Source organism: Lonchura striata, chromosome 7, assembly GCF_050655825.1.
Source record: "Lonchura striata isolate lonStrDom1 chromosome 7, ASM5065582v1, whole genome shotgun sequence".
Classification (NCBI taxonomy): Eukaryota; Metazoa; Chordata; class Aves; order Passeriformes; family Estrildidae; genus Lonchura; species Lonchura striata.
In genome coordinates, this window is record NC_140709.1 from 21330001 (window position 1) to 21852500 (window position 522500).

At 39.5% G+C, this 522500-nt stretch overlaps 10 protein-coding genes and 3 long non-coding RNA genes across 57 annotated transcripts in view; 4 read left to right on the forward strand and 9 right to left on the reverse strand.

Annotated features, from left to right (window-relative positions):
* Nucleotides 1-122254, reverse strand: part of OLA1 (Obg like ATPase 1) — a 128290-nt gene extending 6036 nt beyond the window's left edge. The window contains exons 1-11 of one of the 5 annotated variants that reach the window (XM_085585077.1): nt 87496-87554; nt 87206-87306; nt 87007-87055; nt 86100-86151; nt 85408-85551; nt 76785-76912; nt 44376-44551; nt 32263-32343; nt 31889-31986; nt 1339-1479; nt 551-647 (exon numbers count right to left, since the gene is read on the reverse strand). In XM_085585077.1, coding sequence (XP_085441203.1) covers nt 551-647; nt 1339-1479; nt 31889-31986; nt 32263-32343; nt 44376-44551; nt 76785-76912; nt 85408-85551; nt 86100-86113 — 879 coding nt within the window. In that variant the 5' untranslated portion in view covers nt 86114-86151; nt 87007-87055; nt 87206-87306; nt 87496-87554. Of the gene's footprint in view, nt 1-550; nt 648-1338; nt 1480-31888; nt 31987-32262; nt 32344-44375; nt 44552-76784; nt 76913-85407; nt 85552-86099; nt 86155-87006; nt 87056-87205; nt 87307-87495; nt 87555-122151 lie in introns of those variants that run through there. The other 4 variants (XM_085585076.1, XM_085585075.1, XM_021552476.3 and 1 more) reach the window with 4 other exon arrangements.
* On the forward strand, nt 115012-117875 carry SP9 (Sp9 transcription factor). The gene is made up of 2 exons (XM_021552474.3): nt 115012-115153; nt 115875-117875. Exons 1-2 carry the CDS (start codon nt 115133-115135, stop codon nt 117228-117230), a joined length of 1377 nt encoding a protein of 458 aa, XP_021408149.1. The 5' UTR covers nt 115012-115132; the 3' UTR covers nt 117231-117875.
* Nucleotides 122255-123409: 1155 nt separating the features above from the next.
* Nucleotides 123410-144905, reverse strand: CIRSR (corepressor of RBPJ and splicing regulator). 2 transcript variants are annotated; one of them, XM_077785056.2, is made up of 10 exons: nt 144734-144905; nt 143971-144065; nt 143366-143439; nt 142149-142162; nt 142000-142055; nt 141628-141676; nt 141304-141421; nt 128098-128204; nt 126592-126677; nt 123410-124949 (listed from the first exon to the last, which is right to left on the reverse strand). In XM_077785056.2, the coding sequence occupies exons 1-10, from the start codon at nt 144803-144805 to the stop codon at nt 124226-124228; spliced, it is 1395 nt and encodes a 464-aa protein (XP_077641182.1). In that variant the 5' UTR covers nt 144806-144905; the 3' UTR covers nt 123410-124225. The 2 variants fall into 2 exon arrangements, with proteins under 2 accessions (XP_077641182.1, XP_085441236.1); XM_085585110.1 differs by lacking the exon at nt 142149-142162.
* A 15-nt stretch (nt 144906-144920) lies between these two features.
* SCRN3 (secernin 3) lies at nt 144921-152188 on the forward strand. The gene is made up of 7 exons (XM_021552439.3): nt 144921-145183; nt 145314-145495; nt 146247-146446; nt 147138-147350; nt 149861-150023; nt 150379-150559; nt 151285-152188. Exons 1-7 carry the CDS (start codon nt 145016-145018, stop codon nt 151438-151440), a joined length of 1263 nt encoding a protein of 420 aa, XP_021408114.2. The 5' UTR covers nt 144921-145015; the 3' UTR covers nt 151441-152188.
* Nucleotides 152189-154898: 2710 nt separating this feature from the next.
* GPR155 (G protein-coupled receptor 155) lies at nt 154899-196637 on the reverse strand. Of its 4 annotated transcripts, none has more exons than XM_085585084.1 (17): nt 192249-196637; nt 189469-189610; nt 176871-177376; nt 173055-173454; nt 171579-171744; nt 170212-170367; nt 169092-169175; nt 167663-167783; nt 166308-166392; nt 166136-166226; nt 164869-165166; nt 164076-164177; nt 162354-162487; nt 160751-160846; nt 159819-159883; nt 158977-159114; nt 154899-156899 (listed from the first exon to the last, which is right to left on the reverse strand). In XM_085585084.1, the coding sequence occupies exons 3-17, from the start codon at nt 177328-177330 to the stop codon at nt 156695-156697; spliced, it is 2601 nt and encodes an 866-aa protein (XP_085441210.1). In that variant the 5' UTR covers nt 177331-177376; nt 189469-189610; nt 192249-196637; the 3' UTR covers nt 154899-156694. The 4 variants fall into 4 exon arrangements, with proteins under 4 accessions (XP_085441210.1, XP_085441209.1, XP_077641183.2 ...); XM_085585083.1 differs by having other exon boundaries at nt 189469-189613; XM_077785057.2 differs by lacking the exons at nt 189469-189610; nt 192249-196637 and adding an exon at nt 181528-181685.
* Nucleotides 195773-247903, reverse strand: WIPF1 (WAS/WASL interacting protein family member 1). 7 transcript variants are annotated; one of them, XM_085585095.1, is made up of 9 exons: nt 247781-247903; nt 226774-226885; nt 208564-208652; nt 206992-207121; nt 204567-204743; nt 202611-203366; nt 199715-199927; nt 198006-198119; nt 195773-196729 (listed from the first exon to the last, which is right to left on the reverse strand). In XM_085585095.1, exons 3-9 carry the CDS (start codon nt 208612-208614, stop codon nt 196674-196676), a joined length of 1497 nt encoding a protein of 498 aa, XP_085441221.1. In that variant the 5' UTR covers nt 208615-208652; nt 226774-226885; nt 247781-247903; the 3' UTR covers nt 195773-196673. The 7 variants fall into 7 exon arrangements, with proteins under 7 accessions (XP_085441221.1, XP_085441218.1, XP_085441220.1 ...); XM_085585092.1 differs by lacking the exon at nt 247781-247903 and adding an exon at nt 247494-247627; XM_085585094.1 differs by lacking the exon at nt 247781-247903 and adding an exon at nt 237982-238119.
* LOC146766906 (uncharacterized) lies at nt 222030-242541 on the forward strand. Its single transcript, XR_014956723.1, has 3 exons — nt 222030-223069; nt 227724-227823; nt 231480-242541. It is a non-coding gene; the product is annotated as an uncharacterized LOC146766906 (long non-coding RNA).
* A 4110-nt stretch (nt 247904-252013) lies between the features above and the next one.
* On the reverse strand, nt 252014-262689 carry CHRNA1 (cholinergic receptor nicotinic alpha 1 subunit). Its single transcript, XM_021552375.4, has 9 exons — nt 262532-262689; nt 260619-260764; nt 260424-260468; nt 259887-259996; nt 259447-259642; nt 258599-258836; nt 257299-257522; nt 255686-255925; nt 252014-253788 (listed from the first exon to the last, which is right to left on the reverse strand). Exons 1-9 carry the CDS (start codon nt 262572-262574, stop codon nt 253657-253659), a joined length of 1374 nt encoding a protein of 457 aa, XP_021408050.2. The 5' UTR covers nt 262575-262689; the 3' UTR covers nt 252014-253656.
* A 3738-nt stretch (nt 262690-266427) lies between these two features.
* Nucleotides 266428-287500, forward strand: LOC146766907 (uncharacterized). Its single transcript, XR_014956724.1, has 2 exons — nt 266428-273347; nt 283294-287500. It is a non-coding gene; the product is annotated as an uncharacterized LOC146766907 (long non-coding RNA).
* On the reverse strand, nt 274866-364070 carry CHN1 (chimerin 1). Of its 6 annotated transcripts, none has more exons than XM_077785063.2 (14): nt 363408-363445; nt 363109-363230; nt 342307-342345; nt 341629-341688; nt 335983-336010; nt 334997-335110; nt 321259-321547; nt 303308-303385; nt 290493-290577; nt 280005-280178; nt 279216-279293; nt 277934-278071; nt 276886-276991; nt 274866-275794 (listed from the first exon to the last, which is right to left on the reverse strand). In XM_077785063.2, exons 2-14 carry the CDS (start codon nt 363212-363214, stop codon nt 275623-275625), a joined length of 1467 nt encoding a protein of 488 aa, XP_077641189.2. In that variant the 5' UTR covers nt 363215-363230; nt 363408-363445; the 3' UTR covers nt 274866-275622. The 6 variants fall into 6 exon arrangements, with proteins under 6 accessions (XP_077641189.2, XP_085441211.1, XP_085441215.1 ...); XM_085585085.1 differs by lacking the exon at nt 321259-321547 and adding an exon at nt 332187-332367; XM_085585089.1 differs by having other exon boundaries at nt 341629-341712.
* A 13694-nt stretch (nt 364071-377764) lies between these two features.
* Nucleotides 377765-426061, reverse strand: ATF2 (activating transcription factor 2). 25 transcript variants are annotated; one of them, XM_085585097.1, is made up of 17 exons: nt 425994-426061; nt 424776-424822; nt 422284-422314; nt 421893-422003; nt 418515-418624; nt 416819-416893; nt 416126-416195; nt 414542-414638; nt 412779-412897; nt 410597-410725; nt 406478-406656; nt 406047-406161; nt 405783-405869; nt 394320-394469; nt 392293-392499; nt 386922-387027; nt 377765-380423 (listed from the first exon to the last, which is right to left on the reverse strand). In XM_085585097.1, exons 7-17 carry the CDS (start codon nt 416171-416173, stop codon nt 380197-380199), a joined length of 1464 nt encoding a protein of 487 aa, XP_085441223.1. In that variant the 5' UTR covers nt 416174-416195; nt 416819-416893; nt 418515-418624; nt 421893-422003; nt 422284-422314; nt 424776-424822; nt 425994-426061; the 3' UTR covers nt 377765-380196. The 25 variants fall into 25 exon arrangements, with proteins under 25 accessions (XP_085441223.1, XP_085441224.1, XP_085441226.1 ...); XM_085585098.1 differs by having other exon boundaries at nt 425725-426061; XM_085585100.1 differs by lacking the exon at nt 424776-424822.
* Nucleotides 426062-429910: 3849 nt separating this feature from the next.
* On the reverse strand, nt 429911-433108 carry ATP5MC3 (ATP synthase membrane subunit c locus 3). 2 transcript variants are annotated; one of them, XM_021552403.4, is made up of 5 exons: nt 433055-433108; nt 432896-432973; nt 431864-431941; nt 431320-431513; nt 429911-430154 (listed from the first exon to the last, which is right to left on the reverse strand). In XM_021552403.4, exons 2-5 carry the CDS (start codon nt 432932-432934, stop codon nt 430040-430042), a joined length of 426 nt encoding a protein of 141 aa, XP_021408078.1. In that variant the 5' UTR covers nt 432935-432973; nt 433055-433108; the 3' UTR covers nt 429911-430039. The 2 variants fall into 2 exon arrangements, with proteins under 2 accessions (XP_021408078.1, XP_021408080.1); XM_021552405.4 differs by having other exon boundaries at nt 432896-433108.
* A 14225-nt stretch (nt 433109-447333) lies between these two features.
* Nucleotides 447334-502831, reverse strand: LOC146766908 (uncharacterized). Its single transcript, XR_014956725.1, has 10 exons — nt 501519-502831; nt 497481-499954; nt 493489-493604; nt 476268-489853; nt 475486-475572; nt 461458-461542; nt 457830-460880; nt 455207-456630; nt 452963-453018; nt 447334-451866 (listed from the first exon to the last, which is right to left on the reverse strand). It is a non-coding gene; the product is annotated as an uncharacterized LOC146766908 (long non-coding RNA).
* Nucleotides 502832-522500: the final 19669 nt, after the last annotated feature.

The following is a 522500-nucleotide window of genomic DNA, read 5'->3' on the forward strand; positions in this document are numbered from 1 at the left end:
ATAAAACTACCAAATAAACTAGGTCTAAATACTAAAGTCAGTAAGAGACCTGAATTACTGCACACTGATTTTAGGATTTGGAGCCCAACTGTGTATGCACGAGGAATATAATGACGTTATATTGCTTTTATTGCTAAAATGTAATCCCAGCAAAGCACAGGAGGAATGAACCATCCGCAACCCAAACAAACTTAGTGAATACAAAATGAAAAGCAACATCAATTTCACTGCAGACAAACCCAGTCACACAGATTAAGCAAGCACAATACTGGTACGTCTTATCTCTGACCACAGGAGGAGGGTAGACAGATTCTACAGGATGAAGAAATTCAGACTATGTAATAGGCAGAATCAATTGTTACCTGCCTCAATCAATGCAGCTCCACTTTCACTGTTCAGCAGCTCACAAATAATTAAAGTTATCCTGGACAAAAACCTCATCTGTAATGACTAGCTAACCGCCACCATGACAAACTTCAAAGTCAGTGATATCAATCTGAATTCAATAGTGTGGAACTGGATATAGCTGATGAATAAGTATGAATCTTACCCTGATGGTCCATGCACGCACTTCATCTGGGCCTGCAGTGAAAAAGTATTCTAGTTGGAGTGCTGCATATCCAGCCTTAATGATCTTTGCTAAAGCACTGAAAAAAAAAAAAAGGAGGAAGGAATCCAATTCATTCAGTATATACACATAAAACAGCTAAATGTGCCAAGTAATCAATTTATGTGCAAAGACATCACACATTTTCAAGATACCAGGTCTACTTTTGAACATGGCAATAATTGCAGTAGCCTTTTACTTTGAACTCTCTTCAGAAGAACTACTTTTTTACTGCAAAAATCATAAAGATAGTATTTTGATTTGTTTATTTGGCAATCTACAGAAACATGGGATAAATATAAATCAGCCTATCAGGCAGCACTCTTGTCTCATGCAATTTTCAGGACTCCAGGTCATGAAAGCATATCTGTTTGACTGAAATTCAATACTGAAACAATTTATTAGAGTTCCTCAGAAAATTGTGGCAAAATTTTCTCCACTGTCCTTATTCCCCATAGATGACGAAACAGTTTTGGTGATCATTCCTTCTCAAAAATATACATAACTAATACCTATGTTATAATTAAAACACTGTACAGAGATGACAGATGACAGTTAAAAACTTAATTTAAAATAAATCTTTTCACTCTGTCTCATGGTAAAGAAAGGAGAAGATTCTCTCTTTATAATGGTAATTACTCTGTCATTTATTATTCTATCAGCGCAAGCAATTAAATTACTGCAAGGAAATAGTTGATAATAAAGTGTAGGGAAAATGAATGCTAATTAACCTTTGTGTCATGTTCTCTTCCAGATACTTCTGTTTCTCCTCAGCACTCATATCTTGCAACTTGAGTTCCAAGGCCCCACTAAAAGGAATGACCAAAGCACCCGGGTCGTGCTTGTCCACCCACTCTTTAATTTTTATCAACCTGTAGACAACAAAGGGCACAACATTATCTTGTAGTGCATGCATGGCTGTACCACATTCATTATTATCAAGTAGCACATACATATTCATAAGAATTGCACGGATTTATGATGCCATCTTTTTGTGTATTGCTTTCCAAGGTCAAGGCATTAACAGGCAGCAATTGCTTCAGGTGTACTCCATTAACATTTCACTGTTTCTTGGTTTCTGTTTGGCATTTAATCTACAGAAATAGGCATAATTTGGGACAAACTAGATGTTTGGTAGAGGTTAAACAGTTGCAATCTAAAAAGTGGATAAAACTTTCAGAGAGAAAAACTGTACTTCCAAGAATTATGTTTATCAAATGTGGTAAAACTGAGAGCCTTCAGTTTTTTCTGACTTTTTTAATTAAAAAAAAAAAGCATCTCAGTAGCTAATATTGCTGGTATTACCAGATAGGAAAGAACACTACACTCCTATATAGCAAACTGCACCTGCTTTTTCTGCATATTGATGTTGGAGTATGCCATGGCTGATCAACACAGTTCCATGTTTCTACTGGTTTTTCCCACCTTTCTGCTGTTGTCCCAGGACAAAGCTTCTGGCTATTATACTATCATTATTTTTAAATACAGAAAAAAATTTCCTATTCATCTTCAGTAACTGGTGGCATTTGCAATAGTTTGCTGTGTATCATTTTTTAGTTGAACGAAACAATAAATTTAGAGCTAAAAACTTAGGGTGTTAGTTTTTGAATGTTAATTACCCCACTAAAGTGAACAAAAGTGGCAGCCTCCTGGCAGCCAGGAGGGCCAACCCTGTCCTGGGGTACATCACCAGCCAGGCAAGGGATGTGATTGTTCCGCTCTGCTCTGGAGCAGCCTCACCTCCAGTTCAAGGGGCAGTTTTGGGTGCCACAATATAAGGTTATAAAGCTCTTAGAGAGTGTCCAAAGGAGGACAACAAAGATGGTGAAGGGCCTTGAGGAGGAGCTGTGTGAGGAGCAGCTGAGGTGGCTTGGTCTGCTCAGCCTGGAGGAGACTGAGGGGAGACCTCGCTGCAGTTACAGCTTCCTGTGAGGGGAAGAGCAGGGGCAGCACTGATCTCTTCTTCTTTTGGTGACAGTGACAGGACCTCAGCGAATGGCCTGACGTGGTGTCAGGGGAGGTTTAGGTTGGGTGTTCGAAAACGTTTCTTCACCCAGATGGACAATATTCTCAGGCACATGGTGTGACTCTTGGGGATGTTTTGTACAGGGTCAGGAGCTGGACTCAATGATCCCTGTAGGTCCCTTCTAATTCAGAATATTCTGTGATTCTGTGAAAATTTTAGAGCAGTAGATGGTGTTTTAAAAAATCGCTAAACAAAAGCATCATATTCATGACCGCAAGTATTTATTGTAAGTTTAAGGGAGACCTTTATAAATTACCTGGGAGGAGTTCACTACTGTTAATAGGACACTATTTCTAAACACGTATGAATGGTAAGAATGACAGCTCTCTGCTCAGCAAGCAAACACAGGAGCCATGGGAATACTTCCTGTACATGAATAATCAAATCATAAAACACAGCACTTCGGGTGCCAGTGATGTTTCAGACTTGAAGCACCCACCATACAGCACAGGGCTTTATGCTTGCTGAGTTCTTTTTCTTAGTCTTGCTAATCTGCACGATTTAGACTAAGGTTTTAGCTGCTATTATACTAAAGTGCTTTGAAACTGTGGCCTGCAAACCTTTAAATAATCAATGCAAATGTCACTTCAGAAAAAAATGAACTCAACCACAAGTTCATCAACACACATTTGTCAGAGAAAATAGCAGGGGATCAGAGCTATTATGAGATTAAGTACATGGCCGACTGAGTAGGGTTTTAGATGGTACAAAGAATATAGAAGTTCACTCAACAGTTTTCACACATTTGTTATATAAGGCTGGTCTTCTATCACTTACTTATGTAAATACTCCATCAATGTTTCTCAATCCTCATTATACTAATCTTTTCTTGCCTCCAGTTACCCAGTGAAAACATAGTTTGGTATCTAGGACTGATACTGAAACACTATTGCCTTCAGAAACATCTGAACTGAAAATCAGAATTAAGGTGTGTTTCTCAATGGGACATCTGACAATTAACAGCATTTCTAAAACTAACATTTGCAGTTAACTTATTTATTTTGGCTAACAAATTGGATATCGAAGTTCAGAGCTTATATATGCCAACATTTTACAGAAAATATATCTCAAAATGAATCTACAATTCATAAGTGTACTTCCAACACATGTGTGTACATCCTTTATAGATGTTTTTTTTAAGGAATTATCCAACACTGGTCTCCAGACTAATTAAATAATGTGCCAAGTGAAGAAAGATGGAATGAAATGTGTAAACCTGAAAAAGTGAAATGAGCGTGAAAGTAATGTCAAAAATTTGATTCAAATTTTGTTTGGTAAATATGGTCATCATAACTAATAAACTAAGAACTATTGTGGAACAACAAGATAAGAAATAATTACTTTGGCTAAAACACCAATTCAGAATAATAATAGTCTTAGACTGTCATTTTAACAGCTTTTCTATTGAGTCCTTAGAGGGATTATTTGCATTCCTCAGGTATTCTATTGTACAATTCAGATGAATAAAGACTTACAAATCATTCCTCTACCGCCAGTGTGAGACTTTGATCCAGTGAATACACCATTGTACCTTAACTATAATTGGCAAAAAACCTGACAGTGTAGAGCATCACAAGCTTAATAACAAAGGAGAATATCTCAAAGTGTTGACAGACAATCTTCATAATGCAGGAGCAAAGCTGGTACATTTTACCAATAAATGAGCACTGAGGTCTAAAGGTCTCTGAAGTGACTGACATCAGACCTGCTACAGCCTCACTGAAAGAATAAGGTAGTGCATCCCACTCTGTACAGTCAGGTTCTCTGCCCGAGTCTTTTACTTTTGTCACTTTCAGTGTCATAGGAATTACTAAAAAGTACCAAGGAATTCCCCTAAATGTAATCAAAATAAATAAAATACACAAAACGTAAATATTCAAATATAAATATTGATGTATTTCTAATTTATGTTTTCCCAAAGTAGAATGCTTAACTAATAATCAGTAAAATAATAGTGCATGCTTGCCTTCCTGTTAGTGATACCCAAGTACGCCAAACAGAACAAAATGGTCTTAACAAATGGTAACAATCAATGTCAAAGTCTGTTTTATTTGAGCACATAATTTTTTCCAAAGAAAATTATGTATGTCTGTAAAAGGACAGCAATAGTACACTCATTTTGGGCCTTTCTTAAGATAAGCAAACCCCAGAGTATCTCTCCATTATTTCATGCTATACTTGAAAATGAAAAATGAAAAGTATTGGATTTTATGCTTAAAGACTTTTGATACTTAAAAACCCTCACTGCACACTAAAATGTAACAAAATTAAAAGTAAAAAACCAAAAAGTAGAACTGACAGCACCTATGACCTTGATTAACAGCTGAAACTACTTTAAGAAACAAGGAACCACTTGAGATGAAAATCCTTCTTAACCAAGCAAACCAAAAACTAAGTGAAAACAGTGTAACAGAGCAGGATTTCTGCTACATCCAACACACTTTCTGGACTAGGGTAGCTTGGTTCCTTGCTTCCCTGTGGAGAGGAGTATGCCAACAGCAGCTACAGAGGGTTCCTCAATTGAAGTCTGATTGATGCCAGAAAACAGACAAAATATATTTTCTGAAAAAAAAAAAATACATTCTCAAGAGAGAGCAAGATATCCATTCATTCTGCAATGGAAAGCAGAAAAGCATATTATGACTGTGTAAAAGCCTGACAGAAGAACAAAACCAAGGCAAGTGCAAAAACTAGACCTCATCAACTTGCTAGTGAAGGCAGCACTCAAATTTCTGATCAGGGGAAACACTAAAAGGAATTCAGATGCTCATTTCCACCTAACACTGTGGAAAATGTTTGATAAGGACATAAAGAATATCAGCAGCATTATCAGAGTATCTAGTAAACTACAGGGGCCAGCGACTTCAAGTGCAGATGGATCAGGGCAACTACCCGAGTTAACTCCTGATATCAAATTAGGACGCAAAAGACCTTAGAGAAAGGTTTAAAAATGAGGGCACTCACTGAGAAGGCCAATAAGCAAAGAGCACCAGAAACAGGAGTTGTAAGAGGGTGCCTTCACTTTAAAATGGTGATGCTTACTGAGGCACAAAAAAACCAAAACCTGCAGCCAACCAAAATAAAAAGGTATAAAAGTTGCAGAACGTACATTACCTACAAATCAATATTTGAGAGAGTTTCACATGAGAGATCCAGCTGGGAACAGAGACAGAGTTCAGATGGAAATCTGAAGTAGTGATAGAAGAGAGAAGCTGCAGAGAAAGCTTAAGCTTAGTGGACACCTGCAAGACAAGATGATCTGAAAAACTGACCCCTAAGAAGAAAGGTGATTTTTGAAAGTATGCTTTTGTACAAGCAAGACCAAAAAAACCATCTGATAATGGAAGAGAAACAATTGTTTTTCTTTTCTACACCTGAACTATGGGTAGAAAATGGCAGAAACAAAAGAGAATATCTGGGAAAAAGAAAATATCAGGCAGCACAAGAAGGAAAGAAACTCATGTAGGTAAGATCAAACTGAAGGATCAAAATTTACAAAAGACTGAAAAAAGATCCACACATAGGAATGAAAATAAGAGGACTTAAAAATTTCAACAGGGTCTTCCTGTTGGCAGTTCTGCACAAAAGTGATTTTTAAAGGCTTCTATACTCAATCTGTTTAGTGCTTGCTCCCTTTTGTTGAAGTTTTCCATAGGGGGAGCCTAAGCTACCTTTATTTTGGTTAAACTAAGTCTATAGGCTGTGTACTGAGAATATATACTCCCTATTTATATCTTTAAAATTTTGGTAATTTTTGTTTTAAGCTTTCCTTGTAAGCCACATATTACTTCTAACTTTGAACCTTTTTGTTTGGACTCTCTTCAATAGGCCGAGAAGTTTCTAATAGCACATTGTACTCAATGCACTGCTCAGAGCTTTCAATAATAATATCTTATAAAAATTAAAAATAGCTAAAGGACTAACTCATTTTTCAGGTGATTTTCCTGTTTATTAAACCCAGTCTAGCATTTGTCTAGCATTTGTTTTTCTGACAGCACTGCAACATTATCTCATGCTCAGGTTATAACTTCTTGAGTGACCCCATTTGACTAGCAATTCTTAATACTATGTTTGCATAGTTAATTATTCCTGTATAAAATGCTTCTCAGGAGTTGCACCGTGGCTATTTTTTCCTAATGATTTCTTCTCTTTCTTGAGATGCTCCTAAGTTCTAATTTTGTTCTACACATATGTAGACATCTCCTAGACTGGGGGGGAGTCATCCAGAGATTTAACAAGAGTGCTCATCATCCAGTTCATTAATGGAAATACATAACAGTATTCAACTAGTAGCTACTTCTGCAGATCTCATAATGCAATATTCTTTCTTGGGAGAGTGTACCACTGATAACAATGCTCTGTGTATTATCTTCCAACCAGTCTTGCACATTCAACTTCCAGCAGTTTCCATCTAGCCAGTATTTCCGATCTTGTTTATGAGAATGTTGTGAGGCACTGAAACCTTTCAAAGTTTAATAAAAACCCAAATATGCAGTATTGTATACAGTGATTCTGTATCACAGCAATGGTCTGTGGCAGAAGTGAAAAAGAGGAAGAGGAAAGCACAGGTGGTTGTCACTGTCATTTGGAGCACCGTGCTCTGCCTTTCTCTGAGTACCCCTTTCTTCTTGCATTACATAAGGAAAACAGGAAAACACTGAGTAAAAAGGTACCTTCTTCCCCACCGTGGTAAGTTTTTTATGAAGATGACAAATCTACAGAAGGTTTGGGAGTACCTGTTACAGACCTCTGCAACCATGTCTTAAATCATCAGTGATGCTTATATGTTTATGTTTTTATTCCCTGTTCCCAGCTGGCCAGATGAAACACAGCAATCCTTCAATTTCAAAAAGTTCTTTTTCCCGCCCTCACCTGCAAATGCTTTGCAGTAACAGCTCAGAACAAAAGCCTCCCTGCACTGGGCTTCTCTCCAGCCAAGTGCCTCCTCTCAGCCCCTCAGGACAAGAGCTTGAGGAACTCAGCACTGCATTTATCCTGCATATCCTGAATGCATTCAGCTCCTCAGTACCTTCCCATAGCCCAATGTCCATACCACTGCATCCACCTTACAAGAGGCCAGCGTGGAGAACCCATCTCACATGTTAGATCTCACTCCCACCTCCTAACACAGATTGATCTGAGCCTTGAAACAAGAAATGGAACAGCTCTTAAAATTATTTACCTTTTAGGGACTCCTACACATCCTGTGATTACAGGAATTTTATGACAGAATGAGTACATAAAGTATCTCATTCTACCAGATGCAGACTCCACATTTTTAAACTTCATTGTAATTTCAACTTACACTGTATCAAAAAAAGAATCAGAGGTTCCTGACCAACAATGTCATTTGACATTTATTATAGATGGGTTTATAACTTCTTAATGTTCTCCTTTGAAATGTAAGTAATCCCAGGTTCTCTGCCTTGTGTGTCAAATCAAGTTCTTCTAAAGCCTTGATCTCTATCATGGCCATTATCTTACATCCCCAGTAATTCTGCAAAATCATTTATTAGATGGGGTGACTAGTATTGCACCTACTATTTTATTCAAGTAGCATCCCAGATTTTAAAGGAACATTTTTAGAACCTGGACATGAGCTTCTCATCTCATTCTTTACCCGTCCAGATGTTACACTTGCTTTTCTGCTACCAGCTGCAGCACATGGAGCATGGCCCCCTACTCCCTGTAGGCATACTCAAGCTGTTAACCAACAAAAATAATCCAGTAAAAAAGCAGCTTTAGGAGGGATAATTTAGTTGTTTCAGAGACCCCCTTTCCAGCTGCTGCCTTTTAAGATGGACCAGTTCACTTTCCCACATATCCTTAGGACTGGATGTGCCAATATAACTGAAGGCTGCTGCAAGAACAGCTGAAGACTACTAAAGACAACATATCTTAAGCTAGCCTACCACCCAAAAAAACCACCAATGCCATGGAGCCAGGTTCAATCAGGAAATTTGGTATTTATTATTCAAGAATGCTTATAAATGGCAGGACTCCTGAGTAAAAATTATCCAATATGAGATCACTCAGAAATGGATTCTTCCAGGCAGAAAACACTGGTTGACAAGATAATTTTAAAAATAAGAGCAATAATCTAAAAATCCCTATCAAATCTCTTCATGCTCTTAAGATAAAGCTCTGTTAACAAACTAACATAATATGGTAGTAGCACAGGGTTCTCAGCTCACCTGGTCTAGAGAGCTACCCAGAGACATTGGCTCTTTAATGATATGCTAAAAACACATAAGGACACAACTCTTCACTTAAAAATTGGTTTGTACGATCAACCACTTTTTGAATGTATTACATATAAAGATTTGTCTTAACAGACATGAAACATTTTTTGCTTGAAAGATATGGGAGCTGTGAAAGAAATAATACCAGAGAACATGAACCTGTAAATCAAGAAGAGACAGTAGTTAATGGACATGCTATTTCTGTATCTAGGAGAAATAAAGCATGCATAACAGAAAAATAAAGTTCATGGACTACAACCACTCTGAATTAAAATACATCAAGATGGTAGTAAGACAAAGAAGTAAGATAATCCAGGATGATTTTTTCTGCATATATATATATATGTAGAGCTCCCAGTACAAAAAGATTTTTCAGTACATTATACAGCTTATATAATATAACAACAGCTCAGTCAAGGTAACCATACTTCAAACATTTTTAAGAAGCATAATTCATGAAGAATAAAGCTCTTAAAATCCATTTTTAAAACATTCATTTCTGATCTAATTTTCAAGACTGTAGTAATATCTCTATCCAAATAATGGTCCCTACTAAGGCAATTGAAACCAATTATAAATTGATATCATAAACAATTAAAATCAAATTATGATTTAAACAGTAAGTGGTACCACACTGCCCCTGTAGCAACTGCTGGCACACAAAAGGCTTACAGTCTCTACTTCTCCTTGGTCTGCCAATTGTGAACACTAATTCTGTCTTAACTAAAAAAAAAAAAAAAAAAAAAAAAAAAAAAAAAAAAAAAAGGAAAAAAAAAAAGAAAAAAAAAGAAAAAAAAAAGAAAAGAAAAAAAAAAAGGCTGTCACAAGCATCAAGAACAGTCAAGACTGAAATACGGATGAACCCACATAATAACACAGACTGCAACAAACTGTGCATATTACATTTCCTACTTATGGGCACATCAAGCCCTACTTATGCACATATACTTTGGACCAGAAAGATGCTTTTGAAGTCCCATTTTTTTATTCTTTCCGCTATAATTTATAAAATGCACAGTTTAGAATGGTTATCTTGAAAACTATAACAAAATAATTTAACAATTATTCATAAATTATCAGAAGGAGCAAATCTCAGTCTCAAGACTATGCAAATTGATGATAACTGAGATACTATTACAGATTAGTAGACAGAGTTCCTATTCCATAGTCAGGCTTATGCTATGGTATGATAATTTTAAATTCTGAAAAGTTACGAGCCATTCATAAATAAGAGTATTGACAAGAAAAACCCCAAAGATGCGATGCCTTAACAAGAGAAAGTTTACATTAAATACACAATGGACAACATAATTTTAAATGTATTCATTATTTTATTATTAATTGTTTCAAAATTTATTTTATTATTTATTATTTTATATACTATGTGCATACAAGCAAATACCAAGCCATACTCCCAGAAAAAAATTAAGATCTATATAAAAATCCCATGTAAGGAAATAAATATATACTAATGATACTTGAAATAAGACATTATAAGGACTAATTGGTATTTCTCTATTGTTAATTTAAAATTTTGCAGTGGGTAACACAAATGCAGACTATGATATTGTTAGTTTTGGCTTTCACTGAAGTCACACAACAATTTAATGAAACCTAAATATACTGGGTTAGCATATTCCTCCCTAGTTCTCTTACTGAAATATCCTCTCCTCACAAGTAGTAGAGGGAAATGCCTTCCTCACTTCTCCAGAATTAGCCTGTGTGATCTTTATTGCAGAGCCTCTCCAGACCAAAGAATTCACATGAATGTTCTCTTCCTCTATCCAGTTGCTAAAAATTACCATAAGTATTAAAATAATGAGAGCCAAATATTACTACAGTAAGAATATTTTATTTCAAATAATAAACCCTGCTTATTCCCCCTGCATCCTTGGGCTATTAACAAATACTTACATTTTGTGATCACACAATACAACAATTCTGTTTCAAGAAACAGTTTTAATGAGATGAGTAAAAAATATCACAGAAGCTGGTGACACTGGGCTAAATTGCAGGTTTTTTGATGAAAAAAAGATCAAATTTACTATTAGGCTGGAATATGCTACTCAATAAAAGAGAAATTAACTTTGGCATTTATCCAGAGAAAGAACATCCCTTAAACTCTCAGTATAACAGAAGTGTTTAGTTGAACGGTTAATACTCAATCTACAGCAACTCAAAGAATACAAGGGTTTATTTCAGACCCCTCATTTAGATACCTAATCTAGCTCTGCTCCCTATATAGTTAATGAAGTAGGAGGCTCTTCTGAGGGCAATTCAGAGTACTTAAATTATGGCTCCCTTTCTCAATTCCTTCTTAAAGCATCTCCCCTCTCTTTTCATAGGCTGCTTTAGAAAATAGCCCTCACCTTATATGCCTAAGACACTCATATAAAATTATGTGATGGGCCTTGGTCTTGCCTCCTGCTGAAAAATTTCCCCAAAACAATGTCTAGTAAGTCCATCAGCATACACTGTACTGTCATATGAACATGTCCATGTCCGAGTAAAACACTGAGTTCAAGATTTTTACAGCATGCAGAGATGCCTTGTATGAAATGTACTTCACTAATTTGAAAAGCTGTCACAGAAATGTTCAATTCCACAGACACAGTCTGTTTACCTGTCTAAACTATGGTGAAATGAAAAAAAAATTAACCATGTCTGAATCATCTACTATAACATACTTGTCCTAGGGGAGCAGTAACTTTGATTTTTTTCAGAAGCCAGAACAAGTATCTGGATCAGTGTTATGCTTCATTTATCTGACAGACTAAAGGATCTCTTAGACACAGAGATTTTTAAGGCTGAAAATGAATGACAAAGTATATTTCTGTCAGAAGGAAGTAATCTTATTCTGTGGGTGGGTATGCACAAAACATTTTTATGTGCAAGTACAAAATTAAAATTTGATTTATTAAAAAACTGTTATGTCTACCTATCTTAATTTTTGTATCAGTTAAGGATTAGGAAGCACTCAACACTCTCAGCAATTTCAACAATAAAAAACCAATTTGACTGAAAAGAACTAGACCTTGAAGTTACAGTGGTCTGTGTTATGAGCAAACACTACAAACCCTTACAAACACTAGCACTAGCAATAGGATCAAAAAGCCAAACTTAAAAAGCAAGCTACTTTTATTTTTGTGACTTGGCCCAGAACCATTTTTCAATAAAGTCAGAACATAAGCCCAAAAACATACTAATCTATGTTCAGTCTCTCCTGAGTAAAGAAAAGGCTCCATATGTGGTGGCAAACATGAGAGTTGTCAACATAAATGAAAATGTTCATGAATAAAAAACAGGCTGTTATAAAGAGCTAATTATAATATTACTATCAATTGCTAGCTTGCACTTGCAAATCTTTCATATCATATAAATGCATTGTTTTTGACGTTTCTCTGTAGCTAAACATCACATCATTTCACTTTTTTAAAGTAGTTCAAACATGCATAGGATATAGCATAAGGAATGTGATCTGATCTACAGTTACACTGAAAAGAAAAACTATGACAATAAATGTGCAGTCATTATAAAAACATTAATCATCTCCCAAGTAAAAAAAAAAATCCAGATTTCTAACAGCCTCTATAAAATTATTTCTACTTCCCATATATTCATTCTTGCTATCCAAAACAGCAGTTGAAAGCCCTTTATCCAATTATACACACACCCTAAGCACTACTGACACTGAATTATTCAACTTCTGTCCAGATGCTTTCTTACCATTAGAAATGCTGTTTACTTGCTTCAAGCAATCACCTACACTCTTCTAGCACATACAGGTTGAGAAACGTTTCAGTAACAATGAACATTTCAATGATGTTTTCAATTAAAAGCACTGCTCCTGTTGCAATGCTCACATGTTTTCTTTTGTTTTAGAAGCAGCATAGAATTTAAGTTTGGAAAAACAAGGAAGAGCCCCAGTAACAGATGGTTAAAAGTAGACCTAGTCAAAGGAAAAATACTAAAAAATCATATTTGGCAGTTATTCTGGGACATGATAAGTCTATGCATTTCTCCACCAAAGAGTCACTTAATCAACATACACAATGCAATTTTAGTCTTAGTTTGGTTGAGTAATGGCACCATCAAAGAAGAAATGATGACAGAAAATAACCTTGGGTAAACACAAGTAATTTGGTTTAAAGGAAAAATACATCTATAAAGTATTTGATAGTGTGCTGTGTGTGAAACTACTCATTCAACTGGAGAAGAAGGGAAACTGGATTTGTAGAGACTGAGGACTGAACAATGCCCTGGATATAACAGGGGAACAAATTAATCTTTTAGGGTACTAAATCAAAATTCACCAGGAGCAAACTTAGGACTGATCATGTTAAATACATTAATGACCTTGACATAAACATTAGTTGCATGCAAATTTTATGTTCAATACAGGAGCAGGAGACGTTTTCCTCAAGGAAAGTCATCATCATCGTCAACTGAAAGTGACATAGAAGGGAGATCACATTAGGTTACTGTTCTTCAAAGCAAATCTAAGCCACCAGGACAACACAACAGGGAAAAGGCAAATATCACCTACAGATCCTACTGGAAACACTTCCCTTTGCTTAAGAGGATGCCTTATATCTGCATTCAAGGTGTTCCTGAAAGCATATGGAGCACTAGGTGCAGCTGTGATCAGCTAAATTCAGAACAGGTCTAAGATTATCAGAGACATGGGAACCCCATGTAAATGACAGAGAGAGAGAGAAAATTGATAATGCCTGCTTTAAATAAGGAGATAAACACCAATTAGATAAGATACTATTTAGTTTACAGGACAAAGCTGCCTGAACCACCAATGAAATAAGCCAGCCATGGAAAAGTATAGTCTGGAAATTAGCAGAACATTTTCAACTCAAGGCAGCAGCAAACTTCTGTGAACTGCCTCTCAATACTAAGCACAGAACAATCAGCTACTGCTAGGAAAAAAAAAAATCCACAACAAATCACCACCTTAATTAATTTATGGAAGTCATTATACTGTGTAGCTACCAACAATAACTGGTTCTGTACTGAATGCAGAGGAGGGATTACAGTAATTTAGGGATTACCATATAGTTACAAGGAAGCACTACACTTTGTGAATTCAGAAGTACTTAAATGCTATGCAGAAATGCACAGGAGGACAAAGAGGTCTCAATTTCATACAAATCAAGTTCCTACACCTTTTGTAAGAACCAATGCCTTCACTGGGAAGAAGGCAGAAACTCAACACCCACATACTTGGCTAGTGCTGGCCAGCTGACCAGCAGCAGTAGGACTTTCAGACTGATGCTACCTGTGTTCAGTGCCTGATGTCACTGCTTTTTAAAGGAGGAGCATAAATTTGGGATCACGGTCATAAGGAAACAAGACTCAAAACTCCTGGACAACCAGACTTCATGAGTTCTACTCTTCCAAAATAAAATGTACATAAAGTCAGAAGTAGCCCATTATACCATACTTAGTTACCAGTACCACTCACAAGGACAGCACAGGTAAAGCAGAAGAGGTGGCTGAAGCATAGCTTGGCAGTAAGTCATCTCAAAATGTGGACAAGGTACAATTTTTTAAATAGCACTAATAATAGCACTGGACTTCATCATACTAACTGGTGAAATGAAGAAAATTAACAGTGTTTTAATTTTAAAGTGTATGAAAATTTTAAATTAAATTTTCCTACATGGTATCACAAAGAGAGATTTAAAAAGGACAAAAGTAAAATCCAGTCCCTCATCACCGAATCTCCAGGCATGTGCCTTTAACATAAGGCTTTCCTTCTACAGTCCCATGTTAGTACTGAGTTTTGCTCCAGAAAAGGGGAATCCCATCATCAGGAGTCTCCTACCAACTCAACCCTACTGCATGCTCAAGAGCAAGCTTGTCCTTTTCATGGAGTAAGGTTGGCCATAAAGGAAAGGTACACTCCTAAGCAGCACTAACAACCTTCATTGTGACATTTTCTGACTTCGAAATGTGTCCCATTACAGCATTAAGACACTTAATATAGCAGCACATAATTTCCAATTAATAAAAAAGCCACTGATAAACATGCTGAATTCTAAACCGAATGTACTCATTAAATATCCCTTACACAAACCTATCTTTGAGCTAATGGAAATACAGTGAGCATTTGCCCCTCAGTAGACTAGAAGCTGTGCTGCTGGAAGGTGTCACAGGTACTTGCTAAGAGCACAGAAACAAAAAGAAGTACTACCTCTGAATTTCATGCTATGCATTCCAAGGAGGAAAAAAACTAGTGAGTACAGTCTCTTCTGATTGTTTTCCCTCAAATATAGCCACTTTCCCATCCAACAGTTGTTCACATTCTGTTGCTCACCCTTTCTTCTCCCAGTGTTATTCCCCAGTATTCAAAGCCTTCCATCCTGGTCCAAGAGCTCTTTAGCAAGATGCTTCCAAATGCAATCCACAGAACTGACACTGAATTCACGCCTCCCTCCTACCCTTGCTTTGGTCACTCCCACACTCCTACTTCCTTTTATCTCATTTGCAGATTTACCAGTTCGGCTCTTGCTTGCAGACCTGCTTCCCGCTCAGCTTCATTCATGCTTCAACATACAGAGATACATCTGAGACACTTCCAAATTCCTTAGGTCTGCTCAATTCTTAAATTTAGCAATAGCTATTTCAAAGAAAAAGTCCTTAACCACTGTGTATCTCACAGGATTTAGTATTATATCAATCACCTACCACTGTACTTTCTTGTAATTTTGTTTAAAAATAAATTTCACAAATACTGATATTTTGAAATTAGTTCTGCACAAATCCAATGCATATTGATGATTTTTCACACTAAAAAGTGGACAAAGTAGTTATGTATAGGCTGAAATAAACAAGGCTCAGGTATAAAGTACCAGTTTAATAAAGAAAAATAAACAAACAATCCACTGCACAGTTTAACTACCAGAGACAAAAAACATATATACCAGATATATACAGTAATATCTATTATAAAGAAATATTAGATACAAGTCCTTCAGTAAAGTCTAGAAAAGCACAGAGCATATAGTTGTATTGTTAGTGCTTCCACTTATCAGATGAAATCTTGTCTTTAGACAGAAAAAGGACAAAAAAAGGGGATATAAATATAGCAATCTGAAACATGGTAACACTAACCAATACTGTATCTTTCCTTGAAACAAAAATTTCTCTCAGAAAAGATGCAGTTGATAGTTTCTCTAGCACATTCATCATTATTGTACATGCTCTTCTGCTACAAACCTGTGGAGCCTGCAGTAAGAAATGGAAAGAGTGCAAAAGCCTTCACATGACAATATTCTAGTCAAAGCTGTGCATGTCCTCAGTTTTGCTTTTCACCACAAAGCAAACCCAACTGTGCATTATGAATCAATCAGAAAGAGGACATATTTTATGTTTCAATAAAAATAACACCAAGTATGGAACTTCAGTGATGAGATGTCTAAACCAGAAGCATCTCCCCAACTCTACAGCAGTTAAAATAGATTACATAATAATCCATTACAGAGAAAGCTCCTACTGAATTTGAAAAAACACTTACAATGTTGCGATTTTTAAAAAAGCACCATGCTAAAAATGCACTCCACTCATTCAGAAGCAACCCAGATTCAGTACTATAGAAGCTAAAGGTACTGCTCAATGCAATGATTCATAGTTTCTCTAATAGGAAGATTCAGCAGTTTTCAGACAAGACCTTTATTCCCTCTCTGAATAAATGATGCCTGAAATTTTTATTCTTGTTCTAATGGAATTTCAATGGCCTTCACTGCAAATCTACTGGAAATTTTCGCATATTAAGTGGAAAAAATTAAATGATGTTAACCACATTTTAATGTGATTAAGGCTGACAGGGTCATTATTTCTGCTAATCACTCAGTTTAAAAAGCTCAAACAAAACTTTGTAACAGCCAACGTTTTTTCTGGTTTTCTGTATGTCTGCTGTAGTTGAGAATTAAAGCCACTACTGAATATGAAACACAGCATATCGCATAAAAACATGTTTGCTGCAATTTGTACATGGATTTCATAATAATTAATTTAAAACTTTAAAAAGGGGGGGAATCACTCTTTCAAATGTATAGCCCTTTACTTCTTTTGTCTTCCTCAATCGAAAGACAAAATAGAACAAGGGAATATGTATTTCTTTTCCCATATGTTGTATTTGCTAGTGAACAAGAGAAAACATCTTTACTGTGAACTAAAATATATGTGTAATCACAAAAAATAATTTCTTAGAGTATGTCTGTTAGGCTCTGCAATAAGGAGTTCTGCTTATCACCATTTAGGTTGGCATAAGCTGGAAAATGGGCATAAAGAAGTCAGAATAAGGAGCAAAGATTATATGGTTTTCAGAGCATCTTGTACTTCACTCGCATGGAGGATCAAACAACAGGACAGAAAATGAAGGAGATTGCTGTTCTGGCCACGGGCTCAGCTCGAGAGGCACAGCCCTACAGCCAGACCTCTTGCTCAAAGGTTTGGCACCAACAGCAGCTGCTGCCAACAGAGCAGCTCCCTAAGCCCACAGAAGCTTTGAGGATGATTGAACAGGCCAGAAGGACTTCACTTAAAAAAACAGACATAAATTTGTCCTGTTCATACTACCAGAGGAAAGGATATGGTGTTTGTGGGATTTACCTTTTGTTTCTTTCTGGGTGGGAGGAGGCTGATCACAGGTTTTGTTAGGCTTGTATTTTAGGCTGAGGGATTACCATTCTCTGCAAAGATGACCACTGTAATGCTTACTGCCTGCTTAATAATTAATACCACCCTCTGTGAATCATCATTTCTGGATGACCTGCACCTCTCATGCCATGTTATCTCTTTCCTCTAAAGTTGCAGATAATTAAAAAAGAGGGGGGAAAATGCATTTCAGCATTCATATTTATTTTTTTCTACATAAGTAACTTATTCATACTTAAGTTACTTAAGAAGAGAAAGAAAGTGCGGACAGACTGATTCACATGATCATTCCCATATGGTTCAATAGATGCATTTCAACCTTACTGAATCATTAAAAACTGCTTCTTGAATTACAAAAAAAAAAAAAAAAAAAAAAAAAGAGTAAACAAGATCATTACCTTATTAACCTTAGGGTATGTGAACTTTATCTGAAGAATATTTTCTTTCCTTCCCATTCCTTGGCAAAATATCTGACCATGGAGATTCTTAGATCTACTTTATGATTACAACAAAAAAATGCTGAGTAAAAAAGATGGTAATTATACACAAGTCTTTTCCTATAAGACCTTACTTCTACTTTATTTCTTTATATCTCTCACTACCACTAACTGTATTTCAACAATTTTTTTCCAGCAGCTTTTTTTGCTAACAAAACATTTGTTTCACACCTGAATACTATCCATAACAAGACAAAAAGTCCAATGACTTACTACAAGGAACAAACTATGTTAACATCAATACATTACAGCTGTAGTTTGTGGTGTTCTCAAAAAGAAACGTTACTGGCATTGTTGCACTTTCTAGTTTTAGTGTGAAGCCATACACATCAACTAACAACCCTACTGAATTCTTGTGCTTATCTAAGAAGGGACCCTGCTGAATGTCCTAATGCATCTTATTGTGAATCTTCAGCAAATAAAACTTCATGTATGAGCTCATGATGTGCTTTGCTGCTGGAAAGTCACAGGCTCTGTGGGAAGCTTTTTATCTTCCCAGCAGTCAGTTCTCTGAGAACATCAGTGCAGCTACTGTAGTTACCTGTAGATTACTTGTATTTTCTCACATCTGTGTCCAGCAATCTAAACCATGATGATAAAGGGTCATTAGGTTTTGAGTGAGGAAGGGGATGGACTAGACAATTTGCTCTGATAAGCTCCTTGTCGCGAGTGCCGGTTTAGAATGTGAAATGCGGGGTTATGCACATTCTCAACTCAAACGCCCGTGCTGTCAGAGCACCAATTAAAAATCATACTCAGCCCGTCTCAAACTACATGAACACATCTTACCTGAAATTTTTACAATTAAAATATTGCAATAAACTAATTCTGTCATGGTAAGAAGGACATCAACTGTCTATTAGCCACAAAAGAATTCAGGTACAATTACTAAGATAACTGCTGTTTGGAGCACAGCAAAGCAATTTCCCACAGTGGGGCTTACAGTTCAATTTACCAGTTGGGCAAATATTTTGTGCTCTGTAGTGGTCCACAGAGTTAACAGTTACCTGTAACATTTGAGTAGTGTTATACTTGGAGAAAACTTTTTTCAACCTAAACAGGTGTTTCAGCTTTAGCCCTTCACATGAATACAGATCTTTTTTTCCAACCCTTTCCTAAGAACTCTTTTAAGACTTTCATTTAACATTAAATGCAAATTTTATTAAAGCACCAACGGGTCTATTTTCCCATTCCAAGCTACTCACAATGAGATCTTGTAAGTTATAGGCTGCTTGGAAGAGGAATGAGAATAAGCACAATGTCACCTATAAAATTATGTTAATCCTCAAGTAACTTGATGAGGTGGTAACAGGTTTTTTTCCCTTCTTCCTTATGGGATATGCTTAACTCAGTTAAAAAATAGTAATAATAAAAAAAAAACCCCTATTCACATGAACTAAACAATAATAAAGAAGGCTGCATTTTCATATGAAGCAAAACCAGGTTATACCATGAGTACAGTGTACAGTTCCAACAATATGGTCAGTGACACAACTGTGAGAAGCCTTTAAAATATTTATCACTAATTTCTGTGTCAAACTGCAGCAAGTATTGTGTTAGGCAACAGATAAACACATGGAAGCACAAACAAACCATTCAATATTTCTTGGTCAATGTACAAGCCATCACAAGGAATTCAGGGGTTTAAGAGTTCAAAGAATGTAATTCCTATACTTCCCTCTTCTTTAAATTAAAGAGTAAAATAATTACCATTCAAACACTAACTCATCAGCTTAGATAGTTCAAAAGGGGTTTTCTTCATTGCCCTTGCAGAGATGATGATATCCTGCTATGTTGCTTTTGAGTCTTAATTTCAAGTCAGTGAAGAAAAACAGAAGGTTGGTATTTTACATAAAAAAGGTCCATTTCCTAATTACAATAATTGTAACAATACATGAGCTCATAATGAATTTTCTACCAAGATTCAAAGGCAGCAGTTGAAAACAAGCTCCTTAATTTTATCACTTAGTTTTATTTTATACAAATACATCTTTTAGTTCTGACTGCTGCAAGAGAACTAGCTATACACAACACTGGTTTGGGGGTTTTTTTAATCACTCCATGGTCTTCAATGAAAATGCATCATTTGGAGAACATTAACAGTCTGCATTATCAGAAAAAATGAATCCTTAATAATTATTCATACACCAAGTAGCTGTAAACCCAAATCATTTCAGAAGACCTGAATGTGTCAAGAACTTTGACAATTATGACTGGAGCCAGGAAACTGTAGCACTGCAGAATTTCTTATGAATTTTTCTAGTTACTTTTTATAAATGCTGTCCTAGATGACAGCTTAATGTGTACCACATGCAATATTTATTCTTCTTCAGTGTCAGACTGTCTAGCCATCCAAGGGAATACAAAGAATGTCACTTATTAGGATAAAAGCACAAGGAAGGTAATCAAGGACATATGTAACATCAGCCAATCATGCCCTATTTCAACATCCTATTCCATTCATAACAGTTCAACAATTATTTGCTTACTGATAACTTGCTTTCAGGCTGTTTGTGTTCCCCATAATGGTGGTTTGCATTTATTTTGCTCTTTAGAATTGGACACTTGCTGTGCCATGCATGTTTGTCAAAACTTTCTATCTTCTGTCAGAAAGAGCTTTAGCATATCAAACAATTTCTGTTTGTCAGAAATCAGTAATAGAACAATCCAGTTACCTTCTATGTCAGTAGGGTACTAGAATAACTAGAGACCAGAAACAAAAGGCTATCAGACACTACACACTACTGCAAGACAGGCAGCTAAACCCATGTTTCTATTTACTGCACTTTGATCATATAGCTGTGTCTTTATGAAAAGCCTAGTACAAAAATTAGACTCTGAATGGAAATGTACTTCAACAAGATACTGTCAGAGCACAAAGACATTAAGCTTGCTTTTAAGCTTGAAACCTGAATTTCTTACTAGTCCTCCATGTCTCTTTACCATACTTCTATTTATTTATTTATTTAACCAAATGCCTATATGAAATGCTTGTAGACATCTTATCTGCTGATTTTAATCTATATGATGCATCAAGTTATGAAAATATGTTAGTTAACAAAGACAAGTAGACACAGGCAGATAGAGGGAGCCAAAGACAAACATTTACCCTCCATAAAGTTATTTTTAAATAATACTACTAGGAATATTTTTTGAAAATCCTATGGGAAACTGAACACACATGCACATGCACGCACACTTCATTATTCTGAATATCCTGGGACATTAAGATTTTATTAAATAAAAAACAGGTATGCATTTAATGAGCCTCTGAAATAAAACATGAGCTGGAAGTACCATCACATGTTTTAGATCGGCAACATTGTGCAGGTTTTCAATGTATTAGGTGTAAGATTTTATTTTCTTTTTTTTCTTTAATAAAAGCCATTTGGATTTAAATACATTTTTGCTTCAGGAATGTACTACTGTGCCAATGCATGAGAACAAGAGGAAGACTCAATATACAATGAATCTGATTAAACCCAATGTAGTACAATACCAGCACACACTTAGGTCGCTTTCAAATATTTATCTTTCCAACATTTCTTCAGGCTTTAGAAATTAATACCAGAGCACAGTAAGTCCCAAACATTATTTAAATTTATATTCTAATCAACTTCTCTTAAAATTAACAATAATTAAACTCAAGCATTGGCTATAAAGGATAATAAGATACTCATACTCAGATACTCATCTGACAGTTCGTTCGTCAATTAAACATATATAATGTGCAAACTTTCCTCTCCAATTTAAAGATGAACACACATCTACTCCTCGTTTCCAGACAAGGATACATAGTTCCATCCACTGTAAGACTAGTGACTACCAACATCTGAACATCAGTCATCCATATTAGTGATTAGAAGAAACTCTAGCTGTGAAAATAAAATACTGTGCCAAAACTTTAGAAGGTAAGATATGTTTCTTGGGAAAAACAAGCAGTTAAATGAAAACATATTTCCATATACTTAAGACAAAAGAATGAGCCGTAAATAACCATAAAATTAAAAAGAAAACTATTTTTTTTAAAATGCACACGATTTTCAAAATAATCATCAATGAAAAATGTGTCTGTCAATTGTGAAACAAACAAGTCACTTAGAAAAAGAAAACTTAAAAAAAGGGTGCCAAAGCCAAAGAACCTACATTTACAATTATATAAAAGAATCATCCTCCTCAAATATTTTTCCATTTATGATAAATGCTTGACTGCCTGATGTTTCCATGTAGTCGCTATTTATAGAAAACAGAACAATGTTACAGAACATTTTCCTCCAGAGAAGGGCATATTGCAGACCATTCACAAAGAACAATTTCAAGATGAGTATTTTTCCCAGACCTTCCAGGTATCTCAAACGCCATGCATAAGAGAGATAGTGGTAGGTGAAATAAAATTAACTTCAACTATGAGAACTTAAAGACATTAACACAGTCCTGTAAGAAGTGATAGCATGAAACGATTCAAGAAATGAATTAAGTAGGCAGGATTTTAGATGGATGTACAGGTACTTGTCTGCAAATCAAACACTGCAATACTGAGTAACATATCATGAAAAGAAAGATACTTATCAACGGGGACATTGTTCAAGAGCAACACTGATTGCAGTTCCTAATCCAAAATACCAAAGCAATATGAGTGTATTGTCCTTCTGCTTCTTAACAAAAGACAATATTATCAAAGCACTTTTCACTTTAAAACATTTCTAAAATCAAAGCTCATCTGCCAGTACCTACAACTGTTGATGTGCCTAAGAGTTTTCCTCTCAAAAGCCCACCAGTTACAGGTAAGGAGGTATCAGGTCCTCACACAGAGGAGGAGCTACTCCCATTACACCAGGTGAAACCACAGCCACCCACCTCCAAAGTAACTCAACAGCTTGTTCTCCATCTTCTGACTCCCAAGAGACTCTCACAAAAACAACTGCTAGTTCTTAAATGCCATGTCAGATACAGGAACCGTGACCCAACAGATTGAGACACAACCTCACAGTATCTGTTTTCCCCTTGATTTGAAAGAGAAATTTATTTGCTTTGAGGGCTATGCACAACTTCTATGCTGACTAGTTGACAAAGACAGGCTAACAGTTAGTTCATTCTGAAAGGCACAGGGCTTAATAAATTAATATGAAAAAGAAATGAGTAACTTAATATTCAGTAACTTAAGGATAAACGACTGTTAACAAGAATAACAATCTCTTGCAAAAATCTCTATTAGTTTATTTGTAAAGCAAAACAGGACAAAACCTCCCTCTATTAAAAAACCCCAAATCCTAATTTCTTAGGTAAGATCTGTGCACAGTGCAGTGAAGGTGACTGTGCTTCTAACACTCAGCAAACAACCCAAAAGAAACAAAGCTGTTCTACTTTTCCATTACTAATGATGTTTCTCATCAAGATCTTCAAATGTGAAAGAGATTTTGACATGAGTATCTACGGGCTTACATGCACAAACTGCTTTATTTTAATGTAAGTAAGAGTGAAATTCACTACTATCACTAAAAGTAGGATTTGAAATCTGCATCTGAGATGATACAATAGTGAGATGACAGCACTGACATTGTGGTTAGTACCCTATTCTCCTCCAAATGCTTCCAAGGTGATGTGGTTGTGTTGATGATGCTCACAACTAACAACCCTGGACTGAAACATACTGTAAATTACAGAAACTCGTCCTCAGTATGAAAGCTGGTTTCTTAAGCTGCTTTCATTCCTGCTTTCTTCCATTCTGTAACAAAGACAAGTGAGTAAAGCAGTTTCTCACTCACTTTTTCCATTTCAGTGTTTAGGACATCATGGTCTCAGAGTATTATCAAAGAGAAAGGTCTATTCTCCTAAATATAAGCTAGTCTGAATCTAAAAACTTAGGACATCAAAAGCAACCTGAGAGACTCTGAAGCTAAAAATCTCACTTAAAGAGTATCAAAAATGGTATCAAGCTACTGAAAATCCCCAAACTCCTTAAGTTGTTAGTAAAACTAATATAGTATGCCTATATTAAAATATACATTGTTAAAACAATGCTTTAACCTATGACAGTGACAGCATTGCTCAGTGAGGGACCACAGCTACATACAACAAACACTTAAATGACTGAGGACATTTGGATGGCCTTTGAAAAAGAGGACTGACAGACCACAGTGTCTTTGCAGACATCATTCAGGAGATAAATCACTGATAAGATTACAGAAAAAAAAATGCAATTATTAGAGAATATTGACATTTTCAATGGGTAACTTGATTTTAGACCACATTTCCCAGAAAATTGTGTCTATTATTTCACCAGCACCAAGACTTTTAGGGAAATAGTGAAGAAAACTAAGTTTGAAACCTAAAGCACAAGTTTCTCTACAGTGGAAAGTAAGCAGCAGAAAACGGAAGCTTTTTATGCAGCATACTGGGAAGAAGGAAGAACAGTTATTCACTACACAGTAACAAAATTTATACTCAAAAGACATCTCTGCATCTCAGGTTTGCATCTGAGCAGTTTAAACTTTCTCTGGGTTTAAACAAGACTTACGTTCAATAAAAAAGCATTTTCTACCTCATTATGCGTCCAGAGTCAGAAACATTGCATTGCATTAAACAACAAAATTTACATCCCCGACTTTGAGAATGTCACCTCATAACATTTTTTTGCAGCGATCCCTATCTCTGCTGCTCATGTTATCTATAAACTGAATTAATCCAAGTTGTGTAATCATTTGATTTGCAATCTAGTGCAACATTGTTCTCTCCCTTAGTGTTTTTTGTCTTAAGCAGTGTGTATTTATTAAAGAGACAAAAATTCCAATAAAGACCAGGGAGAAACAAAGCTTCTAAAACGTTTATACAGTATATACTAATAAAGAAGCCCTTTCTTACCCTGCAAAGGTTTGGAAACTTTTCCAGCAGTTAAGTTTAAGTTTTTGCTTGTTGCAAGTTAGATTTTGCCTATGGAAGTCCAAGAGTTTAAATAAAATATCATACAAAGTACTTGATGCCTCAACTGCCATGGCAGATTAGAAGAAGCATTGTTAGCAAATACCAATTCATAAGACTACACAAGCCAACTATAAAACTGGTAGGGCATTCAAACACCCATAGCTGTAGTCATTCAATATTACAACTAAACACACAGAACTGGATATAAACAGATCAGAAACTACAGTGATGACGGCCAAACCAAATAATTAAAAACATTGAGAAGAGCATCTGCATAGGGAAGAAGAAAAGGAAGAGAAGATGCGAAGCAATGCCGAACTGTTCAAAGGGAGGTTTGGAGGACACATAGCTGACAGAACAGGGATCATACACACAGCAATGAAGTTGAAAAGCTGCTTGTAGATGACACCAATGCTCTCTGAGTACGAAAAGTCTGGTGGGTCATTGTCACAGCATAAGCTGCAGCTGAGATGGCCATGAGGTATCACCACACAATTTTAGGAGGCTTTAAGCATTTGCCCACACAGAGTAACACCATACCACATCAGAACACTTCAAGCATCTGCCCTTCTTGTTCTTTAGCCCAACCTTTTACACCCCTTATGTTCATGCATTGCACCTGTGTGCCCCTTTGGTGGTTGCTCAGTGCACCTGGGCACTCCATGGCTCACTGCTGTCAGTGCTGCTCACCTGCTTTTCAGAGCTGTACCCACTGGGGATGAGGCTCAGCTGCAGCCCCACTCCCAATCACCACAAACTGGGTGCCTACAGGTCATGGCTGCTGTGCTGGGCTGGTTTTGGTGCTCTGAGATGCTGGGCTATCACGTGTCACTCAGAACATTGGAGAGACAGTCCTTCATTTCCGTGCTTTCTACAGTCTGTAGCCTTGATGAGTTCTAAATATAGTGTGATGGTATCTTTATCTGCCCAGCACAGGCCTTCCCAAAACCCAGAAGGTTTCCCTCTACTATGACCACTCCTTTCTTTACTAGTTCAAGAGTCAACATATTCTAAGTAAACTACTGAGGTTTTATTTCCTGACTTTGCAACCTACATTTTAGCCATTTAGTAGTGTAATTTTGTAATCAGGTGGACCAGAATTTTTGAAAAAAGCATCACCATAAAACATTGCCCATTTTTAAAACATACAGAAACAACTTAATTGAAAAATTTTACTGCCCTAATTCATAGGAACCCAGACATGTGGCACAGAGCAAACTTGCTGTCAGAGATAAACCTTCACATCTGGGTGGAGGTGAACACTGGAGTGAAGGTAGACTCCAGGAAGGTGCTTTTGTGTCTGGAGCAAGGTTACACACTGAAACTGAGAATGGGACCCATCTTTCCATACTTAGAGACGTGTCCCCAACACCTGCTATTACCCAAACAATATGCATTCACGTTCAGACAGGGGACTCCAGAGGGGCAGGCAAAAGAAAGTGAATCAAAGCAAGAGTCTGGTGAAAGAAATCATCCAGGGCAAAGGACTGGAACTAAGCCAGCAAGAATGGGATGAAATCAAAGCAGAGAATCTGGCAAAGACCATGGAGAACACATCAGCTAGAAAAATGGTGGGGCAAAAAGTATGGGATAAACAGAACAACTAAATGAAGTCACTGGAATTGGTAAAACAGAAGACTACAAGAAGTCAATTGGCAATGTCAAGACATGGTGCTGGAAAGAAAACATACTGCCATTTGGTTGATGGATGACTAATTAATTTGTATTCATTAATTCCTCTGTGTAAGAAACAATAAAGAGTAACTGTTTATTAAGCAAATACCATGCACTATCCCCTACTACACTAGGTACGTGCTCTATGAAAAACAAACACAATTCTCTAGTTTGGACAGCCTGAGCTGTAAGATACTCTCAGTCAGGCAGTAAAGATGTAGCAGCGGATGCCTAACTTCTGGATCGTTAGCTTTGAATATCTGACTTCTCAACTTGTGTGTTATACATACAACATAAATCATCTCCTAATATTCCTTTAAAGCATTTCAGTTGTAAGGCAGGAACAAGAACTGTAATATATTTAAAAAAAATATTATTTTCCAAATTTGTCAGCATAGAAGACAACCTTAAAATCATTAAGCAGCTATGTCAACAAAACATCTCAATACCAACTTGTTGCTGTCGAGGCAGAAGGGGAATAAAGAGACTGACTAGAAGGCTGCATGAGAGTGAAACTGATTTATTTAAAATGCACTGCTCTTTTATACAGAGTTTCATAAGGACCAAATTTATAGGTTCTGATGTGAAAATAACCCACAGCATTGGTGCAAAGTGCTTGATGCACAGTGATAGAACTTAACTATAAACAATGTGAAAAACAAGAGATATAAAGAATTATTTACATTCTCTCCAGCTTTTTCCCAGGCGTCTGCCTGGCTAGAAACTCTCACTTACTTTCTTTGGATCTGAGTCCCACACCACCTCAGCATTACAATTTATGATTTTTAAATTCCTTCAAATAATTTCTCAAATACATTTATTGGAATAAAATGTAACTGCCTAAACATCTATATCTGCAGAAATACAACCAAGGACTCGGAGTCTCCATTTATAAGTGGTAGTAAATAATTCCATTTATAACTTTGTTTCCTAACTAGTTTAAAAGTGAAAGACCAAGCAAAACAGATTAATTCATACTCAAACCTATGCAGTGTTCCTTTTATTTGACCTTCAATATTTCTTTCTTTATGTCAGATTTCCCTACCTCCTCCATTTTTAAAAAAATATTTGGAACATCTGAAGCAATATGAAAAAGATGAATAGAAAAGGATTATTCACTCTCACAATACAAGATCTAAGGAGCATCAAATGAAATTATGATGTGGCAGATCCAAAACAAGCATAAGGAAGTACTTCTACATATAGCACATAGTTAAGCTGTAGAAGTCCCTGCTCCAGGATATTGGGATACCAAAAAGTATACTTGAGTTCAAAAGGTGAATGGGTAAATTTATAGAATAAATATCAGTCAAAAAGTATTAGCCACAAGTATATCATATCTGGCTTAGTCAGCTCTACAATAACAGATTGCAAGAAGCTGGATGCATATACTCTGTTTGCTTAATCTGTTCCAATAATCTTCCCTGGACATCTGTTAGTGGCCTGTCAGAAATTTGATACCAGAAAAGATGGACCTTCCATCTGACCTAATTATACCTCTTCTAGCGTAAGAACACTAAAAATGCTATGAAAATGAATGGGCAAAATTTTATTTATTATGACATGTATGTCACTTTTCTAAATACACAGGAGCAAAATAGTAAGTCCCCTATCTTATCAACACTGAGCAACATTTTTGACAGAATGCCTACCATAACATTTTGAAAAACAACCCCTTAAAATAATGCTAATGTACATTTGGATATTCAACAAGTCTGAATTATATTAGAGAAAACAATGTTCAGAAATCCTAATTAAGTCTCAGACAATCTAGTTACAATGCTAGAGATACTGGAGAATCTTTAGCAGCATAAGTGGCTTTTTGAATTACAGTCTAGGCATAGGATGAAATTCACTTTATTGGACCAGAGAAGCTGAGTTAGATCAGAACTGAACAGCTCAGTTATGTGGCTTTAACATATCCAGTATTTCTGGTGTTTGCTGCAAGTAAGTCCAAAATACCAAACCAAACATGATGCTAAGCATGGTCCACTACATTCACTCACTAATTAGCTCAATATATTTCATAATTGGAATCCATTCTGTGAGCCACTACATACATGCTCCTTAGCAAGACTAAAATGTAAAGCTTAAATTAGATGAAGGGCTGATAAATCTGATATCCTGGATTTATGTGACATCCAGGGACTCAGAATGCAGTTTTAACTGATAATTATTATTATTATTACTGTTTTGAATATTTTCATGGTTAAATCTGAATACAGTATACCATGGTTAAGGTACTAGACCCAGATTTTTAAAAAACCAGGACTTATTAAAAGAAGAGTTTAAATATTCATTTAGAGCACAGCAGTACGTATTAAGAATGGTTTCAGTGGATTCCCCCATAAACATCAAGATTACTGTCATCTGATCATAACACAAGTGCGACTAACACAGCTGCCATGTCAGCTTCTCTTCAGGGGCTAGGTCTTAATCATAAATCAACTGAATGACTAATTCAACATTGTTAAAACCAGCAAGTAGCTGCTTGGAGCCATTCCAGTTTTTACATCTTTCAAAAGGTCAATACACCTACTCAAACACACAATAGTCCTATCTTTCACAGTGTTTTATTCTTTCCTTGAATTGAAAAATGACACATTGGCACCTAAATATAAGTGTGTTTTAACTAACAATTAAAATGTTCATTAATTCTCAAAGAGTGACCGAGTAAAACAAAGACAATTTCAGTTTTCCTCTCCACACAAAATTAAAAAGCCTCTCCTTCACTGTTTTAAACACTTCTATAGTCGCAAAAGTCTGATGAACACATTTTATGGCTGAGCATTTCCTGCATTAACCTTACCTTTGTTGTAATATTATGAATTAAGCTCAGAAATAAACTTTTTTGAGAAGAATGACTACAACTAAATGTGTCTTGTATTTCAAATATGAATACCTACCCGTCAAAATAATAATGAAAATCACAAAGTGGCATCTAACAGTAAAATATATTCTAATCATTTACATCTGCTTGCACCACATAAATGACAGAAGCCTACCGTTAGCATCCTTCATAGAAAACATTTATTCTGCTCTTAAATATAAAAGCTATGTTGCATAAACAGAGGATTTAAAGCTGTGGCAGAGTAGCTGAAGGAAAGGAAATGGCAATCTTTCTGGTTCTAGTAGATGCCTTTCCTATCACACAATGTTTCCCACTCATAAATACATGACAAATACTTCCTCAATCATTTTTTACGAGCAGGGATGCACAGGGGGTAGTCAATGGCTAGCTTGAGGGAAAATAGGAACAGCAGGAGGCAGAAACTGTACTGAAAATGGCTATGTGGTAAATTCTCTTCTGGAACATCACTCAGATACCCAGGCTTTGATCTTTCAGCTACAATTACTCTCACATTCTTGAGATCCGGGTATACTTTTTAAAAACTAAATCATTAATTGTGATATAAACAGTTAAAATGTTTCATTATACGACTCCTCAACTCAAACATCTGATTTTTTACAAATTAAAAATTGCAATTTATCCAAAGATTTGGTTTAACTATGTCATCATCACAACTAGTCTCACAAAAAACATGGGGTGACTGGCGACAACTAAATCACAGACTGGCGTCACCTAAGTAGCCTGGCTACCATTAGGGTCTGGGAAATGGTATTTACTGTACAATTAGAGCCACTGAGCTCTACCTGTAATCATCCAAATACAGGTGTGAGGATCCTTTTTGGGACACGGAAACCGACTCATCCATTTTCACATAAGTTTCCATGTCTGTACTGTTGCAGCAAGCCTTAAGAAACCACAGCATTTTTACTTTGAAAAAAGTATCACCTTACATACAACTAACCTGATCTTAAAAACTACCTTGGGTAGAACCACTTCCTATATTTAAATTGTCATACCCAAAAAAGATTTAGAGGAAAAAAATAATTTAAAATTATAAAATTTGACCAAATATGAAGAGCTTACATTATTATATTGCTTGTGAAGTCTATTCTGAAGTCTGTGTTTGGGACTGAGAGGGTTTGCTACTAAAATACGTTAAATTTTGTTCTTTATTACCAATAAAAAATGTCTTGGAGTATCAAAAGGACAGTTTTAGTTGCAGTAATTTCACAGAATTTATTCTAATGATTTATTGGAGTTAACCATCTGACATTAATTATTGTTTTGGCTTCCAGTCTATGAATGTTTATTTTTCAGTTTAAAGCCTTCTCACTCTTTGATATCATATGGAAATGAGAATTTTTAATGGAAAATTGAAACCATGTGCATCTAAGTACTTAATGAAGTACAGGGAGAAACAGAGGGTGTACTTTAGGAGAATTCAGATATTCCGCTTTAGATACTTTTGATTTGTTTGGATGAGTTACATGTATATATCTGTTCACAAACATACATTTATACATCTTCAAAGTACCTCACAAGTACAGTGTTAAAATTCTGAATTGTAAGAAAATATTTGCTGTTTGGTTGGGTTTTTTTAAACTAAACACAGTTATAGATTTTTCCATCATCATATGCTAACTACCCAATCTGTTCCCTCTTCCACAGTGCAATATTTATGCCATCTAGAGCTTCCAATGACATGCTAAAATGCTGTACTTCTCAACAGTGGATTCCCACTAGTTGTCTACCATGTTAGGACTGGATCTTCATCCAGTTCACTGAACGTCTGATAAACTGATTTTGTAAACATTATGTACCTGAGTCACAATATTGATGCCAGAAATACCTGCCTAAAACCTGAGCCATTCATGGCATTAAAGCCATGAATGTTTAAAGAGGCCTGCAAACCACAAGCAAGGCACAAGAAGTGGCAAGAAACCAGGCACCCAACTGCAAAGAAGAGCAATGTTAAAATGTGCAATTTTGTTTGAAAGACTTCTGTGCAACTTGTCTTCTGGCATTTAATTAATTCCTTGGAATGAAAAATATGCTGTTCAGACAACCAGCATTATAGAACATGATAAAACCATATCCTTATTTTAATAAGTACTTCTAAATCAAATCTATTTTCTTCAAATCTATTTTCTTCAAAGTTAATGGATCAATGTCAAATCATAAGGATGGAAAGCATATTCTCTTCTGCAGTTTCAGTCAAGGTTTCACCATATGCATTGTACTCAAGCAGCATGTCAGTGGGAGCATAACAAGTAACAGAAGTGCAAGGTAAGTTCATATAGCTATTTTTACTAATATCCTTGGTGATCTAAATGTGCAAGAAATTACTGAACATTGACAAATGTGAAAAGAAATATAGACATTTAACCTGTACACACTCACCACTTGTTTTTCTTTCTAATGTAGTCTTTTTCAGACAGATTAACCAAGTAGATCATCGGTTTTGAAGTAAAAAACAAATGTTTGTTCAAAACATCAATCTGGAAGTGAGAACAAAGGGGGAGAATTTTAAAAACAATTTATATCAACTTGAATTAATTTTATGATCATTTTGCTCATGGCATATCTGAGAAGGCTACAGAATTCAAGTGTAATACATAAATCACAGGTAAGTATTGATTCAGCAAATAAATTCAACATTCAATATATTATGAATATAAAATTCAAAAAACCCCAAAAACCCAACAACTTTAAAAAGAACCAGTAACAGGTAGCAAAATTAGAAGTCAATTCATGGAGTAATATTTATAGCCTACCTCTTTGTCATTCCAATCATGATAGAAGCGGACAGCTTTCTTTTCATCTATTACCCATGTCTTGATTTTGCACATTACGTCCTACGCAAGATCAAAAAAAAACCCAAAGTCAAAAACTCAGCTGGATATCAAGACTATTCTCTTCCATAAACAAGGCATGTATCCATTAAGATTCAAAACAACACACAAACGAAAAATTAGGTAATACCTTTTATAAAAATTTTTTTTCTCTCCCAGCAAAACAGAAATTGCTGCTTTAAAAGTTGCTAAAGAGCAATATGGATTATTAGAGTCATCCAAGTCCCACAATTAGAAATTTAAATACACAAGACACAAGTATCATCTCTTGTCACCGAGAACATCAGCAGAGCTCATAAAATATATGTAAAAACAGTACATTTTAGATTGCTTTTCAAACTCAGTAAGACGCAACATTTCAGCATCCAGCGGGAGAGACCACGTACAATATAAACATGCCATTAAGAAAAGGGAATGGGTGGGACAAAACACAGCAAAATTTTTTTTTTTTAATTGTGAGCAAAAGAAATGGAGCCTATTATTGATGATCCACCCTCAAGAAATTAATTCAAACGGCCAAAGCCCTTTTTATTCCGCATTAATTTTTCGCCAACACCTTCTCCCTCCCCCCCCAAAATGAAACCTGCCAAAGCCTCCATTACACAATGGCAAGAGCCTTGCACTGGTGACCTCCAACCAGCTGCATTCACTTTCAGAACATCTCTCTCGGCAGGAAATCTAAAGGCCTTTTAGTTAGCAAGCTAGTGTGCATTCAGAAGGAGTAACTGCAGGAAGAGCCCAATGTGCTTTGTTTCTCTGGCCTTTCTTCACAGAAAGATTAATCATCTGTGAAATGGAAACGGCAAACAGCAAGTGACACAAACTGAACCCTTCAAGCCTTTCCTCATCAGTTTTGTGGTCGTGAATCCAAAAGCTGCGTGTGGCACGGTTTTCCTTACAGGCAGGTGTTAATAAAAGGCTCTTGGGTCTGAAAGGTCAAACTCTGCTCTTCTAGGAGTAGTACATTTTAGAGTCGCCTATTTTTTGTTGTAGATAATTTATGATCATGCTTTAAATAATGCATTTTTTAAAGTTGAAATTGATGCAACTGAGCATTAAGATCTTTAAAACACAAGGAAACATTCCCTGAACTGTTGAGCGCACAACATTTTTTGCACTTAATGCTATGCAGTTGAAGTACATTTATAAACAACCACAAATAACATCAGTATTTACTACCGTCTTTTCTAGTCTTGCAGTAGCTTTAGTGGAGGGGGAAAAAAAAAAAAAACGCTCTTCTAAATCTTCAGATCCTGATTTGAAACCCTCCAGGAACAGGACTCCCCACAGATTTTAACAAGGAAGGGGCAAGCTAAAACTTTTAATGAAATCTAACATGTTCTGCCTAAGAATAATCACTTTTACTCTCCTATAACTGAATTTCACTCATAAATGTTTAAAAGTGGCTAATATAACACCATTTCCTACAAGGAGAAGATCAAAGTGCTATATTACAAATGCATTATGATTAAAAAAGCACTGTGCAGCTTTGCTATTAACTGTTCTTTAAACCCTAAAAGGCTTCCCATAGATCTCACTTGGCACTGCATATACAACCTTTGACAAGTAATGTAGACCATTTTTATTCATTGCCTAAAATTGTAGGCAATTATGTGCGTCACACTGGCCACCTGCAAATTCTGAATGCCTGCTCCAGTTGTCAGAGCAAAAAACTAATGTCGGAGGGGATTAATCTAGGGGGAGAGAGTCCTCTTTAATGGCTCCAGCAGGTGAAATGGCCCAGCTGGTTACTATGATGAGTGGCCAGAACAGCTTATGTAGAGACATGCAACAAGATTACACATAAAGAAGAAAACACTGGTACCATCTTATCTTTAACCCTATGTGCTTTTTATTTTTTAATTAAATCTGTATAAACAAGATAAGGGAAGCAATTCTACCAGTAAGTACTTTTCACTTAAGATATTTATCCTCAGTTTCTCTTTAAATAGATATATATAAAAATCAACACAATCACCAAGATTCCTGTTCAGCAGTGAAGGAATTCTGCTCACACCCTATTTTGGGTTTTGAACTAGTTCTGTAGGCACTTACGACACGACTTTCAGCATTAGTTTCTCCCACAACAGTATGGCATTGCTACATATAAATTTGAGTCAATAAAAAACTGACAGGGGAAAGAAAAAAAAAAAAAACCTCTAGCAGAAGTCACCAGAGCCAGACTTTTAAGTTTCTGCTTAACAGAAATGAAATGTTTTGTAATCACACACTGTAAGGGGAGCTACGTAACACAGGACCTCCAGAAAATTTCAAGCACCAACATAGTAAATAAAGTTTGGCCTTTCTAAAGCCTGTCTAAGCACAGAGCTGCCAATCAAAACATCTCTTCCACATTCATTTGCTACTTACAGTGACACACAGTCTAAGTCCATTTTGGCACTGACCTAATTTTATTAAGCTCCCATTTACACACCTGACTTAAAGCTGTTTGCAGCTGTTGTTCTACAGGAGTGATTGATTACATGGACAATTTCTACAGGTAAGGCAGATCTACAGCTGAGTAGGATGGGGACAACTAACAATCATGTACTTGGTTTTATTTTGGTTTTATAGGGAAGTTGGCAAAGTATTGGAAAACTTTCTGTAGGTAAAAGGATGGAAACTTGTCAGCAAATGCAACGTTTTTTATGAAGCTAATGAGGCAGTGAGACACAAAGAATTTCTCTGATGCACTATATGGGCAGCACTTACACCAGAATGTCAGGCAGACAGTCCAGAAACTTAAAAATGGGTCAACTGAACTTAAGATTCCCCTGCCTCAGTGGTGGTGTTCCACTGAAATGGGACTTAACTCCTTAACAAGAAATTGTTGAAAATAAATGACAATATAAAGAAAGGCACATCTTTCCACATATTTCTTTTTAACTCAGCTGCCACAATACTCTAAACAAACATACAAATAGCATATTTTTTGTTATTTCTCATGCAGCACCATTTTTAATTCTTTGCTTCTATTTAGGACTGTTAAAAGAGTACAACCCCATCTTTTTATCTTCTCTATCACTGTACTAGTCATTTACACACATTTAATGACTACTCAAGTTAACTTTGAGATGCTTAATAGCAAAATACAGAACAATGATCTGCTTTGTTTTATTAGATCTGACTTCTACAATTGTACACTTTGAGGTCAATCTGTCACCAGCAGAATGATCCACTTTGCCTTCTTTGATGAGAGGGGTACTCTTTTCCAGCTAGCAACATTAAAACACGAGCCATTCAGAAAGCCACAAAAAATCCATCCAAATTCCAATTTCCTTACAGTTGTCAAGGCATATGAAATACAGCAAACTTAATGAATATCAAATATCACTGTTTTTAAAATCAGTTAATTTCTGACTACATGCATGGCAATGTATTTAGCACATATGAATACTCAGTATATTTAGCCATGTGAAATACAGTGATTTTGATTATGTCCAGCACTCATTTTTCGAAGACCACAAGTACTCAACCCACAAATGCAGGACATTAATAGTAAGTCCAGCAGTATAAAATAATGCAATACATGTATATTGCATATAGCAGATTTACCAAGACCTACTCATGAACACTACTGTGCAGAAAAATGTGCATACATTAACAGACTTTCTGGATGAATGATAGTAATACTGTGTGCCAATGCCAAATTCTTCTTACAGCATGATGGACTAAACTGAAGCTTGGAAAACTCACTTGCCTACTTGGCATTAGAAAATTGTGATTTTTTTGTTGTAAATTACCAGGGCATGTAATTAACTTCCGCAAATTTAATAAAGAAATAAGCAGTTGTGAGGATTATCATTTCACACTTCAAAGTGCAAGTGAATTCCCTGTGATCCTGCAGGCACTGCAAAAGTCTCCACTACTATAGAGTAACTGAGTACAGTAAGGTTTTTCCCCTCACCAAGGAAAGTATGGAGTGTTTTTCAGCACCTTACTCATTCCCTTCAAAACTTCTAAGATGTAAAAATTTACCATCTCCCTGTAAAAGCTTCAAAAGCACTTAAATAATTTTTATTAAAAGGTCTAAAATTCTATCATATCTCATATCTATATCTCAGCTGCTTGGAAAAACTACAAGGAGTAGTGAAAACATTATCTGTAAACATTATCTGTAGTTCTTAGTTAGCTCCTCTCACTTCATTTCAAAGTCCAACACCATTGCATATCAGTAATGAAGGTGGTAGTGTATAAATAAACATATTCTGACTTCCCTAAAGAATCTGGTTCAGTGGCAGAAGGTGTTTCTTTAATAAATCACTGCATATACTAAATGGAGTCAACACCGCCTACCCAGTAGGCCTCAGAATACAACTGTAAACAAAAATGTGTGTGTTTCTGATGGCACTCCAAACAAACTCTTTGCTTTTCACTGGTTACCATCTCTCAACAACCAAAAAAAAAAGGCCATGTTAATGGCACACACATTCTGAGAAGAGTAACCTACAAACAATGGGAACCTATGTAGGGACCAGAACTGCCCCACGGCTCTAGTGAAAGCAAACCATGCTCTTGAATACGAAACCCTGAAGTTCATCCACTGCTGGGCAGGGCCAAAGGGAGGGTGGATACAGTATTTACCAACACAGCACTTCCCTCTTGCCAGAACAACTGAGAAGCCTGAAGGGTCACAAGCAAATGAAGTGTACTGTAACTAGAAGACTAATGTAATCCTGGAGTATATAAATAGCCTAGTGTCCAATGGGAATAATTTTACACTTATCTCTGCTGAAAAAATGAAAAACTGGAGAAAAAACAGAGGTTTTGAGAAAGTGCTTATACATGAAGATTTGGTGTTCTTAAATTCTATGCTTTTATTCTTATTGCATTATATATACATATAACACAAATCTCACATATACTGAGTTTTTCACTAGCATAGAGAAATCAAATGACTGCTAAAGCTTTACAAATACAGATTAAAACTGTGCCTTACTTCTGAACAGTAATTAATTACTGGCATAGCTAATACAAGTTAAAGTAATTTAACTCTAGCTGGAAAATATTTCAATAAAGGTTAATTTTTCCTGTAAGAGATACATTCCATTTTAACCACACTTGTAAGAATTAAGTTGGGGTATGCGAGAGATCAAACCAGATAATTATTATTCCATCTAGCCTTCAAAATTTTAAAATGGTTTTTCAGATACAGATAGAGAACAATGCTATTTGAGGTACTCATAGCTAGTTTAACAGTGCTGCACCAAGAGCAATTTACTGAGTACACACGAGGTGGATGGAGTGCACTGAGCCCACAGTCCTTCTATTCACAGCTTTCCTTGGAAATCCTTTCACTTCTTTGAGCATAGCCTCACCTGTCTGCTCTTCCTGGAGGTTTTGTGGCAATTCAGAAGATTGAGGATGAAGTGACATGGTAAGAATTTATTCTAAAAACACTGTTTAAAAACAATGGTATTTTAAAGGACAATTAAGACAAATTTTGCAGTTTAAAGCAAAGGCTAGATCATGATGCTTTTTCATTGTGGTAAGTGTTTAAATACGCTGTAGCAGCTGGGTGCAGGAAAGAGAACAAGCCAGGTACTGCACCAACTGGAGTGACAATGAGCTCCTCTGTGGTACAAAACAATGTCTAATCTCTTACAATTCCCTTGCTCACTGATGTTAATAAAAATACAATGGGACAAGTAATGGATTTAGGACAAGTGTATAGTCCTTCCTTCTATTAAATACCTTCACACAGAGCCAGTACAAGCTGTACATGATACAAGATTTACTTAGAACTAGATGCCAATAACGTTTATGAACCACAACAAGCACTTTCACCCAAAACATCCTACAGGCATTCCAAGCAATGTAATTCATGTTAATAATCACCAAATTCTCCTGTATGGGTCATCCTTGTGGGCTCTACAACATTATACATGAAACATTATACATGAAACATTATACATGAAATATTATACATGAAACATTATACATGAAACAACTCAGTCGCTTCTCAAAGAAAAAAGCAAGCAAGAATAAAGAGAAAGCAGTCTATCTACAAGAGATTATTTCCAGCAGTTCAGAAATTCAGAACAGGGAAATTGCACTGAAAACTAAAATGAAGTATCTTTCACAGATTTTCACTAAACTTTTCTTATTGCATTAGCCAATCCACAAAAATTTCCAAATAAATCCATGTGTGAATGCATTTGTTGTAGTTTTGTGTGAATTAAGCCAAATGAAAAAGGTGTCTTTTCCAGAATACAGCTAATTTATATAGTGTTATTTTGGCATATGCACATACAGTTTAAAATGGCTTGGATCTAGACATACCAAGAGAGGCATGATTTACAAAATTAATTACTTTAAGCTACTTGTCAAATCTACACAGGAAAGACCAGCCTTGACAGAAAGTACTTAACCACTGACTTCTCTTTGTCTACTGATAATACAAAAAAAATCTAAACGTGTGTTTACACTTTATGTATTTTTAAGTCAGGCTTTACTACCAATCAATTCACAAACATCTGCCATGCTACATTCAAAATGTTCTCCAGAATGAACTTTAATTTCCTCTAAATACCACATTAAGCACAGTAAATGGTCCACTCAAGATTTTAGGCATAATTATATGCATTAAGAATATAAATATTTTCTCGATTCCCTATGATTTAAGTTAGCAATTGTAAAAGCCATCAGCAGAGAGTATGTCAACACTGTATGTGTACACTGCTCCTTTCTTTCCCTCTCCTGTGGGAACAAACTGGCCTCTCAAACTCTCCTCACACAAGAAGACCAAAGAAACTGGCAAAAAAATTTATACAATTCATCACTGTATTTATTTTCAACTTGAAATGAAAGAAAGGTGAACATTCCCAACTGACATCATCAGTTAGAGGAAATAAGAGTTCATCCATCCGTGAGAACTCTGGCAAGTGCTTGCAGCAAGAGGTCAGCAAATTCTGCCTGGCACATCCCATTCATCAGAATATTGCAGGAAGGAAAGCTTTTCATCCAGTCTATATTGGTAATAAGAACAAACTGAATCCACCAGCTCTTTGCTGCATGTGAAGTATCTCCCATATCATACTGGTGATTTTAACAACAAAACAAAACAAAAGAACATCTTTCAAACAGTTACTATATTTTTAGGACAGGACCAGGACATTCAGTGTAAGGGAGAAGAATGGAAGGGATTAAAGCTGCTTAAACCACCACTTAATAGTACATATATGCTGACAAATACAATGACCTAGGCAGAGAGTAAGTATTCATTATTAGGTCATTGCCCATCACAGTAACAAAACAAAGCTTGATGCCTTTAAATTAAATATGTACTAGATGGTTCTGGTACCATTACACTAAAAAGGAGTCTCTAACTGCTCTTTTCAAAACTGCAATTGCTTTTCCTGTTAACAAATGTGCTTGATTTGATTAACTTTTATTTTTAAAATGACAGACTTTGTAATGGAGACTTGTGAAAGCATCCCATTCAACCAAACACTGGAAATTCAAATTCAGTGAATGCTGATCCTCACCTACTTTAGAAGCCACCTTTCGAAAGCAAATTGGAAGTTCAAATGCTGCACATTGATTCTGACCTAATGATTGTGTCTTCGTATCACATATTCATCAATAATCTGCATCAACTCAATTATAGACAATACTCTTGTAGTCAGATATGTAGATCTTAATACTGTTAATATAAGAATTCTTGTGAGCTGGAATTCAAGATTTTGGGCACCAACAAAGGGCTCAAGGAATAGAGAGAATCCTGAAATAATCTTCACTTCACTGTATTAGATGGTATTAACTTAACAGACTTGTCTCCCAGGCTGAAAAATCCCACCAATTAAAAAATATTTTTTTAAAATTAATTGTATCATTTGTACATTCCGATTTATAAAGTCATACATATTTTAATTTTATCTTGAAATCCCCAGCTATCCAAAATGACAGATCAATAATAACCTAATAATAAAGTTTAACTCAATACCTATCTCATGTCTTTGCATATACCAGCACCAGATAGATTTAAAATATAAAATCAAAAGTACTCTGACTGCTTTATGAAATTATATTTGCACTGTTTTAATACATGCAAATAACAGGAGTATTTTTATTTTATAATATGTCTTTAGAAGGTTATAGCCAAAATAATATTTAAAGGTATATCAAATCTGAAAGACTAGTACCCTTAGTAATAGCAGACAGTCACTTCTGAGAAGCCAGTGGGAACACTTGCAAAACAGACAATACCTGTGTAAAGGAAGCTATTCCAAGCTTATGTCAACATTACATGTTGGTGATCTTGGACCATATTGTGCCACTGATTTTTAAGTAGAACTTGAAAATTATTTCATTGATAGCTCTTTAACAACAGCTAGCTATTTTATTTTTGCTGACAGGGGATTGAGAAATCAATTCCCTGAGAGATAGGACAAACAGTTAACACTACTCAACTGCCAAGCCAGGTCACTGCACCAAGGTGAATTTACCGCCTGTAGGCAATGTGGGCTTAGAGGAAAAATTATAATTAACAAGCTATAACACCATGCAAAAGGCAGGTAATCAAGTACAAATCTCAGATTTAAGTACTGTTGACTGATATACACTGGCAATTTTTAATTTTTCTCCTCCTAAACCTTTTGGAGATTTCAGACTTCCAAATTACAATCGTGGTGGCTTATTGATAAAGCAAATCATCTAAAGCAGACAATTCATATTTATAAAATGATACTAATTACTTCTATAGTTCTCAACCAGTTGAACTTCTTGAGACATTCTCAAACATATTCACCTTGAATTGTTCCAAAAGGAAAGGGGGAAAGAAAACAATAAAAAAAGAGACTAAAATTTTAACACTGTGCTTAAAAACAAAACCAAAACAATCTATAAATATCAAGTTTTTCCTCCTGGTTTTCCTGAAAGGAAAAATTACTGGGAACACTCGGTGCACAGACAAGAGCTGCTTGTTCCACATCTCTGCTACAGAAGAAGAATAGTGCTAAGAACAGAATATTAGCAATGGCTGTGTATTATACTGCCAAATAATTTAAAAAGGCTAATCCTGAGCAGTTCTCTCTCAGTCCTGTTCCATCCTCTATTTTTTTGAAGATACTCTGTTTGGAAAAAAAGTATGAGTTTCAGGCTATACTGTCTCTCTTTTTTTTTTTTTTTTTTTTTGTCCCTGGGAAAAGCAAGCCTTGACCAGTACCTGCAAGCTGCATGGAAACATTCCTAATTGTGCTGGACAGGGAACCCTCTCTGTGACAGACAAGCTAAATGCAGAATGCAATGGATTGGGGAAGTGGTGCAGATTGATCAAATAGCCAAAATATACTACTAACATTTGGCTACCACTTTAGGAAGGAGGAAAAATCTTTAACTGCCTTTTTCACTAATCCCACATGGTTTCCCTCCTAGACCTGTAAATCATTTACTGCATAGTCAATCCTGCTATATTGTACTATAGTATATTATATAGAATGCAACCACAGGCCTTCTGTGCAACACAAAACATGAAAGGAAAAGAGGCAAGGCAAACTTGGAGTGCCTCACAACCAGTGGATGAACATCTAAAGCCCAGTAGTGGCTGGAAATGCCCAAGAGTTGCTGTTACAGTCTTAAAGCTACACAAACCTGTTTCTAGAAGCTCCATAACTGGACCTAAGGATTGATATACCAGGACAAGAAAGGAGCTTTCACAGGTCTTCACCATTAAAAAAGTCCATTTTATGAAGTCTAGTGTATATACATTACAATTCAAGCATACAAGACACAGGGAAGAGAGGCAAGAAGGTCCAAGATAAGCAAGATTCACAGGCATTATGCCCCACAACAGTTGCTTGAAGAGATTCCCTAGTGACTATAGTTCCTATGTGCAGCCTTTGTCTCAAGGGAAGCATTAATTTGTGCCTCCCCACTCTGTTCAGCCACCCCTTCCCAGGAAACAAAGGAATTTCATGCCTTTGAGACCTCTATTGTTGTTGACAAACTCAGCTGAGACTGGTCATGTGTAACAGCTATTATTGGGAACAGAACTGGCAGAGCAACATGACGTCAAGAACCTAATCTTTTCTGTGCATGTTAGTAAAAACAGGATTAAGAAAACACAACAAATGACAGGAAGTGTATGTTACAAGGTGACAAAGTCATTTTGACAGGTGAACTACAGATGAAGTAACAGTAAGGACATTGAAGGAAGAGGCAAAGAAATGGATGAGAAACTGAAGCTGGGTAAAGAATAAATAATAATAAAGATTTAAAATTTTTCTCCAATTAACTAAAATTGCATTTCTAGATTTGAGGTTTTTATTTAGTGTCTCCCTTTAATTAATCTGATAGTTCATTTTCACAGACATACCAACTTCCTGTGGTTAAAAAATGACTAAGAGAAACTCTTGTCATACAATTAGAACTGTTACCTACCAACCATTCATTTACACGATCACTATTACAAATTCTATTTGAAACACACTTCAGTTGTGATTCTTTGTAATCACAAAAGTCCCAACTTCTTCCTTCGCATGTGAAGAACATACATTGTGATATAAAATCCTCAAAGCATCCACAGAGGTACACACAGAGGTACACTCAAAAACTAGATAGGAATGTTCCATCACAAGGAGCAGAGCAAAGCTGTTTCCAAAGACAGCCACACAACAAAGTGAGTGAGAAGAGCTCGAGGCTGGGCAGAACAGCATCACAGCACTCCTCATTTTCATCTTGTCATACCAACGTGAAATTTAGCTTTAGGATGAACTTTGAATTCACTATGGACAGGATTTTTGCTTGCCCCTTTCTTTAATATGGATTAAAAGGCGAAATACTGTGTGGATGCTATTTGAAACTGTAGGCATAAACTTCACTGTTCGCCTAAGCACATGAAACCTTTTGTAAAAGATAAAAATCACTGCCCACAAGTACCCAGGGCTGGGTTCACATGACAGATAAGACCTGAAACGAAGGTTCTTAAATGAAGGTTCTCTCTCTCTGGGCTTACATAAAGCCTTTAAATCTACGGACAATAGCTATTTTTTCTGGCCTAGATGAATCAAGAAATAAAACATTTTTCATGCCAGATGAAGACTAGTTCTTCACCAACAGAAGCTACCACGGAAGTGCTTTTTAACACTGCAACATGGAGCTGAGTATCTTGGAGAGGGATGTTCACTTTCAGCTCCTATCTGTTTGCAGACACTAGGCAGAGTCAACAAATTTCACTGCACTTCAATATTGGTAAATTAACCTGGCAGCACCAATATAACAATGTTTTTCTTTCTACTTGCTATCAAAAAACCCTTCTGAGAAAACAGTATTTTTTAAAATACTTGCTAGACATAAATAATCTATTTCCACACTGATAAACTGCTGTAATAATTAGAGAATGCATTTTATATACCCCCTAAAATATTTATAGAATATTAATGACAAAGAAAAATGAATGACTACTGGGAAAGTGTAGGAGACTCAAAAGACAAGTGGCAGTAAAACAACAATTTGCAAAAAATATACTTTGAAGTTGATAATTATTATACATTAATAATTTACAAAGAAACACCACTATTATCCTGTGATAACTGAGCTCATTTAAGCAGCCTTCCACAACAACATTCTAAAATTAATTTCAGCTAGCAGTCTTCATTTAATATGCACTAAAAGACACAAAGCACAATCACAAAAAAAATACATTCACTTGCTGGCTACAGGAATACTAATATCAACATCATAGTAGAACTTAACAGTAGAAATAAGTCAGAAGTAACTCTGAATTACAACTTAAACATTGATGTAAGTTAGACAAAGGACTGACAAGTCTCATACAAAGCTGAGTCAGCAAGAAAATAACAGCAAAATTTCAAAAGTTACAATTAGGTACATCTATGAAATCTTACACTGACAGCACAGCCAGTCATTCTAGTATTTTTTTCAACTCATAATAATAATTACTTTAAAATACATATATAAATAGTAGTAGTGTTTTGTATTACACATGTGGGATCAATAAGAAAACCCAACAATACAAATATTTCAGTTCAATGCTGAGAGGACTTAATGATTTACTTTAAATGTCATATACTTACATATTCAGGTTTTAATTTCTTGTCTCCTCCTCTTACAGCTACTTTTTCAAGCTTATCTATGCTCTGCATGATCAGCTCCTCATCCTTAAGTCTAAGTTCTTCATGTATAATTTCGATGTCACGAACAGGATCTACACTTCCTTCAACATGAGTGATATCATCATCTTCAAATGCTCCTAAAACAAAAAAAAACTTAAATTACCTATTAAGCTAAAAAGACAAGAAATATATATTTAGAACATACTATAATGAGTCAAAAATGTTTGAAATTGAAAAGCCACATGATTGTCCTGTCCACGTACAAATGTCCTGTGCAATGTTTTATATCAAACTGGTTTAGTATGTTAATTTACATATCAACTACAGGATCCAAAGCTCCCTCTCTGTATATACAAAGCACTTTGCCATTTCAGGACAGGACTTCAAGAATTTAAGAGTTTCTCCTACAAAGGAATAGGCTGGAGCAGTTTCCTGAAAATAGCTGGTGTGTTTAGCAATGTCTAACCTAGAAGTAGCAAACAGGGTAGCTAAAATGAACATTGTGGAACATTTTAATACACACAATAATGATTACAACAATCATGGAGAGAAAACCTTTCAAATCCCCTTGGCAGACCTCACTGGCTGCTCAATTTTACACATTAAGAAATGAAGAAGTTCTAGACAAAGAATTCTGAAGTTCTGAATGACTCTTAATGTTTCCAAGGGAAACAGGGCTTAGAAAAAAAGGCCTGAAATCATCTGGCAGACCTCGTCCCTGTTTCAATCTACTTTATCACTGTGGTTCTGACGGTGATTAGATAATGAACCACTCAGACACACAATTTACACAGCAGCTAATTTCATCGGCCTGATTTGAGGGTATGGTTTTTAGGGGGCCATCAAAGAAGCAGATGAAGGTGCATTTGTCATATATGAGTGACAACCATTCACAGGATCTGAACAAAATGGTGCTGGCCCTTATTAGAAACACATGCTATTATCACATATTTAAAGTGCAGTTGAAGCCATAATTTCAAATTGCCAACTGGAAACATAAGGTTAAAACAACCAGATATTACTGACGCATGTGTGCTGACTTCATGCCCTTCTGATGACAATCTGGCAACATAATTCAACTAGGATTGAAATTATCAAATAAGTAGCATCACTTAAAAAAAAATCCTGCCCCCCCCCAAAAAAAAAAATCAATACATGTTTTAAAAATAAAAATATTAACAGCTAAAAAGAGTTTATTACTTCTTCCTGGATCAATTTTCAGAGTATTTGCATGCCTAACCTGTAACATTAATGATATGTATGAGAAATCAACCATGAAAAGAATGTTACTTGAACATTACCAAAATTAAAATCAACTGATTTTTTACACAGGAAAAAACCTAAGACATTTCTTGTACTGAAAAATATGGGAAACGGAGTACACAACAAACAATTCCTTAACTGATGATACAAAGTTGTGGGGATTCTTTGTCATCATGAACATCTTAAACTTCATGTTTTGTTTTAACTTACTGAAAACCAAGATTTTAGCAACAAAGCTCTTACATCAATTCACACGGAACACATGTTTAAAAGGTTGTTCATAGTCAAATATCAAAATAATTTTTATATAAACTTATGAAGAGTCTTTAAAATAGTGATTACCAGAAGTTCCCTCCTCTCTCATTAACTGTTTCTCTCCAAAGCTGATCAGTGAACTCCCTGGGTACAAGCAGAATTACCTCAGTGACAGATCCTGATGCTGGCTATGATGGGAGAACAGGTTGCTCTGTTAAATGGGAACACTCCACACTAATCTACACCAGTGCTAGGCAATCAAGGAAGAGATACCATAGCCCTTGTCTTCCATAAATCCTTACTTGCACACCTGACCAAATGAGATATCAGCTGTTCAGATGAGCAAATACTAGAGAACAGATTAACTTGTTCTAAATTACAAGGAAAATATTGAATAAAAAGGGTAGAAGTAGGAAGATGTCACTGCAGAGACCAACAAAAAGTCTACTTGCCTCAGCCTTCTCAACAGGTACATAGCATTCACTCAGCTAAATGTTTAACTTTCTTTCTTGCATCAAGAAAAAAAGCCTCCATTACCATGTAAATAATACATTCTCACATCCTTCTGCATCTGGAGTCCATAGGTTTAAAAAGCAACAAAAATCCCCAGACTGTTAAGTCAGGGGAAGAGCTGCATGACCATGAAGATCTTGCATTTAGAACACAAAAATAAAAAGTAAAGTAAACAGCTTGTTTTGGTCTTAAGGAAGAATGAAGCTTTTCTAAAAAAGCATGCGTACAGTGAATTAGCAACAACAAAAAACAGTTTATATATTAGTTATATTTTTCTGTTTTCTTCAACAACAGCTTCTTCACATCTTCTCATTGCTTTTCCCCCCAAAAAAATTATTTATTCATCTAAACCAAATTAATTCAGTGTATTTCCATGCCTATAAAATTGACTCTAACTTCACCTTTATTCTGTTCTCAGCTCACTAAAGCCTTTAACCCATGGACTGTTCAGTGTTCTGCCAGAGTTTCCTTCAAGTCTCCTCCTTCCATCACGCCTGTGTCAGCAGCCATCCTGCAGCTCATTCAGGCAACATGATGACGAGATCTGTCTCTGGCACAGGCAGATGCTTGCTTGGGTAAAAAGCCCCTCTTACTGAGCTGATGATTTCCCACTAAAGGCAACAATTTAGACTTCTTTCCTCCTCACTGGATTGCTTGACTCTTCTCATGGAATGAATGAACAAGAGTTGTATATTCCATTAAAGGAACGAATTTAAATTTCAATTTCCAATTCTACATTTAGAGGAATTCCTGTTTAGATAGACACAGTCCATAAGAGTAGTAGCTTTATGATTTTTTTTTATACATAAAAGACCAAACTGGCAGTAATGTCCACATCTTGGTACAAAATGAGAGATTCTTCAAGGCAACAGGCATTGAGCTTTTTTGGTAAATCTCTTGATCAAAGTTTCTCAGTGTCAACTTCAGTCATCAGCCTAAACCAGATCACACTCTAACCAACAGCCTAGCGAGAGACACAACAGGGACACTACCCCAGGGATGAGGGAGAGCCAAGAAGAAGGGAAGGAAAAGGCTGAGTGACACCACTATGATGGAAGAGCCTGAATTTTTAACTTTGTCTCAAAATCCATGTGGGATGTAACTTGAGCAATCTATTATGCCAACCTCCAGCCTACTCTGTAGTGATGGTCTGGTACAGATCACACTGAGCACTGTAGGGAATTCACTTCCAGTCTGCAGAGCTGCATGCAGACACAGCAAGCCAGAACTGGTGGTAACCTTAGGAATTAGGCTTCAGGGAAGAGATGAGGGCCCTTGGCAAAAGTACAGCTGTGAGAAAATGGAGTCGTAAAACTGAGTTAATAAATAACACATACAAGAAAATGTGCATATTTACAACTTTCAATGATGAAAATAAGAACTATAATCTCAATCTACAAATCCCACCTGAAATAGATTATTAACAGCATATTGCTATTTACTACTTTGTCTTTCTGCCTTTGTGTAAAATTCCTCTGCCAAGCAAGACCTTTACTTCTCTTTTGTTAAGGAAGATGATATAATAGCCCCACCTTCCCTGCAGCACACACAGCAGCAAAACAGAAAACCCAAAGGCTTTATTTTAAAGTACAACAAATGGGGTACTAAGAACCCATCACTGTCCAATTAAAGGTAAAGATAACACAACAGCTGTACAAGGAATATGATGCACAAGGTGGACACAGGCTATGAACACTGAGCAGCACCAGACTCGTAGCTGATATGGTGCACTATGTAGAAAATTATCCTAATGAAACTAAAAACTGCTGAATTTGAAGAAGCAGGGGAAAATGGGAGGTGGGTCTTGAAATACAAGATGACAGCAAACAAATGAGAATTTAGTTTTTCTGAAGGAATGGGTAAGACTGTCTTGGTTATCAGGCAAAAAAACCCAAAATCAGTTAGTTTATGGACACTGAGAAAGAAAAATTAAAAACATTGACAAAGAAATCCTCAGATTGGCTTGTCTGATACTGCTCCCTCATCACAACAGAATCTATGATAAAAATAATGGGGGAAAGGAAAAACAGACATTTGGTAGTCTTATTTTGATCTCGAGCTGAATATATATTGAGAGAGTGTGGTAAAAAACTGAGGGAGCAAAAGTTCCCCAAAATTATACTAACAGGGCATCTGGGTGAGGAAGCAAAGGACTAGAATGGGATAGCTGTAAAACAGCAGAGACTGCAAACATGGCCACATGTCAGAGGTAAAGCCCATACTGATGATGATATGTGTTTAAATTTGGTGAACCTCAAACAAACCACTTCTCTTCTCTTCCTGACATAATGAGGCCTCAATTTCTGTAAACAGGAGAGAGGTTTACAAGGTTAGCAACTTGTTCACATAATATCCTCTGCAGTACATGCACATCTGCAGGACAGTGGCAGCTGAGCTCTCTGGTCTAGCATTCAAAGTTTTCATTAAGAAATCAATTTTTTTCCAAGTTGTGCTAAAAAATTCATCTGTAAAAAAAGCTGTTGTGATATTCTGGAATTTGAACAAACAACAGATTGATCTATTTCTATTAAAATAATACTAATTTAAAAGTATATTTACAATTAACATCTCCAAAACTAGTCACACCACTGTGTTCTCAAGGCACTATGACCTATGGACAATTACCTTCTCCAATAAATGTAATGAAAACCCATTGTACTTCCCATGTCTTCACCAATGCATAAGGAGCCTCGGCATTCCTCAAACATTACCCCAAACCACACCACCTTCCTTTTGACTGCTTCCTTGAGTTATACTGCCTGTGCTCCAAAACTGCCCTCCTTCTACTGCAGGAAACTATGGCATGCTACTGTAAGATGAAAAATGAAACAATCTGTCACGTGCACAAAAAAATACAGACGTAAAATAGACTTACTCAAGAATCTCCCCAAGGAAGCATGTGTTTGTCAACAGCTAAGCTAATCACACAGCAGTAACAGGTAGGCCAGCTGGGAACCTCTAATTAGTAATTTCATTATTTTAAAAAATCATTGTAACTTCTCTGGCATCTCTCCCATATCCTAGCAGAGGTAAACTATAATTTTATCAGAAGTTTGTCAAAAAGAAATTTAACAGAAACCATGTTTTTTATTTTCATTATCCTATATATATCTAAGCCTTTTCTCAAATAATCTCCCATTAACATCCTGATGGATTTGCACTCTACCCTTAAAAAACCCTGTCACTTCCTTTAGTGTACAACAACAAAGATTACAGAGCTAAAAACATCAAGCTTACTGCAAGTAAACACTGCTGTGGTGAATTCCATTAAGGTCTTAGCAGCATCCAGATACTGCTATTAAAACAAGACAAATATTTAGACAGGAAAAGGGTGAAGCATAATACTGAAGCAGGATTCATTTTTTGCCAGATAACAGCCCCAAAATAATGATGTAAACTGAAATTACTAGAAGGAGGCTGGAAATTATCACTGCCACACCCAGCTCCCTCTTCTGTCACCCTTAGGTTCTAACTTGAAATATTCCTCAGTTCTGGGGGAGGGTTTATCTTTAGCTGAGCATCTGGGTTGTTTGGATCCAAGTGTGGTGGGCCAAAAAGAATTTTTAAAGTGGCATTGAAGATATAATGCAGCCATAGCTAGTTCTGCACATTTCTTTCGAATTACTGACTTTAAAAAATGCAGAAAACAAAACAAATGAACGGAGAAGATGTGCGACTTGACTCTGTTTTTTTTCCCGTGGAAGTGCAGGAACTGTCAATTTTTAAGGTCTTGATGGCAACCAGGACACACAATCTAGATTTATTCTTGACAAGCAAAAATAAGAGCACATAAATATGTATACAGGACAGCCATAACGAATGGTAACATCTAATGGCATGCACATTTCTTCCCATTTCTTTCAAAAATCAATTTCAAAATCCCTTTGACAAAATTTACCTCTCAGCCTCCAGAAATTTTTGCATTGCTTATGTTATACCTGTCAAGATCTGATGACTGTATGTTATGTATTCATCTGAACAGAACCACTACACTTAGTTACAGGCTATCATCAACCAATTCATTCTCTTGCTAAAATCAAGTCATCCAATTACTCCTTGACTAATCAAGGCTGTTTTGGCTTTTTCTTTTTTCAAAAGGTACTCAACAGCATAAACAGTTCACTTACAAGAAATGGAAAGGGGCTAATCAGCAGAATTATTGTTTTGCTGCCACAATTTGCAGTATTTAAATGTAGTTGCTGATTGGACTGAAAGTTTTATGATATAGCATATAAAACTAGTTCGACATAAAAACGAAGAAGCTGCCTATAGCCTAAACCTTATTGTTTCTAGCTGCTCCAAGCTGCCACTGAGATGCTAAAATCCAAATCAAAATACTACTCCTAAACTTACCTTATTCTGCTCCTAATTGCAATTATGGAAATTAATTATTATCTTCAAGATTAATTTCTCTTTTATATACCAGTCATTTCATTTCTCTAATTATCCTTACCCTTAAAGTAAAATGTAACCAAACATTTGGCTAACACTAAGCCTCACATAATGGCATTATGGCATCTTGCATTCATTTACTAAAGGTAAGCAGTGTATTGGTACACGTTATGCTGCAATTAAGAGGGATATTTACTACTTGATCAGAATCTGAACTGCATCACAAGCTGAAACTCCTGTTGGTATTTAGGGTAATGACCAGCATTTTTTGTCAATAAACTATAAGGGAATGTTTAATAACACCACCACAAACCAGACCTAGAGAATAATTGGTACTTGCACTTCCTCTCCCACATATGTTCAATGACTGCCATCAAAAAGAGCTGCTCGGCACAGACGGGCACGTCACATCACGATACACACACACACCCTGTTATAAGCCCTGACATAAATGAGAGCAATAATATCTATCTGGCCACTTACTGGTGGGAATGGGGGGACAACAAAACAAACTAAAATACAGTAACTTGAGTGGGGAGCTAAAGTAGGGTATTTCTTTGAGCTACAAAAAAACAAGACTAGAAGTGTAAAAAAAAATTATGAATAATATCTATACTTAGACTGGCTTGACATGCTATCATCAGTGTTCCAAAGATTTAAACAGTAAAAGATACTGCTATTTCTGACTGAGGTACAGGTATATTTAACATTACCGAATGTACTAAACTTTGATGAAAGTACATTTACTATCCATATTTATTATTATTAGAAGAAAATAATACCACCAGAATCAACATTTTACAAATAAACGTTTTATAAACAAAGCAAATGTTAACAAAGGACCAAAAATAAAGTAGGTTTAGCATGTTTTCTCTTACAAGCTGATTTCAAGTGAAATTAATCACCTGTAACATAAACCTAATATTCTTTAAGCAGAGTAATTTTCAGTTGAAGAAGATGCACCTGCCTACATCTTCAACATCAGCAAAATCAAGTACAAAAAACATTAAATAAAACGCTGTAGTAAACCTTGACTTCTGAAGAAATAATTTTTTAGACATCTTTTGTGGCTTTGTTTTGTGCTACAGCCCCTTAAGTTTTGTCTTCATAAAGCCCTAACTAGTTGTAATCACTTGCAGTCTAATTGTGGACATTTATCTGCTTTTCTTATGCACAGAACATAGCTATTAAAGCTGAATGGTGATGGTGTGAAGTATAGGTTAAATTGGGTGAAATTAAAGCAAATTACTCTGGGATGTGGAACTCTGAAAATAGAAACCGCCAATGATTTGCAACCCTCTTGATGATCAGCTTCACAGAACCCTAAATGACAAGAAAACTTACATATTTTAAAGTTAACTAGATTTTTTTAAAAATAATATGTATAAATTTATTTTAAATGCAAACAGTCACTCTGGCAATAATTATTTTGTCTTACCTGCATCGTAAAAATATAAGAAAAGCTTTTCATTTCCATTTAAAACACTTGTTTTCATTGTCAAGTTTAACTGATTTTTAGCAACAAAAACCAGTTCAGAATATTAGGTGCAGCATTAATGACTTTGAACACAACACTGCAGTTTATTTGTACCATATGGCTATACAGACACAGGATGGTAAAAGCAGCTGTTTTGGGATTTCTTGACTGGTGCAGTACTAAGACTTAATTCACTACCTATATAAAAGACAAGCAGCTACATTCACCCTGCTGAGCCCTAACACCACAGCAGTCAGGAGAGAGCAAACTGCTCCCCAAAAGTCTGAAATGGTGGCAAAAGGCAGCCCTTTCAGTATCAAATCTACTGGGAACATTTGACAAAAAAGGGCACGCACGTCTGTTTCTGCACTAGCAGACACACAATGAGAGCGTGGAGAAGCAATACAGGATTCTAAATGACTGTAGTATCAACTTCTTAAGCATACAAAGAATTTACATTTGCATAAAAGTACTCATAAAGCAAGTACTGCACAAGGTCAGAGATAAAAATTATCATCTGCCCAGGAAACACTGAGGCAAAGAAATTCACTTCAGGACATGAGAGTTGGCAGAAGAAACTACAATCCAGTTCCTGATGGAGGCAGATTTATCAGAGAAAAGTTGTTACCAACACAGTCACTCCAATGGGTTTCTCTGTAAAATTCTGATCCAGAGCTCCTACTCTTGAGTGTGTCTGACAAATATTAGTTATTTTTTTTGGATGTAAAATGTGTTTACTTGCCACTGCTCTTTCATCCTGGTACCACTGGGCTGTAGTCATCACTCCACAGGCAAAACCTTCTACCTGCTGAGATTTGCTATCAAGCTGGTCATACTGAGTAAAGGACATTATTTGACAGCTGAAGTAATAAATCTTTGAGCCCTTTGTCCCTGTTTGCCAAGGGTTTGCTCTGACTGCCCTTGATTATGTATTTTAAATACTATCACTGCACTTCCCACCAAATAGTTGCGACACAATTGGGACATAGTCCTTAATTTCCTTTCTTGCAATGTGTTACCTGGGTAATTCAGAGATTCACTATCAGAAGACATCCTGGAAGCGCAGCACTTGCTAAAACTTTTTGAGATGGCTAACATGTCACATAAATTGTTTAAAATTGCCTAGAAAAACTAGTATATTTGTTCAGATTTTTACAAGCCACAACTGTGTTAAGTGGAAGAAGGGGGAAATGAGGAACCAAGCCTGGTCAAAAGCCAAAATACCTGAAGAATGCATATGCTTGCTTCAGAGACAAGCACTCGTCACTCTGAGCTCAGTCCCGTTCTATTTCAGGTTTCTTTCTATTCTAATGACCAAAAATCTTCATTTGCGAGTTTAAGTTATGAAAAGAGAAGCGAACAGGAACAAGGGGGATTCTCCACAGAACTCCCCTCACTGGTGAGTGTTCTGCAGCAGCACTGCCTGCACAAAGCAAACAGCAGTGGCTAACTTCTAATATATCTCTGTGTACCATACATCTTGATTCTCCTACTTAAGAGTAGACTGAAATTCATATATTGGCAATCTGATGGAATCTACACTGTACAAAAACATGGTTCCTAAGCAGAAACCATTTGGAAAGTAGAAATATGCCCATATGCATTCATACTGCTTCCAGAAACTCCCAATCACTGTGCTGCATTTTACCCCTCTTTTCTGAAGGTCAGTCATCCTGGTCTTCTCTTTAGGAACATTCAGTGTCAAGCTCTATGGTGCCAGTCATATCTGGAATCTCTGAGGGTCGATATAACAAAATACAACTGCTAGCAGTAACTGTGTTTTTAAGAGAATATATCTACAGAGATCATGAATAGCAAGTAGCAGCCATTAGCAGAAACCCACAGGGCAGTTCTACCTGGCCTTGAATGACCAGATACATAGGAAACAATTATTCAAGGACTATTTATCTGAGATTGATTATATCAAAGGTGCAGTAATATAAAAAGCGCATTTGAGCTCTGAAGTTTTTATCGGGTCTGGAACAGCACTACTTGGAGGTTTCCATGACTGTACTCCTACTGAAACACTCTGAATTCCTAATGCTACAACAAAGTCCAAGCCACTAAACTCTGCTGGGCTCACTCGGACTCCTGTACAGAGATAGTTCAGCTCCCTGTTCCACATTCTTCACAACCAGGAAGGTTATCAGTCTTTGCAAAATAATGAACAGAGAACAAGCAGTTCAGTTCAGCACAGAATGCAAGACTAAACCCTCCTGAAACCCACAACAAAGAATATAAAATTGTTTCAGTACAGCAACTTCTCTTCAAAGCATTGAAAGCAATAACTAAGGTGTACAAATACCATGGGGGGGGAAAAAAAAACTCAGAAGTTTCGTGCTACAAGAAATTAGTTATCCAAGAAGATAACTAATTCCAAATATTCCAAAAGTTAAAATTACATTTTTGCTATAATAAAACAACAGCCCTACAAAACTGTCAAAACTCCTTGCAGTGCCTTACAAAAATGTTATAAAAATGGATTATAGAATTTGACTGGTGAGGGAAAAGAAAGCTATGTTTACAGAGCTGTCATTGTTTACCAGAACAAGACAGTATTTGGAAGAAGAATACTTACAAGGAGTTGTAAACTCAATCCATCACATGTTAACAAAGAACCTTATTCTCCATTATCTCAATGTTTCTCCTTTGAGGATCTATTTTGTTGCACAAGGGAGGTGTGGAGAGGTAAACATACTTAAGGGAAGACCAGCTGATGTATAACAAAAACGAGAGTTGAAAAAGATTTCGATCAGCAAATATTGTTTAATCAGTGCCATTAGGTATGCATATGCCCTATATAAATTATAGGGCATATGTGCCCTATAACTTAGGGCAGTGCTGCTAAGTGAATAAAATAGCTTTATGAAGTGCACTGTTGCTAAGTGAATAAAATAGCTTTAAAAACAAAAGCAAAATACCTCTCAGTAAATTTACCTTACAAAATCTTCCCTCTGGACATTCTGACCCACATTCATAGCGTAAAACAAATTTAATGCAAAAGAAGCAATACTATTAATCCAGTTTTATCCTTTGCAAATAAATTCCAATTTTAGAAGAGTGCTGCCTATGGGCTTCTAGTAATAAAAATTAATAACAATCATTTTTATATATATCATTAGTTTAGCTGCATCATTAGGTTAAGAGCTTATTTTTCCACACACTATTTTTCACATGTTTACTTCTCTACAAATTAAGAGATGTCACAGTTCTTAGGACCTCGCATAACAGTACAGGCTTGCAATTATGAGAAATAAAAAATTATCTTTTTAGAACAGAATCTGAAATACTAAAAACACATGGTAATATATAATTTGCATCTTATCTGAGATGCTAAACTTAATAAAGAGGGTTTTCAATATTTCCTGTTCAATGTTCAAATCTTCATGTAACAGCTGACCACATAAAACTTGATACTAATATTTTATTTTGGATGTTAAGTCTCTTCCTTTACAATTATCAAAAAAACATCCCATCAAAAAATTATTAAATTGCTTGCTATAGATTGGCTGGCCCATTATGTGGAAAGTAATGAACTCATTTTGTACATTACTTCAGTAAAGAAGTCCCTAGCCCTCAGACATTCACTTTTTTTCCTAGCAGCGTTTTATTAAATGGCAACTATATTGTGGAACACACCAATTGTGTTCTGTAACTATCTGGCACCACCTAGTAGCCACTGGCATCTTCTTCACTAGAAACCATTAAGAGATTGTGTTAAGAAATTGTGAAATGGTGACACTGAGTATGCAAGGAATAGTAACTCAGACTTCTAGAACATCACATGGTTAAGAAAATATTTTATGGTGAATTAGGTAGGCAGGTATAGTCACTAACTACTTGTGTACTGTGCAAATGACTTCTGGCTTCCTTGAAAAAGTACATTAAATACTTCTGTGTATGTTGGAATTTTCAAGCAATCTAAGAATCTGCTGGCAAATTTTAGCAGCAGTTGACAAAATGCATTGTTTTATACATGCATGCAAAAAACTGGCTTGTTATTCCCTTTTCCTAGCCTCAAACACACAAATAAATTAGAAACTAAGAAAGAAAACGTCAGCTTTGATTAACCTGATGTTTACCCTGGTGTTTTTTCCATGACTGCCGGAGCAGAGTGCCTTGTAGACCCTAATACTGGGGAGGGGGGATGGAAGAGGAAAAATATCAATATATCAAGACTACTTCATTATGTTCTCGAGGTGTGACTGGGTAGAAATCTTTATTTCCAAAGGTATTACTCCTTAAGCCTTCAAGCAAATACAAATATGCAGCCCCGCTGTTCTGCTCCTTGCAAAATAAATATATGATATTTTTGCAACATCTAACCACAGCTTTTTAAGCGGAAACAGTTGTTCTTCTTTTACTTTAGATGTCAAATCCATCACAGAAAAGAATTTTGTTTTTAAAAGACCTCCTCAATGAAGCAGTTTGTCTCCCTGCCATTTAGCTCACTATATTTTTACAAGCACCAGGCTGAGCAAACTATGATTGAGAGAAGCCATCTTATGCACATTGCTGTTGTCCCACATCATTCAGAACAAACCTTTTTAGATCGTTAACTACCACAGGAGTGCTGATTACACAGGCACCAGCAATTTCCTAACCAATGACCACCTGAACAATGATGTGTTCAGCTTCTCAGACCCTGAAGCCTTTCAGAGGTGAATCATTTCACAGTTTGGAACTAGATCTCCATAGCAACTTCCCTTTGAGGGTTTTAGAATCACCATCCCGTAATTCTATGATCATCAAGCTCAACCATTCCCAATGGTTCTTTTCACAGCAGATGGAAAAGGAAGCCTTGAAATTTTACAGTCTATTTCAAGCAATTCATCTGGCAGCCTATTAGAATTCAAAATATTTCGACCTTCAATCACAAAGCATGTTATCTGAAGCTGTGGTGATCTCAAGTCAAGACAAGCAGACGTTTTAGTCTAATCATCCATGATGAGAAGAGACTGACAAAAACTCTTAATTCAACCACCATCAAAATGCTTATTTTAACTGCATGAAAGTCTTTCAACAGGCAATGAAAACACACCATGTACCATTTTATCACAACCTTCCATTCAAGGGAAATACGAATTCTGAATATTGGCATGGATCTTTGCACTCGCTGACTGCTTTTGAACAAATATCTCCTCCTTGGAAGTCAGTTTAAATCCAAATCTACCACTTTTTTTTTTTTTTTCACCAGCTGTCAAGGAAAATGATAGAAGCAAACTGCAATTAAACTTCTCATGATTTGAGTACAATAATGCTGCAAATGAGTTACTTATTGATAGATCCATTTTGTTATAGGCATCTTCTAAGGAAGACAAATCACTTACTACTCAGAAAATAAATAACATTTAAATTATGAAAACACAGCATTGGCTAAAATCTTGAAGCAAAGCTCAGTTTCATGATAATCATAATCAGAGGGATGTTTAAGGTTGAGGATTTTTTCCTTTTTCAGTTCCCAATTTCTAGCTCAATTCCCTCTGGCATTAAAGAAACATTTCCCTTCTCCTGAATGTTTCAGTCAACCACTGAAATAATCCCATTGGGGCACAATAGCTTTAAATTTGAAAATATTTTCACCTAAAACACCAGGCTGATTAATTTATATTCATCAACCTTAGACACAAGCTAAATTCAAATGTTTTAAAAATCTCACCTATGCACTACTATGTTGTTAATGTTGTTATCTGGTGACTAAAGAATGCAGAAAGCATCAAACTTTTCATGTGTCAAAATGCCACTAATGGATTTTTAAAGAATGAGCAGTAAGTTTACTTTTTTTAAAAACTCAAAGAATCCCCTTTTAGTGACTTGGCAGTGAGATGCTGACATTTAACAAGTGCAGTAAAATGCATGAAACTTAAAAGGAACAAGAGAAGGCCCCCACCTGCACCCAGGCCCCAATACCAGGAAGAATAGTGAAATAAGGAAAATTAACATATATATTTTGTAACATTCATAGAGGAAGGAACACTTAATTGTTTTACTTTCTTTAAATGAAAAAAATGCATATTCAGAGTCCCTAAGCAGTTACTTAACTGAGAGAGTGGCCACAATTGAGACCCTCTCCACAGCACTTAAAATGCCACATTTTATTACCTACAGAGAAAGGAACAACCCCCTCCCCCTTCACTGACCTTATTCTCCTAGGTATCAGCACTGCTGAGCCATACTCTTACACTACTTCAAAAAAACTCTTTAAAAATTAGAAACTTACTAAAATAACACATAAAACTAAAAGATCTTGAATATATGATTTATTGAGTAGTAGCTTAAACTGAGAGTTAAAATACTGATGAAATAATTTTGAAAAATTACTGTAAAAGAAATGATGAAAATCCTTGGGGGAATAAATTGGCACAATAGAGGATTTATCTTCATATATTTTTCACTGTTTGCAAAGTAGCCCGAGAGCAGAGCTACACAGCTGCTTACACTGTACTACTTGAAGATCTGATGGGAAGTATCTGAACATAACCACAAAATTTAACTAAGGATGAAGCTAGATTTAAGACAGAATAAAGCAAATAAAAATGTTATGCATCAACTAAAAATGTAAACTGTTTATTTCTATGTACAATCAACTGAAATAAACACAGACTTTATTCTAGCAATCTGAGAAAGAAACACCATGGGAAAAAACCTTGAGTATGTTAAGTACCGTCTCCTGCAAAGACCAGAGATTACAGCAATTACATATGAACAATATTAAAATTCTTAGTGGTTTTCAATGCTAGATCGGTTACTACTGCAAATATCTTTTTAAAGAGACAGAGCAGTTACAGGACATATTTTACAATACTCGTAATTTTTTGTTCAATAACATTTTCAACTTTTTTTATTTCAATATGAAAGGCAATCAAATATCTTTGTTATCAGATGTTTTAAATCCTCTATAATGCTTAGCTTACTTCTTTTCAGCTGTTTACCAAACATAACGAGCATGTACAACCCTTCATTCAGCATTGGTCCAGCAGAAATTGAAAATAAAACTGCCCATGAGCACCAAGTTAAATAAAAAACTTGCTAATTAAAAAGTACAACTGTCACTGCAACAAAACCTACATGTGTACACAGATGTAATTTTGCAGTGCAGCTATTGGTAAACATAATTTGAACAGGAGCATTTTAAAAAAATTCTTTAGTAATAGTAAATTAGAAGTCTCTTGCATTGTACAATTAGACTGGCAGCAAAGGATACCTATTAATAACACATATGAAAATTATCCTAGAGTTACATCTTTATAATCTTTTCTATTATTATGTGCACGTTTTAAAGTACTTTCAGGGTATTTTACCAGATATTTCTCATAAATATTAATTTCAAAATCTAGGAGGCAATTCTTAAAGTTGTTTTCATATGTCTCTAAGAATAAGAACTACACTTCCAGCAGTTCTCATTCTCATTTTCCTCTTCCCAATATTCCACCACCGTATCTGGAAAACCTCATCTTAAGCACAGTAGTTATATATTAGCTCACTGTTTAACAATCTAGAATAACCTTAAGTTTATTTCATAACATATAATCAAGCAACATACAGTAATTAAAGCACACTGAAAACAGCAGTTACTAGCTAATTAACATTACAGAAACACTTTTCTGAATGCTAGAAAAAGACAAAGATTATATAAAATACTGTAGAATGAGGAAGCAAAGTTTGTTATGAACCTTTTTGTTTAAAACACTGAAAACTTCAACTTGAGAATATGAAGTTAAACTACTTTTAATTAATGAATTAAAAACATGAATGCAGGTTCTACATGATCAGGTAAGCCATTTAGGGACTACCCTTGCACCACATTGTTCACGAAGGGCAAGGACCACTCACATAAACCATTGTGTCCCTCAGGACAGCTCACCCTCCATAAACATGCCCAACCTCCACATTATCTTCATTCATGCAGAGTTAAAGAAATAATACAGTCTGACTATGTTCATGGCCACAGGATTCTGGCATCACCACAGCACCTGAACTGCACCTAGGGACAAGCAGCAAAGGCTGTCTCAGGCTGTGACAGTGACAAGCCCTGGGCTGGAGTTTGGGGATGGCTGCCAGACAGCCTCGGTGCTCTTCTGAACACACTGGTTTGCAATGCCAGTATAGCAGCAGACTTTGTTAGATAGTTATTTTCTGCTTTGCTATTAAATTATCACTTTAGAACAGTGACAGTATTTTACCTCTACATGCTATTTTTAAACCCACCTTCTACTTCTTACATCATATTTTATATCTGTCTGTATTGAAAGTAATACCTAGAAAGGCTTATGAGGTAAAACTGAGTGCACAATCAGCTCTAGCAAGCAATCTCTGTGGAGACCAACACCTTGATAGGAAAATATACTCTGATATTTTTTCCTCGTTATTTGTATCACACCATTATTTACCAGTGTCCATATATTCTTCTCTGTTCTGATACATTTTTATCACTTAACAGAATTTTTCAATGTCAGGAATTATTTTGTCACTTGCCATATTTTCTAAGCTTTACAAACACAGTGCATATGCAGGTGTATTGCTTTTCTGCACAATTTCATGATGCCTAGATGGGCAAACACAAGGATCACAGCTACACAGCAGTAGCTGGTCAGTAGTAAACGACATCAGGCCTTCCATAAAGTCTGGCACACAACCACAGCTACTTTTGTTCTCACATCCAGGCACAGGGCAGTGCACAGGCAAAAACATGGCCAACACCAAACACAGGGCAGACTGCCTTTCTCAGTAGTATTGCCTTCATTTCCTAGGCACTATAAGCTGGCAATTCTTATCCTTGTGGGGTTTCTTTAAATTTTGAAATCCAACAGATGTGCTTACACAAAGGTACACTCAAATTCTCTACACATGAATGTCAGTATGAACATTTGTATCACACAGTAAAGAAAGCCTGTATCAAGCAGGCCACCTCAAATTGCCTTTTAGCACAAAGAAACATGTATCTTAAAACATTTCCTCTCTGATAAAAAAAAGTAGTTTAAATTCAAACATTCCAGAAAGAAAAATAAGCAGTAATGTTATTATCCTTCACTTGACCCATGCCTTTTAAACATCACTGCTACCACAACTTCTTCAATAGGCTGTGATACAAACTGTCAAACTCATGGGCAGTGAGACAGTTTCGGAAAACACTGAAACAGACAATGCTGACTGCTAATTCCAGAACAAAACATCATTTGTTCAAGGTTTGGTTTGACCCTAGTCTTATTCTCCTCATAAAATAAACCTAAAAATCATTCTTAGACAGAATGAAGACTCTCTCCATCTAAAAACACTCAAAGAAACTCTTCAAAAGAAAACTATCATACTGGCCATCATGCTTCTGGCAATTTTTGAAGTCTCTGAAGCAAGTCGTTGTCCATCAGACACCCTTAAATCTATAAAGAAAACTTTCATCCAATTATTGTAGGAAGGTTCCTTGCAATTTTTCCCCAAAAGCTATCATGTAGCATTTGTCTTAGATCACATCTATCCTGAAGAGGTTATCATTATTATGAAAAAAAGACAATTATTTTAGGGCTCCTAAAGCTAGTATACTCTCAGAAGATGCGGAGTCACAAACTTCTTCACAATACATGGAAGATGACAAAGCTCCCCAGATTTCAAAGGATTTGTAAAAGGCACATGCAATATTCAAACATTTGCATCGATGCCTCTAACACTACTACTACAGATGCCCCCCAGACCAGCAAGTCAAGCACCAGCATCCCTTCATGCAGTTTCACTCCACTTACAGCCTGCTCACCCTTTGCCCACAGCACAGAGCTGACAGGAGCAAGCCAGAGGCCACAACTGTTCCAGCAGATCTCATGCCCCTCCTAGTTTACTGACAGAAAAGACTCCCTAAGATTTACAACCTCTTTTAAAGTAACTCTATGATTCCAAATGAGTTTATTATAAAAAGACACTTCACAGTTTAATTTTTCTTTTTCTGTAACAACATTGATGCAGAATACTGTATGCACTTTTTACATAATCTATGTTCAAACCTAAATTAGATCAGGGATTAAAAATAAAAACTCAACTATATCACATAACACATAGCATGAAAGTGTTACTATTTCCTTTTGATATAGCAGGAAAACCTTATTTCAGATCTTTTGAAAATATGCTTAAACTTCAAAAAGTTTAGAAGACACGCACAACAAATCAACAAGAGACTTTTCTTTAAAAAAAAAGGTTCAAAGAAAGCAGAGCTGTTGCAATGCTATGAAAACAGGATGTATTTTGTTTTTCAGTTAGCCAGTGTTAACTGAAGGCTTATTTTTCAAACAATTTGTGTCTATAAAAATTTTCTCAATTTTATTATATGTTTCTGCAGAAGAAGGAAACTTCCAAAAAGCTATAAAGCCATTAAATTTCCATTCTGACATTCATTTACTATTACATACGCATACAAAATCTTTTTCTTTAAATAAATTGGTACGCAGTATAGCTAAGAAAAAACATGCTAAGTGAACAAAAGATGGATTACTTTTGACTAGACTTTCCATTTTGGTGAAAAATCAGAACTCTGATCACAAGCAAATTTTTCTGTGGTTTGCTGATTAGTAACATTAGAAATGTTCTCCGAATCATTTAAATCATCTGTTCCTTTACAATGTGCTTTCAGTTACTTGTTTTCAATCTTCAATACAACATTGCTGATAATATTACAATATCCCTTCCTCCTAAGAGAAGCAGTTAGACCCTGTCTGCATTCCACAGGAACATAGCCTTGCTCTTGGATGCAGCTCCATCTGCTCTTCTCCCCGAAGCACAGCTCACCCATCTACTCACTCCATCAAGACACAAACTGGGGGCATATGATACTGATTTATGAATTCAAACTGCATCAAAAATTCAAACTGCATTTAAATACAAGTAGTATTTTCTTTTACCAAAGATTTCCAAAAGGTTCTTTCTTCTCAAAAATGCTGAATATTTCAGCTTAGTTTTGTGAAAGTATTTCTATGCAGTGCTTGTATAATACAGAATTCATGGACTTCTGTGTAATTACAGATGATCTGAAACAAAGAACGTTATTTGTTCTCCAAGGCAAATTTTAAAACAGGAAAAAAAAGTAACTTCACATTGATTTTATGGCTGAGATTTGAAATTGCTTTGTACTAACTTATCAAATTTCAGCAAATTTAAGGTTTCAACTTAGAACAATTTTCCTATAGCTGCAGTGAGATATTTTTTCAGTCAAAAAGCTTTCAGTTCTGAGACTGTAAACAAATTATTGTTTCTCATATTTTCACTGCTCTAATACAATAAATTAACAACACCAGTGGTGTACAAAATCCTGTTAACCAATATTACCCTGCTGTTACACAACAAGAAAACAAAAGCAGGAAGGGGGAAAAAAACCCTCAAATCAGCAAACGTGCAAAGGCATTCTGGGAAAAAAAAAATCCATAAACAGAAAGAGATGAGAGAAAAAAATAACTTGATTTTTTTTAGCTGACAAAAGCAGCATTTCTCTCCAGCAAGGAGGGAATTTGGATATTGCTTATGGGAACCAGATGAAGGGACTCCTCCTATGACTGCAGCACACAAGCTAGAAATGCTGGTGTTCTGCACCAAGCTGTCCATAGAGTGGCAGCTGAGGGCACCTTGCAGGCAGGCAGCCCTGAGGCTTCCCAGCATCACTTCTGAGAATCCCACATCCCCTCTCCCAATCCCATGTGTTCCCAACTCGAGGACAGCCATCACAAGGAAGTTGCCCAGCCTGCACACAGGAAGAACAGCCTGTAGCCATCAGCTCATCCCCCTGTGCAGGGAACCAGACACATCCACCGGGCACCAGTGTGGGAAGCACACAGGACACATCCACACACCACTCTCCTGCACTCCACTGCTTCCCTTAATTCACTGACCAGCAAGCTGCACCTTTCCACCTACAGCAAGACTAGGAAAAGCTGCCAAATTCTTGTCCAAAATGGTGGCTGGTTAGGAGAATCAGGATTATGATGTAAATTACCTTTAGAAGTGTCTAGTCCATCACATTATTCAACAGCCATGTTCAAATGAGGTAGTCAAAATACCTTAGCATGGCAACATTACACTAACCATATAGGAGGAAAATGAAAATTTAGTAACACCTAACACTTTTTTTAAAATAGGGGGCTTCATTAAAAGCAAATTATTAAATAATTCATAATGGTTTTATCTTCTCTTAGTAACTGAAACCCTGCTGAGGTTAAGTGAACAAGACAACTGAAAAACTAAGTAGCCAATTGAGCTGGCAGTACCTTTGCTCTGCTAGGCCTATTCACACTGCACTTTCCAGCTCCAACAATAGCTAAAGCAAGTCAACAATGAGACTGCAATATTTCTCCATAAGGAAGAAATATATATGCAATGACACAAACTCCGATTATTTACTTAAGAATGCAACTGCATCCACTAATACTCAAAATCACTCACAGTGAATCCATACAGAGAGGGGGAAAATTAAATTTAAAAAAGCATATGAGTGTTGTTATTTTATTTCAGTGTGGGACAAATCAACTAGAAGGAAACCATCTATAGCCTCACAAGAAGAATATGAATAATCAATTAACTCGTATGCTATATTATTCACTCTAAATGGTACAGTCACCATAACGTGAGTTAGCAAAAGTAATCAATACAGAAGAGAGGAAGAATTTTATTTTTGTTTTCTATAAATATATATTGATTAGTTAAGGTTCAGACCAAGCCATCTTTATTCACACTGAACAGAACTTGACTGCAATTCATGCAACTTGAATCACACAGTATGACTAAATAGAAGAACTGCACTCCAGGAAAAAATACAGAAGCACTTTAAAAGGTCACTTTTGTACTCTCTCCCTACTTGCTTACATACATGTTCTAGGAAAAATGACAACAGGAAAACATGAAAGGATGAGAGCATGAGTTAATAATTAGTTATAAAATAATGCCAGTTAGCAGCCTGGAATTATGCTGGAATAATAAAATGGAAGTATTTTAATAAAGTGAATGTTGTTAATGGCTTATCGGTTAAAAAATAATAATATTCTTATCAAAGCCACTGTATGGAAAGAGACTAAATGAGAGCTGTATTTTTGAATACTGTTTTGCATGGTCTTTAGCTTGCATTTATGTTCTTTTCATATCCCATTCCCACAGGATTATTGTTTGAACACTGCTGTAATCATTATCTGAGTGTAAGCTACTTCTAAATCTCTAACTTGCATCATTCCTCAGAAGGGCAAGTTACTAGACCAGTGTGCAAGAATAGGAAAGTTGAATTTATATGCTCCTGTCTCAGGGCTTCAGGCCCAGGGAGGAGGGGTGACTGCTGAAGGGAGCCTTCAATGCTCCAGGACTAGTATGCAGAAGTACACAGAGATTTTATCACAGATTCGGTAGACCTAGTAAGTCCTGCACACAAATATGGAATTACACAGTAGTCATATTCCTTCCAAGAACAGAGCAATTGAATACAAAAATCAGCAATAAAGTAGCTTAGTTAGAGCCTCATTTCTCCAAATGGGAACTATGCCTCACCTGACTTCAAGTACAGAAATTTTGAAGAGATGTTGTGCCTTTCCTAAGGTCACAGGGAGCAAGACAGGCCTACTGTGCACTCAGCCAACATACAAAAAACTACTAATTTCACCTACTTGGTTGAATTTTCCACAAAAGCACATTCAATACAATGTAACTTGACAAGGGGACAGCAGATTGTCTACAAATTTATATAGCACTGGGTATCTGTCTTAATACAAGGAGAACAACTTTAAGAAACTGTGGCCAAATCACATGCAAATTTTTCTCATCCACTGTGAAATGGGAAAATAAATAAATAAAAAATACATCAAAAACAGAGGAACAGAACATCACAGATTAGGTACTTCCAACAGAGAAAGCCATTCAGTGGATATCTGTAGAGTCATTAGTGCAGTAGGGTCAGAGTCAGAAAAATATGGTTTGCTTGTGCGTTTTATTTTAAACTGTGCAAACAAAAACTTTTCTGTTCACAACAAAACATGTTAATATGGAACAAAACATCTCCTGGAGTCCAGATCACTTCACTGCAACGCTTTTTTCTCTGCTCCAATATCATCATGTGCCATTAATTTGCTAGCTGGAAAAAAAAAAAAAACCTGAAGCCTAACATGTATTTTTGTTAACTCGGTAAAAAAAGTACAAGAAAAGCTCTCCATAATGGTGATGGGAGGAGCAATGGAGGGGGTGGGAGACAAGAACAGGACACAAAAAACCACCTTTTCCAAAGATTGTTCTAAGCAAAAGGGACATGTCATGTTAAACAGTAGTCAATAGCTGCATACAACCAGTAAACAAATTCAACTCTATGAAAAAAGAACTACATCACCATTTAGTGGTTGCAATTTAGATTATTCTAGCGTGTAATACTTTAATTGTATAAAACAAAGCTGATGTCACAAACACAAAGAACTTCTTGCAAAGCAAGCACCACAAGTAATTTTTATGCTGCCACTGATGGCTGACAAGTGATGAGCACTTTGTTCGAATTCATATACTTATGCATCTAAGGCAACAGGTGGCTTATAAAAAGAAAACACTAAGAGCTTTTTAACTCTTCATTACCAAATTTTTATAATAAGTTTTGTCATAATGACTAAACAATCTCTACAAATAAAAGCTCAACACACTAACTACAAAGATGAACCATGGCTCAGAGAAAATGATCTATTATTTTACTAAAAGCAGAAACTGAGGTAAGGTTCTGGAACCCACTTACTTGAGCTCTGACTACACTCACAACATTTTGTAATTGGAAATTGTAAATTTCTAAATTGTAATTACACAAAGCACTCAATATTTAAACAGTAGCTTGTGATATATAAATTAAAATCAATTTAAGACAAAACAATTCATATTTTCTTGCTGTCTTTTCTATATCCATCTCAAATAATAGCTGAGTGTTGTGGTACCCTTGGAAGGAAATTTCTGGAAGTGTATTTTCAAGTCTTAAAACCAGCTGAAAGTGATGCATTTCAGTTGTTGCTTAATGTAGTTTTGAGCCAAGAGTGGCATTACAGAAACAACGTTTTTTTTTCTAAATACTGCACAGTCCAATAAACAGTTTTGTTTTCTTTACGCACACAGAGTTATTAAAAAAATAATTAAAGCAGCTATGCTGCACAGAATGAAGGAACATACTTCATTTAAATTTGCATTTAAGTGCAAAGAACTTCAAAGAAAAATAAAATACACCATAAATACAGAGATAATTCACATTAAAATAACAGAGCTAAAATAAAATAACCTAAAGCAGTATTCACTGATTTTGTTACATGTTTTAAAAACTGGAAGGTAAGTTGAGAAGACAAAAATGCAGTAAGAATACCAAAACAATCTTTATATTCTGCCTTGTAATTAAGCTATGAAATAATCATCTGCTAATGATTAAAACATTTTAGTGTTTGCTGGTTTGGATAGATTCAACTCACATACAACATATTAGACTTTTTCCTCTGCATGGCAGTTTCATCATGCCACCCCTAACAATTTAAAACTATGATATCAATATTTCTTATCTTGTACCCTACACACACAATTTCTATGGTGATGTTCATTGGATTAATTTTTATGCTTTTTGACACTTCAGAGAACCCAACCCAAGAGTCTTAAACAGTCTAACTTTTGGATTCCCTCTGCTTTACATATTTTGTCTGAAAGCAAAATATGCTCCCTCTCATGTAGCATAAATTCCTGTACTTCTACATTTCCCCCCGTCTGCAACTCTTTCACACACTTGACTTCCCATTCCTACTGCTATTTAGCTTTGAGATAATAATTTTCACATCAAATTACCAAAGCTGGGTGCATAAAAATATGCAGTGTCAAGGAACTGTTACCTCTGTAACATCTATCTAGGCTAGTACTGAAATGCAAACCTATGCTCAAACACATTTTAAAAGTTTAACTAGTAACACAAGTTTGAGGTACAGAAGCTTCTGCCATCCTCCATATAAGGAGAAAACCCTACAGGATGGAGGGGGGAATGAAGAAGTTAGAGACAAGGAAGAAGGGATGTTGTTTGATTTTGTAAAGAAAGTACTTTAAACTAACTTTAAAGAAAACAAATTAATCATTAATTACTTGAATATGCAGAAATTTAACTACATACCTAATGAGAAACACTGAGGTTCTAAAGAATCTTCTTCCTATTTTATCAACAACAGATGAAGCTTCACTTCAACTGTAAAACCTAAATAAGTACCACAAGTAGCATTTCTGAGGTATTTCACAAAAATGAATAAATGTTTGGCTTGATATTTTGTTAATTGTCTCCAGGCACAGAGGCTCCAGGGTGTTGTTTGAGGCTAGAGATCCCCTGGCATCACAACTAAAGCAATAGTTTTCAAAGCAGCTCTTGCAACTACTGCTGATAAACATCCAGCATTTAAATCCAGCCCATTGCTAATTTTGTTTTCCGCAGAAGATACCAGGATAAAAAGTCATCTTGAAATACACCAAAAAATAGCTGGGAGAAATTGTGTGAAGCAAAGACAAGAGTGACAAGTTCCAAACAGAGAAAAAAAACAGGCCAGAAGAATTTCTGCTGAGATGCCATTGATAACTGACTAATACATAACCCATTGTAAAGCCAAGTAGAAAAGAAAAACTTCATCTTCACCCAAAGTGAAGCTGGACTTCATCAGGACAGAAGAGAAAGTCTGGAAAGCATATTGAAAACATACCAACTATCTTTGTTGAAGGCTCACCAAAAGAAGTCAGCAGATTTCCACATCAATACTTCAGCATTACAACAGCACAAAGGCACATCTGCAACCAAACCCTGCATCTCAATAACATCTCAGCATAAATAATAGTCATAAGAAAGTCAGATTTCTTCAGACTCCAGTGGACAACATGCAAGGTTTGAAAAAAAACATCCCTAAGTCTTGCAAGCTTAGAAGAAAACAGGAAAAAAGAAAAAAAAAAAAGGAAAAAAGGATGCAACTGGCATATTTCCTATGGCTGCCTTTTTACAAACATTTTTCATTTTACCGATCTCAGCTTAATGCTCCCTCAGCTAGAACAGCATGACTGTTTGCTCTATTACATATTAAATCCAATTAGAGATATTACCTATTTTTAAAATAACCCAGCAAGAAGAATATGGTTATTTTCAAGACCCAAACCCCCTTTTACTACATGGTTTCACAATCAGTTGCAACAGCACAGAAGGAAGTGGCAGCATATCCATGAGAAAAGCTGTCAGAGTATGGAGCCACTTCAGCTCGCAGAGGAACATCCTATCCAGTGTACAAGTCTGGCACAACATATGACTTGGAAAGGGACAAGCACCTATTTTTCTAAAAGTGGCATTATGGCTGATGTAGAAACCAGGCAGCTCCCATAAACAGCAATTCTGAAAGGAAACTGAACCAGCTTTTTCTGTCAGTTTACTAAACAGTCTCATAAACTCTCATAGGCAAAGACAAAGGAACTCTAAACTGACAACCCAAGGATCTCAGAAAAATTTGCTTGACACAGAACAAAAAAGAGATATATATTAATTCAACCTTACACTAGCATATCTTAACTTACCCAGAATCTTTGTTTATTTTGGCTAGGATAAGTAATTTACAGCCAGAATAAGAAACCCAAAGCCAGGTTCCTCCTGGTCTTTTTTTTTTTTAATTTGCAGTAGTTAGTCCACTGTTCAGTACACAGCAATCAAATACTTAAACTTCTCCTTGTCCATTTTAATACTGAAGTCACATAAGCCTCGGAAATTATCACCTCAGTTAATTTGGCATTGACTCACTTGCATATTCAACACCAAAGCAAGGAGGGACAGTGATAAAGAGCCCTGGGCAAACTCCTACTGCCGTTCACAGCAACCCATGCCCTCAGCCCTGCCAGGAAGCACAGCCATCTACAATTCAATTGAGAAACAAAAGTGCTTTAAGGAACCTCTCTAATTTAAAGTTTTCCTTAAAACTCTGCATTAAAAAACAACAACAACGCTTTCTCAAAAACATTAAAAAAAACCCCAGCACTTTCTCAAAAGCAACTTTCTGAAAGGGATGCTGCAATAGTCTCAGTTTACAGACTACTCACCTTTCTGATACAATCATGCAGCTAATTAAAGTAAAAACACTCAGCCACTTATCTTTCCGAAAAGAACTGTTACTTTACCTTTTCTGAGGTAGCCTTTCTCTGACCAAAGGAAAACAGGCAAACATTTCATATTAGAAACAAAAACATTAGAAACAATAGAAAAAAAACCCAAATCCATCTGCAGTACTTTTCTCTTCAAGCTTTCAAGAAAGTCCATGAAACAGCAAAAAAAAAAAAAAAAAAAAAAAAATTAAACTATCACTGTTTTTAAGAAGTCAGGATACTCTACCCCATCAGCAAAGACACCAACTCAAACAAATAAACATGTGTTTCACAGTCACCTGAACACCCTAACTCTATCACACACTGATGATTTCTTTGAAGTATTACAGAGGAAAAACTCATCAGCATTGCCTAAATAGCAATTACACACTGCCAAATCACACACACAATACTGCAATAAAAGTAGTCGTAGGTCAAATAATAGCAATGACTCAGTAAAGTCTTTATTCTCAGGGGAGGGAGGGTTTACTGGTCAAGTACTTTATGACTCACAGTACAGTATATTAGAAATTTTCTATGTATTCTTTAGAATTGAGAGATTGCCCTTGTAGCTCAGTAGGTAGCTCTCCTGTTTCTGGCCTGCGAGGTCATAGCTTTAAGTCCCTGCTGAGGAAACTTAACAAGTACCATCTATAAATAGAATGGCATTAGATGCTGCTACTCTAGCAAGGGTGGTGGCCTTTAGACAGGAAATTTTATGTTTTCGTCTGTTCTGATACAAAAAAGAAACTGGACATAAAGAGGCATAGGATATTATGCTAAAGATGAATGACAAAGTGGGTTCCAAAATCCACTGTCACTTCAATCAGTGTGATACTAACAAATCTAGCATTATCAAGCTATGATAAAGGCTAGGCAAGAACACAAGAACAGTAATTTTCCTTCTCAATGAGAATAAGTAATTAAATAAAATTACAGACTTTACAATATTTGAGACTGAAACCTCATAGGAACAATACAATCAAAATTCAATTTGTGACATCAAGAAGCAACCTCAACATAAAACAAATTTTGGACTGTTTGATTACTAACATAATGTTCAAACATTCATACCTCTATTTGAAGAAGTAAAGTATATCCTTGAGAGACATTTATTTAATTACCATGGATTAATATGATACAAATAAATTTTTACTCCTAATATCCATATATTTGGGAAGGCTTATTGAGTTCTCAGAACAACTACTTGTGAGGAATTTTTTAATGGAACCTATTTTAACACTTACCTGAGTTTATTTGTGCTTTAAAGTGTAACCACCTGGCCTTAGAGGAATTAAAGCTCAGGTATCAGTTTCATTTAGTCTGGCAATGTAATTTACTGTTCAGTAAAGACAAAGGCTAACTCACTAGTGATGACAATTTTCCAGCACCTGTTCCACAATCTGCACCCACATGCCCATGAAAACAAATTCATTCCTCTGCTGGAATCATAGCTGCAAACAGAATACTGTGAACAGCTCTGAGGTACAAACCCACCAATTTTGTTCATGTACACACACCAGCAATGTAACAGGAGATTAGGGTGATTTTATAATGCGATTTCCTACATCTCAAACACAGTAACATTATGTTCAAGGATGATGATAGATCTTGCAATGTTCTCCTGCTATTTTTCAGCATAAGAGGTTATTCCCTTCCTGTAATTATCTTCTTTCCTAAGTAAAAAATCTGATTAGTTCAAAGTTTTCCACAGCCAGCCAAATTAAGCTAGTTGATCCCGCACTGGCCCTGATCTATCAAACAGGATGCTGGTGTACCAAATGTCTCCCTCTCTCTTGCAGGTGTAGGTTTCAATGTAGTAGTAATTAAAACTGCATGAGAGAAGATTGACAAGAATCCCATCCTGGTCCTTTAATTCCACTATCAACATTTTGGACAATAATGTACTAGTATCCAAAGCACACACAAGGTCTTTTCTGCTCTTCAGACCCTTCTACAAAAAACCACTTTTAAGCATCAGCCTTCATCCTAAGTCTCTTTTCACATTCTTGTATTGAAACTTTGAAATTGTAACACACAGTGCAAAACTAGTCTTGCAAATATAAATTATTTCCCTTTTAGGGTTGCTAAAAGGAATAGAAAAATACCACTTTCATAACTCTATGATTAGAAAAATCTCCTATGCTAAGTCTTTTCTCAAAATCGAAACACTATACAAAATTTAACCAAAAAATCCCAAACAAAAAATCTCCAAAGAAAAAACCCACAAGCACTAGATTAATACATAGACACAAATGCTAGTTTAATTTGAAAGCTTTCACAATTTCTGGATTTAATATGGAGACGTTACTGAAAGCCAACTGTAAGTTTAGCTGAGCTATGAGCCATTGCAAATATTTTAGTATACTTTAATTCAGTTGCTCTAAAAATAAAAAAGAGAAAATTTCAATAGGAACTATCATCTGCTCAATAGCATACATCAATACATCTTGATTGTGTAACACTAACAAGTTTGATATGTGCAGACTATTTTTAAACTTTGGTAGTTTAGCAGTGAAAGATTTGTAAACAGACAACACTTTTTAAACACCTGTCAATTGCACTCAGCAATATAAAACAAAAACAAAGCATCTTCAAAAAATTGAACCAAAATATGCCAAGGACAATACAATTTTCTTAAGACAGGTATCTTAACATTATTTCAAGGTGAATTTTTGACACATTATAAAGAAGAAAAAACAGCTTCAGATAATAGAAGTGACAGAGCCAAGCTACAGCTGCATAAACTGAGCCACTGTGATTCCCAAAGCACAGAACACACATGCTGAAAGGATGAGATGTAAGTTATACTTTGTCCACTGAAATGTTAGTGCAGTGGAGTGTGGCCAAGTGATATCCACACATGCCTCCTCTCAGCAGCAGTTGGATTCCAGGAGCAGCAACCAGCAGGCAGGGTTTCTTGTTAGAGAACATGGGAGGAAAATGCATCATGCCTCAAGTATATAAAAGCTACAGATTATTAGCATCTTTATATAGAAAATACATACATTTTTATAGGAAGTCCAAAAAATCAGTGAAAAAAGAGGATGTATATCAGGATGTTTATCATCACTTTGATCTTTATGGGCAAATCAAAGCACTGGCAGTATTACTAAAATCTACCATTAACCTTCATGATGGTAAAAAAATTAAGTCAACTTGATTTTAAATGCTGAGCAAAAATCAGCAAAAATATTGTCAAACTCTGTTTTGATTAGTGGTTTTTTCAAGTAAGAATAAACTACACTCAGCTGACATGATTCATAGCTATCAAAGCTTTAAGTAATGACAAATAGCTTTAGAAGTTACCTAAAACCCGAAGGAGGCAGAACCAGGGGGCGGACTAAACATTTCCAGTTTTAACAAACACAAAACTGGAGTAAAAGCAATTAAAACTTTCTAGGAACCCACTCGCATTGGTCACACCAGTCACTTCCGTAAGACCGTGGGGGATGTTTACCTAGCTTCACAGCTCTTTCACTCCTACCACAAAGGACAAGATTTCACGGGTTATCAGTTAGCAAACTCCCCATCCTGCTGCTAAAAGGCAGCTGGAGCTCATCTGCTGTGAAGTCAGAGCACTTCCAGAGGAGCAAAGCGGGAGCTTGGCAGCCCTGCCTGCCTGCACTCCCCCAGCCCCAGCAGCTCACAGGATCTCTGCAGCACTGGCACACTAGGGGATAGCACAGCTGAGCCCTCAGGTTCTTCCACAAAACCCAGTGCTGCCTGCCCTACTTGAAACATTAGGCATCCAACTCTAATGGTTTCTCATTAATTGGAAAGAAGCATTTGGTAGCAAAGTACTTTTACAGACAAGCTTCCTCTCAATTTCTGTACCTTTGAAGAGAAAGACTGGATTTCATTAAAGAAACTAAAAATAAGAAAAAAATGTGGAGCATATTTTCTAGAAAACTAGGACTGCAGAATATCAGTAGGAAGAAAAATTCAAAAACATGAAGAGCTCTGGCTATTTAACACCCAGTACATTCAAAAGCTTGACAGAGATATAGCAGTAACTAAATACTGATATCCACCATTTTCCTCACTGAAGCATTGTTTAAGTGTAATTTGTAAATTTACACTCGTAACAAAATTGCCATTTATAGTTCACCATACAAAGAAAGTAATTTTCTACAAGTACTTGTGACCGATCTGCCATAAAAGTTGAAAGGTGGTTAAAGCCATTAAACTGGGGAAGAAACACTATGTTAACCTTCAAACAGCCTGCCTTCTGTCATCACAAAAAACACTGCTGCTTCAGTCAAAACTGCAGTACACCTGAAACATGGAGAACAGAACTGTCAGAAATGTTCCAAATTAAACCGTGAAACTTGGAAGATGAACAAAGCTGTACCTTAAAGCACGTGTCAGGTTACTGTGGGACTGCAAACACCACTATCCAGGAGAGAAAACCATTTCAAAATGAAATCCCCCATTCACTCAGCCAGTAAGTAAGCAAGTATATCTGTCTGAGGTTTTCATAACTAGGTGTGACCAAAAGTAAATTATACCCCTACCCCTAAGAAACTGGGATAACATCTGAAATTTTTAAGTGTATGGAGACCAACTGGTTTAGTATAAGTATCAGTAAAGAATTTTCAGTTTGTGCACTTTTACAGAAAAAAAAAAATCTACAGAAAGTATCAAAACCCAAGAATGGATTGCTCTATTTTGCAGGGGAAAACTTAATTCCCTTGTTTGCTAAGAGAATCTACTTTGTACTGTCACTTTTAATCATGTATTAAAAAAAACAGTGGTGCTCAACACAAACTTATCTCTCCTTTTACTTGTCCTGTTACTCTACTATGTGTGGTTGCCTTGTGTTGCCTGTTTCTTTGCAAGTATTAAATACACCTTAGACACATAAACAATATTTTTATTGATTACATAAAAAACATATATCTCTGGAAAAGTAACAGTCCAACAAGGATATGAAAATTTGAAAGCTGAAAATTCACAGCCATTTCAAGATGGGGGTATTGTCTCTTTTTAAATTAAGTAAAGAAAGTAGAGAATTAGCCAGGTGAAAACAGAATTTCTCCTCAGCTTTATGCCATGTAAGAGCTCACCTGTGTACCTTGTGGTGGATCAACTGACAAGCAACAGCCTTCTCTAAAAAACATCTCAGAACACAAAGAGGTGACAACACTGTATTCTGTTATGGCAGCTAAATTAAATGACAAATATACCTTCTGTCCTAAAGAAAACACAGTTTAACACATCCTCAATAAATAAAGAAAACAGGATCAGCCTAGAACTATAAAATAACTTTGCTGAGATATCCAAAGTTTGTGTCACCTTACTCAACTCCATTCCTATCAAGCTACTTTCTTTCTTATTGTTACCTTAATTAATACAACTTGGTTAATTCTCAAATGGCTTTCTGCAAAATTACCAACTGAACAAAGCTAAGTCAAAGCCTAACATGCCTTTATTCAATACACTCAGGTATGCAAAGCTCGAAGTCTACAGCACAAATCCACCATGACCTGCTGTTGACTTCTTGCCTGGCAGCCATAAAAAAGAAAAAGACTAATTCTCTGAAGGACTCTGCTCCCCATGCTGGCCGTTACCACAGGCAGTAGTAGTGCCAATCACAACAGCACAAAGACAGGGAGAAACACTTTCAGTGCTCAAAAGGTAAAAATGTGTTCCAGAGCAAATCAAAATTAAAACAAACACTAACTTTTTTGTGCTTTGAAAACACACAATCCCCAGATCACTTCATGTTACAGCTATTCTTAACAACATTTTATCATTCTTATCTTCTCTTCACCTTCAACAATACCTTCTTTCCAGCTTGCTGGCATACAAGTCTCACCCTCCAGTCCCCTGCCTATTACCCTTGAACAGGAGCAATCTGCCTGGGTTCTTTTTAAGTCACTTTCTACTGTGACTGCAGAGATTCAGTGTTCAGGCTGAAAACTGACAGTTGGTTTCAGGGCTCTGGCTCCCAAAGATACACAGTTCATCAGGAACTTGGATCAACCCCTGGTAAAAGGCAACAAAGAAACTTCATCCTCTCAGGATCTGCAAAGTTTAAGGATCTACAAAAGCAGCAGATTTCTACTTCCATTTCTGTCTTTTATTAACACATTCCATTTTTCCTTCATGAAATCAGACAAACTGCCATGCACTACCAGCAAAAGAAAATGACACATCATTACTGCAGACTTCCAAAAACCCAGTTTCTTTTTAAGTCTTCAGTACAAGGCTGATGAAGAAAGTGTACCTGTTACATAGCAGAGGACGAGGATTGTCTTGGCTGGAACAGTAGAATTTGAATTGTAATGCATATTTGCTCCAAAGTTATTAATTACAGTACAACAATGCTGTCCTTAAGCTAGAGAAAACAGGTAAGTAAGTTTACATACGCATCAGATGAAAGATCCCATCACAGGCATTAATGTGAGACAAGAAGGAATTTCCTAAGCCTTGTCCAGTGTGGGCTCCTTTCACAAGGCCAGCAATATCCACCACATTCAGAAATGCTGGAATTTTGCTGAAATATAAAAGTTAGAAGTTTCATTACCAAAGCATATTAGCCAAAATTTTTGGCAGAGAAAAAAATCCAGAACATGAAAATTCAACACTTCTTTTCTGGAACAAGTTAAACATCACAGTAAGGAATGTGTAAGACAAAATCCCCCCCATCCCATGTAAAACATCCATTCTCTAAATTCTCTGTAAATATTCATGTAAAATTAAATAAACTAGTTTTGAAGTGTGGAATCATACAGACAGCTACACAATGATCAAGCAGGCCTGGAAGGTTGAAGCATAAATACGTCATGTGTAGTGCACAGTTTTCACAGGACCAAAGGGATATGACACAAAAGGCCATTGCACTCTACAGTTAAACAACTCCAAGGCTACCATTTGGCTCAGTAGGTTATGCAGCTTTCTCAGAAGACTCATTTTTTTTTAATACAGTGATGATTAAAATTAGCAGTGACCAAGGTTATGCAAACAACTTGGAAAAAAAGCAGATAAATTAAGATGGTATAATATAAACAGCTGTGATGTGTTCCACCACAGTGATCAGCAAAGGGTTAAGCAGATATGTTTACATGACTTTTTATACAGCAACAACAGATTAGCTGACAAAAAACAGTTAAAAATGCTTTTAAAGGTATGGGAAATTTATAAATTGCAAGCCTTCTATCCTCCACAAATTCTCAACTGGTTAAAAAAAGAACAAATAACTTAATGGGCATTAAACTTTTCATATACATTCTAAACCAAATTACTTCCCAAAATCCAGCTGAACCAGGAAAAAAACCCCAAGAAAATCACTAAAACTTCATAAGGTATTGACTAAAAGCACTTTCATATGCTCTATGCAACTAACACCATCATCATGACCAGTGGCAGAGACAGAACCACACTGAAATGCTGCAAATCCCCCATTTGCAGAAGACCAGAAACTGCACACCACAGTCTCAAGATCTCCAGCTTGATGGCTCCCATCAAACACTTAATCACCATCACATTTCATTAGCACTATGCTAGGACTAATAGAGCAGCTCACTATTTTACTGGCAGTAAGCACAGCAGCAAACACCCAAACCCACAGGCCCAAGGACTGGGTGTGACTGCCTCGAAGGGAGCATGAGCAAAAAGTGCTTATCTGGAAAGCAGAGGGTGCCCTGTTCTATGGTGAGTGTTCTTCATCATGAGATTCAAATCTAAAGAAATAAATTCTCTGGTCTACCTAAAGATACCTTTTACAAAAACCTACTTTCGCAGTGCTGCCCGCAGACAGAAACCACAAAGGTGGGAATGAGGACTGAGGATAACCTAGCCAGTAATCTTCTAAGCAGTATTACACTTCTGAAATCTTTACTGTCCACAGCCCAAACTGAATTTTATTTTTGTTAGTGTGACAACTTGCTGATAAACACGTGTTTTCAAATACTGAATTTTTGACAACATGACTGTAACAGCAGGAAACTCCACCAGCAGGAAAACAACCCGTCTCATCACAGTGCCTGGTATGGCAGCTATAGCCCAGACAGAAAAAAATGTAGTTACAGAAATCTATGGATCATTGTCTCTGCTCTGAGCAACCGACTTAGGTAGAACAAAACACAATTCCTACTTTTTTTCCTTTGGTGTTATCCCACTTTCATTTGACTGCAAATAAATCAGCAGATGTTCTTTCTCACTTCAAATTAACACTCGAATTTGGGGAGAGACGATTCACTAGAATCTGAGTATGGAACATCAATTATTTCTGGAAGAGTGGTGACCACTCTGGTGGTTTTGTTTTCAATCTTGCCCTAACACTTCCAAAGGAAAATTATTTCTTTCAAGTAAAATAATTTCACAATACAAGATCTGGACAAAATCTTTTTGTTTACCAAGGTGAAGTTCAAAGTGTCACTAAACCTCTCAGGTATAATACATTAGGAACTTAGTGACATGTTCCATGTAATTAATATCTTTGTGATGTACTTAGAAGTAGTTAAGTAACACAATATAGTATGTTACTTGAATTCTGGTAACATAACAGTGACTTTAAACTTCACTAGGCCCATGAAAAGAAGGGCCCATCCTTGGGAAGACAGATATTGTGTGCTACAAGTTAATGCTGTGGAATGCAGTCAAAAGTACTTGAATGTAAGTTTGCTAAGAAGTAAACCAATTTTGAAAATTTCACGGCTTTGTCCCACTATATTTTTTTAACTACCAGTACACAACAGAACAAATCCTTAAAGAGTAACTCACATTCTGAAGAAAGAAGCCAGTAAATATTTAATGCATTAACCCAGTAATTCCTTTTGCCTGATATGAACAGAACTAACATACTTCAGAAGAAACTGCAGGCAACTTCCCAGTCCTTGCTTTTTGACAAGTAACTATTTCCTCAGCAGCAAGACAGAAAAACACCACTCTTTAAAGCACTTCTCCATTGTCATTTTAAACAGTGTTTTAAGGAAAACAAAGGTGGTGTAAGAAATGTTCTATGCTCCTCTCTCACCTTTCTGGTAGGATTAACCTCCTAGCCAGCCATCAGAACAATTCACACTTTCACTACAAAGATGCCACATTAGAACAAGACTGACACCTTCATATGCAGATGGCTGCTCTATCACCAGAATCAACCTCATTTGCCACACAATGGAAAGAAAACCGTGAAAAATGTGCTGGGGTTAAGTAACACAAGCAAGAGACCTTTGAAGTGTGTGGGTTTCCAGGGCGCTTTCTCACCTTCACTTCGGGTACCACAAAGCTCATATTCCAAGCAAATTAAAACTACTCCCACTGGCAGACACCTTGCCGGGTCTACATCTCTGTTTCATCATAGAAAAATTAATACACAGAAAAGTAAACAAAGGCACAAGCTAACCACACTTGCCTGTACGCTGAAGGACAAGGAGTCAACATTATGAAACTAAATAAACAGAGAACACTGCACACAATGACGGGAATGCACCATACATCTAGAATACGGTTTATTGAAGACTTAACTGCATTTTGCTTTTTTTTTCCCTCCTCCTCTAAACAAATTAATTTCCATTTCTTAAGATTCGTTAGTCAGCATTAGCATAATGTCACTGAGCCTCAAATGATCATCAGGAACAGGTGGCATCAACTGATCATTTGTACAAATCAGTGCTACACCAATCTACCATAAAGCATGTCACAAGGATTTATAATATGAAACAGAACACCAAATCCAGAAGTATCTCTATATTTTAACCACAGGTTTAATCCTTGAGCAGAGATTTTTTTACCTCACTTTGAAAAACATTAGCATTGATTTTGCGTTAGCGTACCACCTTCACTGTATGAGCAACCATGCAGTAAAGAGCACAAGATTCACTGGGCCAGATAAAGTACAGTTTTGCAGTCTGGTGGTTAGAGCATTTTCAGGAATAAAAGGCTTATGCATCCATAGGGCGACATATTTTGCAGAAAAGAGAAATTCTTCTTCCTTCCTGAAAATTCATACAACTTAAGTGAGAGCCATCTGTTACCATTCACAAATGACCTGAAGTAAAAGCAGCAACACAGAAAGAGAACATGTATATTGTAACAATGTCTTTGAGATCCCTTCAACTGTCTGTCCTCACTTCTATTTTTGGCTAAGTTCCAAACAGAGCAGTTTGGAACTCCCTCTTCCAAGAGACTGCTACAGCTCCCCCAATCAATCTTGCAAGCAGTTTTGACCAATGTAAGCAAAACCCCTCACTGGGTAGTTAAAAGAATCTGCTTCCAAAGAACTTGGTACTGCAGATGAACCCTGGTCATTTCTATGCAAGAATTATTTCATTAATAGCATTTTATCCATGTTACTGACAAACAAAGACTTGAACCTAATGGCACATGAACCAGAAGTGAAAAATCTGCTAATTAAATTGTGCTTATATGAATTATAACAAGGTAAGAGACTCAATGTGGATTACAACACACAGTCCATGTCCTGCACATACCAAACACCTGCATTCTCAAACTATTCACTAAGTTATTACACCAACAAAATACAACTAATTACATTTTGCCTTCTCTCATCAGGCAGAAAAGATGGCTCAAGTCACCATTAATTAATATTTTTCATTCACTGCTGACAAACAAGCAATGCTAGAACACGCATCACAGCCCAGCTGATTAACACAGGCTCAGAACAAACTGAAGAGCAGGCAAACTCTGTAACACCTGTGGAAAAAGAACATTAACAATAGGCTATAGTTACCAATTTCCAGCAATTTTCTGTAAAAAAATGGGGTTCTTTTATAGATGCTGATATGTTAAGAGTTCCAGTCTGCTACGTTATTGATCTGTCACTTTGAAAGTACAGGTGGTTTCCATTTACATAAATGCTCTTCTTAAACATAGCCTAAGTCCCACACAATGTCCCTCAGAACGTCCCACTGATGATCTGGTCTCTACAAAATGCTTTCCAGCAACTGATTACATAATTTTGACCTTAAAACTTTATCATGTGTCTGAGTATGCTATCCTACAATGAGCTCAAGGGAACTTTCATTTAATATTGCAGAAGACTTTCATGATCTACAGAGCAATGGGATTTACTCAGATTTAGCTCAGTAACCATCATTTGAGCACTAAAGATCTAAATGAATGAATTTTGTCCATCTGCAACGCAACAAAACAAAGCAATCTCCTGACAAAAATGACAGAGATCTTGAATTATAATGGATCGTTCTGGAGTTGAAGAGGGGTAGTTGCAATTTAGATATTATCTTCCTTTGAGATAACCAAAATTGCTTTAAAATTTAAGTTTAAAAAGGACATCCAGGACATCAAAATCACCTTTTTATTAAGATTTTTCAGACAGGCTGATTCCTATCCATTGGGTGTAATTACTTACAGTTAGGCTGTAGGTTAATTGCCTGAGGCTTACAGTGCTTCTTCCTGAGTACTGCTTTTAGTTAGCCATGTAACTTAAAGTGGAAAAAATGCAAATAATCAGTGAGTAGATTATTGGGGCACAAAATAAATGAAATAAAGAGGAAATTGCAGTTTCCTCCACAACCTCAGTGAAAATCATTTTGAGGCTGGACTCCAGTGTGACTTGAGGCACATCTGGTCAGGCACAGCACACTACAAAGTGTAGAAACAGGCTGGGGGACTTATGGCCTAAGACTGGGGGGTACATAAACCCAGAGGCTTTCAAGTTACTTGTGAGTTAGGACACAAATCACTGCTCAAATCACAAAAGTTTGATATACTTACACTAAAAAAAAGTAGTTCTAAGTTTAAGGTGATTATGCAGCACTTTAAATTCAGAACAAAAAAATACACAAGAAAATAGCTTCATTAAAGCATTTATTAAGTCACTAAAATTTCTTCAGATGCACTATACACATAGTTCTTTTTTTGTGTGAGACACCCATCACTCCTAAACACACAATGTCCCATAAAATATTAATTGCTGTTAACAGAGCAACTCTTTATGGCTTCCATTACATAATTTTTATGTCAGGAGCGACTTGTTGAGATGAAAAACATCTCTTTTCCATTACAGAATTAACAGACCTCATCCTCTGCTTCCTACTTAGTATTCATAGATAGGTGGGGGGGAAATACACCTTTCTGCTTTAGTTCCTGCTGAAGTGAATCGGTCTACAGAAAATACTCTTTCCAGTTACTAAACTGGAACTAATCATTAGTCTGTAAAACCTTGCTTGAAAGTATCTGTACTGCAGTAACAGGGGTAGGAGAACAACAAAATTAAAAATCAGCCATCTCCTTTCTGAGAAAGCTACACATGGGCACAATGTAACAAATGAGTTTTCACTGAATAATGTATGAAATTTATAACAAACAAAAAAGTAGTTTGAATACATACATTAAGTTAGTAACATAATATAAACAAATACCTTAAAATCACAGGCATTCAGAATTGTGTTTAATATATTAAGGTATCTTTCTTTTTTAGTATCCACAGTTTCATTCACATCAAAAAGCACACAGTAGTAACACTAAAGCTCAAAGAAATCATCTATATCATTTAGCAACAGCATAGCAGCATTTACTGTAAATTCTTAGAGCCCACCTTCTGTGTACAGTCTATATCATTCAACTTATTTACTGTCAACAGTCACATACATCCCACTGCTGCAGAAAGAAAAAAAGCACAGGTTACACATTCTGCCAGTGTACCTTAATCCATTAAGTACAGATTTACCTGTAGATAATTGGCTCTAAATTTTTGTCTATGTGATTTCATTTACAAACATTTACATTTCCAATTAATACCAGTCAGCCTTCAGCGTGGGCTAACAAGGAACAGCACAGCAGTCCCAACCAAGCTGAGGCACTCCTCTTTTGGAGAGAGGAATGGATTTTCAAGCAAAAGCAGTACCTGAAGATGCCAGCTCTTCCTCCAATGGCAGGACAGCAGAACTCACAGCAGCAGCAGTGCCCCAGCAGTAGGGCCAGTCTCGCTGCAGCAGAGCAGGCCCAGCTCAGCAGCACCAACAGCAGCTGCCAGCCCAGCCCTGCCCCTCTCCCCCCTCCTGGCTCCCAGCACACACCCAGGCAAGACCACTTGGTCCTGTCACACACTGCAGTTAAGACAGTCACTCCTTTTTTCTTTTCCCCATCTCCCAACAATGACTGCAGTTCTGTGAAGACTAAGTGTAACATATGGGAAATAAAAACCCAAATGCTTTAGATTTTGAAAGACAAAATCTTGAGGCTAGACAAGAGTCCAATTTAAAGAGAATTTACTGTTTATAAACATTCTGTGTGCACAGATGGATTACATCTACTAATCCAAACAAGTAGAAAATTACCACAGAACATATTACATAAAGATGAAGAACAAAATCAAGACTATACAGAGAAATTAAGACATTTAAATTAGAATTCAGTAGCCTATCTTTGTGACTACAGCCTTCTTTTCCTGAGTTAGTCTGAGGCAGACAAGCACAAACAGCCCAGTTAAGTTACCTCAGTCTAGTGTCCTTCTGGACTATCCCTAATTATCTCTGCTTTATTACTCTTACAGTGAAACACAAGAATCTTATAAGCAGCATAAATTAACTCAGGAGCTATAACTATGCCCACATCCATTAAATTTAAGTAAATAAATGTCTGAAGAAAGTCAAAAGACCATTCAAATAAAAGCTGATTATCCAGCTTGTTATCAAAGTCAGTACTATTTACTGAATAAAGATTCAGAAAATATACTATTTTCATTAATATTTTAAAGCAATGAGTTAGGAGGGAGGGAAGGAGAATTTGCTAGTGAGAGAACACACATACAAGTATTTGCAATCTTAGCACTCCCTGTAAATATAGATGGCCAAAGGCAGGGTGAGGGAAGAGGTAATAATCTATTTGCCACTTCAACTATTAATACGGAAGTAGCCATTCATAGATAAGTGAGAATAAAAAGGAATTACTGACATGGCCAAAGCAGCACTAATAGTACAAGTTAGAAGAAAACTATCAACAAAACTTAAAAGCTATGCCATTATCTCTGCACAGTCAACAGCCTGAAAGCTCTGTCTCTAATTCAGCAGTTTTGTTTTTAAGATCCATGCAGTAACCATCATGCTTAACACTGACTTGAGCAGGAAAAACAAGATAACATGTTATAACAACCCACATAAACAGCTTCATATTAATGCAGTATTTAAAAACTGCACAATAGCTACAGACAGAAACAGCTTGCTTAGACCTGAAAATTAAGTCAGAAAATTGAATTTTGATTAGCAACTAATCAATCTTTTTTAACTGTGGGTGAGATCTGCCTCTAAAACTGAAGCCCAAGAGTTGGAAAAAAGCATACGTGTGCACGCTAGTTTGCCCTATGATTTATGTACACTCACTTGATTCAAGGTACCTCTGCAAGTAACTGCAAACTAAAATTAATGAGTCACAAGTCCCTATTTAAGTTTCTGTATTCTGAAAACACCTTACATTTTGCTGTTCAAGTAAAAAAAAGTTCCCACATCGGACATACACAGCAGATTATAATCAATAGCAAAAAAAACGATGTGACAAAATTAACACACTCCTAGAATAATGAAAGAATTGAGAGAGATGAACAAGTAGCAGAGCCCACAAAACTTACTGCCAAATAACTGAAGATGCAGGGATAACAACAGATATTTGTCTAGCTTCATATAGCACAGACAATATTCTGAGTATAGGGTTGAAAGCTTCCAAATGAGCAACCTTATGACAAGTTAGGTATGTCCACTACTGTTTATTTTCCAAATCTCTTCAGAAGATCTTCCACGACACCTGGGAGCAACCGCTTTCAAAGACAGGAACATCTAGCACTAAATGGTGCTGAGCAATGACTGAGACCTCCTACATTTATCATTCTTATAAAATAAAGCTCATATCAGGGGCATGGGAAAGGTATAATCCAGGCAAACATTTAATTTCACATTCTAAAACAATGTCAGTAACAAACTTCTAGACATTACAGCTGCATTAAACTTTTATGAAAAGTTTTGATTTAGTAATACTATTTCAGCTGCCTAACTGCAGAAAAATATTAAGAATTACCTTGGAGGTTTGTGATACTGGCAGAGGAAGTCAAATCTGTCATCTGGCACAGGTACTCGACTCTCATTTGGATCAATAGTACAGAAAGGAAAATTTTCAGCTGCTGCTTGACTCTTTGTTAACACATTGAAAAACGTTGATTTCCTATAAATGACATACAAATATTCTTAATATAGTTCAATTTAGAAGCATTTAAAAGTACTGGATTAAACCACATCTTATTTTAACCCAAAGCTGATAATGAGTTTTCTATTTACTCCAACAGCAGCAACCATTCCCCACATTCTAGTGGAAGCCATGCATCTGGAATGTCCCACTGATGTTTACCTCTCTTCCCTACCCTTTAAAATTCCCCTAAGTACGTATATCATCCACATATGTTAGCAAAAAAAAAAAAAAAAAATCAGTCAAAAGCAATGCACAGCCCTACTGGCTATTTCTCATTTTATTCAAGCACAGTGAGACACCAGTAAGGATGCTTGAAACTTTTTTATTAACTAGTTTTGCCATGACTCACCCTTTCCACATCTATCTTGTTCCTTAAGATTTATTTACATTGTAACATAATTTCAGTATCTAAGCAATAGAAGTCAACAATGAAAAGAGAAAAAAAGCGACAGGAAAAGCAAACCACAATAGTTAATCAGTTACCAATAATCTTTTGTGCATGTAAAGACACAATTATACCTTACCAAACTATTTTCATCTTTGTTAAGTATCAGTGGAAAGAAGCCTACAAGTACTCTACTGGGGGAAAAAAGAGAACATTTTCCCTTAAACCAAGTAACAAATCACTTTGTTAGCTAGCATTTATTAAGCCAAAAGAGCAATTCTTGATTTATTAACTCCCAAATTTTCTACAATAAACATTCAGGTTGTTGTGTTTTTCAGAGCTGCTCTACATACAGCCAACATGTTCAAAAGTCACTAACAATTTTCTTTTAAAGTTATGTCATAACATAACTGAAAATGCTATTTATCCCCACTGACATGCAGTACAATGCTACTAAAGCTAATTACTTCCTTTATGGTGTACATCTTAGCTACACCCTGAAAAAAATAATAAAAACATAGGAAAGCAGTGCTTTCAGCTTTAAGGCATATACACAAGTTTAACCTCTAAGTGTTAAAGAGGACAAGAAATTAACACAAAAAAGTTTCACATGTATATATCCTCCAGGCAATCAATTCATCCTCCTTTTCAGGTACAGCTCCTGTGAGGAGCCATAACAACTACAGAGAAGAAGCATGACAGAAATCAATTACTAACATTGCATCATCTCTTCCAAACTGTCACTTAAGCTTGTCTCACTTAGAAGATTTCTTATCTGAAGAAGTTTCAAGAAAGAAAGTCCTCTTCACTGCTAATGACATGGAACAATTAACCCCCACCTGTGCATATCACCCCAAAATATAAAAATAATTTGTTACGCACGTTTGCCTAAGTATTTGCACGAAAACATGCATTACACATACACAACAGTGGAAGTAAGAAAATAGGCTAGACAAAGGACATAGGGGTTTATGAAACTCAGCAATTACTAAGACTTTTCCTTTCTTTGAACCCTTCCCTATTATCTTGTCCAGACTCGTACACACCTGCCTATCGCTGCCAGTTCCGCGTCGCTCCACCTGCAAGCACCTCCAGCTACAGATGGGAGCGCATCGCTGAGCCGTCAGCCGCGTGTCCCCCAGCTCCCGTCCGCATCCGCCTGCCCCGCGCAGCGCCTCAGGCCAGCCCGGCGCGGGGGCACGGGCGGGCAGAGCGGGCAGCCCCCCGCCCGTCCCGCACACCTACCCCACGTTCGGCAGCCCGACGATCCCGATCTTCAGGGACGTCCCGAACCTTCCGATGATCGGGTGCGACTTAACCCCGTCGCTTCCCTTTTTCGGGGGCATCTGCAAGCACAGAGGAGGCACACTGAGCTCCCCGCGACACCGCCGCGCACCCTCACGCCCGTCCCCTCCCGGCACGGCCCAGCCGGGGCCTCCGCCTCCCGGCACCGAGGAGAGACGCCCGCGCGGCGGCGGCGGCGGGGGCCGCGCGGGGCTCCGGGCGGGCGGGCGGGCGGCCGAGCTCCGGCTCACCTCGGCGCGGAGCCGCCCCGGAGCAGCAGCGCCAGCGGCCCCTCGCACGCGGACGCGCCGGCGGAAGGGGCGGCGCAGCCGCGGGGGAAAGGTCGCGCCGGGCGGGAGGGGCGAACCCCGGCCCCGCCCCGCCTGCGACGGCGCGGCCAGAGCCAGGGACGGCACGGCTACAGTCCGGGACGGCCCGAGTCCGGCACGGCCCGGCGGTGACAGCGCCGCCCCAGCCCGGCACGGCCCCGCCGGGCCGCAGCTAACAGCAGCGGCTGCCGCCCGCAATAACGCTGCTCGCAAGCGCGCGCAAATCACAGAACCCATGAGGTTGGAAAAGACCTCTGAGATCATGGTGTCCGACCTGTACGCAAACATCATCTTGTCAACTAGACCATGGCACCGAGCGCCACATTCAGGCTTTCCTTAAACACCTCCAGGAACAGTGACTCCACCACCTCCCTGAGCAGCCCATTCCAGTATCTAATCACCCTTTCAGGAAGAAATTCCTCCCAATGTCCAGCCTAAACCTTCCCTGGAACAGCTGAAGAAGACCATGTCCTGTAATCCTGTCACGGGGTGCCTGGGAGAAAAGGCTGACCCCCACCTGGCTACAACCTCCTTCCAGGAAGCTGTAGAGAGCGATAGGTCACCCGAGTCTCCTCCAGGCTAAGGTCCTGTCTTCTGTTTGCCACCCCATCCATCCTGGTCTTCTGTTTGCCACCCCATCCATCCTGCACCAGAGCAGGAACTACTGGAAAGGTCAAATACCCCATGCCCATCTAGATAAAAAGGCATATGGTCAGGAGGAGACTGTTGTAAATACATTGTGAGTGATTTATAACAATTTACACATGGCGAATTAATAAAATAATCTAGGAATAAAGTAGAGAGGTTATGAAGAACAGATGAAACATTTAGAATCCATGAAAAATTAATTGGAGAAAATGTTACAGAAGTCAGATCAGGACTCTTCAAAAAAATTAGATATTTTCTTTAACTCAGGCTCTGCTTCTCTGAACCATTAAAGACAGGCACCATCAAGTGTTGCCTGCTAAGAAAATTGAAGGAGAGAAGACAGTAAAAACTATTCTTATAGTATGCCCTATTTTAAGTCCATAAGACAGAATTCTCAAAACTTTAAAAAGAGTGAAGGAGTCAAGGTTAGAGTATCATCAGATATATATAATCTCAGTCACAGTAAAAGGAATATAATATTGAACATTATTTTTGAATTTTTTAGAAGAAAGGACACTTTTACTAAGCCTAATCTGAAATTATACATTAAAAATGTCTGTTACAACTTTTGTATTTCAGTGACATGAGATTTTTGCAACAATATTGAGAAAAAGAATGCTGTATCTGTTCAGAGTTTTTCTATTAGTATAGTGATAATAACAGTTCTTGCTAGTAATACATTTATGTGGTTTTTCTACTGTCTTAAAATCTATCACTATATATGTAAGAGGGGAAAAAAGTATATCTAGTTCAGATTCAGATACAGTTACTTAGTTGTTGAATAAAGCTAATGTATTACTACACCATACATTCAGTAAAATAAAAATTAATAGAAATTATTATAAATTCAGCACAGCCCCAGCACCATAAATTACAATCTTCAGTAACCAAATTTAGTTTCCTTTTCAGGAACAAAATAAAAACATCATAATTTTCCACCCTTCTAAAGTTTAAGACACTTCACTTGTCCTGAAAGCAGCATTTTGCAAGACTATTTCACAGCAACAGTACAGGATGGATTTGCCTAGCTCATTAGTAATAAGGCCATAAACTTTCTTTCTGAAAGACTACTTTTGGAGAGCTTTTCTGCTTATTAAATCTTCCCACAATCCAAATATCTTGTCAGACAATCTAAGTACAATAGCTCTCAGTAGATGAATGACTAGTCTTCTTAAAATAAAAATATTTAACTTATCAGTTTGTAAGCACAATAGAGGTGCAAGGCATAAGCAGTCTGATACATGAAGTAAAGAAGTGTATGTGTGTGTGTTTGTGTATACATAAAAAGAAAGCCTACTACAGGTATAATTTTGATTTTAGCTGTTGGGCAAAACAGCTGAACTAGAAGAGAAAAAGAAATTAAAATCCTACCTACTTTTGTTGCTGTACTTCAATGAAACTACATATGGTACCAAAGTCAGCAATGTGTGTGCCAAAATGTGCAAGTTTGAATATAAGTTTTTAATTTATGCTCTTCATTTAATGTACTGTAAAAATGGCCTGCTTCCCCCCACCCTCTCCCCCTCCATAGTTCCTATATCTTACTGTTAGCACAGCCACTTCACTAAATGCAGATACAGGACTTCAAAGCATATGATTCTTTCAACTAGAAATTGACTCATGACCATGTAACACTTCATCTTACATGCTTTTGATTTCAAGTTGCTTTTAAAATTAAGGTTTGCCTTATTTGGCTGAATTTTCTATCCAAATCTGTCATAATGCTGAAAGCGTCATTTTAAACTGGCATACGTAGTTTAAACCATAACAATCTTGACCATATTACATACAAAATGCGTTTTATAAGTTTAATGGAAAAAACCACTAACATCTAGAAAGCAATCATCTCAATGTCAACTCTCCAACACTGAAGTACTGCACGAATACAGCTTATTGTACAGCTGGATCATGTGCAGAAGCCAAACAGCCCTGGAGCAACTCTACCTGATTAAAAGCAATGTTTAAGAGACAGTAATAAAACAAACAGTTTATTGTTTCTGCCACCAACAGTCTTTGCTTTCTGCTGCCCAGAACATATATTTACAGCAAAGTCACCGTTAACTGCAAAAATAAGCGGTTTTGTAGAACTGAAAGAATAAAGACAGAGCCCCTGATCCTTGCTGTGACCAGGTAATATTCAGTGCAGCCCAGGGGGTGAGAAGAACACAGCTGCTTTTGTACACCCCAGCTTGGAATTATCCAGGTCCCTGCCACTTGAAGGGAGCCAGATGACTCCCAGTAATAAATACACTCGGTACTAAAAAGAAACACTACTCAAGGGCATGGTCTAAACTAAATGGTGTTCATTGAGTTCTGTGAAGTTTAAAGGTAGTAAACACACAGCTGAACTGTTCTTGAATACAGTATTTTTAAACATTACATTTGGTAGGGCTCAATAGTGTTTGTTCTTCTAGCTGTGGATTCAACTGATTGCATAGAGAGTCTAAACTTGCTCCATTCTTTATACACTTATATTCATACTACCCTTTGCATTTTATATTTACACATTTTTATTCTTCTGCATTGTAATAACTGTCCTTGTTTTAATGGTAACAGATTGTTAATGGTGTTAGTGCAGCTCCAAGGACTGCTGTGGCAGCACAAAACATATCTCTCACCCCTTTCTGTGGCATCCCAGACTTTCTCATTCTAGAAGCATCTAGTGCTAGTGCAGAACAGTCTGATCTGCCACATATTATTCCTATTTCTAGATAATAATTCTGGAAATATCAGCTGAATTTCATAACTTTAACATGGACAATGTTACTAACAGGCATAATGCATATTGAGATGTTCATAGTGAGAATAGTGAAAGAAATTTGCTCACAAGAAAGTCAAGAAGAGAGGTTCCATAGTAGGACAAATTACTGGTAAATTAATAAAATTTCAGTTCAAAAATTACTACTTTAAATAAAATTTCAGTTCAAGAATGGCCTACTTTAAATATTTCAGTACCTTAGCAAAATGAAAGTACTAATACAAAATAAAAATATGTTTATGATTAATACTAATAAAAACAGAGAAAAAAATTAAATTGGGACTAACCATGAGGTGAGCAATAACTAGGGTTTTTCTAGGCCTCCAAGATGCTAAGACCATTCTAGCATGACCTTTTTTTTCAACAAATAAACCATATGACATGAAAGAACTGCTAAAATGCTAAAAAATGAATGGTAGTGCTCTAATAAAAAGATGTAGATTTCACTTCATTTAGTGTTGTAGATGGTAGCACTGAATTGTGTATTAATCAAGTTGCTTGACAGTTGAACAACAAACTATAGTATTAAACACTTCTCATGCCTTGAAGGGTACTCTTGAACATGAACAAAGATCCTCTAATTTATAAGTAGGGAGACTTCTGTCTCTGAATTTGGACTATACCTGTGTACTTCAAAAAAAAAAATGTAAACAAAAATTCAAAACCAACCTGCCCTGCAAGAATGCTGACTAGGAATAAACCCACTAAAGGACTTATTCTTGAATCTTTTTTTTGCAATGGTTTTTTTGGGGTTTTTTTTGGGGGGGTTTTTTTGTTGGTTTCTTTTTTGCAACAATTTTTTTGAGCAATGTTCAGTAGCCTGAGGGAGGCTGCTGAACATTGGGAGACACTGGCAAGAAAGAAACCTTAAGGAAAATAAAATTACTTTTCTATAAATGCCTCTACGATTTGTGTGGGGTACAAGTTTGAAGTTACATCAAAAGCTAAAATAAGTTTTGTCATTTAATGTAGATTTTTAACTGTGTGCAATTAAATGTCTATGCAAGAATAGAAGACTCTTGTTAGCTTTCCAAGACATTTCATTTTTCTCTTTTAGGGCACAAAAATATTTGTGATGTAACTCAGGATAGATAGAATGACTTCATTTATTGAACACAGCAGAAAATGTATAGAGAGATCTGGATAGCTGAACTTCAAAACATGATCTCAGGAAAAAAGCCACAAACCTCATTCTGGATCTAATGCAGATTGAGCAGTTATATTCTAGCCTCATAAGACACATTCTATTTTGATGGAAGAACAAAATGAGATACCTAATAAAGAATGTTAGTTAGGTGATAATGATACATTTTATACACTACATATTTGCAAAATGATTGTAAAATGAAAACCAAACAAAATATTGAAGGACATCATGCAGCAATTCTGGAAACCTTTTTAATTTTTTCCATATTATATTTATTCTACCTCTTAACTTCAGATTGTAAAGTATTTTATAACCTGCAAAGTTCAGATAAAAGGAATTAATCATAATCATCTACATTTCTAGAGGCCTAGAAAAATAGTTACTTGTGGGAAATAGGACAGTATTTGCAAAATAGAAAAGAATTCCTTATACTCTGTAAAATCTGCAACCTTTACCAGGTCATCCAGAGTGCTCACAAAAACTGCATGTATAGCTGGATGTGGAGCCTGGTACACAAAAAGGGGTGGGACATTTTCCTCTGGGCTCATTCATTACAGCCCCAAAGCACATGAGCCCTAGAGAGATGGCAACAGGGATACAGACTACACCTTCAAGATGGGATTGCAGAGGAAAATTTCAGGAATTTACAACTGCAGTCAGCAAGTTTTGCCTCATGAAGCTATATTGTTTAGCATGAACAGATGAGTGTATACACCAGTCCAATTCAGAAACACTGTCATAGGTAGCACTGCACCTGTAAAGAAGAAGAGGGTGACAGTTTCTGCTCTGCATTAGTATCACAGTGACCCCTGTAAATACAATGGAGATTTATTCTATATAATACTTCTGTTTACATGTTTACTAATAGCATTTACATGTACATACTAATAGTGCTGATACTGCATTCTTATGGTTATGTTAATAATCCAATCATTTCTTCCTCATAACTCAGCTACTATATTACAAAAATCCAATAAAAATTAATTTAAAACTCAGATCACATATATATAATTTTCTTTCATTTCATGGTAGTGTTCTTATTTATAAGAAAAAGTCACAATGCAACTATGCCTCACTTGTGCGCTCAGGAGAAGACCTCTTAGCTACTTTGTAATTTCATAATTCTCTATTTGGAAAAGCTTAGAAGCTCAGCAAAGCTTCACTCAACACCAGTGTTTTCCTCATAATTTACTTACAAAGTTGTTCTTAACTTTCTATTCTCAACTGTGCAGTACTCTCATCTCAGTATACGTGGGATTTGCCATATTTTAACTGAGAAAACAACCTTTATATGCACACTATTGGTGGTGCCAGCATAAAGCAAGAGATCATAGCAACTTCAGAGACCCTGGCAGTCCTCATTTCTAAAGGTGCCTTGTCACAGTCACCTTGCACCCGCCATCATCTGGCAGCAAGTGCTCAGGTGCCAGTGCACCTGATACAAACCTGTTCAGCAGTCATCTTCCCAGTGTATCCCATGCCTTGTTGTCCTAAAGGAGAGTTATTCATGTCCATATCAGGAACAGATCACTGGCCTGCCCTGCTCCTTGCTGCTCTGGAGGATGCACACAGCAGGTCAGGACTGAGCATGCCTGAAGTGTTTGCCGAGCAGTCAAAGCTCAAGAACACCTCTGCAGAGGAGTTCTGAAAAGACAATGAAACTCTACTACCAAACACTAAGAAATTACTTATCAAGTGGTAAAGATTACTATCAGCATATTAAGAACACATGATCATAGAAATTCCATTGCCTCACGATTGTAGTATTTCTGTGGGTGCAGCCAAAGTTTGACTCAACAACATGACTGCTCGGACACAGATTTCACTAAGGATTTCAGAACCCACATAAATTCTGGAAAGGGATTTTCAGCCACAGTTTAACTACTACTGGGGGCCACTATGCAATTTTCTGCCCCAATGAAGAAACACAGGAGTTTGGCCTACCACAAATAACTGTTTTTCTGCAAAACCTAATCTACAACATTTTTACACTTATTCCAGTATTTTTTGTACTGGAGTTATGTACTTTGTAAGGTAAAGTACAATACTTTGTAAGGCATATATATGTGCATATTTATATCCCAGTCCCTTTTAAACCAAAACTTTGCCTTACAAAGTATTTTTATTCCTCTCAATAGCTTTATTTAGATCATCACATCTTTACTACAATGTAAAAGAAAGGTTTGTGCATTGGCAGCAAGTGCATTGAGAACCCTAAAGTAGAGAACTACTGCTGATCAGCTGTGGGAAAGCACTGAAATAACATCAGTGACCTGCAATGAGAACAAAGATGTGGCCACTCGTGACAGATGAAAAAACCTTTAATAGTTTAAATTTTTACGTAAGTGGAACAGATTGATATCATCTCTCCTTATGACACTGAAATTTGGCTGTCACAATGAACATTCATAGGGAAGAGCAATCTTTATCAGAAAGGTACTCCCTTGCTCTGCTCTTGTGCTAAGGATTCTGCATATTCTACAATATGCCAGTCACAATTTACAGGGCTCCTAACAACATCATCCAAGAAACTACACATTTGTGTTGGTCTTGATTAAAAATCAGGTTTTTAAAGTGTACCCCTTTGTTTCTAACCATAGGCTATCTGATGAGAAGTGAATACAGTTGTCAGCTAGTGGGGCAAAACTTTTTAGTGTCAAGAATATGAGAATCTCTGAAAGATCCATGGCCTGTACTCATGGCTGTCTAATACGAGTAGACAGTTTAAGTAACTTAGGAAGGAAAGTTTATTTCCTGACTGCATAGAGCTTTTACTGTCAAGTTACTTATAACAGTTATTCTTTTTTCACTTCAAGATGGACAATAATACTTTCTTGCACATTACATAAACCCAAAGTGGAACATATTATTAAGGATTTGAGGTATCTAGCTCTTTCAGACTGCTTTAAAAAGGAGTCAAAGACTGCTACTTGAAGTTATACAAGATCCCTTTAAGGTATTTGTAGAACATTGGACAAGCAAAAATACTCTTCTCTGCTTATTTTCCTAAATATCCCTTCTATGAACCATCCTTTTATAATAAATGCGTGCATGGATAAATCTTAAAAAAGAACTATAGAAATATTAATTATGTTGTGATTGTTTATCGTTTTTCCCATAATAACATCTTTTGTATATTCTGTTCATTTTTGGGAAGGTCTTATGATCTAATCTCCAACCTATTTAAAAGAAAATGCTTTGTGTGCCATTTTGTACTCATGGTCATTTGGAGTTCTATTTCAGTTTCATTAATATTGATGGAACTTGTCTCTGCACTCATTCTCAGCAGATTCTTTGGAATTAATCTTCAGCATTTACTGTGATTTGTTTCTGTTTTCTGCTTCATCCCTGAATCCAGCTCTTCTCTAGTTAATTTTGTTTTCTTTATTTTTATCCACTTGCTATGACGGTTCTACTACTTGTGCCACTGTGGTGTGTCAGTCCTTTATGGGATCCCTGTTTCGTCTCTGCCTTTCACTGTGATTTTCCATCATTATGGGCCTCTTGAATAAAAATGTAGCCCTTGTTTCTGACAAAGTCCATGTTCCTTTTCTTTCTGTGTGATTTTCCATCATTATGGTTCTTAAATTTCTTGAATAATGATATATACTATGAACAAATGCATGAAGCAGTAATGGCTTCATCAGTGTTTTCTAAAATATATCTGCAGCTTTTAGAGCATACAGTGCAACAGCAGAGTCTGTCATGTTTGTAAAAGCATGATGTTTAAAGTGTATTTTGTAGACTATTGATGACTATGCTGCTCTGCATTAAAAATTTGCCTTCTTTCAAATATTATTTACTTCTCAGGATAACAGTTTCAAAAACATAGTTAAGGAATAAGTATTAGCACTGAACATCTTTGTTTAAAATGGTAAAATATAAACCCTTTGTAACATTTATGGCAATACCACTATGTTATGGGACTAACAGAATTCTTGCTAGGTGTTTTACATGAAGAATGTATGAACAGATGTCAGAGTTTTTATTGAAACAAGTCAACATTTTAATTTGAATCAGCATATCATAATAAACCATCAGAATAAATTCTTTAAAAATATATCTGCAAAAATGTGATAAAAATTGTATTTCTGTACTAATTAGTTACATTGGCATTATGTAAACCAAAACTATGAAAACCAAAAGTGTAAAGACATTTAAACACCAGTTCACCAATTTGAACAATGGAAATCTTTAATATGCCATAATATAAATTGTAGTAAAAATAGGAATCAAAATATTATAAAATATTTCCTACCTTATTTTATAGTAGTGGCACAGTAATTTAGTCCACAAAGTGCTTCAGTGGTTTAAAAGGGGGGAAAAATGTTACTTACAAAACACTAACCAAGTATGTCAGTGATTTCAGCATTACTTTTTTTTTAGCATAATCTGTAAAACTATATCCATTAGTATTTCATTCTGGATAACAGATGGAAAGCTTGAAGGAAAGGTCTTAAAGATGTGGAGAGGCTTGCCAAAGTAGACCATCATTTCCAAAAACATTTATAATGGTATTTACAATTGGCTACAGTCTCTTAACACCAAAATAAATGGGTCTTGTGGTATTAATTAGAGAAAACCTGGTTCCTATGTGTCCTGTTTCCTTCCATTTTAAATATAAGTATCAACATTTCTTAAAGTTCTCTAAGGAAGCAAAGTGTGAAATGGCCTGTCATGGCCCCAGCTAACTAGCATGGGGCTGGAAACACTGTCCCCTTCTCAACAGGGCAGGTGGGTGGCCTGGAGCAGCTGAGCCACCCACAGAACTCCAACTAGGCATGAAGAATGACAGCAAGACCAGTGGGAACAGCTTCCCCATAATACCCAAGCAAAAAGAGCAAAGCAGGTTTGCCAATGGCAACCTAGAGGAGCCAAAAATTATTCACTGCCAGAAAAATCAGTAGTGACAAAAGAGGTGTGTGGTCAAGCTAGGTAGCCAAGTGACAACAGACTGGAGATTAGATCATGTGATCTTCACAGAACTAGGAGCTGGCACACTTACAACCTCACACCTGAATGTAAACATATCTCTCAACAGACAAAAAGTCCCCAGTGAGGCCCTCTCCCACAGGTCTATTCCCAGCACCTGATCCCAAGTGACAGTCCTGCCCCAACACAGGCAGCCAAGCTCCTCAACAGGTGGAAAAAGGTTGTCATGACGGAAGTGACCCCTTATGCTTCACTGGGGGTCCTGACTCAAGCAGCTTTCAATAACTGACACTCCTTACCTTTGTGCATTGATATAGCTGAGAATGCTTTTATGTCCCTCTCATTTCTCTTCCAAAGAATCAATGACTGTTTCACAATGTTTGTATTAATGATTTCTTCTTACTCCATTCCCTTACAATGTGAGCATAGTGCCTCAGTGACAGCTATTTAGCTGCACTGCTGGTTCAGTGAAAAGCCTTGGGAAGATCACTAATTTATGATATGTATCTGCCAAATGATGATCCCACTTCAATTTTCTTCCCTCACAGTGTTTTGTAGATTGGAATGCGTAGGTAGGTGGCCAAGTTTGAATAGCTGTGTTATGTTAGTTCAGTAACAATGTAGTGTCATTATTTTTGGAGAATGTTAGTAACTAGTGTATGGCCTGACAGATGCATCTGAAACATTTACAGACTCTGAGAAAGGAATCTACAGTCACTCACAGAGCTGTCTCCAGCCATTCTAATGAGAAGATGAGATTGGTTTGCTGCACAAAATGGGAGAAGACTTAATAGAATCAGTCACAGTTTTAGTGCTACCTCTGCTCCAATAACCAATTCATAACCTATTTTCTTAAGTAGATGGTTGAGAAAAATATTACTATTTTTTTATCATCCATGTAAAAGGTACTTCCCTTTTCATTTTATCTGGGATAAGTTTTGAAGTAATTTCTCAAATGCAAGTTTCAGTCCATCATTAAATAATAACTTGAATGATTGCTTCTCTTTTCTTAACTCTTTCACTGGAAACATACTTGCCCTTTCTGAATCTGCAAGTTCCAGTCCTTATCAGTCTTTGTTTCAGAGTACTAATAGCACAAATAGTATGTATAGACTACTGTCCCAATCAGCCTTAACTTCTATTACAGAAAACAAAAGTTACAAAATGTTTCAATGTATTCAAGTTGTTTTCCCTTATTCAGCAGACTCAAGATGTCATTCTTAATTTTACTATGCAAAGAGACAAATTATGTATTGTATTCAAAGCAAAAGAATAATTAAAATACACAGAAAATAGAAAGATTCACACTGTAAAACATAGGCTAAAAATGAAGAAAATATACTTCAGAACAAAAATAGGGGCTCACACATTCATTGCATGTTTCACTAAATAAAACTCCAGATGATTTCACAGATGAATCTGACATAAAGTTAACCACTTTCACTGCAGTTATCTTTGATACTTCTCACATTGGCTAATGTTTTCTGCATGATTCCAGCAAAAACATGGGCTACTTTTAAAGACATTCAACAATCAAGGAAGACTCTGAGTGACTGAAAGTGCATCCAACGCAAACCTCAATACACTTACCAACTCAGATTTCCTCATAGGAAAATAGTAATCATACTTTGCCTATATCTTCTGCATATTTTTGAATCATTCATGTGTGGCAACACAGGAAACATCCTATCAGTTCACTTGCAGTCTCATGGGTCAGGTATTCAAGGGAATTAGCAATAGTAGCAGCAACAATTGAGAACTCACCTATCTGCAGAGCAGGGTAAGAACTCCTATTGATTCAGGTGATTTCAACTCTCTTCTGTAATTTCTGTGGGGTTTTTGTTCAGTGCTTGGTGCCTCACTGGATTTCAATGAGACTGAAATAGCATTTGCCTCAGGAGTCTTTCAAGCTTAAGATTCCCACTTCTCTGGAGAGGTGTGTTGTGAAGCACAAAATGTCTAAGAACAGCATTCAGTCTAGAAAGAGATGATGGTCACCAGTGCAAGTACTCACCTCACTGCTGTGATAACACAGGTAAATGATGTCCACAGAACTGAAGCTATGTCTGCTATCAGACTGAAAGGTGTACTAGCCACAAAACTACGTTTAATAACCAGATTTATTAAAAAGAACATGCTGTTTGTAACATACACAACTCCCAAGCACCTCCCCAGTCTGTACCCAAAAGTATGAACAACAGAGTAATCATGATACACAATCCACTTCCCAAAGTTAGGAGAGGAGTAAGGCAATTTAAAACATGACTGGTCTCTTATCTAGCCTTATTACACTTAGCACCTGCTTGAATGCCTTCTGCCCACCTGAGGAACATCAAGCTGTCTTAGAAACACCCAAGCAAAGGCCTTTAGGAAACAGACAAAGCTCAGGAGATCCTTGGCCTAGAAAAGAAAATCTAGGAAGCTTCTCCAGTGTTTCAGGAAACTACAAAATTAGTGAAAACCATTAATTGCACAAGTGATGTTCCATAGATGAACCTAGTTTTTCAGAAAATTTCCAGAGATTCTTTTAGAAATAATCAGCAGTCTGTGAATCACAAACAGTGCCTGGGAGATGCTATGTCCAAGAGTATAACATGCAATCATTATATTTACCAAATAAATATTTTCTAGTTGGACTTTTTTATTACTTCAGAGGTCAGTTTAAAATCAATACTATCTAATACACAACACAGCATTATATGCAATACACGCAGTTTATAAATTAATTTCAAAAGTAGTTTTACTTATTTTACTTTCTCTACTTAAAATAGAATAAATATATATGCAGCCCATATTCAACTATCACAGAACTCAAAAATCCCCCAGAGTTGTGACTTCAATTTGAAAATAATAAGCACAGGTTGTATTTTGAAAGAAGGAAGAAAGGTAAACCAATTACTTAATTTTTGATTTTTTATATCTCTAAGGAGAGCTGATAACTCCTTTTTAAAAATTTCTTCCTTCAATGAATTTGTAAATATGCCTGGCTGCAGCTACAAGTGGGATGTAGAAGCTGCAGGATAGTGAAACCACTCCTATAACATTTAAGAGAGGGTGTACATCAAACCAGGAGATTTATAGTAATCCCCTGCTATTAGACACACTTTTCTTGAAAGTGTGAGTTCCCCTATTAGCTACTCAGCAGGGGACTCCATTTACCCTGCAAGTGGTCTGAGGCATGCAAAATGTTTAAATTTTAAGAGAATCACAAACAGCAATATCTCCGGAGTACAACATATGACCTATTTTTTTTAATTGCTCACAAAACAAGACACGTCCAAAGTGACATTGATACAAATGGCTTAACTTGAACTTGCCCGGAGCCAGCTCTGTAACTCACACACCGTGAGGATTTGGTTGTGAAGCCCATCAACAATCCATCAGGTGACAAACTGATGCCTCAGTATCTCAGAGACCAGTCTTTCTGGAAAGATGAAATTGGAACAGCAAGCTGCCTCAGACTTTGATTAGCCTTCCCATCCATGACAAAGAGCTCACTACTACAAAGCATGTTGTCAGCAACTTCAGTAGGGCAGTTTTAAATTTCTGTAATTCCTGAAGACTGCACGAGTTAAGCACTTTGAAAATACTTGATATTTTAATGTTTTTAGGGTTTTCCTCCTTTTTCAGCATGTACCTTTCAGCATTATTGGCTGCAGAAATATCAGCCTACTTAGTTTTGAAATATGAAATTGCAATAGGCTGTGACCTGTGGTAGGTATGTGCGTCAACAGGTTGGAAATTCACCCACAAAAACTTTTTAGGGGAAAAAAAAAAACCTAACTAAAATGTATTTGTGCTTAAGAATTTCAAGAGACTATCTTCTGTTTAGCTGAGATTAGAGATGGTAATATACAGTCTCAAAATCCTAGATCACAAAGATTTGTCATATTCCTGCATATTAGAATGTTCTTTAAAAAATTTATGAAATTATATCTATGGTGGGCTGAATGAACACTAAAAAAGAAGTTCTGTAATCATTCTGAAGTTGGATTTCAGTCATTAGATAATAATTTGGCTATAAGACTCTTATTCATTATTTACATTTTCATCTTGTAACATTTAGCTTCAACTCTTCTGAAAGAGATTAAATAGAGACTATTTTTAATGTTGATTCCAAAAATTGCAAAATAATCCTTGAGATTCAGTAATACCAATCCACAATTAAAATATTTGCAAATGTGGGCTAGACGTAATTAGTAGGGCTTGCTGAATGAGCTCTTTTATTCACATTTTTAAGATTCATGCCTACATTGATCTGAAGACAGAATAACTTTAGTTGTATTGTCCATTTTACATAGTATACTGCTGAAAGCATATTCATATTGCAACCACTTTCCATTACTAACAGAGAACTGCATTTGGAAGTATTTTCCTCAAACTGATAGATCAAATGCAAAACTGCTCAGAAATATAGGTTATTAATCTTGTCCACTGTACATCTATATGGCTACCCATTACTTCCAACCATTAAAAACAACAACAAAATGTTGGCATTGTTAAGAATTACCCATACATTTCATCTTCCAACAGTGCTAGGTCTGGGCAGTTGCAGCATTGCCATGGCATGGTAAATGGCAATTGCATATTCTAATGTTTATGCATACACATCAAATAGTTAACTACTTTGCATTTTTCTCCTGTAATTTTTCTTTTAACTGACACTTTTTGGTTTTTTTTTAAATCCCGTTTGGCTTACCCCAAAACAGAAATTAAAGTTACATATTTTTTCTCGCTTAGAAATTAAAAGGTATATATGCAAATGGAGTATAGATGTATGATCCAGAATTGGGTAGGTCTTTTCTCCTTTTCTTTTACTTAGGAAAATAAATACTTTTATGCAAACTAGAGCTAATATATACAACTAATATGTAATTAGGATGGAATTTGATGCAATCCTAATCTAGTGGTAATGAGGGTATAAATGAGGTGGGATTTTTAAATGAACCCCTGTAGGCCACTACAGCATCTCTTAACATTAGTTCAAGTCCTGTCATTGGAAAGACTCCAAACACAGTAGTATTTTGCTTCCTTAGAGTAAAACTTCTTTTGGCAGAGTACTCTTCTGTAAGAAAAGTTTCAACATTGAAAAGAGTATGAAGCTCTACAGGAATTAAACGATGAAAGGCTCCAAGGACCTAAAACTGATTTCAGTGTGAACATTGCTCTTCAAGACTGTTATACTCAACTAGATTTTCTGACTTATATTATTCACATATTACTATATTAAGAAATCAGGCTAATATTCCCAAACTGTTATCTGCTGAGAACAATGCTAATATTCCCAAACTTCTCTGCTGAGAAGTCAATGTTAACCAAATCCAGGACTCGGCATTTAAAAAAAAAGCAACAGTAACCCAAACTCCCTATTCTGCTGAAGGATCATCCTCTTCAAACATGAATTTAGAGGAATAGTTCTGGCACAAGTAGAGACAGCAGTATAATATATTCCTAAACAACAGTTTAATTGGCTTTATACAACTATTTTCCTCCTGCTCACATATTGGTATGCACCCATTCCCATTCTCCTAACCATGTGGAACACATACTCTTCTGCCACATGTTAGATTTCAAACTTTATATTATTTAAATACCATGATACTGTATGTTATTAATCAAAATCTCAGTATTTTGGAGCTGTTTGTTAAACAATTTTCTAGCATCAAAACCTTACAAAATCACAATCTGAAGCACTCAGTTGCCTTGAAGATCTCTTCAGAGAACACTTCAAAGAGGAAGTTTTTGAAGAGGTCACTTAACTATATTCAACTCTATAAATATAAAGATTTTTTGTTTTAAAAATTGGAGGAAAAAATGTTATGTAATTGTTTTAAATGGCTGGACTATTTAAAAAGTCATGTTAAAATAGTTACGTTCCATGATGAGACTTGTCTTACAACTTTTGGCATGCATAAGCTATAAAGCATGCCTATTATTAATTTCAGGAATAGTTTTAGGTACCTACACTGAATTAAACTGTCACAGTTGATGTAATTATTAAGCAAGATTATAGACCATGCTCAGAAGTTGAAACAGTGCCCATTTCAAAAGTCCGCTCAGTAGTTATGAGCCAAGAGAAACCTACCATGGCTGGTCACACTCCTGGAGGGAGTGTGCTCTTTCTGTTTAAAGCTTGTCTTCTCAATCCTAGTTACAGCAGAGTGGTGTGAATGCACGAGATTTTTGCTGTTAATAAATTTACTGCATCTCATTAATACTTGTTACATGCACTTACAACCAATATGGAGCATAAAAGAGGAGCATGAAGTACTTTTGATTTCAAAACTTCCAATTTGTTGCCTGTATAAAATGTCGTCACGTTGAGTAACCTCACTTCAGCAAAGCAAATCTAATGGACAGTGTGTGGGTGAACATTCTTAACATTATCAGTCAAACTGCAGGCATCTGTAGTACCACTTTCACCTTTTCATGTCAAAGCATGTGTGATCAAAATGTGTTAGTTAAACCTGACACAGCCATGTTGCTAAACCAGAAACTCCAGCAGACAGATTAATAATGGACTTGTTGCATTCTTAAAGCTGGAAATTCTTAAAAGTGGAAATACATCCAAGTGTGTGTATTTTTAAATTCACTGAACTATGGGGGGAAATAATTTACTTACAGAAATATTTTCAGCTACATACTGGAAAAAAACGTATCTGAACTTCACCCTATCTTTTCAGAATTTTAAACAGAGCAACAGGATTTGTGATACTTTTTTCAACACTGCTTTAGGTTCATCCAAATGTTTTATACCTTCACAAATAAACAGAAGATTTGATGTTGTGGCAATAGTCTCATTGAAGCCTTATGACCAGATAACCACTTTGTTTTGCAGTGTCATTTACACTTGTACAAATGTGGAATGTCCTCTCTGGAATTAATTTAAACTACTCTTGTGAATGTAAATTTACATAAAAGAGTATGGAAATTAAAGCACACTGTTTAGCAACACTGCTTTAAGATTTTTCAGTATGATTTTTAGCTAGTACAAAGACAATATGGGCACAAACATATATGCACATCTGGATGTACAGTTACACACCTTCTCTAGAAAAGTAGCATGCCCTATGGGCTGGCTAGCTGCTACTCATTCTGATCCAGGTAATTAACACACAAATAACAAATAGCAGTATTTTCTTCTCCTCTGAGAAATTTTATATAACATTCAAATATTTCATGGAACCTTCTCTAATTCTGCTGTAAATGCTTAAAAAATTCAAACAACTAAAATATGGTCCTAGGTGATTATAAAATGAAACACCTGATTATAAAATAAACTTTGCAAAAATAAATAGTTGTGTCTCTGTTTCCAGAAACAAGATGGTATTAGCAGACAAATTATTAAATATAATAATCTGGACATGTTTGCCACATTCAAGTGTGTGGAGGGGCTGGAAAAGCAATTATTTCTTAGTCATGCAAATTCATTGAATCCAAAATAAAATTGCCAGTGTTGCTGGGGCAGCATCAATGTTTAAAAGATTCCTTTTCTTTCACTTTTTCCAATTCTGATTGAAATAAATTGTTTGATAGAGATAAATCACTTTCACCTACAGTATCTACATTAAGAATTTAGTAAAATCTGTGCTACAGAATTGGAGAGAAATACTGGCCTCCTAAAGGATTTTTACCTCCTTCCTCCCTCCTTTCCCTTCTCATGTTTTTTGTTTTTGTTACAAGTATGTCTTGTGGTGCTTGGTACACTATGGCTGCATTAAAGGAGAATCTTTACAATTCTCTCTGAGATAGCTTCTCAGGGGTGGGTCACATTCTGCTGACAGGTATCATGTGCCTTTCTCCTAGCAAATGATCAGTTTGGAATCTCATCTTAACTGATATTTGCTCTTTGGGGATGGATGAAAAACCACGATGTGTTCCATAAAGCTTAAATTTGCCTTATCAAACAAAACATCTGCTAGTTGTGTGAGTGACTTGTGACAGCAGGAGACATCAGCACTGGCCTCCCCAACAGAAGACAGTGCTATTAATGGAAGCTATTATGGAAGAATTCTGGCAAGAATTTTTTTTTTTCTAAACAGCTAAAAAAATTTAAAGAAAAAAACATGTTGTTATGGTAACAGCTATTTGAAAAATATTGTAACAATAGGCAATTTAATATCAAACTACCAAGCTGTTAGTTTGACTATCTGGTTTTATTTTTAAGCAATTTGTTTACAGAGATCCCCTCCCTCTCCATTATGCAGTAGCAAGTGTGAGTGTGCAGAAAGTCACACTTGCAAGGAAAGGTACCATGTGCAAATAATTAGCATTTGTAAATTTTCAGTCTTGGAGCTACAAAATTCCAGATATATGGCCTCAATCCGTCCCTCACATGGCAATAAACCACATTTTGTAGCATCTCCAATACGTACTTTGGCAAAAAGAGTGGTTCTTGTGCTCCTGTTGCTTCATGGAATGTGGCTAGTCAATCTGTGGGTACCACAGCTACTCCCTGGAAAAACGCAGTGCTGCATCTCTGTGTTCTAGAAATCAGCATTCCCCCACTACTGGGAAAAGAGGGCTTCAAAACAGTCTGTGGAGTTAAAGCATTACACAACCTACCTTTCCAAAGCCTGCAATTGTATTTTACACTTCACACCTTTTTAGAAAATCTCCTCTGAACAAGCACAACTTTCTATGTGCACTAACTTCAACATCTGACTTTAAATAGGAGTGTGTAATTCTCACTCAGATAAAGTCTCTTTTGAAGTTAGTGCACAACAGTTTGGGTACTGGCTGAAAGGTCTGGCTACTTGATTTCACATCCTAATGTATGTACAGTGATAACAGAAAAGAGCTGGAGGACACTGCCTGGTCTTCCTCCTAGAGCTGTGCTTTCAGCCAGAATGTTTGCCAAAAAACAGACAAACAGGACACCTTGACACACTTTTCTACATGTCTCAGGTGAACAAACCTTGAAGCTTTGCTAAATTTCCTCCAAAATACATAATGAAGGATCAAGTTACAATGTGTTAAGTATTGCATGAGAATTGTGACCATCCTATTTCTTAATTATGGAGATGAGATTTTAGACATGTGAAACTTGCATTTTGTTTCCCTGCTTTCAATCTCCCTGAGGTGTATAATGGTCTGTCCCTACAGAGAATCACATTTCAATTAGAGTAACTAGCATGTTTTAGATAAAAAAATTACAATTAGAGGGGTGTGATGATAGAGATTTTGGCTTCTGTTTGTTTTGGTTTAACCAGGAATTTTGGAGTCATGTTGTTGTCTAAATAGACAACTATTTTTATTGTCAATATAAACATTTAGTTATGTTCATGTGCAATGAAAACCATGAGAAATATTAGATAACAAAAATTCACTACAGCTTCATTTGCATCACTTTGCAAAAGAGAAAGTGAGTTATTTGTTCTCAGTGACAATCCAAATTCACAAACAATGTGCTCTACAGGTCCAATTGACACTCATCTGCATGTATGGGAATGCATTTGGAAACTGAGTGCAAGTGGTGCTATTTTCTAACCTCCCCCTCAAAATCCCCTGAGCATTTCAGACATTCCACTCAGAATGATTTTTTAATGTGGGACCTACTTACCACATTTGTTTTACATTACAAAATGCTGTATAGGTTGTTTACATATGGAAAAGTCAGTGGGGAGAAATTTCTGTAACTGTTCAGAAAGAAAGATTGCAACGTTATTGTAACAAGGACAATTATGGACAGACACAGGTAATAGCTGTTTAGAAAATGTTAGGAGCGTTATGGTGGATAATAGACACTCTTTTCTTAGCATTGCCTTTGCCCAATTTCAATTTTCCATTGGTAGTGTCCATTTAGATTGCTCAAGATAGCTGTAGTCTTCTCATTCACATTAAGGCAACAAAAAGTTGACTGCTGAGTTGTCCCAGGTGGAATTCATCTGTACAAAGGGAGGGAATGAGGGAATACCTAAAATGTCAGATATGTCCAGCATCCAGTGCTGCAGCAAATTATCACCTCTACTAGGTCACAAAGGTCAAAATAATTTCCAGCTCTATTTTCAAAAGCCATTTTCATTTACTCTGTCCTTTACAAATGGTAAATTTAATGAGAACTTCAGGAATAATTCAAACTAAAATTAAGAAAAAATACCTTGATATATACATGTTCAATTCAAATATATTTTAGTAAGCAACAACGTGGCCACTATTAAACTAGTTCTCAAATACTATTGAAATAATAAGTATGCTCGCAAAGGAAACCTGCTTTCTTTTAAAGTGACTGCATGCATTATTCCAGCTTCTTCTGATAATAGCACATTTAATACTGAGGCTAAGATGCAATCAATCTTTTTTGTTGGAAGAAGGTGTTATATTGTACCCGTATGCTTACACTCACCTAGGAGTTCCAATCCACTAAATTAATCCAGCCTGAAGTTCAGGAGGGTTGCTGCTGGCTTGGCCTCCACTGTGTTCTTCTTGCTGGCTTTGCAGAGCAGTGGGGAGCAAATCAGGTGAGAGGGAGCAGGGGAAAGGAAGAGCTCTGTCTCTAAACAGACACTGAATTAGACTGGAGTGAATAGCTGACGTCCTTTGTAATTATACACACATTGAACCCTTTATAGTTGACTTAAGTTACTTCAAACTGCATTGGTCTGGCCTTCCATACTGATTAAAAGCAGCATCTATTTACCTTAACAATAAATGTGGAGATTAGTAAAAATTCACTTGATCACAATAAGAAGACAGATAATTAAAGGGCAATGCAAGCCAGATTGGAATGTAAGGGCCTGAAACAGCATATTAGGAAGCATAGGCTGCTTTTGCATATGTGTAGTTAAGGATTGCAGAAATCCCTTCTAGTAGATTGCTTTTGTGGCAAAACTTAAAGTAGAGGAAGGCCGGAACATGTCCTGAGGAGATTGGCCCAGCAACTCTCCTGGGCAAAGTGACAAATACAAAGATTTGGAAAAGGAAAAATACTTTAAAGCACAATGTGAGTGAATGGACAATCTTTACAAAATCTTTGAAAGAGGCCTCCAGATCTTTTAGTCTTCTTTGATGTCTCCTCCATGATAAGGAGAAAGCCTAATGTAAGCAGGACACACTGCTGATTCTATGGGTAAAGCTGTGGATAGTGTAAGGTCTACAAGAAAGGGAAGAAGTGGGTTTAGTTCATGACACACTCAACAGAAATGCTCTTCTCACAACATAAATGCTCTTCTCGATGTGGGATCTCCTCTGGGGAAGGGGCAGGACTGCTCTTATTCCTATTGCAAATCTCATTTGCTTTTACAAGGCAGACATTGTGTTTCACTAATCCCTTGCTAGCAAGAAAGAAAGAAGCTGATAACTAAATAAATGAGTAGTGTCAATCCCATATGGACAGCTTGGAAAATCAGGAATGGCTGTATCCATGTTTTGTAGCAAAAGGGTGGTATCTCTTGATAGAACTTGACACTCATTCCTTGTCTCTTTTCTTTGTAGCAATACTGAGGAGCTCTGTGCTTAACTCCTTGCAGAAAATTATGGGATAAAACAGTGACTTTTGACAAGCATTGCAGCAATTTCCAGAGAGCAGATTGTTGCTGAAACACAAATAATAACTGGAACCTTAATAACATTCTCTCTCGTATGATATTCCAAAATAAATTTCCAGCTGAATCAAGACTTACAGATGTTCTGGCATTTTTTTTTCTAACAAACATTGTCACCAGTTACACCGGTCCCATTAAAGTCACATTTTAAATAATGGCTTAGTTAGTTCACATGTTCACATGTGTGGGGTTTTGTTTCTCAGCAGTTTTAATCTGAGGCATATCAGAACCGTTTAACACCAAGCCAAAGATTCATTTCATCACTTGGTATGTACAGAGAGAAGACTAATTTTGGAGTGCTAAGTATCAAGGTAAATAAGGTTAGCAAAAAGGTAAGAAAAATGCAAGAAACAGAGGGCATCACTTCAATGAATGGTAAATCATGGTCCTGTTCCTTCTGAACTTAATCTCTGTCTACCTAATAAATAGGTAGCAAGTGCAAAGTCACCAGTCTCTCCCAACCCTTCACTTTGGGGTTGGCAGGAGCTAGGAGGAATTTTCCAGGTGTGAGAGGTTCCCTGGGTCTTGTGAAAGGAAGCAAATAAAGACAGACCCAAGGCCTACAGGATAGAAGCTCTGGCTTTAATAGCAGCTGATATTTTGTAGTTTCTTAGCTGTAGAATGGCTAGAATAATCACCCATGGTGGCAAAGTCTGCACCTACTCCTGTCCCTCCATCAGCTGGCACATCCCAGCCTGCTTTCCACTCCTTAGCTGTCTTGGAGCTTCCAGGAATCGTGGTTGTGCGTCCAGAGTGTCATTAAAAGGCTACAATAATCTAACCAAACACTTCGCTGAACACATGTGTAAGCCACTGCTTTCCTCCTTGTGTTGCATCTGCACAGCAGATTAGTGTCCTCTTTAGGAAGCAGTCAGGGATCTCTTTGTTTCCTTCTTTCAGGTACAAGGTGAATTAATCCATTTGGAAACCAGCAAATCCACCCCTCCCTTTCCCCTCAACAAACTCGAATTCTTCCAGTCTACATCTCTTGACAATAAAGAGACAAAGCTCGAATGCCCTACATGACGGAAGAACTGAGTCTGTTTCTTTGCATTTAAGTTTTACTAAATAAATTGCTTTTGTTGTTTAAAGCTGTGATGAATGGAGACAGAGGGCCAGGTTGGTCGCTGGAACAGTACAATGGATGTAAGAAGGTTTTTTTTTCTTTGCCATATAAATCATTCACATTGTTTAAGGTACATTGATCAATCTAATGGCTTGTAATAGGCTCCTAATTGCCACTAGGAAAGTATTGCAAGCTTGCATCTGAACGTGAAATGGTTCATGATCTGAGCTGAAATTCACCTTAAGCCTGAGTTCCAGTAATTACAGAACACAGAAAGAGCATAATGAATGGCTCCCCTTCTTTTCTTGCCCTAATCCCAGGACAGGGTGAGGGGGAAGAAGAGAACATAGGAATGGGGGTCTGGCATATTTTCCTCTACCAAAATAGCAATTCATTAAATGGCAAAAGCTGCAGGAGGATTTATTGGTCATTGTGGACCGAAGAGAACTTTGTAATGTCAATCATCCTGCCAATTACGCTGCCACATATCTCTATCTCTAGATAGACAGCTTGCTTAATCACAGTCAACATTCTGAGTCACGCCTGGCTAAAAACGTGGTATAAAAAGCTAGGAGGGCAGGGAAGCGGGATGCCAGGAGCAATGTGGGGACAGGACTCCTCCGTGGCGATGCTGCTCCGGTTCTGCCGCTTCCCGTGGCCGAGCGGCGCCGGCGGGGGAGCCGCGGGGCGGAGGAGCCGGGCGGGCCGGGGCGGGCCGGGCGCTGCCCGGGACCGCCGAGCTCGCCGTCCCGGCCGCCGCTGCCCGGCTCACCGCGCACCTCATCACCGAGTCAGCAGAGCTGCTTTCATGCACTTGTGCGGAAAGGCGGTTTTACGCTCTATAAACGTTGGGTCCAAGCGTTTACTAATTAAAGTTTTCCTATTTAGAAACACCTGCGTTTTAAGAAAGCTTTCTGGACGCCAGCACTGGCTGAATTTCCAACCTGCTGCAGTCTGAGCTTGTCATGCCTAACCCATACACCGTAACAGCACAGGAAAGCGTGTGAACCAAGAGGTAAAATCCTCGTACAACGCTTCTCGCACAGTGTTCCTCAGACTTTCATACCAAGGCAGAAAACAAATCTATGATGCTGTTGAATAATCTCCCAATAATTGTAGTAATTAAAATCATCATCCAGTCTGCAGTCACCTTCCTTCCTTTGACACTAGTCTTCCCTTGAATTGTTAACGTGTCTCCGGCTGAGATAAACAGAACAAGGGAGCTTTAAAATTCACAGTCCAAATAAATTTAGCGGAAGATAATTAATTCCAAAGACACGCTTTTGACTGCGTTCAGTAAACGACAGGATTTCTGAAACTATTGTGCAGATTTTTAAACACGGGGTAATATGGGTCTCCCTGCTACTCCTAAACAGCGTCACCTTAAAGATCGAGAAAATATGAAAGCCCAGCCTGATGCTCCACCTCGGGGCTCAGTGTGCTGGGGGCAGGAGGAGAGGGGAGTGCACCATGTAACAAACATCATATGAAAGATCAAGCAGAAATTGTGGGAGAGCACCATAATTTTCATTTAATTTCCATTATCTATTTGATCCCAGTGCTCATTCCTTTTTTATTAACTATAAAAGATTTCCTTCTAATCAAAAGCTGCACTTCATCTTTACCTACAAATGAAAAACTTTAAGGTGGAAAGATTTCAGGGGACTCAACAGGCACCGAGGTCTGTATTTTAACACTATCTCTATATATACTTCCCCCTTGTAGTATCCAGTCTTGGGCAGAATAGCAGGGAAGCCTTTTCCTAACTGAAGTTATTAATTTATCACTAGGTACCCCTCTGAGCTGCTCTGATAATGCTGGCTTCTAGATCACGTAAATGAAGAGTGTAATTGAGGGGGGAGGGGGTTTCACAGGGAAGAACTGTTGCTAAAAAAAAAAAAAAATAACTGGCAGGACGCAATTATTTATCTCGGCAATGAACAGTTTGCCTGTTTCGTGCCCATGTCCCTTCTGTTTGGCAGAAAATTAGGCTGCTTCTCTTAAACTTGGAAGGGTTTGCCCCCTTCCTATCCGTAACTACCATGGGTAAGACTCCGTGCCCCTCTTAGAATGCAGGGGAAATTTTACAGCAACCTTGCATTTAACTGCTGCTAAATCGATTTATTTGGAAAATATTTGGCAGGTCTTTCCTAGAGCTCTTTTTGAACAGATGAGCCATTTCATCTGATGCTCTTGAATATAAACCCAGGAGCTTCCCAACCATCTGTAATGAAAGAATTGTTTCCCAGCTCTACCTCCTAAAGACAGCAACTTTAGTAGTTGCAAAGATCAAAAGACACTCCTAGAGAGAAGATGGGAAACAATATTGTTCAAAGAAAGTGAACTGTTGCATTTAATTAGGCTATTCTTTATTAGCATTCATATTGAGATTTTTTTTTTTTTAGATTTACGTTGATTTAACTGTAATGTATTTATGATGTAAATATATTCTGAGATGAAAACGTCACGGATCAATTGTAAAGGACCCGGATACATAATTTTTAAAAATCAGTTTCAGTTTATATGAGGTTCTCACCCCACTTTCGCTTCTTAGTCAGATTTGTTTATGCAGAATCGACATTTAATAGTGCTAATTGCACTCCAGTTAAATTGCCCTGATTGCAGAAAGGGAAGCAATTTTCGTGCTCTCTGTCTGGGTTTGGAAGAAATTGTTTTATATTCACCTCTTTATAAAGAAGTGGAGATAAGGCACCGAGCCTTTGCACAAATTGCACTTATGGGCTGACTGGCAGCATTCAGGCTCTATAATAGAGCATTATTTGGCCGTTTTGAATAATGTAAAGCATTTGCTGAAAGCTATTCTCCTGAAAATTGCTTTAACTTTTAAAAGGGTGATGATTCACTCCAAACCAGGCCTTTGTTACATTGTCATTATCCCCCCAAATGTTTTAACAGTCAGCTCAACACTTTAGCATAACACATTGATCTTTGTTTAAAAACTCGATTTTTGGAGTATGAAAAAAATCTGTCAGAAAATACTTGACCCCCTAAAGATTTTTGCAGCGTTCCCCCTTCCGCCGCCGTTCGCTCAGCCTTTCTACCGCCTGCCTCGTTCCTGCGGGTTTTAGTTACTTTTCCGACTACAAAGGGGCGAGGAGATGGATGTGCGGCAGGCAGAGCCGCCCGCCAGTCTTCAGGCACAGCAGAATCCCTACTTTGCTGTGGGAGCGCAAGCGGGCAGCGGATGCCTTTACTCGCTGATGTAGAGGCAACATTTTTAAACGTCACGCTCTCGATCTGCCTTCCAGTCGTATTTTATTGATGACTTTCCCCAGGATGAGAGGAGAGACCCTCTCCCCCCGCCGCCCCGGGGTTGGCCAGAAGCGCCGCGCTGCCACTTGACGACCACCATGGCAGGCTCCTGGGAAGGGAAGGAGCGGGTTTCCCCGGAGGAAAGGAAGGGGGAAAGAAGGAAGGAGGGAAGGAAGGAGTCACCTGTTGGGCGATGGCTCCCGGGTGCCCCTGTCGGACTCCTCGCCTCACCCGTGAGGGTTATGTCGCTCCCCCCGCCACCGCCTTTCTGCCGCCTCCACCCGCCGAGCGCTACAGCCCCCCTGGGTACAGCCGCCGCTCAGGATCTGCTCCGGGCAGACCTTTCGAGGGAAGGGTTTGCCACGCACTACCCGGACCCCTGCGCCGGCTGCGAGTCAATGTGGAAAGAATTAAGCGCAAAACAGTATTTTTTTCACCTACTGCCCCGGCTCTGTTTAATACCCGGCGACATAAAGGCGAGCGCCCATTGAAAATAGCCTTAGACGTTTAAATGAAAGGTAATCTCCAGGGACATTCATGGCAGTCGTCCTATAGATAGCATAACACAATGTAGAAAAACCACAATGCCCACCTTATTTAAGCACACGCACAGCATATATATATATATATATATATGTATGTATGTATGTGTGCGTGTGTGTGTGAAGAAAAGCGAAATCATAATCTCAAATTCCCGGTTTCTCCATTTTGCTCCTAAGCGATGCCTATTTTGCATCTGCTAGAAGGTTTTACACTGGATGGCTGAGGCGGCACCGAGAAGGAAATACTGACTGAAAAGCAGAGCAAGGGCCCGGCATTGCTGAATGCACTCATCATATTTCTGGTTCAGAATTGTACTCAGCTGCACTGGGAACAGCAAAAAAGGAAGGGGAAAAGCTCCTATTCCCATTCTCACAGAGCCGACCGCGATGATGAAAAGTTGCACGGCTATTGATCCGCGGGCAGAGTACGGGCAAGTTCTAACCAATTACTTAAGAAGCCTCCGATAATTACAAATCAAAGGGAGCAGCTTGCAAGACATTGAGGAGCCGAGGTTTGGACTTACATTTTGCACATGCAGAGAGCAGGTATAGTCTCTGGCGCTCACTGGGGTGCGTGGAGCGTGCACAGTGCAGAGGCCACAGGCAAGAGCTAGGGCAGCTTATTCCAGCAGCGCCCTAGCACTGCTAGGAGGGAGCAAGCTTTCTGCCATTACCAGAACTGCTTCCACGGGAGTATATGAGGCTTGAAAAACGTGCTGCAGGCTGCGACTTTGACTTTCAAAGTGTTTTGCTGGCGATTACTCTGTAAAATAATATCCTCTATCTTAAGCGACAGGATGTCAAATGCTCCTCGTCGCCTCTCCCACCCTGGTGCAAGAGCAAAGGGATGCCTAGCGGCTCCCTGCCTTTGGAATCTTTTGGCACTTTATATAACCACAAAGCCTCCTCAATTCCTTTTGCAACAAAAGTAAGAAATACGTTGTGTACGAAATCACTTCTGGCATTTAGTAAAGAAAACAAAACAAAAAATTAACGTGTTTTCACAGAATGTCATTAGGCGCTGTTAGGTTATTTGTATCCAACACGGACGGCTCCCAAATGGCTTGAAAAGGAGGCAAAGGGCCTGTTGAATAAAAGCGACGCAGGTATGGTTTACGGGCCGCGAGGATCGCAGGTGACTACACCAGCAGCAGCGCATCGGACACCTCCTGCACAGTTTACAGGAGACGGCGGAGCGGCGTCAGGCGTGACACCAGCCCTCCGCCGGCGCTGACCTCGCTCTCGACTCCTGGCCTCTGCGGCTCAGCCCGCTCCCGCGGCGGGCAGGCGGCCGGGGGCGGCGGGAGTCGCGGCCCGGCGGGAGGCGCGGCCGGGGCCGGCGGTAATTGCGGCGCGGCCGCCGCGGGCCGGAGCGGGGAGTTTTCTCCCCGCGCGCTGACTGGCACGCGCCCCGCGCCCCGGCGCCGGCACCTCCGCGCAGCCTGATTGGCTGCCGGGCCGCTCCGGGCCGCTCCGCCCGCGCCCTCATTGGGCGAGCGCCGCCGCCAGCGGTACTTCAAAGCGGGCGCTGCCCGCACTTAGGCAGAGTTTGGCCCCGCCGCGCCGGAGTGTCCTTAGTGCCGCCGGGCAGCGCGGGGCGCTCACCGAGCGCCGTCCCCTCCGCCCCACCGCCCAGCCCACGGACGTGCTATGGCTACGTCTATCCTCGGGGTAAGTCGCACCGCGCGCTTCCTCGCGGCTTCCCCCTGGAAAAACTGTCGCTGCCGCCGCGTTGTGGCTGCCCCTTGCCGAAATCGCGTGGACCCGCGGATGGGAGGTGATCCCGGCCCGCCTCGGGGGATTTCATTGCGGGCTGCCCATTCGGTCGTTCCCAGAGAGTTTAGCCTGAAAACTCGCTGGGCCGGAGCGAAGCTCTGCTGCTTCTGCTTTCTTTTGTCTAGTTCTTGATTTGGTTTGGGATTTTTTTGTTTATTTTTTTAACTCGAACTACGCTCGATTTCCAACGATTTCAGCCGGCCCGGCGTTGCACGAGGCGACAGTTGGAAGGCTCCGAACACTGCTCGCCTTGCTGCCATCTCTTTTTTTTTTCCGTCGCTCCTGTACGGTTGCTCGAGGAGACGCCGCATTTTGTTCCCACGGGATTTTTGGTTTAACGGCGGTACGCTCGAGCAGCCCTCTCGGAACACGCGTGTCGCTTGTCCCCGTCGGGACCCGCTTGCGATGTAAATCTCTCGGGCGACGAGATCGGTCCGCGGCGGAAAACGAGTTGTGCCGAGCGTGGCAGGGCTGGAGCCTTTCTCTAAAATAAGAGAAAACTTTTCCCCGGTACCGCTCGTTGCACCGCGGTTCTACCCCCGCTGCCGTGTCCCCGCGGGAGCCTGGCGAGGTGGCAAGGGTTAGGCTGACGGGCCGGCTTTGTCTCTTCCCGCAGGAAGAGCCGAGATTTGGAACGACTCCCCTGGCCATGCTGGCCGCCACCTGCAACAAAATCGGCAACACTAGTCCCCTGACCACCCTGCCCGAGTCTAGCGCCTTCGCCAAAGGGGGCTTCCACCCCTGGAAACGTTCCACCTCCAGCTGCAACCTGGGCTCCAGCCTCTCGGGCTTCACGGTGGCCACGAGTAGGGGTTCCAACGGACTGGCCAGTGGCACGGGCACCGCCAACAGCGCCTTCTGCCTGGCTTCCACCTCGCCCACTTCCTCGGCCTTCAGCAGCGACTACGGCGGCCTCTTCTCCAACTCGGCTGCGGCGGCGGGCGTGTCCCCGCAGGAGCCCGGCGGGCAGTCGGCCTTCATCTCCAAAGTGCACAGCTCGGCGGCCGAGAGCCTCTACCCGCGGGTGGGCATGGCGCACCCCTACGAGTCCTGGTACAAGTCGGGCTTCCACTCCACACTCTCGGCGGGCGAGGTGGCCAACGGAGCGGCCTCCTCCTGGTGGGATGTGCACACCAACCCGGGCTCCTGGCTTGAGGTGCAGAACCCGGCGGGGGGGCTGCAGAGCTCGCTGCACTCGGGCGCCCCCCAGGCCTCGTTGCACTCCCAACTGGGCACCTACAACCCCGACTTCAGCTCCCTCACCCACTCCGCCTTCAGCTCCACCGGCCTGGGCTCCACGGCCGCCTCGCACCTGCTCTCCACCAGCCAGCACCTGCTCACTCAGGAGGGCTTCAAGCCCGTGCTGCCCTCCTACACGGACTCTAGCGCGGCGGTGGCGGCGGCCAGCGCCATGATCTCGGGCGCCGCCGCCGCGGCCGCCGGGGGCGGCTCGGCCCGCTCCGCCCGCCGCTACTCGGGGCGCGCCACCTGCGACTGCCCCAACTGCCAGGAGGCCGAGCGGCTGGGGCCGGCGGGGGCCAGCCTGCGCCGCAAGGGGCTGCACAGCTGCCACATCCCCGGCTGCGGCAAGGTGTACGGCAAGACCTCGCACCTGAAGGCGCACCTGCGCTGGCACACGGGCGAGCGGCCCTTCGTCTGCAACTGGCTCTTCTGCGGGAAGCGCTTCACCCGCTCCGACGAGCTGCAGCGGCACCTGCGGACTCACACGGGCGAGAAGCGCTTCGCCTGTCCCGTCTGCAACAAGCGCTTCATGCGCAGCGACCACCTGAGCAAACACATCAAAACGCACAACGGGGGCGGCGGGGGCAAAAAGGGCAGCGATAGCGACACGGACGCCAGCAACCTGGAAACGCCGCGCTCCGAGTCCCCCGACCTCATCCTGCACGAGGGGGTGGGCGCCGCCACCCGCGGACCGGGCAAGGAACCTACCGCGGGGCCCGGCGACTCCTAGGGGCAGCGCCGCCGGAGCCGCTCGGACTGTGCCCCGCGCCGGCCGGAGGGACGCGAGCCGCCCCGCCGCCGACGGCGCCCGGGCCGCAGCGGGGGCGGGCCGGTGCACGGCGGGCCCGGAGAGGCGCGGCCCCCGTCCCGCCCGGCCAGTAGGTACCGAGTGACACTTTCTTCCGTTTCCCTTTTCTCTTTCTCTTGGAAGGCAAGCATCCTAAGAGAGGCTTAAGGTGAGAAATGCAGCTGCAACTCTGAGACGGTCCCTCTGTATCTCATAAACATCTGTATAAATAGGGTTCAAAAAAGAAGAAAAACAGGAAAAAAAAAAAAAAAGAAAACCAGATCGTGTTCCCTTATTTTTCTTGTAAATGTTGATCTGATAGGGGGGTTGGGGATTTTTTTTTTTTAATTGGTGAATTCCTGAAATTCAGGGAGGTTTTGGGGTTTTGATTTTTTTTTTTAATTATAAATTTCTGATGCACTTTGTGGAAGTCAGTATATATGTAAAAGATATTTAAAATGTTGAGTTAACACATCACTCAAATACACGTAAGTTAAGGTCTCTTAAAGAAATTAAATGCGTTTATCTGTATGGAAAAAAATCTTGACATATTTTCATTTTGGTATTATTAAAGGACTCTGAACAATATACTCACGGGTTTGTTCTTCTTCGTGTCCCCTCCTTCCCCCCACCCAGTCCTCGCAGGGGTCACTTTTTGAGTAGGAGCCCTCGCACCCCTTTCCATCGTCTTTACAGTCACTGTGATTAAAAATGCAGTCAGCAATGATATAGCTGGGAGGGGATGGGACTGGCCCTTGAGCCTGGCACACTGAACCACTCTGCTCGCTCTTTTCAAACCGCCTTTACTTTGATTTACTTAAAAAAACCAAAACCAAAAAAACCAACAAATTTTAACCGAGTCTGAGTCCTGCTACAGCCAGACACCATGCTGAGACCTAAGTGGCTTTGGTGAAACCGTCCCCAAAATCGAGTGAAGGCAAACTGCGCTGAGGAACTATTTATTTAATTTTAAAAGCCTTCAGCGCCACAAGGCTGCCTAGGCTGGGAGGTGATCTCGGGGGAATAAATCGCTAGAGTCAATACTCCGGAAAAGACATTTCATGCCTAAATGAAAATCTTGTTAAATGTTATTAATTTTGACTTAGAGCACACAGCAGCCCCCTGTGCCTTGTATTCCCTTATTAGGGATTCATGTCTTATCAAATATCTAATTAATCTCCTAGACATCATTTGTTCTGGCCAACTTTATCTCAGCTGGTCCACGGGGAAAACTCCGAATATTCTCGGTGACAAAGCTCCCTTGAAGATCCTTTTAATTGTCCAAATTAACTGCACCAAATTTGCATGTCAAACGGTAAAGGGCAACCTAAGATAAAATGTAAACGTTTTAAAAGCCCCAAACTAAGCACTTGATTTGATAACTAGGCTTTTTAATGTTATGGAAGACAACTGCTCCTTTCCTTTTCAAAGACAGTTGATCTATGCAAATAGTGAATTGGAAATGCTTATGTCCCCATGCAGTCAAATGGTCCTTGCATGTTATTTGAATATCAGTGGCTTTGCTATTGAAAAGGTTCAAGGATGCTCTCTGACTTCTTTGTGATTACTCAGTGCAGCGTCTTATTCTGAAGAAAAAAAACTCAGGAATAATTAAAGGCTGGGCTAAGGCCTGGGAACACATTTGGGACAGGAATCTCATTTAGACAGGCTCTTTCAAAATAAGGCACAGTTAAATTGACCAGAAGGCAATTATTGAAATGAAAATTATTTTCACTCCCTTTGTCTCCTGACCACCAACCTAACAGCCACAGTATTTTTTTTAAAGGCAAATTGTTAAATGAGATAATTGTGTTATTAAAAAAAAAAAAAAAAAAAAAAGAGGGTGAGGAAAAAAAGTTAATTTACTCTGGCCGGTACAGATTGGATGAATACAAATATTTTAATCCTCCATAAAACAGGGAATGCAAATAGCATCGGGAAACGGATTCTGCTGTCGGCCACCAACTGGAATAAAGACGTTGCGTTAAAGAAAATACATCTGCCGTGAATACTAATAACCGCGTCCCACCTCCTCCGCGCCACTGTTGCACAAAAGCGGCCGGGCAGCGCCGACACCGCCTGTGCCCTGGGGCGGCGGCGGGAGCCCGGCGGGCCGTTCCGCGGGCCGGGGGAAGAGAGCCTCCCGGGAGAGGCACCTCGCATCACAGCTGCCCACAGCACCTTCCCCGAGAAGCGCTCCGGAATTTTCCTGGCCAAAAGCAGCCCGGCAAGTGTCCTTCCTCCCGCCCCCAGCGGATGCCGGCAGGTTTCCCGGCGGGCAGGGGAGGGGAGCGGGGGACGCGCTCGGGCGGCGGTAACACGCAGAGCGGGCCGGGCGGCGGGACCGGCTCTCCTCCCTGCCGGGCGGCCCGGGGGCTGCGCAGGAATGCACCCGCGCGGGGTGCTGGGCAGAAGTCAGCTTTGTTTTCGATTTATAATAAAACACATCAAAGGACACCATGCAGGTCCAGTTTCTGCCAGGCCGGGGTTACAATTCTCAGCTCAGTGATCAAGGACCTTTTTGCATTGCCTTTGCCCCTTCGGGTCAGAAAACGTCCATCACTTACAGACTCCCCAGAATCGACGAAGGGAGCAGCTCTGGGCCGCAGAGCCGGTTCGTTTAACCAAGAAAATAGAAAGCGTGTCACCTTTTAAAAAAATAAATGACACCATTCTTTCGTAAATGTTGGAGATAATTATATGGTCTAGGGAACTTCTACACACACACAGAAAAACCCAAAAAAACAAACCCACAAAAAAAAAAACTAAAAAACAAAAACAAAAAAAAAACCCCAAACCACAAAAAAAAAAAAAAAAAAAAAAAACAAAAAAAAAACACCAAAAAAACACCTGAAGAACAAACGGTGTGAGAACCGAAAAATAAATCTGATTTCGGTCTTTGAATCCGTAGTTCTTCAGTAAGAGGACGCCAACCCGAGAGCGGGAGAGCACCGGGAATAAGAAGGATGCCCTCTGGGGCGCCGGCAGAAAGGCAAGAACAGGGGAAGCAGGGCTCCCTGCCGCCTTGGCCCCGCTCGCCCCGGGCTCACCCGTGAGCTCAGCCTAGCTCCCATTTACAATCCTGGCCAAGATATTGCTGCCCATTTCCACACCTTGCGGACAGCAACTTCAACCCTGCTCCGAGAGCCCGTTAAAACACGGCAAACAACCAGCCAACGACGGCAACCACCACAGACGGGAGAAGGTAAAATGTCAGGAAAAATTATCTACTAAATGACATTCGATCGCTAGGTCCCCCGTTCGCAGGAAACGTCTCCCTTGCCCCCCGCGGCGAGTTACAGACCCAACGGCTCGTTTTACACTTAAAAGGTAACATTAATGTTTTTGTTCTAATGAGATTATATATAAACACCCGATCTCGTGCCTGGACAGCCTCTTAATTGCGTCTTTTAATTCAAATGGAAACTTTATCTGCGGGAGCTGTAATTTATTTGCAACCATTATCTGTTCGCCAGGATCCTCTGCCACCCTTCCAAAACGCAGATGAAGGGAAGCTAACAGACAGCCCGCCCCTTTGAGTAATTGCTGCGCTAAGTGTTTATTTTAAGTGAGAATAATTTAGCTACAAATTTCCTCAAGGAATAACACCCTCCGCACACGACAAAAAGCAGAGCACAACAAGCCCGGGCGCGCACCCCGGGACGCTCGCGGCGCTGCCCCGGGCGGGCTGCAGGGCGGCTGCCGGGCGCCACCTAGCGGCGCCGCCGCGGGCCGGGGGCGCGGCCGGGGCGGCCGCGGGGCCGGCGGCGGGAGCGGGGCGGGCAGCGGCGAGGGGCCGGCGGCGGGAGCGGGGCGGGCAGCGGCGAGGGGCCGGCAGCGGGAGCGGGGCCCGCGGCGGCTGGGGCGGGAGCGGGCGGGCTAGCCTGAACTTCTATGGGAGACGGCGGGGCGGGACCGGCCCGCCGCGACCGCGCGTACACCCGGCCCGGGGCAGCCGGCCCGGCCTCGCCGCTCCTCGGGCCGCCAACCGGAGGGGAGGCCGGGCCCTGGGCGGTGACCGCTCCGCAATCTCCGCGCGGCCCCGCCGCTGCGGCCAGGCGCGGCCCCCGCCGGCCGGCCCCGGGCGCGGCGCTGCCGCCGCCGCCGCCTCGGCGCCGCTGTTGTTCCACAAACGAGCGGCAGCGCTGCTCCCGAGATGGGCTAATTGGTACCTGGCTGGCAGGGCGCGGGGTCCCTGTCCGCTCCCCGGCACAAAGTAGGCTGCTAGAAAATTTGAAATTGCCTTTCAGCCTAAAGCTGCCTCACCTGAATGTCATAATTACAGTAATTATGTACATCCAAATTACATGCTAATTAAATTAGAATCAAATCGTTCTAAATCGAAATCAAATGAGGTAGCGAGAATTAATCAATGACAACATAAATAGAGAGCTTCCTTCAGGGATATTTATTGTACCGATCCGAGCAGGAGCCCCATCTGGGAGTAACCCGTCTATTTACTTTCGGAATAGCAATAACTTATTGCTCGGCGTTAGTTCTAAGCCATGGGTTCGGTGGGGTGGCACAGCCGAAAAGCAGCCGAAGACCCCTCGCCCGAAGGTCCCCGCCGCCAGCCCCGGCGGGGCCGGGACCCGGCTCGCCCCGTCCCGACGCAGCCCCGGGCCGCCGGGCCAAGCAGCAGCCGAGCGCCCGGCAGAGCCGCCCGCCCGCCCCAGGAGCGCCGCCGGGCCCCGCTCCCCGCCGGGGAGTCCCTGCCACTGTCCTGCCCTCCGCGCCGGCTGAGGGAACCACCTCCCGGCCGCGGCCCCCGCCGCCCAGCCCCGCACAAGGCTAACCCCATTCCGCGGCGTTTACGAAAATAAATAAATAAAGCGAATAGCGATACCGCTAGAGCCGCTCTTACCTCCGTCCGCGGAGCGACAGCACCTCCTGCCGGGCCCCGCCGGCTCTGCCGAGCGCCGCGCTCGGCCCGGGGCGGTGGCGCCCCGCGGCCCCGCGGGCCGGGGCGGGGCCGGGCGCGCGCAGCCGCCTCACGCCGCGGGCGGTGCCGGCGGGGCCCGTGAGGGCCGCGGGCGATCCCCGCCCGGCCCCGGCTGCCCGGAGCGCCTCGGCCCGCCCTGTGCCTGCCCGGCCCCGCCCGGCCCCGGCTGCCCGGAGCGCCTCGGCCCGCCCTGTGCCAGCCCGGCCCCACCCTCCCGCAGCCGCCCTCTGGGCCCCCGAAAGTCGCTCCGTACCGGCGAAGGGACTGGCCTAGGGAGGGTACCGGGAGTGAGACACTGCCTGCACAGCCACACCAGCCCTCCCCTGGTAGTTGAAGACAGATAATCCAAAATATCATGACTTTTCTGCCAGGCTCTTCCTATGTGAAAAGGCAGGAAACACTGTTTAACTACATGGGAGACTAAAGTGCAGAGCCCACAAAAGAGCACACAGCTGTGGATGTCCACTGTTCTTCAGGTGTGAGTCAATTGCACTGTAGTTGGCAGGATTCCTGAGCTAAACACAAAACAACTGGAGAGACCCTTATTTGAAACAAGAGACACCTTGCAGTTACTCCTATCTTTCCTGCTGCACTTAACACAAAATTGTTCTACCAGAATATGCCTTTTCCCCTATCACATTACTCTGTCCTCTCTTACACAGAGATTTTGTTTAGATTGCTAAAACAGGCATTTTTGCAGTCTCCTCCTGTTCTTTCTAAATCAGAGCTTCCACACATCAATATAGGGGGGCTGACTCTACTGCAGGGGCTCTTTAACTCCCAGCTACTTCAGCAAGAATACCCAGAGTAACCTAATGCAGACACATTGAAAAGGTGACATCTCTTAATGGTTCACCCTTTCAAACTCTTCACATGCACTTAAACGATAAGCCAGGTCACTTTCACCATGTATTATTATACTCTGTGCAGTGCTGAAAATCTTCTGAGTGAAGTGGAAGTGGACTGGTAATAAAAGATAGTCCCATTTGTCCTGTGAGTGAGGAGGGTAAGAAAGTTGCTGGAATACTGAGCATAGTGACTGCTTCACGTGTCCACTAATGAATGTGCTTCCATCTGCCATCCTGAAAGAGCAGAGAGACCTTTCCTTTGCAATAAAAAAACCTTGTGAAGTGTTGCCTTGTGCATTTGTACTGACTCAGAACTCTGAAGAAGATGGCAATTATTACTGGTTTTAAAGAATAAGGTATTTTATTATGGAAGGTCAACTTCATAATGTATGCAGAAAATGACTGACAATCACTAAAACCACAAAAAGGTTCATGAAAACAAAAGGATGACTATTTACACTAACTTACGACCACAGACAAAGAAATACCTGAAACAGTTGAGGCAGTAAATATTCCTTCCATGTCTTGAGAGATTATTGAACAATAACTTGACATTGTACTGACACATACCAACAGGGGTTCAAGATGTTTAGATAGCCCTGACCAAGCTGTACACTGCAGGAGGCCAGAAAATGTTGGCTATACACTTATGTGAACTATGTCTCTCTGTTGTTTTAACTCATGAAATTGATCTCTTACAGGGAACTTTAGGAAAAATGTCTCAGTATGAAAAAAACCAAAACCCTCTACAAGACAATGCTTTGATATCTAAAGCAGTGATCTTATCCAAAACTATCTCAAACGCTTTCTCTGCTCCACCTCACAATTGCATCTAAACAGAAATCATGGATGAAACCAAGAGTATCACATACTGCTTTTAAATACTTTAAAATCCTAAAATCAGGTTGGTGAATTACTGCATGTATACAAGAGGTATTTGCCAATAAGCATATTTAGACAGTAAAAAATACCTTAACATTTATACCTAATTTACAAATATTCCAACGCAATAGAATTGAAGCTGTTGGCTTTATATAGGAAATGCTAGTTACAGAGGTTGGAAAATGAACAGCAGTATGTAATAAGCCCTTGTTTAAAGGTATTAAATCAAAACCCAGAAAAATTCTTGTTTACATCTGTCCCCTATACTATCTATTTTTTTTCCTCTCTCTGCTTCTGCTTCTACTGTGTCTGCTCCTTTCTCTGTGTTCCACTTTACTGCACTTGTCCCTATAGCCTTCTCTACATTTTCCCCTCTCTCTGCGTGTATCTGTGCTGGGGCTTCTGGTTTCCTTTTTCCTGTGCCGCTCTTCACCAGGGCTTTGACTTGGACTTCTTCTTATGTGCCTTTGCCTGGAACTGCTGTGATTTGAGCATGGGCTTCTCCTGCTCCCTTCATTCATGTTTTGGCTTCTACTATCCTCCTTTCTTTCAGTGTCTCTCGTGCTTGTGCTATGGTATCTGCTTGTGGACTTTCTTTCCCCCTCACAGGAGTTCCATTTGTTGTTCTCTGCAGAACTATCTCGCTTTAACAGCTTGTACTTCTCCCTGTCTTTGTCCTTGTTACCGTGACTACTGGAGAGATCTTCATAAAGTTTTTCCTTCCTCGTTTTTGCCTTTCCTTCTGAATCGCTGCTGCTGCTAGCCTCTGAAAACTTGTCTTTTTTTCTTTTCTTAGAATCCATCTTCTTTTGTGCTGCTTTATCTCTGCTGTCAGTCTCGCTGTCACTGCTGCTTACTGAAGTCTCACTGGAGGATGAGGAAGAAGATCTCATCTTATGTTTCTTGTGTTTACTTTTGCTTTTTTTCTTTTGCTGCTTTTTTTTCTTTCTATCTTTCTTTTTCTTTTTCTTCTCTAGACGATCCAACTTCCTTTGTTTTCAAAATAAAAGAGTGGCACACTCAGACATGTTACTATATACTAGATTACAAAGTAATTGTCTTTCAAAGTTCACTACTTCTGATGACCTACACAGTAAATACATTAATTTTCATAAAAACACATTGAATTATTTTCCTTTTTCAGCAAAGTTTCATTTTAAAACTTCTAACCTGAAATACCCATAGTATGTAATCTACAGCTGCTCCCTCAAAACTGGAATATGATTTTTTAATTCTTTAATTTTCAAAAAGATAAGTAAGAGATGTCATTTTGGGCCTTGTAACTAGGAATAAATACATTCAGTAGTACCTTTTTCCCCCTTGCCAGACTGCTCTGGAGACTTTAGAAAATCATTGCTGCTTCTTTTTGTGCATTTTAAAAAGGTATTTTGAAAATGAAAAAAAATGCAATTAGTATTCACTTTCTATTAATGATGAAAACTGAGACTAAAACATAAGTCTTTGAGTTCTTCAGACAAATAATACAGATATTTCCAGTAACCTCTTTTTTCACAAATAGAAACTTATTTTTTCTATCTGTAAATATACAATATTCCATCATTCAGTACTATTCAACTACTTTAATGTAGTTTTATATTTTGCTTTCTGTACTTATGCTCAGAAAATCAGTGAGTGAATAGTGAAACTGCTTCCAGTGTATTAAAAAAAATCCCTTCAGACTAATAAACCCTAAAGAACTCAAATATTTACTAAACTTCAACTTCTAAAATATAAAGGATTATAAAAATTTCAATGTGTTGGGCCAGCAGAAGTTCAAACAAAAATAAGATTTTGTATTACTCTAACTACATACATATTCCTTATTTAAAAAGAATATAAAGCATGTCAACTATTTTTAGATAATTATTACAAATATGAATACCATAAGTACCTATTCACTACCTGCTTAGCTATTCACCTTTTCCCCCTTCCCGTTCCACTCCCCACACATGTGACATCTTTTATCCTAAAAGCTTATTTTATCTGCGTGCCTCTATGGGATCTACCTTCCAGCAGTTAGTATTTTCAATTTTAAACATTTTGAGATTATTTCAGGATCACGTTGCAAATTAAGAGACAAAAAACCCTAAGTCAGCTGGCACACAACATCAGTTGGATAAAAGCAAAGCACAGGAACATCATTAACTCAGACCCACAGGGAGCAGTAAGCTGCAAGCCCTGACACAAGCACAGGGAGCAGCTGGGCCAACCTTGGCCTTGGGGTACAGGGTCAGGCCTAGTTCAGCCACAAGGAGAAGATAAACTTTGTCAAGTTGTAAACCAGTGAACAAAAGTGTAGGATTTATTATCACAAAAGAAGATACTGTAAACAACAGCATGCTGAATAGTATTTTAAAATAGCAGCACAGCATCTCTAGTGAACCAATTAGTATTTCAGTATCCCAGTTTAAATGGAAATAAGCCCCAGTCAAAGGCATCAAAATTAGATTAAAATGAAACAAGTAGATTAAAAATCATGCGACATAATGCCAATTATGGTCAAGTGTATGTTAAAACTAAGCTGATTTTCTTCCATACTGATGGTGCTAAATGGCACCAGTTACAGTGGCAAACATGGATGTAGTCAGAACTACTGGTGATACATATCCCCTCCACTAGGTACCAGACCTACCTTAGAAGTTTCTGTTTTTGTTTGGTTGATAGTGACTTTAAAAATTCAACTTCCGGATCATCATCTCCTTCACTTGTAACAAACTCCTAGAAAAATGCAGTAAGACATTAGGTTTTTACAGATAAAAATAATATATTCCTTCAGGTTTCTGTTTTAGAAGTGCCTCTATATACCTTATTTTTGGACAGACACAAATATATTTGTATTACTAAGTCAGCCTAAGACACTGGTTAGAACAGAATACCCACTACCAAGTGAAAAACCCTGACATTCTCTCTCAGGGCTGAGTAGGTGTTATAATGTGGGGGCTATACAACAGGAGTTATTACTAACATATAAAAAATCACTGCTAAGGAAAGAAACATTTCTCAAATAGTTAATAAAAACGAGCTGATTTTGAAGCCCACGATTCCCCAGGATAAGTCACTCCATTGTTATCACCCTTGGATGAATAGGTAAGACGCTAGTCCTGCTCAAACTCACAGTAATTTAAGCAAATTACTTTTCTGTCTCGGTTTAGTCATTAGGAAAATGGGTAACACATCTACTTCACTGTTGTGTTATTAGTCTTTAAATGTGCAAAGTCTTCCAGCATTGCAAAATACTGTAATCATATAATCTACATACAGTAACACAATCAGCAAAGCAAAACTACTTTGAAGACCCTGAATTCCTCAAATTATGTCCATCTGGTACACCACAGTTCTCCACAGTGATGTTTTTAGTTTTAGCCATACTCAGAAGACAAAAGAAGAAATAAAGATTAAAAAGCTCTTACAAAGGCACGCCTAACATAAAGCAAACATACTGATATCAATATGATTCATTTAACAGTGCCCATATGCTACATTTTTGGGGCTACATAGCTTTTGCAAAGGTTCATCTATCTGTGGAGACACAATGAACTACTGATTTACTGAAGATTTCAAAATCAGCTTGTAGTCATCCCCTCTTTACTACTGGTTTGACCATCCTGCCATATGAACAAAGGTTACTTCAAGGACTGTGTATTAATCTTTCATTTACACTTTTATTTAAGCACTTCAATTAGCAATACACTTTGAGCAGTCTAAGTAAAGGCAATTGAACCATTTTCACTCCCAGAAAAAAATAACTGGAAAAATAGTGAATCAAGTAAAAAAACCCTTCAGATATAGCATTCCTGGCAGTAATTATTTGTGCATACTGCCTCAAACTTCATCCAAAGGGCAGCACTGTATTACAAGTATGCAGCAGAAGCCCTAACCACCCCTTTATGAAAAATTCAATTTCTAGTCATCCAGAAGAGGGATTTAATTTATTATATGTGGTTTTAAAAGAAGTAATTTATGATTCACCATTCTGTATGAAACAAAGCTGGAAAACTAAGTTTTTTGACATTTTTCTACTAGTATAGCTATTCAGCTTTCCTATGGATATGCATATTTGAAAACATTAAGTAACAATTCACAAGCAATCACATTTAGATTTACAGACATTTTCAGCTTACTGGTAAAAAGGTATTACCTGTGATGGATCATTTGCGGTCAAGTTTCTCCCCAGTACATTTTGTTTCAGTGCAAACCCACTGTTTCTCATCTCCGCTATTAGCTCCGAGGGGTGCATTGATGGCCCTGTTCACAAAAATCACAGTTTGAATGTATCATTTATATCTCTCTACCTTTTTTTGGACTCCACAGTAGGAATTCAGTTGAAGCTTTGTTAAGTAAAATCACAGCTAAATCAACTCAATAATCTTCTGCTGAGCAAATAATCAGATATGATTTTCTAAAACAGCAGTCTGAAGATTCAGAATGGAAAATAATTGCATTTTTCTTTAAGTACAAGGGGATTCTCTTATGTAACTTTGTCATGTCGAAAACAATATATTAGATAAGTCTAGTAATATATTTTTATTATAGTAAAAAAGCACAGGAGATCTAAATAAAGCATATTAAATAAGACTCAGGTACCTCCTCTCCTTTAAAACAATGAGAAAATGTGCTTCTAACATGTCACTAATAACTCATTTTTCATAATTACACAAATTTTTGAACTTCAATGTAAAAATCAACATTAGAAGAATACACATGGAATACAAAAACACATGAAAAAAATCTATGTCCTTACTTATTCTAGGGATTGCCAAATATATATAGCCTCTAGACTGTTATCTCCTCAGAGATTTCTGGGTTTATTAGCTTAAAAACTATGCTATATTTTTCATTAGAGTAGGTGTTGGCACTGGGCACATGATTTGTTTCTTTCCAAAAATCTAACAAGGAGTAAAATATAGGATGTATTATGTATCACTCAGACTTGACTGCATAATTTACAAACCTTGTAACTCACTCTTATGCTTTAATTTAATCCCTGTGATCATCAAAATGTCATGTACTTGTCTGATTAGGTGCTTTTTCTTCACCCTAAATATTCACTCTTTTGTGAGGTCACTTTCAGTAAATTTCTTTCCCAGTTCCTTCACTAACCTTACTGTCAATGAACTGTGTAAGGTGAATCTAAATTAAAAGGAATGTAAATCAAGGCATGGAGCACACATTCACTATTACTTCAGTAAACTACTGTAAATGGTAACATTAATTAGCCTTATTAAATGTACTGATCCTGCTCTGTGGCTTAAGACTTAGTTGTGAAGAGTGACAAAACTCATAGATTTTAAACAAAGACATGTATGGAAAAATAAAGTGAGATTTTTGCTATAGAAAATATATGAAAAGTAATATAACACTTTCTCAAAAGAAGTAAACTTTTTCTTAATTTTCCTGTATAATATATTGCATTGCAGAAATAAACAGGTCTACATGTAAAGCAGGAAGAAATAAAACAAAACTTTGGAAATGGTTTAAGGAACCCCTGCATTAATGACTTCCTTTTCACAAGTTCCTTATTTTTCCAAGCAAAAGAATTTTCAAATGAGATACCTTTTCTTAAGTAGGGGGTTATTTACCATTCCCCCTGTACTCTACCAGAAGTGGTTTTCCTTTTTATGTGTTATAGTGTAATTGTGAACTCACAATTAATGAATGTGTATAGGCCCTAGTGTCGACATTTTGGCATATCTCAAATTCCACACCTTGGTGTGCTTGCTGAAGTCTGCTCTGGCTGGAACAGAAACTAACATTAGACAGACACCTACTGACAGAATTTGGTACCAGAACAGGCCTTGATTTGAAAAGTCCGTATAAAACAGCCATACAATTCTGTCAAAAACCCTGTATAAGGAAGCCAAATGAAAACAAAGCATTGAGTCATGAAATATTTCTCCACACGAAAAAAATCAAAATGCTTGACCAATTCAAACCTAGAATACTTCTATTATTCAAAGGCAGTTCCTCCCTATTATTCGAAGAGCCACTGCAGAAGTAACTTAACTTCTTAGGTATTCCTCTTCAGTGTTTCAGCACTGTACACATTTTGGTGTACATTGAATATTTTGGTGTGTATCCAATACCTAATTGTTCTCATTAGTGTGTTTAAATGCAACTTGTCCAAATCTACACAGCAGACTTGCTAAAGAAACAAGACAGACGCCGTAACTTTGTGGGTGCCTATGAGGACTATGGTCAGAATTGAGACCAAAGAAACATGAAGGCACACTGGCCTTCAAAAGTGCAATTCAAAATTATTTTCCAGAAACAAACCATTTTGGTACTTTTTGTGCATAACACTGGCAAGAGGCAAGCAAAATAATTTATTCTTTTTTAAGAGAAAGCTTGTAATGAATGCCCAACACTACTGATTTTTGTGCATCTGTTTCCTCGTATATTAATGATGTCAATGAGAAATTCATTGCTCCACCTACAGTATTTTAGTTGCAACACAGTATTACCATGAGAAGGACAGTTACCAAACTGCTGTTATTCCTATTTTGTGGATGTATACAAGCTGCATCAAATGCACCCACAGAAACTTGAGACAAAAGCTGTTTATGAAATAAATTATTCCTGTTTTGGTCCCCCTACAATTGTGAGTGAAACAGTAATTTAGGGGTTCAGCCTAGGTTGTGAGGAGATGCAAGAATCTCCAAGAAGCTTTATTAAGTATGCTATTTTTACTATAATTAAAGATTTTAGTATACACTAGGAAATGAGATTCAGAAAATAAACCAACCCCATAACCAGAAGTAGAGTCAAAACACAATCCTATTTGACAACTCTTGTGTATGGAGACCCCAGCCAGACCCCATGACATGGGCAGTTGTCCAGAGTAGTTGATTATGGAAAACGCTTCCTTGCAGTATGGCATCTTTGCGGTTTAGAAAACATTAACATTTTTGAGAGGATGAAACAGATGAAGCTGCTCACACTTTTTTTTTGAATAATGATGCCACTGAGCTTCTCAGAAGATCTGCTGCCCAATGACAGCAAGACATCTGTAGAGACACAGTAGGGAGAAAACAATCCTGATATGGGAAGTCTAACGAGACTGTTTTCTACCTGGTTACAAGTCCAGGCTGGTAAGTTCAATTAAGTCATCATATTTGACAATAGCTGCACAGCTTATCTGCAAACCTTTATTACTACCCACTTTCTGCAACAGAACAAGAATCAAGAAAATGTTTATTCTGATAATTAAATTCCTTTGCTTGGAATCAAAGGAATCAAATGCTTGGTGACTTTATTCTTCCATCCATACCCCAACAGACTGCTTTTGATTTATATTAAAATGATGTTGATAAGTATATCTGATTTTCTTTGAAATACCAGTGATAGGTTGAGGTCTCTCAGGATTCCAGGGCGCAGCTATTTTATGTGATAGCATTGAGGTGTGTAGCATGCTTCCTTTTGAGATGCTTTTTCACAGAATTCTAAAAGATGCCTATATCAGTGAGTAAACGATCACATTCTCATTTCCACATTATAAAATGTAATAGGAGATTCCTCCTGGCTAATGTAAATGGAAGAGACAAAGCCTGTAAGAGAAACCCTAAAAACTGAACCTCACTTAACAAAGATTTGAAAAATGCAACTTTTCAGAAGTGTCCTTGGCTTCCCTATTAAATAGTTAAAGCTTAAACCTTGATACCAGCAGGTTGCCTAGTAACCCAAAGTGGTAAATCTTTTCAGCCTACCTTTGGCTTATGACCACAGTTGTGTCTTCACCCTCCAAGACTGTCAGAGAAAGCAGTACTTGGTATACCTGGCAGCCCTATGCTCCAGCTGAGTCATTAACAGTAAAACAGATGGTAAGACTGAGCTGAGAGGCTCTCAGGTGGCTAAAATCTTTGGCTATGATGATAGCTTATTATTCTTGAACAGCACCCATCAGCTTGCAAAGACTCATTCCTATATCAGGCACAAAAATCTTTTATGTGCTATGAAAATCAAACTCCTCACACAGGCTCATAGATTCCTTACAGACTTGTAAGACAGCCTGTGAAGAAGCTACCTCTTCACAGGTGAAAACATCTAGATATACTATGAGCTGACAGAACTTTAGATACAGGAATCCTATAAAAATAGCTGACTGCTAAACTTCTGACAACTTAGTCTCTCACCATTCTTTCATCAGCAAACTAAAAATAAGTTCAAAGTTAAAATGTTTGATAATCTGTTTCTTATACTTCCTGAAGTAAGTCAAATACAGTACCTTGCTATTTTTGAATATGACTGTTAAGGTTATTTTCTGAAATTTGCATTTTGACAGGAAAAAAAAAAAAAAAGAAAATACAAAAAAAGATCTTTAAAACTTTCCCAGACGCCACTTGGCTAAAACTAAACCATTTATCTGCTTTAGAACTAATTCATAGTCTTGGAAAAACTTTTTGTCACATAGTGTAATTAACTGCTTGTGAATATGACATTTATTTTTATGCATTAAGACAACTGACAACTTGTATTTTCTGTAGTTACAGGTACTTAACATTATACTAAGGGCTTGCACAAAAACATCTCCATCCTTAAATAGTTAGTTTTTAAAGGAGTTTTTTGGCTATAGTAATTTTCAAGAAACTGTGTTGTTATGCAAAAAGGTTACAGTTTCTTCCTGCTTCTTACTTTCCACAGAAATTTTTGCTGCACTAATTCTCTCTGTTATCTTCTGTTCAAGATTCTATTTAAGGATACAATTCAGCTAGCTCACTTGACTCAAAATCTGGGGTACCAATCTAGAAACTCAAAACATGCAATGAAGTGTGAAAATTTGAGTCTTCATAAAGCACTACCCAAGTACAACCATAGTTTGACAGATTTTGGTGCATCTTTATAATACTTGTAAAATTAAATAAACAGAAGAGATATATTTTTTTTTCTCAGGCATATATGAGCATCAATTACACCGGATTGCAGAAGAATATCATATTAGGATTTCTATAACATATTGTAAATTTGTTTTTTTAGAACAAGGAGCACTCCAATTTCTCATCACACGACTGACATGAATTAAAATAATCAGTTCTGCTTCTATTAAGCCGTCAGGAGGGGAATATAATTCTGGATTTCAATTACTTAAGTGCCTGCCTTACAGCAAGCTCTCCCACCCTGCATTACTGCCCCACACCTGTCCCAGAAACCAGAGAAACCTATAGCTGCAATAAATGTTCTGTTCTGTCTGTACTTCTCTTGATGCTACAAATGCAGAGTACATGTAACATTCTTGTTTTCAGAATGTTTCCTCTAGGAGGCATAGGCACCTTTAGGAGAGTAATGCCAGCTGTAAAATACCATCTAGCAGGCCTCCATTACAACCTCTAAAGCACATTTTTCTAATTATTCAATATGAGGGAACAGTATGCTAAGATACTTTGCCTCAACAACCGTGATTAAATACCACTTTTTCTGCAATAGCTTCAGTGGCAGTGGGGACAGACCATCAAGTTATGTTTGCCAGTATCACCAAAAATAGCATCTTTACTTCCACCTAACCATGTTGTTGCACAGTCTTGACAGTATTTGCCTAATTTACTGATAAAATACTGTCACCAGTGCAGAAAAGCAAACTGAATTATTCTTTACAATCAATCAAGTTTAAAATGGATCTTTATTGTGGAATATAAATGGAAAGTAAAGACATAAGAAACAATAATACTGTAAACATTACTGCCATCTTTGGCAGGGGAAATGACAGCAAGCAGTTGTACTTACATTGTGGCTGCAGTTACAGAACTATATGATATTTAAGGTTGTATGTATGTTTTGGTTTTTATTCTATGCATTGTTAGACAATTAAATAGAGTACATTATTAAATAGAGTACACTATATAAAACTTACTGGAAAATTTTCCAGTAGAAAATACTGGAAAAAATAGATACTTCATGGTGTCATTTTAATTGCAACTATTTACCTTTATTTCAACTACTGCTCATTTTGCATATCATCAAAACAGAGTATTTTGAATATGGCTTTTAGAACAGGCTTTTCTCTCTTTCTGAAAATGTGTTCTGGCATGGGATATCTTTTAGTTTACAAATGTGATAATTTTAATCTAAAAACATCACCATCATCACACCATCACACTTCTCCTGACTTGGTAAGAGAGGTAATTTACATGAAAATGTAAACATAGCAAACTTTTGTATCTGCTATCAATTTGCCAGATATGTCACAGTCAGTAAACTCCATGCTACTATGCTTAAAACTTAATTTATGAATCAAGGATAAGATACTCTCAAGGTTTCTCTTTTATTGCTATGCATTTTTTGATAGCAAAGTAGGCCTAAAGCATGTTGTCACCATCCTTTCTCATAGGCAGCTTGGACCATGTGAGGCCATAACTCCTCCAAACTGAAATTTATTTGGTTTTCTACACAACAGTGGTACTAAAGCCATGCTTTGCTGTGGAAAAGTAGATAAATAAATACCTGCAGAGTACAAAAACACCTGTTTTGAATTAACTAGGCTTCAGAAAACATTCTGATGGTAGGTTTCAGTCTAGCACACAACCATATCAATATACTCTGAATGCAGAATGTTACCTTTTTTTGGGTGGTAATAAAGATGTATGATCCAATGCTTTTTAGGTTTTGCTTTAAAAGAGAAAGTACCTCTAAAATTAGAATAGACAGTTGTGTCAATACATCCATATACTTTCTTGTTCTGTCCACCAGGTTTTCTGTGGCTTTTGTTAATATGGAAATTGAGCAAAAATAGAAAAAAAATCACAGACCAAGCTTAATCACACTCCATAGTCTGTGAACTTTTACTGGGGTTGTGATAGAGATGAGAGTAGGCACTTATTTTATCTACAGGACAAAGAACTATTATTAAAATTATGTGATCATGACACACAGTAAATTCATGCTGCCTCCACTAATTCAGAATCAATCATCTTTTACTGGTAATTTTTTCATCTATTTCAGAGATGAGTGCATTCAGACCATATTTACACTTAAAAGCAACTGCTGCAGTTAGCATTGAGAGAAATCAATGACTAAAACCTCTGGCTTTTAATTAGCTCTCCTTCAGTGGTCCTACAGTTTAACTGTATTTAACACTTTAGCACAGAATTTCGGTGTCATTTGCCATGCTTTTGTGATATGGTAGTTCAGAGAAACCCGAGTTTCCTTTTTACTTTTTTGGAGTACTAAAAACTATTTAACATCATCAAACTGCTATTGGAATCTATATTTATCACTTAAATGCTAAGCACAAGATTTCTAATAGAATCTGTATTTTATGCATTCAGAACAAATACCAAGGATTCTGAAACATAAATGGAGGATTATTCTAAAATGTGACAGTTCTTAAACTATGTGAAGATTTAGTTAAGGTTCCTACTGTTTACAATCAAAGGTCTCAGCTGCAGACCATAAAGGAAGGTTTCACACACTGTATGTTTCTACAGATGACCATTTATACAAATATTCACAGTTAACATATTCAAATACCTTTTCTTGGTTATTACAAATTCAAAAGAATATTTAAAAAAAATCCTGCATTCCTAATACAATGCAGACTTTTCTCTGCTGGGAAAAAAGGTGCTGTAATTGTCACTGGGAAACTGCAGTGAGATGCAGACATAATGTAACATAAACATAGATTTCATTTTTTGCTGTCTCCATGTGACTGGTAATTTCAATGATTACTCTGGAAATGTATTTCACCTAAAAGCTTAATATCAGTGGAACACACTAAGTCTTAGGTAGATGGAAACAAGACCCACAGTTAGCTTAGGGGCACTCAGGAGATGAAAAGAGAGGGTGCAAACCCCAGAACTGGGTAATGAGCCTTTAGAAGGCTGCACCTGCACAGCTATACCTAGAGTGGCTTTATCTTGTTAGACCATAAGGCATTAGATACACAGACACATTGCTCCATTAGACTTTCACCTTTATTTGCCTGAATTTTCCACAACATGCTAAGCACTTTACAGTACTTTTTCCTTAGTAATTTCAAGGCATAGATCTTATATAGAGCCAGTAAGAAATGCAAAGTAGTCCACAGCAGAGGAGGATGCCCAGCACTCTCCAGGTTTAGCTTTCATAGGCCAAGAGTGCAAGAACACCTTTTAACTTTACCATCCCACTTCTAATTATGCTGTTCATACAATTTGAGACACTAGCCTCACTTCCTAAGATAGTATACCTTTCTTCATAAGAAGGAACATATCCATAGTGGGTTCTTTGTTCTAAAAACCATATAATAAAAGTTGTAAGCATTCAAACTTTCATAGCTTTTTAGTAATCCCTCCCCCCATCTGCTCAAACCATCATTGAACAGGATAGGTTGCAGGAAAGAAGGGAAAGGAAAAAAAATATTCAGTTTGTCCTAACTTCACCTGACTAAGAAAGACACAGGCAATTCTGAAGTGAAATAACAGTATGATTTCAAAACACTTTGTACAGGACACCTAATGATCTCTGTTCCAATCAAGTTAATGACTTTTCAGGAGTCACAAAAAAACCTCACAAACCCCAACATATGCTCCTGGTTAATGATAAGAAAGGATTGTAAAAACAGGCAAACTTTGAGATGCCAGTGAGCTGGTTTTTTTTGCTGGTATGCATACCATATTTTCTACATGCATATATACACAGTGGCACGTAAAGTCAGAAGCATAACCGATACTTTCATCTTGTGTGAACTTTGAAAGTTAGGATTTTATCAGTAAAACACTCTGTAAATCAGTTTAGTCCAAAGAAGCATTTTGATTGCCTAATTTACCTTTGTAAAGGAGAAGCAAATCTTCTAAGTTGGTCTCTGTAAGCCTCACAGCTGGAACATTCTAACACTACTTTTCAGTTTTCAGTGATCAAAGTAAGTTACTTTATATCTAAAACTAAGAATTTCATAATAGAAATAATGCAACACCAGGGGGTGCAGTTATCATGCAATAATTACACTCCTGGGAGATTACAGACAAGGCTGTACCCCAGGGGTGTGATTATCCCATGATAACCACATCCACTGAAATTGCCTTATTGAAAAAATAATCTCTAGTCACTGGTGAGATATTATTCAATAGGTGCTTTTTAATGGTAAGATTATTATTTTTTCATATGAATTACCAGCTAGATTAGTAAAATAGCCCCAGAAGGAAAAATAACCAATGCCCAAGTTAAGGTACTGATTGTAACTATTTTTGTTTGCTGAAGCACTGCAATGGATGTCAGATCTTGAAAGACAGCAGAACACAGTTCTGTGCCACAGACATCCTCTGCCCTGAAGCAGTTTCACTGGAGGAAACTGAAGGCTGTGACTGGTCCTTCACACGAAATATTCAACACTAAATCTGACACAGCAATTGCCAACCAGTTTTATGTGTCAAGAGGAACATTACAATGTAGTCTTCACATCAGATTAAAAGACAGCTATTCTTCTGCTGAAATGACAGAATCACAGCTTATAAGATTCATGGGAAAGAAAAAGCCTATATTGGACAAGATGTGACAAGGAAAAAAAATCTGTTAATAATTCTTCTTTTTCCTTATGAAGAAACAGAGCAGGGACTTTAGATAAGTCAACTAAATCAGACATGAGTTTAACTTTAATTTATTTGCAGTCAAACATTTCCTCTGACGCTGAAAAAAAGAATGACTCCAAACAAGACATTTTGTTTCACTCTTTCTGAAGCAGGAATAAATTAGAACAAAACAAAAACTGAACTTGTATCAAAGCCTGCTACAAATCTTTGACAGAGAAGCCAGACCATTTTTTAAAACCTATTTCTGCAGAAATTAGTGGTGCCAGTGTGCTTAGCACACCAGATTCAGAACCATGAAGCCAAATGTTCCTATGCCCTGACTGGGCAGAGATTCATCACCAGCCAGGATGCTCAGCAGCCATGGACCAGAGCCTTCCAGCACTGTGCTGATGCATGGTGTGCTCCAGCAAGGGAGAGTATTTGCAAAGTTTGAAGAATTCTAACCTAAATTTAGCTAGGCTAACTACCACGCACTGCCAAAAAAACATTATTCTGTTTCAATTTGCATGAAAAGGATGTAAGACTGACTTCTATTAGGATGAAAAGATTATAAATCAGAAGAAATAAAGCACTACCAAGTAAGTAACTTCAAAGTAATAGAACTCTTTTCAAAGAATATTTTAAAAAATCAAAATATTTGCTCTTAAAAAAAAAAAAACTTTTAGTTATTTGGAACTTAAATTTGGTCCTTCTAATACAATTCATTTCATAAACTAACTGGAATTGTTGTACATTGACTACTGTACTAAAATTTTACTCTGGTTTCACCTTTCTTCCTCATTATCTGTATTTGTTATCTGTACCCTTTCATTTATGATACAATATTTATATTTCAATTTCCTGAAACACCAGCTAGAAAGAAGTTTTCGACTGCTTTCTAAATATGGTAATACTTCCTAAGCTTTGAAAGTACTATATGCTCTAATAATTTAGCCAAACATTTTCAACTTTCTGAGAGCTCACTGCAAATGTTTTTACACACTCATTTACTAAAAAGCCCAGACAAATAAATTCAGTATATATTCCAGACCTGCTGCATACTACCAGTAAGCACTGCCTATCCTTGAAATACCTATTCACTGCTCTGTTCAGAGACGTGTTTTAACCTGTACGTTTTAGAAATGGACAAAATGCTTCAGAAATATTGAACAAACTCTACCAGACCTTAGAAGCCAAATAGTTTTGTACCATTTTTTTCCTGTTGCTAACAGCCACAGTAAACAAATACTGTGGACTATTTCCATGTTTTTTACCAGCTTTCTAAGCATGAGGAGACACTTGTGACACGTAGAGGAGGGGGTGCTTGTGAAGCAATTCATGTGCAATTCAACTTGTTTCAAGTGCAAGGGATTTTTTTAAATCATCATCTAATCATCAGTTCACAAAACAGAATGGTTTCATAAAAGGATAATCTCATAAAAAGTCTCTGTCCCTTCCAAAGTAGTATTTTCTGGAGTTATAGCCAGTCTAAAGAACAGTGTGGCAACAGACATTTTCGCAGTACTACAAAGCAATGAAAAATATCAGGAATTTAGTCTAAAAAGCAGCTGAGGAGTGTATGCAATTACTGATAAAGAGAAGCAGGAAGAAACAGAGCTTGGGGAAGTGTACAGCACAGAGCAACAGAAGAAAGTTCTTGGGAGTTGGAAACAGATGCAGCAGAGCTAACTGTGGATCTGCAGCACTGTACCAACTGGGCTGAACTCTCAGCAATGCAAAGTAATTGCTCCCATCTCAGCCAACACAGGACTGCTGTCAGGGTTTCAACAACAACAAAACCCCGCATATACTTTATTTTTAAAATACGTGGCATACCCTTTAACATACCATGTGGATGAATTATGAGTCTTAAGTGAAGCAGTGAATTCAAGAATTTGTGTTGTCACTTAACTGTACTGCTTCATTTACACACATTTCCAGAAGTCATCAAAGGAATGTAACTTGTTATTAAATCAGATGAAGTTATAGAAAAGTTGATGAAAGGTTTGTATTCCTGAGGCTAGAAAAAGCAGACAACCTTTTATTTGATGTTGTAATTAATATTACCACTTTCTCTAACCTTGTATTTGCTATTAATCAAGAACTTTAAGCTTTACCTACAGTGTTCTTACATAGTTTCCCTGCAAGAAAGAGAAAGCAGCAGTATCATTACAGCTGACTATTCAAATTCAAGAACAGCGTCTTACAAATTATATATACAAATCCTGATCAGTCGCCCACCCCTACTCCCTGAAAATCCTTCCTCAGCCTACAAGAGTCTAAGCTCAGCATAGCACACTGTCTTCTAAGTTCCAGAGCTGAAAATGAGAGAGCACTGGCACAGTCTGAGAACATCTAAGTACTTCTACACCATTTTCCTTCATGTAAAATTCATCATATATGCTAAATGCTCTCTTTATGCTTAGAAAGACAGTTTGAAAAGCCATCTGGGGGACATCTCTTCAAGTGGGAAACACCCACAGCAGTCAAACGTTGCCCACACCGATATAGAGAGTTCAGTAAGGTTTGAAACAAGCAGTTATTCTTCTACTGACACTGCAGAGTGTCTGTATTACACTGTAACAAATAATAAGGAATGCACATTCAGGTTTGTGCAAGCACATAAAAATACTCTGCTCTCTCAACTAAACACCCCTAAAATTGACCCACATCATTTGAACTGAGGTGTGGACAGTGAGTTCTGTAGCATAAAAGCATCTCTGACCTGCAAGAGCTGCACCATATTCTAAGCACAATTTTTTTCTACTGTAAGACTCATGCAAGAAAGTGATTTAACCTTATAACCAACTGGACAGAAAGGCTGAGCAAGTCAACTACAGGATGAGTAATACAATGGCATAATCATCAGACAATGCCTAAAAAGACAGGAGAGTAAGGAGGCACCACTTCCTTCAACTCAAATCTTCCAGGCCTAATTCCAAAGAAACTAAGTATCTTTGTGACCTAAATCTGAAAAACAAGCTTATTAGTAGCCTATATATGTAACAAAACTAGGAGCTGCTACATAAAATTGATAATCTGGAATGAAGACAGAAGAAAAGCAGAAACCACGGAGTGTGTGCAACTCGATGTAATGATATCCCTGCAAAACCCAAGACACAACACGTGACTTTAAAGCACAGTACAGCAAGGCTGAAGACTCATCCACACTACCTGATGTTTCTTTAACATGCCCCAATTTTAAGAAACTTAAAAGCAACTTGGGTAAACTTGCAGAAAAAAAAGTACTGTAGACAAAAATTTATTCAATTTGAATGTTCATATCTACTTCTTCAAACATAATCTAGCACTAACTGTGCTGTGTAACAGGAGAGTTAATAGAAGAAAAAAAAATTGTAGCTCGAGAAGCCAAAAGAAGTCAAATGAAGGGAAACCAGAAATTTGGAAACCTAGGTTTCAATTGCTTGTCCAGTTACATAAATACATATTTTAAAAAAGTCCACAAACCTCTCCTTTTTACCAAGTGCTTAACAAAGATACAATGATATATTCCATCTTAGCCAAGCAGTTTGCTTAAATCTGAACTGTGACAGTCTTTGACAATCCATTCATTTTTTTGGTGACACAAATTTTGTCATTCTGATCTAAAGTCTCATTGCAGCTTCTCAGTTTTAGGTACAGATAGGATCAAAGCAATACAGACTCTTTTTAAAATGAGTTAATAATTAGAAAATTAGGTCCCTGCAATATGAAATAATTAATTAAAACTTGTGGATCCTACATTTGGAATTCACTGTTTTCCAGATTTCATCAACTCTCTGAAATATGATAAACTTAAACCTTCTAAAATGAAACATGATAAGCTCCCCCGACATGTCTAACCAGAACTTTAAAAACCATTCACTGCCTACCTGAACCATCACTGGAGACTGAACTTGCATTGATTCCAGAAAGACCAAATAAGGGGCACTCTCGATCAGTGTTTATGTGACCCCACTTGTGGCATTTAATGCATCTCACGTTGCGCACCTAAAGGCAACAAAGCCAATTGATACAATTTAGTCACAAATACAGCTGAGTGTTTACAGGAATGTCTGTGTTATTAGGCATAAGAGAAGCCTTTAAACCCACTGAAAAAGAGATGATAAAATTCAGAGAGTCCATGTGAAAGTTCTGCAGTCAGACAACATTTGAAATGCACCCCAGACATCACAGAGTGAAATTCAGTAACTTGCCTGGATACCAAAGGGCTGATCTCTGATATTCATATCATCCTTAGCATATCTGTACACAAACACAAGAGAAAACAAATCCTCCATTCACTACTATTTTCTAAAAGACATCATATACAAAACCTTTTACATATACAAAACTTTTACCCATTTCAGAGGTATAATTTCTGTAAGTGTTGTTTTACTGCATTTTCAAATATGGATGCAAAAATCAAATGAAAATAAAGCTGAGCAAGGAAATAGTTTCAGGTTAACAAGGTTTGCTAATTAAGTGTCAGGACGTGATAAGATCACACAAGTGACCTGCTCAAAAATAAAACAGGGGAAAAAAGGGACAAAAAGAGAAGTATAAGAAAAAAAATCCAGATATCTTACTTTTCTCGAGGAGCAACTTTTTGCCATTCAAATTTGTATTCAGTCTCTCCTTCTTGCTATAAAACAGAAAACATGGTAAGTTTGAAGTTTTTCAGAATACATTTTAAGCAAGCAAGAAGAAAACATAAAGAAATAATGGAATTAAATACCTCTTTTGTTTCCTCTTTGAATTTTCAGAAAGCATGCAAAGAAAACAAATTATGCATTAATTATATATGTAAAATCCAGATGGTGTTCCCCCCCTAAGCTAAAGAAAAAACATTTTATGGTTTATACTAATCAATAGTGCAAATACTCAGGAGTAGCTTTATATAAATAGAGTGCACTTACAAATAACCAGCTTCTAGTATATAGCTTTAAATCCTGTAAATCCAGAATCACCTTCTAAAACTATGCTGATTTGTTATACAAATAAAAACTTCACTTTTTGCAAAAGTAGCAACAATACTTACTTTAAAGATACTTTTTAAAACGTTTAGCAATAATTTCTACTTTGAAATTGCATTTCCTCTAAGCTTAAGAGATTACTATTGGAGTTTCTAAAATTAAGTAATTACAAAACTTGGTATACAAGAATGAGTCCATCCAAGCATTTCCAAGTGATTTCATGCAAATGAGAAAGAGGCATTTTAAAGGGAACACATTTTCTCTCAGAGGAACTGTATTTTCTCAGTTCTTTATTTACGTTCAGATCTTGCTAAAATTAAATTATTGATATGAGTGTCCACCAGGCATTTAGAAACTTCCATTTATGACACTACTAGACAGTTATAGACTCACAGATCAGGCAGCACTTTTGGCTACTAAATTTCAGCATTTATTATTTTTATAACTTCTGATAATTAATTTCTTGCTCTGGTATTTATTATGTTTGACAAGCATCAAGCTGAATTACAGGGGTAACTTCAAAACAAAAGCAACCTGCTAGTTTTGAAAAGGAGAGTCAGCCAAAATACAGGTTTGTGTTGTCTGAGTTGTTGCCTTGGTAAGGTCTAGTCCTCCTCATCCAATGGCTTTATAATTGGCTAAAGGAGCGTTCTTGGTCAAGGACAGAATATATGCCATTTCCTGGAAAGATATTTATCTGGTCTTCACATTGAACTGTGGTTTAAAAAAACCCCAACCATTCTTTTTGAAAGAAATTAAAGCTTTGTGAGACCAAAATTATTACATACTACATATATATATATATATATATATATATATATATGCATGCATATTCTCACAGAAATAATTCAAAAATGACACCTCCTATCATTATCTCACCATGAATGTGTTATTTTAAAATAAAATACATTGTGCTTATTTCTTCAGAAGGTTTTTAGCTTTGCAGTACTATCTGCCCACAATCAGGATATTGCAATACCTTTCTTTGCTCCAGGTGGGGCCTCATACATGAAATTAAGACCATTCTTCACACGCTCATCACCCATAAGCAACCTAAATAAAAAGAGCAGTTTGGGGTGTTACACACAAAACAGTCACACTGGTAACACTCACCAAAAAAAAAAAAAACCACACCAAAACACTCAGTATGAAACTTTGGTGAAAACTAGCATTTTTTCATTTGTTAATGTGAGTAACAAAATCAGAGTATCAAAAACCCTGAGATACCAGTCAATGCTTTTGCATGATCCACAGTGCACAAAAATCACACATTTTAAGCCTCAGCTGAAGAGTAGTATGTCCAGAGTTATGAAAATCAGATTTTGTGTGTTAGAAATGTATTATTATACAAGGTTACTGACCGTTCTGTGAAACAGCATATTTTGAAATTAATCAGAAGACAGGCACAAACCACTAAAGAAATTCTTACGACTTCTGCTTAATCAGACATCACTTAATGAATCACTGCCCCTTCCCACTACTACAGTCAATGGAGACAGTATTTCAAATTGCTCACAGCAATATGACCTTCACTACCATGAAAACAAGACAGGAGGAAGTGAGCAATCTTAAGCCAATTCTCACCTATTATCATAGGATTCCTGTTCTTTCAGATACTGTTGCATTAATTCTTCTTGTTTCTTCTTATCGTATGAGATTTTCTGTTCTGCCATCCATACCTGGTTAAAATAATTAAGCTTCTACTTAAATACAAAAACTATTACAAAATATATTAGTGTATAAATAACTAGTTTGCTCAATTGAAAATGCTTAATGAGGGATGATCACCATTCTAATTGTATAAAAGACATTATTTTCATTCAGTAGTTTAACACATGAACTTCCCACAGCAGTAATTTTGAGTGCTGAAAAGACAGGAGAAAATTTGGTAGCTCAAAAAGAAAACCAGGCTCAGAAAATACCCTGTGGGTGCCACTGTCTTCCCTGCAGAGAGCCTTGCTCGGAGCAGTCTGGACAGACGGCAAGCCCCAGGTCCCCTGGGGGGTTCCTGGCACGGGGCACAGTTCTGGAGAGGGCACTTGCAAGCAGCTCGAGGCGGGAATGAAACACCGGGAAAGCAAAGGCACATCGTGACAGGTGGGGTTTTCCCGGACGGGGTACAGCGCCTATTTGTTCTGGGAATCAGGTGTTGAAAAGCCTGAGCCAAGAAAACGTGATACTCATATACCCCTGGGGACAAGAAAACCCGAAGCTCCAAGTATTTCTTAACTGTTTCCCGGCCCCTCGTTCCTCTTTGCCCAGCCCAGTGCCCCCATGCCGGTGAGGAGCGCTGCTCGGGCCGACGCGGTACCGGGGCCCGCCCGCGGGCCAGCCGGGCCGCCCTCACCTTTTTGATGTTGGACTTGGAGGCGGGGTGGAAATCCTTCTTGCACATGAAGTTGGCGAATGACTTGCCCATGGCGGCGGCGGAGCGGGAGCCGCCGGCCCCGCACGGACAGGGACCGGCACAGGGACCGGCACAGGCTCAGCGGCGCTCCGGGCCGGCCCCGGCCGGGCCTTCCGGGTCGGCGGGCGGGCCTTCCGCGGGCGCCGCCCCGCGCCGGAGCCGCCGCCGCCCGCGCCGGAGCCGCCGCTGTCCGCGCAGCGCAGGCGGCCCGCGGCCCGCAGCATGTTCCCCCGGCCGCCTCCCCTCTCCTGCGACACCTTCGTGGCGCTGCCGCCCGCCGCGCCCGGGGGCCGCGTGGTGTTCGGGAAGAACTCGGACCGGCCTGCGGACGAGGTGCAGGAGGTCGTGCACTTCCCGGCCGCCGCGCACCCGCCCGGCGCCGCGCTGCAGGTGAGGCGCGGGGCGGGAGCGCTGCTGCGGGACCGGCGAACTCCGCTCTCAGCCCTCAGGCCGTGCTTGGCCCGCGCTCCGGCCGGCGGAGCGGGGACGGTGACTCCGCGTGTGCTCTGACCTCTTGCAGTGCACCTACATCAGCGTCGAGCAGGTGGAGAGGACCCACGCCGTGGTGCTGAGCCGCCCCTCCTGGCTCTGGGGCGCCGAGATGGGCGCCAACGAGCACGGCGTGTGCATCGGCAACGAGGCGGTCTGGGGCAAGGAAGAGGTCTGCGATGGGGAAGCTCTCCTCGGCATGGACCTCGTAAGGTGTGCACAAGCTTTTTTTTTTTTTTCCTTTTTGGTAAATGGTACCGTATTCGGAATTTACATGGAAACATGTCGTTTGAGTTATACGGGGAAACAGTACTTTCACTTTCATAAGACATCCCACGGCTAAAAGTAAGTATTTCTTGCCACAAGCACTAGATTTCTGCCAGGAGCCCATGAGAAGTATCAGGCACTAGACCAGAATTTGTCAAAGAACTTAGTAAACGTTTTTCTTTCTATAAAATTTATACTAAACTGAAACAAGACTTTTTCAAGAGCACAGAGAGACTTCAAGCACTATTGTCTGGGCCTTTTCCTAGAGTCTGTACTCCTTCCTATTCCCCCATCTTTCACAAATATTAAATTTTGGTCTCAGCTGCCTATTTCCATGTAAATAACAAGTTCATGTTCCCACACTACTGGTGCCAGCATAACTTCCATTAACCTACAGCAGTCAGGCAATTCTTTTAGTAGTTTCCCCCCAGTCCAGTACCTACAGAGGACTTGTAAGCATTTTGTAGGATCTCTCTCCCTGCTTTTCTGCATTTCCACTTGGTGTTTTTCCCCATGTCAGGTTCATAGAGGATCCACTTCAAAGAACCCCTTTACCTGGTTTGTGTTTTTCCCTTACCAGATTATACAACTGGCAGCTGCATATAGAAATATAATTCCAGGTCGATTAGAATACTCAGGTTGAATAGTTCTATGTGGAGTTCATAGTTCCAAAAATAACATTTTCCTTTTGTTTTAGGCTTGGACTTGAGAGAGCAGACACAGCTGAAAAGGCTCTTAGTGTCATAGTTGATTTACTGGAAAAATATGGACAGGGAGGAAACTGTATGGAGAGCACCATGGTATTTACATACCACAACAGTTTTCTGATAGCTGACAGAAAGGAAGCATGGGTGCTGGAGACATCAGGAAAATACTGGGCAGCAGAAAAAGTAGAAGGTATGGATGATGTTCTTTGTTCTAAACATTTCAAGTGCAATGACAACTTGGGAGTTCTCCAGTTTTCATTCACCATTTCATTAGGGCATCAAACTAACCTTGAGCTGCATACATGTGCCTGTAAACAACAGGCATTGCTTCCTGAGGCATGAGTGTGGAGTAGCTGGCAGTTTGTCAGAGGAGCTGAGTGACAGGGGCCTTTTCAGAGCCAGAGACAGTGCCACTCCTGCACTTGGGAAACAGGACACCAAGAAAGTCAGCATGAGAATGACAGCAGTATGTGTGGTCATAAGGATGGTAGCAATCTATGACAATTTCATTTGGGGACAGGATTGATGTACTGGGCCCTGAAGTGGCTGATTCTTCCAGTGGAATTAGGAGGACAAGCTTGATCTTTGGATGTCTCATAAGAAGAATGTAAAGGTGGGAATCATCAAGACAAAACCTGAAATACAATGTTGGCAATAAAAGCAAATGAGTCAGTAATGAGTGGCAGTGAAAATTCAATCAGAAAAATACATGTAGCTGGGGAGAGAGGGCCAGAAATAAACACCAGACTCACTGATTTTGTACTAAGATCTTGTAGGAAACTCTTCAGGGCTAATTTGCTTTACTAAGCAAATACCAAGACAAAATACCAAGACAAATCATTCAATGTATTAAAACAATTATTTCTGTTTCTTATGAACAGGAGGTGTACGGAATATTTCTAATCAGCTCTCTATCACAACCAAGATTGACAGAGAACACCCAGAATTGAAGGAATATGCCAAAAGCAATGGCTGGTGGGATGGGGAAAAGGAATTTGATTTTGCTGCCACATATTCTTATGTCAATACTGCCAGAATGACCACATCTGGAGGCCGATATTGTGAAGGCTATAAACTTCTAAACAAACACAAAGGTATCCTTTTGGTTTTCTTTTCAAGAGATGCAAAATATTTAGTGAGCTACATTAATTCAAATCATAAATTATTATACATCTGATGGAGGCAATTATTCATATGACTTGGTGACCCACAGCTTACTAGAACAATTTTTTGCCTTAAAGAGAAGCTCTTAACTTGGAAGTTTCTATCCATTTTTTGCTAATTTATTGAGAAGGAAAAATTAAAACAAGGATCAAATATCAAACATACAGAACTACAGTAACAACCCTAAGAGGTCACAATATGACCATATCACTAAATGCCCTCTAAGACCTGTTCTGAAACATTTTGATAGGCTACATATTATTACTGTACTGCTAAGGAGAAAAAATAGAGGCTAAAACAGATTCCCAGCAGTTTGCAGCCACAAAGAACCTTATAAACAGCTTCAGTTAGGTACCATTTATGTAAGGCAACAGCACAGCATTCAGATACATATCTTGCATTCATTTTTTGACATTAATTTTAAAATCTTTGTAGCTTCACTGAAATAGCTACTCTAAACTTGTGTAGTCTACTAAAACATACCAAGAGCAGAACAAAAAAATTTTCTGTACTCTAAGCAGTCATTAATTCAAACACTTACTTTACAGACTCCTAATGAATGAACCTATTACTTCACTTCTAACTGCATCCATCTAGCAGGTTTTTGCTGTAGCTGTATTCACATGCTCATTTGAAGTAATTAATCTGAATCAAGATTACATTGCACCCCTTTGTTTCTTATATTTATTTGGCTGAACTCTGCCAGACCAGGTTTAGCATTTAGTTAGTGCATTAGAGTGAATTACCATTGCTGTCTTGCTCTAGTGATCATGTAAATTCTGCATTCATTTTGGGAATTGCAGGTTCTGAATACTGAAAGCATTTTCATAATACCTGTATTTACTTGTATTATAACAATGCTGAGACTGTATCTGTGTTTTCATTCTAAATCCCCATTTTCAGGCATTTACCTGAGCATTTTAAATTCCCACTAGGTGTTCAGGTTATCAGGCTCATATGGTTCACTTTGCTTAGATTTATTTTAAATAGGCGCCTTAACTAAAAGCTATTTGGTTTTCAGCATCAGTAAAATCACTGGTTTCTTCATCTACCCTTCCTTACTTTTTCAGTCAGTGGTATTACAGTTATGGGATTTTTCCAGGCTGTCTACTATGTGAGGGCCATTTTTTAGAGAAATAGTATTCATATTTCAAAAAATAGGGAATGTATTCCAGGCATACAAAATAACAGAGTCTAGTGTAAAACATGCAGTACCTTTTCCCTGCTGGACAGGTTACCAAAGCTGTAGCTGACAAAATGACCATTGCTTCTTTTAATTTTTTTGATTCATCTAGCTTGCTGATTTCTTTAATTCACTGACCTTCCCAGGCAACTGTAGGAATACTTAAGTGTGTCTTCTTGCTGAAATGTAGTGCTGCATGCCTGTCTACAGGCAACCTGGGTCATGTATGAAAAAATAATATTGGAGACATGTAACTTAGCAGCAGAGTAACTATTTTAAGAGGTAACAGCAAGGTAGTTAAAAAAATTTTTGCCCAGTTATAACTCAGTAAGGGAAACACTAAAACATTAAAGTGGTAGACAATACCTTCCAATAAAAAATAAAGAGTGAATGAACTAATGGTTTTCTGCCATAAGCATACCCTCTACTGGTACACCAAATATGAAAACTATCCTGCAAGAGCTGCCTGTTAGGATATTGGATGGATTGGTGATACCATGCCAGTATCTGAGCTTCAGCATACACGATACAGCAACAGTGATATCACTGAACAGGCAGAGGTGGAAAGGGTTCTGTTCCTCCTGAGCAGGAGTTATTTTCAAAGATACTTGGCAATAAACCTCACACAGCTTGCTGATAAAGACTTTTCTACAAATAGATACACTACTGTGACTTCTGAGCATAGCATGTAATGCCACTCCAGTGCCTCCTTGAAAAGGATGAAAATAAAAAAAAAACACACACCACAAAAACCCCCCCAAAACAAGTGAGTCTCAGTGTTTAATTTTCAAAGTTTCACACAAAATCCATGCATGACTGTTATTATTTTTGTAACTTCAAAGCAACATAGTGGTATTATTAACACTATTTAAATACCAACAAGTATTATAATGATTTATCTTACTTCCACAGAGTGATCAAAGTTCAGCATTTAATCCAAGCTGCTAATTTTCATCTGAAAAGTTACTTTGTGAATGACCATTTGCTCGCCCTGTGAAATTTACCTTTCTGGGAAATACCATTTGTATTTTTTAAGGCATGTTCTTATCACATCTCTTCGAAATAAATACTTTGGAGAAAGCAATACAAGTGTGTCCCATATTAAAGTTTGCTATTAGGGTGATTTTTTTGCCCTGCTAACACAGACAAACTAAAGCTGGCATTGCTTATTAAAAGAGAAAGCAGTCAGTTGTAGGGAACATGTCATTCAGTTGGTATTCTATTAGCTCTGTGGCTAAATAATTGTATCTTGAACAGGATCTATCACTTCTGAAATAATGATGGAAATTCTTCGTGACAAAGAGAGTGGCATTAACATGGAGGGTGGATTTATGACAACTGGCAGCATGGTGTCTGTGCTGCCTCAGCAGCCTAATCTACCCTGTATTCACTTCTTTACTGGAACTCCAGATCCTGCCAGGTGATGTAACAGCAAGTAAACTGGATAAAAAATTGTAAATATCTAAATGAAAGACCATTGCAGTTTGCCCAGTTATATTTATTTTTGCTTTGGGTTGGTTTCTTTTTTCCTCCTGAAAAAGCACAATCAGAATGTAAGAGGAACATAAAACATTACGGATATTAATGGTATCTACCAACCTACTTAATGGAACACTGCTGTGACAATGACTTCAACACCATTAGATGGTTTTTTTAATACTTTCTTCTTAAAAGAAGCAACTAGAAGAATGGGAAAAAATACAGCAATTTACTGATTCAACAATTTAAAAAAAACAGTGTCAGTAAAGGATCTCTATTCTATTTTTTCTTTCTAGATCTGTATTCAAGCCTTTCATTTTTGTGCCCGGTGTTACTCAGTTATTAAAAACTACATCCCCTACATTTGGTCATGATGATCCAGTTAAGAAGCAACCACGTTTTCAGAGTAAGCCAGATCGAAGACATGAGCTCTATAAAAAACATGAAAGTGCTGCTGTAGTTATGGAAACTAACAAGGTATGTTGATTAAATTAGATTTCAATGCAAGCAGGTGCTTTATATAAGGTCCTTGCTCACATTTTGTTAATGTGATACCAGTTAATGCCCCTTGATGGATTGCAAAGAACAATGCAGTGCCCCAGAATTGTAACCAGCACTGTGCTGCGCTGGCAGGCTGAGCCCTGGGCGAGGATCTGTGCTGCTCCTTTGCAGAGCAGCCCCCCACAGACTCCCACACCTGTCAGATAATGGGAAATGCTCGAGCAGCCCCAGGCAAATACACAGCTCCTGCCTCGAGTTCTTACAGCTGTTCAGGCCCCTGGTCTCAGGTGGAAAGGGGAGCTTGCCTTTGACCATTGCTTGGTATGGACAGGAAAGGAAACAAGGTGACAAAGACAGCTGAACACAGACATGAAGCAGGGAGGTAGCTGCTTATTTTTAGCAGTAAAATCCTATTTTCAGATATGTCTGAAAGTAAGTCATATGCCCACTGAAGTTTTGGTAACTAATACCTAAAGGAGCTTTAATATTTCTTCAATCTATCAGATAAGGAAGATGAAGTGAGTGCTAGGTATTAGGAAAGATATCTAAGAAACCCTGTCATTATACTGATTTCTACCAACATAAATGGGTACCCTAGAAACTCTTAAAAGATTAAATAAGGAGAGTAGAACAGAATTTTGTTAGTGTGATTACTACACGCTCTGTATTGTTCTTAGTGAAATAAATGTTTCTTTTTGTAGGACAAAGGTAAAGAAATGCTCAAAGAGATACAGGAGTTGGAGAAACAGAAGATAAGTCAAATGGAATCAATCCTGCAAAATGGATGCCTTGATACTAAACAAGTAGTTAATCTTTTTTCACAGTGTGTAGAAGAAGAACTCAAAATATATGGCTAAGAATATTATGTGAATGTGGTAAAATTTGGATTATAATTGGGTTTTCTAACAAAGAGGCTATATAGATGAACATCCTGTTTTCAGTATATCACATAGCATGGACAGTTTTAAAGATGCAGATTCATATTCAGGACAAATGGCTTTTGAATATAAGAAAAATGCTGGAAAGGTTTCTAAGAGCCAGGCAGTGGCATTGTACATGGCACAAAGCTGTCAGCAGAGATTGATTTTGCCAACAAACAGATGCAATTAGAATGCAATAGCTTGACCAAATTAGTGAACAGCCCATCTCTGAATGAAGAACACTAATTCAGCTCTGGAGAACCCAGTTCTAGCCTACACACATGTAGCTTTTATAGTCAGGAGAATTGTAGCAGAATTTTAGACTACCTGAGTTAAAATGGCCATGCTGAAGAATTTCTAAAACGTAGAAGCTATGATGAACCCCGAAGAAAAAAAAAGTGACGCACAAACCAAGGAAGATTGATACTCAGTTGTTTGGTAAAACCCTTCTAAGATAACATTTCCTATACGAACCTTCTTTTCCTTCAATGTAAAATGAGGCTAAGAGTTCAAGGTGTATTAAAAACAAATCAAAGTTACAATAATAATATCTTGCTGTGAGTGATTGTGAAATCTTATTACATGGAATTCAGCAATGCAAACATCCTGTAAGGTCCCTGTAGATTTCACTTCCCTGTCTACTTTTCCCACCCTGATAGTGAAAAATAAACTTATTTATATACAACATGATTATTGTCAAATTAATTTTGCCATGCACTTTATAACATTATGGGGGAGTTCTAAAATGTTTCTTGAATTGTTACTTTTTAAAATTGGGCTACTAGAAAGGAAGAGGTTGGGCTACACAAGTACACACATGTACTCAGCAGGAAACTTAAAAAGTACTTTTTAATTTCTTTCTTCACTTTATATAAAGCCTTTTAAACCATGACTTTTTTTGCCAGAGTTAATAGACTATGGACTTAATTTAATCAAGCTTAATTTAATCAAGCTTTCTGCCCTGAACTCAACTCTTCCTGATCCTGTTTAAAAGCAATGATAAATATATGATACCACTTTTATTATCTGTGCCAGGGGCCAAACTAAAGAAGATTCTGATCAAAATTATCAAAATGATCAAAAAGGATAACAAGCATAATTATAAGGAAAAACAGAAAAAAAAAAAAGAACTCAAAATGCAGCACATCCAAAAACCTTCAGAGGAAATTTGAAATGGTTCACTAGACCTGCAACAGCAATGTGGGACCTGACACTGCATCCCCACAGACACAGCAAACCACAGAAAGATCATTCTTTGAGAATTTTTCACATGCAGTTTTCTCATTCTGTAAACTGTTCAATACCCCACTGGTAGAAAAAATTAAATATAAAGAATGGATAGTCAATGAAGTTGGCAGGATTAATATGAAAAATAAGAGCTTGGTAGAATTTATTCTTTCTGATCCTACAATAAGAGTAGAAATGAATTTGGGATGCTGTGTTAAGATTCACAGCAATAAACTACTGAGTTAGGAAAGGCTCGTGAATTTTCTATTTCTAGTGACCTAATGTGTACGATGGGGCAGCAGCAAGCAGGAGCGGGCAGTAAGACAAAGTACGTTTGAATTGACTGAACATTTTGTGCCTCTGTTGATGACAAAATTTTTTAGAAGTTCAGTAGCACAGTGGTTCAATACAGAAGTTCAATAGTCCAGTTTGATAACTGGAAGATAGATTTAATAAAAATTTCCTGTATTTATCTGTTTTCCTTATGTGATGTCCATATCTAACAATTATGTATATTTTCCTATTTTTGATCATGAGCTGTTCTACACTGATAGCTTCAAAGCATCAGTAAATGCCAGGTGAAAGTGTGCTGGAAACCAAGGTATGAATCAAGTTTTCAGGCAGTATAGCAAACCAAGTGAAACAGTTTTATGCTACAGTGCAAAGATTGAAGCTATACAGGAAGAACAGTAGTGAAGCTGGAGCAGGCCTTTAAGCAAACTTCTTGGCCACTTAATCATGGGGTGGCAGTGAAGAGGTTAAGCACATTGGTCCAGTCCTAATGCGGGCAGATACAGTCCAACTGTGCCTCTTTTTTATTTGTTATGTGTTGCTTCTTGCTGGTCTACAGGATACAAAGCAAAAACTATGTAATGTGTGGAGACAGTTAAAGTGGTGGCCAACAGAGTACAGGAGATTTCAGTACCTTTTTCCTTGGGATTTCGTTCTCCTAGAAGACATGCAGTGTAAAAACAGAAAATAAAGATGAGATCAGGAGAAACAAATAATCCTCCCTTCCACAACCTTATATATATATAAAAAAAAACAAATTAAGAATTAGAATGTCCCCTAGAGGGCAATCTTCTCATGGGTTTTCACTTAGGAATGTATCTTTAAAAGGTCTAGAGCTTTATGAAGGATCATTATTGAAATAAAAAAGTTCTAAAATTTCGTACTAGAAAACTAAGTATTACATCCACCCCTGTTCATTATGACAATTATTTTGAGATTAGTCCTAGAAAAAAGATCCAGTTTTTCACTGGACATTCCTCTAGACTTGTCTTCATGGAACTTAGCTTCCAAGAGATTAATCTACCTTCAAAATAAAGGAAGTCAGGGCACCAGTGACCACTTCTTTAAAGCAAAGCTGTTTCTAACTACCAGGAATCCACATAACACTATATCAACTATTGACAGAACATCAGCTTGTCAACCATTCAAAACTTGCCACTGCTCCTTGGTGGAAGCAAGTATTTTCCAGATAAAAGAGTTACTTAACTTTCTAAAACAATTCAATGTCTATTATCGGCTTCCAGAAGTACCCAGTGATTTAGAAACAAAACATTATATCCTGTATTTCATTCCTAAGTTCTTTATTTATTAATCATCACAGACTCATCAGACTAATGGGTATGATATCAGCAGTCACAATGTTGTAGCAGTAAATCTAATTTGGTGTTGGTTGATAATCAAAGGTGATCTCTGCATTAGATTTGTATCAGAGAGCCTTTTCCACACAGAAATTTTGAGCAGTTTCTTATTTAAAACAGATATGTTGTGTTCAAATCCAGGGGAAAGCAGAGCCATTACAAAAAGGGAAGCAGGACTTTTATGATGAAAATGAGAAAGACAAGAGTGCATGAACAATGACTATAAACAGAACTGTAAAACTGCCCTAAGATCAAATTCTTGAATGTTTGAAAAAATAATTTAAAAAATTGTGTTTGGTAAGTAGATGAAAATGTGACACACTTCTAGTATGGAGGTATCTTTGGGTGGACACCCATTAAGAAGTGCTCTGTCTACTTGTAAAGGATCAAGGATGGATTTAAGAAATACCAGGATTGAAACCCAAGAGCCACGTGAACAAATCTCTCAGAAAAACACATTTGCGGTAAACCTTGACACGCGCACATAACCCTCTCACACACCACATCACAGCTCAGAACTCTGAAATCAAGTAACAGATTTATTGACAAGTTGCAATATTTAGAAGCCAGACATACTTGCAATTTCTGCTCTTAAGTCACATATATCTGATTATTCCAAAATATTTGATGCAGCTGTCTTCAACATTCATAATGGAAATACACAAACATTTTCTTTTGTGGCCACAGCCTGATAAAAACATCAATTATATTGTTGATGGAAAACATTAAAATATACCAGGTTGTACGGCATACATAAGCAGAAGGATGTTATGTTTCTGTTCACACTGCAATCAGACTGACAGTAAAACGAATTATGTTTTCAATTTAAGAATCTTGTGGGGAATTATAGCAACCATAAAACAACTGCTTGTTGAATAGTAGCTTATGCTGCTAAAATCACTTTTATTTCTTAATACAAAATAGATGCAAAAGTAGCTGTAATAGAAATCTGTGTAGTTTAAAAAAAAGGGAAAAAAGAAGGGAAAGACTTTTTTAAAAAAAGGATGAAAAGAATTATTCATATGCTTGAGCAAATAATTTTTAATACCCAGATTCCTTTCCCTCACTACATAAAATTTTTATATAGATATTTCAATGCTGTTCTTGCAGTTTTAAAATGACAGCATAAAAGCTATAGATACAATACTCTGTCTGTAGCCTTTTCAAAATATTGCAGAAGACACACAGGTCCTCAGATTCTGCCCTTAGTGCACAGGAATCTGAGTGACACTAAAGTAACTAGCAGGAGGATACCTGAGGTTTATTAGAAACCTGTGTTAGGCAATCAACTAAACTTTAGGGTATTTAGCTACTCTAAACCCTAATCTGGATGTTCATTTAGGATTCTTTATATATTAGATTTAAAAGTCATTAATATAATTCTAAAAGTTTTATGATTTGAAAAAGAATTTTGTCTTGACTTGCACATGTACCCATGGCTTCCATAAAATCTTTACTTGAGGCTGGCACTTCTATTTTAAACTGTAATGGCTAATTTCAGAATATAAATATCTGCTCTTGATAAAGCTGTCACTACCACCATAAGGCAGTTTCAGAACAAATTGTTTATTCCACTATATAATTTCCTATTTTGGGAGAATGCTAAATATTTCTATGGTTTTAAGATTTGGTAGATTTGTACAAAACCATTACTTATTCCACTCAGTACTTGCCCAGCTCCAATTCCCTCATATTGCAAACACTGTCACAGCAATTCTATCATTTTAATTGGAGTATTTTATCTTTAAGGGAGAAAAAACCCACCTGATCTCAGGTGTAAGCAGCTAATAAAAGTTCCTGGTATCAGACAAGAGCAGAGTAGTAAAAGCTGAGGTATGACAGAAGAAATCCTACTTCTGTGAAGTCAGGGGGAAGCCTGACTGTCAACGGGCATCAATACTTCATCACACTAATATGGAGAACATCCAGCAACATGAAAAATACCTTTCATGGGGGTTTTTTTCCTCATTGTGGCATCAGTAAAATCAGTTAAAACTGCAGTTATAATGCCTCTAAAATACAACAGTGACACCTACCATTTTGTAAAATTTGTTTTGCTCAAAATGGAAAAAAATGTTCTAAATCCAGAGCATCTGGTTTTGTTTAGTAGTATTCTGCTTTGGAATGCTGGCTAAATATAATTTTCTACCATTTTCTTCAGAATAGACACGAGTAGAACCAAATCTCTTGATTTTACAAGGGAGAATAACACAGTATCAGAGCTCTGAGAAAGAAATACTTCCAAATTCAGTGGTGAAGGCAGAAGAGGTGGTCAGACTCACCCCAACTACCTGTCCTGTGCCTGCGTGCCCAGCTCAGCGGCTCTTGGGAATGAAGCGGTAATACAGGTACTCGTCGCGGAACTCAAACTCGTTGGTGATGTGCTGCACGACGCCTCCCTTCAGCAGCCTGTCCCCATACACCACAGCTTCTCCGCGGTCAGAGGCAAGGCCGACTTGCATGAGCCAGTTCACCAGGTCACAGCCAAAGAAGATGCCAGTGGAGATCTTTGCACCACACCTGTATGTCAAAGGAATGATTCACCCACATGTTCTGTAAATCTGGTATCACCACTGCACGATGGGGAAAGGCAAGGAAAAATAGCAGGAAACAAGGAAAGACATCGTGATAGTTAAGAGAGTGTTAGAAAAGAATTTGCAAGTTTTGTATATTTGGGACATGCCAGTGTTCACTACCTTTTCCTATAGACATTTCAATGAGAAGCAATATTGACATACAAAGTTGGTTTAGGCTTCTAAATAAAATTCAAATTGCAAATAAAATTCAGCGGACATCAGTAGCGTTTTCCCTCACACAAATGTAATGACACAATGTAATTCTATTTCTTGGATACTTACTTCCCATGTACTTCTTATCATGACCCTTTCTGCAACAAAATATCTGATCTGAGAGCAACCTGACCCCATCAACAGGGATTCTGTTTGAATTTTAATTATTTTTATAATTTCTGAATGCTTTCAAACAGACACTAACTGCTTACACATATTGTAAACAAAGCCCATTTATAACTTGCATATCCTGTATAAACATTGATCACACATGCAGTACTAAGAATAAACAAAACCTTTAAAACAAGTATATTTTTTTAACATATTTATGAGGAAATGATACTATCATCTGCCTAGTGTCAGCAGACATACCGTGCAAAAATTTACCTGCAGCAATGAACATTTCTGGTTATCTAAAATCTATTATGTGGATCCTAAGTACAGGTTTCTAAAGGTAATTAAGAGCTAAAATACAGCATTTTTGTCCCTATTTTTTTTAAGTTAAAAGTAGCAGTAACACAGAGCAAGAGTTAACATCTATTAGCAGATGTAAAAATGAAAAAATTAAAATCCATGGTTACAACGTTTCAGTTACAGCACCTTTTAATCAAAGAGGATAGGATCAAGTTAGATGAATATTTAAATTGACAAGATAAAATTATAAGATAAATGCATTGTTTTAATTCATTAGGAGAAATAAGACGTAAACCAAGCTCTGCATAAGCATAGTATTGCAACAATAAGGCAACAAATGTCATCATTTCATGTATTCTCAGGTGGATATGCTTAATAAACCACAAAGTACAACTAAATGAACAGCCCTAAGCCCAAGAAACCACAATAGCAGCAGAGGCACAGGACAAACAGCTGTAAAACCTGTTCTACTTCACAACTGACATTTTCTGATACATCTTTCTTATGGAACATTACGGACTTCTGAACAGACTGAACAAAATCTTTATGCTGTCTAAAACAGTTTTGCAATATGGTTTTGGACTACCTGACCATTAAAAGACAACCCCACCCTGCCAAGCTAGTCCTACTTAAAAGCTTACATTACAAGAATAGTCAAAGTGTCCTGTTAGAATAATTCATGTCTCCATTTCACATACTTAAATAAAGGCAGAAAGTTTTCTTGTCTCTGCTGCTTCTGTAAGCTTTTTTCTTCTCATCTACCTACATATATCTGAAGGCATAATCTTTGATTTAGGTAACACAATTTGCCTCCGAAATCTTTACTGGTCTCATTAAGTGAAGTTTAGGCCGCATTAGAAGTATAAGTAAAGAAATTATATAAATTTGGAAGCTGTTGAAGTCCTAAACCCACTACAATCTCACACATTGAGCAGCCTCTGAGGACCCACTAAAATCAGTTGCAACAGTTTTGCCTCCTGTAAAAGCTACATATCAGTAAACATTTATTTACAAATACAGACAGTGTCTTACTCTACAAACAAAACAAACAAAGGGTCTCCATACAATTCTACAGGTGTTATCATATACATTTTTTAAGAAAGATTTTGTGCTCTGAGCTCTAGTTAAATGAAAAACCTGGAGAAACCCCTTAATGATATAAAACCTTTAATAATTTATTTAAAACCTAGGTGGGATAATTTGATAACTTGTGCCTCAATGTTTCAATATGAGGCTAGAAACATTTCTATTACAGTTAAATTTTTAATCCTTATCTTAAGTTTTGAATGAATATACACAACAGGAATGACCTACAAAATTAACTGCATTTCATTGTTTTCAAAAGATGAGCTATGTGCTTTGTGACAGTTTGTATGTGCAGGGAAGAACCTTACCTTCTACCTTTGACAATACTTTTGACACAGTGATCTCTATGATAACGAACAAACTGTTGACAGGTCATCCTGATTTCCTCAGGTACAGTGGCATCTGTATGCCCTGCTGCTTCTCTTCCACCCCAGAAAATCTCAAGTCTACAAAACACACACACACAAAAAAAAAAAAAAAAAAAGAAAAAGAAAAAGAAAAAATCAATATAGCAAATCAAGCAGGAGTATTTTTTTTTGAAACTGCAAATAATAGGATGGACCTCCCAGGAAGCTTATCAGAACTTCTTTTTGTGTCTAATACTTTACATATAATCTTCCTAATATATTTGTATGGCTTTTGAACACAGAGGTGTTATTCTAGACTTGGGCAGAAGGAAAGTCAGAGAGTAGCTGGGAGCCAGCTGTTGCTGCTGGATTCACAGGGCAGCCAGTTAGCTCTACGGTAAAGGCAGCTTTGTGCAACTCACTCCTCCCACTGTGGAAGGAAACAGCCACACAAAGTACTGGCATGGGGTTATGAACACAGCACTTTTAAAATAGTAGTGATACATTATGATTCAGCATCCAGACCTAAGTTTTATTTTATCAGCTGAAATAATTTCTGATGATCCTTCATTTGGCAAAATTTCACCTCTAGGGAGCCTGCAGGACTTATGTCTTTGAAAGTGTCATTAGCAGAACAACCTCACACTCAGTGAACTGCAATTACCTCTCTACAAGTGGGAGAGAAAAGAAGTTTGGAAGATTAACTAAACAGGAAACCAAATACTATAGCACTAAAAACACCCTTCAAAAACAATTATTAGTATTATTAGGTTTATATGTGTAAATGCAAAGATTCTATTTACCTTCGCTTGAATGGCAGAATGATTAAATGCTTATCTAAGCCAAAAATACCAAAGCAAATGAAGCCCTGGAGAGAAAAAAAAATACAGAAAAAGCAACATGAAGCAAAAGCTTTGGCTTTTATAGAACAGAAATTAAAAATTCAGTGCCAAATACATTTCATGTATACATGGAAATTATCCCTCTCCTCTAAATATCATTCAATATGCATTTTGTTTCTGCTTTGATTTTTCATTTGGACCTTAAAAAGACATATCAATACCTAACAGTCCATCATATAAAACCTTTCAAGAAATAGTTCAGTAAAAATAATGCTGTGACATGCAACTTTGGGATAACTGGCAACCTTACATAGCCAGGTATTTTGCTATATGTAAATCTGTATTTCTTAATGCCAAGGAAAGAACAGACTTTACTGTAACTTGAGTGCTAGAATGCTTTCTACTTAATTAATTTTTCTGTGCAGCTTTTATATAAAACTATCATTACTTGATACTGCAGTGCTTCCTGTAGGCACATGTGCCACGGATGTGTAAAATGTTCCTCTAGTGTGTGTATTAACACTGCCTGGCTTTCACCTTCATGGCTGACAAAGCTGCCTTGTGTCAGGTGCACTGAAACAGGCAGGTGCAGCCAGAACCAGCATCCATCTTCAGCTCTTCACTATGGTGCTGTCACTGAAACCAGAGATAGTAACTTAAACCTTACAGAGAAAGCATCCATGGAGCTGCCTTGCTACTGATGTAACTCCACAGAAAGAGACACCAGTGAAGCTTTGGTACAAATAAGGCTAAATTCCTAATCAGTTTCCATGAGCATTTGGCATTAAGTTGTCTTTTGCACTTTTGAAAGTGTTCATGGTCCTAGAAGATGTGCATTAGCTGCTGTGACACCCACTAACATGGTCATTTTCAGAACAGACACTGGTAAGTACCTGACCAAAATTAAACACAGCACAGAAGAACTGCAATTCCACATACAACCTTCCAGGCTCTTGGTTGAACAGCCACCACAAGCAACTGGAGAGATTCTGCAAAGAAAACAGAAAAAACAACAAAACCCACAAACATAACCTGACTGTTAAAAATCAAAACCTTTCTACTCCTCACATGCTAATAATTCTTGCACCCATGTTCATGGTCTCTATTTAAAAAATTATTCAGATAAAGACAAGTAAGAGGAATAAACACCTTAAAACATCATCTCAGTTAGGCTTAATAGCTTGGTAGGAGGGGGAACCTTGGCTCTTTTAAACATAATAATGCAAAACATAGCAGTGTAAGAGCTCTTTATATGTTTATGTAAGTAACTTGCCTCAAGCATACTTAGGTTTTCAACATAACACAGACAATATGAGCCCAGACAGATTTGCAGTGTTTGTTTTAAGGCTGCTAGGCTGAGGCCAGTGCTTTCTACATATTTCTTTGCAGAGTTAGGATTATGTTAAGGTGAAGCACATACCACTTCAGCTATTTGAGATGCCTGATAGAAGGAGGAAACCTCCAAAGTTAACCCATTTGGGTGTAAAGGCTAATTCTTTAAAGTGACTGATCTTACTTCATAGTATCTACATAATCATTCAGAAACAGCTAAAATATAGGCTAACAGTTGGGGTACTTGTTAAATATAAAAGATGTAAAAAAAATACTAGCATAGAATACTTGATACAGGAAATTTGAGAGGGAAATATTTCATTTTGTAATTTAACAGAACCTGAAAAGCAACAGCAGTAGCTATTAACCCACATTGTTGTGCCATACTCTCCTGCTTTGTAGTATTACATATTTGTGCCACAGTATTTTCATTTCAAATAAAAATGCTTCTCCTAACTAACATCCACTAGAAACTCAACTGAGTATTACATTCAGAGAGCAGTTTCTTGCCTTTGTCACAGTTAAAAATTAAAATTATATCCCAATGCATTACATTCTGGTATTTCACACTTTGTGGTATTTGTACATAGGAGCAACAACCAACACATCTTGGAGTCAGTAATGATGAATTAACACTACCTTAGTAACTTGTTTGTTGCTCCAAACACCACTAAAACCAATAAAATTGAGTTGTATTTTCCCATTTAAAATAATCTTAAGATTATTCTTATCACCTCAGAGAAATTCAAACACCAATATAAGCCTGATCAGATAGAACAATTTTTGTAGTCTCCTTCAGAAGCAGAATTCAGTTTATATTATTAACTGATAATTGTCAAGAGAAGAAGACCAACTCTTGAGAAAACTGAGAAGAGGGGCAGTAGTGATGAATGATATAGTTCTGTAACTTCATTTTTTTCCCTTTAGGGTTCTCTGGTATCTTGTTCACTATCATCAATCTTAACTTGTGTTTAACTTATGATGTGGCACAGAAAAATTAATTTTATGACATCCCTCTTCCAAGTAAGAAACCAAAATATAGCCTCTGTTTTATTTAATGAATTGTTACTGAAGCAACTGGAAGATTTTTACTGGATTGTCTACATAGCTTTCCTAAAAATCATTCTACCTCAATGAGTTAACATGAGGAGAAAAAATATTTACAGCAAATAGGCCAACAATAAGAAGCAAGCACAGCAGCACATGTCTGGCCAGCTGTTTGTCTCCAGTCTGTAGAATCTGTTCTTCCTGAGCCAACACACATGTTTGAGCACTGCAGTGACTCATACATTGATCCACTGAAAAACAAATCAAAAATTTTTCATTAGGCTTCTATCCTGAGAACTCCATGAACAAACTTGCTAATGTAACTTGCTGAGTCAAATTAGCTTGTTAAGTATCTTTACTGAAGTGACACGCAAAAAATTTAATATAGGCTGTGACAAGAACCTGCTCAGACATCTACTCTCAAATGAAACAGTTGAAGTTTACATGTGCTCGTAAAATGAAAAAGGTTTTTCCAACAGAATTTTTCTTTCAAAGATTTAATTCAAACTAAATGTGTGGTTAACATTGAGAAAGCACTATTAGAATTAATTAAAATAATGAAAAAAATATTTCTCTGAACAGTTTTTAAATTTTAATTTATTTCTGAAAAAAAATCAAATATACTGTCAGCTCTAATGTTTTTACTCTGCATCTCAGTGTTGTTTATCTCTACATCCGACAGACAACCCTATTTATTTCAGGCCTGTAACTGTATTTTTAACACGATCATAATTGTACCAATGAAAAGAGTCAAACACAGAGAGAATGGATGCTTTCTTCCAGCTACAGAGTTCTAAGAAGTTCTGAGTATCTTCCTCTAGATGGCAGTGAAAAACTTCCTGCCAAGGCCATACGTAAGAATTTGTACCAGATGACTCGAAGCAGTTCAGTGAGATAGTAGAAGAATTAGTAATTATTGCAGCCAAAGTTACACAAGTATATGCATTACAATTTGCTTTTACTGATTTATAGTTTTGAAGTGTTCACTCAGGAGGCTGAAATAATTTCCACTCAATCATAAGGTATTTTCTACCTTATCTTTTAGGATAAGAAAATTAGATTTGCCTTCCTCTATTCTTGAAGACATTCTTACGGTGCTTGCCTGAACTACTAAATCGATAAAATAGTTGGCAATTGGTAGAAAAAGAGCATTTTGTGAGACATAACTGAAGTACGCTTCATTGCGAAATATTTAGATTTACTGAAATTTATGTTACATGCAAACAAAGCATAAGGGTATGATCATCCTGTTAAGAATGCATGAAAACAAGAAAAAACCCAGAAAAGAGTCAAGTTGTACTGGCAGCTAGCTTTGATTACTGACAGTGATGCACAGTGAGAATGCACTGGGCATGAAGTTTTCAGACAGGTGTTGAACAATCAGTTCAATCCATCTTTTTCTATTTTAGTGACTCCTAAGGCCATCTTAGTCAATTTTCTCCATCTCTCTTCTCTAGACATAAATAGTAAACAGCAGCATGGAAATTTAATCTAATTTGCAATACACACTTGCTCCTCTAGATCTTATTTAGTGTTCAAAACCTGTGCCTGATTACAACAAAGGCTTTTTTAAAAGATGCAAGATGTGAAATGAGGATCTGAAAAAAGTAGTTTATTTTAAAAGCTTGGTGCAAAGTAGGGGTTTACATTCAACTTCCCAGCATCCAGACAAGACAACAATGGAGAGGTAAAGTCTGAATGCTCAGAACACACTAAAATAGCTTTATGTTTAAAAAGTGACATCCAAAACAACAGCTCCAACAGTTTCTTTGTGAGAATAACACACAGATGTTGGGGAAGAGGCTGTAATGTTGAAACAAGGAGATACTACTGCTTTACCTGTCTCAATTGGAGGAACCTTGCTTTCAACAGCATTTGACACTGCTTTGCTGTCTTTAGCGCAGGATAATTCACCATTTGTTGTTTGACAAGAACAGCAACCTATTAAATATATACAGTAATAGGACAGTTAGCTTCTTTCACTACCATAATTTATTTTCCAAGTGTAACAATATATTCTATGCAGCTTTAACTATTATGTTCAAAAATAACTCAAAAGGAGAAGACAGACAATTTTTCCAGTTTGTTGAGAGGGTAAATGGGTCACAATACTAATAGGTCACTAATACTAATAGTTTAACATAACACTACCACCATTGAAGCAACAGAATTGCTTTTAGTCATAGGCAAAAATCCAGGAAGTGGTTATATTGCTTTTAGTTATAGGCAAAAAAAAAACAGATCAAAAAGGCTACATACAAAAAAGGATTGGAAACACACTGAGTGTTTCTGTGGGCATTTAATTCATTCTCTGAGAGACAATTTAGTGGGTAAACAATCTAAGATGCCTAGTGGGCTGCATTTATCACATCCTTATCAAGGCATCACTACTTACATAAAAATCATACACAGGCTTTTCTTCTTGTCCACTTACACAACTCTTACCACAGTAACAATCAATTTTTATTAGAAACACAAACCTTAATACTTGGGCAGTTATATCTAGATTTTCTTCTATTCTAATCTAACACCTGAAGATGTAAACTCTCCTTCCCAGGTCAGAATTACATTTGAAATATTAGTTTATAGCACTCTAAACCAGTTATTCTTTATAAAAATAGACTTTGTATACCTCTTTCTGCAGATGTCTGTGCAGAAGATCTTGGAGAAGATTGTGCAGAAGATTCTGGAGAAGACTGTGCAGAAGATTCTGGAGAAGACTGTGCAGAAGATTCTGGAGAAGACTGAGTCATAGTGGCTGAAATATGATTCTGCCTACTCCCTTCCACTTCAACCTCCTCCACTGAGCTACGTGGTGAGTATGGGTTCAACACCCCATAGCTGGATCCTTGCCTACTTCTGTTCATGCACATCAGTGAGATACCTGACATCAATATACTGATCAACAGTATCACTGCTGTGGTAATTATCTGTTAAGAAAGCAAAGAAAGTGCACTTCAATATAGGAAATTAATTGCATATGTCTTTCTAACTTCTGTACTTTTCTAAATACACTTACAAATGTGTCTGAACAAGACTGTTTCCTGTATTTACTGTTCTTGCACCTCATGGCACTGAAAGAGACTAATTTTCCTTGCCTGAGTAACTCAGGCTTTTTGTTTGTTTTTTTTTAAAGTGTGGAGCCCCATTTCCCATGCAACCCAAGAATATCCCCTCACTGTCCTCCCCCTTCCTCTCAGGGTCACCAGTGTTCTGGGTTAAGTTCTGCACAGGTGTCTTTTAATTCCAAAGAGGAATGTGCTCTAATTTACATTCTTTAGCCAACGGGGAGCACCCTATTAATTAACCTTTCCTTCTAATCATCTGCACTGATAACCAGAATCAACTCTGAGGCTATTTAGTAACTGTTAAAGTGCCACATGAACAATCCTGAGTGACTCATGGACTTTCTGTCCATAAGAAAGAGAGGGAGAAAGCATGACAAATACCTATGCTAGTACACTTCAAATCCTCTGATAAGAGGAACTATTTGCTGGTAAAAATTGTAGTTCAGGGTCTTTTAACCTATGATTATGCTGAGAAGCCTGCCATAGTGAAAGCAGTTACTGTTACACAGGTGATGCATATCCTATCTATTACAGACCAACAGCCAGTAATTAGATATTGGATAATAACAACTTTAGATAACTATCCTGCTAGAATACAAATTAGTCACCAGGAAAAGAGCTCTGTAATTCACTACCACTCCTAAGTTTTTTCTTTAAAAAGTCTACTCCCTTTTTTCCTTAGTCATAGCTGCCTAAACATGAAGGTCTTTTTCCAAACATAAGCATTCTACAATGATACTTTTATTACAGTAGCCTGTACTTTGACTGAAAGCTACTTGCACACGTAGCATGGCAGAAATCTGAAGTGATGAGGACAGAACATGTTCATACCTGATGCTTTCCATAGAAAAAGGCAGAGTCAATACTAGTGTTGTTACATTCACCAACAATTAGTAAGATTCCTACCAGAACTGTTGGGATTCTGAAAGAACAAAATAGGAAGTACATAACATATTTATCATGCTCCCACTAATTCAGCAGGGATGCATTTGAATTAACTTACCCCCATCCAGCTATGATGATAAACCCAATGGGAATCTTTACTGTTTCCCTCTTCTTCAATAGAAACAAAGAAAAAGATAGAAAACCTAAAAAAACAAACAAAACCAAAAGAAATGCCTTGTTTATTATTAAAAAGGGAACTGGTAAGTACAGAGCCTAGAAACTCTATGATGTGACCTACTCAATAGCTTAAAATATTATTCTCAGTCCTTTAAATATTCCAAAATCATTTGTCTGATTGTATTCTGAGAAAGTAAATCAGAAATACCCACTGCCTAAAAAATCATGTTAATAGTGAAACATTGAAAAAATTCCAGGACATTTTATATTCAATAGTCACTTCTAAATGCTAAGAAAGGTTCACAAGAGCAAAAAAGATGTCATAAGAACGTTTAACATACAAGTAACTAATTTCTTTAGGTATTAACAAGCAGTTTTCTATCCAACACCCTTTAGCAATCAACAAATAGTGTTGGATTCACTTGTAACATTTCTGTAAAAACTGACCAGTCCTTTGTAAAGTCAATGATAAATTTAACTAAAAAGTTTTGCATATTTTTACATATAGAACTCTTTCGGGAGCACCTTCTGGAACTGCCTAGCCTAATCACACCTCAGCAATATTCTCATGTGGAAGCAAAGCTAGTATTTATGTTAGGCCCCACCAATCATGAGCTATGTACTTTAGCTAAACAAATATAACTCACTCCAGAAAAACACCACAGGAATTAAACCTGTAGATTCCGGACAAAAATATCTTTGAATATCTAAAGTCTTTTTTCTTTTAATCCCATATGTAAGGTTCTCCAAGCTTCTTGAAGCATCTTTCAATTCTTTCAAGTTCAATTCCAGCATTAATCTTATGCACACATATTGTTTTTAGAAACTACAATTTCCAGGGGAAAGAGGTGTTAAAGCTACTTGGGTATTTCCCTTCATTCTGTATTTTCTATTTTTTTTGTTGCATCAGTTTTTAAATCTACTTAATGCTAAGTAATTAAAATCTTAAACTCTGCATTAATTAAAAATCATCATTAAGACTTTGACTAGCTGAAGGGCAGCTCCCCATATTCACTCTATTTGTAGTTGCTTCTGCCTTGAGAGCAGGCTCTTGTCTCTTGTCACACACCAGCCAGGCCACTGTATCCAGCAAAGGCAAGCCACACCTGCCCAGGCAGAGGCTTCCAGCAGCAGCAGCAGTGCCTGACACTAAACCTCAGCACAACTTCCAGGTATCCCCATCTGTAGAACTACAAACAAGTGAAAGGAACAAGTACTCCAAAGAATATAATTAATGTTATTTCAGGACATTAATCCTTCATTACAGTACCTGGGCTCTGCCTAGAGAAGTCATACCTGTCCATAGGTAGGTGCTATAAAGTGAGCTGTAGAGGAATATAAATACGAGGATCTGGATGGTGATGTCTTTCTCTTTAACAGTGAAATTCCATGCCACCATTCCAATGCAAGCAATAAACTGGAAAGAAAAGTAAGATACCATCATTTAAACTGGGAAAGCAGAATGACAAAAAAAACTGAACAGAGAGTTATATACCTGCAGTATGCTTTAAACTCCATCCCCAGATGCACTGGAGGGTGATTTTATGAACTGGATACTTCATTTAGCAGTAAAGTACTGCCATAGTAAATTCAGTATTACAGTTGTGTCACTATGCTACCTTATTTTCAGGAGAGGTTTTTTGACAGCAAGTACATAGCTCATATAAACTAGGAGTAAGGCAAATCAGGTAAAGCCCCCAACTTTATATATATCTTACAGTAAGTAAATGGTGATGGTTTTGGCAAATACAAACCTTTTACCTGAAATTATCTGCACAGGAAACTGAGGTTAACAGGTATTTGTTCAGCCAAGAATTACACCAGTTGTCACCCAGTGATATTCCATATATGATAATTTTAACAACTAAGGAATCTAAAAAGATAGGCTGAAGTATTGTGTAAACAGTAACACAATAGTTCTATTTTTTTTAAGATGAAAGCTAGTTTTGTTGGTACAGAACAGAAGCACCTGCAATTCTCATACATGACACCTTTCAAATGTGACTCCATGATCAGAGCTCAGAGAGTTTACAATATAAAGACATATTAAAAAAAAAAAAACAACCTAAAAAAACCCTACAGAACACTTCAGAAAGCACTACCACACAGATGTTATACAAGCACAGGCTGCTCCATTTGTGCAGTTGACTTCAAGGGAATAAGGAGCATGTACTCTGTAGTTCTCTCTCAGATTAAATAACGATTAAAATTAATCCAGAGCCACCTGGCTTTGGCTTTCCCTAGCCACCAGCATTCCCACACACCCTTGTACATCCTTGCACCAGCACTTGCACCTGCTGATCTCTCAGCAAGAGCTTCAGAGACATAAACCAGTACAGGGATTATTTTTCTATTTAGCTCCTTGAATAGGGTCACTATAGAGTCAAACACAGGCTGCTGCTCCTGGTATTGCCAGCTTCAGATGGGTATAATTGAAACAGAAGTGCACTCAACAGTATTGGGCAATAACTAAGAAAACATCTCAGAAGCCACTCCATTCTGATTGTTTATAGCTCTGTTTAGGAATCACAGTGCCCACATTAACTATCATTTTCTTCAAGGGTGTATTTCACAGCACTGAAATTGTTTAGACGAGTCACACATTAGATTCACCTGCTCTCTACAGTTGGCTATAAAGGTATCACTGTAAAAATCAAACTTCCAAAATGGTTAAAAAATACTTAAATCCTAAACCTCATACAACAGCATTCTCCTTACTACTAACCTGAGCAACAAGTAGATTTGTTGTAATCATATGAGGAATCTGTTTGTATTTCTTACTCAGAACAACAACAGTAAGAGACCAGGTCTGTAACATACAAGAAAAATAATTAATTTAAAAATAAAACAAAACCCAAAAGAACAATATAAGTATTCTGGCAGATGATGGTGAAATTAAATATACAACAGATCTTAGCAACATGACTGCTACAGTGTGCTGCCAGCCCCTTTGCCCCAGCAGTTGTGGTCACAAAAAGCAATGCATCTTGGTGTTCTCATGTTGCTGAAGTATTTCCAGGAAAGATCAAGCACTTGCCAGGAGCATGCAGAAACCTGTTAGTTCCTCAGGACACAAATGACCACAGTGTAGCCTGGCAATTTAGAATTTAAAATCCACACCCACCTCCCCTGGATCTCCCAAAATTATCTGACCAGCAAGAGTTAACATTCACTTCTGGCTTCCCTTCAGGCACAGTTTCAAGACAAAAGGACTTCAATAAGACAACAACTTCAGAAAATTCCAACTCCTCCCAACATGGATGTTTTTATTTTTAAAAAGCAAATAAAATCATCATACTATCTGTACTTTCTATAAAACCAAAACAAAATTAATATTGGACTTCTGGATTATCAACTCGGTTTTTAGGAAAATAATTTCTAGTAAAGGAATTTGATAAACATAATTTTTTCAGGCTAAACTATTTCATTAATGCTAATTAAGACTTCATTAAACAAATATGCACTGACATTTCTGGAGATGAAGTTTGTACAGAGCCTTCATTACTGTGATATCCAAGCACTTCACTTGGCTTGATGCAACTAGTCTCTGTGGTGTAAACTACTACTTTAATTCCCTCACACTCTGTTATTAAAACAAGAAAACAAACCTAACAAAAAAACCTCTCAAGCCCTGCATTAAATGCTCTAATTCAGTCATTCATCTTTCTGTACAGTGCATCTTTCCAGCAGACCCACTGCTTAATCAGGATTTTTAACTCCTTCCTCATGCCTCTGCACCAGGCTGTGATGAGGAAATGCAGCTCCTCCGATGACTCGGTTTGCTGCTTACGCAGCCGGGCTGCCCTCACCAGAGTCCCTTTGTGTCTCACCCCAGCAGCACCTACCAGAGAGATGAGGCTGACGATGCTGATGTCAAAGCTGACGTTTTGCAGTGCAACTGCCAGTGGGTTGGGGTCCATGGATGGGATGGTCAGCAGCCATGCAGAAACATACATTATGGGGGCAGACACAAACGTGCTTATCACCATGCCTGAGGTAATCTGCCAAGAGTCAAACCGAAGCAGCAACAGAGTTAATCACATCTCAAGCTAAATGATCTGCTTTCAAAAATATAACTGGCAAAATTGGACCTTTGAATTAAACATACCTAGACCTTTAACAAATAATGAGCTGTTCTATAACAAATTATTTAGAATTTGAGCCAGAAGGTATCTGGTTTATACACAGAGTTAAACTGAAAATTTTAACAAGCTTCTTAAAAAGCAGGAGTAGAGTTTCCTACTGCAAATTTCTACAGAGCTTTTTCATGGGTGTCAAATATACTAATGACTGCAGTCTAGGATGAATATACACTGTCACAATTTTCTTTTGGATATAAACATTCACACCATAAATAACTAAAAAAACATGTAGCTATGTAAATATTAATATGCACCAATTCATGAGAAGAAACCATATATATTTGTAAGCAATTTCTAGTTTGGCTTCTCATTGTCTTTCGACTTTCTTTAATTTGCACAGTAATGGAAGTGTGAGTTATTACTCATACTAGAGACTCTGCTTTAAAGAAATTTCTTAAGTTTGTAGAGTATAAAATTCTATCTTGCAAGATAATCTTGCAAGATTTACTTTCATTATCCTTTTTTCTTAAAAAAATAAATACATCTAAACAATTCCAAAATAGACACGATTAAAAACAATGAAAATCAATAAAAGTGTGTTAATGTCACTTCAAGTGGAAGAAAGAATTCTAAAATTTCTATTTAAAGTTGAAAAGGTACCCTCTACTGTGTACATATAAAAAAAGTAAAATGCTTTCTATCACAAGATTTAACTGAAGGGCAGCACAGCTGAATCAGTTAAAGCCTAAGATCTTCCACAAATTTTCAGCTATGACACTATTCTTACTGAAGTCAGTAACATAATTTCTTTTTTCCCCTACAAAAGCATCTCTAAGATAAGGTCGTTGAAAAAAAGACAAAAAACACAACCCCAAAAAACAACCAAGATACAAGTTCTTTATATCTGAAGTTATCCTATCTCTTCCTACTAGAGTCACAAATAGAAAAATATAAAAAAGGATGAGGACTATCAAGATGCTTAAGACATCAGAAAAGATCCTGGGAGTACAAACAATTCTAAGATACCTATACTACAGAAAAGGAAATTCTTCAAGATTACTTATTTATTTATTTCATCAAAGAAGTTAAGCTCAAAGTTAGGACATATTTGGACAAGTTTAACTACATACAATTCCTACTTCCATGTTAAATTGACTTGCAAATATTGCGACACCAGGTGCTGCTGGAAAAACTCCATAAAGAAATGCATAGTTTGATAAACTGGTGTGATTGACCATGCTGTCACTCTTGTCCAAGAGTTCCACCATCTCTCTACAGAGAAATGGCATCATGAGCCTGAAAGAAAGGAGAAAAAGTAATTGAAAAAATATTACTCAACCTACAACAATAGACCCCTCTTTACCCTGAAAATTAATAAAAAGGAAATTTAAGTCTTGTTTGAATAGTACTTATGAAAAGTAATATGGGCATCACTTAGAACAACTGCCTTTATTGTTATCAAAATATATATTTACCAGCTGCTTAAAAATCCCACATCATAAATTACATTAAAATGAAAAGGACAAACATGACGACAAACTCAGGTATAGAAGCAGCTTCCCTGATTGCGCAGACACATTCTTTGTACAAACTTCAGATTTAGGATGGTAAAACATTAAATACCCCCTCATTTTTCAACTGTTACAGTAATAGTAGTTATAAGCAGTCAGCAGCTCTGAAATTCAGTCCACCTTTCTGCAAGCTGTCTGAAATATGATAAGTATTCCATGCCAAAAGTTTTGGCCAGCAAACTGCTGGCATCAAGGCTATTTCAGCAATAGCCCAGATCACATACAGACTCAATGTAAGCCTTATATAGGCTTACAGTGAAGCAAAGTGGCAACATTAAACAATGTTTTTCACCTTTTTTTCATTACAAAATTTGTCATTAAGCTGGTTTACAGACTAAGTCTTGAGCTTTGCTGATTAGTTATACTTGATACTGAAATGCACCTTCAAATTTTACAATATAAATTTGAAAACCAAACATACTATTACATTAATTGTAGTTCAGTAGGAAATAAAATATTTAATATTAAATAAACATTCCCTGAGATATAATCAAGGGAAGATAATGATAGTGTAAGTTCTAAATAGAACTTGGCATTTATTCATGCTTAAAATTCAAGCAGTTTTAGAGCAGTAAGTGACTGGTTTTACATTCTTCCAGTATAGTAGTTTCAAAAATTTATAAAGTAAGGAAAAACAACTAATTTGGAGATGCATTGTTTAAGCCAAATAAAATAAAAATACTAATCAAATATACTTAAACTCACTACTGTCTAACTATTTATTCAGTAAATTTTAATTTAAGCTAATTCCCCAAATACCCAATTCACAACAATGGCCTGTGGGCAGTCCATGAAGGCACAGCACCCCTGATTTTCTTTCTCTGCAGAGTCTGATAACAGGTTTCCAGTCTACTAAATTTCCTTTAAAATTTAACAGCTGTATTCTATCAGAGAGTTTGGGAAGCACTCACTCAAAACACCGGAAAGTGAAATGTACTACCAATGTAACGTTTTTGAGAGAAAAGCCATCTGACCAGGGTATTCAGAGCTTAAAACTACAGAACAAAATTATAAGAATACATAAATTGAACTTACAGTTTAGCTGTGATGAGAAGGATCAGTGCAACAACCATACCCTTTGTCAGTTTTTTTGTCTGTCCCACCATAGTCAGTCCAAGGTAAAAAAGTGCAGAGCCAGAAAATGAACTGGCCAGTCCATCAAGGAAGTTTTCAAGGTATTCAGGAATTTTCTGGCCAAGAATAAAGTTTGAGGCAATTCCTATGAAGACCATGAATACAATTGGGTTCTGCAAAACTCGAAGGAGTGCTAGGCCCACTATTTTGATTTTGCTCTGTGACACAGTGCGATTATTCCTCCACTTCTGGATTTCACAGAAGATAAACCCCAAGGGGTTTAGCATCATAAGAGATATTGGAGCCACTAGGTAAATGTACTGGAGATACTCTGGGTAAGTGGTTTGATATAAAGCTTCAACTAGAAGACAGGAAATGAAGAGTTATGAGTGATAACACTTCAGCAGAAAAATACATTGAAATATTGAAATTAAATTTTGCTCTCTGAAAACTAAAGAAAATAATTTAAGTTTCCTCCAGAAGGAACTAAAGAAATACATTTAATTAACAATCAATATAAGATAATGCAGGAAGAGAAGTACATCCAATTGTACTAGGCAACAGTTATCTAAAGAACACATTAAAGACTAAAGATGAACCATCCAATACTATTTAATCAGCCCACGATTAGCCAACATTTACAGAAAAAGAGAAGAAAAACCAATGTAACAATTCTATGTTTCCTTTGAGTCATACCAAATGCTGGAAAAATTTTGGCTTTATTTCTGACTTGCTTTTTCTCCCCAGATACATGACAGTTGTGGACAATAAAATGCACCTTTGCAGGATACAAGTTGCTTCCCATCTTAAGGGAATCTCACTTCTTTGGAATTGAATCAGTTTTCAATGGGTAAGTCAGGTGTGATCTTTCTGCATTGATTCAATACAACACAACAAAGCAACAACCGGGAAAAAAAAAAGTTTATGACATAATTATTGGTTCATTCTCTGGAACTACTAAGGACTAGAGTTACTGCTATAGTTATGGTCCCTCAAGGAACTCTAAATCATGACCTTTTGCCTTCATTACTATTACATACTTCTGAGTCAAAGTAGAATTGCTTTTTATTTCACGTTTGTACTAAAGGCACTTCAAAAATAATGAAAATACTTAGGAAGCATATAAAAGATTCAATTCTAATGTGAATTTTAAAAAACACCCAAATGCTTTAAAAGTAGAATGTTCTCTTTTACCTGACTTATAATTTTTACATTTAATATTTTTTCATTATTAATAATTATCAATAATATGCTATAGGTATTAATAGTATGCCAATTATAATACATGTATATGTAGTTAATTGTATCATAATTATTACATATACTATGCATTAGATATAGGCTATGCAATTCACAGTTATTAATAACATTATTCATCTTTTCTGAAAAAGTTTTTCCTTGTGACTACATTTTTCAAAATCCAAAAGAGTTTTACCTTAGTATTATTTAAGTCTCTGGAATGACAGGAAAGTCCAAGTGCTAAATCAGTGCTCACTTTGAACAGTCCCCTCTTTAGAGCAAATAAACTGACATTCTCAATTAGCTGATATCTTACAAATATTAAAAAAGGCACTAAAGGCATTTTTACTTGTACAGGCCATTATTAAAGTACATATAGAAGAACTACCCATATAAAATCCTAAATAGACTGCTGAACAGAAGTACCAAGTTTGGGGTTAGTTACTGCATTTAACAAGCCAGTTTTAAGCATTAAACAAAACCTAGTAATCAAAACAACTTTAAACATGCAGGACACTTTTTAATGCAAATAGGTTTTTTCCTAAAATTTCAAACCTGAAACTGATGTTTATGCTGCTTTATATAGAATGCCCATGTCACTCGAACACAACTTCACACAAGTCACATGTAATTAATGCCTGAGTGAAAATTTTGTAATAACTTTACTTTCTGGTAAAATGAAGCAGCATACTTAAGACAATAAATTAAGGCCTATAAGTACTTTAAATTACGTATGATGTCAGAATACATTTTATTTGGTACAAAAAGTGGAGTTAGATTACCAAGTCTATAGGTAAGAAAAATAAGAAATCAGTCTTATGGAATTGTTAAAACAGTAAAAATAATCCACAACTTCTGTCACTGATGAAAAATTTTCTTTTTATTCAAATCACGGTGCCTGCTTGCTGCTCATAACAAAAGACTTTAATTTTTTTAAAAATCAATTTTCCATGTCCCAGCTGCTCAGAAGTACATATAAATCACACACTAGTTGTCCACGCTCAACACGATGAGTATGATTATAGTCACAGTGACTGTCACCTACACAGCACCTCTGCTACACCTGTGCTTTAGCACACAGCTCTAGAGAATACCTGAGTCTGTTTGTCAGACTTGTATCATTATTACCCTGTAATTAAAATCCCAAAGCTTTCTATCATAGTAATTCTGACTATACCAGAGGTGTGCTAACAAACCTCTCTACTAGTTGGTTCTTTTTCACCCCAACATCACTTTTTAATCTAGAACTATCATAACCGTGATAACAGAAAAACAGTGATAGGCTTCAAACATTTGACCCATATTTTGATTTTGCTATGTGCAAATCTTTTCAAACAGCAAAAAAGAGCATAGTAAAGAATTAATAAATAATAATAGCAATGTATTAAGGAAGTTACATGGGATAAAGACTCGGGAATGATTAAGAGTTCAAAATGCCTTTTTAAATAGTGTTGGTTTAGTTCACAATTTGTTAATATCTATTTTTTTCCTTCACAAATTTCCACTGCTACAGCATTTAAAAATATTTTTTCGTTAAAAGATCAGGCTTTGTTCAAAACACTACCTCTACTACATAAAAAACAGCAGTTGACCAGTTCTGCAAACACTTTAGAGAACTAGCTTGGGTAATATTTTACTAATAGCAAAAAGTTTGCATAGGTGACAGCATGAACCCAAGACCAGTGAAAGTTTGGGGATGGGAGAAGGGAAAGGACAAAAAGAAATAAACCTCAAGAGTCTACAATGTTTCTGTTGCAGTAACTATTCCAGTAAAGTTCTAAATGGTGTAGATTTTGTCAAGATCATACATAGAAAAAATATAAATAATATCTTATAAATCATGAGGTATCTGAGGAAATACGCAGTCTTATAAGAAAGTTGAAAGAATGTTTTAACCAGGATACAATGTAAATACATTCAGAGACCCCTAAAATACATATATAAAAAACCCCAAACTCTAATTGGCATCTAAAATTAATACCAACAAAGAAAGATGTAATTCTCACAACCTCATTTGTGGCATACTTCTGACTTCTTTCAAGAGGAATAAATCTCAGGAGATGCAACTGAGGGAAGCATGGTATTTTAATCTAAAAAAAAGTATGCCACTGCATTTGTCTAAATTTTATACATATCAAGGAAATTTGAAGAGAATAAGAAAGATTGAGGATTCTCCTGAACATGCTGCCTTGGAAAACGAGAAAGATACTGTTAACTCCTAAAGTATTCTAAAATATGGATCTACTTGTTACATATAATCTGGAATTGCATATTTGACCTTTCCTTTGTAATTGTATTTTCAATTCTGTAATCAAACACCTTGCTTGTGGTTTTGCTAGAACCAACTTGCTCTCTTGTTTTGGTTTTAACCCTTCCTAGATGATGAGTAGTAGTCTCAAAGAGAATTTGAGAGGCACTTCAGAAATTATTTCAATTGCATGGAACTTCAATTCAAAAATCAATTTCAAATTATGGAAATATAAAAGCAAACATGTCTAGAACAGTGACAATTAATTTTAAAGAAGAAAACATACTTACCTATTGGATATCCCAGCGCAAAGTCATTGCTTTGTGTAGCAAAAATAGGGAACAAACCTGCTTTGCTAAATCGGTTCTCAGGACTGGCTACTAACAATGTTAAAACACAGACTAAAAAAAACACAGCAGCTTTGGCAATTAAAACACTGTACAGGAAGGACCAATTCACATTAGAAAAATTAAGTACCACCATGTTTTTGAACAGTAAAGCCGGGAGTGCAAAACGGGACACAAAATTTCCCAGTCCTTTGGCCTGAGTTGATGTGATAATGTTGGCTCTTCCAGCTATGTAGCCACAAAGAATTATTCCAAAGCATTCCAGCAGGGCTGGGAAAAGCCTGTTTATTGACATAGAAGGGGGACTGTCGGTGGTGTTGAGTCCAGCTTGTCCAGGCACAGAAAGAGACATATTAGCTGAAGATGAGAGGTTCTTTGCAGAAAAGTCTAAATAGCTATCCATTTCCTCTGACCACCTCTTCCAAAAGAAGAGCGTGAAATGATCTCATCTGTAAAAGGAACAAATGTATATTTATTAAATTCATTCCTTTAAGTACAAGCTTATGCCCTCTTAAATTATTACAGAATGGACAAGAGGAATAGACCTTACAAGAACTGAGCACCAGGAAAGAAAGATAAATTTGATGAAGAATCAAGGCTTCTCCACTCTGGTACAAAAACGTTTGGCAAGGTCCTCTCTACCTTCCAGAAAAATTTAGAATTTAAATGATCATATCAACCCTTGAAGCTTGTACCTTGCTTTGTGCAACATTGACCTCTCCCAACATTTCAATATCATGTGCTTACATGATATACATGATACACTTTTCAGCTAGCAAAGAATCCACACATGACACAGCAGCCAATGATCTAATTCATTGTGCTAGAGATGACCCATACTTCCACATACAATTCTTTAGGTCTGTAGCAGTGAAATATAGGCATGCATGAAGCATTTATGTACAACACAAATATCTACCGACCCCCATTCCTCACTTGTTAGCAGCAATTCCCTTTGAAAGGGCTGATTACAACAGCACAGGTTCTATATGCAAGCAGACATGTCAAATCTGCAAATCAGAAGAGAGTGGACATCAAACACAAATATTCATTGGTCAATAGCAAGGTCCTGCCAGAAACAGATATGGCTTTGGCAATATAGCTCTGAAACCTGTGCAGTCCATCAGGTAACTCTGCACATAAAGTTCTGACATGACTAAATCCTGAAGTACTTTGTTTAGGAAGTCAAGATGACTTACCTCACTTTGTAGGGATAGAAACTAAGGCAAAGGTGAACTGATTTCCCCTAAGCTATTTAAGGTATCAGTGGTAAAGCCAAAATTGTCAAGTCCCAAACAATGCTTTGTACAGTACAATCTGTGCAAATTAACAACTGTTTTCAGAGTCTTCCCCAGCCTCTCTGTATCCTAGGAACACAGAACACAGCAGCCAGGTAAGTAAGCAAGTAAATCAAGTCAATGCAAAGGTGAGGTCTTGTAAGATCCATTTCACACCCTGGCATCCAGCATATACATATTCACAAGCTTCAACTCTTTGACTCATGACTTTTATGTATGCCTGAGGCTTTTGGTAAGCACTTCTATGATGCTGTGGTAACTCATCTGGACTGAGCTGCTGCATCATCCAAATCTGTCCAGTAGCCTTGGCTATCCCTTCTCTGAAGGAAAATGAGTCTCACTCCAAGTAAGACTTATTTTAAAGGCTGTACTTCCTTATATTATAGATGATAAATTAGCTTAGATTTATTTGGACTAGGAGCTCAAAGTATTATTTGCTACAGAACAATGGGAAAACTTGCAGGAAATTAAGCAAACAACAAATCATTTCTTCTACTAAAAAACTTAAGGATGTTGTTGGAATATGGAAAATGTCCAAAAGAGAATCAGAGACACTGATCCTTGAAAGAAATCAGCCACATTCTACAGTAGATGCAAAATAAAAAACGGGTTTTCAGCATAGCCACATATCAAATTCTCCAAGCTTATAGCACTGCATAGAGGTAAGGCTCCCAGCAGTGTAATGTGTTCAACCTGCTCTCTCTCAAGGTATTTTTTTTCAGCAATAAGATACAGCTGAATTTTTTTAACCAAATACAACACTTGATGTGTAGTGGGAGTGTATTTCAACTGTATCTATCCCTAAATACTAGCATTCCTTCTCCTGTGCCTTCCTATTCAAGGCTAATGACAAGACTCTCTTCCTTCTGTATTAAAATCATCATTTCTCCTCACAAAATTGCTATAAAATACAGAAGTGCTCTTGTCCCCATTTCATAATTCAGAACTTAAACAAATATGACTGACTCTTGTGTTGTATCAGTCAACAGCACATACTAAATCCCCTATCTTCCTCACTAGATCAAAACTGACATGGATACACACCCACACATCCCAAACCATCTTTTCTAAGAGACAGACAGACAGATAGATTCCTGCAGCCTTCCTTCAACTACATCACAAGGGACCCTGTCAAGTCATACAGGACAAATTTTTGGTAAACCACATTAGTTTCAAAGAGAAGAACTCCACTACAGTAAAAGCTGCTCCTGGCACTCCTCAGAGGGCTTTGAGAATGAATCATCTCTTCAGCTCGAGAGACATGCACATCCCAAACCCTTTATATTTAACGCAGAGTTTCTATTGCCAAGCAGTGTTCTCCAGAAATGCAAGCTTTTGCATTCTGCATAACACAGTGAGTACCTCTCAGCACTTTTTGCTCTATAAGATACAGACATTTATATAAGTATTGTGAGATTATGTAATGACTAATCGCAGATTTCATACAGAGCCTTGTTACACCTCAGGCTTGTATCAAACTAGCATCTCACAAGAGTGAAATTATTTTCAATTCACAGTCCTAAATGAAATCAGAGGTAATGATCTCATGCAAACCCAAAATCTGATATATTCTACACAGAAATTAGCTTGTTTTTATAGTTGATGTAGCAAACTAACTAGACAAATGACACTATAATACAGTTGCAAGGGAAAGCACTTAGCTTTGACTCTATAGAACATACGATTTGTAGTTATGCCTTCAGGGACTGAGGATTGAGATTTGAATCCTTGAGAACTCAGCCACAGGTGCATTTTTGGGAACTGGAGGCCAATACAGACACAGATTTTAGGAATAATGCTGCCTTATCTGCTGTCGACTGTGCCAAGCACAGCTGCTTGCAGCCAGACTGTCAGCTTGCACGAGAGGAAACCTTGTATGAAGACCAACAATAGACACAGAGCAAGTAACAAGTGCAGTTTAAACTCCCCGTGAAACATTTCTCTTGTAGGTTGTCAATACTTGCAAAGTCTTAAAATTCACCAGACCAGAAACTCAATTCTCCAGCAGCTTTGAGTTAAGCAGTATCAGGTTCCTCTCCGAGTACAGAAATAGAGAAATTGTCTCCTTCACCAAAGGAAGGGGAAAACCCCTTTCATCTTCCTTTTCTAATGAAAGTCAAAGACAGCATGAGTGAATAAAAAAGATAACTTCAATGTATACCTCCGCTCTGGTCTCTCACTTTTAAGCTTTCAACTGATAATCACTCTCAGGATAATATGGTGACACTGGCAAGACCATGCACATTGCTCATAAATTATAACCCACAACATGACCTACTTTAATGCAATGCAGAAACTCCCCTACTTTAATGTAAGGATGACACATTTTATTTTACTCAGGGAGACTAAAATGGAATTGAGGTAGGAAGAGCCGCTCATAGCAGCTCTACTACCCTGTTCTCAGCTACGATAAGCGTATACTACATGCATTTTCATGTACAAATTTGTGAAGTAAGTCAAAGAGGAAGCAACTTTAGGGAGATAAAATCATAAAAGTAAGTGGGTAGAAGTGATTAGTGCAGTTCCTATTTTTGCAAGTTAACCACAATTTTTAATTTTTTCTTTATTAGGCTAAGAAAACAGAGAGAGTACAATATCAAAACACCAATTAGCACAAGAAATGGGCCACCTATATCTGGAAACCTAGACAATGCCACAAGAAACATCACACACCTTATATGTGTCTCTGAGCAGTTGTTTTTCAAGATGACATTTCCTCTGCCATCCTCCTCCCACGATGCCATTCCAAGAAAGCCCCTGGCTGTGGAGCAGCCGGGGAAGCCGAGGCCTGCCCTGAGCACACGACTGGCACAGCTCACACAGCAGCACTTCAAGCTCCACAAACCTCTGGCAGCGCACGAGCTCAGGCAGGGCCAAATGAAGCAACAGCTGCCAGCGGCACCCAATGTCAACTCAGGAAACGAACTAAAAAAATACCTCCCCTTAATTCTCACTACATCTGATCTTTGGGCTTGTCAACAAATAGATATTTACTTCTGAACTAAACAGCAAAACGTTTTTCAAAAGGTAGATAACATTTTCTTGCCAGCAGCCCTTAAAAAGCACCTCACGTGCACCACTTGCCAAACTGGGATGTAAAATCCTTTGACTTGCAGCCAGAGAGCTGCAACAAAACCAATCTCTCCCCTGCCCCTTCCCGGCCCATCGCTGCTCTCCTTCCCACGGTCACCCCAGCCAGGAGCACACAGCGTTTGCAAAGATAAAAAGCCAGCAGCACTGCCCTGCGTGACAGCTCAGCAGAAAACAGCGCCAGAAGCCGGGGAAATGAGCGGGCAGCTTACCTACTTAGCTTTCGGCAGGCGCCTCCGCACAGGGGTGCGTGCAGAGGGTTTGTGCTCTGTCAAACTGAGAACCGCTCTAAGGCCGAGGCCGCCGGTACCGAGGCCGGGGAGGGGAGGTCTGGCCCGCCCCGGCCCGCCCCGCCAGCGACAGCCCCGGCGCCGCGGGCGGCCGAGCGCCCCGGGCGGGCGGGCCGCGGGCGGCTGCGGCGGCCCCGGCGCGGGCGGCCCCGGGCAGGCCGGGGCTGCGGGCGCGGGACGGAGCGGCCGCAAGATGGCGGCTCGGCGGCCGCCGCGCGGGGGGCGGCCCGGAGCGGCGGGTCTCCGCCGCCGCCCCGGCCCCGAGGGGCTCTCCCGCGGCCGGGAGCCGCCTCCCCTGCAGAACGAGAGCGGGGCCAGCTCGGGCCGCTGCCGGGCCCCCCTCGCGGCTGCCGCCAGCTGCGCCCCCGTTATCGGCCCGAGCCCGCCTCGCCCGCAGCTCGGCGGGCCCGATAGCCGCGCTGGCTGCCGGCAGCAGCCGGTCCCGAGCCTCCCACACCCATTCCAGCTTTCCCGAGCAGTCAGAGCGCTTGGAAATAAAGCACCGTGTTTTCCACGTGCCATCAGTTCCACGGATTTGGCCAGTCGGTAATTTCCCCAGTAAAAACTAAAAACTGGTAATGGCCAAAGATTCTCTTGCAGAAAACGAGGACACAGCTTTCTCAAGGCTTTCCCTTTGTAATGCAATTGAGGGCACAGCGGTTCCAGCTGCCCTTTTCCTCAGAACAAGACACATACTGCCGCTGCAAAGACAGCAGGTGTGAATTCAGTGAACCTTATTCTCCCCTCCTGATCAGACTCAGACCAGCTTGCCTTACTTCTTAACTAGTGGCAATAGGTGGCCCACTGGGAGTAAGGCAGTTTTCCCGACTGATGGAATGTCGACCAGCCTGTGTGCTCAGGAGCTTCCCATTCCAAGCTTCCAGCAAAAAAAACCCTCAAAAATACTAAAAAAAAAAAAAACTTCCAAGGAACTTCCAGGAAACAAACAAACAAAACCCAAAACCTTTTTCCCTTTCAGGCAACACCCGAAAAAGACCAAAACAGAATGGAGAATTATCTCAACCAAGAAAAGAAGTATGTGACTGACAATTTATGAAGCGTTGTGTCAGATAAGAATTTTTCCCATAGTTAGTTCTGTTCACAAGGTCTACTGTTGAAATGCTTACCAGAAACTTATATAGCAAGGGCAGCATTATAACAGAAATAACACTTAAGGGAATTAATTGGAAGTCCAGTTAAGAAAATTCTGTAAAGAATGCAGACAGGGACAGAAACTTGTGAGGATAAGCATGGCTCTTAGAAACTTTTAGAAGGTACTACCTTGTTGATATCATATGTCTGCTTTAACTTTAATTTAAAGATACTGATGCTTAAATTTTATACTTCTGCACTAGAAGTGTATACACTTACTAGAACCTCAACTGACATGAAGCAGCAGTGTCCGTGCTTGACTCCTCACTGCCTCTCATTCCTGTCTACATCCTGTCCCAACTCTAGGCCAACCCAGCCCAAGCAAAAGATCAGCAAGGGATTATTCCAAAGCTGTGCCAGGGTTTATTATGTATGTTTACTGCTGGGAGGTGGTGCAACCTGTTGGGTAACGCTCATCCACTGGTAACGTTAGGGTGATATTTTGTTTTGATGCAAACACTAATAAAGAAGGCTCTTTTGTTACTTTTTTCCACTGTTGAAGTTTCTCTGTTTGGCACCTGACAAAGAGCACTTTCAGACTGGTTGGGATTTGGTTTAGGAAATACAGTATAATAAGGTCTTTCTGATTTTTTGGCTTTCTGTCATTCATTCTTTCCTATGGAAATGATACCTTAGAGGGACATGCTTTGGGGAGTAGCAAGGGAGGTATATCAGACCATACTAAGAACACTTGGTAAAAATGTATGCCTTCCCTTCTCTTGAATGCATTTTTTTCCCCTTTGAAAAGATCATTAGTGATTTAGCATTTAATAAAGTTTTTAAAATACAAGAATCCTTCAGCTGTTTGAGAAGAGCATACATTTGGCTGGATAGGCTGCTCATTGACTACTATTGATATCCACCAACCACCAGGCTGATTTCCCAAGGGATCAACAGTAACAGGACAGAGCTGTGTGTCCACCTCAGCTCTGGCATACCCAGTGTGCTAAATCAGGTAAGCACTCTTGGCCCAAGTCTTGTCTTGTGTTCCCCAAGTCTTCTTTTGGGGAACACAAACAAATTAAAAGTCTAATACTCAAAAAAGTGAAGAACCTCAAAACCCTGAAAAAGTAAAATACTTGAAAGTATGAAAATGTAATATCAACACATGTGAAAAAATACAATAAAATTATTATAGCTGCTGTCTAAATAAATAAAGTAAAAGTATATAGATAGGACTTAATATAGCATATTTCCTCTTGCAGATTTTAATCTTTTTAAGCATATTATATGGAGCCTAGCAACTATCTCTCTTTGACATGCAGCCTCTTCTGAAATGAACAGAGAAGAACACTAGGGTCTTATCCCTTGCCCTGTTAAGAAAAATGAAATCATTATTAACCAGACTGTACCACCAGAACAGCACTGTGAATAACTCAAGCATCAGATTACAGGACCAGTTCTGGGAAATGTTAGGAACACAGTTTTCTGGCTTTTTTCAGTCCGGATAATTAGCAATGATAACTTAATGTTGAAGTCAAGAAATCTTTCTAAAGCAGTATTCAATATACAGGATACTGCTGACCATATTCAAAGACCGTACAAAGTCCTGCTACCCAGAACAGCAAAGGACAGTGTTTTCTCACTGTTTGACACCTCCTCTCTGCTCCCTCAACTTAACCAAAGCTCCATAGGCACTTTATTTGAGCCACATGTTCTCTGGCCTTGAACATCCCCTTGTGCTCCTTGGAGCATCTTTCTGTTCCAACATCCTGCTTTTTTTAGAGGGTTTAATTTATTTTTCCCTTTAAGATCTCTGTAAACTGAGGGTGACAGCCATGGAAATAATTTCTCCTGGAGTTTCACCCAAACCACATAAGTATCAAAAAGCACTCATACATTAATTAGACCCCCAAACATAACTATACTCACAGCTATAACAGCGTGGCTAATGCATGGGTAGTTTTTTGTATAACAAACTCCTGGGAGGACAGGTTTATAGAGTCCATCAGCTCTTGATCACAGCTACCCCCTTCCACTGGCAACTCAGCTTTGGCAATTGAACTGTGGATCACAAAACACAGTTACTGCCATTGCAAAGCCAAGCTTTCCAAAAGCCACTAAACAAACACAAAACTGAAAGTTGTCCCCAAAATTTTAATCCTCTTAAGCATTCCCTTAACATAACATTGTATAATCATTAACTACTCTTGCCCTTGATTTTTGTTGTTTTTCACTCAAATTGGATGTTTCCATGCAGTTATGTGCCACCAAAGTAGTCAATAGATGATATGGGAGACAATTCCTGCTTCCTGATCTGGGCAGCAGCTTAACCAATGAAAAGCAGCTGGAGCAACCATTACATGAGTCATCCTGTGGCTTTCATCATACTCATTTCCCTGCAACAATTACACGTGTGCAGGCTGGGCCCACACAGGAACTGCAAGAGGTTCACTCTTTCAGTGACAGCAGGTTTCAGACAATGTCCTTTTCAAGAACTGGCAGTGACCACATAAAAACATTTTACAAAGGCATACACCTGAGCCAGTTTGGAAAGGTTTTCTGGGCAGTCATAAATGTATCTTTGTACTCGGTGTGAAGGCTACTTCACTGGTAAACATAGCAAGGTGTGAAGGCTACTTCACTGGTAAACTCAAGCACTTGCTGCAAAACCTGAAATGATGACGTATTCTGAAGAAAAGCACTCAGAATTTACTGTAAGCAAGTACGTTTCTGCAGTTTGTTTCTGAAAATACCAAAACTGGATTGTTAGTTTTTCTAGAGAACTAGCATAGAAGTTGTAGTCAAATTGTTAGGGTGTGGTGATAACTGAAAGCCTTGCCTTACAGTAGCAAGTGTCAGGTGAGCTTCAAAACAGCATTATTGATTAAAAATGTGAAAAATTCCTCTAAATAACCTTTCTGTAGGGTATTAGAAAAACGTACCTTTTCCAAGCATAGACAAAAAAAAAAAAAAAAAAAAGAATACAGAATATTAGAAGTCAATAAGAATGTCAGCAAATGCATCAGGATGAAATCTGTCTGGAAATTTACAGGTATAATAATAGTGCATTTGCCAGACAGCTGCACACCTAGTTTTCAACAGCATGGAAAAATCCAAGTATCTTACCAACACAGTAATTGCAGCAATGGATAGAGACATTAGCACTTCCTAGGTAATCTTATCAATCACAGGAAAAACACTTCCTCATGCTCCTTGGTTATTGACAATGAGCCACAATTATATGAACATTAGATTTACACCTACAGACAATGCGGCTTTGTAACTCCAGTACTGGGGAAAAATACCCTTTTCATACTGCTCATTGCTTAACAAGTAAATGGATTATATAACGCACGAGGCAGGGACCCGTGCTCGATTGTTCTTAGCTGACTCCACCCAAAAATGCATGTCTAACTGTGGTTACCTAAAACTGTAGTTTGGGGTTCAGAAAGTTTGTTGGTTTCTGATGTCTGCTCTCCTAGAGCTGTGCATAGGGTGTGCAGAAGAAAATGAAGTGCTCATCAATACCTTGATGCTAGTCAATACCTGACTCACATGGTTACTGGCAAACTATAGCGTACAATACACAGGTGGCTGATGAGGCAGTTAAGCAAGGGAAACCTGAGGAAAATTAATCTGTAATCAGGAAATAGGCCCCTGCACTGTGTCTCTGGAGGGTGGTGTCAAACAAAAAGCATTTCTAAAACTTCTGAGGCCTAAATAGAAAAATCCAACACCTGAGAGAAATTCTGTGTCCTTAAAGCAATATAACACAGAGATCAGGAGAATGCCAGATACTGTTACTCATAAGCTTGAAGCTTATTAACACAGAAATGATGAGGGATGCACTGGATGTTTACATCCACCTCAGTTACCTTGGAACACTTTTGTAAAAGATCTTCCTTCTTAAGAAAGCAATTTATCAGTTCATCTATAATTTCACAGTAGTACACCTCATTATCTGCGTTGGTTACGGGAACTTAATTGGTATTTTTCGTATAGCATCTTTTGTAAGACAATGTGTGTGTCCAAGCTGGTTTTGAAACCATGTTTACCATACTGCAGTCATTCACTTCTACTTTGTTCTGTGGCTGAGACAATTCCACAGAACTGAAGGTGCAATTATAGTCTTCAAAATACTGTATCTGCCAAAAGAAAATACATGAAGCTAGTACAGACAAATTGCAGAAAGTCAAAGACTTTAGCAATAATTATGTATGTTCAGGTGTGTTGAAATAGACTGCTCTAGAAATTAGGCCCGGTAAACATTGTACATGGTGAAATTCACCTCTCTAAAGCAAAAAACAAAGAAAAGTTCAAATTAAATTCCATGGAATTAAATAAAGTTCAAAATTACCCCATGTGATTTTAACACTAGAAGTTTTTTTCTGAAACTGCTTTCAGAGGAGACAAAACGAAGTTGAAGAGACCTCCTAAATGTACAAATTCCATCCTTAATGATAGGGCATCAACATTTTACTTGGCTCAGCAAGAAGGTTAAGTGTGCTAAACTCAGATGCAAGTACTCAAAAATTAATTACATGGTTAACTAGTACAACAGGGGAAAATATGTAAAAGTCAAACAAAAAAAAAAAAAAATCACTGTTTTAACTTACAGATTACAAATAATTTATCTGGAAAATCATTATCAAGTTTTGTCCATTTGCCTCATATTATGATTAGAGCTGTATCTACTGTATGTAGACACTTAAAATATTAAGTACTTTTATAATATTTCAATTATAGCATTTTCACATATTAGCACACTAACAGTATGTGGTGAAATTATTAAGAACAGGACATAAGAGTTACAGCTCTTCCTTGACCTAAGAAAACCTATTCACTCATTTTGACATAGGCAGCTTATTACTTATATAGTCTCAGTACACTGAGCGCTCAGTCACTGGAAGGCTTCTCAAATTTGGCCTGAATCCTCAAAAACCCCAAAAAACCCAAAGCCCCAACCAAAAAAAAAAAACAAGCAGAACCAGGAGAGCTATCAGTGCTACACACAAGTTAGCAGATGCTCCTTTGCTCAGGAAAACCATTTTAAAGCAAGCTGCAGTGCTTAAATAACCTGCTTCTGGTGTGTGACCTGCTACAGCTATTACTTATTCAGCAAGCAACTGATTAGTAAAGAAATCCCACCAAATATACCACCCCTCCCTTAAAAAACCCCAGCAAACCAACCCATACAACTCACAAAACCAAAATCACAAATTTGTGATATTTTGGTATCACAAATTAAAAGCTTTGGAAACATTTTCAGAATGTGACCCACATGTCCATAAAGTCTCTCCATATACTAAGTTTCCATTTCTGGTCACACCATATCCCACAATTTTGCAAGCCACTATTTGTTACTTACACAAATACAGCTTAGATGTTGTCCATCAAATGTATAGATAGAAGTGCATTGCCTCTTGTGATAGAAATCCAGTAGTTTTTTATTTATTTCATATTCATTTCAACACTACCAACTACCCCACTAAATCTTTCGTGCTACTGGATTAACAAACTCTCTGCTTCCTGAATTCTCCAGCAGAAAGCCACAGTACCTTTTCCTCATTATGTTCCGCAGTGTGCCGCTACATTTAAATTCATGGCCAACAACAATACAAAGAATTTCTTTTCTTAACTATTAGAGTAAGTACTGTTTTTAAGACTGCAGTGTTAACAGAGTAGCTTTCTTACAGCTCTCTGTTACTTCCACTTGGCATTTTCAATTTAAAAAGGTGTTTTGTTTTAATTCTTATCTCCTTCTCCAGCTGCAGTTAAACATTATTAGCTAAAGACTTGATTTATTTAGGACTAATAGCGTGCTGCTTTCTGTTGAACTGCAATGGAGCAGTCAGGTGTATTATTCTGTTGCATCATTTTAATGCCAGTACTGGAATTTGACTTGCCTAAGAACAAGAGTCAGGCCGGATGCATCTGGAGCGAAATCGCTGTGGTGAAACAGCGCGTTTATTCCTAAAACGCTGAACTGTGGCAGCCTCACAGAAGGGTTTGGGTGAAGGGAGCAGCTCACCCTGCCAGCCCGGCAGGGACCGCGGCGGCTCGCCGGGCGCGGGGCCGGGCTGGCCCCGAGCGGAGCGGCGGCTGCACAGACAGAACCGGGGGCGCACCGCACCTGCTCCCACCTGCTCCGTCAAAAACAAACAAACATACAACGCTTCTCATCTTCTGATGCATGCTTGGACTTGGACTAGACACGTTCCCGGTTAAAAAAAAATATATTTTCAATTCCTCCCCTTGCTCATAAATGGCCATGTGTATAAGAGAGGGGGGAATGAAGGTTCTGGCAGAGAGGGTAATTCTCTTAAAGCACACAGCAGGATATTGTTTCTAAATCAGCAATAAACTAGAGCAAACACACCAGACCCCCAGTTGACTGGCACTTGGATGAAAGCACAGCAGCAGTCCTGCAGACACAGATCAGGAGATGAAAGTATATATTTAGAGGAAAGGATCGTGTATCTGTGTGTTTTCAAAAAAAAGGCTCTCAGGTTTCATAAGGCAGCCAAGCTCCTGGTCAAATAGCAGAAGTGAAAGTTTCTGTTTTAAGACGGGGAAAAAACTTCAACAGAAAGATTTCAGCAGTTTGCAGTGAGGGCTGGTTTTCAGACAGCACAGAAAGTACTGATGGGCTCTGCAGTCTCTCACAACAGCACAGTGATGCTATCTACAAGGTACAGTAGTTCCAGTATCAAAATACCTATGACAGAGGCTGGGGTTTCAGTCTGGACTTTCACCCACAGCCTTTACCTTGCTCTCTTCAAAGTGCTCTGATTGCTTCAGCTGCCTTTGGCTCTCGTGGCTCGGTAGTGGCTCAGCCTTCAGATGCAGGGGCTCTGCTGCTCCACAGGGCACACGAGGGCTCACAGTAACTCTGAATTTACTAAAATTTCTGCTAGAAAGGAGAAGGACAGGAGTGACTCATTTTCACATCCCTATATACATGAATGCTTCCTTCAAGCTGAGTTATACCCAACACCACTGCTTAAACAGCCATCTTTGCATGAAGACAAAAACATTTTCAGAAGGGAACTGGTTACAGGCCTTATCTCGTACAGTGTTCACACCAGGTTGGAGCAAAAATTTTTTTGCACATAGGCACTTGCAAAAGGTAGCCAGTGGTCCCCTCTGGGAAGGGCATTGCACAGTGATAAAGCCCTGTCCCTGTTTTGCAAGGAGAAACGATGGACAGCAACCAACAGCCCTGTCTGCCCACCTTTAACTTAGAGGCACTTAGGCAGAGATATCTCCTGTATGCTAGCAAAAAGAAAAAAACAAAACAAAACAAAAACAAACAAACAAAAAACCCCAGAGAAAATAGCGAGAATAATTCAATTTTGAAAATGAGAAATGTATTTATGTAGGCTGAATCTCAGCATTCTTGAAGAAAAAGCTATTTTTATCTGCAGGAAAAAGAAGAGTGACAATAACAAAGAAAAATGATGAGACTGATAAGAGCTTTAGTGAAGTATCATATAGACGGCTTTCATGATAGATTGCTATTTTACATTTTGAATGTAGCTTTTGCTGAAGTCCTGTATCTTAAGCCACAAATCTGTTTTAGGATTAAAGAGATCATCTAGTGGTGTTGTTCAGTAGACAGATAGATATTGGACACTAGGTAATGTTAGCGGCAACCACACAATTTATTTTCTATGTTTAATCAAAATATTTTTGTGCCAGTCATTGTTTCTGTACCTGGACTGCTGTTGAAATCTTTAGGTACATTAAGAGCTTGATTGCCAATGATCTATTTCATTAGCTAACCTAAATATTATATTAAGTGTTTTACAGAGATGTATGGGCCAATATTTAGTTCTGAAATCAGTAATTTGCTGGGACTAAGTTACTATGTTCAGTGTAAAATAGAGTCAGACTGGGTGAGAGGGCAGAGGGGAGCAGCCTGTGCATAGGAGGCAGGAAGGTCATTGGAAACTGTTGAACCATGATCAAAGGAGTTGCACATTTATGTGTGTGCTGTGTGCAACACATGAGCCTTCCTGCAACGGCAGGGAGCAGTCAGAACTGTTTTACAGGGTAGCCCATGGGTTTCTTTTAAATCAGCAGCATTTTTTGAGTTAAATGAAGAAAGGACTATGTTGTGGTTATGACAAAGTCACAGAATTCTCAGCTCAGTTCCCTCTTTCTGAAGTCAAGCAAGTGATTTGATTTCTTGAAAACCAGAAAATAGCATGATTTCTTAGGTAAAACATGCAATAGACAGCCCTACTAGCTGATGATTAGATTCATACCTCTGTGTTCTCATTCAAGGCTATTGCCACTGAGATCCGCAAAGATCTCAGCCTACTGAGCCAGCTCCTTTACAGCTCACCAGCTTCCCCCCACTCTCCCTCACAGTTTCTCTGTTTCTATAACCCAGGGACCAGGATTGCTGGGTCTGCAGGCTACACAAGGGTTGGTGGTCTTCTAAGAAAGTGGTCTTTGTCTTGGTCAGTCTGTGAAATGAAGGTGTCAACAAGCAGTCCTGAGAGATGCCAAAGGATCCGCAACCTGCATGAGAGCAAACCTGATGCTTAACTCTTTACAAGATAGACAAGTTATAGTACAGAGCTTTTTAGTTTTCTAAATGACCCTTCTGAGGAGAAGCTGCAAGTGCAGCCCAAATGTGAACCTCCTGTGGACTTTTATCAAAGGGTCTTTCTTTGATTAACCTGGTCCAAATTATTTGAAAAGCTTAACACCTGTGATAGAGAACAGTACTCCAAAGGCAAAGGGAGGGTTTCATTTGTTACTTATTCCCTGGCAGCTTTCTGCCTTGTGAGCAGAGACTCAACAAATAAAAATCTACACTTAACTACAGTGATTTTCCATGTCATCTTCCCCTGGCAAGTGCCTAGCTTGCCCTGCCGAGAGCCAATGGCCACAGCTCACCCAACAGCCACTTACAAGTACAGCATCACAAACCACTGGTTTTCAGTCATTCTTTATCCCAAAGTAAACTCATTATTTCTCCTTATCTGCAGATGTCCTTCACTGTATGTAGGACCAAAGTCCTCTGAGAATTACTGCTGTGCTGCTGTCCCATGGCAGACAGGAGAGAAGGGGAACAGCTCACCCCAGCTCTTGCCATGCTCAATGCTATGCTCCTGCTAAAGCCAGCATGTGCTTTTGTCAAAGAAGTAACTGTGTTTGTCCTCAATGTAACAGTCTGCATCACCAATTAAATAAAAGTAAAATTTATTTGGTATAGGACAGAAAAATAAGAACAAAATCACTTACAAAATAAATGTTAAGCAAAAAAATTCACAGAACTAGATTAATATTTTATAAAAAGCTCAAACTTTAAGCATTGGATAGAAATGTTACTTTTTGCTCAGCCTGTTTTATGTTTTCCTCCCTCTTGCGTGGCTTTGGAAGTCCAAATTTAGATGTCTTCCTCTGCACGCATTAGTTTACATTAAAAAATATTTACCACAGACAAACTGTATTTCAAAATGGCAACATACATAAAAGGTTACTCCCTTAAGATATACGGTTTCCATTTTTGCTTTTTAAATCTGCATACTCACCTGCTGCATACTCACTGGGACCATACACACATGCCCTGCTTCTGCCCGAGTTATTCCAATCCTCCCCTCTTTGCCAATGCTCCAGTTTAGATTTTAACTGAATGGTCCAAACACATCCATCTTACAGGCTACAAGATCACTCCAGTGTACATGAAGAACCATTCCATGAATTTGCATTTAAAGTGCTCCTGAGTATCTTAGGTGAGAGATTCTCCTTATTTTCTGATGAATACTGTTTGAAAGATGAAAGCTCACACAATCTGTGTTCCATGGAGTCCATGTACCGCTGTAAAAGGTTGTTGCACCCAGCTGTGAGACGAAGGTGTTCACACCACTGCCATGTGGAACTCCAAAATGCACATTTTATACCGAATTTTTTACTCCAGTTCTGGTAACAACATTCAGCCAAATGGCTTTTATTTCCTTGAGCAATTTTCTCTTTTCCAGTGTCCTGTGGCCAAAAGGCCTTCTCTAGGTCTCTCAACATTTGACATTCTGCTTAAAATAATCTGTTTGATCACTCAACTCCATTCTTTACCTCCAAGGCAAAAAGTACCTTTTCTACTTCCACACTTCTGTACAGAAGATTGTGTTACATGTGATGCACGATAGCAGTTTAGCTCCTTTATCCCCTGCTCCAAGACAGATCTACTTTTACAAGCGTCATGCAAACAGCTGATGCTGCAAGCAGAAACTACTGCCCAGTTTTTAACTGACAATGTAAGGAACTTCTTTCACAGTGCTGTCTTGCAGAAAAGAAAAAACAAACCTTATGATTCTTTTAGTGTTGGAAAATGCTGGCTTTTAAACAAGAACTTTTCCATGTTATTTTATTTCATTTATAGAAATATACACTTCCTGAATATCAAGCTGAGTTTCCTTTAACAACTCTGAATATTCATCACTGGGACCTCTTTTCCCAATGGCTGGTGCAGAAAGTCATAACAAGCATAACATGTGCTTTTCTTCCAAAAATACAGAGGCGAAATTATTTTTACATGGTACAAAAGTTATTCTCATTTTATTTATGGAGTTGAATTAAACAAAAACGAACATCCATGGCCGTTGTCGTGCAGTGCAAGCCTCAGTGGTAACGTAAATATAGGTTGAGGTGTGAGGGTTTATAATACAATGCCATTGAAACAAACCCAGCAAATCTTATATGCAAGCAGTGAATCAAATTTACTTCTGTAACCTATACAATGACACTGACGGAAGTCAGCTGGGCTGTGTGGACAGCAGCATCAGACACTGGTTTTGGGACAGGTCTGAATTTTGAGAGCAATAACAGCAATTGATTGTGAAGCCAACCAGTGCCCACATACACCTCCTCACCTAGACACTGATCCAGCGGCATCTCCATAGGCTGAGCTCCACCTGGAGTTAGCAGACTGAGCACACAGCAACAGAAGGGCTCGGCTCAAACACTGTAAAATGCTACTGTCGGCACTATTTAGTTAGGACCTGGAAGAGCAATGTCTATTAATTCTTCTATTGAGACACAGAAAAGTTGACTAAAAAAGTCATAAGGCACCATTGATTCAACCTGGTTTGTATTATTCTTTTTTAACACTTCAAAGTGAAATAAATACTTTAATACTGATCCTATTGTAAATAGCCACTGCTACGTGAAGCAATATATTGAATGATAAAATGCTGCATTGTTCTGGAATATGTCTAGGGACTTTTACAGCAAAACATAGAGATGGAAATGCTGTTGTTATGTGAACAAAAATGCCCCTTTATGCAGTATTAAGCTATTTTACATGTATGCCAAACATCTATTCTGAAGAGGTTTCTAGAGTAAAAAATAATTGCTAAAACCTAAGCAGCTCGGGATTCTTGGTTTGTTAACTGGGGGCCTTTTACACAACACATTTTAAAGTAAAACTGAAGCTGGTTTTCCAAGTCTTCGGTAGTGGTCCAGATTTCTGGTCAGAAAACCTTGCTGAAACAATTACATCCAGGATATGTTGAATAATACAGAGTATTGGAAGAACACTGGCCAGCATTTTCATCGACTTACCAAAATAAAACAGTTATGTTGAAAGCAGGTAAGTTATAGAATGATATAATTTCTGGAGGGTTGGGGTTTTTCTTGTAACTGCATAGCTATTTGTATTTTAACAAGGATTTGGCAAGTCAAGGTACTAAAAATACTGTATTCTTGAATTCAAACTATTGTTCCTTAGAAAGGTATTAAGTGCTTCAGTTTTAAAATAGGAATACAATAATTTAACCTTTAAATTATTAGCCTAAAATCTTATTTGGACTTCTATTCACAAAATAATATCCCAAAGAGACAGGCACTTTAAGTGACATCCATAAAATACACACACAAATTCAGCATTGTGCCAGGTTTGATCCCAAGGTGCACCTGTCACATGGAGGTCCCACCAGGATCTGTTTAAGACACTCTTACATCCACGATCCTGCAACTGGATGTAGATACATCTCTGCGCCTGCGCATTCAATTGCAGGTTCAAGACCATAAACAGTAACTAAAAATAGGTAATTAGATACAAAAATGTAAAAAACAAGCAAATAATCAAATGCTGTCACAGCTAACTAAATTTTGTAAACAAACACTGTAAAGACAAAATGAAATTTGATCTGGCCAAATCCAACTCTAGCCTCATTCCCTTCAATGTGATGTCCAGGCTGCCAGGCCGAAAGCAGATCTGCCCTTCCCAGCTCACAGACAGAGCAAAAAGCCCTATTCACAGACATTCCAGCAGGGTCCAGACTCTCTTTGGCTAAATTCCCTAGATTTTCAAAGACTGACCTCATTCTAGCCGCAGCATGTAGTTAGGATGATATCTCCCATGCTAGAGAAATATTTTCTTAACCTACATGACTAGTTTCTATGTTTTATTTTGGGTTTTTTTGAGCAACACCCTGTGAAGCACAGCTGTCGACACAGGCTTGGTAGGGATCCCAAGGAAAACACCGAAGAAATGTACTGCTGATGAGACTGAGGGGACATTTTTCAGAGGTCCAATTTATAAAGAACTATCATTCACCAATATTTCAAATCCAGCATTATGATTGTCCTCCAATTTCCAAAAGCATTTTTTATATGCACTTAGGTCCACTTATAACATTCACTCATACAATGAGCTCTTTTCTCATACACAAAATCAAAATCCATTAAATATATTAACCACTTGCCAAAATGTTAGAATACTTTACTCTTTCTTCTATCAATGTAAGCCTTGCAGCTCTCTGTAGAGAATTCTTTCAGCAAAGTTTGAAAGGACAAGCTTCATGGCCAACTCAGAAGACCAAATCTTTCTATTTCTCTTGAACCAGCAAATTTCGGATGCTCCTGCTTGAACGTACAAACCCCGGACCCCCCTCACAACATCAAAGGGCTTTCACTGAAGAACATTTTTGACCTCGGCTGCTCTACCATAATAGAAGTCAAACACAAGCTCTCTGAAACTTGTGACCTAAGTGCCAAGAAGCTTTTAAAATCAAACTCCATCATTTAGTTGTACCAAAGAAACAGCTGGAAAGCAGTCTTTGGAGCACTGGCTTTAGTGATGCTTTACAGGAGGAGCCTGCAGCTACAATAATTGCTGCGTTTGCACTCAGACTACCTTCTGAGGACTCTTCACATGCAACATCAGGCAGAGGGCATTACAGTAATCCAAGGCACGGATGACATGATGTGGGTTGGTCCACAGAAGAGCAGGAGAGAATTAGGTCACAGAACACATAACACTATTAAAAAAATAGGAAAGACGGTTAAAAATATATATGTATTTTTATGCTGATGAATTCTTCACCTGTGCTTTTCTTTGGAAGATTCTCTGCAGATAAAAACAAGGCCCGGGGCACTCTATCCTTGAGGCAGGATGTGTTGTGTATTGTTTACAATTTGCTTGACTAAGTTGAAGTGAAAAAGCTAAAGATGAATTCTTTGTCACCATGTAGGAGGTCTATGGCTTGCAGAAGCAGATAGGCTGAGTTAGGCATGCAAAGAAGGATCCAGGGGATGCTTGGCTACACTTTTTACCCAGCAACTGTTTTTTTAAACATCAAATACTTTATCATTAAAATAATACAGCTACTGTACCCAAAGCAAATGAAACAGCTTTGTTCAAGCTCTATCAAATTCAAAGCCAGACCTCCCACGGAGCTCTCCAGGGGACAGGGATGGACACAGTAAGCATGATGCACGTACGTTCTCTAGGGTCCACAAAATGCCTGCAGTTTAAGCGAATAAAATTCAGACCTTTGAGCAACTATAGTCCATAAGCCATATCTATTACTTCTGTAATAGAGACTGAAGTTTGTTCCAGCTGACAAGCCAAAAGTGGAATCAATCACGACAGACAACTTTCCAGTCATGGGGACAGGAGAGCTGACTCGAAGCAAACTTGAGAACAGATGTCACCCAAAGATGGGCCAGAACCCATTTCACCTTGGTATAGGCGGGAGCGGGGGGGCACCTCTTTCTTTTCGGACAGAACCACCTAAAAGAGAAAAAAGGTTTTTTGGTGTTACTCCTCCTGGAATACTTCTTCTTTTGAAGGGGGAGTTTACATTCAAACAAATAATTCAGTAACTGGTGAAGATCTACTAATGTTTATGCCTGGCCACAAAAAAAAACCCAAAACTTTGCCGAGTTTCTGGTTAGTTTATTAAAGAACATCAGAACTTCGAACACTGTAAAATAACATTTTAAACTAATGCTGGAATCCCTAATACCTGGAAAGCACATGTATTTTGGTCCATTTTCCCCTTCCTAAAACAGACTTATAGTTCTTGCTAGCCTTACTGATTCATGTGAACACACAAATTCTCAGTGCTACTTGCAATACATGCGAATCTCAAGGAAGTGGCAAGCTCTAAACACAGTAAATTTCAAAGCTCTTAATGTTTTCCCTATGTGAAAATTTTCATAGCAAACTTATAAAAGGAAACACAAAAAAACCCACGTATGTTACTCTGCCTTCCTTTGTGGACAAATACAAATGGGATGAAAGCTACCAGGGCAAAGTAAACAGTCAGAGACTAACAGGAATCTCTGCTTCAAACAAAAACTTCATCTGGAAACAGGAGAGAAACATCTGCATATACAGATGATTATAGGATAACTATGAGCCACCAATGTCACTGGTTGTGAAAGAAGTAGTTGATCAGGCAAAATACCATAAAAAAGATAGGAAACATCCATGCTGCTGTAGAAGACATGTTTGAAACCTGAGCTGGAACAGCATGGAACAGTGATTGGAAAAGACAAAAACAAACAGAAGCAGCTCTGATGATCGGAGAACACGGCTTGGAAGCAGAGTGTAATATGTCCGGATTTAATCAGCCCAGCAAAACAAAAACTGAGAGTAGGATACAACTGTTGTCTTAAAAAACATCCAGAGTTTAACACACAAGAAGAGAGGAAAACTAAACTCAAGGATGATGCTGGCACAAAAATAAATGAGTTGTGCATTAATTTAGATGGGAAATGAGGTGAAAGTCCTGAGGGATTTTGTGGTTCTGGCGGCCTAGAGCAGAAGGGCTGACTATAATGGCAGAGTTGGTCACTTACAGTACATGTTTAAACTTAAAAACAAAACAATTCCCCACTCAAAAAGTTCTAGAGGGCTTATACCTATGAACTTGTATTTAGCTTTCCCTGTGTGGTGAGGAAGGATGACCAGACTGTTAGCCTGAGAAGTCTGGAAACCTCAGCATCAAGACTCTTCCCCATGCACATTGGTTTTAGGACAATACGCTGAAATTCCAACTTACCTCTACTGTCGTTTCTTGCTAGTTTACTGGGATAACTTCTGTTCATGGGTACATATGGTTCTGGAGGTGGCAAATCAGATATTGGATGAAAAGAAAATCTGCTTTCCCATTCATCTGAAAAATATCCCATGCAATTTACTCATTAGTTTTCTGACATAGCTTAGTCAAGTCAATTGACATTGACATCATGTTTAATGCATGTTTTAAATTGCAAAATGCTTACACAGCTGCATACTGAAGCAGCATTCTCTTAGGAAGTCAGCGAAGATGATGCTTTAGGTCAATTTGGGACTGAAAATTTCTATCAACTTTAACTGATTTTATGCAAAACTACAGACTGGGAAAACAGCCATAATTCCACGAAAATAACTCTTACTCACCCTTCCATGTATAACAGATCTGCTTCTTTAACACACATACACACATATATATATATGTGCTACCAGAACTGCCCTGTTTCTCCAATTTCAGAACAGTATTTTGTTCCTGGTATAGAATTCCATATTCAAGTGTCATTGATATACCAAGCTCAGAAGCATCATTAAAAGCACACTCCTATAAGCACTGTTTTTTCTCTCTTAGTATTTATACTGGAAGAAGAAAAATAACTATTATGCTAAAATTTATTACAGAGAATCCTTTATATAACTAGTGTCAAAAATTAAAAAATATATCACTTGAAGCTATATCTCTTTAGACTACAGGGGCCCTTTTTCTGTACTTACTGAGTCCATAGAATTCTAAATAAAGCAAGCATACCTGTTTCTTCATTGAAATAATAGGAAGTGTTCCAAGAGCTCTGCACCTGATTTTGAAAGCCTAAGAAGAAAGTGTGGGCTAATTTAAACTTTGTAATTTCTTCACTTTCTTTCAGGACTTTGCAACCATAGCTTTCTGAGATAGTGCTGTATTTTACTGCATAATATAATGAACAGCTGAGTAAGTTCTACCTGGCATTTGTACATGTGGTTATTTACTGGATCCAGTTTTTCTATGTTTACTTCCAATGGTTGCAATCAGAAATGAATGTGTAAAGAAGCTGCATGTTCTGAGCCCTACAAATCACATGTGCACGAAGAAATATGCCTGTGATCCTTCTGCCTTATCTGATGTGTGAAGATGTTTCAAAAGCATGAATTATAGTTTCGTTTTCTGTTTGCCTTTTTCTAACCTTATAAATGTCAGGAATACCAATTTTGGCCTCCTGTATTAACAGAAGGATTTATCTGTTCCATGCAAATAGAAAACAATTATAAAGAGAAGCATGCTGAATCTTTAAAACACAGCAATCTTGGACCTCATCTTTTTAATAAACACCAGCAGAAATAGATACTTGACATTTTCAGCAATGTTTTGACAATCTCTTCCCTCATCTGTTTTTCAGCTTTCAGCTTTTGAGTCATCTAACTTGTTCCGACTTCCGAAGTGTCAGTGTAGCTGTGGTTTGAATTCATATAAGAACAATCCCCTTCCTTTTTTCAGGGTACTTTTCAAAGGGTTATTTTGGAGACTGTATTGATGACTTTGCAATCCTGCTCTATGTATGACATATTTATTCCGTTCTTACTTGCTGGGGTCAATTGAGACCCAAGTGACATCTCTGTTGGTCAGAAATCAAAGGCCGGCACTAGAAACAAAGTCCCTATCCCAAACCTTTTTAGCCACTACACCGTCCCTATGGAGGGCAAACAGCTGGGAGGATGGCTCACCATCACCGGGATCCTGGAAGCCGTTTCTGACAGCCGCCGAGGGTGGCGGCGGCGGCGGCGGCGCTGCCGAGCCCGGCCGGTCCGGGGGGAGCGGAGGTCGCGCTCCGCCTCTCTGGCTGTCCAGCCCCGCCCGGGAGGGCAGCTGGGGAGTGCTGGGCAGAGCCCTCGACGTGCTTCCATTCCTGCTGATGGGAGGAGGCGGTGGGAGCGGGCCTAGAGCAAGGCAAGAAGCAAACACACAAATGCTGTTAACACCAGGGGTTACTCTGCCAGTGGAAAGCCGCTGCTGGCATCCCAAGGGCTCCTGCTAACAAAAAGGGCTATTTCAGCACCCCTGGCCCCAAGGGGTAATGGCCCTCAGCACCCACTTCCCTGCTCTCCACGGCTCTCTAGGGATTTAGTGCTGATTTGGAAAGTACGGCTCAGAGGAGCAGGACGGATCTAAACATAAACACACTGCTGTGTCAACATTCCTATTCCCCTCAGCCACAGAAGCCTCTGTAAAGGTCCTGGTCCTTGAAGCTACTTTTAAACCACTCTAAATTAACAGTGGCCACAACAAGCAGAAGTCACACCTAGAATTCAGGGTGCTGTGGAGGTCTGAACTATAACACATTTCCTTTTTATGGCCCATTGCAAGGCAAGAGCTAGTGTAGCAGAAGACACCTGCTACCTTCAGAGGCTCTTTGTCCACAGGGGCGGTTCCCTCTGGGTGTGTGATGGTGCACAGGGGAGCTCTGCCCAGGAGTGGCCGCGTTATGCAGCAGCCCATCAGCTCACTCATTTATAAACAAATGAGCTGCATGTCAGGTTTTACAGTAGCTGGAACATATCCATCTCCCTGTAAACTGGAAACAGACCTCACACATAGACTGGCATTTCCAGTGTTTGTGTATATATAACTGGCACAGACGTGACAGGTCAAATACAAAGGCACAGCCTACATAATACAGACCCAGGGCTGTCCTGAGGGCAGGGGAAGGGTGCTTCTACAAAAAAAAGACAGGAAAGCTGCTTCTGCCAGGGAAAGAAGCACCCACAGTTGGGACACAAAGAAGGTGAAGCAGAGGGTGTGGAGAGTTACGCATGTTCCGAAGTCTCACTTCCTCTGTTTGGTGCAGTTGGGCAATTGACAATTATGTTAATTTTCAATAATGATGAAATCTATCTACAGACATGCACTTTGAAAAAGAGAGCAGTAGATATTGTGTCTCCAGCAACAAGCATTGAAACATTTCAAGAAACATGCTGTACTTACTTTACAAATTGCTGAAATTTGCCTTCAGGGAATGGTTTCAAAGAATGAGAAGCATTCAGCAACTTTGAGAGTATTTTTGCTTGCTCTCTCTAAACCTATCTAAACCCCATTGTCTGCTGCAGAATAGGTGTATTCATGTTTAGAATGTATTGCTACAACTTCTTTCTACTTACTGAGCCAGAATTGAGCCAGAAGAAAGTTAGTGCAGGTTTGCTAAAACCATCTGCCAAAGAAAAGGGTCAACTAGGAAAGCACTGGTGGAAGCCAAGGCCACCACAGAACAAACTCTTGGAAGTGACTGAATAATTGCAGACACTCTCAGCAACTTTGATCCATCAATTTCATAAATTGTAATGCAATTTCTCTGATTTATGTACTACAGGCTGCATTAACATTGTGCCATCCTTTGGACTGGCAACCAGCTCCACAAAGCAGAGTTATAGGGCTACTATTTTCTGTGCAACTGCTGTAGGTGTTGGAGCTCCAGACTGCTTCAAGGAGCTGGAAAGCAACATACCTGTCTGTGGGAGCTCCCATGACATTCATTTCTATTGTCTAGGACTGGGTAGGCTAGAGAGGACTTCTGAGTTTATTCCAAAGGATGAGATCAAAGGTAATTCTATGGAGTTTCCCAGCAGTATCTTCTGTGCAATGCTTTTCTCCACCTGATGCTAGAGGGCTCGATTGTCCCTAAATTCTCTCATCTCCAAAGGGACAACTATCAGGTATCGGAAAGCTGAGTTATGATGTGCAATTGCTAAATTTATGACCAACAGTAGTCACAGAGGACAAAGTAATTATGAAATTGATCAAAGGAGACAGTTCTACTTTTAGTCTAATTTGATATCTACATATGGTAAGTAACAACACTTAGTCACGCTGCAACAAGTGCTATTACATTTAACAACTGTTGGCTAGGTCTTTTATTAAAGCTATTGTATTTGCCTGTGTCTGTGTCTCTGAACACGTAGAAGGTCGGATTCCACAAACCTCCACTTGCGAGAACACGACCATTAACTCATGCTGGTTGACTCAGGAAGTCAGATTTACCAGAAGCTTCTTTGCATCAAAGAGTGTAATGGGGAAATCCCTTTGCAACCATCTTCAATTACAGTGACTATAATGAAAGTTACCAAGATCTGTAAAAGTACACGTGAGCGCACTGGTGATGCACTTTGACTTTCTTTAAGCCACCTTGATGCCCACAAACCCTAGCTTCCAATTGCAGAATTCCTAGTGCCTAACAGGGACGTCGTCCTGGGATGTGTTTGTCGTGCATGCGAAGCTGTTGCGGGCATGGCCCAAGCACCCTCTCCCCGTGCCACCCGTCCCGGCCCAAGCACCCTCTCCCCGTGCCACCCGTCCCGGCCCAAGCACCCTCTCCCCGTGCCACCCGTCCCGGCCCAAGCACCCTCTCCCCGTGCCACCCGTCCCGGCCCAAGCACCCTCTCCCCGTGTCACCCGTCCCGGCCCAAGCACCCTCTCCCCGTGCCACCCGTCCCGGCCCAAGCACCCTCTCCCCGTGCCACCCGTCCCGGCCCAAGCACCCTCTCCCCGTGTCACCCGTCCCGGCCCAAGCACCCTCTCCCCGTGTCACCCGTTCCAGCCCAAGCACCCTCTCCCCGCCCCGCTCCGTACCCGAGCGGCCGGGCGGGTCTCTGACGGGCGGCGGCGGTCTCTCTCCGGGCGGCGGGGGCAGCGGTCCGGAGCGGCCCCCGCCGGGAGCCGGGCACGACCCCAGCGAGATGTTCCTCTGCGGCAGCCGCGGCATCTCGTCGCCGGCGGCGGGGCCAGGCGGGACCGGGGGCGGCCCCGGCCTGCCGGGGGGCAGCGGGGGCGCCGGGGCGCCGAGGGCGGGCCGGGGGGCGGCGGGCACGGGCGGCTTGCTGTTCTGCGGCGGCGGCAGAGACGCCTCCCGGGCGGCGGGCGGCCGGTGCCCGGCGGGGGGCGGCGGCGGGGGCGGCGGCTTGTCGTCCGCCGGCCGGCCCGGGGTGGGCGGCAGCGGCGGCCGGCCCGAGAAGGGGGGCGCCGCGCCGGGGCCCGGCTGCCGGAGGGGCGCGGCCGACCCCGCGCCCCGGCTGCCCGGGAAGGGCGGCGGCGAGGGCCCCAAGCTGGGCTGGCGGCTCAGCCCCGGCACCGGCGGCGACCCCCGGTTGTGCAGGCTGGAGGTGATGGGCCGGGGCGTGCTGGGCACCGGCGGCGGCGCCGCCTCGGGCTTCGAGCCGGCGTCGGGCCTCGGCGGCGGCACGCGGCTCCGCTGCGGGTCGGGGGCGGCGGAGCGCGGCCCCGAGGGCGGCCCCGGGAAGCGCGGCGGGCCGCTCGGCGGGGAGAAGGGCTTGGCGGCGGCGGAGCGGGCTCCGGGCGGCAGGACGGGCGGCCGGCCTCCCCCGGCGTCTGCGGACACAGGAGAGGGAGCATCAGCACCGTCGCACCGGGGCTGCGGCTCCCGAGGGTCTGCGAGCGGTTAGGGCGCAGCCCGGCACGGGGCACCCATGCCTTGAGGCTCAGCCCCTACCCCGGCACCGTTGGGAAACCACTCCGGAGTACCGGGTGACATCCTTATATGGCTTATAAGGCACGAGTCAAGTGGCCACAAAGTAACACAAGTGATGCAGCCATCATAGAGCAAGCAATAAAACAGGGAGGGAAGAAATGGTGAAAAACAAGTACTGAACATCCTCAACCTGAGAACAAAGAAATCTTAGCTTTAAAATTACATTTAACAACAAAAGTTCAGCAAAAAGCTCTTTTCAGTCCTTTCTAGTAGCTGTGATCTAAGGATGTAGTTGTGCACATCAGGAAGAAGGCAGCTGGCCCTGCAGTTCACCAGTACTTTTCTGCGATGCCAGGAACTTTGGTATTAATACAAGTTCGCAGAAATAGACTGTGACACAATAGAAAATACCAGCTCTGAGAGACTGTTTTGTACACATGCTGGAAAATTATGTTAGACTATAAAATACACAATATTTGTAACACTCTACAACCCCCATAGCATAGCCCTTTTTCAACAAGTATGAAATCCTATGTCCTTGAACTTAAAAAATTCAGTGGCCTCAGATGTCCTTTGTTTATAGGGGCCTGAGGCTTGGGGCAGCTTTTTGTCAGCCAGAAGCACACTCCAGACAAGCCTCCATCTGCAGTGTGTGTACCAGCCAGCTGGGATGCCTCATGCACTCCCAAAGCAGCAAATCATGCTGCTGTGGAGTTGACACAAGTACTTTCCATTTGGAAAGTAGATCCTTTTTCCTGGTGCACAAGAAGGAATTACCCTGGATCCTCCCTCTGTTCCCCTCTTGCCCTTCACACCCAACAGCGAAGGCAGGATGTAATCTGCTTGACTTGCAAGTAGCCATTCAACATTACCAAGATCTTTAGCTTTCATCAATAATAAGGAGGATGGGTGGAAGGGGAGTCTGGCTTCTCCCTCATAAAACCTAATAGTAAGAATAAAACAAGGTTCAAGTTGAAAATTACATTTCTTAAGAGCCTACAATATTTGATGGCTTTCTCAATCCCAGCAGGTAGTTTATTGCAGTGCTATGAAGGTTTTAAGCAATATCATCTTTTCACACTAGAAATTCAAGGTCTTACCAGCATCTCGACTTGCAGTACATCTGAGCTTTGGCATTCCTGCTTGAAAAAGGCCTCCAAGGCCAGGTGGTCCACCACCACCAAAGCCGCCACCACTGCCACCACCAAAACCCCCACCGCTGCCACTGCCACCTCCTCCAAAGCCACCACCTCCACCTCCACCAGATCCTTTGGGTTCTGTTGGGAAAAAAGATCCCCCATATTAGTGAAGCAGGACTGATCCTGCAAAGTCACCTCTTTTATTAGAGTAATGCTTGTAGCTGGGGAAAAATGGATGAATTTTCAAAACACACAAGGTTTGGATCATCACAGCTACCATCATCACCACCACCACCACTGCACCGTGGAGGAGCTGGTGCAATAACCACAATAACCATAGCCTCTGTGTTTTATTATACCATCATTACTTTAGTCTGCTCTAGACTGGAAAGCAGAGCAAATTGCTGCAGAGAATTTGGAACTGAGTGTGGATGGGACCTCTGAGAACATCATGTAGTCTTTGTTAGCACCTTAGTTGCTTCTTCCTCTTTTGTACTTTTGCTCCCTTATCCTTCCCCTCCACTTCTCCATAAGCAGAGACAGGGCAGTCTCATAGGAAAAAGGGAAGGAAGGAAGAAGGCAGAAGGTCCCTCTTCTTGAAGGTGTCTCTGGGCATCACTGCTGGAAATGCACAGAATTCTCTCATTATTGATGATTCTGCAACATATCTACTTATTTAAACAAAGCCTAGTCACAAAGGAGATGCCATTTCTGTAGGTTCAGAAGTGCAGTGATAGGATCATTAGCTGTGAACATTTCCAGTAGGCAGGAATTATTTTATCAGCCCTCTCCCTTTTCTCTCTCATTTCTCTCTAATTTCAATATTTCTGCTGTGACAACTGAGCTGCCAAAAGTAAAATGAAAGTACAATGCACAGAAAATGCAACTACAATGCACAGAAGAGCCTTATTCAGAGCATCACTGCAAAATCAGCAGGTGCACAGGTTGGAATATCTGTGGAGATCAGCTCTCAGATGCTGGGCTAGGCCACATAGGCTAAGATCACTTGCTTAATTTCTTGGAATCCCGATTTCCACAAATTTGGGTGGGTAAAAATTTCACTGACTTCAAAGTAATTAAAACTTGTGGATGAAAAGCACTTCCAAAACTTTTCCCCAAGAAAAAAGGAAGAGTGTATCCATGGGGGAATGTTTGGCATTATCTTTCTCTTCCTTAAGCATGTCAGCTCAGTTCAGCTCTGACTCAGATAGGGTGTGAACCTCTGGAGAAATGCTGCTACCATGGTTTAGTCTTTCATAATGATTTGTTAATTCATGAAAATAAGATAATAGGCTGCATTAATTTTATCTGTTTACTCCCTCCTTTAATCCCCTCCAGCTTGTTAATATAGCTAGAACATGTAACTTCACATTCAGAGATAATCTTTAAAAACTGTAGCTGGCTGACTGCAGGACTGTATCTAATTTTTAAAAATTATTTTTATTTGGCCACACTCCTCTGGACAGCTCCTTCTTTTGTCATCATTTCTACCAGAGTTCAGCCTTTAATTGCATGGCCAAACCTAGACTGAGGTGTATCACACATTTACTAATCAGTCTGTAGAAGTGTCTTTTCTCCTTAGGAAATAAATGCTGTTCCTATGTCAGCTCAAGCCTCTGTTCCTCACTTTTCTCTTGTTTCTGTTCTGCCTTCCCAATACTTTTGCTACATGGGCTTCTCCAGCCTCCTCTGGGCACCTACCAAGATGTGCTGTGAGACATCTTGTAAGACAGCAGCAACACAGCTGCATAGAGACCTCATTTCCATTCAGGTAAGTAGAGTCACTGCCTCGTACAGTACTGCTGGGCTATCTAAAAAGGTAGCACCCCTGAGTCACTCCAGGAGTGGCAAAACTGCATGCAGCAGTGACACACAGGTAGAGCTGTAGCTTCTGGCTCTGCTTTTGCTCTAAGTGGTACTCCAGCCAATGGTGTCATGCCAGGCACACATTTATTCTTATATTGTTTATAATAGATTTATTCTTATATTGTTTATAATAGTTTAAAAGTAGAGTCTGAAATTCCACTTTATTATCTGTCCTCTCCTCAGTCCTTATGGGGTTTTGTTTGCCTGATCTGCTGCAGGTCCTCAGTAGAACTACTGGTAGGACTTTCATATTTTCCTGATATAAGCAAACAGGAAAATAAATCACTTTTTGAGAATTAGCAAACAAATTAGCATTCACATTTCATAAGCAATACTTGATTTCTCAGCTGACTACTCACTCATAATGAATAGAATTTATTTTTATGCATGCCAATTTCTGGCACTTTCTTTTATCTACTCTTATGGCAATTTTCATCTGATATATAAAATAATTTGCTGCTTTCAGATCTGCAGAATCATTCATGCCCACAAAAATTCCAACATGTAGAGTCATACTTACTGTCTAGAATTGGAGCACTTCTGTCATTAGTAACAGTCTTCTTGAGCTTTTTTCCTTTGGTAATATCAGATAATAGAGCATTTCGCCCTGCCTGCTCTGACCTGCTCAGGGATGGCTTTTCAGTATTTGCCTGGAAAAAAAAAAAAAAAAAAAAAAAAAAAAAAAAAAAAGAGGAGGCAAAATAAACCACAACTTCTAGATACAAAGTTCTGCTCAAATATGGCAGACTTCAGTGGCTGTTTTAGCAGCATTGGAGTGGGTAGGTAGCATGCCGTGTCTACTTTTGTGAATGATATTAAAGGTAGCTGGCTTGTTACTGACTCAAAGTCCCCAACACTACTGCTATTCTAACACACATTATTCATTAGAAACAGAACACTTCTAAGTGAATTCACTTTTAACTCATGATTTAGAATCTCTTATTTTTTAAAGCCAAGGCTTATCTGTGCCATTTGGGAGACGGAACAAGAACAGACTACACACATAAGTTGATTACACTAGAAGGTGGACATCTTTGAAAGTTGTGGTGAAATACAATTTCTAGATAAATCAGAGCAAAGATGGACCTTTGTCTACTATTTTAGCTTAGATAAAAATACTTAAAAATTGCCACTTCAATAATATTGACCTCTTCATATAGACCAAATAAAACCTTTGGACACATGAGGTTTGTCTCAACGGTCCTCTCTTTTCTCTTTATATTTTGGTGACATTTTTCAAGAAAAAACAAAAAATTCCAAACAATACACTTATATGCAGATATACATGGCTCTTTCTTCTAGGAAACGGTTCCTGAAACATTTTCTAATTTATCAGATCAGTGTTATGGAGATTTCCCGAAAGGTGGGGACAGGTGTTACGGAGGGACCAAGCAGAGTCAGTATCTTGCTTGAGGTGGAAAGTGAAGGAAAGTCTCTTGAAAGACAGCCCATTCTGTGTAATCAGCTAGGGTTTTGCTCTGAAAATATCTAAGTGTTTCAAAACGGCATTTCAAGAAGTCTTCCTTCTTTTCAGTGAGGTGACTGACTGTTGGGAGGGCAAGCACAGCACAATCTCTATCCCAGTTTAAGTCAGGTACGATGTAGTTTCACCCACCGTGTTGTGCCAGCAGTGGATCCTGTGCTCTGATACCACAGGCTGGCTGAGGGAACTATGTTAGCTAAGAACTAGCCTTATCAAATTTTTTAAACAACAGGATTTTTTTTTTCCAGCTCAAGTCATGGAAGTACTGGAGTAGAACAAGGGAGAATGTGGGAGTACAGGTTTGGAGACAGACAAGACTTCAACCCCCATTAGACAAGCTGTTGTCTCTCCACCAGATCAGCCACCAATATGGGAGGAATAAAAGGACAGAGAGTTAGAGTGGATTGTGACATCCACCTGAGAACTGGGAGGCAGCGAAGTGATGGTCGTTCTTGCAGGATCAATGATCAACCATAAACAGTATGTTGGACAGCTTTCCCCAAATATCATGGATACCCTCATCCACATCTCAGTATCTCTGGACATCCTATTCAAAGTGACAAGCAGCAGCAGAGAATAGTGCATATGTTTACCTCCTGTAAAACTTACCAAGGCCAATGTTGGGGGTGGAGGGGGAGCTGGAGGGGGAGGCACAGGCATGGTGGAAAGCTGAGCTCTGTTTGCTCTTGCTAAGAAACCTGCACAGCAAAACACAAACATAAAAAAGTCCAGAGATTAATACATCTTAATAAATAAATTTCTGCTCAGCTAAAAAACATCCTTGCAGCTAACAGGTTTATCTTCTACATTTTTGAATTCTAAATAATTTGTAAGAAGCACTTTAATTGAATGAAAACCAGCTGCATCTTTAAACAGGGGCTCCCTACATGATCCCCACTGCCATACAAACTCATAGATACATATCCAGTTTTGAGCACTTGCACAATCCATGCATTGCTATGGCAGTGCACCAAATTGAACTCTTTTAAATCCAACAATCTTGTTCCATGGAAGTGCTTCAGGATAGCCTCATAGCTATACCATCAGCCCTTACTTCAAAAAGGCATCATAATTTAGAATCATACTCAGAAAGAGATGCTGACTTGTTAAATCCCTTTAGTTGCTAGAAGATTCATCCACCTCCACTGTTATGGGTAGAGTGGAACAGCAAAGCTCTGGGATGGACTCATGCTTCTTCCTCTCTCCCTGCTTGCTCTGAAGATCCCAAACTCCATCATGATGTCTGAATGCACCTTCCTCCTCCTCAGAACTCAGAAGCAGCACACAGAAACATGTTCTGGATACCCTCCCTGAGGAGGAAGAGCAAGCAGGCAGCCTGGCCTCTCAGCTGCAGACAGAAAAGCCTGGCTCCTAAAGCTCAGCCTTTCACAAGTTCCCTGCCAAGGACCACACTCCCACTTTTCCCCACCCCAAGCTGAATTTCCAGCCTTGGGCAATCCTAGGAGGGTCACAGCTGAGATATAGAAATTTACTGCAGCCAAATGATGGAAAAACAACCAAAAAAAAAAAAAAAAAAGAAAGAAAAGCCCAAAGTGTGAAGGACTGTATTTTCAAGTCACAAGGGCTTTTTGTAGCATTTTGGCACACAGCTTACTGGAACTGCGCCTATCAGGGACTTTGGAGCATTTCTAATAGTGCTATGGCATTTCAGCATGTGCTTTACTCTTTTATCTGAGCTTTCACCCATGCTGGCCATTCACCTGAGCCACCTTTAGTAACAATGATTGGCCCACCACTTATATAACGTTTGCATAAGACAGGTAAACACAGTGGGGACAAGAACAAGGGCAATTCTCCAGCCAACGCCAGGCTGATGGCTGAGGTCCCCAGGGCAGTCATTTACGTGAATACACAGCTCTTACTTTCTAAAGTAACTTAATTGTTTTAGATGAAGTGTAATAGCACAGTATCTGTCAAATCAACATCATGCCAGGTACAGTACCCTTTACAGTTAAAATGAACATTAGGAAAATGTGCTGAATGAAACAAAATAGATTTGCAGTGAGTCACCACCTACGAAGTATGTAATGGCCCTGACATCATCCATGATATGTGTGTCAGAAAAAACTGTTTAGAAGTACAGATTTATCTCATCAGATGCTCATACTTCAGAAGAATTAAAATACAGCTGTAACCTCCCTTCCCTCCCCCCTCTCCCCCTCAAATTGCTGAGTTACCTTCCTCAGAAGAAATATTTACTGAAACAAGACTTTTTAATGGATTTTGTGTAAAATCTTTAGGGTGGAAGGAGTCAGACGCATCACCCATAGCTCTGGCTGATCATCTAGAAAAGTCATGGAGTTCCAAGTGGTGTAAGGCACTAGTGCTGTCTGGAGTGCCTGCAGGTTTTCTTCTCCCATACTGCAGAAACTGCTTCCAGTTACTGCAAAAGAGTGAGCAAAGCAGAGGGGAAGCTGGCAGATAGACAGAGTGACTGACAAAGAGGAAACTGTGAAGCCAAGCCTACACAGTGCTGTGCAAATGCACGAGTTCACAGAGTCCTGTGAACAAACCAGCCTGCTCTCATCATTCCTCTGCTGCATTACTGAGCTCTTCCAGAGAAACAACAGCTTCATGTTCAGAGGATCCACTTGAATTTAGTTATATTCCCATCTTTCAAATGTATAGCTTTCTGTTGTTATATAAAATTGCACAAAGCCCTATCCTTTCCCAGTCAGCATATTCTAAATGCAATATTTGAAATCTGAAACCTATTAAAAGCACCAAGACTAATGCTGCTTTGTTCTTCAGCTTCCTGTTTAAAAAAATAGTCAACAGGAAAATTATTTCTTACAGTAGACCACAACCATCCTGTTTCTTAACACAGTCTTTTCACAGCTGCAGTTGTCTCTAGCTTAACTGTGCCAAGAGGGTATTTCACCAAGCCTTTAACTGCTTCATTGGATTAAAAAGAAATTCTTCTCTCTGCCCTGCTTTGCTGAGAAGTCAAAGCAGTCTAGATAATGTATCATCAGTCTCTTTGGCACTCCATGTGTCACAGGGAAGTTTCTGGACAGGCAGAATACAGTTTGGTTTGATATCAGACTTTTAAATTAATCCCTTAAGGCAGCTCAGACCTGAATGCAGCAAGTAAGCCAGGTGGTCTGTGAAGCACTTCCTATAAAATACCATAACTTGTCTACCTTCCTGTCAGTTCAATATTGTTTCTCTCTTGGGAGGCTCTGTTCTACTTTTCTTCCCTTTTAACTGGATTGTTTTAGATCAGCTTCTCAATGAATTCTTCTATGCCTTCTTAAGGCATAAAGAGGAAGTAAGGTGATGCTTGAAGCCTGAGTTCTCAAAGGGGAAGCATCTACCCATCCAGATTCTCCAGAACCCTCTCTGTACACATGATTTGCAAGGAGGCAGTGGGGAGAAAGGCACTAGGTGTTCCCTCCTTCTGTATCCCATCGTACGTGTAGCTGTACTCAACCACTGCACATGAGCTGGTATTTCTGGTACTGAAGGGTTCTCTCAACTGCCATCAAAATCAGGTACACACTGGTGAGCTTGCATTTTGCTGTTGTTGAACAAGCCCTATAGCCCTCAGAGACAGGCTGGAAAACAGCATTTTGGAAGCACAGGACAAGCTTCTGTAATAAACCAAACTCTGGCAAAACTGGCCTGAAGTTTAACATGAGCATCCTGCAGGTTGTTTACTCATGGTGCTCTAGAGCACACACTTCCTTTAGGAGATCACATGGCGTGACTGAGAAACCTGTGTGCCCACACAAAAACGCATCATGCATAGTTACAGAGCCCATAAAACACCCTAGATTGTCAAATTTTAGTTTAAAACCTAAGTTGAAATACTGCTTCACTATTTTCTCACTCTGACTCTGCCTCTGCTGATGAAAAAGAGATTTTTAGAAACTCAAGCTGAAACTTTGCAGGAAGAAACAGCACCTCTATCTTTGAAGCACTAATTCATCCTTGCTATTTGGTTGTTAGATTTTGTACAGTCTATTTCTTTGTCTGACTCACTGTAAGCAAAAATAAAAGAGGTGCTCTCTGGATTTAAAAAATTAATCACTATAAGCCTAAATGAAGAATTACATTGGTTTGAAGAGATGCAGTGACCTGGTGACTTGCTCTCACAGCACAGGGCAGTGCTGGGAGTAGCCCTTGGGAGGAGAGTACCTCTCGGGCTGCAGAACCAAAACAGCTGAGTTAGCACAATACTGAACTCAAGCTCTGCAGCTACTTTGTTCATCACCATTTCACAGGATGACTGTTTCTCACAGAGCATAAAGATGTCCTGAGATGTTAAGTGCAACTCTGCCATTAGAGGAAAGCTCTGGTTACTGTCCTACATTTCTGCAATGGATTGACATCATTATTTGCTCTTGGGTCAGTGGGAAAGAGCTGAATTTTAGAAAAGGCCATTATGTTAAATTGCTAACAACTAACACTATAAAATACCTGAAATAGTAACCAGTCCACCTAGTAATAAATTTTACCAACCAAATCTGTTAACAACCAAGTTTCTTATAATGCTTGGTGCTGCAGGGCTGTTGAAAAGGAACTGGTTCCAAAAGACCAAGGCTGAAGATGTATTGGCACTTGAAAACCTAGGACACATGTCCTAATGTATTTTCTAGGCACCAGTGCAGAGGATCACATCTTTTAAGGAGCTATATAGAAGCGTTATGTCTAGGTGAGCATCGGTGGGGCGGCAGAAGGGATTGCAGTAACCGCAGCATCAGCCACAGAGGTCTGGGCTGCGAGCAGGACAGAAGGATCCGCACATCCCGCAGGTGCAGCCCGCTCGCTCCAGCTGCCCGTGCCGCGAGCAGGCACCCACCGCTGCCATCCTCACACTGCAGTCCTGCCCCGGGCACAGCCCCGGGCTGGGGCAGCCCCCGCAGCCCTCCCGGCAGCGGAGCGCACAGAGCCCGGTCCGCCGCCGCTGGAGAACGCCGCCCGCGCCGCCGGCCAACGAGACGCTCCAAGAGCGCCCGAGTAAAGCATACCTGCATGAGACAACTCCCACTCCTGCAAACCACCAGGCACACATGCAGCAGCCGCCATCAGGAAAGATATTAAAATGCTATGTTATGCAATGCACCACGATAATGACTCCTTTCATTTAAAAACCAAAACAGAGGAGAGAGGAGGTACACACGCGCATTGTGCAAAGAGCCCCTTGCTCCGCAGAGTAATCCATAAAGAGCAATGGGCAAAAGTGGCACTACACAATGCAGTGAAACACACATTTTGCACACTTCAGACTTAATTTGGTATCTCAGAAATAATTTCAGGAGCATTACAAATCCTAAAAAGAAACGTGACCTTTATTATGGGATAGACAGTGTGAACAACCACACTGCAAGTGCATGGTTTGTATCTGGTCAGACATTTTGAGCTGCTTGAAGGCTCTCCCTCTTAAACATTGAGTCAGAGGCAGACAGACAAGCTCACTGTGGTTAATCATTTCCTGCATGATTAATTTCCAAGCAAAAAAAGAGGAAGGAACAAACAACTGTAGAAATAAGCCAGAATGTATAAATTTAAGGGGGAAAAACCCCTTAAGTTGCTAATTAAAATGCTGATAGCTCCTGTATGCAAAAGGACCCAATTTCCAAATCAGTGTTGATTTGGTTCTTTCAAAATCCATTACTTTCTCCAAATGAAAGAAGGATTTTTTTTTAAAATTTGAATTTGAGGAAATTGGGCTACGTTACCAAGTACTTTAGTAAGGTAGCTCTCAAAACAAAAAGGACACCTAACTCTAAACACATTACAAAGCAGTTAGAAAATCACTTACAATCAGTTTTATATAGACCACTATTTTTTCTTTACTCATTTTTTAACAGAGTACTGAGCTATTAAACTTTTTTTTGCCAAAACATTAGTGGTGTCATGAAATTTGAACCCCCCCTACTCCCACTTTCCTTGGTAGGCCTGAGTCATAAGTAAGCCTACATGTTCCACCACCACAATCTCCCAAGGCCAGAGGGGCTGCCTGCACCAAGTGTCACAGTCCAAAAGTGTGGCACAGTGTTAATGAGAACTTCAGAGGATGCTCCTCCCATGCAACACCATGCCAGTAAATCCCCTCTTGAAAACAATCCGGTGTTTTTCTTCTTCTCTTTTTATTAAAGTTTCTAAATATATAGAAATCTATAAATAAACATACAGGAAGATGAGTTTAAGTCCCTAAAGATTTCAACAAGGGTACCAAACTAAATTCAGTTGGGCATGAAGCTACTGGAAGATACTGAAGAATTCCCTTATACGGTAAAGAAAAAATATTTAGGAGACTCTCTGGCCTCAATCACTTGCACATAGAGGAGTGAAAAGCCTATCTGGCACTCAAGTAACCTAATACAAGTTTTAATTGAGACACTGGGGACTGCTGTGTAACAAGCCTATTCTCAGCAGGAGAGCCTGGATTTTCATTCTCCTGACTGGGATAAAACTCCTGAAAGCTCACCAGCTCCAGGGGAACAAAAATGACATCTAAAATGTTACTGTCAGTATTTTTGGGACCTTTAACATCACTGATGGTCTTTTAAGAAATTTTTGGCTGAGAAGACAAACCTTTCGGTGCAGGGATTACAAGACTTTGTGGCCTGAGACAGGACATTACAAGGGTGTGAAAATGTAAATTGTCCTATCCTGTCTGGAGGAAGCTGTGGTAGCAAAAGGAGGCACTAACTTTTTACCCTTAAAACCACTTGCAGAGATCTGGACAGCCAAAAGAATGACCAAAAAAGAAGTTACTCTGGATGTTTGAGACCCAGGGAAGCTCTGGGGAGCTGCTGCTGCCAGAGAGAGGAAGCCTACTTTACTGGGGACTTTCAGCATTTCAAGGAAACTCTCCGCAGTACCCGAAATGAGTGGTTTGAGTATGACTTTCCACCACACTGAAAAATGCCACCCCTTACACAAAATGCCAGGGCAGAGGAGGTATACCAGTCAGTGATGGAGAGCTCTTGCCCAGACCCATTGGAGGGGTGATGGATGACAAGCTTTATTCACAGGCACATGTGCCCTGAAATGGGATTTGGCCCAAGCTGAACAACACACAGCAGGATCTCCCATAGGGAAGTGCACCTTTGCCAATTCAGCAGTGATTGATGTGGGGGATACAACACCATCCTGCTGCAGGCAGGGATCAAAAAGGGGAGAAATGGAAGGCAAGAGCCTGAAGGGTCTTTACCAGAAGTGTATGGGGTAGTTCTTAGGAAAGAAACATGTCAAGCCAGTATCGCAGTGAGCATTTTTCCTGCCCTACTTAGGCTGCAGAAAGAGGATATTTTTTTTGCTTTGGACACAGCCTTTTCAAGAAATTACAGTTAGTTTAGCTCAGTTGTGCTGTTGTAAGAGATATGTGAAATGTGCAGATGTTGGGGAGCTAGTGAGAACCAATAAAGATAAATAATAAGAACAAAAAAAAAGACATGACTGGTTAGGGGGAAAAAAAAGTGAGGATGCTGTTAGGTACTTTCACATCTTTATGCACATTATGCTTCTGTGCTTTGTCAACCCTACAGGATCTCCATCTTCCTCTACACTCCTCATGCTCACTCCCTCAATCACAGAGCATCTAGCCAAGTGCAGTGATCCTCCAGTCAGCATGATCTGCAGCTCACACTGGGTAATCTCCCAGAGACCTAAAATCCCCTTAAAATACTTTGCATCTAGTTCCTACCACCACAGGAATACACTAACAGAGCAGTTTACTGTGTGTGTTAGTGACAAGTAAGTCAACAAACCCTAAGCCAGCACATGACCCCAGGTGCTGAGAGCAGTAACAGCCAGATGCACCAATGGTCCACAGCAAGCTGCATCCATCAAACCTCATCTGTCAAACACCATCAAGAGTTACATGGAGAAAATCCAGCTGTGCTGCATCCACGCAAAATTACAGCTAAGAACTAGGCTGCTATGGTGACAGAATGCTGTTTTAATCCAAGTATTTTATTTTTTTTCAGTGAAATACTTTTTGAGATATGTAGAGGATCACAGACAATGCCTAACTTCGGAGGACTGCCTCTAGTAACCAATGTAGTCCCTGTTCAGAAAGAACAGCTAAGCTTTTGGTCAGTTTACGTGTTTGGATACTGACTTGAGAAAAAATGATAATGTAAGAGCAAACACACCATAGCAGAAAGTATCTGACTCACTGAAAACAGAAATTGCTTGCATTTAATCCATGCTCCCATCGTTCCTTCAGCCAGTGTACCCAGAGGAGTTGTACAAAAATACCCCTGTCTGCTCAGACAACTAGGATCAGGTCACATTCCCCACCATAGCAACCTGGTCCTGGGGAACAGGACCTCAGTCCTGCAAAACACACCTGGAACAAAGCCCCTGCTGCACCAGCCACCTCAGGAGGGAGTCCACACTCCTTAAAAGTGGCACAGGCACATGTGTGTCATTCCTCAGCAGGAGGCCAGGGTCAAATTCAGCAGAAAAATCTAATTACTGGGCTGTATCCCAGCCCTCAGAACAGGACACATGCTCAGACACTGCAACCTCTGACAGCTCTATCCCCAACCCCACCAGTGCCCCCACACCAAAAAATGAAGGGCTCTTCCCCCAGCCACTCTGCAGAAAGCTCTAGGGCAAAAGGCTTCACCCTCTCTCCCAGACAGAAGTGATGGTTAAGGATGAGCTGTTTGTGAACTCTCCTTCAGCTGTCCAGAGCAGAGCTGCCTGCAACACTTCACCATCTACCACCCCTACTTGTCAAGGCGAGTGCTGGAGCCAACACAGGAGGTGTTATCCAGGCACTGCCCCAGCACAGCCAAGGAGATTCACACAGCCTGGAGTGACCTTGAAAGGGACACCACACTCCCAGTGCTCTGGAGAGGCTACAGAGACAACCTCTCCACACAAGGACAACATACTTGGGGTAAGAAAGGACCTGATGTCTCTCTCCATCTTATTCCCTCATCTGTTCCTCCTTGTGAACATTTTGTGTTCACAAAGAAGTGTTCCTAACACATAGCCCAAGAGCTTCTCTGCAATAGGGTCACTTTTTCCAGTGTCTCATGACTGTAGTAGTGATCATTCAATGTCATGTGGCTGCTCAGCATGGTACAGCTTTCTCCCCAAAACCATCTTAAATTCGAGGAGCTGTTGGTAGGGTGAACAGGCTAGTTCAGAAATCAGGGATTTCTGAGTATTGCCTCCAGATTATTCAATCCTAAATCAGAACAAAAATAATTGCACTTAAGACCAGGACTTTTCCCACCATCTTATCCTCACAACATGGCAGCACTCATCTCTGCCCAGGCAAGGTCACTCATGGCCTGGCAGTGGCAGGCAGCAAACAGTGAGGTGCAGGAAGGGATGTTCCCCTCAAGCCAACCCAGTGACCCAGAAGCAGAGAGGCATGGCCTGGCTTTTGGAATCCCCAGCTTGTTACCATGGGAAAACAGCTTTTGTTTACATGAGCATATCCACCTTTTGCCTTTCCACCTATTGCTCCACTTTTATTTCTAGGTTGTTACAGCTCTGACCACTTGTTTGCTTTCTGTAACACAACAGCAATTCTGCTATTTGAAGCAAATTGACAGAAACCTGGAGCATTTTTCCCTTCTATTCACTTTTTTTGTAGCATAACAGGCCAAAAGTACCATAAATTACTCCAAATTGAGGGTTTTCTTGGAAATTTAAGCTGTTGCAACTTTTAGTACACACAGAAAAAAGTCAAGAAAGTAATCAAATATGGAGAGCAAGCTCTGGGATTTTGTGGGTGGACTTCTGCTGCCCACAGCTACCCACAGGTGTGCTGCAGTCCCCTTCAGAGCAGCAGCTATAATGAGAGGGGCAAATCTCTGCAAGTCCCGAGGCTGGGATGAAAAGAGCCAGTCTGGAGCCTGCAGATGTTATGTGGGAGTTATGAGATACCCCACACCACATCCTCTCCATGCCAGGGCACTAAATGAATAATGATGTGACCTGCATGACACCATTGCTGACAGTGCCTTCATTCATCTTTCTCTTATCAACAGGATGACATGAAGTGGCAGTCAAAAAGTTTTGACAATAACGGATACTTATAGAAAAGATCAAGGACCTCCCACACAATCAGATTATTTCTCAGTAGATGTAAGTTTAGAATTCAATTGGCTTCAGCATTCAAATAGACTTTTTTAATAGAAAGCATTTTCTTCATCACAATCAACTAAGTCTTACTAAACACGCAGTGAATTATGGCTATTGTACTAAAGGCAGCATCTATAAAATGATATTAAAATAGTGCCTCTAAAGGGGAAATCTGAGGCATATAAGGGCAAGACATGTGGAATGAATTTAAAGCAGCATTTTCCAATCCCTCTTATAAATATTACAATATTCCTATGAGAATCTTGAAAAACTACAGCGCACAGAGATCAGCTCAGATTTCGCATCAAAAGCCTAAACAAAAAGCTAAGTGGCCTGGGCAGTCATTAGGGAAAGACCAACTGCACAAGCAAGAGTGCATTCGTTTTTACAGCCCAGGTGTTGAAGTAAATTAGAGTAACTTGAATACCTGTCATTAGAAGAGCAATCAAAGACTGATCTGCCTGGAGTGTGGGAAAAACAAAACAAAAGCCAGCCCCAGATCTGCATAATGTAAGGAAGCCTGTTCTACCATAGACAGTGCAGAAAAACACCACCTCAGAGCCCGGTCACTGTCAATAAAAGCCTCAGTTTTATAAATCAGTTCTGTGAGAAACAGGCAACCAGGCCTGGTAGAGATTTTAATTAAAAAAAACTAATTTTCCATTCTTGAGGTTAATTTTGTATGTTTTGAGGCCACAAAATGATGAGAAACCTCCACTAGACTGGGTAGAGATGGAGAGCCTGAATTTATTCTCATTAGCGTTCACGGAAAGGCTCAGGCCAGTTTTCAGAGGCTACTGGATAAGACTCAGTGTACCTTCTGACTTTGCTGAAGCATTTGAACTTTTTGAGATCAGACTTAGAGATTAAGAAGAGTGCATCCCATGAAAGCCCTTGATGTTTTCTCCTTTGGAGGGATTTGTGCTGTAGCTTGGGGTTAGTCATTAAACCAGATCATTTAGGAGGCACCAAATCATATCTGCACATTTGAAAAGTGCCACAGTCAGCAAGCAAGGCTGGCACTGACTCCTACAACACCATCCTTTGGATCAGGAAGGCTGGTGGAGCAAGTACCACAGCACAGTTTGCAGGGAGGTGCCATGCCTTGAGTTCAGCACTGCTGGTACCTTGCTCCATGAACCTGGGGAGAGCAACCAGCAAGATATGCTGGCATCTGTCTCCAGGGACCACAACCTATCAACAAACTCCCCATAACTTACTCTCTGTGCCCTGCTCATAAAGCACAAACTGAACAGAAACTCACACCACATCTTACTGACTGACTAGGTACTAAAGGAAAACTCATTCTGCCTAGCCATTGTATCCCCTGTGTTCACAAACCTTCTCTGACCTCCACTTCAAAAAGCTGTACAACAGCATTTATCTGACATTTAATGGCTTATTTCAGTAGGGTGGCCAGGAAAAGTTAAGTTCTTTGTAGACACTGCTGGGCTGCTACAAAACAGTTACTTTTCTACAATTCACATTGCCTAAGGAATTAGTACAAGTTTGCAATAAAGCAATTGAAAATTTTCAGTTTACCGAGTTAAAAATGAATATACACAAAACATACCATATTACTTTGTGTACTTTTAGTATTTACCAAGGTAGGTATTTTATCTTAATCCTCCTCTGAGAATAGCTATAAAATGAAACTCTCCTACAATTTTTACATGCTAGCTTATGGTAATAAATGAGTCTCACTTTCATCACCCCCCAAAATGCAGATATATGTGAAGCTGGGCAATGTATGCTGGGCATCTGCACACACTGAAGCTGGACAACAAAGCACCCATTTGCACAAACATCCAAAGAAACTCTCACTATCTGTTCTTCCTTGCTTGGAAAAGAGCCTCTGCCCTTTGAGGTTTGGCCTGCTCTGTAGTTCATACTGTGTCTCGGAAAGCTTCCACATGGGCTGCTATGGTTTCAGTAATTATTTTTAAAGGTTCTGGGCAACATGAAAACAAATCTGTGGAAGAAACTTTAAAATCAGGATGGAAATAATAAAGAGGAGGGAAAAGAGGGGACAAAAAGTAATCTGAAGCAAAGAGAGGGTTTTCTTGAGCAAACAACCCCTCTCCAAACTCCGGGACTTCAACTACCCTTTCACATTGGAGCCAATCTTAGCTCATCCCAAACTACTCAAGGTACTGTGGCCAAAAGTTCATAATCTGTTCTAAGTGGTCTACAAAACTTTAGAAATTGCATCCAACCAGAAGGTAAGTCAAGGATAAGAAATTAATCTTAAATATCTTACCATACAGATTTTGGTTTGAAAGGGATAAATTTAAAAATAACAAAGAAAAACAATAATATTACTGAAAACACATTATTGCACATGTGAAATTACATGATTACCTAATATCCTAGCAGTACTGGCAAATGATGCTTTGTTCTAATCCATATTAAAAACAAAGCCACAATGTTACATTCCTGCACCACACAATTATCTGCCTGGTTGGAATCCAGCAGTAAATGTCTCCTGCGACTTCAGAGATATAGACAGAGGAAGCAATACATTACTGCTATTAAAAATGTTCAATAAGACAACTTTAAAACTACCTTTAGATGGATTGTACAAAACTAACAGACCAGATACCCATTAAGGAGCCATTAAGTAAAGCAGACTGAAGGTTGTCATTATCTCTGTATTGTCTGATATAAAAAGCTACTGAACCTGACCATCATTTTCTCTCTTTTAAAAATCATTGGTTTTAAACTGATATTAATTGTGTTGGAACTATAAGAAAAGCTTAATTTTGAGTCTAATTTTTTTAATTAAAAGGAAAAAAGGTACCACTTGTCCTTAGCTGATAGGAACTGCCCTAGTTTCATTCCAGACCTAAGAAGTTTTCTTAGACTTAGAGGAATATATAATCCAAAAGTAGTAATGAGAATCTGTATGATAAATGATGCAGGTTGCCAGTTGAAATTCTAGGGCTAAAGCACACTAGCAGCAGGGACAATCAAGATTCATGTTTTCCTCTCGAGTACTGAATTGGCTGAATCCATCATATGCCTTATTCTGAGCTGACCAGCACTTCCTGCCTCCAACACCAGTTACTGGACAAAAAAAACCTGCTAGCTAATGGAAATATGTATAGAAACCCTGCAGAGGATCTCCTGCTCTAGACTCAGTCCTTGGGAAGGGCAGGTCTGAGCAAGTTAGTGTCCTTTAGAGTGCCCTGCAGAAGGCCAGCTCCAGCCCAGGGGCTTTTGGAAGCTGTGGGCTGGTGTTTAGATATCCCCAGGCAAGGAGTCTGACGCCCGGCTGGCTGCTCGCTCAGATTCCCTTCCGCAGCTGAAGCGGTGGAAGGACAAACCTGAAATTCTTCCTCTGCTGTTTGGATTCAGTTTGTCTCGTTGCAAAGCAGCCAAAATCTAACCCACAGCACACTGAACACCTCTCCACAGGTTATAGGAGAGACCTTAGCCTTCAGTATCTGAGTTTGCATGTGTGCAATCACCAGCAATACTCGTGCTGTTCCTATCACCGGCAATTTCCATTTGGTCCAATCTGGAAAACATCCTGAGTAATACGAGAATGAATTTTTCTGTTAAGTATTTCCAACTCTGCCTTTTGGCAAGAAAAAAAATGTCAAAAGTCACTTGGAAAAGAAAGGTATAGCTAAGAGACGCTTCAATTATTTCATAAATAAGCTGCCAAAATGCAAAGAAAAAAATCCAGGCAATACTAATACTCTTCATACTTATATCATTATAAGCCAAGCTGAGATCAAAGTATTGACCCACCACAATTACACTTTGTTTCATTTACTAGTACAGAGCCACAATAAAAATTTTACTCATGATAGCTTTGTAAAGCCAGTTTTACATAAATCCTTCCATCTCCTTTTGCAGCAGGACTTCATATTTATGCAATGTATACATTTATGAAATATAGGTGAGAACATTGAATTGGAGGTTTCAGATTAGACACCTGGGCCTTGAGCTGAATACTTAACTATACTGGGACCATGAAATGTGCATGTATGCATCCATGTACACAGCACACATCTGCAGCAGGTGATGCCAATTTAAACACCCACAGTAAGGGCACACAGTTGTCTGTGACATAATCTAAGGTTTCATAATTCAGTTAAAAGCCCTATAAGTAAAGATGAAGATTTCATTTATGAAATAGATTTCTCTACTTGTTTTGGCAATTATCTAATAGATGGCAAGGTACCAGTACTGTTTTTCACCAGTCTGTGGTTCCTTCAAACTCAAAGCAATTCTAATTTAACATTAAAGACAATGAAGGAATTTAAATTCCCTGATCTGCCTGGAGAGGCACTAAAATTTGCACTAAAATTTATTAAATAGTGCATGTTTAATAATGTGGGGTTTGGGTTAAAAAAAAAGAGAGGGAAACTAATTTTATGTCTTGTCAAAGTTTGAGAGTTGAAGAGATTTCTATCTTGATGTACTGCCATGGCACTGGTGATGAAGCACAGGGCTCTGACTGATGCTGACTGCCCCCATTATCCCCTGGTCTTACAAGGCACATGGACAAATTGGTGCTGTACCAGCTAGGACTGGGAGGACACAGATTGCAGAAGCAAGAGAGCACACAGTTCTGTAAAGGGCTCTGGTTTAAAGCATGGCACAAATGAAACAAAAAGCATCCAAGGACAACAAATTGAAAACGCCCATCTGCTTTCCTCCCCATCTCCAATTACAGAAGTTTTTGCTCCAGTTTATTTCTCTTTGGAAACAACTTTTTACAGCTGCACATGGCAAGTACTTAGCTAGTAAGCAAAGAGGAGAAGCTGGAAAGAATGATTATTAATGGATTCTGCCAAAAAATAGTCAGGGCAAAGTCTTTCACAGCTCAGGACACAAACTAGTCGATCTCCTCCTAAACAAAGACAAAAGCATGTCCTGGACTGCTTTCCTGAGAGGGAAAACTGCACAGCTGCATTGCCTACTGCAGCTACCCAGGCTGGAAACCTACAGCAACCCTCCACTTTATGCTTATGAAGCTGGTTTAGTCAACACATGTCAAAAGAGTGTTTCCCAAGTCATGGTGAGTAAAAACCAATAGGTTCCACTCAGTTATCTGTATTTTATTTTAAATATTCATTTCTCTGTTTTCTATGATCTTCAACAATGAAACGTTTCCATGAAGCAAGTGTAGCCAAAGGCAGTGTGCCATGTGGGTGTCTGCTCTGGAGGGCATGGGTTCACCAGGGAGCTCAGGTCACGGCACTGGCAGCCCATGCGAGGCCACATCCAGGGACTGCATAGCTCAGGCCCAGGCAGATGTGCCAGGAAGGTGAATATGCCAAGAGGGACAAATCCACACCTTGCCTGAACTCGTCAGGAGCCACAAGCATTGCCTGAGGAGAGACAAGTGCCTCATCCAGCTGCTCCAGGGTCAGAGCAGTGCCTCCTGGCTCCTGCCAGTGTTGTGGAAGTGGTGCCCAGCCAGGATGGCACCTCTGTGTCAGCTGGCAGCCTGCCACACAGGTGGCACCACAGGAACTCACTGGGACCCCGGGAACAGTAGGGTTTGGAGGTTATTGGCCTCCATTCAGGATAGCAGGTCTAGCTGAGCTCCTGCTGGTATTCCAAATGCAGGTTTTCCAAATTGCATGAAAGTAGTAATTTAGTGTAGTTCAAGCTTAAAAAAAAAAAGCATGTATGACATACCAACTGTCATGAAAACATACCCACAAAACCAAAAGCAGCCACATACCATCATTCAGCACCTGCATTTCCTCTTCAGAACATTCAACAAATCCTCCTACTCCAGAGAACTGCTGTAATTTGTCCTTGCTAGTGCCAGTCTACCAGCAGTTCAGAAAACAGACTGGTACCTGCAGGCTGTAGGGCTCAGTGCAGGTTCCCTGAAACAGCAAGTATTGGAGGGTGGCAACCCATTTTCCTTATCTGTAATGAGAGTGGTTGTCACAGTTGTTGAACCCCAGCTAAAGTTATCATCACATCTGCTGAATCCTGTAAATATGGCCATACCCCTGACCAAACTGGCTGAATGATTTGGTTAGCTTGCAGGGGTAAAACTAAACTTTATTTTAAGTAAATATGAAGGCTAAATTCAGCATATGGCAGACTGGCCTACAACTCCTAACATCTTTGCTTTCAAAACCAGAATTTGTACTTAGATGGAGAGTTAAGAGCTACTTCAAATCTGAGGCCACAAGCTTCTAGATAAAAAGCAAATTTTTTCTAAACTCAGAGACCTGTAGTATCTGAATCAAACTCAGATGAAAGTTAGCTTCAGATTGGTTTTATCAGGTCATAAGACATTATTATTACTCTCATGAAGTCTACTTTCTCTTTTAAACTGCAGCCCTGATGACTGGCAGTCCTCAAGAAATGATGATGCAGGGATCATTATTTTCTTCCACATCTGCCAAGGCCCTTGTGAGCAGGCAGGCTCACAGGAGGCTGGGTCACAGGGAGAGCCAGTTCCAGGCACCACCACACAGAGAAAAAGCCCTGCTTCTGAACAGAGAGGGTACAGCAGCACCAGGGCTGCTGCATGAACAAAGCCTCAACTTTGCAGCCAAACACTTCTTCAGGTCAGCCTTGATCCATCAAAACTTGCTATTAGGGAACGCTGCTCAACGCAGCCAGCGTTTTTCATTAGTACCAACCAGACTTATGAGATCTATGATGTAAAGAAACAGTTTTCCTGCTTCCCACAACTGTTCACCTGAGAAAGCAGCAGGGCCTGCCTTTTCAGGTGCCCCTCTTACACCAGGAGCAGACCTGGTCATCACCTGCCACTGCTAATGATAACTCAATACTTTCACACAGTGCAGAGCATAATGCACTCATTTTATCTGTTTACTTCCAAGAGAAAGATCTACTCAGGAAATTCAGAAACACCATTTTCCATTCCCTCCCTGAAAAGTGGAGTGTGAAATACACTGTATCATCCATATGGAAATGTTTATCGCCTTTAAAATAACTATTCAGCTTTCATCAATAACCAGAAAAATTCAAAATCACTGTCAACAAGGAGACTGAAATACAGAACAACAGACAGCAGGGCTTGAAGAGGGCATCTACCCTTCCTTCCCCTGAGTCACCACAGATTATATCATTCCTGGCAGTATTCATCTCTTTTTTCTCTAAAAATCTCCACTGATGGAAAGTCTGCAACATCCCTGTCATTAATCTTGTTATCCTAACAGCTAATGAAACTTTTCCCAGTATGTTATTTAGACCTCAGTTTGCTGCAATTTCATTTACTATTTTTCACACTGTTTACAAGTGATGCATAAAAATTTATTTCTTTCCTCTTCATGGTTATATGAAAACTGGTTACATGTCTTTTTGAACTTCTCCTCTTTAGGCTAAGCAATTATATTTCCCCCAGTCTTTCCTCACAGGTGGTATTTATGCTGTCATCATTACAGCTTATCCTGGGACCTTCCATAATCGCATATCATACATGAAGTGGGTGAGAGTGACAACACATCACCTTTATGTCAGTATTGCATTTTAAGTTTATAAATGTCAGTTTAAAAATACTGATATCTTCTTTATCTGCTTGTCTCCCTTCTTTGAACAGGCCACCCCCTCCTATCCAGACAGGTAGGTCTGACTACTGACCACAAAGTAGTATCACCTTTTTCAGTCCTGTGGAAAAAACCCCCACCAAATAATAGTCTTTGCACCAACCCTTATCCAGCAGCAGTCCATCATACCTGGTAAGAGCTGTGGATCCACAAATGAAGTGAGACATTTGTCTGTTGCTGGGGCTAGCTCTTCCCTCTCCCATCTCCCAAGCCTAGCACCCAAATTTTTCCAGACTGTGGTTTCAAAAGCAAGTACACTACTAAAACTACACCAAAGCATCAATCCAATTGGCCCGGATATAGACTTAATTTAGAAGAAACTCTGAATGATTTTGTGCTCATGTCTACAGAGACCCAAAATCCCAAACCATTCTGGGATCCTCCCAGCATCAATTTCTACATGGTCCACTAACCATAAGGAAGCCACAGTTAGGGTTTACAACATTTGAGCATTTGAGACAGGAAATATTTGATCTGCTGGACTGCACCAGCTCTAGATCAGTACACTGCAGCCTATCTACAGCCCATGCTTTCTGATGGAGCATCTGCTGCAACAAGAATAAAATTAAACCAAAAATTCATTAAAAATTCATTAAATTAAAATTAAAAAAAATAAACACACTGTTTTTTCTTTCTTACTAACCATGCAACCATGTGTTTCAGTGAACCTTTTCATACCATGCCAGTTCATTAGCACCAAGCCATAAACATTGCAGGCTTCACTGTGCAGTTTTCAAGTGTAATGTCATCTGCTCTAAGTGAGGACAACTACAGATTCATTGTGCCTGGTCATATGATACCTTAGGTCTCCTGACCTACCTGCTAAACCTTAAAACCCTGCACTGTTAACTTAGTACTACTGGAATGGAAAAAAAAAAAAAACCGACAGGAAATAACTCACTGCACATGTTATGGATTTGGCATAAAATCTGATGTGACCTAAGGCACCTAAATCTGACATTAGGAAAGGTGTGGCACATCAGAGTATGGTGCACCTGGCACTGCCATTAATCCTAGTCCTGGACAAGAATGACTCCTGTACTGTCACGCTGCAACCTAAGACATGAGGTGGCTCTGTGGCTTCCAACTCTTACAGGCCAGGACACAGCAGAGGAGCTTCCTGTGCTGCTGCTCACACCATGACTGCCACCCCCCAGTGCAAACCCCACAGCCTCTGTACCTGGTTACCAGCAGGAGATGCTTGCATAGAATAGGAGGTCTGGTCAATTCAGTCCAGAATACACTTTCTGAAGTTAATTAAATTGCAATAACATTTCCCAAGTTGCACAATCCTGCAAGGAAGAAAGGAAAAGAAATATTAATTGTGAACTGTTGGGGATCACAGAGCCTGAGCATGTGTTCATTATGTATTTCCTTGAATAAGTAGAAATTCTGCATGAGAAAATGGCAGCATACTGCAAAGAAGTGCTTCCCTCCTTCTAAAGGGCAATCAGAACAGGAAAACACACTGGCTGGGTTCTCCTTATTGCTCACTGAGGCCAGAGGACCCAGTTTATTCTCAAAGAAATTTAAGACCATTCTTCCAACTTCAGCATAGCATACATACTATAGCAAAAACCAACATAAATGGTGGAAGGAAAACAGAAAGGCATAAAAAGCCACGGATGTGATAGCATGACTGAACAGAGTTATCCACTACAACAGCTGCTCCTAGTAAGAGATATGACTCAACAACTAGCTTTGTAATTAGGAGGTTTCTGTAGTTTAGGCTAGAGAAAAACACGTGCAAAAGCTGAAACAAATGTGTGGGGGAAGAAAAGGAGAAGCAACAGCCTGGAAGATGTGAGCTGCAAATAATGCCCCCACAAAAAATACACTCGACCAATTGATGTATTCAGTATTAGAACCAACAAAATAAAATTTTTAAAAATCAGTAATTTTGAAATAAAATGTAAGAACAGTAGCCATTCAGCATTTTACATATTTACTTATATTTAGAAATCAGTTTCAAGACCCCAGTCCCTCACAGCCATGCAATCTTTGCATAAGCTATGTGGTGAAATGCAACCCACAAGGGGATTCTGCTATCAACTCTCTGAAGCTGGTCTGTGCACTTCCGTTTTGCTTTAGCTGGTGTTGCACATTTAATTCCTACTTTTTCCCTTGCAGAGAGTAGAATAACCCTGTGCTATGGATCCAAGTGGACAGAAGTTCAACAGTGCAATGCAGCCATGTTGTTTCTGGGGAGTAAAACCGGCCAGTGATTCAGGTGAGTGATATTGAGTGGTTTATTCTATTTATTTGCAGAATTAAAGATTCTTTAATGATGGTTTAATCTAAATTTGAAGCTCCCTCAAATCAATAAACTGCTATATTAGCATTGCTGAAGGGAAAGAAAAAAAAGCAAACCATTTAAAAAAACATACAGAAAAATGAATTTTTCTTCCATAGATAATATACGTACAAACACACGTACACAGTCTCTCCTCCTTCTGAAGTGCAGCAGAAGAATATCCTTTGTTTCTTAAGAAGAGAATTTGTCCCCATCTGGTTTCATTTTTTTATTATTTTCTCTTTTTTGTTTCCTTCTCTATCATTCCAATGCAATTTTAATTCATTTTGTTTAGTCTGTACTTTTTATTCCCTTTCCTCTTTTTGCAGATTTCCTTTCTAATTTGTTAGAGGAAGAAACATTCTTTCCCTGGTTTCCATAATACAAGCTGCTGGAAAAGGCCCATTCAGAAATCCCCCCTCTTCAACAACTCTCTAGCTCTTTCAATCCTGGTTGCCTACATTCACTCCTGTTAGCAGGGTAAAACTGTTAGGGCTTATTTGTTTAGGCATGTGTGTCAGTTTATTTTTTAACTCCATTTCAAATACCTGGCACAAACCACTGCATGGAGGCTCAAATATATTATTTACGAGCCATTACACTTAGCTTAAAACAACTCCTAATCTATTTGAGATGAGTCGCTATAAGACAGGATTAGGCTGAAATGAAAATGTCTGCAGTGGGATTTTACTAAATTGCTTTTAAATCACTGTCCTAGTTAAACAGTGCTCCAGTGAAGACTATAAACCCTAATACATCAGAAAGGTTGATTTGGGGCAGAACTCTGGCTCCCTGAAAACTTGCTGGTTTTACGGAAGCAGAGGAGCCCAGCTAAGGCCAAAGCCGCCTCTGCGTATAAAGCCCCAAAGCACAAAATACGAGAGCAAAGCTCTGCAAGGCTGAGCCACAGAGCTGTTTAACTGCCCAGGGAACAGGGCCCTGCTATTCACAGCTTGCCAGGACCCTCCATGCCCTGCAGCAGGACCAGGTGCAGCATCCAACCCCACGTGCAGGAGGCGGCAGCAGCCTGGCCCGCCACGAGCCACTGTGCTCATCATGCGCAGATCTTTCTACACTGACCTCAGGATGAGTGCTCAGGTGGTACAAGGAGGGTGAGAGAGCTGTGAAACTTAGTCTGGTTTTCTACGTGACCAGAAAAATATTTTTTTACTATTCGGGAAGAAGTATGGGCAGCTGTAGGACTTCTTGCCTGACGCTCAGATCTGATTTTAATGCTTGGCATGGCCTTGTCACAGCACTGGCATCCCCAGCAGCAGCTGCATTTCTTGTGAGATTGCTGCCACCATCCCTGTCCAAGCCCCTCTACCTCACAAGCTGTGACCCTTGGCTAGCAGGGGACTCTGTGCAGAGAGAGCTCCTTGGCTTCCAGCCACCACTGCTGGAGCTGGCTGTGGAGCCATCACCTCCTCTTCCCCACACTCTCCCAGCACCACGTGGACTCCACACTGCGATTTCATTTTAGTTCAGATTCTGTGCATTTACTATATTATACATTTTATTATCCCGAAAGTTGTTTTCTTCGTAACTTTCACTCCAACTTTGCATCTCAGATTTGTAATTAATCACAATTGCATAGTATTTTAGAGGTAACAAATCTATATTTGTGCCGGGGTAAAAAACATAGATCCCATTAAAGAGTCACCCTCTGAGAACTCCCAAATTCACCAGCACCAACCTAGCTTCATTTCATTCCTGATGCAATGTGCTCCCAAGTTGAAAAACTCCAGCACAGAAAAGTGCAATTTCTCAATAGAAATCACCAGGAATGAGAGAACACCTTTAACAAGAAACTGTGCCAGTAAAATCAAAGAGAAGAGCCAAAACAAACTAAAATAAATGTTCACTATAGTCAATTATTTTAACCTCTACTTGGAAAAGTGCTTTATAGTATTTATTAACACTGAACACATCTATTAAAAATCCAGACCTTTAACTTACTTTATGGAAGTCTTAAGATGGAGAAGATTTCATCCACACTTCTAACGTGACTCAGGCCACACTTCTGCTGTACTGCAAGGCAGGCTCCAAGCTTTGCACAAGCCAAGCTAACTCACAGATGAGCTTCCTATTTTTGCGCTGTAGAGTTCTGCTCGGAAATCCCATGCTGCTTACTACCCGCTACACAACTGCCATACAGAGCACTCCTCAGCCACTGCTGCCACAATCCAGTGAAAATACATGTGCAGAACCCCTGCAGGACAGCTAAAGAGATGTTTTAAGAGAACTAACCTGTGCTATTTGAATGTGTTGGAGGTCACCCAGTTCTGAACTTCCCCAGCAGCTCCCGTCTCGTTTCCTGTGGAGGAGCATGTGACACACACTTCCTCACCGCACCTTGCTAGACTCGCTTTGCTTGCATTTTAACATCAGATGAAACAACTAACTGTCCCTCACAACATGTTAAAGAAATTTCTGATCTAATGTTGAACCACTGACATTTCTGCACAGCCAAAAAGCCCTCCTCTACTGCCTTCTGAGTCACTCCGTGATTCAATAGACCTTTTTGTACTGTATATTAATACCAAATGCCAAATGTGATTCTGCCACAGTCTACTCAGTGTGCCAGGCCCCCTTTAAAAAAAGGGGAAGCAAATGCAGTAGTGGAGAATGTAATTACACTGCAGGCGTGGGAAATTTCAGTTCAAGGGTATTTGTTTATCAAATGTTTGGAGTGGTAGTGAATTGATGAATTCAAACAGATGCAGTCATCAGCAATTTTCAGAAATACTTTCATTTGAATACAGTAAACACAAGTTTGAGTTCTATGAAAAGTAGTTTATGTATTCAGAAGAGCAGAGATTTTCTCAGTTGTATCAGTGTGCATTCACATATTGTTATCTAGCACTGGACAAACGGGTCTGAACACGTCACAAAAGGAAGGACAGTAAAGTCCTCTACTAGAGTACTATGTTTAGAGGACTAGTCAATAGGTGGTGCTTTATCATTTTTTTAAAGACACATAAATTTTGGAAAGGCAATCTAACCCTGATTGCACCACCAGGTGCACTGATACAGCCTGGAGATAAAGTTTGAAGACTACCACATCACGGTAGAGGCAGAATGGTCACACCAGAGTCAGCAAGGAGATACTGCTCTGCTGCGAGATGGTCCTTGTGGAAAACACTAAATACGCATCAATCAAGCTAAGGGGTGAAGATAAAATGCTGCATTCCTTTATTTAGTAACAGACAATGCCTGGGGAACTGATCAGCCTGGCAAGGCCTGGGTGAAAATAGTGGGTTACAAACCCAGAGGGTTTCCATTACAGACTGACTGCAAAGATCTTTGCTGGGGCATAGATAGCTTTAGCTGCACCTAAGTGCAAATGGGAAAACCTTGAAGGTAGGAAGAGAATGAAGAGACAGTGATGCTGCAAAATTTGGGAGGGAAACGTTTTGGCAGCCACAGTCATTTGTGGCTGTCCTGCCTCCATTCAGTTCTCCCACTGCATCCCTCAGTTGCTCCAAGTGTGTTGGCACAGTTGTTCCACAGGCTGTGCCACGGACCACACTGAGAAGCTGATCTAGAGGTCAAAAGCTCATGAGATTTTCCCCCCCTTTTCTCACTTTCAGGCAAAACCAGACAAGTGCTAGTAGGAAGTTGGCTCTGCCACTACCCAGGCTGTCACACAAAACCATGGCTACAGTGAGAGACCAGAGCAAGCCAATCGGAGCTGCTTCTTTTCCCATGGGTAGATGAATTCTATGCAATTTCTACATAAATTAAGAGGTTTCCACTGAAATGTCATCTTTATAATTAAACTGTGCCAAATGAAGACATCAATGTTGTGAGCAGCCTCCTGGTGACCACCAGCCAGGGATTACATTCCCATCTGCTGCCTCGGGGCTTCTTACCAACACTCACTAGTTCATTACTATCAAATGAGCCAAAGTAGCTCCAGTAATTTATATCAGTGGGTTAAAATAATTGGAAATGGAGTAACAATGGTTTTGAGAATACCTCCTATCCACAGAGATGTGAGAAGAGTCATCACTGGCAAAGAGGCAGCAACAAGAGGATTTACAGAGCAGCAGCTAAGTATTAAACAAATTACCCCCAGCTAATAAAAGACACAAGTATTTTATGTGTAAACATGCATAGGACGCCCATGCAAAAGGAAATACATGCATGACTGAAAAACCCCCAACAAACTAGCCCATAAAATAGACGCTTTTGAATGAGACTCACACAGACACCCTTCTCATGCATGCACTCTGAGCTCCTGCAGATGTAGTAGGAAAGCATGTGCAAACATATGTCTGCAGATGCACCTGCTCTGCCCCCACTGAAGGTTTTGGGCCAAATGGCCAAGGTATTATTTACACTGGGAGACACTTGAGAGCACTGTGAGCCTCATGCAGCTTAAGCATCTTCTCCTCGGTAAGCATGCAGAGACATGACACGCCAGACCCCGAGCTTCAGAGGCACACAGGGGAAGTTGAAGAGTTCAGGAAGTGGCCATGCTTGCTCTCAGCACACTGCTTCTTTGTCCTCACCCAGCTGCTCCCCCAGGAGCTTTCAGACAGCCTGGATCCCTCACAAGGGATGGGTTATTTCTCTCCATTTTAAGAAGGGGCTACGTTTACAAAGTCACTTTTAATGTGTCAACCTCTCTGTGAGGATCTAGTCACACATAATGGACTGTGCCAGAGCTGTGCTTGGAGCTGCTGGTGGGGCAAACATACTTTTATATCCCCCGTGGACACTTGGGATTGTTTGAGATGGGAGGAATTTGCTCACCCAGCAGGTAACGCCCAGCAGCCCCGCAGCCACTTTGAATCCAAGCCCAAAGAAAACAGCCTCCCATGCTGCTGCCCCAGCCAAGCTCAGAGCGCTGCCTGCCCTTCAGTGGGGCCGTGGAGAGGCACTGCAGGGACAGCAAAGGCAGCTGTGTGACACCGCGGTCCCACCGTGTCCGCAGAGCTCCCGCACAGCGGGGTTTGCCAAGTCACCACCGACACCAGAGCATTTCTCAACTCTGACTGCGGACCACTAAGGCAAGAAGGGAAACATCTGAAGCCTGACAAATTCTGCCCCTTGTAAACAAACCATTTATTTCTCCATCCTTGTCACAGATGCAGAATCTGTTGGCTGGCACCTTTCAGAGGAGCAAAGCTCCAACAGGGATTTTTGGCAGTCATCTTGTGTAAGCCAACCACCTGCAACTAATGCTGTGTCTCACATTTATATACACACACATACACAAGACAGAACTCTCTTTAGCTTCTGAGTGGAAAGCATACATTAAGCTCTCCTTTATGTACACCTGGGTACTTAATGGAGACATGTATTAGTAACCCTGCAAATAGCACAAGTTGTTTTTAAAGCCATGAATTGACTTCCTCTCATTTGCCATGAGATCACAGCACTTGATTTACAAATAAAGGACCACCCCAGCAGCAATAACAAGTTGCAGAAGTGGCCTGACAGATAAGACACAGAAAGATGTTAATAGACACCGATGTAAAGCTATTTACACAAATCATTTGCTTGTCCTGTGCTATGGAGATAAAAATACAATCATGGGCTCTGAGGTTTTTGGTTTAGTTTAGAAACTTGCACTACCCCCCACTATCTGTGTATACTGGACATGATGATCCAGACTAACAGAGCATGCTGGAACCCAGCATTCAAGACCAACACATACTTTCTGCCTTACAAAAACAGGTCCTATTTATTCACTATATGGAAAACCACCCCATTCACCAATATGGCTATGACTATACACACAGACAGAACAGTGGATATGGTGCAGACTGTCACCAGCTAATTAGAGCAGTTAACATCTCAGTGCTCAGGCAAAACAATCTGCACTGCCCCAACTTTGAGCAGATACAACACAGGTGAATGCAAGAGTAAACCATTGTGTGGAACTGTGAGCATGCAACCACAACCAAACCAACCGAGGCCAGACCTGTCAGCCAAACCACCAGAGCCAAGCATCAATACAGAGGTGCTCAAACTTCAAAGCAGGAGCACAGTCAGCAAGAGTTTGTTGAAAGAATTACAACCAGAAACTGGGACTTCTCAGTAGCATATAATCCCTGCTGTTTCCATTTCCTCTTTCTCATTATCGGCACAGACGGGGGCTGAAGATTAGTAAACAGTGGGTGTTTGGGGTGAATTAGAGCATGTGTGATGTAGAGCTAGGTATCCTGGTGGCACCTGTGTGACTTCAGGGAGACGTAAATATTTAATGTTGCCCACTACATTTCTTCAAAATGATAAAAAATTAACACATTCCTTGAGGGTGGGGAATATCATACCAGATAAAACAGGGAATCTATTTTGCTCCTCATCCTGAATGTGAACAAAATCTGATGATCAAAAAATGTTCTGGCAGATTGCCACTCTAGTCATGTCTATGTGGAAAATGAAGAGTTTTTATACTGTTCAGGTCCTGTCTGAAAACAGTGATCCTCCCCTCCCAAACTCGACTCAGAGCCCTTTACACAGCTATGTGCATATGAGATTACATCATCAGCTATCACCCCTGCGTTTAGCCACAGGCTATCCTTTCAGAAGACAGCCACATAAACAAAAGCCATTCCTATGAAAACTTAGTTTTGCCTAGAAATGCCTATGTGTTTCTTGAGTGAAAACTGCTGAACTGACAAACCTTGCTCTCAAAGGTACTTGTCCACCCTGCTCCTTTAACACAGACATTAACAGACTCCTGAAGAAGAGCTCTGTAGTGCATATGTATTATTTATACATGTACATATATATATCATTAGGTACACTTCTAAAATGAGAACTCTATTTATGTGGAAGTCCCTTCATTGTATATTATTTCTAATAGCCTTAGTATGTTCTCAGGAACCAAAAAGGAAGTTTTATTAAAAGTAAGAGTGCTGCTTGTGGCTTCCAATACTTATTTTCACATAAAACCTGATTTCTTAGTTTGTAGCTTTTTTATACAATAAGCTTGGTACACAAGCTCTTTGACCCTATCAAAGAATATGGACTTACTCAGAAGGTCAACCAAGAGAGAAACAATTAATGTTCTTTCCAAAGGGTATTTTTGGCCCACACGCTATCAAGTAAAATCTGCCTAGCTGTTTTTCTAGAGTAGTGTTTGCTATACTTTTCCAATGGCATACCTAGGCTTCAAGTTCCTTTTCTCAATACATAAGCATTGCTATGATGGCAAAGTTAAAATATATTTATTATTGAGCAACTTGTCTTCAGACATTCATATGAGTCAGAAAGTTTTCAAAGTATTCAGCTGAATATTTGATGACAAATTTTATATACTTAGTTACTTCAGTAGAAAACATCAACCGGTTTTAAAAGATCACACTTGAATCTGAGTAATATTTTATATTCAAACTTCCCAGGAACATCTATGTACATATACATGGATACATATATGTACATGCAAATAAAGCTAGACAAACCTACACCTTAGAAATCACAATCTACTTGAACATCACATATTTCAAAACCACACAAACAGTATTAATTGATAAGAGCAATTTTCCATCTTTTCACAGATTTCAAGCTGTCACTGATGCTTAGTTTATTTCCCCTTTACATTCTGAATCTCCTAGCCAAAGCTCACACCCTCTTATTTTTTTTAAGGGAAAGCAAGTCCCAATCTTTGGGAACTTTAGTCTATTTCTTGCATTCTTCCCATGGGTGGTATATTCCACATTAGGAATAACTGGATGCCAAATATAGCCACAGATGGGAGTCTATGCATAGTTGCTGGGTAATTATAAAATAGAATCAGCTTCTCTGCTGTGTAACAGATGAGATTTTGTTCTTTGCTTAGCTACACATACCAGCAGTCCCATACTGATTTGAACTATATCCAAGTAAGGTGAGCAAGATCAGGTCATGCACAAAATCAGACCACGTCTCTGTGTTTCCTTGGTATGTATTGACAATTATATTCTCCCAAAAAAATAAAACAGGAGAAAGGGAGGCTCAGGATATGAATATGTATATACACTGCATATCACATTACCATTTAATTATCTGTCCAGTTCCTATGAATTAGGAGAGTTTGCCACTGAGATTTCAGAGAGCAGCAGTTTAAAAAGTGACAGAATTGCAGAGTCCATTAAAAGTATCCAGGTAACAGCCTTGGAGAATAACATTCTCTGTTTCCTTAGACAGTGAAAAAAACTCAGCCCTGTTGTGAAATCCTCCATCTCACCTACACGTGAGGGGTAGCTACATGGGACACATGCAAGTGAGACTGCTCACACTGCTGGCCCTGGTCTGAAAGGATCACTCATCAGCCAACAGGGAACAGCCTCGATCCTTGCTGACAATCTGACTACTTCATGATGGCTCTCAGCATGGAAGTCACGCAATGCCATTTTGAGCAGGAACTTCTGCCTTGCAGACCTGGGGTTACCAAATCATTGCATGTAGACTATGCTTAGTCTGACAGAAAGCAATCTTAAGTCACAGCTCACCTGGCTTAGAGAGAAAACTTCTGATTTAGAAATAAAACACCCTATATTGCCATTCATCAAAACCTGGCTTCATCAACTGCTGAAACTGAGCCAGTTACCAGGAGACTGCATTCACAACACAAACCAGCACCTCTGCCTCAAAAGGGTATGGGAACAGCCTATTGTTCTCACAGCCAGACAAATACAAGGAGCTGGACTTGTGATGCAAATTCCCATAATACACTTGAGAACTGACAGTCAGGATAGCCCAAATGTGAACGTTGAGCTCGAAAGCAGAGGCAGTAGTATGATACTCTGGCTCAAAACAGCTTGGCACCCGGTCTCCCTCATTAGCAGAGGTTCAACACACAACTATAATTGAATATGTAATACCTGTGTTTTGTTTCTTCTTTCCTCCCCCACTAGCAAAAGGCCAAGTATATAGTAGAGAAGTGAAAAATCAAATTTACAGCTAAGTTTATGGCTTATGGCTCCAAGGGCATTACCTATGCTCAACAGAAACCCCAAACTGTGTAATTTGAAGCATGGCTGTCTGAAAGAGTGCTGCTAAAAGAGCAGAAATGTCTTACAGCCCAATTTCTAGACTCTTCAGCAAAGCTGGCTGGCTTTCCTGACAGGCTGTACTACAGCAGTGACCTAAGAACACAGAGAAAAGAAGTAAAGACTTCCTAAAAACACTCCTGCTTGGCCTGAAAACACAGGTCCCTTTGGGTAGGAAAGATTAGTCACAGGCATTTTGGTAGAGCCCAATGGTTCCAGTTGGTCTGTGGGCCAAGTCCCAGCACAGCTCCTTACAGAGGATGAACTGTGAGCTGATACTCCTGGCTCTCTCTCAGCAATGCCTCAAAGCATCCCCATGCACTGTGGGAGTCTAAAGGTGTTTCTTCACCTGTTCCCCATCACTGCAGGCTGCCAGCAGGAGCTCAGCTGCACAAGCTGTGATACAGGCTGTATACAGCTACTTGATGTTTCATGATGTTACTAGTTAGGGTTTAAGTGAACTTGGTGACATACTTAACTTCAGACTTTTTGCTGGTAAATTTGACAAGGACTATTCTTCAGCCTCAAATGCCAAAGCCAGCACTTTGCATCACTTTGGGAAATTTGGATTTTGAAGACCCTTGGCTGTCCCAAAGGCTATTTCCATAATTATACCCTTAAAAGCTACTTAAAAGTTATTTTATACTTGTCCTATACCAGACATTATTCCCTAGCGGCAGCGTCTAAAATCCTGATTTAGAGGAATCCATGTTAGAGGAAATGACAGTGATACCAGGGGTCACATGCTCCACTGAGAAATGAAGAAACCAGACAAATGCAAATGCCAGACTTAATACAGAAACTTAAGCTGCAATTTCTGACAGTGTCACTTGACAGAATTCAGGTTTATGCACCAAACAAACCCACCCACAGATAATCTAAGTTTTTTCCTCCCCAGCATAATCACATACCAGTGACCCTGCAAAACTTTAAAGCAAAGACACCAAGGGCACTGGGGCTTTAGAGCAGAAGGAAGTCATCTGACCTTGAGAATGGTGATTTTCAAAAATAACCATCAGTGTCCACCAGACAATAAGAGAAAGTGTCTACCAGAAGCCCAAGAGAAAATAGCTCCAAGGAAAGTCCTGGAAAATGCTACCCTTACCTTGTCTGGAGCAATCCTGCTTCACTGGAGTCATCTCAGCACTGATCTTCCACAGCAGCCACACATCAGGGGTAGGACTGTGTCACAGCATACGCCACAGCACTTGAGATGGCCATGATACACAGAGTACCATCACACCATCAAAAGGCTTCAACCCCTACAGAGTAACACCTTACCACTTCAGAAATCTTCCACCCTTCTGGTTCTTTAGCCCAACCTTTTATACCCCTCATGTTCATGCACTGCACCTGTGTGTCCTCTGTTCCCTTTGGAGGTTGGTCAGTGCACCTGGGCACTCCATGGCTCATTACCTTCACTATTAGTGGCCATCCTGCACAGCTGCAGCCCCACTCCCAATCACAACAAACTCTGAACCTACAGGACTGGGCCCAGGTTACACCTATCAACCCCTTTACTAGTTCAGAGTGATTTTTTTGTGTATCTTTGTTCTCACTCCCTAGGGCATAAAACCTTGCCTCATTAAGGAATGACAGTGGGACATTTCTTTATTTCTATCTAAAGGGAAAAAAGTGAAAATACATTTTTGTTTTTGTTTTTGTTTTTTTTTTTTTGTTTGTTTGGTTTTTTTTGTTTGTTTTTTTTTTGTTTGTTTTTTTTTTACTTTCCCTTCTTGCAAGTTTTCCCATTATATTCTCATTTGCTTCTGTCCATATGTCCCAGTGGATCAGTGGATGGCCTGGAGCAAAAGCTTGGAAGCTGAAAATGCTCTGATATTAGATATCATGTGGTATAATTTCTGTGGTTTCTTTAGTGCCTCCTCAGTCTGGCAAATTAGTGAGTAGATGGTGAACAAACATTTTTTGAGAAGTACAAAAGCTTCCAAATCAAAAAGAGCAGTCATAAACCATTCTTACTATAAACTCCATTATTCCTCCTAAGAGGAAACTTTCTTGGGGAACTTTAAGTAACACAAAACAGAAGACAACAATGACAATTCTTTCCCTTGGAAACACAAAATCCCTCAGTGTTCTCATTTAAGTACTGCACATGATGACATCCAACTGGGTTTTACCCTGCAATTCACTCGCATTATCAGGGATGTTCTGCTAAACAACTGGCACATTTTAGATGAATAAAGAGGGAGCTTGTCCAGTCATCTCAAGCTGTTTGTCAGTTATGGAACACTTCATTTTCTAGTTCCCTATAACAGCTGAAGTTAATTTGTCTTCCTCTTGACACCAGACCAGACAGCATGCATACTTTTTTTTAAGGATGCACAAATGGAAAAAAAAAAAAAAAAAGGAAAACCTATAATAAAACTTGGAGACACTGATCCTGCAGAGAGCTGCTTGAAAACTGATAAACACTAAATAAAAAAATAAAATAAATATTGCTCTAGTTTTGCTCTAGTTCCACCTAAGGCTATAAGTAAGTGTAAGTATGCAGCAACTCCTCAGAGTAAGATGTTTCACTTTGAAAAGCATTATCTGGTTTAGTTTTAATTTCAAATGAGGTAAAAACATGAGTTGTTCATTTATACGCAACAGACAGTGTTCAATTCAATTAAGAATAATTTATTTCAAGTAAACTGTGCCATAAAGCAATTATTTTGTCCCTCCCTGAGTCACCTATTAAAATCAAATTAGGAACTTTCATTTGAAAATACAGTAGGAAGTTCCAAGTGATAATTATTTGTGGTTTGTTTCTGCCTAGCATTAAAACAAAGGTTTGGGGCTGCCTGCTGCCACAAGGACTACTGACTGGAAAAGCTGTACTTTTAAGTAATATATTTTTCTGTTTCAAAGTAGTAATGGTCTTGAATGGTTTAAAATGTAACCTGCAGACATAAACAATGATACACTGGTAGGTGTTGCCTGTGTGCCTCATTTGAAAGGCATTATCTCTAAAACTGAAATAATCACACATGGATACCACCACATTGCTATCCTTTGATTTTTTAATTTCATCCCACTGGAAGAGAAAATGTATTCTACAGGGCCCTGCTCAAATGCATTCCCTATCTCAGGGGTCTTAAAATTAAAGACAAGGCACTCAATCATATGAAATACATGAAGGAGCACCTGACCAAACAGAGATCCATATAAAGAGACCACTACATTGAGTCATGCAAGCTCACTTACAGTGAGCAAGTGGCTTCTTACAACATACAAAACACAGAAGCCTTTTTGATTTACATTTAATACTTCCTTTGAAAACTGTCTTCAGTAACTTCACATGTGAAAGTAAAAATTCTCTATTTTCCATTCCTATGTGAGAAAAACAGTTTTGGGAATATGTTAGGCAAAGTAGGTCAGTCAGTGCTGGATAATGAGGACATGAGGAGACCAATGACTGATGTGATGGTCATGGGAGGACTGATGAGCTGGAGTAAAGTGAAAACAGGATGGTAGAGCTCAGTATTACATGGTTGATGCTGTCCATGTTTGCCAAACTGCAAATCAAATTGAACCAAAAGAGCATCAAAGTATAGTACCCTTTAATTACTAGCTGAGGAATCTTTCCTCAGGTAGAAGGTGGGGGGAATAAGCAACCCTCTCTTCTCCTCACCACCGTATACTTTTTGTCCTCCACATCTTTCTGCTCAACAGCCACCTAGCTGGTGCTAGTTACAAACAGCTACCATCCTGTTCAGACTACTCAAAAAGGATCCTGATCCATGCCACACTTGCAGCTCTGGAGTGCTACTTCAACCGGAGCTGCAATCTGCCTCCAAGCCCCTACCAGCCTTCCTCAGGGACCAAGGCAGTTTGAGGGCAGCTAAAGGTCCCACCATTTTCAGAGCCTGCTGGTGAGATGAGCTAATGAAGCCCTGCCTGTTCCCAGCAGAAACAGCACAGACACCACTAACCTGGGGAAGCATCCTCACTTAACTGTTCAAATCACTGCTTAAAAAGTGGGAAAAAAGAGGTGGGTGGGAAAGGAAAAATGAGGAAAAAAACAGAAGCTCAACCAAACTCCTTTGGAGTCTTGAAAAAGGGAACAAGGCTTAGCTCTGAGCCACCAGGTATATGGACTGGTCTGGAGGGACACTATCTTCTGAAACTTATTTATCTTCTTAATTTCCAAGAACAAGTATTGTAAGGATCGTATTTTAGTAACACTGTGCTCACCCTTTCAGAGCCTTTCTTGCCTGTGAAGATCTTTAAACCAGCAAAAGAAAAGATGAAAAAAAACCCCTGAAAACAAAGCCAGAGTCTAGATCAGAGAATTCATTACATATTCTATGACTTAAAAGTCAGAACCACAGGAGATTAAGCTCTCTGTAACCTCAGGTTCAGTGGGAATAAATACACCTTGCTAACCAAATTCTGCAATGTGCTGAGCCTGTATCAAAAACCTGGGGGCAGAGGCTGGACCTGCCAGCCTCGGGCTGCTGCTGCTGCCAACACGCTCACATGTGCACTGCAGGTATCTCCCTTGCCAAGACATTCCAGGCTCTCAGCTCCATACATGCAAAGATGCCTTTTCTAATGCTTAAAAGAGACTGTTGTATCCAGCCATATCACTAAGCATGGCTAATCTGGGATACATGTGTGAGCACTCACACTTGTCTTGCTCCCACAGCAGCCAGGCATAGCACCCATACCCACCTTCCAAGCAAAGCTGCCAAGACAAATCAGGTTTATGTAGCTGGCAGGCTCAGCTGTTCCAGGGCATTACTCTGACACTGCTCTCTTCACAGAGCACCAAGGCATGTGTCTAATTGGACAGCAGGCTGTGGCAACAATAAAATAATGCATTATCCTAGCTGATTTCTATGACTTAAAAGATTTCCCAATTTGCCATGCTTGCTGATGCCTTCTTAACATTTAGGGATTTGTGTCAACTGAGCTACAAAACTGAGCTGTTGTTGTAGAGAATACGCAATGGCTAGATCTGCAGAATGGTGCAAGGCTCCACTGACTTTTAGTAATGCTTATGCAACTCCACAGTTCCACAGCTGCTAATACTTAGCAGATGACCTGCATAAGTGGTAGAGAGAGAAAAAAAAAAGAGAATCCTACTTCATCACTTAAAAAACAAGCTACCAAAACAAGAGTAATAATTTTTTTCATCTAACATTATATTCTTTTTTCTCCTTTGAACAGAATTCAGAAAAATGCAGCATAACCAATTCAGCATAACTTATAACTGAAGATCTGAATGGTGCCTTGTTCGTAGCATTTGGATTTGAAACACAGATGCAGTTAACTCACAGCTTAACTCCTTCCATGATACTCTCTAAAATGCTGATCTGCGTTCTTCTTAGCTTCCAAATTTTCAGAAGTTTCCAAGTGATTTTTCTTTTTTAAACAAAGAGAAATTCAAACTTGGATTCAGTATACAGCTTTGTCTGCTATTTTCTGTTCTTACAAAATATGAGATTAATTGTTGTGCAACTAACTGGGAATAACATCACTTTCTAAAAATTTCCTCGGCAGCTCTTGTCTTTATGTCACCAAATTATTTTCCAGATCAAATTTTCTAGGTTTCTGAAAAAGTCAATGCACGACATTTTTCTTTAGTAGTGAAACTCCCTATGAACACAACTGATAAGGCAAAAAAAAAAAAAAAAAAAAGAAAAAAAGAAAAAAAGAATTATGCTTCTCAGCAGGTACGTGTAGTCTCTGTTGCCAAATGATCTGAAAATAGTCAAGTAGGGAAAGGAGGTAGTTTTATGTATGAAGACAAAAATCTTCTAGCTACCAAGGCACTAGTCTGCCAGTCAGGAGATTTATGATCCTCTCCCAGCACTATTACTGACCTGCTGTTATGAGACTTTGGGCAAAATTACCTCCTTATGCCATGCTTCTCTACATACTTCAATTTTTGAAGTCTTTATTCAGAATTCTCAAGGCCATTTTCAGATATTTTAAGACTACATTTATTTCCACTGGTTTTGGGGACAGACAAAGGCAGCCATGCTTCCCCTGTACTGCAAAAACATGGCAAACAGCCAGCTGGAAGGAACTGCTGGATCTCATCTAGTTCAGAGCCGAGATACCTGGCTTCAAGTAGACTGCTCAGACCTTATCCAGTTTTTAGACCATCTCCAACAACAAAATCCAGATCCCTCTGGACAACCAGTTTCAGTGGTTAGCCCCCCTCACCACCAAGGACCTCAGTGGAAATTTTTGTAGGAAGCAGGACACTGTGCCAAGGAATGCAATTTCTGTTTCGGGCTCACTCCTGGCCCTGTTAAGTCAGGGTCCAGAAGAATACAGAGAAGCCTGCTCCACACTGCCTGCTCTTCATGGCAAGAGGATTTCAGCACTCAAAATAGTACAGAGAGGGAAGAAGAGGGAATCACCCCCTTTCCTGAACTTATCATAAGAGAAACATGCAGAAGCTATTTCGGGCTCACTGAAGCTGCTAAGAGCATTTATTTTAACATCTGTACTACTTCCTGTTAAAGAATATCCTGCAGTTTCTTCAGCAGGAGTTATGAGCTCAAGCTTAGTGCAAAGAGAAAAAGGGCTCTCATGAAAGCATGCACGGGCACACAGGAGGGCCCTTCTCACAGATTTTAGGTCAATAAGGAAATTGTGGGAGCTACATACATACACACACTGAGCACATCAATGATGAGGGGTGCACATGAACACATTAAAACTCAAACTTCTGCTTCCACAACATTAGTAGCTTAAGGAATTACAAAACTATACATTTTAATTCCAAAGTATACTTATGTGTAATTGGATCCAAATGAAGAACGCTAATGAAGTTATGGCTGAGTTAAGTGTTACAAAACAGACTCTTAAACTACTCCTTGTGTTTTCCGTTTATCTCCTTCCAGGAACTAGTGAAAACTTTCTATTCTGAACTCCTTTGATCTCTCCAATTTAGACAAAACTGCTCCCCTGCCACTTGCGTCTCCAGCCTTAGAGACACTCTTGAGTGATCTTTGTGAACTCTGTTGGATGAGGCTCAAGGACAGCTGCACTTGCAGACTTGTGTGCCTGCAAGGACGAAGAGCAACTCCAGCACCTTTCAGGGCCTTGATGTTCAGGGTTATTGCCACTGAGAAAAATAACCTTTTACTATTCAGATTTCACTGTCAGCTCAGCAGCAGTGACATAGTCCCCAAGAGGATCACAACGGAGCACTAACATAGTAAACAGTTTGTTACTTCTCCTTCCCCCTCTTCAGATACCCAGACAAATGCATGCATGTACCTGGTGAATACTACGCTATCATACTGGTCACCAAAGCACACAAATTACTTTAAACGAAGCTTCCTACTAAAGCAAGATTACAGACATCTTTATTGAATTTACTTCTTAATAATGCCTTTCCTGGGCTATTTGCCAACTAACAGTTCAGCAGTTATTATTCAGTAACAGGTTTTCACATACCTCTTTGAAGTAAGGAGCTGAACAAGTAGGTGTTAACTGTACACTTTGTGCTTTGTGCTTTGAAGATTTGTGACTACTCAGAGTATCTACACTAACAAAATCTGTTATACCATCCTAGTATTTAATTATCTCCCCATATACTGAGTTTCCACACCCCTACTCAAACAGCTAGCACCACGGATTCTGAACCAAGACAGTAAACACTCCTTTTTATGACAGATCCCACAGATGAGATGTTAGAGTGCACCAGATGAAGAAAATGAGAAAGTGTTTGAGTCAAGAATAAAAGAAATCAGTAGGAAGAACACAAAAGTATTTAATTAGATTTGAATTTTGATAACACTTCATTATTGTGAAGAAGCCATTATTAAGATATGTTTACTTTGGCAAAAACAAACTTTAAAGAAACCTGCCCTTCTACTTCATCATTATTTCATATGGTTTCTATATATAAGTCCATCAACCAGATGAAGATTCAAGGTAGTTAAAAGCACAGAACATTTCTCAAAGCTGCTGTATAAAGACATTTTACTAAATTGTACATGTAGGCCATCAACAACACGTGCTCCAAAGGAAGCCTATGCCTTCCTGTCATGTCACAATTGTCAGGCAACACCAACATACGCTCCTTTCTCCCCACAAAGCAGATGAGTGTTTATACAAGCAGGGTAGAAAACTAAATAGCTGTTAGAACTTTATGCAGTGTAGGAAATGAAGAGAAATACTGCAGCATGCTCCCTTCTCAAAGGGATTAGCATTGCTTGTGTTTCTCAGTGGCCTTTTTGGTGTCTGGATGTCATCAGATGTAAAGATCATATCGTTATCACAGCTGGAAAATTGCTCTTTCCACAGCCAATACCTTTTCTTAGATGCACACTATCAGTTCTCTCTGTACTACACATGTAAAAGCAGTGAAACTCTGCTGGGGTAACTGGGTTTTCCATTAAAAAAAAAGTTAAGGTCTTGTAAAAATGTGGTCTTTTAGCCATGCAGCCCCCAAAGACAGTACCGTACTACCTGCTGCCATTCAGAGAGTAAACTAATCCAGGAGAAAGCTGAAAGTGCAACTTCAGTAGAAATAGCAAGGCAGTAGCAGTAATTAGGACATAGCTAGAGAGCTTCAATTGCTTTAATTCCCAGTTGCTGGGGTGAGGGATCTCAAAGCAGGATGCAGGGGAGAGTCAGCACAGGGCTGAGAGGGAACTTCTCTACAGACAAAGGAGTAGCAGCTTTCTCTTCTTCTTACTCAGACTTCCAAGCTGTTCAGCACAACCCCACAGATTACTGGGAAAGGCTGAAGCAGCTGCAGCACAGGCAGAAGAACAGGTGAGCAGCAGTAAGACATAAGAGAAGGGTGGGAGGGACAGGAGCAGAGGCAGGAATCCCTAAGCTGCCAAGGATAACATGCAGAGTAACCACAGCCTCCAGGCACAGCCCCTGTCCCAAAATGCCTGCACTCCATTCAAGGCCAGCCACAGGAACTGGCGTGCCTCTTGCTTAGCATTCCTCAGAAACTTGCCTTAACCAACTATGGAATAATCATGTACAACATGGAGAACTACACGTTTGACAGGCAGAAACTAAGGGCAACGTCCTGCTCAGCTTGAGGTCAGAGGATGCTGAGGAGCCTAGAAGAGGGAGGCAGAAAGACACACATAATACCTGAGGAATGAAAAGCAGCACTTTCTGAAGGAACAGTAACAGGGACTCAAGAGATACAATCTCATAATTTCAGGCTATTTGCTCTAGCTAAACAGATCTTCAAATAACATTTGTGCATACATAAAGAGCTTTTCTTCTCCATTTGTAGCTTTCCTCTCCTCCCCTTACCCCTCCCCAACCTCCCATACTCTCTTCCTGAATCTCCCTTTCTGCGTCTGTCCTCCCCCCTCACATGCTCTGACTGGACAGAGGGCAGAAGTGCTTTGGAACAGCTGTATTTCCTCCTCATCTGTTCCTTCCCCTCACAGCAGAGGGGAAAGTACATGCCAGCTCAGCTGGCCTCGTGCTTTACAGCACTTGAAAAAGTGCACTGCCATGCCTCCTGCCTTCACTGAAGGCAAGGCTCCCAAGCTGAGGCTCTGAGAGGACCTTTTCTTTTTTACGTGGCCTCCTGGGTCTTTGCACCATTCTCCCAAATTGGGCTTGGAAGAGCTAGTGGTCAGAAGAAACAGAGGGGAAGGTTGACAGAGTTAAAAAGGGTGTGGATGAGAAGCAAAACACAGTGCCCATCGTCTGGAGGTCAAAACTGAGAGCAGCTGTTTATTACAGCCCTGTATTTGAGAGCACACTTTAGGAATAAAGGAGTAACTCAGAAGTATGTCATGGTGGGTTCCTGAACACGCCAGAGACAAGTGCTGTTACCAGTTTGCTTTAGAGAGGCCACTCGAACAGGCTACATGGTAGCTGAGGAACGCCTACTCTCTGAGAAGGCACATAGCCCTGCACTCCAGAAGGTGTTCATTAGAAGATGAAACACAGCCATTAGAGCAGCAGAGGCAAAGAAAGTGCAAGACAAGCTAAAACATGAAGACTGGTTACTTGAGGTTCCTCGATTCCTTCCAAAAAGCCCCCAAGAGCCAGCTCAGAGGGCAGAGACCTGCTTTGTTGACTCCACCATGAAGCCTAACTACACGGTCCACCTCAACATCCGCTGCAGATGAAAGCACTTGGGGGAAGCTGCAACACGGGCACCTGGTGTGTGACCGAAGAGCGATGCCCTGCGTAGGTGCCACACGTGCAGGCGGCGGTGCGTGCCACGGCTCCAGCCTGAGCCGCAGCCCCACGCGGCTCTCCCCACCCTGACACGCCGGCCAGGATTTCACAGCCGTGGCTGCACAGCAGCAGGGATGGACAAGGACGGCACAGCTCTCCCTGGCAGCCCGGGCAGCAGCACGGTCCGAGCTGCCGGGGCTGCGCCCAGAGGCCAGCGCCAGCAGCCACCGCGGGCGCGCCCAACCCGGGGAAGCGGGAATGCGAGGGGAAGCAGGGAGGGATCCCAGCCTGCCAGCACGGCTTCGGGAGGCAGGAGGAACGCGTCCAGCCCAAGACAGAGCAGTCTGGAAGAAAAGAGAGAAAGAGCAGACAGGCACGGGGCGAGACTCGGCTCCCGACCCTTGTACCCGCGGGGCCGGGGGTGCCGAGCGGCCCCGGCGCGGAGCCCTGCCCGCCCCAGAGCCCCCGCGGCCCCCTTACCGCGCTCCGTGCGGGCCGGGCGGCGGGCGGGCGCGGCGGCTCCCGCCGGCGCTGCAGCCGCTGCGGCGGCCGGGACATGTTGGGCCGGGCGCTATTTATAGCGGCAGGAAGCGGCGCGGCGCGGCTCTGGGGCGCCGCTCCCCCGCCGCCCGCGCCGCCGCACACGCCCCGGGCCCGCGCGGCCCCTCGGCCCGGCCGGCGGAGCGGGCTGCCCGCGGGGTGCCCGCCGGGCCGTGCCCGGTCTTTCCGTGCCCGGTGCCCAGTGGGAGTTCACACCGGTCACTTACGGAGAGCCCCTCACAGGGAGATGGGTTCGGGTGCCCAGGTGCCAGCGGCCTGACCTGTGTGGCTCTGCCGAGGACACGTCCCGTTCGCAGCCTCCCCGGTTCCCCGGCCATGCCCTCAGCAAAGGGGCAGCCCTGCTCTCCGTGCCCCGCGCCCTGCGGCCCTCGGCACAGCCCCCGCTCCTCTCGGCCCTGCTCCCGGGGCCGCCTTTGCCACAGGGCGCTCAGCACGCTGTGTTTCCCCACCTGCCTCGATGGCCTTGATGGCAGCCGGCGGGGAAGGGCTAGTGGCGCCTGGGGAGTAGCAAGGCGCCAGGCTGAGACGCACGGTAGAGTAGAAATGTAATTAAACAGTGGGGAAAAGATGCTTGCTTTTTCCCTGTTAAGGTTTGCAGTATACTGAGATGTGGGCAGGTCAATTACCCACCTCTGCAGGATGCCCCAGAAGGTATTTGTGTTTCATTCCTCAATTAACTCATGCAGAGATTGCTTTGCCAGGCAAGCAGTAGATTCTGTTCCCTTTCCCCCCTCAGCTTGACTAAGTTTTCTAGAAACAAAATTTATGTTAATGTTTTTATGTCCAATACTGAGGTTTTGGATGGAAAAATGCCCAAGTATATGTAATGGAGTAGCTTGTACAGATAGGAGCAAAGTTTGAAGTGCAAGAACTGTGTCCCAAGTGTCTATTTGAGCCAACATTGATCTCACATGCTTTTGTCTCCACAGGGTTTCACATCTTGGAGGTGTTCAGATGGTTTCTGTTTACTCCATGTGTAGACATGGTCCAGCCCAGCAGCTATATAACACTGTTATCTAAAATAAAAATGTTAGTGACAGGTGTCCTGAAGAACTGAAATATGCTCTTGATTCACTTGTAGCAACACGTCCCAGCAAGGTCAAAGACTGAGTAACCTGTATTCTAAGTTAACCTGCTGCAACTTACTTTCATGTTTTCCTCAGGAGATGAGCTGTTGCCTGAAGGCACAGCATTATGGTGAGACGTGCTGTCATAAGAGTAATGGCATTACTGTGCTGTCTTCAGTGGAAGGCTGAAAACCTTGCCAGGCTTTTATGTAGGTCATTTTTCTATTTCTGTGTATGCTTGGAGCATTACAAGAAAACACAAAAGCTGGTACAATTTTTTATGTGTACCCTTTTCTGACCCATACATCCAATGTAGATTAGTTTGCAAGTGAAAATTTCAGTGCTCACAAACAGTAAAACTGCAGGTACTCTGTGTTTACTGTCTTTACAGTCCCAAAGCTCTCTAAAGAGGGTCACAAATCCACATGAGGTTTCTCATCATAGCAAACTGCATTTGGGTCATTGGTTAGCTGAAAAGTCACGTAGAGGCAAACAGCTTCCTCTTGTCTACCTGCTGGGGAAATACCATGTAATGTGTTTAATCCAGGCTCCATATGGGATAAATAGCAAACACTGGTGCAGATCTGCTCAGCTTTTAGAAGTTGGGAAGATGTGCTGCAGTGGGCGATCTGTGCTGATGACAGATGACAGGAAATGGTGACAACCCTTGCTAGGAAAGAATTGTCCCTTTGTGGGGAATCCACTGAGTGATCCATCATCACTGTGATGAAGTAGCCTACAAACTCCTTTGGACTTCTGCCTGCTGGTCAGGCTGGCCTGTTGCATGGTAACAAGTGAAATTGTCCTGTGCTTGCTGTAGATAATCCACCTGCAGCCAGCAGGACTCATCATGGCTCTCACAGTGAGCATGGAAATGCTTGCCTACATGTTGGCTCTTTTCCATAGCTGTGTCAGTCTCTTTATCAGGGACTGAAGTATGATCATTTTAGAGAATCTTTTGCAAAGCAGTGCACAATTGCCTTTTCTGTATTTGGGATTTGAATTCCAGAAAGAGACAGTTACTCTAGAGCTTTGTTAGAAGTCAGTGTCTGTGCAACCTTCAGGTGACAGAAGCTTGGGAGACTTTGTATCAGTTTCACAATTTTTAAAATAAGAAAGAGAGAGGTAATTTATAGACAACAGCATGCCTAGGGGCCTGGAGGCTGTGCTAGAATTTATCTAGTACTAGTAAACATATGAAAATGTGATGTCTTGTGACTGGAGCCAAGGACAGCAACCTTCTAGACGTGCCCAAACTCAAAAACATTTCTGATGTGCTAAACTATCAGTGACTTAAAGGTGCTATCTTGCCTGTCACCATACCAGAGAACAAACCCTTCAGGGAGGTAACGTGCTCCCTTTCTCCAGCAGCAGCACAGTGTTTATGCACTTATCTGGGTCCTGTGTTACACATTCTCTATTGCCCTGCTGTCCCTACCCGCTGTGGCTTGCCTCAGCTGTGGAAACAGGAACTGCTGAGTCAGCACACTGATGAAACTCACACTGCTTTCACACTTCTCTGGGGAGACTGCCACAGCAAGGAGGTTGGCAGCAACTTATATCCTGGAGAAAAAAAAAAAAAAAAAAAAAAGAGTACTTAAACTGCCTTGCAATTGCCTGAAACAAGAATTTGATTTTTAAAAAAACTCTCAAACTGAGGGAGTCTGTGGGACCCAAGCACTGGTGGCAGATGAATGATCACACCTGGCATACTTGTACAAGCTCATAGTCAAGTGCTTGGAGTTCAGTGAGTGTCATTTTTCTGTTCTCTGTCTTGATCAGCTCAACTACATTTTACAAAGCTGAGATCCAGCTGGCTGAAGAGACAGAATAAGGACACCGAGTTCAGCTCAGCTGTCTGGTGAGGATGGAGAGCAGCAGCCTGTTCTGATTACAGACTCCTGCAGAGGTGAAACTGCTCCTTTGGAGCTGGTACAAGATAAGGGACTGTGAAAATTCAAATAACCTTCTCAGAAGAGTCAGGTCTCCTGAAGATCACAAGTGCCAAAGAGGATTTGGGAGTGACTGAATCTCTGGGAGAAACATATCCATGGCACAGTAGAAAGTAGCTAAAGTCAGCTAAATGGATGGGAAGGGGAAAGTTAACTGCCAAATGGTTTGAAAACTGGAAAGAGAATCAAACTGAAAAAGATGGAGACATTCCAGGAAGCTGTTCTACTAAGGACATAAATATGGTGTTATCAACAAGCTCAAAGTGAATAAAAGCAGCTTTAGTAGCAAGAAGATAGCAGTCAACTGCCCCAGGTACTATCACTATAAAAGCAACACCTTCCCACCTAGATGCCCCTGGTCTGCATTCATTTAAATGAGGTCTGTTTACTTCAGCACCATGATCTTTTCATGTCATAATTTTTTATACTTATTAGAGAAATTTAACAATGAGTGTGTGACACTTGCTTCTTGCTTTGCTTATCATGAGATTTGTTAGTTGAAGCTCCAGGCTGAAATATGCCTGTTTAAGGCAACGAGACAGCAGAGATGCATGCGTGGGTTGCAAAGTGTTATCCAGAGTCGTCTCCCTGGGGCTGCTGATTCAACCCATGTAGGAGAGAGGAGTGTTTAGCGTTAAGGTTGCAAGGGGAGGCTACAGAGCTGTAAATGAGAACTCATTAGACTATACATACTTACACGTGTACAGCAGATTTTCTGTGACTGTGACTGAGACAGAAGATTTACAACCTCCTAAGCTACAATTTTAGCAGGGGCTGACACTGAAGGGAGAGTAGCAGCTGGGAAGAGGTAGTCTGCAGGTAGGTAAGGGTATTCTATCAGTGGATGGATACTGGTAACAGGGGATCTTAGTGGTATACAAGTGGTATGCAAGAAAGATGTATCGTAAAGGTGATCTGGGAAGAGAAAATATAGGCTGGTACAGTCCAAGTATTCAAAGCAAAGCCAAGCAAAAAAAAAAAAAAACCAAACCAAACAAACCAAACGTGCTTATTTGATGCTTGGAGAACCCTGTTTGGAGAGTCAGAGTACAATGCCCAGAATCCGCACCCTAAGAAGGGAAGTTGTTAGCATTTATTTTTGATTGCTGTCACATCTTTTGAGACACAACTAGTTCATCAATTGTCAAAGTGACAGAAAGGCAGAAGATTTGCTGTGCCTATAAAACAGGTCAAACCATCACAGATGAAATTTTTGAATACATAGTTTCAAACCTTTTTCTGAGGAAGTGGAAGGAAAGCACTGGTACCTAGCTGTGTATAAGGAGAACTGGAGAAGCAGACAGGCAGACACTCACGTGCACACATTTACTCTGGCACACAAATAGGGGGAATTTGGAGGCCACAACTTAGCTTTGCCTTGGGGAAACTGAACAAAGATACTGTGGATGCTCACCATGAATCTTGTTACTTGATGTTTATTTTTAATGCTAAGGTCCAATCACATGCTGCTCTAAGAGGATTGTTCTGACAATTTCGGTCCCAGTCACAGGCTCTCAAGTTCGAGGCACCTTTAGGGTGCAGCTTAGCTCATAGCGAGCAGGGAGCTGCTGACTCCCCCCAGGGCTGGAAGCTGGGAACTCCCACCAGAGATAAAGCCAGCTGCAGTGAGCAGTCCCTCTGTCAGCAGCGGTGGCCCCCAGCAATACATCTTTGGCCTTTGCTCACAGGGTTAATGATCATCCAGGGAGGCAAAGATTACCATCCTTTAAACCCTAAGAGTGGAGCAGAGTGCTGCAAGTGATCTATCACCCCAGACAAACTGTTTGCTTAGGACTGCAGCTCACCAAAACATTGTCCAGCAAACACTACGCAATGCTGGGAGCGTTGCTCAAGTACCTCATTTTCCCTATAGTGCTTCAAATGCCTGTCCTCTGCAGGCATGACACGTTTTAACATAATACGAATTATTTCACTAAAGTCACAGCAAATTGTTTACAGCTGTTAGCAAAGTAGTGCTGTTGGCTTGGGCAACCAGCTGGGAAAGATGAGTAACTTGTCGCAGTTGCCCCACCTATCCTTATTTAATTTTGAGAAGAAGAGGCAGCGCTGCTGGTACGGCCGCACGGCATTATTTGAACGCAGAGAGGCTTCTTGCTTACGTCGACTGTGGAGTAAACAAAGTCCGGCGGTGGCGGGCAGAGGCAGCACCGCTTCGCTTCAGCCAGCAGAGCGAGCTGCTGCTCAACTTTTGAGCGCGGCCGGGCTGACGCTGCTGGCGGAGGAGCGCTCCGGGCCGGGCTCAGCCCGCCCCTCCCGGCACGGAGCGGTGCCGGGCCGCCTGCTCGCCGAACGGCTTTCGGAAACTCGGAACTGGGCTTGCAAACACCTTCGAGGTCGAAGGTGCCCCCGACATTAGTCATCACTCGAAATGAAGAGTGGAAACCAACCTTCCAAGAGCAGAGTAGGCTGAATATGGAGATTATTCTAGAAACAGGTTGGATCCTTCTCACAGTAGAGAACAAGTAAAGTAAATATCTCCTCTTTGCTGCAACAAGAGCTTCTAGAAGTGGAGTCATGATTGACAGACAGTTCAGATTTGTGCATGAAAATCAAGTGCTTAAGCAGGGAGTTTCAGATATTTCTGACAGTTATATCTAGTTTTATCAGAGGAATGACCTTGCTAATACAAAAGCCACAGAGCAGATATTAAAACCAGCTTGAATGCCAAAGTTGGATACAGATTTACAGCTCAGCTAAAGCTTATTTAACTGCTAATGACTTCACTGGAATAGAATCTGTTGCTTACAAAGTCAGTCAGTCTTATTAATACATTGAGATTTTTAATAAAGGGTGAAATGGATCAAAACCTGGCTGACAGCCATAGCCGTTCAAGTTTACCAGTAATACAAGTGTTTCTTTTTGCAATTAAATGCTACTGAGCAGCAGCTCAGAAGTGTGACGTATGGAGCCTTAAGTTTTATTATACCTGTTCTTTCCCAGCTGTTACTGATTCCTGTCAGTGAACCTTTCAGAGACTGGCCAGATTTTGATGGTTAGGATGCTTTCAGATCTTCAGGGTAGCAAATAGTTTCCATCTGACATTCATCCTTGCTGATTTAATTCAATAAGGCGACCAGCAAATACAGCTAATGTTCCTATAAAACAAACTAGCATAAATATGCCAAGGAGGAGATGATCAAGCACCATTGCAACAAACTTCCATTCTTCTGCAGCCTGGGAAAGAAACAAAGGAGATGGTAAAATCTCTGCAGAGCCCTGTTTGTTACAGCATTCTTGTCATTTACTGTCTTGAACAAGGGGAAGACTCTTCTCTAAGTGCCATTATTGCTATGTAAAAAATATTCATTTTCTTCTCAAAAGCAGGTCAGTGGTTAAGAAAGCCTAAGCAACCTAGATGTACAAGTTTCAACACTAAACTAACCAGAAACCCTGAACAGTTTCATTTTAAAAAAATGTTGAAAACTTAATTGTTAGGCCAATGGTTGCTTCTGAGAGTTTAAAATCTTGAAAGCAAAATGCTTAGTTTGACCCGAATAACTTTTGTTTTCCCATTGCTTTTTTGTTCTTATAGGTTATCTAGGCAATTCCTATTAATTTAACCCCAATCCCTGCTTTCCATACACTCTAATGTCTTGTAAAACCTTCTTGGTAGCTCCATTCGTCTTTTTTCTAGTTGTGGGACACCATGAACCACTCACTCTGTACCTTTTCACTGGATGCTTTTGGTGGGAGCCCAGTACAGTAAGAGCATGCAGGGTGCAAGGCACCAAGTACAGCAGGGTTTCCACTCTGGAACTCCACCTTAAGGAGTGACATGTGCTGGCCTAAAGCACCTTCTGCTTGTGCCTTGGTTCTCCCACAAGTAGAAGAAGCTGTTGTAACTTATCTAAAGGACACTGATAATGAATACTATTTTGAGGTGGTTCAGAAGTGAATGCAATGAAGTGATAGCCTTCAGAACCTTTCATTTATTTAGGGAACTTGTCTTTTAAAATCCCCTGGAAGAGATATATCAATAGTGCCCAGGTGACACAAACAGCTGGGCTCCACTTCCGAAGGGGGCATTTGCTGTAACCTGAAGACCCTCCTCGTAAGCCAAGGAGGAAGTGAAGCCCAGAGATGTTGAAGCCACGCCAGCCCTGCTGAAGACAACAATTTGTCTGCAGAGAGGCAGAGGAGTCACAGGGAACATGAGACTACAGCCAGAGCCATCTCACATGCTCCAAGAATTTGTTCACAGGAAAAAACACCGTGGTGTAAATCCTGTCAGTGAGAAGTAAGCACCTCCTTTTCAAGAGAGTGGGTCAAATTAGTTTCTCAGAGAGCTCCCCTGTCTTCAGACTAGCCTGCAGCTCAACAAGAGAAGTCTGTGACCACTTTGGAAGGTGAAATACCAGGACTAAATTACCCCTGCAAAAGCTGTGTGAGCTGTGAAAGCTGAAATAAAAGAGGGGTTAATTGTACTGAATGTGCTAGAAGGAGGCAGAGCTAGGTTTTCCTAGGGAACGCTGCCATGTGTGACTCTATATGCTTTTATCCTTCCTTTGGCTTGCAATGTGGAAAAAGTCAGTAATCAGATGGCTCACGACATACTTCATTTGGAGGGACTACTTGTATTCAGGAATAAAACAAAACCTTATCAAAACTGGAAATAAATTTTGTAAGTTACATTTAACACTTCTCAGATAACACTACTAGTCTTTTGGAGTTTGCCTTCCTTCCTGGGTTTTCAAAAGCAGTAGAATCTTACTTACTAGGGCAAGATGTCTGAGTGGGAGACAGAAGAAAAGTGTTTTGGAACTTGCTTACAGTTCTTAAAACCCGTTTCTTACTCACAGACACCCCATCTCTATGGATTCACATATCACATAAGAAAACCTTAGCACTGACACTTTTTCCTTTTCTATTATTTTGGGAAGCCAATATTCAGTTAACATCTGTGACAGTTATTTGTTGCTCCGTGTTGACTCCATTAAGGGGAGAGGACTGTCCACTGCTAGAGCCAAACCACGGCTTGGAGTGTTTCTGTAAGGCAGGGATATTTTGCCAAAAAAGTAAGATGTAGCAACTTGAAAGCTAGAAATGAATCATACACCAAAAAAAGCCTTACATTGCTGGCTTCTTGGTCCGATTTCATCGTTTCTGCAATGTATTTGATTCCCTCTATAGCGTTTTTCACGTCTGGATTTTTGGTAAGTGGGGAGTAGAAGTTGACAGGCATAGAGCCTGACTTTCCAGAAATGTCAGATATGTCAATATCTTCCGCAAAAATATTTTTGTCTTGTTTGTCTCTTGATGGTCGTTTCATTGTAGAGAAAAACATGATGTTTGGGATTGTGTCAATAAAGATCTGAAAACAAAGGGAGAAGATGACAGTTGCTGGTCTGTGGGGCTGTGTTACAGCTGCAGCTGTGTGCTGAACAAAGACAAGCCTCTCCCCCCCCAGATCGCTTCTGCAGATTCCCTCTGCGGCTGTGTCACGGCCCACGCCTTGGTTACACTGGGGCTTTTGTCAGCCCCACGTCCCGGGGCAGAGGGAGTGACTGCAGCCTGCAGCCATCACCTTTGGTGACAGCCATACCACAGGCCTGCAGCCGTCACCTTTGGTGACAGCCATACCACAGGCCTGCAGCCGTCACCTTTGGTGACAGCCATACCACAGGCCTGCAGCCATCATGTTTTGTGACAGCCATCCCCTGCCCCACACCCAACATCCACACACGAGGTGGGCAGCGATGCCACAGAGCAGATCCTCAGCTAGCACGAGCTGACAGAGCTCGAGCCAGCCCATCTAACTTGAAACATATTGCCTACAAATCTGATTGAAGAATGGACTACAAAGAAACTCTTTTGGCTACTGAGGTTTGATTTTGCTATATTTTGAATGCTTGCTATACAGGCATATAAGGTTTACAGTAAGAGACTTGCTGCCAGAGCAATGTTAAGCACATGGAGCATTTCCTGTTGAAATTTCCCTTCTGCAGGGATTGTTTGTGCTGCAAACAACACAAAAGAGGGAATCTGATATAAGCTGTAACCTTAAAAGCATAATTCGAAATACACAGAAAAAACTCCCTTCATTTCATGGTTTAGTATGAACCAGGCAGGCTTCAAATCAGATTATCTTTGATTCTGTCGCCCTGGCAAAGAACTTGTAATGACAGACAACCAATATTTTATATGTCTTATGATTACCATTTAGACTCCTGTGCAAGGATCTCCCAGGGGCTGCAGAACAACTGTATACTGGAAAAGTACAGAGAAGATTTTTCTAGTTTTTGCTAAACCATCTTTTGCAAAATGGGGTGCTGAAGTCAGGTATTTCCAGTGGCCTTTGTGCTCTGCACTTGTGCAGGCTGGTGGCTGGTCACTGGCAGGCAGCAGTGCCTTGCAGTCAGATGGAGAATTAGACCAGGATATGTAATTCGTGTCCAGATGGACATTTTCTTTTCCTGTTCCCTACTTTTAGCTGCCCATGTTTTGTCTCATCTGTTCCTTGCAAGACTCTACCCCAATGGACAATTTTGTTACTTAAAGGAGCACTTTTAGCAATCTTGCTGACTTTACACACAGCTAAGTAGTAAACACTGGCTCTTGTGCCTAGAGACCTTTAACATGATGCATTTACCTCCCCAATTCTTTTTGACTTTTATTAGAAAACCTGCCAATAAAATATGGAGCATTTGGTGGAAACCAGCAAGTGTGCCAAGGCACAGAGCTCACCTTCCTGACCCAGGGGGGCATGGTGTGCGTGCTCGGGGAGCGGTGGTGGGTGTTGATGACGATGACGGTGATGATGATCGAGGCGATGACAAACACCATGGTAAACAGCATGTACTTGCCAATCAGAGGCACTGCGCTGGAGGTGGAGGGAATCAGCTCCACGATGACCAGCAGGAACACAGTCAAAGACAGCAGGACAGAGATGCTGAGGGTCATTTTCTCACCTATCAGATAAAAGCCCCCCAAAATCATTGCTGCTCCTATCATTCAGTACAGAGAGCATTTATTTGAGAAGCAGGATGTGGGTAAGGGCCGTTCACACAAACATCTGTGTGCATTTGCAGTGCTATCATCTCTGCCAGCATCCAAAGCATCAAGTAGGCTGGGCAAACCTAAGAGCCTAACAGCATCAGCTCCAGCACTAAGGTGGGAATTACCAGGAATAACGGGACTGAAGTGTGGGGGCTGAATATTTTGCCTTGCTAGGAGCATTTTGTGGGCTCTACATTTTGAACAGTGCAGCAGATACATCTGATTAGTGCTTGCTCTACAGCCTCCTGAGGGTTTGCTTCTCTTTGTCTCTGGGCTGAGAGAGCAGACTAAAATCACATCTGACATCAGGTCAGTTGCTATGCGAGATCTCCTTGCATGTGGAGGGTGTCAAAAATTAATTATAAAATATTATTCACACATTTTTTTAAATCCAGTTTAACTTTGTAGAAAGTTTTCCACTCAAAAAATTCATCAAGTATTTAATAAGAAGGGCCTCACACTGCAATTAGGCAGTATGAACATCTGACAAAAGGGTAAAAGAATGAAGGAGAGCAATGGTTGCAGGGTGCATGAGTGGCTCAGCAGAGACAAAGGAGGCCAGAACAGGTCAGGATTACTCTGTGTCACACAAGGTAATGTGTGTGTGAGCAGGTGATAAACTCTCTGCTCTGACATGGTGCAGAAGGGCCTCTGTCACCCCTGTGTGCACATTTACTGCAGGATGCACTAACACACTGAATACCTATGGCAAAACATAAAAATTATCCAGCTAAGTCTTTAGTTTGCAGAAGTTAACTGGATAGGTTGTCAGCAATTTCTATGGGAAAGTGCTCCAATTTATTTATTTCAACAATTTCAGTTTTCAGCACTTATCCTTTCTTTGCAGAATATTTAAGGCCATTACTTCCAGTGGAAATGTCCAGTTTTAGAATGCACGGCCTTCAAGTTGGTTTCAAATACTGGGAATTCCTTAGGAACTTCTTAGAAGAGCAATTTCTATGGAAGCAGTATGAATAAAGTTACATACCTGAATCTGTGGGTAGGTAAAAAACTAACCCTGTTAAAAAGGAGAAGAGCAGGCAGGGTATGATGACGTTCACAATGAAGTAGAGAGGCAGGCGTTGCATGAGGAAGTGGTAGGTGATGTCCAGGTAAGGGGTGTCAGGGCAGCAAGCGTAGTAAACCCAGTGCTTCCAGCCTCGGTAATCCTTCATCACCCACTCCCCACTCTCCATGAAGTTACTCAGGTCTGGGCGATCACTCTCCTGGCAGCAAAACACCCAAACAAATTCTTAATACCAGGAATTCTGAACCAAACCAAAACTTAGCAGGTTTGGCATAGGAACAGGATTCCAAATAACTCATGCACTTTATGGAGTTTTTTCGGTGAGTAAACAGCTCTAGTCTATGTTATTTTTCCTTAGAATACCAGCCTCTACACCACATTCAACTAAATATTTTACAGAAACAGTCAGGGATAGTAGACTGAAAAAACATTACAGATAGGAGACATACCTGATGGGACAGGGAAGGAGTTTTTGGCAATGGAAAGTCATGAGCAGAGAAAATATAACCCCTCAAAAAACCCCTAAACCTGAGAAAACAAACAGTAGCAGAAGAGGCAGCACCATATCAAGTGGTGCAAAGCTGCCAGAGGACAGATAGGAGACTGTTAGGGCACTGGGATAATATGTATGCAGAATTTAGGAGCCAAACAAGGAAATCTTGTGCTAGATCTACAAATGAGAATTTTATGTTTTACAGGTAGAGTCTGCTTGTTTTTCCAGTCAGAACTAGGTCATATTCCATTCTAAATCTGAGATTTCTCTTAAAAACATGTGCAGGTCTTTTCCCAATTACAAACTCCTTGCTTACCGGGTTAATAACAACCACTGTACCATCATATGTCCAAGTTCCCAACTTCATACTGCAGTTCTGCTGGTCAAATGGGAAGTGCGTGACTATAATTTCACAGTAACTCTTAAAAATAGCTGGTGGTGTCCAGGTGATCAGACCTGTGTGCTCCAGAAGGACTTTGGTGTATTTTACAATGGCAAAGTCACCGTCTGCACTGCAGAAGGAACAAGGACATTAAATGCAATATGGGCAGCATAATCAGCAGAGTCACAAAAGGATTTCTCTGGCTGCGGGTCAAATGACTCCCCAGTGCCTGCTCCTGGAGAAACTTACCCTGAGGAATTGTACGCACTGGAACAGATGTCATGGGAAAACTGTCCCACCACAGTGGTGCCACAAGGCAGAGCTCCTCCCCGCTTTGTCCCTCCCTGCCTCCCTCAGCAGCTGGCACCCCTTACTTGTTGTAAAGAACAAGGTCTGGCCGCCAGATATCATCTGAGGGGATGCGGATTTTTTTTACACCACCGTAGTCATCTGGATTCCATCTGAGGTTGACATCTGTCCATTGCTAAAAAGGGAAGATTTCAGCCCCTGAGAGCCTCGCTCAGCACTGGGGTTAGAATACTTCCCAGAAACAGTTCCTCCCTTGCTTTGGGACATGCAGGTACGCATAAACATATGGGAGTGGGACCCCCAGCTCATTTTTTACATTAACTTAGAGTTGGTTTAAGAAGCTTATAAAAAAAACGCCAAAACACCAAAAGAAAAGAATACAAAACTATCAGAAGCCTACTGTTTGAAATACAACCCCAAATGCTATTCTTAGGACTCTTAGTGTCTACCACTTCATTCTTTAGATCTCAGTAAGAAGAAATGCTCTGCTATCTGACCCACCTCTCCAAGCTGCTCCCAAAGGTATGAGAGTGTAGGCAGTGCCTGACTGTGTTGAGTGGATTTGTTTGAATTAGATGAAATGGCTAAGACTGTTCAGTTACCTGTTTTAGGCGTACGTTGGTTGTCACAATCTGATTTACTTCATCCTTAAAAAAAAGGAAAATAAAAAAAAAAGAAGAAGGCAGTATCAGCAAGCATCAGGACGAAAGGATAAAAATTGTTTCCTTAGAAAAACACCACCATTTGGCACTATCACATGAGCCAGTGGCTCAGCACTCCCCGCGTTCGTGCCGTACCACGCTAATGAGCTGGATGAGCTGCAGCCCCACGGTGACAACGACGGCGTCCCGGTGGTCCTCCACGGGCCGCACCACCTTGTTGTAGTTACTGAACAGGTCCTCCACCAGGCGGGTCTCGTCCTCATAGCCCCGGGCCAGCCCAGCTGCAGAACAGCAGGGGTGGCACCGGTCAGAAGAGGCAGGGAACAGGCACAGCACCGTCAGCCTGAGGCTGGCATGCAGGAAATGCTGCCAGGCAAGCTGCTGGGGGGGGATAACACCAAGTCCTCCCTGTGGCAATGGCCTCCAACCAGGAGATGAACAAATCCAAATAGGCAGGATCATGAATTTCAGACTGAATATTAGGGGTTTTCCAGCCTGAAACTGTGCTAACAGGCAGTACTTATGGGCAGTTAAACACAGAAAATGTCCAGGCTCAGGGATTTCTAATGTCACCCTTTCCACCTTCAATTCCATGGACCTTCTGTGACACTGACATGAAAGGTGAGGGCCAAGCACACCAGGCATGGAGAAGGCATCACCGCCCCCACTCCTCGCATCCTCAATCTAAGTGGAACGAGAGCTCCTCTCTACAACAGGAGTTGCTTGGGTTGTGCAGGTGGTGAGAGAAGGAAACCACTCACTGTGTGGGGTAGGTCCATGGACAGCTCTGCCCGCAGGCTACCCAGCATGACCTGGCCATGCTGTGCCAAAGAGCCTTGAAAGAAAAATTTCACAAGTGAAAATGGCAGGGAGCAACCCTGTTCCAGTGGAGCATCCACAGTGCCTGTGCATGGCACTGCACTGCCACGAAGCAAGGGCACTGGAAAACAGATGGGCCCTGCTTCCAGAGAGCCTGTGCCAGAAGAAGCAGGCACATGATGTCCTCGGATTGTAGCTGCTTCACTGTTACAGGGGAGGAAAGCAAATGGGAGGGGTGCTTGGGGATGTTTTTATATGTGTCCCCTCTTTAAAGGTAGTGAGATGGAACAGAACAGCTGAGCCTCATGGCGAGCATTTTTGGCAGATTGCACCCTTGTCTCCCCCTCTCTGTTGAATCCTGGGTGACAGAAGTCAACAAGAATTTTGCTGCTGACTCCAACCTAAGCTAGGATTTCTGATGGTTTCCTAACTGACTTTTCATCAACTTCTTTTACACAGCTGAGTTGAGATTGCCAAGGATTCTGCCTTGGCCTTGTCCTGCCATGAGATTATAAAATACTTGGATGCCAATCAGAAAAGCTGTCTGTTGCAGACAGACACTGGTTGCTTCCTCTGCCAGGAGGCTGAATGAGGGTAGGCAGGAGGCATCTTTCAATTTTTAAGTTAAGATTACAGCGTCACATCTAATTGAAGCTCTATGCTTTATTAATGCAATTAAAATCCTTTCACATTTGCTCCCTTCTGGTGTAACTTGGTAAGAGTTTAGTATACTGCTTGAATTTTCTGAAAAGCTTTTAGGATCACAAATATTTATTCTTTTAAGGGATGGTTTAAAAGGAATTAGCTCAGTACAACACATGCAGCTGTCAATCAATTCTACCTCCTTGTCAGTTACCCCACAACTTAATGAAACTTCTTGTAATGATTTTTCACATTCCAAGTCATGCTTACTAGATCCTTTCACATATTTTGAAATACATGTAGCACTAAGGCAAATGGGCGCCTGAAAAAAAAGATTGCAGAGAGAAAAACAATTAAATACAAACTTCCCCACTCAAAATATCTGGTGCCTGAAATTACAAATATCTGAGCTGCTACTAACACACTCCAAAGCTTTCTTTTAAATGATCAGGTGTGTTCATAAAACCTTACCAGTAGAACAGGCTGCTCCTGGAACACACACTCATGCTACGTGTATGCAAAGCCATGGTCCCACATGCTCTGGGAGGAGACAACCCCCTTTCAAGGCAATGGCTGGAACACCTTACCTGAGGAGATGAGGAGGAGTAGTGCACAATGGACCTTCATCATCCTCTTGCTGCACTCATACAGATGGAGGCACACACAAAGCACCTCTGAGGTCTCTTCAGAGGGGGCTGTGCTGCCTCACCAGGGTGCTGCCAGAATATACCCAGCAGGGTATTGATTTACAGCACCTGTTCTGGGAATGGCAGCTGAGGGCCACTGCACCACCGGGCTGGAAACAGGAGCGCAGTGTGTTTCACCCATCAAATATCTTCTGCAGTTTACAGAAGGTCATTTTTTTTTCTAAGTATCAATGTGATTGGTGACTTACTAAACAGACACACACACAAATAAACTAAGGAAGAATTATCTGTAAGTAACTGAACATCTTGGTGAGATCTCAGGAACTTTTTGTGACTAGAGCAACTTGCCAGGTTTAAGGTTTTGTTTATCTGAAACAAAACAGAGCACAGTCACTTATTTCTGATACACCCCCATCAGTGTACAGACATCATGCTGGGAGGAGGCTTCTCCCTTGGCTTCACAGAGGCATGGGAAAGCTTTGAAGAAGTAAACATGTTCAATAGAGATCCATCTCCTTGAGTCTACCAGGACTTCGTGGTAGAGTCCTCACCTTGAAAGCTATTAAGTAACTAAGAGAAGACAACCCAGCCTCCTGCTGCCACCTCTATACTTAGTGAACTGAGAAAGTCAAGTGATAGAAACGTGACTGGTTTGTTTCTACAGGAGGGCAGATCCAGTGGATTTCTGTAGAGTATGCAAGTGCTTGATTTTTATTGCCATAAATCACCTAGAAAGGAGAGAAAGGGATGTTTTTGGTAATAATAGTCATTCAGGCTAGCAAAGAAAATAAGAAACTGTGGAGAATTTTTATATATATATACACACACATACATATATATACACATACATATATATACACACACCTATTTACCTCATATATACACAATTATCTACTCTGAGCTCAACAATATCACTCAGGAACAAAACGTTGAGAGAGATAGTCCTGTGAAGTGTTCAGCAGCATAAGAAAAGCAAGCCCATCAGTTTCCAGGACAGGAGATGAAGCAAAAAGGAAAGAAGCTACTATAAATCTGTGAATGTTCTCTGCAGTTCAGGTCATCTAGTTTCAAAAGACTTGGAAGAGGCCCAGGAGAAAGTGACAACAACATCCACAGTGCAAATTTGCTTCTGTACCTGGAACAGATAGAGAGCATGAGCCATCAGTCTGAAAGTAAGAGAGAGAGCTTTGGTAATGTCTGTGAAATCCCAAATGGTCTGGAGAAGGCAGATTTAGATTCACTTGCTGCCCCCATGCAAAAAAGTAGAGGGCATTGATGTAAACTTAAGAGTTGTCCAGCTTAACCAAGACAGTTCTTCACAGAGCGTGTCTGCAGTGGAGTTGAGTGCCGCAGGGGTGTCTGTCTGCAGAGGTTTATCTGTGCTCAGAAAAAATAGTCTGCTAAACAATTTCATACTATTGAATGTACACACATATACACTCCCCCTGAGAAGTCTGTCACTGAAGTCCCAGAGTCACAAGCCTCAGGATTCTGGGGTGGTGTCCTGGGAATAGACTGCCTAATGCTAATGGTGTTCTTGCATTTTTCTCAGGCAACTGCCATGTAGAGATAGGACATGGCACTGGGTCACCTGCCACACCCATTCTTACAGTGTTCCAAATTCCCTTTTCCAGAAAACATTCCCCACAAAAACCTTCTTTAGCTTTGCCTCTGTGTGACACCAGATGTATTTGCTATTTCTGCTTGATATCCTTTGTGCTGTCTGCCAGCTGGCTTGGTGTTTCATGCTGGATGCCTTTATTATTATTTTAATTATTTTTTTAATCACTTTCCCTCACCCACCCCCCCTCCACTAAGCATTCAGCCTCTGCATTTACATTTATCCTCCAGTAAAATCTCTCCATCTACATAACTCGGGCCTTGTTCCTGGCTGGCAGCTCCCATTGTTGCAGAGATCTTATTTCAAACCCGCGTCTGACTGCTCCCAGCCTTTATCCCAGGCCAGGCAGCTGCTGTGGAGATACAATTGCATGGAGCCATTGTGGGAATGCTGACCAGGGCCCTCTGGGTCCTCTCAGAGTCCCAGAGCATTCCTGCCCACCCTGCCAGGTTGGCTCCAAGAGGGACGGGGGACAGTGTCACCACACTCTGGCGCAGCAGCCTCGGCTAACAGAGGTGTCAGCCCTGGGAGCCGGCAGGGTCAGAGTGGGGGGCCCCAGCAAGTCTGCAGCCCCAGCCTGGGGTGTTTGATGTTTCTCTTGCAGCTGAGCTGAGCCTCCCCCACCGGCTGGGAGTCAGCGCTCGTGTTGGAAGAGGAAGGAGCAGGTATTTGGAGAAGGCCTTGGGGGAGCAACAGCCTGGCTGCGAGAAATACTCCCTGGCAGAGGCACAAAGCCTTCTACCTCGCGAAAAACCCAAAGCAACCTGAGCTACTGCAGTTAAATATGGACAGAGAAGTGAATGCTGCTTGTTGTCCAACTAGGGAATGTGACCCATCACGACCGAGGTGAAAAAGCAAGGGAAGGGGCTGAGCTACACTGAATGCCTGAATTTGATCAATTGCTGGGATGGGTATTTTTCTTCAGAGTAGTCAGTGAATTTTTTGACAAACGTTTCATTCCCAAACAAAAACCCCTTTTTACACCTATCTTGACTCCAACATTTTTGGCTTGTTTTTGTGAGCTCCCTCCCCCATCCTACACAAACCCACTAACCCCCGTAGCAATGGCAGACCAGCCTCATTCAGATCGATTGGAAAGCAGCAAACTCACTGCTTGCTCAATGTAGGGCATTGCTCCTTCCATCCATGCACGAGGAACAAGCCCCGCATGGGCTCCTGCCCACAGCAAGTCAGCTGTGAACCAATACTCCTGCAGGTAATTGCTTTGGCAGAGTGACACTGCACAGACACAGGGAGGCTGAGCAGAATTCCTCATGCTTCTGACAGAGTGAGGAATACAAGATTTTAACTGAAATTTTTGTCACAGAATTGCGTGCAGAGAGGCAATGCCCGATGGAAGAGAGCAGGTGCCAGAGGCTCCAACAGACACACGGATGACAGGGCCTGTGGGAGGATGGAGGTGGTGAGAAGCAGGAGCAAAACTAATAAAAAGAAAGGTTAGATAGTACATCAGGGAAATTAAAGGAACGAAAGCTTGAAAATAATAGCACTGTCCAGCAGTTGTAGCTTCAGTTTTCAAATGCAGTGTATATATACCTTTTAAAATGCATTTTTGTATCAGGAAAATGTTTGGCGACAGTAGATGATGGCAGCAGCGAATAAGGCAGATGGCAGACAAGTATTGGTGAGTTTGCCTGCGTTTGTTCCCAGATTGCCCCGGTTGCAGTCACGGCACGTGTTCCCCGCCGGAGCCCGGCTCCACGGCCGCCAGATGGCAACAGCTGGATGAGGATTCAAGGGATTAATGACTGTACTTACCCGGTTTATTCCAGTGCCCATAAGAACATGCTAAGCATTAATATACATGTCAAAACGTATTGATAGACAAGATTTAATTCCTCGAATCAAGAAATCTAAAGTTGCAATTTTCCATACTCGGACACACCTCTACCAACCCACAAGTATGTTTTATCCCCACTGATGTTTGTAGCAAATTTGGTTTCAGCACATATTTTCTTTGTTTTCTATTACATCACCCAAAGGAGTTGAAAATACCAAAAACTTGCTCAAAAGTGGTGATCTTAACTTCTGCAATTATAGAGCTTTCATATTATGGCAGAGACACGGTGCACAGTTACCTAATCTGAACAATGCTTCTGGAAAGAAAATAAGAACTTGACTCTGGAAAGAAAGAGTAGAACAAAGAAAAGGTCCCCAGTCAAACAGGGAAACCAGAGCCACAAAAGACATCATTAGATGTCTTTTAGATTAACAAGGGGTAATCTAACACAAGTGAGAAGAGACATTGCTCACCTTTAAACTGGCACTGGCCTTCATGGTCACACTTCTCAAAGGACACTGTCAAGAGAAGATTATTTACCCACTTTGGACAAGGCAATGCCCAAAGCAGCAAGAATTAAGACGGGAATAACTGAGAACAGGATCAGGAGAGGTGACTGGCCCAAGCTGAGCAACCACAAAATGTCTGAGGAATCAATAAGCAGGCTGCAGTGTCTCACTGCCTTTTTGCTGTGGACACGCCAGGAAACCAGTCCTGGAGCTGAACAAAATTACTGAATAGAGCAGTGGCAAACTTAACTCCAGCTGACATCCTTGACATGGTTACTTCTCAGGCTCCCATCCAAATATAAGGCTTACCTCTGGGGCCAAGGTGCATCGTGCTGGAGAGCCAAACAAGAAATGAAAGAGGACAAGTCCATTAGCTGTGAGGTTTGCTCTGCCCTGCTCCTGTGGGCTGCTCTGTCAGCACAGCAGCTTGTGTGAGCCATGCCAGAGTGGTGGGGACAGCAGAGGAGCAGCTTTGCTGGTCCATCCCCTCAGGAAGACTTTCCTGCGTGGCAGGACTCCTGAACTACTCTGCTTCTGTGGTCAGGAAAATCTCATTAATTCTCAGATGCAACTAGGTGATGCTTGTAATTATTTATTCAGTACAAGCTGAAAAATGCACTCATCCGACACAGACCACTGCTGCTACTTGTTCTGAACTTTGTAATCATCAGCCACGAGTTTTCTCTCTTCAGCTGCAAAAAAGTCCACAAAACACAAAAGTCTGATAGTAAAACTAGGCAGAAAGGGTGGCCTGGATGTCAAAGCTGGGAACCAGTTCTGCTGCACCCTGAGACAGCAGGATGTGGAGACAACCAAAGCAAAGTTTAAATGGGTGTTAGGCACCCGAGTGCTCTCCTAGGAGTATCTGCCTCTGGAGGTGACATTATTATATTTTAAGTGCATCTTCAGATGCTATTTGTAAGTATATATCTGAGTTACTACCAGTGCAGAAAGTAGCTCAGCATTACCTGACTTCTGGAAATACATGTTTTGTATCCCTACCCCATTCCATACAGTGGCTTTCACGAGTGGGCACAGGAGCATTTAGCCTGAAGTATTTCTCTGGATGCTCACATTTACCTGTTTAGATATATCTGTTTGTTTGTAAAGGCAGAAGATTCTCCACTGGAGTAACTGCAGAGCAGACTGTTCAAGTTTTGCTTCACATAAAAGCTGCTTGTTCAGCTCCCATGAGGTCTGACATATTTTGGCCAGTATTCCATTCTGAAGGCATTTTGAGGGGTGCTCCACTAAACAGCCAGTGGATAGAAGAGGTAGCAATGTAGGATTGTTTTGATGCTTAAAGTTGCTGCACAGATTGTCACAGGCCCTTCTCTGATTGCTGCTCACTGACTACAACCCTTCTGCAATGCCATCACTCCCAAATACAAAATAAATCCTGAAACATGGGGCACCTCACAGCACATTCCCCATATAGCCCCAGCTATGGAATGAAAGCATAAATCCATCTGGATGTCACCTGCTTTCCATGGGGCTCTGGTGCCATGGTGAAAGGCAGACATGCTAAACCACCCCACATCACACCTGGAGTGAGTGCAACTAGGATCAACTTTTGTGATCCTGAGAACACCTCTGTAACCCTGTGAGAGCTTTAGGGTGCCTACCTTTGGGATGCAGGTTCTCTCAGTGCTGCTGTGATCTGGATTAACACACAGAAACAAGTTTGTTTTATTTTTAATTCTGCCAGTAGGCTGAGTGGCAATGCTCTCTCCCTCCCCACATGGTGCTTCCCCTCCATAAGCCCTCACTGATCCTAGAAAACACCACAGATCTCTGCAAAGCATCCCTCTCACCTGGGGCTGCAGTGTTTGCCTTCAAAAAGTCAACATCTACCTCACCGTGCTACCTGAGCCTTCAGAGTGTTTTAAAGCAGGAAATGCCATCCTCTAGCCACGCTGCCAGGGACAGATTTCTGTTCCTGCACATGACACACTTGGAATTGTTGATATGTACTTTACCCGGGACTGACCTCATGCCAAATACTCACTTTTATTGCTTATGTTGGGATCTTTGCCAACACACACAGAATTTTCTTGGTAATTAGTGGAAAATACTGACTTCTGTGGCTCCTGGTATGTAGCTCTCACCTATCACACAAAATTTATTTTGCCTCCTTGGCAGCCTGCAAGACCTTGGCTGCATTAGACAGGGAACTTACAAGCTTGTGTTTACAATTGATAAAACAGGAAAACAAAAATATACCCTAAAGCCCAGAAACACCTTCCGAGTGATAACTGGGTCCCTGCAGGAGGGTGGGGGCTGGCAATGGCAAGGCACAAATAGGTGGGACACCGAGCACCGGGCAGGAGTCAGGGGTGGCTCCCACTCCTCTGACAGCCCCACAGATTTTACTCAGCATTTCACATGAAGACAAATTCCAGATTTCCCTGCTCACCAATATTTGGGATTTGACAGGAGTTCAAAACACCATACTCAAGGCAGCTGGGGGAATACCTTGGTAAACACACTCCACAGCAAGGGGAGCAATGTGAGTGCAGCCCAAGCTGAGCAGGAGCCAGAGGAGCAGCCCCATGAGAGAAACTGGCACTGAAAGGGGCAGTTCCATTTAATGAGTCCTTACAAAGCCTGGTTTATGGATTAGCCTGATCATGAGGTTCATCCTCCTAGCAGGCAAAGGCTACATCTACACTGACTTGTCACACAGCCCTGGAGTTTGCACACTGCCTGTGCTCACACATAGAAGGTTTCAGCACTGAAGCTCAGCACAGCAGTGTCCAGATGGCACACCTGCAACATCCAGCCCAACCGTGCTGCTTTCACTAAAAATAATATTCCATGTGACCAATTTCCTTGGTCACTTTTCCTGGCTACTTTAGGTAACCAATTCTGAAAACCTTTTATCTTCCCTTTCTTCTCTTTTTGTGCCCCCTGCACTTGCAAGTCACTGGTGTGTACTGGGCTGGGCACTGGGAAGGCTGCTGTGCTGGCTCTGCAGGAAGGTTCACCCTTCACTAACACTAATGGCAAACTGACAATAGCTGAGGTGTGAGGCTAAACATGACATCAGAGCTGCAGGTCAAAAAGGGAACATCAGTGGGGCTTTTCCTCCCACCAGTGCAAGAGAAAGAGAATGTCGGATTCCTCCTAATGCTGGGGGAGGTTTCCAAACCAAGGATGGACACAGAGCACTGAACAAGCTGTCCCCCCACTTTCCATGGCAGTACCTGTGACTCCTGCTTTAGCTTCCTCCACTGCCAGTATCCTCCCCAGTCAATGCCAAGCTGCTTCTTTGCTGCAGCCTCAGACCAACCATTCTTGATTTAGGCTACAGAGAGAGAGCTTCAAAGTAAGCTGTGAGCAGACCACAATTCTTCCTTCAATGAGGGAGCATGAAGGAGATGTAGAGACTCAATGTTGCACTGTATTTGAAATGATTGAGAAGAGTGAGCATTTGGATTGCTGAACATGCATGCTGGGGTTTGGGATTGTTTTGAACACAATTTAAACCCAAGGTACCCAATGTATTGTAACACATTTGGAAATGATGCCTTTTCTCCAAAGGCAAGAAGTACTTTCAGGAGAAGCTCACAATTTGCCATGAGAAAGGGATTTGCAAAAGTCAATGCAACTGACCTTGCAGCAGCTTGCAACAGATATTCCACCTCCTCCACATCTATTTCATTATTGGCCTCTGCCTACTTTAAATAAAAGTACTCAGCTGGACTTCAAACCTCCCTTTTTGTGAGGTATCTTGTCCTGCACCACATTGGTGGTGTCTAATTCGCTTTGCAGCAACCTCAGTATACCTGAATTCCAATACTTTAGTGGAAGATGTCAGATGAGGGTTGTTGCATGGTATAAACAATATGTGTCCAGCATCATGATGCTGGAAAACATGAAAGGGGATAAAAGAACAGATAACAAACTAGAGGAATCTCTCACCTTCCCTTTTTGAGAACAGAGTAGGTGCTGGATTTGAGCAGTGAGCAACAGTGTGGTGCTAAGTTCTTTTGAGTTTAGTAAGTATCCCTCCAGCAAGCTTTAGGATACACTACCTTATGAATATTAATCTGCAGAATTAGTAATTTTAATAGTTTGTACAATAGTGACAGAGTTAGTAAACATTTAAAAAAAAAGAGGCGAAGAGAGAAAGCTTAGCATTCAATCTCCTATAGGCTTGGTAGCAAGAAAGAAAAATTACAGGCAACATAATGCTTGGAAATAAATCCTGGTTGGCTGCCAAATATATATTTCAAAATAATGCCTAATTGCCTCAGGAAATACATCAATCAAAGGTTCCCAGAGGTCTAAGAACCATTTGCTCCAATTGACCAAGGCAGAGTACTGATAAACACCTGAGTAATGTAAGGAGCTATACATGTCCTTGAGGCAAAATAGATGAGAAATACAAATGGACATCTAAATAAAAGCTCTTAAACAAGTTCCTTGAGCAGATCACTGACATCACTCTTGGGCAAGATCAAAGAAAAATGTTACTCTGACCACAAAACCAGCAACAGACATTCAATAATCACTGAATCATGCTGTCCAAACAAAGATTTAGAAAAGGCATCAAGAGGAATATGTCTGTGATGTGGCCCAGATCATGGAGAGAGACAGTCAGGCCAGTAGGGAGAAATGATCAGATTATACAAGGGCTCTGGTGAAGAGCTTAACTCCAAATGTCCATGGCTAAGGCAGAGGGAGAATGTGCTGAAAAGCTGAAGAAGAGCTGGACCCCTCAAAGCACAGGTCAGGCTTCCTCTTCTCAGTGTCCCAGCCTGGGGTCCCTGGGGTCAGCTCAGGGCCATCAGTGCCGTGCTGCAGGGGGACCCGGGGAGTTTGCTGGGGACAGTGGCAGTGCCACCCCATCCTCACACCCCCGGGCAGGCACAGGCCCCTGCCCTTGGCTTGCAGCCCTGCCAGCAGTGGCCAGAGCACCGGGCTCCCTTTTTGCCTTACCTGGTTTGCTCAGCAATCCCTTTGATGCACACACACATCCTGGCCCTCCTCTCCATGCATTACATGAGCTTCCTAGGGCTGAGGTGTCGTTGCTAAGCAGTAATTTTGTACGACTAAAAAAGAAACCCATGATTGCTAGGTTCACTAAATGTTTTTTTTTCCCCAACTGCAATATAATTATAGCTATAATAAAAACATTGCAGAACATTCATCAGCAAGCAAAAATTAGGTCAGGAACAAAGTGAGTACATCATATATGCCTTTTAGAAGCCTTTTTTCCTTCCTTTGCCATTGATGGGGGGAAGAACCAGAAAAGTTTGTTATTGCATCAAATGATAAATAACAGGTTTTTCCATCCTGTCAGCTAACCTGACATTAGCAATAGCTCATGTTCTTGTTTCAGAAGGCAGCTTGCTTCCCTCATCACAGAGCTCTCCTAAAGCCTTGCCAGAGGTTCCCTGCCCACAGCCTCTGCACACAGTGTTTCCCTGAGCTCTGGAGTCTGAAATGGGGATGCCCACACATCCCTCCAGTGGGGAGCTGTAGTTTAATCCCTTTTCCACATATTTTTCTGTGTCCAACTGCCCTTTGATAAGGTGCTGCCAGAGAGCTGGCTGCAGTGTCTGCCAAGCTGTCCACACGTGCCCCCAGCACTGAGACAGCAGGGGCAACTGAACCAGAGACAGCACTTACTCCTCCTGGCAATCAATTGCTTCAGAGAACAAATCAACTTGGTGATAGCCCTTGCTTCTCATAGGTCTAGATTATTTATTCTATTGTCACTTTGATACAAATATTAAAAATATCCTTTTCTGTGTTTAATTTAAAAATTGAATAAATGGAACTCAAATAATGCAATTTGCTTGTCTGCCCGTGCAAAGCATCTTCCTGGTTAGCAAAAAGAAATATCAAATTCACTGCAAAGACAATGTTTTTTTCTGCACTACCTGTTTAAAAGATTACACTCAGGAAAGGTCAGAGTTTCATTACAATAGTAACAAAAACAAGATTAAAATGCAGGCTTTTGCCTACACACTTAACAAAAAATTACAATTAGAGAATAAGGGAAAGTTACTGCATATAGATTCCTGGGATTCCAAGTCAAGAAAGCACTTCATTGACTGCTGGGGTCCTCCATCCCACATTCCTGACCCTAACACATGACCCGCATACTCAAAGCCAAGAGATGTGCACTCTGTAGGGGCAGCTCTGTTCTGTGGGCTGAGCAGGGTGGTTGGCAGACAGTGTCAGCCTGAATTAGTTGACTATTGATATTATCTGGTGTTAAACACAGTCTGAAGCTGTATCATCCTTGGCATGTAGATTCCTCCACAGCCCACAGAAAGTGAGGCACGGGAGAGCAGAGGGTGCTGATGCCAGCAGGGCCTGGCTGCCTGACCCCGGGCTCTGTGCTGCAGCTGCTGTCACCACTCGCAGGGTCACAGGGAAAAGCTGCATTTCTTGACATGGGTTTTTGGAGGGTGATTCTGTTTACTTTTGGGTGTGGGGGGTTGTAGGGTCTTTGCTTGCTCTGTCTTTGGGGTTTTTGTTTGCTTTTTCTTTCAACAGTGGCTCCCATTTAGGTTCTCCTCCTTTCCTGCAGAAACTTCCATTATTATAATCCCTTGTTAAACTGTGCTTGAGAGGGGGCATCTCCTGCAGGAGGCTGGTGCTCACTAGCAGCCAACAAGCCTTGTTTGCCCCTCCCCGTGTGCACAGACCATCCCCAGAGCAAATCTAGGCTTGCTATTTTCGGCAGTCTTTTCTCTCACTGATCCAGCTGTCGGTGGCCACCTCTGCTCCCAAGTGCAGCTGGAAGCACCTGGAGGGGAGCAGCTGTGTCAGCAGCACCCGGCTGGGTATTTCACACCAGAAGAAAAGGTAATTATTCTAAATTGCTGCCATTTACTACGTGCTTCCTGCTACACGCTTTGGAAAGGGCAACTCCAGCGCAGGGTGACCCGCGCAGCGCAGGGGAGCGAGAGCTGCCGAGGGCTCCAGTGGCCGCCCGGGGACACGAAGGGAGCGGCGGGACACAGCCCTGCCCCGTGCCAGCTCTGGCAGGACGGCGCTGCTGCCACAGCTGGCTGGGACTGCGTGCTAGGGCAAGCGCAGAACTGCAAACACCGCAGCGCAACCCTCCCCGGCACCGCCTGGAATGACTTCCCTTCTCCCCATCACAGAGCCGAGCACTGCCAGGGGCTGAGAGCTGAGTGCAGGGACAGGACACTCACTGCAGGGGCTGCCCAGGGGAAGGCAGGAGTTGATGGATGGCCTGAAGAGCCATCCGAAACACAGGGCCGAGTGAGGAAATGCATCCCAAAGTGTCAGGGCAGCAGTGGGCAATCCAGCATGTTTAGGAGTTGGCTTGCAGCAAGGGAGTGGTGAACGCGTGTGGCTGCTGGAGGGCAAGGCAGATGTGACTGAGCAGCGTACGGGCCACTCCTTTTGGGCTGGGGAGAGGCAAGGCTATGGTCAGAGACATTGAGTTTTCCATCTGTTGCAGTTCATTGCCATAAATAAAGTGATAATGTGCTCTAATTAGAACAGGAATTATAACAGCAAGCCACTTTCAATACTATAGACGACTGAAAAAACCCTCAAACTAACCCATACTTTAGATTCCCTCAAAACCTCCCCCATTCTGCCTCCTCAGTAGCCCCCAGCCCAGAGCAGCATTCCCCACATGCTTCCCAGTGCAGATCCCCAGCTTCACCTTTTCCTTCCTGGGAGCCTTCAATCCCCAGTTCAGGAGAGCTGCAGAAGGGCCATCTTCCACCATCTCCCTCTCCTCTCCTAGCCAGACATGCAAGGCAGGTGGGATGCAGTGAGGTACCTTATTGCTGTCAGCTGTGCTGACAGCACAGCTGGTTCTGATCACTGGGGGATTATTCCTCCTTGTTCTCCTGCTCCAGGAGGTGTTTGCAGGGCTGACCAAAGTACTTGCACCAGAGCTGAACCTTTGAAGTGGAAAGGAAATGTCCTAGGATGTCTCTGCATGTGAAATTTGGTGGTGTATCCATCTACTGTGGGCAGCTACAGTTGTGTAATTGTGAACAGCCATTCCAGTTCACATAGAGGCAATTATAACAATAGATATATTTTATGAAGCAGTAGATGGCTTGACAATACTTTTCTTGGTTTATTTAAGAGTTCTGAAGCCTTCTTGAGAGACATCTTGGACAAGGAAGAAAGGAGTTTTCAGAGTAGACAGGAATTTGTAAGAACCTTAGCAACATGTCAGGATACAAAATATTTAGAATAGTCTTGTCAAAACTGGTAAAACTCTAACTCATTTCTTTAAGTCACAGGTTGTTTGGCATTAAAGTGCCAAGGTAAGAAATGAAACAATCAGTATTTTTGAACTGAGTTCAGTAAGTAGAAATAAATAGCATAATGTTAGAGTTCTAAAGCAAAATTTAATAAATTAATATATGCATGCCAGATGAAAATACAAAATTACAATTGAAATAGCAATAATAATAATAAAGGAACACTGTTCAGTATTGCAGATTTCACTGCAACCACCATAAACATCATGGAGAATTACTTAAAGTAACACTTGAAGTACAATTTTGTTTCTGTTAAAAACAAATTTCTATATGATGAAAAACTGGAAAGAAACCCAAGAATAAATCAGCCCCAAAAGTAGAAGAGAATACTATGAAATGTCAATAAATGGCCAGAGGCTCCATTTCACATAAGTCTGCCTTCTTTTTAGTATCAGAAACCAATTACATAGAACAAAAAAGCAAATTCACAACAGGTTTACACGGAGAAACATGCTGAATTACAATCACAAACTATCCAGAACAAAGATGCTGCACCAGGTCAGTTGTTTTCTTCATGGAATGAGTCTCACCAGAACAGGGAGAACAGGGAGCAAATCATGCAATAGCTTTAGGCATTTTGTTTTTTATTTCAACATGATAAACACCCAGGATTACTAGTACTGGAAAGTATGTGTTAACCTTTTTCAACATCAGCTGAATGGCACTACAGAAACGACAAAGAGTTCCTTCATTTTTATCCTGAATACATCGAAAGCTCTAGCAAATATGGAATTCAGTGACAAGCGCCATTAAATTACTTTAAAATATTCCTTCATCCATAGAACACTGTTGCTTCCTTTTTTATTACAAAACCCCCAAAATATTCAAAATAAAATGTCTTCATTTTTTATAAGCATCTCCACCACAAGTCTCTGATAGCGGATGTCGTTCAGCGCAGCCATCGCGTCCAGCTCCGGCGCTCTCATAAGAGTTGGTCCAAATACTATGCCCAGGTTTTCTGCACTCATCAGGTTTTCTTTTTCATGGAGCGTTACTCTGTAAAAAAAATGTGATTCTCACATTTCTTCTGTGCCAGACCATGCCTGCATATGCTTGAAAATCAGGGAAACTGGACAGAAATGTGTGCCTTTCCCCAAGGAGAGGCCACTGTTTCCAGCAGGTCGCACGTGGGAGGGTCAGGTGAAACACTTGGGAGTGAGTGAAAGGAAACACTCTGTGGGCTTGTGGTGAGCCAGTGTCTGTCCTCCTCAGAGCACACAGACCATGCTCACTTGCACTGAACTCCTTTGGTATACAAAAACTACAAACTCAGGATTTTTCTTTTGTTTCTCCCTTTCTGCATTAGTTTTTATCTGAAAACAGGTCAGACTGATGTTACTGAGTTGCTGGGTCTCCAGTCTGCAAGTATTCCAAATAAAGGAGCTGTGTCTGATTACTGAATTCAGCACAAAGGCAATGGCCTGTTGAGCAGCACAACTCCTTTTAGCAAAGCATTAAACAGAAGTTTAAAAATAGTGAATTTTGTCACCTTTCTACCTAATCATTCACCTATACCAGAAATATGATGTGCAAAAGCAACTTGCTAGGTAGAGCAGCAGCAGCTAATCTTGAACAGGGTGAGGAAAAATGAACTTCACACATCACAAGCTGTAAGGTGGAATTTTTTGTTCCTATGTCTCTCAACCCTTTGTCTGTTTTAAAACACCCATTAGAAATGTCACTGAAATAAAGGGACAACTCAGGCAGAAACTCAGTAGCTGAATTTTGCCTGAGGCACTCAGCAGAGTCAACACAGTCCTACTTGTAGAAGAACTACAAAATGAAAAAAGGCAGAAGAGACCTTAAAATAAAGTAGTTTTTCTATGGAAATGCAATGATTCTTACATATTGACAGTAAGTTCATGTTACTTGAGAAATTAAAATGGACACCCTAACATGCCACCTTGGTTTTGCTTTGCAAGGGATAATCCTCAGTGTCTGAGTTTTGCTGTTGTGCACAGTACCACTCCTGCCACAGGCCCTTTCCAGGATTTGGTGGGCCTTGACCTGACTTTTCTGGAGGTGCTAACATGGATTTTTGCTAAAAATGAGTGTGGCTTAGAGTTCTTTACAGCTATTCCACCCACCTCTTCAGATGTGCCATGAGATACCGTAATGTTTCACAGTGTGCAGGTGGCAGCAGCTTCAGCGCCTCATGGAGAATTTCCAGCTGTTCATCCGGATCCGTGGTTTCTGAAACACAGATGTTCAACTGTCACCACTCAAACAGCCAGAATTCACACACAGAAAGGCAACAACCTGGCCTGCACAGGAGATAGGGTCTCACAGCTCTGCTGGATTACTCATGGAGGATTTGGACAAAGAAAACTCCCTAAAGCAAACTGCACTCCACTGAAAGATTCCCTGCAGCCTACTAAAAAAAATCCTCTGGCAATCTTGCTGACTGGACTGGTTCTGCACAAATAATCTACAGGTGCAAGTGTGGGAGAGCAGAAGGTACTGGGAACTTTGCCATCAGTGCCTTTGGCTGTCTCCATATGACTTGGAAAAAGCCCTCTCTGAAGGAGCTGTAAGGCCAGCATGCAGTCCTTGTTTTCTACCCATGGCTACTTCACACCTTTCCAGGTGTGGCTGGTGTGAGCACATCACAGAAATGCTTCAGGCAGCCAGGATATTTGGGAGAGATGTTCCAGCTGGGCTTACTGCTGTGCTTGTAGACACACTTTGTGCAAGGCCAGCTCAAAGGTGGCTTTGGGAGAAAGAATGGTTATCAGCTTATGAAAACACTCAAAAAAACCAACTCCAGAAACAAATGACATCTTACTTCTAAAAATTTCCATAAGTCCCTTTCTTTCTAGCACCATAAAACCAATACACTAAATAATCACTGTCAAGTACCCAGGACTCATGCAAGACACACCACTGATATAATCCATAATGTGTGATGAAAAGAAAACATTCATGGTGACAAAGGCAAAGGAAAATATAACCATGCTCAGGTAGCATCAGATGGTCAGGCTGTAATATGCACTGCATATTTAGTCCTGCAATTCTTACTAAACTGGGCATCCAGGGTAAGAGCTGATGGGACAGCTATAAAACAAATAGGACAATCCTGCACAAAAAGTAGAAAAGGCTAAGAATGAAAAGCAGACAAAAATGTGTTATACTTACTTGCAGACTCTATGAACTTTGGGTAGGCATCATATGTGATGAGTGGAATTGGCAAATCCCTGAAGTACAGTTTAAGTGCACCAGTGATAATATTGATATCTTCATACATATTCACAGAAATATCAGCTTTTTCCCCATCTGTGTGGAGAAGACACTGATATTAAAGCCTTGGAAATGTAAACATATATACAGCAGCATTCAAAAGAAAAATAACTAACTTAAACAAACATTATTGAAAAGGAAACAACTACAGATTTTGGCTGTTGTACATAAAACCATTACTGGACTGTGATGTTCATGGTTTCTGAGTGAAAACCTCAAGCATTTTATAAAGCAACACATCTTTTCTTTGTTTCAAATAATTACTAAAAAATACAGTTTGGGTTTTTTTTTTTTTAACCTGCCTGCCTCATCTTGCAGTATCTGTTTTGTATGAAGGTGTGGATGTTTAGCTATTTCTGAACACGCTGCGTTGCAAAACAACACATTCATCAGCACTGAATGAAAAACCAGGGAGTCATGGAAAAAAGTAACAGGGAGAAAACCAGCTTTGTCCACAGCTCCCCTATTTTATAGGAAAAACATGTGTTCACCATTTAACTACAACATACTACCTACTCCAACTGCAGCAGACACAGATCCAGAACTTGGCTTCTCCAGCATGTCCCCACCCTGCTAACACTGCAGATGTTGTCCGAATCAGTCCAGTCCTCCAGACAAACAGGAAAGAGAGTTTCCAGCACAGATTCTGGACTTGATTTCTACTGGGATAGAGACTGCAGCTGGAAAGCCTTTAGTTTTCCCACTGTCTTTTCTCAGAGAGAAGAGTTTGTTCTCAGTGACCTTCTTTTTGTCTGTAATAATTCAAACTTTGTTTGCACTATTGCATTCATCTTATTATTTTGGAGCTTTCATCCAGAAAGATGGATTTAAGTTGCACAGCTCTCTTAAGGCACTTCACCACTCACCCTCTATCCCTCCCCCACCCCTCCAAGCAGAGTTTGACTTGCAAACTAGGGCAGTAGTTCACAAAGCTTTGTCCTTCCTACACACATGGTTACTGGAGCACAGATACTGATGGAAGGAGAAAAGTAGATTTTTGTAATAAAGGCCAAAGTGAGGCTGATATGCTTTTCTGATGGGGCGTCTCCCCTCCTGCCAGCACAGCCGTCAGGCTCCTTCAGCCCACCGGTGCAGTGGAGCATGAGACAGAGGCTCTGCAGAAAATCTGTGTATATTTTATACATCAGCACCAAGTTCCAGCATGCAGGAAAGACTGTACCTCTGTCAAATGCCATTTTGACATCTTCAATAAGATCACTAAATCCTGAGACTCGGTACAGTCCTTCAGAATTAAGACCTGCAATGAACATTTTAACAATATTAAAATTAGTCCTGATTTTTACAGTTGCCTTCAACCAGGTTCTTCCCTTGGGAAGGTTTTAATTTAAGGTAGAAGAAGTAGACATGCTTTAAAAGCCTCATCAGGTTTTTCTTCCAGAATGAAACCTTATCCTGGTGTTTTAACCCTGACCATTGCAGTAGGTGCCTTGTTCTATCAGCACTAAACTGCATTTACGAAAATGACTTCAGAGCTAAAGGAATGTATTAAACCAATTACAGCTCATTTAAAAATAACTTAGATTAACATACTTGATAATCAGTTATTATTTCAGAATAAAAACAAGGACCCCAATTCTAGAAAAGGATACTCAGTGTGGGCTAGAGAAACTAGCAAGAGTGAACACATTAATATGAACCCCCTTTGTTTTGCCACATTCATTTAATTTTTAAAATGAATATATTATTGGAAAGATAGGCACTAATATGTAACTACAAAGCAGTAACTTCTCATTAAGCAATTTCTAGCAGAATCTATAAAAATTATAAATGGTATGAACCATGAAATAATGCACAGTATAGTATTAGCTGTGCAGGGTAATTGGCAGTCATAAAATGTTTTGTGCAAATCTGTTTTGAGCAGTCATACATTCCACAGAAACCCAGATGACCCAGATCAATCTAAATGGATTATCAGTAAAGCAACAAAAGTCCATTAGCGATGCCTTACCTCTAGATTCAATTTCCCTAATGCACATATCTACCACCATTGGTCTCTTGGTGAAGTGTGCTTTTACTAGCGTGGTAAGGTCACAGCTGTACACTTTTTTGACATGCTTCAGGTCTGGCTTGCAGTCATTTGGGACCATCTTGGAACATTGCTTGTGCACATTTAAACCACAATCTGAGCGAAAAAATGAAAACATGATTAGGCTAGTGTTTGCTGAAAATGTATTCGAGACCAATGCTGTGGAGTACAAATGGCTCCAGCAGAATCCAACCTCAGCTCACAACAATTACTTCTCTTCAGGGCTCTTAACCACCAAATACCTGAAGAAGGGATAGCCAGAAGGATTTCCTACCCAAGACATTTCTTCTGTTTCTAGGTGGTCTAACACAGAGTGACAAGCGTTCCATATCATTTTTCAAATCAGGAGCTAGGGATCAATTATGTTTCCCACCGCTATTACATACGCTGCTGTTGTCACAATGAAGACTTTTCTCCCAAGTTACTGGGGATTTTCTAACACTTCCATCTTCAATGTAGCCCTGGATCTGGCACTTTAGACACCTCCTAGGGGAGATGAAGGTAGGGACTGGGTTACAAACAGGCTACAACCCCTCTGCAGTGAGCTGGAAAGGCAGTGCCAAACCCTGAGCCACTTCAGGGGCAGGTGTGGCAGCCCTGCCCTGCCTGGAGGGGAGCTGACCCCGGCACTGAGCCGGTGACTGCCCAGTGCCATCTCTCCTTCTGCCATGCAGACTGCCAGGTGCTTGTCAGGAAACTGCCAAGCCCAGCGGGAAGTGGCACCACACCCCAGCGAGGGTGGCTGCCATGCTCTGATGTGCACGTGGGATGCACAGGGAACTGTTCTGCAAGTGTGCCTGCACCCTGCTGCCCTGCCCCGAGTGCCCTGCACTGCCACAGCATCCAGGGATGTAGGAGCTTGAAGGATCGATGCCTTAATGAAAATCTGTGCTTTCTTCTCTCACTGCAGGACTGGGGATCTATCTACTGAGAATCTCTTCCTATTTTGTTCTTGCTGATTTTGCCAATACTTGTACTTCCATTAAAGCTCCAAGTTGACTTAGTTCTTTCCAAAACAGTAAACCAGAATTCATGGCTAAGGTTAATTTCCACTAAGCCAGCTGCAGCCTGCTGCTAAAAGCACTTTGTTTACTTAAAAGGCCTGTAAAACAACCGGATTTGCCACTTAGGATCCTCTGGTTGCAATTAAAGTTTGGCATGTCACCTTCAATCCATCAGAACTTGCTCAGATCCTGATCCAGATGAAATGTCTGATTAGAATTAATTCTCTGGAGGTCTTTCTGTGCAGGAGTGAGCTCCATTCCCAGTGAGGAGGGGGAACACATGGGCAGGGGCTGTGGTGCTGAATTTCCCTCCTGGCTGCGGCTCTGGGCTGTGAAGCCCAGCGTGGGCAAAGCCCACCCGAACCACTGCAGGCACACGGTGCCTGGGGCTGCCCTGCCCCAGCTCTCCCCAGCCCAGAGCCCACTGCTGCCCCTCCCCTGGGGGAAGCCTGCTGGGACCCAGGCTCCTCAGGGCTGGCAGAGAGGGAGCAGTGACAGCCTTGCTCTCACCTGAGCACTTATTTAAACCCCACCTTTAGGCAAGCACTCCAAGGCCCCAAAGTGACCCCAAAGTGACCACATGCCCAGAATCTCCCTACCTGTAGTTTCTGAGCACAGAACAAAGGAACTCTGAGCCTGCCAGCCAGCAAGGGGAGCTCCCCCTTTGCTTTAAATAGGGAACCTGAGCCCTCTAGTGAGTCACTACAGCTCTAGCTGTAACACAGCAAGGAGAAGCTGTTCTTGCCTCCTCTGGGTCTTGTAGAACCAAATCAATAAATGTTTGTGGAAATGCACAGGTAAAATAAGTCTTCTTTGGTGTAAGGTTTGAATACTGTGTCATTGGTAACAACAGCACTTTTAAAAACAAGACAAAATACTGAATAAGTGTTATTAAAGCAGTCTGCTTTCAAAATAAAAACAAAATTGAGTAAAAATAAAAAATAGTCAAATAATTAGAGGCAACATCTTAACACACACTCAAGGGAAGAAAATTGAGACCACATAGGAGATCTTAAATCTTTACTTCCTTTATTTAGGAATAAACCTTAACATTACAGTAATAGTATTTACAAATGCAAATAAAATTATTGCACATATAGTTCCTAAAACCACCTCAAGAAGCACCTCTTCCAACAAGCATGAACTATCTGTCTATCAAAAATGACGTCTACAACACTGGAATGGCAGCACCTCCCTCATGAGAACCCATGAAAGATTCTGTGAGTGCAAATTACCTGCTTCACACAAACAGCAATATAGCTTAGAGTTACATTTCTGGAAACCCAAGGATAATTAAGAATAAAATACACAGAAAAAAAAGAAAAAAACACATACTCCCAAGTATCTTACACTTGACTTAAACCAATTATTGCCTTGACTGAGATCATCTTAATTATATTTATATACAAGAAAGTTTCAATTCATTAAAATCTCAATTTACAGAGATGTTTTCATTGTGAAAACCTTGCTCCTGACAGTAATTGTGTTATTGCTAATCCCATAGAGTCAGGCAGGCTTTGAATCTAACCTCATTAATCCCAGAATAATAATTACAAATGCAGAAGTCAACTTTTCTTCTCTCTCATTTGTTCTTCCTTTGCATTTGATTAGATTTTATGCATCAACCCACTGCTTAAGGGCTTATCAACACTCCTGAGAAATATCTAAAACCTGGAAATATTTCAGATACCTAATGTTTAGAAAACTTGTGAGCCTTATGTTCAGGATTATTGGGCTGTGTGTGTGTCCTTGTAATAACTAAGGCTTCTTGCCTCTTGTGTAAGCACAGAAAACCACCTTACTTTAGCAATTTCATATCAGTAAATGTATCAATGTTATTTCAGTAAATTTACATCAGAAAATGGTATTTTTTTCTAATGAAGAACCTGAAACTCACCAGTGCTGTGCTTCCTGAACCAAGTGGGCCTCTAACCCCAGCTGACAATACTTCATAAAAGGCAGAACATCCATGTCTCAGTCACTTCACTCATCTCTGGTTCAGTTGATAACTAAGGATGATGTCTTGCTAACTCTACCAAGCTCAAAAGCACCATGGCAGGAGGTCAGTCCTCCTCTCCACAGAGCACTGGGAATGTCCCAGTTTTGTACTTAACTATACTCAATTTACTTGTTAGTACTAAATGATAGGAATTGTACTGCAAACTGAATACTGTTAAAAAAAAAAAAGTCCTCCGTTCTCATTGCAGATGCATTGAAAGCTTCAAAACCCATTATCTGAGAATCAAGTGGGAAGGAAGAGGAAAGCCAAGTCCTACATCTCCCCACATGCTGCTGTGAGGTAAAGTCTTAGGACTGCTTGCCTTGTTTGCACATGAGCTTCATAATTTGGCTGAGTTCATTAAGACCAAGATGATTAATTTAATTTCCAACTGAGAGTCTATTTACTTTTCATTATGTCAAAAACTTTTCATTATGTCAAATTCAATATGTCAGAATAGCAGCTTTACTCTGGATCTAAAGTAACCAGGAGTCTTACCCATTTCTTACAGAACCTGCTAGCTGGTGAGGAGCTTCAGAGAAATCCCCCTAAAGCATTGTATCTGCTGATAAATCCTAGAATAATACAGGACAGATGTAAAAGATGCAGTCATGAGTTCTTGCAGGTCAGTAGTGAAACTTCTGCTGACTTCGGTTAATCAGTTTCACCTTACAGAGATGATTTCTCAGAAGCAGAATTGTAAGTCACTCTTACTGTTCCTTTTACAATGCTATCAAACTATGGCCACTTTTCAAATATACCACATGGACCAAAACCAATGCAGTCATAAATTCAAGAGTTTATAGGAAGTTTGGAAATTTAAGGAGGGTGCGCAGAAAGTAATTTTAGATGACAGGTTTGAAAGTTGGTGATAAGCTGCCCTGGCTTTAACAGCATATTGATCGAGGAGTTCAGATGGGCTGTGACATTACTTCTATGAGAAGTAATAAATTTAAAACCAGCCTGACAACAGTTTCCTATGATGCCTAGAAGAAGGTCTGGTAATGTTATAGAAACAGCTAATACTGATGTTAGTCCACTGGGCTAAGAGAACAAATAACATGTTCATATTAAATGCATGAGCAGAGCCAAAAGACAGATGTACGTTACTACTGGCCCATGAGCACACACTATAAATATTTGCAGAGACTCAAATATACTAAGTTGTCCTGTTTTGTTATACTGTTGATTTGATTTCAGACAGTTTTATATTTCCTTTGGTTTATGATTTACTGGCTAACATGGCTGCTGATCATGCTCCATCGGAACGATACCATGTGCTACATACATCACTCTAATTATATGTCCAAATTATTCCCCCAAAAATTGATGCATTCTATCACTCTGAAGAGCAGCTTTAAGAGCTAAAGGGTAGATATACATTATCTGCAAGAAGTCTTGAAAGACTCTTCTGAGGTTTGTGGTAAGTGTAGGAGGGTGGGAAGCGTGGAGCTGCGGTGCTGGCACCGAGTGCTGCCTTGGGCTGGTCCATTGCAGCACCTACCAGAGAGGGCAACACCCTCACACCTGAGCTGACACAGGAACACAGTGGGCTCTCCACAAGCACAAAGTACTGGCATCATTCCCTCTTGCAAGGGTGATAGGCTAGAAAGCCATTTGCTCTCATACATCACTCATGAGCTCATAGCTTTTCTTTAAAACTTTAACACTTTTTCTGTAGCAGAGGGAGCCATGTTTTCTCTTTCATAGGATGCAGTGTGTTCCAACAGGCAAGTGAAGGCAGCAGCCCCTGTGGCCCCAAGTGCTGCACTCTATGCTTCCAAGCACAATCCAGCAGGGTGCTGTGAAGGTCTGCCCTCCTCCTCAGCTGCATGGCTGCAATTTGGATGGCCACACTGGAGCTGCCACAGTGCCTTGAATATGTGCTACGTGTTTATCTGCAATGCACGTCTGGAAGCAACCCTGGTTTCACCAGAGTCTTAAGCCACTTCACTAAGCAGCCCCATGGCAAAAATTGCTTCCAAATATATGAGTATGCTCCATAATATCTGCGTGCATCCACATCACTGTTTCCTGCACTACAGGGTACATTATTTTAAGACAGGAATTTCAAGAGGGCAGCTAGTTACTTGGCAACCTAATTAAAATTACCTAAATGCTACCGAAAAATCAGGGCTGATGAAATGAAAAGAAAAAAAGCCTATCAAACCAGCCAATATTCCCTTATCTCAAATCAAAAGAATATTTACATTTGTGCCTCCAAAACATTTAGTGACAATGGTTTCATTTTATGGAAGTTCTGAAAGGTTAGAGTCTGTTCGTTCAAGAACTCCCCAGGCTTCCTGCCACGACGCCTGCCTACCTCCTCGACAGCTCCCTGGCTGGGCCACTGGCTTGTTCAAAACTTCCAGGTCTGTGTGGGCTTGGAGATAAAGCTGCTTTTAGGACTCAACAGTTTCAAGAATATATAGCTCCAGAATAGCTTCCCCTTGGGAACAGCTCTGAAGCGAGGCTCTGCAGTCTGATTAGCATTTCCATTCCTTGCAGGAACACCACCAGATCTCGAGCTTTCTGGTGGAAAGCTTGTCAGGCAGCACTCATCTCCAACAGCATCAGCACCTGCTGTGCTGGGCAGGGGCTCTTGTCCAGCCCCCTTCCCACAGCCCTGACCTCAGCAGCTTTGCTTTGCTCTTTGCTTTACTGGGCTGGCTGTCTGTGCCCGGCATTCTGCAACCTGCAGAATCCAGGTGTTCATCTCCAAAGGAGCGTGGATGTGTTCTTAAGGCACAAACGTGGGCAGAGGGGAAGCTTTTCATGACTGAGCCATGCAAAATACCTTCAGAGTGGGCAATGTGATGAGAACACCTTGCCTTTCCCTTTGCTGACTTCAGTCACAAGAGCATCAGCCATTTTTCCAGGCACAGAAAACATGAGCACTCTGCCTGCACAATCAATGCCTGAGGATGGACAAGCTCCTTTGTGCTCTCCTCCATCCTTACACACCAATGGAGCAACACAGGGCTGTCCAACACAAAGGATTCCATAGCATGGGAAACCAAATAGCAAAGGAAATGGGGCAGCTGCACATCTTTCAATTGCTGGAGAAGGAAATGGATGAAATGGGGAAATTAAACACTTAAGCAGTAATTCACAAAACTGCTTTGAGACTGTACTTTAGCTCTTTTGAAAATGAACTCCCAGATCTTACTGTGGTGAGGGCTGGCAGCAACATTGCTTGGGGTCTGTCTGTGGGAGCTGATTATCTGCACACTGATAGTTCAGCTGCAAGTTAATTTCTATCAGTTCTTCAGAGAGAAGCTACCTGCTCCAAGAAAAGCAGAAGATAGGAAATGCTACATGTACAGGAGGCTGAGATAGTCTGGAGCAAAGCTGTGAAGGCTGCAGAAATGGTGCTTTGTGTACAGCCTCAGAGGGTTGTGCTGCCTGGTGTTACTAGGAGCAGCCCAAAATACCACCAAAATAGATATATATAAAAATTATCTTTAAGATAAGGTAATTAATGCTTTGTAACCAGCCTGTTCAAAATAATAATAATAAAACAATTCTTCTGATTAAACTGCTTATTCATGAGGAAAAACAAGTAAAAGCCTACAGAGGAAGGACTTGGAGATCTCTGATGGGCTGGAGACAGGTGGCAGCTTGACAAACCTACTAATCTGCCAGTCCACTTGGGTAGCACAGGAACAGCATCAGCAATGCTCTAGCTTCTGAGAACTCTTCTGGTAATGCTGCTGCCTGTTACACGTTTGTATCATTCATAAAAAGAACCCGCTGGTGCACATCTGCAAATTTTCTTTGACTGTTGTTACCATTTCTTTTCTGAACACATTCTGGGCAGTGGGACGAGCCCTGTGAACACAGGAGAGCTTTACATAGGAGGAATGTTACTAAGAATATATTTTTTCTAAGTTCATGCATTGGATTTTGTTCTGTTTTGTTTGTTCTGGGGTAAAATCTTATGTCTTCATAACTTCTACTGACCTTCAGTGTTTACACAAACTAGTGGCATTATAATTTCAAATACTTATGCAGTCATTTCTACTTATGGCAGAAGCCTGCAGGAAAGCACACTAGACGGAACATGCCATTAGAAAAGGCAAATTCCTCGCATACAGATGTGTTTTCATCTCACAAAAATTTTAAGGGCTTGTGGCTTGGATGCAAAAGTTGGAAGTATGACCCTCTAAGGCAGCAGGGCAGATTATTTATTATAAGGATTCCCTCTAGGGAAGCATTTAAAGATGCTGATGAAATAAATACCAAATTTGAGAGAATGACATTTAAGAAAAAATAAACTATTTCTGTTTTGCTAGATACTTTCAGCAGAATTCAGACTACATACTACACCCACCAATTTCCTACAGGATCCAAATCCCAGACATCACCCCAAGTCTAAATTTGGAAGACAATGAAGTTGTTCTCATGTTTGGTAGTTTGTATTAATCCCCAGACCTTTGCAGTCCAGATAACACCCAACATCTCATTTCAACCAACAACCATTCATCAGGTGTCCAATGTGGTGCCTGTGTTTACCTCTCATCTTTAAGGAAGGAAAAGACACAGGCCTCCTTCTTTATCTACCATAAAACCTGAACAAGGATAAGTTAGGGAGAATCCACCTTCCAGGAACTAATAATACAGGACTGCACCTGACAAGATCCTGACCACACTCAAGCCTGTCTTTTGGCAGAGAGACACACATTCAGCCATGCTGGAATGAAACAAAGCACAACTCCAGTTGAATTTGCTAAGGCATCCTTGCTGGTTGCTGTGGCATGTGTCCTTTTATGAGTGTTTAGTTCTGGCTGATAATTTTTTAAAGGACTGGCTTACTTTGTGTAACATAAACTACCAGGCATTAGAAATAAGCTTTGTTTTTTCCCACTGGCTCTTCCTCCTTTCTGAAATGGGTGACATTTATCTTTGCTGTCCAGTCTTGGACTGTCCTGCACGTCTCTTTTTGCATGTTTTTGTGCTTCTGCACAGAATAGGATTTTAAATGGTTGAGAGTAGTCCATGCAGTAATCCATTCTATTTGTTAAACTCATCACTTCTGTACAGCAAATAGAGTCCTCTTGAGATGTGCAACTGTTTGCTATAAAAAGCAAATGCTTTAAAAGTATAAAATTACATATGATCCATGCAGTTTTACCTGTAGGTATTTTCAATAAAATTATTATACAGACCACCAAACAGATTTTGTGGATTTCCCTGAAGTGGCATTGAACCCCACTTGAATTCAAGTGGGCTGCATCCTGCTACAAGCTGTAATTTTTGAGTACAAACCCACTCTGAAAAACAATGGCCTCATGTGGCTCCTGGTTTACTGTGCTTCATTATTATTTCCATATTAAAATGACTCAGTTCAGAAGCAAAATCTATTTTTTATTTTCAAATAAAAAGTTTATGTGTAAGACCACATAAACTTGGCCAAACTCACACCACGGAAGCCTGAGCTCCCCTGCATAGTGCACTGGCTGTGCAGGGCCTCATTCAGTGTCTGTGCACCTCCAATATTTCTCTGAAATGCCCGGATCTGTGCAGCTTCTGGCTCTGATGGCTGCACAGCCTCAGCTGTGGGGACAGAGAGATGCTGCTGCAGCCTCACCCCACCCCAAATCCTTGCAGACACTTCAGCAAGCATTGTCGTACAACATGGGATTTTAAAATACAAATAAGATCATAGAAACTACTGGAAGCTACCAACACTGATGTGAAACTTCACACAAGACAGAAAGCCCTAATTATAGCTTCTGAACCTATGAAGTCATCTAATACACATATGCTCCTTATGCTGCAAGGAGGAGAATGGATGCATGCAGTACTTATTACCAGCCTCATAAGGAGGAAAGAAAACCAGATTTTGGAAGCTTTTGGAAACACACAATTTAGAAAAACCTGCATAAACCCAGAAAATCAGCTGGATTTAAAAAAAGAAAAAAAAAAAATAGGCAGTACAAAATAATAACCACTTTGGATTTAATTGTAAAAGCAACAGTATTAATTCCACAGTGCCATGCAGCATTGCAAACCTTCATACCGGTAATTTTTATTGTTTTTCTGGATCAAAGTTACCTAACATCAATCTGTAAAATACTTGATATTTCTCTAAAATGCTCACATGGATGAATCTAAGGCAAGGAATAAAGAGGGCACACTTACTGATTCAAGTGCCATCAAAAACATACTAATCAGAAGACCAAAATCAAGCTTCCTCTTCCTCTCCTAGCACTGTAGACCCTGTATAAAATCAAGAGCAGTAAAACGTGCTAACAATCTTCACTCACAAGTGGAGGACATGGCTGCAATCCTGTATTCTTAGTACAGAGAAAATACTGAGAAAGGAAATGCCATTTTTGCATAATCAAGTCTTAAAACAGAGCCGCACTCTCTAATGCATCCTGGACAGTGCAGACTGTAATGGTCACAACAAAATGTTGTATTCAAATAGTTATGGGTGAAGAATTTAAAAATATTTAAATTTTGTGTGGCTAGAAATTATCTTAAATATTACATTATTTTGCAGTTCTGTAATAAAAAGCCTTCTTATTTGCTTGAGACAAGACTTCAGAAAGCTTTAGACAGAGCAGATTTTCTTAAATTAGCTTGAAAATTCAGTTTCCAGGGCAACATAAGAAGGCATTCATACATCAACATCTCTTTGCACCATTTTTATAAATACGGTTTGCTAGAGTGTCATAAAATACTTTTTAAATACAGAAAACTATTTTGATCACTTTGATCCTTTTCTTTGCCTTTGAAAGAAAGCCGACTGCCCTTTCTTTTCAGAAGAACCTTATCAATAAAACTGTCAAACTGTATTCCTTTGGAGAAGCTTTATCCCAGAAATGCCTGCAGTGATATCCATGCATGTAATACATTTCTACCAGCACCTGAATGTTTACGTAACATGTCAGTAGGCAGCCCTTATTCATAATTCCTTTTCAGTTTGCAAGTAGATGTGATTTAGGGTCTGTGGCACGCTGGGACTCAGCTGGTTTATCTATAAAATTAACCTGAATGTCTGTTTCACAGAAGCAAGGTGGAATTTGCTGAGGTCCACCTTGCACATCAAAATCCCCAATGACTTTCTCACACCTACCAATACATGGAATGGTATAAAAGAAATAAAGCTAACTATGCATCTTTCCATTTTCTTCTCCACTCTAAAAGGGTGTGTGTGGGGGGGGAAATCTCTTAATGATGGTGATTGTCTCCTCTCTGTGAGCACTGGAGGGGTGTTCTGCATCATTCCATTGAGTCACTGAAACAGATACCTGAAGCCATCAGCAGCAGAGTGGACACATTTCCTCCTTCCATTGACAGGAGCAGACTGACCCTGGCTCCAGTGTCACAGAGCAGGCTGCACATTACAGAGTTACAAGTGAGGAATGACTCAGGAAAAGAACACTGAATGACTGTTACCTGCACATTTTACTCCCTGAGCAATGAGGCCCCACATGAAGTTGGCACAGTATTCACACCAATGCGGGCCCCTGAACGTGTGCACCTGGAAGACAGTAGCAGAAAAAAAATTACAGAAAATGACCCAGCCATTTCACAGACATCAGTATCAGTGCACGTAAACAGTGCAGAATTCCTCTTCTTTGAAGGCATCACATGCAGTTTCTGGAAGCTTCCCTTTATCACTGCAGGAAAGGAAGAAAGGAACTAAGAAAGATTTAACAACCAAGACTCTTGCAGACCTGTGGAAAACCAGAGTCCCCCATCCCAAGCCATCCCAAGCAGCAGAACTGGGTCTGTGGGGGTCTGCTCCAAGACCAGGTCAGAGAAGATGGCATAACCCTTCTCCCACCTCTTGGCACCCCTCTGTCTGGGCAGGAGTCTGGCCACAAGGAAAAGCTTTTGCAGCAACTGTGCAAGAGTTCACTTTTCAATTTCAAATATTTTCTGCTGCAGCCTCCTCTGCATAACGCACTATGTGAAATGGGTAGGAGACCACACAATTCCACCTCACATGGAAAGAGTCCTGCCAGGCAAAAATACCAGTGCCATACAGAAACACTGTAAATTTGCCTAGAGACTTTCCAGTTTAGAATAACTCTAATAGGAAATTAATTTTCTTCAGACTAATGCTACATATTGAAAATCCAAAATGAAAAAAAAAAAAAGAATCCACTGAACCAGGAAAAAATTCAAAGCTAGAGAAGAAAAAAACCCCAATGCTGCTTTCATTCCTGGCTCACATGATTGTTACAAATCCTGCAGCCACCATTAACTACTTCTGATTTTATTCTGATAAATCTCCTGCTGTTGGAAACCACAGGATTCTTTACAGAGAAAATCATTACTTCTTTAGCCAGTGTAAAAGGCTTTGAGCCGCTATTTAGAATAGACAGGCTGAAAATAAAATTAGTAGCTGATGATGATACAGAAATGAAATTTGCAGTGAAGTATAGCAAAATTGCTTTAGGCTGAATTCACACAGTTCCTCAGTTACTGAGTGAGTATAGGAGCAGGCAGTAACCTCACGTGTGTGCAGCGCTCGGTCGGATCAGCGTGGAGCAGGAGGGAGAAGGAGCTGGTGGAATTGTTTGTTCCCGACATCTGCACACAGCTCTGGCTATGAACACTGAAAGAAAGGCAAAGTGGCCAGACTGAGGTGGCAAGTGTCCCCCACGCCACTGATGTAAGAGAGGCAGCTGGATCCCACAAGTGCCACTCCACAAGTGACAGCAATCCACAGAGCAATTCAGGCCACAGCTCAGTTCTGGCCGCAGGAAGGTCTGCAGCTCCCTGGGTACCCTCGGAGCAGCAGTGACACTGCTGAGACACTCTGGAAAGTTACTCCTGAATTCACCAAGTAATTCACATGCACTCTGTGCTAAGTGATTGCTGACTGCCTGTCCCAAGTGAGCACAGGCTGCCAGGGCCCTGCCCTGCCTGTCCCCAGCGCTGCCCCTGCCCGCTCTGTCCCCACCCAGCCCACACGCCTCTGGAAGGTGAGAGGTGCTCCACGAGGTCTCTTCTCCCCGAAGCTCTGGCTGTCTTCCACAAAGCCATCGATGACAACACTGTCAGCAGCTTTACTCCCCATTTTCTTTTTTTCCTCTCACCACAAAGAGATTTTTCACACCATACATTTCATTACCCACCTGGCACTACCCACATCCTTTTGACTTTCTTCCACAGACTGGTGGTTTTTATCCAGGTTTTGGCAGTGTTCTCTTCCCAGAATAAGAACATTCTAATATCCTCAAGCAAAGCATTGTGCTTTAAAGCCTGCAGGACTAGCAGAACTTTTTCAGGGAAAAAAAGAAGGCATAATTTGGGTCACCGTATTTTTTTTTTCCTTGGGTCAAATTCCCCTTGAAACATACTTCTTTAAAATACTTCTCAAAAATCCCCTTAAGGAAAATTGAAACAAAATTGACATTTCAGAAGTCTGGCCAATAAAGAATGTCTTTTCACAATATTTTTCAGTTTTGTAAGTTGTTTTGGTTTATTATCTCTGATTGCACAAAGGAGGGGAACTTTGTCTTGTTCCTTAAAATGCTAACGGATACATTATTAGTTCTTTCTAAATAAAAAGAATTATACTATCCTACCTTGTGCCTCTGTGGTTACTGATTTTAATTCATCAAATATCAAATCACTGAATGTGCTATCTGCTGAAGCATTTCTAATGCTGTCCTTAGGTCCTGGAGTCCCAGCTTGGCTTCTCCAGAGCCATCCCCAGTGTTGCTACTCACTAAACCTCAGATGTCTGATCTATAACTGGCTGTTCTAGCAGTGACCATTCTTCCTTCTCAGCATTTTGCTCCCCACTGCAGTCTGCACATTTCCATCTCCTCCTGATTCTCCTTAGAAACTCTATCACATCCCAAATCTGTCACTCCAACCTTCTGCCTGTTTTTAATATTAGGAACTTTTAAAATGAAGCTGAGTTTCTCTAACATGTAATAACTATGACTCGCCTAGATTCTACCACAGCCAGTTCCCCTGGTATCACCCTGGCCAAGCCTGGCTCCTCAGGAGAGTTTACAGGACTCGTCATCAACTTAAAAGCAACAAGGACAAGGTGGCCTCTCCTCTTCCCTACCTGCATGTGCTGGTCACCCTTCACAACACCAGGACTGACTTTGCCCTTCAGAACCACTGTCTCAGCAGCATTAGCACTTCTGTCTCATCCCATGCAGCCAGGCTTCATCCAAACACTGAAATGCCTTTCCATATCATCAGCTGGATTTACCCAGAGCCTGCTCTGCTTTATGCTGCCACATCCAAATTTCTATTTCTTATCCATTATTCTGATTGCAAACTCAAAACAGATTAAAAGGTGAGGGTGGGTTTTTCTGTGTCCCATGATGCTCTGCCTTGCTTCATCCTTTATATGAGATGGGAGGTTCTCTAGCAATATTAAACAGGAGGCCCAAAGGTCCCAATGTCCTTCCAGCCCTGGTGTAAACACCCTACAAGATCAGCTCTGAAGCCTCTGTTTCTGCGGGGTTTCTGAGCAGTGCTTTCTTTTCCCAGATCTCAGCAGTGCCAGAGCATCAATATTCCCACTTCTGTGGAGCGGAACTGGACACCTAACCCTGCCCTGGTCTGAATACACATCCTCTCTGGGAATTAAATCAGACACAGGCAGTGATGCCAGGAAACACTGAAAAACTGGTCTCCTGAGGTAGGTCAGAACAGCCTCTAATCCTAGTTAGAGGATGGGTGGGGTCTGGCAACCAAAAAGAAATACCTTAGAATCCCTTTGCTATTCCAAGAGCCAGCACCTGCAAACAATATTGCATTTATCACATGACACTGTTTAATACAGCATTCTGATTTTGATATTTAATTCCCCATTCTAAAAACTAGCCAAGCAACTTGTCTGTTTTCAAAACAGATGATTTCCAGAAAAATTTCTAAAAACACACCCAGCAGAGTCGCAGAGATCCTGACTTAAATTACAAGGGGTTTCTTTCCTCTTGTAAAAAAGAGCATCTGCCATATGCAGATTTTACTGTCTTATAAAATGTGAGAGAACAGGATTGCCAACTGAGGCTTTACATCTCCCAGTCCTTCCACTCTCACTCCCACCCAAAAATCTTCTCTCTTTACAAATGGGAGTAATTTTTTAAAAGAATCTGGAAAATGAGTGAGTGGGAGAGCAAATTAAACTGGTCTTAATATTAATTTGTAAAATTCCAGGAGAAGAAAATCAATTTAAAAGAAAAGTCAAGATAATTTTAAAGACAAATATCTCCTTCAGAAACTACATAAAATACTATTACTAAGCTGTCCTGCAAGTCTGAGGTAAGAGGAGAGCCTCATGTTAGGTTTATATCCTAGGCATTTCTACGTTGAACTCTGCTGTACTATCAACAAGGCATAATAAACATGTAACTACTGTGAACTACGTAGAAGCTTTTTGCTCAGGCTTAAAAAGTATTTCCTTAACACAATGAAAAATTACTTAATTCCTGTGATTAACAACTCTTAGTGTTATAAAATGTCACTTATTTTTGTTTTGTATTTAATTAAAACTTTTTTAGAAAGGGCAAAACTTTAGGAGAACCAATAAAAAATGATGCAGTGGCTCCAACAGCAAATTCTACCACAAGCTGTGAACTCCTCAAGCAGATTTCTCCCCATTACTTCTCAGGTTCTATAAAGGTCACTGTTGAAGTTAGTTATCCGTGCATCTTGTTACTCCACTTATTTTTTATGCTTTTGGTTTTTCCAAGGCAGTTATTCAGCTACCCTTGATTGTTACATGAAGACCAGGAATGATAGTTTTTATTCTTAACTGGGAGACTTACATTTTATCACTTGTCAAAGCAGGGAGGAAGAAAATGAGAGACTATTAGTGAAGTGCTGTGCAAATGTGATATGAGGGAAGATGGTGGATCAACAGAGCAAAGCCACTGACAGTAAGAAAACAAGGCTGGATTTGAAAAACTATGGTTATAGAAAACCAACACTGAACACATAAACCAGAAGTGTTTGGGACAGTATACAAAAAAGGCTTCCTTTGTTGAGAGGCTGCTGCCACAGTCCCACTGAACGTTTGTTCCATCAGACCCTGCTCCCTACAGAGCACCTCTTCCACAGCCCTCCACACCAAACTGCTGCTCAGAGTAACGGCATCTGGAAAATCCAGGCATTACCATCTGTTGTGGGATGGGATACATTACCTTGAAAAAGGATGGGAAAAAATACTGCTGATCTATACTCTTGGGCTACCAGAGCCTTACACTTCAGACAGAAGCTTTGTTGGGGCTCAGAGAGGAGACCAAGTCCACCAGGGACTGAACATGTGCCACATCTCCAGAATTTGCACCACATGGTACTCCAAAGGTTCAGGTCTGCTGGCTACACTGTCCTTCAAACAAATTCCTAAGGATGCTGAGACACTGCTGATGGAGACTGTCAGCTCAGTGGTCCTAACTGATCTGCAATTCCATCAGCTGAATTCTGCCTATTGGGGCTTTACCAAGCTTTAAACTGAATGTGGGAGACATTGTAAATCCCAATTAGAACGATGAACTCAGCCTATATTATTAACATCTGTTTTCCCTGTCACAGTTGATTTTATCAGGCACTGAGCACACCCATGCTGGCATCCAATTGACATTGTCCTTTTCATCCATCCCTGGTCCAGACAGAGATTGCCTGGACGCGAAGGGTAAAGAAGAGATACGAGTGAGAAACTCAACCATCAGTTTGGGCAATGCTTCAATTTGTCCTTGTATCTATTATGATGATTAGATAGTGCCTCTAAAACAAGGGTCTTGAAGCACTTCAAATATTCCAACATGTGGCAATTCTCCTGTGAGAAAATACTGCTGCTGACAAGGAATCTGAGAAGCAAGAAACTGCCACATGGCAGAGCGGTGTCTGCAAGGTAGTTGCTTTCACCTGAAGGTGTAACAGAAATGAATGTTACTGAAAGCAGTGGAACAGACCTTCTCCAGAACTAGACTGACTCTGCTTAGCCCAGCTGGGGTGCTAACCATGGGGAGGCAGCCTGGGACCTCCCCAATGACTTTGTGCAGCAGTTCTGGAGAGGAGAGATGCTGTCAGAACGCTGCCTCGCCCAGAGCACGGGGTATAAATAGCATCGCTATCGCCGCTGGGGCACTGGGAATGTGGAGCAGGACAACCTCCCTCCACATCCTCACCCACTTGGAGCCAGAAGAGCTGTCAGATCTTGTTTATTCTCTGGTTTGCACAGCCTGTGTCAGCAGAGATGGGAACAACTGGAAATTGAGGTTAGTTTGTGCTCTACAAGAGCCGAAACAAAAAATGAGAATTGCAGGTGGTTGGCTTTTTTGCTTATAAATTGAGTGAAAGTGGCCACCTTTCTTTCAGGATGGAATAGCAAATTTTCTTTAAATTGAGATCTGGAAACAGAAACATTTTGCATTTTATTCCAGGTCCAACTAACTTGATACATGCCTCCATACAAAAAAAATCTGAAACTAGAGGTGAAAATTTAATATAATCCTTAGAATTAGAATTGCATATACATATGTACCTTATGTGTAAATAGAATATAAACTTCTGAGAGATTCATAAATGAATGCATTTGTCATGGTTCTAAGGCTAATATGGAGGAAAAGCTGTTGATGAGAGAGCATAACATGCACTAGAAGCTTCTAGAGGCAAAGTCCCAGCTCTCTGCAGAGAAGCACTTCCTAGCCTTACCAGAGAAATGAGCTGATCTGGCTTTGGGCTGTGCACAAGGCAAACTCACAGGATCCACACATGCAGACTAAAAAAAACTGTTGGTGTGGTGGGACGAAATCACAGCCTAAATAAATTGAGTATTTAGAAGAAAGGCTTTTTCTCTTTCATCCTTTTTTATTTTTTTTTTTTTCTAATCACTGGTAAAGCCTGAATTCAGGGACTAGCACTAGGAAACCAGAAAGGCTTAAATAACATCATGGTATTTGGAATCTGCTTTGGAAAAAAAAGTGCAAGTAACATTAAATAAATAATTTAGGAGACTAAAGTCCATCAATGCCTAAAAGCATTTCTGGATTGAACTGTCTTATGAGTTTCAGAAGGAACAACATAGAGCTGATGAGGTATTTTCAGACATTTTGGGGAAGTTTTTTTCCTGTTAAGTTCTCCAGGTATTTTCCCTGCCTTTGAACCATTATCTCCCCTCAAGTCCTAGGAGTCTAATAGAAACATTGAATTTCCTGAGGTTTTCTTATCTGTGGGAACAGACACATTCTCCCCAGGGACTATGCTAGAGGCACCCAGCTCTCTCTCTGAATATTCATATTAGTGCAGTGGCTCAATTAAAGATATTTCAAAAATATGTCCAGTGCCAGTTCTGCTCCTAATAAAAGATTCAGCATCTTCTTTTCAGTGGAACTAGATCAATTTACCCCAAATCAGCATCTGCCCCAGTTTTCAGAACATCAAAAATAGAAATGAGTTCATGTCAGAAGTCACAGAAAAATGGCTCTGCTTAATATAGTAAGAGTTTGTTATAGTTTCTGGCCTTTTTGAAGCACTTCTGCATTTTCCATCTCCCAGTTTCCCAGTGTTTAGGCATGGCTCTGCTGAGAAGCTCTCTAGAACAAGATGTGGCATGGAAGTGATTTGCTATGACTTCTTACACTAGCAAAGCACCCAGCACAAATGCACTTACCCCAGTAAAATCTGAGCCAGGGCCAAGTGGGTTTATTTGTTTCCAAGATGTGATACAAATGTCATTGGCAGAGTAACTCCTGTTAATACCAGCAGTCTCTTCATTAAAGTGATGCTTGAGTCTGTCTATACTAGCAAAGTCTTTCCAGGGACTGGTCCTCACCTGAGCCTTCACTCTTTGTGCATATTTAAGGTTCTATTCTACTTCCATTTATTTCTGGAAAAACATGTTTTCTTTGGTCTGGAGCTCCCCATTTGGCCTTTCAAGAGGTCATCCTCAAAGAGAAAGCCAGGATATTGCTTCAGTTGAAGAGGGGGATGAGGAATCCAAATTAACATGGCTCATCAGAACCTTGGCTAACTCAGTTTAAGCAACCATGGAAAAACATCTCTCTGGAAGAACTGTTGGCTTGAAAGGGAATTATGTTGTTAATGTTGACTGATTAAGCAAGCAGTGTTGCAACTGTTATTTATTACAATTAACTGGCTGTGCCCTCAGCACTAGTAAGATAGTGACTAGGAAACAGCATGAGGTACCCAGCACTGCACAAAGAGACAGCAAAAAATATGTCTTCTGGAGATAGATTTGTCATGTGAAATGCAAGAGAGAAACAAGACAATATCCTGGGGAAAATGATGCATGGAAGCACAGCTTTCAGAGCAGTCCTGACAGGCAGACACCCTCTTGCTTCAGTGAAGCACCATGGCACTAATCTAGGCAGAAGAGTGGGTTTGTGCCTTGGACTAGTGGCAGTAAGAAAACACCTGCAGGGTGTTCTGCTGGCTCAAGTCATCAGGAGCCAGAGATGTCTGAAGGAATACCTGTAACCAGCCAAGGGAGCTAAAACTTCCCCAGGGCCTATGAGTCACAAAAGCTGAAGGGGAGTGAAGACCTTTAAGGTGTTTTGTCCAGGTTTATTTTAAATTTGCCAAGTGATCAGGAAATTATTGCACTGACTAATAAATTTCACAACCCAGGAGATTTCTTGCTGTTAATCTCAGATTTCCACCTTCTTCCTTCATCCTTTAAATCCTAGCTCCTCTTCCACAACTGCCCTTCTTATCAAGAATATTTTTCAAGCATAGTTTTATTTTTCCCCAGCCCCATGCAAGCAACAGGCGAAGGAGTGAGGTCAGTGCCCAAGTCCAAAGCACAGCACCAGGTGGTGAGGAGATGCAGAAGATATTCCATGTCAGATAGGGTGGACCCAGGGCAGAAGGTACCTCATTAGATGCACCTTTTGTATGGACAAAAAACTATGGAATGTTTTGAAAAAAACCAAGAGCAGAAATGGAGAGATGAGGAGATAAAGAGTGGGAAAGTGAAGAGCACTGAGCAAGGGGAATCTTACGTGTTTACTGCCCTAGTAAACTGCCTCACCAGAGGGAGAAGATGGAGAAAACCTTAAACCCCACTTGGATTACCTGTCTACGTCTTTTGGCCTAGAACCCACTTCACACCTTCCAACCCAGAGCTTCCCCTGGTCCTCCTCTCATTTCCCATCCACACGGCACTTTGCCCCTTTTTTCCTTGGATTTGCAGTTCCTCTATTGCCTTAACCTCCTCCTTCATCTGCCTGCCCAGAAGTGCCCAGCTGCTTCCTATGGAATAGATTAAATATCAGATGAGTAAGAAATTTTATTTTAATTTACAAGCTACCACAGTTATTGCCTTTTAGGGACAATATAAGCAACTATGAGAATTGTAAGGGACAGTAAAAAACATTCTTATTGGGAGGATCCAGGGGTAGAAGAAATTTATGGGAATGATTATGTATGAATCTATTCTGTTCACTTCTATGAAGTTACAGAACTTTGTAAACTCTTCTGTTACAGAACTTTTCCCTATGATTAAGTTCTTTTTGTAAGAAAATAACCCCACTGGCTTCAGCTCTGCTCCTTGTCAGCACAGGCGCTCCCAGAGCTTCCAGATAGAAGATACTCTTGTTCATCTACAGTGGGTGGAAGAATGAGCTTGATATCCATCACTCACTCACACCCCTGTCCACATTGATACATTTGTACCACAGACTGTGGGGAGATTTATTCCCCATAATGAGTAGGTGAATTGAAAGAAAGAAAAAGCCTTCCTGTGAGAAAAGGTGGGGATGAAATTTTAAGGGTGGTGAAGTGATTGCCCTCATTTGGTCAAATGACTCATTTTACAAGAGATCTCAGTGTGCTGGATTTCAGAAAAGCACAGTAAAAGGAAGGAAATCAAAAGATCTAAAGTAATCCAAATATGCAAAAAGATAGACCCAATCAAATCACACTCATGTCAAATTCCATTATTCAATTAGATCTAAATAAAATGCTGTATCAAACAATGTAAACCTCTTTAATCTGATATATTTAAATTATTAGAAAATGGGTCTTTTATATTAGATTTATAGAAAAGAATGTAGAAATATCAGTATTTTTTTAATAAATTGGAAAAGGCAAAAATATGCTTATAAGTAGAATACTTTTCACACCTAGCTTTTATCCTGAAGGACATGCATTTAAAACTCAGTCAGAGCTGACATTTATAAATAATCATCCCTTTCTTTACTTATGGAGATTAATTAAAGACAGTTCAGACACCCTATATTTGCATTTGAGATGTGCTCATGAGAGACCAGACTTCCCCAGCCAGGAGAATATTACCGAGTTGGAGATCATTACCAGCCAGCTCTGCTTGCAGAGCTCCCTGTCACCTTGGCTACCCAGCCTGTTCCCTTCAGGCAGGAGACAACTCACATTCCAGGAGATTTAAGTAAGATTAAATCCTCTCAAAAACCCTGCTATGTCAGCACTCCTAGTAAAACTGTCTTTACATTCTTCTTTCAAACAACCCTTGGAGCAAAACAAAGGTTCATGGATTTATTCAGGAGACCTCTTGATAATTTAAAAGCAGCTTTCATGTTCACCCCTCCCCTAGGCACTGCACTCCTGTGATGACGATTCACTACACTGCCCCTCTGCCACCATGTTCCTCTACCTGAGCTTTGCTGCAGGCAACAGAGTCTGAGTGTTCAAACTGCACTGTTCCCAAATACCCACCCTACAGAGACAGGAGGTGCAGGGAGAACTGAGGTCCCTTAGCCTGTGGTCAAGTCCCTGGGATGTTTGCTAACCCCAGCCTGCCTCTGGAGTGGCTGCAGCTGTCATCTTCCCTTCTCCAAGGAAACACCGCTGCTTGCTGGGCACGTGCAGTTCTCTGTTTCTCCCCTCTCTACTAGGATTCTGCAGCATTTCCTATAGAAAAGGATTTTTGAGACCTCTTCATTTCTGTGAGTGGTGATGTGACTGATCGAAGAAGCTGTGGGAGAGGGTTAGGGGTCCCTGTGTGGTGCCTTGTGCCTGCAGCACAAAAAGCAGATTAGCTGCAGAGGTACAAAGCAGCAGACACACTCCTGTTTGCTGTGGAGCCTCTGGGGACAGCAGTCACTGTTGATTAGCTGAACTGGATAAATTTATTTAATTTCTTGATTTGTTTCAAAAGTCTAGGTTGAAGACTCTGGGCCTGACATTTCCTTCCTCTCCACATGGGTGGCAGATTTGCTACTTGGCAGGCAACCTAGGAGACTCATGCAGACGTTTTAAATTATGACATCTATACATGAGAGGAAAAAAAATTGACAGATGCAAAGAAATTATAAAGAAGAGAAGCACACCAGCTAATGATGGCCATTCATTTTAGAGCCATTACACAGTACTTACTGAATTTACATAACTCTTAAGAGCTTATGTTTTTGCTTTTTATTCTGATAGGAGAGTGGACACATTTAGAGTTCATGAACACCAGCAGCATTCCTTCCATGGGAAGGTTGGTTGCAGCATACCCTGTAAGGGGCTTGTCCCCTTCTAGTCTTTTATAGCAAAAAATATCTGTGAAAGGCCACTCCATTCCACTGACTTGAGAAGACTTACTTCTCAAGGTAAATTTTTCTGGTAACAGTATGTATAAAGGAATTGCAGTATGACTATTATAAAGAAAACAATCTGTGTGGAAAGTTTGTGCCATGGCTATGACCTTAGAGCACATATACAGTCTGTTTTTGGAAAAGACTGAAAAACTCACAGCTCTGAAACCTTCCATAAACAGTTTATGGAAGAAAAAGAAATAAGCAAACCCAAAAGAATGAAAATCAGGTTATCAGATTATTTTCAAAACAGATGTGTTTCAGGCTATTAAAGGAAAGCAACTAGGGAGCACAGATGTGCAAAATTAAACACTTATTATCCTACATGCACTGTAGTACATGGAAAATCACGATCTGCTGGCATCGGCACGAATTATCTTCAAACTCTAAGGAACAAATGAAAATTGCAAGACATTGCAGATATTTAGGACACCTCAGGAGCCTGCGAAAAAATGCTCTGCATTGAACTGTCAGCCAGCACAAATATGTTTTGCAAGCATTCATATTAAATGTTTCTTATATATCACTCTGTACATGGTTTCAAAATTTGTGCTTAATGGAAGTAATCAAATGAAACAAAACATCCTCATCACATAAAGTTTCTACTTTTGGTGATTATCTGCACTCAAAAGCCAGAAGGTAGTTTAAATAAAATCAGATGGAGGATAGGTAAATTAATATATGTGCATGCATGTGGACATTCCCCCATTCCGACATGTGTGTGTGATGGAAATCAAAACTGAAAACAGGAGACATTTAACGGATGCTTGCAACAATCTGCTGTTCTCTTAAAAGAAATAAAAGTAGGTTTTTGGGTTTGATTTTTTTTTAACATTAAAGACAACACTTAGCCTTCAAGTTATATATATGAAATTTGTACTGTCATCTACAGGACTCCAGTAAAATATCAATTTACGTAGTCTTAATTTCAAGACTGGCTATCATCAAATGTATTTGACCAACAAAAGGTTACATTACTCAGTCCTTACTGGACACCTATTACAGACAGACACAAAACACGAATATGTTGTACTGACATATATTGCTCTTACTAAGGAACATTGGTTATTTAAAGCAATTAGAACAATAAATAGAAGCTACATAGAAGACTAAGTAAATTTTATTAAAACACAATGTAGTTGCTAATGCCAGCATATCCAACAGCCTCATGGCATAAACCTGGCTGGTTTGAACACTCAATTAATTGACACAGGAGAAAAGCCAGAAACTAAGGGAAATGCAGCCCATCTGCTCAATCCAGATGCAGCAGAACATACTTCTAACCTCCAAAGCTATTTTCCATCGACAAACTGGGATAAAATCAGTTTAACCATCTAACTATAGATCTAAGAGACTTTTTTACATTGAAAGTAAAACTGGACTACGTTTGAGTTGAAAGAAAACTTTGCAGTTTCTCTCACCTTTAGCAACTCTCTCAGTATAAACGAATTCTAAATAAAAGAGGTAACTAGATATGGCAAATATTATTGAAACAAATGCGTTCACACAAGCAGCCACCAACAAAATCCCGGTTCCTTTGCTGCATGACAGGAATGAGGTTTACTTGCAGCAATGAGGTTAACTTGCAGCTTTTAAGTTCCTAGAAAGTCACAGTGCGCATACCACCGATTTCCTTGCAATACCAGACCCATTTCAAAAAACGAGCTAAAGTGCCTTTGCCTGAAAAAGAAATTAGATAGGAAAACGTCTTACCTTGAAATTATGAACCTTCTCGTATTTTGGAACATGTTCATTTTCCTTCAGAGTTGCTCTTCGGACGAGCGACGTCAACTGCGAATAAGCAAAGAGTTTAAGAGGTTGCCAGATTGTCACGGACGCCTTGCGAGCGCCCAGTTTCATGCCCAGGGCGGCGAGCAGCAGGTCGCGCTGCCGGCCCTCGTGCCCGGCGCGGTGCCCGGCGCTGCCGCGGGCTCGGGGCGCTGCCCAGGGCTCCCTGGCCGGCATGCTGCCGTGAGGCGGCGGCCCGCCCGCGTCACACTCGGACCATGCCGCAGCCTAGGCTGCTGGGGCGGGCGGCGCGGCCATGGAGGGCGCGGGCTCGGCGCGGCGCGGGGCTCGGCGCTGCCGGCGGGCGGCCTGCGGGCCGGGGGCGGGCGGCAGCCGGCGGCGGGGACGCGCAGCCCGCGGCCGCTGCCTCCATCGGCGGCGGCCGGCTCGGGGGCGCGGGGACGCGCACGCCTCGCGCCCTGCTCCCGCCCGGCGCGGGCGCGCCGCGGCCCCGCGCGGAGCGGAGCGGGCCCGCCCCGGGGCGGCCGCAGCCAATGGGGCCCGGGCCAGAGGGGCGGAGCGGCCCCGCCCGGCACGGCCCGGCCCCGCCCGGCCCCGCTCCGGGAGAGGCGCCGCGGCGCGGGCCGCGCCCCGCTAGGAAATGGCACCTCTGCGCTCCTGGGGGTGCCGGTGCCGCGGGAGGCAGGGCAGCGAGCGGCAGCCCCGGGGACCGGCGGGAAGCGGCTCTCCCCGAGCCCCCCGTCTGGCGTGCAGCAAGAGGTACGGCCAGGAGCGGGTAATGTGAGCGCTGATGGGCACCGCTCTCCCCTTAAAATTACGTTTTTCAGCACTTTTCGCGTGAAAACATGCTCACCAATCTCACACCTTGTAGTAATGTGAACACAAATGTCAACCCAAGTTCACTGTAGCGCTCCATGCAGCAAAGACCTGAACCCCGAACTGTTGGTGACGCCTCTCCTTAGAAATTTACAGATCCTAACAGAAGGTGAATGACCACAGTCTCCACTGGACTGAAACCTGAAGTTTGGATGGATGCAACTGACGATGAAATGTGTACAGGGCAGCCTGGTCCTGGCCAGCCCTCACACAAATTATTTCACACAACCATCAAAGCCCCGAACTGCCGCAGGAGCCGAATCAAGGGGCTGACAGAGGAGCAGGGCAGACTGTGCCATACCCACCCGGAGCTGGTGGCCACTCTGCCCCTTGCCTTCTCGTGCTCTCCAAGCATTTGCGAACGGTCTTTGTCAGAGACAGCAAAACAGGACCCTTGATCTGACTCCAGCCAAGCTTTGCAGCGTGGGGCTGACCGCCCTGCTGAGACGCAGGTGCCAGGGGACCTTTCCCTTCCTGCCCGTGCAGACAGCCGGCGCGCAGCCCTCCCTCCCCCTGCTCAGCCTGCCGCACTGCAACCGCTCTCCCTGCCGCAGCGGAGGTATTTTTATCTCTCCTGAGTCAGAAACCGACGACAAGCACAGCTTGTCACAAGCTTCTGGGTGGAATTGGTATGTGCTTTGCAGCTGGATCGCAGTGTTCCAGTTTAGGTCGGTCCTGCCAATACAGCTGAGAATAGTGCTCACTGGGAGCCCCTCTTCTGTTCTCCTGTGTGGCCACCCGTACCTTCCCGACAGGTTTCAAAAATCTGCTGGGTTTCAGCACAGGGTCATGGTGCAGAGATTAAGGATCAAGGCTGGTGCTTCACTAAACACTAATCTGCAATACAACTAATAACTGAAACACTGGCTACAGATTATTCACGAGGATGCTGTCAGGCATTACTGGCTCATACAGAGGTCTGACTCAGTTCCCGGTTTCAATACAGGCAGGAGGCTGCTTGATCCTTCCTGTTAAGAAATACTTTTCAAAAGACTACCTCAATCTGCCTGTCTTGCTTTTAACCACTCCTTTCTAATGCAGGTGAATGCTCCTCTGGCATTTTTCTGTCTGTCCTTGCAAGTGTATTAACACTCCATGGCAACAGAAGATCAAGATAACTGAGAGGACAAGTAAGAGATGATAAAAACTGACACTTTATCTACACAAAGTGTGAAAATAGCATGGACTCAGGGGAGCTCCGCTCCCTTCATAGTTTAATTCCCAAGAACTATATCAGGTAAAAGTCCTCATGGAACAAGGTAGACCTACACCTGCCCCAGAGGGGTCATCCTTCCCAAACAACTTTGAATGACAACAGGCTCAGGGAGTATATAATGAATTCTAAAAACATTTTGTTATGCTTTTCTTTGCAACCTAAAATTCTTCTTATTTTTTAAGGGGAAATAAATGCATCACCAAAACTTCATTTTAGAAATAAATTATTTGAAAAATGAATTTCTTGGAAATAAATAACACAGTGATTTTCAACAATAAATTTACTATCAGAATCAACTGTTATTATTTTGTGTAATTCCAATTAAGAAGCAAGGTAAAGCAGGCTGAAATTCCCTTTCAATCACTAGTAGAGCAGATATCTGTTTTTTTGTATACTTACTCCTTAATTGTCAGCTTCCCTTTTCCTAATTCTGAAGAACTGAGTTATTTTCAATGGCACTTTAGAGTCATGCTAGTAGAAACAGATCTCTGGATCCTGGAAAATTAAATCTAAGAATGCCAATAAAAAGGTAAGCAAAACTACCCAACAGGGAAAGGTCCTATCTCATGGTTGTAATTATGAAAATACATTCTAATCTGGAAAGTATTTATACAATTATGAATTTTAATTTTAACACTACTTTATGTTACAATACTCTAACAGAGACTGCTTATTGGTTTCACATAAATCAGCTTCCCATTGTTCAATGCACAGCATTTTCTGCTGTTCACAAATAAAGGAGTACTGGGCTCACCACCTACCCTTACAGCCATTCGCCTGGGCTATACGCTCTGCAGTGGTGTACCCCAGAAACAGAGATCGAAACAAAGTTAAAGCCATAGCAACTGAAAAATTAAAATTTATACAACTGCTTTCAGCTGATGCAATTTTATAATGTGTATGCTCATTCTTCTGCCATTGCCTAACTTTGGATGTTTGGCTTTCCTATTTAATGCTTTCCTTTACACACAACAAATCCCTTGTTTTGAAAACCAAACTGAAGAATGAAATTTCTGTTGTACATACTTTCCTGACAACAGTGTGGATCATCAGGCAGGTCCAGATCTTTCACTTTTTAGTATGTGAGATAATAAAGTAAGAGAGAGCAAGCCACTGTCCTCAGGCAGCCATAGCCACTGCAGAGATGAGTCATCCCTGAGAGCAAACACGTGAAGTCTGGGACCTGGGCTTAAATCCTGCAGGAAGCTATCCACTCCCAAGACACTCTCCTGCTCCAGGCTCTCTGTGCTCTCTCTTGCCTGTAGCCTGCAGGTCCTGCTCCTCTTCTTACACCTTTGCCTGGCTTTTGATTCAATGCCTGCTCTCCACTAGTGGCTCCTGCACTCCCACCCACCAGCAAAGTCTCATCTCTAGAGCCTTTCATTTTCCAGCAAATTATCTTTGTAACTTGCTCTGCCTGAAGATATTGCCTGAAGATACTGTCTGCTACATACTGGATGAAAAAGACATAAAAATCTGGAGAGGAAAGTAATTTCCTTTCCGCTTTCCTAAGTCTTAATTTTTTTGGGTTTCTTAGTAATTGTGTGTGACAAACATTTGCAATCACAATTGCACGTGCAGGGAGGAATATGCTGTGCAGACTATGAGGAAGGAAACTGCAAGGCTGTCATTCTTAAATTTAATTTCAGGACATGATTTCACAGGACTAAGGTGAACTGAAAATGGAATGACTGGAAGCAACAGCTGAGCAACTTCTCAGCAGAGCATGCAACCAGAGCAGCCTCAGTCCTGTATATTTTAGTGATTTAAACACTAAAAAGCCAAACCCAGCAACACAACAGCCTTTAAACTATGACATCTGTTTAGAGGTTCTACAATTTACATATGGACTGAAGGGGGGAAAAAAGGAAAATAAGAGTGTAATGTGCTATTTCAAATGTTTCCATTTGTTGTAAAACCTCAGCTGTAAGAGTTGTTCAGTCTAGGTCCTACTGGCTCTCCACTTTCCTTACTTTCTCCTGGAGTAGTCCTTCAGGGTGCAGGAGAAACAGCTGTTCTCTGAGCACTATATGCTCTCAGTGTTAGTGAATAATGTATGCATATTTGCTGGTACTAATCTCCCAATCAGTAAGTCTTATTATGAAGCCTTCACAGAATTGATTTAAAAGTCATCTGCAACTTGCAGTAAATTCCAATTAGTCACTCTCTGAAAGACACATTATGTAAGTTTAATCCAGTCACACAGTTCAGTCGACATCATACAAATGATCTTTCTAAAAAGGGAAATCAATGCATTCCCATTTGTTGAGTAATAAAGTGAAATTACTTCAGAAAAAAAAAAAATCCCAAAACCAAACCCCAACCAAAACAGAAAAATTCAAGTAAGGTTAAGATCACATGTCCTAGAATAACCAGATTACAGTTGATAAATTGATCCTGAAGCACACGTGCATTTCCAGTACAATGTTTAGTCTTCTGAGCACATGGCTCCACTCTCAAACACATATTCATGTTTTCTTCAGAATGCATGTGTAGTACACTGCAGGCTTTTCATTCTCAAATGGTATTTTCATGTTGTTATAACTAAATATGCCTTTATTATTTCAGAATTTATATATAATATGATCCCTTCCCTGTATTTTAATAATAACCAGCAGTTATAGTGCATGCATTTTTTAAAAACATCAAAGATGATTCCCTATTGTACATGTGTCAAGAAATAAGACATTTAGTTTTCTATACAGTGAGCCACTGTACATTTTGCAGTATTCTGTTTCACTGTATAGCTAACTTAGCCAAATGCATATGCTCAGAAAATCCTTGCTGTATGAACACTTTATGAGCATATTTTATGGCCTCGGTGCATGATTTTCAAAAGCTAATCAGTCAGATTGTGAAACTGAGCCCAATTTCCTCAATGCTGCTCTTAGTGGAAGTTTGTTCCAAGCTAAATATAACTTTCCCAGTCATATCTTTCATAGGATTGTTCTGAAGGAGAAATAGGAGCTCAAAATTTTACTTTTTAAATCAAAATGGTGATAATCTGCTTTCAGTGAATTTTCTTCACTCATAGAATGCTAATGCCAGGCACTGCCTCTGCTCACATGGTGTGAGGACAGGGTAGGAATGCTATTAAAAGTTCAGCCTGAAAGATGGCATCTCAGAAGGTGGGTGGAAGGACCATCACACAGCCTCAGCCACCAGGGACTTCTCTTGCCATTCCAACACAGCCACGTTTACCTGGCACACGTACATACACCTTCAGGCCCCCATGGTGCTCAGGGAGAATGGAATCCTCAGGCAACACCGAGCCCCACTTTCTGTTACCCACAGGGGAGCTGGGTTTAAGTCATGGTTAAATGATGAAATCTTACTCCTGAGTAAAGTTCTGGCTATTATAACAAAATTTTCCAAATGGACTGACTTCTAATTAAATCAGACCTTCCCCACCCCCTCCAGTGAAATACCTATGCCAAATCTAGAGAAATGGCTATTTATATTCTATATCTATAGCTTCAAATTAACGTTTTATATCTAGAATCTTAAAGAAAGGTGTAAAAAATGTTTAATTAAAAATGTAATTAAACAAACTCTGCCAAAATGTTGACTTGACTTAAAGTAAAGCAGTTAAATAAAATAAACACATAAATAATAAAATCCAAAGTTAAAATTATGGAAAAAATATTATTGCCTGATATTGCTTCTAGAAATTACTGCATCAAAAGAGACTTCCTTCAATACTGTATTTTTCATTACAATTAAAGTGTATAGGCATTATTTGGGAAGACTATATGTGGTCCCAGTGGTGTGCTTACCATACAGAGCATACTCATAAAAAAGCAGAGAGACATTAAGGGAAGCCAACAGAAAGGTTTTTCTGTAGCTTTCCTCCTAAAACCTCCTGGTCACTGCAGCTGATTGGGATCTGGTTTATTTTGTTTCTAGTGGCTGACAGGTTGTAGATTTGCTCCTGGCAGTTACTGATATGGGCCTTTGGAATGACAGCTCTAAACTCTGCACCAGCAAAAAGCACTCATGTGACTACTCCTCTCTTTCAGTTACTGGCAAGGCAAAACCAATGAACATTTACTTTTCTGGATAGTGGTACAAAAGCAAGGCACTTTTCAGTGGCAAATACAACCCATTCTTTTCCTTGGGAGGGGGGATATATTTTGGTATATAACTGCATTTTCTCCCATCCCTTTGTCTTTGTCTCTGCAGAGAGCTGTGCTGCTGTGACCGAGGCTCAGCTGACATTCATTGCAGTGAAGGGTTACTCCAGCAAAAGCCTCTTGACTCATGACATGTCAAGGCAGACTGTACTCCAAAAAGACCTTAAAAGTAATTTATAAATGCCATGTGCTCTATAGGAGTGATAGCAGTTAAAATGTAATGCAAATTGGCAGCTGCACGGATGCTCCTCTTTTGGCAAATGCTCTTCATTACTGATATACTAAATTAAAGTATTGTAAGAAAAAACAGGCTATTAAGACTAATAGTTTGAAACCACAAGGGACTGGTGGCTTTATTCCTCATCTGACCCATACTGTTATAAAGATTTCCTCAAATAAAAGGAAAGATAAAAATAAAAGAGAAGTCTAACCATACCCTTTGATGAGAAAATAAATGTTACGTTTCCTTTATAATATACATTTAAGAATATTACAGATAAAATAAATCTATAATCAACTTCTGTTATCTTTTTGTAACTGAAAATGTATACACTTAGGGATAGTGAAAATAGTGTAATCCACAAGGTCTTTCTACTCATATATTTATAAGGTGTTTTTTAATTTTTTCCTTGTGGAATAGAAGTTTTGGCTACTGGTATAACATGGGCAAATGGTATGGAAATTTCTTTTTATGTCTCATCAATATTTTCTTACCTAATGTATTATACTCATTTCACATTAGTCTTGACTGGCAGTCTAATGCATCTAATACTAGCCTTCTTTTGTTCTACATGGTAATTCAATTTAGACTAATTCAATGTATGTTATAATTGAAAACTGCAGCTCATTAATTTCTAAACACTCTTTGTATTTCAGACTACACCTGCTCCTTTGGCACAGTGTCTATTCTGAATCCATCCACTGCTTCCTGAATAAGCTATGTTGCTATGGCACATGTGCTGTCACAGTTTCTTTCTTTATCATACTTTCAGTCCATAATCATACTTACTTAGCATAAAGAAGAATAAGAATGCAAAGTCTCCTAATCCTTCCTGAATTACCATTTGATTTGAACCAATGAGTCAAGGTGAAAACAATGTTTAATTTGAAGGAATACTAGAGTTGTCAAATGGCTATATGCAACGTGCTTGCAAAATTTATGATGGTAAAAACCTGCTTATGGACCAATGGGGTAGCCCCCAGTGCTCCCCAACACTCCTCAGGGACTCTGACGAGCAGTTTTGTAGCCCCATGTGTGTCCATGGGTATAGCTGCACCAGTGGGTCAGGGTCTGTTGGTTTTATACAGTGCAATTAGGCACATTGAAAAATCAGATGGGCTGATCATCCCTCAAATGGGTCTCATGTGGACTCCCACTTCCTCGCATAAATCTGTATTTAAATCAAGACTGCTTTTAAACCTGCAATGAATGAAACCAGAGTGGAATTGGCAGCAGAATTAGTCTGCTCCCAAAGTCACATTTTCAATAATTAACAAAATATCAGTTTATTTCCACCCATAAAGTCTTCTAATCCCTGATCACATTCTCAGAAAAGGCTCATTTCACTTCTGTTGACCAGTGTTACAATTTTGTCCTCTCTCCTTTTACATACATGGTTCATCTTTCCTACTTATTCCCTCTAAGCTTCCTAATTAACATTTTAAAATGCTTCCGTCAGGAAAATATTTTCTATAAGGGAAGTAAACATCCCATTTCCCTACAGAAAGCTATGACTATTAAAAATTCTTGAGACAGGCACTCAAGAAATCATCACCTCGAATGGTCAAAAACAGCATCTTTGAAACAAATTTAAATAACCACTTGATTTGAAAATAGAATGATTTTTAATTATTCAAAATGGGCAGTGTAAGGCCCATCATAAATCTTGGCTATCAGAATATTTACCTTACAAGGAAGAAACCCTGGCATGTGGACAGATCATACAACCTCTGTAACACAGGAGAGACTCTAGGGTTTTTCATTTTCCCCTCCAGCAAGACTGTGGTTTCTTACAACATAATGTTTAGTTGATGTCTATTTTCAGTTGAAATACACTAGTCCCAGGTCCCAGTCCACACCTAGGATTTCAGATGCATGTTGTCTTTGACCAATAGTTTTATTTTGAGTACAGGTCACATCAAAGCTAAAAGACTAAGTTTAGAGTATATTTGCATTACTTAAATTCACTGGAAATAAAATGTTAAACCAGCACAACTTCTTCTTTCTTTCTTAGCATGCTTTTCATCTTACCTTACAGGACAATTTTTCATTTGTACTGCCACCATCAACTAGCACTTTTATAAGTTTTCTAACCCTGAAGTTGTGTGAATTTTCAACAATAAAAACAGCCCAAGAGAATTAACCCATCAGGTCCATAAAAAAATGTCCAGGAAGCTCTCAGCACGATCAGCTTGCTGAGCAGGGAGTCTGCCTTGAGAACTGCAGTGTGGCAGAGGTGATGGGAAGCTCCCAGGCAGCAGCTGCGACCAGCGCTAGCAAGGATTGGGATGGGAGCTGGAGGGAATGAGAAACTGTCACTTAAGAGATTGAGATTCACTTGAAATTAAAAGATTCTTCACTTGAAATTCTGTGAAACATAACACAGGATACTTTCTCCAATTTTTGTGCATTTGCATTAAACATACTGCTACTCTAATCATCATCCAATTCACAGAAACGCCTGAATGCAAATGTAATTCACTATCATATTAACCTTGGGAAATGGCTTCAAGACTTTTCCAGCCATGTAAAATAATCAGAAATCTTCTACTAATAAACTATTTGACACATAATATAAAGCATAGAGATTTTAAAATGTTTCACCACTACATGCAAAATGGAAATTGGGAACAGAGTATTTTCATATTTTCACAGAATTTCTCCAATCCCCTCTCAAATAGGGTAAAAGCTGCTTTCCTCTAAGTGCTACAAATCTAATTCACAAATTGGAAAACATGAAAAAATTTATTAAATCACATACACATATGACTAAGGCTTAATACAAGATATTGTACTCTGTGATACTAGCTCTAAGGTTCCTTAGGCAACTTATTTCTAACTGTTAAAGCTCTAAGAAAATGCAATAATAATCTCCACTACACAGCAATATGTTCAAAGGGCATTATAATATGAACTTCACTATTAGACACAAATCATCCTTTACTTACTTTGGGAATTGTATGGAAGTTTAAACTGAGGAATACCAATACTAACATGATGAAGATTAGAGCAAAACTGAGAACCAGACTTTTCAGTGTGGTGATTCTTACCTTACTGAAACATTAGGACTATAGGAACACTAGATACCAGAAGCAACACTGTTTCTAACTGCTGATACCATGCAGAAGAAAGGTTAAATATGGAAAAGTTTAATGTTCTAAAAGTTAATGATCAAAGAAAGACTTTGCAAAACTGTCAAGAGTTGTTGTCTTTGCTGATGACAAGTGTGACAGGTTTGAAATAATAGGAGCAAGTAGTTTGTTGAGCTCAGTAATAAAACTGCTCTCCTTACTTTGTTCAGTCAGAAAACATTCAGCTAGAGACTAAAATTAAGCATGAGAAGCTTTAGCTGAAAATATTTTTTTTCTTGTGAAAGATTAAAAAGAAAGAAACAAGAACCAGAACATATCAGCTTATTGGCATTAACCACAGGAAAAATATTGTTCTTCTTTTCTTTCACAGTCTAATACTTATTTTAGACATACCTAACTACTTCTCTTTCTGCTACCACCTCTAAAGCAAGCATTTCACTCACCATGGATCTTAAGCATTTGGTAACCACTTATGACTGGGCAATTATTAGTGGAGCAGATGTGCCTTCTCTAACTGGATGGGGGTGACACATCAGACCACCACAGCTCCACATCCTTTCCATCTCTGTACAGAAGTCAAAAGACATGTATTGTACTTGGAAGCATGTAAACAGTGAGCCATGTAAAATGCTTTCCCTGCTCCCATCTAGACACACACAGAACAAACAGCAAGGAGAGAAAGGAGTTTATCTGAATAAAGAGAGAGATTACTGGAGAAAATCCCTGTTAGTCAGACTTCTAGCACAGGTTTGAACTGGCTACACAGAGCTGTAGAAGGCATAAAATGCAAGATATTTCATATATTAGTTCACAACCAAAGGTGCTACCAGCTGCACTGCCCCAGCTTCTCCTTGAGACTCTCATGTTCTACAAATGACCAGACCTGACCCTGCCCAGTTTATGAGATTGGACACAATCATAGCCCAAGGTGATTATCACCAGCTATACAGTGTCACATTATAAAGTTTAAGTGTGCTAAGAAACCTGTAAATAACAAAATTATCCTTTTATAGGGCTCTTAATTCAACAGTCCAGTCTGTTTCCTGTAGAAGTGATTAGTAATAGAAAATAATTAGGAGATGCCAGATGGGAGGAGGAGTTAAAAAAAAAAGACCCCAAACTCACACAGCTAAGGAATGAGAACAACAAAGGAGGGAGCTGCCAGCTAGCAACCCACCGCAGTCCCTCACCATGCAGAAAGACCCTTGCACAAGCAATAAATCAGAACCACACACCTGCTTTAGAGGCTGCTCTGAGAGAGACCCACCTTTTCCCTTCTGTGGCCACTGCATGGATGATTATTCAGTTGTGAGAAGGCATAAAATGTCAAGGGCAGCTATAGTTTTTTAAAAATAGGGGAAAGAAGATTGAAAGAAGATTGTAATTCACTTATATGTGTCTATGCGGCCTCCCCACTAGATCTCTAGGTGGCATTTTTGGAAGCCTCAAGTATAAGGCCCATAGGGAAGGTCAGCAGCAGACTCCTGCAGCATGCTAGAGGACTGAGTCACAACAACTCTCCATTGCTCATCTGGAGTTAAGCTGGACCTCTGTATTTCTGTGTCCCAACTACTAAGGTCCACTAGGGTAGGAAAACTTGTTCTCCCCCTGAAGAGTGCCCAGAGAAAGCTATTCTCTTTGGCTCTTCAAGAGCAAAGGCAGAGTCCTCCCTCCCTCCCTGTGTGTCTTGTACTAGCCTATCTATCCCAGTTACAAAACAAAGAAATTTCTACCAGTACATGTAAGAGAGGCTAGGGCTATACAATACTTTTTGAAGGGTATTAAAAACATAGCCCGAATCCAAACCACCAAGCATTAGAAGCCCTGAAAAGAACTGAGGGGAGGGCTTCACACTGACTGACCTCACAACACCGAGAAACACAGGAAAAGAGTAACAGTTTATTCACTGCTAATGGCTTCATTTTATCAGTAACAACACAAGCATTATACTTCAGAATTAATTGCACAGCAACTGTACTGCTTTACAGCCTTTTTAACAGTTCTGCACACTATTCATCTTACAAAGGCTCAATCAGGCACAGGGCATATGCTGAGGGTAATTACTCACCACACTTCTGCTGAAAGTCTGATGTGTGAGTCTGAAGGACTAGCCACACTCAATTTCACATGGCAGCTGCCTGTCTCAATATAATTTGACACCAAACTTTCTGAAGACTGTATCTTTGTGTACACATCTCACATGTCAGATCATAAAAGAGCCCCACTTCACTGAAAAAGCAGAAAGTAACTTGAAAGGTCATCTCAGCAAGCAGTGAAGAGACTTGTAGCCATGAGAAAAGGCTGAAGCAGGGTGCTGATCCTCAGCTGTGTTTACCTTCAGAACATAGGGAACACCTCTGCAGGAGTAGCACAGCAACAGGAGCTGCAGTGTCTGCTTGAAATGCAGGCTGACCACAGGCAGGCTGTGGAGCCTTATTTGTTCTGACCCTTGTAACACTGGATCAGCAACATTGGGCTACCAACACGAGCACACAGCTTTTAGTTCACATTAATCCCCCACATTATGGTGTAAGCATTACATTAATGTGCTCTGGAGGTGCAGACACACACACAGAGGCAGGCAGGCAAGTCCTGCAAGGCTCACTGCAATCAGCCAGGAGGCCACTTGCAACCTGCAGGAATCAACCGAGCACAGCTGGGCATGAACCAGAGCTGGCACCAACAGAAAGAATTTGTCCTGGGAGAAACCAGAGAACTATGGAACAATGTTTAACACTGGAAGTCCAGTTACAGACCCTTAAAAAAACAAGTTTTGCTCCCTAGTTTATCTTTTATAAGCATGAGATACTGATAAGAGAAAACTAGATATTGTGTGTGTGACCTGGGGTTTAAATGAGCAAATGATGCTTCATTTGGAAGCTCTGAATCTTAAAACCAAATCAGTTTATACAAGCTTTTTTCGTAAATCAATTTTATTGCCATAATGAACACAAATAAGGGCTTGGGTTACTCTTGGTGATTATAAGTAGAAAAATCACTCTGCAGTTTGGAGAAAATAATTTTCTTTGTGCTGATGTCTGTACACTGGGCAACATGTGCACTTAACTCTCCTGGGTATTAATAAACACAGGGCTAAATTAAAACCACTTATGTTTGTAAAAATGCATCATAACCATTTGCAGTCTTAGTTTGGACTGTATGTGCCACATATAATACCATACATGGCACTGGTTCCTCACCAACAAAAATGCTAATGCACAGAAAGGAGAGATGAGGAAGACTGGGGCAATCTCTTCTGGGCATGATGTTGCTGATATGCTAGAGCAGCTACCTAAAAAGTAGGCTTGTCTTTCATCCTGCTAAGAACTTTCTCAGAATTGACAAAATTGTCTGTGCTTTGAAGTCTCTGCTGAAAGATGGGCTAAACCCAGAAGAAATAAATAGAAGTTTCTGCCTTCCACAGAGTTATGTTTTATTTATAAATTACATTAAAGTTACAGAGTGATTGTCATGGACACCCGCGCAGGGACTGGAAAGGAACATTTGTGAGAAAAGAGTTGACAATCTCCTCCAGTTAACCCATGGGATTCTTCAGTGCTCAGTATCCTTTAAATGTACTTTAAGGTAAACATTCATTAGCTGCACTTTTAAAACATTATTGCTTAATCATTACGCTTGTTACAGCTATGGCTTGTTTAGATGTTGTGTACATTATACAGCCATCTTTGAAGTTAATTCAAGTAAAGGAAATATTTCAAACAACTTCCAGCATGAAGATTGCTTCAGCTCTCAAAAGCACACTTTGCTCCCTATTATTAAGACCAAGTTTTTTTTTTAGCACCAATCAGTTCCAGAATTGGCATTACTGGGCACCAACCAGTGCCATTCAAAGCTGTCTTCCTCTATCACAGGCCTCGATAAGGTGCCTGTACTTCTATGCCAGCTACTGCAACTTCCTCAGCTACAGCCTCTCATGTGCTGTCCCTGAAGATAAAATAAGCTGTGGTGAAGGAAAGGTTTAAGTATATTTGACTGAGACCAAAAGTAGAAAAATAGTAGTTTCATTAATGAAAATAGAAGTGTTAATTTAATGTTGGAAAATAAGACTGGTCCCTCTGCAAACACCTGAAACTATCATCCTTGATTTTGTATGTGGAGTCTGTTATGAATTTATTAGAAATGTACACAGATCACACTTAACCTTGTGATCTGGATTATCTTTGGAGGCAGGTATAAAAGCATGTTTCCTACTAAAATTATACAGATCTACATTGTCAGATCTCCTTGCACAGAGTTGCAGAAAATCAGCCTTCTTCACTATAGAGGAAAAAATGGTATCACCAACTAAGGTAATTGAAAACAGGAAAAGAAGATTGCTTTTGCTGGGTGACTGCTGCCACAATTCTTCCATCTATAGGAATTTAATGGAATGTAGTACAGTCTAGAAGGGGTCTTTAATTGATTTGCAGCCACTGAAGTTTCTTGAAGAAATAGCACATACTACAAAGTAAACATGAATAGATGTAATTCAGTTGCTATCCTAACATTTACCCCAGCATTTCATTTTGAAAGACAGGATAACTCATAAGTAATGATTTCATTTTTTCATAACAAATATTAAATCTTGAACTACTCATACAACTTATTACACATTATACATATTATAAAGAAATCAAAAACATGTCAAAATGAAAAAAACAGTGTTTTGCAAGGCTCTAAAGAGGGACTTTGATATATGTTTCTAGGTATTTACTAATTTCTAAGAGCTACTATTTTTATAAGGTGTTTAACTGAATTAAGTCATCTGCTCTAAGGCCATAATTGCCTTTGAGAGTAGAGAATTTTCAGAGACCCATCAGTATTCAAAGCACAGGTAGAATACTAAATCTTGTGATACTGGCTATTATTTCCTCTTCCACACTAGGTCATACAGATTGAATCTACAAGGAAAACCCTCTTTTAAATCATGCTTAGCCCTCTCTTAATGCACAGACCATGATGGCCTCACAACTGAGTTCTAAACAATTTGCAGACTGTTTTGAGAACCAGCATCACCTTTTTAGTGCAACAGCTAAAATGTCTATTTGGGACATTTAAGCATTCTCCTGTTTTCAGTCTCTCCTCCTCCAGTTATGTCTTGACTAATTAGTAATTCCTTCATAGGTTAGGAAAAGCATTAAACCATTAATCAGAAATTTAAACTTTTAATGTATACTTGAACACAGTATGCAGTTATATTCTTTCTCATTATCAGTGAAGCACATACTGTTATATTTTCCCATCAAAAATTGCATCTTAAATCATGCCATAATATAGTCTCTTGTACAACTCAGGAGTATTGCAATTTGTGTCTTTCAGTCCTTATCTAATGATTGCATAAGTTTTGACTTTTCATCTCTTTCAGTCTTTAAATCTTTCCCCTTTACTAGGGCTCCTTTTTAGTATATTGCAAATGAAAAGTGTCACCCAACACATACTGAATTCTTCTACTCTACATTAATTACAGAAAGAGCAGGGAACAAATAAAATATTACAAGTGCCTGCTGGGAGGCATCTAACACAAAATGCAGCATTTCCTGCTCCTTCCCCACACCAAACTGAAGACTGGGTGAGTGCCCTTTAATATTTCATTCTCAAGCTTGGGGTGTATTCTCTAGCTGCCCAGTTTCCATGGCAGAAAGTGAGACTCCATTCCCACCAGCTGTTCCACAGGCTCTGTGTTTTTGTGTCTTTTCTTTCCTTCTTCTGATGGACTTCTATTCCATACACCACCCACACATGACTGGGCAACAGTTACAGACACAAATTTAGATTTGTATCTGAACAGCCTCAGAGCCTGCAAATCTGGGAACATAATTTGGCTCAAAATGATCAGATGATCACGTTAAAGACCCAGACTTCTTTCTCTCTTTACAGAGAAAGAAGCATACAGAGCAGAGAGAAGCTGTGTGACTACATTACAAAACTAATAAAGATGCATTAATTGCTAGATGCTGTAATCACTGAGGAAATTTTCATCCTCACTATGGGGCTAATGGGCACACAGATCTTGCTGCTTGGGCCATACGACACTGGGGTTTATTTGTGTTGAACTCTGAAGAATTTTCTTTGGTTCATTGCTACTCAATGATATTCTCTTCATATTGGACAACAGGAATCAACCTGCCACCCCTGCCACCAGAAAGAAAGAAAAACTACTTGACCTATTTATAAACAGCTGCTTGTTCCAAATGCTGAGGTTGGTAGTGGGATCAGGTGTTGGTCATGGGCTGAATGCCTTACTCTCCTTGGTGATTTGCTGGGTGAAGTGACATGCAGGAAAATCTGTGCCATCTTCCCACCAAAACCTTGAGAAGTGCAAAGACAGCGAAGATGTCCCCTCTGTGCCACTCCATGGAGAGAAAAATCAAACTGTACTGTCCCCATGCAGCCACAGATAGCAATCACAACTAGACAGTGACTCAAAAAGTAAACTGAAATCTCCACATCAAATTATCCTGTCATGTCTGTGTGCCTCAGTGTGTTCACATCAATATAGTTCCAAGACAAAATAAAGAAGAGTATTAAAACCTGGGCTTCAGGACTGAAAACACCACTGCTGTTGAACTGTTTTGTGGCTGAAGCCCCGTAAATCATTTGTAAATTCATTTGGAAGGGAGTGGGATGCAGAGATTATGTGTCTAAGCTGTCTAAAGGTTTTTCACGTAAAATTTCAATCTTTCAGAAATATTCAATAGTCTTTGAGCTATTTAATGAAAAATGTATGTATACTGTGTTGGTGAGTGACATAACACAATGTAATCTATGTTGAAAACAGCATTCTTCAACACTAATCACTGAAATTCCTTTACTATGAACACTCTTTCATCAATCTAAAAAATGTAACAGAACAGAGTTCTGCTGTCACTTGAAAGTTCCTAAATGCAGGAAAAGATAATTTTACCAAGGAAACCCAAAGTGGTAACTTCTAGAAGACTTAGAGAAGATTTTTACCCAGGCTTTGCATTATAATAAACTGTCTATGATAATATGCAAAAAAAAAAAAAAAAAAAAAAAAAAAAGCATTTGAAACAGCACACTGGAAGCAGCGGCTGTCAGGAACTGTAAGTGATAACTCACCCCTCTACTGCTGCTACCTAACAGGCGAGAAATTGGATATTAAATGTGGTCAGCTAGCTTCAATATCCCAGCAGTATTTCTTTTGTCAAAATGATCTGATAACAGTGAAGATTCATACTTTAAGCTAAGTTGGGTGCTTCATCTCTCAGCAAATTCAGTGCAGAATGACAGATTCTGCTGAAGGAGGATTTGAAGGACCAAAGCTATGAGCCTCTCTCTCTGTGGACTCTGTATGGAGCTTAGTTGCACTGTAATAGCCATGTATGTTGGAAATTGTCAGTCAGAACTTTCCTCCACATCCACAAAAAATAAAATCACATATTTCTGATTGGAGAGACAGAAGATCCCAACTAAGGTTAGCATTTCTTCTACACACTATAAGCATATTAGATAGGCCTAATGTGTATCATTCTGAAGTTTGTGAAAAAGGGAAATATTGAATCAGACTATTATATATGCATAAACACCTACAGGTGTGTAAAAATAACTTTAAAAAATACTTTCATTTTTCAGATTTTCAGTAAGCAAAGTACTTCATTTAACACAAGGGAGTTTACATTATGGTTTCCTTTTATGTTTAGTCTCTGAAACACAGATGAAATTTCAGGCAGCTTCTTTGTCTGCCCAGTACATTCCCAACATCCCTTAATATTTTTATGTTCACTGGTTCTAAAATTTTTTTCTTCTTCGTTTTTCTTTTATAATCCAGGATGCAATTACTTCTCAGCTGATACTGCAACTCTCTGAAGAGAGCAATTCCTCTTTGTAAATCTGGCTGAGGCCAAAAATAGCTCTGTCAGCTTCTGACAGGCTGAACTTAGCCAAGTGAAATGTTTTAACATTTTATCAACTTAATGAACAGTCTTATTTATAATATGGGCAACTTTACTGTCATTATATGCAGACTGCTGAATAGATTATCGAATGCATTTGGGGGAAATCGAAATAAGAAATAAAATGCAATTGTCTTATATACTGTAAACAATTTAAAAATTAAATATTCTCTGCCCATTTGAAATAAAGGAGTGGCTTAATGGTAACATCCATAACTATAAAAACACCTAAAGAATCACAATGACAAATAACTAACCTCCAAATCATGAAAATTTGCAATATGCAAAAATTACCATCACAAAATTCTATAACCAGTTTAAATATTACTGTTAATGTAACACTGGAAATAACTATGTAGACTAAACAGCAGCAGAGACCTTTAGTACTTATAGTAGAGGGGAAAGGTTAAAAGTACAAAATTAAAAGTCTAACAGGAAAAAAAACGTGGGTTAACAATTGCTTACCCTCTTTTCTGCTACCTCATCCTCTCCTGTAGACTCTTTGCCATCATGTTCATCTCTCAGGGTTGGCATATGCTTTTTGTGTGCTGGCTCTCTGTTTAAGGTTGTATATCCTACGTGTTCATAAATTGGATTAATTGTCATCTTGGAAATGTATTCAGCTGCCTTCGTTTCAATATAAAGAGTAATCAATCCATCTGTCACCAGGTCATGGATGGACTCAAAACGTTTCTCCCCAACAAAGTGTTTTCCATCGTAGTAGAGTCTGAAGTTTCTGGTTTGACTTCCAAATCTGCTTCAATGAAATGGGAAAGTTGTTTTTTTTAAAGAACAGTAAGCAGAATAAATAAGAGTAAGCAAGCCTTTGCAAACAATTAAAAACACTTTATCACTTAAAGCTGTGACTATGCTCTGTGTCTGGTCCAGCCGAGCTAGGGAACTGCTACTTAGCACAGATAGGAAGGAGAGACCAACAAGTGCAGATAGATAGCCAAAGCAGTTACTGTCCCAGAAGGAGCTGTTTGTTCTGGTATTCTTTTAGCCTTTCCATTATCTATGGAAAAACTGAAAAATTACTTCACACTCCTTATGGTTTTTTTTAGTGCTTCGCTACTTAATCAGTGTAGTCAATTTACTTGGCTCTGATCTGCAGGGCTCTCACAAGAGCCCTCTATTGCAGCCGATCAATACGCAGCTCTGGTGCCGTCTCGGACCTCTGCTCCCCTGCTTGCTTGCAGGAAGAGGCCACTCAGGGTTCAGCTGAGCTCCAGTGCCAACAATTACACTGAAGCAGAACTGCTGCCAGAACCGGAGCAGCACAGGACAAAATGGCACAAGGGCAAGCATTCTTTATTCCTGGCCAAAGGCCCAGGACTAACTCTTCAGGCTTTGTACAAAAGTCCTTCTGTGTTATGCTTGTTAAGTCCCAAGCTTCAAGCAAATCTTTGTAATATACAGGATATATAACACAAAAGCTATCCAACACCAGCCATTCTGCATCAGGATGGAACAGCATTTTCATAAAGGCTCTTTGCAACTGCAAGAATGCTGAATTTACCTGAACAGCAGCATATTTTTAAAAACTGCACTTAGAATCTGCAACCATTTTCTGCCTCAAAGCAGTTTAAACATGTGAAAACACACTAGTGTTTGCACTTGGCAACATTTCCTGTAGAGAAGATGGAGGCAAGAAGCTGCTTTCACAGCTCACTCCAGTGCTGTTCTGTGCTCAGACAGTAGCAAGGGTATTGGGCCCTCTTATGAGGTCAGATGTGCCAAATAAGTATTAACAACTAAATTTGAAAGGATGGATTGGTTTCACTTCACAATCAAATGCTTCATTGGAGATGTTAAGGAACACAGTAAATAATGATATTTTGCTGAAGTGGTTCCTCTTCTCAGCTGGGCCTCACCAAACAGGGGAATGCATAATTTTAGACCTTGCCTCAGGTGAAATATTACATTCTTCTTGCAAATATGGACAAAAAATACATGGTTCTGGAATCCATATTTTTTTCTCTGCTCTACATCAAAATGCCAAACCTTCCCATCACCCTGTCAATAGTTCTGACAGTGACAGCAACTTCAGAAGCTGCTGTTTCTGCAAAACACTCAAATATAAATGGAATCTGCATCCTGCTCAGTAAGGAAAGGGGACACAATGTGCAGGAACTACGTGGGCATTTTCCTGCAGATTAACTGGTACTTCCATGCATATTTTTATGCCATACAAACTAAAAGTTCATTGAATCAAACATGAGACATTACAAAATGACAGAAAGAAATATGTTTTTACTCAAAGTTTTTACTGCATCACAAGATGCAGTTCTGAGTGAATACAAGTAATTCAGAAAGTAGAAAGATAATGTCCTAAGTTATAGCAGAAGGGGTAGATGTATTCAGACTTACTCTTCATGGCACCTTTACACTCAACACAGTGTATGGCAAACAAGCTTTGACCACAAGACACCCTTGACTGTCAGAGAAGTCCACATGAGCCAAGAGTACTCAGCACTTTGCAGTGCCAAAGTAAAGCAACCTTCACTGTCATCTGCTCAAGTCAGTGGGAATAATGCACATTGAGCACATGCAAGCACCTTGATGGTTCTCACTTCATCGGGAGAACCAAATAAGTTTGAAGGTGAAGAATAATGGGCCTTAAATGACATATACATTAGAATGACTTATATTCAGAGATGCAGGTGAACTGCTGCTCTAATCAGTAACATCTGCTCTGACTACATAAGCAGAGTTTCAAGCAAGCTGGAGGTCACTTATTTCTCTTAGTTTTCTAGAAGAAAAAGTATTACACTAATTTTATCAAGAGAGGATAAGGCACATCACAAGGCCTATTACTAAGTACACAGTGTTTTGATTTTAGCAACATCCTCAAAATCTAAAACCAGTTTTGTCTGGTTCTGAACTCCTGTTCTGAAGAACAAGATGATCAAATGCAGAAAAGAGACAGAACTTCTTAAAAGGTTCGTTTTCTCTCCCACAGGGTCAGAAGGTGCACCCTCCTACTCCACGTGTATTTTCCTGAGCAGCCCCTATGCCGTAGATCTGTTCAGACTGCTGCACATGAAGTGTGTCATTGAGAGATACTGTGAAGAACAGAGTTTCCAAGAGATGAATGGTTTGCCTTTATCTAATTTCCTATTTGTTCCAAATCAATTTTTCTCTAGTCTTTTCTAATTGGATATGTTATGGAGAAAGGTACTCATTTTCAAATAGAATCCTACTAGGCAATAAACCCCCAAAATCTCCACAAATCAATGAAACATCAGTCTTTCACAAAGACTGTACTGTCAATAATGTGTCTCAAAATATGGTTTTATTTCTTTCACATTAATTTAAATTTTTTCCTGACCACATAATTACATTATTTTTATCAAATTACAATATTAAAAAAATACATGTTCAATTGAAAATTATCAGTAAAGACTTAATCTTCAATCCTGCTTAAAACATTGGTTTAAATTTTTCCACTAACAAGACTATTTCCTTATGTTTACTTTCTGCAGCATTCCTGCAGCCTAGTTAATTATACATCACTGTGGCAACTAAGTCGAGACAAGATTTGATATTTCAACTTCCTGATGCTCTCCTCCTAAAGGCAAGTACTAGTACCAGCTGTTTTTTGTTTAATAAGTAGAAAGTGGGACACAGATAAAGTATGTCCTCTTTTGCTTTATACAGGGGAACATCAGATGTTTTTCCGAGAAAAAGAATTAGACATCTGACATGTCAAACAGTCTCATTGTGTCCACTGTGCATTTGTTTGCAAGCAGCAGGACTACAGATAAAAGACTTTTTTTATTCCAAGTTGTCTGAAAAGCAATCACTGCCTAGTTCCTTTGGTTGCCAGTGGGGCAGAGTAAAAAACGTAGGAAAATGTATTAAACAGTAGAGCAAATGTGGCTGGTAATAAAAGATAATAAAGGACTGAGAAGTTGAATTAGGTATCATAACATGAGAGACATTCTGAGGTAGCCTCAGAATCAGCCACCTACCTGTATGCATCATTCAGTAAAGAAACAAAAGGAAGAAGGGAAGGATAAAGAGCACAGGTACACTCCCTTACCATTTGAGAGGACAAATTTTATACTCCACATACAGAATTGTACAGTAGCTATTCACCATTTTCACAGGCTATTTTATGATGAGAAGAATTTCTAGACACAGGCACTGTTTAGAATGCATAGCTGCAATCAAATGACAAATGAATACCCCTCAGGACTATTTGTGTTCTCCTTAGTTTCAAGCAACTTCATACACTGATCTGGGAAAATTTAAGACTGAGCCTAAAGGTCACTTGGACTTAATCTTCCCTTGGAGAAAGAGTCTTCATGTGCTTTGTAGCCAGAAGGCAGAACTCTTTCTTAAAATTCGGTGCCAGAATTTCAGTTCTATTTTCTGAAAACTCACAACCAACACTTACGACTAGAGTCTTGACACTCCATAAAAAGCCACAGGAATATAAGGAATCTTGCAATCACAAGTGTCTCTTAATCATGCTGTGTTCTTGGGAGTGAAGACAAATTATTCCATAGATCCACTTCTGGCCCATTTTCTTGTCAAAGAAAGACAAGCCTTGCATGTAGCCAAAACCTCTTCTAAACAATTATCCCTGAAGGTCTCCAGCTCCTGAGAGCAGCTGATTTTTTTTTTATATATTCATTGGCAACAACATTTCTGACGATGGCCAGAGAACTGTGGAACTTGCCAACCTCCCAGAATACCTGCCTGACAAATAACATAGTATTTGAAACCTGAGCAGCATTTTACAAGAACACAATATAGATAAATGCAATGAAATGCATTGGGGGTTGATACAAATGGAGACAAAAAATCCTTGCTGATATGGCTGGGAAGGGTGGCAGAGTACAGCCACTATGGACAGTTTTCCAGAGCCATTTGGAAGGGCAGTACTGGCTAGCTGACTGTTGCTTGATGAACATCAATTTAGTGTAAAGTTATCCCTAAAACCCAGTAGCACCCCTGGCTGAATGCATGATACTTGAGTTCAGCATGGAAAAAGTATGGCATCCTTCCAAAGAGAAATCAGATCTTAGAGCTGGTACTGCAAACTGTCTATCCCCTGCCAATGCAGAGCCAACCTTCGACTCCCTCTGTCTAACATGGATCAAACAAAAAAGTTCAGAGCTAGTAGGGTATCACTGACAAAAGCTTCCCAGCAGTCTCTCTCAAAGGAGGCTGAAGACATCACTGCCCAAACTTCCTTGTCCAAGCCAGAAAACAATACTGCATAAATAGCATGCCAACAGCAGCAGGGAGGACCAGAGCAGTGGCACTTCCCCGTGGATCATAAGCACTGTCAGGGACAAAACAACTGCTCTAGGGCAACAGAAGCAGGCACTGGTTGCTGAAAACAATGAAGTGTTATCAGCCCTTGGTACCTGTAATAGGGCATTTCACAAATTAATAAAAAAAAATTAGAAAATAATTCTTTTGCTTCAACATATTATTTTACCATTAACAGCTGATTTCACAATCTTAAAATTTTGAAAAATTGTCAGCTGATCAAATACTATGGTATGATATTAATATGCAGTAAGACCATTTAATACTTAAGGTAAATGTTACTGTTCTTGATCAGTGGTAAGCAATTGAAAATAATCTGTTTGGTTTGAACAGATGTATTACCTCTTCTTAGTACTGTGCCTTATTCCATTTAACCTTGTATAAATTTCTGGGATTTATTTGATGGTTGAATCAGAATCAATACTAATGTTTTGGGCACTGTTTTACTGTGTTTTCTACCTGATGAAAGTCCTGTGCTTGCTGGAAATAGACTCACTGTGATTAGTGGTTAAGACAGATTTGAATTCTACATGCTCATGGGAATGTATTAAAAGCCTGGTATCTTCTTTTTACATGAGAGCATTTACATGCTCTTTACATATTTGGAGACCTATGCCAGCTTGCCTAAATAAAGATCATCTGGAAATGTTACTAGCAGGAAAGTTACTAACTTTCACAGTTTCCCAATACATAAATAAGACTTTTGGAATGTTCTCCAAGAGTTAATTTTACCATGTGACTTAGTGCTACAGAGAGCTTTTGTATTACTTTAAAATAGAACTGTGTTTCAATTCATCTAAATTAAGGTATCAACCCTACCACTGTCTGCTCAGCAAACTTCAAAATGTGCAAGCAAATTTTAGTCTATGTAAACCATTTTAATTTTAGGTCATATATGACATTGTTTTTCTGGTATATTTTGAAGTAGAACAACATGAGAAATGTAGCAGGAATTCTACTGCAATTGTGTACTATGAAGAAAAAACTGCCACAGAATAATGCTCAAACATGTTCATTTTTGTTTCAATTAGAGCAGCTTTTCCAACAGCTTAAGTTCACAGAGAGAAAGAATGGTTGGAAAGGCACCTTTAAAGGTTGTCCAGCCCAATCCTCCTGCAATAAGCAGTGACATCTTAACCTAGACCAGGATGCTCAGAGCCCCGTCCAGTGAATTTTCCCAGGGATGGAATATCTGCCACTTCTCTGGGCAACCTGTTTCAGTGTTTCACCACCCTCATCATAAAAACATTTCTTTAGTATCTACTCTAAATCAACCCTCTTTTAGTTCAAAAGTTACTCATGACTGTCGTATTTCTCTTTTGCTTCTCTAGACTTTCTCTAGAAAGACTTGCTAAAGACACTAAAAGCAACTTGCTCTTAATTTATCCTTCTAAAACAATAGGGATATTTTAGTTCAGTATATCAAGGAAACCAGAGTGGAAGACATCAAGTGAAAACCCAAATAAATGCTCTTACTGTAAAATAGCTTTGCAAGTCCAGAAAAGGTTTTTGGAGAGCAGAGTGGAATGACATTGTTTTTTCTGTTGTTCCTGTTTGTTTGTGTTTTTTCCTAAGGTACATGGCAGGTTGTTGTACAGGGTCTCAAGAAAATCCAAATTCACTTAGATTAAAAAAAAAAAAAACTACAGTAAGATTTCTATACCACAGAGATTTTGTCAAATCTGATTTGCCTTAAGCCACTGCTAATTCAAAGCTTACAATGCAGGTTTACTTAACTTAAAGGTATTACAGAATTTGCTATTCACTTAACTTGTTTTCTCAGCGTATTCTACCTCTAATCTTCTAGTACTCACTCATCACTTCTTTGCAAACAGTGAGATTCATCAATATATTCATCCTGTTCTCTAAATGGTTTTTCCTCAAAGCTGCCTTCCTTAACAATAAACAAGCATAATAACATAAAATTAAATGGTTTCTGCATACATAACATGCATTGTTAGAATTCTTGGGGCTACTAACAGTTCATCAATGAAGATTAATAGCTTTTTTACTACTATATTCTGTTTTTCTAGAATACAATTTCTTCTTTCATCCAAGTGCAGCAATAAACAGGGCAGATATCAATTTATTACTGAAACTGTCAGAGTTCATTTATCTCAAGATATAAAAGAAAAAAAATTAGCTTGATTCTCTTCCTAGCACCTCTCCAATCAGGAGGAACCATACTCAACTCAGCTGAGTTTCCCCAACTATGAAGGAGGGAGAAGGAAAAGGAAAACTGGGCCAGATAACACTTATTGGTGTCAGTTCTTTTGGTGTTTGAATAATTAATATATGTTTTGATGAAAACAATTATGACATTAAACAACAACGTAAGGTTATTGTGTGTTATCTTGAAAACATGTCTATAAAGCACCCACAGTATCTACAGCTGATGAAGTACAGGAATAAAGGTGTTTCTCCAAAGCCAAACATTTCTAAATATGTATTCCAAAAATATACAAAACAATAGGCCAACCAAAAGGACTAACTTGCAGATAGATTTCTACCTGGCATTTTCTAAAAGCAGTAGAGAAAAAGAGGCATTCCAGTAGAACTTGCAGAAGACAGAAAAGATATATGTGCTTTGACAGGAGAGGAGGGCACAATGTACTTGCATAGACAATTTGATTATCAATTGATTGCATTACAATTTGATTTTTTCAACAATTATTTCAACTCCAACACTGCCCAAAAAGCTTTAAACCAGGCAGACATTATGCAGCATAAAACCAGCAAAGTCCAACACAGATTCCTGCCCAGGAACTGTGACTGGGAGTAATCTGAGAGATGGGGTACAACATTCAGTGTGTCTAGGCCATTTTTAAGATATCCTAGACTTTTGTACTGAACAGCATGTGAGACAATAGAGAAGAGAAAACATCTTCTCTGATGGAGAAATAAGGCCTGCAGAATTCCATTGCCTAAAGCCAAGTCATATATGAAGCCAAGAAATGAGGCCAGACCTTCTGAGCTCCACCACGGTACCGCACCACAAGCCCAGTGTCTGCTGCTCACAGAGCACAGCAGAGCTTTGTGTGCAGTAGCAGCTGCAGCCAGGTGAAGGACATGGCATAAAGAACATGAGCTGTGTACACTGAGCACAGGCATCTCTTGGACAAGTTCTCAAAAAAAGTTCACAACGCACTGAAGCAGAGAGTATTCCTCTGAGAAGTGCTGAACACCAGCAGGAGCAAGACTGCAGTAAACTGAATTGCTAAAGATAAATTAGACACTCTAGCCAAAAGAAAACAGAGCTGACAACAACAACAGATGGGAAGAGGAGGGAAGGAGAACAGGAACACAGCAAGAAGACACGAACCATAAGGAAAAAAAGCATTCTAGTCTGTGGGAGGACCTAGGTAGCCAGTTAATTACTCATTAAGGTTAGTAGCTATTTATTATTATTCTATATGTTGAAGTGAGGCCATTTCAGTAGTCCCTAGGTGCACTTAAATAAAGCAGATGATAAGCAGACACCTCAGGTTTACTGATAGCTGAACCTTACATGTTATTGACAAACTAACAGAGTCAATTATTTAGTGTGAAACTTTATGTAGGGAAAGAAACTTTTTACATGGAAGATCATTTAAATGGAGGGCCAATTGTTTTACTTGAAGCAAAAAAGCAAGCTCCAGAATTTAGTACCACCTTTTCCCCTGGTTTATTTTTTCAGCTAGCAACCAAGGAATATTGCATGACTATTTCAGAAAGGATTCTAGAAGCTGAATTCAACCCTTACTACTGCCAATCACTTCATTTGCAAATCAGGTAAAAAAATATACAGAAAGATATGCAAAGTTTAGTCTTAAAAATTGTCTTTATAATTTTTTCCTACCAACTAGCATGATGTCAGAATACTGTTACCATGGTAAAGTGAAGAGATGCAGTTAGCTACTGCTTTGCTGGGCTCCTTCTGACTACTTATAGATCAGCTGTAGATACAGAATAAACTATGATCAGATTTTGATACATTCATAATTTGAAAAACATAATTCAGCTATTATCAGGTAGAAAGTAGTTTCAAACAATTTTTCTTTCCCCAACTGCTCTCCCATGTCCTAGTATGTACAACAAGGTTTTTCAGGAGAATAAAGATCAACAGTTTAAATCTCTGAATTCAAGAAGCCTTTTGTAGATGTTGAATTCTACATGTGTAAGTAATCCCACAGCAATCCACACGTGCTCTGGAACAGCACTACACGTGTCCCAAAAGAGCCCACTGAAAATAAACAGCATCCAGCTATCAACGCAGTCATCATCTGACACTCAAAAGGTTCATTTGCAGCATTATGCTCTAATAGCCTACTAATTAGGTCACGTTTTAAAATGCCAATGGCTAGTTTTATAAAAAAACCTCATAATTTAGAGATTGAGAATTTGCACAATACATGTAATTGGTTGACTAAAATAAAGATTACTAATTTTTGACATTCATGTCACCTGAGGAATTCTTTCCTGGTGCTACATAATCTTCAATGTGCCCAAACCTCCAAACATAAAGAAAACATGACTCATAATCATGGCTCACATTATTACTTTTTTTTTTTTAATCATGCTGCAGAACCTTATTTCAATTCATTCTCAGTATCACAACAATAGAATTTGCAGGAAGGGAAACCATGGTAACCAATTAAATGTGCTACAGCAGCTATCTGCTCAAAAGAACATGCAGTACCATCACACTTCAACGCCTACCACTAGCACACTCTCTACCCATTTCCTCTTTATCCTCATCCTCATTATTAAACAAGCTCTCCACACAGAAGGCTACATTGCAAACCATGTCCATTGTTACTGGCATTTGCTATAGGTCTTCACATTAAGCAATGTACTACATTTTTGCCAAATGTAAAAGTAGATCTAATAGCTCCAGAAATAAACTAGGAATTTTCATTATTTTAATCTGCTTAGAACATTGAATTAACATTACAATGTATTTCATATCTTTTTATTCTAACAGAGACTTGCTGCTATGTATGGACACAGATAAACATCTACGATAGTTTTCTCACATTCGTAATTTTTTTTAAATCTCAAGATTGCAAAACATTTTCAGTGGCATTCTCTGATTGATTAATTAATTAGTAAAGATTGGTGAATGCATCCATGATTAAGTACAGGCATTAAATATAGTAGGGTGGTGATTTGCTGCTCTCAGTTGTGTTTATGCTTCATTCTCCTTTATCAGAGCTGACACAATTTTACAGGCCTTCTTAGGCTCTGAACATCAATTTGATTTGAAGACAGCTCTGAATATTTAGTCAAACTTCTATACTTAAACCAACATTTAAATTACAATTTTCTTTTTCTTTAAGAACATACTTTTTCCTCTGTTACAAATTCTGAAAAAAATATTTTCTGAAAAAACCCCACCGTCTTTTGTTTCAAATTTAGATTTAAAAGGTAGTCTGCCTTTAGAAAAGTCATGATGCAAATTAATTGGCCAATAATGGATGAAAGTAGACAAAAATAGCTCATCATAAGACGATCAAAATGCAGCTTGTTATATAAGTGGAAAGCAGATTTTACAGTAACTCAACAGCAACTTTAAAAACTGAAAAGCTTTTTTTTGGTAAGAGTCATTTTCCCTACCTTACAAAGAAAAAATATTAAAGATCTTCACTTTAAACTCAATCATTTATTCTACAGTATTGCACTAAGAACAGCTGACCACTTTGCTTAAGCTTGCAAAAAGTATTATTTTTCCTGTCCTATATTTGGTAATTTAAGTAGTGCTAGGCTATGTCTGTAGCTATAGCAGCTCAGGAACAAGATCTTTAGATCTATTAAAGCTAGTTCCATAAAAGCACCACAGCATAATGCTTCATAGTGGTCAAAAACCCATTTAGAAGGGTTTAGAGAACAAAGAACTAAAACACGTGCTGCAGTTAATCTTGAACAGGATGTGCAGCCCTGGCTGGTATGGACACTGAGATTTTGGACATCAGCTACAACAGCTGGTGGAATCAAATGTAACACTGAAAGAGTTCTGTGATGATTTGAGGAATTGTCTGGCTTGGGTCCTCAGGACAAATCACAAAAAGCTTGTTCTTCTCCATTTCAGAAAAGATGGCTGGAAACATTCCATTACAGAGACATCATACCTTGCCATAGGAAGGGACATGATCCTGTTTCACTACCCTGCTCTTCACAACTGGATGCACTGGGCTTTTCAGGATTCCCAGGCACGCTGACACAAGCACAGAAGAAGACATCTGCCAGAGCTGGATGTGCTGGGCCATCTGTCTCACTTTTTGCCTGCCTCCCCAGCAGAGCCACCGGCAGCTACAAGCCAGGAAACAAACCTGTCTCAGTCTCAACATCAGCTGCTCCTACCCAGAGCTACCACAAGACTTTTATGTCTCAATGAACTGGGATTTCATGATGCAATGATGCTTCATAGGCAGTTTCTAACTTGCCCTAACCAGAATTGACAGACTGTCAAGGACTGACACACCAGACAACAAACAGTGAGAGAGATTGAGCAGATACACAGAAATACAGAGGGAACCAAGTACTTAAGCCATTAATTGACAGTACCTTAAAGAATCTAAATTTTACTCAACTTTTTTCCATTTTTTTTTTACCAAAATGTATCTGAAAACCAATCAGAAAACAAGGATATTTCATTTTATGTTTTGTCACTATGCTATTGAAGAATTAGAGCACCTCTAGTGAATTGCTGGGTTTACTGCATAAAAGTCTTGGAATCTGTGCTGTGTCTATTTTTTTATGTAACAGCTGACCAGGTTTTCTTTCCTCCCACACCTTCTAAGAGGTAAAACAAAGGTAAAGAAGAAAAAGCAAAAATCATACTGAGGTGATCTTAAAGTTAACATGACTGCTTCAGAGACAGACTGGCACTTAAACCTAGTATGAAAATACCAAGTTTGTTCATACAACTAAAAGAGAAAGGGTCAAAATTAGAGACCCTGAACTCAATCAAAGCTTTCTGTTGAACTTGGAAAAGTTTTGCTCATACATACCATCCTACTGACCAGCTCTGGTTTTGGCCATGGAAATTACATTCTTAAATTCCTGCTGGGACTATCTAAACTGCAGATGGGGCTATCTTTGCCATCTGGCAGTGTAGTGACCCAATCCACATGTGATGCTCTCAGAAAATGATAGAACTACATAAACTCATCATGGCAATCACAGCAAACTTCTCACAGTCAGGATGCACAGAGAGACTGCAGAAAGGACCTTTAAGAGAGGCTACAATGTCAGAAACACAGTGAATGGGCATTTTGGCGAATGGTTATATTCTACATTCATAATTCCAGGGAGGGGAAAAATGAAAACTGAGCAAAACTCTTTCTCCAGTCAATGGAAATGCAGACTTCTGCTACATTGCTTAGCAGTGATAAAAAAAACCCTAGTGGTAAAATTCCAGTGTGTGGAAGACAGAGCACCACAGTTCACAGAGTTTCACCTAAGATATGAGAGTTAACACCCTCATTCATACACTTGGAAGGCCAACAGCAGGACAACAGAGCATTACCTGCTGTGGGAAGGAAAGCAGCCACCTAGACCCACTGCCCCTGATACACAAGTCACCACTTTAACAAACTAAATGGCTGCAAGATGCTGCAGCTTCAGCTTCTGATGTGTTTTCCCAAACACTGAATTTCATTAAAATAAGTCAATGATAACAACTTTGCTATCATTTGAAACCTTTTCCCAAACTGATCACTAACAGCTATCCATTTTTTTCTCTATTTGGTATAAAATTGATTTCATTGTTTTGAAATGGGTTTTCCAGTGTGAGAGATACCATCAAACCTGGGAAAAAAACTATCTTTTGACTTGCTGGACTGGAGGTGCATTTGAAAAACAACCTGTAGCAATAATCCTACAAGATGCTCAACAGCTTCATCTTAGTCTACAGGCCCTGTGTCTTCTGCACCATTGAAAACAGAGGGTTGGAGCTCTGCCTTCAAGCCAGGTGTTACAACAACTGATTTCTTTGTAGCTTTAAAAGAATATTGCAAGAGCAGAAGATGATGAAATTTAGTATTATTTTAATAAGAAATACCAAATTTACACTGTTAAAGAAAGTCAGTGTAAATGTCAATAATGTTTCTCTTTGAAATCTTATTACTACAGAAACAAATATCCTATGAAAATATACTCTTTTTCCCCCTGAAAAGCTAATTCATCACAACCTATTATTTCAAGTCATTATTATTTTAATCATAATCTTATTTTACCCATATAAAACTTCCAGTAACTGCATCTTCTTCTTCAATGTTTTTCTGTCCCACTTAGATTTGCAACATTGCTAATAATCCATCTTCCATCTGAGTACTCAGGTGTACAGCACAGGCCACAATAACCTCCAGTATCTTAAAAGTAATTAAGCTATTTAAAACTTACAAGTAATTTTTGAGTTTTTTATATATAGCTGACCCACTTGCCAGAACTTTGCAGAATGCAGAAGCAGATCTGCAAACACTGCCAGCTAACAGGTGTTCAGACAAAAAAGGCCTCCTGATTTGTTGCCACTCCATGGAGAGACTAGGCAGGACTAAGTGCTCTTCAGCAACAGCTGCCTGGGCAGGACATGGCAGATGAGTCAGGGAACTCATAAGGTTCTTTTATTTCTTGATCACCTGCTCTCCCAACATCTGTATGGGGTCACATCTGTATCAGAGTGGGAGAAGGGCAAAATGAAGCCTCACCAGCAAAACCCCAATTGCTGTTATCCTGATGGTGCAAACAAAAAGGAATGCTAACACTTCAAAAAAGGGCATGCAAGGTTAAAGACACCAAAAATGTAGCTAGGGTAAAAAAGTATAATGATGAAAAAGAAATTAAAACAATTACAAAGAATTTTATGATCTGAGGTCAGCAACACAGTAAAACCATTTGAATATTTTATAAATTTAAAAATGAAATATTAATTACTGACCTTAATGCCAAAGTGTAGGTTCCAGGTTGCCTTTGGCTTTCACGAATGAGATAACTTCCCTCTGCAACACTTAATAATTGGTCAGCTTCCTCTCTTGAGATCATCCCATGGAATCTAAGGAACAAAATTTTTTTTTGAAACACATGCCTCTTCTCCTTTAGTGCACCTTTTGGTCTTCATTAAAAAGCACCAACAATAGTAATTAAAAAAGAAACAAACATAATGACAGATTTACAGGAATCTACAGTTTTAATTAATTTCCCTTTCTGCCTGTATTTGAAGTTACTTCAAATGGTTTAGAAAGGCTTCTAGGAAAGAATATATATGAAGCAAGTATATTGTTTTAAAATCTGCATGTATCAATTTAATGTGTAGAAATAAATCTGTTTTCTCCTGCTGGCTTCACATGTTTTGTGCTAGTGGCATGCAATCAAACATTTGGAAGCATTTGAGGATATTTTATGCAACCCCTGAGATTTTAGCAAGTTGCTGTAATCTCAGTAATTGCTGATGTAATAACCCAGCAACACTACACATCTTTTACCAAAATAAACATAAGATCTTCTTTGTTCCTCCACACTAAATCTAACCATCTTTGCATTAGCAATCTGAAACAGAAGACACATAGAGACTGATTGTATATTGCATTTGGGATCCAAATATCTTTTCTTCCTAAACAGAAACACATTTTGCAAAGCCAACGGGAGAGGGAGACAGAAAAAGACAATCCCTTGAAAGTACAGAAATGTATGTATGTTTTTCTCACTTAAAGTAGCACTCAGTGATATCCATATCCATCAGAAATTGCAGCTGTAATTTCAGACAGACAAAAGTGATGGCACTGTAATAAAGATCTGATGGTGAGACACACTGCTGTAAAACATTCAGAAGAAACAGAGCACAGACTAAACACTTGACACCTTTTCTGTAACTATTATTAACCAACATGTCAGGATAAACAACTTTCAGAGATGTTTGTTACTTACTCTCTTCCATAATATTTGGGTCTGTTCTCTACCTAGAAAAAACAACAGAAATTGTAATGTTTTATAACAAGAGAAGCCATACACTACATGGACTGTTTACAATATAGTATTAAAACCAGAAAGGGATTTAATGTGAAAGTGCAGGCAAAAATAATCTAGAACATAATTTCCCCTGTGATTAGAACATAGGGAAACCAAAGGGACACCTTCAGAAAATGTTGCACTTGTGAATGGCTTAAAACGGAGTGAGAAAGGATGAGCCACTGGATCATGTCATCCTCAGGATCTGCATATACAAACTGATGGCATTAAATACTGCTTTTACAAAGTGCCAGACAGAGGAAATGAGTTTGCACTTCATGCATGTAAGTTCACCATATTGTTGAGTGCTCATCTATGTGAAACATCTATGAACCTCTTAAATTTACAGGCAACTTTCCATCACAGAGCTGTTGGTGTCCCTGCTGAAATAAAGCCACTACTACACAGCCCCTCAGAGTGAGGCCAAATAGTCCAGTAAATCATCAAGTGCCTAAGTCTTGTACTTCTATCACCTAAAAGACTTCAAAAACAGGTGTGCATGTGTTCTGTAGTGCAACTCCACCTTGTCTGTGCTTCAGAGACCTTATGGTGTAAATGCACACAATATGCACGGCTGTCAGGGTACAAGTTGCCTGATAATTATTTTAGATGAAGTAATGCATCTTCATTCGTCCAGGAAGTTTAGAGCCAAGTGAGGAACAGCATATCCCACAGAAATCAGCTAATAATCTAAACCACTTTGGAGAGTAAAAGTCAACAGTTATACAACTTGAAATACAGAAGTATAAAACAATCCAGCTATGCTGAAACACAGAATGCCACATTAGTTTCTTTTTTCCATCTTTTCAACAAAAAGCCTATGAATATTAGTGCTTCTCTCCAGTTTTTTCAGTGGAGTATAAAGATTTCAGATATCCAAAACAACAAAAAACAACATACATCCAGATGTACAATCTAATAACAATTCTTCAACATTTCCAGCAAATAAAAAGCTATTGTAATGATTCATCAATTTGGAAAAAACATTCCATCACTGGAAATATTTATCATGTTCTAAAACATTTCCTTTTCCTTTATAACAGCAAACAAGAGTTGCCTGGTGTGATAGCTGTTTTCAAAGGGCCTGAAGAGACAGGATTATTTCAAAAAAGAAGAAAGGTCTTAGATATTTTTTGCTAAATGTAGGCTATTTCTTCAATATGAAGATAGCAACATAAACAGAGAAAAAAATGAAAGCATTTTATTGTTGTTGTCATAGAAACTTGCAACAATTCTTAACTAAAACCCTTAAGCCAAGAAACTAGTTTAGGGCAGTTGTTAAAAGAATAATCCTGTCATGAATAAGATTTTGTTGTCTGTCTAGTGAGATTTTATCTTTATGTCAGTGAATTTATAAGACAGAACTGTAAAATTTATATAAGCAAAAGCATTCATTTTCAGAAATGGATTAGCAACTTGACAGGGCATCTTCAGAGTACTTGCAAGTCCTAAGAAAATTTATAATATACTCTGTGCAAACATTTGAAAATGTGAACAGGCAGATGACTGGAAGAAAGCATGTGAAAAAAACCCCACAGGACTCCCAGGCATTTGTAACTAGGCTTGCAGTCCATGTTAGTGGATGATGAGTTAAAAAGGAAAACAAGCACTTCTGTTAACACTGTCTCTACTGATCAGTTTTACCAACTTGCAATAACTTCAGTATCAATGTTGATGTGCAACACTTTTTGCTTGACTCAGTGCAGCTGGAACCTCAATTCACTGAGTTTTATTGACTGTTTATTTGTGTTTTGGGGGTTATTTTCATCACTTTTACATTTACGATAATATTAGGGGGGTTTGACATCTATATTGACATACATTAAGACTTTAAGAAAATTCCATCAGAACTCAGCAGGGGCCTTCTAATTCACTCAGAATGACTGGGCTACACACACAGTGCAGTATGTGTGCATTGAGAAAACCACACAGACTCTCTGTAAGCCAAATTGACCATGTAAGACAGTAAATGCTGTTCTCAGGCTTTCTGTAAAGCTTCTGGCAGGTGTTACACCAACTGCACTCTCTGCAACTAAGACACAGTGTTCTTATCCTTAACTGCACTGGAACCAGAAGCAACGTGCAGCTTTCTGGGTCTTTTATGCTTCCTTGGACTTCAAAGAGTTTCTGGCAGACTGCATTCTACAAAATTAATTCTACAAATGACAATTGCAGGCATCCACATCTCCTCCCTTTGCACCTGAGCACTGAAAGCCAAAACAGTTTAGTTCAGAAGTTTCAATAGTCTAACTTTCACAGTTTGTCATCCTTAAGTTAACAAGATAAAACCAAAATATCCAGACTGGAACTAAACCCATCCAAGTAAGGAAATATATTTTAAAAAAAGACGATAGCAAGCAATTGGTCCTATTAGCTAAAGCTGATAGATGAAAATACAGTGTAATTATCCTCTGCAGAATTCTTTTCTGATCTGGCAATATTTTGGGACTAAAGCATTGCTGAGTGTGAGTAGGAGCAGCCATAGCTGCTTCTTTTTCTCTGTATCCAGCAAAGATCAGCTGAGCCACTGCCTTTTGACTTCTCAGGATTTTTACTTATGGGAAAAATTTCCTGTTGCTGTTTGCTTGGCAAAGTTTTAAAAATTGTTCCTAAATTGGAAAACAAATGGGGGGAACAAAGCATGAGATACTTGTTTTCAACAAGTTTATTTGGATATCACTAATGCAGAGACCATGGGAAAAAATTAAGGTCTCCCTGTGATACCTTCAAGAAACACAAAGGTCAACAAGATATCCACCATTGCTTGATTTGTTATTTTTTCAAACTGAGGGGTGAAGGCAATGCAACCAAATTTATGAACAGACAAATCAGGCAGACGTGGCAAGCAACTTATAGTAGACATTCCTTTGGAAAAGAGCTTAGCTACAATGAAATTTGGAAAGTCATCCCAGTCAAATAACATGCAAATAAAGCCACCCTTTACAAACAGCTCTAGTAAGGATGTGCATTATATATGCCCATATTCTGTCTTTCTTGACCATTTTCACAATACTACACAGAGATGTTGTTTAACAGGTTTATTAACTATTAGCACCGAATTAGGATGAAGCCTCCTAAAAGGGCAGAAAGAGCCGTGATTTTAATTATCTTCATACTATGTATTTTTTCATATAGTTATTTTAAATTGTTCATTGAATGCTTTTATATATAAGTCAAGGCTGCCCTAAATATGCCTATGCGTGCACCTGTGTATACAATATTATATGCACAAAAAATATTAATTTCATTGAGGAAATACAGTATTAATTGGACAAACAACATTATAATTTGCAGGCAAGCCTCATGCAGAAGTCAACCTCAGAATGTTATGGAATTATCAACTTTAACCTCATGGATTATTAAAAGACTTCGCTCTGCTGCACCTTCACAATAAAAAATCCCAAATGAATGCAATTCTCTTTTTACTTCAGCATCTCTCCACTGATCTGTGTGTTACCCTGATATGAGCAGAGCAGAAACTTGAATTCTTTGTATTTGAGAAGCATTTCAAGTTAAGTAGGTCATTCTGTTGAATACACCTCTCAGGATCAGCACTTGTACAATGTGTGCCTTTGCACATTAAATAAAAGGTTGGGATTTTTTTATGGTGTGATTTTCAATTATTCTTTAACAAGTGTTTTTCCCCCTAATCATCTCTACTCCTTTTGTCAACAAGTGGATTACAATAAGGCAAGAAGAGCAATTCACGTGTTAATACCTCACCAAATTACATATTGTTCATTCCCACTGACCTCTTTGATGTTCTCAGGACCAAAATTCTCTTCCTAATATTTATGAATTTGTTTATACACTGAATAATTCAACCACTTAGGAAAAGATTCTGCTCCCCACTGACTCATGTGTGGCTGCTAATAGAAACCCAGCTGAGAAAGAACAGATCACAAAGCTCAACACAAGCAAGAGAAGCTGAGACCAGAGAGAAAGGTTAACAAGTTACTGCTTGCTGAATATATTTTCACTTCAAATCAGCTCAGCTGCATAAATTGTTCAACACTTATAATGAAAAACTGTTATCTGCATTATAAAGAATTAACGCAGAAGTCAGAAAATGCACACTGATAATGTACTTCTTAAATTTTGCCTTTATTAGTTAAAAATAAGCTTCCAATAACTTTTTTAAAAGAATAAACTAATGCCTCAATGACAAAATTATTATTTAATATGCTCTTTTCTGCAGATAATTACCTGACTGATTCTTTCCTAGTTTTGTGTTATTTACTTCTATTCTCACTAGTTTCTAAACCCACAGTTTTTATTTCTCAGTTTCTACAACAGTGTTCGTGGTGCAGACACAGGTTTACTCTGCAGAGTTCAAGAAGCTATTTTAAAACACAGAATGTCTCCGTTTTTTGTTCACTCTGACACAGGGATAGTTTCACACTTACTTAAAATTTTTCATATGTTGTAATCTTGTTTGGAATAAATTCATAGAAATATGACATTACAGACACGAATGGGTTGCATTTCATTCTCCACTGATGACAGAACTTAGCAGTGTTTCCATTGTTTGTGATACTTTTGCAAGTCCCCCATTGATTGTAACAGGCTGGAGGCCACCACTCATCCATAGCAAATTCTACTTTTGCAAACCAGTCCAACTTTTTAATTAACTATCTCTATTAGAGCTAGTAAAATTTTCCAATTAACAGAATTTAAATTCAGTGAAAATGAGGATGAGAAAGTTGTAGTAGTCAGTGTGATTCATATTTGAAGATCTACGCAGATGCTTTTATATTTGGCTGGCAAGTTTCTTGTTCTATTCTAAAAAGAGGACAATCTGTATCTGATCAATAGCTGAACAATTTCCATCACATAGAGGCAGTAAATTTTTTTAATTTTAAGATACTGAATACACATTTATGTCTCTGCCAATTTGACTGGATTAGCTAATAATATTCTAAGAAACACTATGAAAAATAACTTAACATGAACTTTGCTTGTGAGTTCTTACCACCTAGGACAAAAGTCCTCGAAGCCCTTCTCTGCAGCCAAACCAGCCTGGGATATAATGCTAACCTATCTCACTGAATATTCCAGACTCCTTCATCAGTTTACAATTTCTCCCTGACTACAGAGCACATCTACTTTTACAGTCAAATAATTACAAAATAATTACAATTGTCATGTTAAGCATTGTATGATTTCCTTAACTGTGCTGGTTCTTTCAATTATGGGTTGGTTTGGGTTTTTAAAATTTCTTTGTTGTTTTTATTTTGTTTTTTTTATTTTAAGTAAAATGAAGGTTATAATTCTGTGGGAATTAAAACATTCACAAGTCAGATCCTCATGAGAAAATGAGGAAAAAATGTATGTTTCCATATATCTAAGAATCAAAAAGTAGTAAATGATTCTCAGTAAATGATGATACACATCAAAATGCTTTAAATTCCATTTTTAGAACAAATGGATTTCCGAGTACCAGTGCCCCAAGGATACTCACTCTAATCACAGCACAAAGTGTCCCAAGGAACCACTCTTTGGGCTGGACACAATTAAGTCCAGACATGGAATTACTGGACCGTATAAAACTGAACACTGTGATACCTACCTCACTAGTGCAGGTTATTCTTCTAGGATGGGGAGCTTCCTGTTGCAACTGATACACTGGGAGGAGGCAGAAGTTAAATTCTAATTAATAGAGAATCATTGTGTAAGTTAGGCATTTTAACATTAAACATTGCAGTTTAAATAAAGGAGACGTTCTGCAAAGTTTAACACAAGGATACAAAGGATGTAAAAATTTACTAACAAGTGGTCAGAAAAACAGAATGTTGCAAGCCAAAACAGAATATATATTTTCTTTATAATTAATTCATCAAGTAATATGGAATAACTAGGTGAGATCAGACAAGTTCCAACAAACAGATCAGAAAAAGGATCATAATAAACACAAACTAAAGTTCATTATATGTCAAACCAGGCTGCTGTCACACTTCCTTTGATAAGCACATGGAGCCCAATGCTACTATGCTGGGCACACACCCAGTCACCTGCAATACATGAAGACTTTGCAAGAGTCATTCAGAACTGTGCACTATCAAACCCTCTGTCCTTGGGGTAGTGAACCTCCTTCCTTGAACCTATCTCTAAATTGAAGTGAATCCCTTTGATGCTTCCTAAATTCACATTCTGATGAAAAGAGAATTGACTCTTTTAAAGCATCCAACTGAAACTTTTTCAGTTCTAACTTGGGAAAAAAACCCAAAATGCTGAGATACTTACAGTAAGATTTCCAAACAGGTGGTCTGTATTCATCAGTATCTGAAAGAAAACAAAAAAATCTTAATGCTGCATACGAAACATTTTAACACAGAAAAAACTACAAAAGCATTTGCAGATTTATTAAGATAATATTGCACCTAGGTTCTAAACTTACTTTTTACTATTATAGAAAAACTTGTTATAATTTCCCCCTTTTTACTTAAACTAAAAATGTGAAAAGGCATTTTCTTTATCTAGCTAGGAAAAAAACACAGAAACAAATCTGAAAAATGGCAAACATGCAGATCAGAAGCATGTGAGGAGGAAGAATGTATATTATTTTACTATGTATATATCTGTAAGTTCCATGTTCAATTACATCAGAAAGATTTTTAAAATCTCAATTTATATTCCAATAAATGAGTTTCCATGCAACTTATCCTGCCACTAGCTTTTTCCTCTTCTGGATAGCAACTAACAACTCCTAAAATAAAATCAGAGTATGCAAGGACAGTGAAATATTTTGGAAAAAAGAAGGGAGTTTTTTTCATACTGAGTACAAGCTCTTTCTGGAAGTAGTGAGCATATATTAAAAGTAACAACGTATTTCTACTCCAAAATTTTAATTCTCAAATACCATTTTTAAAAAATAAAATGCCAATGTCTTCTAAGTTCTGTCACCTTTATGACCTGTTTTACAACTGATCTGACTTTGAGTTTAGGGCTATGCTGCAAACTTTGACTCAGATCCCCTGTTCTACTGCTCTGACCAGCTTCAGTTCTGATGCCACAAGTCAGCAAGGTTTTCAGCAAGATGTTTATCTGCCTTGGAGCTGGTGAGAATTATTCCATCCTCACTAGCACAGGGTCACAGGCTGAGGCAGCCTTGCTGTCTGAAGCCACTCCTGACTGCAGCGTTCGTGCCTGAGCTCTGTTTGCAACCATCTGCTCATTGGAACCACCTGCTGCACCCAACACAATAGGAATTTCTAGTTTTCATTATAAGGTTACATAAAAATCAAGCAATCTGGGAACCTGTTGCTTGAATTTTGGCCTGAGTGGCATCTCCACTTCAGAGTCCTTAAGGGTTGCAAAACTGAGCCTGAAGCTGAGATTTTGCTTTGCCTCCCCTTTGAGTAAGCAATGTCTTCTTCAGATACTTGCTGTAGTCCATCTCTCACACATGGTCACGTCAAATATCTCTAAACTAGAGCTTAGTGGAAGGAGATATTTTCCAGTTTAACTGGCACAGGCTTTGCCAGACCCTCCCAGAACACTCCCTGCCCTGACTGCACTGTTATTTTGTTCCATATTTTACCCCATATTTTAGCCCTGTGCATGAAGAGGGTGCAGACCTTGCAGACCACCTAGGTGGAAGTGGGTTTTATAAATACAATTCATTATAACTTTATTTTTAAGGCAGCACTCAGTTAAACTGCCATCCCCCTGATTATGATGGGGTTTGATCTCTGGAAGGTCCTGCAGATGCTCTACCACATCCTGCAGAACAGCAAGAACACCTTGAATATGCAGACACCTTAAGCAGCTCGTGCTTCACTGTGGTAGTAAAAGCAAATCAGCAGCAACAGATGCAGCCAGGGTAATTCATTCCTGCTTTGATACCTTTAATTAAGGCAGTGCAAGTCGATTCATTCCAGAAGCATTGTAACATGATCCTTTAGCAATGCAATGTCACGTGGAAAAGGGGCAAAATTTTAAAGTAAAAATAATGGCTTTAGTCCCAGAAGACAACTCTTACCCACCACCTGAATTTACTTTTCATATACTCTGGGTCTTGGCAATATATGCCTAGTTGAATTCACAAATAAATAGTAAAGGACAATACACACTGTATTTTTAAAATATGAGCTGACTGGTAGGAAAATACAAACATCTTGGCAGTCTAACCTATACTTCCTCACACTCAAGCCATGCAATTGTTACAGCTAAGGACATTGTGGTTATAAAACTAAAAAGTGACAATATTTGTGCCAAATGAAAAACCTCAAACCTTGTTAAAGTCAGACAAGAACAGCAGTTACTTTCATACAAGAAATAGCTAACATTCAGAAATGGAAAGGAATGATTTATGTTATGCAGCTGTGCAGAAGGGTTTTGTTAGAAAAAAAATCTGTCGGTGAGCTTTATTGCCTTTACAGTGTGAGAATACCCTCCGGCCATCCCACACGAGGTAATGAAAAAACAAAAGGTGAATTCCATTGTGATTTTTTTAAAAAAGTGTAGCAGCAAACACAAGCACACTGAAACAGTGAAGCAGAGGGTTTGTAATGTTTGTTTCTGAGCAAGAATGTTTCTGTTACTAAAACTATCCTACTACACAAAGATGAAATAGAATAAGCACAAACACCAGCTCTGTCTATTAGTTATCTGTTTTTAAAGGTTAACCGATGTGGGCCCATTTAATACATCAAAAGTATTTAGAAATTCATTATTAGGAAAAGGGTTTGATTTTCAGATAGTACAGGCTTCCACGTGCAGCATCTCCAATTAGGCTTCTGAAAAGCACTTACAGGCATGATAAAACCACATAAAATGCAGAACCCAAAATACATTTTCTCACTAATGCTGCAGCACTTTCTAATTAATGCAATAAACTACACTGTCAGTTCTCAGATTTTTTTCACAGTAACTCAGCTCTGCTAAATGTTTCCAGGATAAAATAATTTTCCACAAGCTGTGCATCAGGTTCTATCTTAACTGTATTTTCTGCCCTAAGTGAGATGCAATTAAACTTAAAGCTACTCTTCTCCAAAGGCCTCGAGCATTAGGGAAAACATAAATAAGCTGATGCTATCAGCTCTGTCCAGATATGATCCTACCAGCACTGGTCAGATTTTTACCAGTATGAAGGCACTCTCAATCAGCAAAAGCATTTCAGATCAGGGACACTGTCCATGTACATAAATTGCAGTTTCAAACTGAGACCAGTTTCAAGCTGATACTTTCCCTTAGAACTAACTGGGCTACAAACACAGTGAAGATGATATGTACTTAAAAACCACACAGATTTCCCAAAAGCCAAATTTACCATGTAAGACAGTAAACACTTTTCTTCAGCTTTCTATAAAGCTTCTGACAAATGTTGTTACACCAGCTTTACTGTGAGCAACTCAGACATAGTGTTTGTTCTTACTTTGGCAGTTTGTACAAGCAGTATTTAATGCCATCAGTTAATATATGTAGAATCCTGAGGATGATCCAAGTGGCTCATCCTTTCTCACTTTGTTTCATTCAGAAGTGCAAAGTTACCTGAAGATCTGCCTTTGGTTTCCTTATATTCTAATCACAAGAGAAATTCTGGTTACTCAGCACTTGCTTGCCATTGTCCTCTTCACCCACAACATACTCCTCTCTTTTCCAGGACTTTGCCTTCCCCCAGCCTTGGCAATCTCCACCTCCATGCAAGACTCTCCCCTCATCCTTGAGCAGTGCTTTGGTTTGCTTCCCCATGTTGTCCTGTTGGGATTCACCTACCCATGCCACTCTATCTGCTCAGCATCTCATTCTGAAGCAATTTTGTCTCATCTCATCTCTACTCCAAGGCTCCTTGCAATTTGCTTAAATACAGAGAAAACAGCCCAGAGCAGCACACCAGGCAGCTTCTGGCAACAGTCACAAATGTCACAGTGGGCAGGAGTGTCACTCTCTGGGTCCAGAATGCCCTCCTTTGAGCACATCAATTCACCAAGAAAAAAAAAAAAAGGAAACTATGCATCTTGAACATGAACCACCTGCAATTAAGAATTGAAAAGTGTAGACTGACCATCAGAAATACTCACTTCCACAAAAATGGGCTTCTGCCAATAGACAACCATACAGCCATTTAGAAAGTTCAAATACAGACACAAACACCAGGAGAACATCTCAGATTTTCCATAAACACAAATGTGACTAATTGTGACATTACAATGTAGCATTCCCCTATGTTATTTTGCTTCTTTCTTACCCACTCCTATTTTATCCACTGTATAAATTTGCACAACTGCAGTTCTTTCAGACATTTTAACTGCAGATATGAAAACTGCTACTATTGCCTCAAACTGTTTAGAGTGCTTATCTTTGTGTATTCTTTTTAAAGAAAGAATAAAAATGTTTACCTCTGCTTAAAATGGCTCCCCACCAGAGATCAGCCAGTTCAAGGGTAGAGGAGCAGCAGCAGCTTAACTCTGCAGGTTAACCCCATAAAGCAATGTAGGACTTATGGAGAGATTAACTGTAAAGAATTTAGTTTCCTTTTACTGGATGTCAGTACCTGCACCTTGGTCATCTCCAACATCAGAGATTAATGCTGTCTGGGAGGAAACAATCATCTATCTGCTGAGACAGCAGCTCTTACCCCAACCTTTGGATTTATTTGATAATATCTCTATTGAATACAGGTGAGGCCTCAGGTGGGGAACTTTGTGAAAGAGGCAGTTCTCAGCCATGTGGACCAAATACCAACATGATCAGGAGAAAAAAAAATGTCTGATTTCATGTTCTGAACTGGTCTAGGACCAAAGAATGGTGTAAGTCACAAATATGAGAAGATGCAAGAAAGTATAAACATTCTTCTGTAATCTCCAGCTAGGCACTAGCCAGAAAGTGTGTGCTGTGAGATGCTAATCTTGCTTTGTTTGGCAGCAGCATGTATCAAAAATTAACTCCTGGAGAGATTCATGACCAGCCCAGTGGATGTGGCCATTTGCTGACCCGTGCAACAGACACCTTTTTGTGCCTGAAAAGCAACTTCTAGAAAATTTGCCTCCAGCCCCCACATCTTCCTTATTAGCACCTTCTCTATACCCAATTGGTGCACCTAAAAAAAATCACTTGAGTTAGAGAAAAAAAGCTATAATCTATTTGCTGGTGAGATTCTCAAGCCACAAAAAACCCCACAGTTTAACAGAAAATGTCATTTCATCTCTGTTTTTCAAAGTACAAATGCCAACAGCATTTCAGAAACTAAGCTCAAGCAATCACAAAATGTTTTCAGCAGCAGCCAAGCAGGCCCTAGCAGTGAGGGCTTTTACACACTCCAACCAAAATAAAACTCAAACTGTACTGAGTTAATTGAAGGATGAATACAGCCACTGCCCTAGGCAGCAGCACTAAAACAGATGGGATACAACTCCATGGTTTCAGGGTAAATATGAGAAGCTGATCCTTGGCTGCAGCAGCACTGGAAGTGTTTTGCAGCAGTCCCTGTGCAGCTGGCAGCAGGAGGGGAAGATGATGCCAGGCAGCTTCTGGAGAGGGGCAGCAGGGTTTAGGGTGCAGAAAACACCAAACCATCCCTGTCTAGAGCAGGTGTAGTGAAGAAGGGACACACACCAAGCATCCTTCATTGCTCCTTGGGATGCCCTCTTCTTTGCACCCCCCAGCTACCAGGAGCAGTAGGTTGGATGACCATGATGGGGTGGTGGGGAGAAGGACCTTGATGCAAAGAGCAAGTGTCACATGCATGGCTGGTGCCCACGAGGTGCTGTGGAAACCAACCCACCCCACCCTGGCTTCAGGGTGCCAACGCAGCTGCCAAAGGCTGCAGAGAACTGCACTTCAGTCGGTGCCAATAAAAAAGACAGAAAGCTGTGGTCAGGCTTTCTTACCTGGCAGGAAGTGTTTTCTCAGAAACAAATACTTTTTCAGCATTTAAGTCCTTCACATGAATAGAAAAAGGGAAATGATCCTCTGGCTCAATCTTGTCCTGCCTTCATCTTTCCAAAGCAAAGGGGCAACAAACTATTTCTGACCAAATATCTTGCACAGGCTTACAGCACGTTTTTAAAGATATGACACGCAATTTTTTTGAATATTCCTTTTCTCTTAAACAAATCCTCTTATACTGTTATTTTACAAAAAAATTTTGGTTTAGAAGTCACTGAATAAATAATGTTAACCCAAATGTAATGTTGCTCCATTAGTGACTTAAAACAAAGACATTAATGACAAGAACCTGATGGCACATATGGCCTGGGGCCATGTGGAAAAACGCTTAGGGTTTCACAACCTGGGCATCACAGAATTTCCTTTGTTTATGGGAAAATCCCCACAGGGCTGAGAACACCCCAGGCAATAAGCACTACATTTCTGTATGTCACTCAGCAATGATGACTGATACTTCTACAATGTTACTGAGTCTTTGATGCTTCTTTAATGTTATCTTTGGCACAAAATTTCCTTTGAATTAAGGAAAAAAAAATGCTTTGAAAACTTTTAGGCACATCAAGGCTCTTCCTAAGACACCAATGATGTAAGGAGCTTCAGTACAGAAGTCTCCAAATAAACCAGCATCTATTTTCTCCTCCTTCTCCAGGTAGGGAAAAGACACCAGACAGGCTGATGCCAGTTCAACATGCTGGCAGGTGTTAGAGCTCAGCAGGCACCTCAGTGCTGTGTGGACAGCTCACCCTCCCAGCAGAGAGAGCATCCCCCTGCTCTGAGCTGGTGCTGCTTTCACAACACAACCCTGACCACAGAGACAAACTGCCTCTAGGTCCAAAAAGGAGCTTTTTTTTTTTTTTTTTTTTTTTTTTTGCCAGCTTATGTGGCTTGTCCCCTGCCAGGGGATGGCAATTTGCAGGCAGAGGTCACAGGCAGCCACTGGAGCACACCCAGCTGCTGCCAGGCCAGCCAGGGAGAGCTGGCACACAGAAGCTGACACACTGAAGCCATCCACCCACAGGGACGTGCCCAAGCTTGTGGGTAGAGGTGACAGTCACCAGTGACAAGTCTTCTCATACAGAGTTTACTCATTTACCTTGCCCTTTGGCACAGGTAGCTACACTTTTCAATGCCCATCAATTCAAATGCCACATGGTCAGCTTTAGACTTTTAAAATTAAATGATGCTTGAGTTATCTAAGCAAGAAAACAGTTTGGTGTATTTTCTTTTCTTTTTCAGTGGCATTCCCATCTGGGAGGAGAACAAGAGTAAAATACAATCTAAGGGAAAGATGCAAATCACTGAAAACAGGCACCAATAATGAAAGCATCCCTTCAGTTGCAAGATGGCACTAAATCACACACCCTGTGCCCCAGGAATTTTTAATATTAAAAACTTATTTTTATTTGCTCTTTCATCATCTCGTGCTTTTGCTTTTACTACTCCAAAAAGTGCAAGTAGATTTCTTCTTATTACTGGAGAAAAAATGATTAAGAAAAGTCAGTGTGAACAATGCCCCAGAAAGCTACAAGGGCTAATGGCATTTCTCTGCTGTGACCAAGGGGGAGACAAGAAAGCACACTCAGCAAAAGTGAAGGGGCCTAAAGAAGGGCATGCTCTAATAATTACATCAGTCTTGGGAAAGAAAAAATGGATCACACTGCCATCCTGTTTCTACAAATGTCTGATCTGGCAACAATAAATTCCATGGGAATGCTTCTAATGGGGTTGAATGAGAGACCCACTGAAAACAGCCAGAGTTCAATGCCTTTTATGAGCAGGTCTACTATTATTGCCTCTTTATGAATGATGGGAAATTTTAAGAAGTAATATTTTGCTTATCACAAACACTGCTGCAGTGGAATGAACTCATCTTCTAAGTGATTAGACCAGGTTGCAAATCATTCCTTTCTAGATTTTCATTTAATCAAAGCAAGGGAAGCAACTATTCATTTTTTCTCCTCTTTGCCAGATAAAATACTGGCATATGACTGCATCAGTAATGAGAAATAATCTTTTTTAAATCTTTTGCAGAAAAAAAAAAGTATCTTAAATTTTAAGGTGAAATTTTCACTTATGCAATGGTAACAAGCAAAACACAGCTGTTTTTCACTTTCTCTTGACAGCAGTTTAATGGAGAGGTGGGGAAATACCCCATGAAAGCACAGGTAGCTTACTGTTTAAGATAACTTTCAAAACATCTACTACTGTTTCTTAGTGTTGCTGAAAGTATAAAAATTTGGCTCTCAGAGAGGTAAAAAGATGACAAGTGCCACCTTGTGGGCATTTAATAAAGACAGAATTTAATGTTACTTTCTGTAGCTGTCTCCAGACAACAGGCTGCTGCTGATTTTTGGTGTTACTGGGAGCACCACCTCTGCTCTCCAAGAAAAGCCAGACACGATGGGAATTGCCTCCTGCCATGGCTCTGCAGGGCAGCTGCAGGTGAAACAAGAGTCAGGCCAAAGGCTGTCTGTAACCCTCATCACCACATGTATCCTGAAAAGACTCATTTACACAGTAAACAGCTTCCAACTGGAGATGTTGTCAAAATCAAATATGCCTCTCTAATGTATCTATTTAAAAGAAAACAGCCTTTTTTTTTTTTTTTTTTAAATTCATTGTGACAGAACTGACTGTGTCTGACTGCAGCCCTGAAGAGATGGATCAATGATTTTGGCAGTTTCCCATCCTCCCTATGGCTTATTTGAAAAGTCTATTGCAGACTAATTTTGCAAGGTCAAAATTGCCAGAAATAGGCCTTTATTGGATGAATTGCCTCTTTTAGATTTAACAGGAAATTTTTCCAAGTATCTTTAAGATTCAGTAAAGCAAACTCTTGTTCACTGTATGAATTCAGAGTAATGTCAGGTTGCACAAGCTTGAACACTGCAATCACACTTCTTTGTTTTTAAACCCAGACTGGTTTTCTCTGTAGACACTGTTTTGGTCATGGCCAGTGAAGTTTGCATGGAAGGATGAAGAAATATCTGTTGAGGCTATTGCTCTTACACTCTCTCATTTCAACCATAGCAAGGGATAATACAGGAGAAAACATTCACCCTTTGACATTTCCTTTCCTAATTTTTCTTCTGCAAATCCTTCTTTGTCTCCTATTTTAAAAATCTGCCTGCACAAAGACAAAGCTCATTTCCCATTGCCTGCTTAATTTCCTCCAAACATTAATAATACTAACAAGGGCACAGCACTTTTACCATAACTTAAAGCCAGTGACAACTGTTATAGCCACAGTCTCAAGACATTCATAGAAACGCTTTTTTGTCTTCATTTCTCTAACACATCTAACAGGGAATATTGATTGGAGTTTGATTACACAAATATTCTTAACAGTTACCCTACTAGTGAAAAAAAACAACATGATATGGTGTAGAAGTGTCTTCTAACTGTAAATTAATCTTCTTTAGTGAATACAATGTCTGTCCAGTCAAAGTTGAGCAGAAAAGACCCTTAAAAAAGGGTCTTTGAAATACAGCCCCTCCATCCATTGCATAATCCCCTAATTTGCTGAATGGGGAGACAAGCTTTATCACTGTTTGCTTGGTTGCTTTGATTTGTTTTTCCACACACAACACCAACATAATAAACGTAACTTCACTTTACCACTCTAAAATACGCCTTTAAGTAGAGCACTGAGGTTTTACCAAAAGGTAAAACCTCAATAAAAGAGCACAAGACTCTGCCACCCTATCCCTTGGTAAAAACCCACTGAGAACTTGTCCACCTTTGCATTTCAGACCAAGATAGCTGCTGTGCATTCATTAATCTCCTGGGGTGAAAAAAAACCCCAAACCTAAACCAAACTACCCATTAGCAGCCCAAACAAAAATCAGAGCTTTCCAGAGAAAATTAAGAGCAGATCTGATTTCTGACTGCTGTTATAACTGGCATCAAGATAGACTCACATGTTCCAAAGCACATCTCTCCAACTGTGTCAGATGGTCAAACCAACGTAGCTTCTACCTCAAACTTGACCCATTTAAACTCTTAGACCATCAAGTTATAAAAAAACCTATTATGATTCCTATTACAAACAGATTTTTCATTTTCTAAAACAGCTGTAAATAACACACACCCTTGCTCAGGCAAAAATATGGTTTGCATTTACGTCCTTATTTTCAGGACAGATGCAACTACCAAGTAAAGTAACCCTGATTGTTTTTTGCAGTGTCATGAAGGAAAGTCCTAAAAAAATTATTGGCAGGGTCTGAGACAGGAAATGGAAACAATGTGGTACTATGCCTTTTTAAAAATTGGAATGTAAAGTTTTATTCCAAAAGGCATTCTCTGATTGCTGTGATTGCTCCCCAGCCTGAGAGACGTACCAGTCCTCACCTCAGCCACTTCTCATATAAAACATTCAAGAGGCCTCCAAAGAAATGAATTAGGATGCTCCAGATAGAAAAGCTGAAAACTTCACATTTCTTTTGGCAATGCCATGGCTCACTATTATTACTGCAGCCAATGATGTATGGTGAAAGCTTTTCACCCAATAGCCCCTCCCTGTTTATAGCATTACATCCATCTTGTTCATAATGATTTTCCTCCTTGGCAGGCTCATCTGCTGCCCCAGGCAGGAGCCAAAGGACAGAGAGCAGGGCCAGCCCATGGAGGAGCTGTGCTCCTGCACCACGCAGCAGGTGAAAGGTCTAGTGCAGACCATAGCACACTGTGGGACTGGAGCAACAGCCAGATGGTCTCAGAGTGCCTTTGCAGCTCTGCAGGCACTGACAGCTTTTCTGCATGGGCCTCCCCTTCGTCCTCAGCTCCTTCTGGGTTTGGGAGGAGAAAAGCAGATCAGGGGATCTGAGAACAGGCTGCTGGAAGGAGAGCTGAACAGAGGTTTGGTACTGCCCTGAAAGAATGGGAGAAATAGCTGGAAAGCTTGATATGATCCATGTGCAGAGATAACTTCCAAGTCCCTTTTCAGTAAACTCCATGTTTCTTTCCCCCTACAGGAGATGAACTCAGATGGTTTTCTTGTCTCTGTTTTGAAATTGTTTTCTTTCTCCTTTTTTTTTTCCCCACTAATTAGAAGAAAGACAAATTGGTCCACAAGTAATGGAAACTTGGGTTATTAGCTCTCATGTTATCATGGCACTACATTAACCAGGTTTCCAAAAATCACTAGCTGCATTTCTTTGGTATCAAAGCATCCTTACTAAAACTAAGATCCCATGGAACTGTCCAGAAGTGAAAAGCAGACTTAGTCCTACATAATAAACCATCTAAACAGAAAATAGGAACAGTAGCTGGTGAGAGAAGCAGAGGCCCTTGTAGATGAGTCCATCAAAGAAAGATCAGTATCTCTATTCCCAAATCTTGCTAATCCACTATTCCCCCAGCCAGCATTGTCTCTCTGGATAACAGCTTTTTTTGTGTCTTCAGCTCCACTTTGATTTTATAAAAAGAACTCCATCATGGCAATTGACAGCACAGGAAAACACATAGACAGATGGAAGGATAGTGATAGGATGTGACAGATCAAAAAATCAATTTTATAATTTAAAAATGGTCCTGGCCTGACACAGCTTGGTGAAAACTGCTGTGAGGCAGAATGTTGCAAGCAATTGTCAGAGGCTGTGATACACAGGATTGCCATAGAGAAAGAAGGGCAAATGCTAAGACAGCTCTGGGACATGGCAAGCCCTGCTTGTGTCTTCCACAGCTGCTCTTGCACAGCAATGAGAGAAAGAAATGCCAGTTTTTTACATTTAAAAATCACAACAGCAACATCAACACCAACCCACCAAAAAAAAAAGCAATAAAAAAAGATCTTTATGCTTCTCACAGACCTTCCTACTAAGTGAGAAACAAATTGAAAAGCTGAGTTAGCCAGAGTGAGCTCTCCCACTGACAGAGCAGTCTGCAACTCACTCATCTCAGGGGCTGCTTAGGCTCCTGTCCCAGGAGTGCTGCATGCTCTGTCCCAGCCTGGGGCTCACCCTGCTTTGGGACAGCTGGGACACAAGGACTACAGTTCAGCTCCTGCTAATTCTGAGCCTGCAAAAGAGCAAGTTGAGACTAAATTATCATCTTTGGTCAAATGCAGCTGGAGGTGGATTGGGGTGGGGGCATCTTCTTATGTAGTACAAAATCTAAGGAATACAAGATGCTCCATCGAGTTACTGCTGTACTTGCTGCTGCCACTGAGCAGGGCCACACAAGGGTGCAGGGAGGGGACTGTGGCCAAGCTTCCTGTGACATGATGTGGCATTGGGAAGATACACAGGTCAGCCAGGAGCTCCCTGAGCACCACAATAAAGCAACAGCACAGCTACAGGCACATGAGCTCACCATTGGAAATGAATGCTGTGACAAGCTTCCTCTACTTCTGTTTCTATTAAACCACTAAAGATTTTTCTCAACATTTGTTAAGTCCCATTTATAAATATAGTGCTTAAACAAAAAAAAAGGCCAAAAAGGAAATCAGTAGAATTAATTGCTGTGTCAAAATCATGCTTCCTTTATTGGAAGAGTAAACTAACATGTGCATGTTCTGCCTGTAAGAGACAGATGAGGAAGAAATACATCCTGTTTGGAGTTTTTTTGTAGGCTGTTTTTTAATGAAAAATTATCCCAGATTGCACTGAAACACTATGTCCAGATTCACATGGAAACCATAAAGCACAGCTGAACAATACTGGAAAACTGGCCCTACCAAATAATTATCAGCAACTTTTATAGCCTGTAGTCTGCTCTGGACTGCATATGTATCAGATATAATTCAGCATTGAGGAGACTGACTTGTACCCTGCCAATGCAAGCACAAGGAATGGTCAGGTACTGCACTAAGGCACTGAGCTTGTTTTTCAGAACTCTTCTCCTCTTTTCACAGTCTCCTATGTACACCACACAAGAAATAATTCAGTCTCTCCTTATCCACTGGTGCAGCAGTACTCTAAAATTTCCTACATGGCATACTGTACTGTGAAGGTGCTGAGGCACTGGAACAGGCTGCCCAGAGAAGCTGTGGCTGCCCCATCTCTGAGAGTGTTCAAGGCCAGGCTGGACAGGGCTCTGCTCCAGTGGAAGGTGTTCCTGCCCATGGCAAGGGGTGTAGGAACTAGATGACCTTTAAGGTCCCTTTCAACTGAAACCCCTCTGTGACTCTGTGATGTCCTGTTGTACTTGCTATGTCATTTAAATGGTTGCAATGGTGGTTGTGTAGCTGTGGTAGCACAGCACAGCACAGTGGGCAACAAAGCAATTCTAGCATTTAGGAAGCAGAGTTTTACCTCCATGTTTAGAATGAACTTTCACAGAAGCAAGCTGCCTTGGAACATTCAGTTTGTGATCAAGATCAGAAAACATATATTTTTATTTCAGTTTCTTAAATGGCAAGACTGCTCTTGCAACAAAGGAAGCAGGAAGGAGATGGAGATGAGGACTGCAGCAGAGAGGAAACCACCACCTCCCACCAGCACCAGGAGTATCCAGACCCAACCACAAGATGTTTTCAGCAGAGCCAGATCCTGCCACCTGCACCAAAGCTGGGTGTGACCGTGGGCTTCCTTACAGAACTGACAGACACCAAAAGGAAGTTACCTGCTCACTGTGAGCAGGAAGGTCCAGCCTGCAACCTCTTCAGAGGTCCACAACCAGAGAATGCAGTTTTTCTAATGCATTCTCCCAAGGGACTAAGCTTTGGCCACATGAAAAACAGACCACTTCATCACATCCTATTAGCATTAACAAAATTTTAACCAAAAACAAACCAGCCCTGACATGACCAGTCTTCCAGAAAGTTTATCACAGACCAGCTAATAAGGTCATGAAAATAAATTCAGGGATGAATGTATCAAATATATCATGGAAATCAGACTCACAGACAAATAGAATTTTATGAGAACAATTCCCAATAACTTTCACATCACTTCATATATATAATTTTCATTCAGAATGCTGTAAATGTCAAATGCCCAGCAATTCTTACACATTCACAGAGGCTGCTGCACACACAGCAACGCTATTGGCTTCCAGCTGGGTGTGACAAACCTCCCTCCCTCCCCCTTACTAGAATCAGGACAAGGATCAATCAGTCACTCCACACATAGCAAAACCCTCAGAACAACACAGAGAACTGCAGAAACTCTTCCCAGCATCTTCCTGCCATGGCCAGCGAGGGTGCCTGAGGCCCAGATGTCATGCAATCACCAAGTCTTAGCTACATTGTTGAATTCTTTAGAAGACCAAATATTTCAGGGACCTTAAATGGCACTTTTCCTTGTTTCTACACAGACTCAAAAAAGCAACATCTAGAGGGTTTTAAATTTTTCTGCCATTGTTTGTGAAGATGTACAAGCCAGATAAAATCCATAGGACTGAAAGAATAACCAAGCCGGTTTATGATTTTATGAGGGAGGAGGAAGCATCTCATTTTCTGCTAATAACTACAAAAGAGCCCCTGGGCCAGGTCTCGGGTCTGTTTTGCTCCATTGTGAAGACATTTGTGTGCAGAACTCTGCAATCTTTGTCCACAGGGTGGAGCAGCTCAGTAGCCTGAGCTGTGGATGCTACACCCCACGTTCAGAAAAAACTGAATTGTCCAACAATGCTCATTCAGCTTAGACTGCACAGAGCAGTTACCCATGTCTGCACCCCTGGGGGAATCCTGATTAATCTGTCTTTATTCAACAAAAATAGCAGTCTTCGAAAAGGCTTGAGCTTTGAGTTTTGGAACAGTATTTAAATTATGACTATAGTACTGCCACTGTGAGTAAACACAATCTTTTCCTGACATTGAGATGTGCTTTCTGTCAATGGAAAACTTTTTGTACACCTGAAAAAAACACGTAAACCCTCTCGAAGTTAATCAGTGAGAGAATACAGTCCCAAAACCTGACAAAGTAAAAAGCATAAACTGAGTCCAAAACAAACAGAAGAAACCCCACATTTACGCCTGAAACATCAGCCCTTGGCCAGTGTGAAATGTACATCAGGAAACCTTCCTAGATCCTCACATTCAGAGTGTCTTTCACTTCAACATCATCAGATGAGATTCTGTGTTACACAGAGTGTCTCCATTCCTAGTGGGTCTGCTGGTGTCAAGAAGGAAAGGGATGCAATTGTTCAGTGATGTGCCTGAGCTGAGGATAACGTAAGAGAATCTCCTTGGAAAAAATTTTTTAAATCTCACCTTAATTTAGTATTTGAGCACACAGCTGGACATGTCCTTTCCAGTTTCAGCAACAACATTCCAACTTCTGATTTCTTTAAATTCTTATTCTAATACTCACAACTGAAAGGAAACACAATTTTATACTTGCCACTGTATGAAGCACACTTCTAAGTACTAAGCTGAGAAGCCATGACTCAAATTTTTTCATCCTTGTCTATACTGTTAGTGTCGCTTCTCTGGTATTTTGATCAATTTACTAGTTAATAGATCCTATACAGGTTTTTCTTCTGATTGCATTGCTGGCAAAACCTTTTCAAGCCTGCTCTCCTTATTTGTTTCATTAGGTTCTATAAATCATGAAAGGTTAGCACAGCACCTAGGAGAAAATGTTCTTATGACTCTCAGCACCTGGACACTTCTCCTCCCAGTCATATGAATGGGAGTAAGTTCTTTAATTTTTTTGGCCAAGAAGCATCCGTGATAGATACCATTCCTATCATTCTACATTTATTTTCCCTGTAGTGACAAAAGCCCTACTATAAATGTCCCAGTTCCACGAACAAGCTCCCATTACCTACTTCAGTTAGGGAACATACTCAGAGACCACTTTTCTGATACAACTGGACTCTTAAGAGACTCTGTCAATAAACTTTACAATCACAGGTAGCCACAAGCTTTAAGCATAGCTCAGGGCCACATACATAAATATAGAGAAGAACTTGAATTGTAGGTGATCTGTTTATTTCCTGTTCTTAGAAGGCACACAAGCCAGGAAATAAGCAGGTATTTTTGAGTATTTCCTATCCTACAGAGAATCTGCAGCATTACCTGTTGTGAGCCATTTTTTAGAGGAACACTTACTTTCCCTGTACCTGTGCCAACCAAGCACTCTAAAAATTAATGCCCCTTCCCAAGCAAAGAAAACATTTATTTAGTGAAAACTTTCTCTTTTTAAGACTGACACATTAGAAAATGTGATTGAATCAACATAAGTATATCTTACCTTTTGAAGCAGCCATGAATCAATAAGCACAGTTTGCATGGAGAACAGTAATCACAGATACATGGAACTTAAAACAGTAATTTGTTAATTATTATTTCAAATATGGAAGAACTTATTTCAAAAGGTTCACTTCATACTCATAGTAGTAAATAGTCACAGAAAAATAATTTTGTGTAGTACCACATCAGAGTTCACAGTCGTGAAAACAATTCTGCTAAGTGAGCAAATTACTATTTATGTTTCAGAAATGCATGGACACCTGAAACAGAGGTATCATTGGCTTCTTAGCCCCTGCCCTTTCTGCCTGTAGCAGTGTATTGCTTGTTTCTTTTATTCAGATATTTTCCCTAAAGATTTCTCTAAAAAATTGCCCTTGTTCATCATCTCCTTATAAAACCGTATCTGTCATGCAGACTGCAGCTCTGTCTCTAATCCCATTCAGCTGCAGCCACTCATCAGACTGCAAGCACTTTGAAGATTAAAAGAGAATTGCTTCACTTCTCAGTCCTTAACCACCAATACTCAGGGATGAGTTTTCATCCATTGGCAGGCTCTGAGCAAGAAGGCAAGAACACGAATAACTAATGACAAATATGTCCATGAAGATGTCTCCTGGCTGTTTTGTAATGTCCTCCTTTGTTCACACAAGAGACTTGATGAGCAAATAAATGAACAGGAAGGGAATTTGTAAAAGACAAGGACAGCTTGCAAGTACTAAACATAACAAAACTATTTTTCTTTCGAAGTATAATGTTTACTTTCTTTAAACACTTTTCAGGATATTCAAGGACACAAGCAAAGAGTGGGGTAACTTAATACTTCCCCTCCTTATCCCTCTGCATTGTTTGTTATCATTCCAACAGTTGAGTCATCCAAGTGGAATGACAGCATGCACCTCAGCCCTGTCACTGTGCAATCTCACATCTTAGGGTACTAACAGATGGGCTTTAGGAAGTCTAGCCATAGGAACGTGACTGATTGCTCTTCCTGTCACTAGGAAGCTGCTACCCTGCAGGGATTCAGCACAGCAGGACTGGTGGGTATCCCTGAGCCACCTCTCTGCTAAACCAGGCAAGTGGCTTCAGCCCAGCCTGCAAAGGCTGGGCATGCAGCCACCAGACTTTGTGCTGAGATGGCAGAGAATGGCTTATACACAATTCCAGCTACTGCATCAGGCAGCAAGAAATAGAGAGAAAAAGGAGGCTACACCTGTAATCACCTCAACCTTCTGTAAGGCAACACGACTATGCTGCAGGAGGAAAACCAGCAATAGAACTGGACATCTGCTCAAGTTCCAGACATTTACACACACTGCATGTGAAAATGTGCACTTTGTGTGGACTAAGATGACTTTAAAATCCCCACCGACTCTTAATAAGCAATTCACATGGATATCAAACCTCTTGTATCTATTACTTCCAACAAACAAAAGGATCAGACAGCAATTTTTTCTGCTTCTCAGAGAAACTGACTGTCTTCCAGTCTTTTGCTGAGGCAGTCCTTGTGCAGGACCTGCTTTCCACTGTTAGGTCAAACTTGCATTCCAAGTGCTTGGCCACTGGAACACCAACTGAATGTACTTATGAAACCCTGCTTTGGCTGGTACCATGAAAAGGCATGGCACATATGGGTGACCACCTATGGTCACAACAGGCTATTTCTGCTGTTGTAACTTTATCACACAGTCATTGAATATCCTTGAGTTGGATCCCAAAAGGATCATGGAACACAAGTTCTGGCCCTGAACAGGCCAAAATCACAGCATACATCTGTGAGTGTTAACCCTGCGTAACTGTGAACCCTGCTGGGGTGCCACATTGCCCGAGCAGCCAGCATGACTGAGGTAACAGAGGTCTGTTTCCAGCTAACAGCTTCCATTGCTGACTAATTCCAACGGGCTGCTCTTCCTTTTCCCATCTGTGGAGCAGCTGAACTCCTCTTTCCCACAACCCACATCACAGACTCATCATCTGTACCACTGCACTGGGGGAACATGGGCAGCCCCCTACATACCTTCCATACAGCCAGCTGTCAGCACCAGGTATGTTGGAAGGTCATGAGTGAGAGACAATGACAAGCTCAAGAAATGAGTTTCAAAATAACTAAAACTGATGAAGTGAAGAGTCTTAATGCTTTCCTCCCTTGTACTTTCTTGTTGCATCATTCTCTCGCCAATAGGCTGTAACTGAGAAGGGGCAAGTCAGGAACCCCTCAGGCTTGTTGTGCTTTTCTGCAGAAAAATGCTGTTCATACATTGTTAATACTAGAAACTCTTTTCACAACCAACTTTCCCAAGAGTCTCAAGTGCCACCTCGCAGCTGCAAAGTGCTCCTGTGGCTATGTGAGGCTGCTCTGAGGAAAATGGCAAAGGGCAACTTCCAACAGGACCTGATAAATCCCAACCTTTCAACCGCCTGATAAGCGTGTCCCTGCTAATCCAGGACCTGCAACGTCAGCCTGGTCTCCAGACCTGGCCCCTTCTAGTAGAGTCTTTGCACTATGCACTGAAAGAGCCATAAAACACTCCCAAGAGCACTTTATGACATTTCCCAACCCTCTCCTCTCCTCTCCCTTGCTGTGCACATACAAGTACACACTGATTGAAAGGGACCCAGGAAACTTGGGGAATTTTCTCCCCCACCAAAGTTGACATGACAATTTATGTCAAGTTCTACATGCTTTTGGAGCACAATTTATTAGAAGTAGCCTGAGAATGGTGAAATTTGGTTCAGTGTGATATATCATTACAGATTAGGGAAAATAAAAATGCAATATTGAGCCTAGAATTTACGTGAGTGACCAGCACCAAAGAAACCGCTCCCCTGAGACCTGTTTGCTTAGGACAATTTTACTGGTATAAGATACATGAGAATTTAAAATAGTACAGTTACAGCTGCTTAATGCCTTAAAACAGATACATTAATTCAGACATTTATGTTGCCATTCCTCAGATTTGCTGATATTGCTTTGGTGGGGGGTTATATTGAAATAAACAAAACCTCCCTGTTTTGTGGGTTGTATTTTTAATGATTTACTATGGGTCAGCCCCAGTGCAGTAACTGAAAATGTAACTATCCATCAGCAGCCAACATTTATAACAGAGGCTGAACACTGCTCATGAAGCTCAAAGCAAGCATGTTGTAGTCTGTCTTTGTTATGTGCTGAGACAAAGTGTGGCAAGCTACCCCAGCTCAGAGGACTCACAGCAACACAGCTGTGCTAGCTCAACCATAAATTAATCACAGCCACATCTGCAAAGATATTGCACTCACATACACTTCTGCATTTACACAACTCACACTCTTGCATTCAGAGTTTAAGACATACTGTAAAGCTTTTACATTTGCAAAAGGCACCACATTCATTAGTTGATGCACATGAGTCAAATTTGTTGCATTGTTTTATTGTCACTTTTTGTTTTCTTAAAAGCATGCAATCCCGAGGTTTTACCCTCAGCAAGATAATGTTTAAAAACTAGACAGACACAGCAGAGCACCCCACTCTATCTTCTCCTGACTCATTGTCTTTTACGTGTATCAATGACATTAACTGTAACAACAGATGTGATAACACACAAAACCACCAAGTTACTTTGTAATGCAAATTTGTATTAATAGAATATGTCATGCAGTCAGTCAAACACATACAAATTGGAAAAGAATCACATAAGTTAAAAAAAAGGTATCTGATATAGGAATGCCAATTTCTTTAAAGGTTAAAATTAAAATATTCTTCGTTTTTGTAGACAAATATTATAATTAAACTCAGCATGGAGAATGTGTGTATTTCAGCCTATTTTTTTTTTCTGTTAGGGAAAATGACAATATTACCTTCAGTGCCGTTGTAACAAATTATGCATTTTCAAACAATCTAATTCAAAATTATACACTGTAACATAAACAGTTTCTTTCAAAACAGCCAATCTGCCATATGATCTCTATGTTCACTTTCACTTCTAAGTTAAAGAGCTTGATCCTCACCCTACACCTGACAACCTGCAGGCCCCCCTACCTTGCAGCTCCTGAAGTCCCGTGAATTCAGTGACAAGATCAGGCATATAATGACAGAGACAGTTTACTCTGACCTATGAACCCTTTGCATCCTGAAAAACTCGAGCAGGAAATATAAATATGGGAGACAGCACTGTAGCTAAATCCAACACAGCACAGATTTTATTTGCCGGGAGATATTTTGCAACACGTGCTAAACTTCTTCTTAGATGGGGTTCAATACGTAGAATAATATAGCAGGTGTCAATTTTTAAGAAAACCCAAAAAAATTATTTTAGTCTTTTAAGAAATTGTACCAGTCCAAGAGTCAGGAAATGAATGAAAGCAAGCCATTTGTTTATATATGAAATAAAATCCACAGTCTAAACACAATGAACGGACTTTGCATCCTCTATTCACTAGAAATCACTTGTGGTGCACGAGCTTCTTTCAAGAAAGAGCATCCTGATTATACTGTTAACTCTGTACTGACCTTATACTAATTTCTGTTTTCCTTTGCATTGCTGAATTTATCTCACGTTGCCAGACACAATTTGAAGCTTTTTTGTTTGTTTGCCCGCTGTAAAATAGCGCACGTTAAGCACAAGCAAGCTCAATTCAATCACGTTACTTAGCAGAACCCACACGCTCAACAGTTTAGGCAGGAGTTTTCTCAAGCCGGCTCGCTCCACGCCGTCCCAGGCAGCGCAGCACGGCCGGAGCGGCGCTCCCAGCGCTCTTTCCCGGGCTGACCCCGCGGGAGGGCAGCGGCTCCCGGGGCCCCCCGGGCCGGCCCGTGTCCCCGGCACAGCCCCTCGGCGCCGGGGCTTCCCGAGGCACCCCAACTTTGCTCTGCCCGCCGCAGCCGAGCCCCGCCGGGCCGGCAGCGGGGCCGCCCCGCCGGGGACATTCCCGCAGCCCCGGGCCCGGCGCTGCGGGCGGCGCCCACGCCCAGGCGCTGCCGCGCCGCAGACAATGGGGGCGGCAGCCCCGCGCCCGCCGGGCCGAGGCGGCGGCGCTTCACTCACCGAACAAGGTCAGAGCCATCGCGGCGGCGGCGGGGCGGGCCCGGGGGGCGGCGGGGGCTGGCCGGGCGGCGCGGCGCTGGCATTGGCGCGGCGGCAGCTCTCGCATCAGCGGCGGGGCGCGCCTGCAACACAAGTTGGGCGCGGGGCTGTCAGCGCGCCCCGCGGCACCGGCGGCCGCTGCCACTTGCTGCCGCGGGGCGGGGCGGGCCAGCCCGCAGGGAAGGGGAGGGGCCGGGCCGGGGGTGTCGGGGACGCGCGGCACCGGGGCAGCCCGCGCCCGCCCCCCGCCCGCTGCTCACGCTGCGTCCCGCCGCCTCGGGGAGCCATCTTGCGCCGCGCTCGGCCCGCCTCCGCCCGCCGCGGCCGCCGGGACGGTTCCCATGGCAACGCGGCCGCCGCGCCGCCGGGCACAAAGGGAAGCGCGACCCTCCCGGGACGGCCCGCGCGGAGCCCCGGGCCCATCCCGCACGCGGCTCCGGCTCGGCCCTCGGGCCCCGCCGGGGCCGTCCCGGGCACCGCCGCTCCTCTGAGGAGATGCCCCGTGGGAAGCACCGCTCCCCGGCCGCTGCGTCTGCCTGGTCCGGCAGAAGAGGCAACGGTCCTGTGAAAAACACGACTCCTTAAAGCGAGGTGAAAATTTCCACTTGTGTGCCAGCAAGCACGAAGAGAGCAAACACATAAATTCCCCCTCAAAATATTTCGTCCGAGAAATTTCAGTCAGCCCAGCTTCACCGTTTTTCGCTGTCCAGGACTGTAAATTTCAGCGCTAAAAGCGCTTAATGGGAAAGCCAACAGCGTTCCCGGTGTACCTGGCTCGTGCCGGTGGCATTTTCCACCGGCAGCACGCCCTTAGCGCGGAGGCTCGGCAGGAGCGGCTGCCCGCGCCTCCCGGGACCAGCGCCGCCGCACCGCAGCGCTCCCCGCTCCTCGCGGCGGCGCGCTCAGAATTCAAACCGCGGCGCAGTCCGCGGAAATGCAATCCGCTACAGCTGTGCCAGTCCGCCGCCTTCAGCAGAGGCTTCGCAGACCTCAGCCAGGCAAGCTGTGCAGGTGTTTTCACGGACGTCATGGAGCGGGTCCCACCTCTCCTGGGGCACTGTGGTGGGGGGCGTGCAGAGGGAAGCCTGCCCGCAAGACAAGGCTTTTGGCAGAGAAAAGCCCGAAGGAAGAAAAGCACGTGCATAGGCTGCAGTTAATGGTTTCAGTTCCGTGAGTGCAGCTCAGGGTCAGCAAGTGACTAAAACACCTTTCCTTCTCCAAGGCAGCTAAAGCATAAAGGCCTGTCTAAAAAAACCAGGTGGTTTGTGCAGTTAACCACACTCAGGTGTCCATGTTCAAAATTCTGCCTAATCTTTGTTGTAAAGAACCAAATGAAAACATTGTAGGGAGTTTTCAATATATCTAAATATCCTTTAAGACAAAAACATGACATTTGTTATGTCTGTCGTATATTTACAAACATAGGTTTTTAGGTTTATGTACTTCACTTAGTGTGCAAAGTTAAAAAAATGAATGCGAGACTGATTGTTCCCTTTTTCTCATTTCTTCCTGAATAAATTCTACTGTGATGGACCTGATTTTACAAAACATTTTCATTTTGCATGCATAAAATGCAAACGTTTACTGAGCAGATGAACTGCCAAGAAATAATATTTTAATTGCAGGGCTAAAAGGAGGTTAAAAATAAATTAAAACTGGTTTGGAAAAAAGCAATGCAAAAAATCTTTGCATTTCTACCCACATGATTTGACCTTTGCGTGCACAGAGTGTTTTCCTTGGCTTTTTGGAAATAAGTTGGATCTTCAGGGTTTTTTCCCCTTACATTTCCTGGAATTAAATCCCAAGCTTTCATTCCAACTTCCTTCAATTAAGTGGCCTGCTTTTACTCTTCCACTACTCCCAAATATTTTTTAATAACTATTCAACTGCATGTTTACATTAAAAATGCTTTCCTGTTCAGAGTGTAAAACTATTTTTCGGGATAGGCAGTAACTGAACTACAGCTAAGATCAGCCCGAGTGATTTGATTAGTCATTTCAATTGTCTAATAATGCCTTTGCTATTAGTGCAGTTATTGCTAAAACCTAGGGAAGCGTGTTGGTCATTTCACAGTTAGTTACTGTACTTTACCGTGCCTGGAACAGTAGCTGATCAGAGTTTTCAAAACGGAGCTCAATTGTTATTTCTGATTAGATTCTTTGCTTGGCTTAAGGGGATGTTTTGGCCCTGGCTCCAGCAGCCTTCAGGGGACAGCAGCAGCTTTTGGAAGGACTTCACCATCAGGCTCGTCCCCAGAGCCCCCGGAGTGTGCCCATACACACCTGTACCATTTACCTGCCTTACAAGGGCTTTGGCACAGCGGGAACAAAGCAGAGAAAAACATTAGTCCAAAATTCACCAGGCCAAGGCCCCTGCCACCACATCCTGCTTTTGAATGGACCTGAAATCCTCACGGATGTATCTCTTTAATAACAACATTATCTTAAAATTACGTAATGCCTTATCGAGCCAGCACATCTTATGCACAGGCGATAACAATGATTTAGCCACAACTCTGGGAATTTCATTAGAAAAGAGCTGGAGCTGCCCCAGCACAGCCCCCATGGCCGTGCGCGGGAGCGAGGGAGCAGCCGGCACACAGCTCCCACCTGGCCCTGGTGGGGCTGCTCCTTCCGACACAGCCCAGCTCACAGGTTTGCTCTTTCGCAGGGGAGAGAACAAAAGAGAACCCTGGTGTGCACGACCTTGGTTTAAATGGCAGCAAGGATGAGCTTGGCGTTTTGTTTCCCTGGATCTTTAGCCCTTGAAAAGCCCTCCCTTGCAAAACGGGCTTGCTAGCATCACGTTGTGCAGCAAAGGTGCCATTGTATTTGCCACCTGGTAGGAATATTTGTGGGCGTATTACAAAGTGTACCTCAAGGATAAAGGCTCCAGAAGAGAAATACATGTGTAACATGCTATTTTCTGGCCTTCTCATTGCTCTTCAGAGGTTTCTTGCCTCATCTTTCAAACCCCAAAGTTCTGTAGAATCTCTAGTTAGTTTCTACGGATTCATTATTCATGTAAAATATCATCACTGGGGTTTGGGATTGGTTTCTAGTGTTCAAGTGTTTTTGTTTTTTTTTTTTTTTATTTTGGCTCCTCTCCTTTTGCTGTCTTGCTCTAGGCACTGAGCACCATGAGACCAGTGGTCCATTTCCCAGTGGCTTTTCTGTGATCCATCACCTTGTCTGAGAGTCTGGTACAAAATTGTTCCTAATTACTTGACATTTATTCTTCAAACCTTAACTAATGCACTAATCATATAGTGATAAATGAGATTTTAAAATTAATCACTGACATTTTTAAAGATTTATACACAACTGTAAAAACAGGTTACCAGCTAGTAAATATAATGTTGTGTGAAGGAAAAAAACCCCAACCTACCATAAATTAAAGCTGTCCTTTATTAATGGGAAGCAGTAAAAGTGAAGACATGGTGAGATGTTACCTGATGAATAGGGGTAGCATCTTATCACAGTTAGTGTCTTCCTGCTACAGATCCCCTTGACAGCAGGAAAACAGCATTTGTAGAAGCCTTGTTATGTGCAGAATTTAATTTAGCTTTTAATGTGTAATTGCTGGAAGTTTGTGGGGCAGGCAGGGAAGTGGCCAAGGGCTGCCTTACCAAGCAGATTTGAGTTCACAGTATTTGCAATGGAACATTTACTCCTTGGAAAACAGCAAGACAGATTTCTACCTCTTGTTCAGTAAGATAAATTCAATTACTTTAGCTAATTTAAGAGTCATCCATAAAAGGTTTGAAGGCTGACCAGCCAGCTTGCTAGTTATAATTAATATTTATATAGATGACAGCTATTTGAATATAACATCAAGCCTATTACCAAACCCAGAACAGCCATTGCACATTGCCAGCATTTTGGATAATCTTTCTCCCTTTGATGACAGAACTGCCATTTGAGCCAGTCTTTTGGATGCTGCTGTTGTTCATTATTAATGGCAAAATCATTTAAGCTCAATATTACCAAACACTGTACAGGCATAGAGGGAAAGAGAATCCTGCATCAACTGCAGCAGCTATGAACAAACTTTGCAAATCAGACATAATCAGTGTTTACTAGGATCTATGCTAGTCTGTAGATTTTTGAGGTATTTTTTTTTCTTTTATCATCAGTGTACAGACTAGCAAAATAACAGTTATTAGGAGGAACTTGCATCTTGAATTTTGTGATCATTGCTGAAGAAAGGGAGATATGCATAACATCCATCAGTTCTTTTTTTTTTTAAATCACAAAATCACAACCAGCATATTAGAAACTGACATTTGGCATCCTATCCTGATCCACAGGACTTGCACCATGTCCCCACAACAGCTTAGAGCAGTTTGGTACACAGTTCATGGTGTACATCAGTGAAATGAAAAATGGGCTTAACACACCTACTTTTGGCTCTCATGAATAAATGTTTGACACAAATAGGTGACAATGAAAATTTAGAATTTTTCTGGTTACAGTAGAAGTGGATGCCATAAGATATAATGGGAAAAGCACATGAGCAAAGTCTTAATTTTAGAATTAAACTAATGTTGTTTACTTGAAATCTAAAGAATGTGCTGTGTTTAGACTGATATTAGGAGAAGTTATGCAATTTTGGAATGAAACTACATCAAAGGAAAAAAGCTCCCTCTTGCCTGTGTTTCCTGAACAAAGTCCTTAACGAAAGAATTCTTAAGAAATTTTACATCCTGGCTGCACTTAACTGGATTTCTGAGATGTGCATAAATGTGGTGAGAATTACATCATAAACAGGTACTGTGCATAGGATAGAGCTAACACTACCTCTGTAGCAGCTAGTAAAATCATAGATCTTAAACTTTGATGTTGACATGCACAGCGTTTCTCTTGAAGCAGGTGATGTGTAGAGCTAACAGTATCAAAACTATTTATGATTGGAAAAGGTTGGTTGGTTCTTTTTTTCCATTTGCAGCTGCTCTGAATGCACTTTAACACCAGACTATTTATGAGCTTTCTTATTGCTTATGTGCACACTTACTGGCATATCCCATAAGTACAGACTTCTAATGTGAAATCAGCTAGTAACAAAATTATTAAAATACTAGGAAATCTCAAAATTGCTTGCACTTTTGCTCAGATATAAGAGCTACATACTCTAAGTTACATTTTCTAAGAATCCAGTGTAAGAAACAATATGGTTTTGATTTCTTGTTTTATTAAGTGAAATGAACAGGCTAATTAAAGAAATTCCAGGAAGTTTCTGCTTTCTGTCTCCTAGGGACAAGCCTCAAGTGTCAAAGGAGATAATTCTGATGGCTATAAAACATCCAAATGTGTTTATACTGGCTATAAAATGCAGCTTATACCTTCTATTTAACTTTCATCATATTTTGTTTTTATACACTGCTTAGAAATTCATATTAAGCATTAGTTGAAGTAGTGCTTGTGTATATTTGGAAAAAAACCCCACAGTGATTGCAAGTTAAAAAACAGAAGGCAAGCCACTGGCAAAACAGGAATAAACCGTTATGACTAATTTCATCCATAAACACTAAAAACTAAGAACAAGCTAGCCATCAAAAAATATAAAACTCTCCAAGATACTTCTAGTCCCATCTTTCAAAATGTCTTTAACCCTGAGTGATGATCTCGTACTTGAAGCCATAAGCTGTGCCACAGAACTGGCAGCGGCTCTTCATGCAATCAGTTGAGCCTTCTAGAACTACTAGACCCACTTCCAGATCTCCAGGATGGATTTGAGGAATTTTTAAAGAAACTGAACCTGCTCATAACAATTCAGCGATTCTGAAATGCTGTATAGAACTAACACACTCTTGGTGCAATTATTGGATTGTCTAGTATCAGTCCCTCAAAGTAATTTCTGCATTCCTAGAGAAGCCAATGTATATGTTACTGAAGCCAGTCAAAAAGAATGTTTTTTAATGAGGGTATTAGCAATCCCATGCAACTTGCTTCTCAGACAGCATTGCACCTTCTAGAATATTTAGTGTTCTTTGAGATAATGTCCATGATTCAGATCACATGAAATATTTAGAGGTATTTTAAGGCTCAGTAATGCACTTCACAAGAACAAGGGTGTATGGGTCCTGGTGAGGCAAACTGTATCAGATTTGAAGTTGAATTTTATGTAATAGTTTAGAAAAATAAGTAAGAAATTAAGTCTAGAAACAGTGAGAGATTTCTGCTGTATAGACAGATGCAATCACATTATCAAGGTCCTTTGTAGAATGAAATTTAATTACTTGAAGGCACTTCTAAGTCCAAGCCTCAAAATGTTGAGATAGGATAATTAATCAGAAGTTTAAAAAAAAAAAAAAAAAAAAATCTCTGATCCATCTGTTTACTTCCACCAGGAAGACTGTAGGAGAATATAGGAGAATATAAAATCTTCGAAACAGAGCAGGCAAGAACATGCACTACTGGTACCTTCCTGCTTTACTGCACAGCTAACCCTGTGAGCAGCCAGGTAATGGCAGCAGGGCACAAAAGGCAAGAGAGAATAATATTGGAAATATCTTTCAAGAACATCATTAGCTCTTCAGCATCACAGAGAGATGACATTAACCAAAGCAACTTCAAAGAGCTGAAGGAGATTAAAGTTTTTCCTCTTAATGATTCTAAAGTGTTATTGAAGGGATCAATAGCTCTTCCTGTTAAACGAGCTGTTCAAATCAAGTATTCCTGGAGAGGAGATAAACCATTGCTGGAAGTAATAGTGGAATTTAATTAGGATTTGAGGTTTTTCACTATTCATTAATTTATCTGTCAGTATCACAATAGTTTTAGTGAACTGTAAGTTTACAACAGTAGGATACCTTATGAGAGAATTATCTAATGCCTTCTGAGCCCTTAATTGTGCCAAAATACATTATTTACTATGTCACCCACACAGAGAGAAATCTCTCTTTCCTGTACCTGATGTCACTGTTTTTTTTCTGGGAGAGGAAGAAAGAAGGAAAATAGAAAAAAAACCCCACATTATTTCCCCTTCCTTTAATAATAAAATAATTACATCCCATGGTGGTGCACATTTTGCTTATTGTAAACCAAGACACGTGGGAAGCCCCTTAGCAAATCAAAATTAAATTAGACTATTACTAAGACTTGGCAGCTTTTCAGCTGTGCAAGCAGAAGTTTTGTTTTAAACAAAATCAGAGGTAACTGATCTTGCAACCTGACTTGCACATCACCACACCAAGCTCAAACCTGTAATTCAACCTCATGTATTCAATTGTAAAATCATGCAATCCTCAGTCAAGGACATATACAGGAAACGAATTCCTGGTTGAGTCCTTCCCACACTCAGTTTCTAGTGGTTTTTGACACAGAGCTAGGATACCAATGCTTTCAATGCAAACACAATGATTTCAGAATTCAGAGTTTATCTGCACCAATGAGTCACTGATAAGGGAAGCACTTTCCAGAGAGGTTTGGGTTTATTTTTTTCTTTTTTTCTTAAAGGCCAGTAAGTCAAGAAAATACATTTTGAAAAGCCACCATCAAGCAAAACTCTTTGGCAAACCCTGTGCAATATTGCAGGAGCAGAGGGACCCAGACCCTCACCATTTCTGTGGGCATTGCAACCATGTTTCAGCTGCCACTTTGCTGCTTGTTGTCAGACAGCAGCTTCTTGAGCCCCCTATGGGAAAACTGCTCTCCTTTCTGCTCCCACATGGATGCATTTTCATGACAAACGTGTCTTAAACTGTTCAAGGGTAACAAGGACCAAAAAAATTCAATTAGTTTATTGTCTGAGTGCTCAAATCAAAAGCAATAGTCCAGATTAAAATGCTATACAGTATTAAAATAATTTCCTCCTTCCAGCATATAATCATTAGGCATATAAAGACAAAAGCCCCCACTAAAACACTGGAAGTAACATTGCCTGCATTCTGCCCAGTTCTTTGAAGGAATGAAAAACATTGTGTAGGCACTATATTCTATTTTAATTGTTTTTGTATGGAGATAAACAGCTTCAAAAAGAGATGCAAAGTTCAGGTGCATCATTACCGAACAGTTGTTTTCCCTATTCTTTCTCCTTTGTTTCAAGGTTTGATCGCAGGCTACTTGCTCTTAAGATTTCTTTCCTGTGTGCACAACAGAATGCCTTCCTTCTGATTGTGGAGAACCATAACCTCCTTAAAGCACCCTGCTGCTCTGAAAACTTGAGAGTGAAGGGTAGATGCAGCTGCAACAGCTGCAAGACTGCAGTTGTTTCTCAGAGCTTTAAGAAATCGTCCCAGATCTAGGGATTTCCTCCTTTATTTTTAGCAAACACGAACAAGACAGATTTGTTGGTGCTTTTCGGATGGCATTTGCCAATCTCCCCAAATTCTTCTTGTTCTGCCTACTTAAATGTGCTTCCACGACAATTTACTCCCACTAAACCAGCACTGCTCTAGTCCTGTTCTGACTCCCCCTCTTTCTCTGCAGCTGCACTGGCTGCTGGCCAATGCCAGTGTCTAGGAAAATAACCAGCAGCACTCTAGAGGGACAAACGAGTGCACAAGCGCTGCATCACAGCAACAGCAGGGACAGACTCTCAGATGACCCTTTTAATGACCTGTGCTCTGAGTGCCCTTGTTAACAAGATGCTTCAGTCTGCTTCAGTTTACTCAAATACCACACAGAACAACAGCCAAGGTTAAGGATTTCTTTACCCATCCACAAACTCCTTCCCAGCCCACCAAACCGATGTCATGCCATCTTCAGAGATTTCTACAGTGACGTCAGTGGGACAGATTAGATTTCTGCACCAGCCTGCGGAACACATCTCAGACCTTGGTCTGATTGCAGCCCTGGCAACTGCTGCTGCCAGCATCGTGCAATGGAATATGGCAGCACGGACCAGCAGATGCAGGAATTCAAACAATGCATGCAGAAAGCAGATCCATAAACAACACAACCCCTGTCACGATGAAGTGTAAACCCATGGAAAGATGAAACCCTGCAGAGCTCTTGTCAGTCAGCTTCAGGTATAAAGCCAGACTTACCTCCATCAGTAGGCTCATATCACAGGCAGGCACCTATGCCCCATTTACGTTTATGAATATATTTAAATAGAACAATAAGGTTTTATTTTTATTATTTATTCTTGCTGTACAAATAAAGTCTGTTATTCAACTCTAAAAGCCAGTTTATGGGGGTCTATTTCAGGGGTCTATTCTAGAAGCCAAATTTTAGTTTTGTTTATTTTTTTTAAAGTTTATAGTCTACTCTGAGGAGTCAAGGAGGCAAACTATGTAATGCAGAAATGTATACCATTCCCTGGTAGTTCATTAGAAGAGCAGAAGGGAGCTCCTTGGAGAATGCCAACCAGAGTGAACACAGAAGAGACAGATGAGCAGTCAGGGAAGAAGAGGTGGCTTTCAGCTCTTTTCATACAGCGATGGCCAAATTGTATTTTATTATCAAGTAACAGTAAAGTGTGGCTACCAACTAGGTATGACATTTTATCCAGCCCTTGGCAGGGGAAACCTTCCTGACCTGCCTGAGGCCAGCTGCAGAGGCAGAAAGAGAGCACCCAAGCAGCTGGGCAGTGTGGTGTCCCTGCCACTGCTGGCCCAGCGTGGGGGCCAGCACCTTCCATCAAACTCTTTATCTTCTTCTCTCAAAACCTTAATGTGCTGTAAAATGTAGAATACTAGGAAAAAAATATGAAAACTTGGTGTCAATATAAAAAAATCATTTGCTCAAAATATCCAGTAGTTACCACTAGATGGCAATCTGTTCCTGATAAACCAGAAGTGCACAGGTCTGGGATTGTAACACACAGCAGGAAACAGTACAAAATGAAATTACTTACTTCATTCGGTTAATAATCTATTATCCATTGTCTTGTATAAGCAAAACATTACTAACAGAAGACATCTAATTTTCAGATAGATAAATCCTGTTTATTTAACTATTGCTTGTGACTCTTCAACCCTCCACTCACTAGGTAGGGGTTTGAGCTGTTGTCAGCACTTACCAAAAATCTCTTCGAAACTTTAAATGAAAGACAAATGTAGCCAAAGCCACAGACTTTGAGCATGCCATGGAAATCTGCCAGAAATGCCTTGCTCCAGTAACTATATACAGTATTTCCTGTGTTATTTTTGGATAAACCCTTAAAACAGAGTGCAGTATAAAAAAGAGTTTCCATTCAGGAAGAGAGCTGAAATAATAATTTAATAACATTCATTTATTAATATTATATTTTTCTGTGTTTCATTTTACTTTTAACTTGTACAAGCTGAGATGTTTTTTATTTTTAATCTCTGCAGGGTTCAATGTATCATACCCAAAGGTGCCATGAAGCTCCGCTGGGTACAGCCTGGGGTGACATGTAGGTGGCATTGTTTAACACAACATTGTTTGGCATCTGTAAACCCCTGTGTCCGATTGAACCAAGCAGAATTTCCTTTGCTCTGCAGCAGAAGTAAGGAGACTGAACATGATGATGCACAGCAAGTCTGTGCACTGCTCAAATTTTCTATGACTAAATTATACTTACTGACAGAAGCATTGATGGTCATTGGCAGTGGCTAAATCAGATCCTGCTCTCATACTTGCTTAGAAAAGACTCATCACAGAAGGAACATTACTTCATTAAGATAAAATTAATCCTCACCTCTTCATATAACAGGCTCCAACTTCTTTGAAGTTGGTAATGTAGAAAAGCTGCTTTAAGTCAAATATTTTACAAAATTGTGTGTTGCAACACTTTAAACAGCTTTATATAGCTTTATTTATTATATACCTGCACTTTTTTTTTTTTAGTTTAAATTTACATTAGTACCCTTCCCCAGCAAAATAAACTGGACTGGAATAAATCAATAGACATGTGAAACCAAAAGTTTTCAATCTGTTAAAGTTTGTAACAATCTAACTCTGACAAAGGGGTGACATTTTCTTCAATAGACAAGACCTGTGGGATTTACGCACCCTCCAGAACAGAGCTCAAGGCTCTGGGGCCAGCAACTTTCCTACACAGCATTCAAGAGAGTGCTGCATAATTTAGAAAAGAGCAAATTCCTATTAGAATCAGGACTCTAAAAAGTTTGGGTAAATAGATACAGGATAAAGAAATATTTTGCATATTCACATGTATTCAAGTCATAAATTGTAAACTGAATAGCTTAAGAGTCGTTAATAGTCAACAAAATGAGCAAGTGCTCAAAATGCCATCCAGTGAAATAGACAGCATTTCCTCGGTATTTTCAAGGAATATGTATTTTTTTTCAGCAAAAATCATTAGCCCTCTACAGCCATTCGCTGAAAGAAAGGACAGGAAGCAAGAAGACTGAAATATTAGCCTTTTGCGTGTTTTCTAATCATAGCCAGGGTGACTATAAAGTCTCTTGGCATTTTACAGACAGCCAGAATGACTGTACTATACATTTTATCACCTTTAAGAGTATCTTTCTCAACACAGCATTACAAATAACAGGATGCTTATACTACTTACCTGAAGTGAGATCAAAACACTTCTAACATCACTGTAAACATTTGGAAGAAACAGATCTTCACAGAATGCATCTTGGTGTCAGAGGAAAGGGTTGCTATAATTGAGCAGTGAAATGCAGCACCTTCTTGGTGCAGATGTTCCCCCCCCCACTCCAGTTTCATCTTCTCAATTTATTCAGGACCGTTTATTTTGTTTGCTGCTAAGGCAGAGGGCTTGTTCTCTCCTTGCTCATCTCCTTTTTCTCCTGATTTGAATCCCAAATGTAGGACAGATATATTTTCCCATTTTCTTTTTAAACATAAGCAAATTTTCAAATCATTCTGTTAATAAAATGCAGCAGCCCAGTTGTTTCTCAAAGGCAGTATTTTTGCCTCCTGCAATGGTCTAGAAGTGATTCAGCTAAAGGGAGGGAAATACTCTTCACAGACCCTGCCAGTAATAGCTTGCAACAAAATGAGAGCAGGATCATTTTAGGCAGTAGGAAAAAACCATCTTTTTCATCTTTCAGGTAGCTGAACACAGCCATCAGACCAGCTTTCAGCACATTCCACCCACCTGGGCACAGATGGTGTGGAATGGAGCTGTAATAGCTCATGCTTGTACTTTGATGTATTGAGATAGCCACAGGCAAGAGTGAGGCGAGGAAAACAAGGCTACCTGCAATCCTGTTCCTCTGAAAGCCCTCCCTGGCAGTGCCCTCATTCCTGAGGCTCATCTCAGCCCGGCACTGGCAGTCCTCCCTAAGCCAGAGTACTCTCCTCTAAGCTCCTTAATTGCAAACTGAGTATCCCCAGGCCCTGCTGCCCAAGGTGCTTACAAATACTCTGTCTCTGCCTACTCTCTGCCCTGCTCTGTTTCTGCTGTTGATAATAAAACCAAAGAGTTCCTAGAAGCATGACTCCTTTTCTCTGCTTCAAACTGTTCTGTACCTTCTATGCTTTTTAGCATTTCTAATCAGTCTCCGCAGCTTAAGCTGCTGTCTCTTTATCTATGGACTAAAAATTATAACTGTCCTTGTGTAAAGATTTTACAACACTTTTCTGATTAATGATTCATCCCCAATTAAATTGTTACAGGTAGTTTATCTAAGAACCTCCTCTCCTGTGACCCCTCTTCCTCCCAGAAATGAATAGGATAAAGTGCTTATAACAATACACATCATTATAGAAAATGGTAATAGACGAGGGATAGATTTTGAGCAAGGGTTAAAACACAGGAATGACAGAAACTGGATCAAGATTATGCATCTTCTTGTTCTACAGACAGCCATGTGATCAGATGATAACTCACTCCACACCTAGGAAGTTAAAAACTGTTATTTGGAGGGGGTTGCACTTTGCAGAGTTATGAAACCCTCAACATACAACCTGCACTCATTAGTTGTGCACAGCATCTGTAATGAAGTCTTTTGTAACACTCCAAAGTCCTTCCATACCTAAATATATACAATGTATCTTAGCTAGGAAGATGTAAATATCAAGATAACATAAGCTTGTCATATCTATTTTAGCTGAAGATAAGGTACAAATTGTGCAGAAATTCCTTTTCTGACTTCTAGAAATAGAAGTTTGCTATAGAGGGTTAATACAACCAAGGAGGAAGCAACATGAAAAAAGAAAGAATTCCACATTGAATATTATAAGCACTTTCTGAGGCACATCACACAAAGAAAAATATTTTGAACAAAGAAAGTAAAGAAAAAGAAAGGTCATGATCCTACATTCCATAAAGGAAGAATAAAATAAAAGGGAGAAAAAAAGTCACATTAAACCCTAAAATTAAAATGAATGTTACCACTGAAGAATATGAAACTTTGAAAATTTCATGACAAAATGGTCCAAACCAGGCCTACACAGCATTACACAACATGGGTTAAATAAATCATACCTGTCTTACTTTTGATACAATGGTTAAAAACAAATGTAAAGACTACTGCAAACCAATCTTACACTGACTGTTCTGCAGTGTAAATGAGCACAGTTCCAATTATGTCTCTACTGAGGGAAGCAACAGGCAGCATATAAATGCAAACAGCCTTCATCAGACACATTGTCATGAGTATATTAATCATGTCAAGAAGCATTGCTCAAGTTTCCTTCAGTGCAATTTAGCATACCTTACTTTATTAGGATACACTTAATTTCACTATGCTTTCTCCTCATTATCATTTATGATGACCAATTAAAATGTTTGTGTCTCTAAGCAAATTAGTCCTGTAATTCAGGTACCTGTTATCACTGTTCATCCTACACTTCTGTCATCTCCTTCTCTCAGTGCAGTACCTTCCTTTTAGAGGCCCAGCCACTCTTACCATTGCAAACAGAAAAAATCCCTTCTTTAGATTGAATAATTAAGATATAAACCTGAGTCTTTTTACAACATAGACACTAAGAAGTGGGCTGGTTCTCCACCCCTCACACCTCTTGCCCCGAATATAGAGCCTTTTGTTCCCTTGGAGTCACCAGCACAACTCATAGTCAGAAAAAGAATGTAATGATGCAAGGGGAGGCCTCACACATTTTTCTCGTATTGGGTTAAGTTGTGTGCAGCTTCACTTCATTTGGTCCATACACGGAGACACACAGCAGACACACAGCAACTTCACCCTTTTGTTTCCTCCAAATCCTCTGTACTGTGCTCTGGCATGAGCTTTTCAAATGATAACAGAATGTGCCATTCCACACATGTTTCCAACATCCACAAGTAAGTCCAAACCATTTTTACTATTCTAAACATCAGGTGTGAAGGCATGATTGTTTCTGAACCCTTGACAACACAACTGTGAAACATTAATTTGATTACAGCTATTATTTCTGGCTTCATGTATATTGAAATAAGATTAAAATAACTGGAAGTTAGATGGAAATTCTGATTACACGCAGCACTTTTGCTGTGGAACTCAGGGCAAGCAGGAATGGCTGAGCAACATCTGGGATCACCAAGCTATGTTTATGAACTCATTTATCTGAGGATTGGGCTCCTGGAACTAACGATACAATGCTTGTTCCTCAGCAGCTGCTGGAGCTCAGCCGCAGAGCAATGGTATTCACCTTATTTTCTCAAAAAACATGCGTGTTCTCATTCACATAATATCACTTTGACATTACAGTAATGCCTTCCAGAAAAACGCTGATAATTGCAAGGATAAAGAAAGAAGTCTGAAGACAGTGCAGCCTTTTAGAACAATTATAATTTCATTAAAATAGGAACATAACTTAAAGATAGATTTTATTCTCTTTGATGATTTACTCATGCAAACTGCACATAAAAGAAAACAGTACAGTTTGTGAAACATGTCAAATGTAAAGACCCAAAATGCTAAGTACAGAAGTAGTGTGACAACGTCTCAAAACGGAATCCATGGTAGTACGGCTAATACCTTTTCTCTATTTGCTGAACACAGATTTTAATGGTTCTTTTTCCAGCCCCATTGTTAAATTCATTAACTGTTTACACATCTCCTATACACTTATGTAGACTTATTTTACAAGCGCAACAGTTTTGTTATAAAAAAACTCCACTTACATGATTTAAAAGCCTTTGTGTTTAGGAGGGCAAATTATAGTATGATCAGTGAGGCCGCATCTAGTCCACCAAAAACTACAATGAAATGTGACTGTAGAGCTTTCTTGCAGAATTCACACTTTGTGCCTTTGCAATTCATTTTGTTCTCGCAAGACGTCCATTGTATTTAACCATCCTGGAAACGTTCAATAACTGTTACAGCTTTTTATCTTGGAATTGGGAAAGTAAGACTTTTAAACACATGAGGTTATCAACACAACTTTCTTAGTTTTAAAATACAAAATATTTAAATTCCCTAATATTTTCATGCTTAAAGCCCTGCAATGATACATATATGACTTAGATACTTCTTTGTCCAGTTTTCATTACAGTATGGTTGTATATATATTGCAGAAATTATATTTTCCTGTGAATCAATTACATTTTTAGATTTAAAACTGAACCAAATAGAAACCTGATGGCACTGACACTTAAAAAACGCATGGTATAGTGTGGAGAAGGAAGAGCAAATGAACTACACAACCCATTATAAATGCATTAAATCTTTGTTATATACATAATGGAATCCTGCTTTACTGCCAGTTGCTACTATGCATCTGTTTTTGCTATTATACAAAGTTTTCTGACCTGAAAGCACACATCTACTTTTTTTAAAACAACTTAATCTATTGTAAAATATTGTACTGTATTTTGAACATGAGTACAGAATCAAAATAGATAATGGCACATTTAAAAAACTCAATATCCTACAGATGATTGGATAATGAGAAAAAGTGTACCTACAATCATCTCATCAGAAACAAACTACATCATGGAATGTTAGTTATCCAAGTTCGCACAGTAAATAACATTTTAAAACTGCAATCACCTATCAGCCAGCATCACATTGAAGGCATCTTTAAACATTCAAGCAAAAGACTGCTGGCATTAACTACTGAACCATTCTCACACACACACCACACACACCACATTATAATTACATTGTTTCCAAGATACGGTAGATACTGATTTTTTTTTTTTTTCCACAAGAAAGGTATCAAAATTTTTGCTACTAAAAGATGACAGTGCTTACACAAGAATTAAGTACAAGTTAGCTTGCAAATACAAGACAATGACAAAAAAAAGTCGAGTTGTCTGAAGAAGGATTTTAGGCTTTTCTGGCATCCAAAACCATGAGTAAACTCCTTAGTCTGCGACTCAAAAATCCACAAAATATCAGCCTACTTTGGAATAACAAGTACTCCATATTTGATAACCCTGTATTTTACAATATGCTTACTGGTTTCAGCCTAGCAACAAGGGGTGGCTATAGATATTTATTCTGACTGGAGAATTAAAGCTCTCCTCCCATCAGAATCAAGTGTTGAAGTGGGAAAAAAACCCACCTGACATCAATTAAAAAAAAAAAAATCAAATCTATTTAGTAATGATCCTCATTTAGGATTGGTATGTGCATAAGTACTGTATCTCATATACTGTACTGGCCCTATTAAACAAATTAAAGACCCCAACAGTTAAAAGCCAACCAAAATGCTATACATAAAAAACCCAAATGTTTTTCTTCCAATGTTCTTCCTCTCATAATGTGCAAAACAACAAAAAGGCAAAAAGACTAAAAGCAAATTTACTGTTACTGTCTTTCTCTTGCCTAGTGCTTTATGACCTTGCTAACTTTACAAAGTCAATAGGGACTATGCAGAACTTTGGTATAAAAATGTCACATAATATTCTTATCACAGTCTTGGGGATGACCTTCGGTAATTCACCCCAACGTTTGTTAAAATAATACCAAATTAAAAATGAAATAAACCACATTGTACTGTACACACACTTTACACATTAAGCACGAAAAATAACTAGTAAAACTAATACTTAAAAAAAAAGTCTTTTGCAAAGAGACTAGAACTGGTGTTCTGTCTTATTTCCACCTGCCAATCATTAAAGCCAAATTTAAGTTGGATTTTTAAAAATTAATAATTTTAAGCTACAATTTCTCCTAGATGGAGACTGGTCTGTTGTTGGTTTCCCTTTAAAGTCACAGATGTCTATCTAAGGAACCGATGCAACACAAGTTTCTAATCAACTTCCCGACGGCTGGGCCTGGGAGGGAGGCGCCAGGACGATCTGGGACAGCACGGGCTCCGTGCTCTGGTCCGCCATCTGCGTGAGCACCGAGGTGGCCACCGCCTCCGCCTTGGACGTGGAGCTCACGCCGTTGGAAGTGCTGACGGAGCTGTGCTGGATCGCTTCCGTGTGCGGGCTGCTGGGCACCGAGGTGTCCTCCGAGCTGTCGTCCTTATCTGCAGCTGAACAAGAGCAACTCCTTTATTCTGTCCTGGAACGCCCAGCACCTCCTCCCAGTAACAGCAAGCACCCCCTAAATAACTAACACTCGTGCTGCAATGCACCATAAACTGCAACACAAGCTTATTTCCATTTTTTTAAAAAGAAAATACTACTTTGTAGGCAGAAAAACCAGACTGCAGTATGGACTATTCAGGAAACAAGAGTATTTTCACATCTTCAAAGCCATGATTAAAATTTCCTGCTGAGTAAATCAACCAGTGGGTACTATGTCTAATTCTAATGATGCATGTTCACATCAGTAAGCATTATTCAGACTAAAAAACGCTATTTATTGTGTCTGCTTAGTTATCAAACAAGAATAATTCTACATTCAGTAATAAATATTGGCGATCATGAGTAAGACATCAAAAAAAATATTACTTACACCACTATATTTACTGGACAAAGCTTGCACAAATTTTCAGCCCCTGTTCTTTTAACAGACTCAAGTTCCATAACTTTACAAATGCCTCTCAATAGGTTTTAATATTATTAAAACTGCTTTTTAAAATATTTTCAGAGTATTTCAGGTGTTCTCCACACAACTACAGTCAATTAGCCACAGAATTACATAATTATTTTCCCATGACAAAGGGTAAGCAGGTTAAAAAAATTATCAATGTGCAAAACTAGAATTTCCAAAATTATAATGACTTAAAATGTGCCTCTGGCACAGACATTCTAGTCATGCTAAAATCATCCTTTTTTCCACAGCTGTGGAAGTTAGCCAAGGTATCATGCAAACACTGCCAAACTAGAAGCTGAATTCAAAACTAAAAAAGCAAGAATAGAAAATTATCCTACTGTGTCACTCAAAAATAGAAATACTAATGCTGAATTTCACTATAACATTTTTGTATCACTTTGTGCTACTTAATGTTTGCAAGTACTTTTCACACCAGTTTTATGAACAGACCAAAATCAGTACCCAGGTGTATACTGGAAGTCCATTTTAAACTACTGCTGACTACTGTGAAGCAGGCATGAACTATTGCTTGGGACAAAGCAATGGAACAAAGCTTGATCTTCTCTAGTCTTGTCTTTGCAATCCCTTTCAGGTTTGCTTGAGATTGGCTTACAGGTTCAGAAGTGTCTCAGAGAAACGATGGGAGAGGATGACACTAATATAGGAAGACAAGCAATGCTGTGGTATTGTGCCCTCATTTCCACAAAAAGCCAGGCTAACAGCAGCAACTAAAAGGAACATAAAGTGTCAGAAACCAATAATGAAATGAAGTTTATGTTTTACTGAGGTTTATATGACATGCTAGCTATGGGTAAGAAAATTTACTAACTTAGCAAGTCAAGACCAAATATAAAGATCTTTGAGCAGCCCTATGCATACTAAGAACAAACTCCTCTTCAAAGCTTAAGAGCAACTGTTCTATTATTGACTGCTTCTAGAAAAGAAGGGTAAGGTCAAAAAGGATGGGTAAGCAAGGAAACTGGTAATTTTTTTTCTAAGAAGTACTTCCTACAGGAGCAAGGTGGCATCTCTCCTGCAACTCCACTAAAAGAGCATGGATGTAATAGCTTGGAAGTTAGAATGCTCTTATCCACAAGGGCAACTGTTTTATAGATCCTGCACTTTTTAAAAAACAGATCTTTCAAACATTAAAGGAGAGAGATACTGATGACATTGAACTAGATCTGCTGACAAGTACTGTATATCCAAAGGTTTCATAATAGCTGTATACAGTACGTGCAACAAAATTAAGATATTTCCAAAAGGCATTTGTGACCCTTTGGAGAGTCTGCCCATTCAAGAACAGAAAGAAAACAAACAAGGGTTAATTCAGTTAAAAGTATTCAACAGGATTTAATGTTTACCATACCTCTATCAAAACCTACAAGATCTCATGTAAAAACAAGCAAGAAGGAACACATGCAAACTTTTGCTAAAAAAAGAAACCCTAGTGCCACTTCCTGAAAAATACTCCATTACTAGTTATGAGAGTAGCATATTTTTTCCTCAGACAGAATGAAATGGCAGCAAGTGGGATGACATGTATCAAATACAGTCTCTCTGCTGTAACACCTGCTCCTCCTCTTCAGAACTGCTGTTATTCTCCTATGAATCTCCATCTTCCTATCAGCTTCTTTTGCTGATTCCCAATGTCTGTGCTGTCCAAAACCTCCTCATTATCAATAAAAATGGTTAGTTTTAAATGCTATGAGCCAGAGACAAAGAAGAAGTTAAAGTACATCACTATATTTCAGTCACAGAAGGAAGGTCTTCCTCTGTTCTGTCTTCCTTAGCATGTATTTCTGAACTCAAAAGAAATGTCTGTAATAATATCACAATGGTAAAGAACATGAGAAAAGCCTGGTTTTCTGAATCTGATGGGGTCTGGAAGATCCTATAAACAATGTAAGAAACAGTTAAGAGTACAGAGATGACCACCAATGTACAAGAGCAGTGTTCATATCACAGAGCAGATAAACAAACATGCTGTGCTGAAGACACAAAAGTATACAATTCAGGTATTTTCAGATGCCAGGGGGCAGAGAAGGAGCCTACAGCAGACAGGTAATTATATAAGACACAAAACTAACACTAATTTATGGTAATAAATTGGACTGGAAGCATAAATCCATGCAATAACTACAAACCAATACTTAGAAATGAGGTGACACCCTAAATAAAAGCTATCTGAATTTTTTTCAGCATCCTTCCTTATGTCCTTCCCTAACTTTACAGGAACAATGGCCAAAAACTGAAGAAAACCTCCATTTGAAGAATTAAAACCAAACAAGAAAATCTACTTAACAAATACAGAATGTATTTAAAAGTCATCCTATTACAGAGGTGGCTTGTTTTCTTAAGTCTGAAGACTGTGAATGAAGAACTTCTAGAAGAAGACAGAAAAGTAATACTTAAATTCTGACAGATGTTTTTTTTATTTTCCTTAGTTGACCAAAGATTTGCCAGGCACAGGACTGTGATTTCAAAAGATCAACTGATACATAACAGAATCATAGTGTACCAATTTAAAAAAAAAAAAAAGCATTTTAGCTTTTTAATGGCTTCCCCAGCTTTGCCTCAAATCAAGGAAAAAGCACAGTCCAAATCTGAAATTAATTCATAGAAATAATGTTTGCTGTATATTAGAAGGCTGAAGGTTTACAGAGCTACATCACATGAACTTTCCTGAAGGCTAGATAGCTCCTAGACGGGCTGTGCCATGAGGAACAAGCCACTTTGGATATGGAACACAATGTGGGCTAGAGTGGGCTCAGGAAAGATTTAAAGAGCACCAAAACAGCACAGACTTTTGAGGATATACAAAAAAGTACCCCTCTGAAGTAGCCAAACATTGCTGCTATTTGCTTTTTATCAATTGTGTTACCCCAACAGTAAGCATTGCTTACCAATAGCTTTCAGTAAGGTAAGCAAACAAAGAGGGAGGGATTTCAGTCTTTGGAAGAAAAAACCCACCTACACCAAAACAAGAGTGAGTATACAAGCACTGACATGATCCTGAATTCCTTTCACTCCCCTGATAATCACTAACGAAAATCACGGTAATTCTCAACAGGCCATTCAGGGACTACAGAGGGACCTAAGCCTAGAAATGCTTTTTCCCAGGGAGTTGTCCTTTGCCAATATCCCCTGCAGGCACTGAAGCAGCACTGCCTGTCCAGAACAGGCTGCAGGAACACAGTGGTTTCAAATCATTCAAGGTCTGAAAATGGTTAGTCACCTTCTATCTTCCTTTTCAAAACTAGCTACAAAAAGAACCCAAACCACCCCATTTAACGCCTCCTACACTGCAGCCTGTATCTTGTTTTATATTCTGTTTTGAACAAATGCTCTTGAGTATTACAGTGCCCTTGTGAAAAATATGAAAAAAACACCTAAAAAAAATTTTCCCCCTTTTTAAAAAAACTCTGAATACCACAAGACATTTTCTTCTCACTAGTTTTCACCTTTGTTCTATCACAAGCCCACAAAAATCCTAAAAAAAATAGAGGGAGAATTGTAGAAGTCTTTTAGAAATTATCTAGTATAGAAGATAACATGAAAAATACATGAACGGCATCTAGATATCTTGTATACAGAGCACTTTCCCAATCCATAGCTGAAGATGCAGTCAGAACCAATAGCATCCTTGTCTGGAAAATAAAAAAGTTTAAGCTGGCCAAGTTTTTTTGAGGCTGACTCAAAGTACAATATCAATTTTTCTGGTTTCTCTGTCCTGATGACATCCTCTTTTGAAGCAGGCACAAGGCTTTAAAATCAGAAAAACATGATCCCAAAAACAATTTCAGAAGAAAGGGCTACATGCACTGTTATGCTTTTCACTTGGCCTGAGAAAAAATGTGTCTGAGAAATACAAAAAATCTTAAAATATATGTAAAAGGCCAAGTGATAGATTATTTGTTCCTATTCAAGAGCATAATACACAAAAAGCCATCAAATTGTGCACTTGGCTGTTAAAATATTCAGCACTGCAGGAACTCTTTAAGCTGGGGTCTTCAATTTCTTCCAGAGACCAGACTGCTAAACCACTTACTACATTTTTGAAGCAATTCAGCTTTGATTATTGATGAATGTAATATGTTTATTTAAATACACTTTATAGGAACACCATTTTCATGAACATATTGACTGAAACCATTTTCTTCTCTCAAACTGTACTGTGGATATGTCACTTAGCCAACATAGTTTCCTAACAATATTCACACAGAGATAATGTAACAAAATCCTTTCAGAGGAACGGCACTACAACTATAATTCATGTTAAGCTTTTATTTTCAAATGACTTTTCAAGAAACTGAGCTATGCTTCCCATTTCCTTGTGTAATACTATTTTCCTCTAAAATATAGGCTTTTGCCACTGATTAGTATTTTAGGTCTGATTCATTTAGCATTCTTTACTGAATCAGAAGCACAGTCCTTTACTGAGGGCTGAAAATAAGCACTACTAGACAGGCCATTCACTAGTCCTTTAACAAAGAAATCCTTGGCATGGAATCACTTTGACAGTTTATGACTTACGATAAATATTTCACATCCCAATTCAGGAACATGAATCCTCAAACATCAAATTTTAAGAAACCTATGGGGTGTTTTGTTTTTTTTTTGTGTGGCCTTTTTTTGGTTAAAAACCTTGCATGCATAATACTATCCCCCTGTAGCTTCTGTATGAAATTATGGTGTTCTGTCAGATGGGAGCCATAATGGCCTCATCCCTGCAGCAATCATTGTTAATATAAATCCCAAACGTATTTCTATACTGTTCCAATTTACTCCAAGATGCTATTTTCTGTCTTGTCAAAATGACTGGAGATCAAAGGACCAAGATAAGCTCAAAACTGACAAAATCAGTATTCCAAATATATATGGCAATACAGAGCTGCTAAATCTCCTGAATCTTTTAAATTAAAAAATATTGCCCATTCTGATGAAATTGCTTACAATGACTACAAGTAAAGATGGTGGCTATTAAGTTTTATCGCAAGCACCTGAGGATCTGTTTGCATGCAGTACAAAATGTTCCTTTATTCTCCTGAATTACTGACACTGGCAAATTAAAATGAAGTGGCTACATATGGCAGAAACAATCTTCACATTTACAAATATCTTGAAATATCACTAAATCATAAAAACGAAAGCTGTGGGTTATATATTATGAATGTTGCCTAATGCATCCCCAGCTCAGTTATTTGTAACAAATTTGTGTACAATGGACAAAATTGGCCATTTATTCTACAGCAGCAGCAGCTGGTTCTGGCACTGTGTATCACAGCCAAAAAGGAAGCTACAAGTCAGGAAAGCATAATTAACCTTTAAAATGCTGGAAGGATGAAAAGTAAATAGAACTACTTAAAATAAAAATAAGGATTAGAAAATATTGGTATTGACAGTGCTAGTATTCTCCTCAATACCAGAACTTTAAAAATACCCTCTAAATAGAAAAGCAGCCACTTATTGTGGATACCAAAACAATCTAGAAGACATTGTACAGTAGGCGCCATGAACCTGCATCTGATTATTTTAATGGCTTGGCTGATCCTGAATGTTATGGTAAATGAGGACAGATGTTATAGTACCTCTACTGAAATCTCATTACAATGAAGGAAAAACACCCACAAGGACCCTTCACTGTATTAGGCTATGATAAAGTATAAAAAATTGTTTATCATGTGCTATTAATACTTTAATTATGTTTTCCAAAGCAGGTGTAGTAACTGATAGTCCTTAAATGCTAATTATCATATGCATTCATTAAACAAACATAAACCTTTCAATGTTATGCAACAATTCAATTTCAACTTAAACATATTTTTAATTATTATGTAACATTTCCTGTCTTCAAGATTATAAATAAAGATCTTTGATATAATATATGTAATATTAGAACTGCACTTCTCAATTTTAATGCTCATTCAGTTCATTTTGGCAGTATTTCATTGATGCAGCCTCAGGCCATAGGTAATGGAACATTACTCACTATGATAGCCAGATTTCTTCTGCATGGCAGTTACAGGGCAATCTTTATGAGCCAGAAGAAGCTGTTTCAGCTGTGCCACTTCATTTCTCAGCAGGGTGACTTCATTCTAAAGGAGAAGAAAGTTATGCACTTTACCAGGCTCAAACAACACACATTTTGAAGGTAAGCATTAAGTTTTATAGGATTTTCAGGTGTTCATTTAGGGGTAGCTGAAATACAAGAAGTTTCAATTTGGTATATATTGCAAATATATATATATATTTATTTTATCTTAAAAAATGCTGAAACTTGGCTAGCTTCGTTACACTTACTGGGAAATGCTTGGGTTTTTTTAAAAAATACAATATATGTTTTCCAGTTTACAGATGCAGAATCTACATATAGTCTCAATCACATGATCCAGCCACTATCAGACTCTTCTGGAAGGTTTTGTGATGAATTTTAATAAGAATAAAACTACATTTAGCTCCACATATTTTAACAGATGTCACAGCTAACACTAAAAAAAGGGAAAGATAGAAAAGAAAATCCAAAAAGCCAATGCAGAATAATTTTTTTAGTGACTCTATTTATACTTGGACTTCAAAAAAGAAAATCTCACATACTGGAAAACAATTTAGTAAATATTGGTTGATCTCCAGACTGATTTTTATTTTGGCAGCCGTACATAAACATGGTCTCTGAAGGAATCATTGATAATAATGACAAAATCCAGAGATGTCGGCTTGTGTCGCTAAAGCACAGCGCAATCCAAGAGACAGCACCTGCACAATCCAGCACCTGGATTCATTTCCAGACTCTGCCTTTCCACTGTTGGGTGACCTTGAGCAAGGTCATTTCACTGCTTTGTGCTTCACCTTCCCCACTTGTAAGGTGGAGAACTGCAATACTCACCTTCCCTGGAAAGCAGCTTGGTGACTAGAGATGAGGAGTGCTACGTAACTGCATTGAATGTGACAATCCAGATTAGGAATGGTATGGCATTTTGATAGACCCATTTTCACTTTGTAGAATACAATAATATTTATGAATCAAATTATCTGTAATGCTTTTTGATCCCTGTATCTGGACACAGTATGTGTTTTTCATGGGTTATTTTATTTTGAATATAAATCTTTTCCATTAACACTTGAAGTTACTTCAAGTATAAGAACCTTTGCATTTTATTTTAATATACCACACATGTGACGTAATTATTTAGTAAATGCTTATGTTTATGCATTTAGAATCAAAGAAAAAAAAAAAACAGGAAAACTAGATTGCATCTGAAATAACTGGCAAAATAAACTACAAGTAAGTCAACCTATTTACTCGCAAGTAAGAAATAAGGCAATGCAGCCAGAGATGAGATGAATTACAGGTTAAAGGATTCCAAAAGAAAACAAATTTTCCAGAACAGAACTTACTAGGTTTAACTACAGTAAGTAACTAAAATATCAGACTGTTCAAAGAAAAGCTCCTCTTTTGTGTTCTCTCTCTCTCCATTTAGAAGACAACAAATTTCAAGCCTTTATACCTGCAAAATCCTCTTAAGGTCTCCTTTTCTATTCAGTCCTTTTATGTGTAGAATACCCTTTAGAAACTTTTTATTACAAGCAAAAGCTGGAAGATGCCAAAAAATCTGACTTCACAGACATTTGTAATGAAAGAAAAATGTGACTGCAAACAAAAAGGTTTGTAATGATAGAAACCCAACCAAAAGCCCCACAAATTCTCTACCAGGTGGTGTCACATGTCCTGAAACCTTAGGCTGTTAGGAAAGCAAAGGACGACTGCCTCCAGCTCTGTCTGCCCTTAGGTTCACCATGTTAGTTACTGAGGAGCCACAAATCTTGATACCACGTAGGCAGCTGCACAGAACTGACATAGGTTGTGTAGGAAAAAACACATTGATTTAGTTTTGAGACACCCGATAACCTACAGAAGCAACAGTGTCCAAGACTATGAAATATAGTTCTGTTAGTTCAAAGGAACTACAGCAAACCAGGAACTACAGCAACCTGATAACCTACAGAAGCAACAGTGTCCAAGACTATGAAATATAGTTCTGTTAGTTCAAAGGAACTACAGCAACCAGGAAAAGGTTTGCAGAAATTTTCTATCATGTCTCCCACATTTTAAGGAAGAATTTTATATACAAACAGCACATGTAAGTATGAAGTTGCTGTTTATCTGTGGAAGTAAAATTATATGTTTATGAAAAATTTTTATAATGCAGTTTATAGCTCAATGTCAGCTGTATTAAAAATATTAAAACGCTGCTAGCATAAATACAAAAAGCATATACATTATCTTACATTAAAGCAAGCTTGAAAAACATGGATCAGCATTCCTATATAAAAGAGACTGAGGTTATTTCTAGAATAATGGTAGCTGTATATTCTATAACACCACTTGTGCCAATAGTACCACATACAATGCACACACTACTACACTAGAACAGAGCTCTGTCTGCTAGACACATGGATGGGGAATGTCACAGAAAGGCAACCTATGGTTGCCATTTACATATTGACAGTAAGAGCCACTTCTACCTGGTAAAGGCTGCTGTTTAGAACCCATTCTTATACATATTGCAGTTAATTATCTCACTTGTGACAACAGCAAGTCCTTCCATCTTATTCAAAACATGTGAATGTGCGGTGGTCATTTAATATGTGGTTAACATGCGGAAAACAGGCTACCAAGAAACATGAAATAAACACTTTTAACAGGTGGCACAAACAAAGATTATTCTGGATTTTCACACTGGAAAGTTCTCCTCATTAGTGAGACAGAACCAAGTGCAGGCATCAAAAATTCTTTAAAGAAATAGGTCATATAGCTCACATACTGTTGAGAAGAATTTGTGTGTCCTCGCATTTCAAAATGTGCTAGCATGAAAAAGCAGGTTTCTGGAGGAAAGCACATTGACTTGTGCCTGCACTCCATCTTTCAAAATATGCCTTCCCCTCTGCATTCTTATGAAGGGGGGACACAGTGTATGACACATTCTTCTGTATCTGCCTATTCCTCCCTGCATCCAAAATGCAGATGTAATAGTGGGACCATGGGACCACATTAGCCCTTGCTCAGCATCATGTGGGACAGCATTTGTGATATGTTATTACTCAAAGTATCATCAGATGCAGGTAAATGTGACTTCTGGGAATAGGGGATTGTCTGTGGTTGAGTTAAACACCATTCTTCCTGTTTCCTTTTTGGGCAACTTCCTCTATGGGAAAGGATCTTTATTTATAGGCATAATTTCATAATTTAGCTTTTCTAAACAGCTTCTGCAGCATCAGTACAAACCATCACTCAACTGCTGCTCACTGAAAACCCACTGTGACCTCATGAGGAAGACAGGCCATTCTTCTAAAGCTTCATCCTCTAAGATTATTAAAGCAACAGGGACCTAATACAGAACATATAATGCACTTTGGCATCTGATTCTGCAATGTGGCTCAGTTGTCACTGTGAGGATTGTCAATACCTTCTTATACCCTGCAGGATTGTGCAAGGCACAATGGCCACACAAGGTGGGGAATAAAATTTAAGATCAATAAACAAGTCAACAATTAATAGAAAATACAGTTATCAAGAATCAAAACAATAAACTTCAAAATGCCGGAAACATGAAAAAAACTTACATAGCAGAGCCTATAATAAAGTCAGCCTACCTAACCTATATATGTTACTGGTGATGTAATAGAGGGAAATTTTCCCTTGAGCAAGTATTTGAAAAATATTGCTTAAAAATGAAGTTACCTTCAAACATTTCAAAGAACTTGACAGAAGTTAATATACAGAAAAAAAGAAATACATCAACCAAGTAAACTCTTCAAAATTCATATGTACTGTTGGTGAGTTTCCAGTCTTACAAACCTTCACACTGACATTGGAATCTCTGACACAGACATTACAAGAAAGGCAGTACCAGCATTGAGAAGAGTCAGAATTGTTACATGAAGCAATGCAATGCAGGCATTTTGGTATGAACCTGGTTTTGAAAATGTGACATCCTGATAACTTCAGCTGAGCAGGCCACTTACACACTAAACCAAATACGAACTACTAACCCAAACACAGTCTATAAAGCTGCATTAAGGCAAAACTCTATACTTATTAAATTTTCTATTAAATATAAAGTAAGTAATCATGGGTCATTACTGCCCACTCTGCTGATCAGCTGTGTTAGCCTGTCAAGTTATTATTATGGAAATATAGGATTGATGTTTTCACATAAAGTACAGTGCAATTATTTCTCTGATATCCAATTTTCTTTTCAAGTTATTCCGCTCTTCACAGTTAACAATTTTGCTTTTGATAGACTGCAAGAAAATCTTTCTTGAATTCACTATTACTGAATTAACACTTGGAAACCTTTTGTTTATGGCACTTACATGATTTTTTTGTTATAAAACTTGGTATATATATGTAAAAGTTCACATGACACCAAATATTAACTAAAAAACTGAATTATGGCTGATTATTATGGCTGAATTATGGCTTTGATTATTTAAGCTACAGTGCTACATATAATTATGTAATTAATGGGCTTAATTGAGGACTGTGCATTAAACAAGTATGTCTAAAGACTGCAAACAGGTACGAGAATATGTATTTGCAAGAAATTGAAGTAGTGCTTGTACATAGTGTCATGATTCTTGGAACAGGAAACCACGCTGTGTGCTTAGGTAGGAATCTTTTACATTTCAGGGTCATAGATTGTTCTACAGGGGAAAAGTACATTCACATGATGACCTTCTGAGATTAGATAGGTGGAAAAGTGACCTGCAATATACACTGGCCCTACCCTCTTCCAGCACACTTCATCTCTCTAGGATTTAGGTGCTGCTGCTAAAAATTTGCAATGCCAATGCTGTACCCATTCTGAGATCAAAAGAGGCCCTCAGTATCCACTGACGTCAACCTGGCACCTTTCATGAGCATTACATTCCCTTTAAAGGAAAAAAAGTGACATTAGAAAGAACCAAAGGAAATAAGCCCAAAACTTCCTCAAATAACCCAGGCCATTATACAAACTAAGAGCAAGATGTATTCAAGGTAAGACTATTACTTTGCTCATAACTATTTACTCCAACATGACATCTTACTTTAGCATCATAGTCTGAAAGCTACTTCAAATAGAATAAAGGATAGAAGGGTATGATCCTTAAATTTACACATCTTGAAATATGGGTGTGCTCTTATGCTCTAATTTTACTGCTATATGCGACTAGTTCTGAATTTTAAGCCTGAGCTGAGCCACCAGTTATAAAACCATTTATATTTCAGATGCCATGCAAAGTTTTAAGGTGCACTGATCAAGGACCACTGTGTAAGAACAAAAAAACTTATTAATTTTTCCTTGAAATACAAAGTATACCTGTAACTGGCCATTTAGTGAGCTCAGGTCCTCAGCTTTTTTCTCCAACGACTGCACCCAGACTTTCCGTTTCTGCCGGCACCTGGAAGCAGCAGCCCGGTTTCTCTCCAAGAACTTTCTCCTTTTCTCATCAGGGTCTTCATTGGCAGCTCTCCTTCGCCGACCGCCTGTATTTGGTGTTTGTGGCGTAGGCTGAGCTGGTGATGCCTGAAAACAGCCATGACTTAACCTACAGTTCTGGTATAAACAGCCATCACGTCTTGAGAAAAGCATCCAGGGCATTTCTAAATACATTCAGGTTACACACTTTTTTTTTAAAGCTCTGCCCATTTAACTCTACAGCGATGCTTTTAGAACTTTTACCCATACTTACACTCCTGATCATCTTACATCAGCATATTGCATCCAAAATAGCTTTCAAGCTACATTTAGTAGGAAATGAATTTTCTATTTTTGATTCTTCCCACACACCTAGTCACAACTGAAAAATGACACAATTGCTTATGCCCACCATGCAAGAAACTGTTTGACAAATGCTGGCGGTGCCGAGACATCCTGATCCCTGGATCTCCAGATCGCAATTTCCTACTCACTGATGTGTTCCCCACCACTGAGTAACAATTTCCCTTAACCTACCCACATTACATGACAGTATCAAAATACTTCAATACTTTAAATTACACATACTAATTTCACAGTTGTATACAGACCCTAGACAAAGATTCAATGAAATATAATCACAATATAACGGGTCTTAAAGTCCTTTAAAGAGATAAGAAAGAATGTAACTGTCCACACGACATTCACAGGTGCATCTCCACATTCAGTCTTGCACAGCCAGAAAGTTTTATTTTTAAAACCCCCAAACATGTACCAGCTGGCATATCAATTCTATTAATTAATATTAATTCTAAATAACTAAGAATAAAAAAACCCTGGGAATTCAAATCAGTGTTTTAAGAATGAAACACTTGCTATTTTTGATTAACACTAATTGTAAAGTATCTCTTAAGACAGTCAAACAGCAATTTTCATCTTGAAAATTCTGCTATGTGATATTTTGAAAATATTCTTTATAAAAATTACAAGGCAGTATGGGGGAACAGCAGCTTTAAGAAAGAGATCCTTTTATGATGGGTCACTTTTTTCCCCTCTTCTGTTCCAAACATATTTGTTTTGATACATTATTTGATTTTACTGGCCAGTGTAAGCATCTGAGGCTTTCATTGCAGATTTAAGTCCTGTTGATTCTGCGCCAGGTGTGTAGCTTTTATAAAATTAATATTACACTAAAAATTCTGAGAATAACTCTTTGAGATTTTTATAATAATTTTGAAAACACACTCCAGAAAGTTTTTAGAAATAGAACAGCTGCAATCTTCCAGGATTCATCAGGAAGTGTATCCTTCCTCCAGCAGCATGCCCACTTCCAGTCTGACTTTGCCTTTTACTCCCATGTTCTGATCTATTGTCCCAAAAGGACAACAAATCACACCTAAAATCAGAGCCCCCCTTCAGAGCCTGAGATGATGAAGTACCCTTAATGGCACAGCTTCCTGTGGCAGCCCAGAAAAGATCCTTCAAGCAAACTAACATAAGCATGATAACAAAGTAACATAAGCATGCAATAAAAAAAATTTAAACACAGTTACAATACAAAATATAATAAGCATAAAACAGATGCAACAGAAACACAAAATAAAAGCACTTATTTTTTCAAATATATATATTGACCAGCTGTAAAAATTTCAGCTACCACAGAATCTCCTATCAATGAACTTCAGAAATCAGGACAGTTCTAAATTTGAGTAGATAGATACTACCTGATTTTGAAATCATCATCTTAAATAATAGATTTTAGAAGCATTTAAGAACATGTAAAATGTTTACAGGTCTTACTGCTATACAGCTATTGACTAAAAGAGGAGTCTGTTAATCTCTATTTTACAAACCAAGAGTATAGAAAAATATATGTATTTGCAAAATAAAAGGAGGAGGTAGGAGGCACATGTCCACTCCTGTCATACCGGTGTTTCAGTTGTTGAAGTTGCAGGCTGTTGTAGTGACTGTGGTCGTGGTTCCTCTGACTGAGTCCTAACCAACCCAGTTGCATGTCCCTTGGCAGTATCTCCATTTGTTACCTGAGGGTGCTGCTGGGTCAAGGCTGCTTTCAATCTCTGAAAGCAGAAAATAAAAAAGAAAAAGAAAACAAATATTCTATCATGCCAGTTTGAATGATTAATCATTTTACTTAGAATGATTAATCAGTTACTTTCAATTTGCAAACAGGAATTCCAACTCTTAAACACACCTGTTTCTTTTTACAGGCTTTCAACACTGACCTAGGCATATACCTAAAAAGAGGGGGTAAATTTCTGTAATCATGACAATAACAATGAGGTTTACATAAGATCCCAGAAAGGGAAGGATGATAAAACTGTATGGAGAAGTAAGCAGAAAGCCTCATCTGTAGTGAACTGTGCCCACAAACAGATGAGTGGAAGGCCATAAACAGCCGCTGAAACTGGTACTACCAGAAGAGTAACAATGACACATGAAGGAAAATAGGCAACAACCAGAACACAAACATCTTTCCACTTTAAAAATTCTGGAGTTCCCTATCTCTATTCATTTTTAAATAGCTTGTTATATCTCTGCTAATTCATGGTCTTTACAAATACTCACCTCTGAAATCCTTCCTATGGGTAATTAGATAAAAGCCAAGATCTTCGCTGAAACATCTTAATGATGTACAAAATACTAAGAAGCTTCAGGTTATATGTAAAGATTATTTATGTAGAAATATGCAAGATAACTACTACAGCATGCTACTTTGCAGTAAAAAACTGCAAAAAAGGTTTGATGTTATTCCTTTATTGTAAACAGCCACTATGAAGAACAGTAATGCACAAGTTCAGCTGTATATAATACGCCCAAGAGTTACTGACAACCTGATGGATGATTTTTGAGCATTTTACTGACTGCCTGTTGAAAAATACTTCATTCAACTTTTGGTGAAACCTATTAAAACTGAAATAGAATACATTCTACTTAAAACTGCTTCTTAATCTTAAGTGACAAAGTGTCCAATTTCAGCAGATACCACTGCTTGTAATTCGAGATCTTTTCTTAAAATTCCATGAATACTGTACAATTTATCATGATTTTTTCTAATTTTACTGAAGAATTTACCTTAGAGAAATGGTGTTGGAAAATGTTTTTCTACTGAACACTGGATTTCTTAAGAATCCAATACAAGTTTAAGAGAAGATTACTGACTTAAACATGCATGTTCGTGGAAATTCTGATACCTCATAACATTGTATTTTGAAATATGAACAAAGTGTTGCCTGCATACTAACATTAATAGAATCTCTTAAGAATACTAGAAAGAGCCAGCATTTGGCCAGATCTTAATAGACAGAAAACTTTGCACCTATTTATGTAGATATTTGCTATAAACTGTAGTATCCAATGTCTCCCAACAATTAAGTCACTGAAATAGAGTAACAGCTCTCTCCTACCTTCCAAAGTGACAGGTTTTCCTGGATCCTATGCTACAATTAAAGCAACAGATTGCAGATTACCTCTGTCAAAACTGCAAAATCTTTTCAGGTCTGAAGTATGGCAAGTTACCATCAACCACATGGATTTGGTAGCATAACCAGCACCAGCAGGTATCCTAACTGAGGGCTACAAAGAGAACCAAGAAACTCCAACACTCCTCTACTGGCCTGCTATTAAGGAATCTTCAGCCAGTGACTTCTGTAGTAAATCCATTCTGTAGAGATTGCTCTGGATTGAATTAGCAGCACACTACACCAGATAGGAACCATTCAAGTGCACGTGAAAATGAGGAGTTAATCCCAACAGCTAACTGAGCTGTTCTTCACCTCATTTATTGTATCAACTTCCTAAATTTGCCAGAATGAAGAAGATACTTCAGAAAATTACACTAACAAAATTTACTGAAGTTTCCAGTACTCAACTTTAACAAAAAAAATTTAGGATAGCTGCAAGTATTAGGGCAGGATGACAAAAATTTCTAAGATATGTCCATAATTTTTAGCATATGTACAGCATTCTGAAAGCCCTTAGATAGTTAACACTTTAATTAAGCTCAAGAATTAACTTGTACCTTCGTAATTCTCCTTGGAAAAACAAGCTAACAAAAACATTTCAGTTCCTATCTCCAGCAGGCCTTAGTGTTTTCTAAATGTCTAACAAAAATTATTAAAACCAAACTCTATTATCTACCTGCAACAACTGTAAAGTTGATGATTCCTCTCTCTCTTAAAATAATCCTGGTGTAAAACCTTTGTAAAATCTTGTACGACCTTCTACACAACCACTACCAGGACTACCAGGTAAACACATCACATCCAAGTCAGTTTTTAAAACAGTATTTTTTTTAAAGAAACTAGCAAGTATTTAATACCAATATGACAACAACCCTTCTGTATGTTATTAATGTAAGATTTTTTGCATTTTCATTTATGACTTGAATAACTTTTGAAGTATTTCTTTTATCACAACTTGCTGTTCAGCAGCATGTGACAAATTTTCATCAGTCCTAATCCAAGACAGCAGTGAAAGTACACACCAGTTAAATGGTACCTTTCTTCTATTTCAAGCTGTCATACTAGGACAGATTTCAAATTTATCATCTCAAAAATACTGGGTTTGCATGGCAAGGTTTGGGTCCCATGAGCAGCTGCCAGAAGCTCCCTCCTTGTCCCCCAGAGCCCAGGGCAGCTGGCTTCAGGATAAGAGCTCCAAGGAGAGTTTGTGGGAGTCAGGCCAGTTCAGCCTTGAGAAGAGGTGGCTGAGAGGGGACCTCAGCAGTGCCCAGGAGTATCTGAAGGCAGGGTCCCAAGAGACTGGAGCCCGGCTCTGCTCAATAGGACAAAGGCAATGGCAGGAACTGAAGCACAGGAAGTTCCACCTGAACACGAGGGAGAACTTTGTGACTGTGCAGGTGAGTGGGCACTGGAACAGACTGTCCAGAGAGGATGTGAGGCTTCCCTCACTGGAGATAGGCAAGAACCCTCTGGTTGCAATCCTGTGTCATCTGCTCTGGGATGGCCCTGCTGGAACAGGGTGTTGGACCACATGACCACCGTGGTCCCTTCCAACTTGGCCCATACTGTAATTCTGTGAAGAGTAAGAGGAGCCCTCTCCAAGCAGAGGAAAGAGCAGCAGAGATGTCTGAGGAACTTACCACAGCCACCATTCCCCTTTCCCCATGGCTACTGAGGGGCAGGAGGTAGAGAAGAGTTAGGTCCAGGAAGAAAGAGGGAAAGGTGGTTTTAAGTTTTGGGTGTATTACCCTACTCAGATGTGACTAGTAATAAACAAAACTGATTTAGTCAAGATGAGTCTATTTTGCCCATGACGGTAACTGACGACTTTGCACTGGGACATGCAAACAAAGTTGGACATTACTTACTGTAATGCCAACATTTAAACACTATATCCTGTAAATTCATAAGTAAACAGATGCCTTTTGAGAATTACATTGTTAAATGTAATGTACTATGAAAACAGGAATAGGAAATAATTAGATTTAATTTCATATTACAAAGTTTGAAAGTTGAAATTAAAGTAGTTAGGATTAAATTATCCACAAATGTAGACACTTTGTGAAAATCTGAGGAATACTTATAGATTTTCACAAGACAATTTCCAGCTTGTGTGTTTAATAAGTTTCATATTTTAAAAAGTGGAATAAAATACTATATGGGTGTTGTGCTTCCTGTGAGTAGGGAGACAGTTACCCCAAATTCAATGAGAATCTCATCTTTAACAATCAAGAACACAGAAACATATATTAGAATAAATGTATATAAGCTTCTTTTTTTGTGGGAAAACTTGATGACAACTGAGGTTTTTTGATATGATTTGGTTATAGGCAAACTAACCAGATAGGTTAATAGCTTTTAAAATCTTCATTAGCAAGGTTTTATCATTCGTGTATATCCTTGAAAACAAATCCTCACCACATCTGTCAAAATTTGGTAGGACTAGATCATTCCATCAAGAGCTCACAGAAACAAGATAATATACTCCAGAAACAATTTGTGAAAAACTCAGATCCATATTTCATATCTGCCACAAAAGCTCATCAGAGTAATAACCCTTCTTCTCCTGGGTGTTATCCTACCATCTGCTCCTCTATTACTTATCTTTATTTTGCAACTAATTAACAGCATAATCTTCTAAATTCAGCAAGTTAATTATCATTATTGTGGTCTTTGCAGCATCATCAGTCCTTATGAAGTCTTGTCTCTCCGCCCCCAGAGAACATATGAAAATGAAGTAGGTTGTGAGAGGGTCTGTTTCTTTAGAGCAGGCTCATTAGGTGTTTGCTGATTAGCTCGGCATGCAGAGAGACAGGTCAGAAAAATTCTGCTGAACACAAGGTCCCATGCCGGGCTCCAGCAAGCTAATGTTGGTTTCTGAACATTTGCCAAGCTGCCCTCTGTCATTTCTCAGTAGAAACCTCCTGCAAAAACTCTACTGGTTGCATACTGAGTGCAAGGTATTTTTCAGATTGTGACAAAAAGTTTTGCACGGGAAGGAGGAGATGGAGGGAAACATTCCATATATAAAGCAATTTCGAAATTCTTCAGAAACTTCTGCAATCCAGACTGAAGAGTCTGAATGCTAAGTTTGGACCCACAAGCTGCACACTCAAAAAGGATGTTTTACAGCTGCAACTCAAGGCACATGCTCCATACACAGAAAGCATACAATTACAGATCTTCTCATAAGAACATCAAAAGCAGTTCTACAGTTATTTAGAATAATGCATCCTTATCTTAGTGAGGATGTTTTTTTGAGTTTTTTTAAAAGACAGTTATTGCATCTACTTCTAAGCCTCCCTAAAATACTACACAACTGATATACATGTGATTTTACATAAGTATGTGAAAGTTAAGTTTCTTTAGCACACTGACAAACATGGAATCATGTCAGAAAAACTGACAATTTACATTAAGTGCACCACAGAAATCCGAAACTCATTTTACTCCTACAGAATGTCATTCTTGGTATAAAACTTAAGAATATTTCCAAAATAATAGCAGTAAAAGACAAGGCTGTGTCTGAATAAAATCTCTAGTCATGTTGTACTTCAGTTCTACAAGCAATAAAGAAAAAGGATCCAAGAATGCTCAAAACTATAGTAACAGTGCCTTTCACAGGTGTGAATGGACCAGGTCTGTTCACTATAATAAATTCAATATTGGGGCAATAAAATAAAAATGCAATCTGATTTCACGCAGTATTTTCACAGCACTGAAACACATAAAGCACTATGTTTCTGTGGTGAAAGAGACCCTAAGATTGTGCTGAATGCACTCTTTCACTTAATGTCAACTGTTTCAGTTGAGAGCCTCTTGCAAGAGTGCCACCAATCATGAGGATTTGGCTCACTGCACATACAATTTTTAAATTTTTGTCTGTCATCGCTTTTTATGTATTCCTTTTTTTTTATGACTATTTTTTCCTCCCAGTTATTAGTCCTTGCAGCTGGCACACATTTTTCTATCTGTTATTTCACTCAGTGAACCTGTTCCCACGTACAACTGTTCCCCCATGGAATTCATACAATCATTTAATGTTAGGCAACTTGAACAGTAACCAGAGAAAAGACCATTTCAGCAAAGAACGAGCAGAGCTCGAGAGGCGACATCTCAGTAACTTGCTTCGCATCAATAACCAAAACTGCCATGCTGAAGGAGCTTGATACTTCAGACTGAAAACTTTATCAAACACAGAAAAAAATACATAGTTTTGATTATTATGCATTAAACTTGGATACCCTAATAAAAAATCCTTTCAAACACTGTAAGAGACAAATTGCAAAGGAAAGTCTCCAGAAGCTGTCAACTGTGGGAAAAATTCTCAGCAAGTACCTCAGTTCCTTCATCCTTAAAAGGTTTTACAACTTCTAGAACTTCTAGAACTTCTAGAGCTGAAGAAAAATTTTAACTATGCTATAAGAAAGCATCCTATGTCTGTTACCAAAGACGTCTCCTGCCAGTTATTTTAAGTTTTAGATTTTATATATGCAAAGATAAATTTATTTACTAAAGTTCATTCACAAACTTACAAAGAAGAAAAACATTTCTTCTTCATACAATTTGGCAACTTGTAAAGAAACAACAGGTATTCATCAAAATAAAAATATGTTCTTCCCATCTTAATAAAAATACAGAAATGAAGTTATCTAAATTATAATATTGAAATTTCAGAGCATTTGGAAAGAAGTACTACAATCTCTAATTTGACTTTTATCTAACTACTACTCACGTTCAATTTTTAAAATAAAAAAGTCTACACAACAGTAGCCTTTTGTAAGCAAGTAAGAGTGAATTGAATGATTGCAATGAGGAATGAAATCAGAGCACAAAGTTCTTTTCTTACTATAAACCTCTAAAATGCGTTAGCTCCTTGAAATATGCAGAAATAGCCTCTGCAAAGAAAGGCATAAAGCACAAAAGAGTGCCTGGTTTGTGCCAGATATTTAATCTGAAACAGAGACCCTTCTGCACAGGACAGCTCCAGATCTGATAACTGCAACAATTTGGTGCTACGTCAGATTAAATTTACTACAACCAGTTTTTCATTAATTTTACTCAACCTCTGAAGTTATTAGATCTGTGTCAACTGAGAATACCTTGAAACAGTATTGTGGTATGATAGCAGAAAATGCAGAACACCATAATAGCAAGTATGATTCTTCAATACAGGAGTGGTTCAAACAACTATTGCTAAAGGCAGCTATAAATAAACCAGGTTAACTTTCCAAACTCTGCATCCCATACAGTACAACGCTTATTTAAATACCTAGGGAAGTTAGGGAATTTAGTTAGGAATCTATTCCTGCATGTTTTTTGTATTTGCTACATATTCTATTCTTACATTTTATAATGCAATATGAAAAAAATCCATGAGATTGCAAGGTCACTATATAAAGAACAACAAAAACTTTCCTCAAATAAGTAAGAAATAAAACAACAGCCAAAAAAATTCCAACATCAATACTCCTGGGGATGTTGTGAAGGGAACATCAAAGCTTCACCCCTTCATCAGGCTTTTTGTTCAAAACTCACTAAGAATACTATGCTGACAGACTTCATAGGTTCACAAAATTGTTTAGGCTATAAAAGACCTTTAAGATCAAGTCTGACGATTAAGCCAGAACTGACAAGTCCACCACTAAACCATGGCCCTAAGTGTCATATCTCCATGTCATTTAAACACCTCGAGGGATGGTGACTTCACCACTTCCCTGGGCAGCCTGTTTAATACTTGACAACCCTTTCTGAGAATAAATTTTTCCTAAATGTCCAATCTAAACCTTCTCTGGTACAACTTGAGGCTGTTTTCTGTCATTCTATCAGTTGCTGTTTGAAAGCGGCTGAGCCTCACCTGGCTACACCCTCCTTCCAAGTAGCTGTAGAGAGCATGGAGGTCCTCCCTGAGCTTCCTTTTCTCCAGGCTAAACACCCCCAGCTCCCTCAGTCACTCTTCAAAGGACTTTCTAGACCCTTACCTGCCCCACTGCCCTTCTCTGGACATGCTCCAGCACCTCAATGTCTGTCTTGCAGTGAGGGGCCCAGAACTGAACACAAACTCAAGGTGAATAGAGGGGAACAATCCCTGCCCTGGTCCTGCTGGTCACACTACTGGTGATTCTGATACAAGCCAGGATGCCACTGCCTTTTTTGGCCAGCTGGCCACTGCTGGCTCATGTTAAGCTGGCTGCTGACTAGCACATCCAGGTCCTTTCCCAACAAACAGCTTTCCAGCCACCCTGACCACAGCCTGTGACACTGCCTGGGGTCGTTGTAACCCAAGAGCAGGACCCAGCACTTCACCATGTGAAACCTCACACAAATGACCTCAACCCAGTGATTCCAGGTCCCTCTGCAGAGCTTTCCTATCCTTCTGCACACCAATACTTTTGCCCAACTTGGTGCCATCTGCAAACTGACTGAGGGAGCACCCATTCCCCCATCCCCACCACTGATAAAGACTGGCTCCTACACTGAGCCCTGAGGAACACCACTTGTAACTGGTCACCAACAGGATTTAACTCCATTTACCACCATTTTTTGGACTCAGCCATGCAGCCACTGTTTTTACCCAGCAGACTGTATCTGTCTAAGCCATGAGCAGTTTCCCCAGGAGAATGCTGAGGCAAATAGAGTCAAAGCCTTTAGTAAAGTCCATGTAGACAACACTGACAGCATTTTACTCATCCAGCATAAGTAGGTCACCTTCTCAGAGAAGCCAAGAAGGTCAGTCAAGCAGTCTGCCTGTCACAGATCCATGGTGGCTGGATCTGATCCTGGCTGTTCTGTGCGGGCTATGACATCTGCTCCATGACATTCCTCAGCTCAGAGGTCAAGCTGACAGGCCTGCAGTTCCCTGGACCCTCCTTCTAGCCTTTCCTGAAGATGAGCATCACATTTACTGACCTCCGGTCACCTGAGACCTGCCCATTTAGCCAGGGCTGCTGGCAAATGATTTAAAATTGCTTTGCTGAGCTTCTTCCCTAACTCCCTCAGTGCCCTAGGGATCCCATCCAGCCCCATAACCTTCTGTGTGTCTTAGTGCTGTAGCAGGTTGGATTACAGAGGTTTTGCTCTCCTCCACATGCCTGTCTTCCAGCTCAAGGTGCTGAGTACCCAGAGAGGAACTAGCCTTACTATTAAAGACTGAAGCAAAAAAAGGCATTAAGTACTTTTGCTTTCTCCTCATCCTTTGCCATTATGTTTCCCCCATATCCAATAAAGTATGGAAGTTCTCCTTGGACCTCCTTTTGTTGTTGTACTTAAGAGAAATATATTTAGTTGTCTTTCACAGCAGTAATAATCAGATTAAATTTTAGCTGGGCTTTGGCCCTGCATAACTTCACAACATCCACATACTTCTCCTGAGTTGCCTGCCCTCCTCCCACAGGTCACACACTTCCTTTTTTCTCCTGTGTTCCAGCCAAGGCTCTTTGTTCAGCCAGACCAATCTTCACTGCTGGCTTATCTTCCAGCATGTAGGGACAGCCTGATCCTGCACCATTAAGATTTACTTCTTAAAGGATGCCTTGGACTGCTCTCCCTTCAGAACTGCCTCCCAACATGAAGGAGAAATGCGCCCATAACAGGCAAAAGGGCACAGGGCATGTTTCCAGTGTTTAGCTAACTTAATCATACCAATAAATCCACAAATTGCAGTATACCATTAATACATGAAACATACAATGTTATTTATTAAATTTCAGTGTATTAGCTTATTTTTCAACATTAAAAGTGAACTACTAATGAAATGAAAAGTGAGCTGTAAAACTAAATATGGTCTTCTGTTGGCTTAATCAGGAACACAAGTGAAAAATAAACCTGTTTTGCAGACCTTCACAGATTTTAGTATACATCAAGCAAAATTATTTTTAAGAGAGACATGAAAAGAAAGGGTTTGATATCACAGAGATTTGAATTTAGAAATTAAATTGAACTCTGCAGTTAATAAACCGTCACATATCTGCCAACAATGCATCCCATGGCACAGTGAATTAGTCTTACTCTTGGAGGCTTTTCTACATAAACATTAAGTTTCTCATTAAATTGCTTTTACTTTCAGGAGGATAAGAAATTAGTATTTTTATTTTTGTGAATAGGCACTACATAAAAGTAAATGAGCATAAGAAATATACATAATTCTGATATTCTTGAATTCTGCTCATGCTTCATGTTAAGCAACAAGGAAAGGAAATACTGCAAACACCCTTTTTACAGTCTCACTTAAAAAAAAAGATAAGCAATCACTGAAGTGCATATATTAGCTAAATTGTAACGAGAAGGCTAATGAGACTGTTAAATTTTAAGTCTAATGATCTTTGTTTTCCTTTGCATTTGAGTGATTGCTTCTTCCAATGTGAGATCAAAGTCTTCACCACACACATGTATATCCTTTCCGCCTTTGAATCACTCAATAATATGCTTAAAAACCTAATTTCTTTTCCATTTAAAAAATTATTTGGAACCAATTCCTCCTGGATTTCAGGCAGAATTCAGAGCATGAGTCTCCTGACTCTAAAATATGTTCAGCTTCCAAGAAAACAGTTCTTACTTTCACTTGTTTTACATGCTTTCTTCTGGATTTAAGGTAAATTAATTTTGTAAAAGCTGGTTACATTTAAGCATTTTCTGAGGTATTAAAAGATTCCTTTTCCCATTCCTAGGGAGACATGGATGCAAAAACACAGACCTTCTTCCCTTATGTCCTTCTCTATACTATTTCAAAAGTCATTGTGTTCAACAGAGCAGGGAAATGAAGGAAGACCTGACAGTGTTAAGCAGAGTCAGTGCACCTCTCCACAGCAGTTTCAGTATTTGGTTTCAGAATGTGGTTAAGGTGTGTGTGCTCACTCTACAGGAATCCCTTTACTCCAGAATAAACAGACTCACTGTTTCTCACACTGTAGCTTGAGAACAGAAAACAGGTAAGAAAAGAAAGCCCACAGGTTTAGATCAAGAGAAATGAGATCTATAAGAATGTTAAGGGCATCCTCCCACTTACCAATATCAATGCAGAAAAATGTATTTTATCTAGCAGGTGTTCCTGATTGTCTTTTAGCACAAAGTAAAAGCTGAAGGAAGAGGAACACTATTTCAAAGGATACATACTGTTTATGGAAGCATCTTGTAAATATATAAACAGACTAATTATTGTTTAATAATAGATTGTCTATAGCTTTAGAACAGTTGGAACAAACAAGACAGAAAAAAAGAGAAGCAACTGCCTAATGCTGTATAAAGTATTTCAGTAAATAGATTAATTCAAACTACCATCTTAAATGGTTACTAATATTAAGTAAAAAAAAAAAACAACCCCCCAATCAAAAAAAAACCCCACCCATATTTTGCTTGTTTTAGACATTTTCCAAAAAATCCTCAACTCCCCCCAAAAACACCCAACACAACCTCCACACAGAATAATTTATTAACTACATAAATATTACATATTTAATCGCAAAACTCTTGCCAAATGGATTATATTCAGTTGGGAGTCTGAAAATGTTTTAAAACCCCATATTTTTCTTAGTTTTTTATGAAATATCATTATTTTGGGAGGAAACGTTCTGCTTCCTGAAAGAAATGCTCACATGCTACTAATCTTGTCTTTCTCCCAGCTAGCATTTCTGATCCTCTGATACAAGAAGTAAGAAGGAGTTTAGTTAGAAAATTTATTTAAAACAATGACTAAAAATAAGATCAAAATGGCCATTAAGAACAGAACTAACATAGGCTGGAATTGGAAAGAACTGTAAAATAAACGCAGCTGTTATTTTTCTGGTTTTATTAAATTTGTATTTTGCAGAATTTAGACTAATAAAAGAAAACTAAAGCTGTTTTAAAAAGCAATAGAATGTAATTAATTTCTCAAGTTATTCTTCTTGAGGAATAATGGAGTTTTTCACTTACCAATTTAGCCTCAGACTGCACTGGCTGTGGGGAGGAAGGCCCTGGGATTCCTGGGATACTAGGCACCATGGTGACAGGTCTAACAAGCTGACCAGATAAAGTATAAAAATGAAGAAAACCTGAGTATGTTATCATAATAGAGAGCATTTGACAGCACTACCCTCTGAAGCCAAAACAGCTATCAAGGTGCTTAAAACTAAGTTCTATGCTGCACTTATGCAAACTGCTCCACTTTCAAATTAATATAGCATCATGCTTACTTACTGGAACTGCAGCAGGGACATGCACATTAGAATTTGTGATAGATGCAGGAATAGCAACAGGCATGGTTTGTCCATTAGGAAGATGTAACAGCAGAGGAAAAGGACCTGGAACTGGACTGAAAAAGGAATGAACTATATAAAAGAAAACTTATCCAGAGAAGAGAACAAGTTTACACATTATTTTAAATTGGTTTGTTTCTTTACAGGTGTAATGTAATATTTATTTGGAGGTCAAAAATATGAACTTAGTGATGTGGAGAACATGGCATTATATCTCACATGTAGTGAAAGTCCAATGTTTCATGTGTCATAAAGCACCACATTACACCAAAGCATCTCAAATTCATAATTAACTGCAGAAACAGTAACTGAAAGTAAATTGGATTTTCAAATTCTGCAAGAAAATGTTTTACTAAGATTTATGTAACTTACACTATTGGTCTGTTAGATGATGGAGCTTGGGTGATAACAGTACTAGAAGTTGGTGATGGTATTGCCTGCTGAATAATAACACTTGAGTCAGAACTTGTAAGCAGTACATTGGGAACCTGGAGTGATGCTGGACGAACTATTGTTGATGTAGGCTGTGCAGTCTGCTGCAGTGACACTTCCTGAGGAAAAATAAAGCTTCATCAGTTTGTAAAATACAATTACAAACCACTAATTCCAACTGTTAAATGAATGCAGTTTGATGGAACAAATCAGAATTTCTGTAACATTATGCAAACAGAATCAGTTATACAATTAAAAAGATTCAAGAAACTCCCTCTGGATGAATCATTTAAACCACTAAAGTAAAATTGTTTCAAAAACAATGATTTTACTTTTATGACAGACCTGACTCAACTTATTCTAAGGCTACTATTACTTCTTATTGTTTTTAATTCAGTTTTGATCAGATTTTAATTTTTTCCCCAAGAAAACCATGGTACTACCAGCACCATCATGTTTACCCACACTCCGAATAAGGAAAATGTTTTATGATGTCCTTATGTACTTTTCAGTTTCAGTCCATTGTTCTAGATTAAAATAAGAGAAACAAGACATTTATGGCTCAGTTAAAACAGTAACTAAATTTTTTTTGACCCTTTACCTGTAGCTCTCAATGGCTACTGCAATCAATGATACACAAAATCACGTTCTTAAGACCAGCAAACTTTAGTTGCTCTGCTGGTAAATGGCAATTCAAAGAGAAATCCCTACACCTATGTCACACAGGCTGCACTGATTTTCTTTAAATGAAGCTCAAGTTTTGAAAATTCATCCACAAAGCTTGTATTTTTTTATATATTAATGCACAAATATGTGAGATCCTCTGAGAAATTCATAAAACTGTAAGTTTGCTGGCAAACTGTGGGCTTTACAAAAGAAAGGACTTGAGATGATGAAATTTTCTCCCTCCAAAAGCTTAGAGGCTAGATTTGTCATCAGGGTTCACTAGTTCATTCATGCTTTTTCCCAAGGAACCTAAAAGTCTATTCACAGTGAATGAGAGTTTTTGAAGAATAACAGTGAGCTGTGCTGAGGAAAGTGAAACTGTTTTAGTATTAATCTGGGGTATAATATTTGACTACACTTAGCACTACAGATGAGCATTCAGTAAAAAGGAGACAACTAATACAGAATTGTGGAAACGAAAGAAAAAAAAAGCCCAATCATATTGCTAAGACATGATTAAACACTTCTTTGCAAGTAAGGAACTTGGTATAACATCTTCCAGATCTTATTCAGGCATCCCAGGGAGACTATAAATGAGACTGAACTGCTTGACTGCGGGAGATTCAGAGCTCAGAACACCAGCTGAACCTGTATGCTACCAAGAACAAGCTGCATAACTCAAGCAACATCACAGTGGTTCTTATATGTGAACAAAGCCAAGATTATGTGTACACTTGCTAAAAAATGGACCCTTGGAAGATTGCTTGGAGCTGTAAGTGACCTTTAGAGACCACTCCAGCTCATCCCTTCTGCCATGGCTAGGAACATTTCTCACGAGATTAGGTTCCTCAGAGTCCCAATCAGCCTGACTCTGAACACTTTCTGAACCCAGCCTAGAAGTTAATGGCGTGTCAGTACCACCTCCTACCTCTAGACAAGCAGCACTTATACATCTGAAAAAGTATCTTCAATCTCCTCTTTACATAAACTTGCTCTTTACTACTCTGAAAAATGCATGCAGGTGCCTTTTACTACAACTAGGCAAAAACATAGGCTGCAGATTCAAGAAGTATTGCTTTAAAGTAAACTGACATTTCATAAGCATATCAAAACAAAACTATAGACCAAACAGTCTGATGGAAGATTCTAACTGATCACTAATGCATTGCACTAATAAAGTATAAATTTTGTCTGGAATAAAATACATTGTAAATATATTCCCCTAAAGAACAAAAAGATAGAGCTGAATTTGCAATCATAGGATTATGTGAAAGTGATCTTACCTTTACCTACCTTTCCTTACAGGACAGAAGTTTAAGCCCACCCAAAGGTACTAGAGTTACTAAAAGGACTTCTCCAACTCTTGTACTTCCTATTCTTGAAACTAAAACCCACTGAATGGGAAATTACAGATCAGAATAGTTACTTCAAATGTTCTCAGATGTGTATATTTGCAATTATTTCCTATCTAAAAGCAAATTTCATGCAATAACTTTCTAATGCTATCAAAAATACATAGAATTCTTCATACAGAAATGTAGAGGACCAGAACTGATACTGTACTTGATTACTATGTAAGAAAACAATTGTTTTTAAAGTAATTAAATTAGGCAATTAGCTACTTGGCAACAACTAGGCAACTTTTAAAACTCTGTTGAGGGTTGCCCTTTTAAAGTCCTGTTACTAAAATACAATAATGTTTGAAAGCTCATATTACTTTAAGGCTTGAAGACTTGTCTTGGTCTATTCAAAGCAACATATTTACTTCTACTGAGCCTAACAGAACTCATGAAACTGTCAGAAAACTAGGAAAATAATTAAGCATACTTTTTCTGAGAGTCTCCAAGGAATTATTTTGACAACTACAAGGACAATTAGAACTGCCTTGTACATATATAAATAGTCTGTAATCATTTAAGACTATTAAAATATATGCAGCCAACAAAATGGTTACAGTTAAAACCATCTATGGCCTGAAAAAATCCCTTCTCTTCTTCAATACATCTGCAAAAGGAGAACACAAAAATCTAACTAAACAACACTCTGCTCACATTTCTCAATCTCTGCAGGTCATGTTGAGCTGTACACTCCAAGCAGCACCCTCAGCCATGCTCATCTTGTCTCTACAATCGGACACGAGAATGGCATTGAACAGCAGCACTGTCACAGTGACCCACTGAAATTGCATCATCACTGAGACAAGTTTATAAATACTGCCAAACATTGAGATAGAATTTTCATTTGTAATGATGCTAATGAGATACTGGCCCACGATTGTATGAAGATAGTAATATTACCTTGTGCCAAGGTTAGACTAAGAAGACTTGGAATAAGTATTTGCAGCAAAAAAATAAACTAACCTCTGAAATAAATACTTAAGATTTGAACTATGATTCACTTGATCCAAGCAGTTTTTTACATATATTAGTTTAAAATGCTTTTACTGTTTTTGAGACTGCATGATTGCCTTGATTAACCATGATTACTCATTGTTGCTAACTAATGAAACTCAGAAAAACTTAGTAAGGACAAATCTGAATTGAAATGCTTTACAACTTCCTTCACACATTTCAGGTTGTCCTCACATTAGTTCCTCTGGCAGTATCAGAGTTGAAACCAGAGAGGTTTTCAGACTGGATCCAAAGAAAAACGTTCTGCCCACAGGAACAGCCTGGTACTGGAGCAGGTGGCACTGAGGCTGTGCAGCCTCTCTCCCACAGGGGTTTCAAGACCAGACTGCGCAAAGTGCTGAGTAACTTGGTCTGATCTCAGAAGTAACCCTGGCTTTGAGCAGAAAGCTGGACCAGGAAATCTGGCAGTCCCTTCCAACCTGAATTACCTGAGACCCAAAAAAGTCTTGCTGATTTCTGGAAGTAAGGCACCTAAGCCCCTCATACACAGACTGCCCACTGAAGATGCACATAAAGACTGACTAGAGCAATATCTATGCTTTATTATGGTCTGCTCCTAATGTTTGTATTTATTGAAGACTAGAAATAATTAACTCAATCATTTTGTTTCATTTTCTGTACTTCAAGAGAACTCCACAAAATGAAAACCCTGCAAGTCATATATTGAAGTGATCACTACTAAAGATGATGCATAAACAAGAATAAAGAGCCCTTTTAGTCTTTTCTAAGGTAGCATAAATCTTAAATTTTATATCTTTTCTGCCCTTATTGGATGGCCAGTTTTACTGGAAGCAATTATTCTAGTGAAAAAAAAAAGGTAACTGAACAATTGAACAAGTTACCTATATATCCACTGCAATGTGGCAAATGAAAACTCTCTTCAACTACTTAAGCAGCATGGCTATCACCATATACAATAAATATAGAGATCATCAGAAAGTCAAAAAATAAATTCCAAAAAGAGAAAAATAAAGGTTCTGACCTTTTCATCATTGGTAGTAGACTCTGGATGAGGTAAAGGACTATCTTGATGAGTTGTCTCTACAACTGAAGGTTCTTCAATTTTATTTCTTATAATTGGTGTTGCAAGAGGGGACAGATCTAGAGGCATCTATGAGCAACAATGTAAAACAAAATTAGTCAATGTTTAAAAAACAAAACTGAGCAAGAAAATATAGAAGAGAAATACTGAAGAGAAATAACAGCCCATTACAAGACAGAGGTGCTGATGTTTGAAAGGTCTTGAAGCAGATGCACTACCAGTCAAGGCTATTTTATCAGCACCTACATGAACACCAATCTTTAGTAACACAAATGTCTTTTCAACGCCAATGTCAGACTACATATTTTCTTATTGAGATTTAAAAACATTCCTGAAGTTTTTCATTTCCAAGGGTCATAAGAAAATTATAGCTGCAGAAGGACTGTGTTACAATAAAAAAAAATTGCAGCTAAATTAAGGTATCCTTCTGTATATTATTATATCTCATGCCACAGAGCACAAAATCCTAACCAGACTTCCAAATTGAGCAAGTTAGTACAGACAAACGTCAAGCTTATTGCAGCTAATAATTATTGAAAAAGCAAATTTTATATTACTACATGGGTAAAACTCAGCAGGACATCTAGAATGCCTTAAAGAAATTGAGCTACAAAGTACTTAAAACAATACAATAGATTTGAAAGCCTATATTCTGGTCTCATCCGCTATCCAAATACTTTTGGAAGAAATTTCCCCCAGATAAGGTTTTACAAATGCTTTTTTTTTTTTCAATAAAATTCCTAGTTTTCCTGTGCAATATATTACTAATAGACAGGAAAGATTGTAAGAAGTGGAATCTCTTCTCGTATCACAAGTGACTATGAGGTATTACAGAAAAAACCCAACTATCAATGGAAAGTGTGCTATTATGGTAAATTTTCCCACACTTTGTCATGATTTTTTATGAATATAAATCATCCACAGATATAGCAGGACTGTGTTTTTTCTTGTAACACAGAGTACATCTTGGAAAATTAGTATAAATTAAAGAAATAGACAAAATGCTTAAAATTCTTTGCAAGATACAACCTTCTCCAAAACAGTGGTGAGCTATCCAGAAAACAGTCTTGGTAAATCAAAAATCAATTTTAACATATGTCATGGTCTAATAACAGTCAGCATACAGAAACTAAAAAAAGTAAACTTATAAATCTATTATTTGATACAATTGTTACAAAGTAAGGATGAGGCTTGGTCAGGAATGGATAATAATCCATCCTATTCACAAGTACCTCTCAAAATCTTTACTGAAACAAACAAAATTAAGCCACTGATTCTGAAAAATCTATATAAATAGGTATAAGACCATATTTTTAATCACTATCTATAGAAGTTAACCAGGTAATCAACTAAAGACAAAATTAGTCAAAGGGGACATTGAACAAAATTTTTCACTTGCAGAAGTATTTAAATGTTTAGGTTCCTAACCAGTTATGACTGGGAAGCACTGAATTAAGTAACGAAAGTAACACTTAAATGTATGGAAAGTTTCTCACAAAAACATGAAGTCACTAAACAGATAAAGTTCAAGTTTTTCTAATATTTCAATCTGTATATTAAATTATAAGTAGACCTTTATGCTGTCAATAGTTTCTAGACAAAAGTGATTTCAACAAAAAATGAATATAATCATAACCAAATTACTGACACTTTGTAAAATTTAGTCAGTACTTAATTCTCATTATCATGATGACTGATTCTTACAACAACATCAGTATTCAAAACCAATCAAAATCATGAGTGTTCACATACTATTGTTTGCATGTGTTTTTCTTTGTGCTAAAACCTCTTTACTTTTCAGACCCCTTTTTTTCTTATTCAGGACCTCAGGAAATTTCAGTCAAAACTAGTGGTTAACTTCAACAGATATAAACTAGATACTTACATGATTAGGACAATGTGTCCCATTATCAAGGCTAAATATGAAAAATGAATCAGGTAAACTAACCTTCAGAAGCATAATCATAGATTTGTATTCTCTACATACAACACATATATAAGCAGCTAACATGATTATTGGTATAGTTTAGAAGGCAATATATAAATCCAAACTTTTCTTTTTCAATGTAAATTCTCATATTAAAAAGTGGAAGCTCTGAGGAAAAAAATGTTTTGAACATACTTTCTTAATGTCATCTTCAGAAGCCTTTTTAAACTCATTTTCAAAAGGACTTGCTAATTCATTGAATAAGCCCACTTCTTCACAGTTCTTCAAGAATCGAGTTGGTGTTGGTGTCTGATCTGAAAAGAAGTGTATAAAACCCCCACAATTTTATTTTTACAATACCATTTATGAACCTACTCGTCCCAAATAGTTTTCAGAATACAAACAGACAGTGAACCCTGGGGCAGTGCTCAGCCCGCAGAGAGGCAGCTGGCAGGCAAACTCCACCTGCTGGAGACCAGCACCTGGAGCCTGCCGAACACCAAGCCCCTGACAATCCTAGCAGGGATCCACAGCATTTCCTTTGTGACCATGAACCACAGGGAGCTATTCTCAAGTGCACAGCAGAACATTTCCATGAGCAAGGAGACTTTATCTGAAAATAGAGATAAGCACTATATGAAGGCTTTTAATTAGAAAAGAAATGAGGAAAGTGCACAGCTCAAAGCCAGTTTGCTTCCTGTCCTAATTTGACAACAGTAATGGTTACTTCCAAGTGTACAGAAGTTTGAAAGGAAAGCGTGGCTCTGTGCACAAATCAGATTGACTCCTATGATGCCTCTGGATCAAGCTGGAATCATAAGGCTTCTGGCATCTGGGTGACTATCCCATGAAGTAGTTTCAGAAACATCTTTATATAAAATTCCTGTTGGTATATAGATTTGCCTTATTTTGCTGTTATTATCAGGTCAAAATTAACTACACTTGCCATGAAGTTACTCACACTTCAAATACTCTGAATTAGTATGATTGTATGGACTTATTAATCTTAGTGTCTACAACAGTTCCTATGCTGGTATGTGGCTGCACAGAGACACTTTCATGGCTTAATTTTTAAACACCTGATTATTTGAAAGGTGTCTTCTCTTGTGATAAAACTGACAAGAAGCACACCTAGAATTTTAACATTTTTAACTGGTAGTTTTGGAGTAATATTTTATCTGCTCATTGTGACAAATTAGCGATGTACAAGGAAAAAAAAAAACAGAAAATGTCTGAAAGTCTTTCTGAAGTTCATTTAGGCTGCTCCACCACTGAAAAAAACCCAGACTGACTGCAACTTCCACATACTTAGCACATGCTATCTTCATTCAAAAATTCTCAAATGTATAATGCGTTCAATCATCCACGGGTGATTACTTCTGATCCTGGACAAAAGCTGTAATTACTAAGGGTATAACATGAATTCAGAGGTGTGAATAAAGTATTTTGAATTTAAACCAAAATGAAAACAAAAGATTTAACCTTTCTTTTACTATCCCATTGTAAGACTAATAACCAATTCATTCTTCTAATATCACCATGATATGTAAAAGATGCTACGTATTTTAAAATTTAAGAGACAAGTCATATCAATGAATAATTAGAACTGAAATACAGTTTCATTTAGTTACAGATCCTCTTAGGAGTAGTCTTTATTAGCATGTTTTTATTAAATGCTTATACAATTAAATGAATTATATAAGTATTGATAATTTTTAAATATTTGGATTATATATCAGATACAAATAAAACTAACTTATGGATAATAATACTGCCTTCAAATTCTGACATGCATTATGTAAGAAAACAATGCTTAAGCACACACTGCAGACAAGTACAGTGCAGAAAATGTATCACATTCTCTTAACGTGAATCTATGCATTATATACAGAAAATGCATAAAGCACATGCCCATTCCAGCAGAAAAGTGAACAAATTTAGTACAGGTATATACTTACCAGCCACAATGACACTATCATTACGAGCTGGCCCAAATTTCAGTGTCATCTCATGTTTATGTTTATGGACAGCCAAATGATCCTCATTGGTAAAACGCTGCAGCAAAAAGTTTTTAGAAACACTTGTAATTGGGAGTGTGAACACAACAAATGCCATTCCACAGAATGCAATTTTTACAAAATGTAAAACTATCATTACTATGTTAAAATACCACCCTCTAAGGCAGATATATCTTGTTCCTTGGTCAACAGTACCACGCAGAAATACTATAAAACTCAAACTATGTTCATAGTAACTAAATATACCAGGGAAATTTCAGTATAAATGCCTGCATTGATCAAAAGTCTAAGATAACATTTCAGAGTGCTGCACTTCCATCAACCATCAGCAAACAGCCATTTGCTGTATTAATGGATCTTGACAATGTCTAGTAATCACCACTGCTTGATTACTGCATTGTATTACGACATTAATAAGAATTGATCTGTAATCACAAACTTCACTGCATTTAACAGCATAAAGATAAAATATTGTAGCTCCTGTCCCTGCCAATTTACTATATAAAACAAGGGGCAGGTAGAATGGGCAACATTAGAATAATGCTAGACAGCTGAAATGCTGTGAATTAACTAAACCTTACCAGCATTTTAAAAACCTCTCAGGTTTGCTCATTTCATGCATACTTTCCCCAATATTTGGAGTATATGCTATAAAAAAGCAGTAAGCAGACAAACTAAGTGCTGTAAAAGAGATATTCTTACTTTTACTATTTGTTTATTTTCACTAATTTGCTATGCATCTGTAATTGTGGATGAAGTTAGTGTTTCAATTGACATAATCTAAGAAAATGTTTCCCAAGATGCAGCTTTCCTAAAAAGAACACATTTTACACAAAACATTGAAATTCTTAATTTTCTTTGTGAACATTTGAGCTCCAATTTATGTTTCTGGTTATGCCTCACTAATTTAAGTCATTCCACACATAACAGATCCACATCAAGAATAATCTCTCAGGAACTGATATATAAACTGAATTCACCTCAGAGTACAGTAATTCAGAATGTTTCCATCAAAGAGGACATGTGCATGTGGAACTGTGAGGGAAATTTAAAATGTAGGATCACTGTAAGACAGGGTGAAACAAACAAGGGACTTTTTTTTTCCTTAGAACTTTACTGCCCAGAGTTCCAAATGCCCAGCTCTCCATAACTCCTGCACCCTACCTCTGCATACAGCATAAGCCAGAAATTTCTGCATTTTATCACGCTAAGAGACTTAAGTCTGTCTTTCTGTCCTCACTAAGTGGTGGAGCAGCTCTTGCAGAGGGAACACAACGTCCAGAGCCTGACTCCTTCTCTCTGTTCTACAGTGTGAAGCTGGCATCTGGGACATGAACTTCTCTCTTCACCTTCTCCGGAATCATGGGCTGGCATAGACCCACATACTATAAATTCTTACTTTTCAGCAAAACATAAATACTTCATAACAATTATCATAAGCCCCTTTTCTTCAATCTCTAAAAATACATCTCACTGTTTTACTTTTATTTGAACAATGCTAATAATTTCAGTTCAGACCATTACCTGGCCACATCCAGGGGCAGTACATAAAAAGGGTTTGTCATCACTCATATTCCACAGGTCGTTGTGCTACCTGTATTAAAATTAGAATGTAGCAAATTTTACAAATAATGCAACAAATTATCAATACATCAACAAGATATTTTAATATTCTATGGGCAAGAATTTCTGCCTTCTGACTATAGTAATATTCTAAATACCCATGATTCAGCGTATGGATTTCAAGCTCTGTTAGGAAGGCATACAAAATCCACCACAGCAGTTTCTGAAGACACACCTCAATCAGAAATCCACATATTCACATGTAACATGACTAACTGCAAAAAGTATTCGACAACGCAGTAAGAACAACTTGTCACTGAAAATAAATACGTTGTAATAATGATCCAATTCTCAGCTAAAAAGAGGTCATAGCAGCAGACAACACCATGCAGTCAAGGTTCTGGTGCCAACAGATGAAGAAGTAGTGTTCATTCCTTAGCCTCTACACAATCCTTATTTAAAGCTCACCATGAGAGGTAAATTAGCACATAGCCCTTTGTGTAAACTGTTATGAATTTAATTACAAAAACATGTACTTTAGTAATGTTTCAGCTACTTAACTACTGAAAGGCTAAAAATACTTAATAAAGAAGTAAGATATTAATGACATTTGGTGCTATTTTGAATACTTACCCCACATACTAATACACATACCTGCCAGATTTCACATATAAACCTGTTTCATAGGGCAAACTATCGTATCCTCCTTTTCATGGCAATTAACTGTAACTAAAAGAAGATAATAATTACTACGCATGGTAAAAAATATAATACTGAATGATTTTGTAAAGATAAATTATTAAATGTCCACTATTTACCCATGAAACACAACAGTTTTTCAAATAAATTGTTTGCTTCAATACATCCTCTAATTAGTTGTGGCACCTGTGGCTTTACCTTGGAGGAAATACATTCATCTTTAAATGAGTATTTCTATGGAGAACTAACAGTGTTCGTTCTGAACACTATTTAGATTGATGAAGCAAATAAATATGAATAAAGATGTTTTAATGATTAAAGATCATAGGCAGAATAAACCCATGTCATCCCCAGCGCACTGGCCATGTAGAGCTGCAAGGACTCTCAAACGGTCTGACCACCCCAAGAATGTACACTTCTGGTACACATCTGGGCACTAGACACAAGTCTTAAGCATAACCAAATAATTTCAGACTTATTATCTCAGAGATCTGTAGGGAATACAGTATCTGATCCTTCTGGCTGTATCTATACAGTAAAAAACCACTGTGTATAGACTTTTTTGGATATTCCTTCAAAGAGGAGGCAATCCCAGCAACCTTGGTAAAGTTCACATAACAGCAAAGAAAGAAAAACATGGCATGCAGGAGATTCTAAAATGTCACTTCTAAATATGTATGTTTCAAGGAATGGGGATACTGAGCTGAGATCAGAAGTCAAGAAGAGACGAATGGCTGCCAGAAACTTAAGTCTTTGGCATTGACAGCTCAGGGAAACACATCCCAAAGAAAGGATGCCAAAGTAAATCAGGGATGAAGACTGTCTGCAAAGAGTTCATAACCCGTCTCAAGTTTCTGAAGGAATTAAGTGGTTTTTTTTAACTGTTCAAACTGTGAACTTGGTACTTTCACTAATAAGGAATATTAACAAGATTATGGGCAAGTCTGAATCATGACTAAGGCTTCAGGGTAAGAAATAAGATCTATATCATGACACTTTAAGAGTATATCCTCACAATATATGGAACTTCAACAGAGTTTAACAGCTATCTGACTATTATTCAGCTATGCAACAATCTCATTTCTTCAAATGCAGACTCAAGCTAACAGAGTTAGTCTTGTTTAGATCTCAAGAGGAATTAGCTTTTTTGAATCTGTCGTCATACAGCACTGTACTTATTTAATGGCTACATATGCCACCATATGCCAATATACACATAAGGATATGTATTATGTGTAGACAAGTAATACCCATATAAAAAACATCCAACAGTGGAAGAAACAATTATGATTTGGGTTTTTTTTAATCCAAAGCATGAATATTTTTATTAACTGAAATGCATGTAGGACATTTTTTTCACTCTTACTATGTCTTGTCATACTCAAGTGAGATGAAGTTTCTGAGCATCTCTCTAAAATCAACTCCCTCCATGCTGCCAGTATTTTTTGTAGGTGAGAAGATGTAAATTTTTTAGATCCGTTCATTTTCTCTTTTCAAGGAATATTACTAAATCTTGTATTTGCATGTCAAGTTTTCATCTGGTTCCATGTCTTAGTTTGTTAAGTCTGTGAATTTTGAATGCCTGATAAACAAGTAAGAAAATCAATCCTTGTGAAAAAGAAAAGCAGTGCTGTCCTTCTGGCAAACTTACTGGAAAAAAGTTGGAGATAAATTCATTTCCTCATCTTTGTAACATTATTTGACTGCAGGCCACATGGAATTTTGTGAAGTAATCCCTTGTAAAGAGATTCCAGGTAACATCTGAGGAAAAGAAATTATGTTGAAGCACTGAAATTTTTGCACCTAAAAGAAGTTCACTTGCATTCTAAGCAAAACCTTGGACATTTTAAATCTAAACAGAAACTAGATCTGACAGGATGGGAAAACAAAGGGCTCACATTCATTAGTGCAGCCAAATTGGTAAGAACTGTATTTACCTATTACAAAGACTTGCAAGGCTTGCACTTAGAAGAAAATAACTCCATGCAGCAGTGGAGGCTGAGGGGCAGCTGGCTGTCAAGCAGCTTTGGGGCAGAACCTGTAACTCCTGGTGGACAACAAACCCTACACAATTCAGCATCATGTCACTTGTAACACTGAAAGACTAGGATGAATTAACAAAGGCCCAGCAATGAGATGAAGGGAAGTGATTACTGCCCTTTATCTGCTACTCTAAGACTACAGCTGAAGTGCCATATCCTGAGCTGAGCCCCTCAAGACAACTGATGATCTGGAGAGAAAACATCTGGAGCCTCATCAAAACAGTTAGGAGGCTGGAGTATTACATAACAAGAAGAAGCAAAGTTTGTTCAGAATGGTAAGGATCGGCTTGCTGTCATGAACTACCTAATGTACTGTTATAGAAAAGTCAGATCCAGACTTAAGGTAGAGTATAATAAAAGGATGAGATGCAACATTCATGAGACACACCAAGAAAGTTAGCAGGAAGTGTAGAGCAAGAGTATTAAAACAAAATCACACAGTGAGGGTTTGCTGAACACTGGAACAGGTTGTCAAGCAGGGCTGTGGAATCTCAGCCTTGCAGAAATTCAAATTTTGACTGGAAAAAATTATGGGCAATCCAAGCTAACTCTGAAATTCAAAGCATACCATAAAGATATCATAGCAAGGAACAGAAGTGAACAATTGCAATGGACAATCCAAACTTGGGTAATGTTCTGACACCTTTAGAAGACTCTGTGTGGTCAAAAACCTGTTGCTGCTACAAAATACAAACAAACACCATCCTTTGCATCCTCTTTTCCTTCTGGACTGCATGTTGCCTGACAGGCATAACAAAATTAACAGAGAGAAGGCAAATTTTCAGGAAAAAATGTTGGTAATTGCCACTCTAATTTCAAAGGAGTCTCTGTTGTAGACTGACTGCTCAAAGTGAGAATATGACAGTAAGAAAGAATAATTTATAAAATACCTTTCCTCTGAAAACCAAAATAGCACTTTAGATGCCATCTTGACAAATATGTTACTTACCCAAATTAGAAATGTAATACATGAAGCGATAACCCTGTCCCTAGAGGAGTTAGAGTCACCCTGGACTATTACCTAGGCAACAGCTAACACCCTGTCCCAGAGAAAAAAAGACAGTTCCTGAAGGAATCCAATGTGAATGTGAAATTCCAGCCTTATCTCTTCAGATAAGAACATTCAGTGAAATGATTCTCACTGCAGTCCACTGAACTGCAACTTGCTTCTGTAAGCTCCAAATTCTACATTCCTTTCAGTAGCATAGAGAAATCCATATGTAGAATTCCAGTCACACAGTAACAGCATCAGAGCTGAACACAAGAAAAACTTGAAATAATCTTTACAGTATAATCAACTTCAGAACTAAAATCACACTAATTATCTCACTTTTTTTGGTGTTTGCTCTGCACTTTCAACACAGAAGTAAAATACATTCACATCATGCCTATTTAAAATGTAGCAAGACTCTTTCATGATGCTTGGAATGCAAACGGTACAGTAAACGATATAAATAAGTATATACTCATCTTTAAAATAGATGTAATATGGAGAAATAAAAATGAGCTTCCAAACAATTCACTAATATTTATGGCAATGTGCTTATTTAAAAAATAAAAATGTCTCCATAAAATGCCACATTAATATGTATCTAAATGTGCTACAAAAATAGATTCAACAATTACCTGAATATTTTCATAAGATTTTAATTAAACACCTTGGGTACACTTGGTGGAAACTATTAGTACGTAGTCTGAAGCTTGCTTCCAAAACCTTTCAGAAGACAATTTTACAAAGAATAGAAGCCTACACTGACTTAAGCCATGTCTTGTTGGCTTATTTAAGCAGTAAAGATCCTTTTGTTTTCTCTTCATTGCCTACAGGAGCATGGAAAATACAACTGATACTTTGTTTCAAGATTTTTCTACTGGACATGTAAGCAGCTGTTTAAAATGTATATATACCAAGAGTCCTTGCAAAAACTTCTTCAAATTTGCTGAGAAAATTCTTCATATGTACCTAGTAAAGAATCATCAGACTTACAGCTAAAGCCTCTACTATACCTATAGAAAGCAAGGTGTGTGCAAAAAGATGTCCACGCACAGAGCTTCTCACAGGCTGTGCACTCTTACCCTGTGATTACTTATTTTAATAAGTTATTTTAATTTATGTTGTATTGCACTGTAGCAATAGAGATTGCTCTCCTGTAACATCAGGACTGACAGAAACAGCACAGAAGAAAACTGCCAGAACTGAGCACTGAAAAGACAGCTATGAACACACATAACCCCACACACAAACAAAAACTGTAAAACCTTTGAAGGACAGCATTCTTCTTCTCACCAACATGCAAGAAGAGATGCATATTTTCACAAGTGTGTCACCCTCCTAAACTGGGCAGTCCAAGATGATAATCTGTCAGCCTACAGCTACAGCAGTAGCTCATTTATCTCCTACTGCTTAGGTGAGAAGCATACCCAAGCCTTGCAGCTACACTGACCACCTGCATGTGGCTCCAACCCAAGAAACATCTGCACCTTCTGGTTTGAGAAAGATGAGAGTTGGACAAAAACTGCAGCATGCCATTGAGACAAGCAAGAATGATATTAGCCCATCAGCAATCAGTCTCTGAGTCCAAGCACTCCAAAGTGCTTATGTTACAGCACCATTGATGCATTTTCCTACGGATGTTTGCATTTCCTCAAGACTGGCCATGTCCAGTCAACATTTCCTTTTATTCATGACACTGGATCTGGGATTGTGCCCCCTTTTACTGCAAGATACAAAGCCTTACTGTATAGAGTACTGTTAACTCTTACTAAACTTTTCTGTTGATCTCATCATAGTGTATAATTACTTTGGGTAATGTAAGATTTTACTTTAAAGCTTCACTTTATAATAGGAAACTGAAGCATAAAAGAACCAGGTCAAATTTTTTAACTTTTATGAACTTTTAAGAGTTTTACTTAAGAGTACACAGTTATTCAAAGTAAAGTGAATGGAACATATTTGCCACAGTAAAGAATAACATTCTCTTAATGGTTACCTGGAGAGCTGAATTGAGTGTTTTGCTTAGCTCCTTCCAAGATGTCTTTAGATGGGGGGGAAGTAGCTATTTCTGTTTTCTAAATTTAAACTCTCCAGAATTAAGAGACGGCTTTTTCATGCAACCAAACAATAACAAAAATCAAAATGAACATTGTGTCTTTATACTTTCAACACTTGCATACAGCATTCACATCATAAATTTTAATCACTTCCAACATTTAAAGAGTCTATCTTTACTTCCACAATTTTCTATACATGTAGATATGCAAGTCGTGATTTCAGTAAAAATCAGAAGTTACTAGGTAAAATACACCACTTAAGAAGTGACGTAATTTTGAAAAAAAGTAATCTGCATTTTAAAAGGAAGAAAAACCCAGTGATCTACTTACCTAGAGGGACTGGAGATATATTTTCTGTTTCCTATAAAGGAAAAGAAGAAAGGTGAAGCAAAACCAGTGTAATTAATACTTGACCACTTCAGGACACTTCCAGAAGTGATCTGACTGTATTTGTGCAATGCTATCAAATTTGACAGTCCTAAAAAATAAAACTGAGCAATGAAGGAAATGGAAGAGATAAAACTTGAAAATTTAAAACATTCCTCCTCATAATGAAAGTGGGATTGGCAGAAAGTAACCTTGTAGATTCTGCAAGAAAACTATAAATTCTAGTCCAGAATATTTAAAGTTCATAAATACCAATGGCTGGCAAACAGAAAAACAGGAGCTCCTTCCTCACATTATGCTGCTAGCAGATTGAATTTTTTTTCTTTTAAAAAGTTAAATGATAGGCATTTTTTGCTGATATTATTAATTAACTGCTAATATCTGATGTCTAAAGTTAATTCCATACCTTCCACAATTTGTCTAAATTCTATAAAGGGCAGCACATCTGGACAAGAAGAAAAGATGACTGACTTAAATTAAGACAAAAGAAAGGATGACTGGTGTAGCAAGTTCCAAAAAGAACAAGACAGCCAGTTGGACAGATAGGATAGACAGTCACATATACAGAAACAAAGCAATTAAAATCCTTCAGCTGCAGGAGTGACTTCTTCCACAGGAAGATGCATTTCTGGCAAACGGAGAGCACGAATGGGATAAAGAAAGGTCCTTAGGCCTAACATTTCCTGTTGGCTGAACATGGTGGCTTCTAATTCAACCCTCTGGCTTAAGTATTTTTCAGAGACATCCCTGATCTTTCTTTAACTTAATAAAAATTCAGGTTGTGTGAATACAGCTCTTGTAGATAAGCAAAATATCAATGAACCTCATAAAAGAAATATAGAGGGATTAATATTCCTCCCATCTTCTCACAATTTGCTTACAGAGATATTAGGCCTTGCTTTCCCCAGTTCATTTAACTAGGTTTGAACATCTTCAACCTAACAAACATTAGAAATCCAACCTCGTTTTTCTACACTTGTTTCAACAAAACTAAAAAAACAAGCTTAACAAAAAGTTACTTGCTTTTTACATTTTCTTAGATTACAACCCTGAAGTCTAAAATTGAATGAATTAATTAAGAATTTAATTCTAAAAATCTTGAAATATAACAAATATCTCACTACAGGATTCCTCTTGCTTATTAAAACAGAATGATCTTTTTTTTTCCTGTAAGCACTTACATAAATGATAATTGGATTTACCTAGGAAGGAAACACAACATATTGCTTGGAATGCCATGCTTAAGAAAGGCTCTCATCTGAAGTGAAGCTAACAGAAAAGTTCTCAGGCTTAACTGAAGTTGACACTCAACAAAGCTGAAAACAGTACAGCATAAATGTGGGGGAAAAAGCATTTACTGCATAATTATTAAATATTGATCAATATTTTTGTCACTATTTCCAAAGACTCCTTATAATGCATATTTTATGTTAAACAAATACAGCTCAGTTATGCAGAAGAATGGTAATCTGAAATCTACTCAAAATTAAAATAAGAGTTAAAAGTATTGAATCACATTTGCTCCTTTGAAGATAGAATATACATAGTTTTTAAACAGAAACTCAAGACTATGTTAAGAAGCCATTAAGAATGTTAATCCTATAAATAACTTTAAATTAGGATACCTTCACAAAGGTAAAAATATACATTAAGTTTAAGTCAATGAAGAGTAGAAGAAAAAAAAGCTGATGACAGAAAAGGAATTTTTAGCACTAGGCCCATTCAAAATTTAATAAAACAAGAATGAAAATAAAAGCATAGTTCATGCTGTTCAACGTGGTCACAAAAGAAAAGCAGCATGGAAAGCAAGATTATTAATTAAAGTATGTATGATGAAATTTAAGATCTTAGAGTATCTTATATTAGATACAGCACAGTCTAGAAGTTTCTGGAAAAAGACCTATCAAACACATTGATATTTCTAGAATTCAAGTCAGGGTAGAAATATCAACTACACTGTGAAGAAGATCAAAAGCTCAACTACTTGATTAAGCATTAGCATACAATGTCAGTACTGAAACATAAAATCCCAGTGGATTTTTAAAAGAGCTGCTTCACTTTGTGTACACATTAAGGTCTCTTATTATTTGACAATTCTTTTGAAGCATTATATAACAACCAGACCCTGACAAAATTATTGTTTAGTTTTTTACCAAGACAACTTGACAATTTTGATTCTGGATTACATAATTATAAACACTTCAGAGTTAATTCAAGTGAATGCCAAACTGGACTAGAGTTTGTCCCTCTGAAATTATATCCACTAACAGACAGCAACCTGTTTCAGCAGATGGCTGAAGAAATTCCACCTGGAACACTTGCAGAAGACCAGAACCACAAGGACTGCTTCGATCCTATCAGCTCGTGCTGAATTTAATATCTAACCAGACCTAGCAGACTTATGACCCAAACTTCAGAACATTTGTTTTTATTACCTCTTATCCGGCTTTATGCTCAGCAAGAAATGTGGATGTGACATTCACTGCCATGAGTAGAACATGTCAAACAGAAAACAAAACCACTGTTTTAAAAGGTGGTAAATAAAATACATTTCAGCCATATTTGTGGTCACTGTTTGGAAAGCAGGGGATGATTCAGAATGTTGAGATTATTCAAAATTTTAATTTCAGTGCAAAGAGAAAACAGATTACAATATCACTACTGGAAGATAAACAGATTACAGTATCATTACTGGAAGATAAACACTTCTGGGAGAAAAAACAACAGAACAAAAATCAGATGAGGGACACAGACTGCATGGACAGGGCATAAATACACACTAATGGATCTCCTTCCAAGAACAGGGATGCAAAAACGCTGTAGAATGAGTAAGACTGCAGAAGCAACATGGCAGCACATATTTCCCCTAACTCTAAACGTGAGGTTACATCTTGACATAAAACATTTCTGCCTTAAACACCATGCAGCTATCCCTAATTAAGAGTCTGTGACATGTTTGTTTTTTTTTCACAGGAAAGCTTCAGAGACCTTTTATTTGACAACTCGAGAGGCATTACGCACAATAACAGCCAAAGTCAATGAGGCAACCGGTGCAGGAGGTTCAGCTCCGTGGCCAGATACCAGGCAGGCCAATACCGGGCGCAGCAGAGCTGCTCTCACCCCCGCCCCGCATCCCCCACACCCCAACCCTTCTCCGCACCGGCACGGGCCAAGTTCTCCTACAGAGCCGAAGATGGATGCAGAGGCCTCCTCGGAGCAGAGGCGGCGGAAAGGCGAGGCCCGGCTGCCCCCTCCTCCCGCCCGCCGCGCCGCGGGCCGGGCCCGGGGCGGCTGCCGGCGCTGTCCCCGCGGGGCAGCCGCTCCCGGACGCGCCGCAGCCCGCTTCAGCCACCCACTCGTCCCGGGCCGCCCGCCGGGCCCTACCTGCGGGCGGGTACCGCTGTCCGCGGCGCCGGCCGGGCCGCCCCGCCCCGCTCTAGGGGCGGCGGGAGCCGCAGGCCGCGCTGGGGGAGGGGGCTGCCGCGGAGAGGAGCGGCGGCGCCATGTTACTGCCTCCCGGGCATCCCCCGCCCACCGCCGCGCCGCGCCGCTGCCGCCCCGCCGCCCCCGCCCGCCCGGCGCCGCCGCAGCGCGGAGGGAGGAGGAGCCGCCGCGCCGGGCCGGGCCGGGCCGGGCCGTGTTTACAAACTCACCCGGAACGCGGCCGGACCGCGGTAAAGGCCGGGTCCCCCGCGGGCTTCCGTCACCTCTCGCGAGAGCCGCGCTGACACCTCCGCGGGGCGGGGCGGTCACGCGGCGCAGGGGCGGGGCCAGCGCGGGGCCGGGCCGCGCTCCCCACAGCGACCCCGGCCGGGCCGGGCCGGGCAATGCCGAGCCGGGCCGGCCAGAGCCGTGCCACGGCGCGGCCGGGCGGCGCCTCGGGCGCACTCGCCCGGAGGGCACAGCGGGCACAGCTGGCCTGGCGGGGCAGGATTGGCGCGGCCGCGGCGCACAGGAGCTCAGATGACGGCGGGACGCGCAGGAGGGCGGCAGCTGAGCACAGCAGGCACCACGTAGTGAATAAACCACTGCAAGGCCTCGCTCAGCGGCGTGTGTTTGTGCGCCTGCCACATCTAACTCTTGGAATAATCGGCGCTCCAAAGCCCTGCACTAGCGAGATTCCCCGTCTCTCAACACACTCCCTCTCAGGGCAGGAGCGAGGTGTGTGCCTGAAGTTATGCTAAACATTAACCTTAGTTAATACATCAAAAATGGTGTGGCACTGTAGAATAATGACAAACGCCTGTATTTTACACAGGAGGAAATAATGGAATTTTGGGTTAGTTAAGAGAATAGAATAACCCTATATGGCAACAGTTTAAATAGTGTGTACTCCAAATCATACATGAAGCTTTAATTCTGTGCATGTGTATCATTTGATCTTGTTCTGAGACTGAATTGAGAGTGCAAGGCCATAACAATAAAGTACTTCTAAAAAAAGTAGTATCAGTTCCAGTAAAATACATTTTGGCTGAATTTCTCTGAACTTGCACAAGACAGTATGGTATGTGTCATTTCTTGTGTATGGTTTTGGAGGGCACTCTACAGCACTTCTGCAAAGTTCTTTAAGATAGGTTAGGACAGAAAGCACTGCATAAAATACACTGTTTACTTAAAGGAGGAGGAATTATTCTTTAAAATAGCATGTTGCAAGGATCAATTGTACATGCAGAAGAAAGGAATAGAGATCTTCTTTCTTCAGAGAGCAACTAAGACCTGTATTAGAAACAAGTATTTTTTTGATGGTTTAGCTTCACCATTTTGTAGCAGCAGCAGTCCTGAGCATGGATTAAAAAACTGAACTACAGGTACCTTTCTTCAGTGTGAAATTGATGCAAAGATCAAAGAAACAAAAAGCAAGAAAAGAGAAAAAAACAGCAGCAGGATGTTCAATTTTACCTACAGCATGGGATGAATCACTTTTACCTGCAGCAGTAACCTAAGAGCATATTTGGTAACTTTAACACTTCCTTCATTTTCCATTAGAATAACATGGCTCTTTCAGAGGTTTAGCTGGCTTAATCTTCAACAGTGAAGCATGAACAGTCAGTCTTTCAATCTGGAGAACCTACAAGACAAATTTTCATGAGCTGACCATCTCTAAGCATGGTCCATGTCAGAAGAAACTGAAAAAGGTTTCAGGGAAGTAAAGCCTACAGTAACACATCATGAAACTTAAGTTTGGTTTCTCTGACCTACAGAAAATTTCTTGATGTAAAACTCTTACAGGAAGATCAAGAGATCTTGGTGTTGCTGCCCTATAATGCAAAGAGACTGGGTTGGGGTTTTTTTGATAAGAAAAAAATAAGTCTTTTACACATTTATAATTGTTACTTCTGTGAGCATTTCAGGAAAACTGAGGGTACTCTCTGTCAGACCACTCAAATTGACCAACTGTGTTAGAAAGGGATTCCACATGCCCTGTAATAGTTCACCTGTCAGTATCTGCTCTTCCTCATTAATTCTAAGCCCCTTATTGTCTTTAAGGAGGATAATCCTCTGTGTGAAGGTTTGTTGCCTTGTTTTGAAAGTCCCCATTCATCTTTATCTGTATAACTCAGATCTGATTCTTTCAGGACTGGTGTAGATGAACAGTTCAGCCACTTTGCCTGAGTCTGGCCTATGCTCACCAGTCTAAGAATCAAAAGGCAAAAACATTGGGGAGATGCTACTGCTACAATCACCTTCACATCCACATATAAAATCACCCAAGACGTTCACTGCCCTTCAGGCAAGGCTGATCACAGAAAAAGGGTTCACGTTGAAAAGGTGGTGAAAGATGGGATGTAAATCCAAAACTCATTATTCAATCAGTGATTCAGGTGGCTTTCTTAGTGAAGTTACAAGAGCAGTAATTCAGCCAGGTCTTCTATCTTCACCAAACACCATTACAACTCATTTTATATACAAACAAATTATTAAGTAGAATTAGCAGAGTTGGAGCTGGATTTGACCAAGACAAATCTGAAGATGCCTGTTTGACCAAATCCCAGTGATATGGAAACCTGAAGCTTGAATTAAGCTAGCCCACTGGACTGTACATTTTAGGAAATACAGATTGCCACCTCAGATGCCTGTAGAGATCCCTGCTGTACTGAGATAAAAAGTTCATTACCTACCAGGACAGCCATAGACAGATGAGCTTTAGTCTAGAATACTTTCAGCCAGGACAAATGCACTGTCAACCCTGCAAATCAAGGGCATCAAAGAATGGGCAATAGCAAGCCCCAAAATCACCACTGCATGAACAGACCACATAGAAGTTACCTGCAATATGCTTCACCTCCTACCCCTCTCACTCCTCAAAACCCCCACTTCCTGATCTACCCATGTAAGACACTACTAATATTGTTCTAAAGCTACTAATTAGCTTCATATTCTACACATCTAAAATTCATATATATAAAAGAACATTCTCTGTATTAGAGATTACTGTTTTCTACTAAGAATATGTAGGGGAAGTTATTTCTCATGCTAGGTTCTAGAATTTTGCTACACAAATTTTTCACTTAGGTTGGGAAACAACTTTAAAAAAAGGTGTTTTAGACCTTTAAGATCATTAAGTCCAACTGTTAACACTGCAAAGTCCACCATAAACTTAAATGAACTAAAGTCCACTAAACCATCTCTTTGAATACCCACTTGGTACTTTTTAATTCAGATTAAAACAAAATCTTACCCATACCTTGCACTTATCTGATTCATTAGTAGTTTCTCCATTTCCTCCAATAAAAATTATTGTATTTAATTCAGTAATTACTTAATAGCAAGATGACAAAACATTTAACAAGCTTGGCTTACAGTAATTCATACAAAGTTCAGCTTGTTTTCTTATGTGATTAGTTAGTATTCTGGATAAAGTCTGAGATGCTATCAACCCCCTCACCAGGTAAGTATAGTAACAGTGTTTTCCTCCAAGTATAGATGACACCATAAATGCCTTTAGACTGCTACAAGAGAAGCGAAGGTAGATACTGCAGCTATTTTTTTTTTTTAGCCAAAATGCTTTAATGCTTTTCAAAGAATGTGTGAGATAATGCAAGGCTGACTACAAAATTGGAAAGCTGGCAGCTCTCTGAATTTGGTGATGTCAAAAATGTAGTTAACTAAATAAAATATAATGTCCTTGTATCACAACTAAATGCCTTGGACCATACTAAAGCAGTTCCTTATTTGGCTCAATGGGAACACTGGTCAACTGTTTTCAAAGTGGAAAACCCTCCATGGTAATCAAAATATCTAGTGTACTTGAAAACTGATACGAAGTGTCCTATCACTTTCATGGATTTCTGTTTGGCTCCTTCTATCAAGAGGTACCAGAATGTGTGTCAGCTAACTTAGGAAAAAAAACACAAGTGAAGGAACAAGGCCAACAATGCAGCCTTTCACATTTAATCTCTACATCCTTAGATCTTTTAAGTGCATGCCACATTAATTTTAATAAATAAAATAGTTGATTGGAAGAGTGCTATGCAATATGTCATTATCAGGAGCAATCCATGGACACCAAATTACAAAATGTCATCTTTCAGATACCCTAATGAGAAAGACAATAAATGAAGGCAACAAGTTGACAGTTAAAGTTGTTATCTTTAATGAAATGACTCTGGAAATAGTATTAATTTCCATGACACCAACATTTTGGGAGTCCCATAAAATGCAGTTACATTCCAATGCCAATATTACAGGCAGATTCCATTCACATGGCAAATAAGATCAAGAAAGCAACCATCAGACAGAAGAGACCCATAGCTTCAGACAGGGCGAATCCCAGGATAGCATATGAGAACAGCTGCTGCTTCAGAGAAGGATTTCTAAAAGAAAGACAAGGTGTGAGTGCTTTTTATCCTTACAATTAAGATGTTTTTCATGCACTTTAACCTCATAGTTGCTACAGATTCTGTAACAGGAAAATTCAATAAATCCAAGCAACTTTTTTAAGGATTTCACTGAAGACAAATTAGTTGGCAATTAAGACTAGACTCAGATCTAATTTAGACATTTATTTCACATCTGTGACAGGAGAACCATACTCCAAGGAATTTCATGTGTATCATGTTTTAACCAGCTCTCAAGGCAAATATAGGAACTGAAACCACTTAAAAGTACAAAAAAACCCAAAAGAAAATTGCAGCACTTTGTTGCAAAAATGCAATGAATATGCCTTCAAGAACTGAGAGGAGAAAATCTCCAATATAAAACTATGAAGCAATGTTCTACAACTGCTTATTGACATGTTCATGCCAAATTCAAAACTTGATATATTTATTTTGTACTGAAAACATTTGTTTCTTGGAGTGGAAAGTGAACTTCCTTGTCTTCAATTAAAAAAAATCTTTGTTAAGGAGTTAAGACTTAACTGGTTGATAAAGTAGTGAAGAACATGAAACATCTTTTATGTCTGTATCAGTTCTGCTCTTCCATGACATTATATGAACTACTCCTATTAAAGGAATGTTGTAAAATTGCCTGGAAGTTCATCCCTACTACAAAATCTCCACACTTGCCCCCTTCAGATTTCTAGAAGGGATGATAACTCATTTGCCAAAATAACTACATATTCTGAGATACAAAGCTGAATGTGCTAGAAAACATCTATGCCTAAACAATGATTCTGACTATGAAGACTATTTAGGACTTTTCCTCTTACATGGGGAAAGATACAGGCTGGATTTTTAATTCAGTTCTGGAACTGAATGCTCAAACACTGGACTTTAGCGACTGAAAGACCGACCATGTCTAATGATGCAATTTCTTTCATGGCTCTCCTCCAGGAAGAGTGTACAAAGTTCTGAATTTAACAATAGAGCCATCCTGATGAATATGGTACAGTTTCATAAGATTCTCTTCAGCCATGTGTATCAGTAGCAGTAATCATTAACAGAATTTATTACAGTGCCATTATCTTTTCTACAGTTCAGTTGTCTCAAGATACATCTGCATACAATTAAATAGTTTTTAAAGAGAGAGACTGATTACCTGGCATAACCAATGATTAGACTACCGAAGACTGTTCCAATTCCAGCACCAGAACCAGCCACACCTACTGTGGCTGCACCAGCACCAATGAATTTGGCAGCAGTGTCAATGTCCCTGCTGATAGCACTAGTCTGGAATTCTCTAAGTGCAAGCTGGGAGACAGTATTTTGGGCCCCGTTAACTGTTGACTTGCCCTAAGAAAACAAAACATGAAAAAGCATTATATTCAGACAAAAGACCATGTGATAGTGTTATCATCCAGTTTTAAAGGTTGTATTAGATCCAATGTCTACTTATTCTTCAGAGTGATGAGATGGTAAGTCATAAACTTCAGAACATTACCTGTTCCACCTGAAAGTACCAACTTTAAATGTGAAAGACTTCTCAGGGGAAAGAGCAAGACAGCAACAAGTATTATTAGGTGTTTGACTTAAAGCAAGTTTCACACTATAGGTATCTGTGTTAGTATAAGCGAACTCTAGTTTGAGGACATTTAGGCTCACCAGGTAATTTAGGAAGATACAGAATTTTGTTTATAAGGTACCTCTCCATTCTTGACCTCTGGCCTAGACAACACAGATGCCGAAATTGGTCTGTACAAGACTCTTGATCCAGCACGGATCTGTAAGAGGAGGAAAAAAAAAAAATAAAAAAAAAGAAACATTTGATCACAATAGTCTGTAAGATAATAAGACTACTAGCTACTAAGCCATTTGTCTTTCTTGAAAGACAGCAATCTCTGAACAGCTGGATATACACTAACCGATACAGAAGCAAGCACTGCTATGCAATCTGACAGCGCTGTTTACAAAAGATATATAGTAAACAGCCACACCACTCAGTGAAAATATACATGCATTATACTGACAGTAAATAAAGCAGAACAGCGACAAAAAATCCCGGCCGACCAAAAGGCAGGGAAACACATTTGAAATGAATAAACAAAAGCCATCAAAATGATTTTCAAAGTTGTTAAATGCACAGATGTAACCTAGACTTTTAAATTTAGCGAGGCACAAATGAATGAATCCTTTTTCACAAGCGGCCTGCATGTGTCCTTGGGCTCCCAGCAGTCTAAGGTCATATCGACTCTTGCAAAAAGCTCTTCCTGCAGAGGAAACCTAGGCCTGGACCATGCAAAATGAGACCTCCAACAGGCCAGAAAGGGCATTTTCATGCAGGACAGTCTCTTATCTCTGCAAGGGCAAAGAATTCCGGCCTTGCACAGGAGCAGCAACAGGCTAGAGTTTGACCTACAGCGAGGCACGGAGCGCAGTAGGCCCCGGAGCTGCTGGCGGCGCTGACCTCCCCCTTTCCCCTCACCTTGGCAGAGGGCCCCGGCCGCGCCAAGGAGGCAGGAAGGAGAGCGCGGCCCTGCCGCAGTCCGCCCGACCCCCGCCCCCCGCTTCGCTCCCGGGCGGGCGGCGCTCGGCGCGGCCGAGTCCCAGGGCGCTGCCGCGGGGCTCGCAGGCCCGCCCGACCCGCGATCGAGCCGCGATCGCGCCGCGGCCGTCACCGACAGACACGGACGGGGCCGGTGACGAAGCGCAGGCGCCCCCCGCGCACCCCCACTCACCAGGGAGGGCGAGGTGGCGAGCTTGGCGCAAGCGAACATCTTAGCTGGTGGCGTCCCGGGGCTCAGGATCCGGCGTCTCTGCGGAGAGAGGGAGAGAGTGAGGGTGCGGCGGGCGGGGGCGGCGATGGGCGCGGATGGCGGGAGTGGCGCGGCGCTCACCGCTGCGGTGCCGCGCTCGGGCCGACGGGCGGGCGGGCTGGGCCGGCTGTGCGCAGGCGCGGCGGGGCCGGGCGGCGGAAGAGGCGGAGCGCGGCCAAGGTCACTTTGTGCCGGCGCCATTGGCGGCGGCGGGGGGGCGTGCGCCGCTTCCCTGCGCAGGCGCAGTGCGTCCGCCGCGCGCGGGTGGGGTGAGGCGGGGTGTCACCGTGAGGGTGTCACCGTGAGCATGAGAATGTCCCTGGGAGAATGTCACCGTGAGAATGTCCCTGGGGGGGGGCGCCGCCGAGGGCGGTGTCGCTGTCGGTGTCGCTGTGGCGGTATGAGCCTTGCGCCCCCTCCCCGGCGCTCGGGTGTCGGCAGGGGTCTGTGAAGGCCGTGTCCAGGACACCCGCTGTGTGCAAACACCCCCACTGTTCAATTAGTCATTTCTGCACGATGAGCAGATTCGCACCCAAGTAACGAAAAAATCCTTTTTAATCAAGATTAACCGAAATAGGATTATCTTCACTGAGCTGAGCATGTGTTCCTGAGATTCCTGCTTTAATCACTTACATGTGCTTTGATGTTTTTTTGATAATGGGATCTTTATTTTAATGGTCATTTGCTATTGTAAGTGGTATTAGTACCAGCTAGTAAAGATGCTGGAAAATCAACGCTGTGAGTAAAACACTGGGAAACATTTATCTTAAATTGTACAATTTAAATTGGATACAACCTGCACCATCTAAAATCGTGTGCTGCAAACAGTCTCCAATGGACCAAGTAAGGGGCTGTGTGTGTTCGGAACAGTCTCAGGATGAGTGTCGGACTCTGTCAAACTTACAGGATGATTGATGTTGCTGTCACCGGTTAATACACAGGTGCCACAAAGCTGAGACATGCTCCACGTCAGCAACCTGAACACCCCCCAACAAACATGATCAATAGGTGCTTTCAGCAGCTGCATACCAGTGCTAACCACAATGTTTCTTTTATAACCTACAACGCAGTGTCTCCTGATCCGTAGGTACAGGAGAGAGACGTCAGCTGTAGGTCCAAAGGTGAGAGACAACAGTACAATTTGAATTTCCCAGCCTTCTGCTCCCTGCCTCAATCCAGCAGCAAGCTTGGTTTGGTTCCAGTTTGCATCCAGAGTCTTTAGTAACAGAACAGTAAAACATCAGTCTGTAAAGGCCAGCAAAAGAGGTTATAAGCCAGTGGTTTTGGTTTGTTTTTTAGGTTTTTTTCCTTGTCACAGCTTACACACATTTTTTGGGAACTGAGGTACATGGGCAGATCTGCAGTGTTTGCCACATGGTTCTTCCACAGAAAAACACTAAGAAATAAATACCAATGGCAAAACCTTTAATGGTTAGGCAGAACTTTTCATTCATTCATTCATTCATTCATTCATTCATTCATTCATTCATTTATTCATTCATTCATTCATGCATTAATTAAAAAAAATTCAATCCATATGCTATTGTGGGAATAAGTACTTCCATCACCCATGAAGAAAAACAAAGCAAAGGCAAATGCTGTAGTCCTGGAATGCCTTTGATGTGGCATGCTGCTGCACAGTGACATTCAGAGTACCCCATTACTGAAGACAGTACTTCACCTTAGGAAGTGCAGCAGCCAGCAGGGTGTCTGCAACAAAAAAAATTCACTTCCTCATAGAAGGAAGCACAGCAGTTAGAGACGTGCTTTCTCCTTGGGAAACTGGAGGTCTGGACCTCCATGCATGAAACAAATCTTCCCCCAGCTCTCATGAATGGAGAAGAAAGTGAAAATTACACTCCTGTGTACACACAGCACAAAGTCACATGGACTCAAAACCGCATTAAACAGAAACCCTGTTCTTTCACAAAAGAAGTGCTCTCTTCTGTCACAATCCCCACCCCAGAATGTTTTGTAAAAGATTCATTCACAAGCCATTTGTTGTGAGTAGTGTCAAAACCACTATTAAATATTGGTTTATTGTTGCTTTTAAGGCATAACATCTGATACTGTATTGTGAATGTGACTCAGCTGTTCCTTTCAGGAGGATTTTGAAGAGCTGTTACTGAAGATCTCTGGGGGCCAGGCTGAGTTTAATTCAAGAAGATCTTCATAAAGAAACACGTGTTAATCTCACACCATTTCCTATCCTATGGCTGACCTGCTAGTAGGTCCCCAAGGAAGGGCATCAGTGCATTAAAGACAGTGTAATTTCTAGTTGCTCACCACATTTCTGAAAATCTTTTTGAGCAGGTTCCCAGTTTTCCAATTGTCTCTCCCTGTCAGGACCAGTTGTGCACGTGAGCAGTAGCCATGGATGCCACAGGAGATTTTCTCCCCATTTTGCCCCTGGCAAGTAAGAGTGCAGATGATTGAGCAGTACATGGTGCCTGAAGAGCAAGTCCTCTCCCACAGCTCCTGTGGCCTTACAATTCCCTGCTGCTGAGCCAGGTTTGTGTCAGGGCAGTAAGAACAGCAAGTGACCACTAGCTGTTGTTCCACCAGTATGGCCTTCTCCTTTCCCAGAAAGGAAAGAGAAAAGGTCATCCCAAATTTTCCAAGCTTTCCAAAAGATCTCTCCTGGAACCATAAAGTTTCTCCAGTCTTCTAGTCCTTATTTTAAGAAAAGAAACATGTGTTTCACCCTCACTGCCAAGCAGCTCATTTGCTAGGATCACTGATGGATCCCACGCCTGAGTCCTGCAGTGACATGAACTTTCACTTTATAACCCTGAAATGAACTGGTATCTACACGTCTGAACGTTACCACACACAAGTATCAGCAGAATGGATGTTGCCTACAAATGGCATTTTTCTGGTGACTTCTTAGAGTGCTATCATGCCTTATATCTGTCCAGAATGCAGGTAATAAGGCAGCTGGGAACAGTACCCATAAACTGGGATGCCTGCCTGATAGATATGGGTTGGTTTTCCTCCAGGTACAGGCAAATGATGGTAGTTGCATACTGGTTCAGTTGAGCAAGTACAAAGTCCTGTGCAATGCTAAATAAATGAGCATGTCCGGAGTGCTTTGCACTGGAGGGTCTGCCAGAATCCAACATTTATTATTAATAACTTATAAAAGATTAATATCTATATCTGAATGTTCTATATTCTCTATGAAGGAGAAATCTTGGCTATTTAAGAGAATTCCCATTGTCCAAACCCTAAATAAAATGTTCTGCTGCTAGATTGAAACCTATTCCTTCATGTTAAATTTTATCTCCCAGCAGAGGATTATTAACCCTGTCACACACTCACACTGGTCTTTTTTTTAAATCTGTTTTGAAGAGGAGATGTATCTGGAAAACCAATATATTCCAATAACTCTTAATTGTTAGAACACCCCCGAAGGATGAAGTTGGATCAATGGCCTCCTGAGATTATCCTAATGTTGTGAAATATTTTAAAACTTAAGGTATATTACCTCAGGGTTAGCTCTCTTGAACATCCAGATTTATGAAGTACTTTGCAGGGCATTGATTGATATTGATTTACAAAGTCAGGAGTTTTTCAGTGTTTTTCACAGCCTGGGTCATGTTTCAGTTCTACCTCTTCCATTCACAACTGGGAGGTTGAATCTTCCTATTCAGGGCTCACAGATCTGGAGCAAAGGCTTGTGGAAAGAAGATATATAGAGAGCAGAATTGATACACTCCAGAGTATTTAAACCATTTGTGCTCTGGGAAGAAGGAACAAAGCTATTATTAAATGGCTCTGCTTTAAGTAGAAATTCCCTTGGTAGCACTCTCTTAATACCTGTTTACCTTACTGGTTTTTAGTAGTTGGCCAATTTTGACCTAAGTAATGTTTTAATTGCAGAGTTGTCTGGATCATAAGAGGTGCTTCATAGGAATACAGATGATAAAGTTTTTTCTCTAAATTCTAAACGTCTCCTTTACAAGGGAAAGGAAGAAACTGTGTCTTCAGTGATCTTTGTCTCCAAGAGTACTTACTCAAGCAATTTTTTTTTTCTAAAATTTGGTTTTTTATAGTCTCAATGGCTTCTTTCAGTGGAGCACAGGAATCACTTAACAAAGTAGAGCTGATTTAGGCTGTAGAGCATTCTGCTCTACAGACCATTGATTATTTTACCTGAGTCCTAGAAATGGATGACATTAGCCACAAACATTGTACCATATTCATACTTGGCAAGATTTGGAATGTGTGCTAATACTGTTGAGAACATTCATACAATTTGAATGGGAAATCATTATAGTCCTTATAATATAATTTTTGGGTTTTTAAGATCTGCCTTAAATATCACAATGATTATCTAAGTAGGGTCTGCTACACCACAGCTATATATATCAAAATGGGATGTTGTCAAGAGGAAAAACATTTTCCTTCAGCAGAAATTCAACATGGAAAAGAGGCAAACTCATCTTCATTCTAGCTGTTGGATTCTGGTGGCAAGTGACATCAAGGATCCAAGAAACCTTGCCAGAAAAGACTGGTAGAGCTGCTTTCCCTATGGCTAGCAAGCCTATTGTCTAGTATTTAGGTTCTACTGATTACTTTTATGATGCTGTACAACAGTATTAAAAATACACTCAGCCTTTTGTAAAACCCAGAATCTCCTAAGGAAGACAATCCTGTACTTTTAAAATTTATTTTATATACCAGCAAAAATTATAATTTTTCTATAAAATTATGATTTCCTATTTTAATGTAACTTTTATTTGTATTCCATACAATTATATAATTTTTAAAGTTGGAAAAGACCTCAGAGGTTATTGAGTCCGACCATTAACCTTTGCCATGTTACTTAAAGTGAAAGGAAATGTCACTAATAATTTCACTTTATGCTTCACATCTATTACACTGTGTGTGTCAGGACTGCCACATTCAGGGTGAACTCTCATGTGTTTAAAAATTATTATTATGCATCTGCCCAGTATTTTTTGGAAAATGATTTTTGAGGAAAAGCTGCAATAAAACAAGCCACTGATGTTTAATCAAAGCAATTTTTATAAATTCACAGAAGATTCAGAACATTTAGAATTAATATACCTCTTCATGTATTACTTTAGAACATAAACTCCTTTAACTAAACTATAAGTAAATTTTCTTACTCAGATGACTCATGTTATTCCTCAAGGCTGTGTTACAAAAGCAGCCCATACCTGAAATGGTCAGTCAGTTCACTGAATAACAGACACACAGATTTCTAGGTTACAAAGTATCACTGGATTAAATGAAAAGAAATTCAGCAATGCTTTTTATGTTGCTAAGAGTACTAAACACCTTTTGAACAGAAAACAAAGTTCAGCTGTAAGCTGACACTATTGGCTGCACTGGGTAGAGTGCAACATTGGCAATCCAATTTTAACACCTTTCTTATTATACAAGGTCACACTGCGACACGAAATAACTCACAGAAGAAGGCTAGATGTAAAAAGAAAGAAAAAGAACACAAAAACCCAAACTGTATTTTCTGACTCCACTATATCTACAATAGTAAAAATGACAGTGGATTGGAGGGTGAAACTGCCACCTCTCCAACCATACTGGTCAAACCAACAGTCCATCAATTCTCTCCGCCCACAAAGAAGAATGCAAACCAATCATTATTTACAGGAACAGCGTGTGAGAAAACTCAGTTGAAATATGTAAATATAAGAAGGCATAGAAACTTTTAGAAGTACTTTAAAACTCTCAAAAGAACAGGGCAACAATACACAGTACAGACAGCCAAGATTTTGCCCAAATTAGAGCCATTTTTTTTGTCAGAAGTATCCATAAATTTTTATAGCTGAAGTTAAAGAAATCCAAAATAAAAGAATGTTTTCTTAGTGGGCTCTTCTGAAAATACAGGCTTTTTTTTTTTTTCCCAGGGAAATTTGCAACACCATATTCTTAGCTTTTAAACAGAAATACCTAAGCATTTTTTCCCTTAGATTCATTATTTTTCCTGTTTCCCAGAATTATAGAAATAATCCTGGACTAGTCTTTTTGTGTAATACATTTTGCCCATTCATAATCTGAAAAGAGAAATAGGAAATGTAGCTGTTAAATCTTGTTTGGAGACTAAATTAGTGTTTTGGATAACTGTTCTGTTATGGCTATTTGTGCCATGTAAAGAACAAAAGCAGGGTACACAGGACTGTGGCAGAAGGATTTTGCCTTCCTCCACTTTCTTCACAGGGGTTTGACTTCCAGTTGATGATCACTGTTTGGAGGGGAGATGGGACTACAGCCCATTAGTACATGCAAGGTTCATCTGCTTAACTGTAAATGAGACACCTCCCAGCTATGAGTTTAGATTCTCATATCCCTGCAAATTGCTTTGAGCTCACAGCCTGAAAGGCAGTGTACAAATGAACAATATTCATTATCATCTGGAAGCTTTACAGTGTGAACCACTTAGTAAAAAACCTGTGGAATCCTTTTGTCTCCAGTGAACAGGGGCTGCCCTCTAGGACCAGGTGTCATTCTGAACCCAGAGAAAAAGTTGCTGTAATTCAGGTGCCTACTGTCATGCTTTGCATGGCTCGGATGATCTATTTTTAAATTACTGTAATTGATTTTGCTCATAGTTACAAAAGAGATCATATATTCTCATGTTTCCTACCTAAAGTAGAGAAACTCTGGACAGCCTGCCACTTCTAAATTCTTGGAAAGGACTCTGTCCCTAATACTCAGACTCAATTAACATCCTGGTTCTCTGGCATGTCTGTATTCATTCCCATCTGTTGTGCTGGCATTGTTCCCACTCAGAATTATCTATGCCAATTTCAACAGGGCATAGGTGCTAACCAAACATGGTTTTAGAGGGACAGCTTTCATTACACAGCAAGTGCCATCTCTTTTGCCAGGAGATCCTGCTGTTTGCAAATAATTCCAGCTTAAGGCCACATGCTTCATTACATGGGATCACATCTGTAGATGCTTGTGGGTATTATTTCAAAAAAATCAACGAATGTCTTCTGTATTTCTCTTACAGTTTGGCTCAGTGCTTGGAATTTTGCATGTGAGAATGAATGCTCTGCACCCTGTTCATAGGAGTGAGCCATAGGCTGTTGCATACTCTGAGCAGTCTTAACAGGTTACTGCATCAAAGCTGGGACAGTAAACTGCAGAAGTTTACCAGAGCTGTCCTGCTTTTTTTCAGGTGCCTTTTCACGGCTTTGTGACTGTAGTATATTCTGAGAAGAAAATGATAGAGCATTGCTTTTTGCACCACAGCTTTTTCCTTTCTAGATTCTCAACAGATTTTTGTGTAAGGCATATTCTGCCCCCACCCATTTGTAAAATGGCACATATGTACAACAACATTAATACTGCTTATTAAACGTACTAGTCTATATAATGCTCTATATAAGATACATTATATTGTATTGATATATTATACATATTGTATTAGTATTATAATAGTATATTGTAGCTGCACTTGACTCCTGTTTTGCCCCTGAACAGATTACTCATGTTAGCAAAATTACTCTGTACTGTATAAAGGCTAGAAATAGTTTAGGAAAGAGCGAAACCTCTTTATATGCCTCAATTAAACAGCTCAAAACTATGGTCAAATTTTAAAATATAACTTTGCAGTCAACCAAAAGAACATTTTGCCCAGCATATATCTTGGAAAATAGTATTTGGAATAAAATAAGACTCAGGGTACCTAATTCCAGCTATGTGTTTCCAGTCATAATTTCTGACTCCTAGATATCCGATTGTGCAGCCAGGATCCATGGAAAATTGCAACCCTCTTGACACACATAGTGTTTTGGCTGAAAAGCACTAGGAAGACCTTGGTTCACATGTTGTGCATAGAAATGTATTTTTGCAAATCAGGAAAGGTATTGTCAGTTTTTCTCTTTATAAGCAAAAACCACCTAAGGCTGTTTTTAGTTGTATTTTACCTCTTCCTAAAAAATGTTGAATCTAAGAATGTGCAGAAGAGTCAAAGATTTCTTAGAGTCCTAGCATTTCAAGGATGCAGAGTGACAAGTAGGCACATGAGTATATTGAAAAATGCTGTTGGGAATCAAGTTCTAAAATAACCAAACATTTTTACTAGCTGTACATTTCAGAGTAGTAATGTGTATATTTCTGATCATTTTGTTGTTTAGCATGTTTATGAAATTGAGTACAGTTGACAAGATTTCGTAGGCTTTGAAACTTAATGTGCTTTTCCTATGCTATTGATAACTTCAGAACACTGTATTCTGAAAACAGAATAAAATAAAAAAAAAAAATAAGCCTAATTTCACAGTACTCATCATTTGTAACTAAGCTTTACATCCTCTCACCTATCTTCCATCCTTAGCCTTTTTAGCAGCTAACTTGACCTTGTGGGCTGTCAGTGCTGATTTGTTTTCCATACCACTGGGACTCAGAGATATTTTGTTTTTCTTTTCCTTATCATCTCTAAAGATAAGGGAAGATAAGTCTCCTAATAGTGCTCCCTCATAATAATTGTATACCTGAGAAAACACCCTCAGGTAAGTGCAGCAGAGTAGCAGAAGAGGTGTATGTTATTAGTGCGATGGAATGAAAAACTTCAAGGCACTTGCTTGTGAGAATGGAGGTTTTCCAATCCAATAGCTCACGAAGGGTGAAAACAAGGCTCCACTCCAGTACAGTCAGACAAGGAGCTGCCTCGTGGGAGGGCTGTTGCACTTTTGGGTGAGTTGTATTTTGACTGCTTCTTGATAGCCATAACAGCAAAGTTACAAGGCTGCCTGGTCAAATTCTCACCTCTGAGATGTTGCAGTGAACAGCCAGTCCGTTATCTCTCTATACAAACCTCAAATCTTTCCCCTAAAATATGAAGTCAGACAAATTACACTTGTTAGGTAATACTCACCAGCAGCATTGCCGTGGCACACAGCTGAGTAGTTGTAAAAAATGACTGGTGCATGTCTAGGCAGCTTGGAAGCTTTGGCTCATGGAAACTGCTGTCTCTAGAACAACAATAATTAAAGATAGCTGATTTAAAAAAAACATGTCTGGATTGCTCCAGTTCATGGCTGGACGGTGTTTTTAATGCCTCTAAAATGACTAATAGTGTGTATAGTGACATCCAGCGTTCAGTTACATCAACCACAGGTCTGTGTTCTGTAAAGCCTTTCAATTAAAAGATTTATTACAGACCCTATTTAAAATGCCTATGTAAAGATAGTAGATAACCTGCCAACTGCAACACACCTCCACAATAAAAATTTCCTTCCTGGCTTGTTGGGGAACAAGAATGGTGTGGCTCTTGTATAATCCTTTAACTTTCTTTCTTTATGACAACAAGCGTCTGATTATTCCCAGGTGGTTTTGATTTCTTCTTTCTCTGCCTCTGTTGCTGTGAATGTGGCCATTAGGGCAGCAGTCATAAAGGATGTGTTCACCACTTCCTTCTCTGTCTGTCTCTTAACAGAGCCACAAGTCCACCATCTTCTATCCACATTAATTCCCTGAGGTATCCACACAGTATTTGTGTTGACTGCCTTAATTTTGATCTTCTCTAATCATTCCCTGCCAGATGGCAGTTAAAGTTTAATGGTCCCTGTAAAAATAGTTCCCTTTCTTCTTTTAATCAGTCATGTGTGTTTGCTTAGCTAACTGTTAGATGTTCAGAAAGCACGAAGGGACCACCAACACAATTACTTCAAAATACACATCAGTATTGTGATTTCAGCATTACGTAAAAATGAAGGGTTATAGTGTAACCAAAGATTCCTGGAAATTAATATGGGCTACATGACCTTAAATTTTCTTTGTTTCTTTAGATTTATTTAAAAGATTAAACTAATAATTTGTGACATTTCATATAATTAAAGGTAGATTACTTTTAGCATTTTCTAGGCTCAAATGTATTTTCTGTGCTAGAAAGCATATCAGTATTATGCTTTTAGAGATGAATAGAGCAATACACTTAAGGATATGCTTAGCTTTAAGTACATGTCTATGGCTAATGACAGATAATAGGGCCTTGAGCAAGGTACTTTGACGTATGGTTCATCTTAGGCCCCTAAGTAGTTGCAATGAATTAATTTACCTTGTTGAATTTTAAAGAGTAGGTTTAGACACTTAATGACACAGAACCTGAAATTTCCCAGTATGTGTTTACCTTATTGAAGCTTATTAGAGGTTTAGGCTTTTACTGAATTGAGAATTTAATTCAATTGCATATTCATGCTATGCCTAAGTAGCAAATCACTTCAGAGGCAAATAGTTTAAGCTGTATCAGACACCTATGGAGTGAGCAGGTATGATTATACCACTGAAGAATAGGGACAGCCTGGGAAAGTGATAAGCCAGGAGTTGAATCCAGCTCAGAGTACTACCAGACAAAGGGGTGCTGTGGAATTAAATGGAGACTGGATCAGGCTCGGAATGCCTTGCCTAGAGCAATGCAGGAAATACATGGCAGAGTCACTAACAGAACCCAGATCTCTGGATTCAAATTAGACTTATTTTGTATCTAACATCTGTGTATGCTGCAACTGGATGTGTCATCACAGCCTGCACAGGCCAGCTTCTAGATTAAAGCTCGCATGATAACTCCTACGCACACTGCAGGAATCACACCCACTTACACATCCCAGTAAGATGAGACTTAGCAGAAGTGCAGACCCTCCTGCACCCTCCTCCCTTTCTCAGAAGCCTGAGAAAATAGGGATCCTTGTATCTTCCTTGAAAGGATATTTTAACAACCATCTCCAAGAAGTTTTCAGATATGACAACATGCACCACAACGGTACTTTGAACCTTCTGATGACTTAGTGCTTTTTGATTTTGCCAGTAATGCCAGGAAGCTGGCCAAAGGGAATTGCTCCAGCTCCAATTTTCTGCATAATGCCTTAATTAGCAATAATTTGGTTCTAACATAATAGAAATTTTGATCCTAAGGAAAAATTCTCTGTCCTCCATCTAGGTATTTTTCCTCAATTCCTTTCTACATGCAGGTTTCATTGGTAAGATCTAGGCCTGAGAGCAGAGACATGAATGGGATGGTTTGCATTATGATAGTAACCAGATTACCTCATTGAGATCAGCGCCTCAGGGTACAGCATTCTGGCAAAAACATAGTAAAAATTGATCTCTGTGCAAAAGAACATGAAGTCTAAATACTCAAGTTCTTCGGTGACTTTGAGATGGAGAGACTGATTTGTCCACTGTCAGATTGTGGCCATTGCAAATGACTCACTCTTCATTTCTTGCGTCTCAATAGATTTAAACCCAGTAGCATCCTTCTTCTCTACTTGGAATTAATTAAAAGCAGAGCTCAGTTTTGTTAATTCTGGAATGTCAGAGTTGTAAAATCTGTCAGCTGTGGAAGAGTGGACATACCTTTATCTTTCTTTTCCCTAGTTTGCTCTCCTGTTTCCATATCAGACAAACACACACTGGTTCCTCCCTTGGTTAGCTAAATATTGCGAACATAAACAAGCCAAGCAGTGCTTGCTGGGCAGATGATGGCTACTAGCAGGTGTCAAAGTGAAGGCATTCCCCTGTGGACACAACCCATCATGGTTGGGCTGATGCCCGGTTCATAGGAAGGAACATGAATCTTCCAAATGGAAAGGGAGATAAATTGCACTAAACACTCTAATGATGATAATGCAGGGAGACAGATGTGGTAACTGAGTGTTTGAATCCCTCCATGCGCTCTTTACTTCTGTCTTACTATCACATCATGTACTGCTGACTAATAGAAGCCAGATGCACAACCAGAATATTGTTTGAGTTTATATTCTTGACATCTCCAGATCTGTACATCTTATAGACAGAAACATTTTTCCCTGGCAAATTCACACAAAGGTCATTTTTATGAGCTCATATAAAGAGTGAATTGGAAAGCACTCACTGGTGTTTGTTTCAGCTGCAGCACTTCTGTTAAAGAATTCTTACTATAAAAATCAGGGCAAGCATAGCTCAGAAATCTGGATTCTGGGCAAGGAATTTTGTTTCCTTGTCCCTTATGGGGCCACTCACACCTTTGCAAAGAGGGTGCCATTGAAAGGCTTGTAATTGAGAAGTGGTTTGGATCAGCCTTACGTAAATATAAGTGATATAATGATTTCCCAAGGTGAAAGGCAGCACAGGAGGAGACAGAGCTCTGCCAAGTGAGGTCAAGTGTGGAGCATACACAACGACCACGCAGAACCTTTATACACCTGGTATTGTACGTGCCAGTTGTTAAGGCAGAAAGCCAAAGATAACGAGCACTCTGAGAATTACCAAGAGCTCCTTTTTGGCCCAGGTTCTTGCTTGTAATTGAAGTGCTATCCTCTGCTGATCTTTCAGGTAGCATTGGAATGATTTTATCCAGGCTTCAAGGGAGAATCAATCCCTACAGAGTAAAAGAAACTTCCTTTACGTTCTAGCTCTGTGCTAGAAGTGAACTATGGATGTGACTCATGAGTATTCTTAATAGTTTTTAAAGAAAGTGAAATTCTCAGGTGAGATTTTGATTTTAATTTTGAAAGTGATTTTTATGTGTGCGCTAAGATGATTAGGAAACTATGAATGTTTACATGTTTATGTTATTAGAACATATAATGAAATGTACATTAAAGCATCTTTCTTGCATTTATTAGAATATATATTTTAAAATATTTTTGTACAATATTAGGAAAAAATAAATTAAATAATAGCCATCCAGGAGTATTCTCCCTTACTCTGTATTCTCCATCAATTTTAACAATAGGCTATTTATTTTTCTTTACCCAGATTCTAATATATTCACAGACAAGGAGTGATTATAAGACACTGTAACTTATTCTTGGATAACAGATTTTAGCTTTCATATATTCTAGTGAGTTCCTTCTCTACAATACTGAATTTTATGGAATTGGAGGCCACTCTGTGATGTTGAAAATTTCCTTCTATGTCTTCAGTTGCCAGCCTTTAAATATTTTTTTATATAAATGAGATATACTTAAGAAAATAGTCAGATTAAAAAAATCAAAGACTGACATGGCAATCTCACTGAAGTTCATTGTCACTTGGCTTTCCTTGCCTTCCACACTCTTCATTATGTATTTACTTACAATCTGTTTAGGACCAACATTTGCTGTTGCAAGGAGATCTGGGACAATTGTGTAGTTCTTACGTAATCAAATTTCTTTTTTATTCTATTCTTTTTTGGGTATGGGACATCTGAGTTCAGAAGCATCCTTCAGAAATCTCCATTTGTAAAAAACATTCAGAGACTTATAAAGATAGAGTAGTAAACCCAGGAAGCACTGAATGTTTAACTGAAAAATCAGAGAATCTCCAGCTTTACAGAAAACTATAATGCCAAAATTGTTTGCTGATAGTTATTTTTTTCCCTTTCTTTTTTATTTTTCCCCTGAAAGTTTAGTGATGGACTATAATGAAAGGGAGGAAATGTTGAATGACTTTGAATCTGAAAATTAAAAAACAGTAGACTTTTCTGCAATAGGAAACAGTGGAAAGCCCCTGTGATCCAACCATTGGAGACCAGACTGGGAAAAGCAGTACACTTGATTGCACAGCTGCAAGGATGAAGTAAACTGGCCTCTCTATTACTGCTGATTTTGGTCTGGGAAGACACATACTTACTACGTAACATTAAATACAGCATTTTTATTAGACTTTTCTATTTCAAATAATGGAAAAGATCTCCCCTTTGGCTGTCTGTAATTTCTCTGTTTATCAGTAAGGCATCCTTTGAATCACACAAAACAAGTTGACTGGTAGAATAAAAAAACAAAACACCACAAACAAACAAGAAAAATGAGATAATTTGTACTTTCATATTACCTACTATCTTTTTATCTTTTGGTAACAGTAAGAGATAGTTTAACAGGACATTTACATCTGATTAAATGCAGAAGGCTTTTCTGAGAAATAGAAACCCAAATTATAGCTGAGAGAACTTCAGCAAAGAAAATTCATCTTTCTCAGAGGAAACAATGTAGAGGAAAATTAGTAGCTGTATAATGTATCACTGCTTTAGAATTCCTAAGTGGAAGTTAGGCTGGTATATTAAACTGGCAGCTTATCCTCTTGGAATATACTGTAACCACCTAACTCATGAGGAAAGCACAAGAACATTAAAGATCTGCTTTTGCACCTGTTATATTACGCTTTGCATTTTTAATGCTTAGCAGAAGCTGTTGGTGTTTAAAAATCTTCACCAAGTGTATCCATGCAGCATGGAAAAAGCTGAAGTCATTAAACTGCATATCATACGACAGAATAATCTTGCATTTAATGACCAGATTTCTAGAGCAATTACTAAATTTGGACCGAGTGCTGGCCTAGGGGGAAGCCAAGTTTTTCTTCACTGTGAGGCATTAGTGTCCATGGTGTGCAGCAGCGTGCTGCTGCTGACACGGGCAGCCCAGCAGGCAGACCTGTCACCCTGCAGCAGGTACAGGTGGTGGCTTCCCCTGCCCAGCAGCATGAGGAAAGCACTGCCAAGGCAAGATAACCTTTCTGCAGGGGGTAGAAAGAGCCAGCCTTCCCTTTTCAAGTGAATGAAACTATTTTTTCTTCACAGAGTCTACATCCTTGAGTTTTTCTCTCATTTTCCCCTTGTGTTCCCTATGATAACTTGACACAGATTAAACATAGAATTTTTTTTAAACTCCAGACAGGCATTTAGTAAATGCCAGAGATAATGAGACAATGAAAGTTTGGAAAAAAGTAAACAGCAGTCTTGGCAGAAGAGTGTTAAAGAATCTAATCTAACATAGTAAAATGAGCAAGTTTCAGGGCTGAATTATTCCCAGAAGTAATAGCATGACTTCACTCAGGAAGCATTACTCAGTAGGCTTACAGCTGGAACATTCTCAGCCTTAAGGATTCATCTTCAGAAACATCATTCTTGGAGTGCAAAATATCCTGTACCTCCCAGTGCTAGAATAGGTTCACTGTTAATAACTCACATTTCTGCATATCATAAACTTTAATTTACTCATGAGTCATTTTGCTGTTCAAGAACTATGTAAAATACTAATTTTATGTCAGTAAGGGTTAAGAGTCTGAGAAATTAAGCTTTCATTGAAATACAGAATTTCCCTACACACTTGAAAATCCTGTCTCTAATATAAAAATATTTAACTTTTTTTCTTTATGGAAGAAAATTCCATGAGTCATTTATGGCCTCCCTGTAAGAGGAGATAACCTATATGCAGAGATACAAGATAAAGTTGTCTCCTACCATAAAGTGGACTGTTTGGCATGGTGAGAAAAATAAGTTGTTTTTATTTATTTATTTACAAAAAATAAGAATACCTAGAAAGTTGGCATTAACTGAGGCATGCAAAGCTGCATGACATAAACAGCTTTGGGGAGCTTTTTCTCTTGGTGCTTTAAACCTGCTATGGAAATTTCTTGCCTGGTAAGGTAAAATCATGGGTTGACAAAAACCAGACTCTACCTAAAAGGAATTGCAGTAAAGGAGTGTCTTAGCCCAGAGTGCACTAGAAAAAATGTCATGTTCATAGTATTATGACTTTCTTTCTATTTCACAAGAAGTCAAACTGAGCAAGAGTGTTCTTTATTCCCCTCATACTGTGTAGAAAACTGACAGTCCTTAAGCTTTTATTTTTCTTTAAAACAGATATGGGAGTGGTCTTGAATAAATATTTTCATGTGGAAAAACATGTTGAGAAATGTTTATTTAACTCAATTTTTAACCTCATTTAAACTTAGATTTTTTTTCCTTGAATCTGTCATTCTTCTATGACTGTGAAAATGTGGTGCTTCCTTGGATGATCCCTTGGCTGCCCACATGGAAACATGCATTGGAATTAGGTTCAAGTAACTCACTCCTAAAAGAGATTAAGTCAAGAAACTGGAACTATTTATAGTTCTTGTTGCATTCCTTTCAAAGATGCTGTTGGTGCCACTGATGGTGGTTTTTTGTGGTGGGCAGCCAATGTAAGAATTATGAGTAATTGGAAAACTTTTTTGTATTTATCATAAAATTAGTATTTTAATTTTCTGTATTTATCATAAAACTGTATTTTAATTTTAGAAGCTCAGATCACTAATCTGGGCCTGCCTCCTTTTGTACCTGCATGCAAATATGTAGTCAGCACTCCTATTATAATGTCACTGCTTCCAAGTGTACCCTTTCAAACAAAAATGTCTCATGAGTTAAAAGTAGTTTTGTTATGTAGATCTCCCTATTATTTCAGTCCAAAAAGCTCATCTTAAATAGAGACTATCAGCTGAGTTGAAATGTTTTTGCAGTACGCACTGACGTGAGACCAGCAAAGCTTTTTTCACTAAGGTGCCTTAAGTAGACTTGGATGGATCTTCAGTTTTAGCTGTGCTATTACATTTCCTTGAAAGCTCCTTTATCCATAAAAATAAAAGGTAAGAGGGAAGACACATTTTCTTGTGACTTAAAGGTGTTTGGCTGTTGGTATTTATGTCCTTCAGTTTAGGGACTAATGAGTGGGATATACACATGCCCTGTGTCTAAATGACCAACACTTGCATCGCCACGTGCTTTCCTGCTTGTGTGAAGGTACAAGCTGTGTGCTAAACACTAACATCAGGCTCAGATTCTTCTTACAGGTGCACATGTGCACCTTCTGTGGCAGTAGGTGAAAACTGGGTACACAGATTAAATTCTAAAATAATGTGACATTGCATTAATTTGCCTTGGATGAGAATTTTAGTTTCAAGTATTGTCAAATTACTGTAATTATTGTAATTACTGTAATTCCATCCTTTACTATGATCATATTATGAAAATAAGAATATCTTTCACACACACAGTGCTAAACAAAGATTTAGTAGGAGGTGTGGAGTGGCTTGGCTGGGAAATCATGTGAATATTATGCACATACATGTCCTGAGTAAACTGCTTAATGTTTCAGTTATTGTACTTCTGAAGAATTTCTGTTGGCAATAGGGTATTGGCCATACATTCACAGAGTTTTGGGCAGAATCCATTCTAGAAGCTTTCATCCTGATTTTTATCTAATGACTTCTTTGAAATGAGGGTTTTTTTTTACATAAGATAGTCCAGGACTTTATAAAAAGAATAATGGTTGAAATTACAGTTGCTACGCCACACGTAACACATCAGATAAAAAAAGAGCTCAGTTTGACACAAAAGTTGTGGATATGAGCTAATTTACACATATAAACCGTGAATATTTTATTTTGTGCTCTGGAGCAGTTGTAACTCCATGGTGTTGATTGTAATTTCGTCTTTCACCGCCAGCAGAGGGAGCAGCGGTGACTGAGCTGCACAAACCGTGGGGTTTAACCCGCTCCATCAGCCAAAGTCCCTCTGCAAGCCCCGAAAACAGTGCTATCGGCAGGAGCCAAAGGAAAATGTCTGAGGGTAGGAGTGATCCTCAAATACGTTTAAATATTCTTATTTTCTTCAAAATAAACTCTTGTGTAACCCCCAATTAAAAAAGTAGAATCACATTTACAGCTTTGTGAAAACTACACGGCATACGAGTGGTATTCGGAATAAGATCAGAGACCTGACTACACAGACCATGGCTGTCACATCTCATAAGCTTAAATCATGCTTTCAAAATGTTTAGCAAACTCTGTTTCTGATTTTGCAACTTAAACCTCAGTTCTGTGGGAAGACAGATTTCAAATATGAAAACTAAAGTTACTCAAAAAGTAAGATTTTGAAAGATGTTGGAATACATTTCAAAATTGTCAGTTTTTGCAGTTTTCTTTCAGACAGTGTTAAAAGTGTCAGAATCATTAAATCAGTCCTCAACAGACATTTTACCATTTTCATGCAACTGATCTAGCAAAAAAATGGAAATTCATAGCTGTAAAAAACACATGTAAGAGAAGATTGAATTTAAAGCAGTGTAGCCCATCTCCAAAGTTCTAAGTCTGAACACTTCTGCTGGGGGAAAGCAGCAGAGACACCTTCTGTTACACAACTCCTAACTGAGTCCTAATACATCAGTGAATATTTTAGTTGGCTTTGATGTTTTACCCATTTCAGTAATCATCTTCACCAAATATGAACACCTATCCTATTGTCACTTAAGCTTATTCTCCCATATGTTCTCCAAACAGCAAAAGAATTTAGTAGCAAGGAATTTGAGAGCTAAGTCAATGTCTATGTCCCACAGACATCATCCTAACAAAGACATTGTAGACTAGATGACAACACTGTACACCTGACCTCTGTCTTCCTTCAACCTTATCAGCACCTCTGATGGGAGATGGTCTGACTGCAAACCTGATGAGCTTATAAACACAACCAAGACAAACCCAGCAACTCAGTCCCTGCCCAGGGTCATGCCAGGTCAGTTCAGCCCAAAACCAGCCATCTAAAACTAAAAGCCTAACTATCATAATCAGCCTGACCTTTATACATTATTTCTGATGAATGTAAAGCAATTATAATATTGGGGGAAATGGTAGTTATGGAGACTTTGTATTGCAGGCAGAGAGAAGATCAAGGGTTTTTCTGGTAGTTTTACAGGGAGAGGATTGGGGGATGTCAGAGTTCTGGGCTTTCCATCACTGGTATCACTCACTTGGCTGCAGGAAGGAAGCACTGCTGCAGGCTGTTCTCAGCCTCTCTCACCTGCTAGGATCAGGTTAGAATGCCTGACATGTGGGAAGTAGACACATGCCATATGAAATATTCACAGTGTTGTGTAAGTAAATCATACTTTAGTAAATTATGCTTACCAAAATTTCATTTATCCACTCAATTTCCTGACATGTCACTGTCACTCAGGAGTCTCTTCTTAGCTATTGGTGCCAAGAATATGAAAAAATTAAATCTTCTTACCTTGGGAGACTTTACAAAAATGACACACCACTCTTCAAAATCAAGATCAGCATGGCCCTCCAAGTTACTTGTTGGGTTGACAGCTGGGCATTGAGCATAGATATTTTTTTTTTAATATCTGCAAAGAAAGACATTTCATTTCTTTCCTCACCAAAAGTATCTCTGATAAAGGTCAGTGTTGCTGTGTCCAAACAGCTTATTCAGTGGGCTATGCTGCCATGTGGGCTAAACAAAAGGAACAAGGCTTTATTTGTTGTTAAACAGATATAATTTTAGCCACTTTGAAGAAAGAGCAAAGGATGGATTACAAGTGTAACTGTATAATTTCATCTGTTTATCACACAATACAACAGTGCAATTTGGTTTGTAGTATGTGATATTATTAAGTTATACGTATTCATAGTAATAACTAATATTAGAATCACTGTCATTAATTTTTGCAATTGGATTCTATGAAAGGGCATATAAAGCACAGTTTCACTGTATATTTAACACAATCTATTTTTAAGATTTTGTTATATGTGATTCCTCTTGAATTTTAAAAATAATTTTTATAATTTGCTGGAATTGTGTACCATGTAGGAAAAGAACCAACAATTTCAGAAGTCAGAAGGATGAGGAACACTACTAACAGTGTTACTAATATTAAGTCAGTAATTGAAGTTCTGTATATCTCTTTCATATAGGTATAGTGACTGGATGTTAATGGTATTTACTAAGCAGCTAAAAGGAGTATAATTTGTTGAATCTGTAAGATATTTTTGTCTGCATCTGATAAAAGTGTCTAATTATCTTTTAAAAATATCACTTTACAATGTTGCTTCCTAATCACTGCATGTGTCACTACTTAAATCACTAAAGATATTTTTGCTAAAGATATTTTTGCCACTAGTACTGAACAGCTAAAGTTTCCACATGCTTTAAGTGCATACATATTCATCAGCCACATGACTGTTTACTTTCCTACAGCTTAATTTGCCCAAGTATACAGAAATCTGCTGTAATATTTTCATTGAAGATGACAAATATGCAATGATACCATAGGCTGTCTGGTTTCAGTTGTGATCCATAAAGGCATGTGCCATTTAACAACCAATAAAATATGACAGGCATATACAGTTCTGAGCAGGAAAGGAAATTTTATTGCTCAGGTTTTAGTCACACATGCCTTACATAAAACTGTACAGTCAGATCAGTATTTTATTATTACTTACCATATGTGTTACACTCCCCAGGCATGGAAGAGCAAGCTCAAAAGCATTAACCTTATCTGCAGAAGAAGAAATTACTTTAAATAAGTTTATAGTCAATACAGTCTTTCTTTGGGAACAAAACAAAAAACCTGGAAACAAATCTACGTATCTCATAGACTTCAGCCACAGAAGAAAGGAACCAATATTACAATCTTAATTTTATCATCTTCTTTCTTAAACAGCACATCTTCTCTTACACACTGAAATAATTCAGTATGCACTCGTATGGATCACTGGCATCAATAAATGCCATCTGTCATCTCCCTACCCGCTGTATCCCCCCAAAACTTGGGGGGATACCTGGGGTCTTGGCCTCACACAGAGGAAACATTGCTAATCTTTTAATAAGGTTATGTGCATAAGTTTATCAGAACCACCAGGTATGTTGTTGAGGGATAGATCCGTGATGAACAGAGAACGCAGCAGGACACATCTGCGCTCTGTTCACACTTCTCGGGTTCCTTGTACAGCTCAGCAGGAGAGGGCAAAAGGAAAGGTGATGATTTTGAGGCACTTCAGCAGCTACAAAAGAATTCCAAAACAAATTCCAATGTCTTGTTAATTCAGAATATATAGATGATATTTTCTTTAATGTACATGCGAACCAGAATTTATTTTTACGATGTACTACTGGCGTTTATCTGCACCAGTTGAAGAAGTTTGCTTACAGCCTGCAAAGCATTACAGGGGCAGGATATGAACCTGCACAGGATATGAATTTATAAATGCCAAAGGAGTGTAGTAGCAACACGTAAATTGAAGTTCAGTAAGCCAGAAAATCTTACTTTAAGATCAGCTGATGCAAGGTAGCAACCTAGTTACTTTTCGGAAAAACAAGTATTTTTGTGGCACCAGACTGAGGGACTGAATGATCAGTAGGCAATGACCTGACAATGATTGATTTGCGATATAAGAAACAGAGAGAAAATAAGCTGTATTTCAGATTCCAGCATGCAACATACCAAAAACTCTGAGCAAAGTCTCTGAAAGCCAAGTAAGGAAACTTGTCAGCTTTTCTTTTTCTTTGGGCACTGCATCTATCAAGACAAACTGAAAAAAACCACTACAATATCATAATTTAAAATATTCTAGGTACCTGAGATATTTTTAAGCAACATTGGCAGAAATAAAGAAGATCGAAGAAATAGCATCAAGAATAAATAAGACATTTATAAATGTTAGATAAAGTTGCTAATCTCAAGCTTAAAATAAACAAATATATATAATGTTCACCCAAGCAAAATTTCAGTGCAAGTACTGTAGAAAAGCAGGAAAAAAAAAAAAGGGTGATTTTTCTCTGCAATCACATACACACACAGAAGTAGTGTCTTTTTATATGTAACTAACGCTTGATGACTTTATGGTTGACTATAGAAGTCTGAGGATAACACAACCATTGCTTGAAGAGTGAACACTTGAATTTAGCCTTATTAGTTGCATTTTTCTGATTCTATTTTTTTTAATAAAGTGATTTCAGGTTTGTGAGCAGCTACCTATAATAAAAAACAATCCGTTTGAAACACTGGAGAGTGCAAGTAGAAGGTGTTAATTATAGCTAAATACCCAATTCCCCTCCCCCCTCTGGGCTAGACCCTACAGTTTTAGGCTGCTTTCATTTCAGTAACCATTTGATCTTTCCCAGGAGAGGATTTTGTACTATTTCTTTTAATCTTCTCCGCATGCAGCTCAAAACTGGCTTGCTGAACTCAATTTAAGTTAGCATTTGCGTTTATGAGGAGAGGATCGTAGGGTCTACAACAAACCAAATAAAAATAATGTTTATAAATGTCAGTTAAAGAAAATTGTGTGAAGTAAAGTTAGGTGCATATGAGAGCATCCATACAAATTTTAGAATGAGCCTGTTACTCCCTCTGCTCACTATGATTTGCAGGGAAAATATAATTTAGAAACCTTGGTAAGCTTTTACTATAGTGTCTTTTCAAATAGTGAATAATTAAGCAAATAATTTAAAAAATATTTTGAGAATAAAACACACTGATGTTTCACTCTATACACGTAAGGACTTTCTGTGACTGTGAGTAATTAACCAGACAGGACAAAGTTAAACAAACACATAAATCTTTGCAGGGTGGACATTCTGTGCAGTAAATAATGCAACACATCCACTGTCATCAGATAACGTGCACTGTGTTAAATTCCACTGAGCCACATTTTGGCACTAGCATCAGTGCCAAACTGACTTACCTTGTAACTTTTACCTCTGTGGATCAAATCTCCAGAAATCAAAATGGCTCCATTGAATTAAAATAGATGGGGTTTACCTTAAAGTAAAAGCAGGTCATGCAGTCAGCTAAAAAATTGCAACATATGTTTACCCACCACAGAATAATTGCTCCATATCTCATTCCTTTTGTAAGAATGTTTATAAATCCACAAGAATTATTTTTCACATCTATTTTTTTAATAAAGTTCCAAAGAGACATTCATTTCTCAACTACCTGCAAAAGGCAAATATACTGCTGGTGCTAGCCACAGTTATGTCCACAGCTGGGTTCAGGCAACGTGACAAATCAGCTGTAAGATCCAAATGCACACAGCAGAAATTACAGCAATATCTTAATTATGCTTACAACAGAAAAATATACTGCCAGAAGTACTAAATAAATACTTCGCAAACAAAGGAAAAATCAAGATACAAGGAAAATAAAAAAAAATAGGAAAAAAAAGAAGAAATAAGAAATCTAGCACAATATGTACTGTCTGGACCCCACAGAACAAGGATTTCCATGCATTATTATAACAAAAATACAGTTGGTAACTTCATTTGGATCGCCTCTACCAGTCCAAATAAAATCCAGCAAAGCAAATTTACACTTAGGTCCCATTATAACTGACTAATTTCAGAGTAGTTGAATTTAGGAGAATTGTATCGTATAACTGGAACCAGAACTTAATGTACTGAGAGTTGAATTTTACTAAGATGAAATATTAACTCATGTTTATTATAAATGTTGGTTGTTTTAATACCCTGAATTTAGATACAGAAGATTAGATGTAATGGGTTCTTTTCCATGTCACAAGTAATCCAGTTACTCTTTTAACTGTAAATTCTGCAAGATTTTTTTAGTACCTAAAAATACAAGCAAACAATTTAAAATGAAACCATTTTTCCAGCATGTGTGAAAATGTGTAAATGATAGAACTGGCAGTATGATGATTGCTTTACAGATAAGCATTTTCTTCATCATCTTCAAGGACATCCAGATTTATGATCTAATCACTCAGCCCTTTAACAGGATGCATTTGAATTTGATTAAAAAAGAAAACAAACAGCACAGTGGATTTATTAATGAAATTTGGTTGACCTTTTCACGTATGGAATGCTCTCAAAATAGCAACTTTAAAGCTGAGTATGGTCTCCTTAGCTGCTTTAGCTTCTCCCATCATGGTGTACAGCATGTTTTTGGTGTGCTTTTTTAAACTGGCAAGTGCAGATTTTGGGAAACCATTCCCCCCTCCCCCTCCTTGAACTTTAATTGCTTAACCTACATCCTAATTCAAGTTGCTCATAAACCTCAGCCTTTGTTGTAGGTCCGACAGCTGTGTTATGTCAGTAGCAAGTAAAACCTTCACAAAGTTCCGGAATGCTGCAAGACATTTTATAGGTGCTGCAATAAAAGGCAAATTGAATTTACAAAAATGCATTTGTCACTGATTAAAAACTTACAAAGTTAATTGGAAACACAGTGTAGGTGTTGCCACACAACTAGAGGTGTAATTGGTGGTTTTAATTCAGCTGGAGCATGGGGGAGAGTAGCTGTTCATGTAAGGCCAGCAATCTTTTTCATATTCCTTTTCTTTTGAAGAAAGTGGAAGACTTGCATGAATGGTCAATAGCATTAAGATGTCAGCTGAGGACTAGGGACCACTTCCATGCTCAGCTTTCAAGGCTGTATCAAAGTAAAATTTGCAAGTACCAGTCAGTGCCCATTAGTAATTGCAGGGTCCATTGGGAAAGTTTTCCAGTTTTTTTCTTATTTTAATTTGGCAAAATTGACATAACTGTAACAATCACTGCTTGAGCAAGTGAGAAGGGGAGAGGGAGGTACCCAATGGCCCTGGCAATCAGCACCCTCCCCCTGGAGCTGTGTGAATTATCTCCACATAATCCACTTAACCTTTGCCATTGTGGGACTTGGGAAACTGAAGGTATTTTTAAACTTGAGTCTTTTAATTGCCATTTTATAGTGTCACTAGTCCAGCTCAGCTGGAAAGAGGAGGATTGGAAAATAGTTCCATGAGGCAATAGCTTTTCACCTCGGCTAGGAGTCCTAATTATTATTGGTTTTGTGGCTCACTGTCCTCTAAGACTGTGGGGACGGTGATCTACACTGAGTCCACAGGTGAAGGACTTTCTGTAATGTATCACCATTTCTGGTTAACATGACTAAAATATCAGAGATTCTAAACTACTTACAACGTTTAACTCGGGTAACAAACATACTGTCATCAATTCTCAATATGTAGAAAAATCCAAGCAAACACAAAATGTTATGAAAACACCTCTGCTTTCTCTGAGTAATATGAGAAAGCTCATTTGTAATTTCTATCCTCGGCAAGCTCCACTTGATGTAAAATTTATTATTTTATTATTTACTTGATATTAAATTTCTTAAAATCCCACATAATCCCCTTATCAGAAAAATGTGCCTTGAACAAATTCTAAAGGATGCTTCTGGATAGTATTCCAAAGGCACGTTATGGAAAATTTAATTAGGATGTGATTAGTTCAGTAGATTGCAATCACCTGTGAGAGCCTTCTGCTATATTTTTATTCATGGCTGCTTAAAATTTAAATAACACTTACCTATTTTATTGGTGAATATTCCACTGTGCTGTACTGTGTATATGTCCACATTTCAGAGATCGTAAAATCATGTTAGGAACCATGCATGTGCTCTTCACAGAGACACTAAGAAATGGACACTGCACCTTTTCCTGGAATTGTCAAAAAAGCCACAACGAGCTAGGCATTCAGCTTCTTTGTACATCTAAATTTTAGAGTCACTGGATCAGATAGGTCCCTTCAAAATCTCTGGGTAAAAATGGGATACTGATCCCATTTATTAATACTCAAGGAATTCTCAGTCCTATAGTTTCTACTCCTTATTCTCTTCACAATTTTAAGTTTCCCACCCACTGGCAGAAACAAAGGGAGCATGTGGATATTTTGCACACTGAGAGCACTCATACTTCACCGTGCAAGGATGTGGCAGACCTATAATGTTAGTTACTTTGCAGCAATGCAGATAATCAGTGTCCATCATGCCTGTACTATATATACCACTTCCAAAAACCCCAATGGTGCACACTCCCAGAGCATTTCTGAAAGGGAATTACTAACTCAACCATCTCCCTTATTAACATTATTTGGCACATACTCAACCAATAGAAAACCTCCCTGTGTGAGACTTTAGCATCAGTACAGAAAGAGAATTATTCTGGAAAATTCATGTCAAAACAGACTGGCTGTTTCTCACCACAGTGTCTGTGTCATCTCCTTGATCTTTTATTAATGATAAGGAAGTGAACAGCAGTAGTCAGGACTCAGAAGTAACAGCAGGGATGGTCCAAATATTCCATTCCCATTCCTGCTTCTAAAATTTAGCAATATATATGGGAAAGTCCCTATTACATATTTTCACTTGCAATCTTTGAAAAGAAACACAGAGTATAGTAGGAAAAACAAACAAATAAAAAAAGGATTTCTAAACCTACTTTTACCCAGGCCTACTGAGCAAGAAAGATACCCACATTGTCTGGTATCCCTTCTGACCTTCACATGTTCATATCAGATGCTCAACTTTTAGAGAACTTAGATAATTAAGAGATAATGCTATGGAAGACTGTAGTCATGTCTGTGACTTAGCCACATCCTCCACTGGGATAGTTCTGGGCTAAAATTTCAGCAGATTTTTGTGAAAATTTATTTTTCTTGACCCATATACCAAAATGACTAAACATATGTTGTAAGATGGGAGAAATTGAATTAAATAAAAGTATTATTTGTATTATAACAAAAAAAAAAAAAAAGGCACAGATTTCCTCCCAAAATTGCACAGATTTCCTTACAGTTTCCATCCTGACCCTCTGTACCATCCCTAAAGTCTCCAACAGCCTCATGAATGGGAGAGGCTTTTCTTAACAGTAGTGGTAGGTAAAACACAGTGAGGGTTTTGCCATGGCCTTCAGCTTCTCATCTTTCCTGAACAGCTGTGAGCATGTAAAATAGCTTACATTCATGTTTCCTCAGGAAGGAATTGTCACAAAGATGGAAAGAGAGAAAATGCTTTCCGAGATTTACTGTCAGCTGCTAATGACAGGAGCTGATATTATCTAAACTGATCTTTTATATTACCAGAGAAAAGTTTCTTTCTTATGTTCTGCTTTAGCAGCTTAACTTCGCTTGCAGCGGATCAGATGGATCTTTCACTGAGTCACAATAAGGTTCTTAAGATCTCAGTCATACTTTTTCCCACAGCGGAAAAACACCTCTCACTGTCAGCTGAAGGACTGTAACTCCAGATTAAAGTGAAAGAGCAGAAATGAAGTCTCTGTGAAGGAGCATGGTGCTTCCCTCCTTCCTGCAATCGGCTGCAGCTGACCAAACAGCAGACAGACAGCTCCTAAAATTGTAGATGTCATTATACCATAAACTTAATTGGAAGTTACATACCCATATACCGACCACTTTAATCTCCACCATGTAGGTATGTATATTGCTGCCTCTCAGAGCAAAAAGTACTGACCTTGATATGCTTGAAAATACCAGAATGGTGGAATACACTGTTGAACAATTTAGCCAATTTCATTCATTGACTTTCATGAATATGAGACAGGATATTACTGCTATTAATTTAATAATATTATCCAAAGCTGGTAAAATCCTTATCGCTGCTATCTGATCTCAAATTAGGGAAAAAAAATAATCACCCGTTCCTTACAAGAACCTTATAGTAAACCCAGGTCAGGTTGCCCAAAGAGACCTGTAAGAACTCATGGACAGGAGTTCAAACAGTTTCAATTAATGAACCTAAGTCATGAACTGATATCTCCTTTCTATTCCCACCACCCCTATCATTAGCACAATTCATATGCTTCTTTTGTGTTTGAAAATATGTGTATGCTGTGATTGCTCATATGCTTAGGGTGAAATTTGAGGGAAATTGTCAAAAAATAAAAGGTTCACAGTGTAATCAAGAAATAAAGTACTTTTTCCATCTCATGATATGTTCTTTGTATCACATTTCCTTCTCAACTGGAAGATATTGTTGTAGTGGCGAAGAGGGACAGAAATTGTGATGGCATTTCAACAACCTAGGGCAGATATCATACATTCACATATTGGTTTATTTTAATTTTCAGGAAGGGCTGTTTTTTCATATATTATTTTCTGGGTATAGGAGTAATAGAAAAGTGAAACAAAGAAAATAATGAAGAGCTGTGGGTGATGCACCAGTTGTTAGAAGGACAGAAAACGTTGCTTGGAAAGTAGGGGGTGTGAAGATTTGGAAGTCATTGCTGAAAAGCAGCTGGAAAAGATGTCACAGAAGGACAAAGAAAGGTCTTATGTGGTTCTTCAAGATGTAGATGGAAATACTGGGAAAAACGTGGACATTGGTAATAATAGTGATACATGTGACATCAAATCTATTTCTGAGGCAGCATGTTTGGCATGGGATGTACCCACCCTTGGGAAGTATGTTGACAAATCAGAAAAACTCAGAAAAAAAACCACTGAAAAGTGGGAACCTACCTTTCTGTAGAGATTTGGAATCAGTCAGTCTATTTAGTTCAGTTAATTAAGAGATAATATGATCATGGTCTATAATTATCTACAGATGAAGACATCTGATACCTATAAACAGACACAAGTACAGGAACATCTAATGACTGGAGAAAAGACAGTGAAGCATAAAACAAGAATAAAGTGCAAAGGGTACTTAAACATTGGAACTATTTCCACATGGCAGATTCATCTTCATCTGAAGATTTTATATCAAGTTTAATGTCAGTCTGAAGAGGCAAGCTACCTTGCCAAGAACTCAGAAGCTTGATGCATGGACCGCGAGGTGAATTTCTGCTGCCTCTTTTATGCAGGGAGCCAGGAACTATCAGATGAATACAGGGTTGATGAAAGATTAATAAGAGCTTGTGATCATTGCTGATAAACATGAGCTCCTAGAGAATGAGTATATCTGCCTATTCATATAAAGATGAAATAAGAGATTTTGAAGATGTTTGTTGGTTTGGCTAAAGGAGCTGTTGTTTAATTATATATTCATTTTTTATCAGAAAACAAGGCATATGATAATTTGTTTGTAATATCAGTGTGAAAGTCTATTGACAGGAGCCATTTGTCCATAAAGTACAGCATATTACCTCAACTGCTAAAAAGTAATTACCTAATTATATACATACTTTAGAATTCTTACCCTGTAGCTGGTTTTCTGGTTTAGCCAGAATTTCTTTAGAGTCTTCATCTGTGGAAGCTGCTTCAGTATGCAGAGCTCCTAATAACTGGAAACAAAATGAGAAATATTCACATTATTAATGTAGTTTTATGTTGATTAGAGATCAGTTCTGCTGTAACTTTTTATTATACCCTGATCAGAACAATAAGCTATATCCAAGACAAGACATCAGAAGTCTAATCAGTTCAGTATTTTCTTTGAAAGTTCTTTCTGAATTATTCCTGACAGAGTTTACTTTATGAAAACTAAGGAATACCAAGTTCATGGTGTTATGAAGCAACCCAATCCAAGATACCTTCCTTGAGCTGATTTCTTCATACACTTCACCATGCTGTTTTGCCTTTATTGAATTTTAGCCACCATTTTATTGCCCAGAGAGTTATTATGACAGCCGTAGGCAATTTCTATTTATGGTTTTACATTTGACTATTCTCAATAATAGCATATCTTCAAACTTTGCCCTTGGATAACATGCATCCTTTTCCCAGCTTAGCTGTTAATTGAAAAAAAAAGAGAGAAAAAAAGGGAAATATCTCTGTATATGCAAATATAGAAAAATGTACATTAAAATACCAGTTCATCTTCTATTTTTCTTCTTTTAATTTCCCTCAGCCATTTTCAGGTTAGTATTATAAAAATTTTCAAGCTCTGTGGAAAATTAGTGACAGACTACGAATATTTCTTTAATCACAGATTCTGAGTATTGGTAACATTATTTCTAAGGTATATGCTATATGACTTACAAATCTTACATTTTATTGGCTGTCTCATTTTGCTTTCTTTCATATTTCACATTTATGATATGTTCAGACATACCCCTGTTTTGTTAAGAAGGAATCTGTGTGGTCTTTGATATAAGGCATAATTTATTTGACAAGGAAATACGAGATGGTGCCCTGAATCTGCATTTGGTTGATGGATTGAGAATTTTTAGCATTGCAATAAGACAGATTCTCATCCAATGTGTCATGGAAGGAGAGTTCTCTTAATCTGTTCTCCCGTGAATTAAAGTACATGTATATGTATTTTGAGGAGCAATTTTTGAAGTTCTTTATTGAAGGTAGTTAGCAGGGTTTTCATACATATCTGACATTCAAATACTAAAAGTGATTGATGCTATTATCTGTTCATAAGGGTATTTTTATACCCATGAGAAGTGAGTGCTCCATTCTGACAAGTCTTCAGAAAATATCACTAACATTGCAAATGAATACTAGCCCTTGGTAGCACATTGAGGCTGGATATAAATATAACCTTTTACTAGCAATGCAAACTTGATGTGAGTTTGTGCTTGTAATTAAACTTTATCCCATATAAACATCAGTCAGCCCCATTAAAAAAATTCTTAATTCATAATTGCATTATTCTTCTCTGTGGTTTTACATTGGGCTGTAAGCACACCAAGAGCTTTCAGAGACTTCAGTAAAGTGTGGTATGATCCAACTTGCCATCTTATACAGACTTCTGCTCATTACTATTTCTGTTTATCATCCTCACAGCTCTTCCAGCTATCACTTAAACTTATGGGATGCCTTTAATCTGAGACAACTGTCTTTTAACACATGTATTTATTGATGCCAGTGCAATCCCCGGTTACTGATACTTCTTGAGACATTTTCATATGGAATATACAGACAGGTTTTTGGCCATCTTTTCTGACAGAGTTCTGCTTCTTAAGTATTACAAAGTTATTTTAGAGCCTTGGGGATGCCAGCAACTAACCAAGCCTCTGAACAGTACATATTTGTCTACTTTCTCTCTTTTTAAAGAGAAGTTTTGGGCATGGCTACCTCCAGCAAACTACTGCCTTCCTTCCAATTCACCCAGCTGTGGTTACCAGGAAAACACTACTGGTCTATGCAAACTGTTGGGTTTTTACTGGTTCAGTGTTTTGGCTGTTTGGAGAGCTTTTGTGCTTGGTTTCACCCCTAACCCCAAGTACAAAGGTGCTTTATAAAAGGCCAAGTTTTGTGTCTAACATAATTCTGAAGGCGAGCTAGCAAACTCCCCAGCAGCAGTGATGGCACTCCTCAGCAGTGCCCATGGAAATCACAGATTTCAGCAGAGAGCAGCTGTGGCCTCCTCTGTGGCACTGCAGCACTGGAGAACCACAACTGAGAGTCAACATCACAAGGCACTCACTCACTAGCTAAACCTGATAGTCAAAGCAAGAGGCAGATAGCATTTATTTACCTACACGACAAATGGCAAATGACAAACGGCAACAAACTATTCCAATATCCCTTAACAGAACAATGGCGATCTTTGTTATAATCAGTATCAAGACTGCACATGTAAAAACTTCCTGAAAGACAAATTTTGTGTTTCCATGACATTTTACAGAGCCTCTAAGGACTGAACTGGTAATCTAGAAAGCCTATAATTTGTTGTCTGAATAAGAATTGCAAAAATCAGACAACATATTTTAAAATTAAAATGAAAATAAAGGTAAGGTATTATATTGCAATGGCCTCCTTTGATTGTAGCAACCTCTCTCTGATTTTACCTTGCCTGCAGATTTGTGCAATAAAATAATTGACATTTTTCATCATTATGTCTTTATATCTTTCATGAGAGAATCACTCTCCTCATTATCTTTATTCAATGCTGTAAAAAAAAAAAAATAATGTCCCTTACTTCATAAAACAATGCCTTTTAAAAGCTTTCAGTTTAGAGCTAGTGTTAGGCCATGATGGATTGCTGTATGGTTGCTTTCCTGACACTGTTTCTTACTAACCTTTCTTGACAGCTTCTGGATTACTCTGCCTGGTAATTTGCACTATAATAATGGCTACAGTGAGATGTCTCCTAACTATTTCCCTTATTTTTAACAAGATTCTGAACACCCTCTGTAGGTGACAAAATGCAGTTACAGCCATGAAGTGTCCCCTCGAGGAAGGCTGTTCACAGATGCCACCAGTACTTTAGTAGTGCAACTGTTAAATGAAACAAAAACAAAGAATCAGATTTTCTAAACATCCAGTTCAAATAAAAATTTAATTAAAAGTTATGAAGGCATTTTATTGATTAACAACCTTAGTAATTAAGTACTGTCGTTGACTTTTTTTTTTGTTGAATTTGTTCTTCCTTGGAGATCTCTAATTGTGGTATGGCTTTACATTTATTGATAACTCTTTTTGATGCATACAGATGCCACCATTTATGGCAGTCGTTGACAGAGTAATCATATTGTGAGAAATACCAGGCTTCTGTAGTAACAGGTGTTGCAGTTATACATGCTGATATCCACTGGGAAAATGTGTTTGCTGCTATCATGGGTACACAATAAATGAAAGGTGCAATAAAGCACGAGCTAACATTTTGAAAATCCTTACAACACTAGGAACTTTATTGCAGATTACAAGGACTTTGATCTCTGTCCAGTACTTAAGTCTTAATTATCAGACTAATTGCACAGACTATGTTCATTTTCAGTGGTAATTCTTTTGTGAAATGCTATGTGAAATGATGTGCTATGGAGGAAAAGGTTCTGCAGTTTTGCCCAGGGCCACTGCAATGCAACTGTTTGGGAGACTAAAAAGCAAATCCAGAGTCATCAATGCCCAAGTGTGTAGACTCTGCCAAAAAGCCAGATACTGCTTTGGGAAGCATTACATATTTTTCCAGTTTGGCACCTGGGTCCTGCTGTGAGCAGCCATGTCTGATGTCTGTCTGTAACTTCAGATTCTACTGGTGCCTTAATAACAGCCTTTTTTGGTAATGTGTATAGATAAAGATTCCTTTCTAATCCCTCCTCCCCACCATTAATCATTCAGATCAATCCCAAAGCAAGACATATGCTAATTTCTGAAATGTGTCCTCCTCACTCACTCATGAGTGTGGTACCTGCGCTCACTCCATGTACATTTTTTCTCCTTCTTCTGATTATGGTTAAGGAACCTGATCAAACTAGGCTTCTTAAATATAATCTTCTTCACTGAAATTATCTGGTTTTTATAGTTGGTTTGGGGTTAAGACATAACTTTTTGTTTCTTGCCACTTACAAAGGCTAGTAACCATTAACCAGCTGCTCAAAAGACTTACAAGTTGAAGAGGAAAGTTTATCATATCCCATGTATATTGAAGGCAGCAACAATGCTCCCATAATTTTATTGGAATTAATATCTCACTTTCAAAGAAAAAAGAAAAATCCTTCTTTTTATGTGCACCATTCTAGAAAATTAAGATAAAGCAACATTGCCTCTATCTAAGAGTTCCTCCAGTGTGCTCCTTGTGTTACTCTTATGATGTATACAGTGAGGATGGCCCAACCACACTCCTTCCTGCATGGAATGGAGATAAAAGCAGCATTGTACTTGAAATCAATAGAAGTGACTTGTGGCCAGTGATGGGAGCGTCTGGCTCCAGAATTATTATCTGGTGCTAAGTGCTGACAATGCAATAGGATCTTTACAAGAAATAAATACACTGAGGGATCTCCAAAAGCCTAATGCTATCCTGGGAAGCAAGTCTGTAGAGACTGCTTGTACAGAGTATAATGGGAAGAGACTCACATCCACACTTTTGTGAGACACATGAAGAGCCCAAATGGAAGCATCTCCTGTCACATATAGAATGAAAGGCTGGAAGGCTCTACATTAGGTTTTACATGTGTGCTTTTCTAAGCACTTTGACTGACAGCATATTTGATTGAGTTCAGAAAGTTGTGAGTGGGCCAGGGACTTGGACACATTTTCTGGAAGTTACTGACTTTCATGTATTGGTGACTTTGAGGATTACCTTGCATTTAGCTGTAGTAATCTGATGATTTTTGGTAATCCCTTGTTTGAACTAAGACTGCTGATATTCATTGTTGTTCACATAGTCATAGCTAGCTAACTGTTAGCTGCCTGCTAAAAAAAAAAAAGAAAATTCAAGGGGAATTGTGATGCCTGACAAAGTCAATATTTTGAAAAACAGGAACTGTTTATGGAGGAGACATTTTCACTGACTGCAGAGGAAGATGAGCCTGCCTACATTAAAGCTGGTATCTCTCCCCAAAACCCTTGCTCTCTCCCTCCCTGTGTATCCTAATTAAATCGAGTAGCTGCACAGAGCCATTTCCCAGTGAGGTGACAACCCAGGGAAGGAGCCCATAGGTTTCCTTTGCTATTCACAGGGAGATGTAAAAGCAGTAGGAAAACCATGACATGGCACAGTAGTATGAAGTTCATCACCCAGCCTGTAGTTTGAGTCATGCTGGACATTAGTGAGCTGCAGTTATTCAATTAGGACAAAAGAATCATGGATAGAAATGAGCACATCCTCTCCACTGAGAGACAGTCATGGAGATAATTATGGATATGAAATGCTGCCAAAGCTACCTGCTGCTGGAATTACCAAACCACAAGAGCAAAGAGATCTAGTACAGCCTTCAGCTATGCACATACAGATGAAGTACCAGAATGCCTGCAGTCAGGGAAAAAGGTGCTGTTCTGGCACCTTTTTCTGTAGATAAAATTGTCGAGCACCAGGCTACCCAGGACAGCCCATTCAATCTCACTAACACCCCATGCAGGATCCACAGGAGCAGTGCAAACACAGGACAGAAGAATGCTACCTGACAAAGCAAAGGCAAAAGATACAACAATTATGTCCCTTAAAATCATAAAGACTATTGAAGGACATTTCTTATTACTTCATTGTGACTTTTCCAGGAAAATATTTTCCCTATATATTTGATTGTGGTTTCACTTCCTCTCTTAGTCTGGGTCTAGATGTACTAAAAACTATTTTACTCTTGAGTATAAAGGAAAAGCTTTTTCTTACAGAAGCATTCACCTGTCTGTGAATAATAAAAATCAAACATTCTCAGCAGATACTGAGACCATCACAAAAAACTGCTGTTAAGAAAACTGGAATCTCCTTTTATTCCTGCAGTCATCACAACACTGCCAATACTGGCTGCACCTGAGTGGCCTCGGAAGGACCTAGTGCAGTCTAATCCTCATCTCAGCTATTCCATAGTTACCTGCAACTTCTGATAATGCACAGGAAACAAATTTATAAACAGAGAACAGAACCCAGTTTTGTTTTTCTTGTCTTCTGCTTGTTTTTTTTTTGGGGGGGATGATGGTAACAGGGACAGATGCCACAGAAGGTCTGTTAGAACAACAGATCACCCAGGTAACACAACTCAAAACGTTCCTTTTGTTCCCATCATAGCCAGTGTGATTACACAAGTATTTGGTTCCGTGTGATCCTCTTACCTAGCTGACACCTGTTTAACTATTTTATTCACTCTTCAGCACTATTCTAGTAAATCAACTGTCATGTTTCCAGGGCCCCAGTTCAATATGGTACTAAGATCATTCCTATCTTTTACCATGAGTAGAATCTACTAGTATAAAGCTTTGCTACAAGCCTAATAATATTAATGTACTGAGTCAAGACTAACATCTGGGGAATATCAATGCATTTTAAATGATAGTGCAAGAACCCTATATTCTTATGAGGACTTTAAAATCACAGTGAAATACAGTTAAAGCGTATCAGTGCTACTGTAACTGTAAAACTGAATAAGGGAATTAAAATGACTGGGGAGGTTCTTATGTAGAAGTAATTATTGAAATCTTGCCCAGAAAATATGTTTAAGCGCCACATTTAAAATAGGTGATATTGATAAGCAATTGTGCTATTTATTTATGAAGATGAAAAACAGCTTAACTCCATGTTGTAATAGATGACAATCAGATATTTTCATCTGGATGTTCCCACACTGAAAGAAGCTCCTGGACAAACGGGAATTTTTGTCGCCAGCTGAATTCTGACTGCCAATTTTAGATGGTTGAGGCATGGCTTTCTCATCCTCACCAGAGCAGACGTAGCAGCCTATCATGTTCCTGTTGCTGCCAGCTCTTTGCTAATTTGTACAGTGATAAGCACCTATTTCCATCGCTCCTGGTAATCTTGTCATTTCCATGATGTCATCAGCGCAAGTCAGAAGAGAAAAGGTCACTGGTACAATGACGAACTGTATATAAAATGAGCCATTAAAAAAAGAAAAATGGCTAGACATTTAAAGGCCCAAGCTTGCCACAGTACAGTAATAGCTATCCTGATCATCTCAGAATGTATTTCTTCTGGTATTCCCATCATAAGCAAAAAAATTCCCTCGGCACTGCATTTTCCCAGAGTGGTGCTTCGTTTACTGCACACGGGAGTTATGCCCAGGGAGACCATTGTCATGCTGGATGAATGTACCTTTAATAACAGCCCCTATGTGTATTTGCTGCATTTTTTGAGCATCACATTCTGCCTTTTATTTTCTCTAGTGTCTATACTACTTAACAGAAATAAGAAATAGATACTTAAATGTGGTATATAGATTTTTCTTCCCTTTATGTAGAGAGAGTAACCAAAAGCAGTGTAACAAAACCTTTGTGTACCAGAAAAGAAACAGGAAATTATGTCAAATTCAGACAAAAAACCAATGTTATAAAAACCATTTGAAATCAAGTGACTGTGTTTATATGTAATGGGGCGAATAAGAGAGGGGAGGGAGAAAACAGAGATAGACAAGGAGCTGCACTGAGAGACCACCACCAGGTAACTAGTGCTGTGTTACTGCTCAGCCTGCAGCCAGACCCCGTGACAGGCACTACTCTGTTGCTCTTGTGTTATTGTTAACAGTGAAAGCAAAGCTGTAGTAAAAATGACACCATTTCAGAAGGTAACCAGTTGCAGGACTTTGGCAAAAAGTGGACAGCTGAGGATTGAAGTAGGTGAGCTGAATTGTTACCGTGTCCTTGGCTGTAGGGACAAGACCCAGCAGATGAAAAACATTATGTGCAGAACAGGAGGAATGTCTCTTCGTCAGACTTTACATACTGCTTAGGAACAGAGAGCTCAAGAAATTTCTAATATTACTGGCTACTTTTCCTTGTCCTCTCCAGCCTTTCTCTTTAGAATTATGATTCATGTCCTTTCAGTTAATTTCAGAGCACATCAACCTGCTCCACTTAGCCTGCAGATCTTTCCAAACTGACAGAATCAGCAGAATTTGGTATGCATACACAAGCATATTATCTGCATTTTAAATTTGGGATAGTCACAGTGCTTTCTGTATTTCCATCAGTATTGCTTACAAAACTAGTGATGGGAAGAGTATGGGATTTAATTGTTGTCAAGTAAATATTCCAGTCACTGATTCATTGCTACATTTCTACGAGATGCTGTTGCTGAAGTCAGGAAGTGAAAGAGTGGAAAGCAGAGCGCTGTTCCATGCCAGAAGCGAGGGATGATCAGCAATATGCTGTGGATAAGAGCGAACAGACGCTTGCCCTCATGGCTAATGCTGGCACAGTAAGGCAGCAGATAGTACTGCTTGAATTACAAATTCTACTGCTCTCCTTATTTATCGGTGATCTTTGCCCACAGGTGAACACTGAGGTGATAAAAGGCACAGATTACACAGATACAACACACTAAATTATTCAGCTCAGTAAAGGCTAGGGAAGGCTGTGAGTTTGAGAAGAACTAAGCCAAATACAAGATGTGCAACAATGAAATCCACTGCCAACCAAGGGGAAGTAACACAAGCAGGAAAGAACACCCCAGGCTTCTCATCTTTTAACTCCAATTACTTTGGAGAAGGGCTTGGGCATTGTTTCGGTAAATGTACTACTGACAAGCTGACTCTGTGAGAAAACAAATGGGTTTCGCCACATGGGCTTTTTAAACTGTGTTAACTCTGAAACTAGTTTTGGGTATCTCCTACAACCTGGGCATTGGCAAATGCAGCAACCAGTTCCTTGAAGGATTATAGTCCCTATATTCTTCAAGTTAAATATAGCCAGTTTCATACCACCACTTGTATTGCACTTCTACAATTTATTGTTTTGTTTTTGAAATGTGGGGAAGTCATGTGATTTTTTTATGACGACTACACCACCAGTCTATTTCTATTGTATTTTTAGAGACATTGCATTGATTGAAAAAGAACTGGCTAACCTGAGATGCAAACAATGACTGGCATTTGCCTTAACCCATGTGGTTAATATCACTGATTTGTCATGCTGAGTGATGTGGGAAGAAGAACGATTGGTTGCTGATCATTGAACAGCTCAACACAGGGCACATTTGGCACCTCAGATGAGAGGCTATTCTAATGAGTAGCACTGCTGCCAATTACTTAAGGGCCAGTGCCTCCTCTACCAGAGATTTTGTACATCTTCAAGATGTTTAACTAAATTCTAGCTCGGTAACAGATTGCAAATAAGATGGTTAGATTGAAGCTTCATGCATATATATTCCTTTAACATCCTCTCACAAGCACCTGCCTGCTAATGGAGCCCTTCATTCTCTGGTGATGACTAATTAACATACCACACAGCAGTCAATTTAAGAAATGTTTAGTCCTTTGTACAGGTTGACAGGCTTGTGTAATTGAAACATTCCCTTGTACTTTTTATTTACTTATTTGATTCAGGAATGAAAACTTTATCAGCCTTGAAAATTGCTGGAAGAAATGAGGCTGGAAAGAGACATCTCTAATCATGTACGGCCCATTATAATGACGCTGTTTACTTTCAGGCCAAAGCTGTAGGTATCAGAGAACCAGTAAAATATAAATATAATATCCCTGATTGTACCTCAGCATTCAGCATGGTAGTCTTAAATATCTGCACTTCAGTATCAGACAGAATTCCCATTTTATTTTTTTTTCTGGTTGTGAAAGAATTTTTTTTCTTTTTCCAATAGGATAAACAACATCCATGCTCAGACCATCTGTGAATGTCTTAAATCAAGAGATATTCCAGGCAGGCCCATCCAGCCACTGAACTCATTCCTTCTGCATAGAGCACACACATGGGTGTGTGATATTGGGATGCAAATACATTGTCCAAAAAATTGGGATTAACACTATTACCCTCAAATATCTTTAGTTGCTGCTGAATGGGAGTTATTTTAACTGGCAATTAACAACTAGCTAACATTTCCATTTCAAACATGATTAAGTGATTTAAAGCTGTACCCAAGTTAATCCAGACTTTTACAGCACTGAGTCTGCTCATACGAACATGGCACCTTCAGTAGCAACATGCTCCACTACGTGCACAGGTAATAACAGGACAATGTTTTCCATTTTCCCATGTGTTTTGTTGGGCCAAATCAGTTGTAGTTGCCATGGTACATGTTAGTAATGTTAAAGAAGCAAAATCACATAATGGTGTATTTTTGACAGAAAATATGACTGAAAAACATGTATAATTAACTTTAGATTGATGTGGGGACACATACCTCTTCTAATAATGAGACTATGATTTTATTTTTAATAGATATTTAAAGTTGACTATTTATTTAAATATGTGTTTAATAGAATCAGGGTACTTGTGCAGGAAATTCCAGAAGTTCCTTTCTCTGTAGTTTTATTGCACTATCTAGAATGTCATAACAACAACAAAAAAGTCTTCATTTACTTTGTGATTTAATTTGTGCTCTATGTTATTTACACTTAAAAGATTCTTTATAGAATCTTCCTGTAAACTGGATATTGGAGAAATGTGAGCTTTTGTGAGCCTAATGGCTCTTGATAGATTTCCAGTTGTAACACATATTTGCTTTCATTTTTGTGCAGGTTAGCACATAGCATGTCCTTTAGCCCATGTCCAGAACAGAAATAACACTGAAGTACCCTTAATTTGATGGTCACAGAGCCTGAGTGAAATCTCTCTGCAAGTACAAGGTATCTTTAGGTACATTAGCACCATAATTTAAATTAAATTAAACTAGCACCATAATATTAAAATTAATATTTTTTTCTACTTTTCCTTTAGATATGTAGGATATGAAAGGCTTTGAGGAAAAAAAAGAAGTTGTAATAATATGTTTGGGGTTCTAAGGTTGAAGCACCTTTATATTTTTTTCCTGATGAAATATTTGCTGTTTTCAATCACCTGGGGGACATTGTCTTGATGAAGCCACTGAAATATGCTCCATCAGTCTCAAAGGGTTTTCCTAGCCTACTTTTCACCCTCTTCTTGCCAATTAAGCTGCCACATTATGTATGATAGTGAGGGTCACTTGTTTTTTCCAAGTGTTATTTTGAATTGGTGAAGATGACAGCAGCATACCGGTCTAGTGAATAATTAGAGTGTCTTAAACTCCCAAATCCCCACCTTGCACTGCCACATACTATTTTTAACCTCAGCTCCTGTGTTCTAGAAGACTACATGCATTTTTGCCAGAAAAACTCACTGTGGTATTCTGTGCTGTGTGCCTATATTTTATACTAAGACCTACCAGATCAAATAACTAGAGATGATATTGAAAAATAGGAAACATTTGAAGTAAAAAGATATGCAACACAGGACTTGCCTCCACAGGGTAAGATGCAACATTGCTCTAGGACCTCATAGCATTACTTGCACTGTATCTCATAAATATCGATAGGCAATCTTTCAGGTTTTGAATTTGCATACATCAGTTTAAACATGATAAAAAGGCAATTCTTCTCAATGCTTTAAAACCACAAAATGCTACTCTTATAATCCTAAAGCAGTAGTCTCCACTGCACCCAGAGTTTTATATCCAATGGCAATTATTTGTTATTTTTTTAAAAAATCATAGAATATCTGCAGAACAGCTTTGCCACTGCATAAGCTCAGAACAAAGTGGAAGCAGAGAACAGCACAGGTCAGTATTTTTCCTGCAGTGAAAGACCTTTATGAGCCTAAACCGGCCTTTGCAAAAGGCAGACAAATATCCTAAATGTTCAGGCTTAATCCACTGCCCAAGACATTTAACAAAAAGGCTTAAAGGAAGAATTACTGACACTGGGTGAAGTTTTTAGTGAAAAAGCAGAGATGCTTCAGCTTGCCTAGCTTCCCTCACATAGCTATTAACAGTGATTACCAAAACAAAGGAGAAAATGATACAGTAACAAAGGGTTGAGTAGTGACCTTTCTCCCTCTTTTGCCTCATTTTTCAAATTGGAGCAATGATGCATCCTGTGACCAAACTCCTTAATTGATCTCTCATTCTGTACAGAGCATGAGAACTAGATTTACAATGTAGATCACACATTTAAAACCAAAATAAAAAATGCTAGCCCCCAGGAAGTACTCCAGCAGCTCTGGCATAATAACCTCCCTTGTACTGAGAGGATCACTGGATTCTTACATCAAATATAAGTAAATATCCATAATTTAACAGAGTTGTTCTCCTGAAGTGGGCAGCAGCTTATGCTAGGCAGAGAACTACAGGTTCCACTTGTCTTACACCATGGGTCACCATGACCTTTCGGCTAGAAATCACCTTCTTCCCAACTCTACTTGAAACAGGGTTATTTGTTACTTGCAAAAGTTGCTGGAAGTGGAAAACAGATGGATGATTTCACAAACAGAGAGATTCTGGGCTGCTGACAGCAGAATTACAACTTAAACAATGGCCTACGTCTTTTTCAAGCTCTTGAAGGTTGCATGGACTCACTCAGCCCCAAATATGGAGGCAAAAAGATCCTCTCTGCCTGTAGGACATAGCGTACCTTATGTTTTAGTGAGTTTTCTCTTTCCCCTAGTACCTTAAAATTTTTCAACTCATCATCCTTCCAATAAGAAAATTTCAGCACTGGTTTCTACGTGTGAGTTTGCCTTCTCTAGACAGGATTTCAGCTGGCAATTCTGTTTTTGTTTCTTTCCCTTTTGTTTAATAAAATTTGAAAACAATACATGTGGTAACAATACTAAAACAGAGTGCATGCAAAAAAACCCTAAACCATTATCAATGTTCATATGCTGGGTCTTTAAGATATTCTGAAATGGCATAGCAAGGGCAGTAGCAAGCAGGTAATTTAGATATAATGTTTATTTTAGAGTTAGTGATAAATCACTGTGAGATAATAATGGGAGCATATGTCTCCAACAGCTTTTCAGAAAAGGTATTCTATTCTAAACATAAACTAGTGGACTAAAGAGATAGTGAAGATTTATTTCGTTTTTCTTGGCAGAAATAGATTTCTTTCCTTAGCATATTAATAATGATACATTAAAAATGTTTACAAAATACCATCACTTGAAATTATGAAATTAATGTAATTAGGCTGCCTACAAGCCCTTAGGGCTGTGAACACCAGCTTAAGCATTAGTGAGACAGATTGCAAGCCAGGGTTCGAGTTGTTTCCCTCATGCTGAGGAGAAATGGAAACAGTAGTGCAGCTGAGAGCTGTACCACTGCATGGAGTGTAAATCTGGAATATGGCAGGGAAGAAAATGTCCAGCAAAAGCTAGCACCAACCTGAAAACCCATCCATATGAACAGCACTGGTAACTTGCATCCCTGACCAAGGTTATCCTGGAGAACATTCACTATCATCAGTTTACTAAACAAAGTCTGGCAACCATGCATATTTCAAACATATTAAACATACATGCAGTTGGAGTGAAAATATCTGTATAAAGAAGGGTAGGATGTAACAAGAACAGGAAGCCAAAAATTTAAAATTGAGTTTGGTTTGGGTTTTTATTTTTGCTATGTAATCCTCTCAGTGAGTAATTTTTTTTTCTTTTCTTTGTATTCTTCATGTATGATGAAAGTAAAGTTTATGAACCTGTGCTTCAGAGTCATCATGAAGCTTAAACAACTGATGCTCAAGCAGTTCTTTAAACAGTCTCAATCTTTAAAGACTTCCTAAAAGCGTTCTGCATTTTTGAAGCAGAATATTTCAGAAACACCCAAAATTAATTGAGATTTCATCTCCCCTTTTGAGCTTGCCTGTCTGTCTATACAGTATAAAGGCAATTTCCAAACTGAATATGATAACACCAAGCTGAAACTCTGAAAAACCCTTATGGCAATAATTACTCCATTAAGCACTTGTCCCAGGTCTTGGGGAAACATCCAGTGGGATTGGAGTCTTGTGTAAAAATTAGGTAAGATAATGCAATGCAAGATTCTGTTACACACATATCCCAAAAGGGATTTGAATATGAATAAATTAACAGTAAGAAGTTATAACTCTATAAAATCCCTATGGTAATGTTTCCTTACCTAGTTCAGAAGGTGAACACCAAGCAGACTGGCATGGACTCACATGGTGAAGAGAATTAAAAGCCATGCTGAAAAGTTGTCTTGCTTCTTGGAAATCATCCATCCAGTGAAATCCGGGGGTTGTGTAAAAGGTAGGTAAGGAAATGTAATGAAATACAATATAATGGATGACTCTATTACATGTTATAGACTGAACAAGGATCACATTTACAGTGCAATGTGAACTTCCAATTTCATATAGTAAGTCTAGACATATCTGAGCTGCTGAGTATTGCAGACAAACCTCTCTAAACAGGAGGAGTATACACTCCTACAGGAATTACACTGTGTGCAATAGGCTTTTCTATGCCCAGCGCACATCAATCAGGAAACACCTTCCTGTGCATTTTTGAGAGGTTGCAAGTACCCTTTCTCCCCTCAGGCTGCAGAGTTGTGTCTCTGGGCTGCCTTCTCCGTGGGCAGGCATCACCCATGGACACCAATAAAATGGGGTTTTAGCAAGTTTGTGACAACTGCTGAGGTACAGAGGACACATGACAGTCTTCATCCACATGGTCAGCATAGTTCCCACCTGGAACTGTATTCATTACTGCCAAGCAGAGCATCCAAACAGAAGCACTGAACTTCACATCAACACTTGCACACTACATCTGAGGTTTTGTATTAGACATGGTACTGTGAACAGCCAGAAGACAAAAGTAGAATATTTCACCAGAGAGAATCCACAAACAAATCAGTGCATCTGAAATGTTCTCCCACAACCTGTGTCACCAACGTCTTACCTTATGCTGCTCCTCTTGGATGCACAAAAATTCCTTTCAGCACATATTGAAGGGTCATCTAACTCAGCAGCTGAGTCCAGAACGTAGTTTCTTTGTGCTACTTGGGTCCACCTTCCTGAAACATTTTTACACCTAGTTAAAGCCTGCCTCAAAACCTGGAGCTCTCTGAACTGAGAGAGACAGGTATACTGAGAGCAAGTCCCAAAGGGCTCTTTCCAATTAGCATGGACACTTGCCACAGCACTCAGGGAATGGCTTTTGCTGAAGAATGAATCCATCAGCCTAGAGTTAGTGAAAAAAGAGCTAAATTAACACTAGTATTTAGGGGATTTATCATGTAAACAACAAAACTAAAGGATGAGGGAGTTACATTGCTGCTTTATTAAATCAGTGTTTCCCTTTAATCACTTTTTAAAATCCATTTTTTTCCGTGTACCTTTGTGGATTGCAGGAGCACTGCAAACTTTAACCATGGCACTGCCTTTATTTTCTGTTACAGCAACAGTATCTTGTTGCCTGATAGTCTCACAAAAGATAGAGTAAATTTCTGTTATCTATATAACTAACCTAAATGTGGCTAGAGAGAATTAAAAAGATCAGCAAAAAAAAGTATCAGATTACTAGCAGAAGTTAAAAAACAACAAGCAAACAAAATCTTTACCATTTTTAGTACTTTGCAACTAAAGCATTCTCAGACTCTACCAGACATGTTAGAAACACTTAAAAGCACTTCCCAGAAGTGCTTTTACACTTCCCAAGAAGTGTAAATTTTCTCTCCTGCAAACTTAGGTGCTGAAGAAATGGAGCAGAAAAAGGTTGATATTACACTTTCTAATCATTATTTTCTTGCTTTAATATGAGGAATACTTACCCCATTAAGTTCTCAAACATAAGCTTCTTGAGTTACTACTACTACCCATCTGAGTTCAATTCAAAGACTAAATCCAAGGTCCTGAGTCTGATTTCAGGTGTCAGTTCTTAACCTGTAATTAAGAGGGTTAAGGATGTACCTTCAGCCCCATGGAACTTGTACAAAATCTCAATGCATCTGGTTTCAGAGATCAATCTCAAATAGCCATGCTTACCACTTAGTACAGGTCCTGATTCCTAACCACACTAAAACCAGGTGGATGTGCAAGGTCCAGCAAGCTCTGACATGATAAGGTGGTGCAGCTGACTGGGGCAGGAGAAGGCCACAGTGCTACAGCCTCTGAGACAGAGCAGTGAAAACAGTTTGTATTAAACAAACTGGGAAAATGTATTTGGTTAGCTGCTCCAACATGGAAAGAGATCCTCTTGCAACAGCACAAATCTATCTAGATTCAGATCAAGCAGCTCCTCATTTCTGTGTCAGGCTCTCTTGAGGGAAGTCAGGACACTCAGGGTACCACCTTTAACCATGTGCTTTCCTCAGGTGACTTTCCTGCAATTCATGTTTCCCTGGGTACAACGAGTCAGCTTTGGCAGCTGTGGAATTTCAGGGCTCATCCCTAGAACCGTATGAAATATCTAGGGTACCTCAGTCCAATATATGCTGGCTCCTGTTGGAAGTTCCTCACTTTCCATCTTTGTACATCGGGATGTGTTCAGCCATTTCTTGTACCCTCCAAGGAAGGCAAGAGGGCTGGGCTGGTCCAAGGCTCTTGGCAGCCCAGCTGCTGTGAATCTCCTCTGTTCTGCTTGGAAAGTCATGCCTCTTTGTGCTTTGGAGTACCTAAAATTAGAATACCAAGTGAGATATGGAACCACCAGACAATAGTTATCTCCTGCTGTGTATGGAAATTTGCTGTATGCAGTAGCAGCAGAAAACACTGAAAACAGCTCATCTTAGAATAACCTTACTGTTGTGGTTTGATGCTTTCCTGGGAAATATTTAATTCCTGCATTCCAACTACGCAACCTAACTTAATCTCCAGTGAGAACTTTGTATCTCCTGGTTTATAGGATTAACAAAAAAAAAAAACCAGAAAAAAACCTGCCAAAAAAACAGAGTTCCTCCTCCATTTTGTGAGTTTAAATGAAAACATGGCCAGTCAGAAATATCAGAGTACTTAAAAGCACCACAGAGTGTTTCAGTTGACCTGGAAAATCTATTTTAAGAAATAAAATTGTTTACAAGAGCATAAAAAAATCATCTCCCCTGAGGGCGGGACAAGAATTACAGTTACAACATATCTATATCCAAATTTGAAGGATCCATACAGAGGAGCTCTGTAAGCAGGCATCTGAATTTTCTGAACCTTTGGATATATATTTTTGATCAGAGCTGTCTCTTTTCTCGTTTTGTGTTCCAATGCTCCTCTGAGGCTACTCATGTACCAGACTGGCTTGAAGTGGTACATCTGTTCTTTCATTATGCTCTGCTCAGGTCTTTAAATACCTGGAGCAAACCCCAGACTCCAGATTTACCTGCTATTTTAATATAGCTGAACTATCTTTTCTCTACTTGGCAGTCACTGTTATTGCACAGGCTGTATAGTTGAAGATCATAAATTTTTCTTTGTGCCCAATAAATGCATTCTTTCAATAGGCTAATGCCTGTATCCTGCAATTATTCCAAACAGGTGGGCACTCTGACACTTGCCATTAGCCAGCCCACAACACACAAATGTATTGATCAGGGCAAAGATGCACTTCTGACTTGTGCTAATCAATGTATCAGTTCTCCAAGGGTTTTTACAGTGTAATGAGCAGGAAATATATACACCACTGCTAAGTTTCTCTCTCTTCAGGGAGTAACTGAGTGCACTTATAGAAGAGCTGATGTACTGATTCGCAGTAAAGTGAAATGACATCTCCAAATAAAATTTTAATCTTAAGTATGTATGTAAAGTTTTGAGGAAGACTGATGGGTAAACTTGCAAAGTTTGCAGAATTATAGGACTTAATATACAGCTATGGAGCTCCTATGCAATTGTACTTTTTACTGTGAGCTTTCCAAAGTTAACTAGAGTTCAGCCTGCTTTTAGACCCCCCCAAGGAAGCCAAATGATGCCACAGGAAACTGATTTTTTTATGAGGAATTAGTAGTTTCTGTTCCCACTAAGTTGTCCTTGAGCTTTTAGCTTTCAGAGGTGATATTCTCAAACTCTGTATTAGTGGCTGATCTTTAATTTACATGCTTTGCCTTCAGTTCTGGTAGTGCAGCTCTGTGTTAACAGTGTCAAGCAACAGTCACACATTGTCTGTTTATATACCAAAACAAGCAAGTCAGTTCTCTGCACACAGCCATGAAACCACAGCTTGCTGAAGGCTGGCATTGTAATCACACTGCATTCAAATTTACAGTTAAGATTGAAGACCTCTTATTCAGACTAGATTTGTTAAGCTTCTCTTCACTGGTTCTTTCATTCAATGTTCAGAGAATTACAAACTTATCTCCAGTCAGTGGTGTGATTTGTCACCTTCAGTAAAGTTTGATGTGCTGTTTCTGGAAAAGCAGCAGATAAAGGGCTTTAATAAGCTGCACTCAGGATTCTGAATCAGTGCAAACCAGTGCTGACTCTGGGGGAGGTCATGAAGAGTGTCTAAGGTTACCTAAGGTTTAAGTAGCCCGGCAAAAAATGGCATAGGGGGAAAAAAACATCCACTGAGAACTTTTGTTTACAGTGAACCAGTTAACCTGAAATAGATGATAAAAAGTATACTGCAAGCAATCCCTGCAGTTTTAACTGTAGTCTCATAGTTATATTCTTTTCATAATGACAGGATGGGAATTCAATAATTCTCCTTTTGTCTGGATCTAAAAGTCCATACCCCAAATACGCTCATTTGGCGCTTAAGTATCTCTGAACCAAGGGTAACCAAACCAGACATTTTTATAAAGTCTTTTGATACTGCATGCTGATACCAGTTTTATGGAAAAATATAACAACACTATCACTAGCTGACCCATTTCTCACCGCCTACTCTTTTCAGGGGGCAAAACTCCTTCTGGGAGGCACAAAAGGAACCTAGGAATTCTTAATCTCAAAATTGAATGTGTAATCCACCAGCACAGCATGAGTCATATATTTTAATGCCCAGTGTACACAGTGTACAACTGCAAGCAGCTAATGGGTTTACTCTTTTAATGGAGGAAGTCGGCGGCTAATCTGAGGGCCTGGGGTTCAAACACTACCCATGACCCAACTTAAATTATTGTTTTATTAAGCAAAGACTTAAACATGATTGATATAGTGTAAGCTGTTTAATCTGCCATTATAGAATTATTAGCATTCATCCATCTGTTCTATAATCAAAGATGTTAATAAAGTTATGAAGATAATAGTATAACAAGTGTTTTTGCTAATCCCAAATTGTTGGGATAGTTCTCATCTGGGAGCAGTGAGGGACACAGCAGGGGTAAGAGTCCATCTCTATTAGGAGTGATTAGTACAACTTTAAGCTATAATTGCTTGGATACATTCACACAGGAGACTGCTACCCAGCCATTAAATATCCTTAAGAGGATGATCTTTTGTACCAAAAGGTCCAGCAGTTTTTCTGACTTTCTGACAGTTGGGAAGTTTATCTCCACTGAGTGCCTAAAGGGTGACTCACACATACAAAATGCTTCAGAGGCGGCTGACAATTTAAAAAAAAAAAAAAAAAAAAGTTGATACATCATCTTTCCAAGCATATTCTCTAAGGGGATGCCCAGCAGTTATGTGGCATGAAGGTTTTACTGAGCTGAAGGCACCTTGTGCAGCCTACTGTCTCCATAGTCACCCTGGAGAATCAAGAGCAGCCCTGGCTGTTTGGCATTGCCACTGGCAAATCAGCTAGAACTAAACCCGTGGAAAACATGTGATACCTCAGGGGAATGTCTTCTTCCCTTGAGTCTGAAAACCATGGTGTACAGCCACATTCTTGGGGGCTTGCCAGGAAGAGCTCCAGGCAGGAAGGGTTTGGCAAATCATGGGTATCTATCTATTGATAAAGCAACAAAACTGTGACACCTCAACCCTTCCACAGTGCTCTGCACTGTCTTCTTCAACCATGTCATGCTTGCAGTTAGTTTCCGTAAACATTCATGAAAAGTACACTGAGGTTTAGAACTCAGGAAAACCCTCTTTTCTCCCCACAGAGGATTCAAAAGGAAAAACTGATATCTCAAGATATCAAGAACTTCATTTTCAAACCCATGAGCTTTCAGAAAGTTATCAACACAACATGCAGACAAAAGAGTTTTAGCAACCTTTTCTGGATACTGAGTTTAATGTCCAGTTTTGATTTCTGAGAAGAGCTGAAGATGCATCTAAAGGCACTGCTGCAATTTAGCCAAACTGTCAGATGAAGAAAACACCACTCAGAGGGCTTTGAAGCCATAAATAATCATGTCTATGTAATCAATCTACCTTAACAATCATATTCCACATGTTCTGATTTCCTTAAAACTCTGGTTTCTGGTGATCTGGATGGGCCTTCCTCTCATTTTCCATTTAAATTTTAAATTGCCCTGAAATTAGTATTTTTCTATTTGGTGTAATTTTTTTAATGGCATCTTCTTTCTCTGTTTTTATTTTTTTTTGCTATATGCAAAGCTGGAATCATATATCCACATCGGCTTTATTATTAGTAGGCTAGACAAACCTTTAGCACACCCATGAAATACCTGAAATAGAACAACAGGCAGAAACATATATGGAGCCCTGAACATTTACATCTCCACTATATCTGTTGCACTAGTGCCTTGAACTCGTACATGCTGACTGATTAAAGGGTATTTTCACTTCATCTGATGTTTCTGATGGAATTCCATATTACATAGCTAGAGTTCTTTTTAATATCGCATCTAGTTTTATTTCAAACTTCTTTTTCTGTAAGTTCTCACTATATAAGTCTAGAAATGCTCCAAACCATCAGTGCCTTCAAAATTTGCATTATCTGCAGTGGTGCAAATTAATGCATCTGTTTTGTGTCAAGGTAGTCATGAAAACATTTTTTAGCCCTTCAAATGAGCCTTTGAACCAATACTCTCTTTCCAAGAACTTTCCCTTTCAGCTCAGCTAAATACCTACTCTTTAACCAGTTTCTTGCTGATCTTCTTTCTCCAATGCTTTATTGACATTTCTGAGACACTTCATAAAAACCTTAGCTGAACTGCTGCTTCAATACATTTTACTCACAGTGCCACGTTCTACTTTTCAGGCTTTTTACTTTCAGGGTTCTCAACTTTTCATAGGACTGTATTCTACTTCTTATGCCTTAACAGCCAGAACTGAAGGAGGATGAAAGGGCAACAAAAGCACGCTCATCTAAGAAAAAGTAAAAAAATGTCAGGAAATATTTATTCTTTCTTCAAAATTCTGAAAGTTTTTACAACTTAACTCCAATACAAATGCTTAAAGCAGAATGTAGAAATGAGGAATAATAATTAAGATATGAAATGAAGACATGTAAAATAGAAATATTAAATCTAGAGTCATCTAGAAACTTCTCCAATGCCTTTCCAAGACTGCTGTCCTCTGTTCATGTCCTTACAAGCTTTAATGATTTTCAAAATTTTATTCAATGTTCCTAAAGAAGAACTGAACAGAAGCTGAGCCAGGACTACAGTTAGTTTTGACATCTTATTTATTCAATAGTGAGATTACTTTCAAAGATAAAATACATGGTTTAGTTTTCCTTCTGAATAAGTAAGCTTTGTGGTTTTTTTTCCTATTTACCTCCTTTCCTGTTTGCAAGCTGCATCTATTACTGCCACAATGAAGGTTTATCTCATGAGTAGGGAATCAACATTTATGTGTTTACCTACAAAGGGAAATAAAGGGGAATTTTTTTCTATCTTTTTCCACCAGCTATGGAATCAGCAAATAGGCCTTATTTTATCAACAAGTCAGATATATTTAGAATTCTATACTTACTTTAGTTTACATTTTAAATCACTTACTCTAGTAACTGTTTTGTTACACTTGGAAAGCATCTCTAAGCTGCAGGTTTTCGATACAGCTGTTAAAATTAAGCCTCTCTATCTGTAAACAAGTAAAACCAGATAACTGCAATATAAGCAAAATATCTGCCTCTTTCTCCTGCCCTACAAAGAATAGCAAGTGCTCAGATCTACATATGTATTAAAGAAATGAATGTCCATGGATTGAAATGAATTAAATAGAGGGGGTAATATGACACCTAAATCAGATTAAACAAAAATGCTGCTGTGGTACAGTGTTGTTTCTACTGCTTTGACTGCTATAGAAAGAGCACTTGTTTAAGAGGAAAAGGTGCCATAAAACTGCAAAGCCTTCCTACCCCACCTTTGCAAGCAGGTGGTTATGTCCATCATTAGGTCTATATACAAAATCTGCCATGAATTGTCTCTCCAGTTAGATATTGTTTCAGCAAAACAGGTTTGTAAGACACTACAAGTCCCGTTTAAACGCTCTATCTCCTAGTAGAAATAGCCTGATACAGGATTGTAGCCTTTATTCTGGATCACCATTGCTAAAGATTTCCAAAGGTCTCATTTGTTTGCCTCGCTGCAAAATTCATGAAGTGTCAAGTGTTCTCTGTGTCTCTGTGCACTGAGTTACAGTCTGGATTAGAGCCTGAATCCAGAAGACAATAAGTAGCCTCCATGCTGCTCCGTTTAGACAGTGTGAGATTGAGACCTCCTCTTTCAGCCCTTCCATAAAACAAAGAAATAAATGGAGCAGTTTATTCTGCAAAGATCCTTGAATTCCCAGAGCTTTCTGCATCATCCCTGGGGTATCACACCTACTCCCTGCAGTAACATTCCAGCCTTAAAGATATGGGCTGAGCTGAAGCATTTAAGACTCACAGGCCTTTTCAGTGCTTGTGTGTCAGCCAAGGTGGCAACTTAATACCTTTTCTAAAAAGCCAACTGGTCAAGTACAATGCCTATATACAGACAAACCAGAGTACTGTGGCCTGCTGAAGATCAAATTACACTCTTGTGATCAGGGGCATATGATTAATTGTAAACATGAGGTTTACAAAACAATCAATGGTAGATGGTGGTAGTAATCAACCTGTTCCCGTTTCTTGATCTTTCAGCAGAAAAATTTCCCATTGCAGTGCATTACAATATGGGAAATAAATATAATCCCTGTATCAACACAGCTGTATAAGCATGTCAGAACCACTCTGAACAGGAAAAATTACTTAGCAGCTCACATTAGAAAACTAAATATCGGACCAAAACTCTGAACACTTTGTAGAGTTTTCACTTCATTTTATGAAAGAGATTAACTGGATTCAAGGTGGGCTTGCAGACAGGCTATTGTAAATTGGACTAGAAATCATCAGCCACCTACAGTCTGAATTTGACCCCATTATATTAAACAAAGAGCCCTGAGAAATAATTGAGCTGGGAGCTGCACAACAGCCTAAACCCCTGCTGGTTGACAGTGTCCAGCAGAGAACAAATGAACCCACTACTAATGGTAGTCAACAGCTTCTTCAGAAGACTGAACTTATCAGCCTCTAAAGAAAAAACATTATTCTGCATAGTCCTTAAACAACCAACGTGATGTAGAAAGCTGGCCAAATTCTCAGCTCCTGTAGATTGCTAAAGCAGTTTTGTAATCAAAAGTCCATTGAGAATTTAGATTATGACCTTATCAGCTTTCCTTACCAAAACCAGTATGCGAAAAGAGTAACAAACAAGCTCCAGCATTATTCTGTGTGTAGGATCTCACACTGGCATTACAGATGGGAGGCTCTCTCAGCAGTCTGGGTGCAATGACAGAGTCCCCAGAAGCACTGATGCACGATTATCATACGTTACCATGCACACGGGTTGACTGAACAGGTGTGCTCCTCCCCAGGTGAATGTGTCAGTCTCTAATGTGCCAATAGCTCATCAGAAACACTGTCACAGGCTCTGAAGCTGGTTCTTCCCCAGTGATGGCAGCTGTTGGAGAGATGGAGGCAAGATCAGTTTTTTCGCTTTTGCATTTTTAACATAGTTGAGCATTAAGTAGTTCTTATTCTAGAATAAATAGTGTAGATCCACTACTATGTGTTTTACAGGCATAATAAGGAGTACTGTGAATCTACAAACACAAAAGTCTTGATGACTTTCTGGCAGTGGTCACTGCTATAAACTATGGTTGGTGACATTCATGCTGCAAGTTAATGGAATAAAAAACAAGCTTCCTACCTAAATTAGCTGGAATACAAAGACCAGCTGTTTTGTGGAGGAAAGAGAATTAAATAAGCCCTGTCCCACTTAAACTTCCCACCACACTATGATTTCTCTATAAACCTGCCACATCTCAAAAAAATTGCTTCCATTCTTTTGCAGGAGTCGAAATAGCAGGTAATTAGACCAGAACCTGAAGGTGCTTCCCCAAGCCAGGCCTGACCTGCTGCTCCCCTGGAGCTCAAGCAGCTTCCCCTGGGGCAGGACAGACACAGACCCTGCAGGACTCTCCTCTCTGTTGAGCTCTGGGCTATGGACAGGGCAAACCCTCCTGCCTAGTCAGGTACAATGGTGGGGAGGAGGTCCTCCCTTCCCACCTGGGGCAGTTTCAAGCTTCATTCATTGCTCCACAGAGGCCAGAGCTGTCTGCAGGGCTTGGCTTTTACAGGGTTTATACTGGGGAAGAGAGTGGCTAGAACAGAAATCTTAATTAATCCATAGAAAGAGCTTGTACTTGCTGGAAGTGTCTTGCATTTTGTGAGAAACTTGGTTTATATTTAAACTCTCACAGCGAACATTTTTTACTTGACAAATTGATCAGTTAAGGTCTTCGCAGGTTCTTCCAAATGCCCTTCTGAGTACTGGAACTTGTGGAGAAGGTCTGAATCTTAGCACAGTCCGATACAGAGACAGTGTATCATCTCCAGCATGTATACAGGGTACACCAATAATTCCATTGCCATGTAGAAGGTCAGTCTGATTAGAACTCTTTTGCCATATTCTGTGTTTTGTCTTTTTTTCCTGCAACTAATCAGGGAATATCACAATTAATTAAATCTCTTGATGTACTTACCTTGTGGAATAAGTGGTAAGATGTCAGAGATACTGAACTTATTCATTTGATTTTATGTCTGTAACCTGAGTTCCAATTTAATGCTGTGCTTCTACCCTCTTGAAGATTAATTACTGTGTGAGTTAGCAAGTCATCTCACCAGCTATCATTTGTGAAGAGTGTAAGTCAGTAGAAATGTAATTCAGGTATTACTCTGGCTTTGTAAATGATGGGTGAAAATTCAAATACTTAGCAGTAAAATATATTTAACACTAGAACATTCTTTTCTTGAAGCCAGCTCTAGGGCAAACTCAAGCATGGTTACAGGTGAAGGAATACGACTAGCATTTAAATTCTGCTTTCAGTTCTCTCAATACAGACAAACTCAACCACAGCTCCCAGTATCAGAAGAGTTTTCAGGATTTACACTTGTGTTAGTGAAGAGATTGTAATTCTTTAGATTTTATTTGTTTTAAAGCATATTCACAGCTTTGTAGAAATAACAGCCTTAACATTGACAGGAATGTCACAGGACTGATTTTACAGATAGCATGTGACTGTTCTGTTCCTGCTGGCTCTGCAGCTCTGAGCTCCAGGGTACCAAGGTGTCCTGCTCAAGATACCTCTGCTCTGGACCCTTCATCTCTCTAAATAAGATGAGGCAAACAGAGAACTCAGTGAGACTCCATGTTCTTATAGCTCTGCCATAAGGACACTCCAGCAAAGGCGACCAGATGGCATCGGGCTTGTGTTTGTGCCAGAAATACAATTCTGGTAGCAAAGGAGAGCTCAACAGCTTGAAAATAAAAGAAGGTAGAGACATAGGAAAGCAAAGGGGTACAGACAGACTCTTCAGTTTAATAATGACATATCCAATAAGCTCTAGACTGTTGGACAGTAACGTATTTTGAAAGTTCATGACCAAAATAATTCTAATTTCTCAGGCAGAGAAGCATATTTTGTTGTCAAAATGAAATTGATTAATCTCTATCCATTGCAAATCTATGCTTAAACACATCTGAGGTTTTAGATTGTCTTGGTAATGTATTTAAGTCCAGCAAGCTCAAGCACTAGCCACATACAGAAAGATGTTACATGCAAGCCCAAGTGAACCTAAGTCTGCATCACAGCTTCCAAAAAGCTTCCTTTCCTTACTTCCAAGAGCAGAGGTAGCTTTGTACGCAACCACTCTTTGTATTGATACTTGTCACAAAAAGCCCTCCAAACTTGTGCTTCCTGATGTGCAGAAACCTGCCCTAGTGGGCACTTGTTTTGCCAAGAAAACACTTACGCATCCCTAGGATTACTGCAGCTCTGACATAACTGTCAATATTGTCATGGCTTCTTTCAATGCCCGCTGACTTGGTTGTTCTGCTAAGGGCACCAACATTCCCACCCTGAGTATCTGACACAGTTTTACACAGTCTGTGCACAATACAGACACCAGTTATTCTTTCCTAGAAGGCCTTGTCCCAGGAGGGCCAAAGGTGGCATCTCAATTTATACCCTTCGGGTTAATGGATTTTTCCAAAGGACTGTCACCCCCAGGATTCAATCTTTGAATTGTTTCTCCATACAGCTTTGAAAGGATTGCTTACAGAACACTTAAGAACTCATAGCAATTGCCTCCAGGAATACTATTTGTTTTATTAAGATTCTTTTAGGTTCCTTCAGTTATACACCCTAGAAATGCATCCAAGCACAAGCATTGCTGTCTGCTTTAGCAGGGCACCAGCTTGTCTGTTGCAGAAAACATGCAACAAGTCTTGCATTAATTCAGACGTCCATCCCTTATCTTGACATCTGAAAATGGCACCTTCTGGCAGCTTCCCCTTTGGTATTGTCTTTCTTTTAAGGATGATGTATAGTGGCAATTTTGCTTTATCTGCTAAGACCACCAGCAAAGTGACAAACCTGTTTTTTTCATTGGCAGTGTTTTTGATATGTCATTTGGGCTGCTTTAGTGCATGGTAATATGATGTCTAAAAAAATCCAATGCATATCTAAATTAAAAAGGAGATGTCTGATTTGTGTTGCCTGTGTGCATTTATAAATATCTGTGAATTTTCTATATTGCTGCAGCATGTTGAAATGTTAATGTTTTATCATATAGTTAAAACAAGCTTTATCCTGGTGTTGTACTACATCAAAAATCTTGAGTATTACATCATTTTTAGATACCTAAAAATCCATGGTTTGACTGTCAGTTCAGCAAGATCTGTCCTGCAAATAATTTTTAATTGTGATGGGAAACTTGAAAGAACCTGCTTCTAAAACTAATGACAATTTTTGTTAGAGACTTCCTAATCTGAATAACCCATTCAAAAATTCATTAGTAGTAGAATAATAATTTTCTTCTTTCTATTAAACTTTTAGAAAGAAATGGTCATTAATCTACTAAGAAGTTTTCATATTTCTCATACTCATAAAACATAAGGCTTCTGAAGCCTCTTCAAAAGGTCTGGATCTACACCTGAAAGTACTCAGTAGCAATGGTAATTGAGATGTTCCAGAGACAAAGGAGAAAATTACATGTATTATAAAATACAAACTATATTATATGTAAGCTAGGAGTAACCAAGCAGTAGAAGGTGTTCACTCTCTTCTGGCTCAGAGCAGCTGCTTTGGCTGATTTTGTTTGTCACATTGAAGAGGAAGAGCAGGAAAGCAGCAGCTCTCAGAGCTTCTCCTCCCTGGGGTAAGAGGTGGAGGCTAATTAGGAAACTCTGCTACTGAATGGCTACACTGGAGTAGTTAAAAAAAGATGTCTGTCATTTTATACTGTCTTAATAATGCACCTTCTTATTTCATCTTTTCTAACATCTGCCTGTTCTTGTAAATCCATGCTTTTAAATGAAAAAGAAATCCTATAATGTAAAATCTCATCTAGTGTTGAAACAGATAAAGCATTCAATATTCCCAGTGCTGATACCCTTAAAACTGGGGTACAAAGCTTCTCCCTCAGCATCCAGCATCCTGGTGTATTCCTTCAAGTGTGAAGAGATGAGAAGACTAATAGGTCTTTTCCCCTGAATGATATAGCCCAATTTATGAGCTGGAAACACGTTAGAAGAAGCTTTTAGCTGCTGTCATCACACATTTTTATACCATATGATCTCCCTCCCGGTCTGCAGTGTCTCCCTTAAGCTAAGGCAGAGAAGATGATTACAATTCTTTCTTTTTCTCAAGGAAAAAAAATAGAAACCCACACTCCAGTGCTATGTTCTTGTCCTTCCCCAGCCTAGCAGCTCATTTACTTCTTGCTTTGGTGTCAGGTTAACTAATGATACTTGTTCCCCCAGGCTAAGAGGATCCACAAAGTTTCATCCAAGGGTCTTATCTGATCTTTGTTAAAACAACAGAGTTGTTACAGGGGTCAAAGCAAAAATCAGTGTTTTGTCACCATATTAAATAGCTAATGTTTTTTTGTCCACAGTTTCATCCTTCAGGCCCAATACTCCCCAGGGGTTTGCAGAGCTTACCTCTCTGAGATTGTTCTACATCTTCTTACAGCATCTTGTTCTTACAGCGTCATTCACTTAAAATTTATAAGCAAATAGCCACTACTTACAGTCTCAATTTTTGAAGACCAGTAGCTTCCAATCAGCAGAAAAAGAATAATTTTTTTTTTTTTTTTTTTTTTTGTCTTCTCATTCCAGTAAAGAACTGGGGGGAAAAAAATAAAATATCTGAATTTTCTACAATACAGAAACTCTGGCTGCCCACTGACACTTTAAATAGTGTTGGGACTCACCTTCCTATCAGCAAAGTGGCTTTGGATTTTTATGCCTAAGTGTCTCACTTTTTGTCATTTTGTGTCACAAGCAGATAATACTAATAATCAGAAGGCATCTGTATAAGCTATCTCCACACCCATCTTTTTGGGAAGTTCATATTTTGATATAGATCCAAACTTTGCACCTGAGGCCCACTGCTAGGAAATGTGAGCAGGTTTTGGAAAATAAAGCAGTGTCGTGACAATGAGCATCAAATTAGATTGTCCTGGAAATTGCAGCAGTGATGACTTCAGCTTGTTTAAAGGTGTTAAGTTCTCAAGCACAGACAAAAGCCAAGGCTGGAGGAAGTCATCCAGCCTAGGAAGAGCTGAGTAAAGGCAGGGGTCCCAAGCCCAGAGCTGAGATCATTGGGAAAGCTGACTTTCCTAATGCTGTTACTCCCCTGCCCGCCTACACATCTGACACAGAGGTGAGGTGACAGCCAAGCCCAGCACAGTAAGATCAGAAGCAAGAGAAAGATGTAGAGGGGGCTGCAAAGGCCATGAACAGCAGAATGATGTGAGATGGGTGGGAGCCCCATCCCACCCCAGCAGACACTCCAGGCACCATTCTGAAAAACTGGAAGCACATTGCAGGATACACCCTACAAATTGCTACACTGTCCAGTCCTTCAGGCAAAGAGCCCACTTCCCCACATGTTTCAGGCTCAATTCATCTATCTGTGGGAGAAGTGCTTGCCATCAGGACTGCCTAATTCTAGCACTGGGCTTGTGTAGGGGAAGGGCTCCAGGACTCCTCCTTACAAGGCCAGCACCGTCTGGATGGGATATATCTTTAAGTGATTACGGTTGAGAAACATTTGTATTTTTATAAGGAAAGGACTACACAAGTTGTTGCAGTGGGAGTTTTGCCTGGAGTCTGAGAGACTGAAGGTCCCCAGAGCACAGGGTGTGCTCAGCCCCACAGCCAAAGCTCAGGGGAGCTAGGCTGCCCAGCAGTTAACAGGTACAGTGGGGAAGGCTCTTGGGTGCCTTTTTTAGCCAACAAATACATGCCCCTACCCCCTTCCACTTAGGCAACACAGCGCATGGCTGTTTTTATTATGGTTCTGTCACTTCACACAGTCCAGCTTTACTTCAATAATAAAAATATAGAAATATAATTAGCATCTTTGTTTCAAGGCACTGAGTTTTTAAATTACCATGTGTGACAACTGTTATGGCAGCGAAATCGTTAAAATCATGTAAATACTTAAACCATGTAGGCCTGGGAGATTATAGTTTCATTAGAGAAAAGGCTATAAAGTTAGACCTAGGTAATTACCTTTCCCATTAATGCTCGAAAATTCTTTGCTCCACTGAGAAGTGATTGTGGTGCATCATGCCTTCTGTGCTTTTACATTCAAACTGCAGGAGCTTTTATTTCATCAGCACAAACTGCAAGGAAACAGCGGCAGCCTTCCAGGTGTACTTTGCAAATTGGGGTTTAAATGTGGAACACATCAAATTAAAATTCAATATTAATTATTTTGTCTTGCTAGGAGCCTGAGTAGTTTAAAGCAGCAAGGGTAATTGTCTAACTCATTGTATGTGTCTACAGCGAACTTAATCATTATGTCAGCTTCCTAATAAAAGGTTATTATAGAAACAAAGATCCCAATTTTACATATGGTAGGCAAGGGAGAATTCGAAGAGCTAGTCTCCAAGGTAGACTTGAGGTTCTTGACAAATGATGCCCATGCTGTGATCAGATACTTAACAAGAAATCTCGTTATTAACTAGGCCTGTACAGATAATTAGCACTTGAGCTTCAAATTTTAAATCTGGCTTGAGATGTATAATTTATCAAAAGCTCTAGCTCACTGTCAAAGTCCTATAATAAGGCAGTGTTATTGATGAATTGAGATTAAGAGCAGATTGAAGAGAAAATTAGGCCACTGGTTAGTCTGAAAGGTCTGATTTCAATATTTGCAGTACTAATTTGGTATTATTTTGGTAAATGGATGTGGTCCCCAAGTGCTACACAGTATAAAAGAATAAACTGTAAGTCATTGTTCTAACAAAAAAAGTATTGTTTACTGTATGCTGAATTTTGCAGCACTAGCAGTCTGCTTAATAAGCTTCTTTACAGGATAAGTGTACCTGTTTTTATTGCATTAATTTATTATAACACATAGACAATGCTGGGGTTTTATTCAGGTAAAGAAAATGTAGCTTCTTTACGTTAAAGATTATATTACATTTGACTAATGATGATCGTGTATGCCAATCCCTAGTTTAGCTGCTTCATTTCCATCTTTGAATTTTCTTTGAAGCATTCTTCACATCAGAATGCAGATAAGTAGCATTCCATATATTCAAGCTACATAAAAAGAGCAATCTTTTTTTAATGATCACTGGTAGCAATTCATTGCAAGTGGTTCCAAGGAAAAAAATGAAAGAGTGACTGTATGTAATCTATCTACAGTAAACTGCAGCTTCAGGGGTGTTAGATACACATTCATGACCCTTAGTATACTAAATCTTTTTGGTACACATAATAAAATGACATTTAGGGCAATATCTGATATCCAGAATTATGTTGGGTAAAACGTAAGTTTGGGACAAGTTCTGTTTGTTTTTCTCAGGGTTTAATTCCTAGCCAAAACACAGGGATCATATCAAAAAGGCACTGTTTTACTGTATATCCTGTCAGATATTTATCAAATGCAACTGTGTATCATTGCATATATCTTATATATCACATCAGTATCCTCCAACAAAATAATAATGTCAGTCACTGCCTGTTTCCAGGAAACTTTGCACCGACAATCCCCTGTAACCCGTTGCTGGCAGCAGCTCCTTTCCTCTCAGTTTCCAGCTGGCCAGCGGGGTATGCCAAGTCACAGCAGGACCTTAGGAGTGTTTGTATTCAACTGTGGCACTGAGCTTTATGGAGATTTGCCCTGTATATTGTGCACTTGCAGACAAGCGGGATTTCCAGGGCCCAGCGGGGGCTCCCCGGTGTTTATGCTGAGGAGGTTTGCTGGTTGGCAAATTGCTTTGGGCCAGAAACGTGTGACAGAAGAAAATGTATTGCATTAGCTTTTCTATCAATAACATCTTAACACTGACTTATAACACAATTGCTTTCATGCTGATCCAGCCTCCTAATTTTAATTTTAGGACTGATTGAATTTTGCAATCAGGCATCTTTAGCTATACTGGAAAGAAAAGCCTTTTCTTCCTTCCTTAGAAATAATACACCATTAAAAACATAAGCAACAAAAATATAAACAATTTCTACCACTCTAATGTGTCTTTTTCTAGTACATATTTACATACATTTAAAAAATGTTCCATTTTTTATATATACATTATAATAATTTTAAGAAGACTTAAAATAATTTATTCTTTTAGCTGGTACTCAGCTGTACATACTGGAGTATCATTTTGCAGAACTGCTTGAATCTTAATAGATTTGTAAGGGATCCAAAAAAGGAGGGTATTGAATTCTCAGCAGACAGAAATGCTAATATGTACTTTTGTGTGGGTTTTCATTCGGTCATTTACATTTGTTACTCACCTATTATGGGCTGATCCTGATCTTGTTTATGCTGATGACACTTCTGAAATTTGAGATCAAGAGACTCTCCCAACTGAACTGAGACTCATGTTGGTGTAAGATGTAAATCTGAAAATCTTTAGAGATAATTTAAGATTAAAGTGATCAATAAGCTCCAGTTTAATGTTAGTCAGAAAAATAATTTTAGTCAGAAAAATAATTTTAGTCAGAAAAATAATTTAAGAAGTATTTTAGAACTTTAAATGACATTTTCAAGCATACTCAAAGATAAAAATATTTAGATATTTCAAAATCTAGGAGAAAAAAAAATAGTAAGTATATGCCAAACAGAAATATGGGACACATCTCAAGGCTCTGTCAATTTAGGACCTTGGAACTCCTCAGATAAGGCTACTTCCTAATAAGTTTAGCTACCCAACTGTCTGACTTTAAAGTCCTTTCACACGAAACATTCACACAGCTTGTAAGGGAAGCTGCACACAAAAGTGGTGGTAGAATGTATGTTTCTATACGTGATTATAGTCATATAGCAAATCTAATAGCAATATAACACTTTTCATTAATTGAGGTAGGAAACAACAGCTAACCAGCGATCACTGAGTTAAAGAATGGAAATGTTTATAATACAATACCTGGCACCCTACACTGCCTCATTAAAAACAAATGGGTTTTGTACCAAGGTGTTCATACTGTTGTTCCTGCATCTCCTTTTTAAAGTGATTTGGTAGCGCTGATATAAATGCCATCGGTGTATGAAGAGTAGCACATAAAACAGCCGGGCTTGAAGACTCTTGTCGGCATAATTACAAACTGCGACTACTTAGTGCTACAGCGTGGCACAGGCAAACAGGATCTTGCCAGGACAAATTCCTTTAGCTAGCCCAGGCACACAGCGCTATAGGTACTACTGTCATCCCAGCTATGAACCTGCGGGCGCTTGGCGATGGCCACAAGTGAGGCAGAGTTTTCCCTGCGTTCCCCCAGCAGCTGTGGCACACGCAGCTGGCGTCAGGAGCTGGGGAGCGGGCACAGGAGGCAGCGGCCGTGTGAGGGGCAGCCCGGCCGGGATGGCGCCCGGGCAGCATCGCGCCCCACCGGGATCGCGCCCGGAATAGGATCGCCCCACCGGAATAGGAGCGCCCTACCGGAATAGGAGCGCCCTACCGGAATAGGAGCGCCCTACCGGAATAGGATCGCGCCCTACCGGAATAGGAGCGCCCTACCGGAATAGGAGCGCCCTACCGGAATAGGAGCGCCCCACCGGAATAGGATCGCGCCCCGCCGGGATGGATCGCGCCCGCCCGCGGCCCCGGCCCGCCCTTGCGCGCGGCCGCCGAGAGGGGGCGCCCGCGCACCGCGCAACGGCGGCGCTGAGGGGCCGCGGGGCTGAGGGGCCGCCGGGCCGGGCCGGGCCCGCCGCTGAGGCTGCGGGTGCTGGGCAGCTGCGGGTGGCGGCGCCGCGTGCTGTTTGCACCGGGCGGAAAAGAGCGCGATGCGGAACGGCCGGGTGTTGGCTTTTTCCGTGAAAAGGGAGAGAGCGGCCGCCTGGGCGGAGGGCTGGGGTGCGGTGCGTGCCAAACTTGGGGCAGCGCCGCGTTCGGGCTGCGCGCCGAGGCGCAGCCGCGCCGGCGGTCCCGCCGGGTGTGCGGCACCCAGCGAGCCCCGGCGCCCTGCGGCGCCCCAGCGCGGGCCGGAACCACAGCAGCCCGGCGCCAGCAGCAGTGCTGAACAGCAGTGCCTGCAAATACACAACTACACGTTCACGGACGGGTTTTTAAACGGCCGCAGAGTTTGAATTCTGTCTCTCCCCCTCACCCCCGTTTTTTTTTCCTAAACTTAATTATTCCGGAGACAACTGTCCGGGAATCTCACAGCATTTTTTCCAACTGGTGTACAGCTCTATAGCCTGTGACAATGCACAGTGGTTGATGAGTTAGTTCTAGAGGCTTCTGAATTTTAATGATGTTGGAGATGATATTGTGTGTCCTTCAGCTTGTTAGAGTGACACTAGCACTCCATAAATCATAATACCTGTGTATTGTAAAATCAATACAAAAGTGCTATCTCAGCGCTAAACCTTAATAAGTTTTTCAGTGCTCTCACAGCCTAAACTTTGCTGTAATGCCATTGGACCTGCGGGTTGGGATCAGAGCATGCTTAATTTGTTTTGTAATAGAGACTTTTCTTTAATGAAGGACCGATTAGTAAAGCTTTGGTTGCCACTCTAGTGATCAGTTGGCAGAACAACCTTTGCAATTAAACTCATGTATCTCTGTCCTGAAGCAAAAAAGCAGGCTTAAACAGTCAATAAATGTTAATCCAGTCAGAACCTGTCTGTGCCTTTGAAGGCTGCCCATGAGGGGTTTTTCAGATCACATATTTTTTTATCATTTTAAATATGGAGGTCCCTATAGAGCTGATAGGTAGCGTACAAGGCCTCCCACTGCTCTGTAATAAGATCTGGCATACTAAAGCTTTCTCTACAGATCTGTCATCGTTAGGTTTGTTTGTCCCTCCCCAGTTCAGCATAACTATCTGTATAGTTACTGGTTATGAAGAAAATAATTTTGCCTTTCTCACATGTGAGAGTAAAAAGGCTGCTTCAAAAATCTTTATATAAAACATGCCACTGGATGCATATGAATTTTATAATTTACAAGTACTTTCCTCAAACTTTTTTCCTTTATTATGTTTCTTTGTGGGATGACACCCAGGGGAGGAAGTTTACATTTATGCATAAACTGCAAAGCACACATGGCAAGTATGGAACTGCCAAACTGTCCTTGAAACAAGCACAAAGAGAAGTTAAACCTTATTTAGATTGCTGTTGCTCTCTAGGATATGCTTCTCATGAAATACTGACAGATACTCATCTAACTGCTTTCCAGTCTTTTCTGATTGCTTTCTTTGCCTGTGAACAGGGTAACAAAAGCAAGCTGATACCTAAAACAGTGGGAGTTAGCAGAAAGTTGTCAGAGTGGGAGAGGGCAACTCTTCTGGAGTAAAAGAAAGAAGCAATTCCTGGTCTTTCTGTCTGGAGAAACAATCATTGCTATGAACTTAATTTTCTTCCATTTCCCAGCCTATTTTTGTATCTACTCCTTTAGCTGCATGCACGATGCATGTAGAACATTAACATACATGGGAAAGTGTGTTAAATTTTGCCTAATCATAACTGGCATCTCCCTTATGTTGTTTTGTAGAATTTAGCTGTTCTTCATTGTGAGGCTGAGAGATTCACACAAAAAGATGAAGAGATTTGAATGAAACATTGGATTGGAAAGAAGAATTTCTTGCTGGAGGGAGAGGGAGGAAAGAAGGGTATCAGTCTTTTTTTACAAAGGACCAAATTCAGCACTAGCACAACATTGATTTCCTTGGAAGTCACTGTTCCCCGCCAGCATGACCTGGGAGTGTTTGGAGAACACAGAAGGGAAACTTGTGATGGCTCTCTGGACAATGCAATCATGCAGGGTTTCAGCAAAGGCAGTAAGTGCCAATACTGTGATGAGATGTTCACTGCTCTTTCCTGTTGGCTGCCACAGTGGTACAAACCACCAAGCTGGCTTTAGTTTAATGAAGGAAGCCAAGGAAGTAATAGCTAAGTGTAGTACTGTAGGCATTATTATTAACTATGGTTATATTACTTACAAATATATGCATATAACCTCCATATAATTATTTTAAATATTTTTTAAAATTTAGACTTTTATTAATATCATTATGGATTTTTTTAAAATGCAAAAATATACATTTGAAAAACTACCACTTATCCTTCCTTTTTTTTCAACCTTTGCCATAGTGCAAGACCAGTCACAGGCAGTGACAGAAATCATAATGTAACCACCCAGTATATATGAGGTTGATCAGGTTCAGCCTGAGGTACACATTTTTTACTATCATTTACTGTATTTCCCTTTTCATTATACCTGATTACATCTTTAGTTTTGATTGCTTAATTCAGACTAGTACAGGTGCTTGCCCTGACTTACCTGTTACACCACCTCTGATTTCAGCCCTCTGTATATATTTATTTCAGCAGCTGGAACTAGGCAGGATCTAGCCAGCAGGATCTAGCCAGAGTTTTGTCTTTCTTCACCCTCCTGTGTTCTCAGCAGTCACTGGCAGCAGTCCTTGGATTCCTGTTCAGTTGGGTTGTGTGCAATGTTGCAGAAATCATAAAGGAGATTCTTTTAGAAATACAGAAATCAAAACTGCTGGGAAAAAGGAGCCATACAGTGCCTTTCAGAAAAAAACAGTACCAGCAGAGGGATTCCAAACAGGCAAAGGATATATTTAAATATTGGGAATTGCTTATTCAGCACATGAAGCTGTAGAGGCCATAGAATCCTAGGTAATGACAGCACAAGAGCATGGATATTGATGGCCTGAAAGTCCTACTGATCTACAAAAGATTATGTTATTATGTTCCTCTACTACAATAAATTAATTTTTGCATGTAAAATTCTTTTTTTTTTCCCCTAGTGAGATATGTTAAATAAAGTTCTTACATGTTTTTGACTGCATTTGGCTCATCATGTAGTTTAGTCAGCACATCCCTGAGTTTAAGAAAACAGGACTTAAGCCAGACAGCTGTTGAGTACTCCCAGAAGGGAATCAAAGGAAGCAAACACCTCTTAAGCAAAACTGTACATGAGATACTTACTATTACAGAAAACCTACTAAAGGATGAAAAAATGCAGCACTTAAAGAGAGAGGATGCTCACAACGTCTAATAAGACAGGGAAAAGTGAGCATGAGGATGGACAGAGATTGGCTGGGGCCTTGGGGTGGCCCATGGTTGTGTATAAAATCGCTCTAGGTGCTCTCCGATATGTCTGCTCACCTATCCCTGCAGTCTATTTAAGTATTAACTAATCTTGCAAGAGAACAAAGCTCAAATGAGCAGAACTGATGTTGATTTCTTAGCTTGGGTCGGTGAAACTGGCTTCTGACAACATGGCCATAAAGCTGACTGAGTAAGGTCTGTGGAAACCAGCAGAATTAGGGAGCCATGCATACCCTCTTCATTCAACAAGTTTGGTTTTTTTGGTATTATGGCTTAATTTGCCAGCATGTTATGGAGAGTTAGAGGTGTTTGTGTGTAAGTGAGTTTCCTAGATATGCTGGAATTGGGGTGGGGGGGATGAAGTGGGACACTAAGCACTAGGTTTTGTTTACTTTCCACTGAGTACTAGTGCTTGCTGAATGAAATCTCCATGGTCACAGCCTGATCATTATCAGAAAATTTAAACCAGTCCACAAGGTGACAACTGGTGCCTGGCGATGCACATACCTATCTCCTACATCTGCTTCATGTGCTTTTCCACTTCCACACTCTTGGGTTGCCCACAAGTGTAGGTCAGGTCAGAGTCACAACAGCTGCTCTGAGTGAGTGCCACCTCAGCAGCTGGAAGGAGTAAAGGAGTAAAGCAGAAATTTGGAGCAATTCTCCTGTGAGCCTCAGTGATCTGGGCAGCTTCTCTAATTCTGAGTCAACTCAAAGACTCTCCCAGAAATTTAGGAGGCTCTGTCTGTTATTTCAGTGGACTCCCAGGGTCAGCTGTGAGTGGCTGCAGGAGGTGAAACTTTAAGCAGACTACAGCCTTATAAAATTTCAGCAGACACATACTTGAAAGCCTAATGATCAGTTTAGGTTGGCTTAATTGGGTTTATATGTTCAAGGATATCCTGGCAGCTACTCTGGGAGAAAATTAAACCTGGAACAAAATTTTGTTGATCTAATGGAGAGCCTGAGCCTATGTCTGTACGAGAGGCAGCTCTTAGCTGACTCTGTGTGGTTGGGGAGATGGGCTGAGCTCAAATATTTCACTGTTCATCAGCCATAAACTCTGTTTTGGGGGAGTGACAAAGCTCTGTGCTTGGGAACCTGGTGAGTTAGCTCAGTGCTGCTTACTCACTTTCTCTCCCTTTCAAGTCTCATCCACCCATTGCAAAAATGAGTCCATGATGAATAGACTTTTGAATTGGCTTATAATTGGTTATTCTACTCTATAATATTAATTTTCATCTTCAACTGTTCATTGATCGAGGAATACTGGATGTGGATTGTTAGTTTTCCTCGTGACACTTATATTGAAGAATGATTTGGAGAGCATGTTACTGCATATTGATGACATTCTCCATCTCTTATGTGTTTTTAGAGTCTTTCTCTCTGCTTCTTTGGAAGAAGCAAATTTAGCTTCCAAGGCTTGAGTATTTTTACCTATTTTTATTTAGCAATCAACTATTATTAACTTTTTAAAATGCTGAAGAAATACAACAAAACATCCAACTGTATTAAAATTAACAAGCTCCCCTGAAAAAAGAATTAGTCAGCTTTGCTCCTCTTACCAGTCTTTCTGATTTGCTTTCAAATGCTTCCACTTCTCTGTCCATGCTGCAGTGTTTCCAGGTGCATATTAGTGACATGACTTCTTGGGCATTCTTACAGACCACAGTGAAGCTGAAACAGAAACATTTACAGTCAAGATTATTTATGCTGGTCAGCTCACTGCAAAATGTGTGAGTATAATGAGTTATATGAACACTTATGAACTAATAATGCACTGAGATTATCCATAATATGGAAATTCAACAGACAGCAGTTTGCCACCCACAACTGGAAGAGATGACTCAGTTTGATCTCTGGAAAGGCTGGCATTGTCACTGCTACATGCAAAGTGGAGAAGGGCATTGATGGCTGCTCCACATGAGTATTTAGCAGCCTGGACAGTCCTGGACAGGGAACACAGATCCTCCCTTTGGCACAGCTGTTCCAAGAGCATCAGGGACTGTGTGCCCTCATGTCTACTGCTTTTGTGTGGAATTTTTCTGTCAAAGATGCTTGGTGGTTTCATGCAGTCAATCACACCCTGTGAAATAAGTTCATCATGCAAGTGCAATAACCTGTTTTCAAACTTCCCTTGATGATTTAATTTCAAACAAAAAAGCATCTCAAGTCTGTACTCTTTGAACCTCAAACTTCCATACTCTTAACAACTTGCTTCAAGAGCCTGCCAAATAATGTAGCTTTGTTTATTTAAAATTTTGTTTATTTTATCATTGTCTTCCAATAAGTGGCAAAATTAATTTTAATTAAGATTTGTATTTAGGAAACAATCAACAAACCACACACATAACCACATGCACAGCTTGATTTGCTGCTGGGGTGAACCACAGTATGCCAAGCTTCAGCCTGAAGCTAATTTTTTACAGCCAAGTTATAAAGCCCTGAAAAGGGGGTTTTATTGTTGAAATGCTGGCAGAACCACAGTGGTGCTAGTGGCTGCCTCTCTAATTAGTTTAAAGAATGGAAAGTTGTATTTTGCAATATGTGGTAAACCTTCTTTTCCTGATGTTGCTAATTTATGCTGAAACTACAGGATTAATTTGATGTTATTACAAGATTGAGAAGATGAGTTTTTTGCTGTCCTGAGAGGTACTTTCAGGCAGCAAACTGGATTTGTACTTTCAATTACATAAATATTAAATCGTGCAATTTTGATTTGGGTTTGGTGACAGTAGCAGATCCCTGCTGTGTTTGCTCTACTTTGAAGAAGATGTGGAGTCCACATGGTGTTTCTTGCATGTTTTCCAGGGACTACTTTTAAATTCCTTCAATAAAAGTTGCTTTATTCCTGTTTAAGTGTTTTGTGGTAATGTTTACAGAAAAACATCCTGCCAGCAGACTAAAGTAAATAAAAGACGGGACACCAGTAACATAAAACACATCATTTTAATACTGTTCTCCCACCACCTGCACTCCATCTTCACCAGAGCTCCCCATTTATAATTATGCCTACCTGCTTTGGCTTCCAGTGTTTTCAACTTTTTCAGAGTACAGGGAAGGTGGCAGAAGCCATTTACCCTGCCACTTTCATTGTCTACTGCAGGGTTGCTGTGGTATTACTGGAGTCAAGCAACTCCTGATTTACCATCTCTTCAGCAATAAGCAGTTATTTTTTAACTAAGACTGTGGTTGTGCATCCTATTGCAGTGCTTACCAGCTCCTGCTAGCATGTCCATACCTTGTACTCCAGCCACCCATGACCAGTAAAACTGGAGCATTCTTTCTTCCAGTGGTAGGGAAAACATTAGGGAAATGAATAGCTGCAATTATAAGATTACACAGTCTCATGACATAGCAAGCATGTCTTAAAAAACACATAATTACACAAAAATGAGTTGACCCACTGATTTAAATGAGACAACAACATGATTAAGTGCTGTGCTATACTTTCATTTTCCTAATTTATTTGCTTGGGATTTTTTTTTTTCTCCTAATACAGTACCCATGGTGTCTGAAAAACATTACTCACAGTTGCTATATAATTGCTGTTTCTGCTATTGTTGGTGTGCTGGGGCTGGGCACAGACCTATGCATCCAGGGAAGGCTATAGTAAGGGTCTAAAAACTCATCTTTATTTGTTTAAAAAATACTGCTATTCCTTCAAAGGCCTACAAATCCTTGTTAGTTATTATACTGTCAGGGAAAAGTGTTATATTTACATCTGAAAACAAGCCATTGCAATCCTCTTTCCTTTTTGGATAAAAATGTGACTTCCTAACAATATCTCCTGTTGTAGTTAACATTATGTCATTTGGCACTACAAGGATTAATTGAGAGACAATAGAAAATTAATCTATTCTCTTTCTTCCAGTCCCTGCTTTCTATTCCCATCCATTTGGAAGGAGTGCCTATGTCTGGTACTTGACAGTATCTGCAAAGGCTTTGACACTGAATTTAGTATGTCTGCTGAGATTACACTAAAGGGAACAGTGGATTATTTTCTAAGTGCTAATCCTTAACGCAGAAATTTGTGCTTGTTCAGCAAAGCATGGTCTCCATTTCCTTTCTTCTTTGTATTTTATTTGCTGCCACCTAGGTGGGAGGCAGCCTCTCAGGAGCGACCTGCTGAGCTGGTGCATCACAATTTGACTCAACCAGATCTGACCCAAGAAGCAGTGCTCAGAATTAGATCACAGTCTCTGCATGAATTAAGATCTGCAACCTACAGTAGCTCTGCTAGTCTGCTGAGCAACCAGACTAGCTCTGATTGAAATTACCATTTTGATGCTCTGACCTTCAAATCTCTTAATAAAGCAGAAAACTACTTGTCCGCTTGTCCCTCTGGCTCTGGGGAGGCAGAGTGGCACCAGCTGAGTGAGCCAATACAAGATTTAACTTAATGCATGCTCCCAAATACAGCACCAAGGCAAGAAGGGAAAAAACAATTGAAGAGGCTGATCCTCATTTACAGCAGGGGCTGCTCCCACTGTCACACACAGAAGGTCGACAGGGGTCCTGCCAGTGCTTTGCTGAATGGGCAGTAGCAAAAACCTCCTGCTTCAGCACCTGGGTACATTTTAAAACCCACCACCAATCCCACACTGCAACATCCACTCCAGATACTTTTACTTACATAACCACATGCAGATGTCCGGCCACTCGAGAGCTATGAGCTCCTCTTCACAGTGCAGAGCAAAAGGAATGAAATGGGGAGTTTCTTCAAAGGTGGTGATTGCAGCAAAGGGGAATAACTTCTGTGCTAATCTGAAGGACACATAAAAGGTACACAGGATCAGTGATACCCACTTCTAGGGCAGTTGTACCCCATGGAGCCTGGAGAAAAAGACAACCTTATCTCTGAAAAATATTTTTTTTTCTTTAAGTGCTGTGTCACCATTTGATGTTAAGAAGCAGGTAAAAGCTAGTAGTCTGGTATAAGCAAGAAAGGATCCTGTGAAATAAACCAGATTATTTTATATCTGTTTGCATTGATTGCATTTTCAGAATAAATACAGGAAAATACCAAGACAACAGCTCTCAAGGACTGTAGATTGCAAGATTCTTTTTCAGCCAAGAGATATAATCACTGAAACAAGCTACACCCATTTCCTTACCAGACGTGCTCACAAAAATAAATAACCTTTCTGTATGAAACTACTCATCCTGAAATTCAAAGAAAAAAGAGTAAAACAATTTGCCAAGAGCTATTGTAACAAAATAAAAAACCAAACAGAAAAAAATCAAACAAAAAATTGGGGAAATGGTAAAAGTAAATTGAGAAGACTGGCAAAAACTAAAGATTAAATGCATAGATATGTGAGAAAATATTTTATGCTGCAGTATCCATAAAGCTGATATCTGGATCTCATTTATTAAACACTGTCATTATTAAAACTAAAATATATTGATGTTTTTCATGAGAATCTACAAGTATTTTTATTGCTTTGTAAAATACTATTGAATTTTACTCTATAAATCTAATCTGTGTATAGATGTTAAGCATGTTCACTTACACATACTTACAAGCATGAATAATTAATTTAAAAATGTACCTTTTTGGGTTTTTTTAGTAAAATCCAAATCTCACCCATTGCAACTGACCTAGCTTTTTAATATAAAAATCTGTAAATTGCAACTGAGTGCATCTAAATAACATTAGTCTGGAAATTTTGTAGGAGTAGAACTTGATTATATATTTCCAGTAATTCCTGACCTCAGCCTTGGGGAAATACGCTCTGTGCACCTTTTTAATGCTAATTACTCTCTCAAATTAAAATGGTAAGAATTATAATTAGTATTTTTACTATAGTGTATTGTCAAAGTGGATGGAATGGGCGATCAAGTAAGCACTGAAGAATTGCCTGAAACCTGTATCAGCGTTCCAAAGAGTTGGATTAGCTGTTAAGAGAGGACCTGGTTTGGTTTGATTAATTTCAGGAAAGGTTCAGGTTGTAACTGACCGCAGATGAATCCATGATGAAGGCCTGGCAGGTGCACATTCAGGCTTCAGTGTTTGAGGAAATGGTACACACCAGCACTTCCCTGGAAAAGCAGGAACTTCCCTATGGAAGACAAATGACCAGAGAACATGAAGTGCCTCTAAGGGGTGGAGCATTTTGTTTGCTCCAGATGCAAAGAGCATCACAGGTACAGGTACTGAAGGTGACATCCAGCTGGGATTTGCAATAGGTTCAGTCACACTACATTGACAGCAGTCTCAGGGAAAGGGCTTTGTGCCAGCAGAAAAGGACAACAGAAAGGAAACATCCAGTTCGTACACATCTTACATCCATTACTCCTCCTGCTGCCTACAAGTACCACAATCAGGAAATCCAGCAGTGCTGTAAGGGCAACCTTGCATCTCCCCGACCCCCTTTGCAGCATCCCAGCCAAGGGGCTCTGCATTCCCTGGTTCTCCTGCAGTGGAGCAGTGCAGCCTTTCTGTCCCTCCTGCTGTTTTAAACAAAATAAAAAAAACCTGAATCCCATATTAGAAGTGGTGTAGTGGAGGCTCAAAGGTTCACTCAAAGAATTAAGGACCACTAACTCTAAACCCAAATGAAATGCAGGGAGCTGGGAATACCAGAGTGATTATTAGCAAAGGTGTGTCATCCACAAAGAGTTTGGGCAATCAAAGATGAAGAAGATTCACCCAAACACAAATGGGATTTAGGAGCTGCACATGGCCGTGCATGGGGGCCAGCAGAGCAGGGGAGCGGGCTGGACTCAATGGTGTTCTCATTGCTGAACCAAGCAGACAAGGTGCAGACTTCCCATCTCTCTGCCAGCTTCCTGCTATCCTTATGTGGCCCTGCTTGTCCCTGAGCCACCACCCACCAATGACCCTGTGTCCAACCTCAAAAGATTCTCCTCCCATGCAGACAGAAGAGACCATGGCAGCCTGTAGGATCTTCTCCAGTTCTCTGTTGTTCCATCACCTTCACCGAATCCTTCAGGATCATGCAGCCAGTTCCCTGCAGGGGAAGAATTGGTGCTGGCTGCCCCACACACTTCAGTATGAGGTCAAAATCTGACACAAGTGAGCCTCCAAATGTGCTATGCACAGAAATACTTAGAATTGCTTTCTAGGCAGGTCTCACCGGTAATATGTATTAAACCTCAACTGCATGGTAGCTCAGAACTAAGCTCATTTTTTGTAATTGGACTGTATATTGTCTAGTGTACTAGTACTTACAGCCTGACTCTCCCAGTTTACCCTTCCCCTATCATTTATCCCTCTGAAAAAGAAATGCCAAGTGGATCTAGAAGATGCCATTCTAATCCAATAGGCTTTTACCTCCATTTTATAGCCTTACTTCACAAGCACAAACCACAATTTTAGGAAGGCAGGTTTATATGTAATAGATATGAAGTGCTACTCAAAGCTGCTTCTACTGAGCAAATATGATAAGCTAGTTCTTCGTTAATCAACAGGCAAAGAACAACAGGCAAAATATGCTTCAATAAGCAGAAAATTCATTACCCAAAATTAATTACTCAAAAATGAGTAGGAAGAAGAAAATACTTAGTAATATGCTTTCCTTCTGTTCCTTTTGAAAAATTTTAATGACATGTTCCAAATGTCTAAAACATTTATGAAAAACACGTGAAGCCAAAATCTGTATCCTTTTCTTTTAGGGCTCTTTACCAGACCTTCGGAGAAGTCCCAGAGATGTTAGCCAACCCATTAAGGGTAATGAATCTTGGCATGAAAGAGCAGCACAGCAGCAGCTACACGTGAAGCAGCCTATACCATAAATTATCTCAAATACAAACCAAATTCCCCTTGTTTATCATGTATATAAAGTACCAGCATTCAAGATTCCCTCCAGAAGTGCTGGACTGTATGTAATATTACTCATAGCATAACAAGGTCTAGTTCTGTCATTGCAATTGCTTCTTTCCTCAGATGATAAACTACAGACATGCAGCAATAGGAAGGCCATCCATAGAAATAAAAATATCAACAGGTTTAACAAAAAGTCTGGGGCAACTGCATGAAGAGGTGAATAAATGCCACTGTAGATGTCTTTGAATAATTTAATTAAGTCACCATCACTGACAAAAATTCTTTGATGGTGCAGCACAGTGCAGCCCTGTGGACCTCAGTACCGAAAATGGGTTGATTAGGAGTAACTCAATATTGGAATATAGCACAAAATGTGCAAAAACCACCATTCTGCATGGAATTACATACATATCGCAAGCAATGCCCCTTAATACCAATATTTGCCTTCCTCTGCTACCTCTGAGAAAGAATCCCTACTTGTGTGTCTGGGATATTGCTAAATCAATGAAAAGAGCCCATTTTAGCACAGCCCTACATGCTGCAGCTATGCAGACATCATCCCACCAAAGGTCTAAGGGATGTTCAAAATCTCCAGGAACCAAAATACAAGTCTGGAAGTCATAAAGGAATAGAAGCAGAGTTTGCTAAACAAGGAGCTCTCGCCTTGGGTCCCACAGGCACATATTCTTAGGCAGGCAGGCGATGCTGACATGATGCTCTGCCAGCAGTTAAGCTGTGGTTTGTAAATGTATTTATTTAGAAATGCAGTGGAAACCTCATCCTTTGCATGTTCCATTTGCACATCAAATAATTGTGGTTTGTATTTCTGCCTTTTTAACAGTATAACTGGCAAATTGTAGGTGAGGTGTGTTGCACTACAACAAGAAATAACTCACGCACTCACTCTAAGATGCAAAAGAACAAAAGGAGCAAATGTTATTTCTGCCCTCACAATATATAGAATTCCAAAAGTGACAGTGGATTGGAGGATGAAATTGCACCTCTCCAACCACACTGGTCAAACCAATATTCTCTCCTCCCACAAAGAAGAATGCAAAACAATCATTATTTACATGAACAGTGCGTGAGAACTCCATTAGCAATATATGAACATTAGAAGGTGTAGAAAACTTCTAAAAGAACAGGGTGACAGAGGTGATTTCCCCAAAATAGCTGAGGTACAAGGTTATGCAGGTGCAATCAAAATTGGATGCTCTACCCAAGGAATGAGGTAAAACCAATGTTGTTTGAGAAATGCATGATCCTGTAATTATAACATTTCCTGTGCTGGGGTTATCAGAGTTTTACCCTTAGAATACACATTACACTTTCACTGACTGAAAAGGGAGCTGGAGACTCTGGATGTGAAACTGAACACCAAGGTAGATGGCCCTTCTGGAAGTCAGTTCTACAGCGCAAGGAAAATGGAAGCATTTCTCTATCAGATCGCTTGAGAGAGAATTCTGTGATTAATTGGAAGTCCTTGGAGGTTTGCAATGTCAGAAACAATTCCCAGAGAGGAAGGTATCAGTACGTAGTCACAAAAAAGCTGCTGACAGGTATGGGCTGTATATCAAAGATTTCTGCAACATTTATCTGGCATTAGTACAATATAGTGTGTGAATTTGTGGTTTTCCTACAAACAAATACAGTATACACTTATTGTGTATATTTATTCGTATCCATCTCCTCCTATGTATCACCTATTTACACACACACATAAATGACATCCTGTTATAACTTAATTACAGTCAAATTTGAGCATCTGCAACATCCTTTTTGTGATTATGTGACTATTTCTTGAAAAGAGTTATTTTGTATAATTATTGCCACCCCTTAAAAATTCTCTCACAGAACAATAATGTATGAAGCAGATGCAGCCAATAAGAACATAAACAACGTTAAGTATTTCCACAAGACTCATGCTACTTGGGAATTTGTTATCTCTTGTAGCTGAAAGATTCTATTAGAATCTGTGTATAAGCCATGTTAGTTTTCTGTGGCAGATTTTGTACATAACAGCAAGTTTCTTTTTAGTTCAGGGTAAAAAGTCATCTTTGGAGCAGTTGCCCCAGTAGGAGGATAAAAGATGATGGTTGGTAATTATATCAGGTTTGTACTGTTGAGCAGATGTTCTTGTAGATAGATTTTGGCTGGCATTTATAGAACATCACTAGTGGATCTCACAGTAGCATTGGAGGAAAGCTGCCACAAGTAGATGGAGCTTCCTCATTCTAATAAAAATATTTTGAACATAATAAATAAATTAAAATAAGAAAGAAGTGAAAAGTGTATGAGATAACCTACCTCAAAAACTGGTTTTTTGGGTTGTTTTAAAGAGTTAGATTTAACACTAACTTACCTGAGTGTGGCCCAGTCAGTCAAACCTTTTCTTAATAAGTTATACATGGTACCAGTTCTCAATATCCAGAGGGGTCACAATATTCTGCATTGTCCAACATTAGAGAAATGGAGGCAGATTAAGGGCTGGGGAACATGGGAGCAGTAAAGAAATAGAAAACTAAGACTACCCCTTACCTGCCTAAGACTGACAGCAGTTTGAAGAAAACTGGACAGCAACCAAAAAGTCAATACAAAAGTTGTTAGAAAAAGAACTCAGCTCTACTTCCATATCTAAGTTTGTAGTGATAGAAGCAATATTGTGGGAAAAATAATTATACTTACATCTTTATAGGCAATTCCAAATGCTTAAAAATATTAACTAGTTATAAATCACCATTATTAATCTCTGGGATGGAGAAACATTATTTCTTCCACTGTATATTTGGAAAATGAGCTGCTTAAGCACACACAGCAACTAGGCAGAAAAAACATAATTGTAGCTCAAAATCTCCAACTTTCAACCCTGTGCTCAAGTCTGTAGATAGGTTTCTGAACAGGTCCTTTTTTAGGTGTTAAGTGCAATGTGAAAGGCAGAATGGTGAAAGACTGAGAAATTCTCAGTAGTTCTACCAAAACAAGCTTCTGAAGACTGAACACATTTTTAAATTCAATGTAATTTTCCACCTTTTTTTTATGCACTGAATATTGGAAATGTAATATCATAACTGTAGCTGGGCTCCTGATTTCACTGTGCTGTAGGCTGCCAGAATGTCTGTTAATGGAAAGATTTATTGACAAGAAGTGTTTTAAAAACGGGGCATTTGCAATTAGATTAGAATCATTCCCCTTCATTCTATCTATTCTCAGGAATGCTGACTTTCAAAATCCCCTCTTTATTGTGTTGGGTGAACAATGCTAAAATAAGCTGCAAACTTGTCCTTACTGGCAGGTGCCAGCTTGCAGAATCAGATGTGTGAGCTTCAGTTGCAAGTTGCTGTGTGCAACACCAAGGATACTGGGAGTAATAAAAGAGACTGCATGGTTGCCATATGATTTGCTTTTGGCTCTAAGTTCCAAGGGGGAAAATTTCACCCAACAGTCAAATTACAATAAATTCAGAAGATTTCTTAAGGCATTTAGGGCTAATACATGCCTCAACTGCAACTAAAGTCGTAGCTTATTATACTCACTCCAGGACTGGATTTTGCTGCAGTTCTTCAAGGTGAATACCAGTGTTACTGTCATGAGAAAGATCTGAATAAGTGGATGCCTAGGGTAAGGTTGCTAGAAGACAAAGTACCGAGAATGGGGAGGAACAAGCCAGCGAGTGCTTACATATTGAAAGCTTGAATTTTAAAAAGTAATTTAAAAATAACCTCAAAATATTTCTCTCAAATAACCCTCTTTTATTCCTTTCTCCCAGTTTTGAATTGAACTAGACAACAAAATTGCACTGAGAAGGTTGTGGCCCCAGGGTCCACAGTGGGATGATGCTGATGCAGGGGGCTCTGGTTAGTACAGATTTCTAGAAGAAGAAAGCAAGCAGTCCCAGATCTGTAGTGTCACTGCTCACAATTCATATTTGCCCAAACAGCCAGAAGATGAGAGAAAGCCTTTTCTCTCAAGTTCACATTTTGGTAATGAGCATATTATTTTTTCAAATGTGTTTGACTCCTTCACCTAAGGAATAATTTGGTTATTCTCAACAATATGGTTTGCTGTTGCAGATGTAAAACACAACAAGGAATGCAGCAACTCACATGGCTAATACCTGATTCCACTGTGGTTTTTTTCATGGTCTCTCCTGTCCGCTGGCAAGGTGAGCTCATTCTGCCTTGCTTCCTTACAATCTTCTTCAAGTGCAACAACTGGTTCAGTTTTCTTGGGAATCTACAGTCTGAAAAAGAGGAAGTGCAATTCAGGGATACACTCCAGGTGTCATAGGGAAAAGCACACCAAGAAAAGTGAGAGAATAAAAAACCAAAAAGTGGAGGATAAAGGAAAGGTTGAAAATGCCTTGCTTCAAAATGATAAAATGAGATTGCCTTGGTTACTATGTGATTCACATGGTGTGTTCTTGACCTGTTTTGAAGAAATGGTACTTGATTCACCATATCATCACCTATATTTGTAATACATTGAATGAAAAATGTCATGTATTAGAACACTGAGGTTTACTGTTCAAGTGATTAACTGAGAATCATTTGTATGATTAAATGCTGGAAAATAATTTGATTTCAGATGAACCTATAGCATAGTTCTCATTACACAGAACTGCTGCATATTAGTTGAAGCAAATTAACATTCAAAGAGTTTCTGGAGTGGCTCCTAATCACAGGCTGTTAATTACTATCATTACATTTGGCTGCTGAAGAGACTAACCAAGGAATCAGTCTCATGATCTTGGTATTTGAGAGTGATCTTCACCAATAAAAGCACGTCAGACATACAGAAATTGCAAATTGCTGAATTTGCTGACGCAGTGGAAAATTCCGCTGACTATAAGTACCCATCTGGTGATAGATGCATTCTTGACACAGTTTCAGTGTTTGGACTTAGGAAATAATGAGTATCAATGTCCTAGCCAGGGAATATGCAAAGATGAAGGAGCCCTTTGTATCGTTAATTAAGGAAAGTAGTAGCAGAGCTCGTTCACAGATAAGTGACTGTACATAATAATCATGTATTTATGTGAGGAACTGTTATGCTATATTACTATAGTAGCAATTAGGTTTTCACAAAGTAGTTTTATTAAAAGGCATACTTATGTAATAAATAAACAATTAATTTCCATGGCAGATTAATTACACACAGCTTAAAATGGTCACCATGCTAAGTGAAACCTATAGAGGAAGAGTCTTACAAAGGCAAATGTACATCTATATGCTTCCAAGTGAATTTATTTTTCACTTGTAAATCAAAAGCTTACATGCATGGATTTCAGGATGAAAGCCTCTGTAAAAAGCAGAACCATACATGATTTTTGCATGAACAAAAACCTCCAGCTGTTCTCAAGGGATGTGGAAGGCCAGCCTATAAACCCAAGCAAAGAGAGGAATCTCTTGAAAATGTCAGATGCTCCACTTAGAATCTGTAACCTGACGATGTGAGAGATCTTTACCGTGGGGTCTTCTAACATATTTTATTATCTTGATCTTTAATTTACAATAAAAAAGAACAGGGAGGGGATAGCTCTTTTTTTATCCATATGGAGGGAACCATTAACGTGCTTTCCCTGATACAGAATAGGCCTATAGAATTTGGAATTAATATATTGTTTCCATGATTTCTCACATAACTCTAAATTATATTCAAAACAGTGCAATGACATAGCAAAGTCAGATGCTGTAGTACATTAATACTTCATTAAAATACGGTTTAACACTTTTTCAGTTCATGAAGTATCTGTAAACAGACAACTGCCTTCTTGAATAAATTCATTATTGGAAGTTATTGTACTATAACGCAAGGAAATAATTCCTGATTAGTTGCTTGTTTACAAAATAGTTTGTTGCAGATACTCTATATTCCTGTTGATGGCATGCTGCAAAAGCCAACAAGCTTTTCTGGACAGAAAAAGGGTTACTGCACTTCTGAGATGATGGCCACCTACAGACAACATCTTGAGAGTTTTGCATGCTACAAATGTCTAGGAACTAAAAAAAACCCCTCAATTAGATTTCAAAGGAATGCAATCTCTTTTTGGGTGTTATCAAAACCTTCATGGGAGGGGGTACACTGAGAATACCAGCTCAGAAAACTGTGTGCCAAAGTAGCATATAAATTTAGTAAGCTCTCCTTCAAAGTAAATTAATACTCCAAATTGCCCAGGCCACACTGATAGACAAATACAGATTAGGATACAAATCCTGCCTTTGAATGTGCAGATGAAGCTCCTGTTGTGTTCCAGTTTAATGAACACCATTTATTTTCTATAACTGATTTGAAATTTCTTCAAAGAGATTCCTTGAAGTTATTTCTTACTTTCTTGGCTACAAGAGAAACCCTCTTCTTCATCCACAAATGTTGCTCCTGGAGTTAGGGGGAGTTAAGTTTAAAAGTTGAGATAACTAGATATTTTGAGGTGTTTTTTTGGGTTTTGCTTTTGTTTGGGTCCCCTGCCCCTGCCATCCCACAGATTTGGAGCAATACAGAAGCAGTAACTTTCAAATTATCTCAGTGGGGATGGATCAAGTGATATCAGCATGATTTGACAATGCTTCTAAAAATTCTTAGAATCTAGAAATCTGAGGAATTTTGGGCATCTGCATCTTTTTTTCACAGTTGTAACTTAGAGAACTAAAACTTGGGCTGGTACAAGCAAGTACAACCTAAGTAAAGCCCAGGTAACATTTTAGTCATGTGTCTAGTTTGGCTTGCAGAAATGAGTCTGTATTATCAAAATAAACTCAAGGTACAGAAAAAAATATAGACTTTAAGAAATGTTTTATACACTGAGGATTATCTGTGACTACTTAGTTCCTCCTAAGGAAGACTGAATTAATGTCCTTGGCAGGCTACCCATGATAATGGGTGACAATGTCAGTAGATCCAAACAAAAGTTCTGAATTGCCAAATTCTTTTGTGCTTACACCACAGCCACAGCAGTACTTTGAATAAATAATCAGAGAAAATTCCTTGTAAAGTAATGTTCTTTTCCCCTTAGGCTCATTGGAGTAGTGCTTTTGAGGTCTACTAAGTCATTATGAGAGATATTAAAAAATATTGATTGCAGCATTGGACACAAAAAAGATGGTTTTAAGCACAATTTTTTTTTTTTTTTTCAGTTCTTGGGCAGCTCTATCTACCAAGGTTATGGACTTGCCTTTGTACACCACCATCGTGTTTCAAAGTGGAATGCAAAGATGTAGGTAAGTGTCTGAGGCATTTAGTCATTACATAGCAAACCCTGCACCCTTAGCATTTCACAGGAAAATCAAAGCAGCTTAAGCAGCCTCTGTCATCTTTTTTTCCTATTGGAGAACTCCCACAAAGCTTCATCCTGAAAGGTATTGGAAAGAGAAAACTTTCCATCTGGCAAGTCTCCTCCCAGTTTACAAGAGAAGTGGCTGTGAGAAGTCTCCAAATCTAGTGTGGAACTTACTCTAGTGGAGTATCCTTACCCTTTCCTGCAGGATTTTCTGCAGCCACAAGGATTTGGACCACATAAATTTGGTGGGATTTTGTTGCTGCTGCTGCCAATATTTTGTGGTACTAAGAAGGTGCAACAAAGCTCAGTTATAAAATCACATACATGGGGGAGGCTTAAAGCATTCCCAGAATCCTGCTCCCCTGCACTGAGGCCACACTGCATTTAGCTACGACAATGGCTAAACAGCTTCTGGTAGGCACTGAGAATCCAGTGACTATGTAAAGACCTGCAAGAGGCAGCAAAGGCAAGCAAGCTCTTTTATCAGCCAGCTGTATTCCCATCATGAATGGCCACAATTCTATCAGGTGACAAAGACTTTTAAAAACTGCAAAATATTGGAAGTGACTGCTCTTGATCATTCCCAAGAGTTGATTCTTTCTCTTTTAAAGGAATATTCTCCTGAGAAAAACTTCTACACGAAAAATTATGTTTTTTCTGTGCCTTTTTTCCTGTAAATTCCCCCCTCAATATTTAAGTTTTGTCTGTACAAGTGAAATAAAAAATATTTTTCTACTAATCTAAGAAGACATTGTGTATTCTGTACTTTTTATTTCTTCATCATTGAGAGTAACTAAAATTGTATTAGGAGATAGGTACTCAAAAATCAAAATAATTTGTCCATTTTCTTAGTGTTTCCTTTATTTTGTTATGTTGCCATTACTGGCAGAAATAAAATCAAGTTTCATTATTTAATATTTACTGCAGACTTTTGGTAAGTAATCTGAAATATTCACTAAGATTTTCTAGTGCCACAGATGATAATGATGTTCCAGACCCCAAGGCTGTCCCAGCTGTTTCTCATCAGGAGGTGCCTGTGGCAGACACAGTCCCTCTTGAGATGCGGGGTACCCTTGGTCCCACTTGCTGCTGTAATGGCTCCCTCTCCTGAACCTCTGCCTCAGGTGAAAAGCCAGCTCTCCACATGGAGACACAAACCAGCCCATCCCTACCCAGCTGCCCCAAGCAGGGAATTGTCTGGCACCGTAGGTGATCAAAATGAGGAGGTTGCATCAAAATTCCCAGTAGCACCTCAGCTTACTCAAACTGAATGCCAATCATTTCACTAAGCTGAATTACCCATCTTCTTGTCTGGCTTGGATCTTTGCTGCAGGCTGCCTGTGCTGTGCAAGGCACAACATCCTTACTAAAGATGTAGCAGGGACAATGACACTTCCTTCCAGGTGGTAGAAGTATGATCAATGAGCCCAATATGTGCCTGCTCACCATGACACGTGACATTTAGAAGAAACCACTCTTTCTGTTCTTTTGACCCATCCTTTCTTTCCATGGAAATTTTGTCCAGTTAGTTTACCTCATTTATTGAATCAGCAGAGTACCGAATAATGTTTAAAACACTATTTAGCAAATTTATTACTAAAAAACAGATTCTGTATTATTAAAATGCCCAGAAGATTGACTCTAAATTAAAATGTAAAATGTAAATTAAAACTGTAAATTAGAATTAAAATGTATATTTCAAGGTGAAAGATACCTGCATGTGTTAAATGGTTTCTTGATCACATTAGAGTCTCCACTGGAGTAGTCACTTAACAGACTTCAAGTAATTAAACACTATTTCTTTCATTGCAACCATGTCTTTTTGGTTAAATGTGATTTTTGTGGGTTGTGGTTATCCAGATTGTTCTCACTGATAAATTTTTTCCTGCATAATTGATTAAATATCTGTTTGCCAGTTTATCTTGTTAAATTATGTTTGTTCATTGTTTCAAGTGTGGATGACTGCAAGGAATGAGGTTAAGAATGTGACAATTAAACTTGTGCAAAAGGGACTTGCCTCACGTAATCCTTGCATTGCAAGCAAGACCCTGACTGGGAAACACAGAGGTGTTGCCCAGAACAGGGTTTCCTCAGGGACCCCAAGGAGAGCAGCTCGAGGACTGGAACACAGGCAGTCAGCCACAAACACAGACAAAGTGCTTCAGTTAGCTCAGGGCACATCCTGAACGTACAAATCAATGACAATTAAAGCAGATTATGAAAAAGCAATAGTAGATGGTTGGGTCTTTGTGTGATTAAAGTGAGTTGAAAGTGCATGGCCAGATTCTTCCCATATGCTGATGGGTTAGAGATTATTACTGTACTCTGAGGAGGCAAAGTCTCTCGTTTCCTGGACCTTTGAGCTGGTTCCTGATCACATAATGACTGGGAGCCAGTTCTATTATTGAGACGCTGCTGTTGCTGCAAGTGCAGTAACTCAACTGCACATGCTCACACTAGGCATATTACTGTAGCAACTCTTGTAATTTTTTTAGGATACTTTGGGTCAGTTTTAATGTATCTTTGATTAGCCTATTTGTAAATATGATCTTACAAGAATCCACAAAGTCCACAAACATTGCCTGATAGTATAAACTGGGTTAGGACAGATATACTCCTGCATCTGTACTTCCTCTCCAACAGCTCTGGCTCTTTAGGAATAAAGTAAAAAATCTAAAAAAATCTAAAAAATCTGTGCAGAGTAATTTCTCCTCAACTATATTAACCTAATTTCCAGCAACCAGATGTTTACGGACTGGCTGTATTGAAAGTTTTCTCAGAATCACTTCATTTCATTTTTACCAAACAGCTCAAATATCTATGAATTTATCTTATCACTTTAAAAACTCATTAACAACTTTGGTGTTCAGGATATTCTGTGGCAAGGAGTTCCTCAGGACCATTGCTATTTGTACTTGACAGGGCTCTGCCAATCCAAAGAGTCTGACCCATTGACTTGAAGCAATTTTTCTTCAAAGCTAACCACAAGAATAAAGAGTGGCAACAGCCCTAGAGATTCTATAATATGAATGCAGTGTGTTTACCTTAAAGAGGTAAAAATATCCAGGCAGTTTGCACAGTTTCCAGTGGAAGAATTATACGTACACTTTAGGAAGTAAGAGAAGTGAGTTTCAGCATTTATGAATGAACACAACTGTGCAAATCCAGATATAAAAGCAAATAAACTTAAAGGTTCCCTGCAGTAACACAGCAAAATTAGTGAAGTGCTTTCAGCACAGAAATAATGAACATGCTCCAGGCTTTTGGCTGCAGGGAGAATTCTGGTTCTGGAAATCTGCACAAACTGCAAAAGCTTGAAGAATATTACACAGGAAAATGAATTGCAATTAGCTAGAGATTATTTTAAAGCAAAATAATGTCTGAATAGTTCCATAAAGATACTGAAAGAAAGCTTGAGGATGACAGGGTAGGTGACCTAAAGAGATTGCTACCATGAGATTCTAAAAATGATTTCACAATAAATCAAATCTTCTGCTGGATATATGAAGTCAACAGCATCTTTCTACACATAAACTTGGGAAACTGAAATAGCAGAAATAACCTACAAATTAAATAGATACAGTGAGGACAGTATTATTGCTTCTATTCCAATCAATAACTACTCTCTCTTACCAATTATCAAATTATTTAGCAATGCAAATGGAGATATTAAGGGGCCAACACAACTGGAAGAATGTTGCAATCCATACCAAATGTGTTATTTTATTCTGGTGCTCAGACTTGAATAGCCACTCAGCCAAAACTTATGTATAGCCAATATAATATCAAAACAGCATGGGCAATGCATTACAGATTAGGAACTGGAGTTATGGAGACTATAGGTCAGTACAGGACCACCAGCAGTTGGCATCAGAACTCAGAAATCAAGGAGGAATACCTGAGCTCAAGTACACTGTTCCACTCTTTTATTGAACTGTACCTGATTGCCCTGAGCCAGTGTCCTCTACCAGCAAGGACTGGTAGAAACTGGCAATCTACCACAGTTGTATCACAACAGAAAAATATGCCTGTGTATGGAAATGAGAGAAAGACCTTTGCTGGCATAACAGAACCCATGTTCCTAAATTACCCAAACTTCAGAGCTAAGTGACAATGACACTGAACTGCAGTGGTAGCTGGGAATGGTGGTGGAGGAAAAGGCCAAAGCAGGGAACAAAGACAAATATAAGTTTAGACAACTCAACAAGAGTTTTTCAACACCTCTGTCAACTCTTCAAGATGCAATTCTCCATCTTCATAATCAGGAGCAACATCAATGCATTGCATTTTCTCTTTGGTGGGCTCACTCTTTCTCTCCAAATACTTTGTGCCCCTCATACTGTCACTGGAAAGCTACCAATCTGTCAGTCACAGCCCCTGATGTCTCCCCAGTAATCCTTCCTCTTGCTTTCCAAAAGCAATTGCTGCATTCACAGCAAAGCAATCTCTGCATCCTGCCTGAACACCAGCTGCTTGCAGCACCTCCCAGCCCAGTTCCATCCATGTTGCCCTTCCACTCACCAGCAACAGATTTCAGGAGCTTTCTCTGCCAGTGCTGCTTTGCTCTCAGACACAGGCTCTTGGATGGAGTTGAACAAAGCTTTTCAGTGCTACCCTAAAATCTTAACACTCTTTCCCATCAGTGCCATATAAAGACAACAAGGGAAAAATACAACCAATTTCAACTCCAGTGTGAAGTGTGACATTTCAAAGAAGTCTATGGCAGATATTTGTATGACAGATACGTTACAGTTGTTCAGAAATCTCCTTTACTCTCTGGTGTAATTATAGCATTTTTATAGAATTTTTAGGAGCAATTCCATATAGTTTTTCTGCCTGCAGAGTGCAGCAAAATCCACACTGTCTGAATGCAAGTTATGCTACTCCTTGCTCACTTCCATAGTCTGTGGTCACCTAAACAGGAAAAGGAGACTGGCTCACCTCATCCTGCCAGTTGTTTTCCCTTCATCTTAAATCATCCTTGAGAACCAGTGTGCTAGGACAGAGCAGCCATCCTCACGCACCTGCAGAGCACTGAGAATAGCTTAATCCAAAGGAGGGGTGTCAGTGGGCTTTGCAAAGATGGACTTGGCAATTAGAGGGAGAATCCACATCACAGAGACTGGAGAATACTTGCCCACAACCATACATGTGACTGTGGCACAGCAAAGTCCAAACCTCCACAGCTTTACCCCATGACTTACCCAGGACATCAAAGTATTGTCTTTGTCTCCTTTCAGTTCACCACAAGTATGTGACTAAGGTAACAGCAACAGGAAACCACCAGAGAGTTTTCCAGCTCCTTGTTAATCTTGATGCACATTTAGAGTAACAGTTCCACCACAGGTATGCAAAATCTATAAAATGTACAACTCGCCATTTCAGGCCAACATAAATAGTACAAATACTCTTATTTGCAAGAGGGCATGTTGCATTTATCAGGATTACTTCAGCCTTTGAGTTTTTTGTAAGACTTTTCCCCTTGTTTTCTTTTTGCCTCAGTAATTCTAATGAATATGTGTGTGGATGTGCAGGGGATGCCACTTCAGTCATACTACAGTAGGTAATGTTAAAAATGTGTGCCCCTTCAAAATCCCAGAGATGTGTGTGGTACCTCCTCTGGTCTGAGAGCCAGGCCTGCAGCACTGAGCAGCTAAATGCTTTCTGGTGGCAGCAGTATTTTTCCGTGCTGCTGAAGTGTTTATCTTTGCTCGAGTTGCCTTGATATTGCAAAGCTACTTGAAATGATTCATGGGTCTGACAGATGTCTGGTACAGCTGGATGTGTCCTTGATTATCCCAAAAGTCTGGACAATGCTGTCATTCACCATTGCCCAAATTATCTCTGTATTGACTGCAGAAGCCTCTGTGACAGTACTGTAATGGCTAATTACCCAGGATACCTTTGATACTTACTTTATAGTGCTTTAGAAGAGTTTAAAAAAATGAGTAAGACAGAGGAAAAGGAAAGAATTGGAGCAAAAACATACCAGTGAAATTAATATTCTTATGCATTTTAAAACACTATATGCTTTACTGTACATGAGACTATACTGCATGGGCTATTTATATTCAGCCTGTCCTTTGAAAATGGTCAGATTTCCAGCAAAATAGATAAGGATGAAATGCATAGAATCCTGACAATGATAAGTCATGGACAATAGAAGGAGCTATTAGCCAGGAGAGAATTGTATGTAAAACATTCCTGAAAAGGAGTTGATGAGCAGCCATTTGCCTGCTTTATATGTTGCTGGAGAAATAACATTCTGCTTAGTAGATAACAAAGTCTGTCATAGGTAGCAATGCTAAACATGTATATTGTTATCTTGTAAAGCTGCCAATAAGGAGGTATGAAAATAAGGATCTCCTTTTCCCATGCTATCATTAGCGTGCTTTGAAAAAAGCAGCTTCTGTGAAGTTAAAGTATATTTAAGAAAAGGGTTGAAAGAAGATAGAGTACAAAAATCTCATTTTAGTGAAGATGAGGTCTTAATGACCACTCATGTAAAACATAATAGCAAATCTCTGCTTTTTAGGGCTGTCTCTCTCCTCATGGTTCAGCACAGGTCCTGACTGGACAAACATGTGTAACCGTTTTCCCCCTGAGTTTCAAACAATCCAGAAATTGCCCAAGATTCACCATGGTGAGATTGTTCCCACAAAGTCAGTGATGAAATTCCCATTGACTTTGGTGAGGGAAGAACTTACCAGAACCAAACCTTCCAGCTCAGACTTGTGTGCCATCTATACTGAACTGGAAGATGCCACCCCAGTGGCTTCTGTGGTGATGAAGCCATGATTCTGTCCAGAAACCAAACCAGAATTAGGTGACCCAATAGCATCTGCCTAATACTGCCTTAGTGACATCAATATAGAGAATATAAAAAGAAACATCACACCTCTGATCATGTTCTGCTACTGTTATTTAAATTTCTATATTTTTTCTTTATATGGCTGAAAATTTCCTTACCTTTCATTAAGAGCAGAAGTGTCTATTTGTCAATCTGTTACAATATCTGTAAAAATTAAGAAATAAGATTTCAATATTTGTAGCAAAGGAACTAACCACAGACAATCACAGGAAAATATTGTCTACCTCTTTGCATGTTTATGGCACTGCAAATGGAAAGATTACACATTAAATATTGAGCAGAACAGAAACGTTTTCTGAAGTCCCATTGCTCAAGTTTATGGAGGCTGAGACTCAAGTGCATGCAGAAAAATTAGATTTCTACTTCTTGCAGTGTGAGCTAAATCCTGACTGCTACAAAATCTTGCAAAACTTTGTTACAAGGCAGGACAAATTCTTGGTAGCACAGGCTCACTGAAAATATGCAGCAAGGTGTCACCTAAGGACCTGCCCTGATAACATATATTTGAAACTGCTAATAATAACTGCTAATAAGTATTAGAAAAGTTTGGCTACAATAAAGCAATCTAATCTAAATAATCACTTGTGTTGATTTCAGTTTTAATTTTGCAGCATCTCAATACATGGAAGATATACATGTGGGCTGAATGTATAAATGAAAAAGAGAAATTACAGAAGAATTCAAGTATTTTTTTCTGCTAGAAATACAGACGCTTTCTCATGCAGTCCTTTTGAGCTGAGCAGTCAGGAACAGAATAATTTCTGGTATTTACCTTTTCAGCTGCTTAAACAAGATTGTGTGATGCTGGGAATACAGAAAACCCCAAGGTTGTTTAACACCAGTTATATTTAGTGACAGGTTTTGCAGTGCATTAGATTTCAGTTCTGGACTTCCCAATAGCTTTTGATCACATTGCATAGTACAATTACTTAATTCCTTAATTTGAGGCCATGCACACAAACTAATTGAGTGTATGTCTTGCAAACTTTCCCTGAACTCAACATGTAGGACTGGACATTGATGGTGCTCTGATGTGGAAATGTAGAGGCCATGCTTTTACTGGAAATTTCTGAAAATATTTAAATTACAAACAAGCAAACAAAACAAAAACATTCTTATATTTTGCATTTTCATACGATTCACCAAGATCACTTACTGGTATGGCTGGGGTTGGGTGGGTCAGCAGGAAAAAGTAGCCAAGAGCAGCGCTCTGCCCATCCTCAGGCTTTAAACCACTCTTGACGGTGGAGCCAAGAGATTGGCATAGTACTGCCCCTTATGTTTCAGTATCTCTTTCTTTTGTTCTAAATTATTGAATATTTTAAAGAAGTATTTTATATCAGTATTCCATGCCTGTGCTACTGGAGATGAAGTACTCAATAGACTCACAGCCAGGTTCCCAAGGAGGGCATGTTCCCTGCTTTGACAGGGAATCTTTGTACCATGATTTTCAAGGGGCCATATATTTTTACTTGTTGTACCTGCAGCACTTCAGATGAGTTTTGGAGAGAAGGTCCATAGCACTTTCTAAGGAAGGCTGGGACTCCCAAATTAATCTTTCTTCTTCCTAGTCACTTTTGAAAACCTAGAATTCAAGAAAAAGAACTGTGTGACACAGATTTTAGATGCCAGAACAGACTGTTAACCGTGAAACAGTGCGACAGTAATGGTATCAATTCAGCAGCTTCTCCATAGTCTCAATCCTGAATAGAATCATTCTCAAAAAAACCATCACCCTCCCAGCTAGCTGTCAAAGCCATATTTCTCCTCTCTCACCTCTTGCAGGTCCAATTGCAAGTAATAAAGCTAATTGTTTTATTGCACTAACTCAAGGCTGAGAATTGCACTCACATCACCTTTATTCCTAAAAGGAATTTCTACGAGTCTTCCTAACTGGGTTTGAGCCAGTCCATACATTTATGCTCACATGCAGATGGGACCTGAATTGGGACTATTCAATTCACAGTTATGAAATGAGAACTGGGATGCAGAACAGGTTGTTTGTGGAACAAAAATACTCCTCCTCTCCAGTGACTTCTGTTTTGGGAACACAGGAAAAAGAGGGGAAAATGTTTTCTAAAGGAGGGGGGGCCCAAGCTCTGCAGAGAAAGTGCTGTGCCCTGGTCACATCCCATGGCAATGACTGCAGGGGCACTGCATGAATTTATTTTATGCTGCCTATGAAAAAGAGGCAGAATGTGAACTACAGAGCTTGAATTCACTTTATACTAATGCAACAATTCAGAAATGCTAATTTTAGTTAAAACTTCCTTTAGTATGCAGGAAA

Excerpts from the sequence above, each read along its gene's own strand:
- SP9 (XM_021552474.3), top strand. The coding sequence starts at position 115,133 with ATGGCTACGTCTATCCTCGGG. Across the intron at positions 115,154-115,874 it reads TGGCTACGTCTATCCTCGGG|GAAGAGCCGAGATTTGGAAC; the intron begins GTAAGTCGCACC and ends CTCTTCCCGCAG.
- CIRSR (XM_077785056.2), bottom strand. The coding sequence starts at position 144,805 with ATGGGCAAGTCATTCGCCAACTTCATGTGCAAGAAGGATTTCCACCCC. Across the intron at positions 144,066-144,733 it reads CCAAGTCCAACATCAAAAAG|GTATGGATGGCAGAACAGAA; the intron begins GTGAGGGCGGCC and ends TATTTTAACCAG. Across the intron at positions 126,678-128,097 it reads CCGCAAATGATCCATCACAG|GAGTTTGTTACAAGTGAAGG; the intron begins GTAATACCTTTT and ends GCATTTTTCTAG.
- SCRN3 (XM_021552439.3), top strand. The coding sequence starts at position 145,016 with ATGTTCCCCCGGCCGCCTCCCCTCTCCTGCGACACCTTCGTGGCGCTG. Across the intron at positions 145,496-146,246 it reads CTCGGCATGGACCTCGTAAG|GCTTGGACTTGAGAGAGCAG; the intron begins GTGTGCACAAGC and ends CTTTTGTTTTAG. Across the intron at positions 150,560-151,284 it reads TAGTTATGGAAACTAACAAG|GACAAAGGTAAAGAAATGCT; the intron begins GTATGTTGATTA and ends TTCTTTTTGTAG.
- GPR155 (XM_085585084.1), bottom strand. The coding sequence starts at position 177,330 with ATGGATAGCTATTTAGACTTTTCTGCAAAGAACCTCTCATCTTCAGCT. Across the intron at positions 164,178-164,868 it reads ACAGACATCTGCAGAAAGAG|GTTGCTGTTCTTGTCAAACA; the intron begins GTATACAAAGTC and ends TATATTTAATAG. Across the intron at positions 159,115-159,818 it reads ATTCTGCCATTCAAGCGAAG|ACTTGAGATTTTCTGGGGTG; the intron begins GTAAATAGAATC and ends TGTGTTTTGTAG.
- WIPF1 (XM_085585090.1), bottom strand. The coding sequence starts at position 210,243 with ATGGGTGATGCGTCTGACTCCTTCCACCCTAAAGATTTTACACAAAAT. Across the intron at positions 207,122-208,563 it reads CACCCCCAACATTGGCCTTG|GCAAATACTGAAAAGCCATC; the intron begins GTAAGTTTTACA and ends TTTTTTTTCCAG. Across the intron at positions 199,928-202,610 it reads AGACCCGCCCGGCCGCTCGG|GCCCGCTCCCACCGCCTCCT; the intron begins GTACGGAGCGGG and ends GCCTTGCTCTAG.
- CHRNA1 (XM_021552375.4), bottom strand. The coding sequence starts at position 262,574 with ATGATGAAGGTCCATTGTGCACTACTCCTCCTCATCTCCTCAG. Across the intron at positions 258,837-259,446 it reads CAGTGGTTGTTATTAACCCG|GAGAGTGATCGCCCAGACCT; the intron begins GTAAGCAAGGAG and ends TTTTGCTGCCAG. Across the intron at positions 253,789-255,685 it reads CGGACCAAGAAGCCAGCAAT|GCTGCAGAAGAATGGAAGTT; the intron begins GTAAGGCTTTTT and ends TTTCTTTCCCAG.
- CHN1 (XM_077785063.2), bottom strand. The coding sequence starts at position 363,214 with ATGCGAGAGCTGCCGCCGCGCCAATGCCAGCGCCGCGCCGCCCGGCCA. Across the intron at positions 279,294-280,004 it reads TAGGGAAATTGAATCTAGAG|GTCTTAATTCTGAAGGACTG; the intron begins GTAAGGCATCGC and ends TGTTCATTGCAG. Across the intron at positions 276,992-277,933 it reads AAAGTTCATAGAGTCTGCAA|AAACCACGGATCCGGATGAA; the intron begins GTAAGTATAACA and ends TCTGTGTTTCAG.
- ATF2 (XM_021552452.3), bottom strand. The coding sequence starts at position 416,173 with ATGAGTGATGACAAACCCTTTTTATGTACTGCCCCTGGATGTGGCCAG. Across the intron at positions 394,470-405,782 it reads TGCAGTCTGAGGCTAAATTG|AGATTGAAAGCAGCCTTGAC; the intron begins GTAAGTGAAAAA and ends TTCTGCTTTCAG. Across the intron at positions 380,424-386,921 it reads GAAGAAATCTGGCTATCATA|CTGCAGATAAGGACGACAGC; the intron begins GTGAGTAATGTT and ends GCTCTTGTTCAG.
- ATP5MC3 (XM_021552403.4), bottom strand. The coding sequence starts at position 432,934 with ATGTTCGCTTGCGCCAAGCTCGCCACCTCGCCCTCCCTG. Across the intron at positions 431,942-432,895 it reads TCGCCACCTCGCCCTCCCTG|ATCCGTGCTGGATCAAGAGT; the intron begins GTGAGTGGGGGT and ends CTCCTCTTACAG. Across the intron at positions 431,514-431,863 it reads CAGAGGTCAAGAATGGAGAG|GGCAAGTCAACAGTTAACGG; the intron begins GTACCTTATAAA and ends TTGTTTTCTTAG.